This window comes from Macaca mulatta, chromosome 16 (genome assembly GCF_049350105.2).
Source record: "Macaca mulatta isolate MMU2019108-1 chromosome 16, T2T-MMU8v2.0, whole genome shotgun sequence".
Taxonomy (NCBI): Eukaryota; Metazoa; Chordata; class Mammalia; order Primates; family Cercopithecidae; genus Macaca; species Macaca mulatta.
Genome location: NC_133421.1, coordinates 90187065 through 90689647, shown reverse-complemented (window position 1 = coordinate 90689647; position 502583 = coordinate 90187065). Strand labels below are relative to the sequence as shown.

The 502583-nt window shown below is 50.4% G+C and overlaps 3 protein-coding genes, 10 long non-coding RNA genes and 2 pseudogenes across 18 annotated transcripts in view; 8 read left to right on the top strand and 7 right to left on the bottom strand.

Moving 5' to 3' along the window:
• The window catches only part of CHMP6 (charged multivesicular body protein 6), an 8199-nt gene extending 2599 nt beyond the window's left edge, over nt 1-5600 (bottom strand). The window contains exons 1-7 of one of the 2 annotated variants that reach the window (XM_077973373.1): nt 5563-5600; nt 5433-5532; nt 2740-2849; nt 2560-2647; nt 1901-1987; nt 595-660; nt 313-393 (exon numbers count right to left, since the gene is read on the bottom strand). In XM_077973373.1, coding sequence (XP_077829499.1) covers nt 313-393; nt 595-660; nt 1901-1987; nt 2560-2647; nt 2740-2849; nt 5433-5495 — 495 coding nt within the window. In that variant the 5' untranslated portion in view covers nt 5496-5532; nt 5563-5600. Of the gene's footprint in view, nt 1-312; nt 394-594; nt 661-1900; nt 1988-2559; nt 2648-2739; nt 2850-5432 lie in introns of both variants that reach the window. The other variant, XM_028836900.2, reaches the window with a different exon arrangement.
• Nucleotides 4360-7168, top strand: LOC144336072 (uncharacterized). Its single transcript, XR_013407494.1, has 3 exons — nt 4360-4501; nt 6041-6120; nt 7038-7168. It is a non-coding gene; the product is annotated as an uncharacterized LOC144336072 (long non-coding RNA).
• An 18924-nt stretch (nt 7169-26092) lies between these two features.
• On the top strand, nt 26093-28987 carry LOC106994153 (uncharacterized; annotated as a pseudogene).
• Nucleotides 28988-32140: 3153 nt separating this feature from the next.
• On the bottom strand, nt 32141-444868 carry RPTOR (regulatory associated protein of MTOR complex 1). 4 transcript variants are annotated; one of them, XR_013407456.1, is made up of 34 exons: nt 443929-444868; nt 372527-372629; nt 354156-354238; nt 294318-294476; nt 264327-264473; nt 242022-242197; nt 205995-206054; nt 175043-175143; nt 174110-174254; nt 159406-159481; nt 149979-150080; nt 141482-141565; nt 139172-139282; nt 114895-114969; nt 111895-111960; nt 111408-111599; nt 110224-110364; nt 101656-101773; nt 100619-100759; nt 99532-99690; nt 87210-87328; nt 73704-73807; nt 72889-73072; nt 71079-71189; nt 55545-55650; nt 49668-49782; nt 48091-48215; nt 45940-46044; nt 40546-40652; nt 38112-38269; nt 36901-37014; nt 35822-35938; nt 35362-35491; nt 32141-34250 (listed from the first exon to the last, which is right to left on the bottom strand). XR_013407456.1 is itself a non-coding variant. In XM_015120520.3 (34 exons), the coding sequence occupies exons 1-34, from the start codon at nt 444088-444090 to the stop codon at nt 34182-34184; spliced, it is 4008 nt and encodes a 1335-aa protein (XP_014976006.1). In that variant the 5' UTR covers nt 444091-444868; the 3' UTR covers nt 32141-34181. The 4 variants fall into 4 exon arrangements, 2 of the variants coding, with proteins under 2 accessions (XP_014976006.1, XP_077829316.1); XR_013407455.1 differs by having other exon boundaries at nt 35362-35520; nt 35776-35938; nt 36901-36987; nt 38142-38269; XM_015120520.3 differs by having other exon boundaries at nt 36901-36987; nt 38142-38269.
• On the top strand, nt 38172-42792 carry LOC144336070 (uncharacterized). The gene is made up of 2 exons (XR_013407491.1): nt 38172-39151; nt 40280-42792. It is a non-coding gene; the product is annotated as an uncharacterized LOC144336070 (long non-coding RNA).
• On the top strand, nt 79927-81394 carry LOC144336081 (uncharacterized). 2 transcript variants are annotated; one of them, XR_013407505.1, is made up of 2 exons: nt 79927-80071; nt 80411-81394. It is a non-coding gene; the product is annotated as an uncharacterized LOC144336081 (long non-coding RNA). The 2 variants fall into 2 exon arrangements; XR_013407504.1 differs by having other exon boundaries at nt 79932-80071; nt 80403-81394.
• Nucleotides 132395-137580, bottom strand: LOC144336080 (uncharacterized). Its single transcript, XR_013407503.1, has 2 exons — nt 135811-137580; nt 132395-133601 (listed from the first exon to the last, which is right to left on the bottom strand). It is a non-coding gene; the product is annotated as an uncharacterized LOC144336080 (long non-coding RNA).
• On the bottom strand, nt 142817-147416 carry LOC144336076 (uncharacterized). The gene is made up of 3 exons (XR_013407499.1): nt 146263-147416; nt 145713-146127; nt 142817-143101 (listed from the first exon to the last, which is right to left on the bottom strand). It is a non-coding gene; the product is annotated as an uncharacterized LOC144336076 (long non-coding RNA).
• On the top strand, nt 234379-238944 carry LOC144336083 (uncharacterized). Its single transcript, XR_013407507.1, has 2 exons — nt 234379-237344; nt 237655-238944. It is a non-coding gene; the product is annotated as an uncharacterized LOC144336083 (long non-coding RNA).
• LOC144336084 (uncharacterized) lies at nt 367071-371935 on the bottom strand. The gene is made up of 2 exons (XR_013407508.1): nt 369046-371935; nt 367071-368913 (listed from the first exon to the last, which is right to left on the bottom strand). It is a non-coding gene; the product is annotated as an uncharacterized LOC144336084 (long non-coding RNA).
• LOC144336059 (large ribosomal subunit protein eL31 pseudogene) lies at nt 396085-396629 on the top strand (annotated as a pseudogene).
• Nucleotides 431242-441378, top strand: LOC144336065 (uncharacterized). Its single transcript, XR_013407486.1, has 3 exons — nt 431242-432928; nt 433361-434216; nt 441169-441378. It is a non-coding gene; the product is annotated as an uncharacterized LOC144336065 (long non-coding RNA).
• LOC100689487 (transmembrane protein 258) lies at nt 432936-433325 on the top strand. Its single transcript, NM_001244602.1, is given in 1 exon segment — nt 432936-433325. A coding segment is annotated over 1 exon segment (240 nt). The 5' UTR covers nt 432936-432969; the 3' UTR covers nt 433210-433325.
• LOC144336078 (uncharacterized) lies at nt 435522-438620 on the bottom strand. The gene is made up of 2 exons (XR_013407501.1): nt 436538-438620; nt 435522-436044 (listed from the first exon to the last, which is right to left on the bottom strand). It is a non-coding gene; the product is annotated as an uncharacterized LOC144336078 (long non-coding RNA).
• Nucleotides 444869-468913: 24045 nt separating the features above from the next.
• On the bottom strand, nt 468914-492650 carry LOC144336054 (uncharacterized). Its single transcript, XR_013407454.1, has 3 exons — nt 492386-492650; nt 471146-471317; nt 468914-469941 (listed from the first exon to the last, which is right to left on the bottom strand). It is a non-coding gene; the product is annotated as an uncharacterized LOC144336054 (long non-coding RNA).
• Between the last annotated feature and the right edge of the window lie 9933 nt (nt 492651-502583).

Below are 502583 nucleotides of genomic sequence, written 5' to 3'. Positions count from 1 at the left end.
CCGAGGCACCAGGAAGGCCCAGCCTCCCAGCTCCGTCCAGGGCACGGGCCAGCCTGCCTGTACCAGACTGTCAGGTGAGCAACCCTGAAAACCAAGTCACCTCAGGTAGAAAGCTAGTTACAAACTCCAGACTATTGACTTAAGGGACACCACATACGGGATCACCACGGGCAGGGCCTACTGGGGGTCTGAGCTCTGGGGATCCCATCGCCCGAGCAACTGCTCAGTCCCGGGGGTCCCATCGCCCGAGTGACTGCTCAGTCCCGGGGGTCCTGTCGCCCGAGTGACTGCTCAGTCCTGAGGGGCCATTACCTGAGTGATCGCGCTCAGCTCCTCCAGGATGGCGTCTTCATCCTCCTGAGTGAAGCTTCCTGCCAGGAGCTCATCTATTTGCTGCAAAAGGACAGGTGGTGGTGAGAGCAGCGAGGAGGAGGCCCCTCATGGAGGAAGGAGACGGCCTGTGGCTGGGTCTCGTCCCCTTGAGAGAAGGTGGCCGCTGTAGGGTGTGGGACAGTTTGGCCCACATAGGGGTGGACAGAGGGTGGCCCTGTGGGTTCCCACAGTTGGGGGCAGGCTGGTCAGGGTGCCACCTACCCGCTGGTACTCCACGGCCTCCTGCGTCTCATCTAGGATTCTCTCCACCTCTTCAATGGACATCACCTGTGAACGAGGGTGACGGGTGTTGACTCTTGTGGGTGGGGCCAATCGTAGACCCCCGACAGAGGCCTCCTGGGCTCTCAGGGCCACGGCCTCGCCCCTGTTTATTTTTATTTATTTATTTTTCAGAGACAAGGTCTGGCTGTGTTGCCCAGGCTGGGCTCAAGTGACCCATTCGAGTAGCTGGGACTACAGGTGCGTGCCACCACACCCAGCTCCTGTCTCTGTTTAAATGAGGCCAAGCCATGCGTGTCCCAGGCATGGCCCCGTCCTGAGGCCACAGGAGCTGTTCCATGAGTCTTTTCAGAGGCCACGACTGCAGTGCTCTGATGCCCGCTGCTCCTCTCACACCTGAGTCAGCTCTCACAGCCACAGGTAAAAATAAGCAACAGGTGGAACATTCTGAGCAGGTGACTTGATTTGAGTGGCAAGGTCAAAGGGCCACTTGTGCTTGACCAGCACACACCACCAGTACTCACCAGACACTTGGAAAAGTGGCATAGCCAGACCTCCTGCCAGGTGAGTCCCCAACGAGCCCCACCCACTGGCCCCCCCAAGTCAGCAGTGTGATGGGGTTGGTAGGGGAACGTGGTATGGCCACGCTGGGCTTCACATCCATGCCCGGCCTGAGACGAGGCCGGTATTCACCTCCTCCAGGAAGCCTTCTTTTTGCTCTTATGGCCCTGGCTGGAGTGCAATGGCACAATCTCGGCTCACTGCAACCTCTGCCTCCCGGTTCAAGTGATTCTCCTGCCTCAGCCTCTTGAGTAGCTGGGTTTACAGGTGCCTGCCAACACGCCTGGCTCATTTTTGTATTATTAGTAGAGACAGGGTTTCACCATGTTGGCCAGGCTGGTCTCAGACTCCTGACCTCACGTGATCTGCCTACCTCGGCCTCCCAAAGTGCTAGGATTACAGGTGTGAGCCACCACGCCCCACCACCTCCAGGAAGCCTTCTGTGATTAGTTTGCCGGACCCCTCCCTACCCTCAGACTTCCCCTCTATGTCACTTCAGCGCCTGGGGACCCAGTTCCCACAGTTCCCACAGTTCCCAGCCTGTGCTGCACCCCACCCTCAGGTCACTGCATCCCTGCCTGCCTGGCAGCACCCGACACATCTCTCCTGCCAGCCTCTTGCCCTGTGTCTGACACAAACACCGTGAGACAAGTCCCCCACCCTACCCCCAACTCCAGCCCCACTGGGCTCCCCGCGCCCCGATGCCCCTGGCCCTGCAGAGACCCACCTGGTGCATCTTGTTCAGACACTCATTTCCAAACTGCAGCCCCTCCATCACCTTCATTTCGATCTGGGTGAACTCAATACTCTGAACCTGAAAAGGAAACCAGAGCAGACGCAGGTGCTGAGGATCCGGCATGCCCTCCTCCTGGCCCAGGGGCAGGGTTCACACCACGCTGGACGGGTGCTGCTGGGCGTGAGGGCGACTCCTGACACCTGCTCCTCCCTGTCCTCTCCCGCTGCCAGGTGGCGACGCGCAGGACGGAGAAGGCGACGGGGAGACACTCGGGACCGCTGGTTGCTAGTTAGTAGCTCTGGTTACCCAGGAGCAGAACCACGCCGCTCGGGTCCCTAACGCCAGGGACACTCAGTCCCCCATGCAGACCCCTGACCTACCCACATCACCCAGGCGTGGCCCAGCCTTCCCCACCTCAGTCCTGCGAGAGACAACTTGCCCCCCAGCCCCTTAAGACCATTAGCTTCCTGGCAGACTCCCCAGGATTCCAGCCCAGGATTCCAGCCCCGCCCCACTTCAGGTCAGCTTCAGCCCCAGGCATCTGAGAGGAGGAGCTTTCCGCTCTCGGGAGAAATTCCGATGTCCATGCAGTCGGGCAGAGCTGCCTCCAGCTGCACCTGCACCCCAGGGCGAAGCACCCGGCCACCTACCATGGCCTCCAGGCTGCTTATTTGGTTCTCTGTCCTGTCCAGGAGCTGCTCCTGGTATCGCTTCTTCTTGAGCAGCAGCTTGGCCCGTCTGCAGAGGGAAGCCCAAGAATGACCCGCTGTGGCCCTGCCCGGCGTCCCACCCCAGCCGACAGGGTGCCCACGTTGCCCGGGCCCACTCACTCCTTCCTGCCGTCCCGCAGCAGCTGCCGGGCCAGGGCGCGCTCACGCTCCAGCTGCTGGGCAATCCTCTTCTGGTACTGCCTCAGCTTGTCCCGCTGCTGCTTCAGTTGCTGCCAAAAGAGAGCGGGCCTGGTGTCACCGAGCCCACGCTGCAGGCCCTGGCCGTGCTACTGAGCGCCGGACACGGAGGCCAGGCGGCCCTCCACGAGTGTCCTTCATGGGGCAGGGTTGTCTCCCAGGGGACAGGTGGTGCTGTCTGGACACATCTGGGGGGTGGAAGCCAGGGACACTGCTCCACATCCTGCCACGCATGGGGCGGTCCCACCAGAGGGTCCACCCGGACCCACAGTCCATCACAGGGATGGGAAGGACCGCCGCGGCATTGCCGTGGGTCCACCCTCGAGCCTGCCCGCCAGCGGTATGAACGCTCTGGGCTCAGGTCAGGGAGCAGCTGCCAGGACCTCAAAGGCTCGGACTCGGCCAGGCGCGGTGGCTCACGCCTGTAATCCCAGCACTTTGGGAAGCCGAGGCGGGCGGATCACGAGGTCAGGAGATCGAGACCATCCTGGCTAACACGGTGAAATCCTGTCTCTACTAAAAATACAAAAAAAAAAAAATTAGCTGGGTGTGGTGACAGCGCCTGTAGTCCCAGCTACCTGGGAGGCTGAGGCAGGAGAATGGCGTGAACCTGGGAGGCGGAGCTTGCAGTGAGCCAAGATTGTGCCACTGCACTCCAGCCTGGGCGACAGAGCGAGACTGCATCTCGGGGGGAAAAAAAAAAAAAAAAAGGTTCTGACTCGAGAACATGCAGGTAGTGAGTACCCAAGTGCCAGCAGCCACACGGCCAGGATAGGACTCAGACATCCCCCCAGCATCTCTCCTTGGGCTTCAGCCACATGAGGTGCCTGTGGCTTCCCTGCCGCTTTGCCAACCGTTCAGCTGCAGGGACACGCACTCGGTGATGTGCCCCGCGGCCCCGCTGACCGCCTCTCATCTGTGCGCCGCCCCAGAGCGGGCACTCGGCCACTGAGGAACTTCAGCCAGTCCTGCCTTATCAGGCCCTTGAGTTTTCCAAACGTCATCACTTCAGACAATGGTAAGCCCATGCAGGCAGAGGGATTATGGCCTTAAGGCAGGAGGCTGAGGGGAATTAGCTGGGTCAGGGACTGTGTGCCTCTTTGAGGCTCTGCATAGGAAGAGAGTGCTCCCTCCACCCTCGGAGTCTCCGCTCCACAGTGCCAAGACCTGTGGGTCCTCCACAGTGAAAGGTGCCCCCTGCCCAGCCCCACTGCTGGGGAGACCCAGGGGCCAAAGGTGTGGCCAGGTTGCCCCCTGTAAAACGAGGTCTCAGTGGAGGGTCACAGGCTGCATGGGGAACACCTGTTATCCTAGGAAAACAGAAAAAAAAAAAAGCAATCATTTGTGCTACTGTGTGCTAAGGATGCTGTTCCCAAGCACCCAAAATCCTGGGGAGACCTACGGCAGCCGGGAACACGGGTCTGCACAGCCAAGAGCCCACAGTGGCCCCTGGCAAGTGCTTGGCAAGTGCTTGGCAAGTGCTTGAAGAGAAACCGGAACTGAGTCCTTAAAGGGAGGGGAGGGAGTGCCCTGGGGCTGCCAGGGTAGGTGGAGGGCGGACGATGGAGGCTGGGCCCAGCTGTCTTACAGGCAGCTCGGGACGGTGCCCAGTGCTGTGCCCATCTTCTCCAGGGACAAACGTGCCCGTTGTTTCTTTTCATAGCTTATGGACTCAGATGCCAAGGTAAGATCCCCTTTTTCATTTGCATTCACTTCTCTTTTAGTATAAAATTATTTCTGTTGCACAAAATTTAGAAAAGAAAGCATCCGAAAAAGCTAGCCCTGCTCCCATTTCGGGGTGTCTTTCATTTCACGTTTATCCCGTTACAAAAATGGACTATTCTTAACCTGCCGTGTCCCTGACATGCCAAGCGATTCCTTATCCTACAGAAGCTAACTTTCACATGGGAACAGGCACCACCACCGGCCCGGCTGTGCCCCGGGGAGTCAGTCTGGAGTCGCCGCAAACAAACGCGCCAAACACGGTAACACGGTGGTCCTGCACCCAGGCGCTGCGGAAACCCGGCAGGACCCCGGCAGGCGTTCGGCGCACCTGGCGGCCGCTCCTCGGACCAGGGCAGACTTCCTTCCAGTCCTGGCCTGGATGGGGCGAGGGAGAGGGGATGGCCCCGCACGGCCTCGCGAAGCCGGGAGCACCGAGGGGGCTCCGGCCCAGGGCACCAGGGGGCAAATGAGCCGAGGGACGTGGGCGGGGGCAGCGACTCCGGGAGAGCCGGGACCCCCGGGGCCGGGACCTGCTCCTGCGGGCCCAGAGCCAGGGAAAGCCCAGCGCCGCGCGGACCCCACGGCCAGGCCGCCAGGCTGTGGCCAAGCCCCGAACGCCGGCGTCGAATCCCGCAGTCACCGGCCGCGCCCACCCCGGCGGGGCTCGCAGAGGCGGACGCGCGGGCCCGGGGGAAGTCGGCAGCCACGGCGCCGCGCAGGAGACCCCGGCCCGAGGCCCCGCGGGCGAGGAGGACGCAGGGCGGAGAGGCCGAGTGGCCCGGCTGCGCGCCGCGCCTCAGTTTCCCCACCCGAACGCGGGGGGCCGAGGGCGCGGGGCTCTTCCGGCCCCGCCGCCCGCCCCGGCCCTGGCCCCGGGCCCGGGTCCTCACCAGGATGGCCTTGTCCTGCTCCGTGACACGGCTCTGCTTCTTGCGGCCGAACAGGTTGCCCATGGCGGCGCCCGCCCCCGGCCCCGGCCCCGGCCCCGGCCCCGGCCCCGGCCCCGGCTCCGGCCCCGGCTCCGGCCCCACCGAGTCCAATCGCTACCGCCGCCTCACGGCCACCGTAGCTCGGATCCTCCCGCTACGGCGGCCGCGCCGGGCCAGGCGCCGCGGAACGCGAAGTCCGAGCACCTCCCCCGGCCGCGCGCCGTTGCCGCGGGTTCGAAACCACAGACCGCCGGTCTTGGCGACCGCCGCGAACACCGCGGCCTCCTTGGACCCGTACAGAGAAGTGGCACGGATACCTGGATGTTAGGGCCCGGGATGTTCTAAATGACGTGTTTCCGTGCACCCTTCTGGTGCAGGTGAAGGGGAAAATTTCTTATCTCCTAATTAGATGGAATCCTTTTAGATTAACATAATTCAGCCTCCTCAGGCTTTCAGGAATCTTGTGCAGGAATGACTGCCCCCACTGGTTCTGAACACAAAATGCTGCATTTAGTGATGTGATAGCTAACATTTTGCACTTTCTTTTTATTTTTTACTTTTTTTTCAAGATGGAGTCCTGCTCTGTCGCCCAGGGTGGAGTGCAGGGGCACGATCTCGGCTCACTACAACCTCTGCCTCCCAGCTTCAGGTGATTTTGCTTCCTCAGTCTCCTGAGTAGCTGGGACCACAGATGCCTGCCACCACGCCTGGCTAATTTTTGTTAGTAGAGACAGGGTTTCACCATATTGGCCAGGCTGGTCTTGAACTCCTGACCTTGTGATCCATCCACCTCGGCCTCCCAAAGTGCTCGGATTACCGGCGTGAGCCACCACGCCTGGCCGTTTGGCACTTTAAAGTGTTCCCTGAAATGCACCCAGCAGCGCCCCTTCACCCAGCCTTTCAGCCCTGGGATCTCCCCTCTTCTACTGCGCTGCTCCCTGTCTGTGGATCAGTGCCAGGAGGAGCCCAGCATGGCCAGGCTCAACTTCTCCTTCCAAGGAATCATGGCTGCGTCCCCGACAGAAGCATTCTTCCCTGGGTGGCTAAGAAACATGTGAAGGGGGATAAGGAATAAAAGGGAGAAGCTACCCGCTTCCAGCCCCTGGTTCCCGCCTGAGTATCCTGGCTGTGGTTCCCCAGCGTTCACTAAGTGTCATAGAAAAGCACTCAGCCGAGGATGGCTTGAGGCCAGGAGTTCAAGACCAGCCCGGCAACATAGCAAGACCCCATCCCTACAAAAAATATAACAAATAACATCAAAAGGAGAATAATTATCACCTGTTCCAAACCTTTGGACTCCAGAAGGTGAGGGGGCCCCTGAATTTTTGTGGGGTTCATCTCCCACCCTCTGATTTGTCTCACTAAGACATCTGCAGTCCTTTTTCCTTGGTGTCCATGGGGACATTGGGATAAAAAAAAGACTTGCTACTCCCTGCTCCTCATGTATGGGGAAGAGCTAGGTAGAGAAGGCGTGGTCCCTGGCTAGGGATTCCCCCACCGCCTGTGCCCACAAACCTGGGTGAGGACAGGGATTTTTGTTCTCCTGCCCAAATGTTGCATTTCCAGAGACCACCCTGGCCTGCCACGCCCCCATCCTGTGCCTGTAAAATCCCCAGGACTCTAGCCGACAGACACACAAGTGGCTGGACATCAAGAGCAACACATTGGCTGGACGTTGAGAGGGTGTGGAGGAGAGCATGCTGTTGCTCTGGGAGGCCACTGGCCGTAGAATGGGGTGGAGTTTGTCCAGGACGATCGGAGAGAACCCGGGCTGCTCAGTGGTCCCGCTCCAGGGGAAAACCCTCCCACGCCATCCCCTTCTGGCTTCCCCCGTCTGCTGAGAGCTACCTGCACTCAATAAAACCTTGCACCCATTCTCCAGGCCCAGACATGATCCGATACTTCCGGTCCACCAAGGCAAGCACCTGGGATTCAGAAAGCCTGTCCTTGTGATAAGGAAGGGGGTCTAATTGAGCTGGTTAACACAAGCCGCCTACAGACGGCTAAACTAAAAGAGCACCCTGTAACACACGCCCTCTGGGGCCTCCGGAGCTATAAGCATCCACTGCTAGACACTGCCCGTCTGTATGCTCCCCCAGAGGTTTGAGCAGTGGGCACTGAAGAGGCAAGCCGCTCCCGTGCGAGGGGGACAAGGGAACCTTTGCTGTTCCACTCGGATCCGATGAGCATGCATCAGTGGATCAGTGTGATGTTCGAGGACGCCAGGCGATGAAGATCTGTGGCAGGCACTCCGAGTCGGGGAGCTGTGACGGTGTACTGCTGGCCAGGTCTGGTAAAAGCAAAGGCTTCTGTTGATCTTTGCAAACTGGTATAGAGGGAAGAAAGCATTAGGCAAGTCGCTAGCTGGGTACCAGGTGCCAGGGGAGTGTGTTCAGTTGTTGTAGAAAAGATATTCCTGATGGGGCAGCAGCTACTGGGATGACTGCGACTGATTAAATTCTCCACAATCCCCATTATTCTCTAAGACCCGTCTGACCTCTGCACAGACCTGAGAGGTGAGTGACACAGGTTGGACCTCTGTCCCCACCCAAATCTCAGGTTGAAATATCATCTCCAGTGTTGGAGGTGGGGCCTGGTGGGAGGTGACCAGATCACGGGGGCAGCTTCCTCATGAATGGTTTAGCATCACCCTCCTGGTGCTGTCATCGTGACGGTGAGTGAGGTCTTATGAGGTCTGGCCACTGTCTCTCGTTCCTGCTTTTGCCACGTGACATGCCTGCTCTCGCTTCACCTTCCACCGTGAGTCAAAGCTCCTTCAGGTCTCCCCGCAAGCTGAGCAGGTGCTGGGGCTGTGCCTGTACAGCCTGCAGAACCGGGAGCCAATTAAACCTCTCTCTTTTCACCCTGTCGCCCAGGCTGGAGTGCAGTCAGTGGCGCGATCTCGGCTCACTGCAAGTTCCGCCTCCAGGGTTCGCGCCATTCTCTTGCCTCAGCCTCCCAAGTAGGTGGGACTGCAGGTGCCCACCACCATGCCCGGCTAATTTTGTTTTTGTATTTTTAATAGAGATGGGGTTTCACCGTGTTAGCCAGGATGGTCTCAATCTCCTGACTTTGTGATCTGCTGGCCTCGGCCTCTCAGTGTGCTGGGATTATAGGCGTGAGCCATTGTGCCCAGCCATTAAACCTCTTCTTTGGCCAGGTGCGGTGGTTCACACCTGTAATCCCAGCACACTGGGAGGCTGAGGCAGGTGGATCACTTGAGCTCAGGAGTTCGAGACCAGCCTGACCAATGTGGTGAAACCCTGTCTCTACTAAAAATACAAAAATTAGCTGGGCGTGGTGGTGCATGTCTATAAGCCCAGTTACTCAGGAGGCTGAGGCTAGAGAATTGCTTGAACCTGGGAGGCGGAGGTTGCAGTGAGCAGAGATTGTGCCACTGCACTCCAGCATGGGAGACGGAGCGAGACTCTGTCTCAAAAGAAAGGAAAAAAACAAACTCCTTTTTTTTTTTTTTTTTTTAAAAGACGAAGTCTCGCTCAGTCACCCAGGCTGGAGTGCAGTGGCACGAACTCGGCTCACTGCAACCTCTGCCTCCCAGGTTCAAGCAATTCTCCTGTCTCAGCCTCCCGAGCAGCTGGGACTACAGGCCCGTGCCACCACACCCGGCTAATGTTTTTATATTTTTATTTATTTATTATTATTTTTTTGAGACGGAGTCTCGCTCTGTCGCCCAGGCTGGAGTGCAGTGGCCGGATCTCAGCTCACTGCAAGCTCCGCCTCCCGGGTTTACGCCATTCTCCTGCCTCAGCCTCCTGAGTAGCTGGGACTACAGGCGCCCGCCACCTCGCCCGGCTAGTTTTTTGTATTTTTTAGTAGAGACAGGGTTTCACCGTGTTAGCCAGGATGGTCTCGATCTCCTGACCTCAGAATCCGCCCGTCTCGGCCTCCCAAAATGCTGGGATTACAGGCTTGAGCCACCGCGCCCAGCCTGTTTTTATATTTTTATTAGATACGGGGTTTCACCATGTCAGTCAGGCTGGTCTCAAACTCCTGACCTCAGGTGATCCGCCTGCCTCGGCCTCCCAGAGTGATGGGATTACAGGTGTGAGCTGCCACGCCCAGCTGGTCTTTTGACTCTTTGATGGAGGCACTCATCTCTGCAGTTTCCAGGGGTTCAGTATTGTTTTGAGTTTACTGTCCTGGCACAGGGGAAGTTCTCGTGGCTTCCACTGTACCCTTATAAGAGGCCACGTGCGGAGTGTGCCCATGGCCATACGCACTTCGTTCAATTACACATTCAAGAACTGGGGTCAAACTAGAGGGTGGATCAACGTGCTCAACTGGCCCCTGGGAGTCAGACATGGGCTGAGGCTCCACCTTTCATCTCATGACCGAAAATCCCCCTTTGATTGGTGGTTCACAGTGGTGTTTTGAGTCGTCAGAAATTGGCATCGGTCTGGCCAGGCGCAGTGGCTCACATCTGTAATCCCAGCGCTTTGGGAGGCCGAGGAGGGTGGATCACCTGAGGTCAGGAGTTCCACATCAGCCTGGCCTAGCATAGTGAAACTTCGTCTCTACAAAACTACAAAAATTAGTGGGGCATGGTGATGTGTGCCTGTAATCGCAGCTACTTGGGAGGCTGAGGCAGGAGAATTGCTTGAACTTGGAGGTGGAGGTTGCAGTGAGCTGAGATCGCACCACTGCACTCCAGCCCGGGCGATAGCACGATACTCCATCTCAAAAAAAAAAAAAAAAAGAAAAAGAAATTGGAATCCATTTGATGCCAGTGTCTTGTCATTCCTGAGACTCTTGAGTATTTCCCTCCCCCTGTTACATGTTACTTTGGTAAACAGGTGCAGGTCCCTTAGGGGGAGTCTTCCCGTGGCTTTGCTGCTGTACTCCTCGCAGCAATGCTTCAGGGGTCTCCCTCAAGGAACCTGCCCCCCACTCACGGGCTCCAGGTCTATGAATTGGCTCAGCCTGGAAACTGGTGAGAGGCTGTGGCTGTCCACTATGGTGACTCAAATCAGGTTTGGCCGCCAGACCCAGAGTTTTGTTTCTGTTGCGTAAGACAAACGGCACTCTAGTCTGCCAACCCTTTGTTTCATCGGGGCACTGTGATTCGCCGGAGGCCCCTGCAGGCCGTGGCACCCTGAGCGCCAGTTCCTCCTGCCGCCGCTGGCGCACACAGCCCGCATGGGACTTGACGGTGACGGGTGCCTCCTGTCCTGCTGCTGCTCTGGGATGTGTCACCCCATGGAGATCAAGGAGCCCATCTCAGTCGGGGCACCCCTCTCCCCGTGGTCACACTTGGCCTACGAAGGACAGCAGTAGCAGGACTTTTCAGGGTGCAGGGGCTCCCCTCGCCCGGGTGTTGCTCACGTCCGGGAAGATGGTGCTCCTGAACCTGCAGGGCGTGGCTGGTGTGGGCGTGCAGGTCACACTCACGGACTGCCCCTGTCCTTGGACCTTCGGATTCTCTCCTCTACAGCAGGCCGTGGAATCTCTGGGGTCTTGGACTCGTGACCTGCGGGCCTCTGGGTCTCAGCTTCAGCCGTCACACAAGGGAGCTCTTAGCTGATACCCGGCAGAGCCCTCAAGGCCCCCAGATCAGGGACTTCAGCCCCCTCTAGCGTTCGGATTTGGCGTTCTCAGTCCAACCCCCGAATCCACTCCCACAGGTTCTCCCCAGGTTCCCAGCAATATCTGTCTGAAATATCTCTGAATTCCTGTAGCATGTAAGCCACGGTTTGCCAAACTACAGCCTGTGGGCCACATCCGGCCTGGAATCTATTTTTTTGTACAGCCTTTGAGTTAAGAGTGGATTTTACATTTCTTAAGGATTGTAAAACACACACACACATATACACACTAACAACACAGAAAAGGCGGAGGAACGGAGGAGGGAGAAGGAGAAGAGTGAGAGCGAGGTAGCCAGAGGCCGAGCGAGGTGGCCAGAGGTCGCATGTGGCTCACGGAGCCTGATATTTACTGTTTGATTTTTTTTTTTTTTTTTTTTTTTTGAGACAGAGTCTCACTCTGTCACCCAGGCTGGAGTGCAGTGGTGCGATCTCGGCTCACTGCAACCTCTGCCTCGCAGGTTCAAGCGATTCTCTTGCCTCAGCCTCCCGAGTAGCTGGGATTACAGGCACCTGCCACCATGCCCAGCTAATTTTTCTTTTTTTTTTTTTGTATTTTTGGTAGAGATGGAGTTTCACCATGTTGACCAGGCTGATCACAAACTTCTGACCTCAGGTGATCTGCCCACCTCGGTCTTCCAAAGTGCTGGGATTACAGGCGTGAGCCACCGCACCCGGACGCTGTTTAGTCTCTTACAGAAAAAATTCCCAAGCCCCCACATGAGCTATTGTCTCCTGTGTGGCGCTGTCCGGGATCCCTAAGGTTTGATGCTAATTGTAGGCCTCGTGGCAACAGGAGGTGGCTGCTGTGCTGGCTTGGGGAGGACAGGTAACCTCTCGCGAGGGCCTCACAGGTGGGCTCAGAGGGTTTTCAAACTCAGGAGCATCAGCAACCTCAGCCACCACCACTCCCGCTGGCAAGGGAGCCTCGGGGCACCCTGGCAGGAGCAGATAGTGAGTTCTGCGGGGTTCCGGGCGCCGCCTCCACCCTGGGTCAGGGGTGCCATCCTGTCAGCGTTCTGCCTCTCAAGTGAGGACACCGGCAAGGCTGTGCGCTCGGCTGACACTGTGATCAGGTGATGCACAGGACTGAAGATTGTGTTTGATTTTCAGCAATGTCAGCCCTGTAGGGACAAGAAACAGCAGCTCCTGTGGGGGCTGCCACGAACATTCTCTGCCTCTCAGCTGCCCTGAGGTCTGGGAGGAGCTGCTCCTGCCAGCCATCTGATTGCTGTGAACCCCCAGTGCGTGGAGGAGGGACCCCCAGTCCGCAGTCCTGGGGTGTCCTTGCTGTTCTGCTCTGAAGGGCAGCAGCCGCTTGGGCACCCCGGCACCAGCCTCATCCAGCCCTTTCTTTCACCCAACCAGAGGCCACAGCAAATCCACTGTGAAGCGGGGCCTGGCACCCCGTTTCCCATTGGCAGGAAGCTCAGCCAGGCATTCACACCCTACGGACGATGCAAACAGTCCCCAGATGCCCTGCTGGGACCCTCCTCGTGCTAATTCTGTACCATTAGGTTCCAGGCAGGAGACAGACACCACACCAGTAATTTGAACAGGAACATTTAATATAAAGAATCATAAACTGGAAAAGGATGTGTCACTATTAAAAGGTTACAAGAGAACTCGGAGGAATACAGGAATAGCAGTGCCAGAAGCAGCACGTGTTTCTAGGACAGACAGGGAGCACACGGGAAGAAACCAAGAACCTGGAAGAACATTCCGCCGCAAGGCTGGGCCTGGCTCTGCTGGACCTTGCAGGCTGCCCCTGCCCATGGTGGAGGAAGTTGCCCTGGGCTCTGCCGGACCCTGCAGGCTGCCCCTGCCCATGGTGGAGGAAGTTGCCCTGGGCTCTGCCGGACCCTGCAGGCTGCCCCTGCCCATGGTGGAGGAAGTTGCCCTGGGCTCTGCTGGAACCTGCAGGGTGTCCTACCCGTGGTGGAGGAAGTCGCCCTGGGCTCTGCTGGAACCTGCAGGGTGTCCTACCCGTGGCGGAGGAAGTTGCTGCAGGGCGAGAGCCAAGCCGTCTGCAGGGAGCCCACCTGTTGGCCGAGAAACTCGCTGAGGGATGCATCTGGGCCAGAGCTTTTCCTGCAGAAACTCCTGCCAGGTGCTTGATAATCCTGCTGGGGAGTGCGACAGATGGGCGGTGTCTGCGAGAAGCAGCCCATGGGTGGTGGAGACTCACGGAGGAGTCACCCGCACACAGAGCCACTGGCAGCTGCAGCAAGGAAGGGGCCAGACAGGGAGGCCCCTTTCTCTGCCAGGCCTTGCTGCAACCTCCAGTGCCCTCTCCTGTCAAAGCCTCACCCTGAGCCGGCCTGTAGAGGAGAAATGTTTACAGGGTGCAGCTCCACCAGCACAAAGCAGGCTTAGGAAGGGTGGATTTGGAGCTGAGGGGTGGCAGTGGCACACCGCCGAGCCTTTAATTATGGCAGCAGTGGTGCCATGTCACTTCCAAGACCAGGTCATAAAAGAGGACACAAGGCTGGGCGTGCTGGTTCACACCTGTAATCCCAGCACTTTGGGAGGCTGAGGCAGGAGGATTGTTTGAGCTCAGGAGTTCAAGACCAGCCTGGGCAAGTCAGTGAGACCCCCCATCTCTATTTAAAAAGAAAAAAAAGATGGCTGGGCATGGTGGCTCATGCCTGTAATCCCAGCAGTTTAGGAGGCCAAGGCAGACAGATCACTCAAGGTCAGGGGTTCAAGACCATCCTGGCAAACATGGTAAAACCCCATCTCTACTAAAAATACAAAAATTAGCTGATGTGGTGGTGCACATCTGTAGTCCCAGCTACTTGGGAGGCTGAGGCAGGAGAATTGCTTGAACCTGGGAGGAGGAGGTTGTAGTGAGTTGAGATTGCGCCACTGCACTCCAGCCTGCACAACACAGTGAGACTCTATCTCTAAAAACTAAACTAAATTAAAATAAGACACAGTGTCTACCTGGTGTCTCCTGGACTCTCGTTCTTGGAACTCAGCCACCAAGTCAGGAGGAGCCAAGCAGCCCCCGGAGAAGCCCCCATGGCAGGAACCGCCCGTTGGCACCACCTGGCCAGGCATGGGATGAGCCTTCTTAGAAGGGAATGTTCTAGTTCCCTCATCAGCTGAGCCACCCCAGCTGATGTCACATGGAGCAGAGACCAGCCTTCTCTGGGGTACTTTGCCTAAATCACAGATTTGTGAACAAAATAAGTGTTTGTTATTGTTTTAAGCCACTGAGTTTTGGGGTGACTTGTTACACAGCGACAGATGACCAGAGCAATGGTTGTAGGTGCCTAGAGAAGGCAGCGGGAAGATTTGAAGGCATCGGCGTCTGCCCGTCCATGGAGGGGCATGTTCTCCCCTTTATTTGGGGGCCCAGTCCTGGGACTGGTCGGGCCGGGGAACTGGCGAGGGGTCACCACTCTCCATTAGGGTATTTCATGGCAGGTCTGGTTTTTTTCTTTTTTCTTTTTCTTTCTTTCTTTCTTTCTTTTTTTTTTTTTTTTTTTTTTTTTTTTTTTTTGTGAAACAGTCTCACTCTATCGCCCAGGCTGGAGTGCGGTGGCGTGATCTTGCCTCACTGCAGCCTCTGCCTCCCACGTTCAAGTGATTCTCATGCCTTAGCCTCTAGAGTAGCTGGAATTACAGGCATGAGCCGCCACACCTGGGTAATATTTTGTATTTTTAGTAGAGATGGGGTCTCACCATGTTGGCCAGACTGGTCTCAAACTTCTGACCTCAGGTGATCCACCCACCTTGGCCTCCCGAAGTGCTGGGATTACAGGTGTGAGCCCCTGCGCCTGGCCTAGATCTGGGTTTGTTATTGTAGTGTGTGTGTGTGTGTGTGTGTGTGTGTGTGTGTGTGTGTGACAGGTCTCACTGTTGCCCAGGCTAGAGTGCAGTGGTGCCGTTACAGCTCACTGCAGCCTTGACCTCCTGGGCTCAGGTGATCCGCTCCACTCAGCCTCCCAAGTAGCTGGGACCACAGGTGCGCACAAGCACACCTGGCTAATTTGTGTATTTTTTGTAGAGATTGGGGGGTGGTCTCATTATGTTGCCGAGGTGGGTCTCGAACTCCTGATCTCAAGTGATCCCCAGTCCTCATCCTCCCAAAGCGCTGGGATTATAGACAAGAGCCGCCGCGCCTGACCTGGCTTTTAAAAAAATGATCAATTTAAGCTTTCATAGACTGTCCATCTTTTTCAGTTCTGGGGATGCTTGACCCATTGGCCAAGGGCCCTGACCTCTGCTCCCAGCTGGCCTCCCCTCCTGTCACCATCTCAGACTGTTGGTCTTTGCCACTCCAGGGTCCCGTGAGAGATCAGGGGACACAGTCTTGTTGGCGGCATCTCTGTTGTCTGTGGCCTGCAGAGCTCAGAGGCTCCTTGCGGGCAAGTCGCAGGCCTTCGTAAAGGGAATGTTTTGGGGATGTGATGAGGGACAGGCAGTGGGTTGTACCTGATGAATCCATTTGGCATTACTGGCTCTCTATGCCGTTAGATTCTTCTCTCTGTGCTCTACCGAGAAAACCCTGGCATCTCAGCTGGGCAACTGTTAAGTCCAGCTTTCTTTCTTTTTTTTTTGAGACAGTCTCGTTCTGTTGCCCAGGCTGAAGTGCAATAGCGTGATCTCGGCTCCCTACAACCTCTGCCTCCTGGGTTCAAGCGATTCTCCTGCCTCAGCTTCCTGAGTAGCTGGGATTACAGGCGCCCACCACCACGCCCAGCTAACTTTTTGTATTTTTAGTAGAGACTGGGTTTCGCCGTGTTGGCCAAGCTGGTCTCGAACTCCTGACTTCAGGTGATTTGCTTGCGTCGGCCTCCCAAAATGCTGGGATTACAGGTGTGAGCCACCGTGCCCGTCCAAGTCCAAGTTTCCAGCAAAAAATAGAGCGAAGTGCTCTGGTTTCTCACAGATGCTCAGGCAGACAATTAAGCCCAGAGTCCCTGGAGTGCACAGTCGCCCAGACAGTGGGATCCACGCTTACCACTAGTCTCTAGCTTGAATTAGCAAAATCGTGATAATCTTGGGGTGTGGCAGGTTTTTACTTTTCTCCCTGGAGTCAGCTGGGATCTCAGTCCAGTTATGGGGTTAGAGGCAACCAGGGGTGATGGGCCTGGATCTCAAGGGGAATCAGCCTCCTGCCGCAGGCAGGTGCTTCAGGCGAGGCGTCCCAGGCGGGGAGCTGCCTCAGATAGGGAGGAGGGCGGCTCCTGCCGGCAAGCAAGGCTGAGTGGGACTCCCTGGGCAGGGGGTCAGGGTTACCCCTCAGCTCCTTCCATCCCCACTTCCCCCGCTCTGCTGTAAGGTTCACACAGGCTACCTGGGGAGGCTGAGAATTTAATTTCCATTGTAATCCTCTGAGCCGTAGGGTAAAACTTGGGAAATCATTTTCAGATGCCGCGGTCTTGCTACCAGAAGATTTTCTTCGCTGGTCCTCCTTGTTTTCTGATTTTCTCCCTCTGACTTGAACTGAGACTGCAGTGCTCTTGTGTGTGATTTCAAAGATGTCATCTTTCCCCTGCTGTCGGAAATCGCCAGTCTGCCCCTGGTCCTTGTAGGCAGCAGGGGGCATTCCTTCTGAGGCTCCGAGGGAGAATGCGGCCCATGCCTCCCGCTGGCCCCGGTGACTGTGGGCAGCCTTCGGTGTCCCTTGGTTTGTAGAAATATCACCCTGTCCTCTGCCTTCATCTTTCCAGCGTGTTCTCTCGTGTTATGACTGTGTCCAAATGTTACCTTTTTATAAGGACAATATAGGTTATATGGAGGAACCTGCCCTAGCACTGCCTACCTTAACTAATGACATCTGCAATGATGCCATCTCCAGCCGAGGTCCCGTTCTGCAGCGCTAGGGGCAGGACTTCAACCCGTGAGTTTCGGGGAGGCACAATCCGCCCTTAACACAGCCATGAGATCAGCACCTGAGCTTTGCCCCGGAAAACAGGAACCCCTCTGGGCATTTCAAGAAGGGAGGTGTTTAATACAAGGATTAAGTCCTTCAAAAATCATTAGGAGTTGGAGGAATGAAGGCCGGGGAGTCCCATCCCTGGATCGCGGGGACATGGCGAGTGTTTAGAGTCGGGAGGTTGCAGGGACCACGGGAAACCCTTGGTGATGGCCACAGCTGTCCCCAGCACCAGCGTGAAAATGCCCACCCGCCACGGCAAGACCTCACGTGGGCCAGAGCCAGGAACAAGGACACGGATTCTACTCCTCTCCCACTGTCTCCGTCTCACAAGAGCCCTTCCCGCTGGGAACACTCGCCCGGGATCCCTCAGCAGGCAGCATGGGGCCAAGCTGCCTACCCACAGCCGGCCTGGAACACGAGATGGGAAGGCTGGGGGGGGATCCAGGAAGGCTCCAATTAGGAGGTGACATTTGGGGTGGCCTTCAAATGACACACAAACGGGAGGCAGCCGGTGAGATGTGGTTCCTGTGAGGCCAATGATGTCAACATGACATCATCCAATTGTTCTCTCCGCCCAGGTGTCCACCAGCCTCTGGGGGTGGTGCTGGTGGCTCCACTCCACGGAGGTGGCCCCAGGCCTTCTGGGTGCAGGAACCGACCAATGCAGTCACCAATGGAGGAAGCCCTCCCACTCTCTGTCCCTCATCTCCTCTTCCCTGACCATGCGGCCAGCTTCCTCCTAGGGCCGGAGGGCCCGCCGGTGGAGAGGGCAGCCCTCCTTCTCCGTCTTCCAATCCCAGCCTAGTCAGCTGCAGCCAGGGCAGGTAAAGGCCTATGGTTACCGGGCCTGGGAGTAGCACCCACGCCTGAGCCCATGCCTAGTCGGGAGGGAGGGAAGGTGGGGCCGAGAAGCGTGGAGAGAGGGAAAGGATTTCACTGTGTCGCAGGTGACCTGCCTGGGCTGCGTGCTGACGCCTGGCTTGGGCCAGGAGACCCTGGGATCATGAAGCGGGGACTGCACCTGTCCTCGCAGGTGCCCCGCATCGGTGGGGCCCAGGGGATGTGGGGGAGCTGCCACCTTCTCCACGCTCCTAGCGGGATCTTCAGGGTCAGACTAAGCAGTGGTGACGTAGGGAGCAGAGAAAATGATGAGCCTGAGGAACATTCTGGAAGAAGTCAAAAGCAGCAAATCCCCAGGGCATGGGCGGGAGCCCGGGAAGTGCTGGTGGCGCACAGAAGTGCGGGGTTGGAGGGACCCGCGGCTGCAGACACTCCCTGGCGGCCTGGGGAAGAGGTGTCCCTGGAGGGGCTGGCGCCAGCGCCGCGGAGGACGGGGCTGCTCCCAGACGAGGCCCCGGGTGGCCCAGAGGGAAGATCCTGCCTGGTGGGGACCCTCAGGGACCCGTGGAGTAGGGGCGCTGGGTTGCAGGGGGTTAAGGGTGAAGACATCTTGTGGGTGCTCGAGAGCTGCGGTAGAAATGGGGCAGGAAGGGGTGGCGCGGGGCCTCGGGGCTGACGTCCCAGCAGCCGGTCCCGCCCCGGCGGGCAGCGGCGACCCCCGCGCCAGGGGAAGGAGCAGCGGCTGTGGCGGCCACGCGGTGGCGCTGCAGGACCGGGAAAGCCGGCGGCCCTGGCAGCGGGGGCGGCTCCCAGACCCCGGCGGGAGAGACCCGGACCCCGGCGGGCGGGACCCCACACCCCTGCGGGAGAGACCCGCAGACCCCTAAGGGGCTCCCAGACCCCGGCAGGACGCCCCGGAGTCCTCGCGGGCCCCTCCGCTGTGCAGGCTCCTGCCCGGACGGCAGCAGAGACGGGGCGTCCCGGAACCCCGCGGGGGCGGGGCGGGGCACGGGGAGTGGGAGGCCCTGTGGCCGCGGGACCTGCGGGGCTCGATGAAGTCACTCCCTCACTCATTCACTCATCCATTTATTCACCTGCTCCCTCCCTCCCGCTTCACTCATTCCTTCATTCATTCATTTATTCACGTGCGCATTCATTTCCTCCCTCGTTCATTCCTTCACCCCCTCATTCACTCACTTCCTTATTCACTCATTCATTCACCTGCTTATTAACTCCTTCACTCCCTCTGTCCCTCACTGACTCACTCACTCATTCACTCCCTCTCTCACTCATTCATTCACCTGCTCATTAACTCACTCCCTCCATCCCTCACTGGCTCACTCATTCACTCATTCATTCACTTACTCATTGATTAATTCATTCACCCGCTCTTTAACTCCCTCACTGCATCTCTCCATCCCTCACTGACTCCCTCATTCATTCCCTCTCTCCCTCATTCATTCATTCACTCACCCACTCCCTCACTCATTCACTCATTCATTCATCCTCTCATTCACCCACTCACTCATTCACTCACACACACACTCATTCACTCATTCACCCACTCATTCACTCACACACACACTCATTCACTCATTCATTCACTCATTCACTCACACACACACTCATTCACTCACACATTCACTCACACACACACATTCACTCATTCACTCACATTCACTCGTTCACACACACATTCATTCACTCATTCACTCACACACACATTCCATCACTCATTCATCTCATTCACCCACTCATTCACTCACACACTCATTCACTCACACATTCACTCACACACACACTCATTCACTCATTCACTCACATTCACTCGTTCACACACACATTCATTCACTCATTCACTCACACACACATTCCATCACTCATTCATTTCATCCTCTCATTTACCCACTCACACACTCATTCATTCACTCATTCACTCACACACACACTCGTTCATTCATCCTCCCATTCACCCATTCACTCACACACTCATTCATTCACTCACACACTCACACACTCATTCACTCATTCATTCATTCATCCACTCATTCACTCACACAGTCACACATTCATTCACTCACTCATTGACTTACTCATTCACTGACTCACTCATTCTTTGACTCATCCACCCACTCACCCACCCACTCATCCACCCACCCATTCATACACTTGCTCATTAACTTTTTCACCCACTCATTCACCCACTCACTCACTCACTCACTCATACACTCATTCATAATCATTCATTCCTTCAGCGCCTACCTTGGGCAGGCCCTGCTCTGAGAACTGCAATCCCTTTGTCATGGGGTTTGCATACGACAGGGGATACAGGGGAATGGAGGGGTGCTGAGGTGGAGGGATGCTGGGTGGGTAGTCAGGGAACTCTTCCTTGAGGATATGGGATCTGATCTCAGGAGCCTGAACCCCAGATAGAGGGACAGCGGGGTGACAGTGCAATGCCAGGACTGGCTGGTGGGTGGGGCATGGCAGCCCCGGGGCTGGTCCGCCCCTGTTTTCGGCCAGCCAGAAGCACTTGGCCCTCACCCAGGAGGGAAACAGGCTTGGAGGCCATGGGTCAACCTGGTGAGAGCAGCTGGATGGGCAGGAACGGCCCTGAGGGGAAGGGGCATGGGGGCGAAGTCAGCCTTTGGCCTAAGCCCCTGGGCAGACGTGACGCCACTTAGCAGATGACATCGGCTGACACAGGGGTCACAGGCTGCACACACACCACTGCCCCAGCTCCCACACAGCCAGCCTTCCAGGAGGACGGGGGACCGTCTGCATTCCATGGGGGAAACTGAGGCAGGGAGGAGTATAGCGGCCTGTGCGGGGTGGAGCTGGGACTGCCAGGCAGGCAGCTGAAGTGGCCCCCCGGAGGGATGGTCGTGGCCGGAATCAGGCGACTGGGAGGCTCACATGCCTGAGGGGACATGAGCAGCCAGGAGGGGGATCGCCCGGGCCTGGAGGGTGTGTTTTGGGTGCGCTGTGCCAATGATCTGAAGCTCAGGAAGGATGCTGGGCGGGATGGCTTGAAGAGAGCCAGGAAGGGGCCAGAAGACCAGGCTTGGGGCAGGAGGAAGCTCGGGGAGGTGGGATGAGCTCACATCAGCTGTGGCCACAGGAGGCTGCCACAGGCCCTCAGATGGTCCTTGCGTCCCCACTCACCCTGCGCTGGGTTGGTCTGAGTGACCAAGGGCAGAGCAGAGTGATGGCAGGTCACTTTTGAGATTGGGTCATTAATGGCACGGTGGCCTCCCTCTTGGCTGACAGCTGGATGGCCACCCCTGGGAGACCCGAGCCCGGCTTCCTGCTGAGCCACTTCTGGTCTCCTGGCCTGAGAGTGTGTGCGATGATGTCAGCCGCTTTCAGCTGCTGAGTCCTTGGGTCACTTATTGCGCGTGATAGATGATGAATGTGTAGTGGCACAGGCCGCCCCTGGAGTCAGAATTCTGCAGCTCTGCTGCTGGCCGGCTTCATCTCAAGCCCGGGAGGCTGCCGGAGTCACCTCCACGCTCATCTGAGTGGTTGTGGGCAGGAGGCCTCAGTCCTGGCCACAGGGGCCCCTCCAGGTGACTTCCCCCAGAGATGAGGGGATCACAGAGCTGGGGGCTGGGCTGCTGGCCTCGTGACCATGAGAGCAGTGGGTCCCTGGGGCTGCCTGATGTTCGCCTGTTTTTCTGGGCTGTTCCAGGCCTGGATTTGTGTCTCATGACTCCGGCCCCTTAGGGTCCTTGGCGAGTCCTTGGATCCTAGTCTGTTCACGCTGCTGTAACAGAATTCAGAGACCGGGTAATTTGTGAACAATGGACATTTCTTTCTTGCGATTCTGGAGGCTGAGAAGTCCAAGGTCAATGAGCTGGAAGTCCCGTGTCTGGGGAGGGTGGCTCTCAGCTTCCACAATGGTGCCTTGAGCACTGTGTCCCCCTATGGCAGGAGGCAGGAGAGCAAAAGGGAGCCGAGGTGTGAAGCCTCTTATACAGGCTTTTAATCCCACTCACAGGGGAGGCGCCCTCATGACCCAGTTACCCTGAAGGGCCCCACCTCTTAATACGCTAGACTGGGGATTCAGTTCCAACGGGGGTTTGGAGGGACACGATGTTCAGACCAAGGCAGCAGGCACCCTCCCTCTCAGGCCACTGTCTTAAGAGACTTCTGTTTCTCACAGCAAATCCTCTCGCTCAAACCTGGAGGGACCAAAGGCACGACCGGAGCCGCGTTCTCCGGCGTCAGTTTGTATTTTCGTCAATGAAAAAAAATGGAAGTGTAATTCATATAACACGCAATTAACTAATTGATTTTATTTTTATTTTTTAGAGACAGAGTCTCATTCTGTCACCCAGGCTGGGGTGCGGTGGCAATTATAGCTCACTGCAGCCTCCAACTCCTGGGCCCAGGCAATCCTCCCACCTCAGCCTCCCGTGTAGCTAGGACTACAGTCTGTGCCACCACATCTGGCTAACAACTAATCATTTTATTTTATTATTTATTTATTTATTGAGACAGAGTCTTGCTCTGTTGGCCAGGCTGGCATGTAGCGGTACAATTTTGGCTCACTGCAACCTCTGCCTCCCAGGTTCAAGCAATTCTCTTGTCTCAGCCTCCTGAGTAGGTGGGATGACAGGCATGCACCACCACGCCTGGCTAATTTTTGTATTTTTAGCTTAGATGGCATGTTGACCAAGCTGGTCTTGAACTCCTGACCTCAGGTGATCTGCCCACCTCGGCCTCCCAAAGTGTTGCGATTACAGGCGTGAGCCACCGCGCCCGGCCCCATTAACTATTTTAAAGTGTACATTTCAGTGGCATTTAGTGTATTCACAATGTTGTACAACCACCATCTCTATCTGGTGTCAAAACATTTTAATCACCCCAGAAAAATACTCAGTAAGGGCCAGGTGCGGTGCCTCACACCTGTAATCCCAGCACTCCGGGAGGCCGAGGCAGGCGGATCACCTGAGGTCGGGAGTTCAAGACCAGCCTGACCAACATGGAGAAACCCCGTCTCTACTAAAAACACAAAATTAGCTGGGCATGGTGGTGGGTGCCTGTAATCCCAGCTACTAGAGAGGCTGAGGCAGGAGAATCACTTGAACCCAGGAGGTGGAAGTTGCAGTGAGCTCAGATTGCACCATTGCACTCTAGCCTGGGCAACAAGAGCAAAACTCTGTCTCAAAAAAAAAAAAAAAAAACCACAAAACTTAGTGTCACCGCTCATTCCTCCTCTCCCCTCACCCCCTGGTGCCACCAGTCTCCTTTCTGCAGTTGGGATGGTTTTACCTATTCTGGATATGTCATATAAAAGGAATTGCACAATATGGCCTCTGGAATCTGGCCTCTTTTATTCCATGTGTTTGCAGGAGGCATCCTCATTATAGCATGCTTCAGTGCTTCCTTTTCAAGGCTGCATAATATTCCACAGTATGAATATACCACATTGTGTTTATCTATTCATTCATCGTTGCACCTTTGGTTGTTTCTGCCTTTTGGCCGTTATGAATAATGTCCTATAAACATTCCTGTACAAGTTTCTGCATGGACATGTTTTAATTTCTCTTGGGTATATATCTGGGAGTGGAATTGCTGGGTCTAATGGTGATCCCAGGCTTAACTTCTTGAGGAACCGCCGAACGATTTTCCCCAGTGGCTGCACAATTTTCCATTTTCACCAGCAATGCAGGAGGGTTTCAATTTGTCCACATCCTCATCAACTTGTGATTTTCTGGTTTTCTTTTTATTTTTTTTTAATTGTCAAATGATCCTTTATTGAAGTATTTTCCTTTGTGCTTAACTAGCTGGGCATTCCCCGGCACCATTGTTGATGTCATCTATGTCATGAGGGTGGCGGCCTTCAGCATTGCAGCCCGGAGACTGGGCAGTCCCCAGGATCTTTGTAACGGCTCCAGAGAGTTCTCTGGCTAAAGGTCAGTGCCGCATCTGTGGAGCAATGTTGACAATCTCATCAAAAGTGATATTTCCACTGTGTTTAATGTTTTTCTGTTTCTTTTTGTCTCCTGGCGGTTCCTTGAGGGCTTTGATGATCAGGACAGAGGCAGAAGGCACCACCTTACTCTGGGCCTGTCTATTCTGAATGGTCAGTTTCACTGTAATCCTCAGACCCTTCCAGTCACTGGTTGCCTTGGCAATGTCATCACCAGCCTTTTTTGGAGATAGACCCATGGGGCGGTCTTGGGGGCCAGCGCAGATGTGACACCGACTTTGCCCCCCGCTAACCTCAGGTATATGACTTTGACCTTGTTTTTTTTTTTTTGAGACGGAGTGTCGCTCTGTCGCCCAGGCTGGAGTGCAGTGGCGTGATCTCTCGGTTCACTGCAAGCTCCACCTTCTGGGTTCCCGCCATTCTCCTGCCTCAGCCTCCTGAGTAGCTGGGACTACAGGCACCTGCCACCACGCCCGGCTACTTTTTTTGTATTTTTAGTAGAGACGGGGTTTCACCGTGTTAGCCAGGATGGTCTCAATCTCCTGACCTCGTGATCCGCCTGCCTCGGCCTCCCAAAGTACTGGGATTACAGGTGTGAGCCACTGCGCCTGGCCCAGTCTCCTCCCTTTACAGGCTGTGAGGATGGGCATCCTGCACACGGTCAGGGCTTTCCTAGCCAACTGGGTTGACAGCAGTGCCTCATCTGGGTCTTCCAGTTAGGGGAGAAGCTGGGCTCAGAGTATGAAGATGAGGTCAGCTGTGTTACTGCCCAGGGGCTCCTCCTCCTGCAGGGCAGGTCATGCTACTGTGCCAGCGACAAACTGCCTCTCCTGCATCCAGCCCTTCCTTGCCATGGCTGGGGGCCTTTCTGGGAGCCCTTAAACTCTTGTCTCTCACATAGATGGTGTGCGCCACCCAGGCAGGCTCTGTTGGTCCAGATCCCGTGCCCACTGGGCCTCTGCTCCACGCAGGTGGTGGCTGGTCCCGCTCCACAGTCTGCATCTCCTGCGTTTTCTTTCTCCTTCTAACACGGAGGGCATGGAGGGGGCCGTGGCTGGTAAACCCAATATGCCTTGCTCTTGCACTCCCTGGCACCTTCTGGATCCCGGGCTGCTCGCTGGGGGGCTGTGAGAGGCCCTGTGCTGCCCTGGGGCTGGTGCTTTCTGGGCTGGCTCCCCCAGTGCTGGGTTTGGGGGCCCTCGCTGCAGGGTGGGACCTGGTTGCCTGCAGGGTGGGACCTGGTTGCCTGCAGGGTGGGGCCTGGTTGGCTGCAGGTGGGACCTGGTTGGCTGCAGGTGGGACCTGATTGGCTGCAGGGTGGGACCTGGTTGGCTGCAGGTGGGGCCTGGTTGGCTGCAGGTGGGGCCTGGTTGGCTGCAGGTGGGACCTGGTTGGCTGCAGGGTGGGACCTGGTTGGCTGCAGGTGGGGCCTGGTTGGCTGCAGGTGGGGCCTGGTTGGCTGCAGGTGGGGCCTGGTTGGCTGCAGGGTGGGACCTGGTTGGCTGCAGGTGGGGCCTGGTTGGCTGCAGGTGGGGCCTGGTTGGCTGCAGGGTGGGGCCTGGTTGGCTGCAGGTGGGACCTGGTTGGCTGCAGGGTGGGACCTGGTTGACCCAGCAGCTGCTGAAGGTGGAAGCGGCCGGCAGTTGGGAGCTGGTTCTCTGTGGGGCGAACTCTGACCACGGTGAGCCAGGCAGGGGCCAGGACTGGGGAGCGGTTGGTGGGGGTGTGCGGGCAGTTCTCTGGGCCTCCCCTTGCTGGGAGGTGAGGCTGGGACCCCATGTGGGGAATTCCTAGCCCCCAGCTCCTGCCAGCCCTGAGTTGGAGGCTGTGGAGCTTCCTGGCCCCACAGCTTGTCCTTCCTGGAGGGCCCTGGGGATTTAGACCCTCTGGCAAAGCCTTTCCACCCACCCCTCCAGCTTGCCTGTGGTGGATGGTGGATGACCCTGGAGGGCAGCCAGGAGAGCCTCCAAGGGGAGGCCAGAGGGGAACCCACAGCTTTGAGGTACCCCGTGCCTCTCCCTGCAGATGCGGCTGTGGTTCTGTTGGCCCCGCCAGGCTGTGGGGATCTCAGTGGGGGTCCTGGGGTCTGGGCAGCTCTTCTGACCTCATCAGATGGCGTCTGCCCTCCGATGCTGAGTGTGAGTGACATCAGCCTTCTGGGCCCAGGAGGCCACCTGGCAGGATGACTGAAGCAGCCTTGGGTAGTGACCTTGTTGGCTGTTGCTGGTGGCTGTGAGCCCTGCATGAGTGTCCCTGGCCTCAGCACTGGGGGCTCCTCACTTCCCGGCCCCTGGAAGCAAACTCGGAGTATGCCTGTGGGGCCACAGGCTGTTTGGAGGACGCTGCAGTGATGGCCTTCTGGGAAGTGAGGTCTGGGTTTTGGAGGAGGAGGTGGGAGGTGGGGGGTCCTGAACTGCCTTTCCTGCCATATCAGGACCCAGGGCCGGGGACAGCGGGTGTCTCAGGGGCTGCATGGGTGATGGGGGAGGAAGTGCAGGCTGGCGGGGGAGGGGTGGAGTGCATGGGCTGCCCAGCCCTGTCTTGGGCACATGAAGCCTGGTTTGCCAGGTGGGAGCTGAGGGACCTGTGCTCCAAGAGACACATCCAGGGGCTGCGATCAATTTCCAAAGGGCCTTTTCTCCGTTCAGCGATGCTGTTAAGAAGGACAATGACTCATGTGCCACAAGCATCTCGGGAGAACCCATGAGCTCAGGAGCCGGCGACAGACCCCATTTAGAGCGCTCTGCACAGCTACACGGCAGCCCCGCCCCCACCCGTTGGGACAGCTCTGCAGCTGCAAAGGGCGAGCGCTTGGTTCTGAAGGCAGGGCCCGGCGCCACGGCTCTCCTCGCCTCGCTCTCCTCCATGAGCCTCAGGGACCCGGTGGCCACGGCACCCCCAGTTCTCCCCAGAGTTGCTGTTTCCACCTCTGGCTGTGAGGCAGGTGGCGTGGCAGAGGGGCTGGCCTGAGATGTGGGCTCCTGCTGTGAGCGGCACTAGTGGGGTTTGTCATGCTGACACCGACGACAGAGGTGAACTCATGGCCCCCCAGCCCTGGGGAGCAGAGACCCCACTTCCAGGCAGCAGCGGGGGTAGGTGCATCCAGGCCACCCAAAGCTCTCATCCCAGCACCCTCCATGGTCACAGCCCTCCACCAGGCGGCAGGTCACACCATGCCTTCTCTGTCCTCACAGTGGGGTGGCGGGGCTGGGCGTGTAACTCTTGTCCTGTGTTCTGTGGACACTGGTGCCTGGGTCACACAACAGTGGATGGAGCCTCAGAGCCCCAGGACCCCTGTGGCTGCTCCTGCCCCTGGGATGGCAGGGCCAGCACGGGGACTGTGGGGCCCAGGAGGAGGGACCCCCGGCTCATTATGCAGAGGAGGCTGCAGTCAGGCCGACGAGATGCGCAGGGGAGGATGGGATGGGCAGGGAAGCCATCTCAACAGCTGCAGGAGGCTCCTTCCCAAGGTGGAGGAGCGGGAAGGACGGGCAGGGCCCACGCGGTTGGGCTCTTCCTCCTCCAGCTCAGGAGCCACCGACAGGATATGGCCTCATCTGGGTGGCACCAGGTGACCAGGCCCAGCTCAGGGTCCGCTCTCCTCTGATGGTCTAGGTGGATACCGTGCTGCCCTGGGACTTGGCACTGGCTGAGCTGTGTTCTTCCCAGCTCCCAACCCCTGTGGCACCCGCAGTTGTGAGTCCTCAGGTGTGACCTCGGACAGGGTCCATCAGGTGCTTCCCTGGTGCCTGTGCCGTTCTGGAAGCTTCTGTGATCTTGTTTGCTCACAGCACTCCTGCCTGCAGTGACTGTCCCCATGTTAAGATGAGGTACAGGCTGGGGCTTGGAGGTGCCACGGTGGCGTCAGTGTCCCTGGGCCACCTAGCAAACCACCGTGGGCCCGGCAGCCTGAGCAGCAGGCCTGTATTCCCTCCCACCCACTCCGTCTGGAGGCTGGACATGGAGATGGAGGGGCCTCTGGGCTACCTTCTTCCCGGACCACTCTCCCTGGCAGGTAGGCTGTGTCCTTGCATGGCTGTCCCTCTGTGCACAGCTGCGTCCTAATCTTCCTTCTCATAAGGACACTAGTCCTATTGCATTAGGGCCCCCCCCCGGTGACCTCGTTTCACCGTACTCACCCGTGCAAAGGTCCTGTCTCCAAACACAGCCTCAGGCCCGGGTGCAGGGATTCCAGTGCTGGGGCTTCCGCAGGCGGATGTGGGAGGCCCTGCTTGGCCCCTGCCCTGGCCTCCCTGCCTGCCCTGTGCCCTTCAAGGTTTCCTTCCCGGTCTGTGCCTGACTCCGAGGCTCTGTTCCGTCTGGGTATGTGTGGGCTCCGGACCACCCGGTAACTGAGTCTGAGACGCAGACCCCCAGAGGACAACTGCTCTGCCACCTCCCGAGGGCTATCTGCCGAGACCCCTGGAAGGGGGCCAGGCACAGATGTGTGTTGGAGGTCACAGCTGCCCATCTGGCGGGTGCCTGTGGTCCCACCCAGCAGAGCTGCGATGAGCAGGAGCCTCCATGAGAGGCAGCCTCAGTGGCTGACACTCCTGTGGGCACTCCTTGGTGGGACAGCCCCTGTGGCCACCCCTGGCCCTTACCAGTCCCTCGCCGGAGGACTGAGCGTTCCTCCACGTGGTGTCACCAGGCCTGGTCCCTTCGCCACAGCCACGCGGGGTCTGGTAGCAGGGGCAGGTGTGGGCCTGACTCAGCCCTCACCTCCCCCGAGGCCAGCTTCTGCCGCGCACCCATCCCCTTGTTTACGAGCACTCGATTTGTACTCAAGTCTCAGTGACAGAAAAACTGATGCTAATGGGAAAAACAGGACTCTCAACAGAAACCCGCCCAGCACAGCGGCGTGAGTGCCAGGCATCCTTGCCTGAAACAAACTGCAATTCAGTGCAGAATTCCAGGATTCCATGGCAACTGCTCGTGCCCTGCGTTCTGGCCCTGGCTGGGGCTCGGGAGCAGCCGCTGTGTCACGGGGGATCGACTTGTTTACCGGCAGCCCCAGGCACTCGGACGTGGTATCAGCTCCCCATGCCTTGGCCCTGAGATCTGGGAGCCCCACTGGGGCCGGTGCTTCCCCCAACCCCACTGAGCATCTCCTCGCCCTGTGCCACCCGCCTGCTGCCCAAGACCCCTGAGTGTTCATGGGCTCTGCCTGGTGGGAGGGTCTTTGGCTTGCAGACAGGGATTGGTTGGCAGCATAGTGTCCCCTAATGATGTCCACATCCTAACGACGTCCACATCCTAGTGGCAGCCTGTGACTACCTAGCTCGGGGAATCCAGGTTGTATTTGAAACGAAGGTTGGATCAGCTGACTTTAAACTAGGGAGGTGACCCTGGAGCATCCAGGGGGGCCCAGTGTAATCACTAGTTCCTTAAAAGTGGAGGAGGGGCTGGCGTGGGGCTCACACCTGCAATCCCAGCGCTTTGGGAAGCCGAGGTAGCACGATCCCCTGAATCCAGGAGTTCGAAGCCAGTCTGGGCAACAAAGTGAGACTGAGTCTCGACTCTACAAAAAGTAAACAAAAATTAGCCGGGTGTGGTGGTGCATGCCTGTGGTCCCAGCTACTCAGGAGGCTGAGGTGGGAGGATTGCTTGAGCCTAGGAGGTCAAAGCTGCAGTGGCCATGACACACCCCTGCACTCCAGCCTGGGAGACAGTGAGACCCTCTCAAAAAAAAAAAAAGTGGAGGAGGGAGGCAGGCGGGTCAGGCTCAGTGAGGAGGTGAGGACTGGACCAGCAACTGCTGGCTCTGAAGAGAGAGGAAGGGGCTGGAGCCATGGGCTGCAGGCTGCCTCTGGGAGCTGGAACACGTGAGAAAGGGGTCTGTCCAGGGGAGCGCAGCCCGGCCAAATCCTGGATTTTAGCCCAGTGAGCCTGAGTCTGCATCTGTGTTGCTCTCAGTGTCCACAGCTTGTGGACGTTGGTGGCCATAGCCACAGGAAGCTTCGGGCAGAGTGGCTCTGTCATTCTGGGGACACAGGGGCCTCAAGGCCAAGGCTGTTCTCAAATCTTGGCCCTCCGTTCTCTGCTGTGCCCCCGCCCTGGCCACACCCACCCAGCCTCCGTGCACCCACGTGTCCCACGGCAGGCGCTGCTGCTGTCCCCGGCCTGGCTGACCCCCACGCCTGCCCACCCTCTAAGGACCTTGTCAAGAGCCTCCAGAGAAGGCCGGGCGCGGTGGCTCAAGCCTGTAATCCCAGCACTTTGGGAGGCCGAGGCGGGCGGATCACAAGGTCAGGAGATCGAGACCACAGTGAAACCCCATCTCTACTAAAAATACAAAAAATTAGCCGGGCGCGGTGGCGGGCGCCTGTAGTCCCAGCTACTCAGGAGGCTGAGGCAGGAGAATGGCGGGAACCCGGGAGGCGGAGCTTGCAGTGAGCCGAGATCGCGCCACTGCACTCCAGCCTGGGCAACAGCGTGAGACTCCGTCTCAAAAAAAAAAAAAAAAAGCCTCCAGAGGGGCTTTCCCGGCCTCTGCCCCTCCCAGGGCCACCCAGGCTGCAGTGACTGGAATAAGGATGACATGAACACGAAGAAAGCCCTGAAGGGCCATTCAGTGCAGTGCTGAGTGAGAGAGGACGTCCTTGAGGAGGCACGAGCCCTGGTGATGAGGCCATGGTGGGTGGGGACCAGCGGGTAGCAGGTGCCGCCTCTGGGTCCCGAGCTGCCACTCCCACCCGCCTGCTCCAGGGCGGGACATGCCTTGCACAGGCAGCACCTGTAGGTCCAGAGTGTGTGGCTCCCCCAGCCCCAACCCACCCCCCAGCCCGAGTGTTGGAGCAAACGTCTCTGCACATGGCCTTGGGGTGGTGGTAGGACCCCAGTCACTGCCACCACCCGACAGACAGGGCTTTGGGCAGGTTACTCAATGCCTGAGACCCAACATCTGGTCGGGGGACAAGAGCCTGTTCCCAAGCTCTCCAGGAAGTCAGGGCCCTGTGGTGGTGCAGAGTGGCTGACATGACCGTCCCCACAGACCCTTGTCTCCCACTCACCCTGCAGGACCATGCCCAGGCCTGTTGCCTCTGCTGTGGCTTCCAGAACATTCTCCCCAGCTGCCAACCCCTGCACAGACCTTCCTGCTTGCGAAAAGCCCCAGGGGACAGACCACGACCTGCAGAGCAGAGTGTGATCTAGAAACAGGAGCCTTTAAAGAATTGGCCAGACAGGGACAGGCGTGGTGGCTCACGCTGGGAGGCTGAGGCGGGTGGGTCACCTGAGGTCAAAAGTTCAAAACCAGGCTGGCCAACATGGCGAAACCCCGTCTCTACTAAAAATATAAAAATTAGCCAGGTGTGGTGGCTAATTACTCATTACTCGAGAGGCTAAGGCAGGAGAACTGCTTGAACCCAGGAGGCAGAGGTTGAGGTGAGCCAAGATCGCGCCACTGCACTCCAGCCAGGGTGACCGAGACTCCGTCTCAAAACAAAAAACCCAGAAAGAGTTGACCAGAGGGATGTGCAGATGTGATTAGGACTAAGGACCCGCACAACCCGAGGCGGGCAGGGCCCCCAGGCCTGGAAACACTTCCGGCATCAGGAGGAGAAGTGGTGGTGGGCGTGGCTCAGAGGCCCTGAAGTGGAAGGGGCCACGAGTCAAGGAGAGCGGAGGCCTCCAGAGGTGGGCAAGTGGCTTCTCCCCCAGCAACTCTGACGTGGCCCAGATTTCAACGCAGACTTGAAAGGGGCCTCTGACTGTGAGAGGGTAACCGTCATTTTAAAGAAAAAGAAATGTGGGCCGGGTGTGGTGGCTCATGCCTGTAATCCCAGCACTTTGGGAGGCCGAGGCGGGCGGATCACGAGGTCAGGAGATCGAGACCATCCTGGCTAACACGGTGAAACCCTGTCTCTACTAAAAAAAAAAAATACAAAAAATTAGCCGGGCGTGGTGGCGGGCACCCGTAGTCCCAGCTGCTTGCCAGGCTGAGGCAGGAGAATGGCGTGAACCCGGGAGGCGGAGCTTGCAGTGAGCCAAGATCACGCCACCGCACTCCAGCCTGGGTGAGAGAGCGAGACTCTGTCTCAAAAAAAAAAAAAAAAAAAAAAAAAAAAAAAGAAAGAAATGTGTCCGGCCTACGTCACAGCACAGCTCTCACCACAGAGCGCGCTCCCCGACGTGGGGTCTGTGCCACAGGCTGGGGGCACTGCCTGGGAGGAGCATTGCTGCCTGGGAGATGAGGACCGAGACCTTTGCACACCCCTGAACATGCCAGGCTCCCTATAGCCGTGGTGCCTGCCTGGAGAGCGCCCAGGACGCAGAGCTGCTGGTGGCCCTGGGGACAGCAGGGGGACCCGGGCAAGGTCCCCCCACCCCTCCTCTGACCTACGACCCCTGCGGTGGGGGTGGGCAGTTTGTGTAAAGACACAGCCGCCAGCCAGAGTCTGCGCGTGTTGTTTACTGTTTGTCCTGCTCTTAGCTTCACATTGCCATTTTGTGTTTTGTCAAAGTCTTTCTCAATTCGCATTTGGTAAAATAAATAGAGATAAGGAGCCTTTAGGCCGGCGCTCTCTCGAGCCCTGGTTGACGTCGTGATTGAATTTCCGCATTGGACCTGTGAAGACAGCCCACGTGCAGGTGGCACGCGGAGCCCGCGGGGGCGGCTCCAGGGTGGAGCGGGCGCAGGAGGGTCTTGTCCCCTCTGGAGCCACCTGCCTTTTGACAGGTGGTGGTTTTGTCTCAAAACAAACAGAAACGCGTGTTAGGTAAGAATCGAGTTGAAGGACTGGACGGGAAGCTGTGTGTGCGGGTGGAGCTGGGCTTCTGGAAGATTCTGGTGTTGCCGCCTGGCATGCCCTGTGAGCTGAGTGAGGCCGGGACTTGTGGGGGTTGGGGCCCTCTACACCTTCCGGACCTGGTCTGCTCGCTCGGCCCAGACGTGGGGATGGGATTCGTGCCGGAACCTTCTTCTGGTGGGAGCTCACATTTCAAAAAAGAGCAGCGGAGGGGCCGCCTCTGTCCCACCTTGTCATGTCCCGGCCAGCCCCAGCTCAGACTCCAGCTCAGCCCCCTGAAGACCACGTGTTTCTCTGACCAAACGCAGCCAGGCAGGGTTCCATCCACCCAGAAGATGCTCTTGGCCATGGCAGGATGCCAGTCACACCACAGGGGAGCCGGGCCTCGCCGTGCCCGCTCTCACTCCCGTGGTTGTGGGCCTCTTACTGCCGCAATGAAGCCACTTGGCTCCTCCACCTCTCAATAATCCTGATTCCCGACGAACATGGAAAAAATGCTTTTCAAAATACCATCATTGTGGTTGTGTTCTGTTTGCAAAACTGCCCTGAGGCCCCTCCTGGGCGGGACTGTCCACACAGCTCCTGTCTGCACCACAGGCCCAGCTGCAAGCCAAGGTCGCATCAGCATGGGCGACTCAGGGCTGGAGATGGGGCTGGTGTCACCCAGAGCCGTCTAGGACCCGGCAGTGCCTCTCACCTGTGTGTGATGAACGTGTGCGGACAGAGCAGGGAGACCACGCCGCCTGCATGTGTGCCCCCAGGGTGCCAGCCGTGGTGCCCGCACATGCGTGTGCTACACCCGTGTGTGGGCACAGGCACGGAGACCACAGGCCGGGCCGCCGCCCCTGCGCGTGCGGGGAAGAGCAGCCCTTCGGAGGGAAAGGAGCCCTGTGGACTAAGGCAGGGGCTACACTGCCAAGGACCTGCCTCTTCGGTGCGCGGCCACAGAGGCCCCTGCTGACAGCTCTGCATGAGGGGCCAAAACTAGAGTCTAGAGACCTGGAGGTGCAGGGAGGGTGGGCTGTGGAGGAGGCGCTGCGCTCCTCCCGTTCAGTGATGCGGCCAGCGGCCAAGGACAGCCCGGCCCCCTGGGCGGCTTTCTTCATACCGCCAGCTAGAGGGGCGTCTCCTTCTTCCTCTCTTGGTTTCCCGCATTTCCAGTGTGCCCCAGCCGGCTAGGAAATGTCCCTGCTTGCGTGCACTGACTGTGAGAGGCGGTGGGCCTGGCTGGGGCAGCACCTCTCGCTCGCTCTTGGCCTGATGGGGACGGCTGCTCCAGGGACCCGCAGGAGCCCCAGCGCCTGCCTCTCCTCCAGGGCTGTCTGGGGGTTTTGCTGCAGCTAATGCTCTGATTACATGGAAATAAAATGAGGTGTTTCCCCTTTCAACGTCTCAGAGAAACACAGAACAGGAGAGGGACAGACCGCTGCGGCCGCGGGGGTGCACCTGGATGCTGGTGCTCAGTGGGAAGCCACCGTCAACCTAAGCCCTCCCCGTCCCTGACGTTCCGGACACGACAGCGAAGACAGACAAAAGCGAGTAGCAGGGCCCTCCTGCCGTCATCAGCAGCTAAGGCAGCAGCCAACGTTCACACCGCGGGGCCGCAGCAGCCGACACCCCGCGCCCCGGCAAGTGGCAGCTTCACTATGTACAGCAGGCGGCCGTGGCCTGGCGGGCCGGGTCGCGCCGCTATCTGACGCGCTTCTCCACCGAGTACACGGAGATGTAGTAGTCGTTGCTTCCCACGGCCAGGTGAGGCTGCAAGGAGAGAGCAGAAGGGTAAGCAGGGGTTCAGGTGCGGACACTGCGGGCGGGGGGCGGCGTGCGGGCCAACCCGCATCCTTAGGCAGCTCCTGCCGGGGTCTCAGGAATCCCTGCGCCCACCTCAGGCCCGGAAATGCTGGGCCGGTCACCACCAGTCCTCTCTGCAGGGCCCATGCATGGTGCACTCCGTGAGAGGTGTGGTGCTGCCCCCCGCCCTGCGTGTTTTTTTCAGCACTGCCCCTCAGGGACAGCTCTGGGATCTAATGTCACACGTTAGCAGAGCTGCATGCCTGAAGCCTGAAGGCATGAACGCAAGAAGGCAGGTGGGCAGGATCCTAATCTAAAGACAATGGCCTGAAGCCACGTGGGGAGGCTGCAACCAAGGCCAGAGAGCCGTGCAGGTGGGGCCCAGCTGCACAGGGGACAGGGTGAGGACTCGGTCACACAGGGGACGGGGGTGAGGGCTGCACAGGGGATGGGGTGAGGGTCGCAGAGGGGACGGGGTGAGGGTCGCAGAGGGGACGGGGTGAGGGCCGCAGAGGGGACGGGGTGAGGGCCGCAGAGGGGACGGGGTGAGGGCCGCAGAGGGGACGGGGTGAGGGTCGCAGAGGGGACGGGGTGAGGGCCGCAGAGGGGACGGGGTGAGGGTCGCAGAGGGGACGGGGTGAGGGTCGCACAGGGGACGGGGTGAGGGTCGCACAGGGGACGGGGTGAGGCCTGCAGAGGGGACGGGGTGAGGGTTGCACAGGGGACGGGGTGAAGGCTGCACAGGAATGGACACCCTGAGCGACTCTGCCTGGAGGTCCCCAGGGATGGCTTTAGTGCAGGGTCTGAGGGCAGGAGCTCTGCCCGACCACTGTGCATGCGCCGTCAATTCTTCCCAGAGTGACGTGACTGGAGCTCTGCTTCCAGGGCGAGTATAGGGTGGGTCAGGGGCCCTGGAGATTCTGGGCCCCGGGCAAGTCTCTTCTTCAGGTGGCCAGTGGACCCCACTGTGGTGTGGGGTGCCCAGGCAGGACCCCTGCTGTCTGGCCCCCTTGCCTCCCATCCCTCGCCCCTGGCCCCCGGCCCCCGGCCCCCAGCCCCCACCCACCGCTGCACTGACCCAGTGTGGGTGGAAGGCCAGGCAGCTGATGGCGCCGACCCGCTGACCCATGAAGCCGTCGTAGTACTTGATGTTGTTGATCAGCTCGCCGCCCCCATTGTAGATGGCAGTGAACTGATTGACGGAGCCACTGTGGGGAGAGAAAGGGTCCCAGTGTCACTGCCCTCTCCTCTGAGGATGGAAGAAAGACAGGTGCACAGGCTGAGACTGCAGGGACAGGCCGGCTCGGGGCAGGTGTGACCCTCTGGTCACTCTCACTGAGGACTCGGGCCTGGCAGGGCCCTGAGAGTTGATCCTGGGAGGAGGATGTGGTGGGCAGAGATCTTTTGTTTTTATGTCCCAACAGCAGTGAAATCCTCCCCTGCCCTCCTTCAGCTCCTGTGGGGCAGGCACACAAGAGCCTCGTGTTTGCACAGAGGCCGGAGGCGGGGAGCTCGGAGGCCAGGGAGGCGGCGCCTACCATGCGATCAGGTCCGCCTGGGGGTGGATGTCCAGGGCTGTCAGCCCCTTCACGATCTGAAGCACATTCACCGACTCGGGCATCCGGGGATCAAAGATGCGCACGTCTCCATTGACACTGCCAAGAGAGGGTCACGGTGACACCTCCACCCGGAGCCCCCAGGAGGGGCCTAACCGGGGGACGGCGGAACTGGGTGTGGGGGTCGCACGCCTGTTTGCACACACACTGCTCAAGGAAAAGGCTGCCTGGATGCTCAGCGCCCCTGTGAGGGCTGCCCAGGCCGGGCCCAGACACGCCCCCGCACCGGTCTCAGGGTCAAGGCTGCCCCTCGAGCTCCCTCAGAGCCAGAAAAGGCCCGGAGCTTTCCCGCCTAGAGAAACGGCCACGAGCACAGACGCAGGAGGAGGCTGTGAGCTACTGGCTTCATTTCCAGCCAGAGATTAGATTTCATGCAACAGGGGCCTGCAGTCCCGGGAGACAGAGCCTAGATGGCGGGCTGCGGCCTGAGGGATGGCCTGGCCCTTTTGAGGCCCCGTGGCTCCTGCCTTCCACCCTAGCAGGCGTCCATCCCAAGAGTTATGTCTGGTTTTTATATCACAAACAAGAGGGGAAAGAGCATCTCTTTGAAGAAATGCTGGCTTTGTGTTCATAAATTACATTCTGCTCTCCCTTTAATAGGCAAATAAATATTCCCTGCTCTTGGTGCTGTATTCACCAAGCGGCAGAACTGAATTTACGTGCAGACAACTGCCACATGCCTGGCGGATGCGCCGCCCCTGCCGCTCGGCCACCCCTGCTGTGGAGGGAGAGCCGCTGCCCAGCTCCCCCCGACCCTCCGCGCGGCAGCCCAGGAAAGTTCCCACAGCGCCGGCAGGTCAGGTGTCCCCCAGCAGGGGGAGCAGCCGCGCCCGGGCCCCTGGGGGCTGTGCCGGACCTTTCTGGCCAGTTCCAGGGCAGGAGTTAATTATCGCCCGAAATGCCATCCCCTTTCCGCTGTTTAAATACCAAGGACATATTTTAAAAGGGGGGAAAATAATGTTTTTACAGCAGAGCGGCTGCTAACCATCGGCGCTCCTCACCTCACGCTCACGATGTGGCCGTCGGGGCGCTTCTGCAGAGAGGCCTTCACCACCCAGGCCGTGTGCTCGCGGTACGTCATGACGCGGCTGCAGGGGAGGGGCGCTCAGCGTGGGCTTCCCCGAAGGATGTCCCCACCCTTCGGGGCTCTCACCGGGGGCTGCCCAGGTCTGCCTGTGCCAGCGGGTCCGCACCAGGGACTGCCCACGTCTGCCTGTGCCAGCGGGCTCTCACCGGGGGCTGCCCAGGTCTGCCTGTGCCAGCGGGTCCGCACCGGGGACTGCCCACGTCTGCCTGTGCCAGCGGGTCCGCACCGGGGACTGCCCACGTCTGCCTGTGCCAGTGGGTCCGCAGGCCCTCGCCCGTCCGCTGCCCAGGAGGAGCTAGTGCCCATGCAGGGTCAGAGCCCCCTCCAGGTGACCTGCTCCAGCAGAGACCCCCTGTGTCCTCCCCAGGCCGGCTCAGGGCTGGGCCCTAGGTCACCGTCAGGCCGCTGGAGGACTGTCTGAGCCACATGGGAGCTGCCCAGAGATGGGGGCCAGGCGGCCATTGCAGCGCTCCCAGGCCCTGCCCACCCTTTGCTTTACTTCCCTCAAAACTCCTCACTGTGCCTGCCTGATCTGTGCAGACTGGAGGGTTAGAAATGAGAATCCCAGATCTAAAGCTGATGAAGCTGGGGGCACAAGGACCTTCTGGGAATCCTCGCTCTGTGCCGGGTGAAATTTACTTCTGCTGCATCAGCCATGTGGGCCAAGGCAGACTGTCCCCTGCTAGGCCCGGACAGCACCTGCCCACAGGGTGCTTGGCGGAGGCAGTGCCCGGGGCTGCTGTGCCCACGCGTGTGCCCTCAGACATCCCTCCCTGGACACTTGCTGCGTGACCCAGGAGGTGGCAGGCAGTGGCGGTATTCTGTTCAGGTGAGCTCAGAGGTGGCAGGTGTCTGGCTGGGGCCCCCGCCTCACCCCGACAGCCTCTGCCTCCAGTCCACTGGCTCATCCCACACGGCCGGTACCCCGTGCTCCTCCACAGGCTGTGGGATGGACCTCTGTGGGATAGGCCTCGGTGGGACAGGCCTGGCGGTTTTGGGGAGCCCAGCAGGACTGGCCTAAATACTCCATTGTGGGCTCCTGGGGAAGCTTTGCATCTCACTGAGAAACCTGGACCCAACCAACTGGTAGTGGCCTCTACCACCTGGAAGGCGCCCTGCCACCACTGGGGGAGGGAGAGGACAGGGCCAAGGTACCATTCGCTGAGTGCCATCCTTCTGTCGTAGACACGGATGGAGCCATCACCGAGGCCAGCCACGATGAGTGAGCGGTGGGAATCACAGGACAGACTCGTCACGCAGCTGTCTGCGCCCGTGGGGATGTCCTAGGGCCAAACACAGGCAGCCCGGTGAAGACCTGGGCACTGAGCTGCCCTCCCTGCTGTCCTGCAGCACCAGGACCCCTCTTGCTGCCTCCCTGGCTGTGGGGATCCCCCTCCCTGGCTGCAGGGGCCTTTGTCTCTATCCAGGGAAGCATCAAAGGCCCGGGGAGCCCAGGAGTCCCAGAGAGAGGCAGGGCACTGAGTCACACCCTTGTCCGTTGGCCTTGGAGGGACAGTCCTCGGCGCCTGGGCCCCGAGCCAGTGAGGCAGAGCCCAGCCCCACCCTGAGCGGTGGCCTGCAAACGCCTCTGGGAAGGACTGGCTGTCAGTGCCAATTAAACTTCCAACCTCTCTCTGCTTCCTAAAAAGGAAAGCAAAGCACATTTTGGCAAGGACTCCTCACTGGCTACTTCTCAGAACTTCTAATGAACTATGGGATGAGTCCAGGAGGGGTCGCCTGGCTCCCTCGGGGACTATAAGTGCTGGAGAAGTGGGGGTGGGGGGCGATGGCACCTGCCAGGGACGCAGGAGGAAAAGGGCCACGAGAGGGAGAGTGCTTTCCACGCATGAAGGACGGTGCTGGGTTGTGTACTCCAGGAGGAAACCCAGGTGTGGGGACGATGGGGCCGGACCCCTGTGAGGGGCAGAGGTGGCTCTGGGAACACCTGCTGCGCTCTGTGCCTCCACGCACCTCTGCAGGAACAGCACCTGCCCCGCAGGCCACCCGGGCCTCTAAGACCCAACTGGTGACCAGACCCTGGGGATCAGGGTGTCCACGCTGTGCCGAGGGCCACATCTCGTGTGGAGCCACAGTTCCAGGCAGGCCCAAGACCCTTCCACCCCAAAGAATGAAAGCTGCTGGTGCCTTGTGGGATCCGTGGTCAGGTCAGAGGAGATGCCGCCCACAGGGAGAGGCCTGGGCCAGGTTCTCAGGCTGCTGCCGCCCAGAGCAACCACAGTGGCTTTGAGCAGCTGAGGGTGCCCAGGCCTCCCCTCTGCTGGGCCTGCACCACACCACCCTCTACGGCAGGGCTGAGCCACCCCTTCTGACACCAGACGGACTGGGAGAGAGGCTGGGGACGGCCTCTGCTCCGCACGTCTCCCTGGGGAGCCGGGGGAAGGGAATCCTGGCTCTAAAGCCACCTCAGGCACTGTCCCTCACAGTATCTGTGGTCTCGCCTCTGCTCCGAACGAAGTCAATGCAGGTAGATTTCTGCTGAGCGCAGCCTCCTGAGGTCTCTACCACTTTTCCAGGCTGTTTGGGGCAAAACCAATGTACTCCGCTTTTTGTCAAAACTGAAAATAACATGCTTTAAGAGGCAAAGAGGCTTCTGGCCAGGCGCAGTGGCTCACGCCTGTAATCCCAGCACTCTGGGAGGCTGAGGTGGGTGGATCACGAGGTTAGGAGATCGAAACCATCCTGGCTAACACGTGAAACCCCATCTCTACTAAAAATACAAAAAAAATTAGCCGGGCGTGTTGGTGGGCGCCTGTAGTCCCAGCTACTTGGGAGGCTGAGGCAGGAGAATGGCATGAACCCGGGAGGCGGAGCTTGCAGCTAGCTGAGATCACACCACTGTACTCCAGCCTGGGCGACAGAGTGAGACTCCGTCTCAAAAAAAGAAGCAAAAAGCCTTCTGTAGTGGCTCACACCTGTAATCCCAGTGCTTTGGGAGGCCCAGGCAGGAAGATTGCCGGAGCCAGGAATTCGAGACCAGCCTGGGCAAATACTGAGACCCCCGTCTCTACAAAAAGTTTAAACAATTAGCCAGGCGTGGGGCCGCATGCCTGTAGTTCCAGCTACTTGTGGGGGTGAGATGGGAGGATCACGTGGACCAGGAGGTTGAGGCTGCAGTGAGCTGTGACTGCACCACTGCACTCCAGCCTGGGTGACGCAGGGTGACAGAGTGAGACCCCATCTCAAAAAAACAAAAACAAACAAAAACCCTACAAATAATCATTCTAATTTACAATGGCTCACCCTACTGATTTTTGACATTCCTTAACTTGCAGAGAGAAGACCCTACTTGAAAACACTCAGAGCTGGCACAGGCTGAGCCACACTAGTGCGGGGCTGAACGCTGCGGTTCACCCGCATCCACGGGCCTCAGGCAGCCCATGTCTCCTCCCGGCATTGCCCGGCACTGTCCTTCCAGGCCCTGCCTCCGCCCCTGGGATGGCCAGGCCTCACCGCACACTGTGCTGGGCTCTGTGATGAGGACCAGCCCTGCACACACTGCCCCACAGGCCTGGGGCTTGGGGGACACCCGCATGGTTACCTGCACCTTCATCTCACGGTCTGTGTCCCAGATCCGGACGATCCGCACGTCCCCCGAGCTCATGAGGAGGCCGGTCTCCTGCTCCCAGTCCACCACCATCCCGGCTCCTGGAGAGACACAGTGGGACGTGGCGTCACCCCATGGGCCCTCGCCTTGGGCAGGCTTTGAGGCCTGCTCTGGGCAGCTACTTGGCCAGGGGCTCCAAGGAACCCCTGCCACCACTGAGCCCATCTAGTGGGTCCATATGCCTCACATGAGCTCCTGCTGGGGCCCCTGGTGTGCCCCACATCCAGGCTGGGGCGACAATTCTGAGCTGGAACTCCGAGCCTTCCCCTGACTCGCCTATGACCCAGGCATCTGCTAGAGGGAGCAGCCCCTTCCAGGAACGTCTAAGGTGCCCACCGTCTGGAGCAGAGCCTTCCAGGAACGTCTATGATGCCCGCTGTCTGGACACCTGGGCAGAACTGGCAGGTCGCGGTGACTTTAGGAAGGCTGTCAAGGCTTGAAGATAAGGGTCCTCCATTTGGCCCTGTCAAAGCTGGAGGAGGCCAGTTCTTCTGAGACCAACAGGAGCTCAGCATGGGCCACGGGCTGGCAGACTCCAGACAGCCAGGGGCTGACTCCCGACGGCCGGCGTCAGCAAGGGATGGACGGAGAGAACGGGGCAAGGGCTGCCCTTTGTGCAGGGATTAGACAGAGCAGAGCAACCCCACCTCACGTGACGGCCTCTATTTAAAACCAGATTCAGTTCTAGAAGTGTAATGGTAACTACTTTAAATACAGAAAGGAACACCACAGTAATCCTTGACCCACCACTCAGCTCTAACTTTGCTTTTTACCATTGTTTCCTTTTTTTTTTTTTTTTCTTAGAGAAGTATAATTTTAGACACAGTAAAAGCATCACCTGCCCCTGCCCCTGCCCGTGCCCAGGAGAGCTGTCCCGTGGGCTGAGGGCGCCTCCCAGGGGCCACTGAGGTGTACCACGCCTTCCACATTTCAAAAAGCCTCTTCAATGTCAAAACGGGGCCTCCCTTCTGGCGACTTGCTTCGTTACTGTTAGGCTTTGAGGATTTATCTGGCCCAAGACACGCAGCTCTGGTTAACTCATTTAATCTTGTGTTACCTTCCACTGTACAACTAACCCCGTCATTGGAGCTGCCCCTGGCTTTGTGAACCATGTCATAGTCAACAACTTCACGTGTCCTTGCAGGTGGAGAAGGAAGCGCCTAGAAGCGGAACTGCCAGTCATGCGTCTTGCATGACTCCGATCTCCCCAGGGAAGGCCATTTCATTTCCCAAATGGGTGACCATCTATACTCCTGGCAGGACACACACAAGCCAGTGTCCCCAAATCCTTATCGACGTGTGCTGTTTGCCGTTTTTTTCACGTCAGTCGCACATATTTTTATATATATTCTGTAACTCGTAGATACTGCAAATATCCTTTCTTCTTCTGCCACTTACATTACAACCGTGACGTTTTTCTTGTGGTCATGAAGAAGTTTGTAGAGTCAAACCTATCGACGTCTTTACCCTCGGTCTCCTGTCCAAGCTGTCTTTTGGTTCCTCACAGTTATGAAGATTTCCTCTTGATTTTTCTCTGAAAGGGTTAGGTCTCTCGCTGATATGTTGTGTGCATAGTGTGAGATAGGGGTGTGACCGCATCTTTTTCCACAGGGCACCAGCTGTCCCAACACCATTTAGCAACATGGCTCCTCCCTCAGTGTGCAGAGGTACCCTGCCACTTGCGGCCCTTCTGGGCTCACTGCTGTGCTGAGGGCCCTGGTGCCTCTTGGCCTGGCTGCCCTGCAATTGCAGCTTCTTTTTTTTTTTTTTTTTTTTTTTGAGACGGAGTCTCATGCTGTTGCCCAGGCTGGAGTGCAGTGGCGCGATCTCGGCTCACTGCAAGCTCCGCCTCCCGGGTTCCCGCCATTCTCCTGCCTCAGCCTCCTGAGTAGCTGGGACTACAGGCGCCCACAACCGCGCCCGGCTAATTTTTTGTATTTTTAGTAGAGACGGGGTTTCACTGTGTTCACCAGGATGGTCTCGATCTCCCGACCTCGTGATCCGCCCGTCTCGGCCTCCCAAAGTGCTGGGATTACAGGCTTGAGCCACCGCGCCCGGCCCAATTGCAGCTTCTTAATGCTGTCCGTGCCTCTTCAGTGTTGCCTCGGCTGGTCTGCATTTTATAAAAATCTCTCCTGGGAATATAATCAGAAGTGTATGAATAAATGCACAGATTAATTTGAGAACTGCCAGTCTCACGATGATGCGTCTTTTCATCCACGGCTATGGTGCTGTCAACACTGCATGGGTCTTTTATAGTCTTCAATTAGAGTTTATGCTTTGATCTGTGAAGAAGGAGCATGTGTTGGATTCATTCCTAGGTATCTTGCAGTTTTTATTCCCGTGCTCCATGATTTCTTTTCTTTTTTTTTTTGAGATGTAGTCTTGCTCTTTTGCCCCGGCTGGAGTGCTATGGTGTGATCTCGGCTCACTGCAACCTCTGCCTCCCAGGTTCAAGTGATTCTCCTGCCTCAGCCTCCTGAGTAACTGGGATTACAGGCACCCGCCACCACGTCCAGCTAATTTTTGTATTTTTAGTAGAGATGGGGTTTCACCATGTTAGTCAGGCTGGTCTGGAACTATTGACCTCAGGTGATCCATCTGCCTTGGCTTCCCAAAGTGCTGGGATTACAGGTGTGAGCCACCACGCCTGGCCCATGATGTTTTATAATTACATTTTCCAGTTGTTAATTGCTGGCATACATACATTCTTTATTTTACTTTTGAAATGCAGTCCCAGGCCAGATGTGTTTACACCTGTAATCCCAGCACTTTGGGAGGCTGAGACAGGAGGATTGGTTAAGCCCAGGAGTTCAAGACCAGCCTGGGCAACATAGCGAGACCTTGTCTTTACAAATAATAAAAGATTAGCCAGTGTAGGCCAGGTGCGGTGGCTCACACCTGTAATCCCAGCACTTTGGGAGGCTGAGGCGGGTGGATCACTTGAGGTCAGGAGTTCGAGACCAGTCTGGCCAACATAGTGAAACACTGTCTCTACTAAAAATACACAAAATAGCTGGGCGTGGTGGCAGGTGTCTGTAATTCCAGCTACTCAGGAGGCTGAGGCAGGAGAATCGCTCGAACCCGGGAGGCGGAGCTTGCAGTGAGCCAAGATCCGCCATGGCACTCCAGCCTGGGCAGCAAAAGTGAAACTCCGTCTCAAAAAAAAAAAAAAAAAAGACTAGCCGTTGTGGTGGTGGCGCCTGTGAACCAGCTACTCGGGAGGCTGAGGTGGGATGATCGCTTGAGCCCAGGTGGTTGAGGCTGCAGTGAGAGCAAGACCCCATCTCAAATATAAACATAAACACAAACAAAAACAAACAAAAAAGGAAGTGTAGTCCCTCTACTGTGATACACCTGAATTCAGGCAGGAAGAAATATCCCAGCAGGTCAGAAGCACGAGCCGTGGTAGATCACAGGCTCTCAACTTGCAGCCCTGCTCCTCCGTTGGGAGCTGGGAGTGAGGGCCCGTGTGTGACCTCAGGGAGCCCAGAGCTGTGCCTGGTGGCCCCAGCCCACAGCTGACACGGCCTTCGGGGACTGGGGCCTGGAGCTCTTATGCCTGGCGAGACGCCTCTGCTGCCTTCGCCTGTGGTGAGAGCCTCGTTCTCTGACCCCAAGACCCATGAAGCGCAGCACAGGCTCCTGCCCCGAAGGAAGCACTGGGGGATCTGGGCTGAGAAGGCCACTTCTCCTCAGGGCTGCTTCCTGATCTGTAAGCTGGGTTCCGCTGTCCTGCCTGGACAGACTGAGAGCCCGTGGGACGGCACAGGCTGCAAGTCTAGTCTCCAGCAGCGTGGCCCAGGTGTGGATGTGTGGATGCTTCTGCGGGGGGTCTCAGGGACCCCGGGGCCAGCCGGGAGTGGATGTGTGGATGCTTCTAGGGGGGTCTCAGGGACCCTGGGGCCAGCCTGCGGGTGCATCCTTCCAGCACTGCATTTCTGGCAGGTCCGAGCCTTGGACAGGGTGGGAAATTTTCACAAAAGCCAACAAGAGAAAGGGCAAGGCAGAGCCAGGGCTCAGCCAGGCGCTCCCGGGCTGAAGCCCAGCTCCTTCCACGGCACCACTGCCTCTGAGCGACCCCAGTGATCTTTCCTCTCTAGCAAATGACACAGTGTCACCAAACTTGGTCTTTCGGAGACGCGCAGAGTGGCCAGTGAGTGGTCTGACCCCCAGGCTGGCCGTCCGGCTGTCTCCCGGGACCCCTCCCGGACCAGGGCCGCGGGCTGGGGCTCACCTCTCCTGCCCTGTCCCAGGGAAGCTGTCATACCCCAGAAAAGGGGTGCCTCGCGGGGGAAGCAGAGCCCGGAGATCAGGAGAGAAGCAACAAGAAAGGGCCTCCGTGGAGTGCGGGGTGTGGATGGTTTATTCTGCTGGATGAAACTTAAGAACACGGCTACATTAAAAAAAAATCCAACATTCCAGGAAATGTCCACCCTGGAGCTGTCCCCATGACGTCTCCTGAAGCACGTGAGGGTTGGCATCTCCTGGGACAGGCGCTTGGACAGAAGGGCAGAGACAGAGCTATGTGACCTAGGGCAGAACCAGGGCAGGCCCCACACGGACGGCTGACCACAAGGTGTAAGGCCACATCCACGGGCTACAGACGAAGACACAGAAATCACAAACCGGCAGGAGCCGGCAGAGGGGCCGGCGGGGTAACCGTTCATTATGGGCATTGCCAAGAGCTGCAGGATCCGCTGAAGGGCGATGACTCCTAGAGGCGAATGCCTGGCACTGCGGAGGGGCCTCTGGAAATCCAGACCCCAAAGCCTCACCCTGGGAGCCTCCTAACTCTGCCTGAGTCCTTCCAGAACGACCTGCGGGCCCGTGCCCCGGCCCTCGTCCAGGCCATGCAGCGGTGCAGGCAACACGCAGAACTGTACCAGAGCCGACACTGCAGCCACTCCGTCCCAGCAGCCTGGGCAGGCCCGTGAGTGCATGAGGCCCCAGGTGGCCATGTGCACTGACCAAAGAGGAGTTAAATTTGGGCCCAAAGAGCGCGTGATGCAGGTCCTTTAGGCCCTGCCAGCAGTGATACTGTCCCAAGCAGCACATGTCTGCAAGCCACGGATGAAGGTCGGGGACAGGGGCACCCATGAGTGGCTGACAATGCCCAGGGCTGGGACTCCGGCCAGGCAATGCACTCAGGGCCCTGGGGCTCACATGCTTTCAGGGACATTGGTGGGGAGCTGCTGCTTTAGGATTCTGGGGACTCTGAGGTGGAGCAGCTTGTGTAGACACAGCCCCAGAAGGGCCCTGGAACTTTGAGTGTGACTGCAGCCCTGGGAGCACATTCTGCTCCGGGGAGGAGCAGGGCGGACCCACCTCGCGTTGTTGGCAGCATGTCCGAGAGCCCCTGCCACGCGGTCACCATCTCTGGGTTCTTTTCCAAATCAGCAAAATTCTTCCAGACCCTGATGGCACCATCGTCTGGGGAGGGAGAGAGGGAAGGATGGGAACCAGGCCCGGCGCTGGCCTGGCCTGTGCTGTGTGTGGGGGGGTAAGAGGCCTTCCTGGCAGACATGCTGCAGTGACCCTGGATGGGCAGCTTGACTTGCTACCCATTGTTCCAGATCTCCCAGTGCCCGCCGACTCGACTCTGCCCTCAGACCCACAGCTGGGTGAGCCAGCAGGAGTCGCCGCAGCCTGGGGGATGGGAGACCACAATCCTGTCCCACGCTGGCCACAGAGCTCAACTCCGAGTGAGGTCTGGCTGCCCTGGGACCTGGCGCTGCCCCTTCCTCCCTCCAGCTCTAGGGCCTCGGGTTCCCTGGTGGGGAGGCAGGCGGGCAAAGCTTGGTTGGGTGGAGGGGGCTGCGTTTTACCCTCTGGTGAGCCAGCCTGTGCCAGGAAGCAGAACGAAAGGCCAGCTTCACAGAGGACACCCGCACCCTCCGCCCCGTTCCTCTCTGTGCTCCACAAAGAAAGCAGCCCTGACTTGAAGGGACAATGCAGACGCCTGGACTCTCCGCCTAAGATGCGGGCGTGGACGCCGTGCCCTGCTCTTAGGGGCTCAGAATGGAGCAAACGGCCCTCTGCGTCCTCCAGCAGATGCGCAGGGAGGTCAGCTTGGGTGTGGGGAAAGCATGTGGGTCCTCTGAGCCTTCCGGGAACCCCGCCCCCTGGCCTTGCCAGCCCCTCCTGCGTGGCCCTCAGGTGCTCTTCAAGCCCCAAGCTGATTGGCCTGGAGGACAACAGCCTCGCCTCCACCTGCCTGCCTGTCCTGCTCTCCGCTCTCCACCCCACACAGCACACGCTCCCAGTTCTGGAGCCCGAGGCCTTCTCCTGCTGTCTGGAGCCCGCTCTGTAAAGGACCCCGGCCCGGCTCCAACGCCCGCTCTCTCAGCCAAGGAACTGCCCTCTCCCTCTGGTGCTCGCAGATGCTCACATCTGGCCTCTCTGAAACCGTGGGCTGAGCCTGGCTGGTCCCTTGCCCCCTCTGCCCCAACTATACATCTCCTCCCGGTCACATCTGACAGCTACAGGGACAAGGACGGGCTTTTGACATGGGTTGATGCTACTTGGTCCTGAGGTGGCAGTGCTCGGAGGAGGCGCTGCAGGAGGACATGTCCCCATGGCCGCGCCCCTCACCAAGAACCCACAACCACGCTGAGGGCTGCGCACTCGCCAATACAACCAACTCGACACTCTCAGAGGCTCAGGTGTCCAGGGCCTGGAGCCGACAGGGACAGGCTGGGGGGGATCTGGGCGTCTGCCTTCGCTTCTCTCAGCTGTGCTGGCCTCTCCCGCCCGCCTCCCACCCAGTGCTCTCCAATCTCTACAGGAAGTACCGTGTGACTGACAGTGACTTCTCATCAGTGACAGGCAACGGACACGTTTTCAAAGCGCTAAAGGAAAACGACTGTCAACGTGGGGTAACTGACGTGGAAACGACTGTTCCAAAGTGAGAGTGAAACTAAGACATTTCAGACCCCCTCCAAAAAACACCCCCCCAAAACCCAAGAAAACTAAAACCAGAGCGAGACCCACTATGGCAATGAACCACTGGTCAGTGACCATGACGGTCAACGATGTCCTTTCGGGCACAGGACGGGACTGGAGGAGGGTGAGTGCCAGCTCCCGGCGGGGACAGCAACTGGCAAATGAGCCAGCGACGCCAGGAGACCGGCCGGGGAGGACCTGGCACGTGTTGTGGCTTGGGGCATCCTCCCTGATTCTCGGGTGTCACGTGGGACCCACCCGATCTCTCACAGGGGTTTAAGGACAGAGGCTGTTCCTGGTGCTGGAAGGGCCAGAGGACCGAGATGAGAAGACAAGTCCCTGGAACCCTGGAGCACAGGGCCATCTTTGCTTTCCTGTCTGTGCTGCTGAAGCCCTTCCCTCATATACCTCCCACTTCTGAACGAGCAGGGCTTTCTGTAAGCCAGATGTGCAAACACATTTCAGGACTGCACGCCCTTCCCGCCACTCCTCCAGACTCCAGGTTCCGATCTCGGCTGTGCAAAGCCCGCTCACCTGTGGCCGTCAGCAGGAGTGAGCAGTCCTGGCCGTTCAGATACTCCATGGCAGTGACCCTTGTGTACCGAGGGTTCCCATTGTGGAAATAGTCCAGTTTCTCCCCTTTCTCCCAGTCCCAAAAGCTTAAGGGAAGAAGAGAGGAATAAAAAAGTCATTAGGAAACTGCAAACCCAAATGACAGTGAGATACCTCCTGAAACCCACCGGGATGGCTGCTATCAAAAAACCACACACTACAGCCGGGCACGGTGGCTCACACCTGTCGTCCTAGCTACTTGGGAGCCTGAGGCAGGAGGACTGTTGGAGCCTGGGAGCTCAAGACCAGCCCGGACAACAAAGCGAGACCCTGTCTCCAAACAAATAAACAAAGAGAGAATAATGGTGCTGGCAAGGATGTGAGAAATCGGAGCCATAGGCTGTGTGGGTGGAAGGGAAGAGGATTTCCTGTGGAAAACAGCCTGGTGGTTCCTCCGAAAATTAAACAGAGCATCACCATATGGTCCAGCAATTCCACTCTGGGCGTATCCCCAAAAAACAGAAAGCAGGGACTTGAACAGGTACTTGTACACCAATGTTCACAGCAGCGTTATTCACGATAGCCAAAAGGTGGAAGCTGCCCAGGTGTCCACGAACAGAGGAGCAATGAGACAAAGTGTGGTCTGTCCGTCCACACAGTGGAATATTACTCAGCCAGAAAAAGGAAATTCTGACGTGCTATAGCTTGGGGGAATCTTGAAGACACTACGTTGAGTCCAATAAGCCAGGCACAAAGGGCCAAATCCCGGGTGACTGCACTGGTTGAGGCTCCTAGCATGGGCCACTTCAGAGAGACAGAAGGTAGAACACTGGCTCAGGTGGATGCAGGAATGAGGGAGCTGGTGTCTGATGGGGACCAAGTTTCAGTTTTGTGCAATGAGAAGGTTCTGGAGACCGGTGGGGGTGATGGTCGCATAACAATGTGAATACACTTCATGCCACTGGCTGTGCACTCAAAACGGTTAAAATGGCAGATTTTAGGCTATGTATGTTTTACCACAATTTTTAAAAAGAGAGGAGAAAGAAATGGAGGTGCGAACCACAGGGATTTTACAAACTCTAAACTCTAAAGGGAACCCTCCCACTGTCCTCCCCGATGAAGCGGGTCCTCTCTCCATCACGTAAGGGTGATACTTGCTGTGGGTTAAACTCGCTTCTCTCCTGGGGCACCTAGCATCTTCTCACTGCTTGTCTATCACATACTTGCTTCTGCGGGCAGGGCAGCAAGCCGGGCCCCCTGTGTACGCCTCTATTACAAGTGGGATCGGGGAGCCCCTGCCACTCCCCTGTGACCTCCAGGCAGGACTCTGGACTGTCTTTCAGTGACAAGGACAGAGCCAGGCCCGGGGCAGGTGTGGGCGGGGCTCGGTCAACGAGGAGAAGGTGAGTAGGGGCATCTCTCGGGAAACAGCGCTAAGGGCCTCGGGGTGAGTGTCTCGCATTGGCTTTTCAAGGAAGAGGAGTGGTGATCGGGGTGAACAGGGCATCGCTGGGGCTGCCGGTCAGCCAGAAGGGAGGTCCGACAAGCACGGTGCATACCAGATGCTGTCCTTGTCGGCGACGGCGATGCACGGCGTGAAGGGGTGGAATTTCACCACAGAGGGGACGCCGGGGTTCCTGTTCAGAAATATTTGGTCGTCCAATCTCGTAATGCCTGTCAAAAGAAACACAAAAGAGTGGATCCAGGAGCCAGCGTCTTTCCCCCTTTATTTTTTATTTTTTAATTTTTGAGACGGAGTCTCGCTCTGTCCCCCAGGCTGGAGTACAGTGGCCGGATCTTGGCTCACTGCAAGCTCCGCCTCCCGGGTTCACGCTGTTCTCCTGCCTCAGCCTCCCGAGTAGCTGGGACTACAGGCGCCCGCCACCACGCCCGGCTAGGTTTTTTTGTATTTTTTTAGGAAAGACGGGGTTTCACCGTGTTAGCCAGGATGGTCTCGATCTCCTGACCTCGTGATTCGCCCGTCTCGGTCTCCCAAAGTGCTGGGATTACAGGCTTGAGCCACCGTGCCCGGCCTTTTTTTTTTTATTTTTTTATTTTTATTTTTTTTTGAGACGGAGTCTTGCTCTGTCGCCCAGGCTGGAGCGCAGTGACCAGATCTCGGCTCACTGCAAGCTCCGCCTCCCGGGTTCCCGCCATTCTCCTGCCTCAGCCTCCCAAGTAGCTGGGACTACAGGCGCCCGCCACCTCGCCCGGCTAGTTTTTTGTATTTTTTAGTAGAGACGGGGTTTCACCGTGTTAGCCAGGATGGTCTTGATCTCCTGACCTCGTGATCCGCCCGTCTCGGCCTCCCAAAGTGCTGGGATTACAGGCTTGAGCCACCGCGCCCGGCTTTTTTTTATTTTTTAAAGACAGAGTCCTGTTCTGTAGCCCCGGCTGGAGTACAGTGGTGCGATCAGGGCTCACTGCAGCTTCCACCTCCTGCTTAAGCGATCCTCCCGCCTCAACTGCACGTAGCTGGGGGTATAGGCGTGTGCCACCACACCTGGCTGCTTTGTTTTTTTGTTGAGACAGGGTCTTACTAGGTTGCCTGGGGTAGTCTCAAATTCCTGGGCTCAAGCGATCCTCCTGCATCGGCCTCCCTAAGTGTTGAGATTACAGGCATACTCCCAGCCAGTCTTTTTTTTTTTTTTTTTTTTTTTTTGAGATAGAGTCTTGCTCTGTCGCCCAGGCTGGAGTGCAGTGGCGAGATCTTGGCTCACTGCAACCTCCGCCTCCCAGGTTCAAGTGATTCTCCTGCTTCAGCCTCCTGAGTAGCTGGGATTACAGGTACCCACCACCATGCCCAGCTAATTTTTGTATTTTTAGTAGAGATAGGGTTTTGCCATGTTGGCCAGGCTGGTCTCGAACTCCTGACATCAAGTGATCCACCCACCTTGGCCTCTCAAAGTGCTGGGATTACAGGTGTGAGCTACCATGCCCAGCAAGCCAGTCTTAATTTACAATAAACATTCACAATGTATCTTATCATGGCTGACGTCAATACCTTGCGGATGTGGAGACGCACAAAGGAAGCAGAAGAAAAGCAGGGACTGAAGGGAGGGGCCTGTCCACCTGCTGAGGGGCAGGCACGTCTGGGCTCTCGGGCGACGGCAGCCACTGAGTCCCCAGAGTGAGGGCCCAGGGCCCTGGCCGCAGGGTCCATGCCTTTGCTCAAAACCCCCAAAGCTCCTGATGCCGAGCTGGATACGCGGAAGCATTCAGCCGATGCTTGTCAGCAGTGGTCAGGTTCATATGAATTATTTGGGTCGGATTATGTGAAGAAAGGGCTAAAGGTTTCAGAATAAGCTGGGTAGGGCTCTGATTCGTAACAGGCTTAAGGAGGAGACACGGGTGTGACCACCAGGATCCACACTGCAGCCAAAGTCTGGGGGTCTTTCAGTCTAGAAAGATGACAGCTCTGAAATTCCTTGATTGAGGGATCTATTACAAAATCACAGATTTAACGGAAGAGGGGAACGTGGACTTCACCACCAGGGCCCCGAACACGAGCACTAGGAAGTAAATCGCTTGTGACTCTGAAAGGCTTTGTTCTAGAAGGAACCATAAAAGGAAGCTAAAAATGCAGAGGGCATCAAGATGGATCCAACACATCTTGGTGACTGAAAGGGCAGCGGGGGGTCTGTGGGTGCACAAGCCTGACTGTCTGATCTTGGTGACTGAGAGGGCAGCGGGGGGTCTGTGGGTGCATAAGCCTGATTGTCTGTTGCAGTGCCAGGGACACAAGCCGGGCTGCCTCCTGGCCTTGGCTGTGGTCACCTGCGTGGCCTCTGGGCAACCAGGAGGGTGTCTTGGGGACCCCCAAGCCTTCCTCAGCCGGAGACACAGCTCCAGGTGGTGCAGAGCAAAGCCACCTGGCTCTTACTAACCATGTCCTCACCTGAACTTCTGGTCTGACCCGGAGGACCGCATGACCCGGAGGGCCACGTGACCCGGAGGACCGTGTGACCCGGAGGACTGCGCCGGCCTCAAGTCTTCCTTGTGGGGAGTGGTGGGCTTATGCTCTGGCAGGAAGTGAGACAGCCAAGTATAAAGTGGTCCCCAGAGAAACTCCCACCGGCCTGCACACTGGGACAACAGTGGGGAGCCATAGAAGTTGGTGCCCTTTGCAGAGAGAGGAGCCCGGCTCTCCCAATTCAGGGTAGAACCTGGGATCCAATCTGAGGCGGGAAGAGCACCAGCAGGACTCCGGCTTTGCAGGGAGGCCCTATTTACGGTCTTTTCCTTCTCGCCCAATAAACCCTGTCCTCCTCACCCTTCAAAATGTCTGGGAGCCTAATTTTTCATAGTTGTGTGACAAGGACCCTGTTTTTAGCTGAACTAAAAAGTCCTACAACAGAAGGAGCCTACCCTCGGGGCACAAGGTCAAAGCCGTGTGACTTGGGCACTCCGCTGCAGGCCGCTCTGAGCTGGGCTTAAGCACAGCCAAGGCCACCCACCCCCAGCAGGTGACAGCCCCTCCGCTTGTGCCTGGCACTGTCCAGGTGGCACCAGGGCCGCGGCATTTGCAGGCTGAAGTCTCGCTGATGCTTGGTGTGTGCACGGCACCTCGGTGAGCTACTCTGTTTCCAACACTGTCAGTCCCCAGCTTCAGTCCTTAAACAGCAAACACCCGGAACCACGGAAGGGAGAGGAATGCCAGGTTATATAAGGAGGGTCCGCACTCACAGAGGTGGGCAGGCCCAAAGCCTTTGGTGTGGCAGCAACACCGTGTTACCCTATAGTCCCTCCATTCGCAGCTGCAGGGATATTTGGACGGAGTTTAGGCATAATCTAAGCACTGAAAGACAAAGGGAAACCCCACCCAGCATGTGCGTTCGGTACGTTTGAAAATCAGTGTGTGACGGCCAAGGTCGTGAACGTCGCCCAGGAGAAGGCTGAAGAGCCGCGCAGGGGCCTGTGTGGCACAGGCTTTCCCAATCCTGCCTCCTGGGCAACGCCAACTTCTCTGGTTCTCGTCCATCCACAGGCATCAGTTTCTCCTTTTTCTTTTTCTTTTTTTTTTTTTTTTTGAGACGGAGTCTTGCTCTGTCGCCCGGGCTGGAGTGCAGTGGCCGAATCTCAGCTCACTGCAAGCTCCGCCTCCCAGGTTCACGCCATTCTCCTGCCTCAGCCTCCCGAGTAGCTGGGACTACAGGTGCCCCACCTCGCCCGGCTAGTTTTTTGTATTTTTTAGTAGAGACGGGGTTTCACCGTGTTAGCCAGGATGGTCTCGATCTCCTGACCTCGTGATCCGCCCGTCTCGGCCTCCCAAAGTGCTGGGATTACAGGCTTGAGCCACCGCGCCCGGCCAGTTTCTCCTTTTTCTTAACGCTCACGTCTTTCCCAGCACACAGTCGGCTGTTAAATGAAAATAAACACCCGCACTGAATCCGAATTCCGAGGACAGGGAGGAGGGCGCGGCCTCACTCCTCAGTGGCTCCCGGCGCTATGCCTGCTGGCACCGTCCCCTGTGTCTTCAGGCCTCATTTGCTGGTGTCTCCAGTGGCTCGCAGCTCCTCCTTTGTGTGTCTGGACAATCTCTCTCCCTTTTTTCACAAAGAGAACTCTCAATTCTGGTTCACAAAGATACTCTTTTTTTTTTTTTTTTTTTTGTCTAGAAACCTCCGTTTTGGGTCTTGAATGCCAGCCCTGTTTCATGCCCTGATCGTTTCTGACCACAGGCTCCAGGCCAGAGCATCACCTTGGCCGTCAGGGGCCAGCTCATCTTCCGATGTTGAACTGTGTGAGCCAGACTCAGCTCCCAAGCCTGTCTCAGGCAGCAGGCAGCCCCCGTGTGCTGGCCATCCCAGCTAGCAGGCTGGGGGGTCCTAGAAAACTGCTAACCTCCAGGAAAACGGCCTCCTGTCACCGCCACCTGGAGGCGGCTCATCCAGCAGGGTCGTCTGTTTTCTCTGCTGGAGAAGGCCACCCTGGCTGCAAGGTTCAGTGGTGGCTGCTGGCGCGGCATGCACTGGATCGCAACACGGGAGGTTTAAACCTGGTCTGCCGCCAGCTCTTCAGATACACAGAGGGCTACAAACAACCACAATTAGCTTTCGGCACAACAGCCACCGTCTGTGTTAATGCGAGACGAACCCCAGGCCTTTACAAGGAGAGCTGTATGGGAACACGCTTCAGAAATGCCGCTGGTACCAGAAGTCAGCAGTCTCTTTGGTGCTCAGCAGAGCGGAGGTGTGAGCTGGGCCGAGGCATGCTCGCTGAGGACGAGCTCACGGCGCCCGTGCTGCCTGCAGGCAGGGCCTGGACAGAGTGCGCGGGTCCCTCAGCTTTGGCAGGAGGGACGGTATCTGTCTTACGGGTCACCAACCCCAACTTCAGAAAGTAACCCAAAATAATCTTCAGACTTTTACAGGACAGAGACGCAAAGTCAGAACAATAAACCCGCACACTGCGGTCAGAGTCCTTGATTCTTGATGGGGCTGATTTGGTTGGCGGCAGTTTGAGGTCCCCCAGCCAGAGCTGGCTCAGTGGTGGGAGCCCATGGCCGCTGGGGCAGGGGAGGAATGCGGAGACACCACGGCTGCTCTGTGCCCTCAGTGTCCTCAGTGGGGCCACAGGGCTGGGCCTGGGCCTCTGTACCCTCCTGGATTCTGGGGAGAGGCCAGGGTCCCTGGGATGGGGCTGCCTGACACCCTCATTGCTGTGTTGACTCTCAGGGCCTCCCTGCTCCCCACAGTCTCTGCGACCGGGGTCGCCTGTAGCCCGGATCTCTTCCACAAGGAGCCCCCTCTGCTGTCTGTGGCAGCACACACGGCCCCTCCCGGGCTGCTCCCTGCCCCTCCACTCTGTGTGCAGCTGGGAGAGCACATGGTGAGGCAGGCGAAGGGGGCATTTGGCATCTGGTGGCAAATCTGGGAGAAGGTTTAGGAAAATCATGACTGAAGTGTTGGGTGATAGAGCTAGCCACCATTTCAGGGACAAGGTGGAGGCCACAGCTGAGGAAACCAGGGCCTGGCATTTTCACTTTCTGTTTCCGGGGAAGGACACGCCATCTGCAGGGCCTGGCACAAAGACACCCGTCCGGGTGGGGAGATGTGGGCTCTCAGAGGCCTTCCCTTCTGGAAATATCAACGTGCAAAGTTCCGCTTCCATGAGTTCCACCTGTGCTGCTAATCCTGCGGGCTAGGGGCTGCCCTTGCAGGGGGAAGAGGCAGGGTCCTGGGACAGCCCTCTTCCCAGGTGGTGGCTGGGCTCCCACCTGGCCCCCCCTCCCACTCTGGGCTGCAGAACCTTGAGTGGCAGCAGCTTCGCCTCCACCAGCCTTGATGTGCTTATCTGCAAGGGAGACGGGGTGCAGGGGGCGGGTCTGTTGTGGACAGTGGATGGCTGGAGAAGGTTGTGCGTCGGCTGCGGGGGGCCCTCCCCCAGCCCCCACCCCCGGAATGAGCTCCTGGCTGGCTGGTGGGTGCCCTTACCCTTCTGGATGACTTGCTGGGCCTGCCTCCTGACGCGGCTGTTTCGCAGGAACCGCCACTCCCGCTCCTTGCGGATCTGACTCTCCAGGTCGTGCTCTTCCGGGATCTTCAACAACAGAAAACACCCAGTTAAGCCCAGCGATGAAACAGGGTCGTCTCTCGGTGTCAGTGGGGGACGGGTTCCAGGACCCCTCGGAGAGCAAAACCTGTGTGGCTCAGTCCCCGATGTGAAAGGGTGTGGCACCCGCGTACAAGCAGCACGCGTCCTCTGGCACACCTCAAACCCTTGCTAGCTTGTTCACCATACCCAATACGGCACACCTCAAACCTGAGCTAACTTGCTCACCATACCTGATACAGCGTCAATGTTGTGTAAATAGCTCCTATGCTGTATTTTCAAAATTTGGATTGTGTTTTGTTGTATTAAATTTATTTTTGTTATTTAAATTTGTTTTTTTATCCAAAATTGGTTGCATCTGCGGACGCAGCTCCTGTGGACATGGAGGGCTTGGCTGTAGTTATTTTCAGATAAAGGCACCTCTTTCTCAAAGGCTGAAGGCTTTGGGCTTCTTGTCTGGCGGCGCACCCGAGGCACGGGCTGTTGGTAGGTCCTACATCTGCTACAAAACACATTGCTGGTCCCCTCCCCGGAGCTGGGAGAGGCGCTCTCCACACCTGTGTTTGCTAGTGTGGGGGCTCTGAGACCCCTGAGTGAGTGGCCTGTAGGTGGGGCTGACAGGTTGATGGGAAGCAGGGCCTTGGGAAATGCCTCTCCAGGGAATGGGGGGTACTGAGGTCAGCACCGAGCAGCAGGGCAGGGGGGCACCAAAGTGCCACTTCAAACACTGAAAACACAATCAGGAGGCAGGTGCGCGTGAGGAGACACTGCCTTTATTCTCTCTCTGATGCCAAAGGGAAGCAGGCAGCTGGCTGGAGGATGAGGGAGGTTACGAGACAGGAGGAAGAAGCCTCACGAGAGGCTAGGCCGGGCCCTGAGAGGGTGCGGGACCTTCCTGGGCAGCAGGGGGGGTGTCCCTGGGCTCCCGACAGTAGAAGAGCTAGGAGGGTGCTGAGCTGCAAGTCTGGCTGGGGTTAAACTAACTCGTGAGAACTTTAGTGCCCTTCCCTAACAAGATAGCTTCAGAAAGACCAAGTTAATTTTCACTTGAAATTTGCAGACGCCGGACATGCTGCTGTCCTCTTCCCTGAGCAAAGGTCCTCGCTTCAGGACCTGCGTGTGCGTGCCTGTGTGTGCGTGTGCATGTGTGCGTGTGCGTGCATGTGTCTGTGTGTGCGTGTGCATGTGTGCGTGTGCGTGCCTGTGTGTGCGTGTGCATGTGTGCGTGTGCGTGCATGTGTCTGTGTGCACGCACATGTGGGTTGGGGTGTGCACGTTCAGTGACTAGGAGAGGTCCATACTTGGCAAATACTAACTAGGATTTAATCGACTTTACGCAGCAGGATGGCCACTTGTCTGTGTAACACAGATGCATTTCCTTAAGCATACATGCCGTTCAGTCAGTCTGGCTGAGTCTGTTCCTTGCTAAGAAACTAAGACTTGTGGAGACCCAAAATACAAAAGAAATGAAATAAACCAGAAAAGAACCCTAGTTCCTTTTGGCTAAAAACAACTCCGTCTCGACAAAAAAGCCTGCATTAGTTATTAAAAAGTCGCTTTCTCTGATAGAAGAAATGGGAATAAAGACTATGGCGCGTGGCCATGTTTGTGTCCCTGCACGTAAATGTGGCAAGAAAATGGTTTCTCCATGTGGAGTTTTAGGCGGTCATTGCAGGTGGTTATTACGTGCAGATGTTTCTACAGCATTCTTTGTGTCTCCTCCTCCAATGCTTTGTGTCAGCTCTGATGACAGAACAGAAACAGGCGAACCCCAAACCTTGCGTCTGACCCTGTGCTCATGGATGGCTGTGGCTCATTTCCTAGCATTTTACTGCTCTGCTTCCTTCTTTTTCTTCTTAAAAGTCAAAAACCACACTTGACAAAGCAGACACAACACAGCAAAAAAGACATCCAAACCCGGAAACGATAACCACAAAAGGTGTCAAATGGCTCCCTCTGCACATTTTCTGGTTTAGAAATAACCCCACAATGGCAAACGGGATAGATTGTGGATTCTTAACAACCGGCTTCACTTTATGACAATCCTGAGCTTATTAGAAAAGAAGTGACAAATGACCAATAACCTAGACCAGTAACAAGAAAAGACCCACGGCCGAAAGACTGAAAGCTGCGCAGGAACAGAGATATTGCACTTTAATGAGACTCGGGCTTCTCTGGGAATAACCTAGAGGAAGAGTCTAAAAGGCACTTTCCAGCGGGAAGGGAGAGGAACCCAATGGGAATTCCAGGTCCTTGGCCCGGCACTCTGTGGCCCCGGGTCTGAGCTCGGGCAAAGAATCCAGACACTGGGGGCAGACACGGGGCAGCTTCAGAGCCTCAGCTTCGAAGACAACAGAGACGAAGACTGCAAGGTCGAGAGGGGGCCCGTGCTAGAACAGGGAGGGGCACCAGGACGCCTGGAGACAGGAGCTGAGGGGTTTCAGGTGGACTGGCATTTCTCCTGTTGCCATGGCACTGCAAGGGCCCTCTCCCAGCCCAGGAGCTCTGCCTCTAGAGGTAGGTGGCTGCCACTTCCCTAGTCTGAGCTCAAGGAGAGAGCCCACAGCCTTCCCTTACAGCCCTTGCAGGGCTGGGAGGAGACTTTCTGAACGGGAACTCGGTTCTGAAACCACCCCCAGTGTCTGTGTCAGGACAACCAGCTATGAGCACGAGGGTCACAGGACCAGCAGAAGTGGAGGTGTGGTGTGAGGCAGGAGGGAGAGTGGTGGATGGAGAGGCGCGGGGAAGGCAGATGCCGTGGAAGATGCGGGCACCCTCCCTAGGAAGCCAGGATGTGACCGCCGCTCAGCACAGAGGCAGCAAATGACACTGCAGTTCTTCATCATCGGCCTGTCACCTCCTCTCCACCTGTTTCTCTTCAGGCTGAATAAAAGCTTTTCAGTAAACAAGGGCCCAGGCCGAATGCAGGCTGAGCCTCCCTGTAAACAGAGCTCCTGGAGGCTGTGGGTGCCGCTGATCCTGTTACATGATGAGGATCTTGACACTCTTGTTCCTCACACCTCTTGGCTTCCACTCAGACAGAAACCAATTAAGATTCTGAAGCCTCCCACAGAAGTGTCAGCTGAAAGCCAATGAAACACAGCTCCCTTCTTGTTGCAAAGAAAAACCTGGGGCTCAGGAACAAAGGGAGATTAGAGGGTCCCCAGAAGACTTACGGGAAAGCAGCAGTTTGGGGCAGTTTTGGGGTAAATCCTTATCTGTGGAATCTGGGAGCCCTAGGGCTGAGTCTTATTTTCAATCTCTCTGAATTTAGAAAGTTCAGGGTGCAGGGGATAAAATTCAAAACAGGTACATGACTATCAAGATTGAGAAAGACTTGGGTGAAGGCAAAAGGGGAGAGGAACCCACGGGGAAAGATTGCTAACACATTAAATGCTTACGCTCCGAGCTCCCTCCCTCTCCACCCACTTAGCTTCTGATTGCATGAAGTAAGGGCAAATTTGCCTCTGTGATGTGCTTTTCCCCTTGACGCTTTTCATTATTTCCCCCACTGTTTAGCAACAAACTATCCCCCTCCCCACTGAACAATAAAGTCCCCCTTCGTGAACAGAGGCAGCAGAGGAGGTGGAGGAGGAGGAGGTCGTGGTGTGCGTCGTGAGTCCACAGGCAACAGAGCTGATTTGATTCTGCCAATGTCTCGTGTGCATTACATCCAAGGACACAGCCTTTGCATTACCACAAATCGCCAAGCTATGGAGCAGGGAGAAGCTCTGGATGAAGCTGGGAGCCTGCTGCGCGCGTTCACTCCAAAACACGCATTTACATCATCTTTCATGTGACCTCAGCACAAGAGGGAAAAGTCTCTTCTCCCCGTAACATGAGGTTGATGGAGATGTAATTACATACAGTGAATTTCACCCTCTTTAGGTACAGGCGGAGTTCTGACAAATGTTTACGGTCATATGACCACCCCTAAGTCAAGATATAGAACAGTTCCGTCCAGTTTTCCTTTCCTGGAACGTTATATAAATGGATCGCACGGGATGTGGTCTTTTGAGCAGCTTCTTCCATTTAGCATGATATACTTGAGATTCATCTGTGCCACTGCATTTATCAATAGTTCACATTTTTTTCTGATGAGTCTTTCATTACACGGTTACATCAGCTTCCCTCTTTACCAGGTGAAGGAAACTTGGGTTGTTTCCAGCTTTTGGTAACTATGAATACAGTCACTATAAATACTCACATACAGGTTTCTGAATGAACATGTTTTCACCTCTCTTGGTGAATATCCAGGAGTAGAATGGTTGGGTTGTATGGCAGGTGTATGTTTAACTTTGTAAGAAACCGACAAACTTTTCCAAGGTGTCTGTAGTATCTTGTAGTTGCAGTAGCCAAGAATGAGGATTTTCTTCAGATGCTCTGTGTCCTTTGCCAGCACTTGGTAGATTTCAAGATCCGAGACATTCTAACAGGTGTGTAGCGGGATCTCACTGCAGGGGTCTGTACTTTCCCGTGATTAAGATCCTTAACAATGAGCATCGTTCCATGTCCTTATTTGCAACCTGTATATCTTCTTTGGTGAGGTGTTTGTGCAAATCTTCCGCCATTGTTTTTTAATTGGGTTGCTTATTTCCCTATTATGGAATTTTGAGTGTTCTTTATGTGTAACAGCCACAAGATCTTTATCTTATGTGTTTTATAATTTTCTTTCAGTCTGTGACTTGTCTTTTCATTTTCTTAACTGTCTTTAAAAAGCAGTTTTTGGCCGGGCGCGGTGGCTCACGCCTATAATCCCAGCACTTTGGGAGGCCAAGGCAGGTGGATCACGAGGGCAGGAGATCCAGACCATCCTGGCTAACATGGTGAAACCCCGTCTCTACTAAAAATACAAAAAAAAATTAGCTGGGCGTGGTGGTGGGCACCTGTAGTCCCAGCTACTTGGGAGGCTGAGGCAGGAGAATGGCGTGAACCCGGGAGGCGGAGCTTGCAGTGAGCCAAGATCACGCCACTGCGTTCCAGCCTGGGCGACAGAGCAAGACTCTGTCTCAAAAAAAAAAAAAGCAGTTTTTAATTTTGATGAAGCCCAACTTACCATTTTTTTCTTTTTTGACTTGTGCTTTTTGCATCTTATTAAATAAGTCATTGCCTAACCCAAGGTCAGAAATATTTTTTTTTGTTTCCTTCTAGAAGTTTTATAGTTTTAGGTTTCACACTTAGGCTATGATTCACTCTGAGTTAATTGTTGTATAAGGTGTGAGGTATGGATCAGGTTCTTCTTTTTTTTTTTTTTTGGCAAATGGATGTTAATTGCTTCAGTACCAATGTTGAAAAGAGTATCTTTTCTCCATTGAATTGGTTTTTGCATCTTTGTTGAAAATCAATTGAACGTATTTGTGTAGATCAATTTCTGGGCTCTCTATTCTGTTCCATTGATCTATGCGTCTAACATTTCACCAATCCCACACCATCTTGATTACTTTTTTATAGCAAGTCTTGAAATAAGATAGTGTGAGACTTCTAACTTTGTTCTTCTAGTTCAAAATTGTTCTGGTTATTTTAGTTTGCTTTTCCCCACAAATTTTAGAATAAACTTGTTGATTTTTACGAAAAAAATCCTATTGGGATTTTGATTGGGGTTGAAATGATCTATGTATCAATTTAGGGAGAACTGGAATCTTAATATTATTGAGTCTTCTACACCAGGAGCATGGTCTCCATTTACTTAGGTCTTTTGCTTTCTTTCATCAGTGTTTTATATTTTCTAGAATACAGATCTTTCACATATTTTGAAAAAATATTCATACTTAAGTATTTCATGTATTTTGGTGCTATTTTGAACAGTATTGATGTTAAATTTCAATGTCCAATTGCTCATATGGAAATACAACTGATTTTTGTATAATGCCTTTTTTTTTTTTTTTTGAGACAGGGTCTTGCACTGTTGCCCAGGCTGGTCTTGAACTCTTGGGCTCAAGCGATCCTCCTTGCCTTGGCCTCCTAAAGTGCTGGGATTACAGGCATGAGCCACTGTGCCTAACTGGAGCTCATTAATACGATGCCGAGGACTTGGGAATCTGTGCTTTTTATTCTTGTGATATCTTTGGTTTTGATACAGAAAGATGCTGCCTTCATATTACTGAGTTGGGAAGTGTTCACTCTTTAATTTTCCGTGACAGGTTGTGCAGAAGTGGTATTATTTCTTCCTGAAAGGTTTGGTACAGTTGCCAGTGACACGATCTGGGTCAGAAGTTTTCTGTGTTGAAAGCTTTTAGTTAAAAACTCATTTTCTTCGCTAGATGCAGTGGCTCACGTCCATAATCCCAGCACTTTGGGAGGCTGAGGTGGGACCACTGCTTGAGCCCAGAAGTTTGAGACCAGTCTGAGCAACACAGCAAGTCCCCATCTCTGTAAACAATTTCAAAATTAGCTGTGTCTGGTGGTGCATGCCTACAGTCCCAGCTACTGGGAAGGAAGAGGTGGGAGGGTCGCTGGAGTCCAGGAGATCGAGGTTGCAATGAGCGATGATTGTACCACTGCACCCCAACCTGGGTAACAGAATGAGACCCCATCTCAAACGAAACAAGAAAACTTCATTTTCTTGAATAGACAGGAACTATTCAGGTTATCTCTTTGTTATCGAATGACATTTGGTAGTAACCTCTTCCAAGGAATTTGTCTATCTCATCTAAATTGTAGAGTTTATAGGCATAAAGCAGTGATGGAAGGTATATTTCTGGGCTCTCAGTTCAAATCCATTGACCTGTATGTCTGCTCTTAAGCCAATGTCAGTGTCTTCATTAGTGCAGTTATGTAGTACGTTTTGAAATCAGGAAGCGTGAGTTGTTTAATTTGTCTTTTACAATATTTTTTTTTTGTGTTATTCTGGGTCCCTCACGTTGCAATACAAATTTTAGTATCAGCTTGTCAATTTTTGCAAAAAAGCCTGCCAGGGATGGTGCTGATGGTGCTGAATCTGTAGAGCTATGGCGAGTTCTGCCAACTTCATGTTAAGTCTTCTGACCGATGAATGTGTGATTTCTTTCCCTTTATTTAACTCTTCTTTAGTATCTCGTTCAATAATGTTTCAGTGCAAGTCTTACATTCTTTTGCTAAGTTTATTCCTAAGCATTTTATTATTTTTGCTATGACTGTAAATGAAACTGTTTTCTTGATTGCATTTTTAGGGTTTTCATTAGTAGTGTAGGGGAATCTGATCCAAACGGTTACTGGATATTGAGCTTGGGGGTACAATACTGCTGCATTGGGTTTTAAGTTCTGATACTTTATTAAACTGGATTTCGAATGACTTTCAATATTCAGGATCATGTCATCTGTGAACAGAGATGGCTTATTCTTCTTTCCAATATGGTGTGTTTTATTTCTTTTGCTTGCCTAACTTCCCTGGCTATAATTTCCAGCACAGTGTTGAAGTGGCAAGAGAGGATATGTTTGTCTTGTTACCTTCTTTTGGGGAAGATATTTTTGTGTGTACAGAATTCTAGGTTACAGTTTGTTTCTTTCAGCACTTTAAAGATATTACTGGACTATTCTGTCTTACACCATTTCTAATGAGAAATCTGTGGTGATTCTTGTCCTTGTTCCCCTGTAAGTAATGTGTCCTGCTCCAGAGGTCTTCAAGGTTTTATCTTTATCTTTGGTTTGTGGTGGCTTAGATATGATATGTCCGGCTGTGTGTGTATATGTGTGTGTGCACGTGCATGTGTGTGTGTGTCTGTATATATCATGCTTTGGGATCTTTGCTGGATTGGTGGTTAGATGTTGGACTCTTTTGTATTGTCCTGAATCTCTCAGATGATCTGCAATCCTGTTTTTTTTTTTTTTTTTTTTTTTTTTTGAGACGGAGTCTCGCTCTGTCGCCCAGGCTGGAATGCAGTGGCGCGATCTCGGCTCACTGCAAGCTCCGCCTCCCGGGTTCACGCCATTCTCCTGCCTCAGCCTCCCGAGTAGCTGGGACTACAGGCGCCCACAACCGCGCCCGGCTAATTTTTTGTATTTTTAGTAGAGACGGGGTTTCACCGTGGTCTCGATCTCCTGACCTTGTGATCCGCCCGCCTCGGCCTCCCAAAGTGCTGGGATTACAGGCGTGAGCCACCGCGCCCGGCCTTCCTGTTTGTTTTTTTCCCACTTTTTGTAATCTTTGTGTTTCATTATGGGTACTTTCTATAGACCTGTCTTTAAATTCACTGATTTTTTTCCTCGGCTATTTGAGGTCACAGATAAGCCTCTGGGGGGGCATTCACTTGACTCTTAGTCTCCAACTCTCTGCTGGAATCCGTCAACTGTTCACGTATATTGTCTGCCTTTGCCATTAATGCCTTTAGGTCACATTAATCTTGGTTATTTCCACTCCATCTCTAATAGTTCCAACATCTGGGTTGCCCTTGAGTCTTTCTCTGCTTTGTCTCTTGATGGCGGGTGTGTTTGTCTTATATTTTTGGGGTATCTCATAATTTTCCTTTGTTCTTTTTAGTAGACATGGGGTCTTGCTGTGTTGCCCAGGCTGGTCTTGAACGTCTCGGCTAAGTGATCCTCTTGTCTTGGCCTTCCAAAGTGCTGGGATTACTGGTGTGAGCCACCATGCCCAGCTTCTCCTAATTTTTGAATGAATTCCAGACTTCATGTGCAGAATACCAGAGACTAAGGTACATATATATACACATATGCATGCCTGGAAATGGCTATGCCTCTATTACTAGACTGTTAGCGAGTTCAGTCAATCCAGCGAGGCACTGAAATGGGCTTGGATTTTACTGTTGCTATGGTGACACTCAGCACATGGCCAGCTTCAGATTCCTCTCATGCTACCTCGTGCTTGAGCAGGGTCTGGGTTTCCAGAGGGTTTTTGCCAGGGTTCCCACCCCACCACCCCTTGGTTTTGGCTTTCCTTGTGTGTCTGCACCTTAGGGGGCTTCTCTCTCTATGCCCTTGTGCCTCTGCCAGAGCTCAACGGCTGTGCCTGCTGCCTGGAGCCTGCTGGCCTGGTGGAGGGGTCTGAAGCGCTCTCTGTTGCTCTGGCCCAGACTCTGACTGAGGCAGGGCCTGTGTCTCTGGGTCTTGGGGCGGAGCCTTCTCAGTGACTCTGCCCTGCTCCCTGCAGTGTGCCACATGTGGCAGGTCCTTGCCCTGCTGGAGACGGAAGGTTTTCCTTTGCTGTTCTTCTGTGGCAGTGGGTCTCTGCCTGTGCTCTGGGGGCGACAGGGTTTGCTGCCTTTCATCAGGAACTGCAGGTTATGTTCTGTGGGGGGCAGGACAGGAGAGCCTGCTGCAGGCCCACACCTCTGAGGGTGCTCTTCTCGTGACGGCCAATCTTCCGGGTGACGGCCCAGTGGACGTGCATGGCCTGTGCAGCCTGTGGCTCCTGAAGGTTTGAGATTCTCCACTGCTCCACGTTCAGTCTTGCACAGTCCACTGCCAATTTCAGGTGAGTGTTTCTCCCCGCTGGCCCCTTCTGCTCTGCTGGAGGGAACTGGCGCTCATGGCCCGGCTCTCCTTGGAGGCACCTCTTCCCTTCCCTGCTGGGCAACTCACTTCCGTGCCACCTGAGTTCTCTGATGGGTTCAGGAAAAGTCAGAATTTTATAGTTTTTCTGCCCTTTGCTTATTTCCAAGGTGGGAGTGGTGCTCCTTCCAGCTGTCTACATGCGGAGGTGGAACCCGGCTGGGGCTTTTGCCAGAGCAATGCTTCCCACACACTTGAGGCTGAAGGAACTGCCCACAGGACCCTCTGCACGTGCAGCCAAGCAAAACCAGGATAAAACTCTCTAAGAACGAATGGTTAGAATAACTATGTATTTAATTTAAACAATACTGAATAATCACAATGTTCTCTAAAACAAGACTGTCTGACTCGGCTGATAAACCTGACCCCTGACTGTTTAACACTCAGCAGTCGTTTACCAGACAGGCGCTGGTACTACGGTCAAGCGTGGAGCAAGGTGAGCAGAGTGGCACCACACGGTCCCTGCCCTGGCTGCCAGAGGAAGCCGTCCTGCCGCTTCAGAGACTGTGAGCACCAGAGTCCAGCTGGTGGTGGCCGAGTGGAAACAAAGTCAGAGAAGCTACGTCTCCCACTTCCACCCACCAAGTGCGTTCTTCATGCAGCTTCCATCCAAAACCAACGACTCATTCTATTCTGGTCTTCCTGGAGGGGAATCGACCTATCCATTTGCTTTCCTTCTGAACTTTCCAGGAAAGAACAGGAAGCACCCATTTTAGAAGCTGCAGCTGGGGTGGAGCCAGCTGTCCTCCTGAGGCGGGTGAAGCCCACAGCAGACTGAAGTGGATGAGCTGAGGATGAGCTGGGATGAGCTGGGGATGAGCTGGGATGAGCTGGGGATGAGCTGAGGAGGAGTTGGGATGAGCTGAGGAGGAGTTGAGGATGAGCTGGGGATGAGCTGAGCTGGGAATGAGCTGGGGATGAGCTGGGGATGAGCTGAGCTGCGGATGAGCTGAGGATGGGCTGAGGACGAGCTGGGGATGAGCTGAGCTGGGGATGAGCTGAGGATGAGTTGAGGATGAGCTGAGCTAAGGATGAGCTGGGGATGGGCCAGGGATGAGCTGGGGATGATGAGCTGAGCTGGGGAGGAGCTGGGGAGGAGCTGGGGATGAGCTGAGCTGGGGATGAGCTGAGGATGAGCTGAGCTGGGGATGAGCTGAGCTGGGGATGAGCTGAGCTGAGGATGAGCTGAGCTGAGGATGAGCTGAGCTGGGGATGAGCTGGGGATGATGAGCTGAGCTGGGGAGGAGCTGGGGAGGAGCTGGGGATGAGCTGAGCTGGGGATGAACTGAGGATGAGTTGAGGATGAGCTGAGCTGGGGATGAGCTGAGGATGAGCTGAGCTGAGGATGAGCTGAGCTGGGGATGAGCTGAGCTGGGGATGAGCTGGGGATGAGCTGAGGATGAGCTGAGCTGAGGATGAGCTGAGCTGGGGATGAGCTGAGCTGGGGATGAGCTGGGGATGGGCTGAGGATGAGCTGGGGATGAGCTGAGCTGGGGATGAGCTGGGGATGAGCTGGGGATGAGCCCGGGATGAGCTGGGGATGAGCTGGGGATGAGCCGGGGATGAGCTGAGCTGGGGATGAGCCGAGGATGAGCCGGGGATGGGCCGGGGATGCGCCGGGGATGCGCCGGGGATGGGCCCGGGGATGCGCTGGGGATGAGCTGAGTTGAAGGTGGTACAAGGGAACTTCTCAGGCTCTGCCTGCTGCAGGTTTGTATAAAGAATGTCACACAGTGTCATTCTCAGAGGGGAAAAAACAAAACAAAACAAAGCAAACCAGAAAAAGTCATTTTTGTTGGAGAATGTATGACAGGACGCTCGATGTTCATCGCATAGCGGGAAAAGCAAGACTGCAGCCGTGCACACAGAGCAACCCCAGTGGTGGGAGGGAACCCTGCGTGGGGACTGTGGCCATCTCAAGTCACTTCTTCACTGTCTGAGTGTCTAATGGTGCACGGAAACCCCAGCTGCGCAGCCGCAGATCTGATGACGGGCAGTGCAGGTTCCGCATCCACCCTCCAGCCACGGATGCTCTCGGGAGTGGCTGAATGGAAATCCCTGCTGTAGCTTTAAGGGCTGTGCGAAATCAACTGGGCTGTGTGCGTGAGGCCTCCCAACAGCGTATCAGCTCTTAAAGCTTTTTATAGTTAAAAATGGTATTTTAGTCTGTTTTAAATTGCAAAACCAATAACTGTTCTTCCTAAAAAATTCACATCACCCAGAAGTAGATGATGAAAAAAGAATAGTCCTCTTGCCTGGCTCCAACCCCACCTTCTAGAAGTCACTGTGTGGCCAGCCTGCTGTGTAACTAGCCAAGCTTCCTCCCATGCTTGTTCCAGTCTACAGAAGCACAGAGCTTGTGCAAGCATTTTGTACAATCTGATTATTTTACCTTGTGGATCAAGGACATCCAACCAAGTCCTCATAGAAAGATACAACTTAAAGAATTTTAATGGCTGTATAGTATTCTATCACATGGATTTATCATTTTAAATTAACTCTAATTTATCATTTTAAATTAACACCTTCTAGCCCCTCTGTGTAGGTGGGAATTCTCAGATGTGCAAATGGAGCAAGATGAGGGCAGACGGAGGGGCTGCTAATCTGAAGAAAGGGAGAGGAGACTCTGGCTTGGGGCTTGCACGCACCGGAACAAACAGACACACACACACGAGATATACACAGACACACACAGAGACAGAGATGCACACACACACATCACACAGACACACACACACCACACAGACACACACACACCACACAGACACACACAGAGACAGAGATGCACACACACACACCACACAGACACACACACACCACACAGACACACACACACCACACAGACACACACAGAGACAGAGATGCACACACACACACCACACAGACACACACAGAGACAGAGATGCACACACACACACCACACAGACACACACACAGACAGAGATGCACACACACACACCACACACACACACACCACACAGACACACACACACCACACAGACACACACAGACAGAGATGCACACACACACACCACACAGACACACACACAGACAGAGATGCACACACACACACCACACAGACACACACACACCACACAGACACACACACAGACAGAGATGCACACACACACACCACACAGACACACACACACCACACAGACACACACAGAGACAGAGACACACATACTTAGAGACAGACAGACACACACACGCGGCCTTCCACGTGCCTCTGGGGACCCTCCTCCTGTAATCAGCTGCTGTGTACTTAAAAATGCTTAGGAAAGGAAAGCAAATCCTTTGGGGGAAAAGTCAAATTCATTTTTAAGTTTAAGAGCAATGAGTTTTGGATTATCTATGCCATTTCTCTTTCATCATAGGATAGATGACTGAGAAGGGGCATTTTTCAAGGGCTTCAAGAAAAGCCCCTCATTATCATATCAAGAAACTATGGTCATGTACAGCCACTGCCATTCCAGCAAGAGGGGAGACCAGACCATCTGGGTTTCTTAGTCGCCTGACCTTATCTGCCTGCACGAGAATGCATCAAGGACACCAAGCTTGTTAATATTAGACTAAATTCCATTAACTTTTCAACAGACTGGGCTGCAGTTCTAAAGGACAGCCTGGCACCCCCGACACAGTGTCCAGCCACCTCCCAGCTCCGGCTCACTTAAGAGTTTGGGTGGCTCCTGCTTCCTGCATCCAATTCCAGGATTTGTTTATGCTTTCCTTTCCTAATCAGAAGCCTCCTAGTGATGGGAAAGGGCCCTTCCCTCTATCTGCAGGGGATGCCACCCTCATGCCACCACAGGTAAGCAGCGGTGAGCCCGGAGGGGATGCCACCCTCATGCCACCGCAGGTAAGCAGTGGTGAACCCGGAGGGGACGCCACCCTCATGCCTCCCGCAGGTAAGCAGCGGTGAGCTCGGAGGGGACGCCACCCTCATGCCACCGCAGGTAAGCAGTGATGAGCCCGGAGGGGACGCCACCCTCATGCCTCCCGCAGGTAAGCAGCGGTGAGCCTGGAGGGGACGCCACCCTCATGCCACCGCAGGTAAGCAGCGGTGAGCCCGGCAGGTGGGCCTGGTGAGGGGCTTGCTGACGAGGACTGAATCCAGCAGCCTGAATGATTTCCCGGGGTTTGTTTCTTTAATACTTTTCCCCCGACTCTAAAGGTGCTTCAGGCTTAGGGTAGAAACTGTAGAAGACACACAAAAGAAGCCCAATTCAGTGCCGTCGAGGGTGGCACCGTTGGCCAATCTCCAGTCAGGAGCAGGCTCTCCTGGTCTCCATCGTGTGCACATCTGTGTCTGCGCATGGGAAGCACGGCTCTAACTGCTCTGTGATCCGGGTTCTTGCTTGGCATTGTATCTTTTTGAGGAATGTTGTCATGAGCACTTCCTTAGGACACTATTTTTAATGTTTGACTTTTCAGTACCTCCAATAATATCTCATCAAATATTTCATAACTTTTTAACTATTCACGCTCTGTGGACATTTAAGCAAATCTCAATTTTCATTCTTATAAATAACACAGAAGTCATCTGTATCTCTGATTATTTTCTCAAGACAGTATTTTAGGAGAGTCATGACTGGGTCAAAGGGAATGGCTATTTAAGGTGTTTGATGCTTCCTGGCAAGACGCTTTCTAGAAGAGCCGGGCCACTGTCCACCCAGGTTCATTTGAGAAGTGGGAGGCAAACTCCTCTCTCTTTGCAGTAAAGGGCTCAGTAGTTCAAGCTTTATGGCTTGCCTGCCTCAGGGGCTGCCTGATGGTTCTGTGTTTTTATGAACAGAAATCAGCATTCACTATGAGGACAGGAACACAGGGGCTGAGCTGTCATGGGGTCTAAATATCATTCACGGAGATGACTAAGATGCAAGCTTGATATACAATCGAGCATAAGCTGAGAGTTTCAGCTTTCAATTATGTATGAGGGAAGAGGAAGGTTTTCTCAGAATGTGCTTTAGATTTACAGAAAATCTCCACGAGTTTCTGCCGGACTCTGGCAGAGAGATGAGCACCAGGACTGTGCTGACAGAGCAGCTCCTGCCCTGTTCCTCGAAGAGGCCCAGAGCCACCGCCCTGCCCCAGCCTGCAGGGCCAGAGCCACCGCATCCACAGCACGCGGCGCTTGTCAGGGCTGTGTCAGGGTTGAGCCTCAGAGACTGTCTTGTGGTGTAACCACAAATGCGCTGGGATTGGCTGCAGCAGGCTTGGTCTAACAGTCTCCAGACCTCTGTGCCACCCAAGCGTGGCCTCGGGATGGGTCTCACATGATCCTCACCATTAGGGAGTGGGAAGGCCTGCGGTGACCCTGTCAGTTAAGGCAAAGTGACACCTGTCACACTGGCAAGCTCTGGCAAGGTAGGTTTTCTCTTTTTGTTTGGCAACAGGAAGGTAAATGAAGTCTGTTTCTTTTGCGGTTCTACCTTAACCGTGAACACTACTACCACTACCACAACCACTACCACTACCACTACCACAACCACTACCACTACCACAACCACAACCACAACCACTACCACTACCACAACCACAACCACAACCACTACCACAAAACAACCACAACCACTACCACAACCACTACCACTACCACAACCACAACCACTACCACTACCACAACCACAACCACAACCACAACCACTACCACTACCACAAAACAACCACAACCACTACCACAACCACTACCACTACCACTACCACTACCACAACCACAACCACTACCACTACCACAACCACAACCACTACCACTACCACTACCACAACCACAACCACAACCACTACCACAACCACAACCACTACCACTACCACTACCACTACCACAACAGCGACACTCCCACAGCCACGAGCCCTGAGTGTTTATGCTCAAAGACGTGGGACAGACACACGTTCGCTAGGACTCTACTCTCAACCCCGTGCTCCGGGCGTACCTTCATGACGGGCTGGGCGAAATAGCGGGCACTCCAGTCGCAGAACCCCGTCTGCACCGTGGCGGAGATGAAGCTTTTGTGTCCAGCAGCATCGTCTGCATCGTCCGCAGTCTTCAGGGTTTAAGCAGGAGGGGTGGAAGGAAAAAGAAACACCAGTCAGTCATGCCACTCTTAAGCTCAAAAGAGCTCCAGCAGGGGACAAAGGCATTGCCGGGCGCTCCGGGCTGCCCCTAAGGACAGCACTTCTGTGCTCTGCTCACTTCCATATTCTGGTGACCAAGAGCCCCTGAACATCTGGCCTGGGATTGAGGGGCCCGGGCTGAGAACCCCTAAATGTCTGGCCAGGGATTGAGGGGCCCGGGCTGTGAAGCGTGAGCCACGTCTGTCCCATCATCCCCAGGGCCGACCCACCACAGCTCCCAAGTCAATTCTAGCCGACTGTCCAGACAGTGCCACGCGCGTCCCTGTGTGCTGGTCTATCAACCCCAAAAAGCCTCCGCCGCGTGGTCCCAGGACAGCTCCCCTGATGGCCCCGTGACAGCAGGCTGAGAGCGGGGACTCCGTGTGAAGTGGCCTGGACGGAGCGTGCAGCTGTGCAGGCCGGCTGGGCTCCCAGCCCCTGGAGAAAGAGGATGTGGAGCTGAGGAGGACTGAGCTTTGCGTGTTTCCTGTTGTGGAACCTGCGGCGGCCAGGGCTGTCAGAGTCTGTGTGTGTTTGTGCAGTGAGGCTGGGCACCAGGGGTCTCCTGTGCCACGCCATATGCGTGGGGGTGGGCCTGCTGGCATCTCTCCTGCTGTGTCTTGGCATAGGGAGCTCCCCGTGATCCCAGGGCAGGCGCAGTGAGAGGTGCATCCCCCCCACCCTAGGCAGCTGCTCTGGCTCTGCAGTGAGAGCCGTGGCCCAGGGCGGGGTCAGGTGGGGGCGCTGCACGTGCCGGCGGCACTGCTCCCCAGGACCGTGGCCTCCTGTCCCCATCAGGGGCTGGCCAGGAGGCTGACCCTGCACTTGGGGCTCGGTGGTGGTTCTTGCTCCTCCTCTGCCAAGACACGGAAAGTCCAGGTGGGCTGGGGCTGAGCAGCACCTGTGGGGACCTGCCTGCTCCTGCTGTGACAGCTCTTCTACCCCAACATGGCCGTTCCTGCTCCAAGGCACCCTGCAAGGCGGCCACTAACTTCTTTTAAAATCACTGAATGACCAAGCGAGCCCCGGACCCCACTCCGTTGCTGAGCTGATCATGCTGTCAGAACCCAGAGCAGCTGGGTGTGCTGGGTGTGCCCTGAACCACCTTCCTGAGCTCCGGTGCCCTCAAGTGACAAAGTGGCAACGCCTGGACGAGACAGCCGAGGTCTCCAGACCAGCCACCGCCTCACAACGCTCGCACAACCCCAGCAAAACAAAGCACACATTCCTCTCTCCAGAAATTTCTTTTTCAACTTAGTTAAAGGCAAAGAGAGCGCACCTATTTATGCAGTGTACTTGGACATTCACAGAAAAGACAACCCATTCAGAACAAACGCTCTGTAGTGCAGCTGCCCCTGAGGGGACGCAGAGTGCTGTACGCCCAGGAAGGGGAGAGCCGGGTAACTCCACGCTCCTGTTTCGTTACATGGAAGCTGCCAAGAATGGTGAACCCAAAACCAGGGGCGGAGAACCAGGACAAACCTGGCAGTACTCCTAAAGAGTGCAGGCAGGGGGTGCATGAGCAAGGGGCAGTGCCCGACGTAAACAGCCTGAGGCCGAGGCCATGAGCCCCCATCTGAGAAGCAACACTATCAGTGTCCAGATCACGAGGCAGCCGGGGCTCCGTACCTGCTCTGGGCCCTTGTCGAACATCTTCCGTGTCCGGGGGAACTGGTGGGAGTGAGGGGTGTATTGCGCCCCCGCGGGGCCTGTGGTGCCCGGCCGGCCAGAAGGCAGGTCTCGGCTGACCGGCTGCTTGGCCACGTCATTGGTCAGGCTGGAGCTGCTGGTGCTGGACGCTGGAGGGGAGCCCCTGCCATTGGGAGAAAAACAAACACTGCGTTCTCTGTGGAGTCTGGAGCTTCGAGGGGAAACATGGAACAACTTCCTGGGCCACCTGCACCCTCCCAGATACCACCAGGGCCCAGGGTGTCCTCAGTCTCCCGGCACACCAGCTGCTGGTGCCGAGTCCATGCTGCTCAGTTGCCCGACTGGCAGGGGGCAGGGGTGTCCCTCATTGAACTCCAGCGCCCTGGAAGGCAATGTGGACAGCACGAAACCAGCTCAGAGCCGAGTGGGCCGGGATGCGCAAGCTCAGCGCACAGCAGTGCCACGTCCTGAGGTGCAAACACCTGTTGGTTACCCACTTGGAGATCTAGATCCCCTCTTGAGAACTCTGAAAGGCCACAGAGACCAGGCTTAGTTCAACTTTTGCTGAGACGATGTGCAAATGAAGGGTTTCTCAAGATAGGGGAGAGTTCAAGGCAGGGTACCGGGGTGTCCAGGAGGGAGAGGGAAAGAGAATGCCCATTAGAGAGGGGGGAGGAGATGAAGCCAAGACAGGGCGGGGAAGGAGGAGGATGGGGAGGCTGACTCAGGGAGAGCTCAGCCCGTGGGGCCCTGGTGACCACTATGGACCTGCAGGCTGAGCGGGCGGCACTTACCCCGCCTGGTGGATGTGCACACCCTTGTTGGTGGGGCTGGCAGGGGCCGACTGTGTGAGGGAGGAGGTGTCCAGGACGCGCTGCGGCCGGGCATTCACGGTGGCCTAGGGGCAAAGGCATGGGGGTGTGAAGGTCAGACGGGACGCGCTCTGTGGAGGCCGCCACAAGAAGCAGAGGCTGGTGGCTGCCGTGGAGCCGCTTCAGTCCCAGAAAAGGCCTTTGACCGAGGAAGCGCCAACACCAATGGAAGGCCCCAGCTGGATTCCCCCTAAATGCAACCCCAAGCTCAAAGGGCATATTCTTTACTCTTAGAGGACACGCACCCGCTGGGCCAGCCCTGGCGTGGCCGTGGGAGCTGGGATGTCTGGGGAGGAAGCTCTGCCTGAGGCTCCCAAGGGGTCAGGGCCTGAAGCCTCTGAGATGGACGAAGGCCCGCCCTCCTCACCTTCCCTGCCAGAGGGGCGGCTCCTGGGCGGCCTCAGTGTCCTCCCCCTTGCCTGAGGCTGGGCCTCTGCACCGTCCTGGCCTTGAGTCCAGTGCTCCCCAACACCTCAGTTCTCCGGTCAGAGGCTGTGAGTTGAGGCCCGGGAAGAATCCACCAGCCGTGCTCTTTCCGGAGCCGGGTGACGGTGGCATTCGTGGAGGGTCAGGGAGGGCTTCATCTACCCAGGACCTGGCTGGTGGGCATGGGGTGGAAAGTCACCATAGCCCGAGGCCTCCACGCAGGCCACTGTTTACACCCCCGTGTTCCTCAGGAGGCCATGGAAACTGTCCAGGGTGCAGCAGCATCAGGCAATGCCTGCAGGGGGCCTGGGCTCTCTCCAGCGGCAAAATGGGCTCTGCTGCCTCGGCTGTGATGGGGCCTGGAACTCAAGACCGCCCTTAACACCCCCCTGGCCAAGGGGCTGTGGTCATCCTTCCCCATGGGCGCACATGGGTGGTGCCAGGTGCACTGCATGGACGGGGTACCTTCATCTCCAGGGCAGACGTGGCTGAAACCTGCCCTGGGGAGGGACGCACTGGCAGGGGGAGGGGACGGCTGCTCCCAGGGGGGTGGGGAGCAGGGTGGTGCACAGGTGGCACAGCCTAGTGGGCAGCATGAGGCTCCAAACCACCCCCTCAATGCAGCCATCTGCAGATGAAGCCGAGACCCTGGGCTCTGTGAGCCTCCTGCCACAGACACCTGCAGGGCTTGAAATTCTACCACAGAAAAAGATTTGTACCAGCTTGAGCCCTGGCATTCAGGGGGTAAGTGGTTTTGCTTTGATTTTTTAAGCGGGTTTGCTGTGGATCTGGAGACCAACTCTCGGTGTTAGTGAGCATCTGTGAGAAACCATGCAAGCCAGGGCGTGTGCTGCCCGGCCGCCGACAGGACCTCGCGAGGACCCAGCTGCTTTGGGGAGGTTTTGTTCTGAATGCACAACCTGGGGGCTGCGGGTCCCACTGGGTTCTGGACTCCAGAGGCTGTGTGCGTTCGGAAGGGCCTGATGGTGCCAGGGCAACCTCCTTTGTGATCAGGAGGACGGGGCCAGCTGCTCTGTGAAGGTGCCCACCGATCCCGCAGGCATGAGCCATTCCCTGAGCGCCGGCCCATCCCAGGCTGCGCTGCAGTCAGACAGAACCCCGTCCTGCAGGTCTGCATCCGTGTGGAGCCTGCACTGTCTCACGGCCTTTTTTTTTTTTTTTTGAGATGGAGTCTGGCTCTGTCTCCCAGGCTGGAGTGCAGTGGCCGGATCTCAGCTCACTGCAAGCTCTGCCTCCCGGGTTCCCGCCATTCTCCTGCTTCAGCCTCCCGAGGAGCTGGGATTACAGGCGCCGCCACCACGCCCGGCTACTTTTTTGTATTTTTAGTAGAGACGGGGTTTCACCGTGTTAGCCAGGATGGTCTCGATCTCCTGACCTCGTGATCCGCCCGCCTCGGCCTCCCAAAGTGCTGGATGTCTCACGGCTTTTAATTAGTCACTTAGAAGTTAGGAACCTTGAACCTGCAATTCAGCCAACAGAACACCAACGAAAACAAAAGAATCCTGCAGTCTTCACTCATGTAACATCGATGCTTCCCAGATCGCCCTTCCTTCAAAACGCAAATAGCAAGAAAATGGAACCATAACTCGTCTTGAAGCAACGTTCCTATTTTATAAACGACAAGAGTTGTTCTTTCTGAACTTGTTTTGTTTTGGTATTAAACTATTTGGCCAGCCCTAGACACACACAATCATCCCACAAAACCTGCCAGACATATGATCCCTTCAAAAGTCTAAAAAGAGAAAAGCAAGTTTTCGACTCTGAACTTTATATGTGCCTTCTCAAAATGTCTGGAAAAACAGTGGGAGGTGACGGGGAAGACAGAGAACTTCTGGAGTTGAAATGAAGCCTTCAGCAAAAACCCACACATGCTCAGACGCTCACGGAGCACAAAGGCTCAGGCACTGCTGGGCTGAGGCGGGTGACTCAGGAGCCCTGGGGTGTCCCGCTCAGCTGCCCGGGGTCTGTGCAGCTCCCGCCCCACCACCCTGCACGGAAGCGCCCGCGGGAGCACCGTGTGGGAGCCGTGGTGACGAACCCTCTGCTGTGTCCACTCTTCGGGGAAGGGAACTGATCCTGGCCTCAGCAGGAATTCTCACAGCCTCTGGGGTTATGAGATGAGATCATCCTGCTTTCACATGGCTTGTACCTGTGGCTACTGTCACAAAACTAATTTTCTACCACTTTTGGAAATCTTGTGAGAGATGGACACACCCCTGGTTCAGGAACACCCCCCCCCCATGTCCCCCCTGCGACCGATTAGTGTAGTGACCACAGGGTGTCAGCCTGGAGGAAGCCTTCTTTTAGCCATGCACTTCCTATTTGTTCAACAAAGATTTACTCAGCGTTGATTGTGCTGGATGTGGGGCCAAGACTGTGAACATGAGCAGCACGTCCCTCGGGGGTGACCTGGCAGACCTGCCTGCCTGTGGCGTCGGTGTGAGGACAGGGCACTCAGCGAGCAGGGGCGCGGCTGGGGCAGGGGCAGAGGCAGAGGAGGAGCAGGGAGAGTCCTTTCTGCCGGTCCCTGCCACCATCTTAGCGCAGCACCAGGAAGGGTGAATAGAGAAGGCACAGCGCTGGCAGAGGCTGGGTTTGGAGGTGCAAACTGGAGGCCTGAGAGCAGCCCATATAGCCTCAGTGGGCCAAGGCCTGCCTCGAGGACACAGCGCCCTTCTCAGCGTGTACACCCCCAGAACCCCAGCTCGCTCACAGCCTGCAGTGTTCTAGGGTGTGCAGACACGCCCTCTAGGGAGGTCTGAGTCCAGAGAGGACGGCAGCTGTAAGACGGTCAGGGTGACGGCTACAAGACAGGGCCATTCTTCCACGCCCCAAGCCAACCTTCAGCGGTGGCAAATAGGACTTTGTTAACAGTCGAATTCTCAGCACAGACGCTCTCTTGGGCCAGTGTACACATAAACACTCTTGGAAGATGGAGTCCCGGGCATCTTTCATCCCCCCCTGCCTGTGTGCCGCTGGTGGAGCGGGGACTGGAATGAGACCCACCCTGTCTCCTGTTCTGGGAGCGCCACCTCACAAGGACACGGGGGGTCTGAGCCAATGCAGATAAAAATCCCGTGCATTTCAGAGACGTGGACAGTGAATTTTCCCGCTGGGTCTTGACACAGTCAGGGCTGCGGATGCCAGTGTCAGCTTCTGGCGGCTCTATCTTGGGAGGAAGTGGAGTATTTCAGAAATGTTCCTGTTAATTTTATATCGAGGATCTGGACTCATGTGTGAGAAACTCTTAAAAAGGGATTCCCAGAGGATTATCCAGAGGCACTTTGGGGCTAAGAATAGCGCAGAGGCTGCAGGCTGCTTGGTGGGGGAGAAGAAGCCCCTGCAAAAGCGTGTGCTGCTATTTCTTCAAGTCATTTTTCTGCAAACTGCGTTTCCTAGATACATCCTACGAACCCTTCCTTTGGAAAAGTATGTCCTGGGTATTATTCCATTAAAGCAACATGGTGACTCTTAACTAGTTGCCCAGTAGTTACAAAGGAAGCCTTAAGGAGTTTCACTTGGTGTCACGGCGCCCTCAGTCCTAGGTGCTGCGGGAAGAGAACTCCACGTCAGTGGAGGCCGAGGTATCTCAGCCCACCAGCTCCCTCCCTCCTCAGAGCCAGGCGTGAGGGAAGGCTCGGGAGGTTCTGGAGTTGCTGTGGCCCCTTTTCCACAGAGGATGGTGTGATGGTCAAGGAGGTGACGGCGACAGACGCGGGTGCCGACAATGCAGCTTGCTGTGTGGATCCCTCTCGGCACCCGGGCGGCACAGGGACAGGGCTCTGTACTTCTTACCACAGCCCTAGTGGGGTGGGGGTCGTACCACGATCCCAGTTTTAACTTTTAGAGATGGAGAAATGCAAGCTGAGAGGCATGAAGTCACTGGCTGAAAGCCAGGAGAGCTAGAATGGGGCTCAGGGCAAAGCTGGTGCTGTCCCTGCCTGAAGGAGCCTCAGGCCCTAAGAGCCACCCTAGTGCCTCGTGGCTATGAACCCCTGCGGGGGTGCCTGTGGGGCAGCCGCTGCCTGCAGCTCCACAGAACAGTCTCATTGAGAACAGATTCCTGGCCACCACCCCAGAGCCCGGAGTCTGCATCTCCGCAGGGAAACAGGGCATCTCCGTCTGGATGGGCTCTCCAGGGGCGCTTCTGCTGTAGCTGGGCAGGGGCCCACGGGCCGGCATGGGGCAGTGTGGCTCTAAGGCAGGGCCACGTCTGATTCTGTAGCTAATCCAGGCCGATGCTGCCCTCGTTCCCCAGGTCTGCAGGGAGGGGAATGAACACGCACGTGAAAAGCTTTCAAGCTATAGACGTGACATGTGTCCAGGCTGTTCATTAGTGCTGCTGGTGTGCCATATTCCTGGGGTGGCTCTTCCCACTGTTCTGAGCATCCCTCCTTTGGGTGGAGGTGCAGGAACTAAGACAGGTGAGGCGAACGCTTGCTGAGGATGCAGAGGGTGGTCACGCCCGTGGCTTGGTGGGAGAGGCAGTCGGACACTTCCACGCAGCAGGTCACCACTGAAACCAGGCAGGGGTGGCCCGGGCAGCACGGCCTTCAGGGGCTGGAGGTAGAGCTCACGATTCCCGGAGGGGCCCTGAGCTGGGAGAGAGCCCGATGGCTTCAGAGAGGTGTGGTTCTAGAGGGAGGGATGACGGCGACAACAGAGAACTGTCCGTCTCAGTTAAGGAAATGCTGTTTGACGAGATTTAAAAGAAATCAGAATATCTATATGCAGATCGGCTGAGATCACTGGAAGAGAAATTTCAGAGAATTTCAGAGGTAAAGACAATTTTAGCAAGTGCAGAACTACTTTGGTCGAGAAGCTAATTGCAAACATGCTGAATTAAGAAACCCTTACGATTGAGGCAGCTTGAGAGAACAGAGGGTAGGCACAAACAGACCGGGCTCTCTGGGTTCTAAGAGATGCTGTCAAGTAGGAGGAGAGAAAATTCTGGCATGACAGTGTGATTTTAAAAGCAATGTATCCATGGCCGGGTGCAGTGGCTCAGGCCTGTGATCCCAGCACTTTGGGAGGCCAAGGCAGGTGGATCACTTGAGGCCATGAGGTCAAGACCAGCATGGCCAACATGGCGAAACCCCGTCTCTACTAAAAACACAAAAATTAGCTGGGTGTGGTAGTGCGCACCTGTAATCCCAGCTACTCAGGAGGCTGAGGCAGAAGAAATTGCTTGAACCTGGGAGATGGAGGTCGCAGTGAGCTGAGATCGCACCACTGCACTTCAGCCTGGGTGACAGAGTGAAACACAGTCTCAAAAAAACAAAAACAAAAACAAAAACAAAACCTATCCATAAGTAACTCACGGTACGAAAGCATGAAGCCAGGTGTCAGGCTTAGGATGTTTAGTGCTTTGGCATATGCTTTCCTGGGTATCTCAATGTTTATTTTCACTCTCTTTTTTACTTTGTTTTGAGATGGGGTCTCGTTCTGTCACCCAGGCTGGAGTGCAGTGGTGTCATCTCAGCTTACTGCAACCTCTGCCTCCTGGGTTTGAGCAATTCTTGTGCCTCAGCTTTCTGAGTAGCTGGGACTACAGGAGTGTGTCACCACACCCAGCTAATTTTTGTATTTTTAGTAGAGACTGTTAACCAGGCTGGTTTTGAACTCCTGGCCTCAAGTAATCTGCCCGCCTTGGCCTCCCAAAGTGCTAGGATTACAGGTATAAGGCACTGCACCTAGCCAGTGTTTCTTTTCTTTTCTTTTTTTTTTTTTTTTGAGACGGAGTCTTGCTCTGTGCCCCAGGCTGGAGTGCAGTGGCGCGATCTCGGCTCAGTGCAAGCTCCGCCCCGCCGGGTTCATGCCATTCTCCTGCCTCAGCCTCCCAAGTAGCTGGGACTACAGGCGCCCGCCACCTCGCCCGGCTAATTTTCTTGTATTTTTAGTAGAGACGGGGTTTCACCGTGTTAGCCAGGATGGTCTCGATCTCCTGACCTCGTGATCCGCCCGTCTCGGCCTCCCAAAGTGCTGGGATTACAGGCTTGAGCCACCGCGCCCGGCCTATTTTCTTTATCAGTCACTTAGGTCTTCATCTTATAAGTAGATCAAAATGTCACGGGATCCTTGGGGTGTTGCTTTGCCAGCCAGAAACCTCTGGGACTGGTGATGCCTTTGCCCAAGTTTTCACTTGGGCCCACTGGACTTGTTATGCCCATTCAGCCTGGCAGGCTGCGCTTGGCTCACACTGCTGGCCTGAATCTCACACCTGCCAGAGGCAAGCCAGGCGCAGAGTGGTGAGAGTGAATGTGGGGTCCAGCCACTGTGCAAGCCACACATGCAGGGCAGCTCTAGGCACTGGCATGGGTGCCAGCTCCCTGCAAGGCTGTGGCTGGGCCAGGTGTACTACAAGCAGCTTCAACAGCTGGCACTGGGGACCACGGTGGCACCTGGAAGCTTGGAGACACCAGGAACTGCAGAGCCCCAGAAATGGCATCATAGCCCTATCTCGGGGAGCTCCTAGGTCTGGGTTCCCTGAAGGGCCGCAGCTCTTCTCTCCTCTTCTCTTCTCTCCTTCTTCTTGTCTGCAACATGGCAAGCAAGGGGCATGTTTCAGCCCTGTTTGTGTTATAGCTCTTGTAGCCCTGCCATTTGGCGGGTCCTGAGTTCTTGTCCTGCGTCCAGGAAGAATGAGGTACATGGACAAGTGGAGGGTGAGCAAGCTGAAGAGGAGCTTTATTGAACAATAGAACAGTTCAGAGGAGACCCACAGTTGGTAGCTCCTCTCCAGAGGCAGGTTGTCCTGACGAGTGTTCTGCTCTCAGCAGAAAGGAGACCCTGGAGTGGGTAGCTCCTTTTCGCAGCTGGTTTTCCTGACGTCTGCTCAGCTCTCAGCAGAGAGGAGACCCTGGAGTGGGTAGCTCTTCTCTCAAGGCAGGTCATCCCATTGTTTCCTCAAGTCTGGCTGAGTCCGGGGTTTTTATGGGCTTCAAAGGGGGAGGAAGTGTATGCTGACTGATTCATGAGCAGCTATGGGCAGGCTCGGAAAAAGCACCATAAGCTCCCATTCTGGTTCATCAGCCCAGCCCCCAGGCTTCAGGCCATCCCTGGCTTGAAGGTGGCACTTCACCGGCGACCCGCCCCTTTCCGCCCAGGACCCTGTTTGCCTCCTGCCATCATCCACAACACCCAGGCTGATTGTGCCGAGGGGCACCTGCAGGCTAGTGCCAAACTGCCCTCAGTTCCTGCCCTCAGCCTCCCTCCCATGCTCGTTGGTGCCCAAAGTCCAGAGGGGGCTGAGGCAGCAGGAGGTTGGCATGTTAGCCCTGCCTCGAGCGTGTGCACAGCTGGTGGGGTTGCAACAGCACCTGGGTTCAGCCTCAACTTTGCTCCAAGACTGAAGCGGGTGCCAGGAGCAGGGAGAGGCCAGGCAGCGGGAGTAGACACTTCCGAGCCTGCGGGCGTAGAGGGTGCTTCCTGGGCCCCTGACAGCACGGAGGGGCCATGCCAGGTGGCTGCAGCTGCGCCTGGGAGGGTGGGGCTCCTGCCTGCTCCTGGTCCCCAAGAACAGAGATGGCTGGGTCTGGAGCCACCGCTGGATGGCTGCAGCTGTGCCTGGGAGGGTGGGGCTCCTGCCTGCTCCTGGCCCCCAAGAGCACAGAGATGCCTGGATCCAGAGCTATGGCTGGGCGGCTGCAGCTGCGCCTGGGGAGCATGAGGCTCCTGCCCTGTCAATTTGGAAGGGGGTGGGGATTCCTCCTGTTCCTGCCTCCTGCCAGCTTTGTGGAGCACGTGGCCCTGGCCGTGCCTCCCCAGCTATAGCTGACGTCATGGCAGTGGCTGCTCCAAGACAGGCTGCCACTGCCATCAGTTTGACCTTTCGTTAAGTACACTGATTTCTCATCTCTGTCTGCATGTATGAGTCCTGCAATAGACGCAGCAGCCAGCGCATGCACACACTCTTCACAGCATCAAGAGGCTGCAGCAGTGCTTCTAGGTGAGTTTGTACATTTATGCTCATGCGTTTTCTCATAAATTATAATATAAGCAGTGATCATGAGCATGTGTGCCCTGACAGGTGACCACCTGTGGCTTGAAGGTTCTTTCTTGGCATTGTCCTAAAACCACAGGGTGAAAACTGCTGGGGCCACATGCAGGCTCCTGAGGGGCGTCAGTTCCTTCTTTCTACTTCTACATAGTCTGAAATTTTCCTCAAAAAAACCTAAAAGCAGGCCAGGTGCAGTGGCTCATGCCTGTAATCCTGGCATTTTGGGAGGGAAATGTGGGTGAATCACTTGAGCCTAGGAGTTTGAGACCAGCCTGGGCCACATGGTAAAACCCCATCTCTACAAAAAATACAAAAATTAGCTACACATGGTGGTGTGCCCCTGTAGTCCCGGCTACCTGGGAGGCTGAGGTGGGAGGATTGCTTGAGCCCAGCAGGTCGAGGCTGCAGTGAGCCATGACTGGATCACTGAACTCCAGCCTGGGTGACAGAGCAACACCCTGTCTCAAAACAAAACAAACAACACCCCCAAAACTAAATCAAAGGAAAAGGAAGCAAAAAGCAAAATGAAAACCCCAAGCCCATGGAATGGGAATCGAAATACATCAGATACACATGAAATCAGACCACATCTCTGGAGCTGTGTGGGTTCTCTCATACAGAGTTGGTGGCAATTTCTGTATTTGAATATAGAATTCTACGGGGCATTCCATAGTAATAAGGCTGTTTTAGACTCTGATGAACAAAAATTTGGCTCCAGAGTTAAATATCTAAAATAGGCTCATTTCTCTGTAAAATGAAATTTAATCCCTTCAGTTCCTAGAGCAGGAAAATAAGGCATTTCTTGAAATTAAAATGAAGACAAGAAAGATTTATGCTTCCAAATGCTTTAGTAGCAATGTTTACTCTCGAACCCACACACACTTATATACGCTCAGACACACACACACACACACACACACACACACACACACAAGCTCATGCTGCATTGTGCTATGTACAGCAAGGTCTCTAGCAGATGCCTTCTCTTGACTCTGGTCTCCACTCCTCTGGCTGTGGCGTGTCTGCCGGAGTGACGGCCATGTGCCTTAAGGTCTGTGTGTCATTCTAGGACAGCAAAGCAGGCACAGAAGGCAAATGCCACTTTTATGGGGGTTTCTGGAGCTCAATCAGATAGCACGACAAGGTCCTGTGTTCGAGTTGCCGTAACCTGCTAACGTGAAAGGTACATGCAGGTGCTTAACTGCCTCACCACGGGGGGAGAAGGGGGCGGGCCGTCCAGCTAGACTACGTGTCACACACAATCCAAAAGGGCGCTGGGCTGTGGAGGCCGTGCTGGGACGTATGCTGCAAAGCAGAGAGCAGTGGCTTGTGTGCTACACATGCTTCCCAGGAGGAGCTATTTAACAAGTGGAGGCCGGGCCCACAGGAGTGCACTTAACAGTCCTCATATTTCAAGATTAGGCACTCGGATTACAGTTTAAAATAATTCAGGCTAATTTTTTTAGTAAGGTTAAATACACTAAAGCCACTGAAAAATAAACTTAAATTGGCTGAATACTGATTTCATCACGATCAAAATACTCAAGAAGCTAAATTAACTGGGGGAAAAGGATCAAACCTAAATAGCGCTGGCCTCCAACTGTGCAGTCAGGACAGAGCAGGGGTGGTCCAAGGCCACAGCCATCCTGTGCCTCCAAGAGAAAAGAAGAGGCCACCGGACACCCCTGTGTGTCAGAGAACTGCCGGCTGAGACGGCGAACTGGCCCTCAATTCTAAAAACTTACACCGTTTATCAATGTTCATAAAACGCTTTTAGAATTATTTTAGTGAAAATGGCTATTTAAAACCCAACCTTGAAATTTTAAACTAAAAGTGGTAGAGGCTATTTAGAGTCTAAAAGGGCAGTGGTAAGTGGTAAGAACTGATTTTCCCTAATCCGTGGCAGGCACATGTGACGATTTCAGTCCTAATCCTCCAGGGCGTCAGCTCATCTCAGAGGCCTCGAGACCTGCTGCTCTGACTTGGGGGCTCCATGGGTGGTTTCCTCAGGGGTGCTTGTGCAGTCTTACGACTTTCTTTTCTTCCTTATTTCCTTCCTACCTGCTTTACTGCCTCCCCCTCTTGGTCTCAGACCACAATAAGTAGCAAACATACATTTTTCAACATTATTTTAAAAGACACGGTCTCGCTCTGCCACCCAGGATGAAGTGCAGCGGCACAATCATAGCTCACTGTAGCCTCGAGCTCCTGGGCTCAAGGGATCTTCCAGCCTCATCCTCCTGGGTAGCTGCGTCCACAAGTGCTTGTCACCACACCTGGCTAACCTGTTACTATTCTGTAGAGATGGGGTTTCACTGTTTCCCAGGCTGGTCTCAAAACACCTGGGCTCAAACAATCCTCTCACCCTGGCCTCCCACAGTGCTGGGATTACAGGTGTGAGCCACCGCACCCAGCCTAAGTTTTATTTTTGTATTTATCCTATTCTTAGTTTAAAAGCAAATAATTATATTATTTCTTAGTTTTCCTACCGCATAATGAAAACACTAACTTAATTGACTGGCTATTTTCAATAGGCCAGTGACACATAAAAGAAATCGGAGGAGATGGCCTGCTGCCTGGGGATGAGCGTTGCCAGGTGCCTGTGCAGCTGGCCACACCACACGGTGACGAAGGAAGCAGCAGAGTTCGCGGCAGGGACGCGGTGACGAAGGAAGTAGCAGAGTGGTCCGCTGCAGGAGGGGAGGCCAGTGCAGAATTAAACAATCTGGATCTTTCCAAGTTTGCCAATAGGCTACTTGTGACTATTACCCGTGATACTATAAAGAACAGGCTGGGTGCAGTGGCTCACGCCTGCAATCCCAGCATTTTGGGAGGCCAAGGCAGGCAGATTACGAGGTCAAGAGATCGAGACCATCTGGCCAAAATGATGAAACCCCATCTCTACTGAAAACACAAAAATTAGCCAGTGTGGTGACTCACACCTATTGTCCCAGCTACTCGGGAGGCTGAGGCAGCAGAATTGCTTGAACCTGGGAGGCGGAGGCTGCAGTGAGCTGAGATTGCGCCACTGCACTCCAGCCTGGCAACAGAGCCAGAATCCATCTCAAAATAAATAAATAAATAAAAGAACTGAAGCAGCAGCAACTGTAGACAGTAAGGTGATTTCAATCTGTCAGGAATAAGACATAACCAGACCAACAGAAAATAACTTAGTTGAAGGAACCGAAAGCCACACAAGTATAGTATCAGCAAAAGGAGCTGAGGAGCTGCAGGAACCCCGGCTTGACGGCCGGCCAGGACCCAGAAGGCTGCAGCAATGAGAGGGGAGACTCGATAGCTCACTTGGAAAAAGCAATGGACGAGGACGGAAAGCCGTGGCTCCTCAACCCTGCAGACCCTGGCAGTGAGTGACACCCAAGTCAACTCCGCAGCGGGGTCGGATGAAGACGGAGAACACCGCGGAGGCTGCAAGAGTGTGGCCTTTCCCTGCATTCTTCTTGCAACATTTCTGTAAGCTTTTGAAGTTTTATCAAAAAGTTACAAAAAATGTTTTAAGTGCTATAATGAGTGACTTCTAATTCCATGTAAATCATCCAACTTCCATAAGCAACTAGAAAACCAGGAAAAATACTGTAAACAGTTGTTTTCGGACACTGGGTGCTGGGTGTCACAGGCCTGTGATCCCTGGGAGAAGGGAAATGAACAGCTGCCCTGTGTCCAGCTTGCGCGTGGTTTCAGGCAGTCCCAGGCCACAGCGCAGAGAGGTGAGCCCAGCGCTTTCAGGGAACAGGAGACAGAGACTGGGGCTCCAGGGAGGCTGAGGTGGTGAGAATTTGCAGGACAGAGCACTGGAGAGGGGAAAGCTTCCAAGGTCTGCAGGGGAGGCCCCCAGAGTCTTTGACTAAGTACTCATCTGCTCATGGCAGAGTGACAACCCACGAGGCACAGAAAACACAGCGGGAAGGTGGTAGACCAAACGCCCAGAGCGCACAAAAGGGACTGAGAAGAGTTTACAGTCCCCAAAGAGAAAGGACTAAAATCAATGACCTCTGCTTCTACCTTAAGAAACTAGGATGAGAAGAGCAAATTAAACTCAAAGTAAGCAGAAGAAAGCAAGCTTTACTGATGAAAGCATCAATCAATAAAATGGAAAATGGCCAAACAACAGAGAAAAACCAATGAAACCAAAAGCTGATTCTTTGAAAAGTTTCCTTTAGCTAGAACGGCCATGAATAAGAAACCATTAGCTAGAAGGGTTTTGAATGAGTCAAAAATCACTGCTGTCAGAAATGGAAGAAAAGTCTGGGTGTGGTGGCTCATGCCTGTAATCCCAGCACTTCCGGAGGCCAAGACAGCAGGATCACTTGAACTGAGGAGTTAGAGACCAGCTTGGGCAACACATTGAGACCCTGTCTCTAAAAAATATTTAAAAATTAGCCGGGTGTGGTGGTATGCACCTGCAGTCCCAGCTACTTCTAAAGCTGAGGTGGGAGGATTGCTTGAGCCCAGGAGTTGGAGGCTACCGTGAGCCGTGATCAGGTCCTTGCATTCTAGTCTGGACAGAGTGAGACTCTGTCTTAAAAAAAAAACAGGAGCGGTGGCTCACGCTTGTAATCCCAACACTTTGGGAGGCTGAGGCAGGAGGATCCCTTGAACCCAGGAGTTCAAGACCAGCCTGAGCAACACAGGCAGACTCTATCTCTTATAAATAATTAAGAAAGAAAAAAAAATGGAAGAAGGGCCAGCACTGTAGCTCACCCAGACATCAGAGGATCCTGAAAAATAATGGCAGTCCTCAGTCCTCCCCTAATTGCCTTGACAGGGGTCAGTAAATCCGGCGCCCTGCCCACACGGGAGCGGCACAGGCAGTGTTCAGGGTGTACTGTACATCTCCAGATTCAAGACGTTTGCTGAAGCTCGCTTTGTTTATTTTCTAAACCGTGGCGTGGACCCGGGCACGCCTGGGGTTCCTCGCGTGCACTCATAACCGAGAATCAGCAGCGGGAGCGCCCGGCACGTACCTTATAGGCGATGCTGTTGAGCACTTTCATGGCCACGTCTGAGACCTCTGGATAGGGGTCAGCAGCCAGGTGCAGCAGGACTCTCCAAATCTGAGTGTAAACGCTATTAAAGGAAACTCCTAAGAGAGAAATGGGAGAGGTTTTAGCAGACAGTAGCTGCCAATGAGGCTCCTAAGGCAGCTGCATTTTCTGAAACCCTAACCCTGGTATCAGAAGCATTGCTTTAAAGAGTGGAGGTTACAGGAAGCCCCCATGTTGTTATTCTGGCAATGGGTCCTGAGAGTCAAGAATCCTAGCTGATCACGAGGCTTGATCACATGGATTCATCTTCTGAGGCTGAATCTTTCTAAAAGGAAAACTGCATTGGAAAGGGTGTAACTTTCCTTGAAATGCCTCAGCAGATCGGAGGGCACGACCACACCCCTGGAGGAGCGTCTGATGTCACGTCCTAGATTTCCAGGAGCCTCCTTGGCCCACGGGTAGTGGTGCATGTGGCCTGGACGTCTGCACCGCATCAAGTTCAGCACGTGCTGCTGTGCACTCTGACCCAGAGAACACTTCCCGCCCACCTCCGCGCGCCTCCTGCCCACCTCCACGCGCTGGCCCTGCTCTGAGATGCTGGGACTACACGAAAGGTTGATGTGCTGTGACTTCTGTCCCTAAGCCTCTCTCGACTCACCCGACACTTGATACGTGGTCCTGTGCTGTTCGCTCGGATACAAATACAGACAAGGCAGGACCCAGCAGGGACTCAGACTCGTTCATAAATAACAACAGTGAGTGGTGGGCACGGAGGGAAGCACTGAGGCTTTGTCGGTGCGGCTGCTCGGTCCTATTTAATTCCCCAGCAATCCTACAGGCGGGTATCACCCCCAGCATCACCGAGGAAGGTGAGGCCCAGAGGATGAAGGATGTGAACGCGCACCCATCTGACCTTTGAGCCATGCCACATCCACAACACCGCACAGCCTCAGAGAGACGCAGGAAGGAGCAAGAGTGACTCCTCCTGTTGGCAGTGGGCTAGGAGGTGAAGGGCGGGAAGGCCCGGCAGAAGAGGCACGAAGGAGCTGGGCTTTAAGCGGAAGCAGGATCATTCTCTGGGCAAAGGAGGGTTGGAGCGAGGGTGGGTAGCACAAACAAGATCTAAGACATTGAACAATAAAACGCAGAGGTGATGGGGACGTGGAGCCTTGGGGGATACTCGACAGAAGCCTGCAGGAGCAAATCAGAGATTGTGGGGTGAGGGCCGTGAGCACTTGGAAACCAGAAGGGAGGGGCAGGCACTGACTGCTGGGCTTCCGGCGCAGTCAGCATTGGCTGAGGCTAGGGAGGAGGCTGATAGAGCAGGCATCGCGGAACTGGTGTCCATGCCACGCTGGACCCAGAGAGGCGGAGAAGGGAAGCAGCAATCCTGGTAGAGGCAGCAGGTCCAGCAAGGGTTGGGCTGAGGACCGGAGGCACTGAGTGTGGAGGGCAGAGCGGGGCCAGGTGGTGCCTCCCCTGCCTGCGGGCACCAGGAGTGCCAGTTTCCTGCCAGGCTTTGCCCCAGAGGCTGAGGCAGGCAGGGCCCTGCCCTTGGCACTGGGAGTTGAAAAGGGATCCAGCCACCATAGAACTCCATCTTCTTTCTTTTTGGGGAAGCTGGACAATTTGCTGAGAAGCAAGTGCTTGTTCATTAGAGAGTCAAAGGATTTCGAGTGAGGTGTGATTCCAGGCCACCCGACTGTTGGCGAAAGAGCTTAGGCATCGAAAGCCAGTGGAGGAGCTCGTCTCACTGCGTGAACACGCTACGCACGTGGAGTGGGTTCTGCACGGCCTGGTCAATCCACGGAGATGGAGGTAGGGTGCAAAAGTCAATGTGTGCGTGGGTTCTGCAGATGCCTGTGGCCACCTATGGCTTCCGTTCAGCGAGCCCGAAACGGGCTCTCCTTCAGCTCCACGTACGGAGGGCCCGTGTCCGCCCCTGCTGCACGCCCCCACCGTGAGTGCAGAGGTCAGGGAAGCCCCATGCCCGTGGCTCCTGAAGAGGCCACCACGAGGAGTGCGTGTTGCAGTGAGTAAGCGTCTCCAGGACTGAGCCGTGTGGAATCAAGAGCTCAGCTGCCATCTAGGTCACGCTGTGCCGCTGTGCTGCCCGTGCTGGAGTGAATCATGAGAGGCTGGGACCTTTTCTGGGAGCTGACATGTCTCACCCCACAGGGCAAGTTTACAGCCTTCAACCAAAGGAAGCATTCTTCCCAGGGACACGTCCCCCGCAGGTCTTGCCCATGCACATATGCACCTGGCAGGCGGTCCCTGTGCTTGAGCCTCGCACCCAGGAGGTGGCAGTGGGGACGTCTTGGGAGTCTAGGGCCCAAGCACACCTGGACTTCGGTGCCACAGTGCCACGCAGATGTACCTTCTGCTCAACCGTGGTCCTGCACCACGTGCACTGGGACAGAACCGAAGCCTTTCAGCTCAGATCGCACAGCTCTGCAACAGCCGTGTGGATTCACAAGCAAGTCTCAGAAATGTAAAATCGGTCCAGACTCCGTGGGCACACTCCCTAGACTCTTCTCTATCCCAGCGGATGCCGGCTCCTAGGAACTGCTCCATGCAACACAAGGACATCGGCGATGGCTGTGTCCTCAGTTTTTTTAAAGAGTGGGCGGGTGGGCTAGGAGATGTGGCTTTGAATTCGCCCCCGCAACAGGCCCTGGTGAGGAGGAGATGTGGCCTCACTGGAGAAGTTTGCTTCCGCCTAGCTCCATGACACCCTCCACCGTGGGTGACAGCATGGCCCCACAAGATGCCTATTGATGACTGCCTGCCTGAGACCCACTCCCCTTGATTATTCTGGGGTCCTGGGATCCCCACAGCTGAGTAAGGCATCGAAGCAGCTCCCTGCGAGGCTCAGCTGCCAGGTGAAGGGGCTGTGAGGGGCAGCTGGCCTTATATGAGAACGCTCCTCACAAGGCCCGGGGGCAGGGAGCAGGCTACTGCGAAGAGGAGGGCACTGGGCACACCCGGAACCCAGGGCTGGCGTGGCAGGAGGCCCCCTGCTCCCGGCTGCCCTGACAGAGTGCGAGGAGGGTGCAGGCTGGTGGCTGCTTGAGCATCACCCATGATGTGGGAGCCACAGACGTGGGCACCGGGGTCTAGGTCAGGGCTCCACAGGACACTCCAGGAAAGGACCTTGGCACTGTGCGAGGCACTGCCGGAGCAGGGGGATGAGATGGATTAGCTGCTCCTGTCACCTAATTTTTAAAAACAGATTTTTATTACGGTTGGCCCTCTACATCCATGGATTCAACCAACCACAGATCGAAAATATTTGAAAACAAAACAAAAAGTAATACACATTAAAAAAAAAAAAAAACACAGAAAAAAAAAACAACAACAAAAAAACAAGAAAGCATAACCACTGCTGACACACTGTGCTGGATTTGGTATTCTGAGGAATCTGGAGACAATTCAAGCATGGTGGGGGACGTGTGTGGGGGACGCAAAGCTGTCACACCTTTCCTAGCAGGACTGAGCGTCGTGGGCCCCGGGTCCTTGGGGTCCTGGAGTCCCCCACGCGTACTGAGGGACGACGCTATTGCTGTTGACCTTCGTGCAGATTTCAACTTATATCAAAGTCGAAATACTGTTTGTGACTCAACAGGGGGGAAAAAAATCTAATTTTTGCCAGTCTGTTTGCGACAGTGGATTTTATAACTATGTACTAGTAAAAAATATGACGCTGTGATCATGGAACTGCTGTCTTTATTTCACGTCTTTCCTTGGTTTGGCCACAGTCTTCTCTCAGGCTCTGTTATATGAACTGTCCTGTTGTAAAATCTGCCGGTCCCCAAAACAGACCGCAGAGACCTTCCCATCGGATTCGAGTCCACCAGGAAGGAGGTGGGGCTGCCCGGGTCCTGCCCTGCAGGGAGTCAGGGACCGGGGGTGTTGAGCTTAGAAAGGGCCCCTGCTGGCACTCACAAAACTCCCTGTAAGCACGGAGAACCTATTTTCATGTCTAGACTAAAAGTAATAAAAGATCATAACGAATGGTTTTAGAAGTTATTTTTCAGCGCAATGGCCACAGCTTTCCAAATAGCATACAAGGCAGGGATATTGACTCAGAGCTCTGGCCAGCTGAATCCCAGCAGCTCCAGGTCTGGCGGAGCAGCTCAGAGAAGAGGTTCCCGCAGGCGACAGCTGCCAGCCGCCACCCCAAGGCTGAGGGGTCGGCAGAGCAGGATGTGCCCTCCGATGTGCTCACTCAGTCTGTGGTGGCCAAGACCCTCTGCCATCCTGGGGAACCAGTGTCTCAGGCCAAAGGCTTCTGCAGCCGCCCCTTTCTTGTGACCCCTTCTGTCCCTGAGTGCCCAAGGGTAACTCCTGTCCCCTCAGGGGCTGCACCCACGACTCGGTGTGGCTGTTACGAGAATCAAGCTGACCAGCTGCTCTGCCCTCCCCTCCTCCTGGGCCGGCCAGAGCTGTGGGCCCTGCAGCTGCCCACAGGGAAAATGCAGCACCTCCCGGGCCGGGTGAGCGGCGCGTCTGCATCGTCTTCTCAGCGTGCTCAATACCCCTATGAGACAAACTTAGTAATGGCCTTTAGTTAAGGACTTTTGCCCAAAAACATAATCCTGAAGCACTGGAAACCTGTTGTTCATTTTCTCACCACTGTCTTCTGACGAAAGTAAATCCGGTTTCTGGGTTGTGAAGCCTTCCTTCCGAACCCGCACAGTTCCTTTGGCAACAACCCTGCTTAGCTTTCTTTTGGTTGAGCAAGCACCAGGCTTTTCTTCTGCAAAGGCAGAAACCAGTACCTTCTCTACCCTGAAACCCAGGCCTCGAGGCCTGGCCAGAACTCACTAGTGGGGGTCTCTGGAGCTGCACGCAGGGCTCGTAACGAGCCCTGGAAAAAAGGAAGGAAACTAGTTCTAGGTACTCAAGAAGGTGAGGTGGGAAGATTGCTTGAGCCCAGAAGTTCGAGGCCAGCCTGGGCAACATAGTGAGACCCTGTCTTTAAGAAACATTAAAAAAATAAATGAAGGGAGAAGCAATTGCTATGGCCTGTCCTGTAAACACCAGTGAAGCAGCAGTGCAACCGGCCAGTGTGTGCGGCTGAGAGGCCTGGGGAGGCCTGGAGTGCAGGGGCCGCCCCTGTTCTGTGGCCTCCCAGGAGCCGGGCAGTGCCCCAGTTTCCAGGCTCGGGTCTCCGGGCTCCTCTGTCCTCCAAGGGCAGTAGTTCTGGCTCCCAGATTCTGAACGAAGTAGAGGGGTCAGGACTGGACACCAGTTCTCCCGCAGAATCTCGTGTTCAGGTGTGGAGAGCACAGGCGGCCTGCGGGGCTCTGGCTCTGCCGCTGGCCGGGGCCCCCAGCTCCTCCTCTGGCTCTGCCGCTGGCCGGGCCCCCAGCTCCTCCTCTGGCTCTGCCGCTGGCCGGGCCCCCAGCTCCTCCTCTGGCTCTGCCGCTGGCCGGGCCCCCAGCTCCTCCTCTGGCTCTGCCGCTGGCCGGGCCCCCAGCTCCTCCTCTGGCTCTGCCGCTGACCGGGCCCCCAGCTCCTCCTCTGGGTGAGTAGGGCACTTCCCACAGCCACACCAGGGCCAGCTCCACACTCCGCGGGGCTGCACTCCTTTCTCACCCTCCCCTCCCTTGCATTAGTCCATCCTGGATCCATTTCTATGGTAACACATTTTCAAAACTGTAAGAAATGTCACCGTATTTATCAGAGTCGTGAAAACCGGTCCTGTCTAGCCCAGGCCTCTGATCTGTGTCCCCACCAGTGCTCTAGGGATGAGGCTTTCTGCGGGAAGAGCACTCTCAGGCCACCAGAGCAGAATTAACTCTCGCCTCGTCTCTCAGCACGGGTGTGCCTGGACTCTGGCCGTGACGCAGGGTTTCGGGAGGGAAGGCGGGTGGAGCACATGGCGGCGTGGTCCCCCATGGGACTGTACTCTAGCTGGCAGCCGGGGCTGGATGGACGAGCGTGGGGGTGATGTGGTGTGGGGCCACATGCATGCGTGTCTGGGGGTGAGGAGGGCACCTCAGGCTGGGTCCCAGGACGTGTGGACACAGGCCACAGACCCTCTCCAGCCGTCCTTCTGTCCTGAGCAGCTCCACAGCCCCTCGTGGGTGTCAGGAACACAGATGAGTGCAGAGGGCAAACGCATGGGCTGGGGGCCGGGACAGGTGAGGCCTGTGTCCACATGTCCATGCGTTAGCAAGGAACAACTTTATAGGACTGTGGTGGTAACAATGGTGACATCATGCTTTGATGTGCTGGGTCAGGCACCTACATGGGGATCCTGGCGGTAGGCCAGGGAACCTCCCAGCAAGACCACCTGGCTCTGAGCTGCACAGACGGCAGAGGGGCTGGGCCAGGGGCTGCAGGCAGGTGCAGTGGAACAGCTGCTGCTGAGATGGCGGGCGAGGGGGCTGAAGGAAGGCCTTGAATATCAGGCAACGGTTTGGCCTCTACAGAAAATGCGGTTTTAATGAAGGCTTCACCTGGAGGGTAGTGAGGAGCTGGCATGAGAGAGGGCCTGCCCAGTTGTGGTCTGTACAGAGCAAGACCCAGGGCAATGAGGCCTGATGGGATGGGGGCACTGGAAACAGGAGGGATTGATTTAGGGGATTCTTGTGGATGTCAGGTCAGAGGAAGGGCTGAGTGAGAAACAAGCAGGATGGAGACATCAAACAAGATTCTAGAACCTGAGACAGTGCTGAGACCTGGGTTCCCATTTAGTTTCACAAACATTTATCCTGCCCCACCAGGGGCCAGGCACTGCTGGGGGCGGGAACCTGGGCTCCATCAGTGATCGAAGGAAGCCAAGTACCAGCCAAGGGGCTTCACTGCCACAGAGGAGACGGGAAACGCGTGACCGAGGGTGCAACAATGCAAGTGCTCTGGGGAAGGCAGAGCGGGGAGGGCGCTGGCGATGGGGCTTCTGGGGGGCCGGGAAAGATGGGGAGACATGGACGCTCCAGGTTGCCATGGTTCTGAAAGCCTCTGCAATCTTCAATGAAAGGGCCTCAAGAGATTGCAGTTCTTTGGCTGAAATGAAAGAAATTGGCTGGAAACAGGGAAGTGCTGCGCGTAATGGGGTTCTGTGCAGGTGATGAATTCTGAACGCTTAGGTAAGCACGGTGGTTTCCAGGTAGCGTAAGCGACACCTTCCTGAATATGAATGAGGCTGGCTTCGCGGGGGTGACTTTGTTTCTCTCCTTCCTAAACTCCAGCTCATTGTGAAACTCTTCCCTGTCAAATTTCCTAAGATTTGAATGACACACGAATAAAACTCAGTCTTCTCCAGTAAAAAAAAAAAAGTCAGGAATCAGACTGTGTAAGAAGGATGGTGGAATGGGGACTCCAGCTCCTTCGAGAAGACAGAAGAGAAAGAAGGGGCAGAGGAGAAGACTCATGGAGGCCAAGCCCCTGTCCTGGCCCCAAGCTGCCGTGTGCTTTCCGTCTGGGTGACCCTCAGATGACACTGATTCTTCGCCCTGTACTCCACCGAGACTAGTACTGAGGATAACAGCGGCATTCACTCATCACAGACAAGAGCTAAGTTTCACACAGGAGCTGGGCGGGGTCCCCGCGGTCCCTCTCGCCTGTGGACAGCACCCAGGGCCTCAGGCATGGCCCGTGCACAGTAAACACCAGCCTCAGCAAGTTAAGCCACCTGGAAACTCCACAGTTGTGAACTTTCTGCAGCCTTCACCAGCAGAAGGGGAGATGCCCACGTGGTATCCAAAATGCCCAGGGGGAAAGGGAGGTGCAGTGGGCATGGGGACCTGCAGACAGAAGCTCTCAGTGGTGGCATGGTGACCCAGCGCTATACCGCCTGGCTTGAGCTCCCTGGACCAATAAAAGGTGCAGTTCTGCATGCTTGCAGGCCAGGTGCAACTTTTTATTTTGATTCTTACTTGATGGCCAGATACGTGTGAGCGGAGGGATGAGAGTGAACTGAGAACGCCATAGAGCACGGGCTGGGCAGGGCGGTGGGGCAACTAGGCCCTTGGCAGACGGTCACCAGGTGAGCACCGAGGGGTGATGCCGCTGTAGCTTCCTGTGAAAGAGGAAGGCCAGCCGGGTGTGGTGGCTCATGCCTGTAATCCCTGCACTTTGGGAGGCCGAGGCAGGCGGATCACCTGAGGTTGGAAGTTTGAGACCAGCCTGACCAACATGGAGAAACCTTGTCTCTACTAAAAATACAAAATTAGCCAGGTATGTTGGCATGTGCCTGTAATCCCAGCTACTTGGGAGGCTGAGGCAGGAGAATCGCTTGAACCTGGGAGGCGGAGGTTGCAGTGAGCAGAGATCACGCCATTAAACTCTAGCCGGGGCGACAAGGGCAAAACTCCGTCTCAAAAAAAAAAAAAAAGAAGAAGAAGAAGGCCACAGCGAGCACACAGCCCCAGGAGAGCCACAGTGGAAGCAGGGAGACCCGGGAGGGAGCTGCGACCACCAGGCCGAAGAGCAGCTGGCTCAGGTGGCTGCAAGGCGGGGAGGAGACTGGCCACAGATGCCCTGCCGAGAGAAGGATGCGTGGGGGTACAAAGAGGAGTCTCTGACTCCTGGCCAGGAGTCAACCTGAGTAAACGCCGGTCCCCTCGGCCACAGAGGGAGGACACGTGCTCCTGCAGGGAGGGGAAGGAGATGCCCAGAGCCGATGGTACCGGCTTCGACACAGGTGGCGCTGGGTTTGCCTGTTCTGCACTTTTGTGCCCCAATGTGCACAGTGGGGGCACGGTCAAAATATGTGGCCAATATGTGGAAGAGTCTCAAGCCCTCTGTCTGACTCACAGGAGTGTCCTCAGAGGAGTGTCCCTGCAGGCTGGGGTGCGGGCAGGGTGTGCTCCGCTCTCAGGCTCTCTGAGCTGAACTCGGCCTTGTTCTTCTATGGCCTGTGTATGGTTCTTACACTTTTTTTTTTTTTTTTTTTGAGACGGAGTCTCGCTCTGTCGCCCAGGCTGGAGTGCAGTGGCGCAATCTCGGCTCACTGCAAGCTCCGCCTCCCGGGTTCACGCCGTTCCCCGGCCTCAGCCTCCCGAGTAGCTGGGACTACAGGCGCCCGCCACTGCGCCCGGCTAATTTTTTCTATTTTTAGTAGAGACGGGGTTTCACCATGGTCTCGATCTGCTGACCTTGTGATCCGCCCGCCTCGGCCTCCCAAAGTGCTGGGATTACAGGCGTGAGCCACCGCGCCCGGCCGGTTCTTACACTTTTTAGGTGGTTGAAAAAAAATCAAAGGAACAATATTTTGTGATGTGAAGTTATGCAAAATTCGAACTTCAGTCCACATGGTTACGTAGCAACATGGCCAAGTTCATTCACTCACACGCGGTCTCTGGCTACTCTTGCACCACAATGGCAGTGCTGGGGAAGTGCCAAGGGGCAGCCCCACCTGCAAAGCTCTTTCATAGGAAGACTGCAGACTCCTGCTCTAACCTACACGTGACGGCAGGGAGCTACCACCTCGACCTCGGTGAGCATGAACTAACCTGCTGGAGGCGCTAGAGAGGTACTCACAGGAGCTGTGGCCGGGGCCAGGGGAAAGGTGTAATCAAAACAGAATACTATGAATTTACACTTTCTAGTACTTAAAAAAATATTTAAAATACCTTTTTACATTGCAGATTTATAAGTAGAATTTCTGCAGACAGGTTTTAAAAGACACTTGTAGGCTAGCCTGGAAACCTAACCACTATATATAACAATTCTATTTAAAAAGTGTATTCCAGTTCAAAACAAACATCTTACAAGTGATTTTAGAATATATTTCATTGGTGACTTGGCAATACCTCGATTTATACTCTAATATACAGTGTCAACTCTGCGCTTTCTGGGTGCTTGGCATATTTTAGCAGACAACCAAAGCTGCAACGTTATTTCTCAATGAAAATTAACAAGTTGGTCTGTCTGGGCTAAGCTGGCGTGTCTGGGTTGTTGTGTAGTGAACCTTTCAGTTCTCCATACCCTGGAGGGCATGGTGCAAGCTCTGGACTCATTCTATCCAGAGGTGCTCAAGGCAGCAGCTGGCCAAAGCCGGGAGCACACCCACAGGCTTGCCCAGTGGGAACTGCCTTGGCGGATGCCCTGTGTCTGTTTCAGGTCTTTAGGCTCCCATGTGCTGCTGTCATTGTGGCCGGACTGCCGTCCCCGGGAACCACAAGGGAAGTAGAAAGAGAGCTTGAAGCTGAACGCAAGTGAAAAGCCCATCATCAAAGCTCGGCAGGGGGAGCCAGACGGCCGGGGGAGCGGGCGGGATGGGGAGACGGCGGGGGGAGTGGGCCAGGGGAAGACGGCAGTGGCGGGGGTCCCGCAGACCTGAACACACGCATTAGGAAGGAAGGAAAACTCAAAGTTAATGAGCTATTTTTATTTTGCACTTGAGAACTGAAACAGGACAAGAGGGTGATCCTAGAGAAAACAGAAGAAAGGAAACAAAATAAAGTGCTGGAATAGAAAAATAAAGATAAAATAATGCAGTAAATTCACAAAGCCTAAGTTAGAACTTGAAGACACTAAAGAAATGAACAAATATCTTAGAGGATTCATCAATAAAAAGAGGAAAAGGCAAATAAACAACAATAGGAATAAAAAGGGACACATCTAAAGAGACAGCAGATTGGGAATGACAGAGCAGCTGGAACAATAAAGAGATTAGAGACTCATGAGAATACTGCAGACAGCCTCAAGGGAAAGAATGAGAATACTTAGCTGGATTGAATAAAATCCTAGAAAAATAAAAGTTTTTGAAGCTAGCTTAAGAAGAAATAGAGAGTGTAAATAATCCTATCAGCATTGAAGAAATGGAATACAGAATTCAAACCCAGCCTCACAACGTCACACTAGCCCAGACAGCTCGGGGCAAATTCAGGGGAGGCTTCTCGGAAGGTGCTGCCGGATGGGGGCTCTGAATGAGAGGGGAGCGGTACCATATGCCCGAGAAGAGCTTCCCCACCGAAGCCCAGGCTGGGGGCCGCGAGTGCCGGGGCCCAGCAGAGCTGGGTGCAGCGAGTGAGGGGTGTGTCGGACGTGGGGCTCCATGGTGGCAGGGGCTGAATTCTGAGTTTGCTAATTAAAAAAAGGAACAAAAAGGAAGAAGAAACTAGAACCAGCCTCACAGTGCCCCGACAGGAGAATGGATAATGGAGTCACGGCAGAGAGCAGAGGTGAAGGAACAAAACCTAGATGACTATCAAAGATACAGATTGAAGTCAGAGCCAAACGGGTTTTGCAGGCCACGCGTTGTGTGACGGCGCCAACAGGAGGTAAAAGCCTCTAAGTGGGTACCACGTATGTGCCAGGGCTCATGGCCAGAAAGGGAAAGGATAACGTCACCAGAGGGAATGGGACCGGGGTGGGCTCTGGGGCTCGACCTCTGTAATTCCTTAAGCTGGGAATACAACACGCAGACACACACACACACACACACACATATACACACGCAAGTCTCTGTAAATTTTTACATGGCTAAAATGTTCCTTAATATGAAAAAAACTCAAGTGAAGCCGGTAAGCCATTCTGGATAGTCAGAACAAGAGGAGAGGAGGCTCGTTTGGTTAAGCCCTAAATCTGTTACCAGCAGTGTGAAGATGAACACAGCTACACAATAAGAAAACACAGTGAATTCCTGCTTCTCCTGCTTTACATCAGCAATCCTGGTGGTAGAACCCAGGCATACACCATTCATGGCAGAACAAGAGAAGAATCCGACCCTTCCATCAGATTTCCATTTCCAGGCAGTGCTGCGTCCAGCTGCTGGGATGGAGGGAAAGTTCTGTAGAGATTCCGCAGATGGGCAGGGCGGGGATGACAGCCCCCAGTCCCGACCGCAGGGCCCTCTGCCGCTCACTGCGGACACTCTGTGTGGGGGCCGATCTGGGCACTAGAGGATGTGAGCAGCTTCCTGGCCTCACCCACTAGGGCAAGGAGCACCCCTACTGTGCCCTAGTTGCACCTGCGGGCAAACCCAGCCCCGGTTGAAAAGCACTGCACTGCATCACCAGGGTGTCCAGCACCCATGAAGAACGCTCATCCATCTACGGAAGAAAGATGGAAGGTTCTGGCAGCCTTCCCACCCGGCCAAGCTAGCCAGCTCCCATGGCTCCGGAGCGGCCTGTAAAATACCATCCCATCACAACAGTGATTTCAACTTTCCCGCTTCCCCCAGCAAAATATCCTCACGTCCTCGCAGTCCAGCTGACTTTTATTCTTTCTTTTGAACAGATAGCTTCGACACCCACTGCCCTATGCAGACACAGGTTGGTGCTGCTCTGTGTGGGGAGGAGACCCTTGGGGCCTCTCGGAAGCAGAAAGGGGCACTCGGACTCACCGATGAGGGAGTTGAGGGAGGAGTAGGAGCTGGCGCGGCGCATCTTGTCGATGGTCTCGAAGGACAGGATGTGCTCCTCATTCTCGGGGCTGCCCAGGGTACTGCTGGCACTGCTGCTGGTGCTGAGGTTTCCAGGGGAGAACGCCACCGCGCCGCCGGCTGCCCGAGACACAGTGGGGTCAGTGGGGTGCTCCCAGGACCCTCCTTTTGGTCTTAAAGTTAATGGCATGACTGAGATATGTATTTTCTTCTAAATAAAGCTCAGCACACCCAGGCACAAACACACCCTGGTACATACACACCCTAGCACACACACCCTGGTATACACACACCCTGGTACACACACCCTGGCGCACATTATACCCTGGTACACACACCCTGGCGTGCACACACCCTGGTAAACACACCCTGGTACACACACCCTGGCATACACACACCCTGGTACACACACCGTGGTACACACATACCCTGGCATACACACACCCTGGCGCACACACACCCTGGTACACACACCCTGGCACACACCCTGGTACACACACCCTGGCACACACACACCCTGGTACACACACCCTGACGCACACACCCCAGCGCGCACACCCTGGCTCACACACACCCTGGTACACACACACTGGTACACACACACCCTGGTACACACACACTGGCACACACACACCCTGGTACACACACACACCCTGGTACACACACACTGGCACACACACACCCTGGTGCACACATAGGCACAGGAACTCACTGATCTCCCTGGGAACCAAGCTCCACACCCACAGACTGGGGCAGGGCACGGCCCTCCAAGGAGCCGCCGCTTCGCCTGCGACTGCAATTGAGCTCTGCACTGGTAACGTGCCCGCTGGCTGTTCTGGGGACTGGCCTACGCCTCCTTGCCATGCTCACGTCTGGAAGGGTGACTCCAGACGAGGACAGCTGGCTCATCACCATGTTGCCAGATGCAACTTCAGGGCATGCACTTAGAGAAGGGGCAGGGGCAGAGTGATTCTTGCTCAGATAAAAAGTTTTGGAAAATACAACCCCAATCTCTCCCAATCCAAGAACCCAGTTTCCAGGATCTTACATTCCTCTGTCAAGCTCAGGTTCTGCAAAGATTTGTTGAGGCTCCTGGCTGTGGCGACAGCACGGATGTTTCCATAGGAGCTCACGGAACGAAGTCTGGGGGTGCACGGGCTGTCTCGCACTGGGGTCAGACTCCCTCCCTCTGGGAAAGAAGGAGAAAGACAAGTTACGATGGGCTTCCAGGTGCAGGCCGGCGTGTCTTCTGACACTCAGCAGCTGGGACACTCGGTGACGGCAGCTGCTACCTATACTGGAACGAATGTGAACGCAGGAGCTGCGCAGCTCAGGGAGACTCAGACGTGAGTGGAGGCTCTGCGGGATGGCACTGGACAAACGACAACCGCTTGTCGCTCTGTGGATATTAAATTACAAAAGACAACAGGGGAGAGGCTGGTGGCTGCGGCCTGTCCAAGTGCACACAAGGTGCGTGGTGACGTGGGCCATGAGCCGTTCCCCGGGAAGCCGCAGCAGAGCAATGGCCGGCCGCACTGTCTGGCTCACCCTTCTCCCTTCCTGGGCTTCCTATAAGCAGTGAGGCTTCACTGTTGATGACAAGCCTCTGCATGGCAGAGACGGCTGTGTGGTAGGGGAGGGGCTGCCAGCAGCGATGAGATAGGAACTGTACTCTCCAGTCAAAACGACACGTGTGAGAAAGGACTCGACATGACTCACCGAGCCACGGAGCCAACAGCAGTGTGATGAAATGACTCACGGCAGGAAGGCGGCCCCTGCGCTTTTCTGCAAAGCTCCTATTGCAGAAGTTTGTCATACTTCAAGGTTTCTGTGAGTTTAATTTCCAAAAAGGGTAAAAAGAAAGGAAAAATGTAAGAGGGTCAGTGTGGCCCTCTTTCCTGTCCTTTCGAATCTGACGGGTGCCTAAAAAGATGAGAAACACAGGGACCCCTTGCGGAGGGATCTGGGAAACCCGAGCTTAGACTCTGCGAGAGTCAGCAAGTGGCCAGCAGTCCTGAGACTGGGCCAGGCCTGCGCTAGAACCGCCAGGCCAGGTGCTCAGCGGGTTCACAGGAGACGCCGTACCTGTGGTCGCTGGAGAAGGCAAGGGGTAGTTCTTCTCCTCTTCTATGAACTGCAGGGCCACAGTGCAGAAATTGCTTTCGTACTGAACCACGAGATGACTCAGAGCCACCACCAGCTCCTGCCGAGAGGGAGACGGGACAATAACACTCACTGGGGCCGGAAGATGACTGAGGGCAGCAGTGAGATGTGAGTCACCCACAGAAAAGAAAGGTTAAGACAAAAGCGTGCTGTCGGCGTCAGAAAAAGGGACCATCCCTTTTCGAACCCAGAAGCCTTGAACAGCAGTGCCGTGGAGATGGCAGGCCACCGGCTCACGGGGGAAGCCCAGAACGCCTGCCAGGATCCTCACCACCGCTAGCTGCGCACGACGCATGGGGGTCTCATAAGGACACGGTGAGTCATAGACTCCAGGCGGGGAAAGGTAGGAGGCCTCACAGCCTCTCGCTTACGGTCACCACTGGGACCCCGGCTGAAAACGCCGCTTTAGATCACACCCGACGGCTGGCGGCCTTTCTGAATCTGAGCACCCCAGGGCCGAGCGCAGCGGACAAGCTGAAGCCTGCTCTTTTCAACACACGTGAAACTTTTACTGGAAGACGTTTCTAGTCCCTAAGAGGGAATGGGAAAAGTTGTGGAACTAAAACATCATCTTTAGGCCCAAATGCCTTGGTCCAGGGAAACAGACACAATTTGCCTCTGTTTTAGGACGGTTCAGTGCTGTGACAGGAACAGCTGGAGATCCTAGAAGTCACTGGGAAACAGAAGGGGGATGTAGGTTTAAAAAACAGAAGGAATGCTTTTTTCCCTACGACAACTTTCTCTGCCTTTTTTTTCTACAAAGAAAAAAGATGGATTCTTAGCAGAAAGCCAAGTGCTGCGAGAGGACCCCTTGCTTGTTGCGTGATGCTCCCGTCTCCGCAGCGGCAGGATGAGCAGGCTCTGGATGGGCGCCCACCAGGGACCAGGGTCTTCTCGTGGCCGCCCACTCTCCGTCTACACGCTCTCTGTCCATGCACTCTCCCACCCCAGCTTTACACGCCCTGGGCTTCCTCCTGTCGTGCTTTGTGGTTTCCCTGATGCTGGCCCCTCACTCTCCTAGCTCCAGGCTGGCTGTCCAGCTGTCGGCTCTTCACCTGCACCCCAAACTCTCCCTGGCCTGTGAACTGTGGGCACCGTCTACTTTCCATTCAGCCTGCAGCGCCCTCTTGATTTGCGCCCATGGAACTGCAAGTCTCGCACTGCTCAGAATGGAGCCCTGGCATCACCCTCCACTTGCCCCTCCCGCCCTGCTGGGCACCAAGGGCCGTGGCCCAGTGTGCGTCTTCACCGCCATGGCCCACACCCGGTTCTGGTGCTCATCTCCAACTGCCTAAGCCACTGTCCCAGGCTCCCGGACAAACCACAGAACCCCCGCTGCCTTCCCTGTGCAAGAGGAGTGAGGCACTGCCCAGACGGGGCCTCCGACAAAGCGAACTGGGCCCCTTCCAGAGAAGATCAAGGCTGCACCTGTCTTCAGAAAGTACCGATTTTTTCCCTTTCCTTCTGACATCAGGTGAGAAAAGCCAGAGCTGGGCCCTGGCATGGATTAACGTGCACCAAGGTGGTGGGCCTTTCGATTCGGGGAGGTCAACAGGGGCCACGTCCATTATTCAAGGGGAACGTCCAGAGAGCACTCACTCCCGAACACACATCCTGCTGCATACGGGGGCCTCGCTCGGAGCCGCACATCCTGCTGCAGATGGTGGGCCTTGCTCTGGAGGCTGCTGCCTGGCACACAGCAAAGACTTTTCCCTTTGCGTCAGACCCTTCCTGCCCTTCCTGAATGGAGCTGGGCTCTGACAGCAAGACACACAGGCACCGGCCTTCTTTGGGATATTCGTGCAGAACCCATCAGAGGGTCTGGCAGAGGGGCTCAGCCAGGGGTGTGGGAGCTCCCCTCTCTCAGCTTTTGCAAGATGATCTTGGCTGGTGTTGCCACGTGACCCCTTCCCCCTGGGGGCTCCCCAGCAGCACACAGATAGGGAGGCCACATTAGTGGCCATGGGCTCCACACTGACCAGCCTTCCAAGGTCCTCTGACCAGTCGCTTGTCAAAGCCATGGTCTGTCTTCCTGATCCCTGGCTGGGGCTGAGCAGCCTCCCTCGAAGGGGCAGCTTCACCTGGACTCACACTTTCACCTGTCAGCTCAGCCCTTCCTGTCGGCTCCCCACCTTCGGAGTCCATGCGTGCTCCTAGAACCTGCTCCTTCACGGCTGGCCCCTTCAGTGAGGAGCAAGTCTACTCTTCTGTTGCTCAGACCCAAACCCCCGGGGCTCCCTGTCTTCCTCTTTTCTCTACCCTCTCCATCTGCGAGCAAGTGCTGTGAGCTCTGCGTTCAAAGTGCGTGTCTCTTCCTCCCTGCACCATCCCTGCAGCTGGGCAAGCGGCCCTTCTGATCTGGGCAGACAAAGGCAAGGTCCTGCCTCCACACCTCTCCAGGCCGCTGATCACGAACAACAAGGCTTGTGCGTGGCTGGGCCACCTGCCCCACTGCCCTCCTGGCCTCTTGTACCCACGCCCTCTGATGGGTATACCCCCTGCTCTGGGCCCCTCCCTGTGGCAAGGCCTCCCTATGCCTCTAGCCCCATCCATACTAGCTCTGCTCAGCTGCCACCCTGGCCTACCACCCTCATACCCAGCCCCTCCCCCAGCTCCAGGAACACTTTCTTGAGAGAAGAGCTAGGGTTAGTGCCCTGCGGGGTCACTGAGGCCCAAGCCGGCCCAGCACGCAGCACGTGCCTGACAAGTGTGTTCTGGGTGAGTGCAGCCCTCCCTGCAGGGGCGAAGTCTGTAACACATGGTTTACTTTCTAACTGTGAACTGGTGCCAGGACTCAAGGACATCTTGCTTGGGCACATGCCCTGCCCCGCTGGGGACCCACACACCTCCCAGTGTTGACACAGCTGGACTGACCGTGGGCTGCCGGCCCACCTAGCCTCCGCCCCTTGCCCACCTGCCCTGAGGGCCACCCACTCCACATTTCCAACAACATGGCACCGGGCGGCTAATATTTGTCTTGTGACCTGTGCTCAGGCATCATAAAACTCAGCTCCTGTGACCACGGCAGGCCTAAGCAGCGTCCTGGGAAGCATCCTGGGAGGCCAAGGCCTGGGATTACAGAGTGGATCCCGTGAGCCCAGGAATTTGAGGCCAGCCTGGGCAACACAGCGAGACCCCATCTCTACAAAAAAGAAAAAAATTAGCCCAGTATGGTGGCACACGCCTGTAGTCCCAGCTACTCAGGAGGCTGAGGTGGGAGGATCGCTTGAGCCCGGGAGGCAGAGGTTGCAGTGAGCCGAGATTGTGCCACTGTATTCCAATCCGGGTGACAGAGACTCTGTTTCAAAATAAAATAAAACAAATAAAATAAAATAGTATCCAAACAGTCCCTATTTCCTCCTGAGGCCGTGACAGGGAGTAAGCCCTGATCCAAGCCCTGCAGGGCCCGCCCCTGTGTGTGGCTCCCGCCCAGCCCGGCCCCGCAGAGGCTGGGGCGACACTGGGGGATCGAGCCCCACACTCCTGGCCTGGCCCTTCTTGACGAGGGAGGAGCGGCTGCTGACTGCAGGTTTTGTGCTTCACAGACAAGCTGAAGTTCAAAATAATTTGGGGGGCTAAGTTGAATTTGCTGACTTTTAAATTTTGTCAAGTAAGCTCATTATACAAGACAAACAAACTTTGGGAGGCCGAGACGGGCGGATCACGAGGTCATCCTGGCTAACACGGTGAAACCCCGTCTCTACTAAAAAAAAATACGAAAAACTAGCCGGGCGTGGTGGCAGCGCCTGTAGTCCCAGCTACTCGGGAGGCTGAGGCAGGAGAATGGCGGGAACCCGGGAGGCGGAGCTTGCAGTGAGCTGAGATCCGGCCACTGCGCTCCAGCCTGGGCGACAGAGCGAGACTGTGTCTCAAAAAAAAAACAAAACAAGACAAACAAAACCTACTTGGCTGTCACGGTCACCCCACACAGGAGAGGACGCTTCCATTACTATCAAAAAGGAGGATGGTTGCCATGATCACCCCACACAGGAGAGGACGCTTATATTATTATTAAAAAGGAGGATGGCTGTCACGGTCACCCCACACAGGAGAGGACGCTTATATCATTATTAAAAAGGAGGGTGGCTGTCACCTTTTTGGTACCCAGTACACATTGCTTCTATGGAAGAGCAGCAGTGACACCCTCCTCCCTCTCGCCCCGGAGGGCGGCAGGAGCTGCTCAGCCAGGCCGGCTCCCCGACCCCAGCCCCACAGCGGGCTCAGGACAGGCCCTGAGGAGAGGCTGCGAGAAGGGGGTTGGCTCCATACCTGCCAGGCTCCTTGCTGCTTGTGCCCGTGCCCAAGTCCCCTGCAGAGCACTGTGCCCACGGTGGTTGGCAAACAGGAGAGGAAACCAGCTGTGATGCGGCAGGACTCCATGACGAGGACGGAGGCGCACCCCCGGAGCTGGCACCCCCAGAGCTGGTGCACCCCCTGAGTAGGCCACTCCCCGAGTCAGCACAACCCAGAGTCGGTGCACCCCCTGAGTCGGCACACCCCCCAAGTCGGCACACCCCAGAGTCGGCGCACCCTCTGAGTCGGCCACCCCCCCGAGTCGGCACAACCCAGAGTCGGTGCATCCCCCGAGTCAGTGCACCCCCCGAGTTGGCACACCCCACAGTCCGTGCACCCCCTGAGTCGGCACACCCCAGAGTCAGTGCACCCCTGGAGTCGGTGCACCCCAAGTTGGCACACCCCCTGAGTTGGCGCACCCGAGTCGGTGCACCCCGAGTCAGCACACCCCAGAGTCGGTGCACCCCCCGAGTTGGTGCACCCCCCAAGTTGGCACACCCCACAGTCCGTGCACCCGAGTCAGCACACCCCAGAGTCGTTGCACCCCTGGAGTCGGTGCATCCCCTGAGTTGGCACACTCCGAGTCAGTGCACCCGATTCGGTGCACCCCCTGAGTCGGTGCACCCCCTTAGTCGGCACACCCCAGAGTCGGTGCACCCCCCGAGTTGGCACACTTCACAGTCTGTGCACCCCGAGTCGGCACACCCCAGAGTCGGCGCACCCCTGGAGTTGATGCACCCTGAGTTGGCACACCCCGAGTTGGCGCACCCGAGTTGGTGCACCCCCCGAGTCGGCACAGCCCCTGAATTGGCGCACCCGAGTCAGTGCACCCCCTGAGTCGGCACACCCCAGAGTCAGTGCACCCCCGGAGTCGGTGGATCCCCTAAGTTGGCACACCCCCCGAGTCGGCACACCCCAGAGTCAGTGCACCCCTGGAGTCGGTGCACCCCGAGTTGGCACACCCCCCGAGTCAGCACACCCCAGAGTTGGTGCACCCCCCGAGTCGGCACACCCCAGAGTTAGTGCACCCCTGGAGTTGGCACAGCCCCCGTCGGCACCGTCCCCAGAGTCAGCGCACCCCCTCAGAGTCAGTGCACCCCCGGAGTCTGCGTGCCAGTGCAGCCTGCTTGGGGAGGCCTCCTGGTCACACGTGAGTGATGGTGTCTTTCTCTGACTCCTCACTACCCTTCCTCCCTCCAGACATCACCCTGCCAGCTGAGGTTATCAGCTCTGTTTGCTGCTTCTCCTGCTAGAACGCAAACCCCCTGAAGCCGGGAAGCATCTCAAGTGCCTGACGTGGTACCCAGCGAGGGGCAGACACCAGAAAAATATTTGCTGCAAGAGTGAACCCTGTTAGATTTGTAAGAATAGAGCACTTATTGAAGGCACATTCTTGACAGCTGGAGCCTGGCACTCACAGCTCCTGCCTTCAGCCTCACCCCACTGCCCCTCCTGCCTGCTCAATGGTCCGGCCACGTGGAAGGAAGGTGGCCTTGAGCCCCTCCATCTTCCCCACGCCTGAGCCTCTGGCCACTCAGAAGAGGGGTGGCCCTGAGCCTCTCCATCTTCCCCATGCTTAGGCCTCCGCACACGCTCCTCCCACTTATCCAGCCCCTCCTGGGTGACGACTCACCCTCCATAACCAGGTAAGAGCTGCCCCTCCACAAAAGCCTCTGCCTACCCCCTTCCCGCTCAGATGCAAGCACAGGCCCAGCTCTCAGGAGCTCCAGAGCACTCCAGGCAGCACTTCTCCACAAGGCTCTGGTGTAATGACTGTATCTGTATCTGTCTCTTTGATTAGACTGCATGCTCCTGGAGGGCAGGGGCTGTCATCCCCCTCCACACGCCCTGCCCAGCGCCCCCGAGGCAGCTGTTTCCCGGTCGGCAGCACCTCCTCTGAACCCCATGGTGTCCTCGCAGGCCACATCTCCAGGATGCAGGTTCAGCAGGTGGCCGTGCAGGCGAGTGAATGCCGAACCACTCCCAGTGGAGGGTGAGCTTCATCTCAGTGCCCCAGCAGCCAGGACCACACCATGGGACACAACCCGGGACGGACAGCCAGCCACAAGATGGCTCTTGGGGAACGCCTCACAGCTAACGCCCTCTCTATTTTCACATTGTTTTTATAAAGAAGAAACAAAGCTTTACTTACTTTAAAAAGAATTTTAACAGACAAACCGTTGATTTGCTGCTTTGATCAGTGATGTCCACCAAAGGTGATTTGATGTGGGAAAAAGAATTCGGCAGGGGCCGAGAGAGGCCAGGTTCAGAAGCCCCGCCATGAGGAGAATGTGAAGATAACAAAGTCAGAACCAACAGAAAAGGCTCGCCAGAATCTCACTTCATATTTTCAAGATTTCAGTAGAAAATGTAGCATCCTAATGACTTGGGCTAATTCTAGAAGGGAACACACGATAGAACGTGCCTCGCCACGCTTCGTCTGTCTGAGGGAAACCTGGCCAGATCACGTCCCTCCCAAGTTAAGCGGCGGCATCTGCTCTCCCAACAAACAATCCCCAGCCCCTGGTCCACGGCCCGTCTCCTGATAGAGCCCATCTCCAAGAGAGAGCCACACACAGCCCGCACAGGAACGCGCGAGGTCCTGATAGAGCCCATCTCCAAGAGAGAGCCACGCACAGCCCGCACAGGAACGCGCGAGGTCCTGATAGAGCCCATCTCCAAGAGAGAGCCACGCACAGCCCGCACAGGAACGCGCGAGGTCCTGATAGAGCCCATCTCCAAGAGAGAGCCACGCACAGCCCGCACAGGAACGCGCGAGGTCCTGATAGAGCCCATCTCCAAGAGAGAGCCACGCACAGCCCGCACAGGAACGCGCGAGGTCCTGATAGAGCCCATCTCCAAGAGAGAGCCACGCACAGCCCGCACAGGAACGCGCGAGGTCCTGATAGAGCCCATCTCCAAGAGAGAGCCACGCACAGCCCGCACAGGAACGCGCGAGGTCCTGATAGAGCCCATCTCCAAGAGAGAGCCACGCACAGCCCGCACAGGAACGCGCGAGGTCCTGATAGAGCCCATCTCCAAGAGAGAGCCACGCACAGCCCGCACAGGAACGCGCGAGGTCCTGATAGAGCCCATCTCCAAGAGAGAGCCACGCACAGCCCGCACAGGAACGCGCGAGGTCCTGATAGAGCCCATCTCCAAGAGAGAGCCACGCACAGCCCGCACAGGAACGCGCGAGGTCCTGATAGAGCCCATCTCCAAGAAAGAGTCACGCGCAGCCCGCACAGGAACGCGCGAGGGGAGACACAGACTCCCCGCCCAGAAAGCAGCTCTGTGCTCCGGCTGTCGGATGAGTTCTCTGCAAGAGCAGCCTTCGATCTCACCAGCAAAGGAGATCGGGAAACCAGTGTCTTCCTAAACGCCCCTTTTGCGCTGGTGTGGGTGGGGGAATTTGAGGGTGTGTGGAACCAACTTTTTCTAGGGGTGTGAAACCTTGGACAATTATCAGTGATGTTTCTACATTTAAACAGGTGAGTAAGTTTTCAAGTTTATAAAACTGTTTTGGCCGGGCACAGCCACTCACGCCTGTAATCCCAGCACTTGGGAGGTCGAGGTGGGCGGATCAGGAGATCAGGAGATCGAGACCATCCTGGCTAACATGGTGAAACCCCGTCTCTACTAAAAAATACAAAAAAAGCTAGCCGGGCGAGGTGGCGGGTGCCTGTAGTCCCAGCTACTTGGGAGGCTGAGGCAGGAGAATGGCGTAAGTCCGGGAGGCGGAGCTTGCAGTGAGCTGAGATCCGGCCACTGCACTCCAGCCTGGGCGACAGAGCGAGACTCCGTCTCAAAAAAACAAACCAAACCAAACCAAAAGTGCTGACATACGCGGGGTGTGGGGGGACCCAGTCCACAAACCTTCCCGCCACCTGTGGGCGGCTGCGTCTCTTTGGAACCGCAGTGGTGCCTGTGTGTGTTGCTCCCAGGCAGGAAGGAGATTACTACACAAGCTGCCGGGAGGCGCGACCTACTAAACGCCTTTACATGAAGCAAACACACGGGTGTCTGGTAAAGAAACGCATTTTGGAGAGAATGAAACATGTAAAGATCTGCTCTCGAAATGATACACAGTGGAAACTGAGTGCTCCCTGCTGCGGTCAGGGCCACACGGGCTTGGCCCCAGGTGTCGCGGGGTCTGGCCTGGGCGCCCTGCTGCTGCCGGGCTAGGGGTTCACGCACCTTCCGGACCATGGGGCTCCCGTCGCTGACCAGCTGGGCCAGCATCATGGCCACGTTGTGGTCAATGGTGGTGGAGTGGTCCGTCCTCTCTGCAGAGTTGCCCACGAACGTGCCAAGGGCAAAGACCGCCGCGCAGCGGACCTGCAAGACAGCAGGGGGTCACACACGTGTCCCACGCTGGGCCATGCTGCAGCCTGCCTTTCTGCCAGGGCTGTGTGCAGGTGAATCCAACCCCACAGGTGCTTGCTGAACAGCTCTCCAGGCCCCAGGCTCTCCTTGCACTGCCAGAGAGGCAACAGGGAAGGAGGTGGGGGCAGCAGGGGCAGCCGCCCAGCTCCAGGGCCGGACGGCCAGGCTGCAGAGGTGGGAGCTGCATTGCCCCGGGAACTGAAAGACCAAACCAGGCGCCAGGGAATGTGCTGACGAATGAGGCAGGAATTAGAGGAGGGGGCTGGGAGGGGCCACAGAGCGTGGGAGGGTGGAAAGAGGGGAAGGTGCAGGCACTCCTGGAGGCAGAGGGGCGTGGGGGTCCCGGAGTGCACTAGGCACACAGGGCTCAGCCAGGGGAGCGACACCACGTGGTCCTGGGGTTCGGGGACCCTGGCTGAGCCCCTGCCTCCGACACCATGTGGTCCTGGGGAGAAGTCACGGTCCCTGACTTGCTTCCTCAGCTCTAAAAATGAGCAACACCCTGTACCCTGCATAGGCCAGGGCGAGGTGAAGAGTGAAGGCAATGGTGCGTGCAACTCCCAGAGTTCCAGCCTGCGGCCATTCTGTGGGCAGCGCCCCGCGCCTTCCCCAGCTGCACCAGGCACGAGCCACTGGCCTGTCTCCTTCCCCGTAAAGCGGAGATCTAGCAGTCCTTGCCTTGCAGGCCGCGGTGAGGACACAGAGCGGCACCCAGAGAGCGAGCACGTGACCCCTGCCTCTGAGGTGCCCTCCGGGACCCCCGCTTGCAGCTGTGCCACTGTCCCCGGGAGTGCACTCTGGGCCCGGGTGCAAAGTCCCCAGGGGCATGGCTCTCCTCTCACCAAGGTTCCACGGTCCTACTCTTGTTAGTGCGCAGCCCTGAAGTTCCCGGACATGGGCCGGCCACACCTGCCGCGAGCAGACCTCTGCCTCCCCCCGGGAGCTCCCGCAGTCGGCAACCAGGAGGACTGGGCTCTGAGCCCCGCCGGACTCACCTCGGGAATGGGGTCGGACAGGAGGCTGTAGAGCTTCTCGTGAGCGCTGTCCCTCACACCGCACCACCTCGCCGAGTCGAAGTTCTGCCAGATCCTGCCGAGGCAGATGGCCACCCACTGGCGCAGCAAGGGGTGCGGGTCGTTGAGCTGCTCCAGGCAGATGGCAATGAGGTTTCCCTGAAGGCAGGCTTCCTGCAGAGGTAGAACCACAGACAAGTGGGCCTCTGCCTGCCAATGGCGGGCACGTGGCGGGTGCCTGTGCGGGACGGTGGCGGCCACCTGTTCTCGGGAGGCCTTGATGTGCTCAATTTTCCTCATTGTAAATTCCTGATTCATATTCACCCTGCAAATGGCTGGCTAGACGAAGGGCCCGAGCCTCTGCTGGACACCCCCTCGCCCCCACGTGGCACCACGTTTCCCAGTGGGCCCAGCTCCTCTGCAATGTCAAGGGTGGGCTCTGGGGGCTGGGGGTGGCTGGGGTGCTCACCTGCCCCGTGTTATAGCTGTTGACAATCACGGCGAGAATGAAAGCCGTCATGGTCCTGTGTTCGGCCTGGAAAACAAAAGCCAGTCTCGGTTGTCTCCCCTCAATGGAAACTCTCATTCCCAAAGCACAACAGCGTGATCCTTTCTCAATCTTCACGATATGCGTGGCGCATAATTAAAGTAACGAGAGCCAGCTTTACTGCTGGATTTTGAGTGGACTCTACAAAAATGAAAAGCCATTTTCAAAGGCCTGAGAGTTCTGGGCTCCCCTCCCAGAGTGAAGAGACTACTCCTTGGAAGGCCTAACACTGCAGGACGGGCACAGACCTGGTGGCTGTCTCGTCTGTCACAGGCCAGCCATGGCTGTCGGTATGAAGCACCCGGACCTCACTTCCCCAGCCTGCCCAGCACTCTGTGAGCACACGGTCCTGCAGTCAGGGGCTTTGGCAGCAAAGGCACGGAGGCAGCCCTCTAACTGTGTTTCACTGTTTTCTCCTTTCTGCTCTTCTACTGTGACTCATTTTCATTCTCTCCTGTCCTCTGTGCCTCTGCTGACCTGGAAACCAGAGTCTATGTGTAAGTTTTTAGTGGTGCCTTAGTTTTTTACGTGCACACCGCACGGTCTAGTGCGTCCTACGCTAGACCAATAATCCAATAATCTTGGATTATTGCAGGGCTCCCAAGGTACCCAATTCCTCCTCTTGTTTGACCCTCCAATTAGCCATGAGTATTCTTCATTTTTGCAAAGCTTTAGATGTGCCAACACGTTTGCCAACTTCTTGGCTTTTTGCTGTGTCCTACATCTTGCTTTTCCCTCCTGGTTCCGTTTCCTCCTCGCTGACACACGGTCTTTCTAGCCATCGTCTGTGGGGTTCGGAAGGAGTAAACTGTTGGTGTTTGAACGCTGCTTACTGCACCCCCATTCCTGAGTGGTGACTGAGCTGGGTGTGGGTGACCCGACCACGGCCGCTTTCCTCTCACGCCGAGGGCTCCCCATCCCCTGCCGAGAGCCGCTGCTGATGAGGTCTGCTGTCGGGGCCAGCGCTGTTTCCTCCTTTGCTGACAACGTTTGTTCTGGGAACTTTTAAGGTTTGTCTTTATGTCTTTGATATTTGCTGTTTTCATTATGATGTGCCTGTGTATGAATTTGTTTCTCTTTAACCTTCTCAGGATTCATCCTGCTTTTAAAATTGGAACTCTCCTTTCTTCAAATCTGGAAAATTCACAGCCACTATCTAATCAAAAACCGCTTCTCCACTTATTCTCCTCTCTCGTTCTGAACCATGCTGGCTACATGGTGAGCGTTCCCAGCCCGGCTCTTAGCCCGGCTTTCATATCTTCTCGCTCAGCTTCACGGACAGCGCTCCAGGTGGCTCCTTCACGAACCCTCTTCTTGGCTGGCTGTTCTGTGATTTAATTCATCTCCCGAGTTTTCAATAACAGCGCATGTCTTTTCTTTTTTACAGCTTCGATTTGTTTTTTCAGATCTGCTTATGAGTTTAGAAAAATCAATCATTTCTGAGGATGAGTAGGAAGCTCTGAATATTTTCTCGTAACAGGCACAAAGCGCTGAAGAAACAAAACAATGGTTGACGGTTTGACAGAATCACACCAAATTCTTTCCAGTTAGTCATTTAAGAATATTTATATTATTTATTTACTTAGTGGAGACAGGGTCTCACTCTGTTGCTCAGGCTGGAGTGCAGTTGTACAATCACAGCTCATTGCAGCCTTGACTTCCCCGGGCTCAGGCGATCCTCCCACTTCAGCATCCTGAGTAGCCGAGACCACAGGCGTGCGCCACAACACCCGGCTAATTTTTTGTAGTTTTGGTAGAGACGGGGTTTCACCATGTTGCTCAGGCTGGTCTCGAACTCCTGAGCTCAAGCAGTCCACCAGCCTTGGCCTCCCAAAGTTCTGGGATTACAGGCATGAACCACCGCACCCAGCCTCCTTTTCATTCTTTCAAACATGGCTGTCTCCTCAAAACTTCCACAGGCTGGTGGCTGAGGTGGGGCCATTCTTGTGAGCTTAGCTCACTCTCGTGCCCAAGTCGCTAGTGGGCATTCTTCCTCACTTCTTCATGTGGGATTTGCTTTCTTCCTTATTCTTAAGAATGGGAAGTGATGGTTTCCAAAACTGACATAAAGTATAAACTTTAACTGCCTGTGATGATGTTTCAATACACCACAAAGTGCATGTACTATTTACCTTTTGGAAAACAGTCCTGTTGGTTTTCTGTGTTTTAAAAGATCATTTAGCTTAGAAAACCAACTAGGGGGTGAAATTACATACAAAAGTTGCTTTATACAGCCAAAGCCACCTACCACTGTGGAAACTAGCTAATATACTTAAATATTCTGGCAATATTAAGTTATGGTAAAGAATTATTTAGGACATATCTATTTTGTTCTCATTACTAACCTGGGAGCTAGAAATAAAACATTATGAAACATTTACAGAATAACTATATACCCTATTCATGAATTACTAATTTTTAAACAATTTAACACAATAAAATATACTGAAAATGTAAACTTTCGAACAACCTTCTTTCCTTCCTTTCCTCTCTCCCTTCCTTCCTGAAACGAGGTGCTTCGATATCTTGTTGTGTTCCAAGACCTTCCTAGGTACCGGAACCATCACATTAGAGATGTGCGAGCGCTTGCTAGTCTAACACAGTGGACAGCAGGGAGAGTGGATTTGACTATTTTGCAAAGTGCCAGTGAAAACAGACTAAAATAAACCAAAACAATCCATGTGTCCGGGTTAACTGCACTGTTATTTAGAGACAGACACAAAACAACAGCTGCACTCATGGTGCTGAGCAAAGGGCCGTGTCTAACGTGAAGCAGTTGCTGACCCCGCGGACGTGGCCCCTGCTGTGACCCTTGACCTTCCTCCTGTAGTCCCTGTCAAAAGGCCCCACCACAGTGCAACATGTGGGCAGAGGCGAGTGCTGAGTCCCAAGCCCGTGGAGAGGGTGCTGCCCTGTCCTTACTGGCATGTAGGGGTCCGCCAGGACCGACAGGAAGTACTTGTGGCCGTTGTCCTTCACGAGGTCCGCCTGGCACGACTGGAGAGAAAGAGACAGAGGAGAGGCAGTGAGTGCAGCGTCCCGCAGATGCCTCAAGCTTCTCGTTGTGCATGAACAAATGAGGGCATGGACTTCTTAGACCTCAATTATTTCCTCCTCTCAAGCCCAGTTTTCATTTGAAAAACAGCTGCAGCGGCGCCTTGGCTAAGGGGAGGGATCCCACAAACGCCCAGAGGAAAGCAGCTCCCAGACATTCTTTCACACCGCCGGGGTGCCTGCTGGGGAGCGTCCTGCAGCCCCTGACTGCACCCCACTCCTCTCCAGGCGGCCCACTCCCTCCCTCTGCCCTCCACACTGGAGCACATCCAACCAGCACTCACTCGGAACCAGCCTGTTGGTGCAGACCCAGCCCCGCTCAAGCTTTTCTTGGGGGTTTGCTTGGACTTAACAAAATACTGAAAAGCAATCATGTGTGTGAGGCAGTAGCTCCCAGTGGTTTGTGTGCAGCTCCACTTGAGCAGGCGCTTCCCACTGGCCCGACTCACCTTCACGGGCAGGCCCCAGGTGGGAGGTTTCCTGGTGCTAAAGCCGCTGTCAGGCAGGGGACCTTCCCACGCTTCAGGCCATTCTGTGCCTGTCCACACAATCACAGACACACGGCCATGGCTCGCCACAGTCCTGAGGACCTACTGTGTGCTGCCAGCACAATCGCAGCCTTGCGGCCATGACTCGCCACAGTCATGAGGACCTACTGTGGGCTGCCAGCACAATCGCGGCCTCACGGCCATGGCTCGCCACACTCGTGAGGACCTACTGTGTGCTGCCAGCACAATTGCAGCCTCGCGGCCATGGTGCGCCACACTCGTGAGGACCTACTGTGTGCTGCCAGCACAATTGCAGCCTCGCGGCCATGGCTCGCCACAGTCATGAGGACCTACTGTGTGCTGCCAGCATAGTCGCAGCCTCACGGCCATGGCTCACCACAGTCGTGAGGACCTACTGTGTGCTGTCAGCACAATCACATGGCCATGGCTCGTCACAACCACGAGGGCCTACTGTGTACTGTCAGCACAATCACACGGCCATGGCTCATCACAGTTGTGAGGGCCTACTGTGTGTTGTCAGCACAATCACGTGGCCATGGCTTGTCACAGTTTTGAGGACCTACTGTGTGCTGTCAGCACAATCACAGCCATGTGGCCATGGCTTGCCACAGTTGTGAGGGCCTACTGGGTGCCGAGCACTGGGTATTTACACCCAGCTGAGCACAGAGGCTCATGTCTATAATCCCAGCACTTTGGGAGGCTGAGGCAGGCGGATCATGAGGTCAGGAGTTTGAGACCAGCCTGGCCAATATGGTGCAACCCTGTCTCTACTAAAAAACACAAAAATTAGCCAGGTGTGGTGGCATGCACCTATAGTCCCAGCTACTCAGGAGGCTGAGGCAGGAGAATTGCTGGAACCTGGGAGGTGGAGGTTGTAGTGAGCAGAGACTGCACCACTGCATTCCAGCCTGGGCGACAGAGCAAGACTACATCTCAAAAAAAAAAAAAAAAAAATCTGTGCGCAGGTCGTGGAATAAGAGATGAAACCACACGTGAAAGCAGTCTGAAACTGTAGTGCAATGTACAAATCACGGACGCTGTGTTTCTTGGAGAGGGACCCACAGAGCATGGGTTTCTAGGATCAATACCTAGAAACTGATCAGTGACAGACATTGCATCCACAGAGTGAGGCGTGTGTTCTGCCGGCTCCCAGCATGCTCCTCTTCAGAGGACGAAGGCCATCCAAGGACAGAGGACCGAAATTTTAAGAACTGGTCGTCTGAGGATCAAGAAGAGAACGACTCTCCAGTGCAGCCCTGCATGGCTGGCCCTTTCCCACTGAGGCAGGAGTGATTTTGCAGAGGGAATCCGTTGGTTATGCAGCCCAGAAGCCCCTGACCCCGCTATTTCTCAGGGGTGCTCTTATAATGAGGTGTTTCTGCCTCACATCAATACACTGATGAGGCGGGTTATGGGCTGGGCTGCTGGAATGAGAGCTGAGTGTGATGGGGAGCGGGTGGTCAGGAAGCTGGGCGCCAGCCTCAGATTGCAAGCTGCTCCCCCGAGCTGAGGAGGCCAATTAAGCAGGCAGTTTTCAAGCAACAACTGGCTTTAGCTGGAGGTTTTGACAAATAAACTGAGACACATCGACCGCTGTCCATGTAAAGACTCAGCCCAGAGGGCCAGGGCAGCAGAAAAAGCACCCGGTTCTGAGAATGAAGGCACATTCCTTTGTTTTAACCAGAGGTTTCACAAGTCAAATTGAAGCCCACACATTCACAGTGAAGCTCCTCAAACATGTCTCGTGAGCGCGTAACGAAGCATCACTGACTCAAATCTTACTAATTCTGAATTTCAGGCATGAAATCAGGGTGGGAGAACTTAGATGTGCCCTCAATATCAGAGTCTGGCAACTCTGTGGCGTATACTACCAGATCTCTGTTTCGGAGTCTGGCAACTACGCGGTGTATACTACCAGATCTCTGTTTTGATATGGTCATCGTGCCAGGTGGGAATCATGGATGATGATGCCTTTTCATACCTTCATTTTCAGCGCTCGGCAGGGGTCATTTACATATCGGTTTAATACACAGATTTTCACTAACTCAAACCGCCCCCACCCTCCCCGCAGGCAGGAACCTGGGAGCTCCCGCTTCACTGGCTAAGGGGACTGGGGTGGACTCTCTCGGCTGCTGCTTACTAGCCCAAATTACAAGCACACTTGGACCAAGGGCCTTGTTACACAGAAGAGGAAATAAGACTTGAAACTGCACACGTGCAGAACGGCAGCCAGCAGGCGACACACATACCCCGGGTGACACAGGCTTGGTGGGAAGACCTGGCAGGCGACACACACACCCTGCGTGGCACGGGCTTGGTGGGAAGACCTGGCAGGCGACACACACCCCGGGTGACACGGGCTTGGTGGGAAGACCTGGCAGGCGACACACACACCCTGCGTGGCACGGGCTTGGTGGGAAGACCCGGCAGAGAGACTAGGGGCTCAGAAGAACGGCACGGTGCTGGCAGCACAAATCTGCCAAAGCCACCTTCTCAACAGGCTCCATCTTGCTGTGCTCATTTTCTCCAGATCAAACTATGGTGGTGACATGTTAAGGCCAGAGTAGAAAGCAGGTGCAGCGGAAAGAGCAAGAATATGAATTTTTTTTTTTTTTTTCCTGAGCAAGCCCCCTTTCCTCACCACACATTGAAGCCAATTTTGATTCTTCTGCGTGTCAGGATTTCAGGAATTTACATATATTTTTAATGGGGAAAAGGGAGGTGAGGAAGAGAAGAGCAAATACAAAGTGGGAAGACGCAAGCATGTATTCGTTGCTGGAGCAACTAAAGATGTGGTTTGCAAACAGATACGACAATGGGGCAGAGACCAGGAGGAGCCCCTGGCCAAGGCCCTGCCTTCTGCAAGGTGCACCCGTAAGGCCAGGGCGAGCTTTCTTCCTCTGAATATTCTGGCAAAAGATGTGATGGGAAGAGACCCTCCCTTTATTCTCCTTAACAAAGTTTTTAAGGATTATTTTATGGAGAAGCAGGAACACAAGAATTATGCCCAGGCTAACAGACCACCATGCCTGACGGAGAAGGCTTGAAGAGGCAAGATGATGAACCCAGCTCTGAGCAGTTTCACGCAAACACCCTGCCACTCACGTCCTGATGTGAACCACGCGAACACCCTGATGTGAACCACGTGAACACCCTGCCACTCACGTTCTGATGTGAACCACGCGAACACCCTGCCACTCACACCCTGATGTGAACCACGCGAACACCCTGCCACTCACACCCTGATGTGAACCACGGGAACACCCTGCCACTCACGTCCTGATGTGAACCACGCGAACACCCTGCCACTCACACCCTGATGTGAACCACGCGAACACCCTGCCACTCACGTCCTGATGTGAACCACGCGAACACCCTGATGTGAACCACGCGAACACCCTGCCACTCACGTCCTGATGTGAACCACGGGAACACCCTGCCACTCACACCCTGATGTGAACCACGCGAACACCCTGCCACTCACGTCCTGATGTGAACCACACGAACACCCTGCCACTCACGTCCTGATGTGAACCACGGGAACACCCTGCCACTCACGTCCTGATGTGAACCACGCAAACACCCTGCCACTCACACCCTGATGTGAACCACGCGAACACCCTGCCACTCACACCCTGATGTGAACCACGCGAACACCCTGCCACTCACACCCTGATGTGAACCACACGAACACCCTGCCACTCACACCCTGATGTGAACCACACGAACACCCTGCCACTCACGTCCTGATGTGAACCACGGGAACACCCTGCCACTCACGTCCTGATGTGAACCACGCGAACACCCTGCCACTCACACCCTGATGTGAACCACACGAACACCCTGCCACTCACGTCCTGATGTGAACCACACGAACACCCTGCCACTCACGTCCTGATGTGAACCACGGGAACACCCTGCCACTCACGTCCTGATGTGAACCACGCAAACACCCTGCCACTCACACCCTGATGTGAACCACGCGAACACCCTGCCACTCACACCCTGATGTGAACCACGCGAACACCCTGCCACTCACACCCTGATGTGAACCACACGAACACCCTGCCACTCACACCCTGATGTGAACCACACGAACACCCTGCCACTCACACCCTGAAGTGAACCACGGGAACACCCTGCCACTCACGTCCTGATGTGAACCACGCGAACACCCTGCCACTCACACCCTGATGTGAACCACACGAACACCCTGCCACTCACGTCCTGATGTGAACCACGGGAACACCCTGCCACTCACGTCCTGATGTGAACCACGCGAACACCCTGCCACTCACGTTCTGATGTGAACCACGTGAACACCCTACCACTCACGCCCTGATGTGAACCACGCGAACACCCTGCCACTCACGTCCTGATGTGAACCACGGGAACACCCTGCCACTCACGTCCTGATGTGAACCACGCAAACACCCTGCCACTCACACCCTGATGTGAACCACGCGAACACCCTGCCACTCACGTTCTGATGTGAACCACGTGAACACCCTACCACTCACGCCCTGATGTGAACCACACGAACACCCTGCCACTCACGTCCTGGTGTGAACCACGCGAACACCCTGCCACTCACGTCCTGATGTGAACCACGCAAACACCCTGCCACTCACACCCTGATGTGAACCACGCGAACACCCTGCCACTCACGTCCTGATGTGAACCACGCGAACACCCTGCCACTCACGTCCTGATGTGAACCACGCGAACACCCTGCCACTCACGTCCTGGTGTGAACCACGCGAACACCCTGCCACTCACGTCCTGATGTGAACCACGCGAACACCCTGCCACTCACACCCTGATGTGAACCACGCGAACACCCTGCCACTCACACCGATGTGAACCACGCGAACACCCTGCCACTCACGTCCTGATGTGAACCACGCGAACACCCTGCCACTCACGTCCTGATGTGAACCACGCGAACACCCTGCCACTCACGTCCTGATGTGAACCACGCGAACACCCTGCCACTCACGTCCTGATGTGAACCACGCGAACACCCTGCCACTCACGTCCTGATGTGAACCACGCGAACACCCTGCCACTCACGTCCTGATGTGAACCACGTGAACACCCTGCCACTCACGTTCTGATGTGAACCACGTGAACACCCTACCACTCACGCCCTGATGTGAACCACGCGAACACCCTGCCACTCACGTCCTGGTGTGAACCACGGGAACACCCTGCCACTCACGTTCTGATGTGAACCACGCGAACACCCTGCCACTCACACCCTGATGTGAACCACGCGAACACCCTGCCACTCACACCCTGGTGTGAACCACGCGAACACCCTGCCACTCACGTCCTGATGTGAACCACACGAACACCCTGCCACTCACGTCCTGATGTGAACCACGGGAACACCCTGCCACTCACGTCCTGATGTGAACCACGCAAACACCCTGCCACTCACACCCTGATGTGAACCACGCGAACACCCTGCCACTCACGTTCTGATGTGAACCACGTGAACACCCTACCACTCACGCCCTGATGTGAACCACGCGAACACCCTGCCACTCACGTCCTGGTGTGAACCACGCGAACACCCTGCCACTCACGTCCTGATGTGAACCACGCGAACACCCTGCCACTCACACCCTGATGTGAACCACGCGCACACCCTGCCACTCACGTCCTGATGTGAACCACGCGAACACCCTGCCACTCACACCCTGATGTGAACACAGAGACAGTTACAGAGCTACGGGGCCATGGTTCATGTCCACTGGGTAGAAGTGTATCCCTTGTTATGAGCAGGGGTGCTGGAAAGCAAAGAAGTTTCCAACAAGAAAATAGCTCCTGAGTGAGCCTTTGGTGGTCTGTTACCATAACATGAGGATGCTACCGGGAAGTCATCTGAAGGCAGATGGAGGGCTGTGCTGAGATGTTTGTATTTGCAGTTTTCACAATGGTGGGTGCCAATAAAACTGGTAGTGCCTGGGATAATAACACCAAAGTAGGGATTTCTGTTTACCGGTCACAAGAGCTCACTGTTCTTCACGACTTCAGCAGAACATCCACTGAGCAGTGGAAGACAAGCTTTCCACCTCAGGCCTTCACCCATGGGCACAGTGCATTCCCCACTTGCCAAGAGAGGCAAGATATTTAAACATAAATATATATATTAATATAGACATATTGATTTTCTATAAATGGCTAATTCTAATCCAGCACTTTGGGAGGCTGAGGTGGGTGGATCATGAGGTCAAGAGATGGAGACCATCCTGGCCAACACGGTGAAACCTCATCTCTACTAGAAACATAAAAATTAGCTGGGCGTGGTGGCACATGACTGTGATCCCAGCTACTCTGGAGGCTGAGGCAGGAAAATCGCTTGAACCCGGGAGGTGGAAGTTGCAGTGAGCTGAGATCAAGTCACTACACTCCAGCCTGGTGACAGAGCGAGATTCTGTCTCAAAAAAAAAAAAAAAAAACAAAGAAAAAAAAGAAGCCCTTTAGTTATTCTCAGGCCAGACATACCCACGTCTACAGTGGCCCCGAATGCTGTGTCTGATGTCCACAGGAAAATCACTGGCATGCTTCCCATCTTTTTCAATCTTTTTTGTACACGTCCTAAAATTTGTAGGCACCAAGGATCAAACATTAAAATGCTACAGACAGGTACAGACTGAGACGTCCTCTGCCCCACATGTAATCCTTATTCCACTGCTCATCTCTTCCGGGGGACCCGCTGTTCAGCCCGGGCTGACTTGGGTTCACGTGTCTGTATGTCCGCACGTCTGCGCGACTTCCCCAGCACAGACCGTGTGCTGTCCTGCCGGGCCTGACACACTGTCCCTGAGGCCACACTGAGTCATGGTAAGCAATGTCCTCCCCCATGTAGCACTGACAGTGAGATTCTTCACAGTCTGATGTCAATAACCCAGCAGTGTGACAGCGGAGACTGAGAAACATTTCTGAATAAAGAAACCCATCTTCCCCTTTCTCTTCAGCTTCTCAGACTTTGGGGCACACCGAGCTCATTTTTTTGCAGCTTTGGGAATGGGGCCGACACACGGAGCTCATTGTTTTGCGGCTTCGGGAATGGGGCGAGCTCCCTCTGCCTGTTGGGCCTTTGTCCTCTCCGCCTGGGGCCCTGCCCCCCAGCATGGCCTCTGCAATGGCTTCTCTCCCCACCCTTTGCAGGGACTTGGACTGCACTTCCCAAGCTGCCGCATTTGAGTTAGCCATTTCAGCTCTGTGAGGACAAAAACGTGCATTATTAGTCTTTATTAGTCCCGGGAGGCAGCATGGCCTGGTTCCTATTAGCCGGTCAGTAAACGTTTGATGAATGAATGAAAGAACCCACGTTTGTGCTGTGGAGAAACATCACAATTTCAGATCATGTGTGCGAATCACACCAGGACCCGCTTCCCACCTGAGATCTGCTCTGTCTGCGGTGAGCAGTGGAGGGGCTCCCTGTGCCCAGTGTTGCCAGTGGCAGGACTGGCAAAGGAGCCCTTGGACCGCACAGAGCCCTGGGCATTTCTGGCTGGAGTAGGTGTCTGAGCTGGAGCTTTCTGGACCTGCAATGAACCCAGCCTTGACCTCAGGTCAGAACTGTGGTGCCTTTCCCATCTCAATTCCAATACTAAGAAGATGAAACACAGCAGCGAAAGAGTGCGGGACAGGAGCCAGCCACGAGCGGGGGAAGCCAGGCTGGGGCTCCCCTGCAGGCCTCCTCAGTGGTGGGGGGCTCGCTCTTGGCTGACCAGGATCCCCATCCCCTCTCCCTCACTAACACCCAGAGGCTGAGCTGAGATTTGATCAGGCTCCAAGCAGCCTAACCATAAATCATGGGGCCCTTAAGTTGCCATACAGAGACAGCCTCTGTGGTCGCCCTCAGCACAGCCTGCCATGCCACCTCCACTTGCCAGGACCCCGTTGTGCCCATCCATCTTGCAAAGGGCGAGCCGTCACCCCTGCCAGCGCTTGGTCTACTCTGCCTGGGTGCAGGCAAAAAAGCCTGGAACTGGAATGGCTGAGCGGACAGCCCCCTCCTGCTTCCTCTCTCTTTTGTTCATTTCATTCTTGGCAACCCAGAGGCAGCTGATACAACTGTCTCCCTCCGGCCAAACACCTCCCACCTTCCCAGGGGGTACTGACAGACCTACTCCACTGCCGCTTGGCCTGTCACCAATGTGCTTGTCCACCTGGCCTGGTCTCTTCTGGCGCGGGTGGTCTCCCAGGACCGACCCAGTGCCGGGACAGGTGGCCCAGCTCATGTGGTCCGGCTTCCATGGGGGCGGGAGGAAGCAGCCTCTGCCTTTCTGGTCCACAGTTCTCCCGGGACAGCACGAGGGTGTGCTGGAATCTGCCCAGAGTAACACCATTCTGAGGGCTCCACACGGAACTAGGAGGATGGCTAAAAAGAAGCCATTCTGCACGGCAGGGCTACTTCCCAAATGATGAAAACATCACCCGGAGTCCCCTCAATGGCACCTCCTTGCCGATTACAGTTTCTGTGGAAGACGCCGGCTTCACAAACGTGCTCCCTAGCAATGCCATCTTGCTGATTTTCTGTATATCACAACCTCTCTAGTTGGGAAATTCCATGCACCATCAAGGCAATTATACTATGTTAGATGAGCAGGGGGAAGGCTAGGTGACATTTTGGCCGTTCCTGGGACTCACCCAGCTCTGGGCACAGGTGCGCTCCGGAGTACTGCTCAAGGGCCTCTAGCTGGCAAAGCTCCCCACAGGAGGGGTAAAACCGTGTCCACCATGTCCACGGACAGTCAGCTGGAAGATGGTAGTGCAGGAAGGTTAGCTCAATAGGGGCAAACTGAAAGAAGGAATACTAAAAATTCCCAGAAATGCAAAACAAAACATAACAAAATAAAACAACTCCAAGACTAAGCCTTAAAAAATAAGCCTATATAAATAACAAAAGGAAATTAAAAGAACTATATTTAGACCCTAAAAAGATAATGAAACTGCAGGAAGGAGTAAGTTTAACCACAGACATAAAGCAGTTTAGGTAACACAAGCCCAGCACATCCAAGCAACTTCCTTCCAAAGAGCAGCCTGCTCTGGAAGGGGCAGCAGCGGCTTCACCCAGGGGAAGCCTGACCTCAGCCGGGTTAGCTCCACCTCAGCCAGGGACCCAGGCCAGTGCCACCAGGGATCTGCCATTCCAACGGCACGCACCCTCGTTATGACGGGATCAGAAGGGCACTCCCCTTTGGGGTCTTCCTCTCCAAACACCAATCTAATCAAGACAAAAACATCGGGCATGGCCGGGCGTGGTGGCTCACGCGGTCAGGAGATCGAGATCATTCTGGCTAACATGGTGCAACCCCATCTCTATTAAACAAAATACAAAAAAATTAGCCGGGCGTGGTGGCACGCGCCTGTAATCCCAGCTACTCAGCAGGCTGAGGCAGGAGAATGGCATGAACCTAGGAGGCAGAGGTTACAGTGAGCTGAGAGCGTGCCACCACACTCCAGACTGGGTGGCAGAGAGAGACTCTGTCTCAAAAGAAAAAAAAAAAGAAGAAAAAAAAAAACGTGGCAAATCACAACAGAGGGCCAGTCTACAAAACCCCTGACTAGTACCCCTGAAAGCCGTCAAGCTCATCAAAAACAAGGAGAGTCTGGGAAACTGTCACGGCCAAGAAAAGCCCAAGAAGACATGAGGACTCAATGTCATGTGGGATCCTGGGACAGAAAAAGGACATTAGCAAGAAAATCTAATAAAAGTATCAACTGCAGTTAATGATAATTGATTAACATAAGTTCATTAATCGCTGTGACAAACGTTGTACTAACAGAAGATGTCAATAGAGAAAATTGGGTATAGGGTACACGAGAACTCTACTACCTTTTCAAGTTTTCTGTACATCTAAAACTGTTCTAAAAAATAAAATGTGTTAACATAGAAACTATAGGAACAAGAGTTCAGGACACAAGCAAACAAAATTCCAGCACAGGAGGTAAGATGTTTGCTCGGGTCCTAACTAGACGAGCCCTTGCCAGGGCACTGCCTTCTGCTGTGGGACCAGCAGGGGCACACGCTCTAGATGGCACTCTCTTGATCACCTGGTGAGACTGAGTCATCGCTGGGTGACAGAGAAAGTGAACCTTGCACATTTTTTGAATTGAGTTTTGTGTGTACGTGTGTGAGAAATTGGGAGTGGGGAAAAGTGGAGAAGCAGGAGGAGAGGCTATCAACGCCAGAAGACATGAACTGTGGTGAAATGACTTTGCAGAGAAAACAGTAGAGAATTTGAGCACGGGAAGGAGAACCGGCACAGACGTGGGGGCTGCAGAAACAAAATTCTAAGACTCTCTCATATGCCTTTTCCTCATAGCGCGGGTTCTTTCCAGGGACCACAGCAGCCTGTTCCTAGGGGGAAGCCTCTTTGAATATCCCAATCCAGATTTACTTCATGAACACTGTCACAGAGTGTCTTTCCAGATCCACTGACATTACACCCTTGGAGTTCCCTGGTGGTACCATAAACACAACTTTATTAACTGTAACTCAGAAGGTCAGCCTGGACTGAGTATTAATTTTATCTATGAAAAACCCTCAATTAACTGGAACCTTGCCTACGGGAGTCCTTAATTAACTCTCCCCTTCCTAATCTTGCTAATTAGCAGATAGACAAATGATAACAGCAGGCTTGAGGAACTTATGAAAACAACCACTGCTACCATCCTTGCAAAGTGTGACCAGCGGGGGACAGCTGTGGCCACATCTCCTGGACTTTCTCATCGCCAAGTTCTGCTGCTCTTTCAGCTCTGGTCCCATCACATGACCCTAAGGACAATTTCAAAAAATACTCTGCCATGTTTGCTTTCTGCTCCCCCATCCCCTGTGTTTTTCTGCACTGTGTGAAAGATGCAGATAGCATGACGCTTTGCCCAGAAATATTCCTGAGGAAAAGGACGCTTGCTTCTATGAGCGCAAAGCCATGATCACACTCCAGACACATGACAGCCACACAGTCCTCCCGTCTGACACGCGGTCCAGAGTCAAACTCCTCCGGATCCTCCCGCCTGACTCGCGGTCCAGAGTCAAACTCCGGATCCTCCTGCCTGACTCGCAGTCCAGAGTCAAACTCCTCCCGATCCTCCCACCTGACTCACGGTCCAGAGTCAAACTCCTCCTGATTGTTCACAATCGTCCTCTGTGAGCCTCTGGTTTTTGATCCAGGATCCAACCAGGAACTGCACTTAGCTGATATACATCATTAGGCTTGAGAATAAATCCCCCCACATTTTTGGGGGCATTTCTTGAATTAAAAATCTAGAGCGGGGGAGGCGGGTGTGGTGGCTCATGCCTGTAATCCCAGCACTTTGGAGAGTGAGGCGGGAGGATCACTTGAGGTTGGGAGATTGAGACCAGCCTGGCCAACATGGGAAACCTCGTCTACCAAAAATATAAAAATTAGCCGGGCTTGGTGGCAGGCGCCTGTAGTCTCAGCTACTCGGGAGGCTGAGGAAGGAGAATTGCTTGAACCCGGGAGGTGGAAGTTGCAGTGAGCAGAGATCGTACTACTGTGCTCCAGCCTGGGCAACAGAGCAAGACTCCATCTCAGAAAAAATAAAAAAATAAAATAAAACCTAGAAGGGAACAGTACAGTTCTTTGCAGACTGCCCCACAATTAGAATTTTTTAGCAGCCTCATTGTGGTATAAGCAACATATAAATTTGAAGTACGGAATCTGACCATTTTGGACGTACGTCTACACCTGTGAAGCTACTGCCACAATCTAGGTGGGGTCTGGCCCCCTGGACGTTTTCTTCTCCCCCTGTGCCCCCACCCTCACGTGTCCCGAGCAGCAGCTCATCTCCTTTCTGTGACTACAGTTTGCATTTTCTCGAGTTTTAAATGAATGGAACCATACTCTTTCACTCAGTCTAAGTATTTTGAGATCGGTTCATGCTTTTTTATTGTTGAGTAGGATTTCATTGCATGGAGAGATTGCAGTTTGCTTATTCATCCACTTGTTAATGTACATTTAGGCTATTCCCAGATTTTAGGCCATTATAAATAAAGCTGCTAGGAACATTCAGGTACAAGCCTTTGTGGGGACATGCTTCCATTTCTCCTGGGGAATACCTAGGAATGGAATGGCTGGATTGTATGCTGAGTGTGTGCTAATCTTTATAAGAAACTGTGAAATAATTTTGCAAAGTGGTAGTGCATGCTTTGCACTGCCCTCGGCAGCATACGAGGGTTCCAGTTCCTCCACGGCCTTGCCAACACTTGACGGCATCAGCTTCTTAGGCATCTACTTGGTGTGCAATGGTAGATAACTGTAGGTGCAGTTCGCATTTCTCTGGTGACTAATGATACTCAGCATTGTTTCATGTGCTTATTTGCCATTTGTACGTCTTTGGTGAAGCGTCTACTCAAAACGTTTGCCCACTTTTCTTTGTCTGCTTGTGTTTGTTTTCATATTGAGTTTTGAGAGTTCTTTCTATTCTCTTGCCACTAGTTTGTAACAGAAAAACGATTTGTCAATATTTTCCCAGTCTGTGTCTGGCCTTTTCATTCTCTCCATGTCATCACAGGGCAGGTGTTTATATGTATGGGTCTATTTCCTGACTTTCTTCCTGTTCCATTATCTGTTTGTTCATTTGATGCTATTTCCGGTCTTGAGTACTGTGGATTTATAGTCACTCTTGGAATCAGGTAGTATGTCCTTCAACTGTGTTTTTCTTTTTCCAAGTTCTTTTGCCTACTGTAGGTCCTTTGTATTTCCGTGTGGATCTCAGAAGCAGAAATCATGATAATGGATGATCTCTTCATTTATTTAGGTCTTCCTTCATTTCTTTTCACAATGGTTTGCAGTTTCGGTGTACAGATCTTGCCTACCTTTTGTCAGAATGTATCCCTAAGTATTCTTTTTTTTTAGTGGTATTGTAAATGTTCTCTATTTTAATTTCAACTTCTAATTGTTGATTGCTAGTGTATATACATAAATTGAATTTTGTATATTGATCTTATAACCTGTAAACTTACTAAACTTTTTCTAGTAACATTTTAAAATAGATTAAACCGGATTTTCCACATAGACAATCATGCTGTTTGAAAATACAGTTAAACCTCGTCCTTTTGAATCTGAAAGCCTTTTTTTCCTTGACTCACTCTACTACCTAGAACTTCCAGTACAATGTCGAGGGATGTGACAAGAACAGATGGCTTGATCTTGCATTCAGTCTTTCACCATTGTATGGTGTTGGCTGTAAATTTTTGGAGATGCTGTTTGTCAGGTAGACGAAGTTCCCTTCTATTAGGAGTTTGCAGGGAGTTTTTTTTTTTTTTTTTTAATCAGAAGTGGATCTCAGATTTTGTTAAAATACTTTGCATCTCTTGAGATGGTAATATGGTTTTTATCTTTTTTTAATATGGTAAATTACACAGACTTTTCTCTCTCTAAAAATAATTCTTTAATAATCTGAAGAGGCATCCATTGACTTTTCAATCCTTAAACAGGTTTACATTCCTGAAATAAATCCCACTAGATTATGTTTTATTGTTTTTATATAGCATTGAATTTAATTTGCAAAAATTCTATTTGGCATTTTTGTACCTATGTTCAAGAGAATACTGGTCTGTAGTTTTCTTTTCTTGTAATGTGTGTCTAAGCATTGGTGTCAGGTAATGCTGCCCTCACAGGATGATATGGGAAGGTGCTGAGATGTCATCCAAATATGCCTTCCTTAATGTTCAGTAAAATCCACTGGTGGAGTCACCGGGACCTGCAGTTTTCTTTGGAGTAAAAGTTTTCACTACAAATTCCATTTGTAGTGACAGGCACAGTGACTCCTGCTGTAATCCCAGCACTTTGGGAGGCCAAGATGGAAGCATTGCTTGAGCCCAGAAGCTCGAAACTAGTCTGGGTGATGTGGTGAGATCCAGTCTCTAAAAAAAAAAAAAAGTAGAGTGCTATTCACATTAACGAGTTCTTCTTGAGTGAGTCGTGTGTGTCATGCAAGGAATCAAAGTTATCAAAAGTTCTCCCATCAAATTGCTCATGATATTTGCTTATCATCCTTTTGATATCCCAAGAATCTTTAACGATGTCACCTCTCTCATTCCTGATGCTGGAATCTGTGTCTTTGTCTCCTTAACAGTCAGGGTGATGTTTCACTGTTTTATTCATCTGTTTAAAAAAAACATGTTTTGTTCAACAGATTTTGATGTTTCACTGTTTTCTTTTGTATTAGTCTCCAGTCTGATCTGTATTATTTCCTTTGGCCAGCAGCTTTGGGTTTACTCCACTCAGGCTGCTCTCTTAAGGTGGAAGCTGAGGTCTCAGGTTGGAGACCGTCCTTCTTTTCCAACGCATCGTCTAGCAGCTGCTACACATTCCCCTCTCAGCACTGCTCAGAGCTGGGTCCATGTATACTCAACCGATTTATTTTACATCTCAATATACATGTTTATATAATGGATTTATTTAATGCAACTATTTATAACTATACGTACATTATATTATGTATGATATATACATACTTATAGTAATATTTTATGTAAATCTTTGTTATCCGTGATTTATAATATCTATGTATCTTAATATTACATGTTTTTATTCTATTTTGTATTAAGCATATATATATTAATATAATTTACTTACAATGTTATGGAATAAAATGAAAATCATTTATTTATCTAAAAGTTTCTGTTTCTAAGTGCTTAGAGACATTCCTATTACCTATTACTGATTTGAGTTTGACTCCACCGTGGCTGTAGAACACGCCTGTAAGACTTCAGTTCTTTACATTTGTTGAGGTTTATTTGGCCAAGGGTCTGGCGTATGCCGGCAGAGGCTCTGTGTACTCCATGGCTGCTGTGTGGCATGTTCTATAAACGTCAGGGCTCAGCTGCTGGAGAGTGCTGCTCAAGTCTCTGCTATTCTTACTGATTTCTCTTCGGCTTGTTACTTGTCACTGGGAAAGGAGCACTGAAATCTCCAAATGTAATTACGGATTTATCTATTTCTCCTCGCAGTTCCATCAGTTTTGTTGGATGTATTCTGAAACTGTTATTAGGTGGATAGACATTTAGGACTGCGACATTCTCTTGATGAATGATGAATGGACTTCTGTAGCATTATGAAATGTCTGACTATATTGCTAGCAACATTCTCTGCTCCCAAACCTCCTCTGTCTGATGTTAATATAGGCCCTGCAGCCTTCCTGTGCTTAGTGCCTTCATGGCAGAGATTTTCCCATCCTTTTACCTTTAATTTACTCTTGTCTTTATGCCAAAAGTACATTGCTCGTAGCCATCGTATGGTTTTTTCTTGCTCTTCAACCTGGCGGCCTTTGCCTTCTCATTGCAGTGTTCAGTCTCCACTCCGCAGTACGGGCAGGATTAGGTGTCCATCCATCATCCCGCCTTTTGCTATTTGTTGCATCTACTCTGGTTATCTTTTTCCTTTCGTGTTGTCTATATCTATGATTTCATATCATCTATGTTGTCAGCTAATTAACTGTAATTCTTTTTAAAATCTGGCAGCTTTAGGGTTTATGGACTACTGCAGTTTGTCTTCAGGCAGGTGATATAAGACCACTTCAAACAAAGTCCAAGAATCTTACAATAGTATTTCTTCATTCTCTCTCCTCCCCATCTTTTTGCTACTATTAGCACACATTTTGCTCTTACAAATGTTATGCATTTTGTGGGGTGCCGTGGCTTGTGCCTGTGATCCCGGCTACTCGGGAGGCTGAGGCAAGAGGATGGCTTAAGCAAGGGAGTCTGAGCTTACAGTGAGCTGTGATCAGGCCTACGCAACAGAATGAGACCTTGTCTCTTTTTTATTTTTATTTTTATTTTTTTTTGAGATGGAGTCTCACTCTCTTTCCCAGGCTGGAGTGCAGTGGTGCGATCTCGGCTCACTGCAAGCTCCGCCTCCCGGGATCATGCCATTCTCCTGTCTCAGCCTCCTGAGTAGCTGGGACTACAGGCGCCTGCCACTGCGCCCGGCTAATTTTTTTCGTATTTTTAGTAGAGACGGGGTTTCACCGTGGTCTCCATCTCCTGACCTTGTGATCCGCCCGCCTCAGCCTCCCAAAGTGCTGGGATTACAGGCATGAGCCACTGCACCCGGCCTACCTTGTCTCTTAAGGAAAAAAAATTAAGAGTGCAAAAGGCTTATTGAAAAAAAATTCATAGTACACTTATTATTTTGCTTAAAAAATTATCTTTCAAAGAAGATCTAAATAAAAAGAAAGAAATCCCATATTTATCCACATAGTACTCATTTCTGGTGCTTTTAATTCCTTTGTGTAGAACCGTGTTTCCCTCTGAAGAGTAATTCTCCTCAAGCCTAAAGGACTTCACGTTTCTTGTAGTGTGGGTCTGCCAGGGATGAGTTTTCATCTTTTGTGTGTCTTCAAAAGTCTTTATTTTGCCTCCATTTGCAAATATATTTTCAGTGGGTATAGAATTCTAGGTTGACGGTTTTTTCCCTTTCTCTGCTTTAAAGATGCTGTTCCACTGTCTGCCTTTTCCATCTGTAGGAAATCTGCAAGAAGAAACCTGCTGTCATTCTCACCTTTGCGCCTTACTAGCTTTTTACTGGCTGCCTTTAGACTTTTGAATTTATCACTGTTTTTCAAGCAATTTGATTGTGATAAGCCTTCGTGTAGTTTTCCTGTGCTTAGGGTTTGCTAAGCTTTGTGATCTGTGGGTTTATAATTTCATCAAATTCAAAAAATTTTAGCTATTGTTTCTTCAAATACTTTTTCTCCCAGCCTCCTTTATGGACCCCCAAACAGTATGTTATGTCACTTGCAGTTGTCCCACAATGGAATGATATTCCTTTAATTAAAATTTTTCTTTTTTCTTTTCTTACCGTGCTTCATTTTTGTTAGTTTCTATTGCTATTTTCTTTCTTTCTCTGAAGCAGGGCCTCACTCTGTTCCCCAGGCTGAAGTGCCATGGCACAGTCATGGCTTTTTGCAGGCTCGACCTCCCGGGCTCAACCGATTCTCCCACCTCAGCCTTATGAACGGCTGGGCCTACAGGCAAGCGCCACCATGCATGGCTGAGTTTTGTATTTTTTCATGTAGAGTCGAGGTTTCACCATGGTCCTCAGCCTGGTCTTGAAATCCTGGACGTGAGTCGTCTGTCTGCCTCAGCCTCCAAAAGTGCTGAGATTATAGATGTGAGCCCCGTGCCTAACCGTTTACTGCTTTTTCCTGCAATGCTTAACTGGTTGTTAATCCCAACAACTATATTTTTTCCCATCACATATTGCCATTTTCATCTCTAGAAATTTAAGTTGGGTTCTTTTTATATTTTCCATGTCTCGATTTAACTTTTTGAGTATGTGGAATAGACTTGTAATATTTTAATGTCCCGGCCTGCTAATTACACCATCTGCAGTGGTTCCGAGTGGGTTTAATGGGTTGGTTTCCTTTTCTTCATGATGGTTCACACTTTCCAGATTCTCTTTACCTGCCTGGTAATTTCCGGCTGGTGGTGTGCAGTGCAGTGTAACCTGGCATGGGGAGTGATCCTGGGGGAGGCCCTCTGGGATCAGAGTCCTGGGAGAATCCTGGAGAGACAGCTTTCTTCATGTGCTCCCCTTGGTGCTCCTTGTCCTGGGCGGTGCCATCTCTGTCAGATCAGTGTCCCCACTGTGCCCTGCTCTGTCTCACGCAAACGGCACACACCTCTCCCCCATGGCACACGGTGTTCTTCCGTCTTTTCTTCTGCCTGAGCCCACCTCCTTTAAGGCCTCCCCCTGAATCCCTCAGAGCTTCTGGCATAATGGGACACAGGATGTGCCCTGCAGGTGCTTGAGAAATGAGGGGGTCCCAGGCTCGCCCATCTGCTGAGCCCAGCCTGAGTGGGCTCGCATCCTTCTCAAACTCTTAAGTGTGCCCTGAGGGCCAGCTGGCGGCAGCAGAGGGATGCTGAGAACACTGGGAGACTGGCTGGCCTCTGTCTGCACCTCTGAACCTCTGAGCAGGTTCTGTGATCTTTAGAAGTGGACCTGTCTGTACACCATGTGCACCCCGATCTGCACAAGGGCAAGCCCCAGGAGTCACGGGGACCGCGGGGGGCTGCAGGAGGCACTCATCATGCGGGGGCGGAGCACCGGAGGACCACCAGCATACAAGGAAGGGGCGGAGCAGACATCATGGTAGGGCGGAGCTCCGCAGGACCACCAGCATACAAGGAAGGGGCGGAGCAGACATCATGGTTGTGTGGAGCTCCGCAGGACCACCAGCATACAAGGAAGGGGCGGAGCAGACATCATGGTGTGTGGAGCTCCGCAGGACCACCAGCAACACAAGGCGGGGGCGCAGACATCATGCAGGGGCGGAACTCCGAAGGACCACCAGCAACACAGAGGGGCATGCACACATTGTGCGGGGCGCACACATCATGGGGGGTAGGGGTGGAGCTCCGGAGGACCCTCAGCAACATCCATAGCCAGATGTGGGGAGGGGAAGGGAGTGGAGGAACGACCCCTCAAAAACACAGGGAACCTTCATCTCTGAGAAGTTATCGCCAGGGTAATGATGGAAGGAAGGGCGAGACAGGTGAGGTAGATGAGGCTCAGTTTCTACCAGAAACACTTCAAAATGCTCCTCAGTGGAATGATTGCTTTTAAATATGCAGGTGCAACAAGCTGGTTAAGAAATTAATTCACAGGAAGGCCTGTGGTGCCTGCAGGCAGTTACAAGAACACTGCAGGCAAGGGCATGCCCAGCTGGCTGTGGGAACAGCTCCCCAAGCAGTACTGAGCAGATAACCCTTCAGCATCATGAATATGAAACCTGAGGCCCTGGTATCTGCCTGGAGCAGGGTGTAAAACGAAGGCGCGCTGCAGCCTCTGTGCTCACGGCCACGTTCTGCCATTTGGGGCACTCGAAAGTAACAGGCCCTGGGAGATCAACGGGACCAAGAGCCAGTTTTGAACAAGACGCCCTGCACCGCAACATGATGATGGGCTGTGGATGCAGCGAGAACGTCACGACGAAGGCGGTCCCCTTTCACCAAGAGCCACCCCGAGACTGAAAATAAAGACATCATCAATTCCCAGGTCCTAAAAGATACTAAAAACACGAAGTCTGAGAATCAAAGTTGGCTTAGACACATTCCTGCAGCACTGGAGGGGCTGGGGCAGGGATGGGGAGCAGGCTCAGGCAGCCATCATCCTAGACCCCTGCATGTGGACGGCATCTCCTGTCCCTTCACCCTGGGCTTTGTGTCACATGAAGGTCACTGTTTTGTGCATCTGGGAGCCTCTACACATGGTCCTCCATCCATGGCCAGGTGCCAAGACATTTCTAAGTGTGTCCATGTAGATGACTGAAGACACTGGGGTAGGAGAGAAACCATGTTTCAAAATGACTTCCTGCCAAACACCCTTTGTTTACATAATGGGACTCTTCGGTGAATCTGAAGAAGAATAAAATAGAAATGATCCAAACCTCTTGCTTTCTGACTCACAAAGCTAAGCTTTCAGTTTAGCAAGAAAAGGTTTTAGTGTAACAGAGGCAGGCAGGAGAGATGTGAGATTTACGTGGTGCCCCTTCCTGGTCCTGTTCCTCTATCATTTACACAGCAGTTTTCCACATCCTGGTTCTGAGCTCTGGAACTGCGGCTGGAGGCAGACGGCCTAAGGATCACTGCCATGATTTTACAGAGGCAAATCATGGCCAAGGAAGTGAAAATGACTTGTCAGAGCAAATGCGGTGATGGGATCAAACTCAAGCTTTTAACTCTTAGATCCAGTGCTTTAGCCAATCTTTCAAAGCAGTCATTCTTTATCCGTAGTTTAATGGGTGGCAGGGAAAATATTTTGCTGAAATGTATGGTGTTCCGGTCACCGTTTTGGGGTGTTCCCTGGTCACAGCCAGGTCCACAGCACTGGGCCCAGGAGGGTTCAAGGTTGAAGTGAGGTCAAGGTCAGCCTCAGCTGCGCTGAGAGGAGGAGAAGCAGCTCCTGGCATCCAGCTCAGGAAATCAGGAGCAGAGATGGCAAGCATGGCAGCTGGCAGAGCCATGGTCAGTGCCCCAGGCCCAGGAAAAGAGTGAGAGATCCCGGAACCGGAAGAGGGGCCGGAGGCTGCTTCTCGGAGAGAGCGTATACACAAAATCCTAGGGCATCTGCAAGAACCGGCGAACTAGCAGAAAATCCCAGGGAATCCACAACAATCAGTGGAACTAGCAAGAGGGCAACACTGCTGCCGGGTGGGATCGACACACGCCTCCAAGGTGGAAGCCTTTGCCGCCTCCCCCCACCCCCGCTTCGGCGGCGACCTCCCCCCTCCCCCGCTTCGGCGGCGGCCTCCCCCCTCCCCTGCTTTTGTTGCCACACCAAAGTCCTAGGTGAGCACTTGGGGTGTGGGGAGGCTATGGTCAGGGCTGGGTGCGGAGAGCAGAGGGGCTGAGCAGGGGCCCAGGGGTCCGTGGGCAGCACAGTTGGGGACCTGATGGCCTGGGCTGGACCTGAGTCAGCAGGGGCTGTGGGTGGGGGACACAGCAGTGGCTTTGTGTGGGGTGTGCAGGGCTGATGGATGAGAGCGTGCAGTGCAGCTCGGGGTGCCTACCAGTGCCTGCACAGCATGGGCAGTAAATTTGGCTGAACAAAGCCCAGCGTGGCAGCTTCAGCAAGCACAGCAGGTCCTGGTGGCTGGTGCAGCATGGCCAACAGGGCTAAGGATGAGGCCGGGTCTCAGTGCCAGTGACTGGACGGAGGAGCTGATAGAATCTGGCCCAGGGAGTGCCACGGCGGCAGGCAGGAGCCCCGGGGGCTGTAAGCTCCGTCCACTCTCCCCTCACCTGCCTCACAGAAAAGGAAAGGGTGGCCTTTCCCAGCTCCAAGTCATGGCTTCTCCAAGGTGGTCTTGGCATTCTCCCATACCTGCTCTGTGACTGTGCTAAACCCTCCCTTTCCCTGTGTGGGCAAGGAGCTCCAGACCCAGGCAGGGGCCCAGCAAGGTAGCTACGTGACCCCTGCTCCCTCCTGTGGGCGGTGCCTCACCAGTAAATAGGATGCAAATTCATGATGACTTCACAGGGGATGTAGGAATTAAGAGACTTTGCATATGAAAGCCGCTGGACAGGGCGCCACACACACGCACACCCAAGTGCCCGTACACATCACCACCCCGGCACACACATGCACCCAGCAGCTGGCTGAAGTCCAGGGGGGAATGTGGACCTGCTCTTACAGGCCTTCTAATGAGCTGCTGGGGTTGGTTTGCTTCAAAACCAAGCAGGGAGCAAAGCCAGCCTTGCCCAGATGCCGGCTCCTCGGTCCCGCTCTCCTCACCCAGGGCAGCGGCCATAGAGCAAGACTGGCTTGGCTTCTTCCTGGGGCTCCCTGCCAGCCTGGCTCCGATCCCACCTCTGTATCACACACGTGTCCCTCTGCACATGGACAGCTAAAGGCAAAGACATCTTTGGGACACCTTTGTCCCCCAACAACTCTGCAGAGGGCAACATATCCCCCAACTCCATTCCCAGCACACACCCTTTGTTCCAGAATCTTCACGTTCTGTAAATGGGCCCTTCCCAGACCCTGTGCACCACTCGGTACTGCTCTCCTCTCCACTGTGCCACACGAGGAGCTTTCCAGCGCTCTCCCGCAGCCGAGCCTGCCACATTTTCCTTCGAGGGTCTCGCCTGCCATCACCACTGGGTGGACAAGGTCCCCCAGTCTTGGCCTCGGGCCAGCCCTGCTCCCAGGCCGCACAGGGCTCCTGACCAGTTGTCTCTGGAAGGCTCCCTGAGCCCTGGCCGGCCACACAGGCTCCAGCCCGAGTCGCTCTCCCCACCCAGGCTTGGTGCCGCCACCCTCTCTGCCACCCTCCTAGCCCTGCAGCCCGACCTCCTCCGCCCATGCACCTGGAGGAAAATGCCCCCACCCCGTGTTGCCCCACAATCCACTTGACTCCCAGGCCAGGCAATGTTCATAAACCACAGCTTCATTCTTTTGATGTCTTTGTTCCAAAATCTCTAATAATCCTCCACCTGCTAAATGATGTTCAGCTGTGTCTACCTGGAACTGTGTACCCTCCGCCTGGATGGGGCCTCCCTGCGTGTCCCTGCACACAGGCCGCACGGGGCGCGGAGTGGCCTGCCCTCCTCTAAACGTCTTCCCAGCCGGCCCTGCCACCTCCATGTTTGGACCCCTGCCTGACATCTACCCTCTCAAGGCCCTTCCTGGCATTTCCAGTTCAGCATAGGCCGGGTCCCGCCCACAGGACTTCTCAGCCCCCCTCCTCTGACCCATCTCTCTGGTAGCTCCTACAGGAGGTGACCCCGCCTCACAACAGGGCTGGTGTCACCTGCAACCCTCGCCCGCACCCAAGCATGAGCCGCTGGGGACAGGGACAGCTGACCTTGTGTCTCTCTTAACATAGCTAAATATGGGTCCCTGGCCTAGATGATTGAGGGGTGAACATGTGGCTGCAGGGCCAGGGCTGATGCCCATCAAAGAGGGCAGAGTCGGGCAGCCCCATGTAAGGGGGTGGCCCCTAACACCTCGGGGCCTGGCCCAGACCACCTGTTCAGGGTTGAAGAGGGGGAGAAATGCAATGGTGGGCACAGGAGGAGCCGATGTGGGGTCTGGGCAAGGCAGAGGCCAAGTTCACTGCCATGGTGGGGCTGTTTCCAGCCAGGGTCAGGAGCACGGGGGCAGCCTTATGGGGGGGTCAGACATAGGCAGGGGGACAGAGTACAAGGCACCAGGGGAAGGCCAGGGACAGGACAGGCAGGGGGGACAGAGCACAGGGCACCAGGGGAAGGCTGGGGACAGGACAGGCCGGGGGGGGGGGACAGAGCACAAGGCACCAGGGGAAGGCCAAGGACAGGACAGGTGTGGGGGACAGAGCACAGGGCACCAGGGGAAGGCCAAGGACAGGACAGGTGTGGGGGACAGGGCACCAAGGGAAGGCCAGGGACAAGACAGGCCGGGGGGGACAGAGTGCAGGGCACCAGGGGAAGGCCAGGGACAGAACGGTGGGCGGGGGGTTGGGGGGAACTGAGCACAGGGCACCAGGGGAAGGCCAGGGACAGGACAAGCCAGGGGGCGGGGGAGACAGAGCACAGGGCACCGGGGGAAGGCCGGGGACAGGACAAGCCGGGGGGCGGGGGAGACAGAGCACAGGGCACCGGGGGAAGGCCAGGGACAGGACAAGCCAGGGGGCGGGGGAGACAGAGCACAGGGCACCGGGGGAAGGCCGGGGACAGGACAAGCCGGGGGGCGGGGGAGACAGAGCACAGGGCACCGGGGGAAGGCCAGGGACAGGACAGGCGGAGGGGGAAAACTGAGCGCAGGGCACCAGGGGAAAGACAGGGACAGGACAAGTGGAGGGACTTAGTGCAGGGTACCAAGGGAAGGCCAGGGACAGGACGGTGGGGGGCGGGCAAACTGAGCACAGGGCACCTGGGGAAGGCCAGGGACAGGACAGGTAGGTGACAGCCCCCATGACCCAGAGGTGGCTGCCGAGGTGGGGCGTGTCCCACTTTACCCCGGAAGAGAGGACAGGAATGGCTGCGGCGCCTGGAGAGGGAGCGAGGCTGGAGAAAGGGCAGGCCGGAAGCACAGGGCTCGGCATTCCCAGAAGGGCCGGCGGGTTCACACCACCCTGGGGAGGAGGGCGGGGATACTCACGCTGTCCACTGCGAGGATCTTGGCCCAGATGAAAACGAGAAGTGGCCGCAGCTCTCGGGCCGAGCTCTGGAGCAGCTTCAGCACGTAGGGGAAGATGCCGACGGACAAGGCCTGGGGGAGAGGGAGGGCGTCAGCGCGCCAGGGCTCTGCCTGTGCCGCAGCGAGGGAACGGGCAGCGGCAGGGGTGCCACGCGGGACCAGCTGCAGTGTTATCTTCAGCACATATGGGAAATGCAACAGGAATGAATGGGCCTCACTTAAAGTAAAGAGGGGTTTCCTCCAGATTTATTCATCTCTGATTTATTCCTAGAAGCTGCCACGTACTGCTAGCCTTGACTGGTGTCAGGAGACTGGAGTTAATCGGGCCGCAGCTTTTCCTTGTGGAGGCGCAGGCTGCTTGCGCCTGGGGCCCTCGCCTGCCCTCGGTGGCCCCGTCGGCTCTCAGCAGCATGGCATCGGGTGCCTTCACTGTGCTGTTCACGTACGAGCCACGGCCACTTCTCCGTGACGGTGTGGCCAGCTCGCTCAACACTCACATCAGAGCTTCAGATACACCTTGGGAGAAGGACGCCTGCCCTGGGAAAGGCAGGGAGGAGGAGGAGGGGTCGCCCAGGGGCTCGCTGGCGCCCGGTTCTGGTCGCGTGTCATTCTCAGGGGACTCTGCCCTCAGAGGCAGGGGAGGGACAGTGTGGAGGGCACTGCCGCGTGGAGGATGCCTGGCCAAGTATGGCTGCACTCGACAGTCAGCGGTTTCTGCTGCGTCCTCATCTCAAAGCTGCTGGAATTTCACAGATATTCCAAAGGTATCCCTTTCCAATAAGTGAGGTCCCCTACAACCAAGACAGGAAGTGGTGCTGGGACCCAGGCCTGGGTTCCTTCCCCATGAAAGGCCACATTTAACAAGGAAAGAGCAGTTTCTCTGGTTCAGGTGCCTGGGCCCTCACCTGAGAGGCAAAATCTGTACCTGTGAAAATACCTCATTTATCCAGCCTTGGTTCATGTGTTAGCAAAATTGCCAATGAGCAGAAGCCTAACTCTTTAAAGGGAAGAAATTAGTTTTAAAATATTAATCTTAAACATGAACCTCTTTCTAAAATGTTATGAATACATGCTTCCTGTCTTCTTTGAGTGCCAGCAATACCACGCAGGCCTCTCCAGGATGGCAGAGTGACACCACCACGCACACACCGAGTGACCGAGTCACACCAGCCTCCTCCGATCACTCAAGCCCCGACTCTGTTACAAGCTATTTGTGGCCTCAGGCACCTGGAGTGAAAATGGCCCAGTGGTGAGTGCTGAATGATTCTTCCTAGTTTTGGATGTTTTCTCTCCTCCTTCGGTGCTGGACTATCAATTACCACTCTTTGTCAACATTATATGATGCAAATAAATACACCAGACCCCAGGTACTCACCACCCAGCTTCCGTGACAGCGGCTGCGCACCCACCGCCCCACTGCGCCACTCCCAGGCACAGTAAGTTAAGGCTCAGATGTCATGTGATTTCACTGGTGAATATTTAGTGTCTATCTCTAAAAAATTAGGTCTCTTTTATGAAAACACAATCCGGTACCATTACCACACCCAATAAAAACGAACAGTGATTCTTGAATAACATATAAATCCAGCTCCTATAAAATTTCTGATTGTTTTATGAGTATTCATTTTTGGAACTTCAACAGAACCAAGTAAGGTTTACTGTACACGGCAACTGGTCGTAGGTCTCTCGAGTTTCCTTGACTCTGCAGCTCCCTCTCAGCCTCCTTTAACTTTCCCCGTGAGTTATTTGTTAAGCACGTGTCGCTTCTTGATCCTGCCTCTGCCAGGCTTTTCTTTTAGTGGCCATCACTACTCTGCTATAGGATGAGGAACCAGACGAGCGTTTCCGAATTGTGCCTGCCATGACGGTGAGCAGACAGTGCTGAGGATCCAGACTCCTCCTGGGGGAAGCAGCAGCACGTGGCGGGCGCTGCGTCAGGCTCAGGGACGCCCTGCTCCTCCCCAGCGCTGGGCGGCCGCTCAGGAAAAGGTGACAAGCCAACACGCTCACGCCTATGTCTAACATCGGACGTACAGAGGGGCGACGACCCCAGAACCCCAAACGCCAGGCAGCACTGCAGGCTGCACGGGTGCAGAGTGGGCTCCTTGAGGGCCTGAGGATCGACAGGACACCACCACGGCGGACACACTCGCCCTGGGTCTCACGGCTGCGGGTGGCTCTGGATCATGAAATACGTGCACAGACTGAAACACAGAGCCTAATTTCTGTCCCACCTCCCTCAGCCCCCAGGTTAATGAGGAAGGCACGTACCAGGCTCACTGCCCAGGGACCCAGGTCCAAAAATCTTCCAAGCAAGTCCAATGCTCTCAGCCGGTGCACTTGGCTTAACAGCACCTGGAAGAACAAGAAGAAAATGGTATCACTGCAAACCATACTGGTGTGCAGCCCCGAAACGCTGCTGCACGAGCTGCCAGCTTTGGAGCGGTCCGACCACAGTGCAGATCTGTCTGCTGCCTCAGGCACAGCTACCTAGAGCCGCTGCTCCTTTCCTTACAAGTTCATGCTTTCAGACAGGTGAAGAAAACATGCTTTATTCCTTTATCACACAGATAAAACACACTCAATGTAGAGAATATTAGAACAAACATGTTTTAATTGCATTTAAAAAGCTAACTCGCTGGTGATATTTTGGTATACGAACCCAGGCATTGTTCTCTATGTCCACACTTCTCTTATTGATTCTGAACTAGATAATATGTGACTATATTTCTCAGCTCCTTTAACTAAATAACGCACCGTGAACATCGTTCATGTCACTAGGTATGTACTGACCATATCATTCCCAATGCCAGCACAGTACTTCCATTACACAAATGTACACAACTCTTTTAAACAACTTCCCCACTGAGAGACATTCAAATTATCATCAAAATGTTCCTACTTTTAAATTTTTTATTTATTTATTTTTGAGATAGGGTCTTGCTCCGTTGCCCAGGCTAGAGTATAGATGCCAGATCATGACCCACTGCAGCCTCAACCTCCTGGGCTCAAGTGATCCTCCCACCTCACCCTTGAGTAGCTAGGACCACAGGTAGGTGCCACGATGCCTGGTTCATTTTTGTATTTTTTATAGAGATGGGGGTCTCACTACATTGCCCGTGCAGGTCTTGAACTTCTGGCTCAAGCAGTCCTCCTACCTCAGCCTCCCAAAGTGTTGGGATTACAGGCGTGAGCCATCACGCCTGGCCGAAATGCTGCTTTTATAAATAACACTGTGATCAATATCCTAATAGTTACATCTGCACACTCACACGATTTTTTTCCAGTAAGATAAATGTGGGTATTAAAAAGGTAAGGTCAGAGCATTGATACTTCAGTTACCAAATGACCGTGCGGCTGACCCCACTCACACTCTCGATGGCACCCAGCAGCGCTCACTGGGGTGTGACTCTGGACAAATTACTTAACATCGCTGAGCCTTGATTTACTAATTCATAAAACACATATAACACAACACCTGCCCGTAAGAGTTGCATTAAATTAAATAACAAATTTAAAGCTTGTGGGACAACACTAGCCCATATTACACTATGATTAGCCAACAGGACAGGGGAAAATACATCCTTTTCTTCTGGATTTCTTGGATTTCAAGGGGAGTACATTTTGCAGGTTGATGGGTCATTTCCGCAGTAAACTTGCCCTGCATGCCTTTAGTTTTCTACTTCAATATGTGGCTTTTACTTATTGACACGTCAAAGCGCCTTATAAATTAGAGTGGGCTTTGCCAGAGGTTTTGCGCTTCCTTTTTTTGTTATATCAAAGTTTCACACTTTTTTTTGAGACAAAGTCTCGCTCTGTTGCCCAGGCTGGAGTGCAGTGGCGTGATCTTGGCTCACTGCAAATTCCACCTCCTGGGTTCACGCCATTCTCCTGCCTCAGCCTCCTGAGTAGCTAAGACTACAGGTGCCCATCACCACGCCCGGCTAATTTATTTTTGTATTTTTAGTAGAGATGCCTGAACACACAGACCCCAGGAGGCCCTGACCTGGCCTCACTGGAGGCCTCGGAGGTTTTCCCTCCCCGCAGGAGAAGATGCACAGGACACAGCTGGGCAGCGGGTCCTGGAGGTGATGTGAGGGGGTTACCGCGTTGCAGGTAGAGAGGCTGGAAGAGCTCGGGTGTCTGAGGATGTACAGGCCATCGGTATGACTGAGGTCAGTGACAGGAAGGGGGTCGGATCAGGAAAGGCCCCGCAGACAGTGTGCAGACAGGTCAGTTTGTCTTGAGATCCAGAAGCCACTGAGCGATGTTAAGCAGCAGTGACTGGTCCAGTGTGCGTGCTTTGGGGACAGGCCTGGCAAGAGGCTGGAAGTGGGGTAGGCAAGTAGAAGGGGGTGGGCTTGACCAGCGTGCTGAGATGGAGATGGGGAGGAAGAGACTGTAGCGCTGGCCAGAGGCTGAGAGAAGAAGGGGTGAAGAAAAGCAAACTCTAGAAGAGAAGGTTTGGGATGAGTTTGGAAACCCTCAAGAGATGCAGGGAAAAGGGACAAGGAGGCCAGTGAGGGTGGAGGACAGGGAGGAGGGGAGAGGAGATGGCGGCCATCTGGGTTACGCTCCTGGGGGTCGGCCAGCACGACTTCCACGGAGGAGCCACCGAGTCAGGAGGATGGGCCCTGGGGGGCTGCGGAGACGGAGGAGCTTCCCTGTCGGGGGCGAAGAGCGCTGGCAGGGGGACAGGGAAGGTCACAGGTGGCAGCAAGAGGAGGGGGCTAGCCAGGCTGGAGGGGCAGCAGACAGGGTGCGGGGGGATCCCAGCATGTCCAGCCTTGGGGGCAGAGAAAGAGCAGTGGGAATGCGGCCTCACTTCCCTTCTATGTGCCTGGAGGCAGCTCCCACGCCGGGTTCACCATGGACCCAGGAGGGGCAGGTTTCCCGTGCTGGCGATGCTGAGAGTCTCCGATTAAGAGGCTGGGAAAGGAACGTGGGACTGCTCGCGGGATATGTGAGCTGGAACCGGATCCCTTTCCTGTGCTGAACCTGGGGGACGTCGCATGCCACTGCTGCCCAGAACTCGGGTTTGATGGGCCAGTCGGTGGAAAAGCACGGGCTCTGGGGCCGGCTAACCTGATGTTAACCCTGCCTCCATCTCTGCCCAAGTATTGGCTTAAATTCCTAACTTTGGGAAACTTCAATATCGTTATCAAGAAAAACAGAGACAACGGTACTTGACTTGGGCTTATTCTCAAAGTTCAGTGAGACAGAGTCCGCAAAGCGTCTAGCACAAAGCTGTGTGCACCAGGGTGCCCAGCGGATGTAAAGTCACCATCGTAGCATTTGGCTTCTGGATGTCTCCACCATCCAGGGTTTTGAGGACTGACTCTCTGTGTGTAGGGACAGTAGGCTGCCTGAGGCTCAAGTTTCTAGATGACCCAGGGAGAGGAGAGGAGGCAGGTCTCGCCATGGCTGCAATCATCAGAAATCAAAGACATCATCAGATCTAAAGCTTACAGAGATTGTTTTCTGATTCTCTTTGTTATTTCCAACACTGTAAACAGGGACAAGCCTCAGTTTCTAAGGTCAATAGTTGCAGAGCAAATGGAAGAAGTGGCAGGACGGGGTGAAGAGGTCTCATCAAGACCAGTTCCTGTTACTGTTTTACCAGGACACTAGCCTGGCACTAGAGGTCTCCTTAGAATGTGCTCCTTACAAACAACAAAAGCAAACGGGATGCTGGTTCACAATCACTACCGCGACGTGGTCCTGAGTGTCGCACCGTAGGAGCTGCAGGTGCTGAAGAAACAACCGATGGGGCCTTGGTGGCCCATCTGCCTGGGAGTCGGCGTCAGAGGTCTGTGGGCAGCACTGGGATTTGGTGCTGCAATTATTTCATTTGCAAAGAAACATCGTCAATAAAGAGTATTGCGGGAAATGTTAAGTACTGTTTTTTTTTTTTTCAAACATTACATCATCTTCCTGCCACCTTTTGTTGATTTACATTTTTTAAAAACTGAAGTCAACAAAAAGCAAAGTTATTTTAAAAATAGGATTGGCTTTTAGGAAAATATGCCAATGTTGTTTTTGTACTTAAAAACAACAAAAACAAAAATCTCCTGTTTTGGACCATCCCAGGATCTATGGAAATTACAGAAGTAAATGATGGTGAGCTGAGTGACTTACTGAGATTTACTTTCCACCTGTGGTAACCCAAACTAAAGACTAACCATGGTGGCCAGCATGGTGGCTCTCGCCTGTAATCCAAACACTTTGGAAGGCTGAAGCTGGAGAATTGCTTGAGGCCTGGAGGTCGAGACCAGCCTGGCCAACATGGTGAAACCCCGTCTCTACAAAAAATACAAAAATGAGCCGGGCGTGGTGGTGCGTGCGTGCAGTTCCAGCTACTCAGGAGGCTGAGTCAGGAGGGTGGCTTGACCCCAGGAGCTGGAAGCTGCAGTGAGCTATGATCACACCACTGCAATCCAGCTGAGGTGACCAAATTAAAACAGAATTGCTAAGGCTGTCAAATTTCATTGGCCTTGTACACAAAGAGAGTGCTCAGACTGACATACTGGAAGAGCTGCTTCATGAGAAAAGATTCTCCAGTTCCAGCCCTGGAATGACGGGTGCTGCAGGCCAGGGTGCCTGATGAGCGGGGCGATTTTGGAGTCCCCGATGTATATGGTATGTATAATATCACTCTAGTTTGTCATTCTGCTGTCACTTGATAATGATCCTGTAGTTTCAGACCCCACATTCTATTTGTAAAAAAAATGATGCACGGAGAGAGAGCAACTAGACTTCCTAAATGAAATGCTCATACTGATTTGTGACATCTAGGAAAAGGGACTAAAACTTCATCCTATAAAATCACTCTTGGCCAGGCGCGGTGGCGCACACCTGTAATCCCAGCTACTCAGGAGGTTGAGGCACAAGAATCACTTTAACCCAGGAGGTGGAGGCTGCAGTGAGCGGAGATCGCCCATCAGCAGAGGACTGGAGGAGGAAACTGCGGCATCTATGCATCATGGACTACTACTCAGCCAGAAAAAGAATGGAATCGTGTCTGTTACACCAACATGGGTGAAACAGGAGGCCATTACGCTCGGTGGAATAACTCAGACACAGAAAACCAACTGCTGCATGTTCTCACGTAGAAGTGAGTGGGAGCTAAACGATGGGCCCACAGGGACACACAGGTGGAATAACAGGCACTGGAGACTCCAGAAGGTGTGAGGGGCTGAGAAATTACCTATGGGGTACAATGTCCACTACGTGGGTAGCAGGTTCACACAAAGCCTAGACTTCACCACTACGCAGTGCACGCATACAAGAAACCTGCACCTGTATCCCCTGGATCTATTTAACAGAAAAAGGGCCAAGCAAATAAATGAACACATAAATATCACTGTCACCTTTCTCCTGAAAAAGAAAGAAGAAAAGTCACTTTCTCTCCTCTCTTCCGTAACCTAAGTGCTCTTCATTCCCCTGCCTGGGCTTCCTGAGCCACCTGCGGGGGTGCACAAAGCAATGAGTTCCAGGAGAGCCACTGCAGACAGAGGGCAGACGCACCCCGCAGGCCATGAGAGTCCAGAGCGCCTCGTGAGAAGATGGCGTCCAATAGACACCATCAATCAAGGGAGTGGGCAAAACAGCAGTTTTTTTTAAACATTGTATCTTCCTTCTTGTTCCTCTGTTGATTTATATTTTTAAAAGTCAGAGAGGATATTGAGGCTGGAAAGCAGGAAAGGCCTGTTCCACGCTCACATTTACAGGAGGGGCTGTGACTCAGCCGGGCCTGATGAGATACCGCGCATGACCCTGGAGGGTCACCAGCCACTGCCTCTGGCTCAGGGACGAAGTGGCAGGGATTCGGAAAACCAGGAAGTGTGTAGTAACCCTTAAGTAATGTTTTCTGATTTGCCAAGGCACTAGAAAATAACTTAAGGATTACAGGGTTCCAGACTTTGGCAAAAATAAAGGCTCTGAAGAGAAAGAGCGGGGAAGTGAGCCGAGTTAATGAGAAACAAGCCAGCCCCGGGGGATACGTCAAATGAAGCTGATACCCCATTACACTTCATCTTTCCCTACTTTCTCGTTAAGTGTAGGTCTGCCCATTGATCCCGGCTGGGCACAGCCAGGAGACAGACCCTCCAGAAAGAGGAGGAACCTGCCGCTCACACCTGCTGGAAAACCACGCGGGAAATGCCCCACGCCCCAACCGGGGCTGTCTTCGCATACGTCAGCGTCAGAAAGCTGCCTCCAGCAGGTCTTCTCCTTCCTTGAGGGAGTGTGGGTGGCCAAGGGAACATTGAAAGAAATCAAGAGAAGGCCATTTACAAAAAGATTATTTGCCAGACCCCAAAAAACTGGATGAAACATGCTTGGCATCGGGCCCTGCTTTGGAGAGGGCCGATCTTACTCCAGCACACTGCTCAAATAGTAGGAAGGTCAGTAGGAGAGCCAGTGTCTTCTGAGGGACATCTTGGTGACCCAGGTGACCAACAGAAGCTGTGGGGCCCAGCATGGGCAACCCATGGTGCCACTACCCCTGGTCATCCATGGCCCACACAGCCAGCCACCGTCCTGCACTCACGGGAAGAGAAAATGCGGGCTTCTGTCAAATGTTTGGTTGCTTTGCTGCTATCACTGCGTGTTCTTGGTTTTGAACATGAGCCGGTTTATTTGTTTACACCTCACTCTACAATCTCAGGATAGTCTTAAATGAATCTAGGTACATACAGGAGGAGCAGTAATAATGTCTGTATCCTTTTTACAATGTCCAGAAAGCAGCCGTCAGAATGTAGCAACAGCAGCTGAAATACACACTGTGAAATGTGGTACGATGATGTTTTATTTTGTAGAGATGGAGTCTCCCTGTTGCCCAGGCTGGCCTTGAACTCCTGGGCTCAAGTGATCCTCCCCGGCCTTGGCCTACCGAGGAGCTGGGACCATGACACCAGGGCAGCCGGCTGGCACACTGGTTCTTTGCTGCCCTCCTGAGACAATGCCAGCAAGGACAGGCCGGCGGTAACGTCTTCAGCACATCCAAGTGCACCGTTCCTTCTCCCAACTTCTCTTTCGCTGGCTGAGATTCTTGGGGCAAAGTCCTGAACGAGGTGAAGCCTCAGTCCTACAGCGCGCCTGTGACGCTGGCTGCCACTGCTGCAGCACAGACTGAACGGCGGAAGGAAAGGCTGCTGAGGCCATGGCTGTGATGGAGATAAACTGGCCCCAGTTTTCTAAATGATCTCTCAGAGGCGGGATGAACACCTGGTCTAGTGAAGATTGGTGTGCTGTCCGTCAGTGTGGTGAGCGGCCCTAACCGGAAGGTGTGAGCTTTGGAAGGAAGCAGGGCAGGTGGGGGGCGCCACTCACGGCCCTCTCCACGGAGGCAACGCCACCCAATCTGCTTTCTGGGAAGGCGAGGACCCCACTCTGCCGACTGTCAGAACTCAGCACCGTACGGGAGGTGGGGCTCTTCCTCTGTGTGTGGGGAGTCACTCAGCTTTAAACCAAAAAAGGCGGGGCCTGCTCATTCCCTGCCTGCTGCTGGGCAGTCCCTCTGCACGGCCACGCACAGCTTCTCGCCGAAGTCCAACCGCACCACGCCAATCACAAAAACACTTTTCCAGCTTTTAAATTGAGTTCTTAGACCTTGAAAGCTACACTGACCAGTGGATTTTAAACTCCTTTGTTTTTTTTTTTTTTTTGAGACAGAGTCTCGCTCTGTCACCCAGGCTGGAGTGCAGTGGCGCAATCTCAGCTCACTGCAAGCTCCGCCTCCCGGGTTCACGCCATTCTCCTGCCTCAGCCTCCTGAGTAGCTGGGACTACAGGCGCCCGCCACCGCGCCCGGCTAATTTTTTGTATTTTTAGTAGAAACGGGGTTTCACCGTAGTCTCGATCTCCTGACCTTGTGATCCGCCCGCCTCGGCCTCCCAAAGTGCTGGGATTACAGGCGTGAGCCACCGCGCCCGGCATTTTAAACTCCTTTGAATCTGACCCAGCCCACACACCTCCCCACAAACACTCATTCACTGAAACAAAAGTTCTGTGGGATCTTTCTAACTTCACTACCTGTGATGAACTCTTCAATTTCCGTGGCCTCCCAACCCCCAAACCGGTCACGGTCTGCATGTGAACGGCACTGACACGACACAGGCCCTGTGGGCGCTGGCATCTGAAGGGCGTGCCCCAAAAGGGCCTATTTGTTACAGCAGCCGTGACAGCCCCATGTAAGGGAAGGGCTGCCGGCTTCTGGGTCTGTGAGCTTCAGGGCATAACCGACGGGGCTGGGCTACAAAGCCCGCTCCACCCACTCCCTCCGGTCAGCATCTGCTCAGGGAGCCTCCTCCCTCCTCTCCCAGCATTCACTGCCAGCTCCTGTCCTTTCCAAGAGAAGCAGGCAGTGGCGTTGAGAGCCCGCGCTGAAGCAAAGCCCATCTGTAGCAGAATCTCAGCGATTCCTAAAGTGGAAATAGTAGCCAGGGGAGAGGGGGATGGTGGACTGGCTGATGACTCCCCAGTCCCAAAGTGACACTTAACTGAGGGTGGAGGAGGCAAATCAATGGCTTTAGAGGAAACCCTTTAGGAATGAATGTACGATCAGCCTAGTGACTCCTGATTGGATCTGTGTGATCCGTTCACCCAAATGCCACCTGACCCACGTGCCATCATCTTCGGGCAGAGGGGCTAGGAGGTCACCGACCCACAGGGCTCAGTGAGACAGAAGGCACTCCTGGGGGCTGTGCAGGCATCTGGTTTCTTTCCTGTGGGACCTCGGCAGTCTGGCCCGGTCTGAAGAAACTCACCTGCAGGACGATGGGCAGCTGTTCCGGTGGGTTCCGGTTCTCCACGCCCATGGTGAGCCACACCTGGAAAGCGGTCAGCTGCTCGGCGAAGAACGGGCTGTGCTGCAGGGCAAGCAGAGAAGGTGCTCGTTAGGGCCACGTTCCCAGACAGCCTGGTCTTGCCCACCCCTGCCACCTGCCGAGCATCCAAACCTTCACAAAGGGCCCACCCCACAGGGCTGTGAGCATGCCAGGCATCTGAGAAGCGGGCGCTCTGGGCATGCCACAGAGGGAGAGTCTGCGGGGTGTGCAAAGGGACCAGAGACAGGCAGGAGACGGGAGCAGCTGAGGATGACTCCAAGGTTTGGCCGGGGCACCGAGCTGTGGCTGCAAGAGGAGTGTGCTGGGAACCAGCCGTGGACACGTGGCACTCATGACAGTGGCTGGACAAGGGAGTGAAGACACCGGGGGCAGAGGACCCCATGAGCGTGTGGATCAGCAGGCAAGTCTGGCTGGGGACACGCTTGGGAGTCACGGTGTGTGAATCTTTTTTAAGTTAAGTGAGAAAGGAAAGGGACCCAGGACGGAGCCTCTGCTATGGAGACCAACGAGACGAGCTGGGGCCGCAGAGGGGCCGGTGAGAGCCCAGCCATGGAGGGAAAGCAGAGCTCAAAGGTCTGGACGCCAGGGAGCAACGTCCAGGGCAGAGCCACAAACCAGCCCTGGGCCAGGCGAGATGGGGAGGAGAGCTGACTGGGCCCTGGATCAGCAGCGAGAACGCTCTGGAGTTGGGCGTAAGTGTAGCCAGAGTGGGTTTGAGACACGGGTGAATTCGGTTTTGGGTGCAAAGGGGAAGAAGAGAGGCAGGTAGTGGCTGGAGAGGGACGTAGGGTCGGGAAATGCTTTTTGTAGATGTGGAGTAATGGGCACAGGAAGCCGGTGAGAAAGACCCAGCTGGGGGCACGGAGGGTGGGGAGAGGCTGCTGGAGGGGCTTCCTCGGGCTGGCTGGGGGACAGGACTGGATGCACAGGCTGGGCTGGAAGAGCAGGGCCACTCCCCAGGGGAACCAGGCAGGGGGCAAAGCCAGAGGGCCCAGATGCAGAGAAGTTGGGGGAAGGCGGGAGGGCCCGGCAGAGGCGCTCGCGCAACTGCTGATTGTTTCCTCAGCGAAATGGGAAACGAGGGTGCTCTCTGGAGTGAGGGTGGGAGAAGCGGTTGCAGCTGGACAGGGAAGGCATGCAGGTGAGGGAGACCAAAAAAATGCGTGGGGTCAGAATGTCAGGCAGCAGCAGGGCCCCACGAGGGGGTGACATGAGTTCTCTGTGGGCCACGCCGGCTGGGCCTGGGCTCCTGGTTAGCCCAGCCATGCGCGTGCAGGCACAGAGTGGAGGGGATTCGCTTGGGTGCCGTGGAGCAGGCGGGCAGCAGGGCTGCTGGGCCCGCGGCTGGAGAGTGTGAAGGCCGCAGGGGAGGCTGCTGTCGGAAGGTCTGGGAACCGAGCGGCCAGGCCGGAGCAGTCCGGCCTGATTCCCTCCACGGAGAGTCACTTCCACTTAACACACAGCTCTGCCTTCCCCGAGCCCCAGACACAAAGAATTAAAAAAACAAAAACAAAACAAAAAAACCAACCCAACCACCAGCCTCTCTCCCCCATCCACTATCCTCTCTTCCCCGTGTTGTTTGATTTTGCTCAGGGGGAAGGTGGGTGGCCGCAGTTGGAGGTGCGTGTCCCTGAGAGAGGAGGTCGGGAGGAACCCTCCCTCCGCTCATCTGGCCAGGGCTGCCTGTGCCCCTGGGTTCCAGTGAATGTGGACACACGCGGACAGGCGAACGCCAGGAGCAGGGCAGGTGCCTCTGTGAGCCCAAGTCCAAGAGTGCTCTCGGCAGCCTCCACAGAGTCCCCTGGCCCCACCTCAGAAGTCAGCCGAGAACATTCACTACGTAGGAATCTGTGCTCCTGTGCAGCCAGCTTACAGAAACTTAATCACAACTGGAGGGCAACCTGTGGAGTTGGCATGAAGCCCCCAAAGTGATTTTCCTGTTTTCAAGTGCGAATTATTCATAAATCGGTTAAAAAATATCTCGTTAAGTACCCCGCCCCCCACCCACATCCCGTGAGAACGTCGTTCTCCTGAGTTAGAGAAGGCTTGAGTCTGTGAATGGAAGTCAGGTAATTCAGATAATTACACCTCTTCTTTCTTTCTTTCGCATTAGCTTTGCCTGATGGATTTTCACATCTTCCTCGCTGCTGGAGTCACCACTCCAGGCAGAAAGAGAAAAATTCCTGACTCTTCACCTCAAACTGACAAGAAAGGAAAAGCACACCTTTGCCCGGCAGGTGCGCAGTGAGGCCCGTGCAGCTCCCTAAAGCCAAGGGGAGGCTGACAAAGTAGAGCCACCGCCCACGGAAGAGTGGCCAGCACTTTATATGATGTTCCAGAAAACATGTCGAGAGCGGCCCGTGTCTCTACCCACGATTCACAGGGCTGATGTTTTGGGCCAAATCTTGAGATTTCCTCTACCCCATGAAGAGCTCCTGAGCTGGCCCCTGTGCAGGGGAGCGGAGCCCATTCAGCGGGACGGAGAGCTCACAGGTCCCGCGGGGCTGAGTGTCTGGGTTGCCTGGCCACAACCACACACCTGGCTCTCCCAGGGCGATTCTGATGCCAGGAGTTTGCTCTGCTGTCAGCCTGTGTGCCAGGCAGTTTGGCATATTCTAAACACAGGGGCAGCAGACTGAAAATGGGAAGGCTGGCTGAGAGGCTGAGAGCCTCTGAGTCGCACCTCAGTGGAACCCGTCCGGCTGGACTTCTGCTACCATCAACCTGAGCATACCTGCCGCCTTTCTCACCATCCAGACATCCTGAGACGGCTGCTCTCCGTCCTGACAGTGGCACAATACATTTGCCACTTACAATGAGCTTGCTGCTTAAAGAGGGTAACAGTTCACTGCCAAGGGACATTCTGCCCCTCTGTACGGCTCTGTAGGGACATTCTACCCCCCTGTACGGCTGCTCGGTTGGCAGAAGGGTTCCCTTTAATACCCCCAAGAAAGTCAATTAGCCCAAGCTTTCTATTGCAGGGGAATCATTCTGGCTTCTCCTCCTATCCCAGTAAACCATTTTTTTTTTTGAGACAGAGTCTCACTCTGTTGCCCAGGCTGGTGTGCAGTGGCACGATCTTGGCTCACTGCAACCTCTACCCCTGGGTTCAAGCAATTATCCTGCCTCAGCCTCTGAAAAACCTCAATCTTGATAGGGTTCTACGTCACTGTTAATAGAGAAAAATCAGAAAGTGAAATTTTAAACGATACCATTTACAACTACGTTGAGGGAGGAGAAGGCTCCATATTGTAGAGGTGGTGACTTCTCCCAAATCAATCTGTAGATTAATTGTAATCTCAGTGAAAATCCAGCAGGTTCTTTGCAGAAATTAACATACTGATTGTAAAATTCACATGGAAATGCAAAGGACCAAAAGTAACCGAGGCAACCTCAGGAAAAAAACCAAGTTGTGGGACTTAGTCTACCAGCTTAGAAACTGTCGTGTAGAGCCTGTCATTACAACTGCGTGGTCCTGGTGCAAGGAACAAGAGAGCAAAGGACAAACGAGGGAACAGAGGCAGCCACGCGGACACAGTCCTCGGTGCAAATGAGGGAACAGAGGCAGCCACGCGGACACGGTCCTCAGTGCAAACCCCACCAGTAAGCCAAGCATTCACGGGGGATGTGAACTGTGAGCAGATGCAGGTCCAGATGTGACGGGAAACACATAGGCTGCTAGCTCAAAGAGCGTAGCGTCTGCTCAGAATGCTCATCACAGAGGAAATAAAGGTTTCATAAAACCGGATACCAAAGGCCCAAACCATAAAGGACAAAAATTTGACTAATTAGATTTTGTTAAAATAAGGACATTCTGTTCATCAAGAAAAAACTTTAAAAAGTGAAACTCCACAGAGCAAAAAAGTTATTTGTGATAGGTGACAAACGATTTGTATTTGGAATACACACAGAACCACTACGGATCAGTAATAGATAACACACAAGAAAAATGGCCAAAAGTCAAACAATTTACAAAAGAAGATATTCGAATGGCCAATAAAAATATGAAACAATGCTCTATTAACCATCAGGGAAATACATGATTAGCTCTGAAGGAAATACCTTTTCATACTGAACCATAATAGCCAAACAAATAAATAGCAGCTAAAACTCTCGAATGCTGCAGGCAGGAATGTAAACTGACTCAGCCACTTTGCAGAGCGCTCTGGCAGCATCTGTTGAAGCTGAATATGGGCAAACCCTGGGACCCCGAAGGGTCACTCTGAGAAACGTGCAGGAGGGAGCAACCCTGAACAGGAGGACAGCCAGGAAGGGGAGGCCTTGGCCTCAGGCACAAAATTGGCGCTAGCAGGTGGGGTACCAAAAAAAAAAATCAGTATTTGGCCGGGCGCGGTGGCTCAAGCCTGTAATCCCAGCACTTTGGGAGGCCGAGACGGGCGGATCACGAGGTCAGGAGATCGAGACCATCCTGGCTAACACGGCGAAACCCCGTCTCTACTAAAAACACAAAAAATTAGCCGGGCGAGGTGGCGGCGCCTGTGGTCCCAGCTACTCGGGAGGCTGAGGCAGGAGAATGGCGGGAACCCGGAAGGCGGAGCTTGCAGTGAGCTGAGATCTGGCCACTGCACTCCAGCCTGGGCGACAGAGCGAGACTCCGTCTCAAAAAAAAAAAAAAAAACAAAAACAAAAATCAGTATTCAAGACAAATGATATTTCAGTGCAATATTTACAAAGATACAAATTAATGCAAAAATCCATACTGAACAAGATATCAACATTTCAAAGGGGGGACCAATATCACAGAATTTCCTTTTGTCTCAGGCTCTGATGTGACACAGTCTGGCTCTAGCCAGCACTGTTAGTGAGGACTGCAAACTGAAAACGCCCAGTGGCCCTAGAAGGGACACATGAATGTTGGGACACTCAATGGCGTCCACCTCGCAGTGAGTGTGAGCTGTGGCGTGGTGAGCGTGAGTTGTAGTGCGGTGAGAGTGAGCTGTGGTGTGGTGAGTGTGAGCTGTGGCATGTGAGCTGCAGTGCTGTGTGAGCTGTGGTGCAGTGAGAGTGAGCTTCAGTGTCGTTGAGTGTGAGCTGTAGTGTCGTGTGAGCTGTGATGCTGTGTGAACTGTGGTGCAGTGAGAGTGAGCTGCGGTGCAGTGAGTGCGAGCTGCAGTGCCATGTGAGCTGCAGTGCAGTGTGAGCTGTGGTGCCATGAGAGTGAGCTGCAGTGCAGTGTGAGCTGTGGTGCCATGAGTGTGAGCTGTGGTGCAGTGTGAGTTGCAGTGCAGTGAGAGTGAGCTGTGGTGCAGTGAGAGTGAGCTGCAGTGCTGTGTGAGCTGTGGTGCAGTGAGTGAGCTGTGGTGCCGTGTAAGCTGCAGTGCAGTGAGGGTGAGCTGCGGTGCCGTGCAAGCTGCAGTGCAGTGTGAGCTGTGATGCCATGAGAGTGAGCTGCAGTGCTGTGTGAGCTGTGATGCCATGAGAGTGAGCTGCGGTACCATGAGAGTGAACTGTGGTGCAGTGTGTGAGCTGTGATGCAGTGAATGTGAGCTGCAGTGCTGTGTGAGCTGCAGTGCTGTGTGAGCTGCAGTGCAGTGAGAGTGAGCTGCAGTGTTGTGTGAGCTGCGTTGCCATGTGAGCTGCGGTGCAGTGAGTGTGAGCTGCGGTGCTGTGTGAGCTGCAGTGCAGTGAGAGTGAGCTGTGGTGAGAGTGAGCTGTAGAATAGTGAGAGTGAGCTGTGGTTCCGTGTGAGCTGTGGTGCTGTGTGAGATGCAGTGCGGTGAGAGTGAGCTGCAGTGCGGTGTGAGCTGCAGTGCGGTGAGTGTGAGCTGCGGTGAGAGTGAGCTGCATCGCGGTGAGAGTGAGCTGTGGTGTGGTGTGAGCTGTAGTGCGGTGAGCGTGAGCTGCGGTGCAGTGAAAGTGAGCTGCGGTGCGGTGTGAGTTGCAGTGTGGTGCGAGCTGCGGTGTGGTGAGTGTGAGCTGCGGTGAGAGCTGCATCACGGTGAGAGTGAGCTGTGGTGCAGTGTGAGCTGCAGTGCGGTGAGTGTGAGCTGCGGTGCGGTGTGAGTTGCAGTGTGGTGCAAGCTGCGGTGTGGTGAGTGTCAGCTGTGGCGCTGTGTGAGCTGCAGTGTAGTGAGTGAGCTGTGGTGCCATGAGTGAGCTGTAGAATAGTGAGAGTGAGCTGTGGTTCCGTGTGAGCTGTAGTGCTGTGAGTGTGAGATGCAGCGGTGTGGTGAGAATGAGTTGTGGTGCGATGAGTGTGAGCTGCAGTGCGGTATGAGCTGTGGTGTGGTGTGAGCTGTGGTGAGAGTGAGCTGCAGTGCGGTATGAGGTGTGGTGCAGTGTGAGCTGCAGTGCGGTATGAGCTGTGGTGTGGTGTGAGCTGCGGTGCGGTGAGAGTGAGCTGCAGTGCGGTATGAGCTGTGGTGTGGTGTGAGCTGTGGTGAGAGTGAGCTGCAGTGCGATATAAGGTGTGGTGTAGTGTGAGCTGTGGTGAGAGTGAGCTGCAGTGCGGTATGAGCTGTGGTGTGAGCTGCGGTGAGAGTGAGCTGCTGTGCGGTATGAGGTGTGGTGCAGTGTGAGCTGCAGTGCGGTGAGAGTGAGCTGCGGTGCAGTGAGTGTGAGCTGCGGTGCGGTATGAGCTGTGGTGCAGTGTGAGCTGCGGTGCGGTGAGAGTGAGCTGCGGTGCGGTGAGTGTGAGCTGCAGTGTGGTATGAGCTGTGTGGTGTGAGCTGCGGCACGGTGAGTGTGAGCTGCAGTGTGGTATGAGCTGTGATGCAGTGTGAGCTGCAGTGCGGTATGAGGTGTGGTGCAGTGTGAGCTGCGGTGCGGTATGAGGTGTGGTGCAGTGTGAGCTGTGTGGTGAGAGTGAGCTGCAGTGCGGTATGAGCTGTGGTGTGGTGTGAGCTGCGGTAAGAGTGAGCTGCAGTGCGGTATGAGCTGTGGTGTGTGAGCTGCGGCGCGGTGAGCGTGAGCTGCAGTGCGGTGAGAGTGGGCTGCGGTGCAGTGAGTGTGAGCTTACTCAAACAATGCTGAGTGACAGCGGGCAGGCACAGAGACTACACCCTGTGTGACTCCATGCATCCGAGCACAAAACTGGGCAGGAAAGTGGCCACTGCTGGGGAAGGGAGGAGCTAAGAGGGGCGCCGAGGGGGCTCATGGGCGCTGCTTGATTTGGGTGTGATTCCACGAGTATGCTCAGCTTAAAACTTCACCAAGCTGTACATGTATGATGTATACACTTTTCTACGTGTAAGTTATACCTCCAATAAGATAAAAACAAAAAGAACCTAGTGCGTAGTCCACGTCAGTTATCCCCGGCTTGTCCTGACACCCCAACATGGTGAAATCATTCCCAAATGCAGAATATTGATTCTAGTAGTTTAGCATAGATAGAGTAAAATCCTTGAAAAGATACTTGGCAAAGATACCTGGCACGGAAACCTAAGTATCCGTTTAGAAAGAGCACACACGCAAATAGAAACTGCATTATTTTATAGAAAAGCAGATTGTCCTGATCTCTTAGAAGTACTGAGTGAAGTCAGCTCGGAGTACAGAAAGGCCAGTTTCCCGAAGGTTTCCAAATATCTGTTTGCGGCAACAGGCCCGTAGCTCTTCGGAAGAGCGCAGGCACTCCGGGGCCACTCTAGCAGGTGGAGGGTGGGCAGGCGGCATCTGTGAAGGTTTGCCACTCTGCAGGAGACCCTGTCATTGCCCCCAAGGTTTGTGGTCCAGCAGGGAGAGCGGGAAGGCCTTTGTCTAGAAGCCCAATGTTGATGCCAAGCACATGGGGGGAGCTGGCTTCGGCCGCATGGTTTAAAATGCGGGGCGGTCTGCAATGCCCTTGAAAATGCATGAATACAAAGACGGGGCAGAAGTAAGTGGTGGGCATGGGGTGCTCACTGTAAATTTCTTCCAGCTTTGCTGTAGGTTTGAAAATTTGCACAATCAAATGTTACCAAAAATCAAGCAATAAGGGGAGGGTAACAGAAGATTATAAAGAGAAGAAAGCCCTCTGAAAAAGGCCATTTTCCCAGTAATCCCATCCGTGGGGACATGTCAAAATCATCTGAGGAGTTAAAACACCCACACAGGCACACCACACACACTTCATGCACACCCACACACGCGTGCACACGCATGCATGCACACCCACACACGCGTGCACACGCATGCATGCACACCCACACACGCGTGCACACGCATGCATGCACACCCACACACGTGTGCACGCGCATGCGTGCACACCCAGGCTCCTGACTGCGTGTGTTAGAAGCTTCCCCAACGCCTGTGATGTGCACTAAAAGTTAAGTCTGGGCAGTAGACGGAACCCTTCCTGACCATCGGTGCCTCCGCCCTGGACTGGAGGGTGACGCTCTCACATCAGTGATAGCCGGCTCTGGGGCAGTGGCCTGCACATGAATTCCCAAGGGCCCTGTGCTGGGCTCTGTCCAAAGCACTTTTCCTACATTAACTCACTCTGTCCTCCCAGCGCCCCTGGGGTTGGATACCACCGTAATCCCTCCCTTAAATGAGGAGACCGTGACACAGGAGGCGACCAAACTTGCCCTCGGTGGCACAGCTAGGCTCCGTGGCTCTGAGGCCTGATGCGGTGGTGTCTCAGGCACGGCCCCAGTGGGAGGCGGGGATGCTGGTCCCCTCCGGCCTCTGCCCAGGCTGCTGCCCCCCGATCCCCGGCCTCCCCATGTCTACCGCACGTACTGATTCCTCCCTTGCATTCTGCGTGGATGTGAGAGGCTCCTCTTCCCTCACAGGTTTCTGGAGGGCAAGGCGTCTGTCTTATTTATCTATTTTCAGACTCGAAGCCTCACATAAGGCAAAAGCTCATTAAGAAACCACGAGGGGATCCAAGAGAGCTGCTGCGAAGGCCCGGGGCCACCCTCACTCGCAGGTGCTGTGACTAAGCCAAGATTCCGCCCTAGGTAGCTCGGCTCTCCAGCGCCCGTGCAGTGTGGCTGGGGGCAGAATGCCCCTCCAGGGCTCAGCACCAAACCCTCTGTGGGGCACTGTCCCACAGGGCTGAGTCAGAGGACTGGGGGAGATCCACAATGCGTCTGTGGCGAAAAGGCCAGAAAGTGTAACATGATCACCACTCACAGGGAGTAAGTCTGCATTAAGAAAAGCGGATCTGTAATAGCAAAATTTAGATAGGATTGTTTTAAAAGTTCATTCTTTCAAAGTCTAACTTTAAACCCTGGTTGACTCGATGTTTTAAACTCTGGCAACTACATCTTTTCCAGGCAGGTAAACAAAATCTCTGACATCCGAGAGTCCTGGGCGCCACCCCCATTCTGGGGGCTTTGAAGTCCAGGTGCCCAGAGAAGCGGCTGCCGCCGCGGACGCACAAGACGCCCTTGGAGGGACTCACCCGAAACGCAGTGCCTTCCTCAATGATCGTCGGCAGCTGGGACAGACAGATGTCGACAGCCAGGTCCCAGGCTTGCCTGCGGAGAGAACAAAGGAACACCCACTGAGCACTGTGGACGGGCTTCCATACGAGGCCACTTCACGGGGCACAGGAGGAGCCAGCTGAGCGTGGGCAGCAAGAGTCTGGGCAGAGGCCATGGCAGCTGCTGGGCGGCATGTTTACAGTCTCACTGCTGTTCAGCCTCGGGCTGCAGAAGACGTCCGAGGGGTGGCCAGGGGAGAGCGCAGGCGGGAACGCTGGTGCTGCCAGCATTCTCACCATTTTGTTTGTCACATTTTTTCTCTTTAAAATAAAATGAGAAAAACGCCTGGGAAAAAGACACGAATGCTTCCCATTTTCTGCTGTGGCTTCTGACTGTGACTTGAACCCAAGTAGCAGCAGCCCATGTGTTCCAAGCAGCTGCGGTCCCTGCACAGGCTCTGATGGGGCAGCGTCCTGGAGGGTGTGGGAGAGACACTGGGGCCAGGCCAAAATGCCCCATCAGGAGGGGTCAGCGTGCAGTCAGGGAAAGCGGTCCTGGCAGTCAGGGCTGAGCTCTGTGCTATGATGGTGCCGTCGGGCCCATCCCCGTTCCTTCTCTGCCTCCCCTCCACTGCTCCCTGGTGTGGACGGCCACCTGCTCAGTCAGTCCCTGCCGCCTCCCCGTGGGTCTCACCAGGCACCCTGCAGTCTGGGGTCTCCTCCCATGCATAGAGCTGCTCCCTGCAAGCCACAGTGGCTCCACAGACCACCCGGGTGATGTGCTTCCCCTGTCGAGACTCCTTGTCATAGTAACCGACCACACTGTCCCTCTTGAGTTCTCCCTCTTGGACATTACGAGGCTTTCTCCTCCGGCCTCCCTCCCGTCACAGTGAACACGAGACAGCCTCCTCCCTGGGCTCCCGACCCCGTCCTTCAGGACCGTGCCGCTGCAGCTTCCACAGCCCTCTCCTTGCCTGCTCTCATCCTTGCTCAGGGCGCCCACTGCCACCTGCTCACTGACACCCCCAGACACTATTTAAAACAGCCTCACACCTCTCTCCAGAGCTCCACACCCCGATTCTATCGTAGGACCAGCCCGCAGTTTGAATTGGACTTAACACCTCCAGGCCAATTCCTGGGATTCCCAGGTGTAGGCAACAGCCTTACGGGGCACCCCCAGCCACCATCACCATTGCCACCTTCCTAATGTGGCCTTGCCAGAGTCTCGGTGTTGTCCTAACAGCCCCCTCCCAATGGGCCCCTCTGCCAGCACCTCCGTCCAGGCCAGCTGCCCTGTGAGCTTTCTCGGAGGCTCTAACACGGCACCCCTAAGCCCTTCTGTGGCTCTGGCCTTCTTGTGGTACCCCAGGCCTGGCACACCCCAGCACCTCCGCCATCTCTGGCCCTGTGGCGGAGGCACAGCAGCTGCCTCTGACTGACCCCTGCTTTGTGTCAGCTGCTCTAGAAGGACACTGTGCGGAAGACATGATCATGAGACTGTTTCATCCCAGAGAGACAGAGCCACGTGCCCAAGGCCACAGAGCCACATGCTGAATTACAGACATCCCGCAGGTGCCCTGGCATCCAGCCGTACCCAACTTCTTTCCCAGTGCCAGGCACATAGCCGGCTTTCAATAAGCATTGGCTAAACGAGTGGGGGCGAGCAGGAAAGCACTCTCTGTGCATGAGCAGACCTGTGTGAGTTTCGAAAAGGAGAGAGGGAAGAAAGGAAGGTTTGACCGCGAGCCACGAGCCTGGGCTCTGCTCCCAGCTCTGCTGCCCACTAGCTCCGGCCCAGGGAGCGGCCCAGGGAGCTGCCTTGTCCAGAGGATGAGGGCCTGGCCAGGGAGCCTGTGTGGGAGGCCGCTTGGTGAAATTCAGCATGTGGCTCTGGGGCCTTGGGCATGTGGCTCTGTCTCTCTAGGATCCGTGTCACCATCTGTGAAATGGACTCATGATCATGTCTCCCTCACGGGGTCCTTGTAGAGCGGCTGACACAAAGCAGGGGTCAGCGAGAGGCAGCTGCTGTCCCCCCACCACAACATCCAACATGAACTCTAAACTGGAAGTGAATAATCACCTCACTCTCGGCACGGCCACAGAGCACTGTCTTGATTTCCACGGATACAGGTTGAATATCTCTTTTCTAAAATGCCTGGGACCGGAAGTGTTTTTGGATTTCCGGTATTTTCAGGTTTTGGAATATTTGCATATACATAATGAGATCTCATGGGGACGGGACCCAAGTCTAAGAGCAAACTCCATTTATGTTTCATATACCTCTTACACACACAGCCTGAGGCGAATTTTACACAGTTTTGTGCATGAAATAAAGTGCACTCGTGAGGTCGGGAGGGGAACTGTCCACCTGTGGCAGCACGGTGGCCCTCACAGAGTTTTGGATTTTGAATCATTTTGGATTTTTGAATTAGGGATGCTCAACCTTCATGGTAGGGATGGAGGAAGGACAGCAACCTCTTCAGCCCTACTCTCCCTTTCTACTAGAAATACGTTCCTTGTGGAAACCCAGTGACGGTCAGTATCACGGATTCTGCTTCTAGCACTGCGCTCTCTTCTCCTGGGTAATTTTCTAAGAGACTCGAGGACTCTGTTATTTTTTAGGCTAATGACACTCCGTGCTGCCATGTCAAAGGGCATATTTTCTCAATGTCTTAGTAAAGGACCAAAATGAGAATGAAAAATGTTAAAATCCAGAAAAAAAGTAAAAATTTAAGATGAACAAAGGGACTAAAGAACAATTTTTCACTTTCAAATATATGAAATATATTTCAATTTTCCCAAGACTGGCCCTCTTTGCACAAACATGCCCTTCTCCTGCCAATAGAGTTAAGAAGCAATCAGGAGATAATCAAAAGCGCCTCAAAGTACGTGCAATAAATAGCTCCCACACGCCCCATAAATTCCCAGCTGCGGGCAAATGGCATTCAGCAGCACCGAGGGAGACCTACTCCCTCAGTAAAAGAAGCAAAGCCAATTATTGCAATTACACTCTATAAAGATGCCTTGAATTTAATCAAATAAAAAGTTTCTGCTTCAGGAGTTAGAAGAAAGTATGTACAAGTTAGGGAAGGTGGAGGCGAGAGGAGGGCAGAGAGGGTGTCTGGGCTGTGGCCCGACAAGACCAGCGTGGTGCCCAGTGTGGCCTCGGTCAGTGCTGGGCGGGGCACCTTTGGAACCGTGCCTCCCAAAAGCCTATTTGCATGCTCTCCAAGGCCTTTGCTTGGCGCTGAAGGCCTGAACTGCACTGGAGACATGGCTCAGCACACCGGACAGGATACCGCCCAGCGAAGCTGTGTCAGAGCCACGGGTGACAATCTCTCTCGGACTCGTGACCCATGTCGCTGCAGTGGGATGCTGTGCTCCTAAAAGGCTGACAGCCCACCTGGATCCAGCCCAGGGGTGGGAGGCGGGGACTGACCCAGCTCCACATTTCACAGACCAGAAAAGCAGCCCCAGATGGTTCTGGTTTCACTGATGCACAGAGGCTCAGGAGGCTGCAGGGATGAGACAAAGCCCAGGAGGAAGGGCTGTGGCTCGGCGCCTGGACGATGCTAGGAGGCTGCTCAGGGACGTCTGGCTACCCAGGGCTATGGACTCGAGGCAGAGCTGTCTACATGAGACGAGGAAAAGAACTTTGTTCAAGTACTAATGAGAAGAAAGGATGTAAAAGAACACCTACAAACTGCTGAAAGACAAATGCTGGAACCCGATTATTAGCACACAGTGAAGCGGCCCTGAACCTCAAGCTACGGCTCACCCTGGGCCCAAAGGACAGCCCCACTCAGAGCAAGGCAGGGAAGACGAGGTACTGGGAGGAGCTCAGCCTGGCACCGCCTGCTCAGCAAGCCACGGGCCCTCTCAGGGCCGTGGGCGGTTTATTTATTTATTTAACCATATTAAAGGGCCAGATTAGATGACCATAGGGCTCCCATTAAATTCTAAAATTGCACAACCTTTTTTTTTTTTTTTTTTTTTTTTTTTGAGATGGAGTTTTGCTCTGTCACCCACGCTGGAGTGCAGTGGTGCGATCTTGGCTCACTGCAACCTCCGCCTCCGGGTTCAAGCGATTCTCCTGCCTTGGTCTCCTGAGTAGCTGGGATTACAGGAATGCGCCACACGCCCGGCTTTTGCATTTTTAGTAGACACGGGGTTTCACCATGTTAGTCACGCTGGTCTCCAACTCCTGATCTCAGGTGATCTGCCTGCAGTGGCCTCCCGAAGTGCTGGGATTATAGGCGTGAGCCACCGCCCCCGCCTGCACGGCAACCTTTTAAACAGCAGAACAATGGTATTCTCTAATGAGCATTTATCTGTTGATTAAAACTGGCTGCATTTTCTAGAATAAAATCAACACAAACTTGCAGCTCTAATTTGGGATTCCCAACTAAAGGCAAGTGGGAAAGTGGGTCCTGTGTACACATGAGAGACCATGGTGGTGGGCTTCGGGAGCGGCCAGCCCTGCGAGGTTTGGCAGCACACGACAGCAGAAGGTGGGAGGGGACCGGGAAGGTGTCTGGATTAGCACTTCCCACAGCCTGCGATCACGCCGCCTGGAGACGCAGGGCTGGAGGGCTGGAGTGCAGATCTGAGGGGAGGCTGTGATTAGCTGTGACCAGCTCATCTGCATCGTGGGCTCCTCCCCGCCGGCAGCTGGGGGCAGAGGGACTTTCTAAGCTGTTGGCTGCTCTGATGAGTCACCCGCCTGGAAAACATGTCATCCAGGCAAGAGCTGGGTTTTCAGGAAACAGCCCTGAGATGGCGGGCGCCCAGGAGGTGGGCTGGAGGAAAGCCGTCCAAGTCCGCAGAGCCTCCATCTGCACTTATCAGTCAGAGAGCGGCGCCCGCCCCAGAACAGAAAGCACAGGTTATTACCGCGGAGGAATGCAAGGTTTCAGGACCCCTGAAATTGAAAGTGAAGGAGAATGACTCCCCGATGACTTTGCATCAAAAATTAAACAGGAAGCCGGCTCTGAGTAGTCATCACTGCTGCCGCGGCCTGAAGCGAAGTGTAAATGCAGATTACTTTGTGTTTTAACCTCAATTTCTGTTAGGCTTTGTTCCCTTTTTCCTCTTGCTAAAAATTCAACCTCTCCATCACCACCCAAGGAATATAATAGCTAGACTGTAAATTATTTATTCCACATGCTCTTTTCTGCTACCTTTCCTGTGTGCTCCCTGGGGATGTATACACTTTGGTCTATTGATGAGGGGAGGAAAGAGCTCTGGGCATTGTTTTCGTAGCAGACAGCCGTGCAGAGCCCCCTGTGATGCTCCCATGGCGAGGAGCCCACCTCCGCACCGGCTCAGTCCTCAGCTGCAGTTGGCAAAATCTAGTAACAGAGGTGAGCCCGATTCTGTTTCTGAGCTGAACGTTCTCCATCTGTGCGTCTGCTTCTCACTCCTTTGTGCCTCCCTCCCTGCCCTTGTTAAGGAACGGGATTTGAGCTGGGACATGCCACTCAGGGTGGAGGCCACATTCCCTTCCTCCCTGGATGAGGCTGGACCAGACATTGCCACAGGACAGGGGGGCGATGGGCGCGTGAGCTCTAAGTCTGCCTCCAGGCCTGAGCTGCCTCATCCACCCCTCATGGCCTTCCCACCTGCTGGAATGTTGCCCCAGTGGCCAGCAGGAGCGTCCATGGGGGATGGGAGCCTCCAAGACAGGAGCCGCCTGCACCCTGACACCTGGGGCCACTGCGGCCTGTGCTGCCCATGCTCACACATGCCCATTTGTAAAGCACCTGGATCATGGGTTCCCAATGAACCCATGTTTCAATTAGCACACCTAACTACCTCCAGGGAGGAAGGCAAACCATTCAATGGAGTTTTTCTACACTGACCAAGCTGGTGTCTCAAGAGGGGTGTTGGCTGCATGCCCTCCGTATCTACGTGGCTCAAGCCTTTACAGCCAGGTACCAACATCTTCCTCATCTCTGGCTCAGCATAGAGGCTCCAAAATAAAGACGATTACCAAGCCTGGGTGGTTATCCCCTCCCTACATCTGCAACGTGGTAACATGGTGGAATGGACTGGCTTCTTGTTAAATTTTACTGTGTGCACAGTGATACAGAGGGACACACAGGGATACACAGTGACACACAGGGAGATGCTGCTGCCCTCTGTGGAAGTTCACTGTCATCAGAGATCTGACATCGCTGTCTCCAGAGCGTTGGCGGGATTCCGATGGACAGTGATAAAGTCATGCATCAAATTCATCACAAGTGGCAAAGACTGCTCACACCTAAGAAGGCTTGGGGTTCCCCAGTCTTCCAAAAGCCTCCCTCCTGTGTCCAGACTAGTAAACTCACTCATGTTAAGGATCGTGGTGAGAGTGTTTAAGAGTTAAAATTAGACTTCGGATGTGAACACGCCTAGGACAGAGTGGAGGCGAAATTCTGCTATGACGGACTCCACAGAGTCAAATGCCTTCTTGGAGTGGGGTTTTCTCAGGGCAACATGGACTGAGGAGTCAGCCTCCGTGGGGAATGGAGAGGAGGCAGTGCTGGGGCCTGGTCTCTGGGCCGTGCAAGTGCAAGTACATGACTCTCTGAAACCCTGGAAGGATGTGGAGCTAGTGCAAACGAAACCTCTGTGCTTGCCTCTCCTCCCTCCTAAGCACCTTAATTGTGTAGCGGATTTGGGAAAACACACATCGGAACAACACACAGCTGTTATGGAATCTCCTCTGGGAAGCAAAGAGCTGCTTTAAAATGATGTTCCCTGCTGGGCGCGGTGGCGCAAACTGTAATCCCAGCACTTTGGAAGGCTGAGGTGGGCACACTGAGCTCAGGAGTTCAAGACCAGCTTGGGCAACATGGTGAAAACCCATCCCTACAAAAAATACAAAACAATTAGCTGGCCGTGTGCCTGTAGCCCCAGCTACTTGGGGGTCTGACGTGGGAGGACTGCTTGAGTCTGGGAGGTTGAGGCTGCAGTGAGCCGAGATCACACCACTGCATTCCAGCCTGGGTGACAGAGCGAGACCCTGCCTCCAAAAAAAAAAAAAAGATGAAAATGATGCTCCCTGTCACGGTAAGCCTCTGGCATTCCCGAGGAGCAGTGCACCTGCGATCTCACCTCAACTACCAGACTCCTTTTGGAGGTAATGACGAAGCCACTGGACAGCAGCGGCCTGTGCAAGGTGACTCAGTGCAGGCGCGCTGTGGCACGCAGCAGCCTGATGCCGTGAGGAGGCTGTGTACGAGCGGCTTCGGCAGAGCACCTGAAACGGTCTTTTACAAACTGTCAGCACTCAGACCTGGGGGGTGGCCTACTACCGTTCAACTAATTCCGATTTTTGCACACATAATGGACAGATACAGGCTGACAAACCCCCATTTTTGGACATATGTTTTGGTGGCAGTGAGAGGAGAGGAAATGAGAGAACTGGGTGGAGCTGGGGTTGGGGCAGGGTGGGGTTGGCACTGGGCAGTGGCGAAGGTGGCAGGTCCACCTCAGTCAGGTTTATCCTCTAGAAACTGAGGCCGGTGGAGCTGCCCTGACTCCAGGAGACCAGGAAGACGCCACAGAAAAGAGAAGCTGGCGGGGAGGATCTGTGCACACCTTCGGCGTGGGATGTGCTGTCCCGGCTCCTGACCAGCCAGACCGCATTTCCAGTCTTTCTTCTCCTATGAGGCCTAGGATCTTCTCCAAATCCAAAGCCCAATTTTTACGTTCAATTCCCTATCAAAGTTGGTTCATGATATAATTTTCAGCATTAAATGGAACTGACTAGTGTTTACTTTTTAGCTCCAGATTGATGCTGGCAGCCTCGTTGCTGAAAACTCTCTCCAGAGAACATGTGTGAAATGCAAGTGATTCTCCTGAAATTACATCATCATTGATTTCTGTACAGAGAACTCTTTAATATTACTTATTTGGCACTTCCCAGCACAGAAAGAGAAGAAGCCACGATGCCAGACCTTGCAGAAAATACCCCCACCTGGAGAGGACCCTTGGACACGCACAGGAGGGGCTGAGGAAGAAGAGTGAGGGAAGCGTCCTGAGACTCAGCCGCAAGTCGCCCTGGACGCCGCCCTCCCCATGCACACGGCACTGCCATGTGTACGGGTCGCCCCCTACGCTGGGAGCTGAGGCACCGATGGCTTCACCTAAGCCTCTGACCCTAGGGGTTCATAGCCCAGCTTGGAGCAGGCAGGCTGCAGGCTGCTGTCTGGTGGGATGTGTCCGGTTGGGCTCGCGGAATGCTTTTTAATGCCACATTAGATATCAACATCGAATAATCAGATAATTAAAAATGAAAATATGAACTTTTGGCTACTTTATGACTGGCAACTGTGGGCCAAAACCGCCCCACAGAGCCCTGGTTGGACTGAGCACGGCCCAAGCGCTGCCCTACCCATGCGCGTGCCCTCCTGGATGCCAGCCCGGTCTTCCTGCTGCCTGACAGCCCCCACGCCTGCCTCTTAGGCAACTCTACCAGTCATGTTTTTCCTCATGTAAAGAATTATTCAATTATTTTTTCTGTGTGTCTCTAGTTCTGAATTTATGAACAACAATGCCTTAGCCATAAAGACTCTATTTTTAAAAATTGCTTTTAGTGCTTCGAAGGCTTAGAAAATCTACAGGCAGATTTTTAATTAGCCAAAGTAATATTTATCAATTTTTAGAATGGAGAACCATCACCCCAACTGTACCACCCTGGCACAAACATCATTAATGTTTATTTGTAAATCTATTCAGTGTTTTATTGCTATGTGTACTACGTATTTTAACATAGATATTAACTATATTGCTGATGCAATTTGGTGTTCTGTTTCTCATTTAACATATCTTTTGCATAGTCATGAATAAAATGTTAAGACTGCTTACATTTTCTTTTAAGTATCTAGATCTCAATTTACATTCCTATTCTGTTAGGTAGTAAGAGTCATTCCCAAATTTTCCCTCTTATAACCAATGTTCCGACAAATGGCTTGATTTGTCTTTGTCTTCCAGAACATCCCATCAGTCCCGTTCCTTGGTTTTTCCTTAGCGACCTGCTTCAGTTACGCTCCTAAGCCAGGTCATGGTTGGTTGTGGGGCAAAGGGGCCGGGCATTCAAAGGCAGGGCAGGCGGTGGGCAGGCAGGTGGGTGGCCACCAGGGCCAGCACTGTAAAGGCCGTAAAGCCAAGGCAGGGGTCAGGGGCCACAGGCCTGAGGTCAGTGAGGTCCCAACCAAGGGCAGGCCCGAGCCAGGCGGGTCTCGGCCGGGCATCAAAGGGTGGGAGTCACCAAGATGACTCGGATCCCAGGACAGGGCTGCCGACTCCCCAGCAACTTCTCATGTCCAGCTGGAGGGAAAACCCCGGGGTTCTGTTCTGCAGGTGGGATGTGGCTGACTGCAAAATGCAAGGAACGCCACCTGCCATGGGGTTCTCATATGAGGCGCACGTCCTTCCTGAGACCTTGCACGGGCTCCTGCTCCCAGGAGCATGACTACAGCAGGTCGCTAAGTGCCACTCCCTGCTCGTCTCTGCCTGATCAGACTCATTCAGACACCGGGGAAGCTTCCGCACGCTGACAACGATGCTGTGATCCGCCAGCACAGCGGCCATGTGTAACAAGAGGTGACAAGAGCTTTGCTCCCTGGTTAAATGCCACTTCTGCCTGGGTGCACTCCTGTCCCAGGGATCTGCCTGAAACAGAAGCTCATGCACATACATATCATGACTCAGCATGTACACCGCTGAGTCAGCATGGGGCAGGCTGGCGCTAGACGGCTGGAGCCACGGCCTGGCCCTGCCATGCGGGTCCTCACGCACCCCAGTTTCTCATCAGTAAAATGGGCATATTGATAGCAAAAACTGTAGCTTTATAGCAGCACCTGCTGTGAGAGGGAGATGGCCTAACAATTATAAAGCTTCAGAACACGTCCAACACGCAACAGGCGCTTTTTCACCCTATTCTTACATGACCCCTGTGGTCACCTGCCATGACTGCCGTGCCTCAGGGGAGCCGTGGTCAGATCGCTCCCTAGGCTCTGCGACTTCACTCTCACCCTCTCTAAACCCCAGCATGGTTCACCAGCTGAGGCGGACAGGTTCGAATGTGGCCCCAGGACCTCTGTTCCAGGTGTGGCCTCTCCCTGGGAGTGCAGGTGGGATCTGAGACTGCTTTCGATCAGCAGAATATGGCAAAGGTGACGGCTGCCATGACCGTGTGTGGCACTAGGCAAGGCTGCAGCATCCGGCTCCCGCGCTGGCTCTGAGGGGCGGGAGGCCACGCTAAGGACCCCAGCTGGTAATATTAAATAGTTCTGTCAGACAGCAGAAAGACCGGGGACGCTGGGTGGTCTCAACTGCAAAGGCAGCCTTAACCTGGTGGGACCCTGCACAGAGAAACTGGCTGAGTCCCACAACAGGCACCGGACCTGGAGGCTGTGTGCTGTTCTGAGCTGCCGGGTCTGCAGGGACACTGCTGTCACACAGCAGTAGATGGCCGGCACCCTCCCTAATGCTGTTTCCGCCTGCAAATTCTATTTTCCACGAGTGGCGCTGGAGGAACTCCTATTACTAAGCAGAGGGAGACGCGTTCATCGGAAGGGCCATGACTGGTATGTAATCTGTGAATTAGGTTTTCTTCTTTCAGCACAAATCAGCTTCAATTTGGTACAGCGGCTCCCCTGGGCGTTCGCATTCACTGCTTTGCCATGAAGCCTGGAGCCCAAGCCTGGCGTGAGTCACTCCCACTCACCTCTTCCTTCCCGCGGGCCGAGCGGCTGACTAAGGCTCCCTTTGTGCTCACGTCAGTCGCCAGGGCAGGACGCAGATGCATGCCCAAGGTGTGAGTTTCAAAAAGAAAAAGGGAAACATCCAAGCATGTAAAGCTTCTTCTGCCGGTTGAGGGTGAAACTCCAAAGCCACCCTGGCCGTCGGCATCAGCAGGGTGAGTTCTAGCCGCGTGGCTGGTGGAGCTCACAGGTGTGCCCAGCGGTGATGGCACGGCGGCCCACCCTGAGCACCCCACAGGAGGAGCCCTGCCCTTCACCACTCCTGGCCTGGTTCTTCTTCAGTCTTCATCCCTGATGTCCATCAAACCCAACCATGCGGACACAGTGATACCCAGCAGAAGGTTGCCAGGGACCAGGAGGAGGCCAGAGCAGTGCTTCCCTGCCCCAGCCTAGGAACTGAGGGGGTCGCCGCTGTGATTCTACATGAACAGAGTTCACTCCCCTGTACCTGGGCCGGCCTGGAGGCCCCGGCTGCTGGCAGTGGCGGCACCAGCGGCTGCTCCAGTGGCCAGGTGCTGCTGGCCGCTGTCTTCTAGGCCAGCCCGCGGTCACTGCCGCAGGCCTCAGCAGGGCCTGATGATAAGCTCTCCACAGCCGACCGGGAAGAGCCACTTTCCTGGATGAGGGGAGGAAACATGTTTCTTGCAAACGGGCTGTGCACTGTGGCAGGGCTCCTCTGTGCTGCGCTTTCTCCTCTCTCAAGGGCCCCATCGAAATGGGGCTGGTGGTAACAGCAGACCCAGGTAGGGCAGGTGAGATTTTCTCTTACAGCAAGACACTGTGAGGGAGGGGGCCGGGATCCCCTTCAGGTTGGGGGCACCACAGGCAGGCGGCTCACGGCTGTCAGGCCCTCTTCTGGGTGGCCGATGTCTGACAACCAATGCAGAATGCAGGTGAGACCACTCACCTCCCATCCCATCCTCAGAGCTCCCCAGGGCTGGCGGAGGTGAGCCTGACTTCTCTCTGCCCACCCCTCCAGCGCTGACCCAGGGCTGGTCCACTCACGAGCAGTGTCGTGACACCAGCCTCCGTCTCCGTTTGCTTCCCCAAGAGCCCGCCCCGCAACAACCAGGAGGATGCACCCAAAAGGGAAGCGGGAGGACATAACGCCGCAGGCCACGTATGGTGGAATGATGGACCATGTGGGCTGGAACACTAAAGGCGCACATTAGCCCAAGCAGAGCCTCTGACACATTCAGGAAGGTCAGAACCAGGAGGAGAAAAATCTGAGTGTCCACAGTGACCGTCAGGAAGAGGGGCTGCAGGGCACCCATGTGATGCTGTCCCCAGGTTCTCTGGGCCTCTGCGGATTGCGACATCACCTCAAGATTCTCTAGCACAACAAACAAGCACAGGTGAGGGCTGGCTCCGTGAGGCTCCAGGAAGCGGAGTCTGCAGAACAGCCAGCCTTTTTCTCGGGGAGGGAAGGGCAGCCCCAGCAGGGCTGGGAGAGGCTGCAGCTAGGCCTAGACGAGGACCTTCTGTAAAGCAGGACTGACTCAAATGCCGGCACTCAGAAAGCTTCTGAGGGGCCGGTACTAGAAAGCAGTCTCTAGATGGAGAGGTGGGATGTGGCTGCCCCACGCGGGCCTCACCACCCAGCCTCTAGATGGAGAGGGGGGATGTGGCTGCCCCACGCCAGCCTCGCCACATGGCCTCTAGATGGAGAGGGGGGATGTGGCTGCCCCACGCGGGCCTCGCCACCCAGTCTCTAGATGGAGAGGTGGGATGTGGCTGCCCCACACGGGCCTCACCACCCAGCCTCTAGATGGAGAGGGGGGATGTGGTTGCCCCACGCCAGCCTCACCACACGGCCTCTAGATGGAGAGGGGGGATGTGGCTACCCCACGCGGGCCTCACCACCCAGCCTCTAGATGGAGAGGGGGGATGTGGCTGCCCCACGCGGGCCTCACCACCCAGTCTCTAGATGGAGAGGGGGGATGTGGCTGCCCCATGCCAGCCTCGCCACATGGCCTCTAGATGGAGAGGTGGGATGTGGTCGTCCTGTGCCAGCCTCGCCACACGGCCTCTAGACAGAGAGGTGGGATGTGGCTGCCCCATACCGGCCTCGCCACACGGCCTCTAGATGGAGAGGTGGGATGTGGTTGTCCTGTGCTGGCCTCACCACGTGGCCTCTAAATGGCCTCGCTAGGCGGGCCTCTAAACGGAGAGGTGGGATGTGGCCGCCCCACACCGGCCTCGCCACACGGCCTCTGGATGGAGAGGTGGGATATGGCTGCCCCACGCCGAACTCGCCACATGCCCCTCCCAGCACCCATCCTCGCCCGCTCACCCCTCCTGGCTGCTCTTTGTGCTCTGGCTCTGGTCTTTGACCACGGACACCAATGTGATGCCACTGTGTTTAACTCTATGCAGCTAAGCACATCAGACAGGTGCTTTTACATCTGGAGAAAACATACGCTAGAAGGAAAAAGGTTTCCATGGACTGATTCCTGGTAAGGGGAATCTGCAAGCCTGGAGACCCTGCCCAGCCCCACTCTGAGTGCTCAACCGGCTCCCAGCACTGAACTAGTTTTTGATCCAGGATCTGATGTGGCACTGACCCCTTCAGCTCTTTTTTTTTCTTTTTCCTTCTCTTTCTAAAATAAATTTATTACAAAAACCTGTCTCAGAAGAAATAGAGACAGCATTTAAGGCCTTACTTTACTTAAAGGAATAAGGCCATTTTGAGAATATACTCTTTCAAAAATGCTCTCTTTATTTAAAAAAATGTTTATTTTAAATATTTATTCTAAATATTGCAAAGGCTTTTCAAACAACTCTCTCTTTTACAGCTCTGTTATTCATGGATTCGTGAAAAATAAATGTGTGGTGGTTTTATTTACACATTATTTAAATGGTGTACTTCAATTTTCTTTTCTCCTTATCAGGGTTCTCTATTTTATCTTACAGACTCTTAAGAAGGACACAGATCATGCATGCTTTAACTTTTTCTGTTTAAAGTCCAAGTGCTGTGCTGGGTATAACGTATTTTGATCTATCTCATATAAATGTTGACTATAAATATTAAAAATTAGATTATTTCTAACTTTTCTGGAGTGGGTGATGGGTAATGAGTTTAGATTTCTTCTTGCTCCTCTGCATTTCCAGTGTTGAGGGAAAGTGGTCACGTACACATTTAAAAAGAAAACACAAAACACTAGCCAAAGTAAACCGGGCCAGGAAAATACGCCATACAATAGCTTCTGAGGCTAGGTATACATTAATCGCTCTTTTAAAAATATTCGTGTTGTTAGGGTTTCTCCCATTGATGAACAGAAATATTTTTCTTTGTTTTAATACTATTTTAGAATTTGCCCAAACCTGCTTCTGTTAGGGCAGCCACAGAACAGAAAGAAACCAAACCTCTTCAAATATAATGTCTAGACTAAAAACATCATTGTCACTGTTACTACCATTAGGAGTTGCATAAATAGCAACTCAGCAATGGGACAGAACTATAATCAATAGTCATAAAAGATTACACTTATGAGCGTGTGTGTGTGTGAGAAATAAGCATAAAAACTAATTGATCGTGAACCCAACAGTTTAATTCTCCAGGGTGATCTTGGATGCGCTTCATAAATTCAAGTCAGCAAGTTATTTTCTCACTACTGGTTTCTAAAAGGTCAGAAACTCTCTTGCAAAGTGCTGCCCCCGCCCCAAGTTGCAGAGCTGTGAGGCTTCAGCTGGCCACTGCTCCCGTGCAGTCCTAAAAGGCCCCCCAAGGTTTCTGCCCTCCAAAGGAGACCCCCATTCCGCCGTGTGGAGATCTCTGGGAGCCCTGCATTTAGCTTCACTTGTTAATGCTACACGGGGTCCCCAGGTTAGGCGTGGGGCCTCCCTGCCCAGCTCTGTGCAATTCCATGACATCACAGTGCTGCGAAGGGCAGGGGAGCACAGCACCTGGAGGATCCTGAAACACTCACCACATCGCATGCATGTACGTGGGCGGCAGACGCGGGCTGCTGACGGGAGTGCAGTTGTACGACCTCATAATCCTTTCCGCCAATAAAAAATTTCGGAACAGACTAGCCACCAGTAAGTCCTGTCTGAAGAGCTTTTGGAAGAGATCTGAGGAGAGATCAAAGATAAAAAGGAATCTTCAGTGACTAGTGTCTAGCATTTAAAGTCAAATACACAAATTCACTTCTATCAAAAATTGCTAAAAACAAGTTGGGACTAATATGCATATTTCCCATCAGCACCACACACTCATGCTGAAACACGCACACATGCTTACACACACACACGTGCACGAATATACATGCATGCACACACGCATGTGCACACATGTACACAATGTATACAAAGATACACCCCTATACAGATACATACACATGTACACACATATGCACACAGATACACACATGCACACACATGTAAATACCCACACACAAATACGCATATGCATACACACGTGTGTACATACACACATGTACACGTGTACACACACACAGTGCACATATACATAACGTGAACAAACACCCAAAATCAACCAATCAATAAACAAAAAACACAAACAAGTCTTACAACAGCAATTCTGGTTTTCGGCCAACGTGAATAATGCCAATGACTCTGAAGACAAGCCGCTGGTGCGCGGTAAAGGCTGTGCGAACGGTCAGGGCCAACGCTGACACGCAGTCTCTCCACACCACTGTTCTGAGGACCTGGCGTGCAGTAACTCACCCCCTTGCAGAAACCTCCTTAGGTGGTCGCATTCTACTTTTCAGCCCCTCCCACTGTCTTCCTCACTAGTGAGGCACTCATGGATCCTATCTGACTCCTCTCATGTCCAAAGGTTGGCTCCCCGCACACTCAAGGCCATAGCCTCCCTCCCCAAGGCCCGGCCCGCGCCTCACCCCGAGGGAGCACGTTCCATGCGATGGTGTCTGTGATGGCTGTGAAGATCCAGTTCAGCTCACCCAGGGGCGTCCTCCTGTCGTTCAGGCGGCCAGGGATCCTAGAAAACACCGGGCATTCTCATGAGTGATGCCACAGCTCTGAGAGCAGGGAATGGTGGAGAGGTTGCAAGAAAAACGGGCGCAGGTGGCGAAGGGCTCTGAGCAGAGGGAGGAAGGCTCTGAGGAGACCCTCAGCGCACGGCCGGAAGAATTAAACTCTCCATGAGCTCACAGCTCAGAGCTCAACCTCCATCTGCAGCTTTCCTCCCTCCCGCACACCTCCAAAACGACTGCTTCTTCCGGTGTCCCCAGACATACAGACCAAGCCCAGCTGGTCACACATGGTTTCCATGGACCACGGACTGGACCCCAAGGGCAGTCCATGGCATGTACTGAAAGCAGTCCACATCACGCTCTGCAGGTTTACATCTCAGCCAGCGAACGCTGTGGAAGCTCACCATCCACGCTGGGGGGAATCTCGCCCACAAGGTCTACTTTGCCTGTGTATTCAACACGCAGCTGATACCCGCGACAGGGATGTGAAGATTGGCAGTGTGCGCCCAGGCCCTGTCCTGAGGGAGCCGGGTCTGGGGAGGACAGGTAACAGGCAAATGAACAAGCACACATGAGTGGTGCCAAGTGACGGCAGATGACGCAGGGACAAACATGACAGACAGTGGGCGGGGGGTGAGGCTGCTGCCGTTTCGCATAGGGCAGGCGGCACCAAGGACCACTCCTCAGCCGGGAGGACAGAACCATGACTTTTGCAGCAACTTGGATGGAGCTGGAGGCCATTATTCTAAGTGAAGTAACTCAGAATGGAAAACCAAATGCCACACGTTCAGAGGCATGAGCATGATTCCGCTATCGAGAAGATTTAGCTGATCAGCAATTCCCACCGTAGGAACCATCTGATGGCACCGTCCTCATAGGAATAATATTCAAAGAGGCGATGCATCAGCAACACAGGGTAGCTGAGTTAAGTGAACTTCTTTTCTTAAATTGTTATAGTTGGAGTCCTGCTGTGTTGCCCGGGCTGCTCTTGAACTCCTGGGCTCAAGGGATCCTCCCGGCTCACCCTTCCAAAGTGTTGGGATTACAGGTGTGAGCCACCATACCCAGCCTAAGCGAGCTTCTTAATACAATTCTTCAACACATGCTCTTTCCTTCCACTAAATGCCTTCTCCTTTAGGAACAAAAAATGTCTTATTTCCTCAAAACAGGCTCAGTGATAGGACAAGAAAAATGAGAAACTGAGAAGTCGGTATAATATTCTGAAGCAGCACTGTGGCTCAAACAATGCGAGAAGTCTCAAAGATTTCCAAATTCAAGAAAAATTTTGACCTCCACAGGGGAGACCAGTTTACCCAACATCAAGGTTTTGCAGTCAGGCTGCTGGCCAGGGCGGGGATGACTGAGAAGCACCTTTCGTGAGCTGTGTGGGTGGGGGAGGGAGGGCGGGCATCATGAAGGATTCCCACCATTTAAAAGAAACCAGGGCCTGGAGGTGAACACACAGCACAAAGACAGCAGAGTCGTCTCAGCGCCCCTTCCTTCTCCCCAGCCTGCTCTCGCTTCAGAACAAGCATGTCCACTGCATGCAGGAGGAACGGCCAGGCTGCCTGCCCTCTGACCTCCGAGCAGGGGAGTGAGGAAAAGCAAAGGCGCCCGTCCACCCAACAACCTGCGACAGAGCTTGGCCCACAGAGGGATGTGAGGGTGGGGCGCACCTCCCAAAGAGAAGACATTTCCTTACGAAACGCAAGTAAACAGCCCGGGAACTCATTTTAGCAGGTGGCTCAAGCCCTCAAGCGCCAGTGCAAACAGGGGTGGCTGCTCGGGACATGGCCCAGGGAAACAGCACAGAAAAGGGGCACGGGGGGCATCGTAGGGTGGACATGGCCAGTGCAAACAGGGGTGGCTGCCCGGGACATGGCCTGGGGAAACAGCCCGGAGAAGGGGCACGGGGGGCATCGTAGGGTGGACATGGAGCCCCAACACACTTGTGTCTTGGGTCCCTCATCTGCAGATGAGAACCACATATGCTGAAACCTTTTTAATGAAATTATTGACAAGATCGTCAATAACAATGTTCCGCAAAAACACTGCCTCTTTCAAGCTACGGGACTGCCACTGAGCGCCACCTGCCCTCCTTACCAAAGCCGTGCAGAGGAGGGAGGGCACCCAGGCCACACGCAGAAGCTCTGTGGTCTAGGACCAGTAAACACACAAGTGGCCCAAGTGTGCAAGGAAGGCGGGCACAGGAGGTGCTGATCTTGAGCATCCTGTCATGGGATCTCTCTTCTCTCTCTGGAGTTAGTCAAACTACGAGGGCAGAGGACTGTCCCCAAACCTCAAGAAGAGAGGTGCCCAGGGCAGGGTGGGACCAACTGCAGAGCTCAGGTCCTCGTTGCATGGGGTTCAGACATGTTACCCTCCCAGCACGACTCTAACAACACGTGTGGAGCACTGTCAGTCCGGGAAGTGCCCGGAGTCTGCGTGTTCAGAGTCACACAGACATGAGCGATTGACTGACTGATACTGCGTCAAAGTCCACACTCTACATTACACGGCTGGTCTTTCTGATGTGCGGAGCCCCCATCGTAAGGCAGCTGGATGTGTCTGTCCCTGCCCTAAACAAAGACACTTCTATCCTGCATGAGTGTGCGCTGGCACTACCTTCTTTATCACGTGTAAAAGTCGGGAAAATCTACGTAGCTCATTACATCAACTTCCAGGAACCAACCAAGCCTGAACCGGAAGCAGGATGGGGACGGGGGATGCAGGGAGATGTGTGGCGCCGTGTCATCTGCCCTCGTGGAGCCCGAAATTCACTCCGAAACCGACAAGGGAGAAATGATTAAACCAACCATGCAACAACCACAACGCAGCAGCTACAAGCAATTAAATTGTTATGAACATTTCAATGATATGGGACAATGCTTCCTAACATTAAGAAGCAAGATAAATACTCTACCGTCACGATGACATCAAACATGTGCAAGAGAGACAATTGGAGGAAAAAAACCTCAAAATGTGATCATGGGGATACTCTTTCTTGTCTTTATATCATCAACATTGACTGCAATGAGTGTGCCCACCTGAGTAACAGGGAACCGCCGAAACCCCGGCTCCTGCATCTCCTCATCCTGGGCCCTGGTGATGCCGGAGAGGGAGCCTATGGGTGCAGCACAGCTCGGGCAGCTGCGGGGACCAGGACTGCATCTCGGAAGAAGGGCAGGGACCATCACAAGCACAGACAGACCATTCGCCCACAGGCTGTTTGCAAACCAGGACTAAACGCATCCCTAACGTGAGCCCAAGTATCCTGAGTGGAGTGAAGCTCATAGAGCCCCTGCTGTTCTTGAGTCTGTGACCCCTGGTTAACAGAAAGTTGCATTCTGAGCAGCAAAGAGCTTCCCATGAGGTCACACACCCCAGCACTGTCACTGGATGGCCAAGCCATCAAGATAAACAGAGGCCAGATAGCACCGGTGTGTAGTTAGTTGTGTTTTTACAAATTGGTATCTTGTGATAATCACCAGTAGATAAATGCAAAGCTAGATTCCCCCAAAACGGTCCTGAAAATCCCACTGCTCTCTTCCCTAAGCTCATCATGAAACTAGACAGAGCCTCTGCCCGGCCAACTTCAGACAGACCCAGAAATCATTCAAGTACATGAACCAACCATCCGGTGAGTGAAATCTGATGTGACTTCTTGATCCAGCAGACCTGGTCCTACCGGGGGTGACCATGTGGAACCGAGTCCGGCATCCCTCACTTTTCATGTCACATAAAATTAAATCTTTACAGAAACAATTTGTTTCTGGTTTCCTTTCTGTGCCTGATCCTAACTAATGCTGAGCCTCGCCCAACTTGGGAGGTCACTGGGATCATGAGGGGACCAGAGCAGAAGCCTAGTGGCGTGGGGTGTCCACGTCAGACCACGTTTCATTCTAGAAGTTTCTTTAAACCCTCAAAGGGTCAATGATCAAGGTGGCTCTTTTAAAATTTAAATCCAGAGTGTTAGTCAAGGACTTCTACGCAAAAACTGTAAAAAGCTACAGTTCAGGAAAAGATCCCTGAACTGGGAGACGAGAAAACTCAAGCGCTGGTCCCAGCTGTGCTGTGGCTGGATGACTCGTGGCACCAGTTTCTCTGCTGAGTCAACACAGCTGACCTTGATGCAAAATGGCGACTAAAATAAAACAAATCACACTCCAACAACAGATGTGGCATGATGCCAGGGGTGGCCCCCTGACAATGCCCGCGCCTCCTCAAACTCTCCTTCGCTGCCGTCGCCAGGAGGGTTTATCTCCACCTACCCCCACACTTCCCGGGTTCACCTGCGGCATTCAGTTTCTTGCCAGGATTTATCTTCCATACCCCAATATCCAGGCCATCATGGTGACTCTGGCCCTGCTAGACGCTGGCAGAACTTCAGCATCCATACCCTGTTTGTGCAACCACCGTAGAGTGCCAGGCCAGCTCCAAAATGCCAAGCAGGTGCCCCTCCCCTAAGGCCCCTTCTTCTTCCCTGACACCTCTGGCTGTCCCCACCACCACCCTCTGCTGGGAACTTGTCACTCAACAAGAACGACTATGTCCCCAGCCCTCGCCTTTGATTCTCCACCAGTTGCCTGAGGGGTCACAACCTATCACAGTCACTCTCCCAGGGGTGCTCCCCCCACCCGCCTCTCCCAGACCTGCCCGGCTCCCTGTCATCTGCCCGTCACCCTGCCTGCTCCCCACTTCCAGGGGTGCTCCCTCCCCCTCCCCCTCACCTGCCCGGCTCCCTGTCATCTGCCCGTCACTCTGCCTGCTCCCCACTTCCAGGGGTGCTCCCTCCCCCTCCCCCTCACCTGCCCGGCTCCCTGTCATCTGCCCGTCACCCTGCCTGCTCCCCACTTCCAGGGGTGCTCCCTCCCCCTCCCCCTCTCCCGGACCTGCCCGGCTCCCTGTCATCTGCCCTGTCATCCTGCCTGCTCCCCACTTCCAGTACAAGGTGCCACCCACTCCTCGGGGCCCTGTCCCTCCCTGGGTCACCCACAGGTGCCGATCTGGCAGGTGCTCGCCTCTCAGTCTCTCCAGGTTCCTGCTCTCACTTGGATTCTCAGGGGCGCCTTCAGCTCTGTCTGCACTCAGGAGCCACAACACATGATCCCTTCCCCATGGGGTGGCCGTCTCACTGTTGTCCCCAGCCCCATCCATGCGGAGGACAAGGACTAGGGGCAGTGAGGTCATCAGGACATCTCCCCTGCAGAGCCCCCCGCCTTCCTCTTCCTGCACCTGCAGGCCTAAACTTGGCAGCCAGATGGACAGGGGCTTGAATTTGGCCAGAGACTGGCTCTGTGACTGTGGACTGGCTGCCTAGCCTCTCAGAGGCCTGGATTTTCCTCAGCATGGACATTTACACTACCTCTACCACCGCTGCCAGTCGGGCACTCATGCCACGCCTCCCGCTGTGCGGCTCGGCAGACCCAGGCCCCCAAGTCACCCACCTGCCAAGCCCACCAAGACTTCCTTCCCAGTGCCCTCGCCAGGCAAGTCTTAGGTTCACATGCTTTTCAGATGGAGAAACTGAGGCTCTAGGAGGGTGTGTCTTCCACTGGAGACAAGCGGCAGAAACCAGACCCAGGCCCTGCAGCCGCCTCACAGGGACGCGAGGACCAGGGATGGGCCGGGGAGACCACTGGCTGCTGGGGTTCAACACACAGTGGCTGCTGGGGCCTTACGCCTGTCCACCCTGGGGAAAACCCATGTGGCCCTGAAGCTCGCACTGGATAAGCTCTCCGTGGGCCCCTGCAGGCTCCTCTTACCTGCCGTGCAAAAGCTGGATTCTGTCCTCGCCACCCTTCCCAGCCACCTCCTGCCAAGCCCCTCCCTCCAGTGGCCGCCCAGCCTTGCCTTTCCTCATTTGCTGAATCTGTGGATCCTGACTGTCTCTCCCCTAGCACCCTGCTCCTCCCTTAGTGACCTCCGGGAGCACTGCATCGCCAGCTCTTTTCACACCCCGGCATCTGCTCCAGCAGCGGCCTGCTCCTTCCAGGTCTCACAATAAGGCGCTTTCCTTCACCCTCGACTTGCCTGGCATCGCAGCTCAAGTGTAACATGTAAAATCAAGCACAATGTCATCATCTCCACTGCTGGTCCCCACTCCAACAGTCCCTGTGGATTCGCTTTTCACTGAGGCTTGAAACCCCGGAGGCCCCAAGCCCTCAGCCGCTCTCTGTCCCTGCAGTGGGGCCAGCCAGGCTTCCCACCTCCTCCGCAGCACCCTGCAGCCAGGCCCGCGAGGCATCCAGAAAGCATTCTCGGGCCAGGCCCTTCTGCTCTGGCTCACACTATGCAGGTTGACAGCTCCTAACACACAGCTGGGTCCCCAAACCTACAAGGTTCGCCATTGATCACTGCAGTGGTTTTCCATTACTTTTTAGCCACTCAAACAAAATCTTATGCAGGACAAAGGAAAGCAAAACCCCTCTGGCTGGAGGAGTGAGGGCCAAGAGCCCACTAGCTCTCTGTCTGCCTGCACAGAAGCTGCGTCCACACCCCTCGGGTCTCGAGAATCACTCCGTGGAAGCTGCCTCGCCAGCCAGGAGGGTGCTCTGCACGTGGTGGACTGTCCAGCCCCGAGTGACAGGGCACGGGGAAGCCACCCCACCAGCCGGGAGGGTGCTCTGCACGTGGTGGACTGTCCAGCCCTGAGTGACAGGGCACGGGGAAGCCAACCCACCAGCCGGGAGGGTGCTCTGCACAGGACGGACTGTCTAGCACAGGATGACAGCTGAGATCCTCCTCTCAATTTCTTTGGTGCTCAACTAATCCCTTACTTTTTCTTTTATTACCCACCATTGTTCCACTGTTAATTTTCTGTATAGCTAAATTCCCGTGGACAATGACTTGCTTTCCTCGGCATAAATCAATCTCACAGTTCCCAGTAGCTCGTTAAGCACATCGTGTGATCTCCACAGTCCACAGGCCTGGGCCGCGTCACTTCCCCACTTAGAAAACAGCTGCTCGCACTGATGCCGATGGCTGTCTGCTGCCTGTCGACGTGGGCTGGGTCCTTGGTGGGAAAAAGTGTGGTGCAGGCACAGCCCCAGCTGGTATGCACAGGGGCTGGTCCAGTGTTCAGATGAGGCCTTGCTCTGTTCTGGGTGGCCCTGTAGCACAGCGGAGCTACAGAGTCTGGCCACCTCCAAGTTGGACTGGCAGCTCTCTCTCCAAGGGGCCTGCAGAGGCTGGGCCACCTGTGAGTTGGAGTGACAGCTCTCTCTCCATGGGGCCGGCAGAGCCTGGGCCAGGTGTACATCAGGTCCATCTTCTGTCCTGGCCTCTGACAGGTGTTACTTCCAACAAACCTTGTATACCCCTAGCTGCCTAGTGTCTGCTCCCCAGCACAGCCACGCGGCCGATGTGGTGGAGGCTAACTCAAGCATGTTTACCTTCCTTGTGCTATTTTCTGTTTCTCCCCATCTTTCTATTTTACCGAATACATCGCTTTCCAGCCATGTCAGACTTGTCGGTCTCAAACATCCCGTGTGCTCTGCTTAGACCACCCTCCTGTCTTCTTGGCTTAGGGGACATCTATGAATCCTTTATCATTTGGCTCAAGTCCTGCCTCCTCTCAGGACACTCCACTGGGGCCTCTCCCACCCCAGCCCAGGGGGCCCTCGCTGGCGGCTGCGGCTTTGATGCCTGTCCAGAGAACTGTGAATGTCTCTGCCATAAGAGACACTGCAGTCCAGGCTGTGTCTAAGCTGAGGTTTGGAGCTCTCTGAAAGTGAGGACTAAATTCTTTCTTCATCTCGCTGTTACGATGCTTAGCATGAAGCATCGGATACAGAACAGGTGCCGCATACATACTCGATGAGCCAACGGGTGAGTCCCCACTGAATGATTGTCAGGCTGTACACAAACAAAACGTCAAATGAAAAACTACGGCTTCCAAGAAATAGGACAAACTCACTAAAAATACTCACACGATGATAAAAAAGAAAACAAGATAATACAAATCATCCCCAATTCCATCATCTAAGAAGCTCATGAAACACTCTGGCGGCCATTCCCCTAGATTATCTCTTTGTGCACAAAATCAAAAACATACCCAAGAATACACTTAGACAAAAGTCTGGAAGGGTATACACAAAGTGATAATAGTGATTATCCTGGCATGCTGGAGAAAATGCAAGATTTTAATTCTTTTTGCTTATGTGTACTTAAAAATCTATGCTGAAAACATACAACTTACATACTAAAGAAAGAGAAAACCTTTTCCCCCTTTTTTTAAATAAGAAGGAGGCTAGAGCAAGTTTCCTTAAAAGGGAAGATATTTCAAAACTGTCTTATGAAAAAAAAATTTTTTTGAGATGAGGTCTCACTCTGTCACCCAGGCTGGAGTGCAGAGGCTCGATCTCAGCTCACTGCAACTTCCACCTCCCAGCCTCAAGTGATCCTTCCACCTCAGCCTCCCAAGTAGCTGGGACAACAAGCACACGCCACCACACCTAGCTAATTTTTCGTATTTTTCGTAGAGATGGGGTTTTACCATGTTGCCCAGACTGGTCTCAAACTCCTGAGCTCAGGTGATCTACCCGCCTCGACCTCCCAAACTGCTGGGATTACAGGCATGAGCCACTGTACCCGGTCAAAACTGTATTATTTCAAAAATTTATATCATCTCAGATTAAATTCAATTAAAGAAGGAGGTCGGGCGCGGTGGCTCAAGCCTGTAATCCCAGCACTTTGCGATGCCGAGATGGGCGGATCATGAGGTCAGGAGATCGAGACCATCCTGGCTAACACGGTGAAACCCCGTCTCTACTAAAAAATACAAAAAAAACTAGCCGGGCGTGGTGGCAGGTGCCTGTGGTCCCAGCTACTCGGGAGGCTTAGGCAGGAGAATGGTGTAAACTCGGGAGGCAGAGCTTGCAGTGAGCCGAGATCCGGCCACTGCACTCCAGCCTGGGCAACAGAGCAAGACTCCATCTCAAAAAAAAAAAAAAAAAAAAAGAAGGACACACATTTAAGTTTAAATGACTACTATGAAAATGACAGTGTAGAGAAGTTTGGGCTGGTTCACTTACTTACTGCAAATAATTCATTACTTACAAAGGTTCCATGACAAGGTCAAGGAGGTGAACTGAGCAATTTCTTTATGGAAATAATTCTTTTGAAAATCCAGGTCAGTGCATAATGGTTAGATTGCTAGTAAGAGGAAAGCTATACATATGTATCTCAGACTAGGGGTTCTCCACGGTGGGGGCTGGAATAACGGGGGGCCGCGGATCAGAGTTACTGAAAGCAATCGGAGCACGTGCACAAGCGTGACGACGGGTTCATCCAGCTTCTCAATGAACGCTGCACTGAAACCATATTATAAAACATGCACATTATACTTATGGTAGAGGGAGGCTGAGGCTTGTTGGAGAGGGCGTGGCTGTGTCCCGTGGGTAAAGGGAGGCTGAGGCTTGTTGGAGAGGGCGTGGCTGTGTCTGGTGGGTAGAGGGAGGTTGAGACCTTGTTGGAGAGGGTGTGGCTGTGTCCTGTGGGTAGAGGGAATTTGGGACCTTGTTGGAGAGGGCGTGGCTGTGTCCCGTGGGTAGAGGGAGGCTGAGGCTTGTTGGAGAGGGCGTGGCTGTGTCTGGTGGGTAGAGGGAGGTTGAGACCTTGTTGGAGAGGGCGTGGCTGTGTCCCGTGGGTAGAGGGAGGTTGAGACCTTGTTGGAGAGGGCGTGGCTGTGTCCTGTGGGTAGAGGGAGGTTGAGACCTTGTTGGAGAGGGTGTGGCTGTCTCCCGTGGGTAGAGGGAGGTTGAGACCTTGTTGGAGAGGGCGTGGCTGTGTCCCACAGGTAGAGAAGAACACACGTGAGATGATCTTCAATGAAATGCAAGAAAAATCCCACAATATATCAAAGGGTAATATACCATGAGCAAGTGGGGTTTACCACAGGGATGCAAGACTGTTTAACATCTGAACATCACTCATGTGATGAACCATCTTTACAGGGTAAACAGCTGTACAACCCCCTCCACAGACACAGAGGAAGCCACTGACGAATTCTAACACCAACTCACGCAAAAAACTCTCGGAAAACTAGGTCTAGAAGTGTACTTCCTCAACCTGATAATGGATACCTATGAAAAGTTCACAGTACATATTATACTTAGTAGATTAAGAAAAAATGTCTCCCTGTCATTGATCCTGACTGAGATCAGGGCTTGAACAGCCAGCTGTATTGCTTCCATTTAACATCATACTGGAGACATCAGGCAGTTCAACAAAGCAAGAGAAAGAAATTAAAGACATAAACATTGGAAATAAAGAAGTCAAACTGTATGTATTTTCAGATGATATAATTATACACATAGAGGATCTTAAGAAACCTGTAAAACAGCTCCCAGAGCCAGTAAGTGAATGTAGCAAGGTTAGAGGAAATGAGGTCACTATGCAAAAATCAATCACATTTCTATATGCTGTACTAAGTAATTTTTAAACAGACATTAATTTAACAAAATATTTGCAAGACATGAACAGATAAAGCTATAAGGCACCAAGACAACTAAACCAGTATGTGATGATTGTGGAATCTGAAGCCACTATGTTCATGGATCAGAAGACTCCCTATTACTAGGATGGTAATTCTCCTCAAATTGATCTAGATTTAATGTAATTCCAATCAAAATCTCAGCAGGCTTCTCATTAGGACTGATAAACTGATTTTTAAATTCATATGAAATGCAAGGATCTATAGTAGTCAAAACCATTTTGACAAAACAAAACAAAACAAAACAAAATAAAAACAAAAACAGATGTAAAATAAAGCTACAGTGATCAAGGTAATGTGGTATTCCTATCCTTATGCCAATAAAGATAGACACACAGATCAATATAATAGAACTATACAGTTATAGTCAAATGATTTTTGTCAAGGGCACGAAGGAAATTCAATGACAAAAAGACAGTCTCTTCCACAAATAGTGATGGAACGATTTGGTATCTACATGGAAAACAACTGTCCTTGACCCTTATTGCATACTATATTAAAAAAACAACTTGAAACGATCACAGACTTCAAAGTTAATCATAGTTCATTACGTCCATCATAAACACGAACGTTAAAACTAAAAGTTTTAGGAAACAGAAAATCTTCACAACCCTAGGGCAGGACACAGATCATAAAATAAATGATGAAATCAGACTTCATCAAAATGAAAAACTTCTGTTCTTCAAAAGACTGTTTTATTTATTTATTGGAGATGGAGTCTCGCTCCGTGGCCCAGGTTGGAGTGCAGTGGCACGATCTCAGCTCACTGCTAGATGGACTCAACATCTGCCTCCCGGGTTCACATCATTCTCCTGCCTCAGCCTCCCAAGTAGCTGGGACTACAGGTGCCCACAACCACAGCTAATTTTTTGTATTTTTAGTAGAGACGGGGTTTCACCGTGATAGCCAGGATGGTCTCGATCTCCTGACCTTGTGATCTGTCCGCCTTCACCTCCCAAAGTGCTGGGATTACAGACCTGAGCCACCGCGCCCGGCCTACACTGTTTTAAAAATAAAAACACAAGCCACAGACTGAACAAAACTGTTCACAATATATAGATAGGACAAAGACTTGTGTCCAAAACACATGAAGGGCTCTTGAAGACAAACACCACAATCTGAAAACTGGCAAGAAACCTGAACATCCACTTTATTAAAGAATATAAATTAATGGCTAATAGCAGCACAGAAAAAGCTGCTCTGGCATAATTAGGCAAGTGCAAATTAAAATAATAATGGTATTGTGTTATACTTCGGTAAGATGGCTGGGCGTGGTGGCTCATGCCTGTAATCCCAGCACTTGGGTGGCTGAGGTGGGCGGATCACTTGAGGTCAGGAGTTCAAGATCAGCCTGGGCAACATGGTGAAATCCCATCTCTACTAAAAATACAAAAAATTACCCGGGCGTGGTGGCACGTGCCTGTAATCCCAGTTACTCGAGAGGCTAAGGCACAAGATTTGCTGGAACCCGGGAGGCGAAGGTTGCAGTGAGCCGAGATTGTGCCATTGCACTCCAGCCTGGACAACAGAGCGAGACTCTATCTCAAAAAATAAAATAAAAAAAATGAAAGACAGAATGCCAAGTGTCGACATGGATGCACCACGACTGGCACGTTGTTACTACCGGCAGGAACTCAGATCAGTAAACCACTTTGGAAAACAGTTGGGCAATTTCTTATAAAGTTAAATGTACACCTATCATATGACCAAGCCATTCACTCTTAGGTATTTATCCAGGAGAAATGAATATATATGCCCACACAGAGACTTGCACATGAATATTTATAGCAGCTTTGTTCATAACAGTCAGGACGGAAACAATTTAAACGTGCATCAACAGGTGAAACAAACTGTGACACACAGGATGATGGGCTGTTACTTACGACGAACAGGAATACACTACTGATACTCCCAACAAGGAGAAATCTCAAAGGCATGATTCTGAGCCAAGGAAGGCAGACAGAAAAGAGCGCATACTTCATCATTCTGCTTACAGAAAGTTCTGGAAACGTCAAATCTAATGGAGAGGGATTAACTGGGACAGGTACAAGGGGACACACGGGATATACCCTGACTGTGGCGTGGCTCCACGGGCACAGTGCTCTGTCAAACTCATCAATGGTACAGTTTAAGTGGGTGTGTTTTATTGAATGCACCTCAATAATGTTGATTTGAAAATGTGAAAACAAAGGAGAAATGATCGCATTTTCAAACAAATAAAAACGAGAACTTTTTGCCAGCAGATCTATACTAAACTAAAGAGGACTCTGTTTTTGTTTCTTTTAGCAGACAGGGTCTTGTTCTGTCACCCAAGCCGGAGTGCAGTGGTATGTCACGAGCCACTGCAGCCACAACCACCGGGACTCAAGTGATCCTCCCACCTCGGCCTCCCAAGCAGCTGGGACTACAGGGGCACATCACCAGGCCCAGTTGATTTTAATTTTTTCTGTAGAGCTGGGGTCTTGCTATGTTGCACAGGCTGGTCTTGAACTCTTGGTCTCAAGCAATTCTCGTGCCTCAGCCTTCCAAAGTGTTGAGATTACAGGTGCACACCATCATGCCTGACTTTTTTTTTTGGTGGAGATAGGGTCTTATTATATTGTCCAGGCTGGTCTTGAACTCCTGGCCTCAAGTGATCCTCCTGCCTGCCTCAGCTTTCCAAAGCATTAGAATTACAGGCATGAGCCACTGTGCCATGCTTCGATTAGATTTTAGTAGCATGCATGCTGTAGCTTCTAAAGCAGTTAACCAAAACCATGGCCCAAGGATCATATCCAGCCAGCAGCAAGTTTTTTTAAGCCCTCCAGGCTAAGAATGGTTTTTAAAGCGTTGTAACGATAGGAAGAATATGAGGCAGAGACCTTACACGGCCTGCAAAGTCTAAGGCATATAGTATCTGGCAGTTAACGGAAAAAATAGGATGCTCAAAGTATAGTAAAAGAATATAAAATTAACAAGCCAACAGAAGAGAAGAAAGGTGTAATAAAATTGCTAAATCAACCCAAAAGATGATAAGGGAGGAGAAAAAAGAAAGGTTAAATAAAGGGGGCTTGGCTGGGCGTGGTGGCTCACGCCTGCAACCCCAGCATTTTGGGAGGACGAGGTGGGAGGATTACCTGAGGTCAGGAGTTCAAGACCAGCCTGGCCAACATGATGAAACCCTGTTTCTAATAAAAATACAAAAATTGCCCAGGTGTGGTGGTGTGTGCCTGTAATCCCAGTTACTTGGGAGACTGAGGTAGGAGAGTCACTTGAACCCAGGAGGCAGAGGTTGCAGTGAGCCGAGATCACACCATTGCACTCCAGCCTGGGCAACAAGGGTGAGACTCCATCTCAAAAAAGAAAAAAGGAGCGGGGGGAGGCTAGAATAAAAAGCAATAGGAAAAGAAAGGATGAAGTAAACAGGAGGCAGACTTAAACCCAAGTATGTCAATTACTACACTAAATGTAAACAAACTAAATAATTAAAACCAAACATTTTCCATCTCTATTTAGAAACAAAACTACATAAAAGCTAACTACATTGCCGACAAAGAGATATACCTTATCTATACACGGATAAAAAAGATGCTTTCTGCCAACACTAACCAAGAGACAGTTGTTTAGCTATGATACTATAAAAACGTGGACTCTAAGGCAAAAGGCATTACCCGAGATAAATGGTGACATATCTTGATGATAAAAGGTTTGTTCATTCTCCCAGGAAGGGTAAGTGGGTGCGGTTAATCTGGCCTTCTTCAGTTTGGAGAGGGAATGCATGTGGTCAAAAGGGAAATGAGCTTTTAGAGTAAAATATAAAAACTTGTCCAAATTATTTCTTCAACAAGAAGAGGCTGTTAAGATGTATGTATAAGCAAAGAAAATTTTAAAAAAAGAAAAAAAATCAAAGAAAAAAGATATACGTATACGCAATATTCCTAATTAAAAATGGGACAGATTATAGGAAACCATAATATGGCACAAGGCTGATGATGGCAGAGCAGGGATTTGGGGCAAGGTTGTTCTTAGAAAACGACGAGGTATTCACAACACTGATGCGAACTAAAGTACAGGCCACTAAGGTGGTCAGCGTGTCTAGGTTCCCAATTAACATAAGATAGAGATCATTTAAATAATAAGCTTTCAAACTTTTTTGATCATGAGCCGTAGGACGATTTTTGGTGACCAAACACACATACACGACCACATATAAAGATACATATTCACAGTTTCATACTCTCTCCATGCATCCAAAAAACAAAAACAAAAACAAACAAACAAAAAGAGAGAAACATGTTCCAGCAACAGAACCGAGGAACACTCGTCTTACTAGGAAAACAAAGATATTTTCTTTTTTAAAATGCTGGCTGTGACCTACCTAACGGGTTTCATAGCCACTAATCAACCATGACTTGAAATCTGAAAAACGTTGACTTAAATGAAGCAGTTGTCAATTTCTCCAGGAGGATATACTGGCTCAGGGTTATCGAAACGGTTTGGTGTGAACATGGCACCTGAGAGACATTAGAAACTAGAAAGTTCCATGATTCCACCTCTGCATAAGCTGACTGGTCTTTTAAAAACCACCAGAGGCGGCTTGTTTTTTTACCGATTTTTAAAAATCTCTGCTTGGTTTCTAAATCAAATGGTTCACATGCACAGTGCTACCATCTCTTTGGATCCCATCTTTCTGCATTTAATGGCTCCCCTAGTACAGAATTCTGCTCATCTTTACTTGTGCAGTAAATGCAAGTTTGAACTCTGGAGGAAGTTTCCCTGACTTAACAGTAAGCAGAGTTAATATTACAGGAGATAATTCACCTTTTACCTGACTTATGATAGAACGAGAAATTATTGCCCCTTCCTGGAGTCAGTCAACAACAACAATGGACAGGAACGGCCACTCTGGAGGCTGCAAACAAAAACCAAAGGGAGAGATGGGGCCACAGCGAGGCGAGGGGTCATTCCCCATTTTCTTATTCAACATGTTGATGACATAATGAAAAGCAGATTCTTTTTTATTAAACGGGCAGATTCCAAAGCCCTTCAGAAAGACATCTGAGCCCATGTTTATTTTTGAAGCGCTCCTGCAAAAGCGGATTTTCCATGGGCTTCCCAGTGGCAGGGCCGACCTTCAGACAGACCTATCCTGAGTCACGTGGGAGAAGCCACCTCCAGGCAGAGCCTCCTGAGAAGCTGCCGAAAGGCCGGCCACACCGGGAAAGGCAGCTCCTAAAATAAGGGGAAGGAGCACAGGCCCCAGCGGAGCTGGGGTGGGGAGCACTTCCCTCTGGAGGCACCGGCCGCCTCCAGGCTGTCTCCAGACGCCCCTCTCACCTGCACGCTGCACCTCACCCGGGAGCTTCTCTGCAAAAATCTGGCCTAAAGAGGGTGGGAGGGTGGGAGGAGGGGAGGGTGAGCTTTCAGGATGGCGCGTGGAGCTCTCCTGCCGGGGAAGTATCTTTCACAAACACTCCACGGTTTTCTGACAGAGATTTGCCACCAACTTCCCCCGACTGTCCTGAGCTCATCTGGATCTTTCTGCCTCTGAAAAGATGCTGAAATCCCAGAGTCACTTCCTAGCCTGGTTGTAAATTCTGTCTCTTCCTGTGAATTTGTTCAAACACCCCAGGAAAGAGTTTCCAAATACAGCCAGCCTTGTGTGGCTATGCCTGATTTCTGGGATAATCCTCTGAGGTTCTCCTGGTGCGCATGCACCACACAGAAGGTCAGCACTCCTCCTACCACTGGGCACCGAGGGCTTGGGTCCAAATGACCGGTCTCTCCTCCCATGCTGCACACGTCCCCTCCAGTCTCTCCTCCCATGCTGCACACGTCCCCTCTTTTTGTCAGGTCCACATGGAACCTGCCCTTTGAGACCAGGCATCTTGATGCATAAAACTCATGCCACTTTCCTCAGAATGCACACCCACAAACACACGGAGGGACGTGAAGGGATGGACGTCCTTCCACGCACGAGCCAGAGCAGAGTTGAGGGTGGCATCACACAGACGTCTCCAGGCGGGATGGACGTCCTCCCACGCGCGAGCCAGAGCAGAGTTGAGGCTGGCATCACACAGACCCAGGCTGGAGTCCTCCAGGCTCGGCCACTCCTAGCTGTGTGACTTTGGGCAGGTTAGTTAACCTCTCTGAGACTCAGTCACTTCATCTATAAAATGAAGGAAACACCTCCACGTGGGCCCGGAGCTGTCTTCGGGGCTCACTGCTGTCCTCCCTGGGACGGGCGTGGGACAGGGTGCCTTTGTCTCTGCAGATCTGTGTCTTGCTTTAGGGAAACAGGGCAGGCAAGCAGCTCTCTTGCACTTGCTTCTTAATTGTCTTCAGCCCAACAATCCTTCATATTTCGGGGAGGCACATTCTGGTCTCCAAAAACAGCTGTAAGACACAGCAGCTATACACGCAGCCACACGAAATCTGTTTGGGTTATCATCCATGGAAATAAGCTTAGAGATCTCTTAGCCTCTTCTAGCAAAAGGAGTGCTCGCCTGCCTTCTTAGGTGAGAACACCATGGCCCTCCTGCTGGCCGTCAATCGTCCCCGCTCCCTCGGCATACGAAGTCACTAGTCAGGCTTGTGCCGCCACCCCTTCCGTGGCCACTGCGGGTCACACCACTGATTCATGGAGCAAAATGTCCTTTGTAGGTAGCCATCAAGCTCCTAAGTGCCTCAGTTTCCCCATCAGATGCAGTGTTCTGAGTCAGACTCACATAGGCCCCTGTAGACCCATTAAGGGCTGCCAGGTTAGCGGTGTTAATTCTAAATACTGAAGCTACATATGCCTCTTTCAAAGAAGGCCCTTGCCACACAGCCTGAGCTCATGCCTGGTCACAGGCTGTGGGGTTCCCCGTCTGGAACGCTGCCCCCTGGTCCTGGCACGGCTGCTCCCGTCTGGCCAGGTGGTCTCAGTTCCAGTGTTGCCTCTTCACGGGCCTCACCAGGCTGCCCAATCAAAGAAGCATCCAGGCACTCTTGTGTGCGATCACATGGCATTCCTGGTACATTGACACTCCTCTTACGTGTGTTTCTTCCCCTGATCAGGGTGTAAGTTAACAAGCGAGGACTTGGCTCTAGAGCCTAGGACAGGCTCTAGCACACAGCGAGACCACGGCGGACGTCTGCTGAACGAACGGTGAATAAACAAACACAGAGAAACACATGCGGGGTCTGAAAGTGCGCTCGAGCCTGGAACCCGAGGCCCCACTGACGAACTGGCCGCTCACACATGACATACTGGCTTCGAGGTCAGAAGACACACGTACCTCAGAACCGGGAGGTCTTTCTCTGAAGGGCCACAAGGTGCAGCGACCAGGCTCCGATAGAGGGGACCATGCAGCACGGAGCAGCAAACTCAGAAGCCAGCAGAGGGGGCGGGGACGGACACAGGCTCCACCACCAACAGGGGACCCTCATGTGACTCTCTGACTCTCAGCAAGTTCTTCCATCTCCCTTGCCTCAGTTTCCAGAAGTTTAGATGGAGACGGCCTCAGAGGCTGCTCACCGGGCAGCTGTGATGAGGACCAGAAAAGCTGCCACACACCTGGGGCCCCCGGTTGTGCTGGCGACTCACGCCACACTGCTTTATCACTGACTGCAAGTCTGCAGCCACGCGCATAGGAACGACGGCGGGGCGCTGAGTCCTGCAGGATAAACAGATCCAAGGAGGCACCCCTGCCAGAGGAGGCACTCCGGGCACCCCTCCAGAACCAGGGCCTGTGAGGAACCAAAGGGCCGTGCGGGCAATGGAGCCAGAGCAACAGACTCAGGGAAAGCTAAGGAGGAACGGCAGACTGGACAGAGGGAGGTGCACCTGCCGAACTACGACACGTCTGGAAAAGAGGCATCGACGGGGGCTGAGCCTCATCCCAGTCATGTGGCCGCAGTGATGTGTGCCCCATAGGTACTGAGCTGTCTGAGACAACTCCTACACAAGAGCAAATGCCAACACCAGAAAGGACGGCCGAGGGGCACTGGCCAGGCACACGCTCAGCCTCACCGTGGCCTCTTCCTCACTCTGCGCCTGCCTTCAATGAACGGAAGCTGCCCTCCAATCAACCTGTGCCCCCGCATCTCTGCAGAGTGAAGGCTTCCTTTAGAGACATCCAGACACATGTATTTTCTTTTTCTTTTCTTTTTTTTTGAGATGGAGTCTCACTCTGTCACCAGGCTGGAGTGCAGTGGCCTCATCTCAGCTCACTCACTGCAACCTCTGCTTCCTGGGTTCAAGTGATTCTCCTGCCTCAGCCTCCCGAGCAGCTAGGACTATAGGCGCGTGCCACCATGCCTAGCTAATTTTTGTATTTTTAGTAGAGATGGGGTTTCACCATGTTGGCCAGGATGGTCTTGATCTCTTGACTTCGTGATCTGCCCACCTCAGCCTCCCAAAGTGTTGGGATTACAGGCGTGAGCCACCGCGCCCAGCCCACATTTTCTTTAGGATGCTAGGAGGTGCCTAGCCATGAGGAGGTGGCGTGAGTGCCACAGATGTTACAGCTCCATGCTCTGCTGTGCAGGCCTTTGTTTGGATGACAAAGACCAGGATTTGGGTACCGCTGTGAAGGAAACGGAAGATCTCCGTGCTGTGTGCAGGTTCCCTGGGGTGACCTCGGAACCTCTCACATTCCCCCTTGGCTGCACGTCCGCAATTTCATCTCAGAACCGAGCCTCCTCCACGCCAGCCGACCCGGATGAGCTACGGAGGCCTTGCTGGGGTGTGCATCGAACACAAAGGGGACCTGGTGCCCGTCTTCCCTCTGCCCGTGGGGGCACTTGAATGAGAGGTGCCCGGGCACAAGGACCCCAGTGCAGCTCCGTGTGCCCTGGTGTGGGGCGCACGGGAACACCGAGGAGGCTGTGCTCGGGCAGGCAGGGGTGCTCTTCTGCTAGGTGGCGGCGGTGCCACGTTTCCGCCAGTTACTCACACCCCCCTCGCTCGGCGATCTCTCGGGATTTGTTTCTACCTCTTCATTTCTAAGTCAGAGTCTAGTGCCTCGTTCCTCATCTCAGCAGTGACTGGCAGACGTTAATGAATTACTGATTTTCACCTTCACCCGCCAATATTGTATATTTATGTTGGAAAGAAAGGTACTTTTTGAATCAAGACTGGGATCTTTTGATAGTTTTCCTTTCAAACATAATCCATGTGTATGACTTGCCTCAGTGAAGTGAATTCTAATCACAGCTGCTGTGCCTCTGACACGAATGCCGCCCCTCACCCAGCCCTGTGTAGACCTTCTAGAGGCCTGGGTTCCGTGCTCCGTTCACACAGCTCATGCTGAAGGGAAGGACATGCAGGCTCCAGGGAGGCTGCCAGCAAATCCCTGTCCCAGCTTGTCCTAATGGTATGGTGCTCGGTAGGCCCCGTGCCTGCTGGGTGCCTCAGTTTCCCCATCTTTTAAAAGGTAGGTAACAACAGCACCTACCCTTGAAGGGCTCCAGGGAGGACTAAGAGGTAACGTTTGTAAAGGCCTCAGCTCAGTGCCTGGCACCATCGGGGCTCAGTAAATGGTTCCTAGAGTCACTATCATTCCCGAGGAAGCATGGATAGCCACGTGCTCTCAAGCAGCGGCTCCCGGGTCTCCTTACGTTTTCTGTACTGCATTCCCAGGCTCAGATTAGACAGAATTCCCACAGTGGGGAACCAGAGATCAGCTAACACAATGCTGAAGGTTTCAGAGCCAGAGTCAAACCCAAGCTTCAGGGCTGCAGGGCTGCAGCCCTGCGCCTGCTGTCCCCGGTCCACAGGGGCGACCGTGCTACCAGAGCCTCCGAAGCAGCAGCACACGGAAACTCATTTATTCACGACGCTGGATTGTTAGTGGTTTAAAATATGCTGTGTACACAATCAATGTTAATCATGAGTGAGTTCTGGGTACGCTCTGAGCCTTCAGTGATCAGAATACTAACTAGCAGCCTCGTAGAACAGGTTCACATCTCTCAGGTTCCCCAGAGCTTTCTGAAAACTCTAATATTTCTAGCACTGTTTAAGCGTTTCATTACTTTGTTTCAGGGCTGAAAAATGTCCCTTAATTTCCAAGCATGGATCTTATTGCCACTCTCTCAAAGGATTCGGGATATAAATACGTACTGCAGCAGCAACAGGCTTATTCATCAAGCTGCCAGGTTAGCGTAGATAATTAGAAACTGGGGGGTCGCTCAAGGAAGGTTCACTATAATTTACTTCCAGACACAGCAGCTTAATTAGAAAGCAACTTCCTCCCCTAGCCTTAAAGACTGCTAAATAATTATGCACAAACTGCCCGATCTTCTCTCGTCTTGTGCTGAGATGCTAAACAACATGTTTTGCCCATTTGACAAGAGTGGCGAAAGCTAGGAAGGGGTTAATACTGGATTTCCTGAGGAGCCTTGATTTTGAGCGCCGCTGTTTGAAATAAACCGCATTTATTATGGAAGACATATCGTGCGGCGGTTCTGAGGAACGAAACCGCCCCGCGTCTCCAGTGCTGACAAAGACGAGGATAATGATTTGATTCGGGTTGGATTTCTGACCGTCTGGGGGCAGCAGGGACGCTGTGCCCTGAAACTGCCATTGAGCTGGTGAGGAGGCCAGGTCACAAAAGCCGGGCCTTCCAAAGGGCATGAAAGTGGTGCTGTGCCACACTCAGCCCCCAAACCCCAGACAGCGGGGTCCTGAGGCTCTCGGCCGGGGGCTGCCTGCTGTGCGCTTAGCAGCACGGCGTCTCCCCACTCAGGATGGCCCCGACACGGACCCCTAGAGAGCTCTGGCCTCGCAGACCTGGCACACCAAGGGCCAGGTGTTGTAGGACGAGGGTACATCCTCTCAGATGGCAGCAGGCAAGGATACATGGGCACGGGGCAGGTGCCTGCCGTGCAGGTCTCTGTGTGCCAAACACACCTGCCCATCTGACACGTGCGTGCTGATCACCACCTGGCATCTACAGCTTGCACTCAGGACCATCCTTCACACGCTCCCAACGAGGGCCGCCGGGGAGGGAAGGGGTGTGCAGAGAGGCCGCCGGGGAGGGAAGGGGTGTGCAGAGAGGCCGCCGGGGAGGGAAGGGGTGTGCAGGGTGGCCGCCGGGGAGGGAAGGGGTGTGCAGGGTGGCCGCCGGGGAGGGAAGGGGTGTGCAGAGCAGCCACCGGTTAGGGAGGGGGTGCGCAGGGCAGCCGCCAGGGAGGGAAGGAGTGTGCAGAGAGGCCACTGGGGAGCGAAGGGGTGTGCAGAGCATGAGGCAGACCTGGTTTTACTTCCTGCAGGTCATGAAGCTTGATGGAAACAAGAAGCCCAAGAACACAGGCCCGTTAGTCTCCTTGCATCACGTGACTTGTCACGCTAGTCAGGTGGGACCCAGGAACCAACGTCATCCTCACGCTTAGTGGCAACAGAGGTATTCTCGAGGGCAAGAAATTTCTATGTCATGAGTTAAGACAAAAGAACAAAACTGCAAAACTAGTTCTTCGGAATCCCTAAAAAGCTGGCAAAAGCTAAGAGTAAATCAAGTCCAACCCCAGCTAGTGTACGCACAGGTACTGCAGGCTCCCTGGCATCTGCACATCCACACAATCTGTTCCGAATGAGTGTCGCTCGACATGTCACACAGGTGCGTTCTAGGTGCTGTGTTGTTGTGGGTTTTCCACCCCCCCGGTCTACAGTCCTTAGGATTCTGTTTACAATAATGAACTGCTAAAACATAAATGAAATCAGACCAAGCACGAGAGCCTGTTTCTGCCTGGTCTTAAAACTATAATTAAAAACAGGTTATCCCACCATCAACCTGGATCCAAGATCAGTTCATGTAGGGAAGGCAGGGACGCCCATGCAAGTTCTCTGGCTCTAGGTTCAAAGGTCATCTCTCTCCTGGGAGGGTCTTGGCGAAAAGGGCAGCAAATGCAAACGCTTCCCCAGGGAGGTCTCGCCGGCACAGACGTGAAAGTGATGGACGACTGCGTACGTTTTAACATAGGTGTGACTCAAGGAACCCGGAGCTCCGTCTCAAGGTGGACAGGAGGGCAGTCATGGTGTGCGGGGACATGGGGGTGTCACCCAGACAACCGTGTGGCTCTCACCTGGCACCCACTGACAGCTCTGCCAATATTATGCAAATGTTTGTATTAAAATCTCTCAACTATTCAAAAATGTATATATTTTGAAATATTCCTTGGCTACTTATGAAGTTTGTGGACACACATGCTGCCTGAGGGAGGCAGTGCCTCAGCCTTGCTTGGTGCAGTCCTGAGTCCAGGAAGGTCACTCAGGTGAATGCACATCATAGGGTGCGGCTTCCGAGACCACACCGCTCCTGCTCCCACCTGTGATGGGAGGAGTGGCCTCAGAGGAGCACCGAACTGCTGACTCTGGAGCAGGGGTCAGGCGGTCACTCTCCACATGTCAGCCCCAGAGTCTGGGAGGAACAATTCCCAAACCCCCTGAGGGACTGGTCCCCCAAGCAGGAGCAGGCAACTAACTTCTGACCACTGCATTTTAGGAAAGTGTTGAAAAAAACATACAAAAACTCAAAAGGTTTTGTGCATGTCAGATGCCTCCCTGGGAGGTGGCGTGGCCCTGCTGGCCACATGCTGTGACGCATGGGAGCCCTATCCATGGTGTCCTTCCCTGTGGCACGGGCAAGGAGGCTCCAGAGGACATTCCACAGATAGTGGACGCTGCCACATTTCCAGCCCTGTAAGGACGAAGGTGGTTACGGCATCTACTTCCAGAACACAGCCTCTGGGCTTCCATGTCAGAGAGGTGACTCCCTCGCCCGGGGCACACTGGTGACAGGCACAGCCTAGAATGTGCTGGGGGCTCATCCTCAAGCACCCTGGACCCAGCGTCACACTCAGGACAGGGGACACACAAGGACATCGCAAACATGGCTGGCGTGCTCAGCGAAGGGAAACAAGGGGGAACTCAGTCTTGGCTGCCTGGAACACAGGGGTCACATTCATCAGCAGAGCTTGATGATGATCTGTTTGTCTCTGAACTGTACCGCACGGCTGCTTTCTGAGTGGATCTGTCTCCCCTGACACGAGGGCTAGCATTACGTGAGTTGACATATGCTGATGGGACCCCCCGTGGAAAAAAGAAGGGGCCCTGAAGTAGTAGAAGGGCTGGCCAAGAGGGTCTGAGCCAAAGAGGTCACTGTAACCAAGATCAACATATTTCGAGAAGAAATCTTTGGAAAATGATAAAGTATAAAAATAATGAGGCTTTTTATTTTTTATTTATTTACTTATTTTTGAGACGGAGTCTCGCTCTGTCGCCCAGGCTGGAGTGCAGTGGCCGGATCTCAGCTCACTGCAAGCTCCGCCTCCCGGGTTTACGCCATTCTCCTGCCTCAGCCTCCCAAGTAACTGGGACTACAGGCGCCTGCCACCTCGCCCGGCTAGTGTTTTGTATTTTTTAGTAGAGACGGGGTTTCACCGGGTTAGCCAGGATGGTCTTGATCTCCTGACCTTGTGATCCGCCCGTCTCGGCCTCCCAAAGTGCTGGGATTACAGGCTTAAGCCACTGCGCCCGGTCTTTTTTTTTTTTTTTTTTTTTAGGAGTGTCCTCTGAATATAAAAAACACAGCAGCATGAAAGACACTATTAAACATAGATGTGCTGAATTTTCTGCCTTTGTAACTGCAAAATCAAATCTACTTCTTAAAAACTTTTCTTTGGCTGGGCGTGGTGGCTCATGCCTATAATCCAAGCACTTTGGGAAACCAAGGCAGGAAGATCATTTGATTAAAAAGATCACTTATTTAAAAAGTAACTCATGTCCTTTGTACATAATACAATATGCATAAGACACAGCCGGGCGCAGTGGCTCATGCCTGTAATCCCAGCACTTTGGGAGGCCAAGGCAGGCGGATCATCTGAGGTCAGGAGTTCAAGACCAGCCTGGGTAACATAGGGAAACTCTGGCTCTACAATAAAAACCAAACAACAGAAAATAAAAACCAAACAACAGAAAATAAAAATTAGCGAGGCATGATGGCATGCACCTGCAGTTCCAGTTACTTGGGTGGCTGAGGTGGGAGGATCACTTGAGCTCAGGAGGTTGAGGCTACAGTGAGCTGAGATGGCGTCACTGCATTCTAGCCTGGGCAGCAGAGCGAAACCCTGTCTGGAAAACAACAACAACAAGAAAAAAACCACACACAACCAAACAAAAAACCTTTCTTATGAGACTAAACATAATTGAGGAACAAAATCTAAAAATTAAAAGAACGTAAAAATAGTGTTTTAAGTGGAGAAGTCACTCTGTCTGCGCAAGTTAAAAACTGACGTCCACTTGGAAATAGAGCTAGTGGCAGCTGTGGCTGGGCAGCTTTTGGAGCAAAGATCTGGATTTCTCCAGTGCTGTATAATTCTACAGTTAGGAATTTGTCGTGGCATAAAAAATATAAACATAATTCAGCCACTCGCATTCAATGTAACCTCTGTCACACTATGAGGGGAGGTACCGCGGGAGTTCACCCTGCGAGTGTGACGTGGGTTCCAAGTGGAAGACACTAAAACAGGTGGTTTTTTTTTTTTTTTTGAGACAGAGTCTGGCACTGTCGCCCAGGCTGGAGTGCAGTGGCTGGATCTCAGCTCACTGCAAGCTCTGCCTCCCGGGTTTACTCCATTCTCCTGCCTCAGCCTCCGGAGTAGCTGGGACTACAGGCGCCCGCCACCTCGCCCGGCTAGTTTTTTGTATTTTTTAGTAGAGACGGGGTTTCACCGGGTTAGCCAGGATGGTCTCGATCTGCTGACCTCGTGATCCGCCCGTCTCGGCCTCCCAAAGTGCTGGGATTACAGGCTTGAGCCACCGCGCCCGACCAAAACAGGTGCTTTTGCTGAACTGCTTTGAGAGAACAGCGGCTCAGACCCAAATCCACACACTTTCAGAAGTTATTCTCAGTAAAGACTGAGGTACCCACAGTGACTGTGATCTGGTTTGGCTCTGTGTCCCTACCCAAATCTCATCTTGAATTGCAATCTCCACGTGTCGAGGCGGGGACCTGGTGGGAGGTGACTGGATTATGGGAGTGGTTGTTCTCGTGATAGTTCTCACGAGATCCGCTGGCTTAAAAGTGTGACACTTCTCCTTCCCTGGCATGCTCTCGCTCTCCTGCCATGTAAGATGTGCCTTGCTTCCCCTTCCCCCATGATTGTAAGTTTCCTGAGGCCTCCCTAGCCATGCAGAACTGTGAGTCAATTAAACCTCTGGTATTGATAAACTGCCCAGTGTGATGGGTAGGTCTCCAAGCTCTGCAGCTTTGGGAGTCGGACTGGCTTCCTCGCTCTGCAGCTTGCAGACGACCTACTGTGGGATCTTGTGACTGTCTGAGTTAATATTAATCAATAAACTCCCCTTCACATTTATATCTATCCTATTCGTTCCGTCTCTCTAGAGAACCCTAATACACCCAGTCTCAGGTAGTATCTTTATAGCAGTGTGAGAATGGCCGAAAACAGCCCGCTAAGCCAATTCATCTCAGCGATGGGCCTCGAGAGCACGGCCTCTCCGGCGCCTTGCCATCTCTCTCTAACTGCAGTGGGACCAGGGCAATGATGCCTGGGAGTAGTCGGTGCCTCAGCTGATGGCAGATGGAGAGGCGTGGGAGGCACTTACAGAACTACAGGAATGTGGAGTGACAGCAGCCACCATCCAAGCTGCAGCTCTGGGAAGTGCTGAGAAGGCAGAAGTGTCTGGCGGGAGGTGGACATGGGCTGAGAGCCGAGGCCGTGTCAGGACGTGTGATGCCCTCGGCACTGCTGCTGCCCAGTGAGACCCGAGTGGTGTCCCTTCTGCAGGACAGAGACAGACCCAGAGCAAGGAGGTGCCCAGTGAGTGTGGCTCAGAAGGGTCAGGAGGGAAGGATGGGGCTGCTCTGACTCCAACGTCCATATTTTTCCCAGCACACTCTCCTCCTCACACCCTGAATCCCTAAGCAGGGTGTGTTTTGAAAACTGCCTACTATTAACAGTTCATTGTCTCTTTAAATTTAAAAATACAATAAACCTTTAGCAATTAGCCACCTTCATAGCATCACTTGGCACAGGAGAAGGGGAGAAGTGAGAAAGACGAGGACACTGCCCTAACCTCCAGCAGTCACGATTGCACTGGCTGAGAAGGGCCTTTCGTGCTGGGGAGGGAGGGGACGCACTGGCTCTGGGAAGAACACGAGCGGCTGCAAACGCTAACGTCATGATTTAGGGAAAGGGCGTCTGATGAAAATGACTAACATCCACGGTGGATGGGGGAGGGTGTTTGCTTCTTTTTCAATCCTCACTGAATCCTATTTTAATAATAAGATTGAAGGTATCTTCCCAGAAACAACAGAGCACGCTGCTGTAGAGTTCACATCCTCTCCCAAATCCACGTCTCCGTTTCCCTGCACCCCTCGTTCCCCAGGCCCGTGGCTTGTTGTTCGTAGTGGCGGCCAGCCCTGTGCTGCCTCTGGTCTGCACTCTCCGGCCTACTCGCTCTCGTGAGGTTTTTTTTCCTCCCCTACATTATGTATTACTTTTACTTCAGTTGTCAAACAGCAAAATGACTTCTGCAGGTGCACATGCTATGGACTGGAACGCATGGGTGGATCTGTGGAACCACACCAGCATCAAGGCCCCACGCAGGCCCCTCCCGCTAGCCCCACAGCCACACTGTCCACCCCTCTGATCCCTGGCGACAGCTGATCTGTTCTCTGGCCCATGTTCTGTCTTTCCCAGAAGGTCACGGAAAGGGAATCGAACCGTGTGCCACCCTTGGAGACGGGCTTCTGACACTTAGTGTGATACTTCTGGGAACCACCCGAATGGCGGTGGATACAGAAAGCCTGTCCCTTTTTCCTGTTGAGCAGAATTCCACCATACAGATGCACCACAGTCTGGATCCATTTGCCCTGCAAGGGACATTGGGGTTGCTTCCGGCTTGGGGGAATGAACAGAGCTACCACAAACGTTCACGCACAGGGTTTTGTGTGATCCTAAGATTTCACTCTTCCAGGTACAGATCCAGGAGTGGGAATGCGGGGACACGTTGGCAGGTGTGTGGACATTGATGAGAAGCTGACAGTACTTCCAGAGTGGCCGCACCATTCTGCATTCCCAGCAGCTGCGATGTGAGTTCTCAACACGGGATTGGTCAGCCTTTTAAATGTCATCCATTCTAACAGGGACACACGGTGCTGTCTCACTGGGTTTTAATGCATATTTGCCATCCCTAAATCCTCTTTGGCGAAGTGTCTCTTCATGTCTTTTGTCTGTTTTCTAATTGCTTTTTCCCCCTTATTTTTGAGTTCTGAGATATCTTTATACATTCTGGATACAAGTGTTCTTTGTCAGATATGTGACTCCCAAATATTGTCTCCAAGTCTATAGCTTGTCTTTTCATATTAGCAGTGTCTTTCAGAGAGTAAACATCTTACATTTGGATGAAGTCCAATTTACCAATTTTTTTTCTTTTGTGAGTCACGCTGAGGATGTCATGCTGCACATTTTAAGTTTTGGAAAGAAACGGGAGGCAGCTGGTTGTTCCGACACCAAAGTCTTGTTCGAGGGGAACCTCCCTGCGTTGGGCAGACCCTGGCGGGGCCGTCCCGAGACCTGAGCTCCAGGAAACCTCCCTGCGTTGGGCAGACCCCGGCGGGGCCGTCCCGAGACCTGAGCTCCAGGAAACCTCCCTGCGTTGGGCAGACCCCGGCGGGGCCGTCCCGAGACCTGAGCTCCAGGAAACCTCCCTGCGTTGGGCAGACCCCGGTGGGGCCGTCCCGAGACCTGAGCTCCAGGAAACCTCCCTGCGTTGGGCAGACCCCGGTGGGGCCGTCCCGAGACCTGAGCTCCAGGAAACCTCCCTGCGTTGGGCAGACCCCGGTGGGGCCGTCCCGAGACCTGAGCTCCAGGAAACCTCCCTGCGTTGGGCAGACCCCGGTGGGACCGTCCCGAGACCTGAGCTCTAGGGAACCTCCCTGCGCTGGGCAGACCCCGGTGGGGCCGTCCTGAGACCTGAGCTCCAGGAAACCTCCCTGCGTTGGGCAGACCCCGGCGGGGCCGTCCCGAGACCTGAGCTCTAGGCCAGCCCTGCCCGAACCAGGCAGAAAAGGTCACCCAGGAGCTGAAGTGGACCAAATACCAGGTTCTCTTTCAGTAAAATAAGGGGTTTGACTCAATAACTTAAAACAATTTTTTGTCGTAATCACTAGGTGATTTTTAACAGCCCTTTCTGCGCGGGAGACGTGGAACACGTGGTGCTGCCTGAGCTCACGTGGCTCAACATGCGCTGGCAGGGCCCTGTCTGGAGTAGCCACAGGCACAGGTGCCCAGGGTGGACAGAACAGCACACAGCAGCCGTCCAGGACGGAGACAAGACACTGACCCACACGGAGACGGAGGTGTGGGCAAGGCTCGGGCTCCTGCTACCAGGCAGAGGAGAAAGGATACTGCGGCCCTCCCACCTCCAGAGGAAACCACGGAAATAGCCACAGGGAGGCACAACAAATGGAAAACGCCAAGACAGTTTTCACCCAAGAGCTGCCTAAATAAGCCAGCCCAGCGAGGATAAAATATAACTGCTGAAATATTAATGGATATGGTTTATTTAATAAATTAGATATATAATATATATACACAGGTGAAGTGTCCCTTTATCTGAAATGCTTGGAACCAGAAGTGTTTCGGATTTTGAATTTTTTCAGATTTTGGAATATCTGCATTATACTTACCAGTTAAGTTTTTTGGATTTATCACTAATCCGAAAACACGAAGTCCAAAATGCTCCAAAGAGCATTGTCTTTGAGTAGCATGTCAGTGCTCATAAAGTTCCCGATTTTGGCCTGGCACAGCCAGAATCACTCATACCTGTAATCCTGGTGCTTTGAGAAGTGGAGGTGGGAGGATCACTTGAGGCCAGGTGTTCAAGACCAGCCTGGCCAAATACAGCAAGATGCCCATGTCTATTTCTTTTTAAAATTCATTTAAAACTTTTTTTAAAAGTTTGGAGTATTTTTGATTTTGGAATTTTAGATTTGGGATACGCATCTGGTACGTGTGTGGGGAGGGGCAGGAGTGGTGGGGGCAATCTATACGTTACAGGGAATAGAGAGTTCTGAAACTCAGACAACAGAGGGGGAAATAAAAGCCCCAAAGAAAGCGCACAGCAATGACCAGTTAACACATCTCATGAAATCTCATCAGGGAACCAAACCAAACAGAAGGGGAGGGGAGCACAGATCATTTAGTACCGATTTTTTTTTTTTAAGTTATTTTCCATGTGATGCTTCTCAGAGACTCCACTATCTGAAACAGTCTTTTCAGTCACAGCTTGCACTGCTTGGAAAGCCTCTGGGCACTATGATCTGTCAGGTACCCATGCTGGGGAGTGCTCACTTAGCACATCTGATAGACCACTCTACATCAGGACCAGCGCAGCTTCCCCGGCCTTCCTACTGGCCACACGGCCATGTTCCACGGCGGGAGTGAACCACGATGGAGCTCACCGTGCCCTCGTGAACGCTGACACATAATATTTTGTATTTTTCCCCGATACACAAGGCAAGTATGTTTTCACAAGAGAAACTTGGAAGTGGGTTTGTTTTTCCTGCCTAATTTAGTAAATTCAGGTCCTAATATTAAGATACAACTTTGTATAATAAGATGTAGAAAACAATTATCTTGCATGTTAATTCTAGAAGAAATGGGGTTCCAAGCCAAAGGGTTTAAAATAACTCCAAAGTTCTTCCATGCTGCCTGGATGACTCAGGATGAGTCACGATGAATCCGACGCACAAACAAACAGAACAAGGCAGTGCAGGCCACGCTCCGGGTCCTGAGACGCCACTTCAGATCCAAAGAGATCACAGCGAGGGACAGACAGGTCGGCCAATGGGACCGGAAGGATTACAGGAGGCAAGTGCTACTGACTCTTCATGGGAGGCCTGACTAAACCCCATCACTTCATCGCTGAGGTTCTGAAATCAGTTTGCCCTGAGATAGTAAAATGGAAATTGGATGGAGACAGGTGGGTAGGGGATGGAAAGTTATAGAATATTAAAGCGACAGTTTCAGAAAATAAGGTAAGAGCTAGCTATGATCTAGCTGCCGTTTCAGTGGCAGCAGCAATGATCTGTATGCGAAGTGGTATGTTCTTGTATTGGCTTAAAGTCTGGAGATTTTTTAAATGTTCAAAGGAATCCAGCTTTTTATTGTTTTTCTTTTCATATGGCCCATGTTTGGTTATCTCCTGCACTAAGCCCCAGGGTGACAGCCTTAATCAGAGAACAAAAGAACATAGCCACATGAAAGGGAACATGCCACGCTGATAGAAAGTACTTCTGAGAAGCAAGAGCCTTCAAAAAGGAAAAGAAACTCATCAGCTCCAGAGAGCCACAAGAGCTTAAAAATCCTACTTACTTTTCTATCAAATCCAGTGTGACGCCAGGCACCAGACTGACACATTTCTGCATGCAAAACCTGCAGAGAAAGAAGAGAACGTGAGTGAATGCCACGAACGGAACAGTCACCCAGGAAATTCAACAGACCTGCAGGAAAAGGAGAGTTAAAGGTGGGGACAGGGACTGCCCTGGTGAACAAGTACACTCGGATTTCCTTAATTCGGCAGTTTTAGATTTGTAAAGAAAATGTCATTGCCATCCTGTCAAGGCGCGAGACTACAGAGCTGCCACAGTGAGTTGTCAGGAGAAAGGAGAGGAGCCATTTGCAGCCACACGAAGCCCAGTCCCTGGAGAGGAGCGCCGAGATGCTTAATAAAGCTCAGTCTCCAAACGAGACACCGGAGTGGACTGGACTTGCCACTTCTTTCTTTCTTAAGGAAGTGAGCTGGGGAGCCTGCTGGAGTAGAATAAATGAGTAGCCTTAAGGCACACAAAAGAAATGCAAATGCAATTATGTCACGTTCATAATCATAAAATCCTACAGGTCATAGCTGGCTTCATGTCTGAGGCAAGTCCATCCTTAGGAGTGCGTGTGGAGCCGGACAGGCTTTCTCTAATGTGGCACCAACAGGAGGTAGGGAAAGCATTTCTCCTCCCACCCAGGCTACTGGCATACAGTGGGGCAGAACCAAGGCCGCAGAGTAAAAAGCCAATGCAGTATTTTTAGTAGGAGAAATACAAAATGTTTAATTCACCTACTTTTAAAATTAAGAACAAATAATACACCTTAAAAACATAATGGCAGGTGCAGAGCAAGCACCACATTTGCAAAACACACTCGCGGACTGCTGGCTGGAAGTGAGCAATGGAAGAAGCCTGGAGAAGGACAGTAGCCCAGGGGAGGGCGCAGTACAAGGGTCAGGCACTTTCGGGGGAGACGTGGAAGTGACTCCTCTATGGGGAATGGTGGACCCAGGAGGGCACCCATAGCAGTGGGATAGGAAATGGGAGAGGAACTGAGAGATCCAGAACGAGGATGACAACGAGCTGGGGTGTGAAGATGGTCTCACTTCTGCAGCCCTGCAGGGCGAGGGGAGGCTGAGCTGGCCGTCCTGGACCCCAAGCACGGCTGCCAGCCACGCTCACTCTCTCAGGAAGTGATACCTGGCTCAGCCCGCAGAGAGGAAGTTATATTCTTGGTGGTGGCTGCAGTAGTCAGTGTTTTATTGTTCAAAGAGCCGAGAAAATAAAAGTGAGGCCCGCGTTTGCCTGAAGCTAGAGAGCAGCCCTTTCCCACGGCGTCAAGTGTCCCGTGTGGCCCCGATGCTTCCCCGAGCCAGTCAGTGCCACTCTGAGTGGTCTCCTCTGCTGGCTTCACTTGCAGATGCTCTCCTCGGCTGTGCCCAGACACCTCTGCACCAGCGCAAATACATGCAGCTCCTACGGTGCTCCCAGGCAAACTAGAATTTCTCTGTGGATAAAAATGATCTACAGGAAATGCATTTTCAAATCTGAGTCCTATGCGAACCATGCTTTGTCTTTTTATCCATAATGTACTTATTGACTGGGATTTCTGGAGTCCAGTAATGACAGAATCACTTATATCAGACTAATCCTTTTGCCAATAATGATAAGCTCTGGACAAAATATTCAAAAGCCATTTGAAGACTCTGAACAACAAACAAATGCAGGCAGGAACTGGAAGGGCCGTGACCCCTAGAAAACGAGAATAACTCTGGATGAATCACCTTCATCTGGCTTTTCCCAGGGGTGCTCCTCACTCACACGTCACGTGGGGGATAGCATGCAACTGAAAGGCAGCAGCCTTACTGGGCTGAGACCACGTTCAAGGCTGCCAGGATATTGCAGGCAAAAGCCCTAGGAAGAAGGGAACCAAAACCCGCATGTAAACCTTCCCCAAGTCGGAGGCTGGCTCCTGAAGGGCACACACACAGGATAATATTCCCAGGATCCCCGTGGAGGACAGCAGGAAGGTTGAAAACGCAGAGGAGAGATTTTAACATCTGCTTGCCACTGTGAAGACAGAGGAGATCAGGTCCTGCCAAATTACAGGGCTTGATCACATCTGAGGCATTCCATGGACACCCCAGAGGGAATACGAACCGCACCTTAGAACTAAGATCAAGGCCAAAAGAGCCTAGTCCTATAACCAAGCCTCTACAAGATCAGTGTTAACTGCCCAAAAGAAAATAACAGAATCTAGAATGTCTACAATGCCTCATCCACAACAGATGGTATACTATCTAAAATCAAGAGAAAAAACCATCAACAAAAACAGATTCATAGTTGGCCAGATATTGGAATTAGACAGAGACTTAAAAATTATAAAAATAATTATTGGCTGGGAAATAAGCATTATTATAAATTCACTGAAAATATAATGTTCCCTTAAATAAAAAATTAAAATAGGATTATCATGCAACTTTATTATAGTATAGCTATATGAATAAGAGTAGCATGCATAAATCAGTCATTTTGTACACAAACTTCGTTTTAGCCAAAAATGTAAATTATCTTTATACCAGAATTGCTAACTACTGGTTTCACATTTTACACGATTTCTTTCATTCACCTACATTAGAGTGTTACTGAGCAACGAAAGGTCAAAGACCGGGCAAAGGCAGAGGTAATAAAAATGGCTCAAAAAATCCATAAAGCTGAATAGAATGATAATATAACACAGCTGATGCTTATTTGGTGCTTATTATCTGGTGGTCATTGTTTATGTCTTTTATACTGATTGTTTTAATCCTCACATTCTGTGAGGTATTATGATACATTATACAGATGAAGAACATCATAAATTAGATACATTGTAGTAAAGATCAAGAATATTAAAAAGACAATGAAAATACATACAAAGCTTCCAGAAAGAAAGAGCAGATCACATTCAAAGAAACAAGAATCAGATTAACACAGGATGCAGGAAGACAATGGAGTGGTGTTTTTATTTTTATTTATTTATTTTATTTATTTATTTTTGAGACAGAGTCTCGCTTTGTCACCCAGGCTGGAGTGCAGTCGTGTGATCTTGGCTCATGGCAACCTCTGTCTCCAGGGTTCAAGTGATTCTCCTGGCTCAGCCTCCCGAGTAGTTGAGATTACAGGCTCCTGCCACCACGCCTGGCTCATTTTGTATTTTTAGTAAAGGTGGGGTTTCACAATGTTGGTCAGGCTGGTCTCGAACTACTAACTCAGGTGATCCACCCGCCTCAGCCTCCCAAAGTGCTGGAATTACAGGTGTAAGCCACCACCCCCAGTTGATGTTTTTAATTTATTAAAGAAAAGTAAGTTAAAACCCAGAATTTTGTATCCAGCCAAACTGTCATTCAAATGTGTGAGCATGACAAAAATACTCTCAGAGGCACATATGGCCTCAGAAGACTTGTCACAAAAAGACTCATGAGGAAGACACTTGCAGATGACAGGCTAAAGTTAGAGGGGAGAAAACTCCAAGAGACGCTGGAGGAGATCTATGAAGTGATGATGACACATAACCTTGGTAGCATTTGTAGTTGTCTTAAAATGAAAAGCAAAAAGGTGGGGGCGACATCCATCATAACCAGGATTGAAAACCTACATATAAATCCACAAGAGCATTAAAAAGCCGACAGAAAAATGGATGAACAGACATCTCAAAGATGAGGACATACCTATGGCCACTGAATATGAGGAAATGCTCAACATCATGCGATATCAGAGAAATGTGAATCAACGCTACACGAGATATCATTCTAAACCTACTCAGCAAAAATGTACAAGAATGGCAATGCCAAGAACTAGAAAGGACGTGGGTCACAGGCTGTCTCCATCACCACTGCAGGAGTGTAAAATGGCACAACCACTGAGAAAGCACCTTCCCATGATCCCTTAAAACTGAACATTCCTATACACTATGATCCGGCAACTCTGCTTTTCAATACATATGGAATTCTTGCATGTGTTCAAAAGCACACACGGAAAAGAATGTTCAAAGTATCACTGTTCATAATAGCAAAAATACAATACAATACACCAAAGCAAAGCAAAACAAACAAGTAAGGGAAGAAGCTGGAAAAGCTCAAGTGTCCATTAAGGAGTAGCAGGTGCACACAGTGTGGCATATTCGCAGAGTGGAATGTTACAGGCAGTTAGAGGGGGGTACTCTAGCTAAACACACATGGATATGGAGGAACACCAGCAACACAAAGCTAAGTGGAAAATGTCCACATTCCAACCAAAAGCATTTTTTTTAAAGAGTCCTCAAAATCACATTCAGCACTAAAGCCTTTAACAAATTTAAAATCTGAAAGAAAAGTAATAGTTTTAATGAATGCACACAGATGCATAGTAGCAATTTAGAAAGGGCGTGGAAGGGATGATGAGCCTGGCACTCAGGGCAGTGGTCACGGGGCGGGGTGGCAGGCGTGTGCGCATCAAGGGCCCTGTGTGGTGAGCGCAGGTCATCATCAAGGTCTGGGTTTTGGTTGGGTGGTGGTTTGGGGAAACCCATTATGCTATAAAAATACCTGTTAACTAACTACTTAAAAGGAGGCCAAATATGGACTAGTGATGAGTGTGGCATGAAGCAAGAATTATGGCTGATCCAGGCTGGGTGCGCAAACAAGTGGCCTCAAGATTTCTATGATGTTAAATTAAGTTTCGCCTAAAGGTTGCCTCCGTACATGTTTTACATTTGGCCTAATGGTTCCATATACGTGGTGAACCGTAACCCAGCCTGATGTGTAAACAGCCTGGTCTTGTGACAGGCAGCTGAGTCTCAGACTACCACGGACAGCCAACTGTTCAAACCGGGCTCAAGCAAGGCAGACCCCCTGCGGCCACCAATCCAGCTGCTGCGGCTCCTCCATTCTCTGGAGTCACTTTCCTTCCTGCCCATGAAAGTATCCGGCCACATGGCAGTCCCGGAGTCGCTCTGAACCTATTCTGGTTCTGGGGCTGCCTGATTCAAGAATGGTTTTTTGCTCAATTAAACTCTGTTAAATTTAATTTGTCTAGAGTTTTCTTTTAACAATGAAGAACAAATTAACGTTCAGCTCGGTAATCTTGTCAAGTATCATACAAGTAACTATTGAATGCTGTTTTCATTTTTGAGAATGAAAATTCCTTTGTTTCCTCCTAATTAAAAAAATTCCACATGTATTTACCATAAAAAAGTGAAAAATTTGTATAAACCCACCACATTGAGATAGTTTCGCATTTGCATATTTATCTTTTACGCAACACTGAATCATGCTGATTTATTTTAGAATAAAAGCAAATGGCGGTCACTACAAAAACCCAAATCATACAGACATGTGTCACCCAATAGTGCGTCAGTCTAGCCTTCACTCTCCCATCCCACTGTGCAGAGGCGGCCTCTGTTATGACCTCCAGGACTTGGCCCAAGCACAGACAGTCATCCCTGGGGCACTGGTTCTAGGACACCACCACCCACCCCGCCTAGCCACTCCTCCCCACGGACAGACGCGCTCTAAAATCTCCTGAACAAGGACAGCTTCCCGGTTGGAAGGTGAACACACGATGTGCTGGAGTGTGGCACCCCCTGCTCTCGCCAACATGCAGAGCCCCCTGTTCTCTAGTGGTAAAGACATAAGTGGCTTCCCTGGAGGTCTTGCCATCAGCATTCCCTGTGCAGTTCCACAGCAAAGGAGAGGGAAAGGCCCTCAAAACCCATCCCCATCATGACTGTCACTGTCATTGTGAAAGCTGATCATACAAACTGGGTCAGTCTTGTCACACCCAACTCAACCAGAGTCAAGGGGCCAGGGGAAAGCACTCGGGCCACAAAATATCCTCAAGGAACGCAGTTCTCTGCCAGCCTGGCCGCTGAAACTGCCTGCTGTCACTTGACACCAGTTTTAACTAATGGCAACACAACCTGCTGTGACTCGAAGACTAGTCTCACCCACTCACCAGTCGGAACTTGCCAGCTCCCCAAAACCTTACTCGTGTCAAAGAACCTTCTCAAAGAGCAACGCGAAACACTTCTCCTCTTTATAAAACCTCCAACCTTTTCTTTGTTCATCAAGATCTACTGAAGCCCACCTGGTCTGCCTGTATGCCTTCAACTGTAAATCCTGCTTCCCGAATAAAGTGTTTTACATTTAGAGATTCACCTCTGTATTTTATTTGACTGTGACTCCAGTCCCAACCATTCCTGCTCATTTGTAGTCTTTGGTAGTTGCTTTTTTGTAACCTGACCAGAGCTTTTCGTTGTAATGAGTGGGACAGAGAGGCTGTAGGTGGCTTACTTCACCTCGGCTGGCACGTGAAGTCTCTAGAATTTATACTGACGAAGGTGTCATTGAAGCTTTCAGACTTGTGTATTTTAACCTAGTCATACAGAGACACAGCAAACTGCTGGAGGGGTCTGGCTTTAAATATTCTTTTTCAAAAAAGGAATTTTTGAATATAGCTCAAAGTGGCAATAAATACACAATTAAAAGTAAAATAGCACTTTGGGAGGCCAAGGCGGGTGGATCACCTGAGGTTGGGAGTTTGAGACCAGCCTGACCAAAATGGAGAAAAAAAAAATAAAAAAAAAAAATACAGCATTAGCCAGGTATGGTGGCGCATGCCTGTAATCCTAGGTACTCAGGAGGCTGAGGCAGGAGAATCACTTGAACTCGGGAGGCGGAGATTGCAGTGAGCCGAGATCGCCCCACCGCACTGTAGCCTGGGCAAAAAGAGCAAAACTCTGTCTCAAAAAAAAAAAAAAAGTAAAATAGGCTGGGCACAGTGGCTCATGCCTGTAATTCCAGCACTTTGGGAGGCTGAGGTGGGCAGATCACCTGAGGTCAGGAGTTCAAGACCAGCCTGGCCAAAAAGGTGAAACCCCATTTCTACGGAAAATACAAAAAATTACCTGGGCATAGTGGTGGGCGCCTATAATCCCAGCTACTCGGGAAGATGAGGCAGGAGAATTGCCTGAACCCAGGAGGCGGAGGCTGCAGTGGGCCGAGTTCATGCCATTGCACTCCAGCCTGGGCAACAAAAGCGAAACTCCATCTCAAAAAAAAAAGTAAAATCAGCCAATTTCTTCAACTCTCAGCATTTCATTTAATCCAGCAGGTTAAAAAAAAACCCAAAGAACTAAACATCCCCACATGAAACTAATGTGCCAAATCATGCGATATTTGTAACTAAATTTAAAAGTAAGTGGTTTTTTTGGCTCATGCCTGTAATTCCAGCACTCTGGGAGGCCAAGGCGGGAGGATCACTTGAGGACAGGAGTGTGAGACCAGCATGGACAACACACTTGAGTCCCTATCTCGACAAATAAGTTAGCTGGGCGTGGTCAGAGCACTCGGGAGGCTGAGGCAGGGGGATCATTTGAGCCCAGGTGGTTAAGGATGCAGTGAGCTATGATTGTGCCACTGCACTCTAGCCTGGGTTACACAGTGAGACCCTTTCTCTTAAAAAAAAAAAAAAAAAGTATGCCTTTCAGTATTATTAGAAGAAAACAGAGTAGAAGTGACTTTCCTAACTTGCGAACGTTAAACAGCTGCACTTTGTAATGTACAGAAAAGCTTACTCTATTCAGGAGCTTCTGGGCCAGTAATCAGGACAAGATACAAATTAAGTGCAAGAGTTGGCTATGTCTTAGTTGCCCTCCGTGCTACAGAAGCAAGCTAGCAAAAAAGAAAACCAATTATTCCATTAGTAAGAGAAATACAGATGAACACTTCATCTGAGCTTTCTGCCAACCAACATAATGAACTGATCCCATCTGTCTTGTTCTGCGCTACAGTCCCAGTGGCAGAGCTGGCTGGATGTCGGAGGAGCCCCCTAGGCGCCTGTGGGATGCAGGAGCCTGGCCGGCAATGGAAAGACACCTTCCATGGGAACAAGGCTAATTGCAAGGGCTCTGCCATTTGGGTGCAGAAGACATTAAAAAGTTAAGATAATTTGGTTATAAGGAAAATGTCAGTTTTTTAAAAAAGAAATGATTATTTAAGTGTTTAGGTGGTAAAACATCATGATGTCTGTAATTTAGCAAACATACCCATAGAAACAAAACAAGAGCAAATAATTGTAAAATGTAGGTGATATATACAGAGTTCGCTTCTTCATCCTCTCAACTGTTTCACGGAACGGTTGAAAACTGTCGTATAGTAAAAAGTGAAAGGGATGGGGACAGAGACGAGAGAGAGGGGCAAGAGAGTGTCAACACAGGCACCCTACACTGATGAGTCAAGTCAGGAAATCATTTAAGGAAGCCACCTTCTGTTTTCAAAGAAGGCCAAGACTGAAAGGCAGGCTCCTTGCCTCTCCCTTCTCCACTGTCCTTGAGATGATCAACAGTTGGCACAACTTTGCAAAAGCAGAAAAAACCAACTCTTTCCTAAAAAGGTAAACCTCTTCCACGGAGGTAACCGTGAGCGTCACCCACAGGAAACACACACGCAGCACACGGCAGGCTTCCACCTCCCCCAGTAGCTCTGGGGCGCGCCTTGCCCTGGAGGAGCCCATTTACGGCCAGCTCGTTTGGGACAACTTCAGATTCTCCGCGCTCCTTGGCCTGATTCAAATCTTAATGTGTTTTTACCTAAGAAACTATCAATAACATGGACTGTGTTTATACTACATACCGACAGAGCTAAGATGGGAGTAACACCCAGGTTGCCCGAAGGAAGTCAAGCTGAGTCAGGAAGTGGGACAGCCACAAAGCACTGGAGTTTCTCACGTGCAAATGCCTGCAGAACTCGGGTCCTCTCACCCCGTGACCCCTTGAGAGCCAGGGCTGCTCAGTCCTAGTTCAGTACAGAGATTCCATGACTGCGGTGCTGAGGAACAGCTACGGGGCAACGGCTGGGGCTGCCATCCTCAGAAACCAAGGTGTTCCAGGATCAAGGGAAAGCGTGCCTGATGGCAAGAGGGCGTTTCCCGCTAAATACACCATTTATTTTCACATGCGACTGCTGGGTCCTCACCCATTCTCGTCTGGGATGTAGGATGGCCTTGTGGTAAACCCATAAAACTCAGTTCTTTAAAAACAAGTGATTCTTTTAAATTACAAAGAACCAATACTTCAATGATGCATCATTATGTATCTTTCCTGCCATTTGATTTGTTCTTTCTATATAAAGAAGCTGTGCCCTTGACCCCTAGCCTTCCCTACATCCCAGAGTCCACTGTGTCAATTTCCACACGCATTCACAGGGTGGAGGAAACACGGGCCAGCCAGAAACCAGCTGCTGCCTTTGCAAACGGCCAGGAGGGTGCTGCAGCAGCACCAAAGGCTCTCCGCAAACAGCCAGGAGGGTGCTACAGCAGCGCCAAAGGCTCAGCACTTACTACTCAGTGACGACCCCTGAAGAGCTGACCCCACGTGAAACACAGGCCAGCGACATGCTGGGCGACCGGTGCTGCTGCAGGCTCCAGGGCTGCCTCGCGCGGCTCATTTTAGAATCAATCAGTCCCTATGACAGGGACAAAACCGAGGTCGCTGCACAGCTCTGACCCAAAGCCAAGACGTGACTCTCTTCCAAAGTACAAGTGAGAGAAGAGCTCAGCTAGGAGAGTGCTAAACTGGGTTGGAGAGCAAGATAAGCCACACACAATCACAGCTCCTTCTGCAACCCAAAGACGCAAACAAAAGACCCTCCGGCGCAGTGCGGGGGCTTCGCTGGAATAACGCAGACATTACTTTCTCTCGTCTTCCCATAGCAATAGGCCTCTCCCTGTAAGGAGGTTTCTGAAAGCTAGAGTTGGGATCGAAATGTAGTCAAATGGGCGGTCTAAGCCCAGTCTATTGAGATTTGATCTCGCGTGAGATTTTACTCCAGAAGAAGCTGCCAGATGTCTCGGCTGTTGCCAAGGTCCCATGTGAGACAGCGTGGCAAAATGTACTCTTAAAAATATCCACAAGAAGGGGCCCTTTTTGAGTAAGTTCTGTGTATTTGAGACTTGGGAAAGTTCTTCCTATGAAACATTTTGAAATCTTTTTTTTTTTTTTGAGACGGAGTCTCGCTCTGTCGCCCAGGCTGGAGTGCAGTGGCACTATCTCGGCTCACTGCAAACTCCGCCTCCCGGGTTTACGCCATTCTCCTGCCTCAGCCTCCCGAGTAGCTGGGACTACAGGCGCCCGCCACCTCGCCCGGCTAATTTTTTTGTATTTTTAGTAGAGACGGGGTTTCATTGTGTTAGCCAGGATGGTCTCGATCTCCTGACCTCGTGATCCGCCCGTCTCGGCCTCCCAAAGTGCTGGGATTACAGGCTTGAGCCACCGCGCCCGGCCCCCAACATTTTGAAATCTTTTACCGAGTTCCTTTTCGGCAGCACCAGGTCTAGCTCCTCGGCGCCCTCTGGGAAGCAGAACCGCGGGGCAGCCACGGGGAGGATGCGTTGTCTTGGGGTGGCAGCCACGAGCTGACCCTAAGATGAGGGAACTGAAGGCAAAGCTGAAGATTCTATTTGCCAATTTAAAAAATCCCTCTAAGTTATCTTGTCAGTGAAAAAAATTATAACAAAAAACTGAAATGCACACTCCTCCATCTGCCTAAGCCCTCACCCTTCCTCCTAGCTCACACCAGGCAATGTCACCAGAGAACCTGAGAAAGATTCAGACTATGGCCACGACATCGCCCTCCCAGTTTAGACCAGAACATCCCCTCCCAGTTTAGACCAGAACATCGCCCTCCCAGTTTAGACCTGAACATCCCCTCCCAGTTTAGATGTGTGTCATTATCCTTCCTGTCCTGGATGGGAGACAGGTGAGGTTCAGAAGGTTCTGAAACTCACCCCTGGCTACCCGGCTGACTAAGTGGCTGGGCATAAGAACCCCCCTCTGCACCCAAAGACCACAATGGGTGGGGGCGACAGGATCCTGGAGCATCTTAGCCAAGTCAAAAATCACACACAAGTGTATGCCCCTGACAACGGAGACAGCATGCTCAATGCACTGACAAACTCAATTAGGGAAATCAGAAAGAAAAGAGGAAGACAGTTAAGGTGAAAGCTCATAAAAAGAAAGGAGGAAGCAGAGGCCATGTGAGTGAGGCCCCAGGGTGGGGGGGCGGGGAGGGGTGGGGGAGCTGCAGGAGCCACCTTGCCACAGGCTAAGAAGGAACTTACTCTGTGACTCTTTACAACTCACCTGATGTGTGTGCAAATTCCTAATACGTAAAATAAAGGCAATCTAAAAATAGCATAAACGGCACAAATATGAAAAGTGTATGTATCTCAAGTCACGGTTCTGTTCCGACCAGACCGCACCCGTGTGCAGCAGCCCTGCCGAGATGTCTTCCACCAATCCCCGTCTAGCCCAGGCCGCCTCTGACGGTCAGAGGGCGTCAGTAGCCGTTTTTCCCAACAGACGAGTTCAGAATCTGCTAGAAACAAACCACTGTCTATCCAGTTGTCCCCTAAGCATTTAAACCATGGCGGTTTCTGCACCCAATATCTAAAATTAAACAGACTTTTTGTTCATCCCTGTCTCTCGCTGGTCCCCGTCCTCCTAACACTCAAGTTCTCCCTTTCTGTCTTCTCCACTGGCGGCTCCAATTATACTTAGGGAAACTGAAGCGCCCAGAACGTGATTCTGAAATTCATTGTACACAGGATTTCAACTTCTTGTGATTGGGACATATATCAATTAAGTCGTCTGGTAAGAACCAGATTTTTGATCCAGCTGCTTTATGGGCCGTGTGCCTGTGCCCATTAACTTAATAGAAGCAGATGGACACGATGAGAACACCACTGTTGAAGGCTACTGAGCAGAAATCCAGCCAGAGGCGTGGAAAACGTCCACAGGGAGCGAGTTTCCCGCAGCAGATGAGAGTCGCAGCAGCACGGAGTCGGGCCAAGGAATGGAGCCTGGATACCCTCGGCTCCTGCAGAGCCTTAAGCCGCCGCAAAAACAGGGGGCTAAGGAAGAGCACCCTGAGAACAGAGCTCACTCCTGGCATTCTGGGGGCAAACGAGTGAACTCACAGAGATTTTCCAATTCTGAAATGTACACTGTGTTGTTCAACATGCCTGAAACAGTTTGTCCATGAACTCCTGAACTGGGTGGGGGGTAGGAAACTATGCCAAGAGCTGGTTCAATCTGTCCCCCTTGCTGCTTTTATCTGCTTGCGTTCCTGGTCTACAGTTTCGACGCTAGGTCAGCAGCCTCCAGATAGGCGCCACTGAGGGTCTCTCCCAACTGCCCTTAAGAGGCAGATTCCGCAAGCAGATGAACCCCACTGTGTGGAAGGGGCAGCACCTGCGGTCAAGGAATTTCACATTTCTTTTTTTTTTTTTGAGACGGGGTCTCGCTCTGTTGCCCAGGCTGGAGTGCAGTGGCACCATCTCGGCTCACTGCAAGCTCTACCTCCCGAGTTCACGCCATTCTCCTGCCTCAGCCTCCTGAGTAACTGGGACTACAGGTGCCCACCACCACGCCCGGCTATTTTTTTGTATTTTCAGTAGAGACGGGGGTTTCACTGTGTTAGCCAGGATGGTCTCGATCTCCTGACCTTGTGATCCACCTGCCTCGGCCCCCCAAAGTGCTGGGATTACAGGCGTGAGCCACCGTGACCGGCCAGGAATTTCACATTTCAGTGTCCACACAGGAAAACTCTGACTGTGACAGAGTCATCTCCCTCTTCTGTGACGTCAGTGCACGTAGGCACGGCAGAAGCATGAGGAAATCCACACGCTGCCTGTGCCGAGGAGCTCCTCGCCGACTAAAGTCTCTCTCTTCAGTTCCCCTAGAAAGCCACGGAGGCGCCCACTTTCACAGGACAAAACAGTGCCTGCTGACCTGGCCAGAGCCCTCAACAAGACTCCAGACAACGGGAGGAAATTGAGAGTGAACTGGTTCTTATTTTCATTTACCTTATGGCCAATTCTGGTGTTTTTATAGGAAGACGTTTGTATGACTGAATGGAAAGCCAGCTTATGGGAGCACACATGAGCTCGAGTCCTCATGCCTAGTCCCACAGGACCATTCAGCGTGGGGTCTGTGATGAGGCTGAGGACAGCCAGGGGCTCAGAAGGTGCATCTCAGCCCACGGCTGTGCTTCTGTATCAATTAACAGCACGGCTTCTCCAGCGACTATGACAGGTACAAACTTTTTGTCTTGGTTTTGTGCTAAGCCACAAAGACATGGTCCAAACACATGGCAATGTCCAGTCCACGCCAGCACACAGATGTCTGGTTCCCCTCCAAGACAAACAAGAGCAAAATGCACTCATGGGTGCTGCGGCCACGGACACCACACGTGAGGTGTCACGACAGTTGTTCTTCTTTCTCTGAGGTCTCATGATTTTACTGTCCGGATCCTCAATCAACATTTTATTCTTTTAAGAGATAAGGTCTTGCGCCACTCTGCCATGTGGGCTGGAGTACAGGGGCATGATCTCAGCTCATGGCAGTGGTGAACTCCTGGGCTCTAGTCATCCTCCTGCCTCCTTCTCCCGAGTAGCTGGGACCACAGGTGCACCACCATGCCGGGCTAATTTTTTGAAGAATGTTTGGCACAGATTGGGTCTTGCTATGTTGCCCAGGCTGGTCTCAAACTCCTAGTCTTAAGTGAACCTCCTGCATGGACCCCTTGAAATGCAGAATGACCATTCTTTAATCATGTGAGGTGCGTGGAAAATGTGATGAAGAAAAACACAACAGAATTAAAATGGAAGGAAAACTTTAGAAAGACTATTTCTTTGTGATTTTTCTAACTGCTCTTTCAAATGAGATGGGTAAATGACTATTCCAAAGGGTGCCAAGCATATAAACAGCTGATGATTTTCCTTCTCCGAGGTCCTGGATTGCATTTGGTTTAATAAGGAAGAGCATAGGATTAGGGGAAGCAGTTTCATATACCCTGAAGAAGGTTAATTTTCTATCTGACATCAATTTTTATCTGTCATTAACATCAGGATCCTAATAGCTGCTCCCAAGAGCAGAGAAGTCACTGGTCCAAGCACCTTGTGGCACAGAAAGAGTGATGCAGTGTGATTTTAAAGTAGTGTTGGTAATTTGATTAATCCATGAAAAACAATACTTTTTCAGAGTTGTTATATGATCATCAAACTAAAATAGCAAACTTTTATGGAGTAGATACAAATGCCCTTAGGTTTTGTCTTTTCCCAATTTGATAAACTGTATAATGAAGAAACATTGTATCTAACCCCAGCCATGGATGGTCCCTACAAAGAACCCTGCTGGGCAAAGGGCTCCTTCCTTCTTCAGCCTCTGGCATTCACCCTTTCTTTATACAATTCCACAGTCACGCCAGCAACACACACCCTTTCTTTATACAATTCCACAGTCACACGCCAGCAACACACACCCTTTCTTTATACAATTCCAAAGTCACGCCAGCAACACACACCCTTTCTTTATACAATTCCACAGTCACACGCCAGCAATACACACCCTTTCTTTATACAATTCCACAGTCACGCCAGCAACACACACCCTTTCTTTATACAATTCCACAGTCACGCCAGCAACACACACCCTTTCTTTATACAATTCCACAGTCACGCCAGCAACACACACCCTTTCTTTATACAATTCCACAGTCACGCCAGCAACACACACCCTTTCTTTATACAATTCCACAGTCACGCCAGCAACACACACCCTTTCTTTATACAATTCCACAGTCACGCCAGCAACACACACCCTTTCTTTATACAATTCCACAGTCACGCCAGCAACACACACCCTTTCTTTATACAATTCCACAGTCACGCCAGCAACACACACCCTTTCTTTATACAATTCCACAGTCACGCCAGCAATACACACCCTTTCTTTATACAATTCCACAGTCACGCCAGCAATACACACCCTTTCTTTATACAATTCCACAGTCACGCCAGCAATACACACCCTTTCTTTATACAATTCCACAGTCACGCCAGCAATACACACCCTTTCTTTATACAATTCCACAGTCACGCCAGCAATACACACCCTTTCTTTATACAATTCCACAGTCACGCCAGCAATACACACCCTTTCTTTATACAATTCCACAGTCACGCCAGCAATACATCTATTTCTGTCATTTCTGCAGAAGACATTCTCAAAGTTAAAAATAGATCCAAAGTTCAAGCTATGCTTATTTAAGACATCATCACACCATTTGCAAAAATTAACAAAATGGACCCTAAATGTAATAGCTAAAACTATGAAAGTGCTGGAAGTCAGTGCAGGTGTCAAACTTCATAACCTTGGATTAAGCAATGGTTTCTTAAACATGACACTAAAGGTACAGGTAACAGCAACAACAAAATAGATAAGATGGACTTTACCAAAATAAAATAAAAAACGTTCCTACCTCAAAGGACTCCATCTCAAAAAAAAAAAAAAAAAAAAAAAAAAAGAAATAGGCAATAAGCCCATATAAAGATGCCTGACATCGTTAGTCACTAGGGAAACGCAAAGCAGAACCGTGAGACACCACTTCACACACAGCAGGACGCTGGAACCAAGGACACCAGAGACACTTTCTCTAGTCCTGCTTGAATACTCGTTTTTAATAGTTTTCAACCACATATTTAAAATTATCAGTCAATTTGGAAATAACATGAAACCAGGTAATCTTTCCTGTCCAAATGACCTTTCCTGTCCCTTCCTCCCACACTGGCCTCTGCTCCCCCTTCACTTTATTTTTATTTTTATTTTTTGGAGACAGAGTCTTGCTCTGTTGCCCAGGCTGGAGTGCCGTGGTGCGATCTCGGCTCACTGCAACCTCTGACTCCCTGGTTCCAGTGATTCTCCTGCCTCAGCCTCCCCAGTAGCTGGCATTACAGGCGCCCACCACCACGCCCAGCTATTTTTCGTATTTTTAGTAGAGATGGGGTTTTGCCATGTTGGTCAGGATGGTCTCGAACTCCTGACCTCAGGTGATCTGCCCGCCTCGGCCTCCCAAAATGCTGGGATTACAGGCGTGAGCCACCGTGCCTGGCCTCCCCCTTCACTTTCTAATAAATAACTCAGCACTTGGGTTCACCAAAAAGATATGGTCCAGATGTCACTGGGGGGCCTTCTCTGTCTCTGGCCTTGTAATCCTGGTCCTTTCTTGCAGTCACGTACAGGACCTACAGGACACAGTCTTTCCCCAGCAATATGCAAAGTAGGGAACATTTTCTCTCAGAAAATAATGTTGTGTTGAAAATGGTACTTTCATATTGAAAATGGCACTTTCATATATGTGTGATTTGGGGCCGTGTAATTAGAGCAATCTTTTAGTAAAGAAGTTTGGCAGGGCCAGGCACAGTGATTCACGCCTGTAATCCCAGCACTTTGGGAGGCTGAGGTGGGCAGATCACGAGGTCAGGAGTTCAAGACCAGCCTGGCGAGTATAGTGAAACCCCATCTCTACTAAAAGTACAAAAATTAGCTGGGCGTGGTGGTGGGCGCCTATAGTCCCAGCTACTTGGGAGGCTGAGGCAGGAGAATCGCTTGAACCCAGGAGGCAGAGCTTGCAGTGAGCCGAGATCACGCCACTGCGCTCCAGCCTGAGAAGACAGAGTGAGACTCCATCTCAAAAAAAAAAAAAAAAAAAAAAAAGTTTGGCAAAAGATACCAAGAGCTATATATACTTTGACCTACTGATCTTATTCCCAGAAATATATCCTAAGAAATAGTCCAAAATGGCCGGGTGCGGTGGCTCACGCCTGTAATCCCAGCACTTTGGGAGGCCGAGGTGGGTGGATTACGGGGTCAGGAGATCGAGACCATCCTGGCTAACACGGTGAAACCCCGTCTCTACTAAAAATACAAAAAAAATTAACCAGGCGTGGTGACGGGCACCTGTAGTCCCAGCTACTCGGGAGGCTGAGGCAGGAGAATGGCATGAACCCGGGAGGCAGAGCTTGCAGTGAGCCAAGATTGCACCACTGCACTCCAGCCTAGGCGACAGAGCAAGACTGCATCTCAAAAAAAAAAAAAAAAAAAAAAAAAAAAAGAAATAGTCCAAAATAAGAAAATATTATTATTTTTTTCTTTTAAGAGACAGGGTCTCACTCTATTGCTTCGACTGGAGTTGTTTTTTGCTTTTTAAGAGGTAGGGTCTTGCTATGTTGCCCAGGCTAGAGTACAGTGGTGCAATCATAGCTCATCATAACTTTAAACTCTTGGGCTCAAGTGATCCTCCCATTTCAGCTTTCCATGTAGCTGAGACTACAGCTGCATGCTACTGTGGCCAGCTAAGGAAAGACGAACAGGAAAAAAATCCTTGCAAGCACTATAATTTTATAAGAAGGAAATGATTAAGTAATACTATCTATAAATGTGATGGAATACTAAATTTGAAAATATCAGTAGCAATATAAGTGATCTTCAGATTTAAAAACAATATGAAATACATAAAATTCCAAATAAGTAAAATTATGTGCATATATGGAGAAATGTATGAAGAATATGGAATCACGAAAACAGTGGATTCTGGGTAATTTTTCTTTCATTTCTTCCTTTTCATTGCTTACTATTATAATATTGTTTGTGCAATAAATTAAAAGAGAGCAAAGGCTCCCTCTGGGGTTCTTACAATGATGGGTATTTCTGGGTCACGTGGTTTGAGAGCCAAACACGTGGGCTGCGTCTGTTTTTCATCCTATGCCCAGCGCCGCTGCACCCTTACGCCAGCACTTCTGCGCGGAGGATCAACTTGATCTTCGGTGGAAACCACGGCTGGCTCTGTCCCCTGGCTTCTGCTGCACTTTAGTATTTTCAACATTCTCAACTACCCCCTGAAGCATCTGAGAAGAAGAAAACAACTCAAGAAGCCTAAAATCAAGGTAAAGAAAAGAGAAGACTGGGTGGGTGTGGGGGTCACACCTGCAGTCCCAGCACTTTGGAAAGCCGAGGTGAGAGGATTGCTTAAGGCCAGGGGTTTGAGACCATCCTGGGCAACATAGCAAGACTGCTACCTGTTCAAAAGAGAAAGAAAGAAGACTAACAAGAAGTCAAAGACAGAAGACTAAGAACAAGGAAAGTCACAGGAAGAAAGGAGAAAAACAGCACAGAGAAAATGGCTGAAAACAAGAAGAAAGTCGGAGTAAAAGCCCTGCAGAAAAGGCTTTCCCATCTTCTCCACTGCAGGAAACAGGTGTTCTGCCTTTGGGTTGAAGCAGTGGCTGGAAGCTCACCCCGCATAGGGCACGCAGCCCCGGGCTAGGCTTGTCGGGTGGCTGAGGGGCCAGACTTACACCAGGAGGATGCAGACAGCAAGACAGCAGGGGACCGACAGACACAGGCCCAGGAGCCCAAGGGAGGAAGGTGCAGAGACCCTGCCGGACCACACACAGGCAGGCCCGTGGAGGAAAAAGCCGCATTTTAAAGCAAGCAACTTAATTACCTGAAAACCTTCCACAGTAGAGGGGCAGAGAAAGGGAATGATGAATGACTTGAGGACAGACACTGTGTCCGCATCCTCCTTGATTTCTCTGTGGCATCTTACAGTCCCCTGCACACAGCGAGTCCTCGGGAAACACTGCGGGACTGCGGCGCCACAAATGCTACTTTTCACAGCTTCCCAGGGGCCGCCCCCATTCGGTCCCTGCTGAAAGCTCTATAAAGTCCCCAATGGGCAGCTGGTTCTCGTGTAAAGTACGGCACGGCATCAAGTAAAGTGATAACGTGTAATACCTTCAGCTCACATTGGCGAAGGCAGGCAGCATGGAATAGTGAAAATAACACAGGATTTGGGATCAGAAGATCCAGGCTCCTGTTTGGCTCTGCTATAAATGAAGCTGTCCACCCCGGACGGCCGCACACGGAGCATCTGGTACCTCTTCAGTAACACAGTGACGTTTTATGCACTACATCTGCTTTGACGAGTCCTGGGTTATTAGCAAGAGCGAATGTGACACCATATGGGAGAATACTCTCTGGATTGTGAAATATGACACAATTCATACTCAACAGCTTGCATTACATTGCGGGTCCACTTCCGAAGCACTCTCCCGTGCCGTCTGTGTCACACGGGAGCGTGAGCATCATCATCACACAGGCGCTGTCGAGAACCGAGAACTTAAGGGAGTAGAGACGAGACCAGCTGACGTCCAGACTCCCAGAGTCCCCGCTTTCTCCGGATGTCACAGCACCCTTGATCACACCAACAGGACACGAGGCTTTTAAAAACTTGAGGTGTTTCTAATGAGCACAATGATCAGTGCTTCTTTCAACGAAGAAATAGAAAAATAGGGAGTGATGGTTTACATTAAAGCCTGACTCAGCCTTGTCCTTCTGACAGCCCGAGAAGAGGGCCTCTGTCAGGGTTCGGCACCACACCCCCGGGGCAGGCCGGATAGCCCTGCGTGTCCACCGGGAGCTGCCTGGAGGGAATCAGAAGCGGTCGATGTCTGAGGGAGCTCTGTTGCACAACAGAACACACTGAACACAACCAGGCACTGAGCGTTCCTCTTCCACAAAGAACAGTTTGCTGGCAGCGCCACAGTGACTACACGTCCCCAGCAAGGCTACCCATCCGTCCCACCAGCCTGCCCAGGCACCTGCCTGGAGGAGGGCCTGGTGCCAGAGGAAGCAAATCCAAGTAACATCTAGGAGCCGGCCAGCTCGGAGCAAGGCTGCAGGGCTGCCTCGTAAACAAACAGACCGGCCAGGCGTCGGCCAGGCCTCGGCGAACGGTTCCAACCAAGTGCTCGGTGTAAAACACGCCCCCAGTGGCCTGCCTTGGAGCAAAGCACAGGCACAAATCAAAATAAAGGAAGGGCCTTTCCAACAAACTTCAAGTCCAACAATTGGCAAGGGAGTGAAAAAGAAGAAGAAAAACTGACCTATAAAAAGCAGAGACATTGTAAAGGACTGTCTTCCCATGCGCCCCCAGAATATACTGCTTCAACAACCATGGTGGATATTAAAACCCACTGCCAGAGGCGCTATTCACCAGAGTGGGATTTAGCTGCAACTGCAGTACACTGTTGCATCCGCAGAGTCTCTCTCTGTGGGAACAAAAGATCCCCACTAGCTGTGTCTCTCTCACAGTCCCTCTGGACTTTGGTGACAAACTGCGGTGAAGCGACAACGTCCAGGGCCAACAACAGCGCCTGCCCGCCTGTCCCAAGAGTGGTGGTGCTGCTCCTGGGCGGCCCTGTGTCACTGGCTCGGCCACACGCCTGCTTTCTCTGGCGGGAGAGACCCAGGAACAACTCTGTGCCTCTCCAATAGCACAGTGCCAGCGCACGCCACCTGCACACACACGGCTCTCCAATAGCACAGTGCCAGCGCACACCACCTGCACACACGGCTCTCCAATAGCACAGTGCCAGCGCACACCACCTGCACACACACGGCTCTCCAATAGCACAGTGCCAGCGCACACCACCTGCACACACGGCTCTTTGAGAAAATCTGATTTTAAAAGCCCTGCATGTATTAAGCCTTTTAAGTGGTGATGAGGAAGCAGAAGGTAATGACGAGCAGAGCTCTCAGGTCAGAAAACCCCGGTTCAAATCGCAGCCCTGGCCCTGCCCTTGCACAGCCCCAGGCAAGTTCACACCTTGATGTCTGGCTGCCATCACTTACCTTTCACTTACTTGATGAGGGTAATGGAACTATAAAATAGGAATTACTGAGATTAAAAGAAACAAAAAGTTTTAATATGCACCTGGTACTTAATAAAAATTAAATACACATTAGTCTGCTCCTTAAGATTTTTGCTCACAGATTCAATAATGACCTCACAGTGCTAGAGCTGGTGCTTTACTGAATGAAACAAAGTCCAAGCCATTGGATGAGCTGTGTGGCTGGTGAAGTCGCGCAGGAGAATGGGGGCAGCTGCCCCTCAGGGAGCCCGGGGAGGGGGTGGGGGCGAGGAAGAGACCAGGCATGCGATGGGGAGAGGAGGGGGTCCAGGTGTGTGGGGGGAGGGGTAGGGAGACCAGGCGTGTAGGGGGAGGGGAGGGGGGTCCAGGTGTGGAGGGGGAGGGGAAGGGGGGGTCCAGGCATGTGGGGGGAGGGGCAGGGAACCAGTCACGTAGGGGCAGGGGCGGGAGAACCAGTCATGTAGGGGCAGGGGCGGGAGAACCAGTCATGTAGGGGGAGGGGTGGGGGAACCAGTTATGTTGCGGGCAGCACTGGTGGTCCCTGCTGGACTGGGGTCAACCCAGCACCATTTGGGTCAAATGACAAGGAGGTCCAAGGGCTGCCCAAAACAATGACGTCTTCAGAAAAATTGCTATTGTTTTTGGATGTGATATTAAGGAAAGCAATCCAAGACAAAGATGTACATTTATATTTTAAAAGCAGCCAAACAGTGGCAGATGAAGGCAGGTGAACATATTTCGACTCTGGCCTGTGCAGTCCAGGCACTCATTCACGGCCCTGATACCTGAGGTGCCTCCACACCTCTACGTACAGAAATTAGTGTCAGGCCTGTAATCCCAGCACTTGGGGAGGTTGCAGTTGGAGGACTGCTTGAGGCCAGGAGTTCAAGACCAGCCTGCACAATATAACAAGACCCCATTTCTACAAAAAATGTGAAAAATTAGCCGGGCACGGTGGTGTGCACCTACAATCCCAGCTACCAGGGAGCCTAGAAGGTCGAGGCTGCGGTAAGCTGTGACTGCCTTGCTACACTCCAGCTGGGGTGCCTGAGCGAGAAGAAGGGCAAGTTAGATCCAGCAGCAACAGCTTCCCCCATGTGGGGGGCGGGGCCTGGAGCCAGGCATGGCAGTGACCAGCTGAGGGACACAGGGGTTCAGAACTCCTGGGAGATGCCAGCCGGCCTCCACCCACCCCCACCCCACCCAAGTCCGAATGGAGGCAGCAGGGTTTCCTGTGTCATTCCTAAGGCCTCTCAGGTGATGCCTTCCTTCCATTACACAGAAAAACAAGAAACACAAACAACCAGGGTAAACACCTGTGGCTGGGAGGGAGAGGGGCGTTCCAGGTAGAGAAGACCTGATTACAATGTTGAGGGCTGGACAGGAAGGGCAGAAAGCTTGGGAGGCACCCCCTTCCGTCCTGAAGCTTAATTGCACCTGGAGGGAAAGAACTAGGCAGTGAGGTCCAGGAGGGCCAGCGGGCAGCGGGAGTGTCCTCTTGCTGGGGTTGTCCTTTTGTTTTAGGCATGAGAGGTTTATGCAGGTGTAATGACGAGGAAAGTGCAGGCAGAGGGACAGCCTGAGGAAAGAGGGATTATCTCAGCGAGGTCAGGATGTGATAGCTGGATGCGCTGCAGTTTCTCACAGGCAGAAGAGTACGTCGAGAAGAGGGCCAAGAACACAGCCGGGGGAGATCATACATCCAGGTGCAGGAAGAGAAGCCAGTCAGAGAGTGGGAGCTACAGAGAGGCAGCCGCAGACCCCAGGGCGGGGAAGGAGGTGGTGGAGGGGGTGTCCCTTGCTTCAGCTCCGCAGCGGACTCCTCAGGGGCAAGGATCAGGAACAGGCCAGAGAGGCTGACAGCTCGGAAGGCAGCGATCGCCTCGACGGTTCTGGGAGAGCTCCTGGAGTGGCAGGAAGGCAGGGGGCTGCCCCGGGGCCGAGAGAGGCAGTACACACTGTATGCTGGGAGAAGCCCAGTGGCAACAGCAGCACAAACCAGACACACTAAGGGGAAGACGCACAATTTAAGGAAAGAGGTTGCTGGGCTTAGGTCAGTTGCCTTCTGTGCTTTGTTGCTGGTTCTGATGGGGAAATCTGAGTCCAAACATCTGTGGATTGGAAGGTGGGGGTCTTGCGGACAGCGAAAGTGAAGAGAGGAAGCGTCTGAGGCTGGTAAGTGGGAACCACAGGCTGAAAGCGCTACCAGCAGTGCGCTTTTCCTTATAGAGAATGCAAACAGCATGGCCTCTTGCATAGTAACAGAGAAGATGTATTCACAACTGACAATATCGTTGTCCTCCGTTAAAAACGGTAGGTGACAGACATACCTGGACCCTGAACCCGCCTGTCCCTCCGACAGCCACTGCCATGCCCAGCTCCAAGCCTCACCCACCCGGGTGAGCTGCCCATGTCAGATGCAATTTGTTCCTCTGTGTTCCCAAGTGCCCTGGGCAGCTTCCTCAGGAGAGCCCGGACCACGCTGCCGCTGAGCTACGAACGTGGCTTCTCCAACAGGCTTCCATTTCCCGGAGGGCTGCTACGCTGCGGAGGCAGGTCCCTCCTAAAATTCCTGTCGGAACTGAGGACCCGAAGCGACAGTGCTAAGAGGCGGGGCTTTAGAAGATGGTTACATCCCAAGGCTCCACCGTCCTGAGTGGGATTGTAGCAACCTGATTTAAGGCGGGGGTGCTGGAGGAGTGCAGCCTCTCCTGCCTTCTGCCACGTGAGGATGCGCGGTCCTCCCAGGAGGCCATGGGAAAAGACACCACCTCGAACGCAGAGAGCAGCCCTCACCTGACCCCAAAATCGCCAGTGCCTTGACCTGGGACTTCCAGCCTCCAGAACCGGGAGAAATAACTCTCTGTTCTTGATAAATTACCCAGTTTCGGGGGCCTGTCCAGCAGCACTGGTGGGCTGAGATAAGGGTGGAGACCCCCGTGTGACTGGCTCTGCAGGCCGGGCCAGCCCCTGCAGCTGCACAGCACGTACCACAAAGAAGGTGCTGCCAACAGAAGAAATCCCAGCCCGAGCTTCGTGGTCATGGACCCCACCCTCCCTCTCGTGTCCTGGCCACCATCCTTCTCTCAGATGCCACACTGGGCTGCTGGCCCAGATGCGTTCAGGCCTGTGAGCAGGTCAGGGTAGTGCCTCACAATGCCTTTCTCCACCTCCTCTCACTGGTGAAACTTCACTCATCACAGGGGGTGGCACGAGGACGCCCCAGCAGCAGTGATGCCGCCTGCCTCCAAGGCAAGCACAAGGAGTGTCCCTAGTCTCTCCTCTGTCTCCAAGAAGAGCACTGATCAGAGGGAGCGCCTCTCCCTGGAGACCCTCTTTTCCTGGCGCACAGGGACTGTGGCTCACAACCCTCATGACTTAGGTGTTTACCAGCTACCTGGGCCAGGCCGGGAACTCAGAAGTTCTCATTGCACAGAGTCCTTTCAACGTGCGAATAAGCAGCACTCGGGCTGCTCCCAGCGACACTGGTGACAGTACTCAAAGTTAGGTTTAATGCCCAGTCTCAGAGTGCACTGAAATGGCTTCTGAATCCAGTTTAAATTGTTCTATGTACCGACTATGCATCTACAGCAACATTTACTCAGCAGTACAAATAACGAGAAACCAAAGGAGGCTAACGTCTCCTGGATTAATTCACACCATTTTATAACAAGGCTGGCAACACCATGCCACCATCCTTATGGGTTCACATGTCAGCTTGGTTCTGGCATGGGACACCGTGCCACCCTCCACACAGGCCTATATGATGGCATGGCTCTGGCATGGGACACACGCCACGCTCCATACAGGTCTATATGACAGCATGGTCCTGGGGTTCCAACAATGATGCCATCGAGACAGGCATTACCGATTCCATCTCAGCACAAGTCAAATGAGGATGAAAATGGCTTCTGCAATACACTGCCCAGTTTAACATGAGTCAAATGACCACTTTTTTTATTTACAAAAGGGTCATGAACGCCTACTATGAAATATGGAGCTGGATGCACTGCCAGTTTTTGCATGCAATGTGACCTAACGTCACTGATTAAATACAGAGGCATGTGCATGCTTAGGCACATAAATCAGAAAAGAAGCCAAACTACCACTAAAATGCCCAGAAGTTTAAGAAGAAGATACAAAGAGGCAAACAAGTAGTTAACGGGTCATTGTGTGATAAATGTGATATAAATCCGTTGTTCAGCAGGTATGATTTCAAACAAGCACTGAAGCTAATGTGGAACATAGTGATGATGGCATCAAACAGGAGACAACAAACGCCTTTCTTCCCATTAGACACGGACAGTGAGGAGGCCTGGGACAGGCAGGAGTGAGGCCAGGGGCTGAGCACTCTTTCCCGTGCAGTATTCCACCCAAGCTGATTTCTGAGAATTACACGAATAACTCAGTAGCTATGGGAGACCCACTGTGGGCTCGACTGCATAGTCTTAATTCTTTTCTGAATGTTCCTTTTATGTTAAAAGAATACTCTGTGTACACTTGCTACCCTTGAGTCCTTCAGACACATTTCACATGGATGCATTCAAATGCTCACAAAGTCTTTGGGACTCACTAAGCGGCCTACTGGGACTCCAAGTGAGATCATGCACTCCCTGGCTCTCCTGTTAGACGGAGATGGGAGAAGGAAATGTGAGCCGACAGTGAATGACTAGAAGGGAAGTCCCAACATGAACCAAAAACATAAAGGCAAGCAGCTCTTAAAAAAAAATTCAGGGGCCAGTGCAGTGGCTCACGCCTGTAATCCCAGCACTTTGGGAGGTCTAGGTGGGCGGATCGTGATGTCAGGAAATTGAGACCATCCCGATTAACATGGTGAAACTCCATCTCTACTAAAAATACAAAAATCAGCCGAGCGTGGTGGTGGGTGCCTGTAGTCCCAGCTGCTCGGAAGGCTGAGGCAGGAGAATCACTTGAACCAGGGAGGCAGAGGTTGCAGTGAGCTGAGATTGCGCCATTGCACTCCAGCCTGGCGACAGAGCAAGACTCCGTCTCAAAAATAATAAAATAAAAAACATAAAAAAATTCATGTAACACTTTTTCTTAGGGAAATAAGGTGATTTTTAAAAGGCCCTAGGTGCATAAAATTTGGTCAAATTAGTCAATAGTTAGGCAGTGGCCTTACAAGTATTTTTTTGGCTTTTACCATTACTAATTACACTGAGCCTTGGGACAGCAATTTGATATAGTCAGCAGATATTTAAAAATTTCACAAAGGTTGTCTGTCTACTCTGTTCAGTCTTAAAAGTTTGGCAGAATTCACTAGTAAAGGTATCTGGGTGGGGGGTTATCTTTGTATGGTTGTTAACCAGAAATTTAATTTCCTTAAGAGATATATCCTATCCAAATTTTCTTTTTCTTCTTCTGTCAGATTTGATAACTTGTGTCTTTCACAGAATTTATCCATTGCATCTAAGATGAAGAATTTACTGGCATATGGTCCTTCATGATTAAAATGATTCCCTTATTCTCCTTTTATTTATTAATTTTCGATTTTGGAGACACGGTCTCACTCTGTGGTCTATGCTGGGCTGCAGTGATCACGTCAGCCATGATTCCTCTCACGGCTGCACAGAGGTATCACACCTCTCATACCTCACATGCTCACTGCAGCCTTGATCCCTCTCAGCTCAGGTGATCCTCCCACCTCAGCCTCCCAAGTAGCTGGGACTACAAGCATGTGTCACCACGCACTGGTAATTTTTGTATTTTTTTGCAGAAATGGGGTTTTGCTATGTTGCCCAGGCTGGTCTTGAACTCCTGGGCTCAAGCAATCCACCTGCCTCAGCCTCCCGAAGTGCTGGGATTACAGGCGTGTGCCCTCGCACCTGGCCCCTTACTCTCCTTTTAACGTCTGTAGAATCAGAAAGGATGTGCCCTCCTTCATTTCTGATGAAGGTCATTTGTATCTTCCCTCTATTTTTTTTGAGCACTGTATGAAAAGTTTTGACAATTTTAACGAACCTTTCAAAAACTATCAACTAGTTTCATGAATCTTCACAAGTTTTTGGGTCGATTTCTGTTTACTTTTGCTCTTTATCATTTCTTTTCTTCTACTTACTTAGGGTTTAATGTATTCTTTTTTTTCTGGTCTTAAAGAAAAACTTAGACCATGTATTTGAGAGTTTTCTAATTAAAAACTATAAATGGCATTAAATTTTAAGATCAATTATTGCTGGTATATGAACACCTAGTTCAGTAATGATGCCTGTTGCTTTCCATAGTGACAAACAGTGAGCTTACAAATAGCAGTAAGAAAGGGTATAGTGCACACCTCTAGGTGGACCTTTGCAAGCATTTCTATATACTGCTAACAAAGAAAAAGGACTGCCAACTAAACAGGTACGTTACTTATTGTAAGATCCTCCTGGACCTCAGATATGTTAAGCGTGAAAATGCACATGCTGGATCAGGCGTGGTGGCTCATGCCTGGAATCCCAGCACTTTGGGAGGCTAAAGCGGAAGGACCACTTGAGCCCAGGAGTTCAAGGATGCAGTGAGCTATGACTGTATCACGGCGCTCCCACAGAAGTAAAAGTGAGAGACCCTGTCTCTATTTTTTAAAAAAGGACCAGATGTGGTGCCTCACACGCTTGTAATCCCAGCACTTTGTAAGGCCGAGGTCTGAGGATCTCTTGAGCTTAGGAGTTCAAGACCAGCCTAGGCGACACGGTGAAACACAGTCTCTACAAAAGACACAAAAACTAGTCGGGTATGGTGGCATACAACTGTAGTCCCAGTTACTTGGGGGGCTGAGGCGGGAGGATTGCTTGAGCTCGAGAAGTTGAGGCTGCAGTGAGCCATGTTCACACCACTGCACTCCTGCTGGGATCATGTCTCAAAAAATAAAAAAAGCACATGCTAGAATCAGTGAATTATGTTAGATGACCCTTACTGTAAACAGAAAACTACAAATGTTCACATTCCTTCTGCTGGTTATGGAGTTATCTTGTCTTACTGGGGGTCAGGAATTCTAATACTGTTTTAGTGCTAGAATCTTTGCCTTATTCCCAGCTTCGAAGGGAAGACGTCTCAAGTCCCTCCACTAGGCTGATTTGCTGAAGAGCTCTGACGTTGCCTTTACCAAGTTAAGTAAGTCACGGTAACCTGCATTTAGACATGAGAGACTACCGATGACAGTGATCTCAACTTCCTCCATAACGAGAGAAAAAGAACAGGACAAGGACGGAGAGCCCCAGGAAGGAAATCATAGCAAATGAGAGGCGCTGGGCATGAGAAGAGAAGCGGAACAACCACAGTGGAGGCTGTCAGTTCGGGGGCCCAGGCACCCAGCTTTGAATCCTGGCTCCACCAGTTACTCTCCAAGCAACCTGAACTTCCTCATCCTGAAAGCAGCACTAATGCTAGTCCACACCTCACATGCATGTGGTGTTAGATGAGTTCATTAGTGGAATGGCTCCAGCGATGCTTGACAAATGCTAACTACTGTCACCCCTGTAATTGTAAAATGTCAACCAAAAAGAAACAGTTGGACAAGTGGTAAGTGGCTCAGCAGAGGTGAGAGAAGTGAAGTCTTCGACCTGGATGGTGCAAAGTCAAAATGAAGCACTCAGCTCTCAAAGCCTGGTATGAGCAAGGATCAAGAACGGAGACAACCAGGTCTCTCGAAGGAAGAACGGAGAGCAAGTGCCCAGCTGAAAACCTGGGAGAAGAGTGTCCAGAGGCCCCGGACGCCTCTTCCCATACCGGCAGGGCTCACAGGCAATGAGACCCTCTGGATACAGAGACGCAGTGGACAGCGTAGGGCTGCCTTATCTTCCAGATTCACTCTCTTCATTTTGCTTTTCATCTGCTTATTGCAGTTTTCCCCTGGCTCTTTAAGGCGAACATTTAATTTTTCTTGTTTTTTTAATCTTTGTTTTCTGACTAAACGTATTAAATCCTCGCCTGCTTTGGCTATATACACCCCACAGACAGGAAAAGTGCTATTACTAACATCTGGCTGTATTTTATCAGTTTTAAAGTATTTCCTCTTTAATCCAAGGATTTTAAGATTTTAGTTTTCAGACTTTTGTTAAAGCTGTCCTTTTGTTACTGAGTTCTAGCTTCATTGTGTGTGGTCTGCCATGGAGTTTACATGAAGCTGATGCTTCTGGATTAGTAAAGCTTTCTTTGTAGTCACGTGCGTGATTTATTTCTGTGAATGGTCCGCACATGTCCACACTCCCCGCTGGATGTATGGCCCTGTGTGCCTCTATGAGGTCTGGCTAATTAATTCGGTGACTAAAGCCTTCTCTGTTGTGCTTCCTTTGTCTGTGCTTGGTATCTCTGTATCTGAGCACATTTCTCATTCATCTGCTTCGATCCATACTTACTTCAGTTCTCATCTTACCTAGTTCAAGGCCATGTTGTCAGATGCACACGGATTCATGATCAGTATATACCTTCCTGCTTTCCTGTTCCTTTTACCACAATACAACATTTTTCTTTGCCCGTTTCAATAATTTATCTCAGCTTCTGCTTTGAGTCATATTGGAACTAGCCACTTCAGATTTCTTTTAGCTCATATTTCTCTTTTTTATCCTTTGATTTCCAACCTTTGAAAGGGGTCTTGCCCCATCACCCAGACTGGAGTGCGGTGGTGCGATCACAGCTCACTGCAGCCTTGAACTCCTGGGCTCAAGTGATCCTCCTGCCTTAGGCTCCGGGGGAGTTGAGACCACAGGCGTAAGCCACCATGTCTAGCTAATTTTTAAATTTTTAGTAGAGACAGGGTCTTGCTGTTTTGCCCAGGCTTAAATGTTTTGCTTTAAATGTGTGTCTCATGGACAAGAGACTGCTGTATCATAATTTTATCCAACACAAGAATCATGGCCCTTTGAGAGGTGAGTTCAATTCATTTACAGTTACAACTTTACTCGAAAACATTTTAGCCATCATATCTTACACTTTCTATTTACTAAGCTTGTCTTTTCTCCTTTTCTACCTTTTTTTAGAGAGGAGAAAATTTTCTTTCCTTAGATATTTAAACTTTGTCTCTGCCTCTCGCTTTTCTCCCCTTCCCTCTAGCTCCGTCCTTTTGCTGGGAATTCCTCAAACAAGCTTCCCAGCTTCCTGGTTTATTCTTGGCCCTATCTATAATGTTGCTTTTCAATCTATCTCTCCAGTTATTCCACTAATTACATTTTTCATACTCAACGCTTCCAACTGATCTTTCTTCCTGTTTCTTCTTATTTCCAATTGTCTTTTATCACTTTGAATATATTTATTATTGGATTGCTTCTTGCTTCTCTTTTCACAAGGGTGGTGGGACAAACCCTCTTTCCTCCCTCTTATTTTCCTTCTGAGCCCCAGACACAGCACAGCAGGCCGTGTATATCAAGGGCAATTGGGAGGAGAGCCGAGCGCCCTCAGCCTCACCTGCACCCTGGGGCCCTCACCAGCTCCACTGTCTCCTCCGGTCTCACCCCTCACCCCAACCCCCAGTGGGGACCCAGCCATCTCAAGGGAGCAGCAAGGTCTCCGGCTGTGCTGCTGAGTGGGCTCCCTCCAGGATCCATCAATCTCCCTCTTTCCTGTGGCACCCGAGGACAGGGTTCAGCCAGGGAGTCAGCAGCCCGTGCCCCTCCGTCTGCTTTAATTCCCTTTCTTACCGCATCCATCAGATGGTTTTTACATGTCATCTTTTTAAAAGGGAGCTCTATTACAATATATTATGATATTCATCTTAATTGAGTGTATGTCAAGAGACTGGAACAGTGAGAGAACACTGTCTAGTTTGGGGAGAAAAAAATATTCTTTGGAAACGGCCTGGAAGCCGCCGCGGGGACTGTGTGAGATCCATGATGCTGAGGCTCTACTGTGAAAGGCTCCACATCATAAAGCTGTTTCTCCAGACGCGAATTCCAAATTAAACTCGCCTACTACTAAGGTCTAAGATAGAGTGGGATACTACAAAAGAGCATTTTATTCAATAATGTGTCCCGGTTACTTCACCCTCTGGGAGGACCAGTGAGCTCCTCTCCCTTCACACATAACGCGCGAAGACACAGTCATCAGACTGTTGTTGAAAGGAAGCGGCAAAAGACCCGAGAGCACTGAATGGGCAGAACAAAGTGTGTTCTCTGGCAAAGCAGATATATTTTAGAAGACTCCTTGGAGAACAAATGGTTAACTCTATCATCAAAACCACAAGAATTTATGTTTCTAAAGGTAATTCTGAATGATTCTTGGTTGAGTCATCAAGAAAAAATACGAAGGAAATGTCACAGCAAATGTCTGAAATGAGACAGGCACTGCAAACCGCTTAGCCTGGCCAGATAGAGCCACGCTGAGCCTCCACCCCACCTGCGCGCCAGGAGATCTGTGCATCTTCCGTCTCTTGCAGGCAATGCGGGAGCGAAACTTTCCACGCTGACAAACCCACGTTAATGCTCTATCATGAACATTTATACTCCTGGAAATCCTTCAACTTAATTGAAAGAAAGGAAATAAGTTTTTTGACCTCTTTTCAATCAAAAATAATATCTATCATTTTCATTAATAGACAATACTAGTGCACACAGCACAGTGCAATAGACATCAATCTGTTTTATAGCAAGTCCCACAGCAAATTAAGTCCCACTGGGTTATAATTTTCAGTAGTATACAAATAGACCCATAATAAATCTAAAATGGTATTATGCCACTCAATCAAAGAAGTAGAAAACAGCCAAGGGAAAAAATATATTTTGGAATCTTACACTGTATTGACGTACATGGTGAGTAAGATAATAATTTATATGGAAAGTAATATCATTGCTCATTTTGGAATTATTGAAATCAGTTTTTGAAAATGAAAAAGACACCGGGCGCGGTGGCTCACGCCTGTAATCCCAGCACTTTGGGAGGCCGAGGCGGGCGGATCACAAGGTCAGGAGATCGAGACCACGGTGAAACCCCGTCTCTACTAAAAATACAAAAAATTAGCCCGGCGTGGTGGCGGCGCCTGTAGTCCCAGCTACTCGGGAGGCTGAGGCAGGAGAATGGCGTAAACCCAGGAGGCGGAGCTTGCAGTGAGCCGAGATCGCGCCACTGCACTCCAGCCTGGGCGACAGAGCGAGACTCCGTCTCAAAAAAAAAAAAAAAAAAAAAAAAAAAAAGAAAAGAAAATGAAAAAGACTGAGGCAAAAATGAAAAAAAAATTAGAGAACAATATCTTCCAACAACTAGTTCATCACCAAATAAGATTCATAAATACACTTGCCACCAAATACACATGTACACATTTTGTCCAAATGAAGCAAAGCTGTATGCTATTTACCCAGCACACCGCATTCTGCAGCAGCTGTGCCAGCATAATGAGAGCAGCGTGCTTAGAAACCGTTCTCTTATTTACATAGTAAAGGGAGGGAGAGAGGGAGGGAATCTACCTTCCTGAGCATTGTCCTTCTCTAGGTCACCTGCCAACCGGGCAGACACGCACAGCCGTCATCTGCAGCCCAATCCTGGTTCCCTTTTCTGGAGCAGGAAGTGCCAAGCTACAGCTCCCGGGCCAAATCTGGCCAACTGCCTGTTTTCTTAAAGAAAACTTGACGGAGGCCTGGTGCGGTGGCTCATGCCTGTAATCCCAGCACTTTGGAAGGCTGAGGCAGGCGGATCAACTGAGGTCAGGAGTTTGAGATCAGCCTGGCCAACATGGTAAAACCTCGCCTCTACTAAAAATACAAAAATTAGCCAGGCATGGTGGCGGGTGCCTATAGTCCCAGCTACTCAGGAGGCTGAGGCAGGAGAATCGCTTGAACCAAGAAGGCAGAGGTTGCAGTGAGCTGAGATCGCACCACTGCACTTCAGCCTGGGCAACAGAGCAAGACTTGGTCTCAAAAAAAAAAAAAAAGAAAAAAAGAAAAAAAGAAAAAAGAAAAAAGCAAGCTTGACTGGAACACAGCCATGCTCATTGGTTTATCTATTGCCTGTGGCTCTTTCGTGCGGCCAACAGCAGACTTGGGACTGTCTGGCCCGAAAAGCCTAACCCAAGTGCGTCTGCCCCTTCACAGAACCAGGTCTGCCGACTTCCATCAGAGTGCTAGGCTGAACCTTCCCACCCTCACACTCCTGATGCCTAAGTCCTAAAGCCCTAGGCTCTGGCTAAATAAAACATGGAACTTCAACATAGTAAATAGTAAAATGATACTTACTAAGAGTCTCTAATGATCTAGGGCAGGGAACTCTAGTATAATGCTAAGGGTTAAGGATATGAAATAGTAAATTCTGTCCACTTACATCACTGCAAAAGGTACATGCACAGAAAAAAGGCCAACAGGCAATACATCAAAAAGTGAACACTAGTTGTCCTTAGATGGTAAAATCTTGGATAATTTTTTTCTACTTTTAACTTTTTAGTAATTTTCTGAAAAGAATGTATATTTCATTTTTAATTAGAAAATAAATTGACTTTTCAAAATGAAAAAATAAAACTGTAATCCTAAAAACATGTAATTACTGTCTGACAAACAATCTCATTCTTCCACTGGGGGGAAAAAAAAAAACCCTGGTGGTTTTTAACTTAGCTCACACAAAACTACACATTTCACTTGATAATTCTTTAATGAACATAGTCCATTACCACTCACAGGCTACAGACACCCAGCAAAATGTCATGTTCAACCTAATTTCAGCACTTCAGTATGGGAGAAAGCAGTTTACTGTAAAAGAGCTGCCACCTGAGACACCGCTCAATTGTTCCAGGCAGTGGTTATCTGATGACCACTGTCTGCCACTGTGGCATATTGATTTCAAAGTCCCTCTTATGGTAACTGTATCGGTTTGTTTTTTACTGCACTTCCTACTAAATGCTTACTTTAAAAAATCTGACTGTGTCCTAACTCCTACAAAGATTTCAGAGGCTACTGGGATGATGCATCACGTCTTGGTAGAGAGAAAGCACATTTCCCAATCAAAGGGCAGGTACCCATTTTAGAAATAACAAGGCCAGCAGCCCTCAGTGTGAAAGCCGGCTTCTTTATTTTATTTTATTTTACAGATGGGGTTTCCCTGTGTTCCCAGGGCTGGTCTCAAACTTCTGGGCTCAAATGATCCTCCTGCCTCAGCCTTCCGAGTAGCTGGGACTACAGGACGCACTGCCACATCTGGCCCAGGCGTCTTTAGGAGGGCACGGCTGTGCGCGGAGGGAAGCCAAGTCCTTCCCACTCGTGGCGGGAGAAGGAAGTGCCTGAGAGACACCTGTCTACTCGAGGAAATGCACTGGGTTTGTGCTTGTTCTCTCAACACGGGACGCCTCCAGTCTGCATGTTGGGGCCTCTATCTCCCTACTCTGCATCTCCTGGCTTTTCTATTTCCCATCTCGATCCTTTCCCATGGCCTCCTGTGAGCCCCCACTGTAGCCTTCCAGGCCATTCATTTGGCTCCAGCGGTGTTTCTCCTGCTATGAGTCCTATCTACTGTGTTCTTTATTTCAAACATTACAGTGCGCCAGTGTTCCCGAAGCAAGGACGCCAGTGTAACAACTGTCAGCACACACAGAAAGCGCCTTCATACAAACCAGAAATTAGGTGAGCGCTCATAGTACCCGGTTCAGCTTCATGTTGTTGAAAGAGGCACTGAGAGGCAGAAAAAACAGTCTTGAAAAGAAAAGATAAATGTTTGAGGTGATGGATAAGTTGGATAGATCCCAGTTACCCTGATTTTGATTGTTACGCATTGTATGCATGGATCACAATATCACCTGGACCCCCAAAATACATACAACTATCATATATCAATTTAAAGAATGCAAAGCAAATTCATTATAAGTTACTCAGTCTGTTGTATGCTGTTATAGCAACACAAAACAGACAGACAGACAAGAAAAAGTACTATAAAAGAAGAACCAAGCAGAAAATCACCCAGGGGCCTGTAGGCTGAAGCTTCTGCAGACGCACAATGGACACTGCCAGGGAACAGGCCTCATTCCCACTCATTTTCCCGTCCCCCACTCCTGATTTCCTGCATGACTGCTTCGGTGCGCCCGAAGATAGGAAGTGGATGGAGATGGTGGAATAAAAGGCTCCACCAGTCCCATGTTGGCCAGGCTAGTCTCGAACTCCTGGCCTCAAGCAGGACTGTGGGTGAGAAGGCAGTAGACTGTCCGGAGTGTTAGGTCATTTTGACAGAAGCCTCAAGAGTGTCCTCGGCCAACAAGCAATCTGCCTGCCTACCCTCCCAAAGCATTGGGGTTACAGGCGTGAGCCACTGCACTTGCTATTTTTCTATTTTCTTTTTAGAGACAGGGTCTCCCTATGTTGCCCAGGCTGGTCTCAAGCTCCTGTGCTCAAGGGATCCTCCTGCCTCAGCCTCCTAAGGTGCTAGGATTACAGGTGTGAGCTACCACGCACAGCCCTCTTCCCTTCATCTCCAACTATTTTGGGGTAACAGTAAAAGGAGGTCTCTCCCTGAGTGGAAACCTGCAGCCCCCAAGTCTGGGGGGGAGGGCTAGGGACAGTTAGTGTGAGGGCTGCGCCACAGTCACCCCAACATCATGAACCCCAAGCCCTGGGGTCTGGGATCAATTTGGACTTGGCTGCAGAGGCAGAGCAGGAAGGCCAAGTTTTCCTCCACCTAGCAGTTAAGGACACACTCATGCAGCCTTTCCCCTCTGGCCCTTCCCAGGGGGTCCCTGGGGGCCCTTACTTTGCTGTACTGTTAGCCCCCTGTGTCCACCCAGGGCTGCGGGTGAGAAGGCAGGAGACTGTCTGGAGTGTTAGGCCGTCTTGACAGAAGCCTCAAGAGCGTCCTCGGCCGACAGCACGGTGTCTCCTGCACAGCGGCACCATTCGCACGGCACCTCAAGAGAGAGGTGTTTATCTACTAGCCGGTAACAGCCACGACAGACAAGCTTTTCAGCAAAACATAAAATGGGAAAGTAGATATTAAAGAGTGGCAAGATGGTCTAGGGGAGAATATTGAATTTGGAAGCAGGAAACACACACATCCCATTGTGCGTTCTGCCGGTGATGTCGGAGCTGAAATGTGGCTTCTACCATCTTGGAATATCACACACATTTCTTCAGTTATGTTCCCAATGGCTATAACTTTTAAAAACGATGGAGATAGAAAAATCATGGCTTTTATTTCATTGCTAAAAATAAATTGAAAGATTACGCTTCAACTCAAGCAAGGGATTAAATGACCTCCTTTTTCATAGTAGCCTTTTCTTCCCCCGAAAGAAAGTCCAGTTTCCAGTATGACCGATCCTGGTACTAAGACGCCTCCGAAATGCACAAAGGTAAGGAGAGGCTGTTCTTGGAAATCACAAAGCAGCGAGCTACCCACGAACAGATCACAAGGAAGAAAGGATCTGGAACTCTCAAAGAGTGAAACCCAAGCCTCCGCCGGGAATCCTGAATCCTGAATGACACAAAGAGAAGACGGGGTACACTCATGTCTGTCACGTGGGCTCCTGGGACGATGTGAATGCCTGGGGCCCACATGGGCTGGGATTCCTGTGGGAGAGCCCAGGTGAGTGGGTCCCAGGGGCACAGCAGGGGCCACTCACCAGCGCAGGGCGATCTTGATGGGGGTGGTGAGGCAGGAGGTGAACAGGTCAGCCGGGAGGTCAGGGATCATGGGCAGCAGCTCAGTGGCCTCGCAGGCTGCCAGCTGGATGCAGTTTTTCATCGACGGAGGCAAAGGCATCTGAGCAAGAGGGTGATTTGGGTTGATTGCAGCTACCTAAAGGGCAGAACATTTGGGAAAAGAGAGTGTGACTTAGCTGCTGGTCACAACCAAAGAGTAAGCTGGAGCTGTAACACAGAAGGAAAGAAGATATCAACTCAGGCGGTCAGTTTTCACCAGAAAGTCCTCTGGAGAGAGGCACCGCTGCTGAACTGTCTCTGGAGGCTGACTGTAAGCCTGGAAAACTGGCCGTCTCATTCCCAACGCCCTTCTGATGGCACAGCCTGGTTACGTCTCAGTCAACTCTGTTTTCTTTCCGGTTTTCCTCTTTGCAGGCCCCTACTTACCCTAGGATTGTATCAGTGTCCACCAGGTCTTTCATGGTGTCTTATGGTTTATTTATTATTATTATTATTATTATTATTATTATTATTTTTGAGATGGAGTCTCGCTCTGTCGCCCAGGCTGGAGTGCAGTGGCCGGATCTCAGCTCACTGCAAGCTCCTCTTCCCGGGTTCACCCCATTCTCCTGCCTCAGCCTCCCGAGTAGCTGGGACTACAGGTGCCCGCCACCACGCCCAGCTAATTTTTTGTATTTTTAGTAGAGAAGGGGTTTCACCGTGTTAGCCAGGATGGTCTTGATTTCCTGACCTCGTGATCCGCCCGCCTCGGCCTCCCAAAGTGCTGGGATTACAGGCGTGAGCCACCGCGCCTGGCCCCTTATGGTTTATTTTAAATGTTCAATCTTTAATCCATCCTAACCTTATTTTGTTGTGTTTAATGACATAGGAAGATGTTCAGGTTATGTGACGTGAACTCCATCACCCACAAAAAAGCAAAGCACAAAATGTGAGTCTGAGTAGGCTGACTAAAGCGACCTATCAGAAGAGACTGGAAAACAGACAGAGCCAGTGAGTAAGCACGCGTCCCCGAGTGGAGCGAACGCGCGTCCCCGAGTGGAGCGAACGCGCGTCCCCGAGTGGAGCGAACGCGCATCCCCGAGTGGGGGATTAGGGAGGGTTTATTTTCTCCCATCTTCATCGGATTTCTCTAAATGTTCTACAAACAAATGTGCAATAATTTTGTAAATGACGAGTTAATGGGTGCAGCACACCAACATGGCACATGTATACGTATGTCACAAATCTGCACGTTGTGCACGTGTACCCTAGAACTTAAAGTATAATAAAAAATTTTTTAAAAAATTTTGTTGTCAGGGAGAAAGGTGGGGTGTTTTTTAAATTGAAAACTTAATCTCTCTTTAAAGTAGGGATAGGAACGCCGGTTGATATTTATTTCAATGAGACTTTGGTCATGTAAAACTACCATATGTGAAGCTGATATCACGGTGCCATTTTAGGAAGAAAGGCACTGAGTGAATTGTTGTTTACTACTAAAATGCACAGAAAATTTCACTTTTTACCAAATGAAATCTAATTGAAAGTGTAACTCTTCTTTCTTTTTAAATAATGCATTACATTCAAAGGTTTAAAAAATGACAGGGCTGTCTGATACATGAGTTTGCTACACTGCGAAGGATAAGCAGGTGGGTTCCTCTTTTACCAAAAAACCACAGCACTCGGCAAAACACAGGATCCTCATACTACCAAGTACAATTATTCCAGCATTGAGATTGTGAGCCTGTCCCTGGCTACCCACATCGCCTGTATGTGCCATGTCGGTAATCCACAAGAGGTTTTGCTGTTGTTTTCAGAAATAATGAAGTTCACAGGAATTCCTGGCATTTTGGCCAGTAAAATTTAATAAGCGTAACACACGAGGGATTATGTACACACGCTGCTCTCCCTGCTCCTGGAAATGACTGACAAGAGCTGGACAGTATCAGAACCAGTTCCGCCAAGTAGGATGCTTTCAGCTGGGGGTGTCCTCAGACACCGTGGGCTGCATGCAGGGCCCACCTGCTGGAAGGGAGGCCCCATGGGCCCTGGGAGAGCTCCGCTCGCAAAGCCCCTCCAGTGGCATCATCGAGGCTGGTCCTTTGTTGCAGGGAGACGGGAGAGGAGAAAGGGTCGCAGGAAACAAAGGGATAGAAAGAGACAGGGAACAGACAAAACAAGAACACACCACAGGCTGTGGAGACGGAATCTGCATTGCCTTCACTTCGGTTACCCTGAAATGTGATGCCTGGGCGTATCATGTAGAGAGCTAAAGGAATGAAAACATAAAACCCCCAAAATGCTGATCATGCAGGGCCACATGGCTTGCAGAACTCCTTCATTCACGTGTCTACAAATACCTATTATTCAGCTGTAATGGAAAGCATTCTGCTGTAGGGCCCAATCTCATCTGCCCATCTAGGCCGGAGACGTGGAACAACGAGGTACCCAACGAGGCTTCAGACCGAGAGCACCTCCTGCTAATGTGGGGTCGTGGATCAAGCAGTCAGCACGAGGCCGGAGCATCACATGACAGAGACTGGTCATCCCAGATCCAGGGCCTGGACACTGTTTGTGACTTACACAATTCCTAGGGCTTGTTTTGTGAACACCACAGGGACAAGATCACTTTTCTGTTTACTCAGACTGTGGCAGGCCTCCATGAAGAAGAGGCGCTGTTATAAATGAATATTGTAAGTGACGATGAATATGAGGTGGGGGTGAGATGTATCCAGAACACATGGCTTTTAATCACCGAGGGCTACGATGTGCTTCACGGCTTGATGGGGAGAGAATGTGTCTGTGTCTGCGTTTTTGCTCCTTCCTTGCTCCTTCCTTTTAGTCACGAAGTTCTTAGTATTTGTCGCAGCTCTTTCACATATATTATTGCATCTGCTTTTTACCATCCCCATGAGGTTTCAGCTCCATGTTAAAAGAGCTTTGACGATGAGGACACAGAGGGCCCAAGGATGACACGGACTGCCCTGCAGCTGGGCCAGCACATGTGTCCAGAGTGCCGGGCGCTGCCCCTGATTTTAGGGGCACCATTATCCCATCTGGATCCTCCTGAATCTCCACCAAACACCTACGACGCCAACACGAAAGCTGCCGAGCCTTCTCCGGACAGCACTCCCAGTGCTTCTGGAATGAAATACACTCAGAGGTGCATTCACTCACAGCCACCTCGCACAGCGGTGACGCTACAGAATGCACTGTCATCTGACTCTGGCAAAGTTTGTTTTCAACATCTCAAATTTCTCAAATGGAAGGTACTAACGACTGCTAGTTTTATTAATAACCCATTCTACCACAGGAACATTAAACCCAGAGTACAAATCAAATTCTCATATACTTAATAATATAAACTTTTCAATAAAATCTGCAATTTCTAGAGGAATGAGGGTTTTTTTTATGACAGTAAATTACATGTAGCATAAAATTTGCCATGCTAACCGTTTTAAATGTACAGTTCAGCGACGTTAGGTATATTTACAAGCTGCGCAACAATCACCAAGCATCACCAAGGAGTGGGTGTTTTTTAAAGAAGAGGGAAGGGGGAAGGGAAAATCACGTTTAAAACCATTTCCTGGGCTCTGGGCTCTAGGCTCTATAAGCTAAAACAGCATCAGCGATGCAACCTGCTCTACACAGAAAATTAGTTTCCAGGTCTGCTGTGACAGGCCCACTAAGCCAGATGATGGGTCCAGGCACGATGTGGACCTGTACCTATTCAGACCCGCATCACAAAAGGCGGATGGGATGGGTGAGAGCGGCCATGTGAGCCTGGTGCTGGGAGGGCACGGGAAGGCTGTGAGGAAGTGCTGGCTCCTGTGCTTGATGGAAACGCACTCTCCCCGGCCTCCGGAAAGGGGCTGGGAGGGAGGAGAGGGGGAGGCATCTGAGGCAGACCTCCGCGGAGTGAAGCACACAGTCCTGAACTGTGGAAGGCGCCATTTGCGATGTCTGTCTGGGACTGCTGGCAGACTTGTGTTATTTTAATCAGCACCACTACCACTGGCCCTGTAAGAATGGCTGGCAGAGGATTAAAAAGGAAACAACTTTAAGTGGGAGGAAATGGCCCTTTATGCAAAAACTAAGTTCAATATTCCTATTTTCCTTTTCAAAGGGATATGTATATAGCAGAAATAGAGCAAAAAATACCAGTGTGGTTTACTAGTTTTAGCTTTTCTTTTTATAGAACCAGGTGTGGTGGCTCACATCTGTAATCCTAGCACTTTGGGAGGCTGAGGTGGGAGGATCACCTGAACCTAGGAGTTCAAGATCAGCGTGGGCAAGATGGAAAGACTCCCATCACTCCAAATTTTTTTTTAATTAGCTGGGTGTGGTGGTGCACGCCTGTAGTCCCAGCTTCTCAAGAGGCTGAGGTGGGAGGACTGCTTGAGCTCAGGAGTTTGAGACCAGCCTGGGCAAGATGGCAAGATATCTGTCTCTACAAAAAAGTTGTTTAAAATTAGCCTGGTGTAGTGGTGCGTGCCTGTAGTCCCAGCTACTCAGGAGGCTGAGGTGGGAGGATCCCTTGGGCTCAGAAGTTCAAGATGGCAGTGAGCTGTGGTGGCACCACTGCACTCCAGCCTGGGTGACAGAGCAAAGCCATCTCTAAAAACAAACCAAAAACAGCCCCCCTATATGAAAAGCTTTTCTTTTTGTTAAGTTGCTTCTATGTTAAATTTACTGTCTAACCATTACTGAGCAGTGAGCAACAGGTCCTTCCACCACAACCTCTAAACAAACACTACAGTCCCTCCATCCAACAGGTCCTCCCGCCACAACCTCTAAACAAACACTACAGTCCCTCCATCCAACAGGTCCTCCCGCCACAACCTCTAAACAAACACTGCAGTCCCTCCATCCAACAGGTCCTCCCGCCACAACCTCTAAACAAACACTGCAGTCCCTCCATCCAACAGGTCCTCCCGCCACAACCTCTAAACAAACACTGCAGTCCCTCCATCCAACAGGTCCTCCCGCCACAACCTCTAAACAAACACTGCAGTCCCTCCATCCAACAGGTCCTCCCGCCACAGCCTCTAAACAAACACTGCAGTCCCTCCATCCAACAGGTCCTCCCGCCACAGCCTCTAAACAAACACTGCAGTCCCTCCATCCAACAGGTCCTCCCGCCACAGCCTCTAAACAAACACTGCAGTCCCTCCATCCAACAGGTCCTCCCGCCACAGCCTCTAAACAAACGCTACAGTCCCTCCATCCAACAGGTCCTCCCGCCACAGCCTCTAAACAAACACTGCAGTCTCTCCATCCAACAGGTCCTCCCGCCACAGCCTCTAAACACTGCAGCCCCTCCAGTGCTGCCAACCATTTGTGCCAAGCTTCTGAAATATAACACTGTTCCTACCAACACCACCTTTCTTCCAAGTCAGCACTAGAACACAGGAAGGCACGGGGTGGTGGGGCGAGTCTCCAGTGTGCAGGAGCCACATGAGAACTCAGCAGGTTTGAAGGGGACTTCCTTAGGGACCAAGAAGTCTGTGTCTTGTCTGGTGGAGAGGCAAAGCTCCCGTGGTCCAGACGCTGCTGGGCTTGCGTCTGCTGTGCCTATCTCAGTCTGCACCCTGAGATGCACGGGCGCTTGGCCTAATGCCTCCTGAAGCACACCAGACACTGGAAACATTCTGTGGTTGCCAAGTGAGCAGTCGGACAGGTAGATGTAGAAAGAGCTTTATTGCAAAAATGTCTACTAGAAACTCCACTTCCCGATTCAGTGTGATCACTGACAGAAACCCCACCTACTTAAGAAGCCCCCCAAAGCACATTGATGTATAGACAAGACGTCATGCCCTTTCACTGCAGAGGTTCCAAGAGCAGGTGACAGGCAATGACAGTGCTCCACTCACCTGGTACCTGTCCGCCAGGCCCAGGAGGAAGCATGCTGAATTCCTTCTTTCCCACCACACTACTGGGTGCATGGAAGAGTTCTTTGCTTTAGGGGTATTAGAACCAGTAATACATATATTACATATATGTGTGTGTGTGTATATATATATACACACTTTTTTTTTTTTGAGAGGGAGTCTTTGCTTTGTCGCCTAGGCTAGAGTGCAGTGGCACAATCTCGGCTCACTGCAACCTCCACCTCCGGGTTCAAGCGATTTGCCTGCCTCAGCCTCCTGAGTAGCTGGGATCACAGGTGCGTGCCACCACACCCGGCTAATTTTTGTATTTTAGTAGAGACAGGTTTCGCCATGTTGGCCAGGCTGGTCTCGAATTCCTGACCTCAAGTGAGTCGCCTGCCTCAGCCTCCCAAAGTTCTGGGGTTACAGGCCTGAGCCACTGCGCCTGGCCAAAACCAATAGCATTTCTAAAAAACATCCTGATATTCAAGCCAAAGCGTTCTGCCAATGAACATTCTTCTAAGGGTGGCTAACCCAAGGAAAAAAAAAAAAACTGTTTGAACAGATGAGTTATTTCCTATACATTGTTTTGGTTTTGCATTTATGTAAGATATTGACCCTGTAACTGAAACGATCTTTCAGAAGCAGGCCTGCGTGTAAGGCTGAGTACTTGGGATCGGCCAAGCCTGTGAACAGTGCCCAGGCCTAAAAGTGACCAGTTCCAGCCCGGAGCCACGGTTTTCCTGAAGAGCAAGCCCAGGCTGAAGTGCACCCAAAGGGGTTTCTCCTGGGGAACCCGGGGACTCAAACACAAGAAAGATTCTCATCTTTAAATGCTCTCCAGAGTCTTCCGGAGGATTTGGGAAGGTCCAGAAAAGTCTTGCGATGCGATACGCAGCAACCAGATCCAAAAAAGACATCTGCCGCATCGTCCCCACGCGTGGGTAACGTGCACGCGCAGTTCACGAAGCAAGCGGGCAGCTCACCCCAGGCCTGCCATCCACTCCCTGCAGAAAGCACTGCTGTGGGGGCAGTGGGGACCACCTGCATGGCACTTTGTGTTTTTTTTTTTTTTGAGATGGAGTTTTGCTCTTGTCGCCCAGGCTGGAGTGCAATGGCATGATCTCAGCTCACTGCAACCTCCACCACCCGGGTTCAAGCGATTCTCCTGCCTCTCAAGTAGCTGGGATTACAGGCATGAGCCACCACATCAGGCTAATTTTGTATTTTTAGTAGAGACTGGGTTTCACCAATGTTGGCCAGGCTGGTCTCAAACTCCCAACCTCAGGTGATCCGCCCACTTCGGCCTCCCAAAGAGCTGGGATTACAGGCATGAGCCACCGTGCCCGGCCTCACATTTTCTAAATAAAACATTAACACTGGGCTGCTTCTTTCCCTTCTCAAATCCATATAAGAGGCATCCTTTTTTTTTTTTTTTCTTTTCTTTTTTCTTTTTTTTTGAGACAGAGTCTCACTCTGCCGCCCAGGCTGGAGTGCGGTGGCCGGATCTCAGCTCACTGCAAGCTCCGCCTCCCGGGTTCACGCCATTCTCCTGCCTCAGCCTCCCGAGCAGCTGGGACTACAGGCGCCCGCCACCTCGCCCGGCTAGTTTTTTGTATTTTTTAGTAGAGACGGGGTTTCACCGTGTTAGCCAGGATGGTCTCGATCTCCTGACCTCGTGATCCGCCCGTCTCGGCCTCCCAAAGTGCTGGGATTACAGGCTTGAGCCACCGCGCCCGGCCCAAGAGGCATCTTTATAATGAGCTACGGTACTAATAACTCCAGAGGAGTCTTTACCAAGTATTTTCTGAAAATAACACCTCCTCAGTAACACTTTTAGTTCTGCCTTAAAGTAACTTTTATTCTCAATTCAACAATACCTAATTACAATGGCCATCTTTGCAAAGTTCAAAGAAAGGCTGAGACTGCTAAAGGAGTCAGTGTATTACTTATCCAACTCTATTAATAGTCAAAGATATTAATGTGGCATCTCTCATGTGACACACAGTGTACCAAAAACAGCAGATGCAAAGCAGAAGTCATATTTTTAATATAGCATTGATATAATTATGTATATCAAATATTAGATTTTAATTTAAAAACCAAGTTGTGCCTATTGCTGGCAACTATCACATCCAGGCTGAGAGAGCAGAAGGAGCTCCTTCTGGTGGATGAAGACTTCCAAGGACGTGGAGAAGCCTCAAGCCTGCCCTTCCAAGCCCAGCTAGAGCCCCTTCATAACAACAGTTTGTCACAATTACCCTGAGTTTCCCCCAAATGAAGCATTCATTATTTCAAAGTCACTTAGCTATTAGCAACTCAACAGCTTCTAAATGCTCTGTGATCATTCTAAAACTCTGTGAAGATGGTCAACTAGAAATTACGCTAATATCTCTTATAGTCGACTAAAGGAGATACTGGAAATTCTGCACCCTCTCTGTCAACAAGAGATTTTCAGGAGGAAGGCTTAGCTGACCAGTGGCAGGAGGGGGAGAAAGAGCTAACTCATGGCATATTCTTCGGGTAGTCTCTAGCAGAGGTGGCTAGTAGCCAGGACTGTGCTAGTAACCAGGACTGTGCTAGCAGCCAGGGCTCTGATGGTAACCAGGGCTGTGTTAGTAGCCAGGGCTGTGCTAATAGCCAGGGCTGTGCCCCCAACCCTTGCTGCCAAGGGCAAAGTAGCAAAGTGAGTTATAAAAGCAGCATCTGGGTTTAAAGTATTACTGGCTTTATGATTTGTTCCATGATTTCTAGCCCACGCAGACACCTTTCCCAAAAACTGATGACCTCTTCCAGACCTGGCAATGCCCGGCACTCCGGGCACACTGCTGGAGCTCCTTACACAAGTGGATCACGTGTCCTAGCCTCTCCTCCTGCCTCTGTCACTGACATGCCTTTCCTACCTGTCTTATGCTGCCAACTTCTTATGTTCTACAGCTCAGGTCAGACATCTCCTTCTGGCCACCCTCAGTCCTTGCGGCTTCTTCTCTGCATGGCAGAACCTGCAAGAGGGCTCTGCCCCCTGCCAGATGGGTGCCTTCACCCCCGGAAACATTTCGTTCATCATCAGCTGCTGTGTTTCTGCTTACTTAACTCTAATGAACTGAGTCATAAGAGAGAGAGCCTTGGCTAATTTCAGGAGAGAGACAAGAAGACAGGAAGGGTTCCAATTCTGTTAACAAGGAGGAGAGGGAAAGCTGGAGAAACTAGGAAGAGCTGAGCAGAAAGTGGGTGTTATTCCCAGCGCGCAAAGGACAATCTAATAAGGCCGGATCCAGACACACGTACTCACTCCACCTTCCAAAACAAACACCAATTAGAAAGGAACGTATGTGAAGCACTAGGAATGTGCTGCGGCATGGCACCAAAAGCAGTATGTGCATGTGTGTGTATGTGTTTAGGTGTATACATGTATATACATGTGTATGTATGTATGTGAGTATATAGGACTCCGTGTGTATATAGGTGAATGTGTAGATGTGCACGTCTGTCTGTATGAGCATGTACCTGTGTATATATGTGTGCATGTGTGTATATGTCCATGTTTCTGTGTGCATGTATATGTGTGTATATTTATGTATGTATAGGTGGGCATGTATATATGTGTATAAGTGTGTGTGTATATGCGCATGTATGTGTGCATGTGTCTGTGCACGTGTGCATGTCTGTGTGTGCATGCATGTATATGTGTGTGTCTGTGTGTCTGTGTATACAACTGTATATGTATGTGCATGTGTGTACATGTATATGTGTGGACATGTATGTGTATATGTGTGTACAATGTGCACACATGTGTGTGGCATCTATGCATGTCTATATGCATATATGTCTGTGTGTACATATATGTAAATGTGAGTATACGTGTACATGTGTGCATATGTTGTCTACATGCATGTGTATGTGTACATGCCTGTATGTGCATGTGCTTATATACGTGTGTGTATGTGTGTGTACCTGCTCCTCCTGTACTCGATTGTGCTGTGTGTCTTCACCCTTCCTCCAAACCTGGCCTCTGTGCGCATGTGCTGCCATCCCTCTGCGAAATGACCACCGTCCACGCTCCTCCTCCAGCCAGCTCCTCCCCTCGTGTACTGGATCCTGTTCCCTTCACACCTACTTAAGGGCCACCCTCATGAGCTCTCTCTCCCTCCCACACATCAGCTTCTCCCTCTCTGCCAGGTTACTCCCATTAGCACAAACACATGCTCTCATAACGTCCATGTAAAGAAAACAAACCACCCTCAGGAGCTTCCACACGGCATCGCCCACCCTCGCTTGGATAGTTTAGAATCACATGAGAGCCCACCACCCTGCGCTGAAACTGCTTTTGTTAAGTCCAGCTATGGCCCTGTGTCCACAAACGCAACAGTCCATCCTCAGTCCTCATCGTGTGAGCCGCTCAGCAGCACAGCAATCAGCGAACGGTCCCTACTTCTAGAAGGCTTTCCTGAGGCTTTTCCTGACTTCCTGAGGCCATGAGTCCTGGTTTCCCTCCAACTCCCCGGCTACTTCTCTGGTCTGGTCTGTCAGTGCCTCTCCATTTACCAGACTCTACACACACCACCGAGCACAGGCCTCGACCGGCCTCTCCTCTCCAGCCACACGAACCACATGGGGGCTCGTCACCACCCCGTGGCTTCAGTTATTGTCTGTTCCAGGATGACATCGACCACCTTCTGATGCATTCTCAGGAAAGTACAGCCAGGGTTTGTCCACTTGTGTGCTGCTGTATGCCCTGTCACCCTTCCTAATTTACAGGAGATGCTGAACAAACATCTCTGATGGGACCTCACACCCCACACTGCCTGAGCAGAGCTCTTGTGTCCTACACCCCAAGACCTCCATCCAACCTCCAGCCTCATGGTCCTCCTGGCTCAGGAGACAGCCGCTCCATTCCACCCAGGCCAAAAACACTGGCGTTGCCTTTAACTTCTTTTGCTTGCGTCCTCCATCTAATCTTCATCCTTCACTTGTGCAAATCACTCATCCTTCACAATGAACCCCTGATGCAAACATTTGCCTTGCCAACATCTACCACCTTAGTCCAAGCACTGCCACCGCCTGCCACGGCCTCCTGCACTGCCCTCCACCTGGATGGCTCCCACACCAGCACCACACTCCACTTGGAGCCCCCACACCAGCACCACCCTCCACTCGGAGGCCCCACACTGCCAGGGAGGAGACTTGTTAGACTGCTCATTAGCCAAGACAGCAGGGGTCAGCTGAGTGCCTAGCATGGGCCAAGCGCTATTCTACAGTGCACGCTCCTCTCCTGCTGGGTCACGGGCTAACCTTCAGTTTCACATCTTGAGAACCTTGCCAGACTATTTTCTGAAGCACCGTACCATTTTACATTCCCACCAGCAGTGTGCAAGGATTCCAATCTCTCAACATCCTCACCAACACTTGTTATTACCCATCTGTTTCATTGCTGCCACCCTAGTGGCATGAAGTAGCACCTCACTGTAGTTTTGATTTGCATTTCCCTGATAATCAGTGATGTCTTTTTCTTGTCTTATTGCACTGGCTAGAACCTCCAGTACTTCTATTGAATAACAGTGATAAGAATGGATATCCTTGCCTTGCTTCCAATCTTAAGGGGGAAATATTCAATCTTTTACCGGTAAGTAAAAGGACGGCTGTAGGTTTTTACAGATTTTTTTTTAAATCTAATTGAAGTTCTTCTCTATTCTTAGTTTACTGCAAGTTTTTTTTTTCTCTCTCTCTCATGAATAAGTGTTGTGTTTTGTTGAAAGAGTTTTCTGCATCATTTGATAGGATCATATGATTTTTCATCTTTAGTCTGTTGGTACGAAGTACATTAATTAATTTTTAAACACTAAGCTAGACTTCTACAGCTGTAAAAAATTCCCACTAAGTCACAGTATATAATTCCTTTTATAAATTGCTAGAACTGATTTGCTATTATTGTGTTTGAGGATTTCGGCATCTAAGTTTGTGACAGATACTGGTTTGCTGTTCTTTATTTTCTTTGTGAACGGTGTGTCTGGTTTTGGCATTAGGATAATAATAGCCTCATAAAATGAATTGAAATGTGTTCCCAACCCTTCTATCTTCTGGAAGTGCTTGTTCTTTTTAAATGTTTGGCAACAGTCTCCAGTGAAATCATGTATGCCTGGAGATTTATGTTTCAGACAATTAGAATCAAACAACAAATTCAATTTCTTTCATGATTCTAGGATTATTCAGATTATCTAATGCTGAACAGATAATACTCAGAACAGTCAATTGGTTGAATTTTGGTAGCTGGGGATTTTCGAGGAATTGGTCCGTTTCCTCTAAGTTGCTGAATTTAAGAGTGTAAAGTTCATTATTCTTTGAATGGCTGCAGGATCTATAGAGATTTTCCCATCTCCCTCTTGATTCTATTTTGTTAGTATTGCTAGGAATGTATCCATTTTATTGATTTTTTCTGAGAATCAGCTTTTGATATTTCTCCATTGTTTTTCTGTTTTCAATTTCAATGATTTCTGCTCTTTATCATTTCCTTTCTTCTGACTGTTTTCGGTTACTCTTCCAGTATCTTGAGGCAGGAATTTATATTAATAATTTGAAATCTTTCCTCTTTTCTAACATAAGCATTTTAGTGCTATAAATTTCTCTTTCAATACTGCTTTATCTGCATCCTATAAATACAGATATGTTGTATATTCTATTTCCATCTAATTCTATGTATTTTTTTAAAATTTCCCTTGAGGTTTCTGATCCATTATTTAGAAATACGTTGTTTAATTTTTTTCATAGATTTTTCTCTTGTGTTTATTGACATGTAGTTGATTCTCTTGGGGTTAAAGAACACATTCTGTGTTGTTTAAAACTTGTTGAGGTTTATTTTATGACCGAACTTGATGAATGTTCCACGGACATTGGAAAAATGTGTGTATTGGCTGCTGTTGGATGGAGTGTTTTGTAAATCCCACGGTGATACTTACGGCTGACATTTCAACACGGGTGATCACTTCATCTTCAAGAAAAGATGGTCTAACTTCTTCTTTTCTGATCTCTACGCCTGTTTCCTGCCCTTGCCTTCTGAGCAAACAGGCTTATCGTGTGGTGCTGCAGAGGATGGGTGAGAATGAACACCTCTTCCGTGTTTCTGACCTCAGTGTTCAGTGAAAGCACTTACTTCCCATTTGCCCCTCTCCTCTCATGAGGCTCCACCTTCAGCCAGAAACTCCACTGCCTTGTGCCACCAGGATCCCTTGTGAAAGACATCTGCCTCAGTGTCGGGGCAGGGTGAGCCCCCTCGGCCTCAGTGTTGGGTGCAGAAGTGTTCCTGCGACAGCAAGCAGGGCCAGGCAGATGGATCCTGCTGGGATCACAGTGCCCCATTCTACATCTCATAGTGCTAGCCATCATCTGTGATCAGAATATCAAGCAATTTCAGATAATACTTTTAAATAGATGAAATTAGGGGGAAAAAAAAAGGTTAAACTCCAAGAATTTGGGGAAAGCTCCCAGTTTTGTGACAAGTGCAAATAGTATATTGTATTCATGAATTAAGGCTAATCAAGTTTTCTTTGTTTCTTGTCACATTTCACACAAATCAATTAAAGATCAAATATATTTAATGCATCACAGATACATCTAAAGAAGACAACTAAAGGTAGTTTATTCAAATATGTATTTATCAAGTGAAATCTACAGATCCTTCCTGAGCATCAATTTAACATGAGGCATTCCTGACAGGTTTACGTAACAGATGTAAAGTAAGCTGACAACAATAGAAGAGAGGCTACAAGACAACGCATAATTGTCAAGGCCGCTGTGTAGGAGATTGCTGTATCAGGTCAGCCCAGGAAGATTTCAGGCTCAGGAAAGCATTTGTGAAGAAAGGAGAACTTCAGTTGCACTCTGGAAGTTGTCTGTGCTAATGATACGCTTTGCTGTGTCTGTGAATTTCATTTAAGATCATCAGCCGTAAAGGTTCTTAAATCTTTTATGCAGAGAAATCACTTTTCTTTTTACTGAAGCCTCCGAATTCTAGGACTGGGAGTTGTGAAAGGTGCCAACAGAAAAGACCTTTATCTCCCCATGCAAACCACAGAAAGGGATGGTGCATGGGCACAGAGAAGCAGCAAAAGCTTTGGCGGTCACATTTAGCTCAGCTGTGCAGACTGAAGATGGATGAAACGGCACAAATGTCCCACCAACCGTGAGACGTCACACAAACCAAAGGCGAGGGTGTCCACAGCCCGAGGCCTGCCAGGTACATGGGACCAGGCTGGGTAGCTCCTGCTGCCTGCTCCCTGCAGGGCTGCCCTCCCAGCACCCACTGGCAGGCGTGGACCTCATCTTCTCTGGGCCTGTGTTTCCCCCCACTTTTCCTGTGACCTATTTCCTTTCTGATTGGGAAGTCAGCTTACCAGTCCACTCCAAGCGCCAGCCCTGCCCCACTATCCTCTTAACCTCTCACAGTGGCTTCATTCTTCCCAGCGGTGCTTTGGGGATGGTCGTTCTGTGGATTCCAATTAAAGGGGTTTCTACTGTATGTTTTGGATGAACTCCCCTTCTGCCATAGACAGTGGAAATGGCAGCATTTCTGCTAAATGAAAAATGCTTCTCTTCGGTTGTTGTGGTGGTGGTGGTGGTGATGGAGTATGTGAGTGTGTGTGTGTGTGTGTGTGAGAGAGAGAGAGAGAGAGACAGAGAGAGAAAGAATGAATATATGTGCTTCAACTACATTACACATCTCTTAACACCAGGGAGCAGATATTCTAATGTTTTGAAAACCTTCACAAGTATGGGTTCTTACAGCTTACTATAAATAAACCATAAGGTATGTAAACTGACTTTGGCCAACTTTTGTTAAAAAGAAGAATTGAAAGTGTCTAGAATGCATGCAGAGAAGGGAAGTGGGAAGGCGGCCCCTGTGCCCAAGCCTGGAATGGTGTGGGCTGGAAGGCATGGGTTACCTGAAGACCTGCCATCAGGACAGCCAACGTCTCACCTGCGTGCCTGAAGCCAGGGGTCCTGCAATGATCCTCCACCACCACCCTCCCCAGAAAGCACTCAGGGTGGTGGTGGAGTTTTTTTCCTCTAAAGAGAGTTACTGACGTATCTGGGGAAAATTAAAGGCAGCTAGTATGGTCGTTTAGAGCCCAGAGAAATAAAGACCTCAGCGTGGGGGCGTCAGTGAGTCCCCAGAGCAGCAGACAGCGTCCCCTACTTCCCATCGAGCAAAGCCCTCTGGCCAACGCTTCCTGACACAGACCCGCAGTGATGGGCAGCTTCTCTTCATTCTTAAATATGAGAAACAATAAAATCATCACACACCTCTAGTATGAGAGAGAATAATCAAAATTAACCAAAGGAAAAAAAAATTATGCTGGAGGAAACAGAGATAACTTAGAAAAGAGGAAAGCATCTTTTTAAAACCTAAAAATTAGTATCACTTGACACTTAATACAGTTGTGACATAACAGACGACAGCTCGTGTCCCTATTGCCTACAAACGACCAACTATGAGATTACAGGGGAAGCACTTATGAAAATCACTGTTTGAAAGAGAAACACAGGCGAGCCTGAGCTCCCGTGGAATTGGCACTGCAGATCCCTCCTCTGAATCACAGATGCCATGACAACGGCAAGTCCGTGGAGAAGATTTGCAAACTCACACACACAAATTCCAATTTAGGAAATGGTGATCAAGAAACACACCTGTTGAGAGGTACCCAAAGAACTAACTGATGGTATTCAGCAATCACTACAATCACAACCTTCAGCCTGAGAATTGCCTTTTGCTGCAGGATTCCATGCCAGGCATGCAGTGTGCCCATCTACAGGAGTAGCAAAGGAATGACGAAGATTTCAGAACATGAGTACCTTAGTTCTGTGAGACACGCATTTAATATTTTTGAGGAAACTTGAAGATTCTAGACGTTAGTCATTTTTGGCAGAATTACAATATTTATTTGACATAAAATTTAGTTACGGGGATCAATGCAGGAAGCCAATGTATCATCTATCGGTTTTCACATTGGTGGGGGGGTGGGGGGGGCAGCAGTTAAATCACTGCAGCTTCAAGGATGCTGCGGACCCAAGCAAGCTTCTCGCCGTGGCAGTGAGTGACCGTTTGACAGGTTTCTGTGCTTTGGGAGTGTACTGCTAGAGGTGGCTGGACTGGACCACACAATCGTGTTTAGAGACACCACACAAACATGATTTACTCGGAAGCATCCTGAGAAAAGCCTTGTAGAGTGTGGGGGAAGAGTGGAGAAGTGAATTGTGCCCGTGATCCACGGGCTGAACTTTTTTTTTTTTTTTTAAAGAGATGGGGGTCTCACGCTATTGCCCGGGCTGAAGGGCAATGGCACAATCACGGCTCCCTGCAGCCTCCAACTCTGAGCTCAAGTGACCCTTCCACCTTGGTCTCCAGAGTAGCTGGGATGACACGTGCACGTCACTACAGCTGGCTAACTTTTGTATTTTTTGTAGAGATGGGGTTTTGCTATGCTGCCCAGGCTGGTCTTGAACTCCTGGACTCAAGCCATCCGCCCACCTCGGCCTTCCAAAGTGCTGGGATTACAGGCATGAGCCACTGCACCAGCCAGGGCTGAACTTTCATACAAGACTCTTCTGACACACGGCAATCTGTTCTCCAGAAGTCATTCTCAGGCTATTTTCATGGCTCCCACCAAGAACTTGCCTATGCTCCAGTCCCAAACCAAATGAAGATGGCTACATGCAGAACAAGACTTACTGGAGCAGTCAAGCCTATGCTGTCCCAGCAGAAGAAAGGCATTATTGTCTTTACCACCAACCGAATTCGCTACTGGCCTCCCATTAGAAAGAAGAGAAACTCACCTAGATTTCACTCCGGGCTTGACTGCCGTCTTCAGTGATGGTGAGTTGTGACTGCCCTTGAGAAATATCCACTAGAAGACACTGATGGACAAGACTTCATGGGTTCTGTTTCCAAGAGCATCTGTGTCTTTTTTTTTGTTTTGTTTTTTGTTTTTTTTTTTTTTGAGACGGGGTCTCGCTCTGTCTCCCAGGCTGGAGTGCAGCGGCCGGATCTCAGCTCACTGCAAGCTCCGCCTCCCGGGTTCACGCCATTCTCCTGCCTCAGCCTCCCGAGTAGCTGGGACTACAGGCGCCCGCCACCTCGCCTGGCTAGTTTTTTGTATTTTTTAGTAGAGACGGGGTTTCACCGGGTTAGCCAGGATGGTCTCGATCTCCTGACCTCGTGATCCGCCCGTCTTGGCCTCCCAAAGTGCTGGGATTACAGGCTTGAGCCACCGCGCCCGGCCGAGCATCTGTGTCTTTCAGACTTCACCTTCCTTTCTAGTTTATAGGCTAAGGATTTAGTATCCAAGATAAAAGTTGTTACAAAAACATTTGAATTCTTTTTTCTCTCTAACTCAGTCAATACATATACTGTGTACGATGACTATAAATATTCCTCTTATGGCATTTATCTGGATGGAGGTGGCAGACTTATCAAGAAATCTACTCATCCACTGCAAATAGTAATAATGCTACCATTGGAAGACTGAAAATTGCCTCACATTCGATATCTACACTATGGATAATGGATGTAGTTAGAATGATGACATTACCCAGGCAATGTGGCTGATGGTCCTCATCGGATCATCTCACAGACACCCCTAAGTCCACTCCCTTTAGCCACCCCTCAACCACAGCTGGGGTGCTGCGTGACCTGGCTCTGGCCAACTTCGTCTAAACCAAAGTCGGCTTGTTGCAGTCATCCCTCAATATCCCTAGGGTATTGGTTCCTAGACCCCCACAGATGCCAAAATCTGCCAACACACAGATAAAAAATGGTGTGGTGCTTGCATGTAACCTACACACAGACTTTGGTGTACTTCAAATCATCTCTAGATTACCTATAACATCTACTACAATGTGAATGCTGTAAACACAGTTGTTACACTGTACTGTTTAGGGAATAATGGTGAGAAAAAGTGTACATGTTCAGTACAGTGCAATATTTTTTTTTCTGAATGTCTTGGAGCCACAGTTAGTTGACTCCAAGGATGTGGAAGCCACAGACACAGAGGGTGGGCTGTTCTTTCCTTATAAAAGAGACAGCTGTGGCCAGCACTGCCCCTTCCCCATTTTCTCTTGCCTCCCAAGCAGATGGAACACCTGCAGATGTGGTGGGCATATCGCAACCATGAGGATAAGCCAGCCGGCCAAGGATGCCTAGTCTCCAGGGGCACTGCTGAAAAGTCAATCATTTGCCTCAGAGACCTTATTAGTGAAAAAGACAAACTGCTATTTGTCTAAAACCCAGTAATGAGATTTTTCATTACTTCCACTGCTTCAAATATGGACGGTCTCAGACTGCCAAACATCCTTTCTTAGGGTGGTGCTTGAGGATTTCCTCTAGGAGAACAACGGAGAAGATCGAGAGGGGAAGTAGTGGGATCTAGACACAGGGATGGATCCCGGAGAGTTACAAAGGGGAGCCAGCTGACGCTGGGGAGGAGGCCACAGGCACCATCGGCTGAGCGAGGCAGGAGAGCTTGGAAGACACGAGGGGAGAGGGCGCCTTCTGTGCTCTGCCGCTCTCCTTACGGATCTATCAGTGGTGGAAGTGGTAACGGTAGATAATTCAAGAAGAAAATAGGAAATGTCCAGGAAAAGCAAGCAAACAAACAAAAACAGTTATAAAAATGGAGATCACAGTACTCTATTTAGCCACTAAGTGAGCAATATTTATGTGGCCATAATCAGGTAACAAGGTTTAATGCTTATCTTCCTATAGAATCAATCTCCACTCAAGCACAGAGGTGTTAATCGTGGTCAGAGAACGACAGACAATCGCAAAAAGTGCAGATAACAGAAGCTGTTAAAAAAAAAAAAAAAAAAAAAAAAGGCCGGGCGCGGTGGCTCAAGCCTGTAATCCCAGCACTTTGGGAGGCCGAGACGGGCGGATCACGAGGTCAGGCGATCGAGACCATCCTGGCTAATACGGTGAAACCCCGTCTCTACTAAAAATACAAAAAACTAGCCGGGCGAGGTGGCGGGCGCCTGTGGTCCCAGCTACTCAGGAGGCTGAGGCAGGAGAATGGCGGGAACCCGGGAGGCGGAGCTTGCAGTGAGCTGAGGTCCGGCCACTGCACTCCAGCCCGGCGACAGAGCGAGACTCCGTCTCAAAAAAAAAAAAAAAAAAAAAAAAAAGGGAGAAGAAAGTACAAAGAAAGTACAAGGAAGCTAAGAGCCTTGAAAATGGAATAAATGACCCATTACTGATAAAACCAGAAATATAAGCATAAGGATATTACTTAAAACCGCAAAGGTTACAAAGTATAGAGACACCCAACAGAGGGAATAAGAGGGAAAGCAAGAAGGTGTCGTGAGTGACGCAGCCTCTTCAATCTAGAATTTTCTCTTTAGAATTCACTATTGAATACAAACAACACATAGGAATTTAAACCAGCATGTAATCTACATGGAATCGACTTCTTTGCTAACAGGCTTCCACATCGTTTCTCCATTCTTTAAACAGGACTTAATGGCAGCTCTGTTCTTGGTTTGTACCCTAAGAGAAAGCCCACAGATAACCTCAAATCGACGAATCAAGAAGCAGTGGTCTCAGCATGTCATCTACAGAGAAGGAGACACCCGTCGGAAGAACTAGAAATGGAAACAGGGAAAGGAGGTGCCTTTGGTCACAGATTCTCAGCAGAGAAAGTGTGGGGCCGGGAACTATTTTATTCATCATAAACCTTCTGTATTATTTTTCAAACCATGGCATATGCTAATTTGGTAAAAATAAATATTTATAAAAGAAGACTGAAAGCGGAGAGACTTGAATAGTATCCTTAATTTTTAAATTACAAAGAAATATGACACAATGACAAATAGAAGCGGGATTACTGAGTGACGGAGACGCCGTTTTCTGGCTCTGATGGTCTGATGTGTGTGCAACACTGTATCTGTGCTTTGATGAAGTCGTCTTCTACTCTAGCTACGGCACTCCTGAGAGAGAAGCACACAATAAATAAACCTCCTGGTCCCAGGACAAGCACTGTGCCACTATGAATATGAAAGCTGATCATCATCTCTTAACATTTATGTCACTCATGTTTGTGTTAATGTTTATTATTTGGAGGCTTTCTGGTTCAAATAACCATTTTCTTGCATTACATTTAATCAATTCTTTAACACTAGAACAAATCATTCACCTGTCAATTTCTTTCAGCTCACATGTCATACAATAAAAGTATTAAAACATATTGTAAATTTACAAAGAATTTGACCAGCTGTAAAGAGGCAAAAAATATTTTAAAAGAAAAACCCTAACAGGCTGCACAGGACTGCTGTTTCTCCAGCAGATAGTAAAATGACTAAATGAACATTAAGATATTAGTTAGGAGCTAATTTTACCATTTTAATTTCCACTGTTTATGTAAGAGACCAAGTGAACAATAACCAATAATAGTAAGTGTAATAGAAACACACAAGACTGATCTACATTGTAATTAAAGAACGAAGATAAAAATCAGAGCTAATTAAAGACATACGGTATCGCATTGCCTTGCCATCTATTTGCCAACTCAGTTAACATATTTTTCATCTGATCTCTTTCGTGTGGAATGAGTCAATTAAACATTTTTTTTTCCCTAAAAAAAGATGCATGGGAATCTTTTCTGTTACACTTGATGAAATGAACAGTGTCTTAGGCTGATTAATCCCTGGCAACATACAGTGAGCACACACGGTACTGCCGGAGCACATGCTCAGAGCGCTGGGATGCAAACATTTGATATTATGCATGAGCTGGAGGTGCTGGTCTTCTGCTGAAAGGGGAGCAGGTCTCCATTTAACATGTTTTAATTAACTAAGGCTGATGGATTGGTCTTTCCCTTAGCCACTCTACAGCCCATAAATCTGGTGAACTCAGGAAGGATTCTGTGGCATTTTTATTTACATATTATAAATGTAAAAATCTGCCTCTTTTTTTTTTTGTAATATTTATTACTTGATGCAAGGAAAAATAAGTTACCCCTCAATGCTTTGAGTTCCTTAATGCTTATTAGATAACCTATCCCCTGGGTAAACCAAGATGAAATGCCTAAAAGCAAGGGAAAAAATTTGATCATACAAACCTTGATCTTTCTTTCCCTCATCACAGAAAACAAACGTGTTGCATGTGGACCCTTTTTCATGGACAAAGCACATTATACTTATCACTCTTTTGCAGTGTCTCACATAAAGACTTAACAAATATAAAATATTCAACTCTACACACATTAACACGAAAGTCTACCAAACAGAATTTCAAATTTTGTTGCCGATTGTTTCAGCACTTTCCTCTGATGAAATGTGAAAAAATAATACATTAAAATGGAATATACTCAAAAAGGCTTGAGGAAACATACTCAAGACCATTTTTGCTCCTAAATTGAGAATTTCTTATACTGCAACCAGTCAGAACTCATGACCCCCTTGAGGCTGCAAAATGTTTCATTCTGACACTCTTGTGCAGGCCACAAGATGGAGGCCTCTTAATTGAAACTGCCTCTTCAATTTGTCCTAAGAATTCACTGTTTAATTCAAACATCAAATATTAATTAAAACAACTAAGCAAAACGTCTCTTCATTATCAGAGCGGTGCAGAAGCTCTCCGCTTTTTGAAGTGGGAGCTACCAATGGCAGCTGTTTTCGTTTGTTTTCTATCATTTTAGCTTAGTGGTTGTCGCGGATTTTTTTTTTAACACAACAGAAAAAGAAACTGGGGCAGTAACAAAGGCACTGGTGGAAGTGAAGACCGTGGAACTGAAGCTGTGGGTCCACGTCTCCTAAAATAAACGTGTCTGCTTTATTTTCACATTTATCTTGGAGGCAGAGACTGTTGGGGCACAAATCAACCCTATTAATGTTATCAATTGATGTTTGGATTAAAAACGACATTGAGTAAAATGAGATGTAAAAATAAGCCTGTAAGTTTGTACTGGGCTGGGCACAGTGGCTCAAGCCTGTAATCCCAGAACTTTGCAGGCTGAGGCACATGCATTGCTTGAGCTCAGGAGTTTGAAACCAGCCTGAGAAACATGGCGAAACCCCACCTCTACAAAAACTACAAAAATTAGCTAGGCATGGCGGCATGGCGTGTGCACCTGTAGTCTCAACCTCTTGGAAGGCTGAGAAGGGAAGATTGCTTGGGCTCAGGTGACAGACGCTGCAGTGCCCAGAGATGGTACCACCGCACTCCAGCCTGGGCTGTAACAGAACATGTTTCAAAAATAAAAGTGTGCTGAGTGCCTCGCTAGCTCCCGGTATTGAATATGCCATCCTGCCCTTGGCATTCTGAGCCCTGTTCCATTCTGAGAATGTCCAACACCTCCCAACCTCCCCACCCAAACCCCACCCCCAGGGAAAACAAAAGCAAACCCAGCACCGCTCTCCGAGCACCAGAGCGCTCACCTCCAGCTCCTGCTCCCGCTGTAGTGCGAACTGCTTGAAGGACTTGACGATCAAGCCAGCGTTGGAGCAGTCATAGACGAAGATCGACGGGCTGCCCATCCATGTCTGCAGGTCATATATGGACAGAGGGATGTACTGCGTGTAGTTCTAGAAAACACACAAAGTGCGCTCGTTACATGTGCATCTCGGGAATATGGGCTGCTGGTGAGTACTGCACGTCACAAAAGGCACACACATTGAGCCTGGTTGCTGGAGAGACGCTGAGTTAGCCTTTATACAAAACGATAAAAACAGCAAACCAGCCAGGTGCAGTGGCTCACACCTGTAATCCCAGCACTTTGGGAGGCTGAGGCGGGCGGATCACCTGAGGTCAGGAGTTCGAGACCAGCCTGACCAACATGGTGAAACCCACTCTACGAAAAATACAAAATTAGCCAGACGTGGTGAAGGGCGCCTGTAAACCCAGCCACTTGGGAAGCTGAGGCAGGAGAATCACTTGAACCCAGGAGGCGGAGGTTACAGTGAGCCAAGATTACACCATTGTACTCCAGCCTGGGCGACAGAGCGAGACTCAGTCTCCAAAAACAAAAACCAAAACCAAAACGATCAAACTGAACTTCTCCACATCTCCTCAGATGCTGCTTTACTCCAGTAGTGCCCGCACCAGGTGGCTGCCAAAGTCATCATCCCGAGCCCCAAGCTCCTCCGCAGCTGCCACTGGGTTCAGCTGCTGGTCAACTCCTTAAACTTGTCTCAGTTGCCACTGCGGGGCCTCCCTGCATGAACCCCACAGCCCAGTTCCCACCGTGGGACCTCCCTCCATGGACCCACAGCTGTCTCAGTTCCCACCGTGGGACCTCCCTCCATGGACTCCACAGCTGCCTCAGTTCCCACCACGGGGCCTCCCTCCATGGACCCACAGCTGTCTCAGTTCCCACCTCGGGACCTCCCTCCATAGGTCTCACAGCTGTCTCAGTTCCCACCATGGGACCTCCCTCCATAGGTCTCACAGCTATCTCAGTTCCCACTGTGGGGCCTCCCTCCCTGGATCCACAGCTGTCTCAGTTCCCACCATGGGACCTCCCTCCATGGGTCTCACAGCTGTCTGAGTTCCCACCGCGGGGCCTCCCTCCATGGGTCTCACAGCTGTCTCAGTTCCCACCGCAGGGCCTCCCTCCATATATCCACAGCTGTCTCAGTTCTCACCGTGGGGCCTCCCTCCATGAATCCACAGCTGCCTCAGTTTCCACCACAGGGCCTCCCTCCATGGATCTCACAGCTGTCTCAGTTCCCATCATGGGTCCTCCCTCCATGGGTCTCACAGCTGTCTCAGTTCCCACTGTGGGCCCTCCCTCCATGAATCCACAGCTGCCTCAGTTTCCACCACAAGGCCTCCCTCCATGGATCTCACGGCTGTCTCACTTCCCACCATGGGACCTCCCTCCATAGGTCTCACAGCTGTCTCAGTTCCCACCATGGGACCTCCCTCCATAGGTCTCACAGCTGTCTCAGTTCCCACTGTGGGGCCTCCCTCCATATATCCACAGCTGCCTCACACATGTGCTCATCACTCCATGTCTCCATTTGTGCTTTTACTCTGTCTCATCTCTATGTTTATATAACACAACACACACCTCATTTACAAGGGAGGGGAGCTCTGAAGAGTTGGTCGGGTCCTCCAATTTGCATGCCACTGTCCCTTTAATTTCAGAGAGGCCCATAAGCACTTTGTCACTGAGATGACTTTTGAAAGATCATACTTAAGGGGTATAAGTGGGTTTGGCTGTATAAATGTATTTCAATCGCAGAACAATAACCTACTAACACTAATCCGCTAAGTGAAACATTTTTCCGAACACACTGTACTGTTCAGCCCTTGAACAGACACTAGTGATTCTGTAAATGCAGAGAAGAATGTTCTCATCTCACCTGAGAAACACTTACAATCCGCACACAAAGCTAACACTTTTAAGGAATTCTCCACAGAACACATTCATTATTTACCTTTCCTTGGACATCAAGAGTGTGAGTAGTGAAGCTGTGGCAGAAATCAAATTCCCAGAAATCGGCAAAAATCAAACTCCCAGCAAAAGTGAGCTTGTTTCTTAGCAGCTAAGCCACACATCCTGCCGCTGGCACTGCCTGGATTGTTCATAACTCAAGAGGAAAGGGACAGAAGGCCAGAAGATCAAGCAAAGCCTGGGGAAGTATAGCATGGAGGCAGCCTGCAGAAGCTTTGTCCGTGCACAGCAAAGAAGCAGACAAAAGTTACATTTCAGACATAAGCTACATCTCAGACCTAAGTCATATCTCAGACGTGATGAGGCAGGATACCAATAGCCCAGGTGTGTGCGGGGTGTGTGGAGACACGTGCATCATGGGCAGGACCCCACTCTACCAAAAATGTGTTAAACTGTCTGCGTTTGGTAGACTGCTTATAATCACTGCACTATAACAGAACACCTGGAAATGCTCTCTGTAAATAAACCCACTGAAGGATTTGAGAGATGTCAGTTCTTGCCTAATGAATCCAAACAGTCAGTGCAAGCCTAATCAAAATATCTGCTGGGTTTTTTCCATTAATGGAATTTCACAAGATGATTATAGAGTACAGAAGAGAAAAAAAAAAGCACAAGAGTAAAAAAAAAATTAATAAAGAATAATGAATAGGGACTCACACTGCCAGATATTAAAGATACTATAAATCTACAGTAATTACAGGATGATATTAGTGAGAGAGACAAACAAATCAACAGAAAAGAGAGAGCCCAGAAACAGAGACACACATGTAACTCTAACGAGGACAGCATTTTAAATCTGCAAAGAAGGAATTAACAATTCAATAAGTGATGCTGGAAACTCTAACCCACCATTTGGTATTGCTATATGAGATCACACACACACACACACACACACACACACACACACACACACACACACATATCAGAGTGGACTGAAAACCTAAATGTAAAAGCACAAAAAAATTTTCATTTGTTTTGGCATATGAAAGGCCTTAATTAAGCAAGTCACAAAACCTACTAAGTCTTGAGACTGACTGATACAGTAAGATAAAGAATCTGTAATTCTAATAAAGACACATATAAGTGACCAGCAATTTTAAAGAAAGGAGGTACACAGTACATGACAGGGAAGTTTTTAGATGTGTCTCATATAAACTTCTGCTGCAGATCAACAAAGGGACGAAACAACAACAAACAGGCAAAACACACAAACAGTCCATTCACAGAAGAAAGAGGAATCATCAATGACTCTGAGTTCCATGCTCCTGATTAGAAATGCAAATTATAATGAGAATCTATCTATCTACCTATCGATCCATCCATCCATCCATCCATCCATCCATCCATCCATCCATCCATCCATCCATCCATTCATCCACCCATCCATCCATTCATCCATTCCATTTTTATCCAGCAAACTGGAAAGCAGGATAAAATGTGAATAATGCCCCATTGTTGAAGGATGCAGGGCACTCATTCATCAATGGTGGGAATGTAAATTAATGAAGCTTTTACAGAAGGCAACTGGGAAGTACTTATAAAAATTTTAAAGGCACATTCCTTCTGACTACTTCTAGATATCCATCCTATAGAAATACTTGCATTTGTACATGAAATGTTTTGGCTGGCAGAAAAGCTGCAAATTATCTAAATGCCAGTGTGGTAGAGACTGCTAGTCTATATCTGATTTTATCTCTCTTCTAAAGCAGTTGTAGCTGAGCACATTGCCCAGTTTCCTTTCCAGTGAAGTCTGTCCCGCAGCCAAATTCTGGCCAGCGCGACATGGTCAGTAGTGCAGCGTCCACGTTCTCAGAGCGTGATGTGGTCAGAGGTGCAGCGTCCACGTTCTCGGAGCGTGACGTGGTCAGAGGTGCAGCGTCCACGTTCTCGGAGCGTGACGTGGTCAGAGGTGCAGCATCCATGTTCTCGGAGCGTGACGTGGTCAGAGGTGTAGCGTCCACGTTCTTGGAGCATGACGTGGTCAGAAGTCCAGCGTCCACGTTCTCAGAACATGATGTGGTCATGGTCAGAGATGCAGCGTCCACGTTCTCGGAGCATGACGTGGTCAGAGGTGCAGCATCCACGTTCTCAGAGTGTGACATGGTCAGAGGTGCAGCGTCCACATTCTCAGAGTGTGACGTGGTCAGAGGTGCAATGTCCATGTTCTCAGAGCGTGACGTGGTCAGAGGTGCAGTATCCACATTCTTGGAGTGTGATGTGGTCAGAGGTGCAGCATCCACATTCTCGGAGCATGACGTAGTCAGAAGTTCAGAGTCCACGTTCTCAGGACACGACGTGGTCATGGTCACAGGTGCAGTGTCCACGTTCTCGGAGCATGATGTGATCAGAGGTGCAGCGTCCACATTCTCAGAGTGTGACATGGTCAGAGGTGCAGCGTCCACGTTCTTGGAGCGTGACGTGGTCAGAGGTGCAGCGTCCACGTTCTCGGAGCGTGATGTAGTCAGAGGTGCAGCGTCCACGTTCTCGGAGCATGATATAGTCAGAAGTTCAGAGTCCACGTTCTCAGGACACGACGTGGTCATGGTCACAGGTGCAGTGTCCACGTTCTCGGAGCATGATGTGGTCAGAGGTGCAGCGTCCACATTCTCAGAGTGTGACATGGTCAGAGGTGCAGCGTCCACGTTCTCAGAGCATGATGTGGTCAGAGGTGCAGCGTCCACATTCTCGGAGTGTGACATGGTCAGAGGTGCAGCGTCCACGTTCTCGGAGCGTGACGTGGTCAGAGGTGCAGCGTCCACGTTCTCGGAGCGTGATGTGGTCAGAGGTGCAGTGTCCATGTTCTCGGAGCATGACGTGGTCAGAAGTCCAGCGTCCACGTTCTCACAACAAGACGTGGTCATGGTCGGAGATGCAGTGTCCACGTTCTCGGAGCGTGACATGGTCAGAAGTCTGGTGTCCACATTTTCAGAACATGATGTGGTCATGGTCAGAGGTGCAGTGTCCACGTCCTCGGAGCGTGACGTGGTCAGAGGTGCAGCATCCATGTTCTCGGAGCGTGATGTGGTCAGAGGTGCAGCGTCCACGTTCTCGGAGCATGACGTGGTCAGAAGTGCACTTCACCACGCTTCCTCCTGGGGTCAGAGCTTGCAGACTGCGCTCACAAGTCCCCAGGGGTGGGAGGAAGTGTGCTCCTCTCCTCCCCCACCCACTTCCATGCTGCTGCCAGGGGAAAGAGGGGCCAAAAGACGTCCTTTAATCGGGCAGGGTCACCTCCCACGCTGACAGGAGAAAGGATTTTGGCAGCAGCCTGGGAAATGGGCTCATCTTTCTACCCCCAGAACACTGTGTGCTATTTATTTACCTCCTATAATGTTCTGGGCTTAGCAAACAGCATCTGAATACAACTTGCCCAGCCCTGACCCTACAGCCACCTGACCCTCCAGCCATCTCACAATGTCCTCTGAGCCACCATCAGTGAAACGGGGGCTGCTGTCATCTTTACTGCCTTCTGGGTACAAGTCCGAGGGTCCCAAGGCTGCAAAGTGGCATGAGATGAAAGACACTTTAACACACCATGTTCTCAGGTCCTGCTTTTTGAGCTGAAATCTATTTTCCACATTTGCCAAAAATCAAAATCTCCATTTTAAATGTTTGAGGTGCAAAGTTCAGAAAGATGATCCGTCGTGGCCACGAGGTGCTGCTGCACTAGGACAGCACTGGCAGCCTCTCCCTCCACGCCCCATGATCTGCAGGCAGCCAGTGCCAGGTTACAGGCGGGGTCCTCAGGGCCCAGTCCTGCTGAGGCTGGACCGTCTCCAGCTCCCAGTGTGCGTCCAGGAGGCGGCACGGCACAGGGCCGTGGATGGCCCCAGTTGGTCTCGGCTTCAGGACTTTTAATTCTAAGAGGGGCTTTCACCCCGTAAGAGCCACTGGGATGCTGCGCCACGGAACAGCTTTCCCGGCCCCACCTGCCCTGGGAAGCCTGCTTGGATGCGGGTCTCTGTGGTCGCTTCTCTGTGAGCGGCGTCTGTCCCTCTCAGCACCAGGGCCATTTGGGTCTGGGTCGCTCCTTGTGGGGCTGTCCTGTGCACCACAAAATCTCCGCAGCACCACCGAGCCACCCCGCATACCTGGATGTGACAGTCTCCAGGTCGCTGGACACTGCCAATGTCCCAGTGTCCCCTGAGGGGAAAAGTTTTCCTGGTTGAGAACCACTGCCTTGGAGGAGAGCTGATTTCCTTTCAAACACGAGCTGTATACATTACAGTTAGTGAGACTGCAACCATTTGGAAGTCCGTATCCCTCAGGGAATATAAAACCAACTCTATTAAGCCACACTGTGGAAAATGACCTTTGACAGCGAATCCTGATTAGAACAGGGGATGCAGACCTCATTTCCCATCTCAGAGGTCCTGGGTCGTTTGTCAAGCTCCAGGCCAGAATTATGACCCTGTAAACCAGCAAACGGCAGCCTGCAGCCTTCACAGCCCCGGCTGCAGGGACAGAAACAACGTCCACAGTACAGTCACTCCTCGTTCTCCTGTGGAATATTCCTCTGTCATCCCGGCTGCACCAACCCCACCAGCCGAGAACGGAGAAGCCCCCTGAACACACTGAAGGCTGCCTGGAACGCCCAAGAGCTTGTGGCCAATGGTTTTCGTTTCTTCTTGACCCAAAACTAAATGTACAGAGAATTCCTAATCAAAGCGTCTCTTCTTTCTCTCCAAGAAACATATTCAAGACCATGTTTTCATTTCAAACAAAAAAATAGAAATGGGTTTTAGATAATTTATTCATTACAAATCCACTTTATCTGTCAGGTTATATTAAACATCGGGGAAGAGTCCACCTGCCTCACTAGTCTGTCGCCGCAGCCTGAGTTAGCCACCAAGGCAGCCATGGCCGGGAGAGCCCAGCCCACTGAAGCCTGCAGGCCATCTTCCCACAGAGTGCAGCCCAGCAGCCTCCAAGGAGCTTCCCACAATTCCACATCTCAGGGATTTCTGGTGGAAAGACTGAAACTGGGTTTTGGCTTAAGTTAAACGTGAGCGTTTTATCCCTTTAAATTACAGGGCAGAAGACAAAACGCAAAATCCCTCACACACCAAACAGATGACTACAAAGAAGAGAATGTCCCAGGGGAGGCAAGGGGCGTGGTGGCAAGGCGTGGCAGGAAGAAGCCCTGGCCTCAGGAAGTTTGCATCCCGGTGGGTGGGGTGGGCAGTACAACACGGTGCCGCCACCCCGTGCTCCAGTTGAAAAGGCAAGCACAAGGGTCATGTGGGCGCCTTCCCCTCCCACCGCGCCTCCTCAGATCCAGGCACAGCAGCTCTGACACTGCACAGAGGAGGCAGCAGGGGGGCACACTGGACAGGTGCAGACAGTCACCCTCTGGAAGGGCAGGTGGGGTGTCCCAACCCCAACCCCAGAGGCTGAGCAGGTAGATATGAGCCTGGAAATTTCTGGCATCGCCGCTGTTGGGATGCGAGAATTTGCAAGCATCTCTGTGGATCGCTGGGATGCACAGGAAGACTGCCATCAGCTGAAGGACACGGATCTCCAGGTGGCCTTACCCAAACCTGATTTGGTCATTTCGTTAGCCCTGCAAAGATACCATCCTACTTTATACAAACTGGGGTATTTAGCACCTACTAATCAGATCATAGCAGCATTTTCCTCAACATAAAGGAAAATGCCAACTATGCCAGGCAGTAAACATGAGGAAGGGGGTGGGTTGCCAGGTCTCCTCTCTCCTGACCCTTCCATCCTGGCACTCATGGCCCCCACCTCTCAGGACATGGCCTGGCTTCTCACTGAACAGGAGACAGGCTCCAGGGGGAACCAGCTCTCATGTCCAGCTTCAAAGCTCTGCCACATTTGTATTCACCTCTCCTTCCCTCCCACGTCTCAGAGAGGTGTGCTTGGGCTTGCCAAGTCAAACGCTCGATCTCTGTCCTGAATTATCTTCTCATACCTTCCCATTTCTCATCCTTTACTCCACTGATTCATACTTTCTTCAGCAACCCCCTTCTTCTATCTATAGACGTAACTCACCTCTTGCAGAAACTAAACATCCCTTTTTAGCCTTGTTCTTTCTTCAAAGTCCCCCCAACAGAGAGCCTCCTCTAATCACATGTTCTCTATTTATTTACTGCAAAAATCGTATTACAGAGAAAGCTGGAAAAAACAACGTTATTCAGTAGTATCACCAAACTTCTGGAAAGATTAGTCTGTTTCAGTCCCTAGTCCCTTACCTCCTGTTTAGTCATTAAAATCTAGTTTCCATACCTGTACATAGATGCGCAAATCAATATGCATGTGTTTTTAGCTTACTACACACAAATGCATCACTTAGCTATGTCCATGGAGAGGGCCTGGGCCTAGTAACACTAACGCTCCAGTAGTAACAAGCACACAAAGAGGCCACATCTTGGTTTCTAAATACCATTCTCAAAAAAGCCAAAGATCCTTGGAGAAATGGTTGATCCAGGGCTGTGACAGAGAAAATACTAGGAGGTGTGTCGGTGGTCAAAGTTGAAACAATTTCAGTAACAAAATAAATAATAATAATAATGGATTATAACCCAAAAAGTAAAATAAGTATTAGTGGCTCCATATGGATATAAACAACCAACCAAGTAAATAAACAAGAGAAGCAACAATTCCTTCATACAGAAGAATTCCAATTACTAAACGTGGAAGGAAATAGGGAGGTACAGCACCACCATTAGAACACCAGGGCAGTAATTACGCATGGATGTTAGAATCAGGGCATGGAAGTTTAAGGAGAAACAGGATATCTGCATACTCTCAAAGTATGTCCTTCAAATGCTTATGAATTACAAAGAAGAAAATAATTACTTCACATTGGAGAAACACACAAGGCACCACTTCAGCCGAGTGATCAAGGTTGGTACCTGCAGTAATAAGAATCACGCACACCACGCACCCCCGGGCCTGATGCACTGAGAATAACCCATCTGCATTATTCTTCCCCAAACTTTGATCCTCAGTCTCATCATGAGAACACACCAGACAAACCCAAAGAGAGGGGCAACCTGCAAACACCTGAGCAGCATCTTACAGTGTCATGGTCACGAAAGACAAGAAACAGCTGAGGAACCATCCCAGCCTGGGAGGACCAGAGGACCAGAGGACCAGGCAGCCAGTGCGGGTGGGGCCTGGGCTGGACCACAAGACACACAGAGGATTACAGCGGCAAAGCTGCAGGCACCACGGAGGCTGTGTGTGATTGGCAGTGCTATAACAACACACGTTCCCTAGATTTAATTGCTGTACTGAGGTCATGTAAGAGGCTGACACTGGGTAGCTGGCTGAAGGACACACAGGAGCTCTCTGTGCTGCCTGTGCAACTCTCGTGTACATTTAACATTATTTCAAATCGCTTTTAAAAAATGAAAATCTAGTTTTGAACCTAACTGCTCTCCAAAAATTACTGAATACAGTCAACTCTTCACATGCTGCATCCCATGGTCTCTTCCATTCCTGCCCCCTCTTGTCTTCTCTGCGCCGTCTCCCCTCAAACACGCACTCCGTCCCCAGGTCTCTGGCTGCCTCAGCTCGTTCTTCCAAAGCTTCCCCTCTTGGGACCCCTCTCTTCCACCCTCCCCTTAAAAACAGATCATCAGGGGCCTGTTCTGTTTTTCTTATTCCACATCTTCTCCCAGGCAATCAAATGTAACTCCCTGGTTTTAAATACTGCCTGAACATTGAAGTCCCAAAAATCTTCAGCTGCAGCTACCACCTCTAAGAGAGTTGGTTATTTTCACTTGATTGCCTGTGACACCTCAAATTCAAAAATTTGGGAAGGGAAAAATAAAACGTATCATTTCCTCTTCCAAACTCAGTGATGATGATGATGATGATGATGATGATAGCACTTTGCAACATGCCAAGAACATGCCACACCCTTTAAATGAATGACAACTCTATCACTACACCCATTTTAACAACGAGGACCCAAGGATCAGAAAGCTTCAGCACATCGCTCAGAGCCACAGGATCACCAGTGTCAGAGGAGCCCACACTCAGGTCTGTCTGTCTCCAGAGTCTGGGCCCAGAATCAGGACGCCTTTCTGCCTCTTTGTATTCCCAGTTCCCACTGATGCACATCTGTTGCTAATAAACTGCTGTCAGTACTCATCGCCACCTCTTTCTCCTTCACCCCCACATCCACCGCTTGCCGCCTCCAGCTGATCCCTCATCCAGCCACGCATTTGCTCTGCTACGGATCAGCCGCTGTGCTCCGAAGTGGGACAGGGCGGAGCACAACATCCTCGTCATCCCAGCAGTTCACAGGCTAGCTGGAGAAGGCAGACAGGTAGACTCTGGGACAGGGCGGTCGTGGTAAGATGAAGACACACAGGGTGGTCATGGTAGGATAAGGACATTCACAGGGAGGTCGCAGTAAGGCGAGGACATACACAGGGTGGGGCATGGCGTCACCACGCCTGAGGTCTCCACGAGGCCTGGCCTGAGTGGGGAGAGTGGTGCCTGAGCAGTCTCCAGGAATGGACAGGCGTCCACGAGGGGCGTGGCCGGAGCTCCCACAGGTTCTTCCACCTCTCGGATTCTATGAGAACATCACTATCCATATTATTATTATTATTCCTACTAGTTCCCATGTTCCTTGGACTTTCTGAACTGATTGAGTAGTCTCTTCTTCCATGAACCTTCATACGTTTACTCACCTGATGCTGCAATCTGTTTCTAACTGGTGACCCACTTAACTGGTCCTTTTCAGCAGGTCCTACAAAGAACCTGAATGCAGCTCAGCCAGCATTTCTGTTCCTGAGGTCGTCAGATCCCGGGTCGTGGAGACCCGGTTTCTTCATTCCTACTGGCTAGAGTAACTCTGAAAGGACGCGGCAGGAGCATAGACAGACGCGTCTGTTCCCCAGTTTGGTTTTAATTTAGGAACACGAGTCCAAGAGTCAGGACTTCCTGGACAATTTCTGCAAAAGTGATCCCCAAGCTGTGAGAACTAGAATTCAGAGATTCTCCACCAAACAGGACAAAAAACTACCATAAAATACTATGGCTGTTAGAAATGGCTAAACTTGGAGCCAAAGGCATACCCTACACCGTTTCAACGCACACGGACAGCACACGATGGCAATCACTGCCTCCAATCAGAACTCCGCATCTCACAGAAAAGACTGTTACCTTCTGTGGTATTTTTTTTTTTTTTTTTGAGACGGAGTCTCGCTCTGTCGCCCAGGCTGGAGTGCAGTGGTGCGATCTCGGCTCACTGCAAGCTCCGCCTCCCGGGTTCACGCCATTCTCCTGCCTCAGCCTCCCGAGTAGCTGGGACTACAGGCGCCCGCCCCTGCGCCCGGCTAATTTTTTCTATTTTTAGTAGAGACGGGGTTTCACCATGGTCTCGATCTCCTGACCTTGTGATCCGCCCACCTCGGCCTCCCAAAGTGCTGGGATTACAGGCTTGAGCCACCACGCCCGGCCCCTTCTGTGGTATTTATACACGTTGTAAGGCTGAAAACTCTGCAATCCATTTTGGAAACAGTGATTACTAACACCAACAAAAAGAAGGTTAAATTTGCTTAAAAAACACAAATTTGGAATGTTTAAAGAAAATACCATAAACTTCAAAATGGTTTCAAAGTAACATCCAATGAGATCCACCAGACCCGCCTCCACCAAGCTTCTGAGCTGTTTTCAGGCGATGCGTTTGGAAGCAGTCCCTCTTCCATACTCTCAAGCACCCTACAAAGCTACGGGGCTCTTCTCAGGAAGAAATGCACTTGGCCCCCGCAGGGGTTAGCCTGTGTCTAGCTCATCCCATGAGCCACTGACAGCCACATCCAGAGCCCCTGCTTAGGCACAGCAAGACCACCACTGTCGGCAGGGACTGCCAGGGTTCATTAACGCTGTCAGAGACCACATGCGTTTCCTCCTGTCCTTTCTCCCACCTCTTCTTTGGTCCATAAGTTTCTGTGTAAAAATGTTCATAGAATTCTTTATAATGCAAATAAAACTAGAAACCCGAAAGCCCACCAACAGGAGAAAGGTGAATTGTGAACATTTCCAAGTGGAGATACGAGCTTGACAGGGAATTAATTAAAGTAAAATGCACAACAGCACAGATCAGTTTAGAAAGCTAGAAGTTGAATTTTAAAAGTTAGCTGCATTAACTTGATAACATTGGTATAAAACTCAAAAATAAGCAAAACTAAACAATGTACTTCTAGGGAAACAAAAGTATGTGGCAAAATTATTTTTCAAAAGCACAAAATTCCAGCTTGGGCAATATAGTGAGACTCTGTCTCTACAAAACATTAAATGAGCTGAGCACGGTCGTGTGCACCCCAGCCTCAGCTACTCAGGAAGCTGAGGTGGGAGGGGTGCTTGCGTCCAGCAGGTGGAGGGTGCAGGGAGCTGAGATTGCACCACTGTGCTCTGGCCTGAGCGACAGAGCCAGACTCTGTCTCCTCTCTCCGCACTGAAAAAAGCACAAAATTAACAGCTGCTGTTTCAAGAGGGGAGGTTTGTCAGGAGAATGGGACTGTGGACAACAAAGTCCCTTCGAGAGAATTCGTAACTTTCTGCTCCTAGTGATGGGTTGAGGGTTTGCAGCTCCGCCAGGGTTCACAGCTTGTATCTTAGGTACATCCTTTCGGACCTGTCGCACCCACGTGCGCAGGAGCGCAAATTACACAGACACATCTGGACTCCTTTCTCCAGCAGCAAGACAAGCCATGCTGACCACACTGCTCTTGCCACTTTTGAAAACGGCGCAACACCACGCAGGCTGTAATCGTTCTCAATGAACCAAGAGGATATCTGAGGCATCAGTGCTTTCCCTTGGACTGAACAGCGATTTCCAGTTAGACGCAGGGTAGTTCCTACAACAACAGTAAGGACTGTAATAAGCACATTATAAAATAAATATATAATTAGATAACTATTAGAGATAATATTTAAATTAAACATATAATAAAAATATATCTAAATACCTAACTCATGAGTCAATACCAAAATGTACACATTCACGTTTTGCTTCAGAAGCTGAAGAACACTGTGTTAAGACAGCCTATGACCCAGCACCCTGTCCTCATCGTGAACACGTTACACAGCGAAAGCCTGTATGCTTAGAAAAATTAATATCCTAAACACTGAAGTGAATTCCTGAGTATGTATAAAACCCATCCAGCAGGGGAGACGAATAGATGGAGCCTATGTGAATCGGGATGGCTGCACCCACAAACATGAGCGGGGATGGAAAACATAAACTGCGTGAGATACGAAGAATGACGCCACTCACAGGACTGCTCCGGGGTGTCTAAAATTACCTGCGCATATGGGAAAAGTACATGGCATTACTGCGGACGAGAAAACCCAAATCCCGGCTAGTGATTACCACTGGAAGAATGAAAAGGAGACAGAATCCAGACGGAGAGGTGAGTCCAACTCTGCCTGTACCACTGTGTGTCTCAATGGTTCTGCCTTTTACCACGGTGGGTCCGAACGGCCCCACCTGTACCGCGACGGGTCCGAACGGCCCGGCCTGTACCGCGGTGGGTCCGAACGGCCCATCTGTACCGCGATGTGTCTGAACGGCTCCGCCTGTACCGCGGTGGTTCTGAATGGCTCCGCCTGTACCGCGGTGGGTCTGAACCTCCCCATCTGTACCGCAATGCGTCTGAATGGCTCCGCCTGTACTGCTGTGTGTCTGAAGCTAGGCTGTGGGTAAAGGTGGTGAGTATAATTTTTTTGTATGTAAAATACTTAACAGTTAAAAACTATTAACATAAAATTTTAGAAGAACCTATAGACAAGCATTTACTTTTTATTTTTTTTTAGACACAGGGTCTTGCTCTGTTTGTTGTCCAGGCTGGAATGCAGTGGTGCAATGATAGCTCACTGCAGCTTAGAACTTCTGGGCTCAAGCGATCCTCCCACCTCAGCCTCCCAGTAGCTAGGACCACAGGCACGAGCCACCACACCTGGCTAACTGCTGTTGTTGGTGTACAGATGAGGTCTTCCTATGTTACCCAGGCTGGTCTCGAACCCCTGGGCTTGAGCAATCTTCCCACTAGGACACCCAAAGTGCTGGGGCTGTTTGCAGGCAAGCCACCACGCCCAGCCCAGACAAGTATTTACAAAACAATTTTGGCATACAGAAATCTTTCTGAGCATTTCACAAAACTCAAAATCTACATGGAAAGATACTAAAACATTTGATTACATAGAATTTTAAACTTCTGTATGGCCAAAAAAATAGTAAATAAATATAGTTAACTGACAAACGGGGGGAAATATTTGCAATATATGAGACGGACTATGGACTAAGACTAATTTCCTAGTATATAAACAACTGTTATAAATAAAATAAAAATCTAGGCCGGCTACAGTGGCTCACGGCTGTAATCCCAGCACTTTGGGAAGCTGAGGCAGGTGGATCCCCTGAGGTCAGGAGTTCCAGACCAGCCTGACCAACATGGTGAAACCCCATTTCTACTGAAAATGCAAAAATTAGCCAGGTGTGGTGGTGTACGCCTGTACTCCCAGCTACTTGGGAGGTTGAAATGGGATAACTGTTTGAACCCAGGTGGTGGAGGTTGCAGTGAGCCGAGATCATGCCACTGCACTCCAGCCTGGGCAACAGAACGAGACTCCATCTCAAATAAATAAATAAATAAATAATTTTTAAAAAAATTAATTAATTAAACATCTCCAGTACCACCACAAGAGAATAACAAGCACAGGATGTGTACAGGAGTTTAAAGATTGAGAAATACACGAAATGGTTTGACTCATAAGCAAAGAAATAATTTAAGAGATGCCATTTTCATCTAATAGAGGAAATGGGGAGGTTAGAATGCCACGTAGTGGCGAAGGGTTGGGAAACATCCCACCTCAAACAATACTAGAGCAAGCATAACTGTAGCAGCCCTGATGGGGTCTGTGGCTTTGATCCTGGATCTCAACTTCTAGGAATAGGTTCGATTCAGCTGCTGTGCTCAAAGAGGTGTGCAAACATAACCATCAAGATTATTAATGCAACACGGTTTGCAAAGGCAAAATTTTGGAAACAACGTAAGTAGTTATCATGTGGGCTTAATACATCACCTTTGGCACATCTATCTTTAAAAACTACAATGCAAAAGTTAAAAAGAATAAATGACACATAAGGGTGCTCAGTAAATTAAGTTCAAAAAAGGAAGTTGCAGAATGCTCTATAGACAACATAATTCTGGTATATTTAAAAATTATATGTCCTTCCAGAAAATTTTATTCATGTTTAAGTACATTTCTCTCTCTCTCTCTCTCTCTCTCTCTCTCTCATATCTATCTATCTAATGAAGTGCCTGAGAAGACACATAAGAAATAGCAGAGATTACCACTAGGGAACAGAAAAAAGGCCTGGAGGCAAGGAAAGGAAGAACTTTCATTGTTTATTTTATACTTATCTACATCATTTGAAAAAAAATGAATGTTATGATAAAATATTTTAAAATTAACTAAAAGAAAATCATGTTAAAAGCCTCCTGATCTTAGATATACGATAACAAAGAATGCACTTCCAATCCCTTCTGTTTGTGAAGTCAAAGGAATTTCCCATCAGCAGCACAATCCACAAGGAATAGGAAGGAGCTGACCTTTGCCCTTAGCTTCATTTAAAAAACCTGAAATAAATGAATATATATACACATACACACACACACACACACATATACATACCAAATTGGATAATAATGAAGACTTGTTCTTTTTCAGCTGGCAATAACTTTCTAGCAGAAATGTCCCTTCTGGCTATCTTAAGCCTATAAATAAATAACAGAGGAAAGCTGGCTGTGTTCCCCAGCATTTATTTTTTCAGTGGATTAAACAAAATATTTAATCCTTCTCCCCCAAAGTGCATTTCATGTGTATGAGTGACTACCAAAATAAGCCCAGGTACCCTGAGGAAGCTTCCAGCACATTCCAGCATGATGGGCTGGAGACAACCAGTTGCCCAGCCCCGCTGACTGAGGTAAGAACCCAAAGGATGGTCCTGCAAACTGCAGCACCCTGACAGTCCCAGGTGAGCCAGGAGAGCCTGCCGCTGGGTGCGCCTCTTTCCAGGGCCAGATGCACACGCAGCAGGAAGAGCCAGCGTGGCTTCTGTTGCTGTTCCTGTGTCAGGTGTGTGTGTACCCTGCCAAGGAAGCGAGTGATTCTCACACCTCCTTGCTTACCCCTGACGTTACTTAACTTGCCATCCTCTTTCCGACTTGCACTTCCGTCGTGTCTGGGAGCCTCAATGACTCACAGTCGTGGGAACAGTTTCCACAGTGCTACCTGTGCTGCTGTGACATCTTTCATCCTGCTGACCCCAGGATGACGGAGCACTGGAACCACGTCACCTGCTCCCCACCGTGTCGCCGGGTCAGAGGGGACTACTTCCTGTCACCAGAGCCCCGTTGCACTCCCAGGCCTCCCCTTGTCTAGCTGGTTCTCACTCCTGCTTGGAGACCCGGCAGATGGGGCCCCTCCTCACCTCCATGCCTCCCACGAGGCCTTGGTGTTCCGCCCTAGACGGCTAAAATTAGAGATGGAAAACAAAGGGTCGGGGAAGTGTCTCTCCCAATGCGTAAGAAGCAGAGTGACCCCAAACCGTAAGATGAAAATCCTGCCTGCAACTCATACCACACTGTCCATACCAGGGGTTCTCAAAGGCAGACAACCCAGACAGCAGCAGAAGCGGCCGCAGCAGCAGTTTTGTGGGACGCCCAAGAAAGCCCAATTGTCAGGCCCCACCCATGGCCACAGAAGCAGAGGTTTGGGGAGGGCTTGGCAGTCCGTGGCTCCGTGAGCCTGCAGGTGATGCTGGGCACGCTCCAGCATGAGAACCGCGGCGCTATGACCATGGTTTTAAATGCAGGCCACCTGCAAAGTCCGTTCAGCTGCACTCTCAGGTTTTGTATCTCTTAGCATCAAGGAAATAATTTGTTAAAGTTTAAGCTCTTATAAAGAAATACTCCAAACATTTCCAGCACTTCTCCCAAAGAAATGGAGTTTTTGTTAATGGCCTTCTACTAGCCATTAACTAGCACACACAAAACGCTACAATTTCTCAGAAAGAAAGGTCAAGTTTACCATAAAACTTTTTTCTTGGACACTGTTAGATTGTCAAGACGAATAAAGTAACAATCTTAACAAATGATAACTGTGGTCTAACATAAATATCACTTTTTAAAAAATCACATATTTTTCTGATAATAGTGTATTTCGAAAGTTTTATGATCCACCTTTCTTTTTTTTTTTTTTGAGACTGAGTTTCGCTCTTGTTGTCCAGGCTGGAGAGCAATGTCACGATCTCGGCTCTCTGCAACCTCCTCCTCCCAGTTCAAGCGATTCTCCTGTCTCATCCTCCTGAGTAGCTAGGATTACAGGTGCCCGCCACTGTAATCCTACGCATGGCTAATTTTTTTTCGGTATTTTTAGTAGAGATGGGGTTTTACCATGCTGGTCTCGAACTCCTGAACTCAGGTGACACGCCCGCCTCGGCCTCCCAAAGTGTTGGGATTACAGGCATGAGCCACCGCACCCGGCCCATGATCCATCCTTCAACAGAAGCAATAATTAACTGTATACCAACATAACAGGCATCTATTTGATAATGACAATCCCAATTAAAAAAAAACAGAAAACCAAAAAATTCTATTAAATATTTATTTAGAATTGTTTATGGAATAATTATTTAACGGTAATAAAAGGGCAGAGGAAGTATCAAAAACACCACCAATGACAATAAGCTTGCAGTCTTACAGATTTTACAGGACTGGGGTTTACTGGTGATGTATACTCGAGTTGTTGGTTCACAAGTACCGCTTCCCCTGACACCTGACCTTTCGGGGCCATGACCCCCTGCTTCTGGTTGATACGTATTCAAGAACCCACTTCCGGAGGAGGACAAATCTGCTGACCCCTGTCCTTCGCCCTCCTCTGAGAACAGCGGCACCACAAGTCCATCTTTAGTCCAGGGAAAGTTGTGGTGGCAGATCCAGATGAGACCACAGTTCCTGGCTGAGAGTTTAAAGGAAGCCGGCGCCCCTGAGGGGCTTTACAGGAACCGGCCCTGAGACGATGCCACTTTAATAGGGCTGAGGATTCTGATTCACATTCTGAGTTCTCTGGCAGAAGATGTACTCAGCATCTTCTCAGAAATGGGCAGCTGCTTATTTGGAATGGAACTGCTTCACTTGGAAAATAAAGTGCTCTTCTTGCTAAAGGGCCAGACTCCTTGGAATAATGGATATCAATTCCATCTCTATTCCCCCGGGCTGACAGGTGCCCTCCCCGGCTTCCTCCATGCCATTTTCTCCCAATTCTCCTCCCCATCACCTGCTGGGATCCTCTTCTGCTCCCCAGTTTTCACTCTCTCTTGGCTTTCTTCGGCTCTAGAAACTGTAATTTCGAAACTGCCAGCAGCACATCTGCCCCTGCTTCTCACGACCCCACACTCATGGACCCCAGGCCTACTCACAACCTAGGAATAAATGCCCACAAGTTCCTTCTTCTCGCTTCTGGTACCTGGTCACAGTCCAGGTCTCACCTGCTCCCTCTAACTCAACCTCCACCTGTCCTAGGAAGGTCCTGAGGGCCACCCCACCAGCCTGACTCAGGGTGCTGCCACTGGCCTCTTGTATATGACAGCCTTCTAACTGGAGTTTCTCTAGCCAGTCTTTTCTCCCCAGAGCCAGCCTTCACATGGCACCAAAGGGATTTCTCTAAGCCCACATCCCTAAGAGTCTGCAAGGTGCTCTATGCCTTAGCCTGGAATCCTGTCTGGCCTTCTTTCTTTTTAAACCCATTTCAGGCTCCAGGCTCCCACAGCACATGACTGCTTGTGGTTTCCAACGAATACCATGCTGGTTTATTATATCATCTACTTCCTCTGAGGTCATCCCCTCCAGTGCCCTCTCAGGCACAACTGTTGACTTTGTTCTCTTCTTAGGACTCAGCCCGAGCAAGCACCGCCTCCTCCAGGAGGCCCCCTCCAACCTCGCCTGCCCACCATGCCTAGGTTGGCACAACTCCTCTCCCTCTCTCTGAAGGGGCCGATATTTTCCCTATATTATCACAATACATCATCATGCAATTTGGCTTTCGTTTAAGCTAGACTTTAACCAATAACCCGAATGAAACAGTTTTTGCTTTCCAACTGTGCTCCCCATGATAAGATCCATTTTATGTTCCTATTTAATGTCCAGAAGGGTAGGACATTGTGCAAGACAGAAATGGCCTTTGAGGACGATTTTGGCAGAGGGTAGGAGTTAGGCTGTAAGCACCACAGGAAGACCACTGGAGAATTAAAAATTATCCTTAACCAAAAATGCAAAACCACATAAAACTCCAACTTTACGTTCAGTAAATTAAGGAAAGGCAGGTAACCTGGAGTAAAGCTCATCCTACCTAGAGAGGGCATCACAAGCTTCACACACAGGGAAAAGCCTTGTAGCTTTGTGCCTAGGTGCACAGCAAAGGGTAGAAATAGCTTCTGGTCATAACGGAACTCTAAAAAGCAGAGAAAAAAATGTATCAAGTGGGAAAAACCTTTCTCCTTTTGCAAAGAAGAAAAGGCAGACAGGGTCTAAAAGCTAATTGGGAGTATCTGAGTAGTGGATTAATCCTTCTCCCGATAAACGGTCTGCCACGTGAATTCTTAATGGCTACAGCTGCCAGTCCTAATGGCCTGAAACAGACAGAGGAATGGAAGGGAGGGCAGTGGATGGGGACAATCTGAGCCCAGGATTTGCTTAAGTCCTGGACCTTGCTTTTCTGCTGAGGCTGAGAACACAACCAGCAACAGAATAAATGGTGATTAAACAAAAAGAAAAGTATAGTTAAAACTAGCATGTTTAAACGTTTTTAAGTCTTACATTGTGTACCCACAGTGTACCATGTATAATGCTGCAGGCTTCGTTCTGATAGAGGGAGCCCATCTGAAGGCTGAAAGACTCGGCAGCAGGACTGCATGCTCTACAGCGCAGCTTATGGCTGTCTAGACCTGGAAGAACATGCGCCTGTCTCTGGTGGCATGCCATGTGACATGAAAAAATAAACCTGAGAGGATAAACTAATGGGATAACACAGTGGGGGAAAATACAACCAGGAAAGACTTGGCTCTAGAGATCATTCTGTTGCTTTTATGACATTAGCTGTAGAATGCAGCGAACATCAAATGACCCATTCCTATGTTCTGAGATGCTTGGTTTTACGTACCCATGATAAAGCAGTTCATACAACAAAGACCTTGTTATCCTGGAACTCACACATTTTAATGCAGACATAGAGACAATACACATAAGACTGGGGGCAAGCTGTGGAGAAAAAGAGACCACACCAAGAGGACTAAAGAGTCAAGGAGAGGGGTGCACATCACACCTGGTGATCAGGTGGCATTTCAGTAAAAATATCCATTCATTTCAATGCAATTCCCATCAAAATAGCACCATCATTCTTCACAGAATTAGAAAAAACAATCCTAAAATTCATATGGAACCAAAAAAGAGCTGCATAGCCAAAGCAAGACTAAGCAAAAAGAACAAATCTGGAGGAATTACATTACCTGATTTCATACTATACTATAAAGCCATAATCACCAAAACAACATGGCACTGGTATAAAAATAGGCACATAGACCAACGGGACAGAATAGAGAACCAATACTTACAGCCAACTGATCTCAACGAAGCAAACAAAATCATAAAGTGGGGAAAAGACACCCTTTTCAACAAATGGTTCTCCGATAACTGGCAAGCCACATGTAGGAGAATGAAACTGGATCCTCATCTCTCACTTTATACAAAACACAACTCACGATGGATCAAGGACTTAAATCTAAGACCTGAAACTATAAAAATTCTAGAAGATAACATTGGAAAAACCCTTTTAGACACTGGTTTAGGCAAGGATTTCATGATCAAGAACCCAAAAACAAATGCAATAAAAACAAAGATAAATAGCTGGGACTTAATTAAACTAAAGGGCTTTTGCACGGCAAAAGGAACAGTCAGCACAGTAAACAGACAACCCAGAGTGAGAGAAAATCTTAATCTATACATCTGACAAAAGACTAATATCCAGAAATCTACAATGAACTCAAACAAATCAGCGAGAAAAAAAAATCCCATCAAAAAGTGGGCGAAGGACATGAATAGACAATTCTCAAAAGAAGATATACAAATGGCCAACAAACATGAAAAAATGCTTTAACATCACTAATGATCAGGGAAATGCAAATCAAAACCACAATGCAATAGATACCATCTTACTTCTGCAAGAATAGCCATAATAGAAAAATCAGAACACAGTAGATGTTGGCGTGGATGTGATCAGGGAACACTTCCATACTGCTGGTGGGAATGTAAACTAATACAACCACTACAGAAAATACTGTGGAGATTCCTTAAAGAACTACAAGTAGAACTATCATTTGATCCAGCAATCCCACTACTGAGTATTTACCCAGAGGAAAAGAAGTCATTATACACAAAAGATACTTGCACATGCATGTTTATAGCAGCACAATTCGCAATTGCAAAATCACGGAACCAACCCAAATGCCCATCAATCAATGAGTGGATAAAGAAAATGTGCTGGCCAGGCGCGGTGGCTCAAGCCTGTAATCCCAGCACTTTGGGAGGCCGAGGCAGGTGGATCACGAGGTCAGGAAATCGAGACCATCCTGGCTAACACGGTGAAACCCCGTCTCTACTAAAAATACAAAAAGTTAACCGGGTGTGGTGGCGGGCGCCTGTAGTCCCAGCTAGTCTGGAGTCTGAGGCAGGAGGATAGCGTGAACCCAGGAGGTGGAGCTTGTAGTGAGCCGAGATCGCACCACTGCACTCCAGCCTGGGCAACAGACCGAGACTCCGTCTCAAAAAAAAAAAAAGAAAGAAAGAAAATGTGATATATATACATGATGGAATACTACTCAGTCATAAAAAGAAATGGATTAACGACATTTGCAGCGACCTGTATGAGATTAGAGACTATTATTCTAAGTGAAGTAACTCAGGAATGAAAAACCAAATATCGTATATTTTCACTGTTATGTGGGAGCTGAGCTATGAGGACGCAAAGGCATATGAATGATACAAGGGAATTTGGGGATTCGGGGATGGGGGCGAGGGATAAAAGGCTTCAAGAGTGCAGTGTATACTTCTCGGGTGACGGTTGCAGCAAAATCTCACAAATTACCACTAAAGAACTTCTTCAAGTAACCAAACACCACCTGTACCCCAATAACCTATGGAAAAATAAAAAATTGAAAAAATATATAAAAATAAAAACATCCATTCATCTACCCACCCATGTGATTGACAATTACCAAACAAGTGTTAGGGTAACAGACACTATCGTAAGAGCTTGGAATGTAGCAATAAACAAAAGAAAAAGCCTCTGGCCGCCCAGGGATTAAATGCCTGGCATGGTGGAAAGAAGCCCGTTGATATAGGGTTATTCAGATTTTCTATGCCTGGCATGGCCTTGGAAAGAAGCCCATTGATACAGGGCTATTCAGATTTTCTGTGACTGGCATGGCCTTGGAAAGCAGCCCACTGATATAGGGCTATTCAGATTTTCTGTGACTGGCATGGCCTTGGAAAACAGCCCACTGATATAGGGCTATTCAGATTTTCTATGCCTGGCATGGCCTTGGAAAGAAGCCCATGGATATAGGGCTATTCAGATTTTTCTATTTCATTTTGGGTCAGTTTTGGTAAGTTGTATTTTAAGGCATCTGTCCATTTAATTAAGTATTTAAATGTATATAAAATTAATAATATTCCCTTACCTTTTTAATGTCTGTAGGATATGTGAGGATATCCTCTCCTTCATTGCTGATGTTGATAAAATGTTTTCTCTCTTGCTTCACTGATCTACCTACCTAGAGATTCCTCAACTTTTATTGATCTTTAAAAACCAAAAAAAAAACAAAAAAACACACACATACATACATTTTAGCTACATTGTCTCTGTTGCCTGTACTCTATTTTATTGATTTCTGCTATTTGTTCTTTCCTTTTGCTTTGAGTTCAATGTGCTCAGCATTTTCTGTTTCCTTAAGGTAGAATATTAGATTTCAGGCTGGGCACAGTAGCTCACGCCTATAATCCCAGCACTTTGGGAGGCCAAGGTGGGTGGATCACTTGAGTTCAGGGGTTTGAAACCAGCCTGGTCAACATGCCGAAACCCTGTCTCTACTAGAAATGCAAAAATAGCTGGGCGTGGTGGTAGACGCCTGTAATTCCAGCCACTCAGGAGGCTGAAGCAGGAGAATTGCTTGAATCCAGAAGGCAAAGGTTGCAGTGAGTGGAGATGGCGCCACTGCACTCCAGCCTGGGCAACAGAGCGAGAGATTTTGTTAAAAAAAAAAAAATTTTTTTTTTCATTTTAAATATGTTTCTAAAATATACCTTTCTATGTACGACTTTAAAGCTGTATATTTCCATAAGCACTGTTTCACCTATAGCCTATAAATTTGGGTGTCATAGTTTCATTATCTTTAGGTTTGAATTATTTTTCATTTTCCTTTATGATTTTGTCTTTGACTCATGTGGTATTTCATTTCCAAATATTTGGGGCTTCTCCAGATATCCCATAATTTTGAATTTCAAGAACAGAGAATATACTCGATGATTTCAATCTTTCAAACTTTATTGAGACATCTTTATGGCTCAGCATATGGTGAACATTCCACATGCACTTGAGAATGTATATTCTGCAGCTGTGTGGACGGCTGTATAAATGTTAATTAAGTCGGGGTGATTGATAATATTGCTAGGTCTTTTACATTAATACTGGCTTTTGCTTTGGACTAGAAAAAATACACTATGCCTAGAGTCTTCTCGGTAAGAAAGTTTTTAATTACAGGGCTGGGCACGGTGGTTCACGCCTGTAATCCCAGCACTTAGGAGGCCAAGGCACGTCAATCACCTGAGGTCAGGAGTTCAAGACCAGCCTGGCCAACATGGTGAAACTCCATCTCTACTAAAAATTCAAAAAAGTTAGCCGGACGTGGTGGTGGGTGCCTGTAGTCCCACCTACTTGGGAGGCTGAGGCAGGAGAATAGCTTGAATTTGGGAGGCAGAGGTTGCAGTGAGCCGAGATCACGCCATTGCACTCCAGCCTGGGCAACCAAAGTGAGACTCCATCTCAAAAAAAAAAAAAGAAAAAAATTAACTATCAATTTTGTCTGTAAATTTTAACTCTCAGTTTAATCTATCAATTACTAAAAGAAGATCTTCTAATCTCCAGCTATGATGATGGATTTGCAAACTTTTCCTGTTAATTCTGTTCATTTTGCTGCATGTCCTTTGAAACTCTGATATTAAGTGCACATACACTCAGGATGGTGTGTGCCTGACTCGTGAGCTGGTCTGTTTATCACAAGGAAATGGCCCTCTTTGTCACCAATAATACTCCTCATCTTGCAGTCTCTGTTCTCTGATTAATAGAGCCACGCTGGTTTTCTATGACTAGTATTGGCATAGTATATCTTTTCCCTTTCTTTTACTCTCAACCTTCTTATGTCTGTGTATTTACAATACATCTACTATGGACAGCACAAAGTTTGATCATACTTTTTAAATCTGGTTTGACATAAACTCGTGAAAAAGCAAAGAAATTAAACTAGAATGTGGGACATCCTGGAGGATCACTGGTCCAAACTCGTCAAAAAAGTGAACATCCACTGCTAAGAAAAGAAAACAAGCAGCCACAAACTGGGAGGACATATTTGCAAAACACGTATCTGATAAAGAACTGGCATCCGGGCCGGGGACAGTGGCTCACGCCTGTGATCCCAGCACTTTGGGAGGCCAAGGTGGGTGGATCACTTGAGGTCAGGAGTTTGAGATCAGCCTGTACTAAAAAAAAAAATACAAAATTAGCCGGGCGTGGAGGCGGGCGCCTGTAATCTCAGCTACTTGGGAGGTTGAGGCAGGAGAATCGCTTGAAAGCAGGAGGCAGAGGTTGCAGTGAGCCAAGATCACGCCATTGCACTCTAGCCTGGGCAACGAGAGCGAAACTCCACCTCAAAACAAAAACAAAAAACTGGCATCCGAAATATGGAAAGAACTCTTAAAACTCACTCAGCAACAAGAGAAACAACCTGATTCTTAAAATGGGTAAAAAACCTGAAGAGAGACCTCATCGAAGAAGATATAATACAGCAAATAAGAACATGCAAAGATGCCCAATTTCACATCATTATGAAATTGAAAATTGAATAACAATAAGATCCTCCTACATACCCACCAGAATGGCTAAAATCCAAACACTGGTAACTTCAAATGCTGTGAGAACATGGAGCAACAGAAACTCTCGTTCAGTGCTGGCGGGAATGCAAAACGGTACAGACATGTTGGAAGACAGCTGCACAGTGCCTTATAAAGCTAAGCATACTCCAACCGAACCATCCAGCAAACACATTCCCAGGTATTTACCCAAATGAATGGAAAGCTTATATCCATACAAAGACTTGCACACATGTTCATAATAGCTTTATTCCTAATTGTCAGAAGTTCAGAGTAACCAAAATGCCCTTGAATAGGAAAACGGATAAAGAAGCAGTGTTGCATTCACACACTAGAGTATTGCTCAGTAATTGTAAAAAATGAGCTATCAAGCCACAAAAAGACATGGAGGAGTCTGAAGTGTGTATTACTGAGTCAAAGAAGCCAGTGTGAAGACGCTACGTACTATATGATTCCAACTATAGGACATTTCGGAAAAGACCAAATTCTAGGGGAGAGAAGATAAGGGGGAGCAGAGAGGACTTTTAGGACACCACTACTCTGTGTGGCAACATAACGATGGGTGCAGGACATCACACATTCAGCAAAATCTGCAGCGTGTACATCACCAGGAGTGAGCCCAGGTGTAAACTATGGACATCATTAATTATAAAGCATCATTACTGGTTTATCAATTGTAAAAAACATAGCAAACCAAAGCAAGATATTAACACTAGAGGAAAATGAGGGGGAGGAAGTATATAACTCAATAAACTTGCTCAATTTTTCTTTAAATTTAAACTGCTCTAGAAAAACGAGGTCTATTATTCTAAAAAAGATTGCCGGGCATGGTGGCTCACACCTGTAATCCCAGCACTTTGGGAGGCCAAGGCAGGCAGATCACTTGAGGTCAGGAGTTGGAGATGAGCCTGGCCAACATGGTGAAACCCCGTCTCCACTGAAAATACAAATATTAGCCAGGCGTGGTGGCGGGTGCCTGTAATCCCAGCTACTCGGGAGACTGAGGCAGAAGAATTGCTTGAATCCAGGAAATGGAGGTTGCAGTGAGCCAAGATCATGCCACTGCACTCCAGCCTTGGCGACAGAGGGAGACTTAGCTTCAAAAAGAAAAAAAAAAAAGATTGATGTATAACTATATGCTAACTTCCCAAAAGAAGACAAACTTTTTAAAAAGTCACTTAAAAAGTCAATGTCATAAAATGAAAGGCAAGAGGAACTAAAAAGGCATGAGGAACAGATGCAGTGCATGAACATTAATTAGATCCTGGGTCCACAACAAAATCAACAAGTAAAAAAATGCCTACTAATTTAGTGCACATTTTGCAAACACTTGGGAAAATATGAACATGGACTCTATAGTAAATGACATAGAACTGATGTGCCATTTCTTGAGCAATTTGATGGTACTGTGGTGATACAGAAAGCCATCTTCGTTCTTAGTGTCAGGATGTCTGCATCTTTCAAATGGTTCGGGGACAAAAAAAAGTGTCAAAGTGGCAACAGGGGAACAGGATAAAGGTATTCATCCTACTGTTCCTTCCATCCTCTGGAGGGTCAACAATGGTAAAAGTTGGGTCTGAAAAGACTGATAAAGGTACATCAACTCCTCGTAAGAATAATCAACAAGAAAAGAGAGAGGGCACAAATACCCAGCACCAAGAGCAAAGGAAGGCACCTCACTCACAGATACCCCTGATACTGGTGAGTTTCTAAAGGGGTATTGTGAGCCAGTTTATGTCAACACATCGGGAAGCTTAGTAGAAACAGACAAGGTCCTACAGAAGTCAGTTGACAAAGCTAACAGAAAAACCCTTTAACCATGAAAGAAGCTAGATCAGTAGTCAAAAACCCTCCACAAACAAAGTAACACCCCAGAGAGCTTTCTTTGTAAGTTCCACAACATTCAGACAACAAATACTTCAAATATCACAAAAACTATTCCAGTATATATACAAAGAATGAACTTCCTCAACTTATTTTCTAAGGCCACAGTTACTGATCACTCTGCCTAGGCAAGGACAGCAAGAGAAAAAAATCCCCGGCCAATCTCATGAACACAGATTTAATATATGAAACAAAATGGCTGCAAACGGAATAAGCCGTGCATGAAACGGATCATTCATCGTAACACAGGTTACCCCAAAAAGAAAGGTGTGTGTAACAGGAGACGGTCAGACAGTATCATTCAACGTAGCACGAGCCTAAGGGAGAAAAGCCCTGTGACCACCTTAACACACACATACAAATAACCAAGGGAGGCAAATCAACATCTAGTCATGGTTTTTAAAAAACCAAATCAAGAATTGAACTTTCTTAATTGGATAATGGTGATTGTTTTTGTTTTACAAAAAGCCTGGGGCAAACATCTTACACTGAACACAGGAGCTCCCCCACCCTGCCACGCGCCCCTCCACCCAGTCCCCACTTCACTCCACTGAAGGCATCGGCCAGCACAGCAAGATGAGAACAAAGAAAAAGCACAACTGAGAGTGGGGCGCAGTGGCTCACGCTGTAATCCCAACACTTTGGGAGGCCGAGGCAGGAGGATTACTTGGACTCAAGAGTTCAAGATCAGCCTGGGCAACATGGTGAGACCCTGACTCTATAAAAAATACAAAAATTAGCCAGGTGTGGTGGTGCACACCTGTAGTCCCAGCTACTTGGGAGGCTGAGGTGGGAGGAACGCTTCAGCCCAGGAGGCAGAGTTTGCAGTGAGTCATGATCATGCCACTGTACTCTGGCCTGGGTGACAGAGTGAGATCCTGTTTCAAAAAAAAAAAAGTTTGGTTCTGTAAGTTACCAGAAGTGGAAGAAGAGGGAAGAGGGAAGAGGGAAGAGGGAAGAGGGAGAAGAGGAGGAGGAAGAAGAAGGAGGAGGAGGAGGAGGAGGAAGAAGAAGAAGAGGAAGAAGAAGAAGAAGAAGAAGAAGAAGAAGAAGAAGAAGAAGAAGAATCACATCATAAATTCAGAGAAGAGAGACACAATTCACAAAAATCATTACTGTCTGGAATACAAAGAATCCCCTCACACCGACAGGAAAGGGCAAGCCACTGCAGAGAGAAGTGGACAGCATACGGGTGCTTCGTGCAGCAGGGAGCCGGCGGGCGGACACAGGGTGCTCGACCTTAATGGTTATCAGAGGAAACCAGAGCACACCACAGTCTATCATTAGAAAAACCTGTGACACACCCAGTGCGGGAGAGAAAGCTGGGCAGCTGAAACACCCACGCGGTTTACAGCAGAAACAAGATGGGAACCAGCCCAGTGCCCATCTGCAGGGAAGGCACTGAGAAGGGCGGGGTCCCGACAGGGGACAGCGAATGTGGGAAAAGGCAGGGCTGCAGGCCCCTGGGGTCGGGGGCATGAACCTGCAGAGCCTCCAACGGAGTGAGCAAAGCGCACTGCGGAAGAGCGCGCCGGCGTCTGCCCAGCACAGCAGCAGCGAGCTCCCAGATTCGCCGTGCCTGAGAACCAGCACACTGGGGGCTCCACAGAGGAGCGCCAGGGAAGGACAAACTCAAATTCACTGTGCCAGGTGCCACTGGGGAAGGGAGGGAAAGGAGAGACTGCAGCTGAGAAAGACACGCCAAGGGCCTGTGGTGCATGCCTGGTGGTTCATTACATCCCGCTTCTGTAAATTCTACTTCCTTCACAATGACCGCTTCGAATTTACCCAATATTGAACGAAAGGAATTAAAATCAAGCTGGTGTCCAGATACACACGGGGAGAGATGGCACTGCCCTACGGGAGGAGCTGCGTGGACACCTTTCTAACTTCCGAGGCTGGCTACTCCTCGGTGTCCAGGGTTGGAAGCCTTCCTTGAGGTCTCTGCTCTGGGCCCACACGGCATCACTACCTGTGCCGAACGTAGCCACGAACATGGGATGGTGGGCGGGAACTGAGAGTTCAGTGTGTGAAGAAACGGAGTCCGAGTCCTAACTATGATGGCAGAAGGCGGTGTCCACACTAAGGAGGCAGAGGCCCAGGAGGCTGACAGCACAACCGAAACCAGAAGTCGGGTTTGCTGGATTCCAAATCAGTGCCCCCACAGACACGCTCAGGCACATATGGGGCCACCACACCCTCCAAGAACTGCTTTTCGTGCATCACGCAGACTGTGGTGAGACCTACAGCTGGCTTCTCTTGGACGGACCAAGGTTCCCACCCTGGAGGATGAGGATGACAGTCAGCACCCACCACCCACAGCAGCAGCTACAGAAGGGGAGCGAGCGCTTCATCTGGTCCTGGGCGATGGAATTGCAAAAGGCTGGTGATTCTGACCTTGGGGAGGGAAGCCCGGAGGCTGCACCTGCAGGGCAGCTTGGAATTAGCCCTTTAGAATATATAACACATTTAAGAAAATCACTGATGCTTAAAGAAAGATTCTAACGAAATTGAGAAATTGTGCAATTTTTCAAACTAGGAGGCAGACACTCCCGAGGTCTGTCCTCGGAGAATACAAACAACTGCTGTTCTGACAGAGGGAATGGAAACCACACGCGCCATGCTTCAAGGCAGGCATTCCATGAACACGTTCTGCCACAGAAACAGCTCCCTCCTTGTGCCTGATTACCTGGTCCGTTCAGTTACTGCATTTGCGTTTGGTGAAACACAGTAAACATCGATGGCTTAACAGAAGCTACGGATGGGCAGGACCTGCTGCCGACGACCACAGTTGGCATGGCTTCTGGCAGAAACGGGAAGTTGGAAGGCATACCCACCTTGTTGAAGACCCAGACCTCCCCGTTCACTGTGGGCCGGGGCACCCCGTGGCCATTGTAGTGAAAGAGGACTCGCTCCTCCTTGGCGTTGCGACGTAGGGACGTGCAGAGCTTCTTGACTTCATCCACAGTTGGGTCAAGGCTCTGCTTGTACCGGGCCTGTTGCAGGAGAAGAAATGAAGAAATTTACCATGGACTCCAGGGAATGCCTGGAACTCATCCCCTACTCTTTCCTCTGGGTTTGCAGTTAATAGCTGTGTGGTCCTGGACATATGGCTCAGTTTCTCCCTCTATAAAATCGGATAATGCCAGGCACCATGGGTCACACCGAAAATCCCAGCAGCTTAGGAGGCCGAGGTGGGAGAACTGGTTGAGCCCAGGAGCTCAAGATCAGCCTGGGCAACAGAGTGAGACCCCATCTCTACAATTAAAAAAAAAAAAAAGAGCCAGGTGTGGTGGCACACACCTGTAGTCCCAGCTGAGGTGGAAGGATCACTTAAGCCCAGGAGGTTGAGCTTGCGTTGAGCCACGACCGCATCATTGTACTCCAGCCTGAGTGACAGCGTGAGACTGTCTCAAAAAACAAATCAAAATACTAGATAAGAACTGCCACATATGATGGTTACAAATATTCATTCAACAAACATTGAGAACTACTAGGAACATCAATGAGATAAACAAGTAATGCCTGTCACATGGCAACACCAAGTCAGACACAGCCGCCACTGGGGTACCAAGTGTTTCTCCGAAGTATGGGGTCCTTCTGAAAACATCTGGAGCATGGAAGAGAGAACTTGCTCAAATGCAGGACCCTGCATTGTACACATGGCAGCAACGGCAGAAGAGTGAAGACACCAAGTCAGGAACTGCCCTGCTGAAAGCTCCTCCCTCCGCCTCCTGCCTGGGCCCTTCCGGATGCCTGTGAAGAATTCCCTGAATTAGCAGAACCTAAAGCTGACATAGAACTATCAATAGCCTTGATATATACAAATAATAAACAGAGGACATCATGGCAAAGAAAACCCCATCTAGAAAGCCACGGAGCAGACTGAATGCATAGGAATAAGTTTAACATGAAATGTGCAAAACGTAGACATGGAAGTTTTTCAGAAATCTCCTGGAAAAACACAAGTAGACGTGAACAAATGGGAAGATGCTCCCTGCTTGCATCAACATTCTTAAGACGTCAGCTCTCGCTCGCTTAGTTCACAAATTCAATGCATTCCCAATAAATACCCCAAGGAGCTATTTCATGGAGTTTAACAAGCTGCTACTGAAGGTCACATGGAAAAACAAACAGGCAAGAAGGGCCAGAAAATCATGAGGGCGACCTGGCCTTGCCAGACACGGCAGGCTCCTCTAGGGCCTCTCGTTAAGACAGCGAGACTGGGGGCACAGAGACCAGCAGCCCAGGGAACTCATACACAAAGCACAGAATCAAACCCACGTACACATGACTTGGCTTTCTTGACAACAGTGTCTACATAGTCCTAATGCTATGAGTGCTGATTTTATTTTAGTAAACACTGTGCCAACTTCCAGAGAACCTGAGTGAGGAGGGCAGGCCAGGGAGCAGACAGGCCTGGCTGGGTGGCAGGATGCTGGAAAATGGGCACAGGCAGCACAAGGAGCTACTCCAGTTCCGTCATGCTCTTTGTCTGCAAAGCACTTCTCGTGGTGAACTCCCAACAAAGAAAAACTGACAGAGCAAATCTACGACCTTCTAGGGCGGGTGAAGGGAACAGCGGGTGTGGAAGCGCCGGGGCCACACCAGGCAGTCAGGGAAGATGCCCTGAGTTGACGAGTCAGTGCAAAGCAGCGCCAACATATGCCACTAAAACAGACAGCTAAAAGGGTTTGCCTCTGGGTGGGGATTATGTTTTTAAAAAGTGATGTGTATGTTCATCACTTTGATAAACTTTTAAAATTTTATTTTAAACACAACTAAAATAAGTAAGGCCAATGCCACGATCATCACTTGAAGAAAAATGCCATTAAGTGTTTGGAACATGCAGGGGACGCTGCGTTTGAAGGAAGGCCTGGGCTCCCGCTGTGCCCAGGCTGGGCACACAGATGCACAGGAAGCACCTGCTGATGTGACTGAGAAAGGAAGCAGAGAGGACATGCCCTGAGGAGGGCACACCATTCATGCTTAAGAAAGGTTCCCCTGGCCGGGCGCGGTGGCTCAAGCCTGTAATCCCAGCACTTTGGGAGGCCGAGACGGGCGGATCACGAGGTCAGGAGATCGAGACCATCCTGGCTAACACGGTGAAACACCGTCTCTACTAAAAAAAATACAAAAAACTAGTGGAGCGAGGTGGCGGGCGCCTGTAGTCCCAGCTACTCGGGAGGCTGAGGCAGGAGAATCGCGCAAACCCGGGAGGCGGAACTTGCAGTGAGCCGAGATCCCGCCACTGCACTCTAGACCGGGCTACAGAGCGAGACTCCGTCTCAAAAAAAAAAAAAAAAAAAAAAAAAAAAAAAAAAAAAGAAAGGTTCCCCTGCCAGACACGGGGGCTCACACCTGGAATCCCAGCATTTCGGAGGCCAAGGTGGGAGGATCACTTGAGGCCAGGAGTTCAAGACCAGCCTGGGCAACATAGTGAGACCTCCTCGTCTCTATGAAAAAATAAAAATAAAGAAAATAAAGAAAGGTTCCTTGGCATTTCCAGAGAAAAAGAGTTAGATGTGAGGAAAACAAGGCCCAATTCCTGTAACATAGATCCTCTGTTGTATATGATACACATTTGGTGTCACCTAATTATATACATTAAAACTCTAATTTATGACAACATAAAACCTCTGGGTATTCTAGACCTTGTACTTTGGAAGTCGTCAGTAGATGTATGAATATCTTTAGGATGATGAGATTTAAGAATTTTTCCGGGTTCCCCAAATTTTTTTGTACCTGCAAGCAAAGCCCATTAGAGAATCAAAAGCTAATCCAAGGCTAGCAACCATGCGTCACTGCAGGACAGTGCGGAGTGCTGGTCTGAGGCGGGGTCAGGGCAGCAGAGTGGTCTCCCCTCTCAGTGTCTCCTCCCTCAGGACCAGAATGCTGCTCGAAAAAGAGCCATGAAGGAGACTTGAGAGAGAGCTAACCAACTCATAAGGCGGGATCTTCAAGTCCGTTTTCATCTATGAAGGATGTACACTGACACCCACAGCGGGCTCTGCCGGGATGGGGCTGGCCCGCAGGGAGCCCGGGGCCACGGGGAGGGAGGAAGGGCTCAGAGAAGCACGGAGCATGACGGGAGGGGTGTTGATGCGTGGCCTGGGAGGCAGTGTCACCTGCTCCCATAGGTGGGCATCACTGGCCCACAGGGGGCCCCAGCCATGTGGTGGCCAATCTGACCCACATGTTCTGGAGGAGCCTGTTCAATGCCCAGCTCTCCTACAAAATTCCTTCTTGAACCCCTTCAGCAGGAAATAATTTTTTCTTTTTCTGATTTAACTTACACTGCTCACTATATATTCATGTGCAGCTATCTCAATTCTATGTAGACGGTAAATCCTGTGGGGGTCAGCACTGCTCACCCTCATGTCTGCCTTTCTGTTCAAGGCACACGTTTTATGTCCTTCCCCCAGGCTTACAACATACTCGGTTACCAGCAACTAATTGCTGAGTGATACTCAGATTTTTACTGACAGTAATTACAATAACTAATAAATCCATTTGTAGTAAGGAAACTGACAGGCTCCTGCCTGAGGTTGAAGTGGTGTAAGTGACTGTCAACATAATACCAGAAAGTATGTGTGTACGAACAGCTGCATCCAGGTGCTGGGTAACCAAGGCGTCTGTGACGTCATCCTTTCTGCTTTGCTACCTGAGATTCTGCATACTAAGACTTAAGAAAATGATGGACACATTGTGGATTCATCACTGATCAACTGTTTGTGTTGTTGGTGAGACAGAACCAGTCCACTGAGTCTTAATGTTCTAAATACATGAATTTGGGTTGATCCCATACAACAAGTCGAGGGCAGCTGATAAATGAAAGCGCAGTTCTGGGGAAAAGAAGGAAACATTTTATTCAGCTGTCATGACCTTGGCTACATGCCCTCCGAAACCACATCCACTCAAGTGAGTATATTTTAAATTAGAAAATAAGTCTGAAGTAGAGGGAGTTAGACATTCTGTCTTCAAACGGGTAGGTAGAAAGAATGGCAGACACATAGGACGGGGTCAGTCTGGGGAGATGGCTTCGAATCAGCGTGGAGCAACAGTCCCATCTCGCCCACGTCTCTCCAAACCCAACAAAAAACGTCCTGGAGAGGACTTGGTTTACCTGCTCCTTCAACCCAAACGCCTCAGCTGTAAGACCTGCATAAACACAAAATTTAGGTTTTTCTCTGAATCAGAGGTGTGATAATGGCCAATCTAAGCAGCAGGCCACATCCCATTTTGGTCTGGGCCTTTATGTAGCTTAAAACAAATACCTATGCATTTTTAATGAAAGTGCTTTTTAAAAAGTGTCCTGGCTAAGTTGGTAGAAACAATTAGAGGGTCTATGCATTTTCCCACCTCCAGGGATGCTTTAAGGCAGCTCAAGTAGGGAGGAGCAAAAATGGAGAGGTAGGACTCAAAAAAAAAAAAAAGTTTCATGGATGCTAAAGGAGTATCTCCTTGAATCCTCCTGGGTCTCACACACGAGGTGGAACGGGTGTTCCCGGCTCATGTTCGCAGTCCGGCCAGCGGAAGTGAGCCATCTGAGCGCACTTTAATCAGGAATGTCCACTGATGCTGACTTCCGACCCCTTCTCCAGCGTCTGGGGTGGGGGTGGGGGTGGGGTGCGGGGGTGGGGGTGGTGAACACCTGCCTCTTTTCATGCATATTAAAACCACTTTCCCTTAATGAACACAGGATATGTTTTTCAGAGTCACAACGACTTCTAAAGTAATGGGCTGCAGATACAGATGAGGAAAGAACATACGCGGGGCTTGCCAAACTGCGAGGCAATCAGAAGGGTGGAAAAAGGGCTGTAAACTAAACTCGAGATTTCAGGGAGTCTCCTAATTCCACGTACCCTCCCTGCTTTCTGGCTGCTAAGGCTACAGAAATCCCCTGTGCAAAGTGGTGAATAAAAAAGGCACAGAAAGATATGGCACCCCAAAATAAGAACAAGCCATGGTGCTGATTTCCGCATCTGTCTCCCTGGAGCACCGGCCATCGATGTGCAAGGGCTGGGTTCACCAGAGGCCCACAGATTGCTGGGAGATGTTCTAGTGAAATTGCATCGAAGGCCCACAGATTGCTGGGAGATGTTCTAGTGAAATTGCATCGAAGGCCCACAGATCGCTGGGAGATGTTCTAGTGAAATTGCATCGATGTGCAGGGGCTGGGTTCACCGGAGGCCCACAGATCGCTGGGAGATGTTCTAGTGAAATTGCATTGATCTGCAGGGGCTGGGTTCATCGGAGGCCCACAGATCGCTGGGAGATGTTCTAGTGAAATTGTCAAGTGCCTCCTGCTCCCCGTCTCCATCTCACTTATTACATGACTGCTGTAGCAGTTTTTCTCAATTCTACTCTCCTCAACACAGCCATTAAACTAGGATTGCTGAAGCCACAGCTCCACAGGAAAATCATTCACTGTCTCCTGAGACTGCTCCTGAACGGGAGTGCTGCTCTTCCACACCACACAGAAGGCCACGGGGTAGAGATTATTCAGAGACGTCAATAAAATTAAGGATTCGTTATTTCTGACCTTGACTCTATGAAGGTCTTATCCCGTGGGGCTGCGAAAAACGAATTTCGCTTCATTTTCTGACCTATTGCGTACAGAAGGCACGTTAGCGGACTAGCATGAAAGGCGCCACAGATATTAATAATACGCCTCCTGGGGCTTCATGGGAATTAATTAATATTTTTAAGGGCTTTGAAATGAGAAACACTAAATTAAATGTCACCACATGGTGTTAAGGTTTTGTCTCACAACTAGAATGCCAGGGATAATGGCTGTGTGGTCTGAGAGACAGGAGACGCACGAGAGCATCTGATTATCTGGGCCGGGGGAGTTACGACCGTTTCCGCTGGGCATATACAATGACAAAGCAAGTCTCTAAAATACAGCCTATTGTGCTAGGCATTTTTCCTGAAATGCCAAATCTCAAAGTGCAAGAAAATATATGCACGGGAATTTTGGAGGATGCGATACCAGAAGATAATAAAATAATGAACAACCAAAGAAAAGAAAAGAAAAGAGAAGAGAAGAGAAGAGAAGAGAAGAGAAGAGAAGAGAAGAGAAGAGAAGAGAAAAGAAAAGAAAAGAAAAGAAAAGAAAAGAAAAGAAAAGAAAAGAAAAGAAAAGAAAAGAAAAGAAAAGAAAAAAATGGGCCCTTGGCTTAATGAAGGAAAATGCAGCTCCAAATTTCATTTCCTTCTCAGTGACGGGCTCTTGTCCTAAAATGACACCTGGTAACTTTATATGCTAATAAGGCCTAAGAAATGCTACTGCAATCAGATTCTGCATTTTCCATGTAGAACTTGATTGCTGCTGGAGCTCCTTCTCATGTAAGTGCAGACTTCAGACCCTGGAGAGCCCTGAGCGTGAGGGACTCTACTCCCAGCGGCCCTGGTGGCAGCGTGGTCCTGCCAGAAGCTCTGGTGGGGCTGCACAAACTGCCACTGTTGTGGATCAAGGAGAGCCACGGCCACCTGGGAAGAGGAGGGGCTCAAGGGCTCTACTTGGTGGGTCTTCTCTTCTGACAAAATCCCACCAAGGGGAGCCCTGTGCTGCTGGGGCGGGCTGGCCATAGACATCTGTAGAGTTTCTAACAAAGACACTGGTGTCGTACTGGGCTGAGTCTGTGAGTACAAATGATGGCACTGCCATCCTCCTGTCCTACAGCAATGAATAGCAGGTCAAGTTTAGATCCAACAAACTGAAATGCCTGTGACACTCTCAGAAATGTCCTGGACGAACAAATGCCATTTCAGGACTCAGGCCAGTTCTGGCCCCGTCTGGGGTCTGGTGAAAGTTTCAACCTACCCCTCTCCTTTCCAAGTAGGATGCAAAGATTTCCAGGGAAACGTTGGTAGGAGGGACCTTCAGGTGGACCTGACCCTCTTCCCTGCCCGGCATTTCCCTTTCTTCCCTGCCTGGCATTTCCCTGGAAGGCCTCCCCTCCTATAGCCCTTGTTTACCCTCACCCTTAAGGGTGTTAAGATGAAAAACAAGTAAAATAGAGAAAAACAAAACAAGAGCCAAAAAGAGTGATGGGAAACGTTACCTTTCGGTTCATATGGAATGAGCAGCATGGTCTCTGTGGAGTAAATAGCAAGAATATATAACCTATGCCCTTTCCCATGATTCCACCTCAGTGCAGCCAGGTGGAGCCACTGAGGACGCAGCGACTTCATGGCATTTGTTCCCAGATGGGAAGCAATCCATCAGTGTGTCTGAGGCCTTCCAGCAGAGAGGAAGTGTCCAGTGCACACCTTCTGTGGCTTCCCTCCTAAACTTGCTCCCGTCTCTCCTCAATCCATAAGGATGGGGTCGCTAACCATTTGGACAACAGAAACCCGAGAATCACCCAGCTGGACAACAGAAACCCAAGAATCACCCTTGACACTTTCTTGTCTTTTACCCTTTCCATTTTTATGTCATCAATCATTGCATCCTGTTGAGCCTACCTGTTCAATCCTGACTGAGTCCATCCACCTCTTTCTATCCCCACTATCAATACCCAGGCCTAGCCACTACCAAACCACCACCACCACCACCATCATCTCTACCATCACCATCACCATCATCACCACCACCGCCATCAGCACCACCACTATCTCTACCATCACCACCATCACTACCACCAGCACCTCATCACCAACACCATCATTATCTTCATCAACACTACCACCATCACCACCACCACCTATTTCTTAGATTATTGCAGTAACTTCCCAACTAATCCTGCAGCCTTGTTTTGCTCCAAATCCATTCTCCAAAACTCAATAGGTCCTTCTCCCGCTTAGAAACCTTTGATGGCTTCCCAATAACTTTGAAAACTTTTTAGAAAGACCTACGAGTCCCTGCAAGATCTCCAGCCTGATCGCTAGACACAATCTCTGAGTCTACTCTTCAGACACAAGAAAGGATCTTTTAAGTCTTTTGCCTTATTTTGTTCTAACCTACTTTCCAGTCTTCTGCCCAGAACCTTCTTCCTACCTTTTTTCCATGTCCAATTCCAAGTCTTGCCTGGTCATTATATATTCATTCTTCAAGTATCATGTTAAATGTCCCTTGTCTTTTTGAAAGCATCCTTCTTGGATGCTTTTCCAGACCCTGGATAGGAAGCCATGCCAAAGGCTGCAAAGCACCTCTAGCTCCCCATCATTGTACCAGGGTACTGTGCACAGCGCCTCTAGCTCCCCATCCCCGCGCCAGCGTACTGCGCACAGCGCCTCTAGCTCCCCATCCCCGCGCCAGGGTACTGCGCACAGCGCCTCTAGCTCCCCATCCCCGCGCCAGGGTACTGCGCACAGCGCCTCTAGCTCCCCATCCCCGCGCCAGGGTACTGCGCACAGCGCCTCTAGCTCCCCATCCCCGCGCCAGGGTACTGCGCACAGCGCCTCTAGCTCCCCATCCCCGCGCCAGGGTACTGCGCACAGCGCCTCTAGCTCCCCATCCCCGCGCCAGGGTACTGCGCACAGCGCCTCTAGCTCCCCATCCCCGCGCCAGGGTACTGCGCACAGCGCCTCTAGCTCCCCATCCCCGCGCCAGGGTACTGCGCACAGCGCCTCTAGCTCCCCATCCCCGCGCCAGGGTACTGCGCACAGCGCCTCTAGCTCCCCATCCCCGCGCCAGGGTACTGCGCACAGCGCCTCTAGCTCCCCATCACTGCGCCAGGGTACTGCGCACAGCGCCTCTAGCTCCCCATCCCCACGCCGGGGTACTGTACTCTACCTGCTGGTTTACTCACCAGCCTTCACAGTTGACAATAAATATTTATGTACATAGAAATGATGAATAAATACTTCCTATTAGAGTTTACACAGCCTGATGAGCTTCTCCAGAGACAGCTGTTTTATCAAGAGCTTGGGGTCTCTATTTTTATTCTGAGGGCATTTTAAACAATTCCGTTTTGATAGGTTGGAGTACAGCAGTGAAGCAAGGCTTTTGCTGCAACACCCACTTTCCTTAGCAGACAATCTACTGCCCAGACAAAGGGATCTGCTGCTCCACGCACATAAGCTCGAGGCAGATGCTGCGGGAATCAGCTGGGGAATCACGGGCGCCCGAACATCCAGGAAGCACCCAGGGTAGCCTAGCAATCAGACACAAGCTGGAGCTTCCTGGCCAGCAGGCTCGCCTGGGTTTCCCCGGGAATTGGATGGGTGTTACCCCCTGAAGAGCTGCACCACTAGTCATGTGAGGGCCAGGACAGCCTTCCATGAGCAAGACAGAAGGAAAAGGACTGACTTGGTGACTAGCAGAACAGACTTGTCTTTCACGGATTATACCTGCAGGAACAGTAATTAATAAAAGACATTTCCTTTGTTCCAGACAAGGCTCTGGAGAAGCAGCGGCACATTTGTCTATAGGAATCTTTCCATACGTAAAGATTAAGGAGAAAAGAACAAAAGGGAGGACGTGAAATGGTGATGAGGCTGAGGAGACTGACTAGCTGCCGGCCTAGGGTGGAAGGTGCCCCCATGTAATGCCAGCTCTTTCCACTTCCCGCTTTGTTTCCTTTGGCTGCAGGACCGTGTGGATCAATGGCCGGAATGGCCCCTGTGGAGCAGGCCATGACCACACGCTGGTGACAACGGTGCAGAAACCTCTGGGAAGGAGGAGCTGGTGTCTCTGCTCCGTCACGTCATTTTTCACGCTATCCTCCACGTGGCTGCTGAACCTAGCCTGCTCCCGCAGGAGTCAGTGAGGCCTGGGTGGGGGCGGGGCAGCAGCCCCTCCGCACGGGGTCCAGTGCCTGCTGTGCCCGCACTGGCCTCATGTGGCTCCCCTGCTCACTCGGCCTGCCTGGCCTGTCACCTCTGCCTCTGGCCCATCCTCCTCCGTGGACCCTCAGTTGCCTCCGTTCCTCACCCTCCTTCTTTCACACCATTTCCCCAGTGCGGCAACTTCAAGAGAAATCTATGGTCAAATTCCCCACCTCGCCCTGCACCCACCCTTCTGGGATCGTTGTCTACTCACTGGCACCACCAAATCAGCCAGCAGAAACCTCGCCATTACCCTCAGCTCCTACTCCTGCCATCTCCCCGGTGCCCGGGGGGTCCCAGGACGTGTCCCTCTGACGTCGCTGTACCACCTCTGCCTTCATGGCGGCAAACACCCCAACCACCTTCAGGCCTCCATAATGACCACTCTCCAAGTCCCCCCATCCTGTCAGAGCCTTCCTCCTCAATGCACAGCAGTCAGGCCACCAGTTCCTGAGACAAACCCTCTGTGGGTGGGTCAACAGCCTCCCTGCCCAGCACCACCCACAAGCTCAGCCCAGTGTCCTCACCACGGTCCCAACGGGGCTAATCTCTCATGATTCCGTGCCTCTGCACAAGGTGGCTCCTTGGCCCAGACTTTCCCAAGTCCTTGATGTGGCTGTGCACGGTGCCACCCGCGCCTACCCCACCGTCCTCCTCCTCCCCTACAAGGAGGTCCTCACCGGCTCCCTGGGGCTCACAGGGTGCTTTTGATAGTGATGGGAGGTAGCCAAATGCCTAGGCAGACTGGGGCAGGTCCCTGGTGAAAGCCTACCTCTAAGTCAAATAGCCTGAAGGCTGAAAGACCAGACTGCTGGTCCTGGAGAAAACCCAAGACCCAGAGTAAAACTTCTGTTCCCGTTTGCCTACCCTTTCCCCATTGATTCTGTCTGAATAATGCCTTTTAACCAATCAAACGTTGCCTTTTCCAACACTACCTACAGCCTGCCCCTCCCCTATTCTGAGCCCACAAAAGCCCCAGAGTAAGACACATTGGAGGGATTTTCCCACCTTCGGGTGGGGGGACCACCCCTACGTCCCTTCTTTCATCACTCAAAAAACCCTCTGCCTTGCTCACTCTCTGACTGTAGGCTCATCCTCATTCTTCTTGGATGCTGGACAAGAGCTCAGGATCCACCAAGTGCCGGTACCCAGAAAGGCTGTCACAGCAGCCAGCCCTTTGCCCTCGCCGGCAGATGGCAGCCACCCTACGTGACAGGGCCAGGGGGCGACTGAGCTGCTAACATGCCATCACAGTTGGACTGTGGACGGCAGAACTAAAAGAGCTAATGAGCACAGTAACACCCACTCTGGGGCTTCAGGGTCATGAGCACCCTTGCCTGGGTGCCACTGTGTTCCCCTCAAGGTGACACACCTGGTCTGGCTGCGGGCCCTGCATGGAGTTTGCTCCTGTGTTGGTGCTTGGGGAGGTTGGCTGGATCCCACCCTCGCACACTCACGTGCTCCCACCTGCAAACGGTTGAGTTCGGCGGCACCCCTGCTGCAAGTCCAGCAAAGGGGCCAAGAGAAAATTCCTGTGTCACTTCTGCACCCACTGCAGAGCTCCAGGCTCCACCACACCAGAGGGCCTTGCCCCAGGAGGCCATGGACACTAAGAAAAGGCCTCTCAGGTCCCAGTGAGCCCCTTGCCTCTAGGTACAGAGTCGTCACCCAAGAAAAGGCTGTGGAATGAATCCACATGGGAATTCTGCTTATTTGGATTAATATCCTGCTCACTTTGAACTAACGAAAGCCGAGCTCCACCATCCCAGTATCATTTTGTTTGTCCCAACGTGGACCTCAGAGTTAAATTTTTATTAGGAAAGATGTAGGGCAAGAGGCTGTGCAGTACAAATTCCGTTCCATTCCATTTGCATATTTTATTTGCTCTTTAAATGTTTTCAATATTTCATGATAAGATGCCATTCTGTGTAATCTTTTCCTGATGCTATCATTGTAAGGCTGGTTTCCTCCCCTCCAAAATCTCTTCATGAAAAAACAAAACAAAACAAAGCTGCCACTTATCTCGTCTGTTTAAATGGAACCCTGAGTCTTTGAAATGTAAAAGGGAGAGGAAGCCTGAACTCCAGGCTGCAGCCCTGCCTGAAAAATCTATCAGCCCTACAGGGACTCACAAGAACGAGGCCAGCTGCCAGGTGCCGCCTTGGCTCTGAGAGTCGCACACTCACAAACAGTGGAAACGTGGCCAGTTTTCATCTAAGATGTAACCAGCGTCCTCTGCAAACTCTTCACAGAAAGATGCGTCTGGGGTAGATCGAAGCCAGTTCACCAGGTAGAAAAGCCAGCCACGAGGCCACGCAGGGCGAAAGTGGTCGGCGGCCCTCGGCCCACCAGCTCCACCACCCCCAGCACTCCTCCGTGGCCTTGGTACCTCTGCATCCTGAGCTCCTGTCACTCTGGAAAGATGGGCCTAGAGTGACTTGGTTTTCAGAAATGAAAGAGGTGACCTTTGGAAGAAGTCTATAAATACAAAAGTCACACCACTCCACTGGCTCCTTCTCACGATTATTCTGGAATTCCGGGTAACGTGCAGAGACTAGGAAGCCCAAGGTCGTCCCGCTCTGTTTCCTGTAAAACAGCTGCTTCGGAAGACGCTGGCTCTGGGTGGCTGGCAGGCATCCCTAGGCACTCCCACATTGGAGGTGAGCTGGAGAGAAGCGACGCAGGTGAGCCCACACGTGAGCCACCACCTGCCCCTCTGTAACAGGGGCCACCATTATGGGGAGAGAGCACGGGTCCCGCCCAGAGATGGGAAATTTAAGGCTCACCCCCAAAGCAATGATTCACCAGCCATTCGACCTGGGAATGTCATGAACAAAACCAAACTTCAATTTTCTCCTCCACAAAACAACTAAACTAACGCGGGCCCCGCCCAGTGGGCTGATGTGAAGGTCTCATGTGGAAATGCTCGGGCCCCTGCGGCAGACAATGCGGGGGTGAGTGACCTGCACAGCACGGGTCGGGGCAGCCTCTGTTCTGGGTACGTGCGTTTCACCCGCCTCACTCTTACCACCATGCAGTGGGCATTGCCATCGCTCCTGCCTCACAGACAGGAGGCTGGGCACAGAGAGGCCCAGTAACCCTCACGGGGCCATACTGCCAGCCCAGCACAGGCCCATGTCAAAGTCAGGCAGCCCTGCTCAGCCCCCAGGCTTCCCGCTCACTACCCTGATGACACCCACGGAGGCCCAGAGGCTTCTGGGGGAGCGCCCTCGCCCTCCTTGGATATGGCTGCTCGTGGCGCTGAGTCTGCCCGTGGCGCTGAGTCTCTGGCACACACTAACAGGCCATGAGTTACTCAACCCCTTCCCCTCAAGAAGGCCAACATGCCCATGAGCGCCAGGGAGGCTGCCTTCAAGAGGCCTGAAGCCAGGAACCGCCGGAATGGGGTGGATGGTGCCAGCAAGTCCCAGACGGAGCCAGGTGCTCACGACAACCTGATCATTCACTGCTGCTGACTTCCCAACAACTACGACCAATACCACATGTCCTCAGGAAAATCACTCCTCCTTACGCGAGTGCGGAGCTACCCCCGGCAGTGATCAGCAGCTGCGTTCCCAGACACTCTGTATGTGCGCGCCTGCCTGGAAGGCAGGGCTGGGAACCTGATGCTGGACGGAAGGAAGGGGCGCAGGGAGGCTCCACCCTGGTCACCAGAACCAACGCATTCACGGCAAACGAGACACTCGACACACAAGCCTTCAGCGCCACGGCCCCACGCACGGAAGACACTCACACTCCATGAGAGACTGCGACCGTGCAGGCAGACCAGCACAATGCACAGGAAAACAAACATCTCGCATGCGCCTCATCTGGGTGGGAAATCAGTATTTATTCAACGGCTGCCAGACCAGGCCAGCAAAGCCATCTGCGAGGGCCATGTCCGGGCATGCCTGCCCCCTGGGACCAGGCCTGAAGAGGTCACCTGCTGCGTCAGGGATTCATGAGCTCGGGGCAACTGCCTGGACCTGTCGCCTCCCCACCCACTCTGAATGAAGCCCCAGATGAGGCACCTGAGGCTGCAGCAGTGGCAAACCAGAGCTGAGACGTCAGAGCCGCCTGTATTTGCTCTACAGCTGTAAACACGAATCTTCAGCTTGCATTCTTGACAATGCTCTTTACTTTCCGAAGAAATTTCGAATTTCTTGTCAGATTTCATTTCAAGTTCACAATGTCCCCCTCCATTCAGAACAAGCCCATTTCCGTGCAGAGCATCAGCCGCCAGGAGCAAGAGGACATGAGCCGCTGGCTGCGTGGATGCTCCCCGACCACCAAGCTCGTTTCCACGCATAACAATGGCCGCCAGGAGCAAGACAACGTGAGCCGCTGGCTGCGTGGATGCTCCTGACCATGCCGGGCTCTCCTGACATTCCCTAGCCTCTTACTAGGTGTTTAAAGGAACCTGTTCCAGGCCTGTGCCCACCTGATCCACAGTCTGTTTTCCGGGACACTATCTGAGTCGGCTCTCTGGCCCCTGGCAAAACGCTGTTTCTCACAGCACCACCTGGACGCCCATGCTGCGTGGAAGGGGGTGGCTGTCCCTACAGCACCCAGGGCTGGCATAAGTCTGCTGGAGTCTGGGCTGACGGATGCTGAGGGTAGGAAATTGCGTACACCGAACCCAAAGGGACTACAAGGTCATAGTAACTCGTAATGCTCTCAACACGTGTCTGGCCCAGTAAGGGCAGAGTTACGTGAAATTTGTAAAATCATCGACTCTTTCCTTTATGTATTATTCAGTAACAATTCTTCCTTCCTTCCTTAATTTGCAGAAGAGGCAGATGAGAACTAGAATAGCTGGTTTGTTATTCAAAGTCCAAAAAGAAAAGCTATTGCTTCCAGATGGGGCCAAATCCACTTCTGAAATGAGGGGGCTTCTGTGGTCTCTCAGAACCCCCCAACTGAACCTGAGAAACACCATCTCCACTGGGAGCAAGTCCGCCCTCGGGGGCCACTGGTGTTGTCTGCAGATGGGCTCGGTCGGCACTGCTGGGAGGAGTGGGCCCTGCTGGCATCTGATGGTAAAGGCCAGGGGACCTGCTACACATCCTGAGACCGTCCGCACAGCACGTGGGCACAAGACCACCACAACCATGAATTAGCTGATCCAAATGTCAATCGGGCCAAGCTGGAGAAACTCTGCTTTAGAGGAAAGAATGAACCTTTGATTCCAATGAGGACACATGGATTCTGGTCTAATATAGCAACAAGAAGCAAGGTAGAAGAAATCATGTATAACATACAGCACTTCCCTACAGAGGAAACAACATGTGCATGTGTGTATATATAAATGTACCCAAGGTTATGCATACGTGTCATCATATGTGGTACACATATTATTAAAACATTTCAATGGTGACCTACAGAAGAAAAGATAAAATAGGCTCACCAGGACGGGAAGAGCAGCCAGGCTCCTTTCAATAAACCTCATTTTGTGTATTTAACTTTGGACTCATGAAATATTTTACATAACTACAAAGCAAAATTAATTTTTCTAAAAAGTAATCCAGTCAGGCACAGTGGCTAATGCCTATGACCCTAACACTTTGGGAGGCTGAGGCAGGAGGATCACTTGAGGTCAGGAGTTCAAGACCAGCCTGGGCAATGTAGGAAGACTTCGTCACTACTAAAAATAAAAATAAATAAATTAGGCCAGGCACGGTGGCTCACGCCTGTAATCTCAGCACTTTGGGAGGCCGAGGCAGGTGGATCACCTGAGGTCAGGAGTTCAAGACCAGCCTGGCCAACATGGTGAAACCCCATCTCTACTAAAAATACAAAAATTAGCTGGGCGTGGTGGCGGGCACCTGTAATCCCAGCTACTTAGGAGGCTGAGGCAGGAGAATTCCTTGAACCTAGGAGGTGGAGGTTACAGTGAGCCGAGATCGCGCCACTGCACTCCAGCCTGGATGACAGAATGAGACTCTGTCTCAAAAAAATAACAAAACATAACATAATATAACGTAACATAACATAGCCACACATGGTGGCGTGCACCTATAGTCTCGGCTACTCAAGAGGCTGAGGTGGGAGGATGGATTGAGCCCAGAAGGTTGAGGCTGCAGCAAGCTATGATTCTGCCACTGTGCTCCAGTCTGGGCCACCGTGAGACCCTGTCTCAAAAATAAATAAATAAAAATACAGGGTAATGTCACTCGCCATCTGTGCCTAACATGAGAAGGAAGGGCAAACGCCTCGGCAGTGGCTCTCAGTAACCGCATCAGAGGCAGTGCTGGCGTTGCTCTCTGAAACTGCCGGGTGTGGTGCAGGATAAAAGAATGGGTAATTACGTTGGTGTTCATGGACAATCTAAGCACTCCGTGTGGGAGGAAGCAGATACAGTTGTAAGACCCATGAGAGTCAGCAAACCTTGCAGACCTGAACCTGGATGTGTAAGAGTGCCTTCCTATTTTATCTTTGAAACACACACATAGAAAAAGCGGACTGAGGCCGGGCGCGGTGGCTCAAGCCTGTAATCCCAGCACTTTGGGAGGCCGAGACGGGCGGATCACGAGGTCAGGAGATCAAGACCAGTGTGGCTAACACGGTGAAACCCCGTCTCTACTAAAAAATACAAAAAAACTAGCCGGGCGAGGTGGCGGGTGCCTGTAGTCCCAGCTACTCGGGAGGCTGAGGCAGGAGAATGGCCTGAACCCAGGAGGCAGAGCTTGCAGTGAGCTGAGATCCGGCCACTGCACTCCAGCCTGGGCGACAGAGCAAGACTCCATCTCAAAAAAAAAAAAAAAAAAAAGAAAAGAAAAAGCGGACTGAACAAGGGGCAATGAGCAGCCCTGGAGCCCAGATTGAGCTCTGTCCATACCACTTCCCGCCGAAGGAAACCAAGACGCCCTGGAGACAGAGACATGGCTGATTTCAGGCCTAGGGTAGGAGAAGTACAAAATGGCACAGAACATGCTGGCTTGTCATAACACATCAAAATGAAGTAACTGAGGACTGCGAGAGCTGCATCACAAGGCTCAGAGGCCAACACAAAGACGGAACGATGCGGGCATCGGTGAGGAACAAATGCAGTAGGTAGTGAATTCAACAGGGTGGCCACACACGCCACACCACACACACCTATGTGCACACACTGGCATGTGTGCACACACACGTGCACACACACATATCACATCCACACCTCCCCACACACACACCCCACACTAGTCACCTTTGAGAGAAGCGGTGAGAAACGAATACAGTAGGTAGTGCCTTCAACAGGGTCATCACACACACCACACCACACACACACCTACGCATGCACACACGTGCATGCACACACACCCACATATCGTACGCACACACATTACACCCCCACACACACCCCTTACCTTTGAGAGAAGCCCACACACAATTTTGAAAACTGGTTAATAAAGGAAAGTAAGTATTGATGCTGGCTTTCCTCTGTACCTTGAACTATCCAAATAATTGATGAGAGGGTTTCTTTATATAGAGATACTCCAGTTAACAAATAAGGACAGCTAAGCACAGTGGCTCGTATCTGTAACCCCAGCACTTTGGGAGGCCGAGGCAGGAAGATTGCTGGAGGCCAGGAATTAAAAACCAGCCTGGGCAACACAGCAAAACCCTGTTTCTACAAGAAATTTAAAAATTAGCAAGGCATGGTGTCATGTGCCTATGGTCCCAGCTACTTGGGAGTCTCAGGTGGGAGGATCGCTTGAGCCTGAGAGTTTGAGGCTCCAGTGAGCCAAGTTTGTGCCACTGCACTCCAGCCTGGGTGACCAAGTGAGACCCCCGTTCCAAAAAAAAAAAAAAAAAAAAAAGGAATGACATAAGAAATATAGCACCATCTTTTCATAATCTCTAATAAATGGATCCAGGCAATGATCATCATAGCTGCTAACATCACAGAGGGACTATCAGACATCCTGAAGCAAGGACATAGCACCACACATGAAACATTCCCCGACTGAACCAGAATCTAGGGGAGCTGCGTCCACCACCTAGAGGAAATTCAAGGAGCAGAGGTGACTGTGGCTCACCCAGGGCAGGCGGGGAGAAGCCACTGACGAGATCAAGACCACGATCAATTCTACAGGCTGCATGATCCAGTTTCTTCAGCCAATCAACTACAGGAAGAGACAGGCAGACAGATGCATAGAGAGTCCTGGGGTGAGGGACTGACTTTTGGATTAATTACATGGATTAACAGAGTAGATGAAGTAACTCACAATACATTCACCTTACTTGCATCCTGATTCAAACAAACGTGTGTGTGTGTGTGTGTGTGTGTGTGTGTGTGTGTGTTTAGAAGCATACTTATCTTTAGAGAAGGTAAATATTTCTTTCAGAAATATTGACAGATGAAATTACATGAAGTCTGGGGTTTGCTTCCTCATCAGCCAGGGGAGTGGGAAGGAGGGAGTGGGTGGGGGCACTGATGAAAAGAGACTGGAACTGGCAGCTGAAAACGACTGAAGATAGATGATGGGTATATGCTGAAATTTTCCATAATAAAAAGTTTAAAAATAAACAAATGAATAAGCCATAAAAACAAATAAAGAAGCAAATGAGCAAACGCATTTGAAAATGTTTCAATGATTAATCTCCCCCAGAATGCTTTTACATATAACTTAACGGCAAAGTAAAATTTGCTATTTTAATTAGAATCTGCTTGCATGACGCGTTTCTCCAAGGTGCGGCCAGACATTTTTAAAAGGTGTCTAGATGGGTAGAAATCTTAAATGTGTTTTTAGCAAAGGTATACACACCAAAAATCTGAAAGACTATCATACCTAGAAAAATATGTTTTCTGTTGAATGGGAGAATGTTTGAAGGCACGGATCAAAAAATTTAAAAATGAACATTAAAAAGGAAAGAAAAATAGGTTTCATACATGCAAAACACTGATAGCGATATGTCTCAAAAAGATCTTCTCCAGTCTTACAGACAAAAAGTATAATGATGGTGGAAGGTAGAATCAGCTTATGAACTGCCTCCAATTAGCTTTCTGACTTTTCACTGCAGGTCAGCAAACATGGAGACCATGCTGTGCTTTTGCACTTCCTCACTAACTATCTGATGAAAGCCTGTAATCTAGTAAATTCCTCATCACAGCAATCCTTGGCGCTTACAAAGCACTTCTCACCACATTATCTTCTCTGACTACATTATCTCCTCTGACTACATTATCTCCTCTGACTGAGACCAGGCCTCACTGCCCACACCCGGCGGAGGGCTCCAGCGATGGCTTCCGAAAGACGGACGTCAGGGAGCAGGTGGCGTCCTCCACCCCTGCTCCACCTAGAACTCTCCCCGCGGGGGAGTGCATGGTTTCTATGAGTAAATAAATGATTTATCATGCAGACTCCAAGATACAGATGCAACTTCTCTAGGAATAACGTTGCCAAGGGGAACATAAAAGTGAATGTGTTCATCTGCTGACTAGCTTCTGGCTGTCTGGGGAGATGAAAGTATTTACTGACCTCATAAGGTAGTCCTGCCGCTTTAAGAATGCTGCACAGACATACTCTGTACACATGAAATCGTTTGATAAATGTTTAAAAACACTTAAGGTGCCATTTTCAGGCACTCATATCCAAAGTCAAAAATGCCCCTTCCTTGCCCTTAAGTTATCTTGCAATTTATCAGAACAGCAACAGGGCAGCTGCTGTTCTGCAGGAGAGGCCACCTCTACCCCTTGGGGTGCCTTGAGTAAAGCGGAAAAAGGCAGTCCCTCTGGGCACACTCACTCGCCCACCAGGCTTGGGGTGGAAGGGCAGAGAGCCCGTGCTCCAACGTGCGCCAGTCTGGGCCAGGCGGCAGCCCCAAGCTGGCCAATGTCCTTGCAGTCCATTCCTGCCACTGCCCTCGAGATACATCTAGTTTAAGTCATAGTAACCACAAAATTAACAAAAAAGGATGGAGCAGAGAGTAACACTGGCTGCCTCTCTAGCTCCCTTCTTCCCAGCCGGCATAGCACCAGAGATGGTGAAAGTGCCCCAGGCATCAAGTCTGGCCAGTGCAACCCATGGGAAGTCAGTGAAACAGCGTGCTCAAAGGAGAACGGCCGTCCCTTCTTCTTTCTCCCTTTGAGCCCAACTGTGAGGCTGTGATGTTTGGAGTGGTGGCAGCCTTCTTGTCATCATGAGGGAAAAGTCATCAGAGAAACTTATCCAGAACCTGACAATACTGAACCATTTACCTTCAGACTTCTTGATAAACCTTTTAATTATTGATCTAGAGAGAAAGGTGTAACGGTTGAGGGATGAATTTTGGACACACACAAAGCCCATGCTTATACCAGTTTTGTGACCTTAGCAAAGTCTTTACCTTCTTTGTGCCTCCGTTTCTTCGGCTATAAAATTGTGTATTTTGGGGTAGGGGGTGAAGGGAGTGGAGAGGATAGTGTCTAACTTCCAGTTTCTATCAAGATTAAATGAACTAATACATCAAAAGTCCTTTGACTAGTGCCTGGCTCACGGGCAGCGGTACTACGTGAGTGTTCATAAATGTCATTTAGCAGGCATCTGATTACTTATCAATAAAAGCATCCCAATTAATTATTTCCCCCACTCAGGTACTCAACCCCCACTACATGCTTTGGGCTACAGCATGGAGACTGTCTGCTGAGTGGAGGTGGGTGTGGCCAGTGTGAAGCTGGTGGTGCTGACGTGAAGCTTCAGGCAGTGCCGGGACATGAAGCCGGCCACATCTTTTGAGACAGGCCTGCAGGCGCTGACCTGGGTATGCCAGTGGCAATGGACAATGGAGGGTGAACTGAAGGTCGTGCGGGCATCCCATTTCTCAGCTTCCTACAGCTCACTGTCGGCCTCGCTGCATTTCACGTTTTGGAGCTTAAACACTACACGGTGAGGCCACGCCTCCGTCTCAGGGAAGGGATGCTCTAAACAGGCAGCCCTCAGAGATCATCAACACCCACGGCGCTGCCCCTTTCATTCCCCTTCTGAAACCGATGACGATCATTCCGTGGCTGTGCTATGGCACTCGCTGTTCGCATTTCTCCACGCAGACATAGAGGTACAACACCCAGCTCAACACACACCAAGGGGTGCCCACCAAGCGCAGAGCAGTGTGCTGGTGTGGGGCAGAGGCAGGGGAGACCCACTCACCAAATGAAGTCCCTGCCCTTAATCAGACAACAATGACAGAGAAAACGAGACCTGGACGCAGATAGATACGGTGCAGGCCGAATGCTAAGGGCACCGGAGGAAGAAGCTCAAAGACGGTAGTTCCTTATGGACAAGTGACCAGTGGCAGAGTCCTCACAAACATGGGCTGAGTGGGACCGTGGCTGGATCAGATGACAATCTGAAGGAGGACCCCACGGTGCATGTGAGGGACGGGGTGGTGGGAGGAGAGACAGGAGAAAGAAACAGGAAGAGGGTAACGAAGGGGCAAACGTGAACCAGACTGGGAGGGTCAGAAGAAGACTGGACAGCAAGGAGAAGTGGGAGGGACAGAACTCTCGGCAGAGAATGCGCCAGAGGCCTGCCCTGGAGGTGCTGGCCATTAGCACTTCGCCTGCAGAAAAGGGGCCTGCCCTGAAAAAGCCCAACCACAAAGCCTCAGTTATTAGGAGGCATTGCGTGGGGTGATGTATTTTGGTTACGGAAGACACAGACAGATTCCACTCTTTGGTTACTGAACTGAAAGAACAAAAGAGTTTGCCATCAGCTCTAATCGGAATTGATAGATGCAATAAGCTGTGTGATTTTAACCCGCACAGCATCTGCTTTTAAGGCTTCGCATTAAAGTAAATCTCCCTCAAGATTGAAAACAATTTCATGGAAGGGTCCCAGGCTGACTCTGAAGTGCAGGTGCTCAGGAATCACGCAGCTGGGTGAGGGGCTGGACCACTCATCCTCTCACAAAGCTGACTTTGTAAAAGTCAAGCAACCACCTCTTCGTGTTTAGTGGCGTGCTTGAGACACCGGCCTCGTTAGAAGAGAGCCTTTCTTTCCAGCCTTCCCAGGAAGAGCACTTTCTAAGAGATGGATACGCTGCCGAGAACTCTGAATCATGCAGTAAGAGTGTTTCAAGAGCGAATACCAATGAGTCCCGAAAGGTAAATACTGTAAATTTACCTTTCTCCTCATTCATGGGGCACAAACATGGCTTTGTCAAGAGGGTAGAACAGCACTAGACAGTGACGCACGTAAGTCTCAGTTTTCTAATCTGTGAACTGGGAACAATGGTTGTGTCTACTTCAAAGGAGTTGTTGTGAAGCTGAGGTGAGTTTATGCATAGCAAGTGCTAAGCCCCACATCTGGGCACAGGAAGACTCAGTGACCAGTGCTCTACAAGCCATGACCCATCCTCCCGATCCTTCATCTTAGAGACACGTAATCGCAGAAATGAACAGCACCAGATGGCCTGAATCCCTTCTAGAAAGCCTCTAACAATGCTTCGCCCCTCCAGGCACAGGATGACCCTGCCCTCGCAGAGGCCACCAACACTGTCAGAAGAGCTCTGAGGACTGGAAAGCGCCCCCATCTGATGAGGAGAAATAGGGTTCTTGTCGGGCATTTCCGAGTGCTGCTCCCAGGATGACTCTGGGGGGTCCATCTTATGCTTAGGACTAGAGGGAGTTCAACAGCCAGAGGCAGCTGGGAAGAAGGTCAGAGGAAGCACCCCACAATGTGGGGAGTAGCAGCTGTCGCTAGGAATTAAAAGGCACGGAAATATAAATCATTCTGTGAGGCAAATGGCAAAAGACATGTCAGACAATTCACAGCAAAAAAAAAAAAAAAAAAGGAAATGGCCCTAAATATACAAAAATATTAGCCAGGCATAGTGGGTCACACCTATAATCCCAGCACTTTGGGAGGCCAAGGATGGAGGATCACTTGACCCCAGGAGTTCAAGTAACATAGCAAGACTCTATTTCTACAAAAAAAAAAAAATTGTTTTAATGGGCCGGGCATGGTGGTGCCACAGTCCCAGCTACTCAGGAGGCTGAGGTGGGAGGGTCACTTAAACCCAGGAGGTCAAGGCTGTAGTGAGCCAAGACCGCACCACTGCACTCCAGCCTGGGAGACAGAGCAATACCTCAACTGACTTACAATAAAAATAATGCAAATTACAACTACACTGAGAGCATTTCTCATCTCCCAGACTGCACACACCGGCATACACTGGAAACACAACCAGCGACTCCGAGTAAGGCACGACTCTGAAAGAGGCGCTCTTCTATGTTGGCGAGGGGAATGTCAAAGGGTACACAACCCTGAGGTAGGAAGGGAATTTGGCAATAACTAGAAAAAAACTACATCCACGTTTTTCCACCCAGTGACACTGTAAATTTACCTTGAAGATACAGCCTTAATACAAAATACATCTGAACAAGGTTATACAATCTATAATTGCAAAATGTTACAGACAATATTAAGATGTCCACGGAATAAATGTTGGCACTCACATAATGAAGTACCATACAGCTCTCAAAAAAGGAAGAGAAAGTCCCTAGAAACTGACATGGAGTGATTTCCAGGACTCGCTGTGTAGTGGGAAAAAGCAGAGCGCAGAGGAGCATACCTAGTACACTATCTTGCCATGTAAGATCAGGATATAAGAAAATAAACATGTATCTCCTTATTAAAAAAAAAAAAAAAAGAAAGACAAGATATGCCTGAAAGTAACGAAACACAAGGCAGCCTGGAAACAGGATTGGGGAGATGACATTACTCTAGCTTTATATAGTTTTGACTTCTGGAACCACATTAATAACTTGTAAACCCATAAAATAAGAAATAAGCAAGGATAAGAGAGCCCTAAAATGGAACAGAATACAAACTAAACACATGAACTTGAGAACATTGCAAATAACAGGCCTGAACAGAGGGGACAAGCCCACCCAAGTAACTCTGACCATGGCACCTGACTCCACCCCTCAGTCCACAGCAGAAAAGAACTGGGAACAGATACTGAATTCACATGAGAAAGTTTGCTGCTTACAATGGTACAAGATGGCAATTCTGAATTTACTTCCTGCGTATTGTGGCACCAAGCAACTGAGCAGTATGTTGAGGATGAGGGAGTCAATGCCAGTGAGCACTCCAGGAGCCCACATCTTGGCTTCTAAGTCCCATTCTGTAGAAAAGGACCAGGGCTCCTTGGAAATGTGGCTGATGCCAGGACTTGGGCCATGGGGGTAGAATATGAGGCTGCTCCACCTTCTTGTGCCCAAAATCAAGGAAGTGCTCAAAAATGAAGGGAACACATAAAAAACACAAGTACAGGAGTGAGTTTGGAGGGTGGCAGCCAAATCTGGGACAACTAGAGCATCAAAATAAACAATGATGGTAGCAGATGATTTACGGGATAAAATAAGAATTTATATTAGAATGATATAAAGGAATGAAGGAAGGAATGAACGGGGGTAAAGAGAAGAAAAATATCCTATCAGAAAATCAGCATTTGGCAACCATCGCAATTATAACTGATGTGGGCAAGAATTATCCATGGGTGCAAAACCAGCACAAGGAACAGGGTATGCACAGAGCCAGAGTCCTTGTTACTTACAAAGGGAAAACAACTACACAAGGAGAAAGGTGGGGACGCCATCTTAATCGAGGCCAAAATGAGTATGGCCAATCACGGGACAAAATGCCATCAGCACCTCTGACGGCACGTGAGGAGGCTCCGGCATCACTTCTGCAGCCCTCCTGCCACAGATGCATGCCTTGCTCTTGTCGGGAGAAGACAGGAGGAAAACCCAAACTGAGGATTACAGCTGAACTGGCCTGCATCCTTCAAAAATGTCCAGATTGAGAAAGCAAAGCTGAAGAGGACGAAGTGCCAGCAAAAACCCATGTGCAGTCCAGGGTCAGCTCCCAGGCCAGGGCGGAGGCTGCCAAGGACAGAACTGAAACAACTGGCAGCATGTGACGAAGAAATGAATTCGATCAGCTGAACGCTTGGCTTGTGCCTGTAATCCCAGCCCTCGAGGAGGCCCAGGCAGAAGGACAGCTTGTGCCCAGGAGCTCAAGACCGGCCTGGGCAACATGGTGAAACCCCATCTCTATAAAAGTACATAAATTAGCTGGGTGTAGTGGTACGTGCCTGTGGTCCCAGCTACTCAGGAGGCTGAGGCAAGAGAATCACTTGAGCCCAGGAGTTCAAGGCTGCAGTGAGCTATGATGGATCACGCCACTGCACTCCAGCCTGGGGAACACAGCAAGACACTATTTTTTTTTTTTAAGAAAAATAAAGGAAACAAATTAGAACATAGGACAGAATCAATATTGTATTTCCTAATTTTGATAAATGTACTGTGGTTATGTAAGTCCTTGTTCTCAAACTGTATAGACTCAATTATTTATCCAAAATCAGTAAGTCAGCAGGGCCACGCTCCCTCTGGAGGCCCTGGGGGCAAATCCATTCCAGCCTCTTCCAGCTTCTGGTGGCTGTGGGCACACCCTGGTGTTCCTTGGCCTGTGGCCACATCACTCCCAGCTCTGCCTCGGTTTTCACATGGTCTTCTCTTCTGTCTGACTCAAAGCTCCTCTGCTTCTTACTCATAAGGACACGTGTGATTGCATCTAGGGCTCACTCAATCCAAGACAAGCTCTCCCTCTCAACAACCTTAACCTGGCTGGGTGCAGTGGCTCACGCCTGTAATTCAGCACTTTGGGAGTCCGAGGCGGGCAAATGGCTCGAGTCCAGGAGTTCAAGACCAGCCTGAGTAACATAGGGAGACCCCCGACTTTACAAAAAAACTTAACGATTAGCTGGGTGTGGTGGCGCAGGTCGGTAGTTCTAGACACTTGGGAGGCTGAAGTGGGAGGATGGCTTGTGCCCAAGAGGTCGAGGCTGCAGCGACCCATGATTGCGCCACCGTACTCCAGGATGACAGAGCGAGACTCTGTTTCGGGTGTGGGGGGAAAGGAAATCTAATCACATCTTTCACCACATGAGGTAATATTCACAGGTTCCAGAAAAATAGGACGTGGCTAATCTTTTTGGGGGCCATCGGTCAGCCTGCTACATCATTTTAAAGAACTGATGAGATTATGTCACATCAAATACAGGAAGATTCCATATCATTTACCAAGATTCTAATACACTGAGAGAATATTTAGACAAATTCATTCTTCCTGTGTTCATGACAGGAAAGATGGTAACTACGTTTATTATCTAATTTTTCAGCCAAATATTTAATAATCAAATGAAATTCAACCTCATGAAGGTATAAGAGACTTCCGCGGTACTGGTGTAGAACTAGAAATGTTGAATCACACACAGAGAATTGGTCCTCGACACCGCACCACCGGCCTTCCCTCCACTCCCCGCAGCACCCGAGAGCTCGCTCACAGCGCAAGGTGCCCCTAAACACCTTGTCCCTGCCAGGGACAGCAGCGGTGTGAGGAATGCACACAGCAGGTGCGCACTCTAGCAGGGCAGCGTGAGGATGGAACGAGAGCCGCCGCCCCGCAACTTTCTGCCATGAGGCCCAGAGAGCTCCGGTGTTTCCACAGCTCAGGCACTCTCCTCTTTATTTAGTTTGAGATGGCTCTTAAAGATGCTCTTTTCCTAAGGAGTTATCGATCTGAATAAAAAAATAAAGCGAGACACTCGGCTGCCAGCATTTGGAGGTGGTGTTTTGCTGACTGACACTAACTGGCCTCCACGGAACACGTGGCAGGCACTGTAGAGAAGTCGCCAAACCAACCCCTCCCTCCACGAGCCTGGACTCCAATGCGCCAGGCCCCTCGCCTCTGACAAACCTACGCATGCCTCAAAGCCCAGTCCTGAGTGGCTGTCTCCCCCGCACTGACAATGAGGCTCACGGGCTCCCTGTCTCCTCTGCCACCTGTGTGTTTGCTGTTGTCTCCTGGTGAAAACCAAATGCCACCTGAACACGAAGGCCACATTTCAAAGCCCATCTGCTGGGTTTAGAGAGGGTCCATGTAACCTGTCCACAGACGAGCCTGGCACATATGTGCAGTGCAGGATTTTATACGCGGCTCTTTGCCTCGGCAGGCAGGGCCGCTTGCGAAGGAGCTGTATTTCTCCTCTGTCACTAACTAAATCCCCTCGGATGCGGCACACAAGATTCAATATGTCACTCATTGGCTGATCTAGCAATTTATCCAACAAATACTGAGGGAGCCCTGAGTATTTTCCAGGCATGGTTCTGAGTTTTTTATTTTTTAGACAGAGTCTCACTCTGCTGCCCAGGCTGGAGTGCAGTGGCTCCATCTCAGCCCACTGCAACCTCTGCCACCTGGGTTCAAGCAATTCTCCTGCCTCAGTCTCCTGAGTAGCTGGGATTATAGGCACTTGCCACCGCGCCCAGCTAATTTTGCATTTTTAGTAGAGATGGGGTTTCACCATCTTGGCCAGGCTAGTCTTGAACTCCTGAACTCATGATCCACCCGCCTGGGCCTCCCAAAGTGCTGGGATTACAGGCGTGAGTCACCGCGCCCAGCTGATTCTGAGAATTTTAACAAACCCCCTTCAGAGGCACAGCACCATCATCCTGTCATTCTGTTCTAGGATTTCACAGTTAGAATGGAATAAGTCAACAGGAAAGAAAGGAGGTTCTAGACTTGAGACAGGGGCCGACGTGGGACAATGAACAGGGAGTCTGAGGCACAGGGCTGGAGTTCTGGTGAGAAGATGCGCCCGGAGGAGGAGAGCAGGAGCCCGGCAGCCCGAGGTCCTGCACGGAGGAGCCAGCAGGCTGAGAAGGGCAAGAGGAAAAACAAGTAACTGTGACCCACTTGGGGGTCTTGGCCCTGACGGAGAACCGGAGGTTCCTCTCCAGGACAGGGACCATGGGCTCCCTCCCCATCTCTGGGCTCTGGGGGAGGTCTTCCTCTCCAGGACAGGGACCATGGGGCTCCCTCCCCACTCTGGGCTCTGGGGGAGGTTCCTCTCCAGGACAGGGACCATGGGCTCCCTCCCCGTCTCTGGGCTCTGGGGGAGGTTCCTCTCCAGGACAGGGACCATGGGCTCCCTCCCCATCTCTGGGCTCTGGGGGAGGTTCCTCTCCAGGACAGGGACCATGGGCTCCCTCCCGTCTCTGGGCTCTGGGGAACAGTGGAGAGGATGCCACACCCAGCCCGGAAGTGGAACTGTTAACCCTGCCTCTCGAGATGCTGGGAGAATTGGGAAGAAGAGAAAAGCAGAAGAAGGAAGGCTGTGTAACTGATGAGATCTGGGCATACTTGAGGCAGAACTTTGAATGACAACAGTTAAACTGAGCTTCAAATAAATACATAAATATTAATTCTGAAGACACTTCAACTCCTTACAGCTATACACTATTTATGGTTTACTTTTTCACAATCTGCCTTTTTCAAAACAGGATTTAAGTTAGTAAATAAGTTATTCTCAGAATAATAAAAATTTAAAGCTTGCAGGCTCAAAAAATAAGCTAAGAGAAACAAAAAGGGAGGGAAAAAATGACAAATTCTTATTTTTAAATGCATTCAAATGGGTCTGTGAAGGCATCTTCCTACTCCTGAGCTGAGTAAAAAGGAAATGAAAACTTAGAGTAACATGATTAACCACCACCCCCCAAAAACCTTTTCTGTGAGGTGAGGAATGAGGAGAACACGGCTGTGCGGAAGGCTCTCTCCTCCCGCCCCGCACTGAGCAGCGCTGAGCCCGAGCCAGCCGACTGCCCTCCGGGAAGCGAGCCTAGCCGTCAGTTCACAAGAGACCTGTCTTTCTTTTTTCCTTTTTGGAGACGGGAGTCTCACTGCCACCCAGGCTGGAGTGCAGTGGCACGATCTTGGCTCACGGCAACCTCCGCCTCCCAGGTTCAGGCAATTCCCCTGCCTCAGCCTCCTGAGTAGCTGGGACTACAGGCGTGAGCCACTGCGCCCGGCAGAGACCTGCCTCTCATCCAGAGGAGAGAAAGGGGACGAGGAGTAACCAATAACGGACAGTGTGAATAATCAGAAGAAACACAGGCCACTTCTTGTGAAGAGCAAGAGAATAGCCCTGGAAGATAAACAAAGCCACTGTCAAAATAAAACAAACACAAACATCGCCCCCGCCCTCCCCCCCAACGCAGCAGTGAATGCCACTGGCTCGTGGGGCACGGACAGCAGAGGGCTGCAATGACACACGCAGACAGAGAGCATCTCTGGAGGGTCCCAATCCATGCACAGTGAGGAGTCACTGAACCAGAAACATCGCAAGTCCACGGTGACTCAACGCCACGACACTGCAATCCCAGGGCGCCGCTCATTCCACCTTCTTCATGCATTATTTAAAAACCCAAGAACCAAAAACAACTGCGCAATCTGAAGTTAAAAAACGTGAATGAGTGACTGTCTGTTCTGAGTCAGGCATTGCTCCGGCTCAAGTATAAACAGGCATAGCCACTGCTTTCCTTTCTTACTTTTTATTTTGAAATAATTTTAGATATTCAGCAATGCTGCAAAGTTAGCACACATAGCCTGAACCCAACATGCCCGACCATTAGGTCTTACATAACAATAGTATAATTAACAAGACCGGAAACTCATTTGTACAGTACTATTTGTTTTTTGCAGAGAGAGGGTTTTGCCACTTTGCCCAGGCTGGTCTCAAACTCCTGGGCTCAAGCCATACGCCTGCCTCAGCCTCCCAAAGTGCTGGGATTATAGGCATGAGCTACCACACCCAACCTGTCTGTCTACAGGACCCTAAATTTCCCCTCCTGATTCTTCTTCCTTTCGCAATCCATCCATCCATATGTCAAAAGGTTCTTCTCCTTCCTTTTTGTCTTTTTCTCCTGCAAACTTGTACCTACAGTTTTCTGTCAACTACCTCCAACCCAAGGCGGACAGAGCCTTGTGGCGGTGGGGAGATGGCGTAGGGAGACGGGGGGGCACCAGGAATTCCATGTTGGATTTGGGGGTTACCTCTTTTTACCATTTTTTTTTTTTTGAGACACAGTCTCGCTCTGTCGCCCAGGCTGGAGTGCGGTGGCGCGATCTCAGCTCACTGCAAGCTCCACCTCCTGGGTTCACGCCATTCTCCTGCCTCAGCCTCCTGAGTAGCTGGGACTACAGGCGCCCACCACCGCGCCCCGCTAATTTTTGTATTTTTAGTAGAGACGGGGTTTCACCATGGTCTCGATCTCCTGACCTTGTGATCCGCCTGCCTCGGCCTCCCAAAGTGCTGGGATTACAAGCGTGAGCCACTGCGCCTGGCCCTTTTTGCCATTTTCAAGTTGAAGCATATTGTGTCTTTCACACTGAGGACATGGCTTTTACAAAGTTTACTTTTCTCCTTCTTGTCCTTCTACATTATTCTGGAGGAAATACTTTGGAGACAGGAACCTAAGATGCAACCATTTCATCAGCTACCCAGAAGTCCCCATCCCTTATTTTCTAGAAGACTAGAGACAAGTGAGCAATACTGATACCAACCCTGCTGCGCGATCATCGCAAAAACACACCTTACAGTTGAAGACAATGATGGAGTAGGAATCACATCCTGTGAAAGAATAAAGGAGTAGATATCTTTCTTGGGGTTTATTTTGTTATTCTTTTGTAAGGTAGAAAGGATTAAGGATTTAGGACCAGCTTCCAAAGAAAATGACATCAACAGCAAGACTTGATGCATGAATAGAGTTTAACGAGTAGAGGAAGAGAAAACTTCCCAGCAAAAGCCTGAAAAGGTGGAACGCGCTGAAATGTCAGCAGTCAGGCTGGAGTCTGCTGGGAGGGAAGGTGGGAGGTGAGGCTGGAGTCTGGTGGGAGGGAAGGTGGGAGGTGAGGCTGTGGTAGAGAGCAGGGACCAGATCAAAAGCAATTTTTCCTCCCAGGTAGAGTTTAGACTTTGTACCGGGGCCAATGAAAAGCTGGCAAAATGCTTTAAGCGGGCCAAAATCCCTGAAATGAAACCTAGAATGTCTCCAGAGTGGAGAGTAAGTGCCAAGTTTAGGAATTACTGTTCAGTTTTGTGGAGAAGAGTTATGGCAGCTGACGAGCACAGAACTGAAGCACAGAATTGTGTCTCAGAGCACACTGTCAAAGACAAACGTTAACACGGCAGTTAAGAAAGAGGTATATTCACTGTTAAAGATGAGAAAATGATTATTTTCTTATCACAGTAAGAGCTCATCACAATAAAGAACCAGAAGAACAATATGGCATAATGCAACAGCATGCCCCTCCTAAGCCCCTCGCCTTTCTATATGTTTGGGTTTTCAGGACCTACCTGAAACTGATGATTAAAACAAAGCTCTCCCCCACACAGGTGACTTTTTATCAGATGAGGTGGCACTAGGTAACGGCCACCAGGCTGCAAATTAGGACACCTGGTCCCGCTCTGCCCTGGCTTAGTGAAGAGCCCTGCACCTCCCTGACTCTGTTCTCCACGAGATACACAGGGACAGAGCCTGAGGCCACCGAGGCCTGCACAGTTCTGCCGCAGTGGGGACCGCAGTTCAGCACCACGCAGGCTTCCACGCCTGGAGAAGCGGCTACCCGGCTACTTTACATTTGGTTGCTAATGCTCTGCCTCAAAATCCAACTTTCTGCAGTATTCCAACCCCGCTGACCCTCCAGATGCTGGCACATCCAGTCCAGCCTCACTGACGGCAGAGACAGGAGCTGGCTGGCGCTGCCTCATCTGCCCTCAGGTGTCAATTCCAAGATGACCCGCGGCGCTGACGCCCAGAGGTCCTGGGGGCCCTGATGCCTGGTGCTGGCTACCCTGGAACCAGAAGAGCTGCTGGTTTCTTGACACGCTGGCCATTTTGTTTCTTTTGATACTATTTCCGAACTATCATTTAAATCAATAGTCGGGGGTGACTCCATCTACACAGTGATTCACTTTCCTCAGAAACTTTTACATTTAATCAAATCCCATTTGCCATTCATCCTTACTTAACCACTTCTTACCTACTGGAACTTTCTATATCGATAAAGCAGTAGTAGGACATTACCATTCTGCATAAACATAACAAACTCCTTTGCCTCACACTAAGCCAAGGCTCGCTGACCTATCAATTTCCAGAATTATCCTCAATTCTTAGTAAACAAAACTATCCACCAAATGTGTATAATAATTTATCACCAGAAATGGCTACAGTTGATACTAGACACTCAGCTACATTTTCTATTTCTTTCAGAACTGTCTGGCTGTACACTTTTCAGAGTTTGTGATTTAGTGAAATTCACACTCTCAAAAATTCAAAAATACTTCATCATATCTCTTAATTTTAAGAGTAGAACCTTGAAGAAACAAGCAAGGAAATCACATCTGTGGTAATAAAAAGACCACATGCAGAAAATGTCCAGCAATGTGGTGGATTCAGGCTCCAGGTTCCTCTCACTAACAAGTGAAAATGCTTGGAGGTGGGGGGCAGACGAGCAGGCAGGGGCACGTTCTGAAATTCATGGATGCGCTGGTGTGGCAGCCCTGGGCCCAGCCCGGTGAGCAGCCACGTTTGCCTAGAGCACGCCTGAGCCCCGTGAACTGGAGTGGGGCGTTTGCAGCCATGAGTGGCCTGTGGGGCAGGAGGCAACGCCCAAGGCCCGTGCTGGCCTGTGGAGGCCGAGGGAGGACATCCCTCCAGAACAGTGGGTGTGCAGTGGACTGCAGACCCAGAGCAAGGTTTACCCGAAAGTAAACCCACCCCACCAGGGCACTGCAAGGAAAATTCTCTGCCCCTCAGCCTAACAGTAAGTGGAGAGGAAGGAAGGCTGGCCTTGACCCAGGTGGGATAGAAAACCTCAGACTGCCAGGACCTGTAAGTGCTTGACAGAAGCAAACCTCATAATCCTGAAAGAAGCCAACTTAATCCCAAGCTTCAAAGATTTCACAAACTTCAATTTCAAAGGAAAATAACTGTCAAAATTTAAAAGGACGGTAGGAAACAGGCACCATGATGAACAGCCAACAAAACCTGTCGCTGAATCAGATACAAAAAGACTTCAGATATCCAAATTAGAAATAAATAACTATACAGAATTTGTAAGAAAAAAAAACTTAAAATGAAACTGGAAAGGCTTCAAAACAGACTAGACATAGCTGAACAAAGAGTCTGCAAACTGAGAATCATCCTAAATCTCTGACACTCTCACAGCGTGTCTCCTGCCCTTCTGAAGCCAGGGGTGACTGAGTCCTTTGGAAGCAGCTGGTCACCTGAGGATTCCACCTCCACGTCAGGACGATTCATTTCCACATTCTTAGTGTATATTTGATCATATCCCAAGATGTTCCATACTTAGAACCAATTCAGAAAGATTACAGAAAACTCCAAAGCAAATACATTCTCTTCCGGGTGTGGTAGCGAGATTTTAGCTAAGTTCAGCTAGAAAAGAAGAAATTCAGCATCAGCAAGGATGGCGCCTCTGCTAGAGGCTGCTCGTTTTCCCCAGTATCCACCCCACCCTTCCCTAACTAGAATCCCCATTTCTTTATTTGCACACAGGGTCACCCAGGCATTTTCCAGTCTCCCAGAGAGAGTGCTAAGTGTAACTTTTACGAAACATCCTTGAAGGAAAAGAGTGGGGTCTTTTCCCTACTTCTTCTTTCTGGAAAGGTGAAATGTACAAAGTGTTTTCATGTTCATGAAAAAAAAAAAAACTATGCATGTACTTCAAAAAATATTTTGTCCCAAAAGAAACTCATACTAACTTTTCATGTAATGTGTGTAAACAGGATCTAGTTTGAGGCAATAAGAAGGATAAGATACCAGCTTGAAAGGAGCCCTTATCAGAGCAACACAAATTCTGCTAAAATTGAAACAGAACAGACATCAAATTCTGTTGTGGGAGAATGGTGAAATCACTGGTGCTTTACAAAAAGTTGCTGGGGGCAATGCACCAAAGAAATCAGTAGTTTGCAAGTGGACAATTACTTTTAAGGAGGGCCAAGATGATGCTGAAGACAAAGCTCTCAGAGGCAGACCATCCACACCACTCTGCAAGGCAAGACTTCATCTAGTCCATGCCCTACGTGAAGAGGACTGACAATGACAATCAACAGCACAAACGACAGTCAATATCGCAGACATCTCCCTCGAGCTTACACCATTCTGACTGAACAATTACAGCCGAGCAAACTTTCCATTAGATGGGTGCCAAAGCTGCACCCAGAGGAGCTGCAGACCAGAGGAGAGCTTTAGACAGAAACCTCAAACAAATGGGGTCAAGACCCTGAAGCATTTCTTTGAAGAACTGAAACAGGAAATGAAGCCCGACTTTACCAGCACCATCCTGAAGAGAAAGCACAATCAAAGCACTGGCTACCAGGAAGTGGCTCCATCAAAGCAAAAGCAATCTGGGTGACAGCAAAGGTCACGGCAACCGCTCTTTTGAGATGCTCAAGGCATTTTCCTTGTTGGCCTTCTGGAGGACAAACAACGATGACAGCTGCTTGTTATGAGTATTTGAGAAAGCCAAAGCTTGAGCAGAAAAATGCCCAGGAAAGTGTCACCAGCAAGCCCCCTCCACCTCCACAGTGACAACAGGGCTCCTGCTCATTTTTTGCATCCAACAAGGGGAACTTTGAGTTTTCGTGGGAAATAATCATTAGAATCTGCCTTACAGTCCTGATTTGGCTCCTTCTGACTTCTTTTTGTTTCCTAATCTTTAAAAACTCTTTATAGGCCAGGCGCAGTGGCTCAAGCCTGTAATCCCAGCACTTTGGGAGGCCGAGGCGGGCGGATCACAAGGTCAGGAGATCGAGACCATCCTGGCTAACACGGTGAAACCCCGTCTCTATTAAAAATACAAAAAACTAGCCGGGGGAGGTGGCGGGCGCCTGTAGTCCCAGCTACTCGGGAGGCTGAGGCAGGAGAATGGCGTAAACCCGGGAGGCGGAGCTTGCAGTGAGCCGAGATCGCGCCACTGCACTCCAGCCTGGGCGACAGAGCAAGACCCCGTCTCAAAAAAAAAAAAAAAACTCTTTATAGGAAATGTATTTTTCCTTCTGTTAATAATGTAAAAAGAGGGCTGGGCACGGTGGCTCACACTTATAATGCCAGCACTTTGGGAGGCCGAGGTGGGCAGACCGCCTAAGGTCAGGAATTTGAGACCAATCTGGCCAACATGGTGAAACCGCATCTCTACTAAAAATACAAAAATTAGCCAAGCGTGGTGGTGCACGCCTATAATCTCAGCTACGTGGGAGGCTGAGGCACGAGAATCGCTTGAACCCAGGAGGCAGAGGTTGCAGTGAGCCAAGATCACGCCACTGCACTCCAGTCTGGGTGACAGAATGAGACTCTGTCTCAAAAAATAAAATAATAATAATAAAAAAAGACTGTACAGACACAGTTAAATTCCCAGAACCCTCTGTTCTTTACGGACAGATTAAATGGGTGGTATCGTCATTTACAAAAGTGTCTTGATCTTGTTAGACCTTATGTTGAGACGTTTGTATTTTTTTAATCTTTTAATTCTGTTTTTCCATGAACTTTTTGAAGTCCCTCATATGTGCAATGGCTGGAGCTGGAGCAGCCATCTTGGACAATGAGGTAACCATAAAAAAAAGAATCTTTGCACATTAAGGTAAACATAGAAGGAGCCCAAGGCCCTGCTATGCTGGAGCACCAAACAGCCTTGGAATGAGTACTTCTAGGTAATCTTAATGTCAGTAAACAAACTTGAATTCCAGGTAATCAACTTAATGTGAGTGAACAAACTTTAATTCTAGGTAATCTTAACGTGAGTGAACAAACTTTAATTTGATTTACACAATTATTTTCTCCCCCCGTAACTCTCAGCCAAACCTCATCTTTCTACAGTGAGCATGAAAAGATCTCAACCCGACCTTCAAAGAGGAAGTATCCAGGCCACTTTCCTCTCCAGTATCTGAGTCAGAACACTTCATAATACAGTATCTGCTCAAAAACTTATCTTGCGATATTAGCCCTTTCTTTAAAATAAAGATAAATCAACCTACTAACCATTGTATTTGAAAAAGCAGCAATAGATTCACTGTACAATGGAAGTAGCTATTGGAACCTAGCCAGGGACATTTAATGCTACAACAGCTACTTGGAAATTAAGCCTACAGTTATATATTAAGCAATGACAATAATTGCCTCCTTCAAAAATTCCACGGTCATCTTTGTGCGCAAAGAATGCCATGCACACCACAATCCTTTTCCCCTACTGGTTACACCTATTTCCAAACTGAGAAGGCAATTCCACTGCCAAACGGAATGACTACTGACCAGAAGACCACGGGTCAGCCCAGAAAGAATACGCAGGCTGCAGATGGCGTGCCTGCAGAAGTGTGTTCATTTCTCCAGTAAGCCCCACGTTCCCTCGCAACTACGCAACACTGCTTCTCTTACCATTATTTGAAGGATTTTTGAAAGTATCCCCCTTGTAATATGAGTAGACCCCCTTCCCCAACCGACTTCAGTTCTTTTTTAAAGGAATGCTAATGTATTTAAAATCATTACAAAAACCTGACTTGTGCCTGCAGTATTCTACTCAGCACTGTTGACAGAGAGGGCAAATAGATACATCAAATGTCAAGAGCAGGAGGAAAGAAACCAATAATTAGAGAGTGTTCTGGCAAGAGGAGAGAAGAACCCCATAATTAGAGCGTGTTTTGATTTAACCGAGATGCTTCAGCAGGAACACACTCTCTCACGCACGCCCACAAATTCGATTATTGGGAACACTGGCGCTTCCTACTGAGCCGAGCCTGGAGGAAAGGCCATTGGCTGCTGGGCGGCACAGAGGACGAAGAACACAGGCTGCAGAGGGCACTAAAGGGCAGGAGGGGCCCGTGGAGCAACACGTCAGAGACGGTGAGCCCAGAGGACGCAGGATATGACTTGGACTCTGAGAAATGAAAGAAAAAGAAGAGAAATTCAGGACACAGCAAAACAGAAGAGGAAATACTGGGCCACGCTCCAGGGCCCACGCTCTCCCCAGGGCCAGGTGCTTCAGGGGCTCAACATGGAGGCAACCAACCTCCATGATCACTGACCCCGGCGAGGATAAGTTCGAGTGTGCAACCCAGCTCCACCACGGAGAGGGTAACAAGGACAAGTGTGCGCTGCCCTAGGACCAGGCAGAATCTGTTCCCCTGACCAAGCAGACCCTCGTGGCTACCAGGGAGGGTTTATGCTTAAGAGTAATCAGAAATGAATGTGGGGGTAGTTGGGGGGCTGATATCAAGGGTCCCGCAAATTCAACAACTACTGTGTGTCGTCCACAGGCAAACACCAGGTGCTGCCACACTACACATCTATCGTATACCAGAGCTGAACGTGTGTGTGGTTTGCGGATGACTGCCTGGTCAGAAGCTGGAGATACATCTGTTACCAAATGGATTACAACTCCTGCCCTCCTACAGCTCACAGTCGAGTGGGGAGAGACCCTAAACACAATAAACACGAAAACTGCACAATGTGTGAGAGGTAGCAAGTGCCATCAAAAAAGGAGGGTACAAATAGAAAAAGACGAAGCAGTGGGCAGACATCGTGCCAAAATCGAGTGCTGACAGCAATGCTCTGGATGGATAAAAGGCTTAAAAAGGTCAGAAACAGAAAAATCTAACGGCAACAGTGGCATGACAGTGAGGCTTAAGAATTAGAACAAGGAGTGGGAATGGAGAGGATGGCGCAAATTCCCAACATTGACAAGGGACGGGTAGGACCTGGTGACTAAGTGGACCGTGATAAAAAGAAGAGGGACAATTTAAAGGTGATGTTCTCGTATTATGGCTGGAAATGAGATGGTTGTGACAAGAAATTGGCTTAAGGGCAAACTTTACAGTGAACAAGAAACCAAGAAACCTGGAGTCCGGTCTGGAGTCGATGTCACTGAGCAAGTCACTTCCTCTGTCCCAGACTCACCACCTTATCTTTCAGATGAGGGTAATGGTTTTAAACTACTATTCAGATCTCTTGTAGATCTAAAGCTATCCAATTTTAGGATGAATTCCACTTAGACAAGACAAATCTAAAGATACTGAGTGATGTTGTGGACTGTTTCAAATATGCAATTTGAGCAAAGACCGAGGCCGGGCCCGAAGAGGCATTCAGAAATCAAACATGAAAGTGACGACTGAAGAACAAAAAAGATGAATTATTTGAATAAGTATCAGAAAAAAAAAGAAAGGGAAGAGGAAAGAGATAATCCACAGAGGGGAGGAGCTCCTGGTGCAGAAGACTGACCCTCCATGGAGAGGTCTGGGGGTCACCAGGGTGCAGGGGAGAAACATAACAATACGTTTTAAGAATGAACTAATGGGGAGGGCGCAGTGGCTCACGCCTGTAATCCCAGCACTTTGGGAGGCCGAGGCGGACAGATCACCTGAGGTTGGGAGTTCGAGACCAGCCTGACCAACATGGAGAAACCCTGTCTCTACTAAAAATACAAAATTAGCCAGGCGTGGTGGTGCATGCCTGTAATCCCAGCTACCCAGGAGGCTGAGGAAGGAGAATCACTTGAACTCGGGAGGCGGAGGTTGTGGTGGGCCGAGACCGCGCCACTACACTCCAGCCTCGGCGACAAGAGCGAAACTCAGTCTCAAAAAAAAAAAAAAAAGAATGAACTACTGTACGCAACAGGGACGACGTTCAGGGAAGTTCCCCAGAAACCACTGATGCTATTAACGCAGAAAGGGCAGCACTCCAGGTGTTCTGTGACTTACAGAACCCGTGGAAGGGCAAGAGCAGCAGAATTCGGACTCAGCTTTCAGGGACAGCAGAAGGTCAGGACGAGGGGCCTGTGCAGCAGCTGAGAAATGCCCCCTACCCACATTCCCATGCCCTAGAAAGCCCCAGAAGCCCCCAGCCCCTGGCTGCTCCTGCTGAGCCAGCAGAACGGGCAGCTCCCACCATCTCCCTCGGTGCACGCTCAGGGCAGCCTGGCCTCTGGCGAGCGTGTCCCTGAGCAAAGCCCTGGCTGCAGGGGCACCTGGCTCTCCAGCCTCTGTAGGTGTGAGAAGCACCTGGGAGGCAGCAGACCCACAGCACTGCCACAGCTCTTTCTTTCACTGATATTCAACTCGTCCTTTACAGAACACTGGACAGAATAAAATTTGACCTTTAAAACAGTTGTTCTTCTCTGAAATCACGGAAACAACATTCTCGTGCCCGAACCCGAATGCGGACAAGCCGCTGTCCTGAGACTAAACTCCAGCAGGACCTGCTCTGCTTGTGATCCCTGGGGCAGCCGCTCTGCTGAACAAAAGGTTTCTAACAATAAGCAACGAGGAATAATGACTGCCAGGTAGCTGGACAGAAAAGAGGAGATCCCTGCGATGGAAGTGACCTAAAGAGCTGGTTTTCATTTGTAAAAGCATAGGCACACGGCCGAGAACTGCTGAGGTGTGCAGACAAGGGAGACGAGGGTATCATCTTTTCTGACACTGGTCATTGTTTTCTTCTGTTGTCTGCTTGAGAGGAGGTCCTTTCTCCAGAAGTCTGCAAGAATGGCCGTGGCCGGCTCTGTCTGGGAGAACAAGTACATGCTGAGGGGACAGGGCACGAAGATCTCCCGCTGCCACCTATCAAAGGCTTTTCTGCAAAGAACACAAGCCTCTCTATGACCTCGAGTAATACTTAGAACCCGGGCCTGCCAGCCTAGGAACATGATGAAAATTATCTAACTCTGTACTTTATAAAGGCTGGTAATGAGTAAAAATGGACAGAGATGGAAGAACGTTGGAGATTATCGGGCAACCTCAGTAGCCACCCTTGTTGACAAGCTGAAAGCAATAGAACTCAATCGGATAAAGTTTGTCGAGTAGAGGCCCAACCTGCCTCTCCGCTACCCCTCAGGCCTGCTACACTAAGGGAAATGCGATAACTGTTTACTGCTACAGTATCTGAAACCTGCACTGAAGAACAGGGCAGGTTAGATGCCCGTGCCTGAAACCAGACATTTTCTCTGTGCAGTTTCCATGTCATCTGTTTGTATTAAACCCCCTGTGGTTCCAGAATCCCATCTGAAGGTCGTTCTGCCCACGGCATTTTTGTTGTTGACAAAATGGCAAACTCTTGCAGATTTTCCCACTTAAATGATTTCACAAAAAGGTTAACTTGTTTCTAAATGCCAGGCTGCCAGTGGGAACCAAATGAACGAAAAGCAATCACCTGCCTGGTTTTATGTGCATTATCACAATCACAATTACAGTACTCATTTCACTGAAAATCTTTCAAGTCACCTCTGCAGGCTTAAGTCCAAACTGCAATTAGTATAAAGCAAATGAAGCAGCCTCCATGTTTGTTCCATGAAACCACAAAGAATATTAACATTCTCTCCCACGTGCCAATAACTTGTTATCTTGGTCCCAAGAGGCTCAGCTCCACAAAGGTCATGGGTACGAAGGGCTTACTATTTGCTATGACTTTCACTAACATCTTTAAAATGGGAAGATAAATTATGCAACTTTATTAACTCTGGGCGTCTTAGACAAAATAGTCAAGAGAAATAAACTTTGAAAGTGGTATGAGTAGAAAAAAGGGCGCCTTACAATGCTCTTGTCAGCAAGGAAGGTGATTCAGTCCTTATCCTATATCCACTCCAATACCTAAGTCCTTACTCCAGTAGGAACAAATGCACAGTCCAGCCTGCTCCTCTGGCTTCCACTGGAATGTCCACTCACACTTCCCCTACCTGGCCCGGCCCTGGTCTCCCTTCACTCCCAGCTCAGACATCACCAACTCTATGGAGCTCCCGCCGCTGTCCCCCTCCCGTCTCTCCAAGGTCCGTCTAACTCTTCCAGTGCGGTACGGACTCACTTCCCCGCCTCCCTGGGAGGCAACAAGCTGTACTGGAAAGATCAACACGCACCGGGGCAGGGATCCAGCAGAATCTACCATCGGCACTGGCACACTGGGAAAGGGACGTGGAGACGGGAACGCCTTCCTCCCAGGGTTATTGGGAAAATCCAGACCCTGATGAAGCAGTGCCCTAACCACACAGAATGCCCTCAACAAGTGCCACCTACTGCATTCCTTGAGCAGACAATTCCTGGAATGCTGTTGGCTTGACTAGAAAGCCTTCTCTGGGGAAACGGTAGCGGCCTAGAAGGCGCGATCAGAGGACACAGCAGTAATTCACATGGCTTCTGGTCCAGAGAACTCGCCATCCACCTTCACAGACTGCATTCTTCCTTTCATGGCACTGTCTCAGTTGACCGTTCACTCCTCAGGCGGGTTCGCGGGCTGCTCGGCCGCCCATCTCCCCACGAGGCTCTGCCCCACGACAGCAGGGGCAAGGCTGGGCGCTGCTCACACAGGCTGAAGCACAGTGGAATCCCAGTAAACATTTGCTGGATGAATGAATGATGCTTATTTTCCCTATCAGGCTTAGAATTCTTTGCCATTAGGAGGTATCACTTATTGTTATAGCCACAGCAACTAGCAAAGTGACGCATACATGGCCAACAATCAACTTCTTGCTGCGTTCAACCAACTAGTCATTTTCATCCTTGCGCCCTTCCTGCGCCTTGCCCAGGGCTGTGATTAGATTCAGGGTCACTTGTTTCAGCCTCACCTATATTCACGGCAATGACCTAACTCTCCAGGTTCACCCTGGAGACACCAGTAGCTTGTTCTAGCACTTCTTCTAGTCTCCATCTTCTGTGTCTGCAGCAGGCTTGATCAAGGGAGAGGGAAGAAAAGTCTTCTTAAACTCATAGCAAGGAGAAACAGTTGATAATAAACATCATTTATTTTGGCAACTTTGGAGAAGAGTAGCATTTTAGGTAATATCAAATGGCAAAAGGATTTTTAATATTTCATACTGAAAGGCATCAAAAATACAGCTCTTTGAGGGAGAGTCACTAAAAATAAAAGGTTTGTCCTTCCTTCTCAGCCCAAAAGTCCCAGTCAAGGCACAGTAAGCATTTCACAACAGATGCAGGATGCGCCGGCACAGGCAGACGGGAGCGAGAGATCTCAGTGGCCTCCAGGGTTTACAAGACAAGCAAGACTTCCTCCAACTTTCCCAAGAAGATCTTCCAAGAGTTCTTCATACTTTATATCATTTCTAAAGAAAGATTTTCCCAAGAAGAAAACGGGCAGCGTGGTTAGGATGCACGCAGGTAATGAGGCACTTCCATGCCTCCCTCCTCTCCAGGAAACTCAGGTCTTTGATGTGTGACAACCAGCAAACCACCTAATTAGGAGGATGGGGAGGAGCCCAGTAAAAATCAGAGACAGCAGGTGGGAGGGGCCGCTGCACCCTCGGTTGACAACAGCAAAAACAGGTAAAGTCCTTGCCCAAAGATCTCAGTGATTTCCTTTCAAATGTTTTCACTGACAGATTAAAAAGAGGGAAGAAAGGAGGGAGAAAGGGGAGGGGAGAATGCAGAGGACAGAAGCAGAGAAAAAGGTCTCTGCAGCTCAGGGAGAAAAAAGCCCAAACTTTTTTGTTCCTTTCGAGGAGTAATGCAGATTAAAACTATATCAGCATAAATTATGTTAATATAAACATAACATTTATAAAAGTATATTTCACTTTGTAAGAAAAATTCCAACTCCTTCTGAAGCAAATGAACACTATACATTTATCTCAGGCTCTTTAGAGTTAAAAACCCACATTGTAATAAACGGCCCATCTCCTTCCTAATCAGGCAAACTCCCAACAGCCATGATTCCTCTGGAGACACAGACTCCCTTCTCGTTCACATCCCTTCATTAACCAACACTTCCCAAGCCTGCCAAGGCCAAGGATTCTGAGTGCTACTAAGTGCTTCTTAGGAGACCAGCAGGGACGGAGGAGGAGGCAGAGGGAGGGGCAGGAGGAGAAAAGGGTGAAGAGTGGGGGGAAGAAGACAAGAAGGAAAGGAGGGAAGAGCAAGCACTGGAAGGGGAAGGAGGAGAAGGAGAAGGGGGTGGGCGCAGGGAAAGCAAGGAGGAGCCTGGAGGATGGGAGGCCATCGAGGAGGAGAAGGTGAAGCGGCAGCAGCAGCTTCAGTGGGAGGGGGGACACCCTAGCACCTGAAGCAGAGAATCAATACTGAGTGTAGAAATTATTTTCTCAGGATTGCTTCTGTTACTTAGGGAACAAAAATAAACACAGCCAAATGCATTTGTGCTGGGCATTAAAGAAGAAATCGTATTTTTAATCGTTAACAAAGATTAGGAAGCCTCACAGCACATTTCAGGAGTCCGGAAGCCCAGCCCCCGCAAGCACGGATAGGACAGCAGACCTTCCAGGGAACGGGGCGCTCCACAGCCGAGACGGTGTGCCCGTGAGAGCCCTCTGCCCTAAGTCGTAAACACTCCACCACCGGAGTCCCTCCCAGACGCAGCCCTGGAGGAGGCCTGCACTTTGCTCCAACAGAAGCGAGTCCTCCAAGGGTTTCTGTCTCAGCCACGACAGGGTAAAGAGTAAAAGCCCACGCGGCTGTCACGGGGAAGATGCAGAGCAGGGGAGCCTGAGGACCCAGATCCTTGGGAGATGAGCCTCAGAATAAACACCCAGCGCAGGACGCTTCCGTGCCAAAGCAGGGCAGGCCAGCCCATCTCGCGCACACACCTGCTTGCGCACACGCACACGCACACGCACAGAACCACTCTCAGGAAAAGCAGAGGAAGGCACGAGGCCCAGGCAGGACAGGTGAGCTCAGGAAGACAGAGGAGGCTGTGACTGGGGAGGGGCTCAGAGGGGGTTTCAAAGGCAAAGTCACCTTCCATTTCTTAAGCCCAATAATGCGTAAAAACAATTCATTCTATTATTTTCCACACGGTACACAGATCCACGTGCACACTCCATAATAAGCACAAACGTAGGCACAGGCTCCCTTCACTCCCTGCCATTCAGGAACATGCACCGTTTGAGGGGAAATAATGTCAATATCTCACCTAAGAATTCAAAGACAACCAAATACCTCCCAGCTCACTGATGCCTATGCTTCCATGTCTCCAGAGTGCTGGAGGGAAGTGTAAATAAGATTCCTCGCAGATTGCCCGGCTTTGCAAAGAAAGAGATGGTTGTTGTCATTTTTGTCAATTTAGAGCGGCTTGCAAAATAGAACTGGAAACATACAACCAGCCAATGACCTGCAATCCCACACAGTCAAGAGAAATGAAAATAGATGGTCCACACAAGACGTGCACCCCAACAGTCATGGCAGCTTTATCCCTAAAAGCCAGTCGCTAGAAACAGGTGCGGTGTGAACCTGCGGGAGAGGGAGTGTGGATGCACACCGCATGGATGTACAGGCTCCGGAGCATCCAGCAATGAGCTGCCGCCTGGACGAGTCTCAGAAGCCTCACCCTGAGTGAACAAGGCCAAACGCAAAAGCAAAAGAATACATCACATGTGGTCACTGTAGAAAAAGGTAAAAAGTAAGTGAGGCCACCTGGGCAAGATTATGACCGGGAGGAAAGGCTGGCAAGGCTGATTTCACCGCCCTCCTAACCTCACAGGCGGCTGCCCTCACCCGTTGCTGGATGTAGGCACAGCTAACCATGGGAGGAATTCAGTTTGCAGTTGAACTTTAAAGCAAGGATGACAACAGTCCCTCCCTAAAACTGGTCCCCTCCTGGTTCAGGGACTGAAAGCACCTTTCTAAGACTATGGAAAGCCACAAGATTAGGATTATGTGAGGGGTCTGAATTCTGCTAAGATGTAAATGTCACTAATGATACCCAGCCATCATCACTAGCTTGCCTTTCTATAATTCCTTGCTGCTCAGGAGTCGTGGCCAGGGGTTATAAAATTTGCGACTTCCCCAATTGCTCCTGTAGAAAACAGCACTATTACAAAACCTAAGCTTGGTCTCCTGAGATGTTTTTCAGAGTTTTGCATTCTGGCAACCAACTGACCCCACCTGGACCCATCCTGTGGCCCCACCCAGAGGCAGACTCAGCGCAGAGGACCATTTTCCCCATCCCATGACTTCACCTCCCCCCCCTCCCACAACCAATCAGCAGCACCCATTCCCCAGCCCCTGCCCACCAAATTATCCATAAAAACCCTAGTCTCTGGGTCCTCACAGGGGCTGATTTGAGTAATAATAAAACTCCTGTCCTTCCACCTCATGGCTTTGAGTTAAACTCTTTCTTTCCTACAATACTGCAGCCTCCGTGAATTGGTTTTATCTGTGCAGCAGACAAGAAGAACCCATCGGGCAGTTCCGTGGGCAAAATTAGCCTCTGGTGACAGGAGGCAGAAGGCGGCTGGCCTCGGCCAGGAGAAACTGACTGGAAAGGGGGACTGAGGGAGCTTTCTGGGGAGTGGAAATGTTCTCTATCTTGCTCTGAGTGTGATTAAACGGGAGTATACAATTGTCAAAACTCATCAGACTAAATACCTAAGATCTATGCATTTTACTACATATAAATGGCATCTAAAAATTGCCTGGAAAAAAGTTTTTAGAAAGGCATATAAAAAAGGGGTATTCTAAACTTCAAGAGATTTAGAGAGACATGAAATATACAAAATGGAAAATAGAATGGCCCTTTCTGTACCCCTCTAAATCTGTTGTTTTGATTGTGAATTACTGAGGCCCTGGTGTGCAGCACCGTGAATCTCGAATGGTGTGGAGTCCAAATGCCAACCTAGAGAGCCAACCTAGAGTTCTGACACTCTCAGCAACTCCATTCATCACAGCCACTGTCTTGGAACCACTGGATAAAAAACCCATCCTAGGAGAACCAGGAGGCAATAGAGAGCAACTCTCTCATGCACCATCCTGAGAACCCACTAAGAAAGGGGGTGGGGGGTGGAGGATCCCTTTCCTAGCAGCAACAGAAACTCTAAGAAGAAACTTAACAACACATGCATAGGAGCGTCAGGGAGAGACTCTCCTACCTTATCGACGGACATAAAAAGGCAGAGCAGAATAGCCCAAGAAGCCACCACTGCCACGGCTGCAAAACACCAGGTCTCCCCAACTGACCTACAAGCTCATATCACCCCAATCAAAAGCCCAACACCGTGGTAGAGAAGGGTTGTTAGCTGGGGCCTGCTAGGAGCAAGGAGAGTCCTGGGGCTCCCACTCGGCTCCTCTGCTGAGACCTAGAGAGCTGGCCTGGCCACAGCGGCCTCCACCTCTGCCTCTCCGGCTCTGCCTTCACAACAGTGAACTCCATCTGCTCCTCACAGCCACCCACCTTGTGCTGAGACTTGGAATTGCTCTCCTCCTCCTAATCCATCCACAATCAATGCAGACTTTGAGAACAAGGCACTTCAGATCTCCCCCACATCTTAAGATTTCACCAAGTCAGCCATGCTCACACTCTAACTCAGCTCGTTCAACTCCTGCCACTTCCAGTCCTGCTCCCATGCTCAGGGGCCAGGGCCGACAGAAGATGGCAGCAGGAGAGAACCTTAAGTGGGGTGGGTCGGCAGGGAGACTTAGACAAAGAAGAAAAAGAGCCTGAGAAAGATGAGCAGGCCCAAGAGGAGGAAACACAGCAGAGGGAGAGGAAAACCGCCAAGGGCAGCTGGGCTGGGGGGGTTGGAGCTTGATCTTGACCTTGCCTTGTTTCCAGCAGGTGAGCCAGAGTCACAGGGCACTTTAGGAAGCTGATTAGGGGTGGCATGGAGGAGGCTCCTGCTGAGAGAAGGGTGGGGAGATGGGGTGGGGAACAATGGGAATGGGGGGACCAAGGGGCTGCCTGCATCCGGGACAGTGGCTGACCATCCTTCCAGCAGTCAGTTTCCGTGAGCACAGCCAGCAGGGGTCACTTAGGGCTTGAGGGAAGGATGGGACTGCCTGTATTGCCAGGCGTGCATGGCCCTTGTTAGTCCCTTGCTGCAAAAGGGTAGAATATAAAGAAAATGGGAAACAGGGCAAGGGGTGATCATGGGTGGCGAATGGGGCTCTGGGAAGACCTGCAGGAGGCCAGTCATCATCAGACTCTTCCTGGAGCTCCACTCTGTCCCCAGCTCTGCTCCTCAGAGTGTGACTATAATTTCTATAGAACAGATGCCACTTTTTCATAAACTCTAGGGTGCCAAAGGTTGTACGATGCATCACTGTCTTCTATGTTACTAAGGAAAAAACTGCCAATTAAACTATGACACTACACAACACTTTCTCTTTGAATGGAATTTTTATCTGATACTTAGTAAGAAGAGCTATTATCAACTTACTCAGACATGTTTCTCATTTATCATTCTTTTTTTTTTTTTTGAAACAGAGTCTTGCTCTGCCGCCCAGGCTGGAGTGCAAAGGCGCGATCTCGGCTCACTGCAACCTCCATCTCCTGGGTTCAAGCAATTCTCCTACCTCAGCCTCCTGAGTAGCTGGGATTACAGGTGCCCACCACCACGCCCAGCTAATTTTTGCATTTTTAGTAGAGACAGGGTTTCACCACGTTGGCCAGACTGGTCTCGAACTCCTGACCTCAGATGATCCGCCCACCTCAGCTTCCCAAAGTGCTGGGATTACAGGCGTGAGCCACCACGCCCAGCCTCGTTTAACATTCGTATGTGACAAATGTCACAACCCAAAGGCAAAAGTCCCAAGTGGCTCCTTCTGCCTCAAAGTCCCCTTCCTACTTTGAGATGACACATGGTGAACAGGTATTTTAAATTAGTTGCCTATTATTAAAGCAAAAAATAGTCATGGTTTTAAAACAGAAGGCACATAAAAGGGTTTTGTGTAAAAAGGTAAAAGTCCCATTCTGCATCTGCCCCAGGTCACGGTGACAAACGTTCTGTGCTTCGCCTCATTTGTGGTACCCTTGCCCCTTAAAATCACATTTTATTCTGGAGTTAGATTCTGAAGTCAGTACAGACCTGATTCAAAATGTATTCTGAGGCCAGGCGTGGTGACTCATACCTGTAACTCCAGCACTTTGGGAGGCCAAGGTAGGTGGCTCACCTACAAGGAGTTTGAGATTAGCCTGACCAACATGGTGAAACTCCATCTCTACTAAAAATACAAAAATTAGCCGAGTGTGGTGACACATGCCTGTAATCCCAGCTACTCGGGAGGCTGAGGCAGGAGAATCGCTTGAAACTGGGAGGCAGAGGTTACAGTGAGCCGAGACTGCGCTACTGCACCCCAGCCTGGGTGACAGAGCGAGACTTCGTCTCAAAGAAAAATAAATGTATTTTGACCCAATATGCTGCTTTCAATACTAGAATGAGTCAACACAGCAAAACACCAAGAGGTGAAGGAAAACGAGAACGACTAAGGAAGCCACAGGCTGATGTCCCCCTTTCGTGTTCACTCCATGGCATCTGAGTGAGTGGAGGAGGGGCAGATCCACCGACTTGCCCTCCATCTATCTATGGATCTACCCACCCATGTACACATATGCCACACCCACCTACACACATCACATATGACAAGCAGGAACGGCTGACTCCTATCAGTCATATGTGCATACACTAAAACTGTTGAATACATTTTCTTCTTTTGCATTTTAAATTTGATGTATTTTAAGCTGGGCACTGTGGCTCACACCTGTAATCCTAGGTACTCCTGAGGCTGAGGCAGGAGGATCACTTCAGCCCAGGAATTCGAGGTTAGTTAGCCGTGATCACACCACTGCACTCCAGCCTAAGTGACAAAGCAAGACACCACCTCTACAAAAAAAAAAAATTAAAAATTAGCTGGGCATGGTGGCACACATCTGTAGTCCCAGCTACTCGGAAGGATATGGCAAGAGGATAGCTTGAGCCCAGGAGGTTGAGGCTGCAGTAAGCTATGACTGCATCACTGAAGTCTAGCCTGGGCAACAGAGCAAGACCCCTCTAAAAATATAAAAACAAATAAATAAAAATAAATTTAAAAAAAACAAAACATATGGCTCACACCTATAATCCCAGCACTTTGGGAGGCCGAGGCAGGCAGATCACTTGAGGTCAGGAGTTTGAGGCCAGCCTGGCCAACATAGTGAACATAGTGAAACCTGGTCTCCACTAAAAATACAAAAATTAGCCAGGCATGGTGGCACGTGCCTATAGTCCCAGCTACTCAGGAGGCTGAGGCAGGAGAATTGCTTGAACCCAGGAGGCTGCAGTGAGCCAATGTCACGCCACTGCGCTCCAGCCTGGGTGACAGAGCAAGGCTCTGTCTCTAAATTAATAAACAAACTATGTTTTAGATATCTTCCTGTAACAGAAATAAGTCTTAAATAATTCTGTGTTCTGTCCAAGTCTGAAATCCTTCAGAGGGAGAAGGATTAGAAAAGGAATGTTTTGGTAACCTTCTCTTTCTTCTATGCCTATCCATTTATTTTTCTTTACTATCTTTTCTGAGGTCAATTATGGTCATTTATATTTTCCTAGAAAAGTATGGATCGCATACAAGTTTTCCAATTCATCTGCAAAGTTTTGCAAAGCACTCTTTTATGACTCTCGATTTCCTCAACTCTTGAGTTATTTCTCCCTGATTATCTGTGCTTTCTTCTTGAATTTTGTTGGAATTTAGCTAAGATTTTTGTTTATAAAAACAAAACTTGTAACTAAAAATTCTACACAAAGATGACTTGACCTCAGGGCATGTTCCAGTCTGGGGTAAGCAGCGTGTTGATTAAGGAGCCTGTCATACATGCAGCCCTTTAGAAGAGACCCTTCCTTATACAAGCCGTGAGTAATCCTCCCCGTTCTGCCATGCGCTTTAAATCCTGCCACCCAGCCCTCCAATCACAGGTGATTACAGAGGACAGCCTCACTCCCTCAGAACCAACCCGCAGACGGGCCAGTTACCCGGGGGACTGCATGAAGCTAAGCATGAAGCTAAGCAGAGCTGATCGGCTCTAGGTTGGGAAGGCAGTGGACCGCACTCAGTCTTCCACGCGCTGGGCCGGGAGCCCACCGAGGGGAGCGCCCTCACCACAGCCCGTGCAGCCCTCACCTGGGAGGGGTCTTTCCGGATTTCTGCCTCCATGGCTCCTCTGTTGTGCCTTAGCACCTGCACCAATGGCCCTCAGGCATGCCCCCAGTTTTCTGTGTTTCAGACACCACAGTGTGGGGGAGTCTCCTAATACTGTAGCCCAAAATGAGGGTATGACCCCCTGGCCTAGGGGCCACATCACAGGGCACTGGATCTGGCGCACCCTCTCTCTCCTCTTGCTGGAAGTAAATGGTACCACCTGAGCCTGGCATCTGGCATCTGTTCTCAGGGACTTTGAACCACACACTCCCTTGTCCCTGGCACTTGTCTGTCTTTTAACACGGGCCATACAGCCTGGTCATCCAGTGAAGCGTCAAACACTCTTGTGGGGGAAATTTAATGTTGAAAATCCAGTGACACAATGCAGTGGGCAGAGAGCGGAAGCTGAAGCAACAGAGGAAAGGTCAGGAGGTGGTTTAGGACCAGGGATCACTAGCATGTGAGCCCAGCTGGCTCCTGTGGGGACCCCTGGGCCCAAGCAGACAGAGTCCCACCAAAGATGATTACATCAGAAAGGAAGCACCCAGTCCTCACGCACAGGGAGGCGTAGGAACGTCCTGCAGGGTAGCTGCCGAGTGGGGAGCAGAGACCCACAGGGCTGCAGCACGGTAGAGACCGGACACTGGCGTGGACACGCACCCCCGCCTGCCGAGCTCCCGGTCCACCATGAGCCTCCAACCCGCAACCAGACTTCACAGAGGTCCAGCTCCTCAGCCACTCTACCTGCACGCACCCCGACAGGAGCTTTCTCTCAACATACACTCCAGGTGGAGAGACCACAGCTCTCAGAAAACCAAAAGACTCCTAACGAAAACACACAGGAATCTTAAGGGATTGGTATTAAATTATATACTATATCTATGATCAGTATAGTCAATAGTCATAGAACCTCTTTTCCTTTTCCAATGAGAGACAAGGTCTCACTATGTTGCCCAGGCTGGTCTCCAGCTCCTGAGCTCAAAGGATCCTCCTGTCTTGGCCTCCCACAGGCACGAGCCACAGTGCCTGGCCGAACCTCTTAACAGTTTTATGAAACAAATTATCAAGACAAAGGCTCTTTTAAGAATTAAATGTTATCGTGAGGCTCTTAGAAGACACCACACATATTATTTGGAAAGGAAACAAGTCCTCACAACAGAAATTATACCTTATTCAACTGAAAAGTCTCCATTTTGAACTCTTAGAACTCAACAATAAAGACAAACACCCAAGTAATAAATGGACAAAGGACTTGAACAGACTTTCCTCCAAATGGCCAATGAGCACATGAAAAGAAGGGCAACGTCATTAATCATCAGGGAAATGCAAACCAAAACCACATGAGATGCCACCGATCACAATAACAACAATGAAAGAAACAGGAAGTCGCAGATGTTGGGAGGATGTGGAGAGACTGGAGCCCTCAGACACTGCTAGTAGACGTGGAGAAACAGTACAGCCACTGTGGAAAATAGATGGGGAGTGCCTCAGGGAGGTAAAACACAGCGTCACCGTATGACCCAGCAATCCCACTCCTGGGCAGAGGCGTACACAAACACGAGTACGTACATATTCATAGCAGCATTATTCAAACAGCCAAAAGCTGGAAACCACGCAAGTGTCCATCAACCGATGAACGCATAAAATAGAAATGTAGGATATCCATACAATGGTTTTTCAGCTATAAAAAGAGTTGAGGCTGAGGCAGGACGATCACTTGAAGCCAGGGGTTCAAGACCAGCCTGAGCAACAAAGCAAGACCCTATCTCTACACATGCACACACAAAAAGTATTAAATTACTGATACATGCAATAACATGGATGAATCTTAAAAACATTCAAGATGCTAAGTGAAGAGCCCAGACGCACAAGGCCACATACTGTACGGCTCCGTTTGTGTGGAGAACCTAGAACAGGCATCTCCAGAGACAAAAGGCAGACTGCGGGGAGGGGAGATAAACAGTGACTGCCGATGCATTTTCGGTTTCCTTTTGGGGTAAGGAAAGTGTTCTGGTACTAGGCAGTTATGACAGTTGCACAAGATTGCAAAGATGTTAAAAACCAATTGAGTTGTATTTTTTTTTTTTTTTTTTTTTTTAGATGGAGTCTCACTCTGTCGCCCAGGCTGGAGTGCAGTGGCGCGATCGTGGCTCACTACAACCTCCACTTCCTGGGTTCAAGCAGTTCTCTTGCCTCAGCCCCCCAAGTAGCTGGGATTTCAGGCGCCCACCACCACACCTGGCACATTTTAAAAATATTTTTAGTAGAGACAAGGTTTCACCACGTTGGCCAGGCTGGTCTCCAACGCCTGACCTCAGGTGATCTGCCCACCTCGGCCTCCCAAAGTGCTGGGATTACAGGTGCAAGCCACTGTGCCCAGCCGAGTTGTACATTTTAAAACGGTGAACTTGACGTTACGTGCTTTCTATGTCCATTTTTTTAAAATCTCCATTATGTGTCACACCAACAAGTAAATTGTGGACATTTGGGAGGGAGCTGTCCAGAAACCTCCGTGAACACCCCAAATTCAAGAACACCACTGTGACATATGGTTCCCCTGCAAAATGAAATCAAGTACCACAGACACTTTGAAGTGGCCGTCCCCCTCCAATCTGTTATTGATCGTTTCCCCCTTGATCAGCACTTTCCAATTTGGCTGGAGCGGGATTTTACAACTCTTCCTAGTTGCATATGGTGAGCATACGGTGGGTTCCTCATCGTCACCTCCAAATTTAGCTTTCCATTCTTTAACACATCATCACATCTTCCACTTTCTGACTTCAAAGCAGCACTTCCATCCCTCGCCCGGCACCTGCCTGTCCTTCAAAGCCATCTCCACATCGCTCTGTATCACGGTCCCCAAGTTAACTCAGGAAACACACATGGCACGTGAGATCTGTGAAACCACGACAGCTGAGCTACGGTTTTAGTCCCAGCCTGACGGTGGGGGGCCCTCATTTGCAATTTGTCACACACACAGACAACTCCCTTGTTAAAGGGAACATGATGATGAGAGATAATATCCTCAAGAGGCCTGTTAAGGACAGAGCTAAGCCCCTATTTCTCTCTAAAAATATTACACTTCAAGTAGGTCAATTAATAGAGGAGAGTCAGGAAGAGGAGATCCTAGCAAGAGGATAAAACCAGAGACAAGGCAGGATGGGGAGGGGCTTAAGGCAGCAAGACTCCGGGCAGAATGTTCTGGGAGTGGCCTCCACCACTTCAACCATGAGGGAGAGGAAGGGATAAGGGACAGGAAGTAAGGATCTGATGACCAACCACCATGGCCTCCCTGGTGCAAATGCTTTAAATACTTTTATTCTCTCCATTAATTCTCATTTGCATGTACAAATCTTAAAAGTAACTTGTAAATAGTAACTTGTAAAAAGTAACTTGTAAAAGTAACAAGTAAATAGTAACTTGTCCAAAGTTACACTTGTAAGAAGTGGCAAAGCCAGAACTAAACCAGTTCGCATTCTTTCCACAGTTAAGCTCTCTCCACCCCACCCCTCAGTGCACTGGGAGAGAGGAGACCACATTTCCCAGGGAGCTTCCCTGCCAGTGAGAGGGGTGCGCCCACCCAGGAAGGGAAGGAGCGGCGAGCCCAGCACGAGTCTGTGGACCTACGAGGCAGAGGAGAGGAGGCGGACTCCACCGATCCTCCCTGGGCCGTGATTAAACAGGCTGCGGCCCATGCTGCAACCCACTCTAGTCAACACGCGTGCTCTTCAATCCCAGATGGGCTCTCCAATGAATCCCCTCTGTGGTCTCAGAGAGCAAGAGTCCAACACAGGGCTGGCCAGCAAGGGCCCCTCCGGGACCAGCTCCAATGGACTGAAACCCTGAGGGGTCTAGTCACAACTGGCTGCCATCCTCCGGGCGGCTGCAGAATGATGCCTTTCTTTCATTCTTCTTTCTATAATGTGTTTGGTGTGCCTAAAAGAATTTGTAGGTCACGTCACTAAGGTACTTGGAGGGATGGCAGTGGGTGGCAACACCTTTACACTCTGGTACAATTGGTCTAAAGAGTCCGGAATAAACTGCTCTGCATAATCTAAGCTCGCTTCCAGAAGCTGCTTCCAATACCATGGCCTCTGGGGACAGGGCAAGGCAGGAAGTGCGTGGGCAGAGCTGACTACGAAGGCTTCTGGCTGAAGAGCATGAATCAGAATTCTCACTGAACACGGCACGCACGTGTAAAAGCTGTCAGGCGAGAAGCGCTAGAAGGGAGGGGAAGACGAAGTGGGAGAGCACTGCTGAGGCCAAGGCAAAAATATAAGTAAAATGTTGGTCATAGAACAGTTCTTAACTTTCTGGGCAGTAAGCAGTTAAGTGAAACTGTCAAAACACAACAGTTAACCCCAAGACAACCAGAAGATATGGTCTGTACCATCGTGCAACTGTAACGAGTACACAGGCAAAGTGCTTCACACCAGGTACTGAATTATGCAAGCTGTGAGCCATCCACCCACAGTTCTGCCTTTGCCCATGAGTCCTCATTGGCAGCTTGTCACAGAAACTCAAGGTGGATGAAGCCCAACCTTAGGACCCACAGAGAAGGAAGTCAGGTGAGTGTGGGCAGGAGGAGGGAGGGCTGGCGGCAGGGCAGACAGCAAGACAGGGATGGATGATGGAATGGTAATGGCATCAGGGTAGCATGCCAGGGGATGCTGCCAATCGTAATTATAGGGCTATTTTCACCAGCCGAACTGGACTGTCAATTTGGAACTAATGTCGCAACGTGAATGCCCTAAGCAGGAGTCACTGCGAGTAACAGTCCACCTTGGGCTGTTCCACAAATAGCTTTAGAGCACCTCCAGATGTGGGATACAGTTCTAGGGCAACTTAGCTGCTGCTTCCCCCATTATCCACATCTGACCCTGAAAATCCTAAGAAAAGGTAGAACTCACTTATTTATGGGTCTTCACTGCATCTGTATTAGCCCATTTTCACGCTGCTGATAAAGACATACCCAAGACTGGGCAATTTACAGAAGAAAGAGGTTTAATAGACCTAGAGTTCCACACAGCTGGGCAGGCCTCACAATCATGGCGGAAGGCAAGGAGGCGCAACTCACATCTTACATGGATGGTGGCAGGCGAGACAGAGCTCATGCAGGGACATGAGACTTATTCACTACGGACAACAGCACAGGAAAGACCTGGCCCCATGATTCAGTTACCTCCCACCAGGTTCCTCCTACAGCATGTGGGAATTGTGGGAGTTACAGTTCAAGATAAGATCTGGGTGGGGACACAGCCAAGCCAATATCAGCATCCATCTATAAAATTCATCCCAAAACATTTGGGGGTGGGGGGCACCGGCAAGCGAGTGACTTGTGCTGATACCAGTTGCTTTGCCCACAAAGCAGAGGCCTGTCTCATCATCCCAGGGAAAAGAAGACACGTGGATCTTAGAAGCCATCCGTGTAGCGCTCCCCAAAGCCAACACAGCCACCTGAGCAGCGGGAGCACTCAGTACCAAGGGTTTCACAGTTTGTCACAGATGGCCACACGACACTCCCCGTGAGGCAGACAGGTCAAGCAGCAACCCCATTCAGGGACAAGGAGAAGACATCTGGATTCCAATTATCCTCACTACAAACCCCTATACAACACGGCATTACACATAAACATACAGTTCTACAAGTAACACTTGTGCCTAAAATCCAAAAGACACACCTGTTAAGTGTCCAAAGTAGAACCAAAACTGTCCACCACTGGCCTTCACAACCCCCTTGCTCCCCGAACCCTCTCCTCCCAACAGGAGGTATAGTCATCAGCTTCGGTTCATTCAAAGCATCTCATAAAAGCATACAAACAACTCTATTATCAATACCACGGAAAGGATGATTGTCATTTACATTAAAATGCGATAACAATTTCTACTGGGCTAATGAACCAGGTCTTGGGAGCTGTTTTGTTCTCTCCTTGAACATACTCTGCTTGCGATTAGGCACTATAAAAAAAATGTTTATCTAACGGTAAAACCAACTTTCATCCCTTAACCACAAATTAACTGTGACACATCTGAGAAGCACGCTGAACTGAAGGGAAGATGGCATTCAAAACCTGTTCACTGTAATCCACAAACCAGGGCTGTGCGTGGATAACTAAGAACTGTTGGCCACATGGAAACTGACTCAACCTGACCGCTCAGCTCCCTGGAAGCCCCACGGCTGCCACACGGGACTTGCTGCCTTCACTACTTGCAGACCTGGACAAGAGGAGAACGAGTTCCTACAACAACATGGCTCCGTGACTGAGGAGCACCTTCCGCCGCCTCCTCTAGACACCCCTGCCCGACGGACGGACTCGGTCAGTGGAGGCACCACCACGCTATTTCATCTTCCTTAGTAAATGATACATATTCCCAAAGAAACTTATTTTTAAGGCACCGGAAGAATTAAAGCTCACCCCAAGTGAAGAGGTGTGGCCTCTGCTCCTGGTGTTGTCCACTCTCTCTGGGGAAAGAAGGACACAGAGACCGAGGTCGCTCCTGTTTGCCTTTTTCCACAGGCTCCAGCTCCTAACTTCCATCCTGTACTAAACTGCCAGAAGCCCCAATCTGTTAGAAAAATTCTCTTAAAAGATAAATTCTTCACTGTATGCTCCCAGCTTTATAATAATCTCTTACTCCCAACTCCCAATAAAACTTTCATTTGAGACTTATGATGGAATGAGTGAGGTTTTACTGCAGAATTTTCCACTGAAACAATGGTCGGCATTTTTCCTCCAATCTCTGGCAGAACACAAATTTATGCACCTACGAGGTAATAAGGCAAAGCCTTAAATTTAATCAGAAGAAACATTTCATCAGTGGCAAACTGATAAATTATTTAGAAAAGGGCTCAATGGGCCTAAGCAAGGAAATACAGGCCAGATAGTGGCTGGCAGCCTTCAGAAAAAAATATAATCACCATGGTTTCTCTCAATTCCTTTTGAACTGGAATCACCTATATCAAAAGCTAGAAAAATGAAGAAGAATAAGTCCAAGCGTCCCAGCATCGGCAAGGAAATCATTAGAGGCTTCCAGGCACCACTCTGGTGCCACTGACGGGGGTTCGGCTTTCTGCACCTCCTGGATGGACGCTACCTTCGAGGAAACAGGCATTTCCTACTCTGCTCCCATCCATGACAGCGTGGAGGCAACGACTCCGGCAAACTTTAATGAAAATAACCTCATTTTCATTAAATGACCCAAGGTTTTCCACTCTTGCAATAAAGGACACCGAGAAAGAGAAAACCAGATATATGGGTCTTTCCATCGAAGGCCTGGGAAATTTAATAACGCCCCCATTGTTTTACTGCAGATGGCACATCAGCCTCTTTTTATTACTGCAGAAACTCGAGAGCCCTGTAGAGTGCAATCAAGCGGTGCGTGTTTAGCCTCGCAATGTTTCAAAGGACCCTGATTTACAGTCAGGAACCAGGCCCCTTGCACACAAACATCTGAGCTTGCTAAGTGCCTCCTGTTCTGTGCAAACTCTAGAAGGCAGCATGAGGTCTGCCCCACACTGAGAGCCGTGCTATCTATGCCAGGCCTCCCTCCCTCTGTCCTGTAACCCACGGAAAGCCGTGAGGAGAAGTGTACCACGCGCACCGGGGCAGGTGCTATTATTACCCAGTGCATATGGCACGGCCCCACGCTCACACCAGAGAGCCGGTCAGAGGTATCCTGTGACATCCGACACCTTAGGCTAATTTCTAAAATAGATGAGGCCCACCCATGGTTAGTAACAGGAAATTTTAAAACATTTTTATTGTACTTAAAAATGAATGCAATAGTGTTGGCATTCGAAAAGCAAATATTAGGTATCCATTGTTGTGGTTTTGCTTCCTGAATGCAGACAAAAGATCCCACTCTGTGTGCATGAACGGCTTCTTTCTAGGCTGCGGCGGATACTTTATTCCAGATTCCACTTCATAAACCAGCCCAGATGGGATCCCGCCTGCGCTGGTACCTTTTCCGAAGCATCCTGTAATCTTGACACATTCTCCATCGCACCAGCCCTTCAAACGATCTCTTACTCAGAAAATTATTTTGCACATCCATTCTTGAAATGTGGCCAACTTTAACAAACTTTCCCAGACTACAGATCATCCAGAGGACTGCACCCCTTTGCACCTGTGCTCGCCGCCCGAGGAAAACTGTGCCACTGTCACAGAAAGGGAATCCTCCCTCCCGCACTGAGTCTGCACTGTCATCTTTCTGGCTGTCATCACTGACCCACATGGAAAGGTGGCCTTTCCTACCTCATGATGCCTCTTCTCAATGCCATGGAGAGATCTGCTCCTAGACAGAAATTTAGATTAAAAATAACAGATGCCACTTTAGAAGATTCCATTTCCTGTCAGCTAGCATCAACGAGCTGGTATCTACCAAGCAAAACTAATAATAAAGCTAGCAGTAAATCAACTCTTAGCACTCAAAAAAAAATTGTAAATTATAGCAAATGGAATACACATACAATATCTTGAAATATTAAACACACATATTCTGAAAGGCTATATTTCCTTATCTAATAATTCTTGGAAAAGAAGAAACTAGTTATAATGGCAGAGACTCGTTCTAGAAAGAACACAACTGGTAGATCTGAATTCATTGGGTTACATTCTTTTTTAAACAAATGTACCTAGTAAAGTGCAAAGGTACAAAGCCAAACCCAGGAGATGGGCAGAAGTAGCCGGAAAGGTATTCCTCTGAATTCCCATGGTGGTGGTTAACGACACGCCATATACCGACACGGCCATGTCTTCCAATACTGCCACTCTGCCTCACACTCCTGTAAGCGCCCATCTCACCATGCTGAGACCCTAGGGTACCTTCAAAGTCTTCAAAGAAGCTATTTTCTACAGAAAACACAAGGCATCTCGACTACATTTTTACAGGACTCCGCCATCCAAATCTCTCTCCAGTCCTCATTTCATCCCCAAACGCACTGCGCTCTCAAGAAAAAGCCTATGGCATGTTTACATAAACCACCAAGAGGCAACGAATTTCAGAGAGGAAAAAGTAAAGCCATTAGGCATCAATAAAAAACCCATGAAGACACTGCCTTCTAAAGAACAAAAGTCTGCTGTTACTGACTTGACAAGTCGGCAATGCAAAGCATAAAGGTACACCCTAAGACACAGAGATGCTTCCTAACAGTTAGCTCACGACTGGAAGCAACAGCAGAAACGACCTAAGGGCATTTTTAAAGGCAGGAAAAAAATCATTTTTGGCTATTCTCTTACTCTAAGAATGTAAATAACGCATAAGGAATCCCTAAATCCCAGATTATGTGGATAAATGATCCACAAATCAAAATTCCAACCAAATAAGTGTTCAAAAGGTTCCATAAATAATGTGTTTCCATGAGGCTTACATCAAAAAGGGGAGAGTAAAACTCGCAGGAGACGCGCAGGTAAGGCACCTTCTCAACCTGCGTTCTTCATTATGTTCCTTTAGGTAACTCGAGTCCCCATCACACAAAGCTGAATACAGGGCACCTCCATAAGCGCCCAGATTCCTAGTTTTTTAATTAAATTTATTAAATCTCCAAACCAGTTAATAAGAAAGGCTAAAGGTCTTTGGGTGGATTACAAATAAGATCTTAAAGGCAATTTGACACAGTTATATTCTATGCCACTTTTCTTTTAAAAAAAAAAAGGAAAAAAAAAAACTGTAAGATACAAGCAAAAAAAACCCACACACACTAATTGGTAACTGGCTCCCTAAAAAGAACCTTATCTTTTGAATCAAAGACAAAGTGTATAATAGGTGTCATCTTTTGAATGTTGGGTGCTTTTTGCGCAACTATTTGAAAACTGAAGACACGAGGAATAGCATTAACTAGTTGAGGTTAAAGAAAAATTATTGAAAATACATTTCCTGAGAAAAATTAAAACCATGGTTAAGAGCAGCAAGAATACTTTTTCTTTTCTAAAAATCTGGAACAAACTTAAGCAAAATAAGTTGGACTGTCCAATGCAAGACTCACAATAATGTGTACGTCGTCAAGACAATACAGCCACCAACAGCCAGCAGGCAAAACACAGGCACACGAAACACAGTGCGCAGGCGCCATGCCGCACAAGGGCAAGGTGTGCATGGAATTCTCACTTGGATCCAAAGAGTGCTGGAAACCAAGGAACTGGAGTTTCCCTGTAAGAAGGAAAGTGAAGCACGCTTACCCTTGGCTGCCAGTTCTCGTACTGCTTCTGTAAATTTGCACCGATGGTTTCCAGAGCTTTCTGAGGACCCATCGACAGAGGATCTGAGGAAGCAATGGAAAAGAGAAATTCTTTATGTCTCCGTTTCCTCCTCTGCTAGGCCTCTCTTCCACAGTTTCTCCTTATATAACGCACTTCAAAGTCACCTTTGACTAAAAGCCACACAACGCGTAAGGTTGATCAGTGTTAACCAGATTTACAGAACAGCTAAGGTGCTCAAACAAGCTGACACGCCGTGAAAGCCAGTGTTTCAACATCACGGGCAAGTGACTGCTGTTCTTCTACCCACATTCATTTGTATTTCGGCACCTGCAGCTTTCCCGCACTTGCACTGTTTTATTCTCAGGCTCCCACTCAGGCTTTCCATGAGAAGGCAGCTCTGCAGTGACAGCATATGCTTCCTCCTGTTCAAACTATGGCTCTCATTGGTACAGGAAAAGGAGGAGAGAAAAAGACAAAGAAGTGACATTTTTTAATTAATTTTCATCCGCACTCAGTTTTCCCACAAAAAAAATCTGTTTCACAAACATACATTCATGTCCAGGATTTACCCGTTTATTTCAGGAGTGGGCTCCAGAGCAATTACCTCTAAATCAGCAGTTCTCAAACTTGTTTGGTCTCAGGACCCCTTTGCACTCTAAAATTATTGAAAACCCCAAAGAGCTTTGATTTATGTTGTTGTATCTATCAATATCTACTCTACGTGAAATTCAGATAAGATTTTTAAAATATTTCTTTCTTCATTTTAAAAACAATAACAAACTCATTATATTTTAACATATTTATTATAAAAATAACTATTTTTTCCAAAAAAGTTTAGTGAGAAGAGCAGCACTTTTGTACATTTTTGCGAATCTCTGGAATATGTGGTTTGGTCAAGGATGGGTGACTCTCATCCATTTTTGCATTCGCCTGTGGCAATTCATGGTTTCAGTGACTGCACACGTGGAAACCCCTACCTCACACACATATCAATCATTAGAAAACAGAAGAGTATCTTAAAATGCTATTTTACATAATCATGACTCTTTTTGTTTGATACTACACCAAAAATTATCAAGTGGTAATTTCCTTCAGATTATGAGATGTACAATCTGAAACCACATCAACGAACTTTTTGTATGCTATCACATTAAAATTAACTGCTCTTTGCTGCACCTTGAGTGGATTTTTTACCCATAGATTATTTTGTACCATCATGCATTGACCATTTGGAAAATATTGGCTCACTGAACTATACAGATCTTATATATTTCATTCTCCAATTTTTTTTTAAAAATCCACACTCATTAACATTATCATGATCTCATCAGAAATGTCTTAAGTACTAAGAAGTTGCCAGGCTCAGCCAGGTGTGGTGGCTCACCCCGTAATCCCAGCACTTTGAGAAGCCAGGGTGGGTGGATCACCTGAGGTCAGGAGTTCGAGACCAGCCTCGAACTCCGTCGAACACGGTGAAACTCCGTCTCTTCTAAAAATACAAAAATTAGCCAGGCGTGGCGATGGGCACCTGTAAACCCAGCAACTCAGGAGGCTGAGACAGGAGAATCGCTTGAACCCGGGAGGCAGAGGTTGCAGTAAGCCGAGATCGCATCACTGTACTCCATCCTGACAGGGTGAGACTCCGTCTCAAAAACAACCACCACCACCACAACAACAAAGAAGTTGCCAGGCTCATAGTGGTAGGTATAAGGTTTCCAAATTTTATTTTTTTTATTTGAAATCTCAAATTTTGTCAGTGGAAACAAACACGGTCAGTTGCTTTCCTTAACGTGACAGGCTCATGTCATTCATTTTCCAGAAAACAACTGCCAACTACTCCAGGTCTCTCTGTTGGGGGTAAAATGCCATCAAACAGCACCAGAGAATGCTACAGAGAAATGCTGCGTGAAAGCAAGAGCCAATCAATGCAGCAAATTTTGTTAGTGTCTTAAGAAATTCTCGTAGTCACCCCTACCTTCAGCAACCACCCGCCCATCAGTTGGCAGCCATCCACATGAGGCAGGACCTTCTGTCAGCCAATTAAATGCTAAAAGATTATGACTCGCTAAGGCTCAAGTGATCATTAACGTTTTTCAGCAGGTTTTTTTTTTTTTTTTTTTTTTGGAGACGGAGTCTCGCTCTGTCGCCCAGGCTGGAGTGCAGTGGCCGGATCTCAGCTCACTGCAAGCTCCGCCTCCCGAGTTTACGCCATTCTCCTGCCCCAGCCTCCCGAGTAGCTGGGACTACAGGCGCCCGCCACCTCCCCCGGCTAGTTTTTTGTATTTTTAATAGAGACGGGGTTTCACCGTGTTAGCCAGGATGGTCTCGATCTCCTGACCTTGTGATCCGCCCGCCTCGGCCTCCCAAAGTGCTGGGATTACAGGCTTGAGCCACCGCGCCTGGCCTTTTTCAGCAGTTTTTAAATGAAAGTGTGTATGTTCTTTTGGACACAACGCTATGGCACACTTCACAGACTACAGTACAGTGTAAAGGTAACTTTTATATGTACTGACAGCAAAACGTTCACGTGACTCGCTTACTGCAGTCGTCTAGAACCAAACCCGCAGTATCACTGAGAGGCACCTGTATAGTTTTTGGCACTATTTAATTTTTTTCTTTTTTAGCTATATGTATGCTGCTCTGATAAAAAAAAAATTAAAAATAATAATAATAAATAAATATCATGACATTAACAAGATTCTACAACTGGAAAGGGCCTTCACCCATAGATAGGTCAATGTCATCAAGGACTTTTCAAAACAGAGATGCCAGGCCCTAACCTTCTGGAAAGTCTAATTCAATGGTTCTAATTCAATGGACACCTCTGGCTGAAAAAAGCTTGGTAAAAATCAGGTAATATTTAACTTCTCTGGAAGAATTGTGGTAAATTTGTTATAATCCGTAATCCGCGACTTCAGAAATTACATACTGGTCTTCATTTCTCTCAGGAACAAGGTTCTAAGGTCTCAAAAAAAATCACAGTGATCCAAATCAACTGTGCTGTGATCAGACCCACAAGTTAGGAATGGATTGGGATCTGAAAAATAAAAAATTGGGGCCACGAAGTGCATAAACAAAGCAAAGGAAAGCAAAAAATAGCTTTAAGAAACAGATACCAAAGAGCAGGCCTTGCCACATGCATGGAGGAGCAAAGCAAGTGCACGGGGCTGGCCGGAAGGCAATGAGCGCACAGGGCTGGCCGGAAGGCACTGAGCGCACAGGGCTGGCCGGAAGGCACTGAGCGCAGAGGGCTGGCCGGAAGGCATTGAGTTCAGTCACCCATACTTAACTGCGGCAGCCAGCATGGTCGCAGCCCGCAGCTGTCATCTATGGTAAGAAAACAGAAATGGTCTCCTCTGTACAGAGATAAAAGACCTATCCATGCATCACGACGGTCAGCGGTGGCTCACGCTATGCATGCTCTCCAGTGAACCACGGACAGAGGGAGAAGGGAGGGAGTTCCCATTCAAGGAGTACCCCCTCCTTGGATTTCACCCCTTGGAAAGTCCAGGCCCTTCTCCCACCCCACCCTCTCCCCAGTGTTGACAGGAGGCAGACACTGTGGCACTTCCCTGCATCCCTCACAACATCCTGCAGAGACACGGGGGCCCTCGTTAGTAAAGGCAGCCTGGCAGGGGCCTCACTCTCCCTGCCCTGACTCAGGTCAGCTACATGGAGCTATAACCTCCTATCCACTGGGAATCTCTGTGGTTAGTTAATTGCATGGTTCTCTCCCAAGAATAGGACACTGGATAGGAGAGCTGAAATGAGAAGCAGAGGAAAAGACAGGAAAGAATGAGGTCAAATAAAACAATGCATTTAGCATTTGATTAAGTATAATGTAAATAAACTAAAATTACATTCCCCCATGGATATTGCTGACAATAGTATCAGTCTGATGTGGGGTGAGGTGGACAGATCATAAATTTAAAATTGTAGTTGTGTCTCTAATTCCTTTTGAGTTTCAATTGAAGGGGAACCTGGGAAAGAACTAACGAAACTTTAGCGGCGAGTGAGTGTGTGGGTAACTTGATGAATGATGTGGATGGGTAGGTGGATGGAAAAGGAGACGGTAATTCGTATTTGTATAAAATGTTTAGCTCTTTACAAATTTTCCTATTTGCAAGATTTTCAGCATAACCCCCTGAATTTCAAGACACTTAGAACTCTGCACTGAAAGGAACTTGGTCCAACCCACCTCATGGGACAGAAGGGTAAGCTGAAGTTAAAGCAGTCAGATGACTTGGCCAAAGGTTACTGACAGTGCTGGCATTCAGCCAGCCTGAAGGGGTGCAGTTTTTTCTTTTTAAACCTCTCCATCTTCTTCCTATGCACCCAGTTTGATTACCCGTCCTATCCATTTCACCTTCCAAAGAGCTGGTGCTCCACCATCCACTGCTAACGAGTTCACCCAATCCGCAGCACTTCATGACGCTACTGAGACCATCCCACCTCCCAGCTGGATTCCTGAATCTGACCCAATGACTCCAAAGAGGGTGGTGCCCCAGGCACGGCCGGGGCCACCACTGACCTAGTCTTTCTCTTCTCGGTCCACCCTGAAGATGGGCGCTGGCCGACCGCCTCCCCTCAGAAGCCCACAGTGACGGCTGTGTGCTCCATGTAGATGGAAAGCTGTCGAAAGTGGAGACCCAGCAGTGGGGCTGGGGGAGGAGACCCATAGGTGACAAGATTAGGCCTCTGGGCCACTGGTCATGTTGTTCCTCAAGCTGGAGTCCATAGGCATGATCTGTTTAGGATACACTTGGGTTAGGTGCGGTTTCCTATGTGTGCTATCCTTTCCTTCAATGAAAAGTTCGCACTGAAAGCCCTGTCCAGCACTCACCACTCAGACAATCTTTGTAGCTCTTTGTACCTTGTATTTAGTAGACACTTAATAAACATTTGTTAATTGACTTATTAACTGAGTGCTGCCTACTAAATGAAGTGCAAATTCTCTGTGGCTTTCAGGGACTCTGTCACTCATTAGTTGTGTAGCCTTAAACAACTCATTTTTGACTGAGAAAATACATAATGGCAAAAGGGCTACTTTGAAATTAGAAATGGTTTTTAATGAGTCTTTGTTCTCCTAACCATAATGCTGTCCCTGTCTGTTTTGTAATAATCAGTCCTGTACACAGTGAGAAATGTGTGATCTTCCTCAGCTCAGGGGCAAAGCTCAGAGCCACACAGCTGCAGGCACCTGGGGCAGGAAAGCTTCGGCCGGGACCCGCAGCCCTTGCGGCGTCTGTGGGGCTGGGATGGGAGCCGTACAGGAGCCATCTTATACAGTCTAGCACTGTTCTAACCACTAGGCCTCACTCCTCACATAGCTACAAAATTATATTCTTGTGTTGCCTATTGCTGTATTATACAAAAACCAGGAGCTATACGGATTTTCAGCAGGTATGAGGGGATGAACATGTCCTGTTTTAAAAACAGTCTTCACTTTCGAAAGTAGATAGAGGAGAGAGGCGGGCTCCAAGCAGTTAAGCTTCTTCTTTCAGATTCCTTCAGAGGGAAGCGGAGATACCACCTTGAGACACCAATGCAACTGGGCAGAGAAAACAGTGTGTGAAGCCTGGACAACAAAATGAGACCCCGTCTCTACAAGAATTTTTTTTAATTAATCGGCGTGTTGGTAGCATGCCTGTGGTTCCAAATACTCAGGAGGCTGAGGTGGGAGGATCGCTTGAGTCCAGGAGGTAGAGGCTACAGTGAGCCACGATCACACCACTGCACTCCAGCCTGTGTGACTCCGTCTCAAAAAAGGAGAGAGAGAGAGAGAGAGAGAGAGAGAGAGAGAGAGGGAGGTGGAGGGGGGGGAGGGAGAGAGAGAGAGAGAGAAAAGAAAAGAAAAAAGAAAAGGAAAGGAAAGAGAAGAGAAGAGAAGAGAAGAGAAGAGAAGAGAAAAGAAAAGAAAAGAAAAGAAAAGAAAAGAAAAGAAAAGAAAAGAAAAGAAAAAAGAAAAGAAAAGAAAAGAAAAAACAGCATTTTAAACCATGAACCCCAAAGAGCCAAGGTTTCAGCTGCAGGCACAGAGCTGTGCTGGAGCATAGGGCTGCGACTGGCCGTGGCTAACGGGTGCTACTGACCCCCCAGGCCCAAAGGCAGCCCAGCTGGTGCGCCAAAACCCAGCCCCTCGGACCTCAGAGTGCGCTCGCGCTCCTCCTTCGGCTCTCCGCTCTTCCCTCCCACCGCCGGCCCTGACGTCTCTGCTGCAGCATTCTCTGGCCTCCAGGCCGTTCAAGCTTGGCCTCGTACTGGCCTCTGTTCTACTGCATGAGTCCTAGTCTCACCTCCCCAGCTGTACTACCACTGCCTTGAAAGCAAGAGCGCAGCTTACAGTTCCTTGTGCATAACACTATGCTTAACATATACGTTTCCACCTCACCAATATTTGTTAACCAACTTGACTAGTCCATGAATCCCTAATGGTTGCAAGAATCAATGGGGAAGTCCATGCAAGTCCTCTGTAAGCCACCGCCAAGGGCGATCACGACTATTTTCAGCTCGTCTACCCAAGGTCTCTTAATGCTCACGTGTATGCATTAAGAAGAGAAAAACAAAGCTAAGAGCCTCCCAAATGTTCCCTTGGGATGACAGAATTTCCATGCATCTGACAAACCTTTGGCATTCCCACCTCTTCGGATAACAGCTACCATTAGCTGGCACACAAAACCATTTCCGCTAAATGATACCCCCTGCTCAGCATGCAGCTCATTCGCACTCTGCTGCCACAGCCGGTTCCCCAAGAGTGGGGCACACACAGCTCTTCAGCAGGACTGTTTTCAGTATTACTGTTGTAGCATTTAATGTCGGGCCATAAAACAAAACAGCCTCTCCCGTGCCTCTCTGAAAAGAGACAAGTGTCACTTCCATGAACTAGAACAGCATCTTATTATCCAGAGAAGGAGGAGCAGGGGTGGGAAAAGAGGCCTCCGCCGTCGGCAGGGGCAGGGCTGGAAACGCAGGTGCGTACTGTGACCCCTTCTCGCCAGTTCCAGCATGCTCAGGACCTGGATCCCATTTCTCACGAGCTGACTCCACAGCCCCGGGCTTCATCTGGATGACCTAGCAGGGAGGCCACACCGTCCAGAGCCGCGCTGGGCACTGGCCCCTTGTTTGCTCACAGACAGGACACCTGCTCTCCCTCAGCTCTGGAAGGAGTGCTGTCTTCCTGTGTGGTTCAGGCACAAACAGTTACCCAAAAACAAACAGAAAGGTAAGGCTGTGTCTATTTTTCAAGCTTCTCATACCCCTCCGACATCAGCACAGACCACCTTCCGCTCCACCCCATCCTGCCCAAAAACGAGCCCCATCCTCAGGGTTCCACATAAAGCACAGGGGATTCACACATATTGCTACCTGACATACTGGATGTTTAATCTGTACAACGAAATAAGCAGCACCATGCATCTACTCCCAGAATCTGCTGGAGACCTTCAACCCTGAGTAAGTGGCTGTCCCTCAAGGCTGCACGCCCGGCGGTGGGGCTCAGTGAACTGTGTTCACTGCAGCCCTCTTTCATAGTCAGCCCCACAGAAAGCAGCGGGAGAGGCACGGATTCAGGCAGCAGCTCGTGCAGCACTGTGGCCCCTGCTCCCCATGCAGCACTAGGGCGTGTTGGGGGTGTGGGTGATCTGGAGTGGGAGTACTGGGGCGTGTTGGGGGGTGTGGGCGATCTGGAGTGGGGGTACTGGGGCGTGTTGGGGGGTGTGGGTGATCTGCAGTGGGGGTACTGGGGCATGTTGGGGAGGGGTGTGGGTGATCTGGAGTGGGGGTACTGGGGCATGTTGGGGGGTGTGGGCGATCTGGAGTGGGGGTAGTGGGGCATGTTGGGGGGCTGTGGGCAATCTGGAGTGGGGGCACTGGGGCGTGTTGGGGGGTGTGGGCGATCTGGAGTGGGGGTACTGGGGCATGTTGGGGGGTGTGGGCGATCTGGAGTGGGGTACTGGGACATGTTGGGGGGTGTGGGCGATCTGGAGTGGGGGCACTGGGGCGTGTTGGGGGGTGTGGGCGATCTGGAGTGGGGGTACTAGGGCATGTTGGGGAGAGATATGGGTGATCTGTAGGGGGGTACTGGGGCTGATGCTATGTTCTGAATGTGTCCCCCAAAATGTACATGTTGGAACAGAAGCCCAATGTGATAGTTTGAAGAGATGGGGCCTTCAGGAGGCGATCGTGTCTCATAAAAGGGCTGGAGGGAACTAGTCACACCCTTCTGCCTTTCTGTCCCTTCCACCGTGACAGGACACAGTGTTACAGCACTGGAAGATGGACAGGGCCCTCAGGAGACACCAGGCCTGCCAGTGCCTTTATCTTAGACTCCTCAGTCCCTGGAACTGTGTGAAATGCATTTCTGTTGTTTATAAATTACTCAGTCTTGGGTATTCCGTTACAGCAGCAACAACAGACTAAGACAGGGTTGTAGGGGTCGGGATGCTTGGGCGCCATGACGTAGCGGTCGGGGTATTTGAGGTGTTGTGATGTTGGGGTAGAAGTAGGGACTGGGGTTGGGGCGGCGGAGGTGAGGACCAGTCTCTGCACCAAACTGGGTCTCTGCTCCCAGTTAATTCCCCAGCCCCACTAGCTCCACTTTACAGATGAGGAAACTGAGGCCCAAAACAGTTAAATGTGTAGCACAGCTGGAAGGAATAAAGCTGGAGTCTTAACACAAAATCTCGATTTCCAGTAATAGACCTCAAAATGCTAAGACCAAACATAAAATCCTGAGCTCTGACTTCTAAACGGTAACAGGTTTTTAAGTAATTTGATTGCCCCAATCCCTGTAAGGAAGTCTTCTTCCACGGCCCCAGTCATTCTCATCTTGAGGAAGGCAGAGCAAACCCATCGCCGAGCCCAGCCCCATCACTAGCACCCCACTCCTCGCCTTCCTGGCCAAGCCGCCCCACAAGCTTCCCCACTTCATCTGCCTTCACTCTTCAGGTCGCTACAATCAGCCCGGACCCCACCTCTCAGCCTTGACAATGCTGACCAGAAGCTCCTCCATGCACTCATCCAGAAGCACGCTAGTCCTCCTCTTCGGTACCCCTCTCTGCACCCTCAGGGCCCTGCCTCTGCCCCACACCCTCTGGTCTAGTTCGTGCTATGCGGTGACCTCCCCTGGGTCCTCTAGTCTATAACAAGCCCCCTTCTCCCACCGGATCCTCTTTCTGCTGGATGGTGGCTCCACTCGGAGGTTCCTAGAAGCACCTCACCATGTGCAAATGGAATCCCACCATCTGCCCAGCCGGCGCAGCTCCCAGTCTTGGTTACTGGTGTATCATCCTTCCCTTGGCTGGCCAGGCCTGAAACCTAAAGCACTTGTTGAAAATGCTAAAATCCCTTCTTTTAACAATCCTAAAGCCACAAGGTGGGTCTGGGCAAAGCTGGCATCTGCCCCAGGATGATGGGAGCCACAGTGGCCTGGAATGAGCTGTCAAGTCTGACTGGGCCCAGAGCCCGTGCAGACGAAGAAGGAGAGGTGTGGTTGCAGGGAGATGACCATACGGGTGTTGGACCAGGACAGTGAGAAAGGCAGACACTGGGAGTGAAACGGCGAAGGATAACGGGGTCAGAGAGGGACAGCAATGGCAGAGAGGAGAAGAGGGTCCACACAAGAGGAGGTACCACATTAGCCAATACAATAAGAACAAAGGATACCAAGGTTGTCACTGTCAGAAGATGGAGCTACAAATACGGAAAACCCCCATGAGGTGGAATAGGCATGAATGTAAATGTAGAGAGGCACAGAAATACTGAGACAAACGTGTATAGAGAGAAGCACACGTACACAGTATGCACACACACACAGTATGCACACACACAGTATGCACACGCACATAGCATGCACACACACAGTATGCACACACACAGTATGTACACGCACACAGTATGCACACTCAGTATGCAAGCACACACGGTATGCACAAGCACACAGTATGCACACACACAGTATGCACACGCACAGTATGCACACAGTATGCACACGCACACAGTATGCACACAGTATGCATGCACACAGTATGCAAACACACAGTATGCACACGCACAGTATGCACACACACACAGTACGCACACACAGTATGCACACGCACACGGTCACGGTGTGCACACACAGTATACACACACACAGTGTGCACACACAGTATGCACACACAGTATACACACGCACATCAGTATGCATGCACACAGTATGCACACACACAGTATGCACACGCACACGGTATGCACACGCACACACCGTATGCACACAAAGTATGCACATGCACACATTATGCATACACACAATATGCACACACATAGTATGCACACAGTATGCACACGCACAGTATGCACGCACATAGTATGCACACAGAGTATGCACACACACAGTATGCACACGCACACAGTATGCGCATGCACAGTATGCACCCACGCACCCAGTATGCACACACAAAGTACGCACACACACACAGTACGCACACACACAGTATGCACACACACAGTATGCACACACCCACAGTATGCACACACCCACAGTATGCACACACCCACAGTATGCACACACATGCATTTCCTTGCTCTGTCCAGCAAGAGAGGTCCCAGGAGCAATAGCACGTCAGTTCAAAGAGAACACCTGGCACCCACATCTCAGTTTCTAACACCACATTCCACTAGGAGGAATGAGGCTGCGAAAAAGACTAGATAAGACAAAGTAAGCACATGCTCCATGAATGATGGAAGCAAGACAGAAGTCAAAGAATCCGGTCCAATGGGTTCCCAACAACCAGAGGCAGACAAGCTCGGCACCAAAGGATAACACTGGATTCTAAAACCACTGAATGAAAATGGAGGCCATGAGTTCAAAATGAAGAAACTGAAAGTGACGAGGAAAGGAATATTTGCACAATCTCAAAGCACTTCTTCCCGAAAATACCTTTCAACTACAAAGGGGAATTTCACATGAGGTCCAGCAGGCGCCAGCTTAATCAGCTGAGAAGATCTGCATGACCAGTAATGGATAAATCACAGCCCCGCACCACCCGGCGCAGCCCGCGTGAAGCAGGCAGCTCTGCGCAATGCTCCTGCCAGCGAAGCATGACCTAAACGGAATCATCAGGAGACACCGGAGACGTTCTACTAAACCAAGAGGCTGCCATCTTCACACGCCCGGGTCGGGGTGTCACGGAATGCCTGTGGAACTGCTTTAGACTGAGGGAGAGGAAATTAGGATGGCGCATGGATGAGCAGGATTCTGGTGCTACAAAGGACATTCCTGGGACACTGGCAAACCTGCATGCAGCTGAGGCTTACGTGGTAGTCACACGTCCATGCGAATCTCCTTGATTTTGGTGACTGCATTGTTGTCTGGAAAGAGAAACTCCCCGTTGGCAGGAATTACACACTAAGGAATTCAGAGGTGCTGAAGCACCATGTCAGCAGCCTTCTCTCAATGAATCAGAAAGGAAACAGCTTAGTACTATACTTGCAACTTTTGCAACTTTTTTTCATAATAAAAAATGGGCCTACTGTGGTAGCTCATGCCGGTAATTTCAACACTTTAAGAGGCTGAGGTGGGAGGATCACTTGAGCCCAGGAGTTCGAGACCAGCCTGAGCAACAAAGTGAGACCCTGTCTCCACAAAAAATTTTAAAAGCATGGGGGATGCACGTCTACAGTGCCAGCTACTCAGGAAGCTGAGGGAGGAGGATGGCTTGAGCCCAGGAGTTTGAGGCTGCAGTGAGCTATGATCACGCCACTGCCCTCCAGCCTGGGCAACAGAGTGAGGTCCTATCTCAGAAAAATGAAAATTTTAAAGTAAATAAATAAACTAAAAAATAAAATGTGGGCTGCAACACACTCCTGCAAATGTGCTGATTCCAATCACTAGGCTTCTTGTCCTCTCATGCCATATTGTTAAAACCACCATCACCAGGACCAGGCACCTGCCCACTTTTTAATAAAGGCCAAATAAAATTTTTCCAACTTAGAAAAAGCACATGCCCTTCTAAACTCAAAACTCACTTGAAATTATTAGAAAGCAGACTATATTTCTAAACTGCAGAAAAACTTTTAAAACACAATTTTCAGAAATCTCAATTGCCGGATCTTCCACACCAAGAAAGCAGCATGGAGTTCTTTCCATTCTCATTAACATTGTGTAAATACTGATCAAAGAGACTGTGTGGGAGAGGGCGGTGAGCTCTGATAAAATCTCAGGCTCTTCAGGCCGGGAAGAGCAACTCGGATCCTCAGATGACACCACCTACACAACCCCACAGGGCCTGCGTGTCCCCGGAGCACACACAGGGATCTGTATGAGGAGGGCTTCTTCTAAAAACCCAACATAAGCATCGCTGCAGAGGAAGAGGAAACAACTGATTACATTCAGCTGTGACAAGGGACAGATGAAGCGGAAAGAGTCCACGGTGGCTAATAAGAAGTCAATTTCAACCAGCACAGTCACCGGGAGCCAGCAGTGAGCCAAGAGAGCATCTGAGAAAATCAGCCACAAAACACAGCGGCTCCATCATGGGGTGTGGGGGACATGCAGCCTGGAAGGGGTGAGGGAACTGTCATCCTAAAACACCCTCACGTAGTGAGACAGCCAAATAATGCAGGAAACACTTTATTTCCAATTCAAATCAGATTAGATTTAGATGAGAAGAGTTTGGGGTTTTTTGAGACAGGGTCTCACTGTGTTGCCCAGGCTGGAGTGCACTGGCACAATCACAGCTCACTGCAGCCTCGACCTCCCAAGCTCAAGTGATCCTCCTGCTGCAGCCTCCAGAGTAGCTGGGACTACAGGCATATCTGTCATCTCAAAATCAGCCACCATGCCCCCCTAATTTTCTAATTTTTTGTAGAGACATGGTCTCTTACTATGCTGCCCAGGTTGAGAATAATTTGTAATTTTTGTTAAAGTAATAAAGGGAACTTCTGCTTTTGCTTAGGATGTGGAAAGCTGGGGTGGAAAGAGTTGCTCCAACCCTATCAACATGAGAAAGCTGAATAATCACCAACATCATCACTTTTCTTGAGCTCATAAGAGAGCTGAGACCGCAGGGCAGACAAATAAACCAAATCCCACAGGCCCGTCCTCTCTGAGAGCCCAGGCACATGCACAGACCATCTTCAAAGAGCACAGGTCTGCAAAAGAAACCAGCTAAGATGGAAACGCGTCCTCAAGGCCCCACTGTGGGCTCCATATCCATGTGGAAACGCAGGGGGTCCAGGCACAAGGGGCGCTCACACTCCCCTGCGTGCACCCTCACTGCACGCTCGTGAGAAGCACCCACTGGAGGCAGCACAGAGTGTGGAGAGGTTAAAGCCCACCTGCCCCTAGAGACCTCCTCCCCTAGGAAGCAAAGCCAGATCCCAGGGGCCAGAAGCCCCTCAGTCCACAAGAACAGGCAAACACTCCTGTACCTGGAGGGTGGGAGGAGATACAGACAAAACCTACCTTGCTCACCCTGGGCTTAGAACACATTGTCCCAAGACACAGGTGAAGGGCATGGAGGATGGGGTGAGGGAAGGCGCAAAACAGCCTACTCCTGGGATAGGAGCAGAACACGCCCTGGGCACAGAATTCTACACTGAACCGAGGCAGACGTTTGCCACCACTGGGGGAACAGGCGAAAACACTGCAACTGCACTCTGCCCAAGGCCCAGACACCCAGGGCCTGCCTGAGACTAAAGAGAAACCAGGACCACAGAGAACTCCCACCACTCCACAGCCTGGCGCTGGGTCACTAGCAATGGAAATGCTGTGCCAGGAGACAGGCAAAGCCAGGGACCACTCAGTGCGGCAGGTGGGCAGGCACGGCTCAGGCTAGGGGTGGAGCAGGAACCCTGGGAAAACCCCCTGGCATGCCTGTGCCCACCCTAACACAGGAGGACCGTGCTGGTCAGCTTTACGTGTCCACTGGGCCAGGCCATAGCATTCAGCAATTCAATCAAACACGAACCCAGGTGCCACAGTGAAAGCACTCTCTACACGTGGTGACATCCACCATCAGCTGGCTTAAAGGAGATTTTCTTTGGTAATATTGGGGGTCTCACCCAATTAGTTGAAGGCCTTAAGAGCCAAACTGAGGTTTTCCTAAGAAGACATTTCTGCCTGAAGACAAGACATGCATGCGACATACATACATACATACATACACACTTATACTTACACACACACACACACACACACACACACCCCTACTGCCCCTGTTTCTCTGGAGAACCTTGACTGATACAAGCACTAATCACTCTAAGAACTAAGTTTCTGCTGCAGTAGGTATAACCACTACAACAACAAATTCCAACCCCAGTTAACTACTTACTAAACTATAGACTATACGACTTACCTCATTCGCTATTGTTCTACACACAATGTCCAGCATGCAATTAAAATTTATAAAGCACACAAAAAAGCAAGGAAAAGCACATTACAGTCAAGAGATAATAAAGGAATTAGGAGACTCAGACTCAGGGCTGACCCTGATTTCTGAACTATAGGTCAAGGACTCTAAGGTAACTATGACGAACGTAGCAGAGGCTCTAGAAGGAAAGGCGGGTGATATGCCTTTCCCCTAGAAATGGAAACTAAAATAGTCAATGGAAATGCTAGAAATAAAAAACCCAATATCAGAGAAAAAGAATTCCTTTGACTGGTTTATCAGCAGACTAACAAAAGCTCAATGCGACATGGGAGAGAACAAACAGGAAGAGCTGCGGGACAATGTCCAGCAGCGCAATACATAGAGAGCTGAGTCCCAGAACACAGACACACACAGAAGAGCTGTGGGACAATGTCCAGCAGCACAATACAAAGAGAGCTGAGTCCCAGAACACAGACACACACAGAAGAGCTGCGGGACAATGTCCAGCAGCGCAATACATAGAGAGCTGAGTCCCAGAACACAGAGACACACGGAAGAGCTGTGGGACAATGTCCAGCAGCGCAATACGTAGAGAGCTGAGTCCCAGAAGAGAGAGAAAACATCCATAAATATTTGAAAAGATAATGGGAACTTTTCAAAGATGAATACATCAAACTACACATCCAAGAAGCTCACAGAAACCCAAAAAGAATAAATTTCACAGGTGCAGTACTGTGCACCCATAGTCCCAGCTACTCAGGAGGCTGAGGCAAGAGGATCACTAGACCCCAGATGTTCAAGCACAGCCCAGCAGGGGCAACACTGAGAGACACCCATCTCTAAAAGGAAAAAAAAGGGTGGGGAGAATAAATTCCAAAACAAACGAACAACAAAAGAAACTAATAGGTTATAGATAAAAAGCTACTGAGAATACGAAGGGAACATCTTGAAGGTTGCCAGAGAAAAATGAAACAAAATATACAGAGAAACAAAGAATTACAGCAAACTTCTCAGAAACTGCTAGCCAGAAAATAACAGGTGACTATTTTAAAAGACAGTGCTGAAAGAGTCAACAGAAAATTATATACCCAGAAAAAATTCCTTTCAACCACAAAGACAAAACGAAGAGTTTTCCAAACAGAAATCTAGGAAAATATAATGCCTCTAGACCAGCACTGCAAGATACGTTAAAGTAAGTTCTTCAGGCATGATGATTATGATACCAGATAGAAACCTGGAACTGTGGAAAGAAATGAATGGTCCTCAAAACAATAAATATGAAGGTAAATATAAAAGACATCTATTCATTATTTTTAAAAATCTTTTAAAAAACTGACAGTTCAGCAGTTCCTTAAAGAATTAAACATACACTTGGCCAGGCACAATGTCTCACGCCTGTAATCCCAGCACTTTGGGAGGCCGAGGTGGGTGGATCACCTGAGGTCGGGAGTTTGAGACTAGCCTGACCAACATGGAGAAACCCTGTCTCTAGTAAAAATACAAAATTAGCCAGGCGTGGTGGCGCATGCTTATAATCCCAGCTACTCGGGAGGCTGAGGCAGGAGAATCACTTGAACCCGGGAGGCAGAATATTTACCCAGAGAAAATATGTCCACACAAAGATCAAGTGCTTATAGCAATTTTATTCATAACTGCCAAAAACTAGAAACAACCCAAATGTCTGTCAGTTAGTAAATGGATAAATTGTGGGAGAGCCACAAAAATGGAATGAAGCAAAAAAACTACTAATACATGTAGCTACACAGAGGAATCACAAATAAATTCTGCTAAAGGAAAGAAGCAAGATACAAGAAACTACAAACTATATGTCAACACTTAAATGACATTCTGTAAAAGGAAAAAATCAGATTAACGGTTTGCAGAGGCCAGAGAAATGAGAGGGGATCGATTACAAAGGGGCCCGAGGGAACTTCCTTGGTGTGATAGAAATATTCTATACATTGATTATGGCATTTGTTACATGACTGTATATATTTGTCAGAACTTAAAGAAATGTACACCTAAAAAATGTGAACTTTACTGTATACAAATTGTATCTCGGCCACGCGTGGTGGCTCACGCCTGCAATCCCAGCACTTTGGGAGGCCGAGGCGGGTGGATCACCTAAGGTCAGGAGTTTGAGACCAGCCTGGCCAACATGGTGAAACCCCATCTCTACTAAAAATACAAAAATTGCTTGGGCATGGTGGCAGATGCCTATAATCCCAGTTATTGGGAGGCTGAGGCAGGAGAATCACTTGAACCTGGGAGGCGGAGGCTGCAGTGAGCCGAGATCATGCCACTGCACTCCAGCCTGGGAGACAAAAGCGAGACTTGGTCTCAAAATTTAAAACATTTAAGAAAAAAATTGTATCTCAATAAATTTGATGCTAAAATAAGAAAAGTAGATATCGTGTGGAATGGTTAAGAGCAGTCTCTGATGGAAGAAAAACTTTGCAAACCGCACCTCTGCTAAAGGACCAATATTCAGCATACATAAAGAACTCCTACAACTCAACAACAACAAAATAAACAACCCAATTCAAAAATGGGCAAAGAACTTAAATAGACATTTCTCCAAAGAAGACCTATAAATGGTCACAAGGCCCATAAAAGATGCTCAACATCACAAATCATTAGGCAAATGCAAGTTAAAACCACGAGATCCACTTCACACCCGTTAACATGACCATTAGAAAAATAAATAAATAACAACTGTCGGCCAGGACGTGGAGAAACTGGAATCCTGGTACACTGCTGATGGGAATGTGAAATAGTGCAGCCACTGTGGAAAACAATAGGTTGATTGCTCAAAAAACTAAACGCAGAATTACCATGTGATCCAGCAATTCCACTCCTAGGTATATATCCAAAAGAATTAAAAGTAGAGACTCAAACGGGTAGTTGTACACCCATATCACAGCAACATGATTCACGGTAGCCAAGAGGTAAAAACAACCTAAATGTCCATCAACAGATGAATGGTTAAAGAAGTGTGGTGTATCTATACAATGAAATACAATTCAGTCTTAAAACGGAATGAAATTCTGACACATGCTACAACGTGGATGAACTTTGGGGGTATTATGCTAAGTGAAAGAAGCCAGAAACAAAGGGACAAATACCTTATCAGTATGAGGTCCCTAGAATGACAAATTCATAGAGACAGACAGTGGAATGGTGGTTACTAGGGGCTGGGGGAAGGCAGGAATGAGGAGTTGTGTAATGGAGACAGAGTTTCCGTTTGGGGTGATGAAAAAGTTCTAGAGATGGACAGTGAGAATGCTTGCACAACATTATGAATTATTTCATGTCGTTGAATTGTACACTTAATAATTCCTAGAATGGTATTTTGTGTTGTGTATGTTTTACCACAATTAAAAAAAAAAAAAAAAAACACAGTCTCTGGACTTGAACTGCATAGGTTCAAATCCCAGCTCTGCTACTTATAGGACAACCGTGAGCAAATTACTAATCTCTATGTCTCATGTTCCTCAGCTCTCAAATAGAGATAAGCAATAAACCCCACCACAAAGGGTTGTTGTGAGCATTGTAAATTGTAAAGTGCTTCCTATGGTACCTGGCACACTAGAAGCACTCAGCAAATGCTGGCCATTGTTATGGGCCATGATCCATTATGTGATGCTTTGCTGGAAATGGTTCCATTTACCTTTTCTACATTTCCATGCAGGTATCAGTCATTCCATTTTTTTTTAAGTGTACATAGATACTATTCCAGACAGAACAAATTTAAAGTAGAAAATTATATAACCCAATAATCATTATCTTATTAATTTTTCTTGAAACACTTTCTCCACTACAAATCACAGGTGAATGCATCTGAAATTACTTAAAGGTGATGTGACTCCAAAAAGAAAAAAAATCCTGATTTGCACAGCTGGAGACAGACCCCTGGACCAGACCACAGGCTTGGCGAGCCCCGCCCAGCCCAGAGCCAGCCAGAGGGCCTTCGTGGCAGCGGGTGAGGGAGGTACTCACCGATCCAGCATTCCAAGCGCGCACAGGGCGTGGTCTTCACCACATCGGGAGGGTCCACACCAACATTCAGGCACAAAACTAAGGCAACACTGACTGTCTTCATCTGAAAGCATAACAGAAAAAAATATATATATATATTTCAATATGGAACTCATTTATGTGTTTTTCCAGCTTTTATAATGTTCCCCAGAACACTGAGCCCCTTCCCCACCCCGCTGCCCTCCAGCCAGCCCTCCACCTGTCACCTGGCTATCCCAGCCCTAGTGCAGGAGTGACGCCCTTCTCTGAAGGCAGGGTTTCACAGCAAGGGTGGCAGGTGGTGAGAGGGACGTAGCAGGAAGGGCTATTCTCAGGCTTATGATAAATCTCCAGAAACGGAATTATTTGATCAAAAGATATAAACATTTTAACACACTCAATACATTCTGCCAAATTCCTTTGCAAAAAAAATTACACAAATTTACACTCCCACCAGATATTAAACCAGATATAAAATCCTTGTTATTTAAAATCATCAATCATTTAATGAGAAAAGCTGTCGTATTGATTTAGTTTGCATTCGTTCACATCAGTGATGTTGCCTGGTTCTCCTAGCGTTGTTCACTGTTCTCACTGCCTGCGTTGTTCACCCTCCATGGACCATCTACTCATTCCTCGTACTTACACTGTGGCATGGCCACACTGACCTCTCGGCCCTCAAACCCACGGTTCCCTCTGCTGGGAGTTCCCCTCCCCTGGGTCACCTGGCCGGCTCTGACTCTCTCCTCGGATCTCAGTTTAAAGATCAATTTCTTGGGGAGGCCTTCTCTGGATACCCCTCAACACACCTTCCACACTCCCCATCGGGGTGGAACCAGCTGGGGAACGCTGCGATCGCACCTGTCCTTTCCTCCTGGCAGAGCGCCAGCCCATGGACACTCCTCAGTGGGCCAGAGGCTCAAGTCCACTTGTTTGAGCAAAACCCTGGCCCTGACTAGGTGCTAACTATCTGCGGAATGAGGGAAGACATGTATTTCAGTACAGTGTTTCTGTTTTACACTGACCCTTTAAGCTGTCTGGATGTTACTTATTCTGGTATATGATACAAGAAAAGGATTAACTTTTTCTCATAAAACTAGCCAGTTGTGTCAATCTCTGTTAAATAATCTGCCTCAAACTCATAGGTGTGCACAGATACATATATTAATTCTCACAGAGACAAAATCCTATTACTGGGTAATCAAATTCATCCCATTAACCTATCAACCAATACTTCTACTAGTACTACATTAATTTAACTAATTTATCTTTATATTTCATAATACTTGGGTCATTTTTCACCCTCAAATTTTTTTTTATTTTACTTAGCTATTTATATTCACTTATTTTTTTCAAATCAGTTCTTCAATCTTTTAATCCCATTGGGATTTTTATTAAAATTGCACTGAACTAAAATTGCAATGAAGTTTAATTTGAACTTAATGTTAAGAAGTAACAGCCTCATAATATTCTATTTTCTATACAGAACATAATATGGTTCTCCATTTACTCAATGTTCCTTTAACTGTTTTCAGTAACATTCTTATAGTTTTCTTCACGAATAAATCCTGTGCATTTCTTACTGGGATTATTCCTAAGATCTGGGTGTTCCATAGATCAGTAGAGTGATGACAGTTAACATTAATTTAATTGACAGTACATTTCAAGCAGCTAGAAGTGTGTGGTGGTGTGCACCTGTGGTCCCAGCTCAGGAGGCTGGGGCAGGAGCATTGCTTGAGCCCAGGAGTTTGAGGGTACAGTGTGCAATGACTGTGCCTGCCAACAGCCACTGCACTCTGGCCTGGGCAACACAGCAAGACCCCATCTCTAAAAATAAATGAATAAATCATTTTTAAAATACCTAAAGAAAATAATTCGCATATTCCTAGCATAAAGAAAAGATAGGCCGGGCACGGTGGCTCACCCCTGTAATCCCAGCACTTTGGGAGGCTGAAGCAGGCGGATCACCTGAGGTCAGGAGTTCAAGACCAGCCTGGCCAACATGGTGAAACCCCATCTCTACTAAAAACACAAAAATTAGCCAGGCGTAGTGGTGTGCACCTGTAATCCCAGCTACTAAGGAGGCTGAGACAGGAGAATTACTTGAACCCAGGAGGCAGAGGTTGCAGTGAGCTGAGATTGTACAACTGTACTCCAGCCTGGGCAATAGACCAAGACTCCATCTCAAAAAAAAAAAAAAGAAAAAAGAAAATGATAAATACTTACAGTGATAGGTATCTCAATCACTCTGATTTGATTATATGAATGTATAAAATTATCACCAATAAAAATGTTTTTAATTTTTAATTTTAAAATTATTTCCAGATATTTCATGAGTATTTCAGGGAAATACGTATTTCCCCATAACAGTTTCTTATTGATAATTGTTGCTATATAAGAAAAATGGTTAGTTCCTTTACTACATTCTTAGTTAAACGTAATTGCTTTTTGGTGATTCTTTCAGGTTTTGAAAGTACACAACTATACTATCTAAGAAAAATAAGTCTGCCTCGTTCTTTCCAATAGATCATTCCTCTTGTTTCAGTTTTAGGTCTTCATCTTTTATCAGGAAAAAGCACTGAAAATCAGAACAACAAAAGTCACTGTATTTAATTAGTGACTTTATTTATGTGACCAATTTATTTATTTAGTGACCAATATTTAAGTAATATTTAAGTAATCGGTATCTATAATCCCAAATCCCAATTATTGTATAGCAAACTCAGCCTTTGTGGATACACTGCTTAAAACTAGACATTTTCTGGAAACGTTTCTGTGGTCTTCCTGTGGCCACGGCGAACACCTGTGAACACCTGCCTCACAACAGTTTTCGATCAAGGGTGTTCCTTTCATGCTCTGTAATATGGGGAGGAACGGATTCAAACCGTGGAGCAAGTTCCAAGCTGCTTCCTAAAGGAAGAGGCTGGCTTTGCCTACAGCCATCTGCAGGGGCCCTCTGTGGGAAGGGAAGCCTTCTAATGAGAAAACAATCTATACCATCAGGCTCTCTAATTTTCATAATAGATCGTGTGCTTCCCCACAGCTTAACTGGTTCCCAACTGGGGAACTTCTCTTATCTTGTCCCTAATCTGCAGAGAGAATATGCCTTAAACTGATGTCAGGCTCCTGTAGCAAAATCCAGTGGAAGAAACGGCATTAACGGGCCAACTGGAGACACCCACCGGCTGCTTCCGTGGCCAAGTGCCACCGCCGCTGCCCTGGGGCTTGTCTAGCAGTGCTTTCTCCCCGTTGATCCATATGCTCTGTGCGCCCCAGGAAAAGGTGGGCAAAGCTGTTTTTCTGGGCTGATGTATGCTCAGTAACTTCCCATACAACCCTGTTCTTTCTTGCTCTCCGGAAGTTCACAGCCAGGTTTGGGGCTCAGTCCCAGCACTTCTGATCAGTGGTGACCTCCCTGTGCTAAGGTGCTTGTGTCCTGAGCCGTGCAGTGTAGATACACAGTCTACTTCATCCTTCACCAAAGGGTCATGAACTAGGTGGTGGCGTTCCCCCCACAGCAGGGCATCCAGGGAGTAAGGGGTGGATGCAAGTCCAGGGAGACAGCAAGTGGGGCAGCCAGGACTAGGGAAGCTCGCCGGGTGAAGAGGCTCTGCGGCTGCTGGGTCTCCTTCCTCCTCTGCGTATCGGGGCTGGGGAGGCGGTGGAGGCTGACACAGGGCAGTGAGGCGGCATTCCCAACACCTCTGACTTTATTCCTATTTCTCCTACCTCGGCTGTCATTCTAGACAAGTCATATTCCCTCCGCCTCTACAAATGCAGCTAATTAAATTTTTAAACTTCAACATTCCCGGTCAAATGAGTAGTTCTAGTTAATTATAAAAATGATCTCTGAAGATCCCTGAGTCCCTTACACAAAAGTACTAACAGAAGCCCAGGAATCGTCCTTGAGTCCCACGGGATGACTGAGGGGCCTCACCTCCCTGTGCCTGTCAGTGAGTATGGTCTTCCTGACTCACCGAATGCTACTGAGAGAGACGTTTCTGGCCTCTTTACAGGCCAGCAATAGGAAGGCATGGCCCTCAGCTGGAATGTGTGAAATTAGCTACGCTATACAAAGACAAGAACCAAGACAAGAAAGAAATTAATTTGATTCATCCTTGTTTACACCATACACACCTAACCCTACATCCTGCATTCTACTTTGAAAGAAAACAAGAAAAACACCTGAGAATACACTGATGCATGAACCAGAACAATGTGTTTGCTCTAACATCTAGCTACCAATTTAACTCCAAAACTGGGCAAAACACAGTGCTGCCACATATCCTCAAGCCAAAAAAAATACGTCTTGCTCCTCTGCAAATTTTAACTGTGAGCCTAATTTCAAATTTGATCAGTTGTTTGTTTTGTTTTTTGAGACAGACTCTCGTTCTGTTGACCATGATGCAGTTCAGTGGCACAATCTCAGCTCGTTGCAACCTCTGCCTCCTGGGTTCTAGCAATTCTCCTGCCTCAGCCTCCCAAGTAGCTGGGATTACAGGCGCCTGCCAGCATGACAAGCTAACTTTTTGTATTTTTAGTAGAGACAGGGTTTCGCCATGTTGGCCAGGCTGGTCTCTAACTCCTGACCTCAGGTGATCCACCAGCATCCGCCTCCCAAAGTGCTGGGATTACAGGTGTGAGCCACCACACCCAGCCTCAAATTCAGTAAGTTTTTTAATTCTTAGCTATACCTAAAACGTCTTTTTGGCATTTTATTTTCATTTCTATGGCAACCTCGTTCCAAAAACTCTTGATTAATGTTTTTTAATAACAGTTACAGAATGTTTAAAATGTAAGGGCTATCAAATTTAATGTGCCAAAAACTGCATAATATTACATAAGTAAGTTTTTTGACTTTAAGACATTTTCCTCCAATGCAATGTAATTTAAGATGGCATGGTTATAGCCCCATAGGTTAATTTTGAATTTGAAAAGAGTATCATTTTGAGAAACTATAAAACCTTAAATGCTCACTAACAATGCATGGCCTTGGACATGACAGTTAATTTCAATCCCTCCTGAAAAATTTCCTCATCCTTAAAGTGAGGGGGTGGAGACAAATGACCTCTTAGGTGCTAAGGATTTTTCAGATTCTGAAGTTCTGACTCATGACTGGTCTTCCCAGCCATCCTGGAGGCACCCGCTAAAGTCTGGAGCACACGCCTAAGGACTCTGTGCCCCAGCTCAAGGTCTCCACCCAGTCATCCTGGAGGCACCCCCTAAAGGCTGGCACACACACCTAAGGATCCTGTGCCCGGCTCAAGGTCTCCACCCAGTCATCCTGGAGGCACCCACTAAAGGCTGGCGCACACACCTAAGGATCCTGTGCCCGGCTCAAGGTCTCTGCGGCACTTTGGATTCCAGGTGGGAGAGGCTGGGGGCCGTCAAGCAGTGGGGTCCTGATGGTATTATAACAGCCTGGGCAGTGTTCTTGATGGTCCTTTGGTGCCAGCTTGGTTTTGAAATTCCAGTGTTCACCTTGGTGAAAGGATAATGTGATCCCTCTGCCCTGTCTCACAGAACACACCTAAGAGGGTTAAAACACCCAGGAGGGTTTGGAGCGGCACCCAGGAAGGTGAACACACCCAGGAGGGTGAACACACCCAGGAGGGTTTGGAGCGGCACCCAACATTCACCATGTTAACATTTCCACTCTCCATGGAATCAATCAAGAGTGTCCAGTCTCACCCCAGCTCAGGCCAAGTGTTGCCGCCAAATGAGCTGTTAAATAATCCAGTGTTCAGAGCGTCTGGGTGTCAGAATTGCACACAGGGCCTGCAGACGAGATCACCTCCACTCGAAGGCCTGTAAGCTCAGAGCATGTCACCTCACAGGTGAAAGACGTATTAATGTCTGTCACCTCCCAAAGAATTCAAACCAAATCGCAAGGGATTTCCTTACTGGAGTCTTCCTTCATAACTGATTGGATAAAATCATATATATTTAAAAAGATACAGGTGATCAGGTGGCACAAACAAGCTTGAGTATAAATTCCCAGGCTGACGCACAGTGACACCTAAGTCACCGTGCAGAATGAAGAAATTAAACATGTTCAGCAGCCCAATCACTGCCTTCTGTTCCCCACATTGAGAGTGTGGCTCACACTTATCCTCCCAACAGCAACAACTGAGACTGGTGGAAAATAAACAGAAAGCAAGACTGGGGCTGGCCACGCGGGTCACAGCATTCACGATCCCCTGGTTTGTCTGAAAGCAGAGCCACCCAAATCCACCCAATTCCCGGGAGCGCTCATTAGGATTCACAGCATCAAGCAGAAACTCGGAGCAAAGCCGAAGCTACACAAATGCATAATTTATAAAGAAAGTCAGAAACTAGAACATATAGCAAAGAGAGTAGATATACCTCGCAGGGAAGGGGAGGCGGATAACCAAGTTGTTCAAGAGAAGGAAAAGCCAGTTTGCCCCCTCACTTCCATTCCAAGCACTGCTACAAAGTGAGCACCAAGCCCGCAGGAAGCACATCCAACTGAATTTCTGCAAGCAAACCCTGCAGTCCAAAACAAGACCATCATCACCAGCAGCAACTATGTTAGCTTGGGAGACTCCCTATTTTTATATTCCTTTGTTCATTTCAATGGGAATTGGGAATGAGGGGAGAGGTGCTTGAATTTATGAGCTCAGTTTGTTACCTTGAGCCAGAGGCCTCATTTAGATTTAAGCACTACTCTTTTTTTAGGCCAAATTCTGTCTATGTATCACTGCTTTTAAAATCTGCCTCCACCCCTGTAGAACGTCCTGATCAAAAGGAAACGAGAAGAGGAAAATTTCGGCCTCAGGGATGAGGAGGCCTCACCCACGGCGACCTTCGCACACAAGTGAGGAGTGCTGCAGTCCTCACCTGGCTCACCCCTTCCTGCGCCACGCAAACTGCACAAGGGACTTGGTGTGAGTTGAGTTCCAACATCACAGACCCTTGAGAAATTTAGATTTCTGAAAGTCAAAATAAGAACTGCATACATAATAAGTTTCATAAAAGGAATCGTTATAGCTCACTTTAAAGGTGCTAGTTTTATTCTGGGGGAAAAAAGTTTATTATAGAAATTGTAACTGTTTTGGCCAGGCGTGGTGGCTCACGCCTGTAACCCCAGCACTTTGGGAGGCCAAGCCGGGTGTATCACTGGAGGTCAGGAGTTTGAGACCACCCTGGCCAACGTGGTGAAACCCTGTCTCTACTAAAAAGGAAAATAAATAAATTAGCCGGCTGTGGTGGCATGCACCTGTGGTCCCAGCCACTCGGCAGGCTGAGGTGGGAGAACTGCTCGAACCCAGGAGGCGGAGGTTACAGTGAGCCGAGATCACACCACTGCACTCCACCCTGGGCGACAGAGCAAGACTCCGTCTTAAAAAAAAAAAAAAGTTGTAACTATTTTAAACAAACTAAAGAAACTCCTTTCTTAAGGAATTCTATACTGAATCCTTCTGTGGTTCCTCCAAAAACAAATGGTCAGCCCTGGTGCGAGTTTGTGAGCCCAGGAGACTATGCCTGGGGTCTCTAAAAGAACCGCTTCCACCCTGAGGCCTAGTGTGCACAGCCAGTCAGCCCACCAAGGACTGAGTGAGGAGCTAGGAACCATTTCTTTGCCTCTACCTGAAACGCCTTATGGGGTGAAATTAACAAAAAAAGAAAAAATTCTTCAGTCTCCTTACCTAAAAAGTGAAAATAAAAATATTTTGTCACAGAGCGAAAATACGAGGGTATATACACTTACAAATTAATTCCAAGTCATTCAACAGCATAAAATCTAAATATGATAAAATGTATTCTATGGAAGCCTAAAGTTCCAAGTTGAAGGGCATAATTAAATGGCATATATTAAACAGTGTTATATGATAAAATAGTATATGTCCTTTACAAAAACATACTTTCAGGTTGCACAACTGCTGGTGAACTCTGTTGGTAAAAACGGGTGAACTCTGGAGTAGGTGAATTGTATCTCAGTAGAGCTGTTTAAAAAATATGTTCTCAAAGAATATTAAATGGCACAGGACGTGCTCAAACACAACTGAAAAGAGGGGGGTACAAAACTGTACCCACAACTGTGATTCCAAATATAAGGTCACACCAAATGAAAACACAAGACGTCATGAGTGATTCTGACCTCTGCACGGGAACATGGATCATCTTTTCTTCTTTGTACCTGGCCCTTCTGCGTATGCACTTTCCATCTACCATAAACATGTTATTTCCATAAGCATGGGGGCAGAAGTGGGGATAAAAATGACTTTACCACAATAGTCAAAAATTTTTTTCATGGTTGTGCATGTATGTCTATACAACTGTTTTTATACCCTGAAGATATAGAAAATAACCTGCTCGGTCAGCTGAAGCTTGGGCGAGTATCCCAGGTAACGAGCGAGCTGGGCTGGCGTGAGGAATGTGGTGCCGGCGGTATTGGGCACACTGAGAGATCAAGCCGTGTTTCACTTATTCCTGGGAATTCTGGTCCTTAAAAACCAACAAATAATTGGTCTTCGTAAAATAAGTATAGCAAAGGGCTCTAATATTTTTTTTTTCTCCACTCCTTCCCAGTTCAAGATACAAAGTGAAGCCTATTGCTTCAATAGGGCTCAAATGATCCTCCTCTCTCAACCTCCCAAGTAGCTGAGACTACAGGCACATGCCACCATGCCTGGCTAATTTCCTAACATTTGTTTCATGGAACGAGATTTATTTCATGGAAATTTATTTCAGGCTGGGCACGGTGGCTCATGCCTGTAATCCCAGCACTGTGGGAGGCCAAGGTGGGCAGATCACAAGGTCAGGAGTTTGAGACCAGCCTGGCCAATGTGGTGAAACCCCACCTCTACTAAAAATACAAAAATTAGCCAGGCACGGTGGTGTGCACCTGTAATCCCAGCTATTCAGGAGACTGAGGCAGAAGAATCACTTGAACCCGGGAGGCAGAGGTTGCAGTGGGCCAAGATCATGCCACTGCACTCCAGCCTGGCCAACACAGTGAGACTCCGTCTTAAAAAAAAAAAAATTCAATTTTCAGTGAATGGAATGATTTCAAGGCTGTTTAGAGATTTATTTGATAACACACTGGGCCACAGCTTTACTATTCCTGACGCAAATTAAAATTAGCCACATTATCATGGGACTGAGTCATTCATTCTGGGTTAATTTTCCTTCCACTCTTCATTATCCAGCAATATGTTACCCATGGTACAGGCTTCATCAAATCTACCCCAAGGCAAGTAAAAATACGCAGGGCTCCCAGGCAGGCTGAAGACACAAGCCCATGGCATTTCTCAACAGAAAACTCTCGGAATGCTCAGAGCTTTCTTCTGCTTCTGTACCAGCCTTCTGCTTGGGCCAACGCATCTCATGAAGCCGTTCCAAAGGCCCCATAGCTCCAAATAGACGCGGGAGGTGGATTCCAATAACAGAGGCCTGGAAGAAAGGCCTCCGGGCCCCACTGCAGCTGCCACGGCATAAACCTGGCTAAATGGGATATTTTCAGGAAGATGACATCTAACGTTAATGACAAGGGCTAACGTTTACTTGGGAAGAAAAAGAATGGAGGAAGGGAAATTAGCCAGGAAGCTGTCATGGTGAAATAAGAAGGCCGAAGCTAGGTGTGGCAAGAGTGGAATGGGACAAGGAAGAAAGAAGCCTCCGTTTCAAAGAGAATAGGGAACAGCATGTGCTGCTAAGTGGGTATCAGATATGAAAGGCATGGGTAAATCAAAGGTCTTGCACAGCTGAAAACCTACTAATAAGCCGTCCATTAAGATGCCCCATGGGGAACCACGGCAGACACCTGCCATCTGCAGCTCCCCATCATCTTTTTAACACCTTCCGGATATCTTGACAATTTCTCATGCTCCGGGTCCTAGCTTACTAAGGTGGGGAAAAGAAGAACTGTGTCCTGACTCCCGCAGCGAAGGGGCCAGCATGTGACCTGGGTTCCTATGATCAGATGCACCTACGAGATCAAACTCTAGACCCCGAGACTCCAGGCCCCCGTTCCACAGGGAGGTGAGCACCCTGTGAGCTGTGCGGCAGTGGCACCTGGTCTTCCAGGACTCCTCCGATGTCTCAGTTGCTGGGCAGCTACAGAAGCCCCCTTGAGGTCCACCGTAACTTCAGGGGCCGGCTCTCGGGCCTTCTGGATATCCTTAGCAAATCCCCTTTCTGCTTAACCTGGTGGGAACGGACTCAGATGTTTTCTCTGAATGGCTTTTTCCGCCATCTACATAAGAATGAAGGCTTAGCAAACCTCACCTTGGTAAAATAACGGTAGAACTCTCCCCATGACCCAACTATCCAAAGGAATCCGAAATGAGGAATTACCGTAGGACAAGGCCAAAGGTGGAAGGAATTATCAACGTGAAATAACAAATAGCATCACTGCTGTTTTCCTCCAAGTCCTGGGGATGAAGGCGACGGCACACGCAAGTATCCTCGGGGATTATCGACGACTAAACCAGCTGTGGGCAAAGCGAGCTCTACAGTCAAGTCCACAATTTTACAAATGCAGAGCGGCACACACATCTTCCCCAGGTGTTTCAAAGCCTCTCTCGGCTACAGATTTTAAGATCTGAGCAGTGAGATGGTTTCTACAGCCTGCTATTCACTACACATATTTCTTCTTGACATTCTTGCAATTCTAATTGCCCAAAATATTTTTTTCTTTAACATTCTCTATTTGGTCTGATCTCATAAAGTTGAGAAAAACATGTAACACAAAACAAAGAAGGCCACATTTAACACCACAGAGTTCCATCTGAACAAGAAAACCGCACCTATAAACATAGGCCTGCAAAGGCAACGTAGAAGCCAGCACAGGAATCGGATATTCCGAAGGGGCCACCTAAGTCAGAAATCTTTTCTTGATATAGTAGTTGTTAAAAATTCAAGCAGATCCTTTCAATATTTGGATTTTTTTTTTCTCTACAAAATAAAATTCAAAAATGGCATTCTTCAGGAAATATTTCAAGCATGAGACAAGGTGAGGCCTCTGAAACACAGGGGACAGGCCCCCTCCTCGGGGAGGCCACTTTGCTGTCCCCACAGGCCGGCCTGAGCACACCTCTGGGACCCCCAACCGCAGCACGTGGCTTGGCGAGTATGTATTTGGGGTGGGTTCCCCTGGCTCTGGGGGGGTCTTCCAGGCCTGGCTTGTCTTTGCGCCCCCAGCACCTAGGATCCTTGCTGACATGAAGAGTGTCCAGCCGTTTCCTTGTCAGGAAGGGAGAGGACAATGAAACACCCCAGTGGGGTGCAGCGGTGTCTCAGGGGAGGCCTTCCACCAACACCAGGAGGAAAGCCAACCTTCTTCCCGAGATCTGCGGCAGGAATCCCCTCAGCACGGCCACACCTGGGCGCAGAGACGCTGCTGCCATGGACGCCTCATCATGCTCCACAGCCACTTCTCCAGAATATGCAGCCCAGCCCGAGTCCAACACCAACCACCTCATTCAACCATAGAGAGCACCCGTGTCCACACAGCAAGGCCCAGCCCGAGTCCAACACCGACCACCTCATTCAACCACAGAGAGCACCTGTGTCCACACAGCAAGGCCCAGCCCGAGTCCAACACCGACCACCTCATTCAACCATAGAGAGCACCTGTGTCCACACAGCAAGGCCCAGCCCGAGTCCAACACCGACCACCTCATTCAACCATAGAGAGCACCTGTGTCTACACAGCAAGGCCCAGCCCGAGTCCAACACCGACCGCTTCATTCAACCATAGAGAGCACCCGTGTCTACACAGCAAGGCCCAGCCCGAGTCCAACACCGACCACCTCATTCAACCATAGAGAGCACCCGTGTCCACACAGCAAGGCCCAGCCCGAGTCCAACACCGACCACCTCATTCAACCATAGAGAGCACCCGTGTCCACACAGCAAGGCCCAGCCCAAGTCCAACACCGACCACCTCATTCAACCATAGAGAGCACCCGTGTCCACACAGCAAGGCCCAGCCCGAGTCCAACACTGACCACCTCATTCAACCACAGAGAGCACCCGTGTCCACACAGCAAGGCCCAGCCCGAGTCCAACACCGACCACCTCATTCAACCATAGAGAGCACCTGTGTCTACACAGCAAGGCCCAGCCCGAGTCCAACACCGACCGCTTCATTCAACCATAGAGAGCACCCGTGTCTACACAGCAAGGTCCAGCCCGAGTCCAACACCGACCACCTCATTCAACCACAGAGAGCACCTGTGTCCACACAGCAAGGCCCAGCCCGAGTCCAACACCGACCACCTCATTCAACCATAGAGAGCACCTGTGTCCACACAGCAAAGCCCAGCCCGAGTCCAACACCGACCACCTCATTCAACCATAGAGAGCACCCGTGTCTACACAGCAAGGCCCAGCCCGAGTCCAACACCGACCGCTTCATTCAACCATAGAGAGCACCCGTGTCTACACAGCAAGGCCCAGCCCGAGTCCAACACCGACCACCTCATTCAACCATAGAGAGCACCCGTGTCCACACAGCAAGGCCCAGCCCAAGTCCAACACTGACCACCTCATTCAACCACAGAGAGCACCCGTGTCCACACAGCAAGGCCCAGCCCGAGTCCAACACTGACCACCTCATTCAACCACAGAGAGCACCCGTGTCCACACAGCAAAGCCCAGCCCGAGTCCAACACCGACCACCTCATTCAACCATAGAGAGCACCCGTGTCTACACAGCAAGGCCCAGCCCAAGTCCAACACCGACCACCTCATTCAACCATAGAGAGCACCCGTGTCTACACAGCAAGGCCCAGCCTGAGTCCAACACCGACCACCTCATTCAACCATAGAGAGCACCCGTGTCTACACAGCAAGGCCCAGCCCGAGTCCAACACCGACCGCTTCATTCAACCATAAAGAGCACCCCTGTCTACACAGCAAGGCCCAGCCCGAGTCCAACACCGACCGCTTCATTCAACCATAAAGAGCACTGTGTCCTGTTAGGTCTTCTTGAAAGTGTCCATATATGAATGTTATTACATATTAAATATAAGCACAAGAAAAGAAGTATGAGGAGATAGAGATTCTGAATGTTCACTTTGAATGTCTTCATTAAATGCCTGTGGCATCAGAGTCAGGCCGGGTCCCAGGGGTGTGGTGCCCTGATGAACAAGATGTGCCCTGTCCCTTCCAGGGACGAGAGACACACATAACTTTCCTTCCAGAAATGCCCAGAGTGCCGTGGATCCCACAGGAAAGACTTAGAACTAACCCTGTCTGACAGCACTGGGCAAAGCTTTCCAAGGCAAAGTGTCACTCGAGTCTGGAAACAGAATTCAGAGGCAAACAAGAAGTGACGGGCCACGGAGGCTGCCAGGAGCAGAGGCGGGAAAGTGGCCAGGTTCTCCAAGCAGAGCCAGCAGGACTCCCGGGGAGGACGATCACTGAAGGCCACACAAGGGGGGCCTTCATCTTACAGGAGACGCATCCAAGGGGGGCCCTGGCTCTGTGGACAGAGGCTGATGCTGATGGACCGCGGACTTTGAGATGCTTTTGGTTCTTTTTATAACTACACATACGCGCTCATATATATTACTTTGCTCTTAAAATTTCCATCCACATTATGGCCTTATATCTTTGACAAAAGATTTTTCGTTTGTTTGTTTGTTTTTGAGCCAAAAGTCTCGTTCTGCCTCCCAGGCTGGAGTGCAGTGGCGTGATCACGGCTCACTGCAGCCTCAACCTCCTGGGCTCAGGTGATGCTCCCACCTTAGCCTCCCAAGTAGCTAGGACCACAAGTGGGAGCCACCACACCAAGCTAATTTTTTTGTATTTTTTGTAGAGACAAGGTCTCGCTATGTTGCCCAGGTTGTGACAAATGATTTCCAAATCAATTTCAACTAAAAGTTCAAAGAAGAGGATTTACACCCTTCTTCATACATAAGACACAAGCTTCAGAGAACAAATGAGCCACAAAGCAAAGGCTGCAAATCAGAATGGCTTCAGATAATTCGACACTGGAAGTTAAGCCAGCCAGATTTACAACATAGAATTTAATAACTAGACAATCAGTGACGTGTGAAGACAGAGTAAATGTCAAGATTCATATTTTAGGCCCAACAGTGGCTCACACCTGCAATCCTAGCGCTTTGGGAGGCCCAGGTGGGAAGATCTGTTGAGCCCAAAAGTTCAAGACCAGCCTGGGCAACACAGCAAGACCCTGTCTCTCCAAAAAAAATTTTTTTAACTAGCCAGGCATGGTGGTGCACACCTGTAGTCCCAGCTACTTGGGAGGGTGAGGTGTGAAGATGGCTTAAGCCCAAGAGTTAGAGGTTACAGTGAGCTATGATGGTACTACTGTACTCTAGCCTGGGTGAAAGAGTGAAAACCCTTCCCTTAAAAAAGATGCCTATTTTTAAAACTGTCCTATTTTAGAGTGAGAGCAAATCTTCTAAGTTAAAGACTGATCACTTCCTGGTATAATGCAATGTGAAGTCATCAACAACACTTACGAAGCATTCTTGCCAAAAAGACTTAATGTGGATATAATCAAACCTCTAGATTGAACTTCCAGTTTGCAGGAAATGCAGGGAATGAAACAACAGGTGGAATGATGCCATGAGGAGACACCCAGCAAAACCTAAGCGGGACACTCTCCAACACAAGCAGCAGGACGCTTCCGCAAGAAGTCCGTGCCATTTACAGGGGGAAAAACGTTCTACATTCAGAAAAGACTAAAGAAACAAATGTAATGAGTAGATTTTGGTTTTTAAAAAAAAACAGCTATAAAAGATGTTATTGAAACAGCTGAAGAAATCTCAATATGGATGAAATATTTAGATAATATTGTGGCAGTATGGTCAATTTTCTTAGGAGTGATATTGGTATTATGGTTAGACAGGTGAATGATGTTTTAATTCTTATGAGATGTGTGCAGGAATATTCAGGAAGAAAATCACTCGCCAGGCATGGTGGCTCACACGCAACACTTTGGGAGGCCGAGTCGGGCAAATCACTTTAGGTCAGGAGTTCGAGACCAGCCTGGCCAATGTGGTGAAACCTCCTCTCTACTAGAAGTACAAATAAAAAATTAGCTGGGTGTACTGGTGTGTGCCTATAATCCCAGCTACTCAGGAGGCTAAAGCAAGAGAATCATCTGAACCCAGGAAGCAGAGGTTTCGGTGAGCCAAGATCACACCACTGCACTCCAGCCTGGGCAACAAAGTGAAACTCCATCTCAAATAATAATAATAATAATAACGTGTGCTACTTACTTTCAAATGATTCAAAAGCAAACAAAAGTGTGACAGAAAGAGCAAATACAATAAAATGCAAACAAGCCTTGTGTCAAAGTGTTGAGTGTGAGGTGTTCATGGCACCATTCTTGCAGGTCTTCGAATTGTGTGAAAAGCTTTCAAAATAAAGATCTGGAGGCAATCTGCACTGGAAAAACAAAACTGACCACAAGACTCCTAGGAAAAATGCAATCTATTGCTTGAAATTAGTTTCCAGGTAATAAAAAGCATTTTTACCTTCCTAGAAAGGACAAGATCGAAAACCCACTATATTCAACAGACTGCATATATATCTGCATTCGAAAGTTCAGTAGGAAAAGCAGACGTGCAACAATATTCAAGTGTCTGACACATTATCTTCCCTTCATGCTAAATTGGTGTCTAAGATGATGATACCTTCAGTACGACAGAAGTCAAAGAACTTTCCGGGTTTTCTTTCCTTCAAGAGAAGCACTCTAACAAGTCAGGGAGGGCATCACTTCCTCTGGGCTTCTCCTGGTGGGTGGCACGGGGTGCTCCTTGGGGTCTACTGTCGTGGAGATCATCCCTAGGTTCGGCTGAAGGGTCGCATCAGGAAGTTTCTCTTGCCATTCACTCCCGCTCAGTGAGAGCCACCCAGCAAGAAGCACCTGGGGGTACAGCCACGAGGCCATCAGCCTTCTGCCCTTTCCTCAAGCACAGGGTACCTCTTGGGCACCTCCACACCAGTTCATAAATGCCCCCTGCACCACTACCTGCCCACAAGAAGGAGACAGCAGGCAGCATCTCAGCCCCGTCATCTCAACTCCCTGAACCTTCTTACTAGCAACACACACTTGCTCACTGTCATGAGCGACAGTAACTGACAACCATGGGAATGCGACATATTCCATCAACACAAGTCAGACATGTTTTCTGTCTAGATCATCATTAGGTTGTATAATCAAGCTTTTGCTGCACGTACCAGGAACAGGAAATGAAAGATTTCACATTGTGCTGAGTGTATAATGAATGTGGTAAAGCTGAACAAATGCAAGGAGGGAAGGAGAAGGAGAAGGAAGAGAAAGAGGAGGAGAAGAGCTGATGAGATAAAGGAGGACATGGAGATAGAGGAGGATGAGGAAAGGACAGGAAAACAATAAATGAAAAGAAAAGCAACTCTATGACCATTAGTTGAAGTCAAAAATGAGAAAACCTTATTCTCCCCCTGATGGCCAAGGCCCCATGACCCTCAGGACACGCCCTTGATGCAAGAACCAACTTGCTGGAAGGCCTCGTTCCAGGACCCAACAGGCACAGCAGGGGAACGTGCTATCTACACCCCGGGCTACACTTTTCAATTGACTAAATGTCAGTTGTAAGCTACCATTTTCCATTGTACCCTTTGAAGTCTATTACCACATGCATGTAGCCTACAATGGCTCTCTTAACAAACACAAAAAACAAAACAAGCCTTAATCTTTTTTTTTTTTTTTTTTTTGAGATGGAATCTCACTCTGTCACCCAGGCTGGAGTGCAGCAGTGTGATCTCAGCTCACTGCAACCTCCACCTCCTGGGTTCAAGCGATTCTCATGCCTCAGCCTCCTGAGTAGCCGGGATTACAGTCATGCGCCATCATGCCCAACTAATTTTTCTATTTTTAGTCCTCTGGGTTTCACCATGTTGGCCAGGCTGGTCTCGATCTACGACTTTAAATAATCTGCCCATCTCAGCCTCCCAAAATGCTGGGATTACAGGTGTGAGCCACCCTGCCCGGCCAAATCAAATGATTTATACACATCTCAAGACGTATCAACATTGTTTTCTGGCTTAAACTACTAATCTGGAAGCTTCCAACCACTAGCAGTCGTGAAGCTACTCAACTCAGGGTGAAATCCACCGTCTCCCAGAAAGTGGAATATTAACAGCTAGAACATTGACTACAATTCCTGGACAGAGCGTGTCATTTCCAAACGCCCCTTCTGACCTGCGCTGCTCACAGTGCAGAACTCTGTGGGCCTGAGAGCAGAGCAGCCAGCACAAACTGACACAGAGGTCTGCACACAGCATGTGCTCCCCGCCCTCCGCAGCCCCGAGGCAGGCTGGTGACACCCTCTCCACACAGGCCTCGCTGTGCTCTCCATGCTTCCCTGGGTCTGTTAGGGCACCTGCAGCACGGCCACTTCCTCCTCCCAACTCTCTCCTCTCCCGGCCTAGTGCCTCCTGCCCACTCTGGCCTCTTCTTGTCATTGTAACACCTCCTAGGTCAGTAAAAGGCACTGCTCATCCCCGACTCTCGCACTGGGTGCAGCAAAGTTTGCGATTGACAGGCATCTGACCACCCTCAGCTCCGTGCTCAGTTATCTGCAGACTGTAGCGGTCTCACGCGCTCAGTTATCTGCAGACTGTAGCGGTCTCACGCGCTCAGTTATCTGCAGACTGTAGCGGTCTCACGCGCTCAGTTATCTGCAGACTGTAGCGGTCCCATCTGAACCATACGCAGAAGCACCTGTTTCCTCATCTGTACGAGGGCACTCAGTAAACACCAAAGGACTCCGAAGACCAACACGGTCAGCTACTGCGGGTGGACCTCAGCACACCATCGCCAAGAAGGGGGGAAAGTGCCCTGAGCGTGCTGGACTCAGCAGGTGGCAGCGGCCCTGAGAAGGCGACAGTGCACCCGGCCTTTGTCTAGGCACACAGACCTAGGGTGGGCTGCGTCCCCACACTTCCATCTGTCGCCTCAGTCACGTCCGTTAACCTCTCTGAATCTCAGTGTCTTCTCTTCCTGACGCCCCCACCACCACCTACTTCAGAGGGTTGTTTGAGGTACAAAGAAGATATAATCTGGATTAGCAGTGACAAACCTCTAATGAGATTAGAGTATACGTTGTTAGAAAAAACAACGGCTGTAAAGATAGCAACTCCAATGATGGCCCACAAAGTTTTCCATGCACTCATAGGGAAGACCTCGAGAATATTTTGTTATATGAAAAAAGAAAATTGCAGAATAACGCATATAGAATATTACTTTTCTCCTAAGGGGTAGATTGTATATTCCTATTTGCTGCCATTTGAACAAAGTACTAGAGGGACACACGAAAAGTCGCTGTCACCGTGCTGTGCCGTCAGGCAGGGGCGGGTGGCCGGAGTGGGGGAACCTTCCTCAGTAAACTGAAAAATAAGAGAGTCTATCACTCGCAAAATCAAAAGAATTAAGTGACAGCAAGCAAAAACCTTAAATACAAATACACTATTTCTATCAGGAAACCCAACATTAGCAACACACCATCAGCAAAACTACATCACTTTGTCACATTAAATTAATGGTGTTCATTTACTGCCTTTGTAGTTGGATTTAATTTGTATGTCTGGGATTTACAGCTGCACAAAATTCCTCTAACCATAAGGAATTTATGCCTAGCCTTGGGTTTTATGTGTTTAAGTAGCATTATTATAAAAATTATGTATGCATATTTTTATCTTCAATATGAGGTTTAATTAACTTTAAAAAATTGGGGAGCATGTGGATGGTGGTGCAGGTGGTACAACAAGCAGACACCTGATGAGGACTGCGGCTCCAAGCAGCAGGTCCAGCCCTCGTCCTGCAGCACCCAGTGCTAAAAACTGTGGACAAATTTCTCTAAACAAGCAATGCCAAAAAAGCAGGGAGATATAAAAGCAAACTGAACTTAAAAATCATTACATATACGTATATAAATGGCATATAAACACATGCATGCCATTAAAAACTTTAGGGAGATGAGGGGCAAAACATCAATTTTAAAGTAGGCACAGCTGAGTGTAAATCCTGATTCAACCACTTAGTGGCTAGATTAGAAAGCAGGACAGGTTACAGAAATACTCATCAACTAGTAAGCTAACATATATAGAAGGGCAATATAAAAGATACTCTGAAAACGACTGATACGTGACATTAAAACCACTAAATGATACATTTTTTGAACATTACCAACACTGTCGTTTTAGATCCAAAACTACCTTCAGTTGTAAATAAAATCTGGTACTGCCAATAGCTACAGAGTAATAAAATGTTTAAAATAGTTTTCAGGTTGAAGAAAGCTGGGCACAGTGGCGCACACCTATAATCCCAGCACTTTAGGAGGCTGATAGAGGAAGATCACTTGAGGCAAGGGGGGCTTTCAAGACCAGCCTGGGAGACAGAGTGAGACTCCTCTTCAAAAAACAAAATGCTGAAGGATGCCCTAAGACCATGGGGTCTAAGCCTCACGTGCACGCACCTCACTCAGCTAAGAAGTAATGTGTGCGCGCCTTCATATGCTGCATCTATAATACGGCCTATTGTAGATTCATTTTCTTGTTAATGAATCCTTAACCTGAGTAGCTCCCTCCAGAAATCTAGAGTTGAATTTCAACCAGGGAATGGCCTGATTCATTGTCTGCTGATTGCTAAGAGGTATTACTTGTAGGTAGATATGCAGTGCAATTAAACTGATACACCCCCAAAAAGAACTTTAATGGATGGATGGATGGACAGACGGAAGGGTAGGTAGGTGGTTGGACAGATAGGTAAACAATAGTGAATAAATAAATGAACAGATAAGTAGACAGATCCATTCAGACAGAAGGTTGAAATGTGCCCCTGGCAAATGACTTCCCACAGTGTCATCACCAAAACAGAAATCAGAACAATACAAGGAACAATAATAGGACTACTCCCAAAGTACCAATTGCTTCAGTCAAGAAAAGGTAGGGTGGGAAAAAACTGTCAATCACTTTAAAAATTGCTACACAACTGCATGCATTTTTAAAGATCAGGTATAAAATTTTCAAAAGCTAACGGAGACCTCCTAAAAAGTTTACTGGTACCAGGAGTTCAAGACCAGCCTGGGCAACATAACACTCATCTCTAAAAGAAACAAAAAATAAAATAGCAGGGCATGATAGACCACACCTGGAGTCCCAGAAAGATCTGTCTAAAAAAAAAAAAAAGAAAAAAAGGACAGGCATGGTGGCTCATGCCTGTAATCCCAGCACTTTGGGAGGCTGAGGCAGGCAGATCACAAGGTCAGGAGATCGAGACCATCCTGGCTAACATGGTGAAACCCCGTCTCTACTAAAAATACAAAAAATTAGCCGGACGTGGTGGCGGGCACCTGTAGTCCCAACTACTCCAGAGGCTGAGGCAGGAGAGTGGCGTGAACCCGGGAGGCGGAGCTTGCAGTGAGCCAAGATCGCAACACTGCACTCCAGCCTGGGCGACAGAGTGAGTGTCCGTCTCAAAAAACAAAAACAAAAAAAAAGTCTATTGGTAAGAGACACGCATAGAAACCACCACCACCACACCTGATGCACCAACCACCTACCAACACCTCAAGCTTTACCTTTATACAATGACTCACATTTCCAAAACCTGGATAATGAAGGACAATCAGATCCAGAGCGACACCAGCGCCCAAAGAGCGAATCCACCCTCCGTCTGACTCAGAGCTCCCTCTTACTGCATAGCTAGTCCGTGCCTGAGACATAACGGGCATTCGTCACGAGCAACTGAACACAGATGGGTCTGTGACCGCCTCCCATGTGTCCGACACTGTGCGGGGTGCTTTGCATTTTCAAATAACCTGGCAAGGTGTGTATCACCAGCTCTATTTTACACCTAGGAACTGTAGCTCCGAAAGAGAAACGCCCAGGAGGTCTAGGCCTCACTGGTACCCAGTTCTGTTTTGCAGCCGATACACCCCATTTGTGTCGGGTGATCACTAGACAAGAGACATAAGACTTAAGACCATGCATTTCCTCTTGGCCATGGTCCGGAACTGAGACACGGTTTCCTCAATTCATCACGGACACAGTGACGGAAAAAGCCTGCGCAGGCTCTCCAGCTCCCAGCAGTGCATTTTCACTGATCCTCACGCATCACCTGCTCCATCACCCACCACCTCCCCACCTTCTTTTTTCTTAATGTAAAAGAAAGAAAACCTGAGAGGTTACACACCTGTCATCACAAAGCCCCTGTCCCGGTAAAAGTGGGAGGATGAGAGCACATCCACAGCTGTCAGTCACTGCTCTCCTCAACACTGAGTTCAGGGAAACAGTCTTTCTTCCTTCTTCACCCAGCTGAAAACTTAACCTTGAGAATTAGCAACACTGGTCATCAGCCCCCAGCCCCAGGGCATCTGAGTGCTGGTGAAACATGGGCCATCCCACATTGACATGGATCATCTTAACCATCTTGGCCGTACTTTACTCCAACTCGTAAGAGAAAATCAGCCTGGTGTGGTGGCTCACACCTATAATCCCAGCACTTTTGGGAGGACAAGGCAAGAGGATCACGAAAGCCCAGGAGCTCAAGACCAGCTGGGCAACATAATAAGACCCACCCTCTCAAAAAAAAAAAAAAAAAAAAGGAAAAAAACAAGATATGATTTGGCTCTGTATCCCCACCCAAAGCTCATCTTGAATTGTAGCTCCCATAATTTCCATGTGTCGTGGGAGGGGCCTGGTGGGAGGTAATCGAATCGTGCAGATGGATCTTTCCTGTGCTGTTCTCATGATAGTGAATAAGTCTCACAAGATCTGACGGTTTTATAAAGGGCAGTTCCCCTGCACAAGCTCTCCTACCTGCCACCATGTGAGACGTGACTTTGCTCCTCATTCACCTTCCGCCGTGATTGTGAGGCCTCCCCAGCCATGTGGAACTGTGAGTCCATTAAACCTCTTTCCTTTATAAATTACCCTGTCTCTGGTATATCTTTATGAGCGGCATGAGAACAGACTAACACAGGAGGATTTTACCTTGTGGACCAACAGGGACAGCATCGTCAGCAACCCTGCCCCTGCAACAATTTTCTCCTGCTTCTCCTGTTCCATCAAAAAAGTAGCTCATTATTTTGTCCAAAGATATTATCTACATTTATGAAGACTGAGAAAGTTATTTTAACCACTTCTGTAATGCAAATATATTTTATAGGTACTTAATCTTTAATTATAATTCAATGATGTTCTCACAGAAGTAACTCCACCAGCATTCTGTATCTGCACAGCACATAAGCTCAGAAAAGTTCTGTTTCTATCCAACTTAACATACAATTCTAATAAGTTTTTTTCTTGCAACATACCTGCTACTTCCCCTTTGTGACTACAACTATATTATATTTCAGCATTTGGTTGAAAATAGCTAATTGAAAGTGGTGATGTATATGTCAACATTCGCTTGTTTTCAGGTTTTTATTCCCCCGGTCTGTGTTTGAGAGAGACATTAATCAGAAAGGAAAGGATAAGCTGATATCTGTGCAGAAGAGGGTCAAGAAAGCAGGCTCCAGCAGCCCTCCTTTCAAAGCCCTGCTTACAGGGGTGGCACGTGGCTGGGGTCTGGGGACTTGGATTTCTGGAGGGTTCCCACCACCCTAACTAGTAAGTGGGGTTCGCTGTGCCTCAACTGTTTCCCAACAATATGGTTTACGCTGAAAGCCTGCTTTCCTGCCGGAAGGCTGGGATTTGGGCAGAGGCTGCCTGTCACCAGCCTCCAATAAAAACCCTGGGGGCTAAGTCTCAGATGCACTTCTTTGGCTGGCAGCATTTCACTGCGGTCTACCTTGTTCCGGGGGACACGAGCCCCTCCTGGGAGCCTCCATGGGGGCAGGGCTTTCAGAAGCTGGGGCCTGGTTCCCTTCAGACCTCACCCCATGCACCCTTTCCCCTAGCTGGTTTTGCTTCGTTATCTTTCTACCATAATAAATCATGCCAGTAAGTACTAGCTCCTGAGTCCTACGAGTACCCCCAGTAAATCCTCGAAGCAGGGGGTGGTCTTGGGGACTCCACCCAGCACCCCATTTCCACAACCAAACAGTAATCAACTTTTCGCCCCTCGTTCCCTTAACCCTTCAAAGGATGCACCAAGCCCCACGAGCTTCTTGCAAAGCCCGCAGGGTCAAACACGCCCGCTTTCCCAGTTCCCTGAATTCAATGCGTGTTCGCACTTAGTATAAATTAGACCATCGCCTAGATGTGAAGCTCTCAGAAAAATCACCTTTTCTGCCATGACCTCCTCATTCTGAGTTCTCACTGCTTTAGCGGTTTCTTGATAGGTTTCTTTTGGTTTGACAACATGATAAATTAGATTTAAAATTATTTCCAATTTTATTCAACAAAGTCTACAGGTTAGATTGTCTGGGTAAAAGTGAGATTAATCTTATTGATAGAGATGTTTTTCATGACAAAAATAAACAGCATGATGGGGGCGACAGGCACCAAATCCAGCCACCATGAATAGTTCCTACTTTCCACCACTCACCAGAAAAACATCCCTAAACCATGTGAACATGAAAAGTACAAAGAACCCATCTGGGATGACCACCCAACGGACAACCCAAGAAAACTCAACTGTCCTTTTCCTCTCCAGCGTGGACTCGGCAGAATGGCTCCAGCAGAAGAGGATGGAGAGGAAAAAGGGCCGTTCTGCCGTAGGCGAGGTGGTGACCCGAGAATCCACCATCGACATTCACGAGCGCATCCACCAAGTGGGCCACACGAAGCGTGCCCCTCGGGCACTCGGAGAGATGCAGAAATTTGCCATGAAGGAGATGGCAGCTCCAGATGTGCGCATCGATACCAAGTTCAACAAACCTGTCTGGGCCAAAGGAATAAGGAGTGTCCCCTACCGCATCCGTGTGCGGTTATCCAGAAAATGTAATGAGGATGAAGAGTCACCAAATAAGTTCTATACTTTGGTTACCTATGTACCTGTTACCATGTTCAAAAATCTACAGACAGTCAGTGTGGATGAGAACTAATCGCTGATCATCAAATACATCAAATAAAGTCATAAAATTGCCAAAAAGAAAAGAAAACTGAACTGTCTTCACCAATAGCCGCAAAACCATAAAATAATCTGCCAAGGAAGTTTAAAGAAGGCTGGGATGTGTGGGATGAGAAGTTGTGCCCATCTGCGGGGCCTGACCAGCCATCCCTGGCACAGAACCTGCGTGCTCCTGAGACGTGGGAGAGCAGCCCGCCTACGCTGCGGCTGCACAGCCAAGTGACCCACCCCTTAGTGATGTCCAGCAATCATTTTCTCATTCCTGCAGGGTCAGGAAATCAGAAAGGGAAGGGAGGGGACAGCTTGTCTCTGCTCCACAATGAACGGGTCCTCAGAGGGCAAGATACAAAGGCTGGTGATGGCTCAGCGGCTGGCACTGGCACCACCGGAAGCTTCTCCACTCACACATCTGGTGGCTGACAGTGGTGGTCACTGTTAATGGGAAACCACCTCCTCCCATGGCCTCCTCCGGCAGCCACTCCAGTGGGGCTGGTCTTGGGTCCCGAGAGAACCAGGCAAACGGTATGTCGTCCTCAGCATGCCAGCCAAGAGCACCATTTCCCCCACAGTCACGGCCCATCCAGATCCAAGGGAGGGAACAGCAACTTCGCCTCTCAATGAGAGGCGTTTCACAGTCACACTGCTAAGAGGGCATGTGGGGTGGGAGATATTGCTGGGTCATCTCTGGAAAATACAATCTGCCACTGTCCATCCTCTGACCACCACACATCACATCCTCCCACATGCAAAATGAACCTGACACCTCCCCAGGGCCCCCAAGGCCCGTCCGATTACTGCCATCAGCTTGAAGTCTGGGGTCTCGTCACCTAAACCCTGCCCAGCTGAGGAGCCTATGTGCAGGAACATGCAGTTCCTCAAGTCCACCCCTCCTCCACCCCCGTTCTTCCCAATCCGGGTCTAAAGAGCTGACCTGGACACACCCACCCCCCACACACAATGTTCCACCAAGGACAGCCACTCGAGGCAGGCACACAGCGCCAGCACCTGCATCAGGGCTCTGTCCTGGTACCTGGGACTTGTTCTCCGGGATCTCAGCTCCGCCTTCTCAGATGTACTTCATTTTCCATGAAAAGTACCCCACGTTTACAGCTGGGTGATTTTCACAGCCTGCTTCCTCCTCACACAAGTCTGGGGGCCCAAAGACTTCTTTTCATTTTGTATTGCCTCCGCTCCTTTCAGTCCGGGCAGACACATAATTTCTCTAAAAACACTTGGCGGGCTTTTTGTGTATTAACTCATAATCTACTCCATTAGACAAGCCACACCCATAAAGAGACAAGCCCTTTTCTTCCTGGGCTCCCAGAAGAGGCTGTGGTATGACAACGCCCTTTGGATTCTTAGAGGCCAGACTGGGGATTTAATGCAAGAATCTGCAGGCCTCTCCTCCAGCTGAAAGGCTGGACACTGTACGTGGATCTCAATCTGAAGCCTTAGGAACGGAGCTCACAGCCCAGTCCAGATTCACTCTTTGCCTGAAACCCTTTCTTCACTTGAGGAGCCTGGAGAAGAGGCTGGGAATGAGAAACAATCTTATTTTTGAACCCAGCAAGTCCTCTTTCTTTACACCAAGTAGAAGCCAGGTGGCACTTTGAATTTTCTGCCTGGAAATCTCCTAAACTAGATGAGCAAGTTCATTAAATACACACATATTTTCCTCTTTCCCATAGCAACAATGACACACCAGGCTTCCCACCGCCACCTAACAAGGGGCCCCTTTCCTCCAGCGTGCAATGACGTTCCCTCCTTTCCTTCCGGGGTAGGCAACAGGCAGCCAGCAGGCCAAGTCCAGCCTGCTGAGGACCAAATCCAGGGCACCCATGTGATGGACACTGTCTGCGGCGCCTTCTCACATTGGCAGAGTAGGAGGGACGGTCATCACGTGCCACCCGCAGGCTAAAATATTAGACCCTACTACCTTCTAGGAGGCCCTTCAGGCAGCCAGCAGCACTCTCCTGGAGGCCCAGAGGCTTCTGCCCAGCACCCCATCCCAAAGCCAGAGCTGCAGGCATTGGGATTTGATTATGGCCACACCCAGTTCCAGCTTCCAAAACATGTTCAAGTTATCCATTGCTGTTTAACAAACCTCCCTTTACTTAGCAGCATAACACAACCATTTCATTATGCTAACAGGTCCCACGGTCAAGAATTAGGAAACGGCGCCACAGGTCTCAGGTGGCCTCAGCTGGGAAGACTTAAGTCTGGGGCTGAGCGTCTTCTTGGGGAAAGAATCACAGCAGGGTGGCTCACCTTCACAGGGCCTCACCGCATGGCTGTGGGGTTTCCTCACAGCACACGCCCCAGCAGATCCAGGGGAGACAGCCTTTTATAACACTGGTCCACAGTCATGAGTCAGCCCTGGTTCAAGGGGAGGGAACGGGGACCCCACTCTCAATGGGAGAAGTGTCAAGGTCACGTTATAAGACGAGCTTTGCTGTGGCTATGTGAGGACACCACCATCTTCCAGTTACCCGGGGGGCGGGGGTGGGAGGATTGCTTGAGCTCAGGAGGTTGAGGCTGCAGTGATCACACCACTGCATTCTAGCCTGGGCAACAGAGCAAGACCCAGTCTGAAAAAAATAAGTAGATAGATAGATAGACAGACAGACAGACAGACAGACAGACAGAATTAAGAAAGTTTAAGGTCAGTAAGCAATACAAGCCTTCTCTAGCATCTGAATGGTTAATGTCTCAGCTGCTTTACTGAGCAGCTTTTCTGGATTCTACTGTCACGGCATCAGCTTCATATCCGGCGCCCTTCATACCCCCATTCACGGCTCCATGCAGGGAAAGCACCAATTCCACATGTGGAAAGAAACCAGTTTGTCAGCAGGATCCCAGAGCTGCGAGCTCACGAGGCCCTCTGGAAGGCTCGCAGGCGGCGGCAGAACCACCCCGCACAAAAGATCAGCAACTCGGACTCACAGCTCTCGGGCATCTGCAAATGCAAACGTTCCTGAGGACTCTCTCACCCCAAAAAAATGCAGATGGCCTTAACATTTTTAAATACCTTTTTGTCTCCTAATAAGAAGCAATGACCATCTTAGAATACAATATCAAAAACAGTCCAACCCAGAAATTTCAATTGATTCTTCCTCCCTCCGTGAATTGTCTTTGCAAATTACAACATTCGTTACCTTGGGCTGCCCCACACCCCACCACTTCTAATAGATAAGTTGTCAGAGCCGTTAATTTCTTTCTAGACGCCTCTCCGCTGTGGTCTCTTTACCTTCATCACCATTTCTACTCCTCCATGTTGAAATGGCATCACATAGTATCTGGAATTCCCATCATGCTTCAGGTGACCGTATCCACTGGTCTATCTCCTTCCACACCCCATATCTCAAGCAGACGAATTTTTTTTTTTTTTGAGATAGGGTTTCACTCCAATGCCCAGCCTAGAGTGTAGTGGCATGACCACAGCTCACTGTGGCCTCGGCCTGATGGACTCAAGCGATCCTCCCACCTCAGCCTCCTGAGTAGCTGGGACTACAGGTGTGCGCCACCATGCTCAGCTAATATTTTTAATTTTTTTGTAGAGATGGCACTTCATTATGTGGCCCAGGCTGGTCTTGAATTCCTGGGCTCAAGCGATCAATGGGTCCCAGCCTCCCAAAGTGCTGGGATTACAGGTGTGAAACACCACACCCAGTCAGATGAATCTTTAGGGAAAAAAAAAACATGGTCAGGCACAGCATCTCACTCCTGTAATCTCAAACACTTTGGGAGGCCGAGGCAGGCAGATGGCTTAAACTTAGGAGTTCGAGACCAGCCTGGGCAACATAGTGAGACCTTGTCTCTACAAAAAGTAAACACAAAATTAGCTGGGTGTGGCGGTACATGCCTGTAGTCCCAGCTACCTAGGAAGCTGGGGTGGGAGGATCTCTTGACCCCAGGAGCCAGAGGTTGCAGTGAGCCGAGATCGCACTGCACTCCAGCCTGGGCAACAGAGTAAGACCCTGTCTCAAAAACAAACAAAAAGGATAAGAAAAGGAAAAGAGAAAACAAAGCCTATCTTTCACCTATTTAAAACTTCCACTGCTCCCTATTGCCCTTACAATATAAGGTTCGGATTCCTTCACCTGGCCCCCAGGCTGCCACAGTCTGGCCCTGGGGTGAGTAATCTGTCAGGTGAGTCATCCCCACCCAAGCCATGCAGACACTCACACAGTTCCATGAAAAAGCTATGCTCCGTTTCCTCTCAACATCTGTGTGAATGCACTCCCTACACCCCACATTACCTGTCCTTTCTCTTAGCCTTCCTCAAGTCCCAGCTCAAGTTCTATCCCCTCTACGAGGCTCTCCCAACCATTCTGCACCTCTCCTACTGCCAAATGCCCAGGCTTGAGCTTGGTACTACAAGCTTCAAGGTTTAATCACAGCTGCCTTCCCTTTCTGTGCATCCCTGTTTTAGGTGTGCTGGTCCCACACTTGGGGTACTAACCATATGAAATGATGCTGTAACCTTCTTGCAAACTCCCTCCAATGACAGACCAAATACTACCAAACAAAAGCACACAATCAATACCTGCCAAATGAATTGGCTGTCCAGCACTGCCTCTCAAAACAGCCAGGAATACCAAAGCCCCAGGCCTTAAAAACGGCTGCTAAAATGCCAGCATCTAAATCTTCTTTTAAGAGGAAATTACATTTTGCTTTGAGGAAAATATGTGACAACCTGTGGCGTAGTGGTGAATCCCTTCCTGATCACCACCACTCCACTTCCAAGCCAGCCTCTCTTTGTATCCACTGAAATAGAGAAAAAGGTGTTATTTTATCAAGGCCTTATCTAATGAGGTATCAACATCATCAAAATTAAAATTGCATCAGGTTTTCTCCAAAATGCTTTCTAAATGGGTTCCTAAACACTAACACCATCATCAAGCATAAAAGAATAAAAGAAAAAAGTTACACAACCTAACAAATAAGTAAAATATAAACCTTAGTATCCTTCTCCTGATCACAGAAAACCACTACATACAATCCTATCATTAGCCATAAACCCTGCACACCCCAACCTATGCCCACAAATGACTAGCCCATAAGAGGACCCACCACTATTAAGATAAACATTTAAAACAAAAAGTCGACCTAATAGTGCCTGCTATCCTTTGAAGAATTAGGGGAAGAGAGCACAAAGGGAAAATTTAAGCACACAATGTTACAACAGGTTTAACCAAAAAGATAACACAGTTCTCTCTGACTCAGGTTTCTAACATTTAAAAGGTCTTGATATAGGTCAATTCTCTTCACTTATTGGTTCCAATCCCAACCAGGAAAATGTGAGCATGAGATCAAGGCAGCAAAAAACCAATTTCCTTAAAATAAAATGTAAATATTAATGATAGAAAATGTAAACAAAATAGCTGCCAAGGAAATTGCTTCTGGAGGACAATGTTTTCCAACATGCATTTCTTCACAACATATACACGCTAATAATCTCTTTCAATCTAAGGAAGCATGAACTAACATTCAAACTCATCTCCCTAGCCTTTAGTTTTAAATGGTAATAAAACAAAAACTATAATAAGAGAAAAATTGTCAAGGCCTATCAACTTGTATAGGTCCATTTAGTAAAGTCCCTGGTAATATCCTCAAAACACTGCATCCCAAACAGCACAGCAGCTGGTTGATGGTCAGGACTCCTGTAGGAAAAATCAAAATGGCCTGGCAGTACCGGAAAGAATATCAAAACCAAAGCCACACCCCGCCCCGATGAAGGGGAAGCACATGTTCATAAAAACCCTCCTGCCACTGGGCACGGTGGCTCATGCTCCAAATCCCAACACTTTGGGAGGCCAAGGGTGGAGGATCGCTTGAGCCCAGAAGTTTGAGACCAGCCTGGGCAACATAGAGAGCCCTGGTCTCTACAAATATTTTTAAAACTAGCCAGACGTTGGTGGTGCACACCTGTGGTCCCAGCTACTCAGAAGGCTGAGGTGGGAGGATCACCTGAGCCCGGGAGGTTGAGGCTACAGTGAGCCACGATTGTGCCACTGCACCCTAGCCTGGGCGAATGAGCGAGACCCCATCTAAGAAAAGAAAAAAAAAAGCCGGTCTGCTAAGATGACACTGCCCAACTCAGCAGACCACAGAAGCAGCCTGTGTGTAACAAAGAACAGGCGCGTCCTCACGACGGAAAGTCTCACAACGGAAAGCCACAGTGTTTTACTACCGGCTTCGAGACGTCTATCTGCTGTGCTTTTGCTTTTTTTCTAATAAAACTAGATGTTTAAGAAAAAAAGCTGGAGTTGGTGTAAAGGTTGATTTCCTTGTAAACAATCGGCGGATCCATCTGCATGCTCACTGTTACACTGCAGTAGAAACCCCCAAATCAACCCACTTAATAAAGTCAACGCATCAATTAATACAGGAAGAAAAGAAAGTGAAAGGGTTACCAATGAATTCAAATGCTAATCCCACCCATTCCCCCTCTCTCTCCTCCTCTTCCCCCAGCCCCCCCAATTTCTCTCCCTCTCTCTCTCTCCCTTCCTCTTCTCCCTAGTCCCCATTCTCTCTCTCCCTCTCTCTCTCTCAGGCACACACATCAGCCGAGGCATTTACTGAACACTTTTAGAAGGAGCCTCCTGTCTCTAACCTCTGAAATATGCATAAGCCAAAGTAAAAAAGGGATTTTGTTGTCACAAGAACAGATGTTGCAGGGGTTTATCTCTAAGCGCTTCATGGGAGAAATCCTACTCACCAACTGGCAATTTACCATGGCGCCACAGTGCAGCCACTGTTATTAACATTTGCCACACTTGAGAAATAAAGGAAAAGAAGAGCCACCCGGTGATGGATATTTTTAATTAAAACATTCCATTTTCAGTAATGGCTGGTTCTCTCTGCTGAGTTCTAAAGGCTTTATTCTTGTGCTGTGCTCACAGCCTGACCAGCTTCTTCACATGCAGAGCACATATGTTCTGAGTTAGGTAGAAGGAAATCCTGTAACGGCGTTGCTCCGTGCAGTTCACATGGCTAAGGGGATATAGTTCTGCACAAGTGCAAGGACCCTGTGGAAAGCATTAGATTCCAAGAACACTGACAGAGAAAGTCCGCCTTTAATAGTAGAAAACGCTGGTATCAAACTCAAAACTCAAAGTTCATTTCCTACATTTAAAGAACTGCACAGCCGGGCATGGTGGCTCACGCCTGTAAAACGAGCACTTTGGGAGGCCGAGGCAGGTGGATCACGAGGTCAGGAATTCAAGACCAGCCTGGCCAACATGGTGAAACCCCGTCTCTACTCAAAATACAAAAATTAGCCGGGCGTGGTGGCAGGCACCTGTAATCCCAGCTACTTGGGAGGCTGAGGCAGGAGAATGGCTTGAACCCAGGAGGCAGAGGTTGTGGTAAGCAGAGACTGCGCCACTGCACTCCAGCCTGGGTAACAGAGCAAGACTCTGTCTCAAAACAAATAAATAATAAAGAAAGAACTAAATGCTTCCACTTCTATAAACCAGTATTTCTCAGATTATTTCTCAGATGTTTCAGTCTCAAGGTCCCTTTACACTCTTTAGAATTATGGAGGAGTCCAAAGACCCCTTTCCCAATTCTCACTACCAAATGTTACCATGTTATACACTGAAATGACGGTCTTCTCATTTGTATTAATTCATTTCAAATTAACAATAAAAAGCCTATTACAGGTTAACATAAATAACATTTTTATTCAAAATAAAACTATTTTCCCAAACAAAAAAATTTACTGAGAAGAGTGGCCATGTTTTTCATTGTTGCAAATCTCTTTACTGTCTGGTTAGGAATAGAAGTCACTGGATTCTCACCTTTGCAATTGTATTTAATCTGCTGCAATACATTGATTCAACTGAAGCACAGGAAGAAAATCCAGCATCACATATGGAGCTTCACGTGTATATGCAGTCTTTTGAAATAACTGTCAGCATTGTTTGATACACACCAAAACTCAACACGCTGTAGTTTGTTGGATAGGAAACTGTTTCAGCAGCTTTTTCATACTCTGTTACATTGAAACCCTCTGTCCTATCTGGCTTGAAGTGGCTCTTTACCCACACACGGTGTTGTAACAGCACGCACTGGTCATCTGGAAAGATGGGCTCACAGCTGTGCGGAGCTACTCCGCAGCATCAAACACGCGCAGCAAGGCCACCGCAGTCTCATCAGAACAGGCCTCAGGCGCTGGTAACCTCACAAGTTCACTGCGGACGATACAGGTTTTTTAAAATTCTAATTTAATTTACAGTTGAAAGCTCAATTTTTATCACTGGCAACAAATGCCATCAGTTGTTGTGGAAGACACAGGTTTTTTAAAATTCTAATTTAATTTACAGTTGAAAGCTCAATTTTTATCACTGGCAACAAATGCCATCAGTTGTTTTCCTTGAAGTGACAAGCTCACTTCATCCTGTCTGTTATTTTTTCAGGGAAAAGCAGCATTCTACAGGGAAAACTGACAGGCCCCGCCCAGATCCCACAAGGGCCTGTCCTTCAGCAACCAGCAGATCGCAGTCTGTGCAAAGGCACTCAGTGTGGTAAAAACACGTGCAGAAGGGCCCAGATTTGACAAAGGTAGTGTGTTTTTGTGGCCACTTAAGAGGCTATCATGGATGCAATGACTGGGTCAACTGGGAGCCACTAAGACTCCGACAGCACTGCCCGTCATTGCTCCTGCATCAGTGCAGATCGAGGCGCCGGGGAAACGCAGGCCTGTCCTAGCAACTGACCTCACAAACCACCAAAAGGGTCCTGAAGACCCCCAGGATACTACAAGCACGGATTGAGAACCGAACTACATAGGCCGGGCGCGGTGGCTCAAGCCTGTAATCCCAGCACTTTGGGAGGCCGAGACGGGCGGATCACGAGGTCAGGAGATCGAGACCATCCTGGCTAACACGGTGAAACCCCGTCTCTACTAAAAAATACAAAAAACTAGCCGGGTGAGGTGGCGGGCGCCTGTAGTCCCAGCTACTCGGGAGGCTGAGGCAGGAGAATGGTCTAAACCCGGGAGGCGGAGCTTGCAGTGAGCTGAGATCCGGCCACTGCACCCCAGCCTGGGCGACAGAGCAAGACTCTGTCTCAAAAAAAAAAAAAAAAAAAAAAAAAAAAAGAGAACCGAACTACACTAAATTTGTAGGAATGTGAAGACATACTGCACCAAATTCTGTATTCATGGAAAGCATCACGGGAATACTTACAGGAAATGTTTCTAGGCACTCCTTGCCCAAATAAATCTCCCACTCTGTTAGGACACTAAATAATCATAGAGATAAGTGAAAATACAAAGTCCCAGCTTACTGAGATCCACTGGGCCACACAGAACAGGTAATGAGCTGCCCAACAAAAGTATCCCAAACGAGCCTGCCGAGCTGGGCGGCCATGTCCTGTTCCCTTCCCAGATGCACACAAATCCAGAACCTGTCGTCCCGCTGCCATCACACCCAGGGCAAGCCGCCAGCGCCTCGCCCCTGCACTAGAGCAGCCTCTGAGGACTCTTCTCCCTTCCACTCCTACCCCTACCATCCCTTACTCTAGTCTCTTCAATATAAAGCACATCACAACACCCCCTGCATGAAACCCCACAGCTGATCTCCAGCACACCTGAGTTTTATTTAGTTCCTTACCCAGGTCTGCAAGCCCAGGCACAATTTAGTCTAGGCCTCTCTCTTCTACCTAATCTACTGCTCTCCTCCTCACTCACAGCTACAGCCAAACCGGCCTTCTATTTCTGAACTAGGCCACACTTGCTCCAGCCTACTTCGAATGAGAGAGACAAATAAAACCCGGTGGGAAAAAGCAAAGCTGCACTGGGAGGGAAAAGTATAGCCATTAATACAAATATAAGAGAAGAAAGAGAGCTGAGGACGAGTAAGCATCCATCACAAGAAGATAGACCCAAAGAAAGTAAAAGGAAGGAAGGATCCAAAGCTGACAGAATGAGAGCAAATATATAACAAAGAAGATCCACAAAGCCACAAGTTGGTTCCCTGAGAAGAACCAGCCTCTCATGCAGTGACTCTCGACCTGTATTTTATTATCACCCAATCTTTTCCCTAATCCCCCTCCCATGAAATATTGACATGGCAGGTATACGATGGATCTGTTTGTGCACTGCACACAATTCTGTACTTTATTCATAAAAAGCAACATTTTTGCTATCATCCCCATGCCTGCTCTAGTAAGACTAATCCAGAAAGAAAGGCCAGACACAGTGGCTCATGCCTGTAATCCTAGCACTTTGGGAGGCCAAGGCACGTGGATTGCCTGAGCTCAAGAGTTCGAGACCACCCTGGACAACAGGGTAAAACCCCGTCTCTACTAAAATTACAAAAATGAGCTGGGCATGGTGGTGTGCGCCTGTGGTCCCAGCTACTCGGGAAGCTGAGGCAGGAGAATCGCTTGAACCCAGGTAGCAGAGGTGGCAGTGAGCCAAGATCGCGCCACCGCACTACAGCCTGGGCGACAGAGCAACACTTCGTCCCCAAGAACAAAAGAAAAAAAGAAAGGAAGGAAAGAAAGAAGCAAAACTCCGTCTCCAAAAAAAAGAGAGAAAGAGAAGAAAGAAAGAAAGAAGAAGGAGAGGGGAGGGGAGGGGAGGGGAGGGGAGGGGAGGGGAGGGGAGGGGAGGGGAGGGGAGGGGAGGGGAGGGGAGGGGAGGGGAGGGGAGGGGAGGGGAGGGGAGGGGAGGGGAGGGGAGGGAGCCAGGCAGGCAAAACCACCGTACAGAATTCTAAAAGGAAGAACTATCCACATTGACAAGAGGTGACTTTGAACAACTTCAGGCCACTAAACTTTCGAAGTAACAAAGAAAAAGACAAGTTCCTAGAAAAACACAACTCACCAAAACTGACTCATAAAAGCATAGAAAACATGATAATCATTTTAGAAACAAATCATAATTTTAAAAAATCATTCCACAGAGAAAACTCAAGACCCAGATGAGTAACCGGGAAGTTCTACAAATCTTGCTAAAAGCCAGAGGTAGAAAATAAATAGAAAAACACTCCCCAAACTCATATTTTTAGAATAGCATGACCTTGGTGTTAAAACCCAACAAAAACTGTACAGGAAAAAATTACAGGTCACTTACTTTAAACAAAAAGAGATACAAAAATATTAAACCAAACCCAGAAATGCATAAAAAGTGTAGACAGATTATACCTGAAATACAAGGCAGGCCCAACCATTAAAGACACTGTGTGTGCACGCATGTGTGCACATCTGCGTGCCTCCTTCAACATGCTAACACCAGGCCCAACCATTAAAGACACTGTATGTGCACGCATGTGCGCATACCTGCATGCCTACTTTACCATGCTAACAAATTAAAGGAGAAAAAGCATATGATCATCTTGATAGATGCACAAAAAAGCATTTACTAAAATTCAATACCCACTCATTAAATAAACAATGCTTACAAGCAAGAAAGAAACCTTCCTTATCTGATGGAGACTGCTTAAGAAAAGTTAGCCCAAAAAAATCATATTTAATAGGATAAATGTGTTCCCCTTTGGGATAAGAAAAAAGTTAAGGATGCCCCCACATCTATTCAACACTAGTCCTGGTCAATATAGCACAGTTAAAAAAGAAAAAAAGAGAGAAAGTATAAAGATGGGGTAGGAGGGACTGTCATTATTTACAGAAGACTATGACTGTGTTTATAGAAATCCAAATAAATATGTGACAATTCAAATTAAAATATTCCATAAGGTTGCAGGATACAAATCAGTCAATTTAAAAAAAACAAAAACAAAAACTGTATACTGCATCCTATGCACCAGAACAAACAACACACAATTTCTAAGACCCATCAAAATAGCATTTTAAAATTCTGGGAATATATCTAACAAAAGTATCTGAGAATAAATCTATCAAGAGATGTGAAACACTTCTACATGAAAAATTAGAAAACTTAATATTGAAAAGATGCCAAGTTTCTGCCTAAATGATCTATGGACCTACAGATTTGATTAAATCACAATCAAAGCCTCAATATGTTTTTCTGACTCTCAGTGGAACTTGACCCACCGATTTTAAAATTTCTGTGGAAATGCAAAGGGACACAGGGAGTCAAGAAACTCTGGAGGATCCAAATGGGGAGATGTGCTTTTTCAGACCATCAGAAGCCACAGAGACCGGAGTGTGAAGCTGGCACACCGAGAAGCAACCCCCGGAACAGCACAAGGGGCCAGAAACAGACCCAGGCACGTCTCAGCCCTTGGTTCCCACAAAGACGGCCTGCAGAGGAGTAATCACGGTCCCTGCAAGGGAAAGGAGCTGAGACAAATTAAAATTCATATGGAACAGAGCAAAATTGGGCCCTTACTTCATACCATATGCAAAGCCATTGCTGGATGGGCAATAGACTGGTGTGGTTATTAATACATTCTAATTATTCATCCCTAGGACTGCCCTGGGCACACGGGGACTGGCAGTCACCCTCGTTACGGATCCCAAACATAAAAAACAAAACTATGAAGCTTTTAGGATATATTATGGGACAAAATCTTGACCTTAAAGTTGGAAAACATTTCAACACAAGCATAAAACACAGGGAAAGCACTTACACATTAAACTAGAACTACATATTTCTGTTTATCAAAAGAGACCATAAACAGACTGAAATATTGCATCGCAGAGAAGATATTTCACAGGAGAAGAAATGTGCCACATATAAACACATTTTAAAAGGACTTTATCCAGAATGTTTAAAGAATTCCTACAAATCAATAAGAAACAATACAACAGGAAAAGGGCAAAAATCCTCAACAGGTACATCACAAAACATCCTAACCAAATCACCAGTAAGAATATGAAAAGGTCTGGCCGGGCACGGTGGCTCAAGCCTGTAATCCCAGCACTTTGGGAGGCCGAGACGGGCGGATCACGAGGTCAGGAGATCGAGAGCATCCTGGCTAACACGGTGAAACCCCGTCTCTACTAAAAAAAATACAAAAAAAGCTAGCTGGGCGAGGTGGCAGGCGCCTGTAGTCCCAGCTACTCGGGAGGCTGAGGCAGGAGAATGGCATGAACCCGGGAGGCGGAGCTTGCAGTGGGCCAAGATCGCGCCACTGCGCTCCAGCCTGGGCGACAGAGCGAGACTCCGTCTCAAAAAAAAAAAAAAAAAAAAAAAAAAGAATATGAAAAGGTGGGCAATTTCATTAGTCATGAAGAAAATGAAAATTAAAAACAGAACTTGCATACAGAATCCAGCAATTCTGCCTCTGGGTATATTTATCCAAAGGGATTGAAATCAACATGTTCAAGACACATCTGCACACCCATGTTCATCGTAGCATGGTTCACAATAGCCGAGATATGGAATTTACCAAGGTGTCCAACAAAAAATGAGTGGATAGGCCAGACATGGTGGCTCAGAAGGCAGATCACCTGAGTTCAGGAGTTTGAGACCAACCTGGCCAACATGGTGAAACCCCATCTCTCCTAAAAATACAAAAATTAGCCAGGCGTGGTGGTGCACACCTGTAATCCCAGCTACTCAGGAAGCTGAGGCAGGAGAATTGCTTGACCCCAGGAGGTGGGGGTTGCAGTAAGCCGAGTTTACACCACTGCACTCCAGCCGGGGTGACGGAGCAAGACTCTGTCTCAAAAAATAAGAGTGGATAGAGAAAATATGATATACACGCACATGGAATACTACTCAGCCATTAAAAAAAAGAAGGAAATCCTATCATTTGCAACAACGTGGATGAACCAGGAGGACATTATGTTAAGTGACATAAGCCACAGAAAGACAAACACTACATGATGTCACTTACATAAGAAATCTAAAAAAACGAAACTCACAGAAGCAGAGTAGCATGGTGGTCACCAGAGGTTAGTGGGTGGAAGGGGTAGGGGAGATGTTGGTCAAAAGGCACAAGGTTTCAGTTGGACAGGGAGAATAAGTTCAGAGATCTGCTATCCAGCATGCTGACTATAGTTAATAACACTACATATTTGAAAATTGCAAAGAGATTGTAAATGGTCTCAACACCAAAAAAAAAAAAAAAAGATACATATGTATGGTGATGGTTGTGTTGATGAGCTGGATTTAATCATTCCCCAATGTATGTATCTCCCAAAACATCACATTGTATCCCATAAATAAACACAACTTTTCAAAGTGGGGGATGGGGGAAGAAAATTAAAAGTCATGATATAATACAAACCCACAGGAATGACCACGGTGAAAATGCGTAACAGTGTGGGCCAGAGTGCAGGGCAGCAGAAATAACCTCAGCTAAAACCCAACCTGTTTCCTACGCAGTGCCACTCCTAGGTAACTACCCCCCAAAAATCCACACAGAGGCTACCCAAAAGTCATATATAGAAATGTTTATAGCAGCTCTATTCATCATACACACACTGGGCAACCCAGGTTTTCGACACGGCCATTCAGTGGCTCACAACAACAGCAAGAATAACCGCGGTTACACAGGGCAACAGAATTTACCTCGGGTATCTTACAAGACAGAAAAGAGCGCAGATACTATGATGATGTTTATATACGTTTCCACACCAGGCAAAGCTATATTACTTCGGGGATGCACACACAGCTGATCAAACTGTGAGAAAAGAAAAAGGCAAGGGAGTGCATGCTGCACCATCGGGGAGGGACTGCGGGGGAGGCTAGAGGGGCGAGCGGGGCTGCCACGACGGCGCGGTGAGGCGCCCTGACTGCACTCGACGAGATCCGTGTTGTTTCTGGATATTCCACCGCATTCCTTCTGTACACACAGCACATTCTCGAAGCTCACAAAGGTCGAGAACATTGCTGACGTGGCCCACGACCTGCTCGTGTTTTCATCCGGCAGACACGGAGCACAGCTCCACACTGAGCATGCTCTGCAGGGCCTGCTTGCCAGCAAGCCCGTGGAACTCCACTCCGAGGAAAATGAACAGCTATCACACATGGCAAAACGTGAGAAAGGCCATGAGAAACATATCAGGTTAGTAGAGGAAAACTCAGACATTTGGGCCAGACCCTGAAGAGCTGCTGGTGATATCTGAACACTCAAACTCGGGACAGCCTTGGAGTAGAAGGAACGGACACCGGCGTCCCTGCGCGTGATGGGCAGGACAGGAAGGTGCAGCGCCTGGGACTGCTCTTCAGTTCCCGCCTGGCAGCTGGAGCACAGGCCCCGACGGCAGAGGGCGAGGAGAGAGGAGAGGGCTGGCACGCCCGGGGCCCTGCCCAGCCAGAGCCACACAGGCAGAAACAGCAAGGCGGGTACCGGAGCACCACGCTGGCCCAAACTTTTTTGCTGCTTTTTCCTTTTAATTCTTTGTTACTTTTTTGAAACAGAAACTGAAGTGTTGAATTTTTGGCCAAATGGAAAGGGGAGTGAAAAACAGACACCCATATCTTTGAAGGCAACTTCCCCCAATCCATGACCTGTGATCATGACGCGGTTACTACATACAGGATCATGGGGCAGGCAGGAGGCACCAATCAGTCGAGAGACACAATTTACCAAAATCTATGACAGCCCAAGTGTGGATTTTTGTCTCTCAGGCTCAATTTCAGAGAAAAATAGGCCTGTATAAAACTAGCATCTGTAGAGAGATCAGGATGGGCTGAAGTAGAAGTTAATATATGGCTTCCCAGTTGAACCAAACAATTAAATCTATGCCAGAAACGGGGGATTGATGCCCTCACAGACTCTCAGCATCCTGCCTGGCGTCCCCTCCATCTGCCTGGCTGCAGACCGCCTTCCGACAAACTGCAAACAACATTGTGACAGATGTGGAAACGTTAGCTCACAGCCACCGCTGAGAACGGGGCTCAGAAGACCTCGGAACAATATTCAATGCATTGTACTGAAGAATTCTGAGCACAGAGTGTACATACCTAAATTATAAGATGAAGCAGATTTAGAATGAGTATTTTTCATAAATACTACAAATTTTGAACCTCTAGCCACTACAGAATTGGTTAACAGGCATTCAAATACTTTAAAACTCAAACCAAAAATAATATAATTCCTAAATTAAGTATACCTCCAGGCTTGTCTTCATATTACACATTATAAAATCTAATCTATATATAAGTGGCTCCAAGTAGAATTCACTTTAAGAAGCAGCACTGTGCCTAAACTATGCAATTGCTTAAGGCCCATAAGCCTGAGCGTGGTAGCAGCACGCACATTCGGGACCACCCTAGGCAAGTGCTGTGCACGGTTTCCCCGGAGCTGCGTGACCCAGGGTCCCCCTCACGGGTGCAGCAGCCCTGTGTGCCTCCAGGGCACTGAGGAAAAAATAATAAAAAACCGGCCGGGCGCGGTGGCTCACGTATGTAATCCCAGCACTTTGGGAAGCCAAGGCAGACGGATCACGAGGTCAGGAGATCAAGACCATCCTGGCTAACACGGTGAAACCCCGTCTCTACTAAAAATACAAAAAACTTAGCTAGGCATGGTGGCAGGTGCCTGTAGTCCCAGCCACTCGGGAGGCTAAGGCAGGAGAATTGCTTGAACCCAGGGGGCGGAGTTTGCAGTGAGCTGAGATCGCACCACTGCACTCTAGCCTGGGCAACAGAGCAAGACTCCATCTCAAAAATAATAATAATAATAACAATAATAATAATAAACCAAAGCACTGGAACAAGAACAGGATATTATAAAACTAACCACATTCTTACATAATTTGGTTTTAAGTCAATTTCCAAATGGCACCCCTCCCCAGCTTTCTACAGCTATTCACATAAAAGCAAAGTCTCATTTTGTTTCAGAAAAGTGTAACAGAGTTGGGGGAAAGGATACAGAATCCAGTCATAGCCGGCTCATGCTCTTTCTATATTTTATGAATCCATACAAATAATATGTGGCTTATCTTAAATGTTTGAACTCTGGTAACATCTTGTCAGTGAATACCCAACACATCTGAGGTCAATTTATTTTAATAAAGCCTCATGACTCACCAGCTAACACAGCCTTGGTTTAATTCAAGGATCAAAGCATAATTCCCATTTTCTCATGATAACAATGTTTCTAAGAGATAAAGGCAGTAAACACATTGATGGCCTCCACATTCCATCCAGACGGGGCCACGAGGCTGAATTCTGCGGCTGGCCAGTCTCTGATAAGGGGAAGCCCCGAGGAAGTCGAAAGGGGAAAAGTTGTGGGAAAAACGAAGCATGGGGAAAGGACTTTCTCTGCCATTTTATTGAGACGTGGTAAACAGAGTAACACGTAAAGGGAAAATCACACTCCTGGCAGAGTCTTCCCTCCATCCACAGATGAGGATGCTGCAGGTTTCTATAGCAGTAGTCCTCTTTGTTCTACGTGGTCAGGAGAATTTCCACAGGGCTTTTTCCCAAAAGAATTCCACTCATCTTGAAAGGCAGTTATTTATGAGTCACCTTATAAGGTTTAAATTATTATTTTTTACATTTTTTTTTTAGCTCCCCTGAGTTCTGACCTTAAGAGCTCAAAGAAAAATTCAGCACTTCACAATCCTCCTCTGAAACCCCCAGGTTTCTCTAGAGCTCTCAGTAAAAATCCAACACACAGAAACTAAACTCCATCCAAGTGCAATTCAAGGCAGGATACTGATTCCCCTTCCCAGCTTAGAAAGAACTCAGCACTCAGAGGAAAACATTCAAGATAGAAGTGGGGGTCTCCTCGGCCTGGCTGAGCCCGCACTGCCTTGCTCCAGCTCCCTGCTCGGTCCCCATGTGCCATGCCCCTGACGTCTCAGAGCAGGCCCCACAGCCAGGGCTGGGAGCAAACAACCAACAGCACCTTCCCCGCCTGCAACCACAGGCAGCTGCCCGAGGACAGGAGGCAGAGGGTGACCACTGCAGAGCTGGGGGACACCCTCCGCCACCGCCTCAGTGACATGGACACCTGAGCAAAGGTCTCTTTCTCCACTCACCATGGGCCAAATAAGAGCATGCTGGGTACCCCTTTCCTCCTCCTGACCAGCGGCAGGGCTGGAGGCAGCTGCACCTCATACCGTCGGAGAGCTGATTCCGGGGGCGCTTCCTGTTTCTACTCCGCGATAGCTTTCCTCAGGGGAACCCGGAGCACCTTCCAGAGATGCCCTTGTTACTCCCCCTCATTACCGGGTTGGGAGGCCAGTGGATTATCCTCACAGTACAGATGAAGACTGAAGGCAAGAGGCGGGGCGGCTCCCGGAAGCACAGGTGCTGGGCCCAGAGGTGGCACAGGCTCCTGCCAGCCCTCAAGAGGCCTCCACCAGCTCACAAGGCCCCACGCAGGACAGGCCTCAGGAAGAGGCAGTGCACAGCCAGTCATGGTGGCTCACACCTATAATCCCAGCACTTTGGGAGGCTGAGGCGTGCAGATCACTTGAGGTCAGGAGTTTGAGACCAGCCTGGCCAACATGGCAAAACCCCGTCTCTACTAAATGTAGAAAAATTCGCCTGGCATGATGGTGCGTGCCTGTAATCCCAGCTACTCGGGAGGCTGAGGCAGAAGAGAATCACTTGAACCCAGGAAGCAGAGGCTGCACTGAGCCGTGATCACGCCACTGCACTCCAGCCTGGGCAACAGAGCAAGACTCCGTCTCAGGAAGAAAAAAAAAAGAGGAAAGAGGCAGTGGACAGGGACCACAGTTAGTATTTTCTAACGTACAGCTTGGTTGACAACTGCCTTTACGTGTACTGAAAGTATAACTGAGAATATTTAGCCAGGCATGGTGGCACATGCCTGGGGTCCCAGCTACTCAGGAGGCTGAAGTGGGAGGATTGCTTGAACCTGGGAGGCGAAAGTTGCAGTGAGCCAAGATCACACCACTGCTCTCTGTCAAGCCTGGGCGACAGAGTGGGACCCTGTCTCAAAAAAAAAAGGATAATAGAGGCTTAAAATTGTGAAAAATTTTTCTAATAGATTTAAAACAGCCCATTTGTCCTCTGTCACCCTCACACTTAAGCATATGTGTCAGATGCACACATGTATGTGCGATCAGAGAGGGCCGTGCAGCTCAGGGGAGCAGGATCTGCATCCACAGTCTAATTGTTCAGGGAACAGAAAAGAAGTGGTTCCAACCTGCTGGGCCTGCACTCAGGGACTTGGCAACAGCACCCCTTCAGATATTCACATCAATCACAGTATACACGCATCCTTACCCTACTTCACAGGAAACTGATGTTCTGAGTGTTTAAAGGCTCAACCCATCTAAGTCCACAAGCCAGGAATCGGCTGAGCTGTCCTCTGAATCCAGTCCACCTAGTACCCATGCTTCCACCACAAGCATCTTCCCAGCAACACAGAAATCCCATGACATCCTGAGAGGGGCCATTTAGTTCCTCCTGGAATGTTCAATGAGTGAAATGAGGCTGTCGCATGGCGGCATCCACTTGCAGCTGGTCCTCAGAAGCCATAGTCGGAGCTCTCCCTCTCTAGTGCCCAGGGAGGCACTTCTCAGCCTGAAAAAGAGTATCCAAGTTCCTCCAGAGCCTTCTCTCTCCTTCAACTTCCCCAGCTCTCTGCAGCTCTCCCTAAGGGGCACTGCTTCCAGGCCTCTCAGGGTCCTAGATCACTCCCCTTGGCCACCACTTCTCAGGTGTGCTCTGTGAATGCAGCTCAAAATAGAACGTCCCGAAGAAAATCAGATGCTCCATGAGCCGTCTCCGCTTCAGAGAATAACAGGGATCCACTGGCCCAACGTGCAGTCTCCGCTGCAGAGAATAACAGGGATCCACAGGCCCGAAAATGGACAATGATTAAAGCCACCACATACACAGGGGCTTTCACAGGAATGGCTAAATGTTTATCTGCATTTACACAATTGATGGGAAAAATAAAGGGGGAAGGAAGGAAGGGAGGAAGAAAGCAAGGGAGGAAGGGAGCAAGGGAGAGAAAGGGGAGACTAAATGCAAGACTTTCCAAGTACCTCTGTTACATTTTACCACAATCTACCAGCATGTCATCCTTTCAAGGGTGGGGTAAACCATGAGTCTTTCATCTACATCAGTACCTGTCCTTCCCAACTTTGTATCACCAGCACTCAGTAATCACGCCTTCCAAATCTGTATCCAACACACTGATGAAAATGATGAACAGGAAAGGTTTAATCACAGAGCCCCAAGTCACACTTCCAAGGGGACCTTCCTCGAGGTTGAAAGAGGAACAAAATAATCCTCAAGATATGGGTGGCCACAGATTCACCTAGTATGAAAGGCCACACAGGCTAGGCATGGTGGCTCATGCCTGCAATCCCAGCACTTTAGGAGGCTGATGTGGGAGGACCACTTTAGCTCAGAAGTTTGAGACCAGCCTGGGCAACATAGGGAGACCCCCATCTCTACAAAAAATAAAAATAAAAAATTAGCCAGGTATGGTGGCATGCACCTGTGGTCCCAGCTACTCGGGAGGCTGAGGTGGGAAGTTTGCTGGAGCTGAGGAGTTCGAGGCTACAGTGAACTGTGATCATGCCACTGCACTCCACCCCAGGCAACAGAGCGAGACCCTGTCTCCAAAACAAAAAACAACCAAAAAAAACCCCACACGGGTCACTTTTCACTGTTTTACTTACAAGTGGACAAAGGGCATAAACAATTAAAAGTAATGAAACTGACCCATAAACATATGTAAAAATGTTCAACTACACTAATAATCAAAAAGCATAATTAAAACAATGAAATGGTCAAGTGTCTACTTAATTGCAAAGATATTTTTGAATGGCAATGCACAGGGCTGGCAACCGAGCCAGAAAAAAGCCTCCCTCAGACCCCACGAGCGGGCACATAAAACGGGACACACTTTCCAAAGAGCAATTCTGCAAAACGTGCCAATTCCCCTAAAGGCGATTTATTATTTATCCAGTTACTTATATCACTTCCAGAAACCACACTGAGAAAATAACCAGAAATCTGAACAAAGATGTATACACTGCCTCATCATGTTAGTTATAATATTGAAAAATCAGGCCGGGCGCGGTGGCTCACGCCTGTAATCCTAGCACTTTGGGAGGCCGAGGCGGGCGGATCACAAGGTCAGGAGATCGAGACCACGGTGAAACCCCGTCTCTACTAAAAATACAAAAAATTAGCCGGGCGCGGTTGTGGGCACTTGTAGTCCCAGCTACTCGGGAGGCTGAGGCAGGAGAACGGCGTGAACCCGGGAGGCGGAGCTTGCAGTGAGCCGAGATCGCGCCACTGCACTCCAGCCTGGGCGACAGAGCGAGACTCCGTCTCAAAAAAAAAAAAGAAAAGAAAAATCAGAAACAACCTAAATGTCTGATAGCACAAAAGTGGTTACATTATAGGTACTTCCCAATAATAAAATACATGCGTGTATTTCCAAAGAGTCTCCTGAAGAAGGAGATGAGATCAGGAGACGCGCCTGACTGTGAGGAAGCCATGTTTGCACATAGTAATTGGCCCTTTCTCTTCTAAGTAGTACTAAGTCAATCATTTTAAAATTCTAGTTCTCTTTCTAAATACAGAAGCAAAGCAGCCCGTGACAGACGCCGTGCTGAGGCTCCTCTTCCTAGGCAGCACTGCACCAGGAGTGATCCCACACTCAGAATCCTTGGAATGAGAAGTATAGAGGGGAGAAGTTAATCCCAGAACTTCAAAAAGACCTGCACTGAAATCCTCAACTCTAGTAAATGACACTTAACTACCCCACATGCAGATTTTTAAGAACATGGCTTACAAAAAAGGTTGAACTTTCTCATTCACATGGATCCCAGACCCCCTGGAAATATCTTAATTTGCTCTCTTCGTTTAAAAGAATAGTCCTTGGGCAAGGCCAGCAGGTTCACAGTGATGTGGCTGTAAGACTCCGCCTCTGGGACAGAGAAAAGACTACCTCCTGCTCCTCACCTCCAGCTCTCCTGACAGCTTCCCTGGGCTTCAGTCAGGGGTGAAGTGTTGTTGTGGCAAAAACCTCTTGCCATAAAGATTAGGAAGGGCCGGAGTGGTGGCTCACGCCTGTAATCCCAGCACTTTGGGAGGCCAAGGCAGGCGGATCACCTGAGATCGGGAGTTCAAAACCAGCCTGACCAACATCGAGAAACCCCGTCTCTACTAATAGCACAAAATTAGTCAGGGTGGTGGCACATGCCTGTAATCCCTGCTACTCGGGAGGCTGAGGCAAGAGAATCGCTTGAACCCAGGAGGTGGAGGTTGAGGTGAGCCAAGATCGCACCATTGCACTCCAGCCTGGGCAACAAGAACGAAACTCCATCTCAAAATAAATAAATAAATAAATAAATAAATAAATAAATAAATAAAAGATCAGGAAGGGATCCACAAAGTCCTTGAGGCCCTCCCTCGGGCAAAGCGCAGAGGCTCAGATCCCGTATGTAAACAACAACCCAGAGGACCTGCGCTGAGTGCAATGCAGAGTACCTGTGTAAGGTGGTTATAAGTTGCAAGGGGACAAAACAAGTAAGGAGAGTTGCAAGGGGACAAAGCTAAACCCTAAAATTACTGCTACCGCATGAACTTCAAACGCGTCCAGGACCCCCCAGGGAGGCTGGCAGGCGAGGAGAGAGGATGGTTCCCTTCCCAGATGCCGGCCGCCCCCACGCCCTCCCGCTTCCTTCTGCTCCCAGGCCCCCGCACTGTGCACCTAGCAGCGGTGCCAGCAAGCGCCAGGCTGTGTCCCTACCTCAGTGGCCCAAGCCCCAGCTCACTGGGCCCCTTCTCTAGCCATCTAGATTTTAGTAACTCCAGCCTCTTCTATTTGTTCCCCCAGCCCTAGCGGCAGCGGCTGCCTCCTGCAGTTACCATCTCAGCCAAGGTTTCCTTTTCGCCCTTTCAGCCCCTCAAACGCCTGTAAAACCAATTCCCTACCTCAATCCCCTTGGTTGAGAAACCCGGTGTGTTCTCTGTCTTCTTTACTAGATCTTGGTGGATACACCTTCTAATGCTTCAACTCAAAGAGAAAAGACACACATAAATCAGAAGCCACAGAGCCCACGGAAAGCAGCCACGTCTGTCCTGCTGTTTGGCCATGCTGGGAAGCGGGACAGTTTGTGTTGGTCAGAAATCACGACTGCAAGATATCCCTCTCTTCCCTCAGCGCTCACACCACTTGGGAGACATTCAGGCCTGAGTTCAGGGGACCTTCTGCAAACTACTTCACCTCTCAAGCCTTCAATTTCCTCCCTTGAAACTCAGGACCAAAGCAGTGCCAACATTGCAATGACTGTTGACATCTGGAGTGAAATGTGCCGCCTCCGCCCCACCCACACCACTCACTCATGGAAGATCCTTCACTCCACACTAAACAACCCAGCTCCCGACTGCAGTTCCTCAGATGACAGTTCGCATCCCTTTACTATCTCAGCCACGCACCTTGAATAAACTCCAATGTAACGTGCAATCTTTTTAAACGGGGCGCTGTTTAAAGACAGCTCAAGAGCAGAGAGGCTACCTCTGCCTCAGTCTGGAAGCTGTACTCTATTCACACAGCCAGAAAAGCCCACAGCCAGGGTCTGATGCATTTGGCTTCACAGCACATCCCAGTGTCAGGCCATATTTTGCCTTCAATCAACTAAAATAACCTAAACATGTTTTCACAAGCGTAAGCGTGTTCAAACTGACACTGCTTCATTAAGCGCAGGTCTTCCAGATGACAAAGAAAGCCCATTCTGCATCTTAGCGATTCACCCTCTCCCTCTAGGAGGGCTGCAGGTCCAAGGCCCTTTGAAGAGAATGGCACTGGAGACGAGCAAGCTGCTGAAACACAGCACTGAGAAGCCTGGCTCCAGAGCTGGACCGGCAGCTTCCACACAGCATGACACGCTGGCCATGACACCCTGCTGCTACCTCTTTATCTATTGCTTGATGAAAAGTGTTGACTGTACACTTACCCAATTCTTCAATGACTTCTGTCGAAAGCATTGTAAATAAGCTGGAGAGTCGGGCGCAATGGCTCACGCCTCTAATGCCAGCACTTCGGGAGGCCGAGGCAGGAGGATTGCTTGAACCCAGGAGTTCAAGACAAGCCTGGGCCACATAGGGAGACCCTAGCTCTACAAAAAAATTTAAAACTTGCCAGGTGTGGTGGCATGCACCTGTAGTACCAGCTGTCCTCAAAGTCTAAAGGAAAACATGACTCTAGAATTCCATCCCTAGGAAAAATACCTTTCAAGAATGACAGCTGAGGCCGGGTGTGGTGGCTCATGCCTATAATCACAGCACTTTGGGAGGCCAGGTCAGAAGGATCGCCTGAAGTCAGGAGTTCAAGATTAGCCTGATCAACATGGTGAAACCCCATCTCTACTAAAAATACAAAATTAGCCAGACACGGTGGTGCATGCCTGTAATTTCAGCTACTTGGGAGGCGGAGGCAGGCGAATCATTTGAACCTGGGAGGCAGAGGTTGCAGTGAGCTGAGATCGCACCACTGCACTCCAGCCTGGGCAACAAGAGCAAAGCTGCATCTCAAAAAAAAATAATAATAATTATGACTGAATAAAGATATTTTCAGAGGCCAGGCATGGGAGCTCACGCCTGTAATCCCAGCATTTTGGGAGGCCGAGGCAGGTGGATCACCTAAGCCCATGAGTTCGAGACAAGCCTGGGCCACAGGGCAAAACCCCACCTCTACAAAAAATATAAAAACTTAGCTGGCTATGGTGGTACACACCTGTTGTCCCATCTACACAAGAGTCTGAGGTGGGAGGATCGCTTGAACCCAGGAGGTAGAGGTTGCAGTGAGCCAAGGTCACGCCACTGTACTCTAGCCTGGACAACAGAGCAAGACCCTGTCTCAAAAAAACAAAAACAAACAAACAAAAAGAGATATTTTCAGACTAACGAAGTGAATGCGGCATCAGTAGACTATCATGAGAAAAGAATTCTGAAATCTTTCAGTCAAAGTAGGCGGCCTCATAGGAAAGTTCTGAGATGCTAAAGGAAAGGAGAGCGAAGAGTCAAAAGTATGTGCCTCAGCCTGAAAGAACAATGACTGTCAAAAACAAGGATGGTAACTTGGGGTGCTAAAAAATAAAATACTGTACACAGCAATACTCACATATAAGAAACAAATGGATTAAATAATTTCCTAAGTCTTGGATTGTCTAAGAAAAGAATAAAGATCGTAACGGACGTTATACCATTTTCAGTATTCCTACTATAATTTCTAAGAAACTATTACAAGAGAAAAACAGTGCACTGCTTCAAAAATAGTAAAAGGAAAGAAATTAAATATTTTCAATCCATAAAAAGGCATTTTAAAAAAACAGTACAGGAAGGATAAATAGAAAGCACAAAAGAGATGGCAGATTTAGGCCCCAATGTAGACTAAGTGCTCCAACTGAAAGACAAAAATCATCAGACTGATCTGTTTTAATCCAACTACAAGCTGTTTACAGGAGACATATGAACAATATAAGGCTACAGAAGTGTTGACTTACATAAAAGGACAAATAAACAAGACTGACACTAACCAAGAGAAAACTAGTGTAACTATCCTGAGACAAAACAGACTGTAAGGCAAAAGGTTTCATTAGGGATAAAGAGTCACTTTACAACAATATAGACTCAACTCACCAGGAAGATACAATAGGTTTACAACAATATGGCCTCAAAATATAAATGAAGCACAAATGGACAGAGAATTATGTCTAAATATGTCTAATAAGGAGAATTAGACGTATTTACAATGATAGTGAGAAGTGTTGATATACCTCTCTGTTACTGATAGACAAAGTCAAAAAAATCAGTAAAGTGTAAATGATTTGTACACCACAAATAAAACATTTGACTTAATGGACACATATAAAAGGTGGCACCAACAGCTGTACACATGCATCGTGTTCAAGTATACAGGGAACATTTACAAAAACTCACCACACACAGGCCCATAAGGCACAGAGCAGCTGAAATTCCAAGCATGTGCATGCATGCACGCGTGTGCACACAGCGGTGCAACCTACATCATCCGCAACACGAGGGGGCGCCATTCGCACACAGCAATGGAGTGGATGGCTCCCCCTACAGACGTGCAGTGCACCTGCTACCGCCCTGCTGACACAGATGTCTTTCGATCAAAATGCAATTAAGAAATCAAAAATAAATCCTAGGAAAAGTCTTCTATGTTTAAAAATTACAACACTTTTAAATAATAAATTGATCAAGTCAAAATAAAATTTAGAGAATAATTTGAACTGAACAAAAATAGTGTATATCCAGCCAGGCATGGTGGTTCATGCCTATAATCCCAGCACTTTGGGAGGCCAAGGCGGGAGGAGCCAGGAGTTCAAGACCAGCCTTGGCAACACAGGGAGACCTCATATCTAAAATAAATAAATAATAAATAAATAAATTTGTTTTTAAAAACTACTACTTGTTGAATGCCACTAAGCATTTACATTTTTAAATGTTAAGTGCATACATTAGAAAAGACAATTGGTGGCCGGGTGCGGTGGCTCAAGCCTGTAATCCCAGCACTTTGGGAGGCCGAGACGGGCGGATCACGAGGTCAGGAGATCGAGAGACGATCCCGGCTAACACGGTGAAACCCCGTCTCTACTAAAAAATACAAAAAAAAAATAGCCGGGCGAGGTGGCGGGCGCCTGTAGTCCCAGCTACTCGGGAGGCTGAGGCAGGAGAATGGCGTAAACCCAGGAGGCGGAGCTTGCAGTGAGCTGAGATCCGGCCACTGCACTCCAGAGCAAGACTCCGTCTCAAAAAAAAAAAAAGAAAAGACAATTGGTGGCCGGGCGTGGTGGCTCAAGCCTGTAATCCCAGCACTTTGGGAAGCCGAGACGGGCGGATCATGAGGTCAGGAGATCGAGACCATCCTGGCTAACACGGTGAAACCCCGTCTCTACTAAAAAATACAAAACACCAGCCGGGCGAGGTGGCGGGTGCCTGTAGTCCCAGCTACTCAGGAGGCTGAGGCAAGAGAATGGTGTAAACCCGGGAGGTGGAGCTTGCACTACATTCCAGCCTGAGAGCCTGGGTGACAGAATGAGACTCCGTCTCAAAAAAAAAAAAAAGAAAAGACAATTGGCTGAAAACTAGTAAGGTAAGTACTCATCTCAAGAATCTCCCCCTCAAGAATGTGGGAAAGGCAATAAAACAAACGCAAGGGAAGTAGAAAGAAGAAAATAATAAGATATAAAATAAACTAGGGGGCCAAGAATGGTAGCTCACATCCGTAATCCCAGCATTTTGGGAGGCCAGGGCAGGAGGATCACTGGAGCCCAAGGAGTTCCAAGATGAGCCTAAGAAACATAAGGAGACCCTGTCTCTACAAAAAATAATAATAAATAAATAAATAAATAAAAATTTAAATAAGCTGGGCATGGTGGCACACCTCTGTAGTCCCAGTTACTTGGGAGGCTAAGCGGGGAAGATCACTTGAGCCCAAGAGTTCAAGGCTGCAGTGAGCCGTGATCGCAACACTGCACTCCAGCCTGGATGACAAAGCAAGATCTTGTCTCAAAAAAACCAAAACAAAAAAAAAGAGTGGACACACAAATCTCAATGTCAGGAATAAAAAGGAAACATTACTACAATCCCATTGACTTTAAAAAGATCATAAGAGGATGTTACAAACAACTTTATGCCTATAAATTTGAAACCTAGATGAAATCAACAAAGTCTTCTTAAAATGTAACTTACCAAAACTGACTCAAAAAGGAAAAAAAAAAATTAAAAGCTTAAATCAGAACTTTAAAAACTTTTTTACAAACAACACTTTAGGATTACATGACTTCACGGGCAAGTTCTACCAGGCATTTGCGGAACAATTTATTCCCAGCCTGGACACGAACTCTCGGGAACTCAAGAACTGACATGAAGCCCAAACCTTCCCCAGACCCAGGCATGTGGGCAGATAGCTGTAGGGCTGACTCTCGCAGCCCTGCTGCCCTGGAAATGCACCAGTTAAGATAAACGGGGAAGGCTGCTGCTAGGAGCTGATTCTCCACCTGGGTTCCCATGAGCCTTCTGATCTGTGGATGTCCTGGAGTAGAGGTGTAAGGTGGCCTCATGATTAGAATGACAGTCAAGACCAGCATGAAACCACAGCTGGTTCCTCTGCATCCACACCCCTCACATAACTGCATCCCATCCCCAGCAGCCTTACACACTCTTCAGGATCAAGGGGGCAGGAAGCTGTGTGCATGGCTGCCGGGGCTCCTGATGACATGGAGATATCATGAATGCTGCATATAAAGCAATAGATAAAAATAATTTTTATTCTTATATACCTACCAAATAACATGCTAAAAGTTTAAATTTTTTAAAGGTGCCTCTTAGGACAGCATCAAAATAATATCAAGTACTTAAAAGAATTCCAACAAAAGATGGGCAACACCTCTACAGGGAAAAGTATATAACTTAATTCAGGGAAATTAAAGAAGACCTATCTAAATAAGAGATATGCCACGCATGTGGACCAGAAGTCTCAGTTCTGAAAAGGTATCAAATCTGCCCAAATTGATGTATAGGCTCAATGCAATCCCAATCAAATACCCCCCAAATTTTCTTTCTTTGAACTCGACAAGCTAATTGTTAAACCTATAAGAAGAACAAAAGAACAAGAATAACCAAGACATTCTCAAGAAAAACAAGTGCTTCCTTCACACGATATTTTATAAAGCCCTAGTAATTAAAGCAGACGCAGTGGTGCTAGGGCTGACCAATGACACCAGCAGATCAATGGGATAAACAGAAAGTCCCAAACAGACCTACACTGGTCACTTGGCCTATGACAGAGCACTGCAACTGAGGAAGAAGGATGAGCTTTTCACAAAAATCTACTAAAACAACTAGATATCCACATGGGAAACTAGATCCCTACCTTAAACCATACACAAAGTTTATACAAAACGTAAATGGGAAAGAAAAAGCATAAAGCCATAATAGACAATATCAGAGATTACCTTCATGCCATCAAGGGAGAGAGTTCCTAAACAAGATGCAAAAAAAGCACTGACCTTAAAAGGAACAGAATGATTATCAGACCACATTAAAATGGAGAATGTCAAAAGACCCCATAAGGAACGTGAAAAAACAAGCCTCCGAGTAGAAAGATTTTGGAATTCGGTTTTGGTTTTGGTTTTTTAGAGACAGGGTCTCACTCTGTCACCCAGGCTGGAGTGTGCTGGTGCGATCTCGGCTCACTGCAGCCGGAACTGCTGGGATCAAGCCATCCTCCTGCCTCAGCCTCCCAAGCAGCTGAGACTGCAGATGCGCACTATCATGCCCGGCTAATTTTTTTTTTTTTTTTTTTTTTTTTTTTTTTTTGGTAGAGATGGGGTTTCACTATGTTGCCCAGGCTGGGAGGTATTTATAATGCACATTCAATATATGTAAAAGCTCCTAAAATCAGTAAGAAAAACACAACTCAACAGAAAACTGGGGGAAAGACTTCAACAGGCATTTAAAAAAAAAAAAGAGAAGAAAATATACAGTGATCTTATATCTTATGCCTGCTTATGTGTCCCAGAAAATATGAGGATGCTCACTTCTCCCAGGAGTTTGAGACCAGTCTGGGCAACATGGCAAAACCCCATCTCTACAAAAAAATACAAAGAAAAAGAAGCCGGGTGTGATGGCACCTGGCTGTAGTCCCAGTTACTTGGGAGGCTGAGGTGGGAAGATCACCTGACCGCGGGAGGTCGAGGCTGCAGTGAGCCATGATGGTGCCACTGCACTCCAACCTGGGTGACAGAGTGAGACTCTCTCTAAATAAATAAATAATGCTAATTTCAACATTGTTCAGCAGTAGAATGGATAAGTAAATTGTGATATATACATGAAATGAGATATTACATAGAAGTAAACAACAGATATTCAACCACCTGATTCTTTGTTTAAAAAAGAATTTAAAATAGTTACTCTACGCCTACAGCATACCCAAATGTTTTTCTCAACCCACCTGATTCTTATCAATATGATACTGAGAAAAGAAGCAAACCACGAAAAACTGAAGTACAGTTTTTAAAGATGCACGCATAGGTAGGAAAACCATTAAGAAAAGTGAAGAGGCTGGGCATAGTGGCTCACGCCTATAATCCCAGCACTTTGGGAGGCCAAGGCAGGCAGATTGCTTGAGCTCAGGAGTTTGAGACCAGCCTGGGCAACATGATGAAGCCCTATCTCTAGAAAAAATACAAAAATTAGCTTGGTGTGGTGGTGTGCACCTGTAGTCTCAGTTACCTGGGAAGCTGAGGTGAGAGGATCAATTGAGCCCAGGAGGCTGAGGCTGCAGTGAGCGATGATCACACCACCTCACTCCAGTCTGGGAGACAGAATGATACCCCATCTCAAAAGAAAAGTGAAGAAATAATTATTGCCAATAAAAGGAAGAAAAGTATTTGCCTCTTGAAGAAAAGGAGTAACTGTGATCAAGGTGCAACACATAAAGAACTCCTAGGGTACTGAAATATTCTATATCTTGACTGGGCTGGGGGAACACATGTTTTTATAAATACTGATGGAATTGTAAATAGATGTTTTCTGTACTCTTTACTTCCTAATTTTAAAAAAGAAAGAAATCAAATCAGACTAGAAAGGACCTTCTTAAACAAAATAGCTAAATGAAAAGAACAATTAGACCATTTTCTATAGGACTTGAACAATTATTAACACCAGAAGAGGATTTCTGTATAATTAACTAAATCTTTAAGGTAGCGAGCCAAATCCGGCACTCTAGCACTACATGACTGAGTGCCCAATTTAGATCTGTAACACCAAAACAGGAGGATTTTATCCTTAAATCCTCTTACGTGTTTAACAATTATTTCCGTTTCAACCTCTGACCTACCTGGCTTCATAAAGCCCAAATGAAATGCAAATGTTTCTATCAGAGAAAGGAGAAACTCTAAATCTAGCCTTGTAAATTAGTTGTCTAGGGATTATGAAAGCTGAACTCTTCCAAACTTTAATCTGTACTATTAATGTGATATACCAATGTAATCTTAAATATTAATTTCGTGTGAAAGTTGGAAAGTGAAACTCCACTGGAGGGGGAAAATTAGGTTCAGTGAAAGAACAACTCATTAATACATAACAACTTATTAACTGCAAAGAATAAACCATCAGGCCGAGCACGATGGCTCATGCCTGTAATCCCAGCACTTTGGGAGGCCGAGGCAGGCAGATCACTTGAGGTCAGGAGTTTGAGACCAGCCTGGCCAACATGGTAAAACCCCGTCTGTACTAAAAATGCAAAAATTAGCCAGGCATGGTGGCGGATACCCGTAGCCCCAGATGTTCAGGAGGCTGAGGCAGGAGAATCACTTGAACCCAGGAGGCGGAGGTTGCAGTGAGCAGAGATCGCACCATTGCACTCCAGCCTGGGCCACAGAGTGAGACTCCGTCTCAAAAAAAAAAAAAAAAAAAAAATCAACAATCAGCTACTCTAACCTACTTAATAAAAGGTGATCTCGTCGTGTCATTCATCTATCTAGCACTTTCTTTCATTTGCCCCTTCTATATCATACTTAGGGGGACTGCCACTTCCAGGAAGAGATAGACTAAGTAGTAACAGCCTAGCCCTTCCACCATACACAACTAGAAAACTGAACACAATACATAAAACACTTCTTCAGGCATTGAACAACGTGTCATACAGGAACGTGGCCCCTGAGAGAGGGAAGACAAATGAGGTGTGCCCCATGACACAAGAGCTTTCCGCATGGAGACAGGGGCCTGTGCAGACCATGACAGTCACTGAGCTGAGGAGAGAGAGATCTGAATTCATGACGGCCAGAACAGCCAGAACAAGAGTGGCAAGTAACGAGGAGACAGCCACAAGGAGGAGGCGGAAACGGAGCTGGGCCCCTTGAGTCCCTGTCTGAATACGAGGCACGGCGTGCTGCTGGTTAGACTCCAGGAGGCCAGGTAAAGAGCAACCACAGGGGAAGGAGAAGCGGAACAGAGTGAGACACATTCAAGCTCCAACGAGGAAGAATGAAGGGACCTCATGAAGCACCATCAGCAGAGACTCAAAGGCCACAGCATTAGGCACAGCACTAAACTAGACCAAAAGTAAAGGCTTCTCTAGACTAGGGGTCACCAAACTTCCTGCTGTAAAGGGGCTATAGATAATATTTTAGGCTTTGTGGGACATACAGATTTTGCCTCAACTTCTCAACTTTACCACTGTCACACGAAATCAACATTGACCATCCCCAAACAATGGGCCTGTGTTCCAAAATACTTTATTTATAAAAACAAGCGGCCGGGCGCGGTGGCTCAAGCCTGTAATCCCAGCACTTTGGGAGGCCGAGACGGGCGGATCACGAGGTCAGGAGATCAAGACCATCCTGGCTAACACGGTGAAACCCCGTCTCTACTAAAAATACAAAAAACTAGCCGGGCAAGGTGGCGGCGCCTGTAGCCCCAGCTACTCGGGAGGCTGAGGCAGGAGAATGGCGTGAACCCGGGAGGCGGAGCTTGCAGTGAGCTGAGATCCGGCCACTGCACTCCAGCCTGGGCGACAGAGCGAGACTCCGTCTCAAAAAAACAAAAAAAACAAAAAAAACAAAAAAAAATTAAAAAAATAATAAAAAAACTCTTCAGGGAAAACATTCATGCTGGCTGACCCAGTAAAAACACATCTTGGTGAAAAGAGCTGTGTGTATGAAGTAAAAGGCTGCACAGTGGTTCTCTGGAGCCTGAGCCCTGAGGCCAAACTGCGGGTCTGACCCAAGCTCTGCCACCTGCCAGGCCAGACCAGCAACAGACCAGGAACCATCGAAACAACCCACTATTGATGCAGGATGGTAGCCCACCCAATGAAGCCACATGTGCCAACACGGAAGCATCTTCAGGACATCGGCGACAAGGCAGGCAACGGTCACACCTAGCTGAAAACTAAATCTGAACCTTAGCAAGGACTTACAGAAAATCCAGGAAAAATCTGATTTAACTTTTTGACAGTACTTTTGTTTTGATATATCTTTAAACTGCTTGTCCGATCTACCTTGTTTTTTGTTTTGAGACAGTCTTGCTCTGTTGCCCAGGCTGGAGTGCAGGGGTGCAATCTCGGCTCACTGCAATCTCTGCCTCCCAGGTTCAAGCGATTCTCCTACCTCAGCCTCCTGGGTAGCTGGGATTACAGGTGTGCGCCACCACACCCAGGTAATTTCTGTATTTTTAGTAGAGACGGGGTTTCACCATGTTGGCCAGGCTAGTCTCGAACTCCTGACTTCAAGTGATCCACCCGCCTTGGCCTCCCAAAATGCTGGGATTACAGGCATGAGCCACCACGCCTGGCCTTGTCTGATCTACTTTTAAGGATAAAATAAAAAGCTCTCCAAGAAAACATCAAACTAAAAGATGCTCACAGTGTACTGGGGAAACTGTCAAGACCACCCAGCCCCCAAGCAGGGGAGCGAGGGGTAGCGGGGGAGCGAGGGGTAGCGGGGGAGCGAGGGGTAGCAGGGGCAAATGAAGGCCAGACATCGAGGGCACAAGATCAGCCATCGTTTTAGGCAACAATTTCAACACATCCCACCAAAACATTCTGTAAGTTCTCACAAGCAAACACGTGTTCTTTGGCTTTCCAAATGCCCGGTGTATCTTGCTTTTCTCCTACATCCAACTAGGAGGCTGTGTGTCACCCTACCTCCTCCTGCACCCAAGCAGTCACCAAGGGTCTCAATTCTGCTTCCAGGGGCTCTTGCGGCTGCCAGGCCTGTCACTCCCAGCCCAAGCTGCTACCAGACCCTCATCTCCTCCTACCCTCAAGAGCCTCCCCACCCCACACCATGCTCCTCCCTCACACACACATATACTCACAAATACACACGCACTGACACATAAATACATATGCATAAACACGTACACACATACACACACACAGACATCAACACACATGCATACACATAAGCATACGTACACTCACACATACACAGACTCACACAAACACATACATATTCATGCATACACACTTACAGGTATACAGTCACACATACAGTCACACACACATAAACACATGTACACACTCAGACACATATACACATACTCACACACCCCAGTCTGCAGCCAGAGATCTTTGTAAAATGCCATCCCCTGGGCTGGGCGCGGTGGCTAACGTCTGTAATCCCAGCACTTTGGGAGGCTGAGGTGGTGGATCACTCGAGCCCAGGAATTCAAGACCAGCCTGACCAACATGGTGAAACCCTGTTTCTACCAAAAAATACAAAAATTACTCAGGCATGGTGGCACATGCCTGTAGTCCCAGATACTCAGAAGGCTGAGGCAGGAGAATCACCTGAGACCAGGGAGGTCGAGGCTGCAGTAAGCGGTGACTGTGCCACTGCACTCCAGCCTGAGTAACAGTGAGACCCTGTCTCAAAAAAAATTAAAAATAAAATAAAATGCCATTCTGAACATGTCACCACCCTGCTTTAAAAGCTTTCTTACTTGTCCTTAAGATAAAATCCAAATTCCTGTGGCCTTATAAGCCGGTCAGGATCTGTCCTATCTAGCCCGCCGGTTCCCAGGTGTCTTAATTCTTCTCTTCTCAGCGTCTCTGCTCCCTTCCTTGACTCAACAAACAGTTATTGATCACCTATTGACTGCCAGTCGCCCCGGGAACAGCCTCGGACACAGTGGTGAACACAGAGTCCCTGTTCTCTATACAACATCCTAGTGGGGAGACAAAACAAACACGTAGCCAAGTGTCAGGGAGTGGCAGTGTGGGAAGGGAATGGCGGCACAGAGCACGGGGCAGGCATGAGCCGGCTCCCACAGTGCGAGGGAAGGCCCCTCGCAGGAGGGCCCCCAACAGCGTTTCCCTGAAGACCCCACTCACTCACCTCCCAGCTCCTGCACATCCCGGTTCCTCCGGCTGAACTTTCCGCCCTCTCCCCTCCGTTCTGTTTCAGCTACTGGCTTAGAGCTCCCACCTCCAGAAGACCTGTCTCTGTCCGGCCCGTCCAGCTGCCGCCACCTCACACGCTGCCTCCTGCACTGTCATCCATCTGCCCTGATAGACTGGAAAACACCTTCAAGGCAAGAATTACTCCCCACGGTACCTGCAGCACTTAGCCCAGTGCCTGGCACAGAGAAGGGGCTCGATGATAGTAGCTGAATGACTAAATTCTATGAATCAGTCATTTGTGAATTCATTGTCCATCCTCCGCCCTGCTCCCCCAGCCACTCCACCTGAGTACACAGATCTTCGTCTCAGCCACCATGGACTCCACAGTCCATCCAGCAAGGCGCTCAGCCAAGTCTCTGGTACAGAACAGGCACCATCTCAACGGCCAGCAGCAGAATTCCTGGAATCGCTACCTTGTTACTCAAACACAGATAGATCATGACTGCACTGTGCTTTCACTCAGCTGCATATAAGGATGTTGTTTTTCTCTAATAAGATGTAAATTCCTACAGGGCCACGACCATGTCTTCCATCCCCTTCACCCCATGCAACCCTACGTGCAGTGCCATCCATGTAAAACAACAGCGATTTCCCCACAAAACACTGACTAATGCTGACACTTATTTTTAGACAGCATGAGCCGACTGTTCAGATAGCTGGGGTCTATGCATTTCACCATATGTAACGTTTACCTCAGAAAACAATGAAGTCAACCTCTTATAGCATTGCTTTCCCAAGTGGCCAGGGTTAGCCATTCGGAGGCTCCCTTCTGTGCATTCCAGGTCTGAGCCGGTGATTAACTGAGGACAATGGAGCTGGTTTCCCATGGCTGGGGAGGGAGTGGTAGCAGGAAAAGCGGGAAGGGCAGAACAGATCATGGTGAGGAGCTGTACTGGAGCTCTCTGCACATCCATGGTTTCCAGCATGCACAGAGAAACAGAGGTAAACAAGACACAGAGAGTGCCATCCTCTCTCCCGCTCAGAGGGCCAACCAACAGGAGACGCGTGCCATACCAAGGGCCTGGCACACAGCCCCAGCTCTTCAATGCACACGTTCTTGGCTTCTCAATGCCATTCGCCACTAACAGGAACCAGGCTCCTTGGAGAAAGGCTAATTCCAGGACCGGGGCAGGGAGGGCACGGAGTGAGCTCGGGCCCTCTGGCTATGCTGGAAAGCCAGGACATGCTCCTAAACAGGTATGGCAGAACGGCAGCATCAGCCAGGAGGCGGCCACTCAGCAAGAAAGGGCTTGATGGTAACAGGTCAAATGAGCATTACAGCACCGGGACAGAGCACCGCCATGTGCTCCTGATGGGATTCACGGAAAAAGACGCATCATTATCCCAAATGCCCCACCTCAGTGTGAGGATGAGGAGAGACCAGGCAGCTCAAAGTCAGGACAATCTACAACATGCAAGGCCAACGAGTTCACAGAGACAGAAAGTAGAACAGCGGTTACCAAGGGCTGGGGAAGGGGAATGGGGAGTTGGTGTTTAATGGAGACAGTTTCAGTCTGGGAAGATGGAAAGCTTCTGGAGATGGCTGCTGGTGGCGGCTGCACAAGCATGTGGGTGTGCTTACTGCCACTGAACTGTGTGCTGAAAGAGGTCGAGATGGGGGAGCGGCGGATTAGCCTGCGCGGGGCAAAATGGAGCTTGAGGCCATGAGCAGATACACCAGCCCAGTGAACCCGGCTGTCTTCCCCCATCTGACCGTGGTGCTTTTGGCCATCGGCATGTTCTTCACCGCCTGGTTCTTCGTTTACGAGGTCACCTCTACCAAGTACACTCGTGATATCTATAAAGAGCTCCTCATCTCTTTGGTGGCCTCACTCTTCATGGGCTTTGGAGTCCTTTTCCTGCTGCTCTGGGTTGGCATCTACGTGTGAGCGCCCAAGGGTAACAACCAGATGGCTTCACTGAACCCCTGCTTTTGTAAATTACTTTTTTTTTTACTGTTGCTGGAAGTGTCCCACCTGCTGCTCATAATAAAGGCAGATGTATGGCAAAAAAAAAAAAAAAAAAAAAAAAAAAAAAGAGGTCGAGATGGTAAATTCACCACAATTAAAAAAAATCAAGGTCAAGAAAGTCTAAAACAGACTGAGAGACTCCTTTAGATTAAGGTAGGCTACACAGACACAACCACCAAATGCGACGCGTGATCCTGGGTGATGGGCGGGACATAATTAAGACAGTGCTGGGCACACAGCAACACCTGACCTTCTGAACTGCAGAGGGCCGGGAGCACATGTCCGTGATACACGTCCTGACTCTCACAACTGCACTGTGCTTACGTAAGAAAACAGCCTCCTCTGCGGAGATAGACGCGGTGTTTAGGAGTAGAAGGGGGACGGCATCTCTAACTCAATCTGAATATGTAAATGGAGGGCGACAGTAAACAATGCGAGACGTAAACAATCTGGGAACCTGGGCAAAGGCTATAGGGACGCTCATGATACTATTCTTACAAGTTTCCTGTCAGTTTGAAATTACATCAACATTTTAAAATACAAAAAGTACTAGTCAAGAACAATAAACGCACCTGAAAAATATACCGACAGCTGGGTAAAATTCAAACTTGTTATTAGGGACTGTCTCCTCTTCAGCTGTTTCCTGTTCTGCCTCTAAAGGCATGAAAATTCTCTGCAGAGTCACACCTACCAGTACGTGACAAGTTTAAAGGTTTCAGGGTTTTTTTTTGAGACAGGGTGTAGCTCTGTCACCCAGGCTGGAGGGCAGTGACACGATCATAGCTCACTGCAGCCTCGACCTCCCTGACTCAAACCATCCCCTTGACTCAGCTATCCGAGTAGCTATGACCACAGGCGCACGCCACCACGCCCGGCTAATTTTTCGTATTTTGTAGAGCCAGAGTTTCACCACATTGCCCAGTCTGGTCTCAAACTCCTGAGCTCAAATAATCCACCCGCCTCAGCCTCCCAAAGTGCTGGGATTACAGGCATGAGCCACTGTCCCCAGTCTAGAACACAGTTAAAGCATTGCTTTATAATGCCAAATATTTACTGGAATGGCATTTTCCATATATTTATGTACTTATTTATTATTATTTTTTGAGACGGAGTCTCGCTCTGTCACCCAGGCTGGAGTGCAGTGGCACAATCTCGGCTCGCTGCAACCTCTGCCTCCAGGGTTCAAGTGATTCTCCTGCCTCAACCTCCAGAGTAGCTGGGATTACAGGTATCTGCCACCATGCCCAGCTGATTTTTGGATTTTTAGTAGAAACAGGGTTTCACCATGTTGGCCAGGCTGGTCTCGAACTCCTGACCTCAAGTGATTTGCCCTCCTCGGCCTCCCAAAGTGCTGGGATTACAGGCGTGAGCCACTGTGCCCGGCCATTTTCCATATATTTAGACTTAGAAAAGGTATCAAACTTCAGCTCTCCTGAAACAAGTATTGTAGATGACCAAAATACCTTTTTATTTTTGGACTGATTGATTGACTGATTGATTGATTTTTAACAAAGTCTCGCTCTGTCGCCCAGGCTGGAATGCAGTGGCATGATCTTGGCTCACTGCAACCTCCACCTCCCGGGTTCAAGTGATTCTCATACCTCAGCCTCCCAAATAGTTGGGATAACAGGCGTCCACCACCACGCCTGACTAATTTTTATATTTTTGGTAGAGACGGGGGTTTCACCATGTTGACCAGACTGGTCTTGAACTCCTGTCCTCAAGTGATCCTCCCACCTTAGCCTCCAAAATTCCTTTTTAAAGTCATTTGAATAAGAGGAGGATAGAGTCAGAAACCTGGAGGACAGATCCTGTGTGTAATCCACATGCTATCTTGTTAAAACTCTAGCTCTAGAACTCCACAGGGTGATAATGAGGAGGAAGTGTTCGTATCCATTTCAAGACTCTTCCACAGCTCTTCAGAACAAAACAATGAGACGGAGTTTCACTCCATCACCCGGGCTGGAGTGCAGTGGCAAGATCTTGGCTCACTGTAACCGCCACCTCCCGGGTTCAAGCGATTCTCCTGCCTCAGCCTCCCAAGTAGCTGAGATTACAGGCACCCACCACCATGCCTGGCTCATTTTTTGTTATTTTTAGTAGAGACGGGGTTTCACCATGTTGGCCAGGCTGGTCTCAAACTCCTGACCTCAGGTGATCCACCTGCCTCAGCCTCCCAAAGTGCTGGGATTACAGATGTGAGCCACCGCGCCCAGCCAGCATGTTTTAAGTTTTCTTTTTTTAATCTAGGCAGATGGTCTCTTTGTGGCTCCTGAAACTCACATGAGACTCACTAATGACAAGTATATCCACTTCAAGAGCAAATAAAAAGAGCTGAACTGTACCAGCCAGCCGGTCCACACTAGACCCACAAACTCTGCCCACTGGAACCCACCCACTTCACACTCTATTTCTACCTTCTTTAAATCAGTAGGATCCATGCTCTAGTGCCCATTCCTACCGCAGCTGCCTCTTCTGTGGCTCCCAAGGTTTCTTTTTTTGCTGTTTCTATTGAAGCAGGGTCTCACTCTATTACTCAGGCTGGAGTGCAGCAGCACAATCATAGCTTACTACTGCAGCCTCAACCTCCCAGGCTCAAGCGAGCCTCCGGCCTCAGCCTCCTGAGTTGCTGGGACCACAGGTGCGCACCACCACGTCCGGCTTATGTTTTACTTTTTGTAGAGACAGGGCCTCACTTTGTTGCTTAGGCTGGTCTCAAATTCCTGGGCTCAGCATGTAGTTGGTGACGGGGAGCTGCCCCAGAATCCCAGCCAGGGAATCGTTGTGCATACGTCTGTGTTTAGAAAGATCTTGTTGTCTGTGGATGCCGTAGAGGGATCAGAGAGGAGTGAGACAGACTTCTGGAGAAATAGGAGGCCCTGACGGTGGCTATGTGGCCACATGTAAGGCCACTGCCCTTACAATCACACAAGCACTCGTGTGAGTCTCAGGAACCACAAAGAAAGTATCTCTCTAGATTAAAAAAGAAAACTTTTTACATCCTCCCAGCTCAGCCTCCCAAAGTGCTGGAATTACAAGTGTGAGCCACCAAGCCCGGCCCCCAGGGTTTCTCACCTGGATTAACACAACTCCTCTCCACTTGGTGCTCCCACCTCCAGCCTCGCCCCTCTCCAATCGCCCCACTCCATCCATAGCCAGTAAGGTATTTCAAAACACAAATGTATGCACAACAACTCCCCAGCTGGAATCCTGGGGCAGTTCCCCATCACCAACTACATGAAGTCACTGGCTGCTGGGAGTTTAATGCTGGTCAATGTGAATGATTTCTTTCATAAATGCAGTTCAATGCAAATGATTTACTTATTTAATACGAAATCAAGATGCTCCCAATAATAATGTCATTCTCACCTGTAATTACTATGATTGATACCTATACCTGTGTATTATAATTTGGTGCTACCGTGTCTGTCAGTCTGTCTAGGCAGCAGGGCCCTGGAGAGACAGGACATTGCCCACGAGCTGTCCACCTTGGCTGAACCTCTGGCCACCTTCTCCTTGCCAGACAGAGTGGACGTTCCTTCAGACAGACTGGGTGTTCCTCCACTCCCAGCACAAGAGCTACTGGGTGGTGCATCTCCCTCTGGACACGCACTAGAAATCTGGAGCTATAGGAGGGCCTGAGCTGAGATCACACCACTGCACTCCAACATGGGCAACAGAGCAAGACGCCGTCTCAAAAAAAACAAAACCAAGAACACCTATCCACTGGTGAACTTTTTGTACCCTATTACATTAAAATCCACTGGTCTAACATTGAATGGATCTTTTACCCACGGACGATTTTGTAATATCATGGATTGGTCATCTGGAAATACTGGTTCACTGAATTATGCTAATGTTCCAAATGTGGGCACATTTCATTCTACAACATTAATTCCATTCATTAATATCACTATGGATCTCACGGAAACATCTTTAAGTCTTGGGAAGCTGCCAAGTTCACAGCAGCAGATACAAGTTTTCCAAAACCAATTTTCACTTGAAGGTTCAAATTTCATGACTGGCAACAAATACTGTCAGTTGTATTCCTTGAAGTAACAGCTCACTGAGTTCATTTTCAGAAACACGTCTGCCAAGTACACAGGCCTGAACATCCAGAGGGGGCCTGTCGGTGATTCCATTGGGGCATGCTGTGTCCATGAAGGCAGCAGATGCTCCTCCTCCAGGCAGCCACTGGGCTTTGCCTGCAGCAGAAGCAGCAGCACACACAGTCTGAAAAAGATGTGTGCTCAAGAGTCAAGATTTAGTAAAAGTCATCATTTTCACTGCTTTATTAGCAAGGACATTCTCTCCATGTGTATGACAAAGAAATCCGGAACTATTAGTACATCTGGGCACTGCTGTCTTGATTCGTCACTTTAGCACTGTCAGTGCAGGTATCAACAGAGTGGAAAAGGCCAGTGGTGTTCCATTATTATGAAAACAGTTTTGACCTTGTGGATCCCTCCAATGGTCTAGGGGAAGCCCCAGCGCACAGGGCACATGCTGTGAGCAGATGGAGCATCATTCTCTGTCTGCCCAATGTTGGTCTGTTTTTCAGTTGAGACATTATGATACAGTTTTGTTTTATTTTGAACTAAACTTTGTTTCTCCCTCTGGACAGGTTCCATTTCCTCTCACTGCTGGCCATGTTACTTATGTAACTTTAGGCAAGTCATTCAGTTGAAACCTCAGTTACCTCATCAGTAACACGGAGATAATGATCCCTAGGTAATTTATGGTGCTGTTGAGCCTTAAAGATAAGGTATGTGGAAGCCCTTTGTAAACCATCAATTTTGTATCAGTATAGTTTTATTGAAGCCCTACTATGTGCCAAGCACTGTCCTATGGACTAGCATAGACTAGACTAGGTCCTTGCTTTATGATGAAAAGCGCACATCTCCAGGAGGAAGCAGGGAGAAAAATATCAGAGAAATAAAGAGCCAGCATGATGGATTATGAGTGATAGGGTGGCTGCTTCAGATGGGGTGATGGCGGGCCTCTCTGAGGAAGGGACCTAGATGCTAAGTATGAACGACGAGAAGGAGCCAGGTGTGCAAAGATCAGAGAGAAAAGCATTCCAGGAGTTTCTATCCAAGAAGCAGAAAAGGCAGGCAGAGGCCAAATCATGAAGGCTTTGTGAACCAGCAAGAGGAGTCTGCGTTCTACTTTAAGCACAGAGAAAGCCAATGGAGACCACCAGTAAGGAAGTAACAGAATCTGATTCACACTTTCAAAAAATCCCTCTGGCCAGCTGCGATGGCTCACGCCTGTAATCCAGCACTTTGGGAGGCCGAGGTGGGAGGATCACTTGAGCTCAGGAGTTCAAGACCAGCCTGGCCAACATGGTGAAATCCCATCTCTATGAAAAATACAAAAAATTAGCCGGGCGTGGTGTCATGCACTGGTAGTCCCAGCTACTCGGGAGGCTGAGGCATGAGAATCTCTTGAATTCGGGAGGCGGAGGTTGCAGTGAGCCGAGATCACACCACTGTACTCCAGCCTGAGTGACAGGATTTCAAAATAAATAAAAATAAAAGATTCCTCTGACTGCTATGTGAAAAACTGGTTTTAGGGCAAGAATGGACATAGGGAAACCAGTCAGGACATGAATGGAGTACCCAGACAAGAGACAGCGGCTGCCTGAACTGGGGCTGCAGCAGTGGAGACAAAATGAAGCAGGCCAATGTAAGACATGCTTTGGAAGTAACGCTGATGGGTTCTAATGAATTGGATGAGGCGATAAAGAGAGGGAGAGGAAATAATTAAGGATAAACTCTAAACTTACAGCTTGAACAACTGAGTGGATGGTGGTTGTGGCAAGTGGTGATGGAGAAAACTAAGAAAAAGCAGGCAATAGGTAGGCATCGGAGACAGAAATTTCAGGCCTGATCAGAACTAAAGATTGGGGGTTTAAGCATCACTGGTGTGTAGACAGTATTTAAAATCCTGGGCCCTGATGAGATCTGCTAGGGAGGGGCACACCCAGAACAGAGAATGGAGTCCGAGATCAATTCCTGGGGTGCCCCTGCATTTAGGTGTCGGGTAGCAAAGGAGTCTGAGAAGGAACAACTAGTGACCTAAGAGGAAAACCCAAGTTTCGTGAAGGCACAGAAGCAAGTGAGGGAAGAGCTTTATGAAGAGGCAATGGTCCATGTTGTGGGACGCTGCTGAAAGGTGAAATAAGGACAGAGAAGAGAACTTTCCATTTAGCAACAAACCGGGGCCATGTGGAGAGCAGTCTCAGGGGAGTGGAACAGGGCGCAGCTGGGACGTGGAGAGGACGCGAGGTGAGGAAAGCAGAGGGGGTAGTGTAGGATTATGAAGGATCGCTATTACCCTTGTGGAAAAGGCCGCCTAAACCTTTGGCAGTCCATGTATTAGCTGAACAGATCTACTCTGCTTCCTCCATGACCTATGCAAAGTATGGCTACAGAGCAATGCAACTGAGCCTAGAGAATGGTTTACAAAATAGTCTTCTTCATCTTACCGTTACATCCCCTACACATGTAGACATAGCATGCCTGTCAGTGGTCCTCCACATGCATGGAAATAGTGTGTCTGGCAATGACCCCACACACGTGTACACAGAACATGTCTGCCGGAGTGCCACCTGCATGTAGACAGTATGTCTGCCAGTCTACATGTGTGTAGACATAGCATGTCTGTCAACACTTTCAGAGCAACAGCTCTCAAGCATCCCTGATTCCAGCCCACATATTCCAGGCAAAAGAGTCATCTGAGACCACTTATCCCCACTACCCACTTTCCAGTAGGAAAATGAGCTCTGTGATTATAAAGTATCACAGTTAGACCAGGCGTGGTGGCTCACACCTATAATCTCAGCACTTTGCAAGGCCAAGGTGGGTGGATCACCTGAGGTGAGGAGTTTGAGACCAGCCTGGCCAACATGGTGAAACTCCGTCTCTAATAAAAATACAAAAAAAATTAGCCGGGCCTGGTGGCGGCGCCTGTAGTCCCAGCTACTCAGGAGGCTGAGGCAGGAGAATCGCTTGAACCCAGGAGGCGGAGGTTGCAGTGAGCCAAAAACACAAATAGGGGAGATATATACATATATGTTTTAGCCAAAGGTCTGTGAATGATTCATTCTGAACTACAATTCATATACGTCTAATTATTTGAAAACTGTAAGCTAAAAACACTATGGATGCATGCATGCCTCATTCACTATAATAGCAGAATTAACCAAACAACAAACTAACTTGATAATAATAATTTTAAACTAACAGTTTAAAATTAGAAACTTAGAAGTTAACTTAGAAATTAACTTAGAAATTAAAATGTGGTAAAAGTGGCATTTGAAAACCAAGACTGATTGAAAACAAAGATGGCAGGCGTCCCAACTGCCAGCGGGCATGGTCTGTCGCTCTGGAAGGATGCCAGATGTTGAAGAGCAAAAAAAACTTCTTAGGAATCATCAGTCAGTCAGCTTTGGTAAAGATGTCAACTTTAGGGATCTGTAGCAAGGCCACTAAATAGGATGCCAGTGAGTAGTCATTACTATATCTACAAAATAAAAGTGTATGGAATTGCACGTTAGTCACAAGAAGCAAAATCTCAGCTTGCATTTAGGACAGTCAATGGCCACCAGGAAGGAGTTGATGTAGCTCCTAGCATAGAACAACCACACTCACGCATTTCACTTTACAGTCATGCTGCTCCACCAGACTGGAGGCCACCTCCAGCACAGTGAGACAGTGTGGTCTGGAGGCCTGGGTAACAGAGTTCTTACGTAGGTAACCCACTAGTCAAAAAATTCCCCAGGGCCAGGCGCTGTGGCTCACACCTGTAATCCCAGCACTTTGGGAGGCTGAGGCAGGTAGATGACCTCAAGTCAGGAGTTCAAGACCAGCCTAGTCAACATGGTGAAACACCATCTCTATTAAAAATTTTTTTTAATTTAGCCAGGCGCCTGTAATCCCAGCTACTTGGGAGGCTGAGACAGGAGAATAGCTTGATCCTGGTAGGTGGAGGTTGCAGTGAGCCAAGATCGTACCACTGCACTCCAGCCTGGGCAACAAGAACGAAACTCCATCTCAAAAAAAAAAAAAAAAAAAAAAAAACTACCCCAGGTTGAGCATGTTGGCTCACGCCTATAATCCTAGCATTTTTGGAGGCCAAGGCAGGAGGACTGCTTGAGCCCAGGAGTTCAAGACCAGCCTGCGCAACACAGTGAGACTCCCCAACCCCAGGCATAGTGGCGCACACTTATGGTCTCGCTACTGGGGAGGCTGAGGTGGGAGGATCATTTGGGCCCAGGAGGTCGAGGCTGCAGTGAGCCGTGTGATCTCACCACTGTACTCCAGCCTGGATGACAGAGCAAGACCCTGTCTCAAAAAAAAAAAAGAAAAGAAAAGAAACAGAAAAACACTCCACAAATGGGCTTTGTTCAGCCTACAGTGTTGGACTACAACGTGTTTGGTAATATATCTGAATTAGTAAGAATATTTACAAATTGGAAGACTTTACATTTAAAAAAATAAAAGTTTGCTGGCTTCTCAAAGACAAAGAAAGAGAGAGGCCTGGCCAAGGCCCAGTTGCCTTCAGTTACGGCATCAGGGAGCTCCCGTTCCCACCCTCCAGAAACTGTCACACACACTGTGTCAAATGTCAGCTGCCATTTATCTTTATCTGTGAACCTATGCCATTATTCTTCTTAAATGTGGCCTGTTTCATTCACTTATGCTACCTTCTCACTCTTAGTATCATTTGAGTTTGCAACTTCTGTCCTATAGGGTGTGTGAAACGGTCCATCAAGGTCTGACCTGAGGGAAGAGATGACAAGATTCCAAACTCCCACAAACTCAACTGAAGATGTTAGCTGCTGATTTTCTCCACTGAAAAACAGATACAGCAAACTTTCTCCCCAGCTGCTTTCTAAGCAACAATCTCAGTAGTTACTAAGAGTCACAGAACTTGTTTCTCTTAACAATCTGTGAAAAGCTTATTATGGAATGTTGATCATTCACAAATTAATGTTTTAATTAAAAGATCAAATATATACCCATTAATCAGTTTCGAACAGTTGGAACATAGGTTTAGGACAGCAGAGGGAACCACATTTCAAAAGAAAAAAAAAAACTGCCCTCTACACAGAATTTTTTTTAAAAAAAGTATTTTCACATATGTATAGCAACCACAAAAGCTTTTAACTATATAATTACTACTAAAGATGTCCATAAGATAGAATATACAACCTCCCCCAATGTCTAACTTATTTAACTCCTTAAACTGCTTTTCGATGAAACAAATTTTTCTAATCTTTTAGAAGTAAGCCAAATCAGTAACTAAAGTACTGCTTACTACTGACAGACTAGAGTTACCAGAAGTGTAATCTTTATTTATTTATTTATTTATTTTTGAGACAGAGTCTCATTCTGTCTCCTAGGCTAGAGTGTAATGGTACGATCTCAGGTCACTGCAACCCCTGCCTCCCAGGTTTAAGCGATTCTCCAGCCTCAGCTTCTCGAGTAGCTGGGATTACAGGCAGCTGCCATCAAGCCCGGCTAATATTGGTATTTTTAGTAGAGACAGGGTTTCACCATGTTGGCCAGGCTAGTCTCAAACTCCTGACCTCAGGTGATCCACCCGCCTTGGCCTCCCAAAGTGCTGGGATTACAGGTGTGAGCCACCGCGCCCAGCCCAGAAGTGTAATCTTATATATGTTCATCATCATATATGAAAAAACAATAATATTCCATAAACATATACATAAGCCTAAAGGAAATCAAACCTTGTAACACCAACTTCCTCTTTTATACCACTGAAACGTGCAAATAAATAAAAGCAGCCTGGAGGGAGAACATAACTTACCAAAAGACAAATTATAAGTGTGCATACATGAGAAGCAGTACCACCCTTTTGCTTTTGAGACCAGGAAATAGATGGTATCTTATGAAGGATAAATTCAACAAAATTCAGCTGTTTTCTTTCCTACCAGCTGCTTGTGAATCACTCTCCACACTCCAACACCATGAGGACAACCTGAAACCTGCAGTCAATGCCTCATACCCTAACTCACAATTAAAGAAATCCTGTCTCCAAGTTACAGCAACAGGACCCTACATAAAAGGAGGAAAGTCTAGCTTCAAGACAAATTGTTGAGAAGACTAGAATGAAGTTCACTGTAACTTTAAAATAACTTTGCACTAATTTGTTACTAGTTGAACATTTTCCAGTAATCTCGTTTCCTAGCATAGTATATCAGACTTCTGCACTTCACCCAGCTTGGAAATTTTACAAAGTAGACTAATTATGTGGGTATAAGCATTATATCGCACGTTGCCCTTCCTCTAAGTGTTAACAGAACAAAGTAGTATGCCGAAGAGCATGTAAATACTCGCAATGCTGTATTTCAAATTTGCTTAACTTTTATTATCTGAATCAGAACTTAGTTGGAATTGAATTAACACTACCCAGTGAATAACGACTAATTAAAACAGCCTTTCCCATTTTCAGCCAAAAACTGCAGTCTGAAATGGCTTTTGCTTTCTAATTGACTTACAACGTGTGGCTGGGGGGAAATGTCAGCGCTTTCCCAAGGACACTTTTCAGGCTGTAAACTTTCTTTGTTGGAGAAACTACCAAGTTCAAGGGGTGCCTTCAGAATCCACTTACCCGATCCTTCATCCTCCAGCTTTGAGCTAAGGATTTGGAGCCTTCAATTTTCTCACAGTGCCTCTTTTTCATAAAAGCCAAAGGTAGGTTCCAGTCTGTAAGATCAGCCTCATCTTCCTCCCCCAGGCCCAGAAGAGGCGACTGCAGCATTTCGGACTCCATCAGTGGGGGAGGGGGTGGGGGAGTCCTTGGCAGCAAGCGCTCAAGAACCTCCAGCCTTAAAAACTAGCGTGTACCAGAATTGGTGAAATAAGAAACAGAAAAACGGGGAATCGAAAAACAAATGGATGGAGAGTGCGGAGACCCTTACTCAGGCAAAAAGTCTGAGATCCTTATCTCTAACTCTGGGCGGGAAGTGGGGAGGTGGGGGCCGCTAGGAAATGGGGCAGCCCAAGAAGCTCCGCAGACACACACCAGCCCAAGTCCCAAGCCACTGGCTGCTCCTGGGGCTGCACGTTTCCAGAGGGGCTGCGAGCGGAGCTGTCAAAAGCGTAAGAGACTTCAGGCCTCACGATGACCCTGCTCTCGGCCTCCAACGCCTCAGCAGTTCCGAGGACAGGCAGGCCGCTCTTGGTGCCGGTTCGCCCACTGGGCCGAGGTCTCCGGCCAAGGGATCGGGTTCAAAGGGCCCTGGGTCTCCTCCAGCCACTCTCAGCCCTGCGGGTCCCGCACTCGTCTGAGCTGCCGCAACCAGAGCCAGGACCGGCCCATCGTGCTCGCCCGCACCCGGTTCCTCAACCTCAGGTCCGCGCGGCCTGGCTGGTCCTGGCCTTCAGCCCCGAGGCTCTCTCCTGCCTGAGAACGAGTCCTGAGAAACAGGCGACACGGAACCACGGAGAAAACGGACAATGAGGGCTTACTGGGTCAGGGGAGCTTTGCCCTCTGGTTTGGAGCTACAGGGAAACTCATCTCATCAGCACATCAAGGAGGACGCCATATTGCCAGGACCCAGAATGCACCGCGGCCTACGGCGTGGCCGACAGACCAAACCTCCTCAGAGCGTTCTCGCCGCGCCACCCAACAAGCAGTGAAGGAAAGGGAGTCCCTGACCCCATTACCTCGGTTACCGTAATTCCGTTTTCCCCAGTTAATCGCCATTTGTTCAGTAGAGGCGTGTTATTAAAGTCAGTCCTACAAATGAAACTGTCGGTTTAATTTATTTTTTCAAAAACATTGTTATTATAAATGAAGCTACATGCTCCTGAAATTAGAGGAATCAACCGCCTTGTTTCTTCCAGATTTTGAAAAAGCGGCAAAAGCTTCAGGAAAAAACACTGATAATATTAGAAAATATAGTACTTTTTTTTTTTTTTTTTAATGTAGTATCTTCCACAGTGTCAATCAGATTTTCTCTTTTTCGTAGAAAACCAAGTGAAAGGCTGGGCGCAGTGGCTCACGCCTGTAATCCCAACACTTTGGGAGGCTGAGGCAAGCAGATCACAAGGTCAAGAGATCGAGACCAGCCTGGCCAACATGGTGAAACCTCCGTCTCTACTAAAAATACAAAAATTATCTGTGCATGGTGGCGCACACCTGTAGTCCCACCTACTCGGAAGGCTGAGGTAGGAGAATCGCTTGAACCGGGGAGGCAGAGGTTGCAGTGAGCTAAGATCAGGCCACTGCACTCCAGCCTGGGAGACTGAGCAAGACTCTTCAGATGAAGAAGGGTCCGAAGCAAGATTCGATGAAAAAAAAAAATTCATCGAATACAATTCTTTGTTTAATCTGTTTCATTTGCTGAGCAGTTTATCCTTTGTAAATTTCTTTTCTCCTGTCTCAGCCTCGCGCACCACCACGCCCGGCTAATTTTTTGTGTTTTTAGTAGAGACGGGGTTTCACCGTGTCAGCCAGGATGGTCTCGATCTCCTGACCTCGTGATCCGCCCGCCTCAGCCTCCCAAAGTGCTGGGATTACGGGCGGATCACGAGGTCAGGAGATCGAGACCATCCTGGCTGACACGGTGAAACCCCGTCTCTACTAAAGAATACAAAAAATTAGCCGGACGTGGTGGCGGGCACCCGGAAGGCAGAGCTTGCAGTGAGCCGAGATTGCGCCACTGCACTCCAGCCTGGGCGACAGTGTGAGATTCCGTCTCAAAAAAGAAAGAAAGAAAAGAAAGAAATTCTAAGTGAGCACGTTGAAGTCCAAACCCACCAGGTGGTCAGAATCGCCCAGGAAACTAAAAATCAGGATGCCCAGCTTCCGCCCCAGACCCCCAGATCGGGGAGCAGGGAGACTGGGATTCAGAATCTGCACTTTTTTTTTTTTTTTTTTTGCAGTTTTTACAGTTTTATTTAAACACCAAACACGCACATGTGTCTACTCATTTTCTTCGCTGCGCAGCCTGGCATGGGGGACAGTGACTCTGACAGCCAGCTAGGCGGCTCTTTCCACAATGGCTTCGCGGTTCCTGGAGGAACGCTGTGAGCGATCTCAGCGCAGTAAGCTTTGTTGCACATCAGCAGCAAGCTCCCTGACGTTGTAGACCATGAACTTCCGGAAGCCAGTGGGCAGCATGGGCTTTGTTTTTTTGTTGCTCCCATAACCAATGTTGGACATCAAGATCTGACCCTTGGCCAGGCGCAGTGGCTCACACCTGTAATCCCAGCACTTTGGGAGGCCGAGGCGGGTAGATCATGAGTTTAGGAGATCGAGACCATCCTGGCTAACACGGTGAAACCTCATCTCTACTAAAAATACAAAAAATTAGCCGGGCGTGGTGGTGGGTGCCTGTAGTCCCAGCTACTTGGGAGGCTGAGGCAGGACTCTTTGCCAGGCTGGTCTCGGACTTTTGACCTCAGGTGATCCACCTGCCTCAGCCTCCCAAAGTGCTAGGATTACAGGCATGAGCCACCACGCCTGGCCTCAACAACAACAACAACAACAAAAATGTTTAAATTAGCCAGGCATGATGACATGCATCTGTAGTACCAACCACTCAGGAGGCTGAGGTAGGAGGATCACTTGAGCCCAGGAGTTTGAGGCTGCAGTGAGCTGAGATCGCACCACTGCACTCCAGCCTGGGCAATCAAGCAAGACTCTGTCTCAAAAAAAAAAAAAAAAAAAAAGGCCGGGCGCGGTGGCTCAAGCCTGTAATCCCAGCACTCTGGGAGGCCAAGACGGGTGGATCATGAGGTCAGGAGATCAAGACCATCCTGGCTAATACGGTGAAACCCCGTCTCTACTAAAAAAGTACAAAAAACTAGCCGGGCGAGGTGGCGGGCGCCTGTAGTCCCAGCTACTCGGGAGGCTGAGGCAGGAGAATGGCGTAAACCCGGGAGGCGGAGCTTGCAGTGAGCTGAGATCCGGCCACTGCACTCCAACCCGGGCGACAGAGCGAGACTCCATCTCAAAAAAAAAAAAAAAGGCAGAATAACCCTTGGCCTGCCTGAACACAGTGGGAGCACCTTATCCTACAATGTAAAGGTAGAGACCAGATGACTCCTTCTGTCCCTAAAACTTGGACTGTTTGACAAATAGAATTACAGATACAGCAAAGTGAGCAAGAGAACAAATATAAAAACCTGAGTGTTGGGGGCAAATATGACAGAAGGTAGGAGTGAATGCAGGGAGAAATGCGGGGCAAATGGGAGTGGGGGTTGCATAAATAGCTCAGATATATAGCCTTTACCAGGAAGAACTAAGACAGCTGGATATTCGGTCTCTGAGTTCAGCATTGACCCACTGCAACTGACCTAGTCTTTTCTCAAAACAGAACACCATCACAGCTGAGGCATTCCATTTGCAGGCAGAATGGGCTGCGTTCCATCCTGCAACATTGCCGCTTCTCTGCTAAATCAATCAAGGGCATTGAATGTGTTTTGTCATCAAGAATCAGGAGCAAGACTGGAGGTCAGGGAACTTGAGAAAACCAGGTGCTTCGCTGAGCTGTTGTTTTCCACGCAGGGAGAACAGCCAACTCCGGTCCTTTCCAGAAAAATCTATGCTTAGCTTAAAGGAAACCAAAATAGACACGAAGAATGTTGCTATTGTCTGAGCATCATGACTCTGTTTTTAGTAAAACCCAAGTCACTCCCCTCTGCAGGTCAGATGTTTTGTTGACAGTGAAGTGAGAAGAGGAAGGAAAAGGAGGTAACAGGGCCGCAGCATCACCTTCAGCTGGGAATGTGAGGCTGCCAGGAAACCAGCAAGTCTGTCTCCCCCTCTCCACCCGTCTAAAAATATGGTGGTATTTATGCATGTGATTTTCACCTTCTACAGCACACCTTTCTATTTTATTCATGATTTTTTAAAATAATAAGCACGTAGATCGATTAGCAGAAACGAAGTTATTCCCATTTTTAAGAGGGTCCCTGGGTAGCATAGGGACTGTGGTGAAAAGTGCCTCTTACTGAATAAACTTCGCCCACTGTCCACATTTCTTCTTTCAGAAGTGAGGATTTTTGCATAGCCCCAGCCTTAAAAAGCCAGCCAAGGAAAACACGGCAAAGACAGAGCCGAGAGGGAAATGCATCAGGGAAGGGACTGCCTGAGAGCCCATCACAGAGCTGGGACCTGCACCCCAGCCTCTCCTTCCCACCCTGGGCTGTTTTGCAAAGGGCAGTGAAGAGCCTCTCTGGGACACCTGGGATGTGGAGCAAGACAAGGGCAAAGCAGCTGGGAGAGCAGGTGTCCAGGCCCAGTCCCCGCTGGGTGGCCTTCCAGCCTGGGCGCCCTAACCGATGAGTCTGGATGGACTCAGGGAGCCATCTGCAAGGCTTGACAGCATCAGACGCTGCTGTCTGTGGCCCTGTGGATTCTTTGTGGAGAAGGGATGAAGGTCAGTGTCCATTCAAGGTCAAAAATCCCATTATTGGGAGTCCCCTCCTTCCTCCCCCAGATCCTAAAGATGGAATCACAAAGATGTGGTCTGTACCTATGCAGATTTTAAAAGAAAAAAGGGGCTGGGTGCAGTGGCTCATGCCTGTAATCTCAGCACTTTGTAAGGTCGAGGCAGGCAGATCACCTGAGGTGGGGAGTTCAAGACCAGTCTGGCCAACATGACGAAACCCCGTCTCTATTTTAAAAATGCAAAAAATTAGCCGGGTGTGGTGGTGCTTGCCTGTAATCCCAGCTACTTGGGAGGCTGAGGCATGAGAATCGCTTAAATACAAGAGGTAGAGGATGCAATGAGCCGAGATCATGCCACTGCACTCCAGCCTAAGTGACAGAGTGAGACCCTACCTCAAAAAAAGAATAAAAAAGAAAAAGAAAAATGGGGTGGGGGAGGAAAGCTTATATGATTGAGACTATATTGAGAAAATGTATTATCCAGTAAATAATATGCAAACTGGATGGGCGCAGTGACTCATGCCTGGAATCCCAGAACTTTGGGGTGCCAAGGCGGGCGGATCACCTGAGGTCAGGAGTTCCAGACCAGCCTGACCAATATGATGAAACCCCGTCTCTACTAGAAATACAAAAATTAGCCAGGCGCGGTGGCATGCACCTGTAATCCCAGCTACTCGGGAGGCTGAGACAGGAGACTCACTTGAAACCAGGCGGCGGAGGTTGCAGTGAGCTGAGATCGCGCCATTGCACTCCAGCCCGGGCAATAAGAGCGAAACTCCATCTCAATCCCAGCTACTGGTCCCAGCCAGAATGGTCTTGATCTCCTGACCTCATGATCTGCCCACCTCGGCCTCCCAGAGTGCTGGGATTACAGGTGTGAGCCACCGCGCCCGGCCCATGCCTGGCTAATTTTGTAGAGACAGGGTTTCACCATGTTGCACAGGCTGGTCTCGAACCCCTGAGCTCAAACAATACACCTGCCTCGGCCTCCCAAAGTGATGGGATTACAGGCATGAGGTTGAGATGTATTTTAAAGACAGAGTCTTGCTGTGCCCAGACATGTGGACCAAGGGTCACAGGACCAGAGATAGGGGGACCAGAGACCCACTAGCATTATAATCCCAGAAATACCATTTGACATTTTAAACAGCATCACGTCATACTTTGACCATTTTTATTTTAAATTTTAAAAGTAAAAAGTAATAGATACTCGTTGGAAGAAATTGGAAAATGTTCCCAAAAATGAAGAAAATAAAAGTTAACCAGAGGAATCAGTGTTCTGATTTTGTGAATTTCCTTTTTTCCTTTTCTTTTTGCCACATATATATGTTTTTAAAAATTGTTTGACGTTAAAAAAAAAATTACTCTGAAACATTTTGAAAATAAAAGATCAATCGGTTGGGTGCAGTGGCTCACACCTGTAATCCCAGCATTTTGGGAGGCTGAGGTGGGCGGATCACTTGAGGTCAGGAGTTTGAGACCAGCCTGGCCAACATGGTGAAACCCCATCTCTACTATTATAAAAATCAGCTGGGCGTGGTGGCACATGCCTGTAATCCCAGCTACTCAGGAGGCGGAGGCATGAGAATTACTTCAACCTGGGAGGCAGAGGTGCAGTGAGGGGAGATTGTGCCACTGCACTCCAGCCTGGGTGACAGAGTGAGACTCTCTCTCAAAATAATAACAATAATAATAATAATAATAATAATAATAATAATAATAATAATGATGTTGATGATGATGACTGGGTGCGATGGCTCACACCTGTAATCCCAGCACTTTGGGAGGCGGAGGCGGGCAGATCACTTGAGGTCAGTAGTTCGAGACCAGACTGGCCAACATGGTGAAACCCCGTCTCCACCAAAAATACAAAACTTAGCCAGGTGTGGTGGTGTGGGCCTGTAATCCCAGCTGCTAGAGAGACTGAGACACAGGAATTGCTTGAACTCCAGAGGCGGAGGTTGCAGTGAGCCAAGATCCTGCCACTGCACTCCAGCCTGGGAGACAGAGTGAGACTCTGTCTCGATCAATCAATCAATAACATTCCAGATACCCCAATTGCACCCATTTCATCACCATGTTAGAAGATGGCAGCCCAGAGTCAGCCTGGAATCCCAAGTGATTCCATGCATAGCAAAACGTGAGTCACAGCTTCGTCCTGTATTCTCAACCATTGTGTTAATCACATACAGGGAACTTGTTTCCAGCCCACCTGGGCCCTGAAGGCGGTGGTAAGGTGATTTTCTGAAGAGCGAGATTCAATCAAGCCTGAAAGAACTCATCCAAGCCCCTGAGCTATTGGTCAGGGCTGGGTCCAAAACTGGGAGGGAGCTGCTCAGAGAGGGTTTGTCGGGGGCTGGGTTGGTCTCCTAGGTGGCCAGAGGTCCTGCCTTCCCTGAGGCAGCCCTGGTTCTCACTCATTGCTCTGGCATAATTATTAATAGCATCCTCTTACATTCTCAAAGATGTTCTGATTTGGATGATAAAACATAGTCACCCTACCTTGTATCCACTCCCATGGGACCCTATACATTGTATTCATTGCATTCATCACTATTCTAATTAAACATTGTTTTAATGTCCCTTTGCCCTGCCAGATAGAAGCTCCACGAAGACAGGGATCATGCCTGTCTCATTCTCCGTTTTACCCCCTGCAGAGAGCCAGAGACTGGTATGCAGTGTGGGCACATAGTATTTGTTTTTTCATTTTGTTTTGTTTGAGACAGAGTCTCACTCTGTTGCCCAGGCTGAAGTGCAGTGGCATGATCTTGGCTCACTGCCGCCTCTGCCTCCTGGGTTCAAGTGATTTCTGGCTAATTTTTGTATTTTTAGTAGAGATGGGGTTTCCCTGTGTTGGCCAAGCTGGTCTCAAACTCCTGACCTCAAGTGATCCCCCGCCTCTGTCTCCCAAAGTGTTAGTATTACAGGCTTGAGCCACCATGCCTGGCCCAGTATATGTCGAATGACTCCAATGAGCAGGACCCCAAGGAGCTACTGCTAGAAGCAGAAACAGGAGCAGGCAACACACAATGGCAGGGAGAATCTGAACGGCTCAGACAGCCCAGAGTGAACACCAGCCCCAAGGCATGCTGATGACTGTCTCTGGCCACAGCAATGGCATGAACCCCGAATGGAGGGAACAGTGGGGCAGGAGGCTGACCTGGGGTGCGCCTAAAGAGACCCCATGACATCCCAAAAAGAACGGCTGCCCAGAAATGTAAAGGACAAAGGCTTGGGGTCATGCTGCCCTGAATATTAAAAGAAAAGTGAGTGGCGCAGTGGCTCATGCCTGTAATCCCAGCACTTTGGGAGGCCGAGGCGGGCGGATCACCTGAGCTCGGGAGTTCAAGACCAGCCAGACCAACACGGAAAAACCCCGTCTCTACTAAAAATACAAAATTAGCCGGGTGTGGTAGCGCACGCCTGTCATCCCAGCTACTAGGGAGGCTGAGGTAAGAGAATCGTTTGAACCTCGGGGGCAGAGGTTGCAGTGAGTCAAGATCACGCCATTGCACTCCAGCCTGGGCAACAAGAGCAAAACTCCGTCTCAAAAAAAAAAAAAAGAAAAAAAGAAAGAAAGAAAAGTGACTTTGTCTTACACCCTGGCTGCCCCTAGTAAATGATGTGGAATATGGAAAAATCCTGGCCTGTGTATCTTTGCTTTTATTTATCTCTGATTATTTCCTTATATTAGCCAAGCTATGCTAAGTACTGGAACAGTAACTCTCCAGCCTCAAGAGAAGGTCATTTTTCACACATACAGTAGTTCAGTAGGTATTGGGGGCAACCTTGGGGGCACAGACCCACGAAGGGGAGCACAAGGTTTCCATTGCCCGGGTCTGGCATTTATGTCACTTCTGACCACATTCTATTGGCCAGAACTCGATCACATGGTCATAGCTAACTGCAAAGGACACTGGGAAATATAGTCTGACTATGTGGAAATAAAAATAAATGTGGCAAATAATGAGCTACAAGGTTTCTTCCTAGAAGTGAAAGTAAAAGCCTAAAAGGAGTGTGTTAGTTTGTAACCCGGCACGGTGGCTCATGCCTATAATCCCAGCACTTTGGGAGGCCCAGGCGAGACGATCACCTGAGGTTAGGAGTTCAAGACCAGCCTGGCCAACATGGTGAAACCCCGTCTCTACCAAAAATACAACAATTGGTCAGGCATGGTGGTGGCAGCCTGTAGTCCCAGCTACTGGGAGGCTGAGGCAGAAGAATCCCTTGAACCCGGGAGGCAGAGGTTACAGTGAACCAAGATCGTGCCACTGTACTCCAGCCTGGGCAAAAGAGCAAGACTCCGTCTCAAAAAACATAAAAATAAAAATAAAGAGTGTCTTAGTTTGCTAGGGCTGCGGTAACAAAGTACCACAAACTGGGTGGCTTAAAGCAACAGGCGTATTGCTCTACGGTTCTGGAGGCCAGAATTCCAACATCAAGGTGTCAGCATGGTTCTGCTGCCTCCAGGCTCCTGGGAAGAATCTGTTCGTGCCCCTCCCTCAGCTTCAAGGTGTCCTTAGCAACCTCCGACATGCCTCATCATGTGGCTGCGTCCCTCCAACCTCTGGCTCCATCCTAACAGGGCCTTCGATCTCCCTGTGTGTCTCTCCTCTCATAAAGACAGCAGACGGCTGGGTGCAGCGGCTCACACCTGTAATCCTAGCACTTTGGGAGGCCGAGGCAAGTGGATCACTTGAGGTCAGGAGTTCGAGACCAACCTGGCCAATGGGGTGAAACCCTGTCTCTACTTAAAAAAAAAAAAAAAAAATTAGCCGGGCGTGCACCTGTAATCCCAGCTACTTGGGAGGCTGAGGCAGGAGAATCGCTTGAACCCAGAAGGTGGAGGTTGCAGTGAGCTGAGGTCACCCCACTGCCCTCCAGCCTGGGTGACAGAGCAAGACTCTGTCTCAGAAAAAATAATAATAATAATAAAGACAGCACACATACCATCTTAACTTTAATTACATCTGCAAAGACCCTATTTCCAAATAAAGTCAAATTCACAGGCACCAGGGTTAGGACTTGGAACTCTATTTCTGGGGGACACAATTCAACTCAGAGCAAATCAAGGCAGGGAACTTTTTTTTGAAACAGAGACTCACTCTGTTGCCCAGGCTGGAGTATAGTGGCGCAATCATGGCTCACTGCAGCCTCTGCCTCCCAGGCTCAAGGGATCCTCCCACCTCAGCCTCCTGAGCATCTGGGACTGCAGGCATGCACCCCCACATCCAGCAAATATTTTTTGTATTTTTTGTAGGGACAGGGTTTCGCCATGTTGCCCAGGCTGGGCTCAAATGATCCTGCCACCATGGCCTTCCAAAGTGCTGGGATTACAGGCGTGAGCCACCACACCTGGCTGTGAACTTTTTACAGATTCCTAAGACACTCCCCCATTCCTTCCGAAAAGATCATTCCAATTTGCAAACGAACCAGCCTGAGGGCACTATGTCATCCCACCTTCCCCAAACCGAGTGCTGTGTTTTGGTTTTCTTCCTTAGCCTTATTTATTTTTTATTTTACTTTATATTTTATTTTATTGAGTCAAGGCCTCACTCTGTAACCCAGACTGCAGTGCAGTGGCGTGATCGCGGCTCACTGCAACTTTCAACTCCTGAGCTGAAGCAATCCTCCCTCCTCGGCCTCCCACAGTGCTGAGATTCCAGGCCTGAACCACCACACCCAGCCTTCCTTAGCTTTATTATCTTGATTTTTGCAAATCTGGTAAGTGAGCAGTGGTATCTAATTTTTGACTAGAAAGTTTAAAAAGTGCTTGGGAATCACGTCGCCGGTTACAGCTGAAGGGTGGTGCCCAGGCAGGACGAAGTGTTTGTCGGGCCGTGAGTGGCCGTCGCAGGATGCAACCCAAGCAGGGAGTCAGGAACATTTCACTAGCTGTAGTTAGATGCCTGGGTCCTAGCTCTCTGCTGGCAGAAGACAAATATCAGAAGGCAAAGAGGACAGAATATTCCATTTGTCCATCTAAAATGAATGTTTCTAGCAAGGAGGCCTGGATGGCCCTCTGCAGACAGCCCAGCTGCTGCGGTGCGTCTTGTCTGGTTTGTTTGCCACAGCAGCAGCTTCCGTCTGATGGCTGCAGAGGAGGAAGGTGGCGGCTGACGCTCAGAATGAGCCATCCCCAGTGCAGCTCCACGAGGCTGGCGGAGTGGGGGGGATACGGGGGGGGGCTGTCGCTCACAGAACACTCTGTACTCATCCAGGAGCCCCCACACCCGGGAAGGCGGCCACCTTATGATATGTGATCTGTTCCAGGCAGAGTCTCTGTCAGCCAGGGAAACATTTGTAAACATAATTTGTGTTCTCCATTTTTGTCATAGTTTTGGTCCTTATTTCCCCCCCCATAACTCACTATTTTCCTCCCATATTTTTCCTTCTGGAGGTTTTAATCAGAGGGACAAGTCCAGAGTGTCCTGGAAAGTCTGGAAGGTGCTTGCCTTTCCTCGGAATGTGCTCTCTCGTGGCAGCAAACGTCGGCAGGGAGTGCAGCCTGCAATTTACAAGTTTATGTTTACGATCCTTATTTTTATTACCTTTGAGTGAAAGTGATTGCTATGGTTATCTCCTTCTCTGATATATATATATATTCCTTTCATTTATTTTGAGGATGGTTTGAATTTTTATGCATCTTCCATCCCATGCTCCCAAAAGAAGTGGGAAGAGCAGCGGGGAGGATCGGGGACCCCCTCCTCTTCCCGCCTCACAGCAGACGGCATCTCTCAGAGCATCCCCCAGTCAAGGGACAGTCTCCCTCCTCTGCTCCTGGGGAGTGAGTAAATAATCCCCTCCATCTCCACACTCCCAAGTAAGCCTGAAGGGCTTTCCGGGGGGCTTCGGAGAACCCCACCTATAACCCAATCAGGGAGGTTGGTAGAATGAAACAGTAAAGGAAGAAAAAAGCATGTACCTGCCAAGCTGGTTTCCACTGGGTTAAAGGCCTCTGTGATGGCATCATTGACCTAAAATCATCCAACATTGACACTGTCTCCAAGGTGACAGGCCCTGAATCTTGGGCCCGAGTGTCCTGCTCAGAGGGTCACCTGTGACTCCCTCCTCTCTCGGGCCTTCCAATACAGCCACAGCTACCCGTATAATAGCCCCCAAGTGCTTGGTTAGGTCTCAGTAGTGACGGGGTGCATCTGGAAGACCGATGTCTCAGGAGCTGATTCACTTCTCGAAGAACCGAGTTGGACCTTACCACCACTCATTTTGGCCCTGACACCGTCCTGGCTTTGGGCCTGCAGAGCAGACTGGTCGAGCCATTCCTACTGCAGGGCAACTGGAGTGGGGCCTGTAGAGTGAATCTGAGCCGGATGCCGGCAAAGTTCAACACACTCAAGCTCTGTACCCTCAGGCAAGTCACCACCCTTTCTCTCTGCACCTCAGTTTTCTCATCTGTAGAATGGGGAAAAGATTACCCGTATATTGATTTGTTGTTGTTGTTGTTGTTGTTGTTTGAGATGGAGTCTCACTCTGTCGCTCAGGCTGGAGTGCAATGGTGTGATCTTGGCTCATTGCAACCTCTACCTCCCAGGTTCGAGCAATTCTCCTGCTGCTGTGATTACAGGTTCCCACCACCATGCCTAGCTATTTTTTTCTTTTGTATTTTTAGTAGAGATGAGGTTTTACCATGTTGGTCAGGCTGGTCTCGAATTCCTGACCTCAAGTGATCCGTCCACCTCGGTCTCCCAAAGTGCTGGGATTATAGGTGTGAGCCGCTGTGTCCGGACAATTTGTGAGGATGTGATGATGGAGTAGATAGTGGGAACTTTGCAAAGGGGGTCTCTTAAAGCTTAAATCTGAGGAGGAACTCCCAGGGCTCAAAAACGTCCAATGACCCCGTCTCATGCAGGATGATTCCAGAGTGTTTAACATCACCCCCAAACCCTACAGGATCTGACCCTGTTACTGCCCTGACCCCGCTGAATTCCAGGCGTGCTGACCTGTGCTCTCCCTGGGCCACCCCAAGCCCCGCGCTTGCCGTTCCCACCGCCAGCAACACATGCTTGTTCCTTCACCTCCTTGAGGTCTCTAATGTCATCACTCAGAGAAGATTTCCATGGCTGCCCCCAAAATAGCCCCCTCAGCCTCTCTCTACACCCTCCTCCTGTGTGATCTCTCTTCACTGCACCACCACTGCCCACCATAGTCCAGCCATTGTTTATCGTCTGCTTCTCCTCCGCAGGAGAGGCCGGTGAGAGCGAGGTCTGCCTGGGTCTGCTATGGTGCTGGTGCCCATCAGAATCAATGCTTGGGGATGAATCGGTGAAGGGGAATGAATTTGTTGGATGAATCAGTGAAGGGGAATCCTGTGGCTGACACACTGAGAGGATCTCCACAAAGTGAAGAAGCCTCTAGAGAAGGCTGAGCCCAAGCATTTGGGAGGCACATGTCCCTCACACAGGATCGAGGGACCACAAGCCAGATATGGCCTCTGTCCTGAAGGAAGAAGGATGATGGGCCATCAACTACCGTGCACTGCAATAGGGCTGGGAGCCCAGGATGGGGCACTCCACCCAAATGAGGTGGTTGGGAAGGCTTTGTGGGGAGCAACATTTTTCCTCCATTATCTGCATTCTAGAAAGAAGGCACCATTTGCACGGAGCCCTGAGGTGGGAAAGAGAGGCCCCTGGAGGATGCAGAAGCGCAGGTGACTCTGCCTGGCAGGGGGCAGGGGCTGAGGTGCAGTCAGAGAGTCAATGGGCCAAGCAGGTGCAACACCACCAGGTCCCGGGGAGCTTCCCGGCCACTTCTCTGGTGCATGGCGATGAGACTGGGCCTGCCAGGGGCAAGGAGACCTCAGGGTTGGCTCCAACTCAGAGCAGAGGAAAGACAGAGGCAGTGCGCCCCCATCTTCTTCGCCCCCATCCGCACCTTCCAACAGTTGCCAACAGCAGCCTGGGAGTCTGCAGAGGTAATCCAGGTAAATTGTAATGGTGGCCCAAACCCGGGCATGGGGGAGGGATCTGGAACTATTTGGGAAACAGATGATAAGGGTTCAGAGGCTGACTGGCTGGGAACGGGGAAGGGGGAAACTGGAGAGCAGTCCTGTATTCCTGGTGAGCTGGAGCCAGGCTCTGGGGGAACTCCCACCCCTGCCTCTCTGCGCTCCCGGACATGCACAGACGCTGCTGTTGGGTTCGGGAATGGGGGGAGATAAAGCTGATGGAGGTGTGAGGCCAGATGACAAAATGTGGCTGAGCTTGACGGGATGGTTCATTAAGACGGCAGCTTGGGTGTGTCTGAGGAAGCACCCCGCACAGACACCGGCTCTCCTCTGGCAGAGGGACTTCAAGGCGGATGATATAAAACCAAGCAGGCCAACGGGGAGAGATGAGGACCTTCCCTGAGGACCACCTGCATCTCAAGCTTGTGGGAAACTGCTTGGAGAAATAGGGCTGCGCAAATGTATTTGCCAGTTACTGTCTAGTTATTGGCCACTGGGACAATAATGTCCCAGGGTGAGCTGGGACTGGAGTGCCTGTGGGTACGAGTGGGGCAGGGTGGGGGGCTTTGGGCAATTGCTGTTGGGTGTTTTGATGGTTGAGTGACATGCATGTGAGATGGCCATGTTGACACCTGCACAGTCATGGTTACTTACGCAGCCAGCACCACTGCTGCGGTTTGAATGATGGTGTCTCCTCAAAATTTGTTTTTTGTTTTTTTTTTTTGAGACAGAATCTTGCTCTGTCGCCCAGGCTGGAGTGCAGTGGTGTGATGTCCGCTCACTGCAAGCTCCGCCCCCTGGGTTCATGCCATTCTCCTGCCTCAGCCTCCCAGGTAGCTGGGACTACAGGCGCCTGCCACCACGCCTGGCTAATTTTTTTGTATTTTTAGTAGAGACGGGTTTCACCATGTTAGCCAGGATGGTCTCGATCTCCTGACCTAGTGATCCGCCCGCCTCGGCCTCCCAAAGTGCTGGGATTACAGGCGTGAGCCACCGTGCCTGGCCAGAAATTTGTATGTTGACGTTTACTCACCAATGTAATGGAATTAAGAGGTGACGCTGTAAGAGGTGATGAGGTCACGAGGGTGAAGCCTTCACGGATGGAATTAGGGTCCCTATCAAAGGGCCAGAGGGTGTGGGTCCACCATATGAGGCCTCAGCATTTGCCCCCTTCCAAACATGTAGCCACATGGGCCTTTGCCAGGGAGGCTGGGAGTCTGAAATCCAGGGCTGAGGAGCTTCACTGTCTGGAGAGGGTCCAGCCTTGCTTCTAAGATGGCACTCGGAGCACTGCCTCCTCCTGGTGGGGGGGACGCTGTGTCCTCGTGTGGCAGAGGGCAGAAAGGCAAGAGGGAAAAACTTCCTTCACCAAAGCTCTTTTATTAGTAGTAGTATTTTTGTGGTAGGGTCTCCTTCTGTTGCCCAGGCTGGAGTGCAATGGTGCAATCACAGCTCACCGCTGCCTCGACCTCCTGGACTCAAGTGATCCTTCCGCCTCAGCCTCCCAAATAGCTGGGGCTACAGGCATGTGACTCCACGCCCAGCTATTTTTTTTAGAGACACGGTCTCACTATGTTGCCCACGCTGGTCTTGAACTCCTGGGCTCAAGTGATCCACCCACCTCGGCCTCCCATAGTACTGGATTACAGGCATGAGCCACTGTGTCCAGCCTCAAAGCCCTTTTATAAGGGCACTAATCCCTTTATGGAGGGAGTCGCTCTTGACCTAATCACCTCTTAAGGCGATTAAGACACATGGACGTGAAGTTTCAAGCCCGAAGTTTGGAGAGGACACACTCGAACCACAGCACGCATGCATCAGGCTTTCCTTCCTTTGTAAGTTAAGGCTGAATAATGTGAGGGGCAGATGATTGTTGGCTGTGGGTCCATCTGCTGTAGGCGTTGAGCAGTGTCCCTGGCCTCTATCTACCAGATGCTACTGTACCTCCCTCCTCCCAATTGTGACAATGAAAAAGGCCTCTAGACTTTGCCAAATGTCTTCTGGGGGCCAAAGTCTTCCCTGACCTGGGAATCCCTCTTCTGCGCACACCCATCGCTGAATGGTTGAGTCTCTCCTGCATCTATCTGTGTGTCCCCAAAGAGCAGCCACAGCAAAGAGGCAGGGGCTGAGATGGCTCAGGAATGTGTCTCCAGTGTCTGGCTGCAACCCAGATCCCAAATCCCATCAGAAAGTTACAGCCGCACACATCTCATGTCAGCACCGCTCAATAGCGTTAGGGCAGATTTTCCCATAGCCATTTTTAATATTAAAAAACAACCCTCTCTTCTCAGAGCCACGTTAAGCATATGGCAAGCCGTGCACTGGCTGTGTCGCCTCCTGCAAGCTCAGTGCCTGCCTCCTGTTTTCTTGTATCTGGGAAGACACAAATGCTGCTTAGAGTCAAACCTCAGGAGGTGTGTGAAGCGTGTAAAAGTCAAAGATAAACAGGCCTGCTTTGCCCTTGGACACATAAGCTGGATTTTCTGCAGTAATCCAGGGCCTTCACCAAAAAAGCCAAGAGCAAGAAAACCTTCCAGCACAATCCATAACAACATCCCCCCTCCCGGCCCCAAAACAGCGAGTCTGGCAGTCGAGGCAACTGACAGCCACAACTCGGGCAGAGTTTCAGCGAGTGCTCCCTCCTCCCAGACGCCGCCAGCTCGGTTTTGATCCACAAACATTCCAAGTTTCGACTCCAGCTCCATATAGCTCTGCTAATACCCATCAGCCCGCAGACAAAATCTTTTATTTCCTAGTAAGCCTGGAATAAAAAAGATGAATTCGCAGGGGATTTAGGAGGGAAACAAAGACAATGATCTTGACAGAGAATAAATTCTGTTTGCTCAAGTATGGTTCATCAGGCATTGATTAAGACTCGTAGCATTTTGGAATTGGAATCAGAAAACTTTACAGTGGGGAGGAAAGAACTCTCCCTTCCAGGGCAGAGGAGTAGCAGTCGTCCATCTTCTTTTGGAACATTCCAGAAAGGTGGCAGCTTTGCCCCAATTCTCACCCCTCCCTGTGTCCCTGCCCTCTGTCATGTGACTTGCAGCTCCTCCCACATAGGCAGAACCTGCTTCCCCGACCATGGATGTCCAGTGTGGCCTTGAGGCTAGCTTTGGCCAGCAAGACATAGGCAGAGCAAAGCAGGGGCTTGCAGACGTGCATGTGTGGGTGGGCTTGCCTTCTGTTGCCTCTGCCGTCACCAGGACAAGAAGCTGCCTCAGTGAGCCCAGCAAGCCCAGGAGGGTGGGAGACCCAGCCCAATCTGTGGTGTGAGGCAGAGCCACGCCAGCCACAGGCCCGGGAGAATGCTCAGCTAGCCCCCAAGCTTGGGACTGGTTTGGCATTCATCATTATTGTGCCAATAACTGGCCAATACAGAAACTGGCTGAGCCCTGAGGGCTGGTGCAGCCCCTGAGGTCCTGTGGGTGTTTGTTACCAGGCATTAGCTGACCCACGCATATGAGCGGTGTTCTGCATCATAGCAGCCCAGTCCCTTTGCCACATCGTGCATTGCTGGACAGTGACCAGCATTTGTCTCTTTCCCACCAGGCTTGGGTGGACCCCACCTTGGAAGCAATTCTGAATATGGGTCAGCAAGTCTAGATTCAGCTGCCCGACAGCTGTTTTGTGACAGCCCTTGGGTCCTCCAAATCAGCCTACCTCTTTGGAATGCTGGGGAGACCCCAGTTATGGAGAAAACATGGTTCTGACCCTCAGGGGAGTACAGTCGGGTCACGGAGGCAGGGTGTATATGGCAACCGAGGATTTCATAGAAGGTGAGAGAGATGGTCAAGCCAGGGCATGTCGTATACGGGAAGGCAGGGTCCCCTACAGACATCCCTGCTGCTGCCCACCTCATCCCCACTCCCTACTCCTTCCCCTGCACCTCCCCCAGGCTCCGGACCTCCTCCAGCCCACCACGCCCCACTCTGCTTTTGCCTCCAAAGCTGGCAGCTCCAGCGACCCCGCCCTCCACACCTGTCCCCTTGTTGGTTCATCACCAAAAGTGACCTGTCCTGTACAAATATTTGCACACCCATGTTCCTAGCATCTTTATTCACAACAACCAAAAGCAGGAGCCATCCAAGTGTTCATCGCTGGATGAACGGATACGCAAAACGTGGTGTCTCCGTACAATGGAATATTATTTAGCCTTGAAAAGCAATGAAACACTGACACAGGCTACCACACGGAGGAGGCTTGAGGTCATTATGCAGAGCGAAAGGACAAATGCTGAGCCGGGTGTGGCGGTGACTCGCGCCTGTAATCCCAGTACTTTCAGAGGCAGAGGCAGGCAGATCACCTTAGGTCAGGAGTTTGAGACCGGCCTGGCCAATATGGTGAAACCCTGTCTCTACTAAAAATACAAAAATTAGCCGGGTGTGGTGGTGGGCGCCTGTAATCCCAGCAACTCTGAAGGCTGAGGTGGGAGAATTACTTGAACCTGGGAGGCCCAGGTTGCAGTGAGCCTAGATTGCACCACTATACTCTAGCCTGGACAACAGAGCAAGACTCCATCTCAAAGAAAAAAAAAAATCCTGTCAACTTCCACTCACAGGAAGCCCCTAACACAGTCAGACTCGCAGAGACAGAAAGTGGAATGGAAACTGCCAGGGCTGGGGGAGGGGGATGGGGATGGAGAGTTTGTGTTTCACGGGGACAGTTTCTGTTTGAGAAGATGAAAATGCTCTGGAGAAGGGTGGTGGTGAAGGCTGCACAGTCATGTGAAACTGCTTAATGCCCTGGACCTGTGCACAAAAGTGGGTACAAGAGTACATTTTATGTTATTTGTATGTTTCCACACTTTTTTTTTTTTTTTAGAAGGAGTTTCGCTTTTTTGCCCAGGCTGGAGTGCAGTGGCGTGTTCTTGGCTCACTGCAACCTCCACCTTTGGGTTTCAAGCAATTCTCTTCCCTCACCTCCCAAGTATCTGGAACTACAGGCACCTGCCACCACACCCAGCTAATTTTTGTATTTTTAGTAGAGACAGGGTTTCACCATGTTGGCCAGGCTGGTCTTGAACTCCCAACCTCGCGATCCACCCACCTTGGCCTCCCAAAGTGCTGGAATTACAGGCATGAGCTACTGCACCTGGCCCTTACCACTTTTTTTTTTTTTAAAGCAACCTGTCCTATATCCCAACTCCTTGAGGCCCAGCTCCCCGCTGGCTGTTGGCTACCAAAGCAATCTGGGAGTCTCAGGTGTGTGTGGGGAAAGGCCGCCCTGCCTGCTGCTGCTTCTGCCGCCCCCGGTTTCAGCAAGAACCGCCAGCATCCTCATTGCTGTAACCCAAATGGAGCAATTGCTAATGGTGACCACCCAGGCGTGGGGGCAGGCCAGTCGGGAGATACTGAGGACAGCAAGAGAGTCCCCCGGTGCCCCCCGCTCCACGCAGAGGCAGCAGCCCACTCTGCTTGTGGCACATCTGCATGGGGCATGCCAATCTCGCATGCTCAAGGGAAGGGAGGACTCCGGCTGGCACCCAGCTGGAAGGTGGAAATGTGAGCAGACAGGATTTATTTGGATGAAGAAAGTGGGAACAATGGGGGAAAAGTCAAATGAGCAAAGACAGTGGAAAAAGATCAGAGATGGTGGAGCCAGAAAGCAGGCAGGCTGGCTGGGAAGGCGGCTTTCCTGGCTCCACCTCGCCCCACTTCCTGTCCAAGCTTGTGAGGGAGGACAGGGAGGCCTCTGCTTTGGAGATGTCCTGGCTTTGTAGTCAGCAGGCCTAGGCTCATGTTCCAGCTCTGCTGTTCTCTGGCTGTGTGACCTTGAGCAGGTTACCCAACCTCTCTGAGCCTCAGTGTCCTCATCTATGAAATAAGAATAACAGGACGTCTTCCTGCTAGGGTTTTGTGAAGGGTCATAGAACGGAGTGCACATAAAAGGCTTTGCTGGTGTCCACGACACAGCAAATGCTTGATTCCTGTTAGTCGTTTTGCCAGGCAGCTTCTGACAGGCCCCAGTGGTCCCATTCCTGCTGCTCATGCCTTGAGCGTGGGCTGGACCTAGTGACTTGCTTCTAGGAAGAGACTGCAGCAAAGCTGATGGGATGTCATTTCCATGGCTAAGTTACGGATGGCTATGACTTCTGTCCTGCTGTCACTCTCCGCCTTGCTGGTCCTCCCTCTTTTGGCCCTCCTGATTGCGTGCTCTGACAACACAAGCTGCTGTCTTGTGCGATGCTCTATGGAGCAGCATCCGTGGCAAGGAACCCAGGGAGGCTTCAGTCCAGCAGCCTGCAAGGAACTGAAACCCACCAGCAGCCACGTGAATGAGCTTGAAAGAGGGTCCTTCCCAGAGGGGCCCTGAGATGACCATGGCCTTGGGGGGACCTGGAGCAGAGGGGCCAGCTCTGCTAGCCAGATTTCTGACCTGCCAAATCTGTGTCATAATAACCAAAGTTGTTGCAAGTCACTAAGTTTGGGAGTAATTTGTTACTGAGCCAGAAATAATGAGTACAATCATTTGGTGTTTCTAACCATGACTGGACTCCTTAATTCTCTCCCTGGGAACTGCATCCTCCTATTATCTCCTGAGCCCGCCCCGCAGCCTCCTCAGCCTCACTCTCTCCAATAATCTCACATTCTGCATCCACGCCACACACCCTCAGACTCTCACATCCTTACGCAATACAACACTCGCTCACATTATCTCTACATTGTGGGCTCATTTATTCTCTATTATTTAACCAGAAGTAGCCCCAAAAGCACTCACTGAGCTTCTCCAGCCGGCTGCAAACATCTCCTGAGAACATCAGCTCCCTTGGTTACAATTCTATATTCACCGTCAGAGCCACAGCTCAGCATCTCCCTGACTGCGAAAATGCAAGGATCAGCCCCTCTGCTCTATGTGTTGTCTTGTGTATCCGGGAATCACATGTCACACACACACAATCTCAATTCTAGACTATAGGTCGGTCTCTAGGGCAGAGACTAGGCTTATTGACCTCTAGGGTCTAACTACTAGGCTATAGTGGGCCACTGGGCCAAGTAGAGAAGAAGGAAGGCAGGCCAGGAAAGAGCCCTGGGCCTGAGTTAAAGTCCAGCTCTTACCTGGCAAGCTGGGCCACTTTGGAATACTTCCTGCCCTTCAGTGAACCTCAGTCATAGCTCCTTAAGGAGTTGGCTGTAAGAGGCTTACATGTGGTAACATACATGAGAGGCTCTTCTTTCCTGGCAGGGCTCCAGGAGGGATGACCTACTGCAGGATGGAGGCCCTGGCTGCAGATCTGGGAACCTCCCTCCTACTGGGAAGAAGCACATTGCCGTCATTCAGTCTCTTGTGAGTTGGGTTATTATGAGTCTGTTCGCCAGAGTCTGAGCTCTGAAAGGGATGAGTGACTGGATTGGTAAGGCAGAGAACTGACCCTCCTTCCAGCTGCAGAGAACTGCCAAGTCCCATTCTTCGTGACATCCTTCCTGTGTTGACACAGTGTTCTCCCCTCTCTTTAAAATAACAACCTTTACTTGACCCTGCTGCCCAGGAACTTTCCTCTAAGATTCTGCCAGGCTATGCAGAGGGCAGACGTGAATGCAGGCTATAAATCAGGAGCCCTCGTGACTCTTAGATCCATTAATCCATCAAGAGAAGATTTGCTACCTCTTAGTGTTGAGGGAGAGACCAGAAATCCTCTCACAGGATTGACTAAAGGCTCAGGCACTACATTTGATACAATTTACGACTCAGCACTTAGTGTGGTGAGCCTCAGGGGCTTATGGGACACCAGCATTCTTCTCTGTGCCTTACCACTTGCAGCTGCACCCACACTCCAAATGCAACGAAAGGAATCTGCTGCCTGCTTTGCCTGTCCTCAGATTGTATTTTGGTAAGATAATAACATTGAGTTGTTAAGGAGAAAATGAGCCACTGCCATAACCTCCAGGATCCAAACATTCCAGACTGGGAGTTATTTGAAAGCTAGGCCCTCCTTCGTCCTCCAGCATATAGCCCTGGGACTGGTAGATAGGGACCCACCCAACACATATATGGAGGATGGATGGTTGGATGAATGTGGATGGTGGATGGGTGGGCGAATGGATAGGTGGATGGGTGGATGGATGGATGAGTAGATGGATGGTTTAATGGGTGGATAAATGGTTGAATGGGTGGATGGGTGGGTGGCTGGCTGGATGGATAGATGAGTGGATGGATGGGTAGATAGATGAATGGTTGAATGGATGAATGGGTGGGTAGATGGATGGATGGGTGGATAAATGGTTGAATGGGTGGATGGGTGGGTGGATAGATGGATGGGTGGATAGATGAATGGTTGAATGGATGAATGGGTGGGTAGATGGATGGATGGGTGGATGGATGGGTGAAAGTGTGGATGGGTGGATGGGTGGATGGATGGTTGAATGTGTGGATGGGTGGGTAGGTAGATGGATGGATGCATGGATGGATGCATGGATGGATGCATGGGTGGGTGCACACATAAATGAATAAATGAATTTCTGGACAAGGAACAGATTTTCTTTCCCAAAATTCACCACTCACTACCTTTGTCATTTCCTTTATTTGTGAGGTGGGTTTAGAGTAGGGTTTTTTTTCCTACCCACTCCCTAAGGTGGTTGTAAGAATACAAGTAGATGATACCAGTAAAAGGGCTTTGGTTACCTATATAGGATTATACCAGTGAAAGGAAGTATGGCTCAAAAAAAAAATGTTTTCTTCAGTCTAACTTGAGAAATGCTTCTAGGAGAACTCATGGACTCAAGTCATTACCTAAGGAATCCTCTTGTGGGACAGCATTTTCTGGGTTCTTTTTTTTTTTTTTTTTTTTTTTTTTTTTTTTTTTTTTTGAGGCGGAGTCTCGCTCTGTCGCCCAGGCTGGAGTGCAGTGGCGCGATCTCGGCTCACTGCAAGCTCCGCCTCCCGGGTTCCCGCCATTCTCCTGCCTCAGCCTCCCGAGTAGCTGGGACTACAGGCGCCGCCACCACGCCCGGCTAATTTTTTTGTATTTTTAGTGGAGACGGGGTTTCATTGTGTTAGCCAGGATGGTCTCGATCTCCTGACCTCGTGATCCGCCCGTCTCGGCCTCCCAAAGTGCTGGGATTACAGGCTTGAGCCACCGCGCCCGGCCTTCTGGGTTCTTTAGAGGCAGAATTCAGAACAATGGAGACTGCGTCATACGAGCCATTTCACTTTGGACAAGAGGAGCCCCTTATGGGCAGCCTTCTCCCTAGGAGCTATGCCTGGTCCTTCCTACACGTGGTCTACAGGTCTAAGCCTATCCCTCCTACAAGTTTGTGAGCTTGTCGAGGGCAGGTGCTGTGTCTCAGACCTAAAATCTACCTCTTCTTCAGTGAAAGTGAGTCACTAATAGGCACTCAAAGCCTGCTACGGCGATTTCAATAAAACACACAAGGCCGGGTGCAGTGGCTCACGCCTGTAATCCCAGCACTTTGGGAGGCCAAGGCAGGTAGATCATCTGAAGTCAAGAGTTTAAGACCAGCCTGACAACATGGTGAAACCCCGTCTCTACTAAAAATACAAAAATTAGCCAAGCATGGTGACAGGCATCTGTAATCCCAGCTGCTTGGGAGGCTGAGGCAGGAGAATTGCTTGAACCCAGGAGGCAGAGATTGCAGTGAGCCGAGATCATGCCACTGCACATCAGCCTGGGTGACAGAGCGAGACTCTGTCTCAAAACGAAACAAAAACAAACAAATGAAAAACCAAACCATAACATTAAAAAATGGTTTATTATGAACACGTAACTTTACAAAAAGACAACAATGCAGAAATAATAGAGTGAAACATTGTGTACGAACTGTGTCTTTGCACATCTTTGAATTCAGAGACTGATATTTGAAGAGGCATGCTCCCCATTTCAGCCGTATTTTTAAGATGGACAATGAATTTGCATGATTGCGAGGGGGCAGCAGAGAAGAGAGGGGAGGCACAGGCTGGGCTGTGACCCGCTGCTGTGTGTGAGATAATTTATACAGAGAGCCAGACATGGTGGCAGACAGACAAACACGCTCAGTCCACAGCAGACGATTATGGTGATGGTGGTTTGGAGTGCAGCCTCATCACTTTGTGGTACCTGAAGCATGCCACTTTGGTCCCTGCATCCCTCTTTCCTCTTTTCCCTTTCCCTTTCTGACTGTGCCTATTGGATGGGGGCTGGGAGGAGGTGTGGATCCAGAGCAGAGCGGGCAGAAAGAGCAGGAATCCAGGCTCAGATGCCCTCTGCCTCTCTTTCCTTCCTGCTCTCAGCACCGTCCAGCCAGCCCACAACTGCCGGTGATGTGAGGCCAAGTGTTTGCTCTCTCAGGCATCCAAACGGACGGAGAGCCATCCTGGGCTGGGGAAGGGGCTCTGGACCAGCAGCCAGGCAGGACCACAGAGGGAAGGGCCCGCAGCTGTCACCAGCACACACGGGCTTGTCCTCAGAGCACCTCCCAGCGTGGCAGCAGGCCACCCACTGCAGGGCTCATTGGGGGACAGAGTGAGGGAACACAGTGGCAGTTTTTATGGATGACAGCTCTATGAAAAGGGCATAGCATTTACTTTTGCAAATTTGAGACTGGGGATTAGTGAACTGACCAAAGTCGGTAAATATCAAGGGTTAAAAAACAGGTCACAGAGTTATCCACCCTGATGCGGGGTGGCCTGTGTCACCCTCCTGAAAGGACAGGCGCCAGCGATCAGGAGGGACTGGCTGCATTCAAATTCCTAATATCACAGTTTCACACATTTGGAATGAAGTGAGACAGTGCCTGGGAGCTGGACCCCAATGATCTCGAATTACAGAAATCTCTGATGTCTGGGCCGCTTTCCAAACCTGCCATTGTGGTCATTCCTCTGAGGGGGCCCGGCTGGGTACTGGGGCCTGACCATCAGAGACTCCAGACACGGGGGAGAGCAGGATGTCCTGTGAGACCTGTGGTGATTCAGGACCCATCTCCAGCTCTGGGGAATGCCTCCAGGCGCACACCACAATGCCCAGCTAATTTTTAGTATTTTTAGTAGAGACTGGGTTTCACCATGTTGGCCAGGCTGGTCTTGAACTCTTTTTTCTTTTTTGAGACGGAGTCTCGCTCTGTTACCCAGGCTGGAGTGCAGTGGCGCGATCTCAGCTCGCTGCAACCTCCGCCCCCCCCCAGGTTTAAGCAATTCTCTGCCTCAGCCTCTGGAGTAACTGGGATTACAGGCGTCTGCCACCATGCCCAGCTAATTTTTTTGTAATTTTAGTAGAGACAGGGTTTCATCATCTTGACCAGGCTGGTCTTGAACTCCTGACTTCGTGGTCCACCCACCTCAGCCTCTCAAAGTGCTGGGATTACAGGCGTGAGCCACCGCACCTGGCCGGCTGGTCTTGAACTCTTGACCTTAGGTGATCCATCTGCCTCAGCCTCCCAAAGTGCTGGGATTACAGGCACATACCACCACGCCTGGCCCATATCATTATTTTTAAGAACTATACTGAAATTTCTCTCAGGAATAAAGTTTCACCAAGTCCAAAAACTGAAGCAGCCCCTTTGGTCTGCAGCCTTGCCCTTTGTTTCCGTCCATGCACTAACATTAACAGCCCAAAGACCCCAAGCAAGGGTTGCCAGCATCACAGATGCCGTCAGGCCAACCTCCGCATGTGTGGGTCTGGTTGAAACCAAGCATGCTCACCTAAGTCGAATGCCTTGGACTGATGCCTGCCACACAATGCCAGATAACATGGGTTTACAGGTCCTTCTTCAAACTCCTCCTTAGTTTTCTTTTCTTTTTCTTTCTTTCTTTCTTTTTTTTTTTTTTTTTTGAGACGGAGTCTCGCTCTGTCACCAGGCTGGAGTGCAGTGGCGCTATCTTCGCTCACTGCAACCTCCGCCTCCTGGGTTCAAGCAATTCCCCTGCCTCAGCCTCCCGAGTAGCTGGGGTTACAGGTGCCCACCACCACGCCTGACTAATTTTTTGTATTTATACTAGAGATGGGATTTCACCATGTTGGCCAGGCTGGTCTTGATCTTCTGACTTCATGATCTGCCTGCCCCAGCCTCCCGAAGTATTGGATTACAGGCGTTAGCCGCCGCGCCCAGCATTTTTTTTTTTAAATAAATTCTTTTATTGAGGGAGATAAGTTACTCAGATATTAACTGGCTGTAGGCAAAGGGAAGAAACATGGTGAAGTGAGGTTTGATGGTAAAGGGAAGATGGCACTAAACGCTCTGCCCAACAAATATCCAGAATCCAGAGTTTTCCTATTTCTCCACAGTTCAGTTTCTCACCGGTCACTTCCCATTCGAAGGATTCTGGAGACCAAATAAGACAGAATTCTTTCAGGTAACAACCCAGAGCCTCTCAGTCTTCTCTCAGCCAAGGCAACCAGTGAAAAGACAATTTATTTTTTGGATTCCTCTGGAGGATTAAAAAATCTCACATTGCAATGTACACTCCTTGCTCTTGGTCCTCTTTTTAAATTTTTTTTTGAAACAGATTCTTGCTCTGTTGCCCAGACTGGAGTGCAGTGGCATGATATCAGCTCAATGCAACTCTGCCTCCCAGGTTCAAGCCATTCTCCTGCCTTAGCCTCCCGAGTAGCTGAGATAACAGGTGCCTGCTACCACGCCCAGCTACTTTTTTTAATTATTATTTTTAGTAGAGAACGCTTTTCACCATGTTGGCCAGGATGGTCTCAATCTCCTGACCTCGTGATCCACCTGCCTCAGCCACCCAAAGTGCTGGGATTACAGGCGTGAGCCACCGCGCCCAGCCCAGAACTCTTTTCTTTTCCTTTTTTTTTGAGAGGCAGTCTCGCTCTGTCGCCCAGGCTGGAGTGCAATGGCGCGATCTTGGCTCACTGCAAGCTCCACCTCCCGCGTTCACACCATTCTCCTGCCTCAGCCTCCCGAGTAGCTGGGACTACTGGTACCCGCCACCACACCCGGCTAATTTTTTTGTGTTTTTAGTAGAGATGGGGGTTTCACCGTGTTAGCCAGGGTGGTCTCGATCTCCTGACCTCATGATCTGCCTGCCTCAGCCTCCCAAAGTGTTGGGATTACAGGTGTGATCCACCGCGCCCGGCCCAGAACTCTTTTCTACGTACTCCTTCTTCAGGTATTTTCTCATCTCCCAATCAAGATTGTTACAATGACCAAGAAATTTCATAACACTGTGATTTTCGTGACATTCCTTAAGCAAGTTAATCAACATGCTGCACGCCTCAGTGTGCAAGTGTGGGGATAAGTCAGGATGCAGCTTTAGGAGATGATGACGGATCACAGCAGTGCAGCCCAGCCAGCGGCCCCACCAGGAAGGCCGAAGTGGGAGTCACCGACGAAGACGCCCGACCCGAAGGCCGGCTGCCGGGGAGCCGAGAACTGAACCGCTCGGCAGGCGGCAAACGCTGGGACACCCTCCCCCGCGGTCCCGGCTCCCAGGTTTTCTTCATTTGTATTAGTTATAACAACCTATACTGAAATATAATTACCAGTATCATTGTTGAGATGAGCTCACCTGGCAATATTATCACAAATTCCATGGCCTCCAAATTTTGCAGTTTCTACGGGGTCCCGGGCTTCTGTGCCATGGTTTTGATAGTTAGACGTTTACCCTTCGTGCTGGTGGCTTCTAGTCTTCTTGGAATTTCTTCTGAGAGACTCTGAAGAAAAGTTTCTGCCTCTTTTGGCTATGGAAAGACAAACATGGAGAAACTTCCATTCCATTTTCCTTTATACCTAATACTTGTTCTCAAGTATTTTAACTTTGAATATTAAACATGTCGGTTACTAACTATCCTGCTCGGCATTTATTAAAAAGAAACATTCGATATTCCCTCAACTACTAAATATAAATACCCACCTTCCCAACAAAGTGAAAGTAATGAGTACTTTAAAAGATATTTTTGGCTGGGTGTGGTGGCTCACACCTGTAATCCCGGCACTTTGGGAGGCCAAGCTGGGCTGATCACCTGAGGTCAGGAGTTGAAGACCAGCCTGGCCAACATGGTGAAATCCGGTCTCTACAAAAACACAAAAACTAGCCGAGCATGATGGCGGGCACCTGTAATCCCAGCTACTCAGGAGGCTGAGGCAGGAGAATCCCTTGTACCCAGGAGGCAGAGGTTGCAGTGGGCCAAGATCATGCCATTGCACTCCTGTCTGGGTGACAGAGATTCTGTCTAAAATATATATATATATATATTTTTTTTTCCTTTCTTTCTTTTGCATGCCATCATTGATTTGTTGAAATCCTGTTGTAATTATGTTCTTAATAAGTTCTGCTAAGAAAATGTATGTTCCAAGGCCGGGTGCAGTGGCTCACACCTGTAATCCCAGCACTTTGGGAGGCCGAGGCGGGGGATCACAAAGTCAAGAGATTGAGACCCTCCTGGCCAACATAGTGAAACCCCATCTCTACTAAAAATACAAAAATTAGCTGGGTGTGGTGGTGTGTGCCTGTAGTCCCAGATACTTGGGAGGCTGAGGCAGAAGAATCACTTAAACCCAGGAGGCGGAGGTTGCGGTGAGCCAAGATCACGCTGCTGCACTCCAGCCTGGTGACAGAGTGAGACTCCATCCAGAAAGAAAGAAGAAAGGAAGGAAGGAAGGAAAGGAAGGAAGGAAAGGAAGGAAGGAAGGAAGGAAGGGAGGAAGGGAGGGAGGGAGGAAAGGGAGGGAGGGAGGGAGGGAGGGAGGGAGGGAGGGAGGGAAGGAAGGAAGGAAGGGTACGTTCCAACATTGTGAAAAAGCCAAGCGAAACAAGAAAAAAGGCCTTGAAGAGGAAAGACGGCGGTTCCGGGAGAGGAGGGAACCTGCCTCCAGCCTCGGAATAGCAACAACAACTCCCGCAGACGTGTCCAGGCCGCAGTCTGCCCTGCAGACTCCGGGTTTGCAGCCCCAGCAACTGCATGAATCCATTCCTGACAATCCATCCCTGTGTGTGTGTTACATCCTGGTGGTTCTGCATCTCCGGAAAACCCTCACTGATGCAACCCTCCTGCCCCACCTGTCACCAGGACACCTGGGGAGCCCCCGTCCCACAAAGGTACCTTGCTTACTGCTTCTCAAATGAAGGGACATGATGGAAGGCAACCCTGAGTGAAAATTCTGGGCTTTGACATTCAAAGTTAACCCCACAAGGCGGCACATGAGACAGCGCCCGAGATGGGGAGATGTCTGGTCTGGGCTCAGAGTCGTCCACCCCATCCCCCTCAAAGCTGGCCTGCGCCCCCGTCCACTTGCCCCAGGCCTCCCAGCACCAGCAGCCCCCTGGCTAATGGCCCTGGCCCGTGGCTGTTCTCCCTACGACTCCCAGATACTCCCACGCTCAGATCTCTTATTAATGTGAATCGTTAACTGACTCATTCAGGACAAAAACAACAAAATCTATACTGCGGCGAAGATCCCAGGGTGGATTTTTGGCCTGTATTTTCTAGTCGAATTGTCCTGAAAGTTGTATTTGTTCTGAAACCTCAGGGCATGACCTCGCTAAGAAGTGCAGGCGGGGAGGGCGCAGGGCAGTGTGCAGGCGAGGACGGTGCTGCAGGGGTGTTCCGGATTCTTCCTGGGAGATGTCAGGCCCTGAGGCCGACCTGGAGCTGCCTGTGCCAGACCTGAGTCAGGAGCCCGTGGGCAGAGCTTTCCAGACGGGCCTGTGTGTTTGCCACGCCCGGCTCTCCCGGGTAGCTCCAACCTTGACTGCCAGAGAAAGTTAATGTTTTTAATTAAATAAAGTCTTTTGGGTTTTTTCCCATTGTAAGTGCCATACTCACTTATTCATCCTGCAGAAACCAATTTGGTACCATGCTAGGTGCTGGGGCACCAGGGTGACATCAGGGTGACACCAGGATGACACCAAGGTGACTTAGTCCCTGACCACAGGAATTTACAGTCAGGTCACTGCTCTCGATAGAAAACTGAATTTTAAGAAGACTAGAAAGGGGCCGGGCTCGGTGGCTCACACCTGTAATCTCAGCCCTTTGGGAGGCTGAGGTGGGCGAATCATCTGAGCTCAAGACCAGCCTGGCCAACATGGTGAAACCCTGTGTCTATTTTTTTTTTTTGAGACAGAGGCTCGCTCTGTCGCCCAGGCTGGGGTGCAGTGGTGTGATCTCGGCTCACTACAACCTCCGCCTCCCAGGTTCAAGCAACTCTCCTGCTTCAGCCTCCTGAGTACCTGGGATTACAGCCGCATACTACCATGCCCAGCTAATTTGTGTATTTTTAGTAGAGACAGGGTTTCACCATGTTGGCCAGGCTGGTCTCAAACTCCTGACCTCAGGCGATACACCTGCCTCGGCCTCCTAGAGTGCTGGGATAACAGGCGTGAGCCAACGTGCCCGGCCACCCGTCTCTAAGCAGGTCGACAGTGGCACGACTGCACCCGGCCCCTCAAATGGTGAGAAAACAGAGTGACCTGGATCCCCCATACAGAGGTGCGAATTGAGGAAGTTGCCTGGGCTCCCTCGGCCCCTGTGTCCTCTGAGTGGTTTGCCCCAGTCCTGACCGAGTGAAATTCCATCTCTAACAGCAGCCAGAGGATATGTCACCAGAAGATGGGTGAGGGAAGCAGTGCAATTGTCCATGTGGGTGGTCCAGGTCCCTGGTCAGCGGCCTTAGCGTGCACTGCTCCACGGTGGGCGGTCCAGGTCCCTGGACAACGGTCCCAGTGTGCACTGCCTTTAGGCAGCTCCCTTACCTGGAGGCCCATTCTCCACCCCGAGCCAGGACGAGCTCTAAGAAGGCTGGAGTTGGCTTCGGCCCTTTCCTGCTCAAGACCCTCCAGAGAGCCCTACTGGTCTCCATGAAGCCCAAGACCCTGCACCCGGTGTCCAGGCCTGCTGTCTCCGTTCCTGCCAGGTCCACAGGCTGCCCCTGCTGCCCTGCAGTGCCCACGCCCTCCTCACCTGCGAGCTGCCTCACTCCTCCCACTGCAGGGGGAACTCCTTCTGCAGACAGGATGCTCCTGGGCACGGGGCCTGCCTTCCTTTCGAGGGGCCTCCTCTCCCACCAGCCCAGGGTGAGGTGCCCATGCAGTTTGTGTGTGTGTATAGTATGTGTGTGGGTGAGTGTGGATTGAGTGTGGGGTGTGTGTGGTGTGTGAATGTGTGTGGGTGTGAATTGAGTGTGGTGTGTATGATGTGTGTGGCATGAGTGTTGTGTGTGGTGTGTGTGTGGCTTGAGGGTGGTATGAGTGTGTTTGTGTGGTGTGTATGTGTGGTGTGTGGTAGGAATGTGTGGTGTGTGCTTTGTATGTGTTTGATGTGTGTGGATTTGAGTGTGGTGTGTGTGGCTGAGGGTGTGGGAGTGTGTGTGGTGTGTGTGGATTGAGTGTGGTGTATGTGTGTGGATTTGAGTGTGGTGTGTGTGGACTGAAGGTGGTGTGAGTATGTGTGGTGCGTGTGGATTGAGTGTGATGTGCATGTGGTGTGTGGACTGAGCGTGGTGTGTACTGCATAGTGTGTGCGGATTGAGTGTAGTGTGTGATGTGTGGTGCGTGTGGATTGATTGAGGTGTATGATGTGTGGTGTGTGTGGATTGAGCACAGTGTGAGTGTGTGTGGTGTGTGGATTGAGCCTGCTGTGTGATGAGGTATGAGTGTTGTGTGTGCTGTGTGTGGGGAGGTGTGGGTTGAGTGTGGTGTGTACTGTATAGTGCGTGTGGATTGAGTGTAGTGTGTGTGGATTGAGTGTGGTGTATTTGTGTGGATTTGAGTGTGCTGTGTGGTATGTATGGATTGAGTGTAGTGTGTGATGTGTGTGGATTGAGCGTGGTGTGTGTGTTGTGTGAGCATGTGCGTAAGTGCTTTCTGGGCCATGGAGGACACAGTGTAGGGAGGGGCTGGGCTCTGGACAGCTCAGGGCGCAGCGGGCGCAGCATGGGCTCTTGGCTCTGTGGGTCCAGGTTTGACGGCCAGCGGCCATAAAACGGACCCGCTTCCCCCTCTGGAAGTGGAGGCGTCAGGTTGGTGGCATGGGCGGCCCCTGCACCCAGGGCTTGGCCACTGCCCTGAAGATCCGGGCTCTGGCCAGAGCCAACCCCATGCTGCTCCTCACTTGCCACCCACATGGACAGACAAGAGTCACCCCTGGTCCAACAGGAGCCTCAGCCTGAGCCCAAAAGCCGAAGTACACGAGGTGACAGGACTCCGGGGCACAACCCAAGAGGCAGCAGCAAAAAAAAAAAAAAAAAAGCCATTAGAAACCCAGAAACAACAAAAGTCTGCACCAGAAAGTTTTGGTTCAGATATGAAGATGCTGGTGTGAGCTTTGAGGAGAAGCCTGGACAGAGTTCAGGACCTAAAGTCAGGGTGGCGCAGGGGCACGTTAGGGCCACACCTGCTTCTCCTCACAAAGAGGGGTGCGCATGAGAAAGGCGTGGCCCAAGCAGAAAACCATCTAAAGCCAGAAGTGGTTTGGACCCTCCATGGCGGTGGCGCATCAGGAAGGGTCCAGGCCAGTGTGACTTGAGCATGTCCAGTGCACGGCTGGGGACATGGGGAGGACGCGCCTGGCCGTGCAGGACCCGCTGCGAACACTGCAGCACACGCTGTGGAGCGGAAGGACCCACTCTGCCCACCAGGCATGGAGGCAGTTGCCCTGCAGAGCAGGATGAGAGAACTTCCAACCTTGGCAGAGAAAAGTGGAGAGGAACTGAGGAAACCACGGCAGGGTCCAGGAAGGGTGGCACCCTCCATCCCCAGGGAGGAGAGCGGACGCTGCCCACAGGTGATGGCCTCAGGCCAGGTCTCTGATGGAATTCCAAGTTAGCAAGTAAACAGCGGAGGAACTAGAGGTAGACTCGGAAACTGAACTGGGGCTGGGAGTGGCAGTGCTAATGAGCTGAGTCCTCATCGACCACAGCAGGAAATCGGTGGACCGTTTCTAAGGTCCATAAATCAAGCAACAGCACGATAGCCATATTATTTGGACACGAGGAGGTGACCACCATAATCATTTAAAATGGAAACTGTCAAAAGAGGTTACCTCGGGGGATGAGAGAGGCAGAGCAGGAGGGAATCCTTTTCTTTATAAACCTCTTTGTAGTGTTAGGTTTTTTAAAAATCTGATTTTTTAAAAAATCACTTGCCTGTATTGGTTTGATAAAAAGAGGAAATAAAAAAAGGAAGGCTGTCAAGTGCAGTGTGGCTCACACCACAGCACTTTGGGACACCAAGGCAGAAGGATTGGTCGAGGCCAGGAGTTCGAGACCAGCCTGGGCAACATAGTGAGACCCCGTCTCTACAAAAAATAGAAAAAATTAGCAAGGCGTGGTAGTATGTGCCTGTGGTCCCAGCTACTCGGGAGGCTGGGGTGAGAGGATTGCTTGAGCATAGGAGGTCAAGGCTGCAACAAGCCAAGATTATGCCACTGCACTCCAGTCTGGGCAATAGAACAAGACCTTGTCTCAAAAAGAGAGAGACAGAGAGAGAGAAAGGAAGCCTGAGTTTTATTTATTCTTACTGTATTTTGAGCCCTCTTCCGGCTGCCGTGGAGCCTACAGTGTGACTCGCAGTTCAGGGCACCCTGCACCTCCACCATCAACCCCCACCCCCAGCCTTGGTCTCCCCCAGGAATACCCCACAGGCCCCAGAAAAGACAGCCCCTGGCTTGGCATTTTAAGTGGAGAAGTCTGTAGAGCGAGGGAGACGAGGGCAGTGTTCCCCAGGTCAGGGGAGCTCTAGGGAAATAGAGGAGATACGCCCGGCCAAAGTGCTCTGTAAGCCACAGGCTCTGTAGAAGGAATCGTGAGTTCATAGATGGTTCATTTGACCTTGGAACATCTTCCTGGCATTGCCTTTTGTATTCTCTGGATGGGAGATTAATCAGGGTGGATACAGGCCCCAACTCTACCCTCTCTGGTTTTATTCCCCCTTCTTAGGATGATATATCTCATGGTGCCTGGCTGGACCAAGAAGAATGAGGACCAGGGCTGTGCTAGAACCAGGTGGGGCTGTGTTCAGATCCCGACCCACCACTCAGGAGCTCTTGCCTTCACTCATTTTTAAGGTTTCCTGGACATCTTCCTGAGTGGCACCTTCAAGGAGTCTGGATCCATTTCCACTCCCAGAGACAGCATGCAAAGGTGAGGCTGGCCAATCCAGCTGTGGGCCTTCGAGGCTGGTCTGAGGATGTCCCAGGGCAGGTGGGGAGGGGGCATGGTGGTCCCATGCCCCCTCAGTCAAAGGCCCCACCTCATCCATGCACGGCCCAGGATGACGGAGTCTCACTCTGTTGCCGAGGCTGGAGTGCAGTGGCACGATCTTGGCTCACTACAACCTCTGCCTCTCAGGTTCAAGCGAGTCTCCTGCCTCAGCCGCTCAAGTAGATGGAATTTCAGGTGCCCGCCACCGCGCCTGGCTGATTTTTGTATTTTTAGTAGAGATGGGGTTTTGTCATGTTGGCCAGGCTGGTCTCAAACTCCTGACCTCAAGTGATCCACCCACCTTGGCCTCCCAAAGTGCTAGGATCACTGGCGTGAGCCATCACACCCGTCCTTTTATTATTTTTAATTGTGGTGAGATACACATAAAATTATCATCGTTACCATTTTTGAGTGCACAGTTCAGTGGCATTAAGTTCATTTACATTATTATGCAACCATCACCACCATTCATTTCCAGAACTCTTTTCATCTTACAAAACTGAAACTCTGCACCCATTAAATGACAACTCCACATTCCCCTCCCCAGGCCTGGCAACCTGTGTTCCACTTTCTATCTCTATTTTTCTGGCTGCTCTAAATACCTCATAGGGCCAGGCATGGTGGCTCATGCCTGTATTCCCAGCACTTTGGGAGGTGGAGGCGGATGCATCACCCAAGATCAGGAGTTCAAGACCAGCCTGGCCAATGTGGTGAAATCCTGTCTCTACTAAAAATACAAAAATTAGCTGGGCATGGTGGCAGATGCCTGTAATCCCAGATACTCAGGAGGCTGAGGCAGGAGAATCGCTTGAACCCGGGAGGCAGAGGTTGCAGTGAGCCAAGATCACACCACTGCACTCTAGCCTGAGCAAAACAGCAAGACTCCATTTCAAAAATAATAATAATAAAATAAAATAATAAAATTAATACCTCATAGATGTGGAATTATACAGTATTTGCCCCTTTGTGACTGGCTTATTTATTTATTTATTTTAGATGGAGTCTGCGTTGCCCAGGCTGGAGTGCAGTGGCATAATCTCGGTTCACTGCGGCCTCTGCCTCCAGGGTTCAGGTGACTCTCATGCCTCAGCCTCCTGAGTAGTTGGGACTACAGGCATGTGCTACCACACCTGGCTAATTGTTTTTTGTTTTGTTTTGTTTGTAATTTTTGGTGGAGACAGGGTTTCACCATGTTGCCCAGACTGGTCTCAAAATCCTGACCTCAAGTGATCTGCCTGCCTCAGCCTCGCAGAGTGCTGGGATTACAGGTGTGAGCCACCACCCCCGGCCAGTGACTGGCTTATTTCATTTAGCATGTCTTAAGATTCATTCATGTTGCAGCATGGGTCAGAATCTCCCTCCTTTGCGTGTGTTGCGGGAGGCGGTTTCCTGCTCTCTTGCCCAGGCTGGAGTGCAGTGGTATGATCACAGCTCACTGCAGCCACAACTCCTGGGTTCAACCAATCCTCCCACCTCAGCCTCTCAAGTAGCTGGAACCACAGGCATGTGCCACCACGCCTGGTTGATTTTTCTTTATTTTTTGTGTAGAGACAGGGTCTCGCTATGTTGCCCAGGCTGGTCTTGACATCCTGGGCTCAAGCCATCCTCCTGCCTCAGCCTCCCAAAGTGCGGGGACTATAGGTACAGTTGTGAGCCACCGCACCCAGCCTCTGAATTCTCTTCCTTTTTCAGGGCTAAATAATACCCCGTTGTACGTACATACCACATTGCTTTACCCATTCATGCACCCGCCACCGTGCCTGGCTAATTTTTGTATTTTTAGTAGAGACGGGGTTTTGTCTCTACATGGGCATCTGTATTGTTTCCACATTTTGGCTGTTGTGAATAGTGCTGCTATCAATACAAGTGTACAAACATTTCTTTGAGACTGCTTTGTTTCTTTTCTTCCTTCCTTTCTTTCTTTTTTTTTTGAGATAGAGTTTTGCTCTTGTCGCCCAGGCTGGAGTGCAGTGGTGTCATCTTGGCTCACTGTAACCTCCGCCTCCCGGGTTCAAGCGATTTTCCTTCCTCAGCCTCCCAAGTAGCTGGGATTACAGGTATACGTCACCACACCCGGCTAATTTTTGTGTTTTTAGTAGAGACGGGGTTTTGCCATGTTGGCCAGGCTGGTCTCGAACTCCTGACCTCAGGTGATCCACCCGCCTCAGCCTCCCAAAGTGCTGGCATTACAGGCGTGAGTTACCACACCTGGCCAATTTTTTATATTTTTAGTAGAGACAGGGTTTCACCACGTCGGCCAGGCTGATCTCAAACTCCCGACTTCAGGTGATCCGCCCGCCTCAGACTCCCAAAGTGCTGGCATTACAGGCGTGAGCCACCACGCCTGGCTGAGACTGTTTAGTTTCAGAGGCTTCAGTTGTTCACCTAATGATCCCTTTTTTAAAGTTGTTGTTTTTGTTTTATTTATTTTTTCAAGACAGGGTCTCCGTCTGTCACCAGGCGGGAGTGCAGTGATACGAACTCCCTGGCTCAAGCAATCCTCCCACCTCAGCCTCCTGAGTAGCTGGGGCTACAGGCATGTTCCACCACACTTAGTTAATTTCCACATTTTTTATAGAGATGAGGTCTCGCCAAGTTGTCTAGGCTGGTCTCGAACTCTTGGGCCCAAGTGATCCTCCTGCCTTGGCCTCCCAAAGTGCTGGGATTACAGGTGTAAACCACTGTGCCTGGCCTCAAAATAGTTGTTTTAAAAATCAGAGTCTCCTTTAGGTTCCTTCCTTCCTTCCTTTTTTTTTTTTTTTTTGAGACAGGGTTTCACTCTTATGCAATGGTGTGATCTGGGCTCACTGCAACCTCTGCCTCCCGGGTTCAAGCGATTCTCCTGCCTCAGCCTCCTGAGTAGCTGGGATTTCAGGCATATGCCACCGTGCCCGGCTAATTTTTTGTATTTTTAGTAGCGACGGGGCTTCTGTATGTTGGCCAGGCTGGTCTTGAACTCCCAACCTCAGGTGATCTGCCCACCTCAGCCTCCCAAAGGATTACAGGCGTGAGTCACAGTGCCCGGCCTTTGAGCTCTTAGTAAGCATAGTAAATGCATAGTGAGCCCTGCCTTTGCCCAGCCCTGGCCAGTGCTAAGAACATTACATACATTGCCTCACCTCATCTGCACAGAAGAAGGTTTCTATTAATATTACTATCCTCATTTTATTGATAAGGAACTGAGGTATAGAGGAAATAAAAAACACGTCCAAGGTCACACATTCGGTAACTTGCTGGGGAAGTTTTGAAGCCAGACACTCGGATGCCTGCGCCCACATTCTAAACCACTTTGCTCGATAGTTTCAGCGTTCCTGGGAAAATGGAGAGGCAGGCATCATTGTCATTGTGTGGAAAACTCAAGTCACAGACAACTTAAGTGGCTCTGAAGGCCACAGGGCTGTTCTCTCTGACTCCTGTCCCAAGTTTTAGAAACTGCAGTACAATTATTCATAGACATTTCTTTCCTCTTCCCTCACTGCCTCTCCAGACACTGTGTCCTAGGATGTTCCTTGTTCAGAATCCAGCCTCATCAGCTGTCCCACAGCCCCATAGAAGCATCCTGACATCATCAATCCACAAGAGACCGAACGTCTGCAGAGCCCGGAATGAATCGGACAAGAGAAAGGTTAGGCGGCCAGGGGGAGCTAAAAGCCCCTAAAAGTTTAAAGAGATCCTACCAAATGGGTGGTTGGCTCCCACAGAGATTAGTTTTAATCAATTATTAAGCAATAGTTTAATATTTTAAGAGTTTGCTCAATCACAGTGAAATAAAAACATTTCATGACTTTTTTCCCCTTACATCTTCCAAAGCAGGAAATGTAAAGCAAGTGTACTTCCAGTGACACGTTTTTAAAAAATCCTTTCTATTGAAATAATGGAATGTCTTTATTTTTATTTTTTAACTTATTTTGTATTTACCACACAGCCTGGCCTGAGTGGGTGCTGACCAGACACTCACTGAGCAGATGGAGTCCTGACTGCCTGATGCTAGAGCACCCTGCTTTGTTTGGGGAGACACCATAATGCCCTAACCTGCTCCTGGCTACAAACCATGGTTCCACAGTCTGTCCTGGAAGCCTCTGGAGGCTGGTCACATGGGAAAGGCTCAGCATCTCCACTCTTTCCCCAACTCCCCCAGCCCCCACTTTTCAGAGCCAATAATTTAGGAACTGGGAAGCAGCTGACAGAGGGCAGTGGGAGAGGGAAGGGTTAAACACTGTTCCCATCTACACAGTTAACTCTGAAATAAGAGAGGTCCTGGACTCCCATTTCATGCTGCAATTAATTCTCCCTTTGGAGTCTGATACAAGGTACCTTTTTCCCTCTGTGCATCTAGCCATGGATCCACCTACCCACCCATCCGTCCACCATCCATCACCCACCCATCCCTCAGTCCATTCACCCATCTGTACACCCATCCACCCATCCTTCCGCTCATCCATCTATCCACCCATCCCTCAATCCATTCACTCATCTATACACCCATCCACCCATCCGTCCACCATCCATCATCCACCCATCCCTCAATCCATTCACTCATCTATACACCCATCCACCCATCCGTCCACCATCCATCATCCACCCATCCCTCAATCCATTCACCTATCTATGCACCCATCCACCCATGCTTCCACTCATCCGTCTATCCACCCATCCTTTCATTCACCCCACCATCAATACATCCACCCATCCCTCCACCCACCCATCTACCCCCACCATCCATCATCCCTCCATCCACCCATCCCTCCATTCATCCACCCATCCACCCATCCATCCACCCACCCATTTATCCCCACCATCCATCATCCCTCCATCCACCCATCCCTCCATTCATCCACCCATTCACCCATCCCTTCATCCACCCATCTATTCATCATTCATCCTCCCATCTATTCATCATTCATCCATCCATTCATCCACTCATCCCTCTCTCCATCATCCATCCACCCATCCCTCTATCCACCTATCCACCATCCCTTGATCCACACATCCACCCATCCACCCATCCCTCCATCCACTTATTCATACACACACCCATCCATCCATCCACCCACCCCTCCACTCCTCCATCCATCCTTCCATCTACCCATCCACCCATCCCTCCATCCACTTATCCATACACACACCCATCCATCCATCCACCCACCCCTCCACTCCTCCATCCATCCTTCCATCTACCCATCCACCCATCCCTCCATCCACTTATCCATACACACACCCATCCATCCATCCACCCACCCCTCCACTCCTCCATCCATCCATCCATCCACCCCTCCACCCATCCCTCCATCCACTTATCCATACCAAACTATTCATCCATCCACCCCTCCATCCCTCCATCTATCCACCCATCCCTCCCACCCCCATAATCCAATCACCTCCCACCAGGTCCCTCCCTTCACACGTGGGGATTATGGGGATTACAATTCAAGATGAGATTTGGGTGGGGACACAGCCAAACCATATCACCCACCTACCCATCCACCTACCCACCCGTCCATGTAACAACATCTACCAGGGGCCCAGCTCTAAGCCAGGTGCTCGGGGATTCGCTCTCTGGAGCAGAGACATGCCTGGACCCCTACGTGCCATCCAGGGTGCTGGGTGCTAAAGCAAAACGTCCTGAAGGTATGTTGAGCACAAGGAAGACAGCAGCCCCTCCGTGGGGCAGGTGGCCCTGACAGAGAAGGGTCTCTTCACTCAGTTCAAGAATGCCACGTAGGCAGACCAGCTGAGGTGTGAGGCAGAGGGAGTGAAACGTGGGCCCTCCAGCCTCACTTGGCTTGTCTGTTCCAGCCCCAGCATACTCTGCCCTTCCAGTATCCCCTTTCCTCTTGTGTTAAATAAGGACACTCCAGCCTTTGCCTTGAGCCATGCAGCGTGGGGTCACTTGGAAGTGGTCTGCACACTGGGCAGGCCCCAGCATTTCCTAGCTGCCCCTGTCTTTCTGGGGGAAGTGCATGGGTGTGGGGAGCAAGGCTACGAGGCCTTCCTGCAGATCATTCAAATGCATTTGCTGCATCCAGACCACGCCATGCCTTCATTAATGGAGACCTTCAAGATTGCTGTGTTTGCCTCAAAGCCACCCACTCTGCAGTGACATCCGATCCAAAGTTTTTGCAAAGTTTGCAAAGTTTTCAGAAATGGGCCAGCACTTTAAACTCCAACTGCTTCTGCCCAGAATTTTCTCTTCCTCCACATAGCTGCCCCCAGACACCCCAGCTTCCATTCATAGCAAAGGCCTTGCCTCGCAGCAGCAACGTAAGAACCTGCTTTTGGCTTTTCTGAACTCCAAGCCTCACTAACCAAGGGGCACTTTATAATTGATTTGCCTCCCTAAAATTCACAGGTGACTAATACACCCAAGAATCCCCAAGCCGCTCCCGGCTATGAGTTCCGACGTGATCCGTGTGTGCGTTGTCTGCATCGGACGTCACCGCCGAGTGGGTGGCTTTAGGCAAGAGCCGTGGCACAGGAACACACTGGCAGAGCCCGGGCAGAGCCTTTCCTACATCTTTTGGGTTCGATAACAGGATTTGCTTTAACTCTTCAGCCAGGGGATCTGTATATCCTAAAGACAGTATGTAAAATATTTATTAAGAAGAATATCTATTTTTAACTAGGGATGATTTCAGTTCTATTATTCATGCAGCCTCGGAGGGCAGGTTTCATGCTTGTCTGCTTGCAGGAGACGTGAAACAGAGCAGAGGCAGGTCTGAAATCAGAGACCAGGTCCTGGGGGAGGGCAGTGGGGGATTCTGAGCAGGAGGGGCGGGAACCGCAGTGGATGGTACCTGCCTGGCTCCAGCCAAACCTCCACGTTCAGGTCACTCTGTCTCTGAGATGTGGTGAAAGCTTTGGCCTCAGTTTAAAAACAAAGTCATCTGCACCCCCTGCTAATCCTTTTGAGGCTCCTCCTCTAGAGAGACAGGCCTCGGCGTGGAGGAGTCACCTGAACAAGGCCCCGTGCAGCCTGTGGAGCCCAGGATAAGGCATCCCATTAAAGATGAGCACCTGCTTCCCGGCAGGCCGGAACTGACGAGGCCTCAAAGAACAAGCTGGAATCTGTCAGAACCCAAAGAGAACACACTTGGCTACGCACTGAGCCGAGAGCCACAGCGGGTGTCTGGCGAAGGCACCAGGGTAAGGACCTGCTGAGGGACAAGGTTAGGACACCCTCTGCCCCCTCGAAATTTTTTTTTTTTTTTTTTTTTTTGAGATGGAGTCTCGCTCTGTCGCCCAGGCTGGAGTGCAGTGGTACGATCTCGGCTCACTGCAACCTCCGTCTCCCAGGTTCACGCCATTTTCCTGCCTCAGCCTCCCGAGTAGCTGGGACTACAGGCACCTGCCACCATGTCCGGCTAATTTTTTGTATTTTTAGTAGAGACTTGGTTTCGCCGCGTAAGCCAGGATGGTCTCGATCTCCTGACCTCGTGATCCACCCACCTTGGCCTCCCAAAGTGCTGGGATTACAGGCGTGAGCCACCGCGCCCGACCGCCCCCCTCAAAATTTCTAAGTACAAAGCTGCTGAACATCTGGGCACCCAGAGCAGGAGCCTCCTGCACACCGAGCGGAGGTGATGACCAAAGGTGCTGAGGGCAGGAGGACCAAAGCTGAGTCCTGGGCCACTTGGAACAGCCTTGGGACTCAGAGGCAGTCCCTTCACCCTTCTTGGCCTCTGTGTTCTCAACTGTAAGTGGGGAACCCCAGAACATGCATCTCCCAGGAGGTTACGCCTCACAGAAGATGCTCTGCCCGGATATCCAGTCCCTCTGTCTGCAGATAAGGAGGTGGGGGAGGGAGGGAGATGGACAGGCAGGGGGACATTTCCATTTGGCGCCAGGCCTTGTGTTTGACACACACTGTTTCATTTGATTTCCTCCCATGCCTCTGCATTTTGCACTGGAGATGAGGGCTCAGTCCCCAGAGACCCCTGTTTCTCCTCACTCACACCTGAGACAGCTTCAGAGAGGTGGGTCTTACCAGGGTCAACATCCTCACAGGCTGTGACTCTCCTGGGGATGGCAGCTGGTGCCTGCTGCCCACCCCTCCAGAATCTCCTCCTCTCTGGGCACCTCTTCTTATTTCGGGAGTGGGCAGATTGGGAGCCCCCCCACAGGCAGCCCCTGGGAAGCACACTCTGTGCCTGGTGCCCGGACTCCAGCTCCAACTCCTTCCTTGCCAGCCTGACCTTGCCCGGTGGAATCAGAGCAGTTGACGAGGCGGGGAGGGAAGGAGGCCCATGCCCAGAGGTTACAGAACCATCAGGGACACACACTCAGAGACCAAGGAGGCAGGGACTGGGACATGTAGGTCAGTGCCAGAGGGCCCCGTGTGAAACCCAATTACAACCTGCTGGCACGAAGGGAGTGCGGCATCCTCAGACCTTGGGGAAGGTCGCAGGGTCAGCGTGGCTGCAGCCAAGCTGGCTCTGTTTATCCCGGCCGGCCAGCAGACAGGCTCTAGGGCTCAGATCCCTGAATGGGCTGGTCACAGCCACCTGGGGCCCCCTGACTCCATGGAGGAGAGCAGGAGGGGGCAGGAGGGACCAGGAGAGGGTAGGAGGGGGCAGGAGGAGCAGAAGAGGGCGGGAGGGGGAAGAAGCGAACAGGAGAGGGCAGGAGGGGGCAGGAGGAGCAGGAGAGGGCAAGAGAGGGCAGGAGAGGGCAAGAGGGGGCAGGAGAGGGCAGGAGAGGGCAGGAGGGGGCAGGAGGGGGCAGGAGGGGGCAGAAGCGAGCAGGAGAGGGCAGGAGGGGGCAGGAGGGGGCAAGAGAGGGCAGGAGGGGGCAGGAGGGGGCAGGAGAGGGCAGGAGGGGGCAGGAGGGGGCAGGAGGGGGCAGAAGCGAGCAGGAGAGGGCAGGAGGGGGCAGGAGGGGGCAAGAGAGGGCAGGAGGGGGCAGGAGAGGGCAGGAGGGGGCAGGAGGGGGCAGGAGGGGGCAGGAGGGGGCAGGAGGGGGCAGGAGAGGGCAGGAGTGGGCAGAGCTTCTCTTCCCTCTTAGCGCTGCCTGGGGAGGGCCAGGGAACGCGTGCCCTGTTCTGGGACCTTCCTTGCTGGCCTGTTCTGCCCGCCTCCCTCTGGCCTCTTTGCTCGTGCTCCCGGGAAGCGTGCAGCTCAAGCGGACCCATGATGCAGGGGTCACCGCGCTCTCAGCCTGGGCCTCAATCTCAAACTCAAGGCCAGCCCACGGCTGCCCCCAGACCTCCCACACCCTGGCAGGGCTCTCAGGCATCCTCAAGGAAACCCTCAATCTCCAACTCAGGGCCAGCCCCGCAGCTCCCCCAGACCCCCCCACCCTGGGCTGGCTTCCAGGCATCGTCAAGGAAACCCCCGCCTTTGCTGCTCCTCACCCAGCTTCCAGCACGGCTTTCTAATCGGCCTCCCCCCACCCCCTTTCATCTTTGCAGCTCTCCGTGACTCTCCCGGCCACAGCTCTCGCCTGTGCCTTCACTGCTCCCAGGTTCAGCGGCTCCCCACAATCTCCCGAAAACACACATGGAAAGTCACTCTGTCTTGGAGTCACATGGAAGGTCACATTGGAGGGGCCTCGATAAAGATCTGTCCGGTTCCAATTGTTTATCATGGGCATGTATTTTTTGCTTTAAAAAGGATAGTGTTATTCAGTATAAAAGTAATCAAAGAAAATGCGCCTGTAGCAGTTTTTAAAGGAAGGAAGGCAGAGGCACAGGGCTAGGTGGGCAGCTGTTGGAGATGTGGCCTGGGGCCCCTCTCACCCTCTGAGCCCTCTTGGATTCAAGCCTGCGGGGTCCAACTCACCCAGCCTGATGCCAGGCCTCCAGCCATGCCTCCCACCTCCTCCACATGGCGGAAGTTGAACCCCCTGAGGAACTTTGCCACCAGGCCCACGTTCAGTTTCCACCTTTGAGCTAGGATGAGATCAGACTCCCTGCCGGGGTTGGGGAGCAGGAGCCTCATCTGGGTTGGGTAGGAGATGGCGAGGTCTTACGGGCACGTGAGGTGCTCGCTGAGTTCTGAGCTCCACACATAGACCTCTCCCATGACTGCCTGCAAGGTCTGAGTTCCGGGAGTAACAGAACAAAGGGCTGGTGCCAGCGGCTCTGAGCCCAGCACCCAGGAGTGGATAATCACAGTCTCTGGTCTACACACTGGAGACCAAGACCTTGTGCGACCTGTCCAGGGACACGGCCGGCACACAGCGACAGGACTTGAACCAGAGTCAGCCTGGCTCCAACTTTGAATCGCAACCATTAGGGGGTGCTCAACCCGGGGCTCTGGGTTCTAGCCTGCACGACCTGTGTGCAAGCCCCACACCCAGCTGAGGAATGCAGGCAGGCGTGGAAAGGGGCACCCTGAGATGCTGCCTCTCACCTGCCCCGCCACGGCCGCTATGCTCCATCCCAAAGGTGGGCCTGCCCCACTCCCCCTGGGGGCACATTGCCAGGTACCCCCATCTGTTTGCAGCCCAGAGAGTAAGACGCACCTTCCGGAACCCGAGTGCTCCAGAGGCTTCCCTCCCGCCCTGCTCTTGGCCCATGAGGGGTGATTGCAGCATGCCAGGGCGCTCCCAGGTGGAAACGCCACATGAAGCCTACTAATGGCCAAGTTCCTGCCTTTATTTATGTCCCCCTGTGGAGAGGCTTGAGGCTTCCCAGCAGCAAAACATTTTAAAAACAATAAAGAGACACTGGATCCCGACCACACGAATCCTGGCGGCTGAAGACACTGAGAGCCATAGCTGGTGCCCAGCTTTGAGGACGACGGCCTCCCGAACTGTGGCCAGGAGGACAGGCCGGGCTCCCTCGGCCGGAGGAGGGAGGAGCAGAGAGAGACAAGAAGACAAAGCCAGACCCCGTGCACGCCGTGGCCGGCCTGAGTTGGCACCACCACCGTGGCCCAGAAATCTGTTACGGGCGACACGCCATGCTTTGCATAATTCCACTCCTACAGCTCCCCAGCAATCCTGAGTATCGTTCTCGCAATATTTCAGATGTGGCCACTGGTGTTGAGAGGTTAATGTGTGCAAGGACCCATGTCAGGAGACTGGAGCAGCCAGGATCCAAACCCAGGCACAGTGGGGGACTGCCCGGCCTTCTGGCAGGTGAGTTCCTGTGATGCTGCCCCAGCACACACTCACATATACACACAACATACACACACACTCACATATACACACACTCACATATACACACAACATACACACACACTCACATATACACACACTCACAGATACACACAACATACACACACTCACATATACACACAACATACACACACACTCACATATACACACACTCACAGATACACACAACATACACACACTCACATATACACACAACATACACACACACTCACGTATACACACAACATACACTCACATATACACACAACATACACACACACATATACACACAACATACACACTCATGTATACACACAACATACACACACTCACGTATACACACAACATACACATACACTCACATATACACACAACATACACACACACTCACGTATACACACAACATACACTCACATATACACACAACATACACACACACTCACATATACACACAACATACACACTCACATATACACACAACATACACACATTCACATATACACACAGCATACACACACACTCACATATACACAAAACACACACACTCACATACACACACAACACACACACTCACCTATACACACAACATACACTCACATATACACACAACATACACACACACTCACATATACACACAACATACACACTCACATATACACACAACATACACACATTCACATATACACACAGCATACACACACTCACATATACACAAAACACACACACTCACATACACACACAACACACACACTCACATATACACAAAACACACACACCTATACACACAACATACACACACACCTATACACACAACATACACTCACATATACACACAACATACACACACTCACATATACACACAACATACACACACATACACACAACATACACACTCACAGATACACACAACATACACACACTCACAGATACAACATACACACTCGCATATACACACAACATACACACACTCACATATACATACAACACACACTCACATATACACACAACATACACTCACATATACACACAACATACACACATATACACACAACATACACACACTCACAGATACACACAACATACACTCACAGATACACACAACATACACACACTCGCATATACACACAACATACACACACATATACACACAACATACACTCACATATACACACAACATACACACTCACATATACACACAACTTACACACATATACACACAACATACACACTCACAGATACACACAACATACACACACTCACAGATACACACAACATACACACACAGATACAACATACACACTCGCATATACACACAACATACACACACACTCACATATACACACAACATACACTCACATATACATACAACATACACACTCACATATACACACAACATACACTCACATATACACACAACATACACACACACATATACACACAACATACACACACTCACAGATACACACTACAGACACTCACAGATACACACAACATACACTCATACACACAACATACACACACTCGCATATACACACAACATACACACATATACACACAACATACACTCACATATACACACAACATACACACTCATATACACACAACATACACACACTCACAGATACACACAACATACACACACTCACAGATACACACAACATACACTCACATATACACACAACATACACACACATATACACACAACATACACACTCACATATACACACAACATACACACACTCACAGATACACACAACACTCACATATACACACAACATACATACACACTCACATATACACACAACATACACACACTCACATATACACACAGCATACACACACACTCACATATACACAAAACATACACACACATACACAACACACACACTCACCTGTACACACAACATACACACACACCTATACACACAACAACACAACATACACACACCTGTACACACAACATACACACACTCACATATACACACAACATACACACACATACACACAACATACACACACTCACAGATACACACAACATACACTCACAGATACACACAACATACACACACAGATACACATAACATACACACACACTCACATATACACACAACATACACTCACATATACACAAAACATACACACACTCACAGATACACACAACATACACTCACAGATACGACATACACTCACAGAATCACACAACATACACACACTTGCATATACACACAACATACACACACACTCACATATACACACAACATACACTCACAGATACACACAACATACACTCACAGATACACACAACATACACACACTCACAGATACACATAACATACACACACACTCACATATACACACAACATACACTCACATATACACAAAACATACACACACTCACAGATACACACAACATACACACACTCACAGATACACACGACATACACTCACAGAATCACACGACATACACACACTCGCATATACACACAACATACACACACACTCACATATACACACAACATACACACACACTCACATATACACACAACATACACACACTCACATACACACAACATACACTCACATATACACACAACATACACACATACACACAACATACACTCACAGATACACACAACATACACTCACAGATACACACAACATACACACACTCGCATATACACACAACATACACACTCACATATACACACAACATACACACACTCACATATACACACAACATACACACATACTCACATATACACACAACATACACTCATATACACACAACATACACACACTCACATATACACACAACATACACACGTACTCATATATACACAACACACACAGGCACACTCACATATACACAAAACACACACACACAGGTACACTCACATATACACTACACACAGGCACACTCATATGACCACATCCTCTTTCTACACATTCACACACACTCACAAAAACCAAGTCCTTTTTTTTTTTTTTGAGACGGAGTTTTACTCTGTTGCCCCGCGCAGTGGCATGATCATAGCTCACTGCAGCTTCAACCTTCCTGGCTCAAGTGATCCTCCTGCCTCAGTCTCCTGACTAGCTGGGACTATAGGCATGCACTACCATGCCCAGCTAATATTTCATTTTTTGTTATAGAGACAGACTCTCCATATGTTGCCTAAGCTGGTCTTGAACTTCTGGGCTCAAGCAGTATGTCCACCTCAGCCTCCCAATTATGCACTAGGATTACAGGCATGAGCCACCGTGCCTGGCCCCCACATCCTCTTTCTATACACACACACACGCATACACACACAACCATGTTCTCTTCCTACATGCACAGACACACACACGCACCCCCCACCTCTTTCTCCAGTGACCTATCTTTGCTTCAGACACTAGCGCCTTGGAGGCCTCCAGCTGCCTGCAGACTCACCTTCCTGAGGTGTTGCTTGATAACAGCTGAAAGAGCTTCTTCCATCAGCCCAGGCTGTCAGTTGCAAAGAGCAAAACCTACCTGTGGTTAACTGAAGCAGAAGAGGGAGTTGATGGAAAGGTAGTGGTTGCCTCAAAGATGAAACAGACTCCAGGAGAACCAAGTTTGGGCAGGACTTCCCCAAGCTCAAGGACGTGAAGGCAGCCAGTGCACCCCGAGGACGCTGTATCCCTCAGGTGTTCAGGACCCAGGCGGCCGTCAGTTTTGCTGCAGTAACACACAGCCTTGAGGTGCCACCTGCTCTAAGTGGCAGCTGTTCTTTCTGGTTCTTTCCCACAGTAGGTTCACCATGGGTCAGCAGGAGGCCTCCTTCCACTTCATTGCCTAGGGATCTGGCCACCATGCCAGAGGGAAGAGAAAGAGCAACTGGGGGCGGGGGTTCTTAAGGCTCCCGATTCAACGAGCTCTGGAGAGGGGCGAGGGCCTGGAGATTGAGCTGATCAGCAACTGTGGATGATTTAATCAACCATGCTTATGAGATGGAGCCTCCGTAAAAACCCCTAACCATGGGGTTCAAAGAGCTTCTGGGTTGGTGAACAGGTCAAGGTGCTGGAGAGGGCACGGAAGCTTGGTGCCCCTTCCCCCATATCTAGTCCTATGCACCTCTTCCTTGTGGCTGCTTCTGAGTTGTATAATAAACCGGCAATAGTAAGTAAAGCACTTTCTTGAGTTCTGTGAGTCATTCTAGTAAACTATTGAACCCGAGATGGGGGTTATGGGAACCCTGATTTATAGCCAGTCAACCAGAAGAACTGGTGACAACCTGGAACTTGTCATGGGTGTCTGAAGGAGGGGGCAATCTTGTGGGGCTGAGCCTTAAATGTGAGGTCTGTGCTAACTACAGGTAGTCAGTGTCAGCACGGAAGCGAGTTGCAGGCCACCCAGCTGTCTGGAAAGCTGAAGAACTGCTGGACATAGGTGGGGAGTTGGGGGGGGAACCAACCCTCACACATTTGGTGTCAGAGTGTGAGTAAAACTAGTTCAGAATGGTGATGACACTCAACTGGGCACGGTGGCTCATGCCTGTAATCCTAGCACTTTGGGAAGACAAGATGGGTGAATCATTTGAGGTCAGGAGTTCAAGACCAGCCTGACCAACATGGTGAAACCCCATCTCTACTAAAAATACAAAAAATTAGCTGGGTGTGGTGGCAGACGCCTGTAATCCCAGTTACTCAGGAAACCAAGGCAGGAGAATCACTTGAACCCAGGAGGCAGAGGTTGCAGCGAGCTGAGATCGTGCCACTGCACTCCAGCCTGGGCGACAGAGGGAGACTTTATCTCCAGAAAAAAACAAAAGAAAAAAAAAAAAAGAAGGAATGGTGATGACCCTCTTTTGGTGTATCCATCACAGCTCACGTCTTCCAGAGAGCCTTCTATAAGGCCTGGGAATAAAATAGGCCACACAGACACTGGGGAGGGAGAGCATGGTGCCAGCGACCCACAGACTTGCGGTGGGGAAATACTGCCTGCTCTGCCACTAAGGTGGCTGGGACCCTGGGCAAACCTCTGAGCCCTTCTGTGTAGCCTCAGTCTCTGCATCTGTTTAAAAAGCGAGGTATACCATCCAGCAGTTCCACTTTTGGGTACACATCTACAAGAAGTAAAAGCAGGGTCTTGAAGAGCTATTTCTACACCTGTGTTCACAGCAGTATCATTCATTATAGACCAAAGGTAGAAGTCAAACACTGTATCATTCCACTTACACCAGGCTCCTTGGGCCAAACACTATCATTCCACTTACATGAGGCTCCCTGGGCTCTGGTGTAACTGGAACAGAGGTAGAACGGGGGTACCCAGGCCTGGGGGAGGGCGAATGGAGAGTTGGTATTTAATGGAGACAAAGTTCAGTTTGGGAGGATGAAAAGAGTTCTGGGGATGGATGGTGGTGATGGTTGCACAATCACGTGAATGTGCTTAATGCCACTGAACGCTCCACTCAAAAACAGTTCACGTGGTACATTTTATGTTATGTATATTTTACCACAATTTAAATATTTTTAATTTAAATTTTTAAAGGGATGTGCCTGCTGTGCTAGGGTCCAGCCTGGGGTGCTGCTGAGAGACCCACGTTCCTTCCTTCCCCCCGGCCTGGGACTGAAGAGCCCCCTAACCCCAGGAGCACCACTGGTGTGCCCCACCCTCATGTCCTTGTATTATGACAAATATCCGAGCATGTCGAGGGAGGGGAAAACAGCAACAATCACAATTAGCATTTGCCAAATGGTTCCACTGACTGGCACTCTTTTTTTTTTTTTTTTGAGACAGAGTCTTTCTCCGTTGCCCAGGCTGCAGTGCAATGGCGTGATCTCAGCTCACTGCAACCTCTGCCTCCCAGGTTCAAGCGATTCTCCTGCCTCAGCCTCCTGAGTAGCTGAGATTACAGGTGTGTGCCACCACTCCCGGCTGATTTTTGTAGAGAAGGGTTTTCACCATGTTGGCCAGGCTGGTCTTGAACTCCTGACCTCAGGTGATCGGCCTACCTTGGCCTCCCAGAGTGCTGGGATTACAGGCATGAGCCACAGTGCCTGGCCTACCAACCGGCACTGTTCTAAGAGCCTTGTGGGGTTTGTCTAATGTAACACTTACCACAGCCCAGAGAGGTGAAGTCACCTGTCTGAGGTCACACAGCAGCTGAGTGATGGACCTGGCTCCAGCCCAGGAGAGATGCTGAGGCTGCTCCTCTCACAGTCACAATCCCTGGACCCCCTTCCCACCATCTAATCATGCCTAGAGCCTGCTCAGAGCTGGTGCCCAAGGAGAGCAGGCTACTAAATCCAGAGGCGTCCGCAGCCTGAGTCTCCTGTCTCCTGGAGTGCACCGAGGCCATGTTGCCTCCATTACCAAGCGTTCACTTCTTGAAATATTGCATAGTGGATAGTGGGACCCGCTGGAAGGAACTGTCAGTGCTTTATATTCCTGGGTGGTGATGCTTAGCCACATTTCTCTGTCTGGAAGGATCCACCAGTCCCAGCACCGCCTCTTCTCTGAATGGAACCAGCACCCAGGTGTGTGGGTCCATGATGCTCACCTGAGTTCACACAGCTTCTAAGAGAACTGTTGTTGACAAGGGCAATATTCTCCTTGTCCTCCTTCCCCTGAGATGGAGGAAGGCAGCCGGGGTGGCAGAAGGGGATCCCAAGAGCCGGGGAGAGGCCGGACACGGTGGCTCACGCCTGTAATCCCAGCACTTTGGGAGGCTGAGGCGGGCGGATCACTTGAGGTCAGGGGTTCGAGACCAGCCTGGCCAACATGGTGAAAACCATTTTTAGTCTCTACTAAAAATACGAAAATTAGCCAGGCATGGTGGCACACGCCTGTAATCCCAGCTGCTCAGGAGGCTGAGGCAGGGAGTTGCAGTGAGCCGAGATCACGCCACTGAACTCCAGCCTGGGCCACAGATCGGGACTCGGTCTAAAACAAAACAAATAAAAAAAAAGAGAGATGGGGAGACGCTGGCCCAGGGCTAGCTCATGCCTCTTCTCTGGGCCTCCAGGTGTCCTCTCAGGTCTCCTGGCCCCAGCCCTCATGCTGGCCTGGGGAAACCCACCTATCCAAGAGTGTTTGGGGCAATTCTGTCTGCAGGCTGCAGCTGTGGGTGGCCGTCTGCCTCCATGGGCATTTGGGACACTTTGGACCTGTGCCCTGAGGTGAGTGGTACTGAAGTCCAGGTCCTGAGGCCTGGCTATGTGACACGTGACAGGTGATGTGTGCAGGTGCCAAGTGAGGGCCCGTGTGCCATGGGGGAGGGAAGGGGGAGCAGGACGCCCACGCAGCTGCCTCCCACTGTGGGCGTACCCAGGGCAAGCGGTAAATGCTAACAGCAGCAAATCAATTTCACAAAGCAATTTGTCCCTCTCTCCTGCTGGCCCCAGGAGGCTTAGCTTAATCACTCTGGCACGCCGTCAGGAGATAGTCAGAGATGCACAAATCCCTGCCTTCCGCAGGAAACAATTGGCCCAGCCAGGGCAGTTGGGCCCAAAGCGTCCCCAGGCAGAGCCACGCAGGCGGCATCACGAAGTTGCCCCAGAGTCTCCTCCTCCGTGCTCCCCTCACCTTCCTCTGTCTCCTCCCCCGACCGACCGGAACCTGAGCTCTCTCGTTCCCTCCCCGCTCACTGGGAGCAGGAGTGAAACCAATCCCCCCAACACAATGGAGGTCCCTGTCTACAAACAACAGGATCGCCACTCACAGCGAAATCCCAGGGACGGGTCTGCAGGCAGCACCGGTGAGGAAGGCCAGCTTAAATCCTCTCTGGAAGAGAGTGAGGTCTAGACAAAGAAAGAAAACAGAAGCTACCCGGTCACCAAGGGCTGCCTGCCCCACAGCTACACGGCGGGTGAGAGTGACACTGGGGGTGCTGACCTGGAGCTGGGGACAGGCAAGGCCCCCACTCACACTCTTGGCAGCGACCTGGAGCTGGGGACAGGCAAGGTCCCCACTCACACTGCGGGCAGTGACCTGCACTCAGAGAGGACAAGCAGCTTGCCTGAGGCCACACAGCCAGGAGGACAGGAGCGAGGCTGCAGCTCTGTTCTTGACCACTGTGGGCACTGGGTCTGGAGGGGCACAGAGGACAGGGTCTCCGGAGAACACCCCCTGCACCACCACCTGCACCGCCATCTGCACCACCACCAGGCCCTCCTGCCCTGCACTGCCACCTGGCCCTCCAGGAGCAGCCCTCTGCCTGCAGTGGCCGAGAGAAAGGGAAAACCATTAAGCTTCAGAAAAGCATTTTGCATCAATGGTCCATCACTCTCCCTCCAGCACCAGGAGAGGCCACAGACCAAGCCCAGCCAATCGGAGAGGGGCCACTGCTCCAGTGGGAAGCCCCGCCCCCACCTCCCCTGGGGTGTGGGATTTCCTCTACTTCAGAATGCCCACCCCCGACCCAAGCCTGTCCCTCCCTTTTCATCCCCCGGCCCCGCCATTCTTTTAAAGGGAACACTGCAGATTTAAACCACAAATTAAATTTTTAATGAAACCACACAGCAGTAGTGTCCGATGCGATGCAGTATTGATGAGATCACAGTGTCTGGCGGGTGCTCGCCCCGGAAAGCTTTTCAGGATGTTATGCAACATGGGACCAAGTTAATTATTTGCAACAAAGAGCTCCATGTGTCTGTATAGCTGCTGGGGACCAGTGAGCGGGAATCCGGCGCTTTTCATTACTGCCAGCTCTGAATGGCAGCCACAGGGAGGGGAGTGGTGACATCACAGACCAAACAGGACCTGAGTGCGAGGCCGAGATAGGAGGACAGAGAGAGAGAGAAAGAGTGTGAGACAGAGGGGGAGGGAGGGAGAGGGATAGAGAGGTCTCACCAGGGAGTACTTGTCCCCACAAGCAGATGTCGCAGCAAAATGCAGCACATTGTTTCCAAGTCCTGAAATCCAGAGTTCCCGGTTTCTGCCCCCCTCACTCCACTTCCCAAGGCATCCCCTCATTCAAAGGGGCTCCCACAGGACTGGGTGCCTCCAGCCACACCCCTCCAGGACTCTTCCCCTCTGAGCATGAAGCCACTCTCATCAGCCACAGCCTGTCCTCAGGTACAGGGGGTGTAAGGTGTCCTGAGCCTGGCCATCAGCAGGCGAGCTTCCTGGGGGCCGGGCCTCTGTCCTGCCAAGTTACCCCCTGGCTCCAGCCCCACCATGGGACTCCACCTGCGGGAAGCCCATCGCCTGCCCAGGACAGAGTGGACACACCTCTGGGCCAGGCAGCTTAGCCCTTCCAGGCCAGTGAAGCTGGGCCTGCAAGAGCCTCCCTGGATACCACCCCTGGGTGACCGGCCACCCAAGAGCAGAGCAAACTGGGGCGTGGGGTAAAGGGAAGGGCTGCAGGTGAGACGCTGAAGCTGCATATGGCACAATTTGGGGGTATTCTCCCCACCCCCACCGTTGTTCTTGCTTGTCGTCCTACAGGGTCACCGAAACAGCCTCTTAATGGATCTCCCTGCCAGCTCCGGCCCCAACACTGCATTCAGCCTCCATCAAGTGGCCAAAATAGTTCCTGCTCCAAAGCCTTCTGTGGCTCCCCCTTGCCCTAGCACAGTCTAAACTCCTCCCTGTGGCCTGCCAAGAAGGCACTGCTGACCACTGCATCCATTGCTGAGCATCTCGTCCATCCCTCTCCACCACGCTCATCCTCTCCACCACACCCATCCTCTCCACCACGCCCACCCCTCTCCACTGCATCCATCTCCCTCCACTTCATCCCTCCCCTCCACTGTGTCCATCCTCTCCACTGCCTTCCTCCCCTCCACCACACCCATTCCTCTCCACCGCATCCCTCCCCTCCACTGCATCCCTCCCCTCCACCATGTCCATTCCTCTCCACTGTGTCCATCCTCTCCACCACATCCCTCCCCTCCACCGTGTCCCTCCCCTCCACGGCGTCCATCCCTCTCCACCTCGTCCCTCCCCTTCACTGTGTCCATCCTCTCCACTGCCTTCCTCCCCTCCACCATACCCATTGCTCTCCAACGTGTCCCTCCCCTCCCCCACATCCCTCCCCTCCACCGCATCCCTCCCCTCCACCATGTCCATTCCTCTCCATCGCTTCCCTCCCCTCCACTGTGTCCACCCTTTCCACTGCCTACTCCTCCCACCCTGCTGTTGCTACTCCCAAGCAGCTTCACCTACCTCGAGGCCTTGGCATGGGCTCCTTTCCTCACCCAGGATGCCTCTTTGCCCCGACAACTCCCATTCCTGCTTCAGAGCTTGGCTTAAATGTCACCTCTGCAGGGAGGCCCTCCCTGATCCCCAGCCTGAGTCAGGGCCCTGCTGGGTGCTCCCTAGGTACCCCTGCTTTAGCTGTATTCCCCTGAGGGATCGGGAGTGAAACAGGAGTGGAAGGGGACCGGGGTCACGGAGCTGGCTACTGCTGGGGTGCCTGGAGCTCAGTCCTTCGGGACCTTCCAGGGAGGCTCATGAACTACCCACTTGCAGGGGCCTGGGGGGCCTTGTCCTTGGGTCTTTACACCGTTGCTCAAGGGTGACTCACAGGCATGGGCCCCCATACATTTGTGGGTGTGCGGGAAGCTGTGCGGAGCATGTCCTGCAGGTGAGATCCAAGACGCCCCGAGGCAGACGAAGAAGCGAGGGGCTTCCTGGCTGCCTGGTGGCGGGGGGAGGGAGGGGCGCAGTCTGCATGGACCTGAGGGCCAACAGAGGCTCCAGGAAGGTGAGGCCAGGAGTCGACAGGTGCAATCCCCGCCACAGGCTCTCAAACATTGCAGTCATTCTCTGCTAACACGATTCCCCCTACACAAGGGCAAGGACAGGTTCTCTCCCTGCCGCCCCGGTGTGCCCAGCATCATCCTGGCCTAGGGTGGGTAGTGCATGCTGAGTGGGCAGCACTCCAGAAACAGCCATGCAGGAAGGACTAGAATGCACTGGGGGCTCATGCCTTGCTCACCCTGCTCACCCCTTGGGAGGGCAGCAAGGGAGGTGGAAGGAGGGGGCCTGGAGGGGTCAGTGAGCATCATGCACACCTCACACAGCCAGCAGGGTCCTTCCTGAGAGGCCAGCAGGGGCCAGCCCTTTTCAGAGCCTGGGATGATCACTGCCAAGGCCAAGTTGTGAGCTGAGACTGGCTCAAAGGACTGACTGTCAGCTGACAGAGCAGGTCTGAGAACGGGGAGGGGAGGGATGAAGGCCAGGGGCCGGCTTGTTACCAATTTGCCATGGCTCCCTGCCGCAGAATGCATTGGGCTGTCCCTATGCAGAGTAGAAAATAGGTGTGGAGTCCGGGTGCTGCAGCTCATGCCTGTAATCCCAGCACTTTGGGAGGCTGACACAGGCGGATCACCTGAGGTTGGGAGTTTGAGACCAGCCTGGCCAACATGGCAAAACCCTGTCTCTACTAAAAATACAAAAATTAGCCGGGCATAGTGGCTCACGCCTGTAATCCCAGCTACTTTGGGAGGCTGAGGCAGGAGAATTGCTTGAACCTGGGAGGTAGAGGTTGCAGTGAGCTGAGCTCGTGCCACTGCACTCCAGCCTGGGCTACAGAGTGAGACTCTGTCTCAAATAAACAAACAAAAGAGATGGGAAAATGAAAAATCTTCCCAGAAAACAGTCCCTGTGACCCCAAGACATCCCAAAAGGAGGGCTTCATTCCTTCCTTCTTTTCTTTACTTCCCAGCCACCTGAGCAGTTTAAAGTGTTAAGATTATTTCACCCTCCGCCTGCACATGCGCACACACAATGCATGCTCCCACTTCATCCTCATGATATCCCCAGGAGGGAGGAGGCACACACACCTGCAGTGTCAGAGAGGTCTGTACACGGAGGTGGACGTCACAGCTGAGAGACGGAGCTCCTTGCTCCCCGAATGGCAGCCAGCTCTCCCCACCCAGCTTTGAGATCCTCCCTGGATGGGCCCAGTCCTACCAGCAATACAACAACATCACGTCATCCTAGTAACAGCAGCTACCATTGAGTGTGTGCTCCCTGTGGGCAGGGCACTCCCCTAGGGTCTTGCTCTTGTCGCCCAGGCTGGAGTGCAGTGGCGTGATCTCGACTTACTGCAACCTCTGCCTCCTTGGTTCAATCGATTCTCTTGCCTCAGCCCCCCGAATAGCTGGGATTACAGGTGCCCACCACCAGGCCCGGCTAATTTTTGCATTTTTAATAGAGACGGAGTTTCACCATGTTAGCCAGGCTGGTCTCAAACTCCTGACCTCGCTATCCATCTACCTCGGCCTCCCAAAGTGCTGGGATCACAGGTGTGAGCTGCTGAGCCTGGCTGCAGAGCCACGTTCTCTCCCAACTCGCCTCACCCTGCTCCAGAGGGTGCCCACCAGATCGTTTTTGACATTGTTATTCAGGGTGACCCAGAGCTGGGGTGAGTGGTCTCTCTGCAAAATCCCACGAAATCCTGCCCTGGGAAACCACAGGTCATTCAATGTGGGTACTCTGGGCTCAGCCAGATACTATCTTAGAGGGATCTTAATGTCGTTATGGGTAACAGATGCCAATGTTTTAAGAAAAGTGCATGAAAGAGAAACTTAAAACCAAGAAAATTCTATCTATCAACTTAAAAAAAAAATAGGGACATGAGCCCAGGAGTTCGAGACCAGCCTGGGCAACATAGTAAAATCCCGTCTCTACAAAAAATACAAACGTTAGCTGGGTGTGATGGCATGCGCCTGTAGTCCGAGCTACTCAGGGGGCTGAGGTGGGAGGATTGCTTGAGCCCAGGAGGTGCAGGTTGCAGTGAGCCATTGTGCCACTGCACTACAGCCTGGACAACACAGTGAGACCCTATCTTAAAATAATAATAATATTAATAATTAGCTGGAAACATCTTTGTGTCTCTACCATCTGGGAGAGTTCCTGGCACATAGTAGGCCTGGAAGAATGTTCATCCAATGAATGAATGAATGAATGAAAATTCAGAAGGCTAAACTCACAGTACTGAAATTAATATTGCTACTTAGGCCAAGGCATTAACACACAATGAGCCTTGCTTGCTTTCTTTGCAGAATGGGCAGAATCAAACAAGAATGCCACCTGCCAGCTGGGCATGATGGCTCCCGCCTGTAATCCCAGCAGTTTGGGAGGCCAAGGCAGGCGGATCACCTGAGGTCAGGAGTTTGAGACCAGCCTGGCCAACATGATGAAACTCTATCTCTATTAAAAATACAAAAACTAGCCGGGTGCGGTGGCTTGCACCTGTAATCCCAGCTACTTGGGAGGCTGAGGCAGGAGAATCGCTTGAATCCGGGAGGTGGAGGTTGCAGTGAGTGGAGATCGTGCCATTGCATTCCAGCCTGGGGAACAAGGTGAGAGATTTCGTCTCAAAAAACAATGCCACCTGCCAAAGCCATCTGGTAAACATCCAAGACACCTTGGGAAATGTAACAGAAAAAGGAGCATATTTGCACCGTGCCTAATTGTTTTTGTTTGTTTGTTTGTTGTTTGTTTGTCTTTGAGACCGAGTCTCACTGTGATGCCCAGGCTGGAGTGCAGTGGTGCGATCTCAGCTCACTGTAACCTCTGCCTCCCAGGTTCAAGTGATTCTCCTGCCTCAGCCTCCTAAGTAGCTGGGATTACAGGCGCCTGTCACCATGCCCAGCTAATTTTTGTGTTTTTAGTAGAGACAGGGTTTTGCCATGTTAACCAGGCTGGTCTCGAACTCCTGACCTCAGGTGATCCACCTGCCTCGGCCTCCCAAAGTGCTGGGATTACAGGCATGAGCCACCACACCCGGCCCTGC

Excerpts from the sequence above, each read along its gene's own strand:
- RPTOR (XM_015120520.3), bottom strand. The coding sequence starts at position 444,090 with ATGGAGTCCGAAATGCTGCAGTCGCCTCTTCTGGGCCTGGGGGAGGAA. Across the intron at positions 174,255-175,042 it reads ATGGAACGTGCTCCCTCGGG|ATCTCTTCCAAAAGCTCTTC; the intron begins GTGAGGCGCGGG and ends ATCTCTCCTCAG. Across the intron at positions 139,283-141,481 it reads GTCCCTGGGCAGTGAGCCTG|GCCTTGTCCGTCGGCATCTT; the intron begins GTACGTGCCTTC and ends CCTCTCCCCCAG.